The 504,491-nt window shown below is 38.1% G+C and overlaps 7 protein-coding genes across 27 annotated transcripts; 6 read left to right on the top strand and 1 right to left on the bottom strand.

Moving 5' to 3' along the window:
• Window positions 1-10,368: 10,368 nt before the first annotated feature.
• On the top strand, window positions 10,369-42,561 carry LOC131088208 (macrophage mannose receptor 1-like). The gene is made up of 30 exons (XM_058032068.1): window positions 10,369-10,443; window positions 12,224-12,625; window positions 13,763-13,936; window positions 15,418-15,576; window positions 16,503-16,616; window positions 17,091-17,225; window positions 18,214-18,396; window positions 18,956-19,113; window positions 19,779-19,892; window positions 20,225-20,340; window positions 20,642-20,790; window positions 23,644-23,843; window positions 25,349-25,476; window positions 26,093-26,180; window positions 27,166-27,310; window positions 28,400-28,435; window positions 28,553-28,728; window positions 29,238-29,305; window positions 30,840-30,940; window positions 31,906-32,042; window positions 33,078-33,192; window positions 33,696-33,892; window positions 35,094-35,184; window positions 36,534-36,766; window positions 37,601-37,766; window positions 38,844-38,996; window positions 39,431-39,547; window positions 39,764-39,925; window positions 41,081-41,113; window positions 41,762-42,561. Exons 1-30 carry the CDS (start codon window positions 10,386-10,388, stop codon window positions 41,929-41,931), a joined length of 4,278 nt encoding a protein of 1,425 aa, XP_057888051.1. The 5' UTR covers window positions 10,369-10,385; the 3' UTR covers window positions 41,932-42,561.
• A 2,369-nt stretch (window positions 42,562-44,930) lies between these two features.
• Window positions 44,931-77,660, top strand: LOC131088225 (macrophage mannose receptor 1-like). The gene is made up of 29 exons (XM_058032091.1): window positions 44,931-44,991; window positions 46,192-46,365; window positions 47,518-47,679; window positions 48,586-48,699; window positions 49,515-49,661; window positions 50,826-51,008; window positions 51,883-52,037; window positions 53,219-53,332; window positions 54,214-54,329; window positions 55,241-55,389; window positions 56,273-56,472; window positions 57,730-57,857; window positions 58,318-58,405; window positions 58,910-59,054; window positions 61,341-61,376; window positions 61,470-61,633; window positions 62,098-62,165; window positions 62,948-63,048; window positions 63,366-63,505; window positions 64,666-64,780; window positions 65,419-65,600; window positions 66,242-66,344; window positions 67,579-67,808; window positions 69,760-69,925; window positions 71,291-71,437; window positions 72,515-72,631; window positions 73,456-73,623; window positions 75,520-75,549; window positions 75,934-77,660. Exons 1-29 carry the CDS (start codon window positions 44,931-44,933, stop codon window positions 76,176-76,178), a joined length of 3,948 nt encoding a protein of 1,315 aa, XP_057888074.1. The 3' UTR covers window positions 76,179-77,660.
• Window positions 77,661-78,647: 987 nt separating this feature from the next.
• Window positions 78,648-109,583, top strand: LOC131088218 (macrophage mannose receptor 1-like). Its single transcript, XM_058032078.1, has 30 exons — window positions 78,648-78,717; window positions 80,848-81,243; window positions 82,397-82,570; window positions 83,555-83,713; window positions 84,541-84,654; window positions 85,794-85,940; window positions 86,874-87,056; window positions 87,601-87,758; window positions 88,167-88,277; window positions 89,373-89,488; window positions 89,931-90,079; window positions 90,941-91,140; window positions 91,445-91,572; window positions 92,191-92,278; window positions 92,861-93,002; window positions 95,116-95,154; window positions 95,252-95,415; window positions 96,482-96,549; window positions 96,960-97,060; window positions 97,798-97,940; window positions 99,069-99,174; window positions 99,954-100,150; window positions 101,768-101,870; window positions 102,527-102,759; window positions 103,908-104,073; window positions 105,424-105,576; window positions 107,009-107,125; window positions 107,391-107,558; window positions 108,667-108,702; window positions 109,085-109,583. Exons 1-30 carry the CDS (start codon window positions 78,648-78,650, stop codon window positions 109,282-109,284), a joined length of 4,329 nt encoding a protein of 1,442 aa, XP_057888061.1. The 3' UTR covers window positions 109,285-109,583.
• Window positions 109,584-135,528: 25,945 nt separating this feature from the next.
• On the top strand, window positions 135,529-169,691 carry SLC39A12 (solute carrier family 39 member 12). 5 transcript variants are annotated; one of them, XM_058025231.1, is made up of 13 exons: window positions 135,529-135,620; window positions 136,717-137,069; window positions 140,411-140,692; window positions 143,201-143,408; window positions 145,281-145,483; window positions 150,063-150,234; window positions 153,411-153,583; window positions 155,334-155,486; window positions 156,683-156,790; window positions 159,018-159,081; window positions 162,716-162,874; window positions 164,209-164,396; window positions 168,704-169,691. In XM_058025231.1, the coding sequence occupies exons 2-13, from the start codon at window positions 136,800-136,802 to the stop codon at window positions 168,830-168,832; spliced, it is 2,109 nt and encodes a 702-aa protein (XP_057881214.1). In that variant the 5' UTR covers window positions 135,529-135,620; window positions 136,717-136,799; the 3' UTR covers window positions 168,833-169,691. The 5 variants fall into 5 exon arrangements, with proteins under 5 accessions (XP_057881214.1, XP_057881199.1, XP_057881194.1 ...); XM_058025216.1 differs by lacking the exon at window positions 156,683-156,790 and having other exon boundaries at window positions 136,717-136,835; XM_058025211.1 differs by lacking the exon at window positions 156,683-156,790 and having other exon boundaries at window positions 162,716-162,823.
• Window positions 169,692-196,450: 26,759 nt separating this feature from the next.
• CACNB2 (calcium voltage-gated channel auxiliary subunit beta 2) lies at window positions 196,451-444,283 on the top strand. Of its 8 annotated transcripts, none has more exons than XM_058029166.1 (14): window positions 196,451-196,591; window positions 206,992-207,084; window positions 358,570-358,689; window positions 397,240-397,362; window positions 401,596-401,732; window positions 403,511-403,587; window positions 407,721-407,740; window positions 410,968-411,048; window positions 411,330-411,388; window positions 414,411-414,520; window positions 429,517-429,668; window positions 430,418-430,513; window positions 431,766-431,951; window positions 436,602-444,283. In XM_058029166.1, the coding sequence occupies exons 1-14, from the start codon at window positions 196,490-196,492 to the stop codon at window positions 437,091-437,093; spliced, it is 1,848 nt and encodes a 615-aa protein (XP_057885149.1). In that variant the 5' UTR covers window positions 196,451-196,489; the 3' UTR covers window positions 437,094-444,283. The 8 variants fall into 8 exon arrangements, with proteins under 8 accessions (XP_057885149.1, XP_057885157.1, XP_057885131.1 ...); XM_058029174.1 differs by having other exon boundaries at window positions 196,452-196,591; window positions 436,605-444,283; XM_058029148.1 differs by lacking the exon at window positions 407,721-407,740 and adding an exon at window positions 407,442-407,575 and having other exon boundaries at window positions 196,452-196,591.
• Window positions 444,284-444,386: 103 nt separating this feature from the next.
• NSUN6 (NOP2/Sun RNA methyltransferase 6) lies at window positions 444,387-464,813 on the bottom strand. 7 transcript variants are annotated; one of them, XM_058029245.1, is made up of 13 exons: window positions 464,699-464,813; window positions 463,280-463,348; window positions 462,446-462,554; window positions 461,576-461,731; window positions 460,281-460,360; window positions 459,409-459,518; window positions 456,573-456,726; window positions 455,036-455,117; window positions 453,917-454,036; window positions 450,866-451,010; window positions 449,053-449,201; window positions 448,126-448,251; window positions 444,387-444,974 (listed from the first exon to the last, which is right to left on the bottom strand). In XM_058029245.1, the coding sequence occupies exons 3-13, from the start codon at window positions 462,518-462,520 to the stop codon at window positions 444,762-444,764; spliced, it is 1,410 nt and encodes a 469-aa protein (XP_057885228.1). In that variant the 5' UTR covers window positions 462,521-462,554; window positions 463,280-463,348; window positions 464,699-464,813; the 3' UTR covers window positions 444,387-444,761. The 7 variants fall into 7 exon arrangements, with proteins under 7 accessions (XP_057885228.1, XP_057885212.1, XP_057885195.1 ...); XM_058029229.1 differs by having other exon boundaries at window positions 464,703-464,813; XM_058029212.1 differs by lacking the exon at window positions 464,699-464,813 and adding an exon at window positions 463,792-464,385.
• Window positions 464,814-465,509: 696 nt separating this feature from the next.
• Window positions 465,510-481,580, top strand: ARL5B (ADP ribosylation factor like GTPase 5B). Of its 4 annotated transcripts, none has more exons than XM_058034930.1 (7): window positions 465,510-465,687; window positions 470,520-470,607; window positions 473,199-473,259; window positions 474,400-474,547; window positions 476,192-476,275; window positions 477,941-478,092; window positions 479,968-481,580. In XM_058034930.1, the coding sequence occupies exons 4-7, from the start codon at window positions 474,404-474,406 to the stop codon at window positions 480,014-480,016; spliced, it is 429 nt and encodes a 142-aa protein (XP_057890913.1). In that variant the 5' UTR covers window positions 465,510-465,687; window positions 470,520-470,607; window positions 473,199-473,259; window positions 474,400-474,403; the 3' UTR covers window positions 480,017-481,580. The 4 variants fall into 4 exon arrangements, with proteins under 4 accessions (XP_057890913.1, XP_057890897.1, XP_057890889.1 ...); XM_058034914.1 differs by having other exon boundaries at window positions 470,469-470,607; XM_058034906.1 differs by lacking the exon at window positions 470,520-470,607.
• The last annotated feature ends 22,911 nt before the right edge of the window (window positions 481,581-504,491 follow it).

Raw genomic sequence — 504,491 nt, 5'->3', positions numbered from 1 at the left:
TACTGGAGACAGAAGTGGCTGGTGCCTGGTGTTGAAAAGTAAGACTCTCTAAGGAACTTTCCAGACATCTCCTGAGAATTATCTGGAGTGCCAGTATGGCTCTTTGAAACTGAGTGTACAGCTGGGATTAGTTTCAGAATATTGGTCCAACCAATATTGATCATTGCCTGTGAACTCTGTGAGTGAATAAGTGAATTTGCTATGTGAATATTTACCTGCTTGTTATTAGAGGAGCTTATTCTATTCATAATAGCAGCTTGTTAGAGAAAAACCCAAACAAACAGAACAACTTGTTTTAAGAAACCCAGTTTATGATCTGCATTTCTTCCCTATCAGTGAAGCAGGAATTTACAAGAAAGTTTAGTTTTCCATACATCCTAATTTGATGGATTTTCTTCTCAAATTTCATGGTTACTTGTAGATTTTTTTACCACAAATTATTCTCCTGCAGCTAGATTACTGAAAGAAAGCTGTCATTGCCACTATTTCCTACCAAATCCCAGCTAGTAGACCAACTCCAAGAAAGCTCATCAGGCAAGACAGGTCCAGTACAGTTCACAGACTACTTGTATGGAGGTGGTAAAGAGGTACTCATCAAATGCTTGGACACAGAATTTAGTGGTAAAAGCAATCTTTCCACCAGACCAAGGAACCTTTGGTGTTACACTGCTGTAAACAGAAATGTGGGAAACACAATTTGTCATCTTGTCCTCCTTCCACATGGATTCTGGATTTGGTCTTACATGCAACAAAATATCATTTGTAAAATGCCTCTCCAAAGATGTTGGCACCGACTTTCTCAGTTGCTTGCCCTTGTTTTCTCTACATAAGGATGGTACTTTAGAGAGAATGTCCTGCCTTTTTTCACCTATTTTCATTATTTCCCTAGCCTATAACATGGATGAACAAGTAATCGTTTCTCTACTTGAACTTACTATAATGTAAGAAGTAGTAACTGCCTCTAAGGAAGGAAAAAGCTGTGGAAAAATTCACCATTGTAACTTTCTCTAAGGTCAGACAGTGATAGAGCCATGGCAGACACATATACAAGGAAGAATGGAGCATGCTTCTCCTCCAAAAAAATACCAGTTTACAGAGAAAATTTGCTAATATCAGTTTCAGTGCCTATTAGATTCAGGCCCCTGGCTAAACATGAGTCTAAAAAGACTTGTTGAACTACAAGTCTTTACTTTTGTAATTTAATTTTCTGAAACTAGGGGACTGAAAAAGGAAGTGAAGAGTAATTTGGAGCAAAAGGTAAGGAAGTTCTACAAATACAAAGAGAATAGATAGATAGATGTGAAATGAGCTAGTGCCTTCAGGCCAGATTCCAATGGGCAAGAGCCAGATTTTCCGGGGTCAATGGGAAAGGTGCAAAGTGCTCCATAAGCAGAACGTTGTCCCGGTGTCACTGCATCCGGACAGAGGAAGAGTTAGTGTTCATTTTGTCCCTTCACAGCTGCGTCCTTATCTAACATATCCAGCTTTCTGGGCACAAGTTTTTGCTGTGCACAACTATTCACTATCTGTTGTATAATCTTTTGAAGGAGTTGGTTAGTGTTTTAAGGATGTGGTTAGAGGTTCTGGTTCCTCTGAGGAAATATTTGCTCTCATTTCTGGAGAAAGCACACAGTGCAATCATTATGCTGGCTTTTAACCCAGACTATAGATCTAGACATCTAGATGAAATCCATCTCACCTACTTTAAGAAATGACTGACGTAATTTTATGTTGATAGTTGATAATCAGGACTATATGTGGAGGACTTGCAGTTGTTTTGTTGCCCACCAGAAGAGGCAAATTATGACAAAGAGGCTCTAGACATATGAGGGAATAATATCAGGAACTGGAGGAAAAAGATTGTGCAGTGAGAAGCATTGACTGAGGCTAGTAAGAGGATGGCAAACAAAAATACAATGCAAAGTGTCCAAACAAAGGAGATTGAAGGGAAAGGTTGAACTAGAAATGAAGGAGTTTGAATTGAGCCAGAAGTGCTGACCATTCCTAGGAGAGACAGGCAAGGCTGAGCATGGCAAAGCAGAGATCTGGGAAATGCAGATCCTGCAGGGAAAAGTGCAGGAGGATGAGACTTCTGGTTGTGGGGAAGGAATAGAGGGTTGAACATACTTTGCATATGAGAATTAAGAAAAAAAGCTGGTGTACCTAAAGTGAACTATTGCCTCAGGAACACTGTTCAGACCAGGAAAGAGAGTGTGTGTGTGAGGATGGGGAAAGGCTGGAGAGTGTAAGATCTTTGTATGTTTGTTCCTATTTGCCTGGCTATTCTTGCGTTCTTTGGAAAGGCCACAGCTGGGTATCAGAGCCAGGGCATCTCTGGCTCCTGATGTCTTTCACAGGGCAGAGCCACCTAGAAAAATGAGGTGATGGTTTCTTTCTTGAGAGTGGTGAGTGTGCAAAGGATGTGGCTGATGCTTCAGAGGATCAGGCTAGAGTGCAGAGGTCGGGAGGGAACCTGGGGTTTTCCTAAGAGGAACAGAAAGTGGACCTGTGGGGAAGCCTCCGGGGCAGTGGAAAGGAAGAGGTTTTTGTTAGAGTGCTACAGAGGAACTGTGTGGGTTGTTTTGCAACCCAAGAAGCCACTGAGAGAAAGCTTACAGCAAGCACTTTCTCTGCAAAGTTACTGTGAAAAGTGGAGACGTTTGTTTTTAAACATCTTGTTAGAGAACAAACACCCCCTGCTGCTCATTGCCTCTGCCTCACGCTCAGTTTGGAGAAAAGGTGCTGATATTTCAACCTGCTGGATCTGTCCCCCTTGGGGTTCACGCTCAGTGGGTGCTGAGAAACGAGAACAAAAGTCAAAAGAAAAGGTATTTTAGCCTGTAATTAGTGATGGGAGTGAGGGGGGTGAATAATCTGTCAAATGGGATAGTAAAAATGAGGCTCGATTACACATCTCCCATCTGCCCAATGATTTCTCCTCCACTCCACATGGAGAGACAATGGTTTTTTTTTTTTAAATCCTAGGCAGTGGGAATAGTACAGAACAGAACTTTTCTCCTAATAATAGTGCTTTTCATTTCAGAGCTACCACACAGAGATGGTCATGCTTGTCAGGCTGCTTTTGAAAGTAAGCTTCTGTCAAAGGCACCGCTTGCTTTGTACATGGACTTAATCATACATTTTAAAGTGTACAAAATTTAGGGTCTATTCAGAGTTAAATTCATTTCCAACAAAATTTTAACAGGAAGTGGGAAATTAGAAATGTGCAATCTCCTTATATTGCAAAGATAACAAAAGCCTGGAAGAGACCATTTATCTTCTAGACTGTTTATTTGCCAAAGCAGGTTCATTTACTTCATATAACAGTGAAACTGTTATTCTTAGTTGGATTAAAAATGAAAAGGAATTGATTATGCCACAAAGAAATGGCTACATTATAATTACTGTACTGAATATATGAAATTCAATGATATAGAACCTAGCATAGTGACACAAATTGGGAAGGTCTTTTAAACAAATGAGGAAGCAAGATAAAAAGGAAGGAAATCCTAAAATTTTGTTTGAAAGCCATTTGCATTCACTTAAAGAATCACAAGAGAAAACCACAGCCTATGAATTTTCTTCCTTTAATAACTTTCCATTGCTTCTTGTGTGCTTTTATAATTTGATCAAAACTGCATTGGCTGCTATAACAATTTCAATTCCAGAAGTTGAGTACTTTTTTATAACTCCAACTTTTCATAACTTGCTTTTTCCTCAATTATTCATATGGTGTTTGATAGTTCAGACAACTAAAATGTCATTCAGAGTGAATTTCATAAATGTTTTCTACCTATTCTCACATTTAGTGTGTTCAACATAACATGACATTCTACTCTTGTTCTCATGCCAACACAGCTTGACTCATAATTTTTCAACTGATGACTTGTATAAGGAACATATCTGAAGAACAATACACTTCTCTAAATGGCCTAGAGGTAGACTATTACGATTTAGTTCAGAGGAATAAAATGTGGATTCACTCCTTTCCATGAAGAGCAATGGTAGCTCTGTATGTGTATTTTTCACTACTACTTTCATTAAAAGAAATTTTCTCTGATTAGTTTTTCCTTACTTTGGAATCTTCAATTTTGCATTTAGTTTCTCAAGTCAGTTACTGTATATTCTTTATGAAGTTCACTCTGTATTTTAGTCTTTGGATGTTTCCTGCTGCCACTCTGTGCCCCACTATTTGGACTCTATCAGGAAGTGTGTATGCCCAGAAACTGCAGGACTGGACGTCTTCTAAACAGCAGTGAAAATAGTCCTCATATGTTTCCAAATGTAATAATGCCTGAAATGAAAAGCCACATTCATGCTGGTGTGACTATTAAGTACAGTTACTGATAAAGAGTAAAAATGAAAGAAATTTGGAAAAGCCATCCTATTTTGTGAATTAGTCTGTAGACTACATGACCTAAAGGTCCTGTATCATTGGTAATGCTTTTGGAAAAGTCCTGAAATTGCTGGAATAGGGATGGAGATGGCAGTGAAAGAAAGGAATTCCTTACTTTATTTTTTATCATATTATCATGATTTTTACTGTGTTCAGGGGAAGCTGTCTGTCTGCTCTTCATTAGTGAGTGAGTGATTTTGCTGTAGCTCTGAAATGCCCATGGGATCAGCCATGGACATTCCAGCGTCTCCAGAGGCACAGCAGGTGCAAGGACAGCACACGAGGATCTCTGGCCACTTTCTTGCCCTTTGATTATGCCACAAAGAAGTGGCTACGTTATAATACTGGTCAGCCTGGGCACAAGGCTTTGACTGCAGACGGGAGTGAGGTGATCCCAGGCCAGTTTGGGTCAATGTCTCTGGCATGTGGACCCCAAGCAGCTTCCCTGACATTCTGCTGCACTTTAGAGATGCAGCATCTTTCATTTACCACTGAGTGGAGTCCTTAACAAGACTACAGATGTGCAAGTCTGTATTCCCCAGTTACTGTGTGACATTTTGCTCAGAGCAGCTTGGCAGTGAAGCTGTGCCTGGCATCACAGCCAGATTGCTCAGGGCATGGGTGCATGCTATGCTTGTCATCAGGGTACACAAATAGAGGGTTATCTTTTCCAACACTGTCAAATAGTTTCTATCAAGTATTAAATCCAGATTTTTGTTTTGTTTGTTTAACAAGTGAGAGAAATGCTTATAAAACAATATTAGTATCAAAATTTGTGTTTCTTTACTCAATATAGTTCACTGACCCTTTCTTTGGACAATGTCTTATGTCAGATACTCACCCTGAGTCTCTGTCTGTGTTTACTACATTAACCCACTTGGAAAGCTGTGTTGATGCTCCCATATATTCAAATCCCATTGTCAAGTAGATGAGTACTTCCAGTAGGTTGTAAAAGTTGCATCCCAAATCAAGGTCCAAACCAGATGGAAGCTTTCAAGAAATTTGGGTCCAAATTCTTTAAGAAATTAATTTTATTGCAAGTGTGAAATTAAACCACAACAATAAAACAATCCAAATAACACAATTGTGAAAAGAAAGTAAGGAAATAGGATCTAAAAGCAGCTATTTTCCTCATCCTCATATTTCTGAGTGTACCTGTTTGTCATTCTGCAGTCACTTATATTGTCTCCTAGTATCAGATTATCTTCCAAGGCTTCTATCTGCCTCTCAGTACTCTGCTTCCTGTTAGTACCTTAACCCCTGCAATTGCCTGTTTTCCTCTATCTCTTCTTGAAGAGATTGATGTGCAGGGTCCCTCAATGAGTGCCCACTACCTACTGGTCTCTGTAAAAGCAAATTGCCATGGAGGAGCACACATGGACCCAGTCTCTTCCTTCATATCACTCCTGTTTGTATGAATAGACAGAGGAAGCAGAGGAAAGCACAGAAGATGCTTCACCTGGTGTGGGCAGAAAAGTTGGTGATGATGGGAGCATCCTTTCTCAGAGATACTCAAAATGTGAAGTTCAGCAAGGCAATTGAAAAAAATGACAATTATAATTCCTAACAAACAGCATTGGGCCAATCTGTTGTTGTGCTGCAACTATCAAGTTCTTACCTTGTACTTTACTTTATATTTCTACAAAAACAAACATTATATAAATCTTCAGTACATGGACACACACCTACTGGAATGTGTTACTTCCATGTCACATTAACTGTATTGTAAAACAATGTGTCACGTCATATAATTAAGCTTCAAAATACCTTATTTTCAGTTTAGGAGGGATTTTAAAGATGCTTGAATAAAGGTGCTCTCTATGGTTCTGAATGCCACTGAAAGAGAAGTGTGAATGCCTTTTTTTTTTTTTTTTTCAAATGCTAAAGCACACAATACAAGGCATGTTGTAATTTAAAGCTTAAAGGTCTTCAAATTTTGTATATCATGTGAATAGAAACCTATAATCACATACATACTAGAAATAGGGAATTGAAAAGGTCCTGCCCAAAAGCAGTGTCAGCTAAAACTGACCAGCTGCTGAAAGATCCAGCACCTCTTTTAAAATTTTCAACAGCGACCATGATTTCGCCTCTTTCTGGGGCAGCCTTGTCCCAGGAATTATTAGTACTTCTGTACTGATAATGTTGGAGTGTTTTGCTGTGTTGCTGGCTCCTCAGCACAGCTGGGCTAGAGTGGCCCAAATAATCTCTTGGCTGCTCCAGAGCAGGCTGGCATCAGCTGTGTTCAACCTGCTTCATGGGAATGGTCCCTGGGATGCTGGACATGCCAAAGTGCACCTAGAAACCCCTTTGGGGAAGTGTTCACTGTCATGGGTGATGGACACATGCCTGCACTCATTTACAGAATAGACAGCCCTGCAATTGCCTTTTCCTGAGCCCTATTTAATTTAAATTAATTAAGGGTGCCTAGTTACCAGCTGGGTTTAAACCATGAAACAAAGCTTAAATAATTTATTAAATACACTTTCCCATTATTTGAGCTGTTAACATGTAGAATGGCACCAAATCTTTCCATAAAACCCTTGTCAGTACACCTGCCAACTTAACATAAGCTACTAATTACTGTTCTTTTTTAGGACTATGATTCCTTATTATCTAGTTATCATCTCATGATTAGCAAATAGTACCTCTTTTTCTATTACTTTTTCAGGAATTCAAGTTAGTCTGCCTGTGTTATAATTCTTCGGTGTTTTGATTCGTTTAAACCTTGCCTAGATTCCCCCAGTGTCTACTGAGAATTGCCAATTTCTCTAAGTATTACAGCTTGTCTCTAAGAGTTAAAAATAATCAAATTCAAAAACCAAAAAATGGGGTTGCCTTGCAGTCCAAACATCACATCAGGTTTTCATCTTTAATCTATCCTGTTGTTTTACACAGAGTTGGGCACAATTTGTGAAAACTAAATTATGCTTCTGGTATAGGAAATGGTCTTGCAAATATTTCCTTATCTTCCATTGTTTACAGGCCTCCTAATGAAGTGTCTGACAAAATGCTATGGAAATGAAGAGCAGGTTTTAAACATTGCATGCTATGTTTTGGTAGGAAATATTAAGCTCATGAGTGCAGCAACACTGCCTCATGTGAAATGAGGAGAAAAATGTATTCTGCACTGAAGCTTTCCAGAACAGACTTAAGTGTGATAGACTGTGATGCTGCCAAGTGAAAGTGTGAGATTATTGAAAATGTGGGCAAGAGCTCCAACTCATTTTAAATGCACATTGGCTTCATAATATGGAAAATCAGCTAAATTAAGGGTACATGCAGTGATCTGAACAGCATCCAAAAAACCCCTACTTTGATGGATGATGTGCCTAATTTGACAAATATTCAGAGAAAAGTGGTGACTGAAAAAATCCTGGCATTGGCTGCAAATAATGTGGCCTTGGATAGTCCTTTAGTTGGAAGCTGGCTCTGACTTGAGTTTGAAGCTTTGACCAAGGCTCACCAGCTTTCTAGATTCAGATCATTCCAGCAGTTTTTAATGCAGTGTACCGTGACATAAAGTCTTGTATCTGAAGGACTGAAAATATTTTTCTAGATGCCATATAGGCTTCACAGCACGATAATTTTGTGCAGATGCAAGAACTAGAGGACTTATGTGGAAGGGAAGAGCACCTGATAGGTGGCACAAGGACAGAGCTGGGAACAGATGATTTTTTTTTTTCCCACATGCTCAAAATCAGGGAACTTTGGGTAGTGCTCTGGTGTGATGAAGTATATTTTAAGGTGGCTACACATGATGGTTTTAAGGTGCTAGCAGTGGCTGCAGTTTACTGACTGTCCTGTTCGCAATAGTCAAGGTGTTGTGGAGTACCAGCAATGGGTAAAGGAAGCTGAATCTTATTCTTCCAAAATTCCTGAATGTGGTGCGGGGTTAAACTCAGGTAAGATAATTCCTCACCCCTTTTTTGTGTCCATACAGCAAGGAGTAGGTGAGAGAAGAGAGAGAGAAGAGTTAGGAGTGGCTGCTCTCACTGGATGCCCATGGCTGGTGGCTGGGCCAGCACATGCCAGGCCTCAGCGCCCTGCAGCACGAGCAGCTTGCATTGTCAGCACTGACAAAGCAAACAAAACTTGTCCTGAAAATGGGATCTGAACTGTAAATCCCATCCATGACCATCACCTTGCAGCTCTTTACCACTCAGTTGATTGTCTTCCTAAATGTGGACTAATTTAGGGGAAGGATAGGTGCCTTTCTCTCCAAAACAGGCAATTCTGCACAAATGGTGTGGCCAACATAGTGTGCCCAGGCTAAGTAAGGTGATAGTTTCAGCATTAGACAGTCCTGAGAAGGAGGTAAACTGAACTGATGACTGAGGCATAGGCAAATCACTGTCTGCTCCTACAGAGCAGGAAGGAAGTGACATTCAAATGACAAAAGGAAGTAAAAAAGAAGAAAATGCACTGCAGTGATATGACAATGCTCAGACTATGCCTGGAAGAGCTGTGAGAGATTTAGATGCCCTTTATAACAAGGAAATCTGGAAACTACTTCAGATTAAAGCCAGCCCTTACAGCTATTTACAGAAGTCCTTTAGATATTTTATTTGTACTAGTATGTGCAACCTACCAGGGTAAAAAAAAAAACAAACCCTAGAAAACCCCAAAACCTAAACCCTACATATCTTTTAATAGTTCTGCAGTTAAGAGATTCCTTTGGTAACAGTCCATGTGAATGTCTGCTCCCTCCCTGCTATCTCCTTCTGTGCTGTTAATTATGAAATTTCCTTCCTCTTTCAGAAAACAGGCTTGATACAATTGTATTTGGAAGGTTTGCGAGGAGGGGAAGAAGTCCAGTGTCTTCTTTTCCAGTGGTTGCAAAGAAACTTCAGTCACTCCCCCCAGCAGAGACTGACAGAGAGGTCAGGCCATGAATCTGTATTGGGCATTAGACATTTTTCAGATTTGGAATTTTTCACACACCCTTGTTACCCATCTTTAAAATCATGTTCTGAACCTTACCAATCCACAAGCAGTGGGTAAGAAAATGTTTTAAATGCATTTTCCTGCCAACATTCCTCTTCAGCATGTTTTTCTAAGATATTCAGGTCAAATTTGGTATTTAAATTTGGTAGGGAATTCTAGAAAAATAAAAGGATTTTAAAATCTAGGAAAAAATGTCACAGAGTCATAGAATACCTTCAGTTGGAAAGAACTCATTTGGATCATCAAGGACAATTCCATGTTCATCACAGGACACCCTAACACTAAACTATATGACTAAAAGTACTGCCCAGATGCTCCTTGAAGTGCTTGCCAATGGAAAAATGGTATAGACTTTTTTTTTTTTTTTTTTAAATAAGAAAGGAAACAGTGATAAAACAAAGGAAGAAAACAAAGACTAATTATAGAGATAATATAAAGAACAGGCATTTTCCTGTTATTTTTATAACTACATACTGCTAACCAGGAAATATTACTCGACTAATTATTTGTTCTTCCGCTATCTATTATTTAAACAATGGTCCAAAAATGCATGCTGATTATTTCCAATGATTGCTGAGCTCAGTTAACAAGAAGTGGTTAAAGGGTGGTACAAAAGGTTGATGGGTGTATCTGCAAACCAGCATTCAGATGTAAGGTTTAAAAGCTAAGGCTGAATTTCTGTCTTTAGTATTTAGTTGTTGATTTGACCCCACGAGTTCCACACGTCTCCTCAGCAGAGACAGTGGGAATGTAGTGAGATAAAAACTTTGGACCACCTGCTTTCCCAAAGAAGAATGGTTTGCCCCCAGTGAGATGCCATTCTTTCTTGAGGGTAAAATTTGTGCCCCGTAGTCTTGTCTTTTAGAAATGTGGCATGTGACAGAATGTTTCCTTATTTAGCACGGGGAGTCTTTACCCGACCGTCCAGCCTGCAAAACCGAGGAGGACCGGCCACTGTCCTCTCCTCAGCAGGACTTTACCACAGCAACTCTCCGCATCCAGGTTTTGCTGAAGGGAAGGGAAGGAAACAGCATTTCCAATTATGTTCTCCGGGCTCTTGCTTGTTCTCTCTCTTGTTGGCATTTCTTTGCAGCTGCCGGGTAAGTGCCTCCTGCTTGCTTCCTGTGGAGGTTGTCGTGAAAGCGCTTCCACTCCTCTGGCTTTTCTGGGTGGTTGTGGCTCTGTGGCACTGCCAATATGTACATTGTTAGTGTGGGGATGGGGAGCCTCTTAATGGCAGGCAAGAGGCAGGGGAACAACCTCACAGGAAAAAAAGTAATGGTTAGAGAAGGAACCAGAGACTCAATCCTTAATGGTTTTATTAATACATAGTGGCACTATAATTTCAATAACCCCAGAAGATCAGACCTAAGAAAACACATGTTTAAATGCTGTTTTTTAAAAAAATATTTAATTCTTTACTACTGATTTTTGAGCTGTTGGTGTCTGGGTAATGCTTTGCAAAATCAGGCAGGGAAAATCTTCAGGAATGGTGAAATGCAGAAATATTGGTAGGCTATTAAGATATTCACAGATGATGGCTGTAAAGGGGGTTTTATTCACTGTTTTGAACAGACTCATTGAATTTACTGGCATTGATAAAGTGGATGGAAAAATTTTTTTAAAATAAAATCAGATTAAGTTTAGGAAAACTCTTGTGGAATTGCTAGCCCCTTAGCTGCACTTCTCTTGCAGGTATTCTGCAAATCTGAATGTTTAAGGTTAAATCCTTTCAGCTTTCTAACTCCTGAGGATTGGCATAGATTGTCTCAGAGTATATGGTATTTTTTTAATCACCACAGTCTCCCTGCAGGCCAGAAGAACTATTTTCAGTGTCCTGGCTATTATCAATTACATTGATTTCAATTTTTTTTGCAAGCTTTTTAAAGAAATGTCTTTACTTCTTAAATAGATTTTTAATAAATATGACACCCACTGCTCAAGACATGTATCATTGGTTATGAATCCCACAAGTTTTGGCAGGAAATACAACCAGATGGGTCACAAAGTACAAGACAAGGCAGCAGAGCAAATTCACAGGCACAGTTCACAACTGCTGCTGATAAACTCATTGCAGGACTGAAATTAGCTCCCCTGCTTCTGCCTTACCTTGCAGCCAGCACTTCAGGCTTGATCAGATAAACTGCCTGGAGAGCTGGGGACCCAATTTCTGGTGCAGGTGCACCTTCTAACTTCCACCAGCCTTTAGACCCTGGCAAGTGCCAGATGCTGCTACTCCCCAGTCTTTGCTACTTTCTCAGACTGACTGGCCTCCCAAAGTCAATCCTTGTTTTATAGTCCATGGCTCAAGTAGGGGATAGCAGATCTTGTAGTCAGCAAGGCTGAGGAGTCCAGAGTGACGCCTGAGAAGCCCAGACGGGTTCACTCACATTTATATGATGAAAAGGAAAGGTGGATTTGGGGGAGGGGAGGCAAATGGCTCAGCAAAGATTGGCTGTGTGCCCACCAGGAGACCTGTAAGATCTGGAAGGGTGAGAAAAGTTCATAAAGGTCAGAAGCCCACCAGGCCATGAATCTGAGGATAGGTTGGATGGAACAAGGCAATGGTAATGGCAGTGTGGCTGAGGGAATTCACTGATGTAAAACCATCCAGCAAGCTGTGCTCAGCTGCTGCTGCTGCCCCCCACTGATCCACAGCATGGTGCTGTACAACCATCACATACATTTTCTATTGTCTATTTTATTTTTAATCAGTAGAATTGATGTTGCTCTGGACCCTGTCGAAAAATAGAATGTTTTTATCTGACATGAATGCAATGACTTCTTGTTCATGTGAATGGGAAGCAGAATAATATCACATATCCACTATACATATATATTCTATAATAACTATTTGCTATATGTTGTTTTGTTTTACAGACATTAAAACATTTTTAGTATATAATAAAGTCAACAGGCTCTGTCTTGAGGCATCTATTGCACAGTCAGTTAGAACTGCCACTTGCAATCAAGACAACGAATCACAAAAATTCAGGTGGATCACAGATCATCAGCTTATGAGTGTGAAACTTAAACTATGCCTGGGGGTGCCATTGAAGGAGGATAAGACCATGGTCACTCTGTATCCCTGTAATCCAAAAAGTGAGCTCCAGTGGTGGGAATGCAGAAATGAAAGCATCCTTGCAATCCAAGGAGAGGATTTATTTTTCAGTCCTGGCAATGAAGAGCATGATAACGTTTTGTTAAAGAAGGAACTAAGTGCAAAGAATAAATGGAATATCTATGGGGCCATGGATGTTTTATGTTCCCAAGGATATGAAGGTACAAAAAATTGATTCTTTCCTCCTTTGCATTAATTACTTTGTGAGTGTTAGAATATTTAAGATCTTTGGCTCTGACTATTCTGACTCCTTCACTGACCACCAGAATTTTAGAAAATCCATGCATTGAGGTACTTAACTTTGAATTTAATGTAATATTTATGTCCAAGCATGTATTATATACACACACTTTTTTAGTCTATGCATTATAGTACATTGGTATTTCGAGTACTGTATTACATGTACCTTCTATATATTCTATAAACACATATTATTAGTGAATGTGTATATACATACTTACTCTCATACTATGTATAACATTCTATACTATGTATAAGTATTATCTAAATTCGCTATTGCTCACCATAATGTGTCACTAAATTATTAACAGAGCACAGAAACTGATAAGTTTCTTATACAGTCACAGGGACATGAAATTTACATCCCCATGAATGAAGGACAATATGTGTGTGCTGAGTAAGGTCTGAAAGTTCTGATTTAAGCAGAGGAAGCGTGGCTTTTTTGATTCAGCAGATGAGGATGCTCATGGAGTAATTACAGTCACTAGTGCAATTACCTTTTCTGATTTGCTGAAGTCTGATTGTTCTGAATGGCTTTCCCACATCTAGAATGAATGCTCTAAAAGCCCCTCACAGGATATTTGAACACTGAACTCTTAGCTTTGCATGTGGCAAGCTGCTTCACTATATGAAGTACTTAGAATAGTCACTGGAATAAAAACACAGACAGATAGTCTAATATATGTTTACTTTTTTCCCAGGAGTCAAGACTTATAAATATTAGCTCCTGCTCTTGCACATGTTATATAAAACCTAACATTGTTTGAAATAGAAATTATCTTAGGGTAGAGCTCTGGATCCTTATTAAGATTGCAAAAGAGTCTTGGTCAGAAATTTAATTATAGACCTCGTCTATTATACATTACTTTATATCAGAATAACATTGTTCTGAAACATATGTCAGCAGCTGAAGTCTGAAAAAGTGCTGGTTTTTTATGATTATGGGACAGGAACCATGGAAAGCACATTGAGATGCAATTCTGCCCCAGACCTTACTTTTTCCCTAGTTTATGTACATCGGTTACTTTTCATACTCATGTTATATTTTGTCTCCCCAGAGACCTTCACGCTGCTGGGCAACGCTTTTGGGGCGCCATGTGTTTTCCCTTTCGTGTTCCGTCAGCAGTGGTGGGCGGCGTGCACGGCCGCGGGGCGCGCTGACGGCCGGCTCTGGTGCGCCACCACCGCCAACTATGACACGGACCAGCGATACGGCCTCTGCCCCTCCGCAGGTGAGGCACCTGCTCCTGCCTGGAGCCCTCAGAGGGCCTTTGGCAAACCTGCACGGGCAGAATATGATTATCTTTATAATAACAGCTCAAAACTCACAAGGATGTGGTTTAGTATATGATGCGTTGCCGCGGGCTGCAGCTCATGCCAAGAAATGACGTGTTGCACAAAGATGTGAAGAGAGTGATTGAAGAGTAAATCAGCATTCAGTTCCCACTTGCTGTGGGGGTGTTGCTGAGCAGCACAATAATTCTGAGCTCCTTACTGCTTCCCAGCCAGGATGTGTGCTGTCACTGTTGTACAGCCCTTCTCTGAGGATTCCTGTTTGTGACGGATGTGGGCACAAAAAAGAGCACTGTAGAAAGATTGATGTTGAAGTTAATGTTTCAATTTGCATGACTCTCATGCGAACATGTTTTTTTGCTAAAGTGGAATGTGTCCTTTTAACCATGCTTTTAAGCCCTGCTCATACTGTCCCAGAAGCAGCCTTTCCACCCCCTTGATAGCTGCCTGGCATTTCTCTGCAATTTCAATCACTTTCTTTGATTTCTGTGGTCACTTGCCCCTCTATCTCCCTTTATGGCCTGGAGAGCTTTGCATTCATGACATTGAAATCTCCACCTGACGCATCTCATCTTTCCTCTATATTTCTCCCCATGGCTCCTGTTCAGTATCATAATTTTTTATCAGAATGTCCCTTTACTCCATTTGATGTAAAGTGGACTTTCAGTGTGGCACACATCCCTAGTCAGCTGTGCTTTCCGGGTTCCTGCAAAGATACCTCACACACTGGGCCCTGAAAGTGTGACATAGGGTCATTGAATAATTTCAGAGTTTTTGAAAGGTACTCCCAACTAGTTCTTTTTCTAAAATTCATCTTCATACTGAGTTTTGGGAGCCATCAACTACCTGATAAAATTTTGTGTTGTGCTTGATTAAGAATGTTAATATCTTCAACAAATCAAAGATGCGAAGGTAATCAGAGGAGGGGCATGGTGCTGCTTAGCACCATTGCTGTGTGACAGCCACATCCAGAGGCTCTTTGAATGGGAATGGGAGTTATCTATGAAATTTTTTGATGCTAAATTCAGGTCTACAGCTAGTGCTTACAGCTCTCAGTGGGAGCTGCTGTCCAGAGAGAGAAGGAAATGTTGCACAAATATTTCAAAATGTTCTCCTGGGACTTCTCCCACACAATGTATTGACATTCTATGCAATGTATTTTCCTGTGGAATCACTTTCCTTGTGGTAAATCCTGACTTGTCTCTCTTCATGGAACAGGAGGCAGCTACCTTTACCTGTCAGCTTACTGGCCTTAATTTTGTCCTTCTCCATCTGCTCATAACATTTTCAGTGGTCTTGAAAGGGCAGCCCAGGTAAAATTTAAGGAGATGAATGAGAACCTGCTACACAGAACAAGAATCTGCAACTCAGTTTTCTTTTGGCAAGTTACTAACCTCTGCTGTTATTATTCTTTCTACAGATCAAGACAGCACGTGGACTACAGATCTGTCAACAAATGTTCACTACCAAATAAATTTTGACTCAGCTCTCACATGGCACCAAGCCAGGAAGAGCTGTCAGCAGCAAAACGCAGAATTACTGAGTATCACAGACATTCATGAACAAACATACCTTAAAGGTAAGGCAGTAAAGCAAACCCTGGGTTACATTCAGGATCTGTCCAGGCCATCAGAATAGCTAAGGATTATTTAAAATTATTTTGGCCATTGCCTTTGGACCTAAATATGTGTGGCCAAGAAAACAAAATATTTTAGAATTTGCAAGTTCATATCAAAATTGCTGCCAAATTTACATAGAATTCAAAGTATTCCAGCATCCTGCAAGTGTAACAGTTTAACTTCATATTTACAAATCTTACAAATTTTATTTTATAAATAAATAAATAAATATATATATATATATATATATATAAATGGAGAAAAAAATCCTGAAAAGTAAATTAAAGACTTAGTTTTGATCTAAAGGAAACTTCAAAAAAAAAAAAAAAAGAAAAGAAAGAAAAAAAGGTTAATCTTTATACTAAAAGAAGGACTTGCTTTGTTTCAAATGCCGTTTTGACAGCTCTTTTTTTCATTCGCTTGGCAAACTGAAAAATATCAGTTATTTACAGATATCAAATTGCAGTCTTATGTATCCACATCTAGATGAAGAAATGATATGGAAGAAATATTTATTGTTGGTTTTAAGGATTAATTTACCTTCTAACAAATTTTTGTTATTGTTTATATTTATACTCTACCAATAATTCTACTTCAATGTACAGAATTTAGCCTATTCTGCAGAAACAATTTTGTTTTGGATATACTCTGTGGATAGAATCTGTTCATTTTGCCTTAGTTGAAAGAACAAAGCTGAGAGTTTCTGTTTGTTTGCTTTCTTACAGTATTCAAGCTTTGGCATCTTTCAATGTATTAGGTTCTATAGTATGGACAGATATTTGCAATTTGCTATTCAGGAATACAACTCTTCCTAGAGATGTTGTTAGTGACCATTGCTAATACAAAATGGATTTAAAAAATAATTCCTCTTATTTTTGTAACTTAGAATTAACAGAAGGTACAGATTCTGCACTGTGGATTGGACTCAACAGACTGGACTTGAGTAGTGGATGGGAGTGGATTGGAGGCAGCCCTTTCCAGTACTTAAACTGGGCTCCAGGTAGATGTGACTTTGTTTGATTTTGTATTTCCAAAGAGAAAAATACATACTTCAAATACTGCTGTAAACTTTATTAGCAGATATTTATGCTATGAGATAAGTATTTTAGCTATTATTGCTTTAGCTTTAGAAAAATCTCTTTTTCTATAGCAATATAAGACAGAAACCTTAAACGTATTGCAAAAATATTTTAGCTGTGAAAGCAACACTGCCTGTCCCAAAAATATTCAGTCTTTCATTTCTTGACTAACAACTAAAGTATGAGTTTACAGGTTTGTGTCCTCTTACCTAACCTACACACATTTCATACAGACATTTCCACGACTGGAAACATACCTTAGCTCTTACCAAAGCTGAGAAAGACATGACCTCCATCATTTCATGCAGGAGTGGTCTCTCATGTGCATTTTAGACCTTAGAGCTCTGTTTTTCATTCAGAAAAGTTAATTTTTTTTCTCTGTACTTTTCCCAAAGGAAGTCCATCTCCAGAATCTGGAAAGCTCTGTGCAGTTTTGAATCCTGAAACAAAAGCTAAATGGCAAAATTGGGAATGTGATCAGAAACTTGGTTATATTTGTAAGAAAAGGAATTTTACTTTGGTTCCTTCAGGTATGTTGATACATATTGATAATTAAATTAGAAGCTGTTTTCTGAATCACTAAACATACTGACAAAGATGAACATTTATTAGAAATAGAACTATTTCTTATTTCTCTGGTTTGCTTTTTACAACAATTACAACCTTTCTAGTCTGGTCTCCAGTTCCACAACACACAGACTGAAACAGACAAAAGCAAAGAATTTCCAACTAGCCATTCCTGTCTGTGTTTCAGGGGCCAGGTCTCCCCTTTATGTCCACAGACTACTGACCATCAAAAGGGAGAACAACTCAAAAATTATTTTTCAGAAGTGAGACATTAGTAAATATAAGCCCAAGAAAAAAAGATGCATAAATTAGTGCAGTTCTAAGTCATTCTCCATGACTTGTGGTCAACCAGCATCCAGATAAGCAAGTTCAGAGTTCACTGCAGAAGTGGTGGAAGATCGAGACAGTGGAAGATCAACACATTGAAGTGAGAAAAGATATTTTAAGTGTATGAAGATTTCCCTGTTGGTGTGACGCTATATATTTATCTAGCTATAAATTTATCTTGATGGCTTTTACTCTATCAATATACTCAATCCTTTAAAAATTCATAAACCTACTATGTTAGCTGCAGATAATGTCTGATTTCTTCTATCTGACAAATAAGTACTAGGTGATACAGAAATTAATAAAATTAAAGAATTACAAAAATAATATATTTGATTAATACATTACAAAATTAATATATTTGTTGCAGACATTTGACTAAACTTAGAATTTGTATTAGATATTACTTGTATTAAAAAGCTTTCCTTCTCCAAGCTAAAAATTGCCTGGTTTAGAGAATCACATTTGTATCTACTGTATTTTGTGTTTATCATCTCCTAATGATGAGAATTTCAAAAGAAAATTCTTAGTTTAAGACTTTCGCACAGATGAGGTGGAAATATTTTGAGTGTCATGTCCCTTGCACAGCACCTGGAGCTGTAAAGCCTTGGGATGTGTTCCTAGGTGACCCTGGGCCTGTCACCTGCCCAGCTGGATGGGTGCCCTATGTGGATCACTGCTATAAGATCTTCAGGGACAGCAAAGGATGGGAAGGAGCTTCGGCCTCTTGTCAGAAGGAAGGGAGTCACTTGGCCAGCATCCAAAGCCCTGAGGAGCACAGCTTTATGGTGTCTCAGCTTGGGTACAGTGAGTGTTTCCAGGGGGTCTCTTGCCTTTGCCTGCATGGAAAACAAGACAGCTGAATTGGTAGTTCCTGCTGAATTCTGCATGTTGTCAAAACTATTGTTTTATTTATTGCCAAACTAATTGATGTAGGTCTGGGGGGCGGGGCTTAGGGGCTTTCTATTTTTTTTCATTTTGCTGAAAGAAGCTTAAAACATTCATGCTCCAAGCTACATAAAATCAGTATTCTAAAATTTGACCAGTGCAATGGAACTGAAAAGTAACTATTCAGACTTCTATCCTACCATCATGGCATATCAGCATTAGGCTGATAATTCACACCCACTGTTATTGGGAGGAGGAGCAAAATTTTTTCACTCAGTGCAAGAATTTCCTTACAGCCTAATTTTCCAAAGCATACAGTCCTAATCTTTTATATCGATATGAAATTATTAATTTATAAAATTATCATAGAACATGATTCATAAATTTGTGAAAGGACCTGTATGTCCAAAGCCTAATGGTTGGTACTGGGAAAAGGACGGAGTGCCAAAAGAGTTCTTATCTCTGTTTCCATCTTCAGAGCCAACAGACAAGCTGTGGATTGGGCTGAATGACCGTAAGGTTCAAATGTATTTTGAGTGGAGTGATGGCACCCCAGTGACATACACAAAATGGCACCTGGGAGAGCCATCCACTACAAACAACAGGCCAGAAGACTGTGTCCTGATCAAGGGCCAGGTGACATTTCTCAGTACATAATGTGCTTCCATACTGAAAAGAAATACTTAATAAAAGAATAACATGCTCTGCTATTTCAGCAAATGGATAAGGCCAGAAGAGATGCAGGGATTGAATTGAATGAGATTGAGAATGAGATTGAATGTGGCCTTTAAAAACACCAAAACCATTACTGCATCACTAGTGAAATTTTCTCTTTAAGTACTTCTGACAGTCACAAATGAAATTATTATTATTAGGGCTACAAACCAGGTCTCTGAAGGTATTTTGAGAACATTACCTCCTTTTCCTCTGGTGGTAATGATAGTATATGGGGATCTCTGATTCTTGTTGTCTTCTCTTTGCTTGCTTCTTTGCCATCCCATAGCACAGCTGCTTGTGCAGGACCCAGCACAACAGATCAGGGAGCAGCTCCATGCACCCTCCTCCCTTCTTATCCCTGCCAGCTGAGGCTATACTGCTATAGACCAGTCCACTATTTCACAGATTTGATGAGCAGATTTGGTTTTGATATCATGTAGGAAAATTAGATAAGGAAAAATATTCAATTTAAAAATAAAGGAGAAAGACAAAAAATAATTTTCATTATTAGGAAAGACATTATTTTTCTCCTTTAGATTATTCATCTTTATCTTCTTTTTATTTCAAACTTTTTCCTGACACAGAATGGCTATTGGGCAGACCATGTATGTGAGAAGAAGGCTGGTTACATTTGTAAAAGAAAAGCTACATCACAAACAGCTGGAGAAAAAGAAAGTAGCCTTGCAGGTTGCAAAAAAGTAAGTATGTGAGAATGAAACATCAATTTCTCAGATGAAATAGCTACATTGAGAATCCAGTAGAATTATTTGTATTATTTGTATTATTTACATGGGAGGGTTTTTTGTTTATTTTATTATTAATTTTCTCCCTCTCTCTCAGTTACTCTAAATTTTAAAAAACCATTTACAGAAATCACTTAGGAGGAATCTGTCATTTCACTGCAAAAAGTTTCTCATTCATAATATTCATGATCATTGTGCTTCATTAATTTTTAAATGTCATATTTCACTTAATACATGATACCCCAATTATTTAAAATTTGTATGAAAACCCTAAAATCATGTTACAGGGCTGGAGAAGATATGGGACCTACTGCTATTTTATTGGACATGTTCAAGCAACATTTTCAGAAGCAAACACCACTTGTGAAGGAGAAGAAGGTTACTTAGCCACAGTTGAAAGTAGGTATGATAATGACTTTTTCTTTGCTTTTAAATAACTAAAGATTGTATCTTATGAAATATTCCTAGAAAAACTAACACAACACCATGCAGCAAAATGTTTAATTAACAGATGAGGTCTCCAGTTGAATTACAAAAAAAGTCTTGCTTTATTTGTTGTTCATATGGAATCTGAATCCTATGTGGGGTCTTCTCCCCCAGCCTGAGGCACGGAATAAGAGAAAAAATTCCATCATCACATTAGACTGACAGGATTTGGGTAAATGCCTTTGTTTTCACGTGCATCTTGATGACGTTTTTTACAGATATGAACAAGCCTATCTGACTAGCCTTGTTGGGCTGAGGCCTGAGAAATATTTCTGGCTTGGCCTCTCTGATGTGCAGGATCAAGGCACTTTCAGCTGGGCCAATGGTGAAGCTGTCTCCTTCACACACTGGGATGCAGGGATGCCTGGTGGGTGCTGTGATCAGGGATGGTGGGTGCTCTCTGACAATGTGGCCCCTATTTAGGTTGTGTTGATATATAGTCCTCTGAATTTTATGTTTTAAACTTTTGGTATATTTTATAAGTACTTGCACTTTTCATATCCCATATTCTAATTTCAAAGGCAAAATTTCAAACTGCACTTTTATATTAGGACATCTGATATGTTTACCCATAAGATTAACTTTTGGCCCATCTTCACAGGGAGATAGAAGGAGTTACAAATGAGTCTGAAGACTATTCCACACTTGTCCCTCTAGTGAAAAAGTTAGCCTGGGAGAAGTGGTTGAAACAGAGCAACTGGAATATGGATTTTAAGTTAGAATTACAAACTCAAAGTATCAAAAATCACTGTGCCATTATTAATTTTATGTGTGATACTAAGAAAAGTGCATTAATGTGTTCATACTGTGCAGAAGCACAGAAAACAAGATTTCATTATGCCATGAGGAAATCTGCTTTTTTGTGGGATATACTATGTTCCTCTCAGTGATTGTCTGAAGATTTTCTTGAAAACTTTCAGTGAGGTTATAAATATAATATAAAACCAATAAAAAATATGAAAGACAAAGACTAGCAAAACCTTAGCAAATACCATAAGAGGAAATCCTGCCAGGGAGTCTATGCTGTCAGAAAATGATCAGAGCATGAGGAGAGCACTCAGAGGTCATGTTAAGGAATCCTCCCTCTCTGGCCATCCAAGGGCCACTCTGGAGTCACACTCACACCACCTGAGCTGGACCAAGGTCCTCCCCAGATACACCCCCACACTCACACAGCCAGACAAGGTTTCCTCAACAGCTTGAACCCGGGTTTCCCCAGATTTTTTTGTTGCTAAAATAATTCAATCATGGTGCTATAATAAAATAACAGCTTGAGCTGAGTGCTTCCAAGGAAGGACCATGAACAGAGGAAACCCTGGGCTGTTTTACAGTCTAAATGCAGCAATGTCTGGGGTCCTTGGCCCCTGCTGAGACCTTGGGTGTCCAGTCACCTGGCTGGACCTCTGATACCTGTGTCCTTTGCTATGCAAAGGGTCAGCACCAGTCCACAGCCCTTTGCCTTGGGTCCCACCAGCCAGAGCTCAGTCTCGAGCTGGCACTGCAGATTGCAAACCAAAGTACCCACAGCAAATGCATTCCTCAACAATCAGGCTGGAATAGTAAAGAAAAATCTGCTTCCTTTCATCTGTGTTCACTGAGAAGAAAATGGACTTTCTGTGCTGGAAAGTTTCTTTGTGAGGGTATCTTTGAAGAGTCTATTTCAAGCTGAAATATCAAGAAAATAAATTATGGAGGAAATTGATGGCATGAAGTCAGGACTAAGCATGGCTGCAGAAGTATTCAGGAACTGTTAAGATTACATGAAATAAACCCTTCTCTTTAATGTGTAAAGAGAAATTTAGCTTTAGCTTTCCTGCTAAAGCTGCCTTGACATCTAAACTTTGCTAGAAGACAAATTTGGAGCCAACATTTAAAATGGTTACAGAGAGATATGGAGAAATACAGATGAATAAGTCATTAGTAAATTAGCTGGATCTGAAATGAAGAACAAACAGTGGGAAAGATACATAAAATCACTTCTGGAAAGGGAGGTCATGCTTATAGATCTCTCAGAGCTCCACACAGTATGTGAAAGCATATGAATGAGGGAAATCTAGTTAGTGTGGTCTATCTCAATTACCAAAAGCCTTTCAGCTAATCTAATGTAACACAGAAAAGCTCTTAGATGAATAAAAATATTGATAAAAAGGCACTGACTGGAAGGTGAATTTTTTTAATGAGGGCTATTTTTTAGCTAGGGAAGTGTGTTCACCAACAGAACCCCATAATGACCTGTGCCAAAGCCCATGCTGTTCAATATATTTGCAGACTGTATGGAAAATGTGCAATAGTGAAGTGACAAGATTTGCTGATGAGAGTAAATTATTTCTGATAGCAAAGATGTGCCTGTGAGAAAACTCAGGATGGTATCAGAAGAGTAAGTGACTGAGCATGATCAGTAAAACAGTAGGTGAATTTGATGCAGGCAAAGGATGCTCTTAGGAACAAACACAAGTATTAAATTGCCATAAAATGATGGATCTATAGCTGAATTTCATTTCAGCTCATGGCACCATGGTAAACAGGTCTATTAAGACATCAGATCTGTGCCCAACAGAAATTAAAAAAAAAATAAAATCTCTAAATAAAATGTTAAAAATAGGAAATTAAGAAAAAACACAAATGTGCCATTGAATAAGCCCATTTTGTACATTTGACTGCATCTTGTGTAATGTAGGCAGCTCTGTCTCCCTTTGAGAGAACAATCTAAAATTACAGCAAATATCATGGGACAAGTTTCGCCCTGAAGCTGCCTGGGTTTGCATCCCTGCCCTCTGTATGCACCAGTGGGGCTGCTGCCATCTATGTGAAAACCACTCGTGACCGAGGTAATGTTATCTCATGTAAAACAGGCTTAACATAAAGAGAAATGAGATTCTCACTTGAAAACACAAGATTTCACTGTAAAAACTCTCACTCTACTTTCTACCCAAAGAATTAATTATTCAGGATATTCAAAATGCAAAGAAAAAAAGAATTGTAGAATTGTATATTGATCATTACCTCCTCAAACAGAAAATGCTTCTCTGCCTGTATGAAAACCACCTAAAACCTAAAATACAAGTTTTCTTTTCAAATGCTATTGCATGGCAAAAAGTTAATGGTTGCTGCTGAAAGATTTTGACAGAATTAAATAATTCACACTTTAGAAAATATCCAGCTTTTTTTTTTTTTTTTTTTTTTTTTTTTTTTTTTTTGTGGTCTTTTTCTTCCCCTAAAGGAAATAATCCAGGATGTGTAGCCATGAAAACAGGGACTGCAGCTGGATTATGGGATGTTCTTGACTGTGAGACAAAGCAAAAATATATTTGCAAACAATGGGCAAAGGGTGCAACAGTTCCACCTGTTCCAACTACTGCTCTGGTCCCCACGTGCCCTGAAGGCTGGGTATCAAACAACTATAGAAGTTCCTGTTTTAAAGTAAGTGCTTGGATAGTTAAAGAATCAGCTTGGGCGGGGAAAAAATAAACAAGGAGAAAAAAGGAACTGACATCTTAATTTTGCAATATCTGAGATTGGAATAGAGCAAAAAACAAAACCCCCAAAATTCTTCTAAGTAAACTATCCATGAGAGGGGAGAAACTAAGGAAGAAAGATAAGGTTGAAGGGAGGGAACGGAAGGGAAGGGAGGGGAGGAGGGCACAGGAAAGAAAATGAGGAAGTTTGTACTTCAGAGGTTGAAGGAACTGGAGCAGGAAATGGAAGAAGAGGAACATAAATATCAAGGCCCCAGAAAGACAAAAAGAAAAAGAAAATGAAAAAGGAAAAAGAAAAAGAAAAAGAAAAAGAAAAAGAAAAAGAAAAAGAAAAAGAAAAAGAAAAAGAAAAAGAAAAAGAAAAAGAAAAAGAAAAAGAAAAAGAAAAAGAAAAAGAAAAAGAAAAAGAGAAAAATAGGAAACAACTCTGTATTAAAATTATTAAAAGGAAAATGTCAAAATTCCATATTAAACAGCAGAGGTGGCAAAGCTGGTTTGTCAGGGCTGCTCTTTAAGTCTGTTGTGCAAAGATGTGTTTGCCTGAGACATGGGGCGGTTCAGGGAACAAACAGTGAAGTGTAGCATCCAGCAGCACAATGCCTAAGGCTGGAGCTTGCTAAAATCAGCACATTACCCACCAAAAAATGGATAAAAAGTCACGTGAAAGGTTAATTAAACCAGTGTTTATGAAGGACATTTGCTGGAGAGTTTCTCATGCAAAGCTACAGAAAACTTTTGAAATACAGTCAGCTGTATCTGAGCAGGTATAAAAAAGGAGTTTGAACAAGAAATGAGTGTTATGTGCAAACAGTGATTTGGGATCATGCAAAGCTGAAATGTGCTAAGTATAAGGTGTTAATATTTTTATTGCTTTATTGAATTAATGAGTCCTTCTCCCTTTTTTTTTTATTTCTTTCAAATTCATCTGGAATGCTACTTTTTTGAGCTCCTTTATCCCCAAATCATAATTTTAACTTTGGTCAAAATCTGTGCTTATTGTCTCTTAAATAAGTTAGACATCATTCTGCAAATGTAAAATGAGAGTTATAAATTACCATGAGGTAAATATTTTGCTTGAATCTTCTTCTGACTCCTCCCAGACCATTTTGCCTCTCAAACACAGCTACACTTCTTTCCCTTCATATGGAAGCTGGCTTGGGCTCTTCTTCAGTTAAAACAAATCAAAGGGAGTTGGGGAGCAGTATTGCCTTTTCTCCTCTAGCAATTCCTTTTTTTTTACCACTATGCTGAGTAGGTAGTAGTACTTTTACAGCTGTAGTAGAATTTTTACAGCTGTAGTGTAAAAATTCTAGAAACCAGTGGGAAATGTTATTTCTCTTAAGGACTTTTACTCGACTCATATGAAATCTCATTTATGTTTAAACAAGACTATAATTATTTTATTATTGTAACATGTATATAATATGTTTTAAATTAATTTCTCCATAGTGTTTTTGCCGATCACATACTAGAAAGAAATCATGGTTTGAAGCGCGAGACTTTTGCAGACAAATAGGAGGGGATCTAGTCACCATTAATGCTAAGGAGGAGATGCCATTCCTAATTCAAGCAATGAGGTTGGTATTTGATGTGTGTTTATCTTACCAGATTCAAAAACTTTTCATATGAACTATTATGAATGATCCTAGATGAGTTCTAAAATGTATGGATTCCTCCATACAAAAGACCTGTGATATTTTGAAATTTATCTATTCAGTACTATTTTAACCTTTTTGTGGAAAAAAAAGGAGTGATTTGTGTCCAGAAAAATGTTTAAAAATCTCTACCAGTATCAAGATTACTAGATTTCATTTAGAAACATGAAATTAGTGGTATTTCCACAAGGATAGAAAATATGATCAATGTATCTACTTGAAGTAGGTATTTATCAACCTTTCAGTGCTCAGTACTGAAATGACTTTTTGAATCTGTGAAGGTTTTCCCTGAGTGAATAGTACATTGGGACAATACATGATGAATACTACTAATAAGTATGACAACTAAGCTATTGACACTGAACCAGAGAAATGTTACACATTTCTATGAAGAACATGTGTATGCACTTCACCGAAGGTAATAGGGAAATTTTCAACTTCATTGCTTTTACAATGTGCTCTAGGAATTTCAACTACGTATTTCTGGGGTTTTTTGTGCTGATGTTTACTCAATGCTCTGTTCTGTACTTTCTTTTAGGGCTGCTCACTGTCTGTTTGAAATAGTTTGGCTTGGTATATTTTCCTTGAATCCAGATGAAGGATTTGCCTGGAGTGATGGCTCTCCAGTGAGTATCTTAATTTTTCATCATATTTGTTTGCTTAAGATACATTGGGATTTGTATATGTACTTTTTGGCTTTTTGCTGTTATCCTCATTAAAGAAACCACCAATCTTAAAACATTTACGCAGCTGCAAATCTGTATTGTTATGACTAATATCGCAGCTAAACATTTGAATACATGGAAATTATCTGCATCTCAGCAGATTCTGTAGGTTTTCTGTATAACACTCCAATTTATTTTCTCTTCCAAGAAGATAATATTTACGCCTAAGGTCAAAATATAAAAGCATAAATATCTAAAAAGTTAATGAAACAGCGAGCATGTTGCCCAGTATACTCCTGAATCCCCCAGTAAGTGATGGCACAAGGTCTTTTAGAACTGGAGCTCATGTCTGCAATTTTAATTTATGTATTTCTGGGAATTTATCCAGTCATCTCTTGAGCCTATGCAAATATCAACAACTGTGAAAAAAATTCCTGCAGGATTCTACTCTTTATTACCCTCCATTTACTACTAGTCCCTATTCTTTGGTTTTCTTTAACACAAGCAAGGACCTTTTGTCTTATCCTGTTTCTTTCCACAAAAGTTTAAGAAAGGGATGTTATCAAAAGTTCTTGGCAATAATAGGTGGGTTGTATCACATATGTCTCCCTTACCACTTGGATGTCAGTTTCTTCAGAGGTATATCCCTGAGATTTGTAGGACATGACTTCCCTCCCTAAAGTCACAGTCCCGTCCTCATTAGCCACAGGGAAGGGAAAAAGTAGTGCTGAATTGATGCATGACATGGTCACTGCCACCAGAGAGATGCTGGACAATGTAATTTTGAACCAGGCCAGAAGCGGAGTGAAACACTCTCCCTGCATTTCCAGCTCTTTTTAGCTAAAACCAGGATCTTTGAGACAAAAGCAATTCATTTCCATTTTCCAGTTGAAAGTACAGCTACCAAAAGAGATGAAAAGAGTAACAAAGTTGATTTCTTCTATAGGTTAGGTACACAAATTGGGATGGTAGTCCAAGGAACCGAGGACGACTCCAGTTTTGTGGCTTATACAATGATGGGAGAAATTCTCTACCATGGTCTCTTTCGGTCTGTCAAGTACAGCATAACTGGGTTTGCCAAATAAAACAAGGTAGATTTCTTATTTTTTGGCAAGAAGATTAAAAAACTTTAATTATTAGTTGCATTCTAAGTTAAGTTACTGGAGAAAGAGGCAAAATTTTGAAGAACTTCTTTTTCCAAACAGAGGTCAAGAACATTAATTAACATATTATGGGCTTTTTCAATTATGAAAAATTTTCATAATTGAAAAAATTTTCTCATATTATGAGATTTTTCAATTATGACTGATGAGAATGAATTGAATGTTTCTTTACATAAAATAGGGTGTGTAAATAATCCATATGTTTGCAAGATTACAGATTTTTTTGATATTAAGTATCTTTTGCTTTTATTTTTGTAATGTTGGCGTTAAGGAGTTGTAAGGGCTAGCATTGTATTCCTTACAATACTGGTTTTTATATTAACACAGCTAAAGCTAAAAATCAAGTATGATATCTTTGTCAGATTTCATGGTACTTCAGGTTCTCCTGTAGAATTATTCAGGATTCAACTGGTTTTGGAAAAGCAATGGTTCTTAGCAGTGCTATTTCTTTTTTTATCCCAACCAGAAATAACTCACAGCTATTTTATATATTTATATCATCTATATCTATACCTAGATATATATATGCATGTTCATAAAGTCGTATTTCCTTTTGCTTATAAATATTACTCAGACAGTTTTCTTGATAGAGCTAAAATAAATCTAGTGGAGATTTTCTCCCTCTTGATGAAAATACCCCCAGGTGAATTATAGAATATTTACTTATGGATCAGTAAAGGAGCTGTATGCCACAGTTTAAAGTGTTTCAGATAAGTCTGCTGTGACTTACAGGCTTGGAAGAACAATTTTCCCTTGCCTTGCTCTGTCCAGGAATGTGATTCAGCCAAAGCCGTGGCTTTGCTGAAGCGAAGCACTGCTTATGATACAAAGTTAAAGTAGATGACCTTGCATTTTGAGCAATGTGAAGCTGAACTGTGTGGCTAAGCCTGCTTACTAGTCAATGGCAATGGGGTGAAGAATTCTGCTTTGTTCCTCCCTCTTCTTGCAGTCAGCCATAAGCTACATCACAACACACTCTAAAGAGATGTATCATGCCTTCTATTTCTTCTTTTGCAGGAGTGTTATTAAAACCTGAACCAATTGACACATATGGTAGGTCTTTGTATCTATTTTTTTTATTATAAATATTTTTTCCTAAAATTGTTATTCTAGAAAAAGCTTTTGCGTTCAACACATATAAAATTTAAGGGTACCTTATTTATCTTCCAGAATATAAAACCACTGCAGATGGATGGGTCATATATGAAGATAAGCTCTACTATATCAGCAAAGAACAGGTCTCCATGGAAAGAGCCCAAGAGTTTTGCAGGAAGAATTCTGCAGACCTAGCTGTTGTTAATAGTAACAGTGAGAGAAGGTTCCTGAAGAGAGCACTAAAAGAAAATGTAAGAATCATTATAAACAGACTGCCTAAAGTAAAAACACTTTTGACAAACTGCTTGTAGAACTATCTCAGAAGCAGAGGCATCAGCAGCTTTGTTAATGAAATATTCCCAAAAACACCCTTTGATCCCATGGGATTTGGCCTCCCCTGCTCCACCCCAGCTGTGCTGATGCAGTTGACAGGAAGAGTGATGTGGGAAGGTACCAAAAAGCAGCTGGCCTTCGAGGGAGAATAAAAAAGGAGCACCAGTTTCTGACTCAAAATCTGCTGCTTTTCTACTCCATCCTAAAGGTCTTCAGAGCTGCAGGTCTTGGCCCTTATGTCCCAGATGAAAGCCTGACTTCTGTGCCTGAGCATATGAACACATTGCACCAGTTAATTGCAAGCAGATTCTTTACTGCTGTGGGCTTCAGTGGCTGCTCTGTGGAACTAATCAATGGTGAACCAATTTCTGCTTGTTTTGCTTCAAAGATTTCTTTTTTAAATTGAAGTAGTGTCTTTCTGATTTAGGAGAGGTATGGGGAAGAGCGAATAGGATACTTCATTGGTCTGAGAGTGAGCCTTGATAAAAAGTTCAGGTAAGTTAAGATCATTGGTGCAGCTTCTAACATGTAGAAACAAATGGAATATTTTATGAAGCTGGAGGGACTCAATATATTCTCTTGAAAGTCTGAAGGCTGCTCTAGATACCGTGTACAAAGCAAAATGGAATAGTCCTAGAATATTCTAAAGTGCAATAGTTTCCCCAAAAAGAACATTTTTTTTTCCTTGAGGAAGCACTTAGCCAAAGAAAATCTTGGCAGCTCTACTCTCCATACACACTTTCTCAAGTTTCTTCCAGAGATTTGTCCCATAAATTGGAGTGATATTTTGCTATACTGAATTTTATACCTATGAACATGCACACATACACTTACAACATGCCCTATATCGCAGGGTTTGGCATTCTTGTGCTTTTTATCTATATATCAGAGGGGTTCTCCAGAGTTAGGAAGACACAGGCCATGACTACAAAAGGCAATCTCTGCAAACTCCTATTCCAGGAGAAAAGTCAGCAGAAATTTACAGTACAGAAACAGTAACAAGTATTCTGAAAATACCAATGCACAAATCAACTCAAAACTAAGCTAAGAGATAGCAAAGAGCATGAGACACTGCTTACCTTCCAACCTGCTAGTTAGGATGCACCTCGGAGGTGAAAAAAAGTCCTTCTGAGGTTGATCTGGAAAAGGTTAGAGGAGATTTGACTTTAACCTTCCCTTGAGAAAGGCAGAAGAGGAGTGGGGAGAGAAGTTGATAGTGACCGAGTTGGTAAATGGCTTTAACCTCCTGATTTAGGAGTCAAATTAGGGACATAGAGAATTCCATGGATCCGGTGATAATCTCCTTTATTTAGAACAATTGTATCAGCAGCAGCAAGACATAGATGATGCAGCTGAAATTTTTCCCACTTCAGGCTTATTGATCTAAATTCTGAAATACTGCTTAAAATGTGGTGAAAAACTCCTCTTCCTCCAACAGAAATATATGAAAGTAAAAAGCAGGTAAACATTGAGGAAAAAGTTGCAACTTGGGTGCTTTAGAAAGGACAGTTTTAAAGTTGACAGAATGTCCTTTAGTTTACAGAAAATAGAACACTCCCCCCTACTCGCCACAGAGCAGAGTAAATCCAGAGAAAAGTATTTTCATTCTTGTTTTCACCTATGAAAACAGAACAAATGCTCAGACTGAAAAGCATAGTGTTACCTAGGAATAAAATAGTTAGTAGAATAACTATTAAGATAAAAATAACTATTAAGATAAAATTTTAATATCCTTCCCTGTAGTATGTATTATGAATAACTGATTTTGATTTCTCTTATTAAGTGTTGTCAAAACAATTGTGGCCATAAGAGAAAATATGTTTTCTAATTTGCAACCAGAAATATTTTACAGAAATGTCTTCAAATTAGAATAACCAAGCAAAGAAAGGGCAATCTCTAATAGCCCTTCCCATTGTAGTCAGTTTCCATAAATCCTCATAGACATTCTTACTCATGAGGTGTTCATTAAGACTACTATATCACAAATGAATATATTAATTAATAACTACTTGTCTATCTTTTCTTTAAGCTGGGTGGATGGAACTCCAGTAACCTATGTGGCCTGGGCCCCTAATGAACCCAACTTTGCAAATAATGAGGAAAATTGTGTGGTTATGCTGTCAGAGCATGGTATGTGACAATACAAAACTATTAGATTTTATTTGTCTCTGCTGGGATTATAACTAGTGCTGTCAAACATCTGCTGTCAACTGTCACCAATCTTTAGTAGCTGTTTTCTGCAATTTCTTTCCAGTGATAAACCAGCACAATGCAGTGATTTCCAGTCATGAGACCACCAGCCATGGAAGAGTCTATGCCCCTAGAATGGGGAGATTTCAGTACCACGAGTCATTTAAAGCAGAGATTTCCTTCTGGGTTTTTTCCTTTTTACAGGGCTTTTCACTACTTCTTTCAGTAAAAATTTGAATAGTCTATCTTCTCTACTATGAACTTAAGAAAACATTTACAGCAGCTACAGGAAATTGGAGTTGAATGTACAAGTCAATGAGGAAAGAAATACATCTAATGTCCTAAGATACGTTTACAAGTACACCAGAATGGAAATTTCTTGCAAATCCTAGAGCTCCAATTCCTCTTGGGTCTATTTCTGTAATTTTAATGAGGCTAGTGGGAATTTAGTCCATATGTATTCATCATCATGTAAAACTTATGTTTTACAAGTAATCAATGCAGTATGTTTGAACATCTATTGTGCCATTAGATTGATCTGGTATTTCTTCTCTCATCAATTTCTGAACCTTATTTTTTTTTTCATTTGCTTACTGGTGTATTTCCCCCGTTGCTTGCAATGTGATGATGCCAGAGCTCACAAAAACCCCCATGAACAGGTATAGACACTGTGGAGAGGGCCCTGAGCAAGGAGCAGATGGGTCAAGGAGCTCAAATTAACTACAAGGGGCTACAGTACTGTTACTATTAGAGCTTACTTGAAGGTGCCAGGTTGCTTTGCCTTCAGATCAAGCTGCAGCCTGAAAAAAATAGAGAAAATTGTGTTCATTTTTAAAAAAGTGATAAATTATTATTACCAAATATTAAATACTATAACATCTTGAATTTTTTCCCTTTTTTTTCAGGCTTATGGAATGACATTAACTGTGGTTCTGTCAATAAATTTGTATGTGAAAAACATAACAGTTCTATTAATTCAACATTTCCTTCTCCATTGGCTCCCGGAGGATGTCCAGAAAGTTGGATATTTTTTAACAACAAGGTATGTCAACAAACTTCTTCAGTAAATTGTGTAAAGCAGTAGAACTGAAGAGAAAATACCGAAAACCTCACATTTTTTTATGAATATAAAGTAAATCTGGAGAGTAATTGCTTAGTCAAAATGTGCAGACTGGATGGCTGGGCTTTTTTGAGGTGACTTAAGACATCTAACTTTGCAGAGAAATACAAAGTAAAAGTACGTGTATGCTGAGTACATTCAGAGAGCATAGTTTGTGCAGGCTTAAAATACAGTTACTGTGTATTACTGTTAAGAAAACCTCTCCTCCTCTCTTCATGCACATTATTTTGTTTAGAAATGCAAGTTTGTAATGGTCAGTCTTGTAAAAAAGGTGGAAAGGTTTAGCAAGAATGTATTTGAGCAATCCCTTCTGCCTGTAGGGGCTCACAAAGCTTTGAATTCAGAAAGGTGATGCCTACTACAATTGTTTTGAGGACAGTTTTGCATTCAGTCACAGTCCGGAAGTACTCATCGCTGTAAGACAAGAGTTAGTACCAATCTGAGTTGAAGCTCCATCTATCAAAGGCTATTTTGTCTACTTTATGTACACTGTGCTGTTATTGCATCCTCAGAATTCCAGGTCAATGTGCCAAAGGATATCTCACAGCCTCTGGCAGGATGAACAGTTGTAACCACAGTTATCAGAAGGGGGACAAAGCCCAGCAGAGATAATTCCCTGCAGCTGTGTCACCCAAAGCCACATTTTCTTGGTTTCAAATGATGCCTCTATTACTGCAGAAGAAAGCAGATGAAAATGTGAAAAGTGATTATGTGCTTGACCTCGTTACAATCAGTTCATTTGATACCAGGCTCCCAGATTACACCTTGTACAGTGAGGAGGGATAAGAGTATGCCTGGCTCTGCCTATCCAGACTTTCTACCCTTGAGCTCTGTCACTCATTCTGGCCCTGATTTCTTTTTCTGCAGAAAAGTACATCTTAGAGCTAATTGATAACATTCACATATAATAGTTCCAGTCTTTGCTAGTTTGAGAAAAGTGCTTGATTTTTTTCCCAGTGTTTCAAAGTATTTGCTTCCAATATAACAAGAAATCTCATGTGGCATGCTGCACAAGGTGTTTGCTTCAGTTTGGGAGGAAACCTGGCTACTATACCAAATGAACAAGTGCAAGGTATGTATATGGGCTCTATTGAAAGAAAAAATCTCTATCTCTCACTAAAGAAACTGCTACACTCTCCAATATAAAATATGGGATTACCTGATGAAAATTGCTTATTAGCCAGGTCACTCCATGGTTTATTTTAACTTCAAACTCCAAGGCAATAGCTAAAATTTTTACATATAAGAAATAAAGTTTGTTTCTAGGTCTTTCAGCTGTTTTGTTTTCATGAAACTTCCAGTGTGTTCTGAGGGTGGTTCCACAGATCTCTCATACTGACAGAAATCTGTATTTCCTGTTTCTCTCACTGGCAACAGGACTTTCTGAAACCCTATGTGTGCATACACAGTGGGGAAGGGATGCTTATCTAAACATTTAATTAATGGCAGATGGGCTGTGTAGGGGAAAAGGTTATCCTTTTATTACATCCCCCCCTTTGGGCTTTTGCACATTTCCCCTCTTTTAGTCAAGTCATGATGAGCTTTCCTTAATGAGAAATCTTTGCTTCTCTCCAGCTTTCCTCTTCTATCATTTGAAGCATGCCACAACTAATGTTTGGATTGGAATGAATGATATCAACAGAGAGTCCACATTTCTTTGGGCAGATGGAAGCACTGTTTCCTACACCAACTGGGTTAATGGTGCACCAGAAAAGCAGCAAAGCTACTTTGACTTTTATGAGTTTGAAACAGTGACAGATGATGCTCTGGAGGTACAGGAAATTTAAGTAACTTCTATACCTTGGGCAGGTAGTTGATTTTCCTAAAAGAAAATTTACAGCAGTAATAATAGGATGCTGAAACAAGTCCTTTTTAAGCACAATGGGGTTTAGTAAATCATCTGATAATGATTCCAAATGCACTCAAATGTTTGGAAAACGTTCTGTAGAAGAGGATTTTTTAGCCTTACATTTGAACTATTGCCAAAAAAACAGCTCTGTAAAAGAAGCTTGGAGAAACTTGTATCAGTTCCTCCCCAAACTGCATTAATGCAAACACTAAAGCTGCAACACCAAACAAAGAAAAGGTATGATAAACCAAAATCAAGATTTTTGATGCTACAATAATTTGACTGTGTGTATGTCCAACATCTGGCTAATGTTCTCCCACACTGCTTTACTCATTTCTGATGGTACAAATTGATATCTTCAGTGAAATTACTCTTTCACTGCAGAAACTCAGGCTCTTTTCCAAAGGTGGTAATTTCTGAGGAAATGATTGGCAGTTATTCACCCAAGATTTTTAACATCTGCCATCAGTCAACTTTATCTGATGACTAAAACCTATTTAAATAAAGGAGAAATTTGGCTGACATGCCGAAAGACTGCCATGGCCAATCTTGAAATCAGAGGAGTCATGAAGGAAATACTGGACCAAGTAAACATAAGAAAGCAAAGAGAAAATATTTTGTTGCATCTGATAATGGTGACTTGATAATGACTATAAAAAGCCAGCAAAGAGCATCTGCTTTCTGCAAGAGAGTCTGCTTCAATTAGACTAGTGTAGACTAGAGCTTTTAACAGTAATTCTTATATTGTTTTTCTCATTGATAAAAACATTTTGAAACAGATCTCCATAACTGTAAATCAGAACAGAGAAGATTTATTATAGGTACCTTAGTCTCTTATGCAGTCATTATGAGGTTCTTAATAAAACTGGTACAATGTGTTTTAATTGACTTCTTTCAGACCTTAACTGGCACCAGTGGAAGCCTGGTTCAAATTTAAGGGGTCACTACTAAATACCAGGTCAAGCTGCTTGGCAGAAACCTAGGAAATTTGAACTAATTTATGCAGGTGTTCAGTGAGCTCCTCTCCCCTCTGCCATCAGGGCTGCGCCAGCAGCACAGGAGCTTCAGCTCACCCCCTCCCCACTGCCTCTTGTAATGGCTGTGCCTCTTCCCCTCCCCTTCAGACAGATTGTGTCTTCATCATGAAGTCAGATGGGAGGTGGAGAGATGATAGCTGTGACAACGAAAGAGGCTACGTGTGCCAGATGAATTCACGTGAGTTCTGTTCCACCCAGTCTCCTAAAGAGGAAGAATACCTTGGTTAGATAAGATGAATCCGTAACCTGATGTGATTCCTTCCAGCTTTGAGTCTCCTTCTGAATCTCAGGCTTTCAGACCTCCATCAGTGTTAAGGCAGTGCTATGTTTAAAGTACAAATTGTTTCACAGAAATTGCTGGAGAGGAACCACTATCTTAATTTGGAGTTTTGTGCCTAATCATGAGTAATACTAGAGAATAATAAATGAAAATGGCTTTTTTTGTTTTTCTCAGTGAAGTGTAAGAGGTTTAGGCATCCTAAATGCAGTAGAAACCATATTCTTGCAGTAATCTTTCCATTCTCTTGGATGAATCTGAGCAGAGCATTTAATCCTCTCTTACAATTTCTACTGAATGTTATATGATGTCAATCAAAATGTACAGCTTCTTGAATGTGTCGTTATTGTAGAAGAATATTGTTATGTTTTGAACACCAAAATGAGTAATGAATGTTGACTTTACTCGTGTAGAATTTTAATTATACAAATCACAGCTGTCCAAGCATATAACGAAAGTAGAGAAGGCAAAGCACTGATAAAAAAAAAAATTTGCCTCAGCTTTATTAAAGTAAAAATTATTCCCTGATCCATCATTTCAGCCTGTTCACTCTCAGCACAGCTAACATGCTTGTAAGAAGACCCTCTCCCCGCACAGCAAATATAGTTTTATGGAGGTATTTTTAATTTTCCTGATCCCAGTTCCAGCCCTTCTGAATACATTTACAATCACAAGGGGGGAAATGTACTCTGCCTGACTCAAACATGCAGGCAACATTCTGGCAACCCTTACAGACAGGCCAAGAAGTTGGAGTGAACAGCAAGTGGTGATCAATTAAAAACAGGTCTCAAAGTCTTAGGCTAGGTCTAGAGATTGCAACAGTTAATGCCTTAAATGCCTTGTCCTAAGTTCTATCCACCAGCGACGAGAAATAAATGTATACTCAGATATTCAGATTTAGTCAAATAACTTAAAGCACAAAATCTGAAATATGCAATCTAGGAGTCTTAGACTGGACCAGTCAAGTCTATAGAAAGTATACTCTACTTCAGGGCATCCAGGATTTCACTCATCTTATTACATTAACAAATTTGCTCCATGTCTTAAAAGTTATATTTGGCATTTTTGGGGGGTTGGGAGGGGGTTATTTGGTTTGTTTGTTTTTATTTTTGTTTTTGATGTTGTTTTGTTCATGAGCTTAAAAAAGATTTTGACTTATTGACTAGGACCTTTTGACCAATTTTTCATAGCTGGCATGCTGCAGAAGAGCAATATGTTGTAAATTTATTCATTCAGTTTTTCTTCCATAGTTCCCTCACAGCCTGAATTACCAACAACAAATCCAGCCTCTGGCTTCACTCGTTATGGTGACAGTAGCTATTCAATCATTTCATCTGAAATGCAATGGGAAGAGGCCAGAAGAAATTGCCAAGACAAATCTGCGGATCTTGCCAGCATTTCAGATGCCTACATCCACTCATTCTTGTGGATCCAGATGCTGAAATATGGAAAACCTGTATGGATTGGTCTTAACAGCAATATGGTAAATGCTGGATAGATGGGAGGTGCGGGTGCTCAGGGAATTTTCCTGTTCTAATAGTCCTCTGGATGACCAGTTTTGAACAACAGAGCAATTCTATTCTGAATGGCTTCACTGTGTAAATGCCCAGAAATATAGGGGTACTGTTAGAATAAGTCAAGGATTTTCATCACCAAACAGAGTAAAGAATCACAGAAAATGTTAGCAAGAAGCAAAAGATGAAGGTAGAAAGTTCTAGAAACAGTAACAGAAGTCAAGCTGCAGACTGAGAGTCAGAAAGTGCAGCTGTCATGAAGTGACTGTGGGCCACCCTGAAAGTCAAAAGCCCTGCTATACAGGAGGATACTTAGAGCTATTAATATATTAATAGAAGTTACTGTGAGTATTAGGGACATATTTTAAGATTTAAGCTGACTGTTTAGTATTTAATGTCAAGTAATCTTTATGCACAAATAGCTCTGAATTTTAATTTAAATAAAGCAGAGCAGAGAGGACAAATTCTCTGTAATTGCTTCTCTTGATGTAGGATTTACTAAATGACCTAAGATGGCCTTATCTGACTTTCTTACCCTATTGTAGAAGTTTGTTACTCCAGAAAAGCCCTCCCAAAAGCAATGCAGTGTTGAACACTTTTCATATGTAGTTCTTGCGTAACTCAAATTGCCTGAGGACTTTGCTTAGAACAGTGAATGGGGTTTTAAAAAGTGGCCCTTTTTTCCAAAAAAATCAAATAGGCATATGATTATATTTACACTATATTTATGTGGCAGAACTTTTTATGTAAAAAAAAACAAAACAAACCAACAACAAATATTACCAGAATTCCTTTGTTTTCAGACTGGTGGCTATTACAAATGGACCAATAACTGGAAAACCAGGTACACAAAATGGGCAGCTGGGGAACCAAAGGAAAACAATGCTTGTGTTTACCTTGATCTTGATGGTACTTGGAAAACAGCATCTTGCAATGAAAGCTACTTTTCAGTTTGCATGATATCAGATGGTAAGCAAAGGCATGTAACAATTTCAATGACACATTCCTAATTCTGTAAGCTTGCCGAATCCTAGAGACTTTGCTCTGGTTTGGGCTACCCCTGCAGAGGACTGTGCTTCAGGGTAGCACCCACCTCCCAGCAGAATGGGGATGTTTGCTATTGGATGATGACTGAATTTAGGCACAGGAAAGGTTCTTGTGCAAATCCATATGGCTGCATTGCTATCATGGTAAAGCTGTTTCCATAACATGAAGCTCTATCTTCAAGGCATATCTTGCTCTTTACAAGCCATGACCATAAATTACACGAGTCTGTGTAGTATGTGCTGGGTTTGTGCACTGACTGTATGAACTTCAGCTGGGGAAGGTCACACACGAGTGTGCCTGAGCCAAAACACAGCCAAGAGCTTCACTTCCATTCACTATTGCTAGAGCTAAAACTGTAAGAGCCTTGGCAATGTGAATCCTACTTTAACTCTTTGCAGATATATGCAGAGGCATGTTTGCATCCAGATTTTGTATAATTGTGCTGTTTTCCCTCCTTTATATTTTAAGGCTGCATACATTTGGTCTACTTATGCAGTGCAAGATTCATCAAAATGAATTGGAGTTGCACCATGATCAGAAACAGAGTCTGATTTGGCAGAGGCATGCTCCATTGATGGCTTTTTTTGATCTATAAAGTGATAACATTAAGAGACCAAGCAGCCACACAACATGGGACTGTGGCATTAATGATTCATTAGCCTTCAACAGCTTCTGTGCTGTGAAAATGCAAATTTGAGATTTGTATCATCCCCCAGGGTTTGCTTTCCTCACAGTACTGACAAGGCAGTTAGTTAGATATTGCAGGATGCAATTTGATTCCTTGTCCTGAGAAATGTGATTTGAGAAATAAGATGTTTAACACTTTTGACTGCTTGGCTCTCCCTGTTGTCTGGGTTGAGGGAATGTGGGAATAGTCATGAGTTGATGTCAAGACAGATAAAGCTGGGTGAGAGAAATCCTACACTATTTACACCTATGTCATAGAATCAGAGATGACTCACAATGCAATACCAATTTCATTCCATATGTCTTCTTTAGAGATAGCTCCTACTGACCCTGCTGAGCTGCCTGGGGACTGCCCTGAAGAAGATGAACTCCAAGCTTGGATCCCTTTCCATGATCACTGCTACTACCTTGAAGCATCAGCTGGGAGAACCTGGGGGCTGGCCTCCCTTGAGTGTGCTCGCTTAGGTGAGAGCCTTCATTATCAACTAAAAAGATTTGTACCAATATTTTTACAAAACTATCATAAAAATGTAAAGATATTGATTAAAAAAAAAAAAAAAGTTAAGATTTTTTTCTACCTACTAAGCTATTCTGAGTCTGGCACAATGAAAATAATATGATGTGAGTCACTTTTTGCAGCCTTCTGTCCTCTCAGGTCTACAGCTTCCCTGTGTGTGAGCTCCCCATTGCGTCCTGGCTTGTGGGATACCATCCTGGGGGCAGCAGTGGGGGCCACAGCCTCTAGCTACCTCCAGGCCATTGTCTTCTGCAAGAAGCAGTGGAGACACCAACAGAGCAGCATTAGTGCAGGAGCTATTGTTTGTACAGACTAAAAAGAGGAGGTCACTACAGTGGTTACTCATGTAGGTTATCATTATTTGCTTATTAATGCCTTTCAGGAGCTACTTTGACTTCAGTAGAAAACATGGATGAATCTCACTTTCTGACTCATAAAATTCAACCACTTGGAAATAAAGTAGGAGGCTTTTGGATAGGACTTTACCAGAATGTTGAAGGTATGTCTAAATTTCAATTTTTAATGGAAAAGTGCATCGCTAATATGAGAAAATTGAGGATTTCAGTATTTTACAAAAAAACCCCAACAACATGGGTTTCTCCTGAGGAGTGGCTTTACTATAGTTATCAAAAGTAAATTGCAGAGCTAAAGAGTTAAGATATTAATGAAATAGATAAGTTTTAATTTGTTTTTTACTCTGTGAGTTGCTCTGTAGGTCAGTGGTTGTGGCTAGATAATACTGTCCTGGACTTTGTTAACTGGGAGGAGAAAGAGTTGGATGTGGAGCATAAGTGTGTGGAAATAACTGCACCATCTGGCTACTGGGACAAAAGTGATTGCTCTGCTGAAAAAGGATTTATCTGCAAAAAACCCAAAGGTGAGTCCTCAGTATGTCAGCCCTTAGTGATGAAGCCAGTTTTAAGATTCTATTGTTCAGATGAAAAGTTGAAAAAAATTTATTTCAATGCTAAAGACATCTCAAGACATGGTAGGTGGTGAAAAAATAACTGAAAATTTAGGGCTAGCATTTACTCATTTTCCAAGTAGTCTTTAATTAGAAAAAGATGCAGAACTGTAACCAAGAAATAGTCATCTCCCGTCATCTCCCATGCACTCTTAATTTCTGTGCTTAAATCAGCACATGCCCATGGCAGTAAGTCAATTAATCCTTATTAAAGACTTACTAAAAACATCCAAATTACATCTCATCCTACATAGTACTAAAATAATAAGGAATCTCTAAAGTTCGTCCATTGAATCATACAGAGCTCCCATATGTACTATTTCCTGCCTTAATAGGGATTGCTGTTGTTTTGTATCTATTCATTTTGCATTCTGCTTTGCTTTCACTTTACATTTTGCCTTTATAAAGTCTCCTCTGGGTATCAAGGGTGTTTGCAAACTAATGAAGAAGATCCAAGAGGAGAAATATTTTCATGATAATTTAGAACTCCCTAAGTCTATGTCTATAATTCTTCATTTCTGAGTGCCAAACTGGGGTTTTTTGTAGTTCTTCAACAGCAACAAAACAATGTTATAAAGGTTTTTCATTTTTCTCTGTCTTACACAGAGATGAATAAGAAGATTACTCATGTGATTCAGTAGGCGTATTCTTGGAAAGATGTTTAGAAATAAAAAATTTTGTAGCAGCTAGACATGCAGATCTTCCCAAAATATGCCATGTAAAACTAATCTCCAGAGTTATACATCACGTTCTTAGTACATTACAATTAATATTTCAGGGAAAATGTTAAAAGATGTTTTGAATTAACATTAAAAAAATCAGTATTTTAAAGTTGGTAATATAAAAACAGTACAGAGTTTCAAAAGTGGATAAAGTAATGTTAAGTAGGAAGGTGAAAGCTTAGCAATGTATTTTTGCCTCAATTTGTTGCCTTTTATAGCAGACATATATGTTACTAACACAATGGTAGTAATTCAGGGGGGTTTGTTCCTGTACTATTTTTGCAAACAGTCAAACATACAGATTCTAATAAAGTGTCATGTGATTTCTCTCTGAAATTCAATGAAGTTGAGCCAAATGGGAGTCCTAAAAAGCAAAAAGGTAAGAGCTTTCATAAGAAAACTAAGAAAAATCTAAATAGAGGAAGAACTTCAAATGAGTTTTCTGAAACTGCTCTCATTTAGAGAACAAGCCCTGCTGAGGGTTGCACAGTTATCAGTCCCTCAGGGTGACCCCACAGTGCCTTTCAGATGCTCAGGAGCACTCACCTGCTCTTGGCCAGGGGGACTGCTCAGGGCTAACCCTGAGCTAGCAAGCTCAACAGTGACCACACCTGAGAAGAACTTTGAGAACAGCTACAGAGTGCTTTAACTAACTTTTCTAACAGAGGCTGTTAGAAACTATGTAGATGTATATGAAAGTTTCTTACAAAGATATTTTCGTAATCATGTAAGGAAAATATTGTAAAATTAATTTCCAATAATTAGCATCCCATACCCATCTAAGGCATACATTTTCATACATTCTTATGAGCATCTATTGGATGCATTGTACATCACTGTACCCCAGATCCACTGAAACCACATTAGCTTTAGGAACAGAGACCTGACTACTGATCAGCAGCAATTCAGGGCTCAGATTTTCAGCCTTCAAGTTCAGGCTGGAGAGGGCATCTCCTTCATGCTCTTCATGTTGTATGTGGAAATAAAAACTACTATGGTTTCTCACAGTTATGTGGATTCATTTCAGGCAAGGAAAAGAATGAAGACACTCGCCCACCTGTTCATGTCTCTGTTTGGCCACTCATTTTCTTGGCTGTTATAATTGTTTTTGGAGCTGGCATGGCAGCCTATTTCTACAAAAGAAAGAGACAAAACCAGCTTTCAACAGATTCTGGCAATGAAACATTATTAAGATGATGTCTTGGTGACAGAAGAGTTGGTGAGAATGGGTACTGTGGCATATTACTTGGAGCAGCAAGTTACTGCTGAAATTAAAGGATGTGTCTGTTAAAAGTCTGTAGTGAGATCTAATGTGAGATCTAGTGTAACCTTACATTAAACATTACACAAATTAAATCACTTTCCTCTTTTAGCATTAGCTGTTTGTTTTTTTTATCATGCATATTTTACAAAGTCAGAATTAGAGTTTGATGTTACAATTTTGTAATGGTCAAGATGTTCTGAAGTGCCTTAGCAAGGATGGTCATGCAAAAATCTTGTCAAAAACAATTACATGTACTGAAAAAGGACTATGAAAGTCAATTAGTAAGAATGAATTCCCAATAAAGTGTGAATGCCATTTAGAACTGCCTTGCTGTTCTAAATGACATTCTGAAAAATCTCAAACATTAGAACCTGTCTGACTCTTTTGCAAACCTGCCCACAAACTTCACGGCATCAGACCAGTATTTTTACTGTTCTTTATGGGTAAATCCTATTACACTTATAAATTTGCTTCACATTCTTTTCTTAGAAAACTTTGGGATAGAAAACCTTGTCATGTTAAATTTCTGCTATGGAAAACACAGTTAATGTCAGCAAAGAATATTAGGACCAGGTATAAGTTGTAATAATTTTCAATTAAATGATGTGATTTTTAATTGTATTATGTTCCTTTACATGAATTAAAATATTCTTACCCTGACATTTTTTGCTTCTTTTTTGTTAATGCTTTGAAATAAATAAATAAATAAATACATTTTCTATTAGTATAATTTTCAGCTTCAACATTCCCTGTGAATCAAGTGAGGAGAAAGGGGAAGGGGGTTGCTCCTGTCAGCACAATAACTCTTTTGTCAGTAGCAAGAAGGGCTTCTCTCCTCACCACTTTGAATTCAGCTTGAATAAGCACCAACTTCCCATTTTTAAATGCAAGAAAAAGGAACTGAAAACTAAGGAATGCAGCAGATGGTTCTCTACTAGAAATCTGTAAGAGACTAAATTTTAGATGTCAGAAAAACAGTAGAAAGCACTACAAGATAGCTTTTAAGTGAGTTGTAAATGCAAACTAAATGCTTTATGAGAAAGTGTGCTTAGCAGATATCCTGAGGAAACAACCTGGCTTCCCCAGGCTGCACAGAGTCTATTGAGCAAGCTGGAAAGCTGGGAAAAAGAAAAAAAAGAACCAGAAAAAAACCCCAACCAACTAATGAAATTGCTTTCCCAAGCACTGAAATCCAGTTTTCTTAGTGTAAATATAAGCAAGAGTGTAGGACACTGCTGAGAAAAGATTATTGCACAATGTGTTACGCATCACGCAAGATAATGACCCCAAAAAATTTGCAGCTGGCATGAGGCTGGTTGGCCATGCCAAAGAGGGAGCTCTGAAGTACTCAATTCCTCTTTTAGCCTACCCCAGTGTCTGCATTAATCTTACCCCACCTCTGTAACCCTGAAGGAATCTTCACAAACATCCATTTATACCAGAGGGAGAAGAAAGCCCAATTTGAACTAGACCCCGTCTGGCACTTAGTGAGCAAAATGAGAGAACTGGGCAGGAATTATTTCCTCCAAGTATTTTCCCTTGGGATTTCCTTTGTCAGAGCAATTTAATTTTGTTATTTTAGATGTATCTGAAATATGGTTTCACTCAGGAAAGTCAGCTTTTATTTGTACCTCACCACATTGGTGCCTGTGGCACCATTCCACTCTACAACTTAGAGCTACTCTTGCAAGACTTGCTCATGCTAAACCCTCCCTTCATGAGAACTGCAAATATAATAGTTATTATTAAATAATTCATTCCATTCCTAACTTTGCTGAAATCCAGACACTTTTTTTCAGAAAATGTTTTTCTCTCTTACTACTTTCTACAGCCAAGTCAACAAGTTTGTCTGGTTCTTGCAATAATTTTCCCCAACACTCTTTTAAAAACAAAAGAAATGATAGTTGCTTCTCCTATGACATCTACTGTTCAGCTGCTATATATATATTTCACTGCTGGCTATTTCACATCTTCATTTCTTCAATTTCATTATCACAACTTTCGGTTTTGCCCATGTAAATAAGCATAAGGAATAGCAGGACTTGTGAACATTTGCAGCAGGGCTTTGCAGCAAATTTGTACAAAAACTGCCATGCCAATACAAGTCTTTAGATGAGCACTTTGCTCACAGGTTAAAGGCATTTAGCTTGTATTTGGCTTTGTTTTGAAACAGCCTCATTAGGAATTTCTCAGATAGATAAACATATCCTTTTACTTGGTAAAGTTTTAAAGCATTCCAGGCAAAAATTTTCTTTCTGTTGCATGGAAACTTACCACTACACTACAGTGTTGAACATCACTTTTTTCAGGTCTTTGATAAGCAATTATGAACAAACCAGCCCCAAACTGGGATCAAATAAACCAACATAATAATGCTAATTTTGCCTCAAAGTGAGCAAGAGCTCATAATGCACAAAACCTGCAGTTTCTGCAAAGTTTGTTCTCTTTCTTCTACATATACCTAGTCCTGTGACATATTGCAATGTATTGAACCACTGGGATTTTGTCTGTTTGTTTCTGAGATGTAAGGGTTAAAACAGAAGGCTTTAATTGATGATATTTCACTGCTGGTTTCTTGTCCCCAGTTCTCAAGTTGCTTTTCCAGGTCTGTCTGTGTAGCACTCCAAAAACTAACTTGAATTAATGTTAGCAATGTCACAGAAGATGACAAATGTCTCCACCTCTAGTTACAAGGATGGAGACTTCACTTTTGGAAGGGACTTGCTCTTAAAAGAGAGCAGTGTTTACAGTGTGCCCTCCAGTTATTTCAAAATACCATGTGACAGGACATTTCCTTATTTAGAGTACAGAGCCTTATCCATCAACCCGTTGACACAGAGCAGGACCCATCTGCAGAGAGCAGGGTTTTTATATATTGCCAATCTTCTAATCCAACTTTTGGCAGAAGAATGGGAAGCAAGTTACATTTACAATGAGGTTCTCCAGGTTTCTAGTTTTCCTTTCCCTCATGCAATGTTCACTACAGTCATCAGGTAAGTTTCCTGTTAGTTTTGTATTAAACTAGATATGAAATGGTTTACCTTAGGCAGCTTTACAGTTTTAATGTATAGATTGATTATTTTGTATTTTTTATCAGATTGAAACATGATATAAAAAGTATGTTGGGTACTCTGACAGTTCTTAATTCACAGAATAAAAGAGTGGGGGGTGTATGGATGATGGAAAAATTGAGGTAATAAGAGAAGGATATTTAAACTGGAATTTCTTTCAGTGGAAATATTAAATCAGATGGCATTGTGTGGGAGGGAAATGAAAGATGAGGGACCATGGACCACTTTCCCTTTACCTTCCTCATCACACCCACGGTGCAGTGATCAGTTGAGGGATTTACGTATTGACATGATAGCTGTGTGAGTTTCTCTTTCTGCCCCACAACATGAGGCATGAGAAGGAAGAACTGGCTCCTCCCCTCCAGCCTCATCAAATTAGAACAGCTCTACTCTCAAGATGTTTATCAGTCATTGGGTATAGTTATAGAGAGAAATGGTAAAGCAGTAATGTGGAGTGAGTGAAGGAACGAGTTTTCATGAATGTGAGACTGAGAGTCTATATCAGAAATGTCACCATAAAAGAATATTCCCATTATACAGTAATAGTTTTAAAATATGAAACATTGCTAACCTTACAGCATCTGAGTTTAGGCTGAATCTGCAAGACTCCTTCAAGCAGAGAAATGTGCAACTGAAATCTAAAATTTTCACTGGGTAAATATGGTCATAACAGTCTGGTCTGTATTTTCTCTGGTTAACCACCCTTCTCCTTTTAACAGTTAAGGAATAGATGGATAGAGTAATAAAGCAAATAAAGCAAACTTACTGAGCTGTGCAAAAAACAAAAATGCAGTGAACTTATTGTTGGTTCTATTCTTGCAGTTTTTCTCTCTTCAGGAACTACAAGGTGTCACCAACTTTTCATCATAGAATTTGACTTCCTTACAGTGTATACACATCAAACACTAACCACAGTATTTAAACTTCTCATTTTACTAAAACATTTATTTAAAATCTGTAGCCACACTAGGGAGGAAATTATAATAAAAAGAAATTTTAAAAGATTGCATAACTTCTCAATTTAGATAGATAAATATATAATAGATAGATCCATTACTAGAAATTTACAGATATGATTTTATTATTATTTTCATGTCCTTTAACACTTTTATTCCCTCCTAGTTACTTTTACATTGCGAGGAAATGCCAATGGACAGCCTTGTGTATTCCCTTTCAAATACAAAGACAAGCAGTACAATGAGTGCACAGATGCTGGCAGGTCAGATGGGCTGCTCTGGTGTGCAACAACTGCAGATTTTGATGCTGATAAACTCTATGGATTTTGCCCACTGAAAAGTAAGTTTTGCATTTTATTCATTAACTTGTCATGAAATGTTTTGAGCAGAGCATCTTTTGAGCTACCAGGTTTTTATGAGCCACCAGCTGCACACCTGAATGACCTTGTTAGAGTACCCAAATGAAAATCCCCTGACAGGACACTATTCTCAATGGCCAAGAGCTCTCTCTGAAGGGAATGGAGAGCAAGAGGTGCCATTGAAGAGTGCTTCAGCCCAGAAAGGCTCTGACTCAAATGCTGTAGTGACGGTTTCCCTCAATGAACCAGAGGGGTGAAGAGGTTCTTTTGTGGGACTTAAGTGCATGGCATGAACAGCAGGAATTTAGTCATCTATATTATTATTTAGACATTCATCTTCCTTTCAAAAATTCCCATTTCTCTTCCTCCCTCAGGCATTCCCTATAGGTCAATTCTCACTTAAACTGACTTCCCTTTAATTTTCTACCTTATTCTAGTTTCCTATTGCCAGCCTACACAAAAATGCTGCTGTGAGAATTATCTTCCTCTCCCAACTTTGTCATGTCTTGCACTGAAATTATGTTTGGATCCTTCCAGTTCAGGACACAAATATTGGTCTCACCAATGCCCTTCCCAATAACACTGCAGCTTCACCAAGTTTGGTGAGTTGCTCTGCAAAGACAGCAGCTGAGCTGTAAATTGGTGTTACACGGAGTTCTTCTGTCGTTTCTCAAGCTGTCAAAGGCCACTTTCTGTCATTTTTGGGAAAATTGCTTCTCTTTATGGTGAGCTAAGAGGGAGTTCCTACCCATTCCTACCCTGGAGGCATGAAGAGCCTCCAGGGTCATAGTTCACCTACATACTTGCTTTTCTCCTCTGACTTTACCCTGGAATCTCTTTATTTCATTCAATGGATATGTCTGGTTTACCTAGAATTGCATTTGCAGTATGAGAAAGTTCGAAAGCAAATATTGGGGGAAAAATTCATTCCTTTCTAAAAAATATAAACATTTAAATTTTTTTTTTTAATTTTAAAATACACATTATTCTAATTTGATGCCTAGTCTTATATCTTTTTTTTTTTCTGATGCTTAGCATGCATCTTTAGAGATTTTGCATTATTACACACTTTATTTCCTTTTAATTGGTATATGTGAGTCCACTAGAACAGTGCTCTCTGTCACTTCTTCCAGATGACACCAAACGATTTTGGACAGAAGATGTTTCAACGGGCATTCACTATCAGATAAACTCAGAATCAGCTCTAACATGGCACCAAGCAAGGAAAAGCTGTCAGCAGCAAAATGCAGAACTCCTAAGCATTACAGAGGCTCAGGAGCAAGCATATGTAGGAGGTAAAAGGACAGAGAACAAGACCTTAAAAAATGCTGTGATGAAGTGTTGGGGTGCCTTGTTGTGTGCCTCAGGGAACAAAGAGGGCAGGGTGTCAGGGGTGGTTGGGCAGCCACCAAAGGGAGATGGTCTGAACTGCCCTTGCACTGCCTGGGGTTTTTAATGCAGCATTGCTCACAAGCCTCTTTGGCAGTGAAATGTCCCCATGGCAGCACTGAGCTCCAGGTGGGAGCTCCGGCAGCTCCTGCAGTCGGTCCCAGGGAAAGGATTTCCTCTGCTCACCTTTGGCCAAAGGCACTCAAACCTGACCAGGGCTATGGGCTGGTCCTCTAATTCACCTTTTCCCTCTGTGCTTTAAGGATTATTAATATTTCCAGGAGAACATATGATGATGGTTAGATTGGTCCTAATATGGGTGCATTTGCATACATAAAATCAAAATAACTCCAGTGGATTTCAGGTACAGGTATCATAACATCTCTTTGGTTATTAATAGTGTAAAGGAGGCTTTGAAAGGACTCCCATTAAGAAAAAAGCTGGAAAAAAAAACTTATTGACAAATAGACTTATTGACAAATAGACTCCTTTAAATCTGTTACAGAAGAATTTTAGCAAAATTCCCTTATGAATATCAGGGCTTTTTTACATATCCTGTGTTCTAATAAAAGCTACTGAGAAAAATAAAGTCTTATTTAAATAGTGAAATAAGATGTTGATTTGCCCTGCTAAGATCTCTGGTAAATCAATATAGATTCAATCAATGCATCTCAGTAATGAAGAAAATACTGATCTGGGCCTGGTTTAAAATAAGAAATATGAATTTCTTATTTACACTTAATTTCTTTTAGATTATCTTACTGTGAATAAGAATAGAGAGATACCACTGATGGATTTTTTTTCTCATTTAGAGCTAACTAAAGAATTTGGTTTTGCCTTCTGGATTGGATTGAATGCTTTGGATTTCAACAGTGGATGGCAATGGGCTGGGGGCTGCCCTTTCAGATATTTAAACTGGGCTCCAGGTAAGGAATGTATCTAATTTGTAAAGTCAGATCTTCCAAAGGTAGCAATATATTTAGCAAATAATGGCTCTATGTTGTTTGGAGAAATTCTAAACACTACTGAGAAACTTAGGGAGCCAGCTTATAATTCCTCAACAGTTCCTGACAAATTGCACTGGGCCGCTTCAGGAAGGGAAATGGTGTGGGTTTGTGGTGTGCCTCATACAGGATGAGCTCTTTTCTCTGCCTTTTTGGGGTTTTTTTGGTTCTGTGTTTGCTTTTCCCCATGAGTATTCCAAGCTGTCTCCTGATTTGGAAAAGTTTCAAGGTGTCAAAGGAAAAATTAAACTCTCCTCTAAGTTTTCAAGAGCTGTATCAGGAAATTTTCTTTGCTGCTTACAGAGGTTTGTACACACTGCAACAGAAAATAAAAAAACTATTTCAGAGGAAAGCAGAACTGTGAAACTCTTGAAATATATTGGAAGGACAATATAGCTTAAAACTTCATATTCAAAAGTTTGGCAGTTTTTGACACAAGGTATATGTCCAGTTTCAGCAGTTCTTCCTGTAAGAACAAGAGTGTCAGGAAAGGAATAAGACATTTCCCAGTATTATCCTGATAACCAAGTCAGTAGAGAGTCATTGTTTCTCTCTCAGACTATTGACTAAAGGTGGCATTGTACAAACTTCAAGGCAGTTATCCTGTAGGGAAGTTCTTCTTCCTATTAGTGATTCAAGGAATCATAAAAAGATGTGTCCACTGGTAATATGATGTTTCTGTCAATATTTTTTATTAATTTCTTGCTGTGATATTCTATTTTCTCTTTTACTTAAAGGAAGTCCCTTCCTGCTCCCTGGGAAAATCTGTGGACTGTTGAATCCCAGAAAGAATGGTAAATGGGAAAACCAGGCATGCAACCAGAGACTAGGCTACATTTGTAAAAAAGGATCCTTCAGTTCAAAGCCTGACATTATGCCCAAAGGTAGGTTAGTCAAAGAAAAAGAAAGTTTTTTATGACTTATAGAAAGAGAAACTTGTATGCAACATTATTTTTTAACAAAGATGTCAGAAACTTTTGAAAAACACAGCTATACATGACACACATGTATATGCTGCCCTTTTTCTCCCTTTGTGTATTAAACATTCATAGGACAATATTATTATTTTGTTCCATCACTCTGCTTTTCATTCTTGCAAGACAGATTGTAGATGCTCCATCATGGCAGCCAGAGCCAAAAGGCCAATTTGCATAAATATGGTAGAAATATTATTCTGCTTCGCTCCAAATGAATACCTGCAGTTACTCATATATCAATGAAAAAAGTCCTCCTGTGTCTGATGCCTGCAGTTTGCAGTGCTTTGGTTTCCTATGAGCAGAGCAGGAGCAGCAGCAGCCCTGACACAGACCTTGCTGCATCTGTGGGCTCCCCCAATGCACCAGCATGGCTGTGAGCATGGCCCGTGTGAGAGGGGTGCGCTGGAGACTGTCACCTGGGAACGCTGTAAAATCTACTTGGAAAGAATGAGTTATACTAAACAAAGTAGAGAAATAAATTCAGAGAATCTTTATTCCAGCATTAACATTAAAAAGAAACACAGGATTCTATTTTTAAAGTGAGACCAAGGCATGTTTTTAAGAATATAAGTTATAAAAAGGCCACTGAGAGGATATGCAAAGTCGCCGCTAATTTACAAGGTTTGCTGACCTGCAGTTGTCAAAAGACTGCTTCTTGCTTTTCCTTACCTAAAAATAAGTTTGTTTGTGAGAAACCATAGACCAGCAGGCAGAGCCAAAGTGAGTCACCACAGTCAGCACGAGACTGAGTGGCTCTGGAGGACAAAGAGAGGAGAGGCTGGTGTCTGCTTTGTTCTCTCTTTTCTCACAGATCTTTATTTCAAATTGTATTTCTGAAACAATGTCCTCCCATTTTTAAGTGGTTCTCTGTTTAAGGAGAATTAATTGTTTTTACATATTTAGCATCCTGTGTCTTAACAATATTTGCTTTTAATTTGAATGTACTTTGCATTGCCAACTACAGCTTTATGTTTATTCATATGGTTCCATTTTTGTAAAGAGTACTCAAGAGACCTCATTTTAATGTCCTCTATTTTCATCTTGTTCTGAAAAACTGTGTTCTGATTTTAGGGGAATTGAAGCCTGTTCAGTGCAGAGATGGCTGGTGGCCATATGCAGGGCACTGCTACAGCATTCACCGGGAACCCAAAACATGGGAAGATGCTCTGTCTTCATGTAAAAAGCAAGATGGAGATTTGGCAAGCATCCACAACATTGCTGAATACAGCTTTCTAGTGTCACAGCTTGGTTACAGTGAGTATATGTGTAAGCCTGTATTGCATTTGCTCCATCTGTGACATAAAAGCTGAACTTCATATTAAAGTTTAATATTTCTCTGAAATATCACAAGTGAAAGACTGAATCCAACTTACCACTCTTTTATGTTGTTGCTGTTCATAAATACAGAACTATATGTTTATTAAGGGATAATCCATGTTGTAAAGCATAAAGGAGGAGAAGAAAACCAGAAAAGGGTGTTCTATCCAGAGATACATAAAGACCTCTAATGACTGCACTTTTGGCACCTATATTCTATGTACAAGGCTTTAGAACTGAGCTACAAACCTAGAAGATAAACTTCTTGCTGAGATTCAAACCTCTTGCTGATGCTAACCTCTTGCTATATATCCTTCTAAGAAAAAAATATCTTTTCACTTCTGATACTGCTTGGATCTGTAGTAACCAGTTCTGACACTGCAGATGTTGGCCTTGGTGAACACACCTGATGGGCCAACACCTGATGGGCCAACAAGTGCTCTAATGTCCTGGCAGGTGTCTTCATGGGTTGGACTCAGTAGATCTCCTGAGAGATGGGACACCCACAGACATTCAGTGTCTTCATGCTCAGGACTAGTTTGATGCTCTGAGTCGCACAAAGCCTGCAAAAATCTTCTGCCACCTGTAAAGAGCCTTATCCTCATTAAATTCAACATTTCTGAATGGAATGTGATGTTTTTTCCACAATGTATGTCTCATAGAGACCTGAGAGGAAACAGCATTTTTATAAAAGCTCAAGACCACCTCTTGTGTACCACATGCCAAGTTTATTACTCCCTGCTTGTTCTGCATGTGGAAGCATTCACTGCACAGTGGAAAATAACCAAACCTATTTCTTGTCATGCTTCAGAGCCAACAGAAGAGCTGTGGCTGGGTCTGAATGACCTGAAGACTCGCTTCTACTTTGAGTGGAGTGACGGGACCCCTGTGACGTTCACCAAGTGGCAGCGCCGGCATCCCGCGCACACCAGCGGTGCGGAGCGCTGCGCCGCCATGGAGGGGCAGGTACGGCGAGCACTCCTCTCACAGCTCTGCACACACTGACTGCACCCACCCAAAATCACCCATGTGCTTAGGCAGGGATCATTCCTTATGCTGCCTTGAAACAGTTTTGCCCCAAAATTTGGTATCAACCAGAAGACAAGTTCAGAGGTCAGGAGACATCAGAAGGAGAGGAAGCGTTTCCCCAGTACCACCTTCTGGAATTCCTTGTCTGGTGAAAATTCTGATCCAGAAATTTTACGTTAAATTCTTTCCCTTGGTTTCAGCAAAGAAAAAGTTTAAGTTCTGGGAGAGGAATAGGGATGAAATAGTTTATACCCTATGTGGATACCATAGATGCTATTTGCATACCTCATATTTCAAGCAGATAAGACAATTTTGTCTCTCAGTGTCATGTCACTGAGGCATGGCATTGAGACACAAAGACCTGACACTAGGACATGTTTCTCCAGTTGTCATCTACCTGCCAAAAAATAATGTAAAATTCTATAATGTTTCTGACTGCTTGACTCACAAACTTAATTTTCTTGCAACACATGTTTGTTTGATACATTTACCTGCATGTGCATGCACATGTATGTGCACACAAAAAGTGTCATGAATTTTGAAAGAAAAAAATTTAAAATGCTGGTATTAAATGCTTATTATTATTGAGAGAACTTTTATGTCATAGAATAATGTTAATGTTTGTCAGTATTAGGCATCAAAATAATTTATCCTAAATCAGATTTTACAGGGGAATGAGGGGAAAGTTCGTCTTAAATAAACTATATTTTTTTAAGTATTTTTAAGTATTTAATCATATTCAGATTCTTTGATGGATAAAATAGTTAGATTTACTGCAACCCCAGCAGATGTGCATTAGTTCAGTTTAATTAATCTTTTTTCCAGCATTGTAGTGAAATAATCTTGCTCCAAAAGCAGATCCTACCAGCACAGATGAGGTGGATCTTTACAAACACTTTCATTTAAAAGTTATGCTAAGAAGTAATGTTGAGAATTCAAAATGTTAATTTCCTTCTTTCATCTGAAAACAGCATTAAATGAATTTTAAACTAGTACTTACGGGTGTGTATACTTTTTAAAATAAATCTCCATCAGGTCCTATGAAGAAAGAGAAAAACCACTAGCTGTGCTTTTGTGTGCCCTTTCTTGACATTTTTTCCTTCTCCCTGCTATTCTAGGATGGATACTGGGCAAATGATGCTTGTAATAAGCAACTTGGTTACATCTGTAAAAAGAAGCCTTCATCACAATCCTCTCAAAAAGAGAGAATCGAGGACCTAGGCTGCCAGAAAGTAAATGCCCTCTCATAAATAATAATCTGAAAAAATGTACAGGAATTAGTTTACTTGTTCTTGCTTCTTTTGGATAATGTCTTTGTATCTTATAAAAAATCTACTGTTGAGGCAACCTAGTCTCTTCCTGATAGCAGTTTACTAATACCATTTTTCATTTCTGTTCTGAAAATTTCCAAGACAGTTGAGATTCATGTATGTGTAAGTGAATACTGCCTTGCCCTCCATCCCCAGATGAGCTGCCCTGTGGTTCAGAAGAGCTTTGAGTCTGTATTGGTCAGCAGAGATGTCTATAAGAGCAAAAAGTGGGGTTGTTTTATTGATATTCCTCCTTTCTGCTCTCCTGGAAAACAAGCACTTCTGGATTCCTCTTGGCTAAGAAAATCTCCTCACTCCTTGTACTTGGGAGTGACAGGGAAAGCTCTGGGGGGCTGTGCTTGTGTGTGAATTCATTTCTGCATTGCTATATTGTGGTATTTCATTATGTCTGATTGTGCAGCTCTGGAAAGCTGGAGCTGCAGGTCCCCCGGAATAAATCACAGGCTCCTTATAGACTCAGTTTGCACAATCTCAACCTTGCAGAGCACTGGAAAGCCACAGCAAATAGCATAGTCACGATTTTCTTTGAAAACTCATGTATGCAAAAATGAGATGAAAACTGAGATCTTAATGCCATCACTTAAATAAAAAGGCCTCCTGTAGGAGTAAACAGCATTAAAAAAAAACAACTTTTATTTACTAACAGATCAGCCCAGTCTCATCTCAGTTTTAAACTCAGCTGCAGCAAATTGAGCATTTAATATTTACACACATAAGAGCAGAGAAATTTCTACATTGAAGTATCTTTCCATTGCACATTAAAAATCTTATGTTTGTCACAGGGTTGGAAAAGATATGGTTTTCACTGTTACTTGGTGGGTTCTGCACTTTTGACATTCTCAGAAGCAAATAAGACATGTGAACAGAGCAAAGCCTATCTAGCTACGGTGGAAAGCAGGTGGGAAAATAACTTCTTTAAAAATGCTTTTAATGGAGAAACTCCCAAGAATTTTCCATTTTTTGATCCCATCAAAGTGTTTTATCAGCATTTAAAAAAAAATTATTGTAGCAAGGCATTCAAAGGTAATCCATGCAGGAAAATTAAACCCAAACCAAACAGCTTAATGTTGTATGGCTATCAGTTAATCTATTACAGCAAATTTCAAATTTCAGGGCTTCTTGAGTAATTTTCCTCTTATCTTTCAATTCATAATTAAAGCAGCTTCTGGCTTTCATGGGATTTTTGGGTTTTTTGGTTGTTTGGTTGGGTTCTTTGGGGTTTTTGGTTTGCTGGGATTTTTTTCTGTTGGAAAGTAGGTATTACAATTTTCATCTATTTATTGGTAGGTGGTTTCTCATTTTGATAGGAAAGCTTTAATAAAAATGTTATCCTAAACTACCTTCTAAGGCAAATTCTGAGCAAACGTAGGAAATCTTCCCTAGAACCTGCCCTCTCCCACAGCCAGAACAGATCATCTGTAATCTACCTACATCCCTGTCAGGCTTCAGAGGCTACATGGCCCCTGAGGAACATGTCTGCCTTCAGAGGAGATGGGTAGCAAAGCTTGGTCCTGTCTTGGTGGTCTGCTTGAGGCACCTCAGAGATGTGGAAAGACAGTGAAAAGAGTAGAATACAACTAGAAGCCCATGGGAGCAGCAATTTTTGATGTTTCAGATGCATTCAGCTGTAAGGAGAAATTTGTCCCTCATGAAATTCTTTTGACTGCAGTTTAAAGGCTGCCAGGGTTTTGCTTGGACTTCACTGAGGGGCTTCTGGTTTTGGGTCACGTCAACACTCCTCTGTATCACTTAGATGAATATTGCACACTAACTGTCCAGGCTGTGAATGGACACTGTTTCCCACTGCAGGAACGAGCAAACCTTTCTGATTAGTCTGACGGGGCTGAGGTCTGAAGAATATTTCTGGATTGGTCTGTCTGACACAGAAGAACGAGGGAGTTTCAGGTGGACCAATGGAGAAACTGCTCATTTCACACACTGGAACACAGCCATGCCAGGTAAGCTCTGCATGGGCTCAGCCCCTGCCACAGTCATGCAGTTGCAGCTCACACAGGTTTGTGCTCCCATTCCCCTGGTTAGAAGTTAGAGTGGGCACTGTGTTTTGTGCCTGTGGCTGTGGGTGGCCAAAGCCACCACTGTGTCACTGTGCCTGACGCCAGTGCACCCAGCACTGTCACAGCTGAGCTGCAGGTGGTGGTGGTGTAAGTCAACCTGCTAAGGTGTGCAGAGACAGATTTTGGTAGGTTAGACTGAAAGCAATGCTGTGTTGGAGTTAACAAGGTCCATGGTATAATTATTTTTGCCATTTTTAACACCAATTAACAATAACTCATCAGCCTGAGAAAAATTATTCTGGACTGATTTTTGACCCACACTGTGCATATGTAAGAAATGAGCAGTGAACACGAAACAAAACAGTTTGGCATTTCAGCAATACAGCTTAGCAGCTATCCGTGAGCTCTTGCTTTCATACAGCTAGCTATGCCTTAAAACAAATATGCTGTACTTGACATCACCCTTTTGAAATTGAGTTACCAGGATATTGAGAACTCCAAAGTACTTGTCAGGTCATCTATTACATATGTAAATTTAATCAAGGGCCATTTTCCCTGTGATTTCCCCTGGGTTGACAAGATAAGGAAGATTTGTTTTCTGGAGCTTCAAATCTCTGGTTTTGGTAAAGCTGTGTCTGTGGGACTCATTGGCCCATACCTGGCCTCTGACAGTTGATATTAAAAATAGTTCTATATCCAGAATATTTTTAATATTCATAATCTGCCTCTTTCTTTTCATAATTTTCAATTTATAAAAGCAAATGTCTTATTCCTTACACAACAATTAAGGCTTTGGTTTTACTCATTTCTCTTCCACATCACACAGGGAAAGAGCAAGGCTGTGTTGTCACGGGAACTGGAATTGCAGCTGGATTATGGGATGTTGTTAGCTGTGAGAAGACATGGAATTATCTTTGCAAGCAGCGGGCAGCAGGAGCTCCACCTCCTGCTCCTCCAGAGCAGGTTCCTGGGGCTGAGTGTGCCACAGGCTGGGACAGAGCCCCGCGGGCTGGCTCCTGCCTCAGAGTACGTGTGGGCCCACTTCCCTGGGAGCCAGGACCAGGGGACAGTGCCCTGGTCACCAGGATGCTGGGGCATTGTTTGGGAACGATCTTCTCTTTGGTTTTCAAAGCAAGAAAACATGGGGGGAAAAAATCCATCAAATGTAACGAAACTCAAAAACGGAAAATGATGAACGCAGGGTGCTAAAATTATGCCTTCTTTTACCTAAATTCCAAGTGAGGACCTCACCTAATTTATTTGCTTCCAGGTGTTTGGAACTTCAAAAAAAAACCATAGTATTTATTACGTCTCAAGAGCTGGCAGTGTCATTTGCATGAGACAATGCTTCTGAGAGAAAATGTTCCCCTCTGACACCCTTCTCTCACACAGCATGTGGTACTCGTAGCAATACTTTTGGATCTGGGTTTAGTTGATGACTCTTTACAGCGAGTAAAACTTTTGAGCATTCTCTTGATTTAGCTAAAAATGCCTTAAAAAGCTCTCCCTTTTTGCAAAGGGAAAAAGGAAAGAAAAGGCAATACAGATCAAGTAAATAAATATGCAACATTGCTCTTCCATAAGTCTGCTCTCACTTTCTTTCCTGAGAGTCTCTGACTGTTGGGAGACCAGATCTGATTTTATTCCTGTATTTACAGGAGTCTGAGCTTCCATGTCACATGTAATTATGATTGTTTCTGCCATTTACCAAATTGCTAATTAGCATTTCTATAAAATGTCAAGCACTTAGTCCTGTTAAACATATCCTTAGTCCAAGAATGTATGTTCCTCATGGCAGAAAGTGTATTTTGTATTTGTATGCTTTCACCTCAATACAAAAAACCTCTTCCACAGCTGGGGTCCACAACAACTTTCTGTATCCATTTTATCTTTTCCAGTCCAGCTCACTGACTTACCCTTTCCCTTCCTTTTTCCAAAAATCTTCTGCTTTCTACTGCAAAAATGGTTGAAGTTTTTCATCTTTTTTTTGAACCTTTCAGTGGACAAATTCGAATTAAGTTGCAGATTAGTTTTTTCTCTTCTGTACATTCTGATACTTTTTGTTCTCCTCAGATGCCTATACTACATTTGCCTTATTTTAAAATAGCTGATGCTAAGAAAAAATATTTACACTTCACATTTTTAATGTTTAATGTTAGAGGCTTGGACAGGTGTCAGGTTGTCTCACTCAAGAATAAGGGCATGCTAAAATGATGCTGATTTTAATCACACATATTTTTTAAGCTTCACAAATTTACTAATTTATTTTTACTTTTTCAATAGTTTTTTGTGAGAGAGGGAAACCAAAAGAAGTCTTGGTTTGAAGCTGAAGAATTCTGTAGAGAAATAGGTGGAAATCTGGTCACAATCAATACAAAAGAAGATCAAATTTTAATATGGCAATTAGCTTTGTGAGTACTTGCATACGGTTCTTTTTCATGTTCCTGCTATGTTAAATAAAAATTACTTAAAACATATTCGGAGCTGAACAAGTGAAGAAGCAAATTAAAACAGTTGAAAATCATTCCTCACTATTCTTATAAGTTAAATAAGCATCTATTCATGCTGTACTTTTGCTAAAGCCTCTGTCTTTGACCTCATACTACAACCAAGATCTGTGCTACATCCACAGGGATGGGAACCTGAGTTGGCTCTGGGCCACATCACTGAAACTTATTTTTAAATATGAGAGTCTTAGCCCAATGCAGAGCACTATCAAAACTCTGATAGAGTGCAGGGAGTGAGCCTGGCTTTGGGCCACAGCTCCCAGTTCAGGTGTGACAGAAAGCAGGATGTTTCTGTGCTTTTCAGGATTTATATCCCAGCCTCTCTTTCTATGCTTATATATCTATATTGTATGAATTATTTTAGGGACAAAGGACTGAACACTCAGGCTTTCTGGATTGGTTTGTTTCTCTTAAATCCTGATGAAGGATTTTCCTGGATTGATGGCTCCCCTGTGAGTACTTATTTGCTGGATATTAATTGACTTTCTGTCTTTTAGAAAATAGAATATATACTGAGTAGCTGCAGTGCACTGTCTTAACACAACATTGCCTGTGTTTCATCCCTGATACCATGTTATATCCCATCTTTGATAGTCTGTGCCCTTAGACATTCACAGCCTCCCAAAATGGGCACTGCTGTGTGGCAGTACAGTGAAGTCTAGCTGCCTACTTTCAAAAAACAAGATAAATGTGACTCCTTCTGTCCATCAGTTTTTCTTTTATCAAACACATGGTTTTCTATACCATGAAATCTCTTCACCTTCTTCAGGGGGTGGTGGGGAAAGTAACCTGACCAGCATGACCTTCACAGCCCTCTCAGGTCTGTTTGAACTCCTCGTGATCCCATAAAAAAGGTACTTGAGATGATGAGATACTGAAATTGTTTCATGATGGCAATCTCAATTACTTCTATTCAACTCAATTCACACAGTAATTGATATGTATTTCCAACACAGGTAATTTATGAGAACTGGGAGGAAGATGAACCCAACAACTACAAAGAACTTGAACATTGTGTTATGTTTAATGGATCACCCCAAATGCGCTGGAACGACTTGCGCTGTGAACATTTACTTAATTGGATTTGTGAAACAAAAAAAGGTATTATTACTTTCCCATTTAATTGGAGCAATAAACACAAGCTTAAAAAGCAAATTTTATGGATTTAAAAAAATTGAAAGGAACAAAGACACTGAGAATTGTTCATTTTAAAACCAGTTGCAGTGAAGGCAACACATAAAGCAGGCAGAATGAATTAAACTATTTCTCTTGTCCTTGGGTGCAGGAAGTTAGTGACCCTATTACTTCATCTCTAGTTTTATTTCTTTCTAACATGGGTTCAATAAATTTGTGAAGCAAAGGTACTTATCCCCTCTCTTTTTATTATTTCTTCTATTTCTATCTGCTTTAGGCTTATCCAGAATAGCTGTAGATGCAGGACGTAGAGTCCTCTCTAAGGAAGTGAAAAAACTAGGGTGAAAAAACACACTGTGAAACAACTAATGGGAAGCAAGGGGGGATCAGTTGCTATAAGAACCAGCAACTCTGAAAACCCAATCTGATCAAAAGGGGAGGTTGGTGTAACCTTGATGGACTCCTGCATCCTCCAGCTTTGCCTGGAGAGCTGGGCCCCAGTGCCAAAACTCCCCCACCTGGTGCCAGGCTCACAAAATGGACCTGACAGATGTTGGGGTGCTCCCCAGCAGGAGAAAGAAACGGGGTCTGCATGGGCTGAAGAGATCTAGTGACAGCTGACAGTGAAAGATTTTGTTTTGCTTGCTCAGTTCTACTTCTACATCCCTGCTTCCTGGTTGTAAACTATTTGTATGCATCTCCATGGAGAAGGAGATTTTTAAAACCTTCTTGAAACAAAAAGAAAGTTGGATGCACACAGAGAACTACTAGGAGGCACAATAGGAAGGGGAAGGGATAAGCAGTTTCATAGAAACACTGAGTGTATCTAATATTTGATGACTCCGCCAACAAAACCCTTGAAGGGTGAATAAGGCACCATGGTAACATTGAAAAATTGCTTAACCAAAAAGGAAGAATCACTGTTCCCTTTTGGTAAATCAGTCACACAAGTGCACCATCCAAGCCCTGATTTGTGCAAACCAGCTCACAGCAGCACATCCTGTGCAGCCCTTTCTGGCACTCTGAGCATGCTGCTTTGTATGGATGTGTCCCTCTGCTCTTGGTGAGATTGCTCAGAAGGAGCTCAGAAACCACAACACAAAGACTCTGACCAGTTTATCTTGATCTTAGATGACCTTTCAAAAGCAAGAAAAAAAAATCAAGAAATTAATCTGGTAATTGTGAATCTAGATGATGTGATGACCAACACGAGAGAAGACATTCTCAGATGTGAATTCCCTCATGTGCACTCAAGACACCTATTCACAAAAGATATTCCAGCTTTCCAAAAACAATGAATGTTACAGTTATGTTAGGATTAAACAATAAAACCAAAATTACCAGAAGTATATAAATTAATAATGAAGACATTGAGATAATTTTAGTTCTATTGTTCACTAAATACTTAAGAAGAAAGTTTTTAAATGATCCCAGAATAAATTTTCTTGATTTTTCTTTTTGTTGCTTATTTCTCATCAAACTATTTCTGTCATTTCTATAATATTGTGTTTCTGTCCATCAAACCACAGAAGAAATGTGAGAATCCTTAGTTCAGAGGTACAAAATAACAGGCATTCATATGAAAGCAGAGTTTCCTTTGAGAGGCTATAGCTGGTTCTGGGAATACAGCTGATTTGCTTCCTCCTGGTTCAATTTGTAATCAGATACTTGAGTTTGATATCTATTGGCTGTCCAGGACTATTAAAAAAAGACTGTCTTAGTAAAAGCCAAGTCATCAGGAAAGGAAGAATTCATTGACACACTGGAAGTTAAATCTGACATTAGCAATAAACCAGCATTACATTTTCAGTACTTGTAGTCTATTACCATCTCAGTAAGCTTTGGGATTTATTATATTGAATTATTTTGTTTGGCTCCAATCCCAGTAATATTTAAAAGAAAAAAGAAATCATAGAGTATCAAGTGAAAATGCTATAACAAATTTTCAAAGTAATTTTTGTTTAATCTACAACTAATTTTCTGTGAAACATGGATTTTTTGACACAGTACTTTTGCATATATTACTGTAACATATTTTTCACTAGCTAAATATTTCTAAACTATACACTAACTTTAATATGGCAGAATGCGCTCTAAATTCTTGAAAATGCATTATCTGATTCATAGTTTGCCTGGGGGGTTTGACTTTTTCCCTATCTATTTTACAAAGCATATGAAAATACTTAAGCAAATGTCTCTGATTTTCTTTTTTTAAATTTGGGATGTTGCTTATGAAAATCTTCTATTTTACAGGTACATTGATAAAGCCTGAAGCAAACTACAAGCTTGGTAGGTTTTTTCCTCTTTCACAAAAATTACTGTATAGTTTTCAGACTCTGTACAGACCAGATAGGAAAGCATTATATATGCTTTATCTTTCAGACTATCAGCTCACCAGTGATGGATGGATTATATATGAAAATAAGCAGTACTATTTCAGCAAAGAGCATGTCCATATGGAAGAAGCACGGAGAATTTGTCAGAAGAACTTTGCTGATCTTGTTGTCATTGAGAAAGAAAGCAAAAGACGATTTCTGTGGCACTATGTAAGCAGGAAGCCTATTAATTATATATAGTTGAATTTTGAAGCACAGCAGGTGATAAAATACAGGGAACATACTAAATATTTAGGAAGACTGGAGTCCTGAGCTATTGTCCTACATTACATTTTTATAGAGCAATAGATTTGTTCAGCACCTGTAAAATTACTATTGTTTTTTATATGTAGAGGAAAATGCAAATATTAAAGAGGTATGCAAATATTAAAGGTGCAGCAAAGGATAGTCCAGGCCCAGGTTGCTTATCTTTTCTAATATATGTAGTGTTCAGCACAGTGATAATTCTCTGTTGCCTGCTTGAAACCTAAGTCTCAACCTACCATATGCTTATGTGAGATTCAAATTTTTTAAAAAAGGAAAAATAAATCAAAAGTATGATTAATTGCCTTTCAGATTTTTACTTGACATTGAGGAGCAATTTAGTGCTTAACTATTAATTATTTCTATTTTAGATTTACACAAAACACAGAGGAAAATCATTTTTCATTGGCTTAGTTGTCAGCTTTGATCAGAGATTCAGGTGAGTAAAGAAAAACTGGTAATGGACAACAAATTTGGTAATTTCATCTCCAGGGAGCATTTCTGTGTGCTTTCATCTTACAAGTTAAAAACTGTTGTACAACTGACTTCTGGATAGTTTTAAGGAGATGTCTCAGATCCAAAGTATTGCATTCTTCTATGTTTAAGCAGAGAAATGCATATTCCTTCCAAACTTGGGAGAGCAAACCCAATAAAAATTCATGGCTAAGATTCAGCTCACTTAATGCCCTACACAGTGAGAACTGCAACCCTGCACAAGTAGTGAGGAGAAGCAGCTAATTTGAAGATGTTATTTACCTGACCCACTCTTGACATCAACCTAAGGGTGAGATTCACCCTAACCAGATCTCCAATGACTACAGAAAAAGTCTGGAAGTTTTGATAAAATATCTATGTAAGGATTAAATCAAATGATTCCCATGCGGTTCAAGTTATGTGAGCTGGAAGCTAGAAGCATGAGTAGCATCTACTCCAACAGCTTGCTGAAATTTCTGGCAGGAAACTTGTTTTAACAATGCATATGTAGAAGGCTTTCAGGAGGACACCCTCATGGGATGTGAAGATGCCCATCCATGCCTTGAAAGTGGTAGAACTAAACAGATGAGGGGCAGCAGCAGGGCTGTGGCTGCGTCCTCCCCAGGATATGTAGAGTTTTTGCCCTCTGGTCACTGCTAACACCTTGCTTAGCCCTGTGCCCAAACAGACCTTGTGAGTAACTGCTGAGATGTCTGCTGGCAGCCACTGTCCCCTTGTTTCTTCCAGATGGCTGGATGACAGCCCGGTGAATTATGTTGCCTGGGCTCCAAATGAACCCAATTTTGCAAACAATGATGAAAATTGTGTGGTGATGTCAGAAGATTTTGGTGAGTAAAATAGCAACAAGAAATATTTGGGTAAAATTTAGCATCAAAATCCAAAATGTTTGGTACATAAATTTGAGTCTACCCCACAGAGAAGTAGTTCAACAATACCGACATTTTTTCATAACACACTCAAGTTTGAAACTTTGTCATCACTTAGAAAAGAAACATATTGTAGAGGAAGGAGGAGTGTATTTGGGTAAACATGTTTCATCTGTGCTTTATGAATGCCATCTGAGCCTGACTGATGTAGTGGTTACACAAGAGTTTCTCTCTATTCCCCAATCTTTAAACAATTATCTGTATTCCATTTTTTTCAGGCTTATGGAAAGACATAAGTTGTGCTGTGCAAAATGCCTTTATCTGTGAAAGGCAAAATTCAACTTACTCAGGATTTGCTCCTCCTGTGATTCGACCTTTGGGAGGATGTCCTGAAACTTGGCTTTTGTTTAAAAATAAGGTACAGCAATAACTGTCAGCCAAATTTAGCAAATTTCTTCTAGGTGAAGAAAACAACTATCCCTTTTATCTCATTAAATAAATTCTCTCTCTTTAAGCACCAATTTATTAAGAAGTATGCTAGTTAGCAGTGCACTGCATTTTCAGTTTGGCAAATTTGTAATAAATATTAAATATTTAAAATCAAATTTTAAATTTTACAATTTAATTAAGTATTAAAAAAGAGGTGATTTGAATGTTTGAAATTATAATTTTTGTAAATGACCCTGTGCCTTTAGCCATAGCTACTTTTCTAGTTTCTAGATACTTCTGCTTATTTTTGGCATATTTACTGCATGGAAATCCTGATCCATTCTCCTTATCTGTAAATGTAACCCTGTTTTTCTGAGTAACAAAAATGAAAAAATGAAAGGTCAGACTTTTCATAAGTAATTGGCCATCACAGAAACTCATCCTAAGCTGAGTAACACAAAAAGCAATAAATGTCAAATCAAATATAAAAGAGAAGCAAACATTGCTTTCTGCTAAGTTAAGCAAAAAACTTGAACATATGAACTTTAAAAAAAACCCAAACAACAAACAGAGGAAACCCAAAAGTCAATTCCGCAATGCAATCAATAGGAAAAGTTTTTATGCATTCAAAGGGCATGAAGAGGGAGGAGCTGTGTCTTCTGTCCCTCGGAAGATACACAAAAAATATTTTACACTGGTATTCAGGGAAAACACCTATTCAGAAGGGCACTTCTTCCTGACACTGTTCCACTCATGTGAGTTCTCACATGAGCTGAGGTTTTAGCACTCCATCTGTGGTATATAATTGAAAAAAAACTTGACCTGAGAATTTACTACCTGCTCCAAATTAAGTTCACAATCAGGAAATAGTTTCAGTCCTTCAAAAATTTTACTTTTCAGTAATTTAATTCCTCAAAAGCTTTTGGTGCTTGTCTGCTCTTTCCCAGCAGTGACCCCACATGATTGTACGTGCTGTGCACTGGGGTTGGCTGGGTCTCCTTCCTGCTGGCTGACAGTATTTGTGTTCCAGCAGATGCCCCATCTGCAGCTCTTTGGATGCAGGGACTAGCACAGAATTAGAATCCAAATCAATGTTCTTAATATTCTTCGACACCTGAAAGTCTCTCTAATCCTTTATTCTCTCTACAGTGTTATAAAATATTTGGATCCAGAGAAGAAGAGAAACTAACTTGGCACTCAGCAAGAAGTGTTTGTAGAGAATTAGGGGGAAATTTGGCCTCTATACACAATAACCAAGTGCAAGGTATGACACCTGAGCCTTACAGCACTGTGCATGAAGCCACATATTTCACCATCTAATGATGAGGCTAAACCTACCTCCAGACCTAAAGAACCTGTGGAGAAAGACCTGGAGGTGTTTGATCCAGAGGGAAGACTGGAGTGAGATATTATGACATTTCCCAAGTTTCGGAAAATGTCATCTGTGGAAGGAACAGAATAATCTGTTCCCCATGGTCTTGGAAGGTGGAATAAATTGTAATAGTTTATAGTCATCAAATGCTCACAGATATTCAAGTTAGACATTAAACAGACATCCATCTGAAATTACATATATGCAGTTAATGCTACCTTGGGAAAGACAATCCTTTTGAAGTCACTTCTGGCTGTGATGTCTATAATATTTCCAACATGCCTAAAAAATTTTTATCAAAAAATGTTTTTCTTTTTTCCCCTGAAATCAAACTGCTTCAGCTTGATTACCCATTGTAATTTTTTCTTTTACCATTCTCTCATAGCCTAATAATACTGAGGTTAGTATTTTCAATGTATTTAGAAGATGAATGGCTGTTGTTTTATTTGTAATTTGATTTACATGGAATTTGAAAAAAAGAAAACTCCTCAGGTACTTTTTATTTTATTTTTAAATCTTTTTTCTATCAGCTTTCCTCACCTTTCACCTAAAGGATGTTGCCAGTGAAACATGGATTGGGCTGAATGACATTAACAGTGAGAATACATATCTCTGGACAGATGGAAGCGTTTTTGACTATTCAAATTGGGCCCCAGGATTCCCATTCAGAGATAAATTCATGGTGGTTGACTGGAAGTATATCACAATAGAGGTAAACAGAAATAAATCAGAAAATGCATAACATAAATGACATAATATTTGGGTGTACCAGCCTGATCTCTCTCTCAGCAAAGATCTGATCTTTAACAGCTTAAAGCACAAGTGAACTGAAATTTCAAAGATCAAATTTTTAAAGCTTTAATCAGAAATTAATAAGCCTGTTTAGTATCTAGGCTTACTCTCCTTTGTCAAAGTCTAGAAGTGCAGAAAAGGAATCTTTACTGCTAGAATTAATTACACTTTCTATAATTATTATATTTGAGTGAAAATATGCAGTGTTACTAGTTGTGCTTTTTATTCTGGTTTATTGTTTTTCCTTGTATGATGCAAATCGAAATGAAACTCTAAAATATTCAGTACAGATTATCATTAACTCCATAGTAAAAATAACTTCAATACCTTCCAAGGAATTTTAATTACTGGACAAAAGTTTTTGCAGTAATCTGCCAATGAAACTATATTTGCTTAAGATACATAATAGAATACATTTAATTTCCAACAAGCAATGCATGAAAAGAACCAGAAAACTAGAAAAGAAAGCTACTAAATTTTTCTCCTCACACCTATCTCTATTATTTTGCTGGAAATTTTGCATTTTACCAGCAACAATTCTAGTTTTCATTTCCCCCCCAGACTGATTGCATTGCAATGACAAGAAGGTCTGTAGATGGTGCAGGATTATGGGAAAATACTGACTGCCAGCACAATAAAAGCTATATTTGCCAGATGGACAGCGGTAAGTTTTATTTTCCACTTTTTTTTTCTTTTGTTGCAAAACATTTACTGAACAATGCAACCACTACAACTCAGAGAAGCTGACCTCGCCTGCCCTGCAGACATCCACACTTAAATCAGGTGCCTGGCACACAGACACTTTGAAGACAGGATTCACCTTCTTAATCATAAGAAAAATGCCCAAACCAGGTTCCTAGAAGGTCTCTGCCTTCAAAATGCCTGTTTTCTCTATTAGCAGAAATGTGTGGCCCTCTGTGCTTTACCCTGCCATCACAGAGACAGGTGGCTGAACGCAGTTATTTTGCAGATACAATACAAAAAGACAAATCCCCCAGCGACCCCCGGCTGGCGGTCAACCAAGGCCAATTAAACTGATTGGTTTGCTCATCAGTCTCTAGCAAGGCCTTCAAATCACAAAACCAGCAATACTCAGAAGGGCAAAAGTTCCAGTTTTCTTCATGGGACCTTGGGGTGGGAGAAACATCCGGAGCACAGCTACACTGCAGAGTCTGCAGGAACAAAAACAGGGAACTGCTGAGAAGCAAGGCAAAATAGAGGAAGAAGCCACAGCTGGGTCAGATGATTCACAGCTCTGTCCCATGCAAGTGCAGAAAGCTGTATGAGGATGGCACCAGCAAAAACAATTGCCAGGGCATCCTCAACAGTGACTGAAAGCAAAGTTTATGTCTTTTCTTCTGCCCCCATCACTACCTCTAGGCCCTTGCCTTCTACTTCTGCATATATAATTATAGGTACAAATACATTTTCCTTTTTCACTTCATCCTGCGAGGGAAGATGTAGCAGCATGGTCTTAAAATTTGCTTAGAAAGAAATTATTTTGAGACTGAAGTGGCGTGAAGATCTTTGTCCTGTGCTCATGCCTGGGAAAAACTTCACCTGCACTGCGGTGGGGGAGCACAGAGAGATTTGGGAGGAGGATCATGGTGGAACAGTATTGACATAATTTCATCTGGACAGCCTGTGTCTATAGATACACACAGCTCATGCTCTGCCTCTCTCTAATCTTTGAATGTGTTTTTACACCACAGATTAAAATAATTCCAAATTGCCATTAAAATAAATCACTTTGGTTTTATGTAGGAAAGGCTGTTACTTGATGCTTCTGTTGCCATGTTATATTCATCTGTTACTCAAAAGTAATACTGCTATCCAGCAGCTTGTAAATGTTGACTGGTTTCTCCTCTTCCTTTCAAATTTTTACCTCTCTCCTACAGAGCCTGAACTGTTTCACCCCACAAGTGCTCCAGATTTCAATTTTGTCCATTATGGCAACAGCAGCTATTTAATAATTCCTTCTAAAATGAATTGGGAAGAAGCAAGAAAAGCATGCAAGGAGAAATCTTCAGAGCTTGCCAGCATTTTTGATTATTACAGTAATATATTCTTGCTGCTGCAGGCAGTGCAGTATGGAGAGCCCTTATGGATTGGGCTCAACAGCAATGTGGTAAGATTAAAAATTTAATAGTTGATAAAGTTAAATACTGCTGCTATTAGCAGAAGATTTGTAGCATGAACAAATTTATAAACCTAGGAATGGTGGACAGCCTCACATTTTTTGACTTCATTGATCTTAAATCATTAAACTCCATTTTAGGCAATGGAGAGGGATGAGAAACTTTGGTGGTGATGGACTGTGTGAATCTTGGAAACTTAGGTAAAAACGTTTGGTAAACTTCCAGATGGCCATTTTTAGGAGAGGTGACCCCTGCCCAAAGAGTGCAAGGTGGTCAGTAGAGCCAGTGCCTCATGATCATTGGCAGCTGTAGCTTTTCCATTACGTTTTGGTTCAGAAGAGTTCATAGCCAAACCACACACCTTTGAACACGCATTCTTTGTTATACCTGCTGGGTCCCAAAGGTTAAAATCAGTAAAAGCTATACTGCACCAGAAGCAGTGAATACTGAGATCCAGGTCCACCACTTTGTAAGGCAACAAATAAGAGTGACAATCACTCTTATTGGCTCTGTGACTGAGTGACAAATTGAGCTTCATCTTCTCCACTGAATATGCAGTTGCTAAATGCACTTAATTATCATGTTTCTATTTCATTGTTCTTTGATCTGACTAAACCTCCCTGATAATAAAAATGAGCCTTTTCATCAGTAATAGTCTTCTTAACTATTCTTTGTTTTTACTAATTGTGATTCCACAGTTGTATATAACACTGCAAAACATGTCTGAAAATCAGTATCCCTAGGGATAGATATAATAAATATTGTGTAAAAATAGCATTTCCAGTTATATGATGCAGCGACACTCTGATAAAGCCCCTCAGAAGGCTGAAAAATTTGTCTGATAAAATGAACTTGTTGCTGAAAAGTACATATTTCCACTATTCTAACAGTGTCATCTCTGCCTCCACCAGAAAAAATGCTCACATAAGTGATGGGTAGTCACCAATCTTAAAAGAAATCCTTCAATTTGCAAATGTCCAGAGGGCATCTCTACTCAAACCAAAATAATAGTGTTTAAGTTCACTTAATATGAATGTTGGTTGTTTTTAGTCATAGCAACATGATTTAGAAAGCAGCTAAATTACATTTTGATCAAGCTTGAATCACCAGACAGTCCCCTGGTACTTATAAACAAGCCATCCTTGATCTTGCAGAGTCAAGCTTTGTGGTTCCTCCTTTTCCCCAGGCAGCGAGTGACCTTGCCCTGATGATGCCAAGCTCAGTATGACCTTGTGCACCTGGCATCCCTCTTGGCACAGCTAGACACTGCAGTGAGATCACATCTTATCCCCCTCTTTTTAATGGCAGCAATATATTGTCTGCGTCCTTTCGCTTTTCCTTGTAGTTCTTCTGATTCTTCATGGAAAAGAAAAAAGGGGAGGAGGAAGAAAGACTGAACAAAGACTCAAGAATTCCTCCTCAACATATTTCTCTTTTGCTTCTCACAAATTAATAATTTTCTCTGGTTCCTCATAGTGATGTCTGCAGTTTACTCCTGAACGTTTCTCCTCAGAACTGCTGGAGCTTAGAGTCCTTGTGTGATAGCCAACTCTGAGACCCATTTCCACCTAAGCTTTCCACTGGTTTCGTGTTCTTGGTCTTCCTGCTTCTTCATGGTTTTCCTGCTTTTCCTGGAGATCTGACTCTTCTGGGATGGTGATTCCCCCTTACAACATTGTCTGACAAGGAACTGAGTCCCCAGGGTGTATTATTTAGCCTTTGAAGCAGTTCCATGGGCTGTTCCAGCATGGGAGCCATCCTGCTGGATCTGGTTTTTATGTTGCTGAGTCCTGATTCAACCAGTATTTTAACAGTACTAGCACAGACTCACAAGCTGAGCTGCCTGTATCACTTTGAAATGTGCTTCTGTATGAGCGCATTTAGGTGAAACAGCAGATAAGAGTTTACAAAAGTTGTGTCAAATGTCTGTTTCAGTTTCAGAATTATGGATATTATCGATGGACCAATAAAAGGAAAGTAAGTTTTTCTAAGTGGGACTATAGGGAACCAAAACAGAAAATAGCCTGTGTCTATCTCGCACTCTCTGGGAGATGGAAAACAGCACATTGTGATGAGAAACACCTTCCTGTCTGCAAAAAATCTGAAGGTAAGCAATGGCAATGACTTTTGGTTTTATGGCAGAAACCTTGCTTTATCTGCTTTGCCTAAATTACAAATTTCTAAGTATATATCAAGAATAATAAGGTTGAGTATGTACAGCCAATACATTTAATTTGCATGAAAATGTGTAATTTTGATGGAGCTGGCAGTCACCAGCCAAGATCTTGCCATTTCACTGGACTGGAGTAATAGCTGCCATGGGAGAAGGCAGACAGATCATAGAAATTGTGGGGACATCAGGCATCTCACACTGAGTCTAGAATGTAAAGTGTTTTGCTGACAGAGGTTTTATGGGATGGTCGGTAATCAGTGAATTTCATTGAGTATAAAATGAATTTAATTTCTTCAATATAAACACATCATTCCTACACTGGTTGTTACTTCATTGCTATTGGATTCCAAAAACTGGATATAGGAGAAAGAGTTGTATCTGACAAAAAAGGGTCTGTTATTGGCCCCCCAAAAGTTCATACTTCATAGGGTTTGTATGGGAAGAATACTACACAGTAAAACTACAGGCAAACCTCAGGATGGGACTGGGTTTTTTGCTTTGTCATTTGTATTAGAATAATATCTGTTAGCTCTAGTGACACACACTTAATGGAAACTAAGAGTTTATTTGGGGATTTTTGGATTTGTTTTGGTTTTGTTTTGTTTTGGGCTGGGTATTTATTGGGTTTTTTAATTGGTTATTTGTTTTTTACTTTCTTTTCTGGGCCATTCTTTGAACTTCATAGCTGTTAATTTGCAAATTTTGTTTTAAAAACACAAGTGACAATGAAGTGACAATGTTGCCTTTTCATAATGTCATTGCTTGTAGGAAAATGAGGGGTTACTACATAAATTATCAATGAGCCTCAGATTATTCTTTGTCAGATATAAAGATGTTCAGAAATTTGAATTGTTATCTTGAGGAAAATATTAAATGGGAAATTTCTATTATATGATATTTCATTTAGATAAAACTTATTTGAACTTTTTGAGAATTTGGGAGTTTTCTAGGGGTGCTTTTTATGCTTTTTAATGCTTCTTTTATTTATATAAATTTGTTGATTATAACAAAACAAACTAGAACCAAAATTCTTGAACACTCAAGTATCCTTGAAACAGTCCAAGTTTGATTTAGTTAGTAACAGAGAAGAGCACAGATTCACGCTGAGCCATCCTCTCACAGCTGACCAGTCCTGATCCTCATTATCACTCCTGACTTAGACACTGATAATTCAAGTGCTGTGTTCCAAAGAATACTTTAAACACTTTTATGAAAAGGTGCTTTTAATGTTTGATTTCATATATGAAGAACTGCAATCCTGACTGAATGAAAGCATTTATAATATCTCATTTCTTCTAGATGTAGTTCCTTCTGACCCTCCCCAGGATATTGGACAATGTCCTGAATCTGATCACATATCTTGGATTCCTTTCCGAAGCCACTGCTATAACTTCAATGCCAATGAAATGAGCTGGGCTCAGTCTGTGACTCAGTGCATTCAATCAGGTAATTCTTATTTTTACCCAAATATAGAACTTCAATCTTGACATTAAAAAGAAGTCTTGAAAAAATCTTGAAAAGTAATAATGCAAAATCTACAAATATTAAAAATAAGGAATAAATGTCTCACTTATTCTTTACTGTTATGTGCTTTTCAATTATGTTGCATTTAAGGTGATTTCTTTGTTCTATTTTTCCAGCTGTGCTTGTTTCTTGTTATATTTCTTCATTCACAAAATCTCTCTTTTTTAGTAAAATCTTAAATTTTATGTGATTTGGAAAAAACCTGCTTCTTTCTGGCTTTATCCCTTCTTTTCCATATCTTTCTCTACACAATAGGCAAAGTAAATATCATAATAACAATCACTAATTTTTAACATGGGCTGTGTGTAAAAAGGGGTTGATCCAAAGGAGGTTTCTTGTGCTGCCAGGTAGCCCCTGCTCTACCAGCAAGGCTCCCTGGCAGAGTGCAGAGCCCAGGGAGGGAAAATGCTTCCCTCCCTCTCCTTGGAGGCATCTGTTCCTGGCCAGGACCAGGAGCAGAACCTTGGCACTCCTTCACCTTTGCTGCTGACTCATCAGCTGTCTCATCCATGTGTCAGGAGGCCAGGAAAGAGAAAATAAATGGATCCTTTATTTCATCCCTTTTTACATCCTCCTGGCCCTCTTACGCTACCACCACTGCCACAAAAAAAAAAAATACATCTGTTTGAACTGCAGATTTGTTTGTTGCACAGCATTTCATGCTACCTATTATTCTGTAAAACCATGAAGAACAAATAAATAATCACTCATCATTCCTATGGACAGTAATATCCAGTCACTTGAAAACACAGTGGACCTTGCCTGGTGTTTAAAAGCCATCATCTTCTCCATCTTCTCTGTGCCTGTGTGTCTTTCACTTAGAGGAGATCTCTCACTGCCTGTGCTGTTCCCCACAGCTGGACACTACCTTGTGGTCTCTATTTAAATCCTTCTTTACTCCCTACCAGTGGGAGAGGTTTTTTATTAACCTTAACCTGCCTCAAAAGCTGTAACTATGTCAGGGATATCTCCAATCATCTTCCATTGTTTTTTTTATAGGTGGTATGTTGGCTTCTGTAGAAGATCTGTATGAATCAAACTTTTTAATAGAACATGCAGATTTATATGCAAGCAAGACAAGTGGCTTCTGGATAGGAATATACAGAAATGTAAATGGTAACTATTTTAAGTTCTATAAATAATCATAAACAGACTTTATTTAATGGAAAAAATATTAATAAAATTGATAGGTTTTAAGAAACCAAATGAAGTAGAGTTCAGACCTAAGTCCTCTCAGAGGCTGTCTCCTATTCCTGGTCTCTGAGAAAGCTTTTCCTATTGGGGAAAAAGTCCTGACTGGCTCCCATCTTCTCTTGGCTGGGGAAGACCTGTGGGAGTCCAGCCAGAGCCCACAGCATCAAGCTCCTCTGTGACTCTGTAGGGAGAAAATTAGGCTGCTTGCTAAAGCATGCAGTAGAAAATATGCATCTGGAAGAAAACACTGTTATCAGACTACAAGCAGTCAGAAAGGGTTTTATTTTAGATTATTTTCAGCCCATTGAAACATTAACATTTTTTTTTAGAGTTTATAGAAAAAAAAGTTTTCATTTTAACTAAATGTACGATTAGCATTGCAGTAAAAGCTGCTTGATTTTAATTGAGTGCTGATGAACTAATAATTGAGGCTTTTTTTACAAAAATTCTGAATTTAACTTTTTTCAGTTTGAAATTTTTATATCCTGGAAAAATATAAAATAAAACTGTGGTAATATCATAACTGATAAATCTGCAAATCATAATTTGGGAAGGCTATTATATTGTTTTTGAGACAAGAATCAAATGAGCTAAAATGCATCAAAAAAAACCAGCCACAGATGGAATTTCTGAAGAAAGCACTATTGCTTTATAGGCTGGAGAAAGTAATATTATGCCAATATTCACTAAGGTGAAGACCTTTCCTGTGGATCTATTAGCACTGATACTAACATTTGCCACATCAGGGCAGCTGCTCTGGCTGGACAACAGTGCCTTGGACTTTGTCAACTGGGCAGAGGGGCAGCCCTCGGGGGACGAGCTGGCGTTCTGCGTGGAGCTGTCTGCAGCCACGGGCTACTGGAGTGTCCTGCCCTGCTCCTCCCAAAAGGGCTTTATTTGTAAGAAAACAAAGAGTAAGTGACTTCTTTAATATTCGCTCTTTCCATTTATGGCTTTATTTCAGTAGTAATAGCACAACAGTGAGTGTTGCAAAGGACTGGCACAAATGTTTCAATGTTCAGACAAAAATAATACAAGTGTATTTTTTTGTTTCCCTTATTTATGATTTCTTGCTTCATAACCTCAGATTTTCTTGCACTGTATTTTCTTACATAAATATTTCCTGGAAAAAATCCAAATTTCTTTTTTTTTTTTTTTTTTTTGTTCTCCTCCAACATAAACACATTTTTTCTACTGAAATTCCTATTTTCTTTCTATGGAACAAGAGTGGCATCAATAATTTGCTATCCTTCCTCTTGCTGTACTATGATACATGCTGTTCCAGCAAGAGATGGATGAAGCAATTCTATTTAAATAGGAGCGGAAGTGCAATCCACAGAGCATATAGTGACCTTTGAAAAGAGTAGAAGTGTTTTGGTTAGCTTTTTTTTTTTTTTTTAATATTGTATTTCTGTATAACTGAGCACCATCTGCTTTAGTCAGGAAGTAGAAATATCAGAATATTGTGAGCCAAGCAAGCATGTGGTATTTTGGAGTTTAACTGTTAATTCTGCAGAAAAGTCCAGTTTCCTGCCCTGTTTCACAACTCCAAGGTTCAGGATGTTCCTGAGGTTCAGTCCTTTCCCCCACCAAAGCAAACCTGCAGCTGGTGGGGGAAGAAGCAATCACAGCACTGTTCAGGGCATGCTCTCTAAAGGAAAAATCTGCTTTGAGGACAATGCCTAGTTTTCTTTGCAGGCAACAGACACTACTGAATGTCAGCTCTTTGCTGCCAGACGTCAGCAAGCAGAAACTCACTATCACCACACACATTGTTTGATGGATTTCACTGTGAGTGGCCCTGATGTACAGAGGGTATTTATTCCCTGACACCGGCTTCCCCAGCAGAACAGGTGTTTATTCCATTTCAGCCAGCTCTAGACAAGTTTAACAGCTGCTTCTCCTTCGTGCTCACAAACACACAGAACCCAATGCATTGCCCTGGCTCTGCTGCAGCTGCGTGGCTCCTGGAGCATCCCTGGGCTCCCACTGCCCATGAGGAGAGCTGTGGCCATCGTTCAGCAGCTCCCAGCATCACACAGCATCATCCAGAAGCTCCCAGCATCATCCAGCATCATCCAGCATCATCCAGCAGCTCCCAGCATCATCCAGCATCACCCAGCATCATCCAGCATCATCCAGCAGCTCCCAGCAGCTCCCAGCATCACCCAGCATCATCCAGCAGCTCCCAGCATCATCTAGCAGCTCCCAGCATCATCCAGCATCACCCAGCATCATCCAGCATCATCCAGCAGCTCCCAGCCGGTCCCACCCAGCCGGCCGGGAAAAGCCTTGCAGACGGCGCCCTCTGTGCACAGCCGGGAAAAGCGGCACAAGAAGGCTTGAGTTTATACGTGTAATTATAGATGCAAATAAATTCTGGTAAATCGAGACCTGCTGGGTCTCAAAAGAGTTGTGTGTGATACAGGAAAGCTCAGCTGTCCTCAGCAGTCGATTAGGTTTTCCCAGACTCCACAAGAAACAGAGCCGGTGGAAAGGGCAAGGTTAATTAATCAGGGAGAAAAGTCCTCTTGAAACAGTCAGGAACCACTACTACTCAGCTTGGAGATGTTCTGGTTATTACAAAAGAAGCAAGAAGGGGGATTTAATATGCAAAAAACTGCAGTTTTATTGAAGGGAATATGGGGTTAAAAATCTTTCATGCCTTTTCAGCTCTCCTAATTCAGCAGATGTGTTTCCAAAGTGATGATGATGTGCAGGTTACCAGACCTTTTGCTAATATCAAGCTGTCAGGAAGAAAATGTGACCTTTCTAGATTTTGACTAAACATTTGTCTCTTTCTTTGACAGCTATTCTTAAAGCAGCTGGAGACGTGGAAGGTAGGATTTTTTTTCCCTTCCAATTAATTTCAAAGATATGCACTTAAATTTAATACCATTTATTTAGTTATTTTAAAAATTATATATATATCCTTTTTTTTAATATGAGCTTTATTTACTTAGTTGACACTGAATTCTTTCCCAGTCTAATTTATCAGTAGCTGCAAGAACCTTAGGAAACCCCAAAAAAATCAAATTACTTGGCATATTGATCACCCCCTCTCTGATCCTCCTTTTGGTAATATCTATGAGGAAGACTGACACAGAGAAATTATAATATATTTTCCACCTGTTAATTAAGGAAGAAATTATAGTTTTCAGTAGTCTTACACTTGTTTGTGGCTACAGCTCATTCATTTCTATGTACTTTTTATTTATTTACAGATGCCAAAAAGAACAAAGCCAGTGGTCACCTGAATATGTGGATACTACTTACTCTGGTCCTCATAATTTTATTGGGGATGGGCTTCATTATTTATTTCTTGTTCAAGATCAAACCTGGAAGTGGAACTGGAAGAGAGGTGAGGCGGAGCAGCAGGCAGCTGGAATACACCCGTGCCCTAAGTGCAGAGGACAATGGAAGTGATGCTACCAGCAACAAAGAAAAAAATGAACACAGTGTTGTCTGATGGGATAACACAGCCAAACTAAAATGGTTAAGCTGAAAAAATATAGCTGAACAAAAGGAAACCTTAGTCTCTCTTAGATGTAACTTTCATAGCTGTAGCATGTAACTTTTAATATGAAGTAAAACTGGCAGTTATTCCTTTTGTGAAGACTAGGAACTATTGCTGTATGCTCCTCAATAAATACTCTCATGTATTTATTGACTTAGAACTGTACAAAATGGCTAATTAAGCAAGCAAGGAAAAGAACTAGTGGGAATTTGGATTTTAAAGTTATGGGTTACTTATTCAGGAATTTGTGACAGCATCACATACAGAGTCAAGACTAACACTGAGCACTTTTTGCAGAGCCAGCAGCCCTAGTTCCAGCACTTTGAGAGTACCTCACCTTACTGTTCTGAAGCATGCACACTGTTACTTAAGTGATGTTTGGAACAAACAGAGATTTACATGAATTGTTTGCCCACATTGCTGCCCTTTTCTTATATCCTATACATAAATATCTTCCTTGTGATAGTATTGTAAGTGAAACGCAAATACTTGTCCTTCATTCATGGATTCAACTTGAATTTTGCAAAACAAATAAATCTTTACATACAGTCTTATTCTATGACTATGAATGTTTTTTATCAATTATGAACGTGAGACTGTATCAATAAACAATCTATATATTACACAATAACATTTCAGTGTTTAATTAGCATGTGGAGATGACACATGGTTTGTCGGTCTAATGAGTCTTCTTCCTTAAAAAAGACACTGACAGGAGGAGACACAGAAATGTCAACAAGGCATATGACTAAAAAAAACCATAAGTAAACAATAAAATAAAGTAGTTGCCAAATAAATTTTGAAATAATGCATTCCTGGTTTTATTCCACTTGATCACTCATTTTAGGACAGCTTTGCTCACTATCCTCCATTTCTCTGATAAATGGACTGATAACTGGGCACTGTGTCCATGATTCAGGCCAGTAAGAGAGTGTGGCACAAAACAGTGCCTTGCTAGTGAAATGTTTCAGAGATTTACTGAGATGTTTAAGTTTTCTAGGAATTCTCTGTTGTTTATGGCATTCTGAAGAAAAAAGATCTCAAGGATCTCTGGGAATTAAAAACCTTTAGAAAGTGCATAAGAACTGCAGAGGAGATGTTACATTGGATTGACAATTTATAGATATGTCATTTAAACAAAACATATTGCAGAGAATGAGGAATAAAGGCATTTTTTTACTCAAACTGCTTTTAATGACAGTCATCTTGATCTTCTTTTTTAGCCCTTGTGTAAGTTAAAAAGAATACAATTTTTCTTTTTTTAATAAATATGGAACTGGATTCTGTGCTGTTTGATGGCTACTGATAAAGGCAAAGTAAATTGAAAGAATAAACAGATGAAAAAATCCAACATAATATCATTATTTAAATGTTTTATATTTTATATTGATAACACAACTCCAAAGACTGTATTGTGTGAATGAGTTTCTTCTATCTTATTACGTAATGCTTTGCTCTTGCAGAAAATACTGTGATATTTGTCTTCATAATAAAGCCAAGAAAAATGAGAGAAAATGTGAAGGGCAATTTCAGTTGAATTTCTTTCCTCCCTTTTTTTCAAATTACTAAGGGACTGTACATCATAGCTGTAGTTCATTTCCACTTAATAAATGACTGAAGCTCACTTGTAAAATTTGAAACTATTCCTCTATTCTTGTCTCATTTATGCTTGGTACAAAGAAAGAATAAAGCACGAATGTTCATTTGTACTTTATGAATGAAATAATTTTGAAAAACAGTTTTTTTCCAAAATCACAGAAAGATTTGTAAAGATTTGGCTAATTTGTATTGGTTCTTCTAAGATAAATTCACAAGAAATAACAGCACACTAGGTCTACTAGCTGATACACTAGATAGATAAAGGCAGGTGTATGCATTTTGTCAAGTCACCGAGCAAAATTAAATTGTCCTGTGGGGTTAATTTTTACACTGAAATAGTCAATATTGCTCACTGCAGTAAATTAAATCAACATATCTTTTGCAGCAGTGAAGATCTTTCTGGCTAAGAAATTTGCATATATTTTCCTCTGAGTTTCTCAGGTACATGTATCTGACATTTAAGATACATCCATTTAAAGTGCACTCCCTGCTTCTTTGTCTTTGAGGGTCAGAATGTTACAATTCCAGCACAGAATCAAGAAAGTTAAAAGCAATTCAGTGGAATGATCTTGAACTGTTCCAACTTTGCTACTTGCATTTGAATGGATGAAAACTTCAGTTTCAGATGCTAAGTTTGAATTTTGTAATTTATAGATTTCAAAATACCACATGTGACAGGATATTTCCTTATTTAGAGCCCAGAGATTTCTCTTTCAACTAAAAATCTCCAAAACTGAGAAGGAGCCAGCACCAACTGATTCTTTAAGGACCTCTACTGCAGCAATTAATTTCATCTCATCTCTTTGTAAATAAGAAGACAGAATGAAAATCTTGACCTTTTCTACAGTTTTAGCTTTCCTCTCCTTTGTTCATACTGCTTTTCAGACACTCGGTGAGTCTATTTTTTACTATCCCCTTGCAAAAGTGGATGTGAAAGTGGGCATCTTTATTGTCTTGCTGGTTTCTCAGAATCTTTAAGATTTTCACATAGATTTACTACTCTACATTTCATATTTCTGCTAATGGGAGCTGTCCACAGAAGCTTCCACAAAACAGAAACAGAGATGCTGATTTACTTTTAAAGAGAGGAGAATATTCAAAATGGGGTAAAGCTGGGAATCCCGAGTCAGGACTGAGTCACATCTATGAATAAAGATTGCCTTTTGGGTACAATTTATTTACTGGTTATGTTTGCTACTATAAAGTAGATGTACTTCACAGTGTGCTCTATAGTCTTTGTCTATATGTGTGTGACAGGCTGACAAAATAATGAAAAGGATAAAGGAATTAAACAGGGTGTTGCATGTGTATCTCCTAGCCTTAGTATGAGATTGTGTGGGATGTGTTGGAACTTGTGGATTGATGTAACGTGTAGCAATGTGGCTGAGAAGAAGCCATTAAAAAAAAAATGGAAATATTTGAGAGTCAAGAACAGCTGTGGAAATACCATTACAGCAGTAAGAGTAAAGATAAGAGGGATACTCAAGGCTCTGAAGTTGGCCAAAGACAGATCCTAGCTCCCTTCTGAAGTATGATGATAATTTTCAAAGATGTGTTTATTTTGTCCTTCAGTTCATTAGATTTGTGAAGTGGGGTACATATCACAGCTTCCAAAAGCAGACACTGTTCCATGTCAGCTGTGACAGCACCACCCAGTGCAAACAGGGGGTCTCCCACCTGCTCTGTGAGCAGAAACCCGACCCAAAAGCAGAAACCTCACAGTTTCCAGCAAGAACTCCTATTATTAGACCCAAAAATTTGATGAGGGATGACAGCTGGTACTTAAGGGACTACATCACACACTTATTTACTGAGCAATAAGAGATTGAAGACTTTATAATATTTAAAACTTTTTGCCTAAATGGACAAGGAAAGAAGAAACTAAGTCTCAGCTTCAAATTTAGATTTGCAGAAGTGAAACTCTATGTATTACTGACCTGATCAAAGTAATAAAGGGACCTTCTGGAAGAGCTCAAGAACTATTCTTTCTGTCACACCCTCTCAGAATTTCCCAGTTTTTCTTCTCTGTTCACTACCCAAGACTGGCTTGCCCTAACATCCTACACTTGTCCTAAAAATTTACTTTTGTGCATGGAGGGGAATCTCACTGCCTCTTGTGAGCTATTATTTCAGATGGACATGGCAGTGATGCTGCATCTCTGTTTCCAGGTGTGAATTTGAGGCACAGAGGGCTGAAGGGCAAAAATTTGCTCTCATGTTCTATAGGTCCTAGAATATTCCTTGTAGGGCAAATTTCAATCCCTCATGACCCAAAGCCAGTGAGAGCTGCATGCTACCTGACATTTTTAGGACAATTCAGCTGTTTGCCCAGGAAGATTTGCTTTGTGTGCCACGGCAGAGTTGCAGTTCTGGACAGCAGGGCTTACTGATCTCTATGGATTACTACAGCAGTAACCCTTTGGGAGTGTAAACTATCTTGTGTGGCACTCACAATGCACAGGCCCACATCTACAGTATCTATATAATATCTATATCTATGTCATTGTTCTTGTGACAATGCTTGTGATTTATTGTGCAAATTATGTTGACTTCTTATGATAGATGTGCTAAGAAAAGGATAGTGGATCAAGGCAAGGTAACAAGTCACCATTACATGGTTTTTAATTCCAAAAAAATCCCCCATGGAGATGTATATCACATGAGCTAAATCTATAATGCATGAATGTGATGGCCAACTTCCAAATTTTCAGTAAAGGTCTCTTTTGGAATTCTTGAATGAAATGTGCATTTCAGAAGATAAAATTCCATTATTATAATCACATATTGGAAGCTATCTTAATGTAGTTTATGTGTTCTTATTTGCCTGTATTGTGTTCCAATGTATTTACTGAGCTTCCCTGAATGAAATGTGTCTTGAAAATGCCATTTGATCCTTGTAAAAATTTGCAGCCTCCTGACATGAGTGGGATCAACACAGAATAAACAGCACATATTTCTCCTCACAAGCTCCCCTTACCATGTGCTCACCCGAACCAGTTATTCTGAATGTTTTGTTTTACAGACAAGGAAGTATTCTTAATATTCAATGAGGATACTAAGTCCTGTTTAATTGCTCAGAGTTCTGAGGCAGTCACAACAGCTGCTTGCAAGAAAAGCAGTGACTTACAAAAATTCAGGTGGGTCTCTGATCATCAGTTAATGAGCATGGCATTTGCACAATGCTTGGGAGTGCCCAACAAGAGAAACCAGGCTAAAATTTCTCTGTACCCATGCAACAAGAAAAGTGAATTCCAGAAATGGGAATGCAGAAATGCAGCCTTGGCGATCCAAGGGGAAGATTTATTTCTCAGTGCTGGCAAAAAAAATGAAAATATTGTGCTGAAAACAAGATCAGAGGCAAAGGATAAATGGAAGATCTATGGAACCATGGATAATTTGTGCTCTCAAAGATATGAAGGTAAAGTTTAAAGGTTATTTTTGGTGCTTTATTGAATCTACTTGTCTGCCCATAGAGATAGGGTCTTTTGTTTTCTGCCCTCCTTAGCCTAATATCAGCTTTTCCCCTTGAGGCAATTGTGGGCTAGAGAATGATTTGTTAATTTATTCAGGCCCATATCACTCCATCCTAGAGAAAAATAGCTGCTTAGGTTCAGACAGAATGCAGTATGTGCAAAAAATGTGCATATTTTTTGTTCTTTACTTTTAAAGCAAATGTGGATGTAGGGTTTTTTTAAACTGTTAGTGTTAATCACTCTTCCCAGTGGTGCCTAGCAATAACACAGTGGGCAGAAACTGAAGCACACAAAGTTCTGCTTGAACAAGAGGAAGAACTTCTTTTACCAAGCACTGGAATAGATTGTCCAGAGTTGTTGTGGAGTTTCCCTCACCAGAGATATTCAACATCCATCTGCACAGCATCCTGGGCCATGCCCTGCTTGAGCTGGGAGCTTGCACCACATGACCCTCTGTGATCCCTTCCAACTTAAACCATTCTGTGATTCTGTGACTTTGCAATCAAAGCACTTTATTTAGCTGCATTCTATTTCTACTGAGATTGTATTAGTATTATTGGATGAAAGGGAAAAATCTCTAAGTTTAATACATCAATATTAAATGTAAGGAAATAATTCCATGCATAGTACCTTCAGTTGCCCTACGAGATTTCAGGTGCCAAAAACTCCCACAATATTAAGCCACATGAAGTGGAAGTTAAGGCACATGATAAAAAGATAACATTATATTTAGAAAATTATATGCGAGATAAAAAATATAGATATTATTATGTTGTTATATATTATATATAATATAATTATATATCTAATAATATATGTATTATATTATATATGAGATAAAAATCACTGCAGCTCTTTCATAGTTGTCTACAGCATGAAACTGCTCAATCTCTAGCTGGTACAGCTGATGATGTACCCCAGAAGCAAAGGATAAATTGTGAAACCTACCAAGAACTTCTGTGGAAGACATTGCTGGTGACAGCAGTTCCCCAATTACGCTGCTGTAACACTTGTCGTGCTTTCTCCACGTAGTCCCATGGAGAGTACAGACACACATATTCACAAAGCTATATTAAAACTTCTCTTTTTCCCCCTCAGACATGTTTACACTGTTAGGAAATTCCAATGGAGCTCCGTGTGCCTTCCCCTTCCTGCTGAGTGGAAGATGGTACACTGAGTGCACAGCTGCTGGCAGGTCAGACGGTTTGTTCTGGTGTGCAACAACGCCCAACTTCGATGAGGATCATTTGTTTGGGTTCTGTCCAGCTGCCAGTAAGTCCCACATGCTGACATAGACCCTGTAACACAGCACTGCTATGTACATGTATCAATATTGGGATCCTGTTAATAATGTTGAAGGAAAAAACCTTGCAGTGGCCTAAATTTTACCCAAAAATGTCTTTTCCATGCAATAACGTTCCTGACAGAAGTAACAAATCTACTTGCTAACAGCCTACAGTAAGGTTGAAAGTTGTCTGGGTGTGTCCATCAGTAGTTAAGATTGAGGAAAAAACAGTGTGCTTTAAATATGACTCTCTTCAGCATAGAATCACCTGAAAATTGATATGCAATTCACCGTGATGCTTTATTGCAGTCAGGCTCAAGAGTTTGCTGAGTATTTGAGGTGTGGCCTCACCAGTGCAGAATACAGAGGGGCAATCACTGCCCTGCTCCTGCTGGCCACACGGTTGCTGATACAGGCCAAGGTGCTGTTGCCCTCCTTGGCCACCTGGGCACTCTCTGTCTCACCTTTGGCTGGTTATCAGCCAGCACCCCCACGCCCATATCCACTGGACACCTTTCCAGCTGCTCTTCCCCAAGCCTATAGCATTGTAAATGTGATTAGTCATGGCATAGTTTCACAAGAAATGTTTCATTACTGCAAATGTTTGTATTTCAGTTTTGTTCCAGCCAAGAATAAGCTTGGGCTTGCCTATGAGCTTCTGAACAGGTTCTCAGGGTAGACAGTGGCCAAGACACAGTTTTGATTTGTTGGCCTCTTTACAATATTCTTTTTCTCCTGGAGATTATTAAATTTGAAGGGGAAAGTGCAAATAAAGGATGAAAGGCTTATCACTGATAATGTCAATGACACACCCTCTTTTCTTAACAAAAATTATGATAACTTCTGGGTCTGATCCTTAATTGCTCCAAAATGTTATTTCACAAACAAGCTTGCAGTTAAATTTTGCCATAACACATTGTCTAAAATGTTTATTACAAACCCAGGTACTAAATCACCTTTCTCTCACGCAGACATTGACAGATTTTGGAGTACAGATCCTTTGACAGGAACCTACTACCAGATTAACCACCAGTCAGCTCTCACATGGCACCAAGCAAGGAAGAGCTGTCAGCAGCAGAATGCAGAACTATTAAGTGTCACGGAGATACATGAACAAATATATCTAAGAGGTGAACTAATAAGCAAGATTCAGTAAAAACTCTTTTGAAAGGCTTTTTTGACTGATTACAAATGTTTCGATGCTTTAATCACATTACAGGAAATAGCTGATGTAAGAAAATGGTATCTACACTAATCAGAAATAACAAACCTACAGTACATTAAGCTTTTTATCTGTGGAACTTCAGTAAGTTGTGGAATTACTATCTGAAATTATTTATAGATATATATTTTTTTATAAAAAATATCTAATGATTTCTAACTAAATAAGCAAAAGTTAGATCAAGCTCAGAAAACACCAGAAAAATCCCAGAATAGGGAATTAAAAGAAGAAGAATTTTAGGAGACAGCCATTATATGGCATTTACATTATGTGACATGTTCTATGATTTGTGTTATATTTTGTGTTAATAAATCAATATTTTTAATGTATACCTAATGAAATACTTGCTTTGAAATAGAATACAAATTTTATACAGATTATAGATTTATGCACACTGTAGAACAAAGTGCATAAAGGTGCACAATTGCACCTCAAGCAAGAAAACTTATAACAGTATTAATAATAGAAATTCAATCTTTCAATTTTCGAAGCTTATTGTTTATATGTAACTGTAGAATAGCATTAAATTCAGATAAACAAATATGTAAATTAACATTTTTCAATTCTCTAGCCTCTATCTACAGAAAAAAACCTCTGAGTTTATTACCAGGAAACATGAATTCTGTACTGAGCTTACCAATCACTAGACATACTTTTACTATCTTCTTCTAAACTTTAGAAATGCTAAGTTTTCCTAGCAAATCTCGTTAGAACGAAATTCTTTTGGTTATCTAGATTTGATTGACAGCAAGAGATCCTCACTCTGGATTGGGCTTAACAGTCTGAATCTCAACAGTGGCTGGCAGTGGAGTGGTGGCTTTCCCTTCAGATACTTTAACTGGGCACCAGGTAGGAATCTTTTTAAACAGTTTTTGGGATTATAATCTGAGAATTATGCTTTTCTTCACTAGATATAACTCACAGAATTTCAAGCAGAAGACCTCAATAACCTCATCTCTAATCAGAGGCAGATAAAATAAAACACCCTAGTTGAGCTGTGTGGTACTGGGAATGCCTCCAAGCCAGTGAAATCCTCTGAGTCTGTACAACTTGCACAGGGTTATCAGACCCTGCATCCTGCAAGGACTCACTTGCCACTGAGCATTGCTCTTGCAAAGCCTTCCTCTTCACTTCCTATGCTTTTTTACTCTTCTCCTCTCATTCAAGAGTTCGTGGCATTGACAGGTTATCTTTGAAAGTCAATTATTTCCAAGGCAACAGAAAATTTTCTGGTTGCAGCAAATTCTGAATAAATTCAGGTATAGTCCAACTTTCAGCCTTCCCAAGACTCAGAGGCATCTCCTGCTGTTGCCTGGCACAGAAGATGAAGGGAAAGCCCAGAGCTGCTGAGTCTGGTGGAAGATTTTGTACCTTCGGTTGAGCTGGTCGAACTCCTCAAGCTTTGCGGGGCTGAGAGGAGAGTTCAGCTCTCAGGTCACTGAGCCCACAGCCCCAGGGCTCCTGGGGCCCCACACAGCGGCTGCGCTCATGAGCTGATCCTCACACTTCCCATTCAATGCAGAATTAATTTGTAACTTTTGTGGGGAAAGGGGAAAAAAGTAAGTCATCACACTGTGGGCCTGTCTGAGGAGAAAACACTGACCATTCCCCAGGGATAGTGTCCTCTGGAAAAACACCCTCTGGGGGTGTTGGTGGAAAAGGCAGGCGGAGGAGAGACAGCAATTGTGAGGGAATGTCAGGAGGTTCTGCTTGCAGCAAGGAGCAAATCTGCATTCAAATTGCAAAGGGACATGCAAAAAGGACCACTGTTCTGTAATCAAATGTGTGAATTATGCAATAAGCATCAAAAGAAATATTTTGATGGGTACTTCTAAATTACATTTCATTATCTCTGGTAGAAAATAATTGCAGGAGTGAAATAATGAGCCCATAATTGACACATGAAAAGGTGATCAGTAAATTGCTCTTTTAGCTGCTGACATAAACCCTGTGCTACATAAAAATAATTTGGTTTTTATCCCACGAAGGAAGCCCTGAGCCTGAGTCTGAAAAACTCTGTGCAGTACTAAACCCCAGAAGAGAGGCTAAATGGGAAAACCAGCCCTGTGAGCTGAAACTTGGCTATATATGTAAAAAGGAAAAATCTACAAAGGATCCTTTAATTCTACCATCAGGTATGTCAAGCAACTAAAAAACCTTTTGATAAAGGCATAATTTGTGTCACTAAAGTTAAGTTTAATGGCCATTTAAAATAAAAAGAAAAACAAGCATTGAAATTTGGTTTTCTGCTATGATGACAGGTACAGAACATAGCATATTTTTATTTCTTTAGCAAAATATATTTAAATACTGGAAATGTTCCTGGAGCCCACTAACCACAAAAGCATTTTTTACTTTATGTTAGTATTCACAATTCCAGAGGCACTGGGTTAAGCCATAGAGTTTCATGAAAGTATCATGGTCTGCATGGACATGAAAATAAAGTTAGAGGTGCTTCACCCTTCCTGTAGTACATTCTAATGGAAACAATTAGCTTGGGAAAATGGCATCAGTGGGCTCAGAGCAAATTCTTGATGGCAAAAAGATGGCAATCATTTTAGATTGCCATAAATATTTCTAAAATTTTGATCTAGAAAATGGCAGAAAGGAGCTTCCTTTGGACCACTTTTCTGCTATACTTCTTTCTGGTTTATTTAGTGGGAGTTGGCATGGAAAGCCATCTGTGCAGAGAATGACTTGTGCTGCAGTAATAATGACTTTCCTTTATGAAATATATAAATCATAATTGGGTGGGGTATGTTGTGTGGAAATGCTGCTTATGAAATTCCAAAATATTCCTCTGGTCAGTGAATATTTCACACTAGTGAAGCCCAGTACAGCTGGCTCCAGTCTTTTCCTCTTTTGTTTAAAAGCAATTTGCTTTCTGTAAAAGTACCATGAGCAACAGCATACAGACTAAAACATGTGTGAGGAATGAAGTACTGCTTCTTTGTTACCTCCTCCTTTTCATTCTAATTTGTTAATTAGCTAAATTTCAAATGTAATTGCAGTTATTCTAGACTTCAGTTTGTACCATTTAAAAACTTGAAATATCTATTGATTTTGAGGAGCTGTAGAGTCTGTTGAATGCCCAGAAGAATGGTTGCCCTATGGAGGTCACTGTTTCATGGTTCATAGAGACCCCAAAGAATGGAGAGAAGCCCAAATTTCCTGCAATGAGAGCAGTGGTGATCTGGCCAGTATCCACAACCCTGAGGAGCATGGCTTCATACTCTCTCAGCTTGGCTACAGTGAGTATTTCTACAGGGCAGTGTTGGGTGCAGAGAACTACACTACTAGAAATCTGACATCTTAAATCTTTTACTTAAATTTAAGTAAAATAATTATTTCTTGCTTTTTATGAATATTTATAGGGAAAGCCACAGATATATAGGTTAGAAAAACCTGAAAGCCAAAAACTCGCAAGAGGAGTCATTATGGTCTTTTCATTTTCATTTTAATTATTTTCATTTTGATTTTCATTTGTTTTTCACTGCATGAAATCACTTGAAGGAAATAACAGCTCTAGTCACTGCAGCATTTGAGTGTATTATCTGCATCAGACACGTTGTAGCTGTAGATACAGTAATGTACTGATAAAGCTGACAAATCTCATTTCCTACTGATTTTTTAACTTCTTGAAAGAAGAATGAGAATTACATTTTAAAATATCTCCTCTGTCTTTTATAGAGATGAATTTGCATTGCAACATTGCAATTTCAGCTCATCTCCATAAAATCTTGCTCCCATGGACTGTTTCAACTTGGGTAATAACACAAATGAATTTGTCCTTAGGAGCTGTGGATGAGCTGTGGATTGGCCTGAATGACCTCAAAATCCAAATGTACTTTGAGTGGAGTGATGGGACTCCTGTGACATATACCAAGTGGTTGTCTGGAGAACCAACCCATGAAGTCACTGGCCAAGAAGATTGTGTCATTATGGCAGGAAAGGTGAATCACTCCACGTGAATCATGCAGTGTAGCACTGCACTATTTGACTTTTGGCTATATTTCTAGGGAGATTTTTAATGCAACTTAATATAATTGCTAAGTTGCATAGAATCAAAGAAAGTTATCTTCATTCACTCAGACATATGGTTGTTCTAAATTAAATTTAAAATGAAATTCCATATAAATAGTAAACGTTCATATCTGATTGTGAGTGTACATTGTATGCCAAGCAAACCTTAACAGTCTGGCTGTGCCACTTAACATAGCCTCACCTCCAAGCTCAAATACCTGGAATCCACTAAAAAGTACAGTATTCACATTGAAACAGTATTTTGAAAAGAATGATAATGTTTCTAAAGTAAAAAGGTTCTGCCTCACTGATCTCACCACTTCCCAAACTGCAACTAGGATGGATACTGGGCAGACAGTGCCTGTGACAGGAAATTAGGCTACATCTGCAGAAGAGACCCACTACAAGGAGTTTCTCAAACAGCAAAGACTGATCCTGCCTGCCTGAAGGTAAGAAGAAAGCATAACCAAGAATCTGGTTAGCAAAATTTCAGAAGCTCATCTTGACATTAAAATGATCTTTTTTTTTTTCCTTTTCATTCCTAACAAGTGTTATTGCAGAGCAAATTCAGGGTGATAATTTTCATTACATTCCCAAATAAGGAATAATAATAAGTCAGGCCTATTACCTCTCAGAACTTTTTGTGAAAGGGGCTAAAGCTAATTCTGTGTTTGTCTGCATATTTGTTATATTGCTCTACAACCATATGTGGTTATTGAACATGTAGTAGGGACTGGTAACAATTCTGGACTGTGCAGCATGATACAAGATGATGACAAATCTCACTACTGAAGCCAAATCAAGACAATAAAGTCCTTTTTATAAGTGAACTTGTTTTGAGCAAGTTATTGTATCCTACCCCTTTTTTTCCCTTTTTCTCCCCCCTTATACTTTCCTATTTACTCCTATTCTATATTTAGTAACCTTTCCCACAAGCCCACATGGGAACAGAGCTGAGACTCGTTGTGCTCAATGGAATTAAGCAGCAGCCAAACACTGAACACAGAGTTTATTTACCTTTCTTGGGTGCAGCAAGCAAATCTTGAGATGGTATAAAAGGCAAAAGTGACTTGGAATTTAGCTTTAATTTTGAGTATTTTTCCCTTCAGTGGTTTCTATGTTACCTCTTCAGTCAGACTTTTTAGGAGACCTGATGTATTAAATCAATTAATTAGTCTACTTACTGTTCCTTTAGTCTTGAAAACATAGGAAACTTGAGTCAGCATCTCTACTATAATACAGACTGCTCTTTTTTTGTTCTGAGCAAAGAATAACTTTATTCATTTCTGTGTCCCTCTGACTTTTTTACCAGTAAAAATTTATCCATTAATTTAAAAAAAGTGAGACTCATAGGCATTAAATCTTTTCTTTCTGCACTGAATGTTTGCTAAGCTGAATTTCTAATGGTACACTGGAATTCAGATTTATACATAATCATGTTAAGCTATATTAAAAATATGTTGGCTTATGTGTATTCATTGAAATTCAAGTGCTAGAACGTATGTTGTTTTTAATTGCAAGTTTATTTCATGTGTTCTTGATAGGGTTGGAAAAGATATGGTTTTTACTGCTACCTGGTTGGACACACCTCTGTAACATTTTCAGAAGCAAAGAAAACCTGTGAAAGGAGCAGTGGTTATTTAACAAGTATAGCAGACAGGTATGGAAAGAGTTTCAAAATTGTATATCTTATGCAATAATATTGGAATTTTTAAAAAGAGTTGAGAACTTTTGAAAAAAAAACAAACAAACCAAAAACCCCAGAATATCTTTCTTCTGAAGAAAAAAAAAAAAAGAATAAACATAGTATGGCTTTTTTTACTAAAAACAACTTATACCTCAATGGTTATTCAGTACTTTGAAAAGACAACAGCAACTTTGGCTCTGTAAGGAATAGTCTTTCAGTATAGCACAGCTCCACCCCCTACTGCACCTGGGACCCAGTTAAACAACATATTCCTCATTCGAGGAAATATAATGGAGAATCTATTCATTGTAGAAGTTTGAATCTATTCAAACTTCACTGTGTGAAGTTTGGATGCTGAGGAGTGGGAGATGGAAGGAAAGCTGGGCTTAATCCCATCTGACTCCTGTCATTTCAGATATGAGCAAGCCTACCTGACCAGCCTCATTGGTCTGAGCTCTGAGAAGTATTTTTGGATTGGTCTCTCAGACATGCGAGAGCAAGGGATTTTCACTTGGGTGACTGGTGAAGGTGTTCTGTACACAAACTGGAATGCAGCAATGCCTGGTACTCTACTGATGCCAAATGATTTTTGCCTTTTTCTTTTTATAGATTCTCTGTATTCTTTACACATATATTATACTTAATATGATATTAGAAGCTAGTCCCAGTGTTTTTCCCTATCTTTTCCCTATGCAGAAGGACAAAACATATTCCAGAGCTCCAAGCCCCAGGAGATACAAGGCCCCCATCCTATCTTGTTTTTTCTGGGAACTAAGGCCAAAAAATAGTGCTTCAACACATATTTTTATAAACAAAGTTTAGTTTCCATCTGAGGGGGGAGGATGTTCATAAATCTATGGGCCCAGATGGGATCCAACCCAGGGTGATGAGAGCTCAGAAGGGATGCTCAGGCCTTGGAATGGGCTGCCCAGGGAAGTGGTTGATTTACCATCCCTGGATGTATTTACAGGATATGAAGATGTGTAGATGTGGCACTGATGGTTTAGTGGTGAACTTGTGTTAATTGGTCAGACTCTACAATCTTACAGATCTTTTCCAACCTAAATTATGCTGTGATTTTCTATGATGCCATGAAAATATTTATTTTCTGATTTCTCATTGTTTCCATGATCAAAATCCAATTGAGCAGAAAGGATGAAACCCTTTCCAGCCTTAGCAATGTGCTGCCAAAGCCTTGCCACAAGCGGGAGAGGAAAGAGGGAGGCAAGGAGCAGTTCCTGCACTCAGAGGGAAGGGATAATGATGAAGGATTTGCTGGTTTCCTCTTTTCACGAAGCTCCTCCTCTGACTGGACACTACACTTAATATTTCAAATAGTCTCTTGTAAATTAATTACATGAGCCATAAAAATGTCGAAAGAGCCTCTTTAAAAAACATTTCAACTTTCTTTTTTATCTTGTAAAGGGAAGGAAGCTGGTTGTGTTGCCCTTAGGACTGGAAATGCAGCTGGACTATGGGACGTTCAGAACTGTGAAGTAAAGGCAAAATTTCTCTGCAAAAAATTAGCTGAAAAAGTCACTGTTCCTGCTGTTTCTGAAACAGTTTCTGACTCCAAATGTCCCTTGGGTTGGGATACAAGCAATAGCACTAATTCCTGCTTCAGGGTAAGTATTGTTTTTGCCATAATCCTACCTGGGAAACAGGACAGCAAAATAATTGCCAAATTATTGCCAAACAAATAGGCAGTCTAAACATCACAGAATGGCACAATGTAGCAAGCTTTTACACACTATTCAAATATTACTACAGCTTTCACTCTATCAATGATAAGAAGGGCATCCAATTACTTTTGAATCCATATTGTAATGGATAATTACAGTGGAAGGTTTACTTATTTTTCTTATGCAAAACAGCCAGCAGATTTATGTTTAGCACACTGAAAACACAGTGTTCTACCTGCATCTACAGGGTTTTGTGAGAGAAAAAGACCAAAAGAAAACATGGTTTGAAGCCCGAGATTTCTGCAGAGAAATAGGAGGAGACCTGGCTGCCATTAGAAATGAAGAAGAGCAAACAGTGATAGAAAACTTAATAAAGTAAGCAAGCAAACTGTCTAATAATTGATACTTTGGAATGACAACACATGACACAGTAATGAATAATGGTACTATTGTTTTGCTCCTGAAATAATTATTTAAAAATCTATCTGGTTTTCACCATAACAATAAGAAAAGTAAGTGAGAAAATGTCTCATATGAGTAGTGTTTTCAAAGAATTTTTGGAGCTCCTAAAATGTCACAACCTGCAAACATTTTAAATTCAGATAAAAACCAGTCCAACAACAGAATTTGTTGAATGTTTCGCCACAGATGCTATTCTAAGTTTGCTTAGTGAATAATTTTGAAACCAAATTTTGTCTTCTAGTACCTTGAACATTTTATTTCTGAGAAAAAACCACTATAATCACAACATCAATGCAGAAAAATAACATGCTGTGTTTTCAATACAACCATGTGCAGAGCAGGAAATTTTAAGGTGTGAACTTCATGTACTTGCCAATTGGAGTTTGCTGACCAACAATACTTTTTGTTTTTAAAATTTCTGCATTGAAATGTTCAATAAGTGTCAGAGTTATTGTCTCATGTAACTTATAAAATTGAGCAGAGCTAACAACATAAATCCTCTTCAACTTTACATTTTTTTTCATACTCTAGAAAGAAATCCCCATCATTTCAGCCTTTCTGGATAGGTTTGCACTGTTTGGATCCTGATGGTGGAGTTTCCTGGAGTGATGGTTCTCCGGTGAGTGTTTCACCATGCCAGTTTCCTTCTGTGATGACATTTTTCCTGTTGAAGTTTCCATGACTTGCATGTGTAAAAGGTGTATAAGAATTTCCAAAAATGCCTATTTTGCAACTGGGTAACTCTGAACTATTATTCTTCATACTAGATTGGAAAAAAACAAAAGGGGCAAATAAACATTGAGATTATACCATTACAAAAGTGATAAAAGACAAAGGACAGCTTTCAGCTACAGAAATGATTATTGAAGTCACAAATTTATGAGAAAGGTCTCTCCTGATTTTTCTTAGTCTCTGGTGATAAATTGCCAGAGATTTTTCCTGCTTTTTATTTATAACTGGACTCATTTGAGTCCAGTTTTTGTGGGACTGCTACAGTCTGTTAGATGCTGCATAAACTCAGAGCCCTTCTTTCCTCTTGCAGAGTGTTTGTAATTACTTTAGTAGCTCACATTGGCTTCACAGCCAAAGGAGGAGGAAAAGGAGTGGTTGGAAACTTTTGCTCTACTTCTCATTCCTGACAGAGGACAGATTTTCCCCTGTAGATTTACAAAAAAAAACCACAGGTGTGTTTCCTCTGTAGGTGAATTATATAGATGAAACAAGATACTATTTTTACGGTGCTGCATTTCAAGATTGTGGAGCAATCAGTGAAAAACCTTCCTTGACATGGATTAAGGAGCACTGTGAATACAGTCATAACTGGATTTGTGAAATAAAAAAAGGTAGGTTACTTTTTACTCTAAACTCACCTTATAAAGAAATTCAAGTTAAATCCATTCTATCATAACAGGAAACTCTACAAGTAACATACTGGTAGAAAGTTTTGTTTATTTCACAGGAATTTTGCACACTGAAAAGTAGGTCAAGACCTTTGGTATACAAGATTTCAGCTGTTAACAATAAACTTTTTTGTTTCATTATAAAAAGTATATTCCATGATAAGCTTTACTAAAATTACACTTCTCTATGTAATTGTGTAATAATAGAAAATATGATGAAAGCAATCTTAAGAGCTTACCATGCAGTATTCACTGCTCTGCACAAAAGCAGGTTTTTGTCAAAACAGAACTTCTGACTGAAGGAGGAAGAGAGGACTACAATTCAAACTAAAAAAAAAGATAAAAAGAAGAAGAAAAATATTATTTTGAATTTCCATATCCTTTGTGAAGTGAAACTTCACTCCTCTGCTCAAATGTTGGTACACAATGGCACAGTAGCCACCTACTCTAAATTAAACAACACTACCAGCATTACAGAATCAGTCTTTTGGTAAGATGACATGTAAAGACAAGCCTGTAACAACAGGCCTGCTGTAACAAGAAGATAGTAGTGAAAGCTTCAAAATTTAAGACAGTTTCACATCTTCATCACATACTAGTAGAAAAATCTCTACTTCTCCATTGTTTTATTTTTTCTTAGCTACTGTTGGGAAATATTCAGTGAAATTAGAGAGGAATAGCTATGTGTTGGGCTGCATATTTTCCTTCCCACAGTAACAGCAATGTTCCTCTGGTGGCTCCCTGGGCTCCTTCACACTAGTTTCAATTGCTTCTTCTCTAAAAGACATAATTTCTGTGCTGCTGAATTATTCAAAGCAATTTTCTAACCAAGGCACAGAGTCTCAGCTTCTTATACTTATAAAGCAATAATCATAGACCTCTATCTCAGAGAGATGTTGTGAAGATATTTTTCCTGTTAAGTTCCTTTGTGAGTTCTCACCTGCATAATCACCACGGCTAAAATTCATTAGCAAAGTGTCAACAGTAGCTGTTTACTGTTAATTAGTAGTAGCATATGAATGGCAGAAATTACAGCCTGAAGAAATTGCCATCATTAGTCAGCAGTGCAGAATGGCATGCTGAAATAGACAGATTACTTCATACTTCCAGAACAGATATATTAGGGTTTTTTTTCTTTTCAATCTTGTAACAATTTTCTTTTTAAGTTTGCAACCAATCATACAATAGATTATTTTTAAAAGCTGACATATTTTTTTTAACCCAAGCATATGTTCATACACTTAATAAAATGTAATTACACATACAGAAACACAAACTTTGCAATAAATTCCTGTGGGGGAAAAACATAGAATCACAGAATGGGGTGAGTTGGAAAGGACCTTAAAGATCATCCAGTTCCAACCCCCAACCTTTGACCAGGTTGCTCAGAGCCCCCTTCAGATGGCCTGGAGATTATAAAGGTGACATTTGTTTTGCACTTTTATAGCGCTTGGCCTTAAATGTTTAGAGAAACATTTCTCCAATATCACGCTCCATGTGATGTGGAAATTTTTTGTTTAAATTATTTTTCAAAAAATAGTAATGTAATTCTTGCCAAAGCAGCTACACAGAAAAAAGTTTAACTAACAAATAAATACTAATAAAAAGTTACATACAAATAATAAATATAAGTATATGTAAAAAAGCAAAAATTTGTTTAGTATTTGAATTTCTTGTTCAAATACAACACAATGTCCATAAAGAATTGTTCAAAGTCTACCAATGTTGGAGTATTTTCTCTATTTAGTGTTCTTTCAGAAACAAATATTCATTCAGACTAACTTCAGCCATCCAATTTAAGCAATATTCAAGATATACAAGATGCACTTATCAAAAATCTACCAAGACAGAGATGTAGGCCTGTAATGCATCTTTTATTCATCAAGCATCCAATTTTAACTTTGCACCAAAGATACCATATAATTATATTTTGCATTGAATATATAAATGTGAAAAGTTCATAAACATTAAAATAATTTCCATTAATTGAACACATACTGGCTCAAAGTTTGGGAAATATTTTACATCATCTTATTTTTATCCCATTTCATTACAGGGACACCCTTGAAACCAGAACCTCTGGGCCTTTCTACCAGTAAGCTTCTATTTGTTTTCACTTACCTGAAGGGTGATGCACTGTAACACCACCAGCTTTGCGTAAACAATGCAGAGATGTCTCTTCTGTCTTGCAGCATATGAAGTCACAGAAGATGGCTGGATTGTAAAAGGAGACAAACAATATTTTTTCAGCCCAGAAAAGACGTCTATGGAGAAAGCCAGAACATTCTGCAGAAACAATCACGGAAATCTTGCTACTGTTGAAAATAATAGTGAAAGAAAATTTTTGTGGAAATACGTAAGGGGAGATTTTGTTGAGTTATACACTGCATGATTTATATACCCTTTGTACATATCCTCTGCTTGTGAAGTACAGAAGAATGTACTTGTTGCATAATATTACCACTTTTACCAAATATTACTACTACTACAATTTTATTAGGATTAGGTTTAAAGATTCTATGAAAAAAAAAAATTATTCTACTAAATGAATCTTCACTTCAGGGAAAAAAAAAACATGTAAAAGAATTTAATGTTTACTCAGATAGTATTGTCTATTTTAGTCTGAATAGAGTTCTGAGCAAATAGATAAGGAGCAATGAACAGGCAGGGTAGGTGTATTCTGGTGTATTCTCAGCAAACTGTCCTTCTGGCAGGGTGGTTGCCTCTACTCTGAATATCATATACTAGAACCCAGAGCTGCACATAGATCAGGCAGGCAGCTGCCAGTGTAGCTTTGAGGGTCCTGCCTGATGGTCATGCTGCTCTCCAAAACAGCTTTTCAAAGAAAGGCTGGTCCAAGTCAGACTGATCATTCCAACAACTCTTCATGGATCAGTTTTCCTGTTCCATGACTGAAGCATAGCAGGGGAATGCTGACAACTTCACGGCATGGATGGTACCTCAAACCTCTGCCATAATCCTGCTTGGTTTGCTAATACCAACACAGCCACACAATCACCTTTCTGAGCCACACTATTAGATGTCTGCTTTTATTGTGTGGGAAATGATATGACAGGAGGAGAGCTCAGACAGCTTGAGACTCAAGAATTACATAGCTGCTTACAACTAGGAAAGGATCAAAAAATCTATACTTTATGTTTTTCTCAAGTCTTCTATGACCTTTTCTTCTTAAATTGAGAACAGAACTTTAAAAGGTTTGATCCTACCAGTAATTCAGCCAAAAATGGGAATGTATCAAAAAAATAATAATAAAGCAAAACTGTAAGTTTTACAGTACCTCAGGTGAGTGTGCACAAAAAATCATTTAAAGAATACGTATTTATTTATTTTTTTCTGTAGAAAAATATTTACACTTTTTTATAATATTATAAAATTCTAATTTATTTATTTTTTATGCTTAGATCTTAAAAAATGGCAAACTGAACTCATATCTCATAGGATTAATCCAGAATGCTGATGAACAGTTCAGGTAGGTAAATAAGCTTCATCAAGATCCATAAAGAGCAGTTGTAGGAGTATTGTAATGCCAAAGTTCCTTCTGGAGGAACCACTGCAAAGGAGTTAAATGCAGATTCAGAGAGTGATAATGCTTGTTGGAATGTGTGCTCTCCTTCAGTTAAACTACATTGTACAAACACAGTTCTAAATGGAAATTTTGTATGCTATGAATATGTTGATAATATCTGTTAAAAATAAAGGTATTTTTGTCTTTGACTTGATATGCAGGGATTTCATTATTTAAGATCTTTCAATCCTAATGGAAACTCAATTTACGGAGACACTCAGCTGTAATTTTAAAAAAATATTTTCAGTATGTTAAGGAAGATTTTTCTCAACTGTTTCGTGGACATTGTCTCAGCAACCACTTCTGCTTTTCAGCTGGATGAGTGGAAGCCCAGTGCACTATGCAGCTTGGGCACAGGGTGAGCCCAACTTTGCAGAACGTCAAGAAAATTGTGTGGTTTTAAATAAAAAAGATGGTGAGTCACACAACTATGGTATGTAAAGTAATTTTATGGCTGCTGCTCTTCCAATGTTTGTTTAAAATCTCTTGTCAATTTTCACCCATTCTTTACGAGAAATTTTGAGAAATATGCGTTATAAAGAATAGTTGTTATATCCGAGGTTTCTTCAGGGGCAATATTATCCATAAAAGTGGAGTCTAAGAAATTGATTTTAATGGGAAATGCAGTGGCAATTTCATCACTGGTGTTTCAGCTGCAAAAAGAAAATGTTCAATTCAAATCAACAACATTTATTTTTTTAAATTATTATAATTAGATAATAGTGAATTGAAAATATTTCCTAATAATAGAAAGTATTTCAACTTCTAATAATAGTTTTATAATTTATTTTTAATTATTAGATAATATTTTTAGTGATAAGAGAATTGTTAGCAAAGGAATAGAACATACATAGATTTTCACATTCTGTAGTGCTTTCACTGATTCAGCATTACTTGACACTTGCATCTTACAGTGCAACAAATCTGTCAGGGAGGGTTTCACTGAGAGGCCACCTCATGTGGCCACTTCTCCCCCAGTGACAGCAGGACCAAAGTGCCCCTGTACACAGGGACAGTGGGAGGTAGAGCTGAGCTAATGCAGGTATCCCCTATTCCCATGCAGATTGCTTCTGGACTTCAGAAAGCAGTTCACCTTCCCACAAATTTCAATCTTATTGAGTGTCTTAGTACCTAAACTTTAATTGATTTCAGGCTTGTGGAATGATGTCAACTGTGGTTTTTCCAATGGCTACATCTGTGAGAGGCACAGAAGTTTTATAAATGCAACCCTTCCTTCAGCAGTACCTTCAGCTCCTGGAGGATGTCCTGCAGGTTGGATTTTATTTAAAAATCAGGTATGACACTTTCACCTAAGAACAATGATATTACAGCTTGGGAAGATACTTAAAGATACACTTAAGGCCTTCTGTCTCTCAGATACGTTTTGTCAGTTGCATTAAAAAATGATCCCATTGGCTAATTACTGCAAAATGGTGGCTTTACAGATGCTTAATTGTTTTCTTGAGAAGTGGCCACCTGAGGCACATTGGGAAAACTGTTACATTGTATAGATGTTTCAAAAAACTGAAGAACTGAATTCACCTGAAAGCACTGGGCATAGCGCAAAATCAGTCATTTGAGATGGAACAAATCAGAAATAAGACAATTTTTTTCTAAATAGGCTCCAATGTAATGCTTGCCTCTTCCCAAAAGAGACAAACTTGATGTGCTTAATAAGTGAGGGCTCTCTTTCCTAACACATACAGCATTATGTGTTAGGCACCCACAGATATCACACCAGGTGACTTTATGCCAGGTTACAGTCATCAAAGTTATCATTTCCAAAACCTTGCAAGATAATTCTCTGACTGTGCTACTGGCATGACACAGAGCAGAGGGTGAGCTGCAAACATGGAGGGCACATGAGGCACACTGGTAATTATCAGAACTTCGAGGGTGAATATGTATTGGTAATGTGATGGCTATACAGTTTTTAAGAAATTAGTCACACACTTCCAGTAATGAGAGAGCTGTATAATGACATTAATGAGAGATCTGTATAATGAAGAAGGCTGAATAGACACAAGAGTACTTTGACCACAGACACCAGGTCAAAAAGGGTTTTCAGAAAGTTCCAGCAACTCCACTCCTGGGTTGGGCTTTTCCAACAGTTAGAACTTTGTCTTGTGGTGGTGTATGGTTTCTAGAAATTTCTGAGTTAGTTAAAACATTAGATTCTCATCAGACTCCTACTGTGTTTGTAAATAGCTATTTGAATTTTGTTGTGACTTTCTCAATCCCTTGCAGAAAGACAGAGAGCAAACTTAAAATTTGTAGATGGTTTTGATTTGGCTCCAGATCCAAGTTAACTGAAAAAAATATTTTAGGGGTCTGAATTAGGGTGGTTTTAACTTAAACTTGTGTAATTCATACCTAAATTCTTTTTCCTGTCACTCTAACAGTCTATACTTATTTTTCCCTAGTGTTACAGATTTTTTGGCTCTGGCTATGATTTCTGGAGTACTGGAAGAAGAGTTTGCATGAGCCTTGGAGGAGACTTGGCAAGCATTCCTAATGAACAAGTTCAAGGTATAGTGCAACTCTGTATACAGTAGACATTTCCTGCAAAGAAGGCAAGTGTCAGTATGCAAATTATTGCTTTTTATAATTTGTATTCAAATTATGGTTATATGCCCATGGCATTAAGTGTTTTTAGAACTGAAAAATCTGTTTGGGGCATGCTAGTCATGCTAAGGATTGCTTCTTCATGTTACATGCAAAGTGTATTACATTATTTATAGGCATGAATTAAGATAAAATTAAAAATCTGGATCTGGCATTTATGACTTTAGGCATAGAGAAAAAAATCAGAATGCATAGTCTGTTTGTGCCAGAAATAGAACGGGATGTGTGTCCATACCTCTGCCTAAATTCTGCAACTTGATTTTGTATAATGCCAGAGAAAGACATACTTTCACCTTGCCGGTGTTCCCTGGCTTCCATTTGCAGCTGTACATATTTCCATCAGTCAAGTGGTTCATCCTGACTGCTGAAATAAGTGAACTCTTTAGATATCATGGTGGTCAGACAGGCTTTTTTTTTCTCTTCCTCTTTCCAATCTTGCTTCATTGTTCCCAAATACTTGGACTCTTTGAGATTTTTCATGGGTAAGGGCTTGGCATAACCTTGAAATAATGAAATCAGGTAAATTTCTGATCAAATAAAATTAAAATGTTTTTATAAGATTTTATAAAAAAACAGTGAAGTATTTATGAGTTGATGTTTTGACTGATCATGTAACACAATAATTTTCTCCTTTATTTTTATTTTTAATTTTAATTTTAATTTTATTTTTATTTTTATTTTAGCTTTTCTCACGTACCATTTGAAGGATGCTTCAAATGATCTTTGGATTGGCTTGAATGATCTGCTCAGTGAACTCAACTTTGTTTGGTCTGATGGAAGTGCTGTCTCATATACAAACTGGGCTAAAGGTTCCCCAAAACTTGTAGAACCTATTTTGTATGACAGTCTGCATCCAGAAGATGGCCGAAATCGGCAACAGGTAAATATTGCTTAGTGTTTGTCACCAAGTCTAAATCTGAGGAGCAATACCATTACCAGTAAGCAGCTCACACCACTGCAGACCTTGCCCCAGCCTTCTGCATTGGTTGGTCATCTATCTTTATTCCGGGACTAGACATAAAACCTTTCAATGTTTGAGTATTCTAGCTATTTCAGAGCATAAAATGGCATTGCTGTAATTTTGTCAAAGAATTTGCCATAATCGCAGCAATGGACAGATTGAATAATGGACTGGATATATTGAATAAAGTTAGCAAAGTTACTTTCTTTTTCATAGTAAATTGTTAATTTTTCAGAGAATATAAATGCCACATTGGAATTCTAGAAGTCAACACACAATTGCTTTCATGTCTATGAAGGAGGGAGAAGAGGATGTAAGAGAAAAAGAGTTTAAGCATTTTAACTTTTTCCCATTTTAAAATTTCAATTAAATTACTAGGGGCCAATAGATGTCAACTACTTTCTAAGCCCATCAAATCCTCTCCACTGCTAGCACTTAAACTAAACCTCATAATGCTGTAATTAAAATAGCATTCTACATAACCATACCAATACTGACTGATTTGCACAGGCACATTGCCTATCTTCTAATTATTTCTATATCTTGCTTTCCAAACTCACCCTTCACAATGTATCATTCCACTCACTGTCTATTCTCCCACCATTTTTGCATCCATACCTTTAGAGAACTCAGGGATCTGAGCAACCAGCTTAATCTACACCTGAGCCAATTCATGTTGCTCCTCCCCATTAGCCATTGGTCAAGGCATGCAGGAAGACATAAATGACACTGCACAAACCAGAGCTCCACTGCAGCTCTAATAACGCTAGGAAATATCAAGCAGGAAAAAAATGTGCAAAGGTACATCCTGCTTTTCTCCTTCACCTTCATGACACTAACAGCTCCCTCCTTCAGAGGATCCTTTTCAAAGGCCCACAATTACCCCATGGCAGATTATCAGAGCAGATTGCAGCTTGTAATAAACTTGTAATAAATTTCAGCTTCTTAAGTTGATCTCATGTAGCTGAAAGAGAAATTCTAAGAATTAGAGCTGATGAGAGCTCTGCCAAGGACTGTAATCCAGATGATTTTGTCAAGAATCAGCACTATTTCTAGCTGTCTTTGCAAGTGAAATACAAAGTACAACCTCTATTTCATCTTTATTCAAAACCTGACTGATAGTCACTCTTTAGTTGGGATAGATAATGTGGAAGAAAGTTTTTTATAATAATAACGTCTTTCAAGTATTTCTCCTGGAGAATAACTAAGTGAAAAAGCAGGCTGAGCTGAATAGTGTAAAACAGGGGAACTAGCCACCACAAGGGAGGTCAGAAAGGACAGAGAACGATGAATGAAAGGCTTTTCTAGAGTTGTAACACACCCTACAACACCAGAACAAAATAAAAAAAAAAACAAAAAAAAAACAAAAAAAAAAAAAACCAAAACACAAAAAACAAAAAAAAAAAAAAAACCAAAAAAAAACCAACAAAAAAAACCAAAAAAAACCCAAAAAACCAAACCTGAAACTACACAATTATAGTACTCTGTTTTATAACTTCTAATAGGCACGTATATTCTTTTCCTTACTTCCAACAGTTTGACTGTGTTTCCCTGAAGAGAGGTCCTGCTGATGACACAGGAAAATGGAATAATGAGGAGTGTTATAAGTACAGAGGGTATATATGCCAGAAGAGTAGTGGTGAGTTATCTATGTTAATCTTGAAAATAAAAACATAAAGATGAAATCAAATTTTCTTGTTTAACACATTTTATTTCAGTTTAGTTTTAGTTTGTTTCAGTTTGTTTTGGTTTTTAGATAAAGTATCAGTAAAACCTAAGGGTCCATCTTGCCTTCCAGTGTTACTTAGCAATGTTTTTGAGAGAACATAGCAGAATATGGGAAAAGAAAATTATTTTATTTTTAAAAGTGCAATTTAATAGATGAAGCCCAAACAATTTTAATTACATATGTTCATGATGATCTTTAGGGCATCAAAACTAGTAAGTTTAACATTATTCATAAACACCTGATAGTCATTAAGCTGCAAAGAGTATTTTAAAAGCAGGCAGGACAGGTGTGTTATTTTTGTATGATGGGGTAAATTTACCTCTGCAATGTAAAATACTGTGTATTTACTGATTCAAAATTGTCAGAGGTTGAAAATACTTTTCTTTTATCGTAAGTGTTGTTTTGATGCTATATTTAATTATAAACAGCTAAGAAGATGTTCCATTCCATTCGTAATTTTATATTAGGTTTGTAAATAATGAAGATGCTACTCAATTCCACAAGTCAAATATGTGACTCCAGATTTAACTGCTCATGGGGCTCTTTTTTTTTCCTTTTTCCTACAGATCCTGAACTTTTAAAATCACCATCAACAGTGCTGGACTTTTCTTTTGCCCCTTCTAGTGGGATTAGCTATTCTGTTACTCGTTCCAAAATGAACTGGGAGGAAGCACACCAAAACTGCAATAACAATGCCTCAGAACTTGCCAGCATTTTAGAGCCACATAGCCAGGCACTGATTTTCCTACTTGCAAAGGAATATGGAGAGCCTCTGTGGATTGGTCTGAACAGCAACAGGGTAAGAACAAAGGCATTGCATACACACAGTCAGGCTGACACACAACCTGATTTTACTTCATGCTCTCATCTTGTTGCTCATTGGGATTTCTGCCAGTGTAGTGCTGAAAACAGCATGTTACATCAATGTAACAGCCATTTGCACTGGAAATCTTCAAATGAGACTCCTACAGTAGAGATCTCCTTTAGCGCAAGGAAATATTACTGTAAAACTAGTATACAACAGTGCAGTGCGTTGTTTGGAGTTGTTTTAAGTATCTCAGATATAAATTGTAAAATTTCCTACATTTTGAGTTGATTTTAATCTAAAAGTGATTCCAGGCACAATGTACATCCTGCCCTCCTGCCATGTGTTTACGTACCTCCGTCAGTGATCAGTGACAAGGTATCAGAGGTCACACACCTGTCACCTGACAAGGAACAATTTTTGTGTGTGTGTTTATGCTTGCACATTTTACTAGAGTGGTCTTATTTATGGTAGCAATAGCAAGCTACAGCTGTGAACAGAAAGTGGGGTAAATACTAGTAAAAGGAATATTGAGGCTATATCTTATGGTATATACTGACCACAGCTGTATTTTTTTTAATTTGAAAATACAATTGGCGTAACTGCTCCCATTAGAAGTTAGAATATTATGGAAAAATAATCCCTTCTGTTTGTGAGATGTCTACATCAGTTGTATGACAGGAGAGGGTGAGCATTTGGATGGTAGGTGTGTTTTGACAGGCTACACTCTTCATCATGACTCACAGTCACGACAACTACAACAAAAGCAGTGGTGATCAGAGCTGCTTAAGAGCACTCCCACACACACTCCCATTCTCCATGCAGATGTTTGGGTGGTCATACCAACAGGATATCTTATCTGACTCCTCATTTTATGCCTTCTCTCATGCCCCCCTTTTTTCCCTTCCATTTCCCAATGCTTTAAAATAATGCTCTGAATTAATGTTAGATATTTTTGGAGGCATTCACAATTGTGGATGACAGACACTGTACATTTTAGTCAGTGAGCATTTACAAGCTAAGAAGAAGCACTAGTAAGCAGACCATTCTACACAGGTTATGTGAGAGTCCTCTTGAGGATCCTGTTAGTAGCTGTGTCACTGTAAGCAAACGAGAAATTACCATATAGATTTTACTTCCAGACCAATGGCAAGTATCAATGGACTGACAGGTGGAGTTTAGTTTACAGCAAGTGGGCCAGTGGAGAACCAAAGCAGACATTAGCATGTGTCTACCTAGACACTGATGGCACCTGGAAGACAGCTTCTTGCGAGGAAAAATTCTTTTCTGTCTGTAAAAAATCAGATGGTGAGTAACTCCATACATGCATCTTGACTAGAGGCTGTATAGTGCAATAAGCCACTGGAAAAATATTTGTTTAATATACCAGTATACAGGAAGACAGAATTACCTAACTAATTCTAAATATTGACATGAATTCTTTCCAAAATTTAGTTGATTCATAGTAATTACCAAAAGCCTAACCAAAGGATTGAACATTCACTTTTTTAACTATTCATCCTATTAGGAAAAGTAATTCACTTGCTATAGGTTCTGTTTTTATTAGGCATTATAGGAAATTCTGTATCCAGTTTGGGGCACCAAAGTTTGAAAAGCTTCTCAGTCAACTTGGGTTTTCAGATCACCGGGTAACAATAATTTAAAGAAAAGATTGGAGCTGGACAAAAGACTAAGACATCAAAGACTACGAGAAATCATATTATCAATACTAAATATTAAAAAATGAGCCTTACAGGATGAAATTTAATTTTTCTATGTGTCTGATATGAGTTGGAAGGGGTAACAGGCTTAAATACAGCAAGGAAAACCTGATTTTATCAGTATAAAAGTTTTTAATAAATACTCTGGACACATCAGCAAATCAACATCACTACAGCTTGCTAAGAACAGACAGGACTAATATCTGTCAAAAACAATATATCAGCTTCATGTCACCTGTGAGCACAAAGATGAAGTAAATAACCCCTTGGAAAGCACAGTCTTGTATAATTTATATGGAAATAAGCATAAATATTGGCATGCTACACTCAAATTTTAGCAATATTCTTGGATTTTTCAATTTCATGGAAGATCTTCAATCATAATTCACATGACAAATTATGTTCTAAGATGTTTTAATATTACAAAAAAACGTCAAAATTCATATATAATGTCTCTTTTCACTTTATGATTCTGTAAATCTCATTTGAGAGCTAAATATTCCTTAGAGGAAAGCAACAGACTGTAGTAGACTTACAGGAAGAAAAGGTAATTTGGCAAAATATATAATTTACATTCCATCTGTATTTATCTACCCATCCAAAATCTTCCTATCATATAAGTGACCATGGAATGTATTCAGGATGCAGTTTAATAAAGTCCTGCAAGCTATGTTTAGATATAACAACACTTTCATTCATAATCACCGTTTCTACTGTCAGGTTTTATAAGGTTTTGATATGGTCAAATCACATTGACAAATAAATATGAAGGAAAAAATTGTCTGAAACAGAAAGCCAGAACCATATTCAAGCTCAACTTAGAACAGGCTTAATTTCCTCTAAAATTACAAACCTAACATTAGTTTTGTCATACTAGTACAAAGGCAAAACCAAGTTATAAAAAATAGCTGGACTTAACTACCTGATCTCTTACCAGTAATGGCCCCTACTGAACCCCCACAACTTCCTGGAAAATGCCCTGAATCAAGAGGACACAAATCTTGGATACCTTTCTCTGGACACTGCTATTACTTTGAGGCCACCAAGAAAAGAATTTGGTCTCAAGCTCACGAGGAATGTGCCCAACTAGGTGAGTGTTTAGTCTTAGAAAGATTGATGATGTAATTAAATAAATAAAATAATGGATAATATTGCTAAGCAACCCTCAAATTACTGTAAAACTGCACATTTAATGCTTTTTTGGTTGCTTTTCTGAGCATGCTTTTGCACAATAAATGTAACTTTTGTCAGAGACAGCAGCATCTCATATCTCAAATATCCGGTGAAATATGAGTACCTCAAAAATATTGAATTCTTACTAGTTTTATGGAAAAAAAATAATTAGATAGGGAAATAAACACTTTTACAGACCCACTAAGGCACAGGCTGCAGCACTGGCTTTCCCTTCCCCAAGCAAAAGGGACTCCACATGCCGTGCAGTCTGGGAGACACAAAGTCATAGGATAGTTGTGTTTGTTAGTTACAGGGCACAGGGCATTAAGTGGACCTCAGTGGCTGGACAACAAATAAAATGGAGGAGCTGCTTGCATTTCATGAACCAGTAAAACACACCCAGCCATGAAGTTGCTGCTATGGGACAGCCCCATGCTGCCCCCATGGAAAGAAGAGAAGTATCTTCATCAGGGAAGGGAAAACACACATTTCTGAGAACTGGTGCAATGCAACACATATTTCAGTGTGAGAAAGAATGAAAAACATCCTATACATTTCCAAAGGCACTTCCTCATATATCTGAAAACATTGACCTATAACTGAGTAAACAGAAAAAATAGCTTTGTAAAGTCATTTTGCTCTACAGCTGTACGGCAACAGAATTCCCGGAGTGGTTTTGTAGAAAGATAAATCACATAATTACTACAAAAAGTAAACATTACACTAATAACCAGGATGAAAGGTTACAATTGGACACTGCTTCATGTTTTAAATTCCTACACTTTTGCCTGCCTGTTACCCACCGGCCAGGCCAGGAAGGTGGTCATTTCCTTGTACTCCCAACACAGCTTTGTATATTTCCAATGCCAGGGCATATGACAATTATAAATCAACTCTGGTCATCTTTTGGACTGCAACCTCCATCTGCTGACACATCCTACCTAACCTGTTATCATCAGGCACTGCCAAAACTGCTGCCCATGAGCCACCAATGAGGGACAAAGCTGTAGTGGCAAGCTCCACAAGCTTTCTAGCTCCACAATCAGGGCTGTGGTCAGACCTGTCCAAAAAGTATTACAGGAGAGCAATTGTTCTTCTCTAAAATAGAAAACACTAAAAAAGTCCAGAAAATGTCAGAAAATGCATATCTTTGTGCAGATTTGCATCCATACAACACACAGTCATGCTCAAAAAAGATACCATACAGTGATATAATACCCACAACAAGACCAGTGAACAATATAGAAGAGTTGGTGTCTTTTATATACTTTTGCATTTCTTTTATGTGTTTATTGACTTGAGTTCTAAAAAAATGACCCAGTGTGATGTGTTCCTTTACATTTTTTCAGGTGCTGATTTGGTATCGGTAGGAGACCATAGTGAAACAAACTTTCTGTCAGAAACCATTAAGATACTCCACGGAAAATCATTGAACTTTTGGATAGGGCTAAAGAAAAATGACAGAGGTAATATCTTTCATCACATTACCCGATCAAACAAAATTTCATGTCATGTCAAAAAGAAATCAACTTTGTACACTTGAAAGTACATCTATATATATAAAAATGACACAAATTTTATTTCAAATTATGCATAAATATGCTTAAAATTATATTTGAAACATTTAACTAGCTATACGTGTTATAGATTTTTGTTTTCTACTTTACAACTCATTGTATTTGTCTAGATCCATGTATATATATATAAATACATGTTAATTTTTATTATTAGGACAGTGGGTATGGACAGATAAATCTGCAGTGGGTTTTGTCAACTGGCAGCTGGGACAACCATCAAACCAAAGGCTTAAAGACTGTGGAGAACTATGTGCATTGTCTGGCTCCTGGAACACCAACCTCTGTTCTTTCAAAAAAGGATATATCTGTAAAAAAGTTAAAAGTAAGTAGCATTTCTAATATGTTAAGTTTAGTGTCTAACAATATATTTTCATTGTACAACACAGAAATGTAAAATACTCAAAGTCTGTGTGCAAAACAATTGACTCTAATGGCTGCCTGAATACTGGCAAGCCCTGCATGGTTTCTGACTGCCTTCTCAGAAGGCTGCACCTCCCCTGTGTCCTCTAAAACCACCATCAGCACTGTGCAGCCATCGCAAATACTTCAGGCCCCTGAGTTTAGGTGAAAGCTAAGCTCAAAAGCAACACTTTGTCTAATTTCAGCTGAATGTATTCTCAAACAAAATCTTGTTCTGATGAGTGCAATGCAAACTGTCTTGTAGAAATGCTGGAATTGGTGATTCCTTTCCTTACTGACCACTGATCTGATGGATTTTGCATGGCAAAAATTTGCATGGGAATTGCATGGCAAACATTCTTGTGGCACTCTTTATCTACAGTATCACAGAATCATGTTTAATAAAATACTGATAGCATCCTGATAGAAAAATTATCATCTGTAAGAAAATGCATTAGTTAGTTTACCAACTGAGATTAAATCAAAGTAGTACAGAACATGGACATTTTGTTTGGTTAAACTTCGTATTTCTGTTCACCTTTGTATTACCTGCTAAGTTCAGGAAGAGCAACTATCATAGGAACTACATCCACATGGAATAGTTGTCTCTGACAGAAGGGGCTACAACAATAGAAAAGTCTTTTCAGCTCAGGTAAAATGCTCATGATGCATTGCTAACACTCAAGACCTCTTTTCAGGAAATACCTTAAAATAACTAAGGATACTGTGGGGAGATTCTCAGAAATAAACATATTTGAAAACACTTTTTGAAATAACAGAAGTCTGTCTCTACATGCTGTTTTGGGTATCATGACTAAGGAAATCAGATGCTCTTAGGATGAAAGACCAAATCAACCTACTAGAGTTTTACACATGCTTAGTTCCATCCCTCTGGAAGAGTGACTGTCACCAACACATGAATTCAGGGGGAATTGTCAGAAACACTGGTACTTAGGAACTTTGAAATGCCTTTTTTTTTTTTTTTTTTTTTGTAAGCATTCAGAATAAACATTTTTTTTTCCTTTCAAAAGCTCCTGAAAAGAAAGAAATGTCAACAGAAAATACAGGTAAGCATACAGACTTTTAAGTAGAATAATAAGAGCATGCTAAAATAAAACAGGAATAGAATTACATAGTTTCACAGTATTTGTTTTGACAGTGTTTAAAAACAAAAAATCCATAAAGTTTTACTCTGTATCTCAATATAGGATATAGAAGTTATCCTGAAGTAAACATTGATTTACTTTTATGTTTATATTTTTAATATTGGGCTTTGATCAGATTCAATTCTATTTTGTTTGGTATTCATAAAAAAAAAAACAAAGCACATGTTGAACTGGAAATCTACATGCACATTGATTTTTTTTTTTTGCTTTCTTGTTACAGAATTCTCATTTATTGCTAAATTCTGAAATATTTTAACCTTTTTTCCATTGCATATCCTTACAGAAGAGAAAATGGAGAAAGTACTTTCTGCTGGCATCATTTGGCTGTTCGTTCTTTTAGCCCTTTCTATAGCTGGAGCTGGAAGTGTAATTTATTTCTGCTTGAGGAGGAAAAGACAAAACCTGCCACATATTTCAACCAGAATGAGTGGATCAGAAGCAACTGTGGATATTCAAGTAAAAAACACACATTCAGACATGTAGTCTGACCAAATGCCCATGTGATCCAACTACCAGAAACCAGGCTATAAATCAGTGAAAACTTACCCCAGCTTTGTGTTTTCCTACCCAGACAATAGTTTCCTTTCTTCTCAAATACACATACATCTTTCAAAATTCCTTCCAAAGTGTTACAGAGTTGTTTAGTCTGGGGAATCTATATGTGTTTTTCATACAAATGGGCATGGCTGAAAAGATGGCTCCAGAGGTGTTATGGGGAAAATCTGACAGATATTTATGATGTGAAAATTACTTTATTTAGCTTAGTGTAGAAATTATCCATTTTTACACACAGGCGAAACATTTCTCATTACTTTAAATTATTTTTCCCTGTGTGTTACTTCAGTGGTATCTAGACTATGATGGGAATCACAGAATTAACTAGGCTGGAAAAGACCTTTGAGATCATCAAGTCCAACCTATGAAATACTGTTCATTTCAGGTTTTCAGCTTCATAGTTTAAGATACTATCTTTTCATTCATGTAAAATCTGTTATGATACCTGCATCTGTGCATTAAGTACTATTTGTTTACAAAAAAAAAGACAGAAAATTGTAAAAAACTTGAAGAGGCTCATTTAATCTAACCTCCAGTCGGGAGTTTTGAATTATGCCATTTCCTACTGCCTTGCACTACTCTAGTATTCTGCAAATACCTCTATTTTTTGGCAGTTCAAATTAATATTAAAGATAGAAAAAGAGATGATCTTTCCATTGGGTTTTATTTCAGTAATGATTCTTTTAGCATACAGAGCTACTCCTTTAAAAATCCAAGCATGTATAATAAATGGCTGTCTTATCGTGCTTTCTGTAATTCTTCGGTGCAGAGATATACTTTTCGAAAATACATTCCTTCTTCTTTGTTGTGATTTTGTTTGACAAGGTGCTGCCTAGACCCTTCTCAGCTTTTCTTCCATATGTTCACACAGTAGCAGGGTTTGCCTCAGGGGGCAGTTTATCATTCTGCAGTTTATCATTCTGCACATTGAAGACACGCATCACCCCTCCTGAGGAATGGAAACACCTTTCCCCAAGCCACAAGAGGGCATGTGGCACTAACACTGAGGGAGGAGCAGGACTAGAGCAGAGGAGCTTCTACCAAATGAATGTATTGGGCAACAGATTCCTTCTTTGGCCCCTCTGACAGAACTTCTCACTCACTCCACCATACTTATGGTCTCTGACTGACAAAAAGATGTGGCCACACTAAAAATTTCTGCAAGGGAAGAAAATACCTGGAATAAGTGGAATAGGAATTTCTGCAGCAGGACTTCTGTGTCCATGCCTGAGCAGCTTGAGAACATATTTGAATTACCTCTACTATTTACATTTCTTCAGATATCTGTCAAGCAATAAAGGCCTCTAATTAAAAATATTATTGATAGTTACTTATAATGGAAGTTCCCCCTTCCTCTAGGAATATTTCTTTCAGATATTTTAACAAGGGCTATCTTGAAACATGGGTCACCTCTGGTAACATTTCCTCTTGAGAGTTCAATTTTCCTGAGCACTCCTTTGCTGGATGGACACACATTATTCCACACATTATTCTTCATCTTTGGTTAAGCTGGTGAAGAACTCTCACCAATCACAGAAACAGAAAGATATTCACAGAATATGTGGCTTTCCTTTTCTTACTTAACCAAGTAATGTCGTACATAAAATATCTGGTTAAAAACAAACCGAACCAAACCACCAGAAAAACCCAAACAGAAAACTCCCATCCATAGGTTATTTAAAATATAATGAAAAATTAAATAAACCAAGAGTCTATTTTACAATTTATGTCATTTGAACACTGTAAAGCCCAGAGATAACAGCCTTCAGAGACAACAGTCCCTTAAGTTACTATAATAAGTCTTGTAATGCTCCTTACAATAAAGAAAGTCATTGCCATTTTCAGGAGGAAATAGGAAATAGCTGTGAGAGCTTTGCACAAAACTCTGCAAATGAGAAAAACAACACCTGCTTCCCACGGAGGTGACTAGAGATAAAAGGGTTTCCTGGTATGTACTACAGATATCTGGGAATACAGGGTTCTGCTTGCCCTTTGGATGAGTTAGTAAGGCAAGCACTTTTCCTGGTCTATGTCTGCAAACAGTACATGCTGCTGATCCTACTGTATTTATGCCCAGCTAAGTGAATCTTATAAATTAAAGTTACCTTTCCGAAAAGAAAAGAAGGAAACATATAATCAAAAACACTGATTTTTTTAAAGGTATTTGTAAGTTAACTATAAAAATTGGGAGTTTGTGACAGAAGTCTTCTGGTGACCAAATTCAGCAACTGGGAGCACCTGCTAATTCTGGGACCTTCAGAGAAGAAGCCTGGCACCACCACACAGGAAGCTTGGAGAGCTCGACAGTCAGGCTGCTCTGCATACCAGCTCTATGTGTTATCACATGAAAATATTTTGATATGTGTATATTTTTCTGTCCAGCTACTCTATAGTTGGACTGATCATCATGACTGAACAAAAACTGGACAGGATCACATGTTGCTGATCCCCCTGCAAAGTACTGAGAGACCAGAGCCTGATCCAAAATGCCTCCTACAGAAAGACAGAGAGTATTGTAGTGAGAACAGCAGTGAAACTAAATGAATACACAGTGAGCCAGTGCAGTGGTGCTCACACCTGTGGCCAGGAGCTGAGAGCCTTAGCCCTGACCAGATCTGCTCACACCTGGCAGCCACTGTCATCATTAGCTGCTGTTTGCAGCGTGGGACAGCAGTGCCAGAGCAAGGACACATCATTCAGCCTATGGTCTCTCAAAGAACTGAGCAGCCACTGGGGAAGGGACCAATGCATATGAGCACAGACTCTTCTGCATCTGTCATTTGAACCTGAGAGTGGATATGATTAAGACATTGCCCACACACCTCACACACTGCTCAGACACAGAAGAGGGCTGGTGCACTTGGTTAAACTCCACAAAACAAAGAAGGCTCTCAGGCCTTACTATGCTTAATCCCAAATCCCAGTGTTTCTGCTTGGGATTCTGATGTTGTTTACATGTTTCTCTTTTCTTTCTAAAACGTCCTGTATATTTAAAATCACTGTCCTGTCAGTTCAGTGCTGGGAATACGAAAAAAAATTGCCTACTGTGAATGCTGCTGTTTAAAGTAAATTCAGAGTGGAGAAGACACCTCAGCACTGATGTGTTTCATACTAATGTGTGTGATGTGAGATTTTTCTTCTCATTTTCGTAAATAAATGGTGCCCAATTTTCCCCTGTTTTAATCATTACCACTTGCAATGACAACATAATCTCTTTCATACATAGGCTCAGCTATCTAAGGAGCCTGAAGGTGATGGAATTAATCTCACAAAATGTAGATGTCTAAAATGCAGCCATATCTCACTGCACCACTCACCCAAGGTCAGCGCTGTGGTCGGCACAGAAGGATGGATACATTACAGTGCAATTACTTGATCTGGTCTAGAGAGTGAAGAGAACTCTAGACTCTCTCTGACACAAAGCCTAAAACAATTATCTCACAGTAAATGAGTTCTGCAGAATCCACTTCTTAACTGATATCTTATGCAATTTTGTACAAAACACACTAATAGATTTTAGTTGATTATATTCATCATCAATTGCTCCAGGCTATTCAGAAAACTTCTATCAAAACAATTCCTTGTAGATTTTTTTTTCCCCTGGCTTGAAAATCATTACTCTTGGAAACAAAGCATCTGTCAAACTAAAAAAATTCTGTTGATTTTATTTTCCATACTAATTCAGAATAGAGACTGAGCTGGTAGCATTTCTTTAGCAAATGTTAAGAACACAGACAGAAGTTCCTACAAAATTATAAATAAACTTCCAAGGGAAGAATCTGCCTTGGTACCTCCATAAACATTTCCTAATCTAGTGCCAGAATAGGTGAAAAATCAGTGAAGTGTGTGTGCTTATAATCTTGATACAATCTCTGTGTTTAATGCACACCAAACTGTTTCCCCAGGCAGGTACTGATGTGTTCACACCAGTGAACCCTTGGGAAGGTTAAGTTGTGCTGAGCATCAGAAATGAGGGCTCTGCCACTTCTGTCTCCACCACTGATACAGAGAGTAGAAAAACTGAGCATAAAAGTACTGCTCAGTCCCATACAGAGTGCTGCTGCTAAAAGCTCCCTCTCCTATTCTGCACAGACTGCCATAGAATCACTGCACCTGCTTTGGCTATATTCTGTTTACATTTCTCCCATTTATTTCTTTCTGAAGCCATGATCTTGACACTAAGCTGATAATTGCTGTTTACCAAGAATTGTTTAATTTTTTGTTCAGCTAAATCTGGACAGAATTTATTTTTAATTTCTGTAAGCCCCAGTTCTGTTCACAATACCATAGATAAGTCATATGGCATAGGTACATAATATCATAGATAAATCTTAACTAGCATTTAAATATCATTACCTATTAATATTTGTATATCTCAGCCACTCTACCCAACCCTGTTCTTATGCAATGTAGGAAATATTTCTGAATTATACAGCTAATGGTTTCAAATGATGCCATGTTCCACTGGCAAAAAGTGATCAGAAATGGCTCATTACTTGACCTGTATTGACAAATAATTTTCAAATTGTTTGCACAAATGCACAGACACAGGTGGGTAGAGAATGGACTGAGAGCAGCCCTACTGAGAAGGACTTGAGGGTGGTGGATAAGAAGCTGGCCATGAGCTGGCCATTTGCCCTTGCAATCCAGAAGGCCAAACACGTCCTGGGCTGTGGCAGAAGTGTAAGCAGCAGAGCGAGGGAGGTGATTCTCCCCCTCTATTCCTCTCCAGTGGGACCCCACCTGGAGTGCTGCATCCAGCTCTGGGGTCACTGGCACAGCAAGGACATGGACCTGCTGAACCAAGTCCAGAGGAGCCCCCAGGATGATGAGGGGGCTGGAACACCTCTGCTATGATGATAGGCTGAGAGAGATGGGGCTGTTCAGCCTGCAGAAGAGAAGGCTCCAGGGAGACTTAGAGCACCTTGGTTAAAGGAGGCTACAAGAGAGCTGGAGAAGGACTTTTTACAAGATCATGTAGAGATAGGACAAGGGAGAATGACTTTAAACATAAAAAGGAAAGGTTTAAATTAGATGTTAAGAAGAAATCCTTGACTGAGTGTGCTGAGACACTGAAACAGGGTGCCCAGAAAGTCATGGACCACCCCATCCCATTCTAGGATTCTATGACATTAATTTATTGCTACATTCTTCTCCTTTTCCCCAATTTATTCTCTTTACCAAACCTTGCTATTTTCATAAATTTTGTCTCAACAAATATTTTTAAAAACATTTTCAAAGGAACACTGGTTTCTGACTTTTCACCCTCCAAAATACATCCAAGGTATCTTTTAGCAGCCAACTGCTTCCAGTTACATCCAGTGATGATTACCACCAATAACTGGGTTATTTCCTTTCATGTCCAGTCTGAACTTTTCCTGGCATAGCTCTGAACCATCCTCTTAACAAGCACCTCTCTTCTCCCCCTAATTTTCTTTCCCTGCTGTGATTTTAGTATTAAGTTCAAAACTGAAATGTTAGAAGGAGATCAAAGTGTTACACCACAGCTTTTCAGTATCTCTTTTTACATCAAGGAAAGCGGACTGGTGACTGCTGTTACCTAATTTGTCATATAGTTGTAGGATTCTCTAAGAGAATACTCACTCCATTTCCCAAAGTTTCCATCTACCATATACAAGTTTAGAAGACACATTTGGAAAGATATTTAAATGTAAGGTCTTCATGTAACAATCTCAGTATGTTCATTAAACATTTAAGAGTATTTTGCAAATTTTATGGTTGAGAAAGTATTTGAAATTTGCGATATGATACAGTTTATGTTCATTTAGCACTCAAGCACAACCAAACAAGACATTTTTTTCTAACTTAACATTACTTTTGTCCACTCACTAGTGGGTTTCTGCAATTCCCAGCTGTTCCTAACTTCGTAATTTCTTTTTTATAACTTTGCTACATATTCAGAGAAAATTGTTCAACTTCATTACTTGATCCCTTTTTTAATAAAAGAGAAATTGAATGGTTTACATTATTCTGGACTTTGTCTGAGTCAGGTTCCAGGTATTTCTAGGTATATTCCAGGCACAATGGAGAAATTTTTTCCTACACTGACATTCAGATGACAATTGGCTCTGGCATCCCAATATTCCCTGACCTAAGCACTGAGGACGGGGCTCCATCGAAGACCAGCTGACAAATAAGCTTTTATTGTTTCCTCCTGGAACTGCAAAGCAAGTGAAGAAGGATCTTCTCCATCCTGGAGTACTTCTAGACGCCTCTCATTGCTCTGGTTATTGGGCTGAGGAATGACCACTGGAGAGTGTGTCTTGTGAACAATGTAAGAACTCAGGTTTGGTGGGTGCCTCCAAGTCAGTCTGACACCGGCTGGCACTGCGGGCTTGTGGGGTCTCCAGGCTGGGAGATATTCACAGCCTCACTCGGTGCCAGGGGCTGGACTGTGCGATTTCTCTTCCAACCCCACCCTGCGGTGATTCGGTAGCTTGGCCATCCCCTCCCTCTGCCCAGGTAGCCACGCCGGCGTCCGGTTCGGCCAAGCCTCACAAAGGAACAGCGCCTCTAAGCGAGGGGAGACTGAACCCTCTCTCTTCCCTCCTTTTCATTAAGCCCCGGGCTCCAAGTCCCGCAGCCTTCCCGACGCGGGGATCATCCCGGCGGGGGCTGCAAGGCCCGCACCTCACACCCGCCTTGCCCGCTCCGCCAGCAGCGGCCCCGCTGCCCTCAAGCACTGCAAGGCTCCCCTGCCGCCTGTGGGAGCTGCGGGAACAAACGGGGCTGTGCGGGGCTCCGAGTCCGACACGGAGCCGGGAATGGCGCTGAGGCGGGTACGGGAGGGGAGGGCAGGGCAGGGGAGCGGCTGGAAGGGCAGAGGAGGTCAGGGTAGAGGAGTGGAGGGCAGCGGAGCGGAGGGCAGGGTAGAAGAAGGGAGGGGAGGGGGGCGGAAGAGAGGGTAGAGGAGAGCAGGGCAGAGGAGGGGAGAGCATGGTAGAAGGGTACAGCGTAGGGCAGGGCAGAGGAGGGGAGAGCATGGCAGAGGAGGACATGGTAGGGCAGGGCAGATGAGGGCCGGGGCAGGGGCGCCATCTAGCGAGCGAGCCCGCGCGCTGGCCGGGCCCGGGGCGCCGGGCTCCCCCCGCGCTTGTTGCCGCTGCCCGGAGCCGCAGCGCTGGCCGGGCCCGGGGCGCCGGGCTGCCCCGCGGTTGTCGCCGTGCCCGGGGCCAAGGGCAGCGGCTGAGCCTCGGCCGGAGCAGTTTTACTCGGCAGGCCCGGATCCCCGAGCTCGCGGTGCCCGCGATGTGCCCAGCACGGGCGCGCAGCCCCGTCCCGCGGGCTGGTCCCAGCGGACGCGTGAGGCCCTGGGAGGCTCGGCCTGGGCCCAGGGGAATGGGCTGCCCTGGGGATGAGAGGGAGCGGCTTCAGAGCCATCGTTGATTTTTTAGCTGACGAATGAGATAATGACCTGGTCTTCTCTCTCCAGCTAATATTGTCTGTTTTTACAGCTCAGGGTTGTATGTATAATTTTTTTCTAATATTGTCTGTTTTTATAGCTCAAGGTTGTATGTATAATTTTTTTCCTTATGTTTGACCTGTAAGTGAAGCAGAACTAGTAAAATAATGGTAATTTTCCTCAGTTTCTCTTTTGTTTCTACCTTTTTTCCCTCCCTTCTCACAAGTCTTGTAGGACCATCACAGCAGCGTTCCAGGTAGGCATTTGTCATCATACATGACATTAGGGTCAGTTTAAACAATATTAGCAACAAGCAGAGGGGATGTGTGAGTGATTCACTGGTGGTTCTGGTTATCAGCTTATTACATGGCAAATGAAAAACTGTGTGCCTCCATCTCCCTTGCTAATAAAGGCATAATGTGTGTTTGTCTCATAGAAGCATTATCAAGATCAGGTAATTGCTTTTAAATCTTAAAATTGAAAAGTCTACAGAAATGCAAAGAACATTAGCTTATTATCATTAGAGATACAGAACTGACAGGAATTCTCCTGGCTCAATTTCAGAAACTTGTTTACACACCAGACTTGCCCCTCTTGGGGATATAAATATGGTCACTTTTATTTCCAATGTTTTTGTCATAATGTCAGGATGAAGATATTTTGCTGACTGCATCACTTGTCTTTCTGTAAATGTCCATTTATTGTCTTTCAGTAAATGTCCATTGTGTTGTTTTTATGGGCTTTTTTTCAGACTTTAATGAGGTACATTTATTTCTTTACAGATTTCTGAGGAAGTGAAATGGAGTTGCAATTAGAAGCAATATGGCTTTGACACATCAGAGAGCATCAGTGTAATTGCAAACAGTACTTCTGGTTTTGTTGACTCTTTAAACTGTTTGCTAAGATGGTATTGACTACAACAGATTGAGAGACTTCAAATGAAGCAAGAATATTCAGTTATCTGCACAATGTTTTTTGTATGAGTGGGTAGTCATGTAGACAGCACATGTGCATGTCCATCTCTCCTTTTTGTAGCAAAAGCTCACAGCAGAAGGCTAATCCATCCTAAGAACACAAGGCCCTGTAAGTGTTGTACTGGGTGAAGGTCACTCTAACATTAATTACATCCTCCTCAAATTTGACATATGTTAAGAAAAAAAATTTAGGAAGTATCCTAAAAGTTGTTCTGAAAGAACTAGAAATTGCTGTTTGCTCTATTGCATAATCTCTTATTGAAAACATTACCAATGCCAGAGGAATAGCAAGACACAAATATTACATCAGTCTCTAAAACAAGGTCTGTGTTTCCTGAGTACTTTAAGATGGCTAATCTAATTTTCTGTAAGGTAGACTGATAGAAACAGTAATTAGGAAAGAATTGGGGGACAGCTATATTAAATTATAGAAGAGTAAATATGTGGTTTATATTGGAAGATCAGGCCTAACAACTCTACTGGAAGGATCCAATAAATATGGAGAGTATAGATCATGCCCTATTCAAAGTGTCCTAAATCACCTGGAAGAAGGAGGTGGTGATGGTGTTTGCTGGTGATTCACATGTATTCACATGTATTTGTGGTGGCCAAAACTAGAGCTTGAGTATGGATACCTGCAGAAGATTTTTCCACTGCTGAGCTATGACATAATAAATTGGAAACTAAATTTAGTGCTGTGAAAATCAAACTAAACTACAAGTTTAGTGACGGCTAAAATTAGCAACTTTAGCTATGAAATGTATTTCCCTCTCTCACATGTATCCACTGGGGTGATTCCTTTAAAGTGCTTCTTTACTGTCTGAAATACTCAGCTAACTTTCATTTGTCAGGAATTCTGACAGTTAATAGCAATATTTTATTTTGTCTTGGAAGAGAAAATGTATGTTTTAATAAGACATTGCCAGATGTACTCTATTGCAGAAAATACTCATTCAAGTTCTATGCTTGCTTATATAATGGTTTTCCAGCATTTAAAAATAAGCCTGAAATGTGACCTGTTTATTTGTATGGAATCATTCATGAAGATAGATTGTACTGACAAGCAAAAAAGACACTTTCTGTAGCACTGAAAGCTGCATATGTACTTCATCTGGGATGACTTCCAGCTCTGTTTACTAAGAGACTATACTGAGGACTTCCATACTAGTGCTTTAGTGGGAGCTCAGAACATGAGTAGAAATCCATATGTTTGGTACTCTGAAGATGTTGAGTGTTTCACTTGATCTGGTGCTCATGATGGGGCAGTTGGAACTAGATGATTCTTTTATGTCCCTTCAAGCCCAAACCAGTCTATGGTTCTGTGATTCCACTGGTACTTTTCCATTGGTTTAGATGCTTAGCCAGTATGTAGGGCCATGCCAGCTTGCTTGTATTCAAATACATATTTATATAACACAAGTGATTAATAGATTCCAAGGTCAGAAAACAGCGTGATAATTGCCTTCTGTAATCAGAGACCAGATTGTATGACTTAGATCTGAGTCAATTCATGTCAAGCTATTCTTCTACCATATCTTTTGATCATTTTACAGAGATTACATATTTTTCCACTACTATCAACAACAGAAACACATTAAACTGTCTCCCTGCTTTGTTCTTGTAACATCCGCTTTGTTTCAGAAATATGCTCTTATTTCCTGCAAGATTTCCTTCATGGGCCTGTTATTCCTTCTCACTTAGATTAAAAATATCCTTTAATCTTGCTTTGTGACTAAGTAATGAACTCCCAGCACTGTGTTTATCTGTGCAGCATGCTGGAAATACTTTGTCCCTCAAATCTTAGAATGCTTGGAATGCCAGTTGCTTAACCTACAAAGACCTAGGATAGGGCAACTAGTAATGCTTTTCAAGGTAGCAGCCTTCCAACCACCATCAGTTGTTCAGAGATGTGTGCCTTGTGGACACACTCATATTCATTAAAATGTGACTTGACTTTTAGTCACTTTAAAATCAAAATTTTGAAGTTTACAACAAATTATACTTTAACATCTTTTTTTTTTTTTTTCCAGTTTTAGTGAAACCTGTGGGATCTCAGCACCTCAGGATGAAGGTGCAGAGTGGCCGAGAACACCCTTGGGGGGCTCGGGAGTCCTGGAATGTTGCCAGAAGTGTCTGGTGGCTGGACTTTGATCCTACACAGGAGATGACACCTGTATGAGGACTGCGAGGATTTCACTGGGGTGAATGGTGAAGGGATAAGTTAATTAAGGTGTAGAACACAGGGTTTAGGATTTCTGTACAGGGGGGTCTAAAGAAGTATGATGGAGGAATTGGGGCGTGTCCTGTCCTTCTTCTTCTTCTTCTTGGCCTCCATCTTCTGTGGTGATGGTGGCACTTTGGGATTGGTCTTTACTAGAAGTGCACCGGTTAATAAGAGTAGAAGGTATTGGGGAAAAATTATAAATATTGTACACGTAACTTCGGGTATAAAGATAAGTGACCGCCCCAGGGGCTGCAGAGTGTGCCCATGGCTGACTTGCTGTGCAGACCTCTGTTGGGCTGAAAGAAAATCTTTTAGATAAACAATTAATAAACACCGAGACCGAAACAAGATCAGAAGTCTCTCCTCGTCCTTTGAAGCGCGGGCTGTCCAAGGTCACCCTGGGCCTTTCCAGGCCACCTAAACAGCCGAGAAACCGAGCAAGTGGCATCCCTGAGCTATGTCCGGGCATAAATCAGCCAGCGGGAGGAACAGAAACCGACATAACCAGTTTAAATATCACTTTCAAAACTGACATAAGAGTGCTACATGTAAATGAGCCCGTAGTCATGTACAGCTGTTTCCTGAGAAATTTGTTGAAACTCACTGCTGCTGAAAATGAAATCTGGGTTTATTATGCCTAATACAAACTGTATTTATTGTGCTCCTGTGTGGGCTCTGCTTACTCTAGGAAAATGCTCTATGCTGCACATCATGCAGTAACTGGCAGGACTAGAGCCCTACAGAAATATGATAGAGGAGGTGAATTGGTAGATTCAAGTCCAATAATTTGTGAACATCTAGCTGACATACTTTTATCTTTCTTTCCTTGAGAAAGTGTCTCAAGGGAATTTGATACATCTTTTGTGATGGATTTTTCATGCCAAATATCAGTCTCAACCAGTGAGTTATTTTCTGTATTTAAATTGGTTTTGGAATTGCATATATTGCACTTATGCAAATTTTGTTAGGGAAATCCATTACAGTTTTATAAATTCAGCAGAGGTTTCAGTGATTTTATCTTGTGTGCATATCCCACCATTTATCATTAAAACAAACATTGTTAAAGACTGTGGTAACAAACTATGATAACTTACTTCACCAATTAATAACTTCTGGACGTAGAAATATTTTCAAATTATACAGTAGAAATCACTTATTATCTAGTTGTACATTTTAATTTTTATTAGAAGGGCTTTTCTTCCTATATTAATCATTAATCCTTTATATTAAAGCACTTTATATTAAACTACTAAGAAAGTAATCAGGAATTATTGCCAAGATTAAACAATCATTATGCAAAGTTATAGGTGCAGTACTTGGAATGTTCAGTAATTTTACTGTTTCATCTCTAGTTTATGTTTGTAGTAGATAAGTTATGGATAATTGAAAGTGCCATCTTTTTAAGCAAAAATTTTAAATCCAGTTCTCTAAACTGTGATGAATCAGAAAAAAAAGTAAACATACAAATGACATAGTTGTAAAGGATAAACTTCTCTTGTGTTCTGTTTCTTTCCCTGTTCAAAAGGACAAGAATTTAAGTCTGAGCAGGATCTCCAGTATGGTACTTAACTGCTGCATAGGGAGTAAGAGACAACCTGGAAAGAAGGGAAATTTGCACAGTCTGTTAGTTTTCTTTGATGTTTTCTACTAGTCTGGATTTTTATGGAAATGTTGCAAATCACATAGCCGACAAATGCACTGTGGAATCAACTACCAGTTAGAGTTAATGAATATTCATCAGATGAATTGCCATATTAAGAAAGAGAGCTTGGTAGGTTTTAGTGATAGTGTTGCAGCTGTCTTCCATATTTGTACAATAATATGTAATCAAACTAATGAATTCTTTGTCTTGATAATATTTTTTATTATGCTGTTGTGATCCTTAATGTTTCATGTATGATCCTCTGTGATACACAATTTAAGAGCTCCATTCTTATCAAATTAAATGGATTCTTTACTAAACTAACCACTTATGGAGGTGTTTTACACATCACTTTAAGATTCTCATCCTTGGGCAGTATGCTGGGTAAGTTCCCAATCTGAGTTATAGCTAAGGCTAGAAATTGAAATTTAAAACTCTTACTTGATAGGAATATTTAAATAAAACATCATGGAATGTGGCCAAGCGTACAAATCTTCGGTTCAGTTTCCTGCAGTTGAATAAGGCCGGATTCCTCTTCGAGCTACTGGAGTTGTGTGCTGTTACAGTGTGGTTTATGTTGTAGCCACTGTAAGACATCAGACCTAAAAGCAGAAAGGGCCATTTTCTTGATGAATGGAACCTTAAAAATTTCATCAGTGATGACCCCAGTGCATCCCAAACAGAAAAGTATTTTCTCAGTCAACAGCCAAATCAACAGTATTTTCTTGTACAGATGGACTGTAAAGGAATCTATCAGCTAATATATATTATATATATATAGTTCTTGCCTGCTTATACAGGCAGGGACTGTGCTTTAGGCAGGCTGACAGGACACAGGCTGCCTTGGTGCATACACTCAGAGTTACCACCTTCAAGCAGTGTTACCTCGTAGTGGTAGCGTGCCCCCTGTACTAGTGTGTAGTACTGCCACACCTGGGCACATCCCCGTGACAAGGCACATCTGCTCTCGTGTGCAGCTGTAAGAGCCTGAATGAGAGATGTGGGACTCCAGGCACCTCTTCAAAATGCAGTTTATTACATCCAAGATGTTACAGCAGTGCAGGGTCATAGGCAAGAGAGCCTGTGCCTACAGCTCTATCAGCTCCAGCTGCAGGCAGGCCTGGAGACCCCTTGGTTTTGGTTACAATGCATTATATACTTTTCTTTGCTGAGCATCTTAATACAGAACAACCAATCTATACCTTAACTTTTACCTACAGCCTATCATAACTACTATAATTACTATATTCATGTTACTATATTCCAATCAATGTTAGTACATTACAGCTTAAGCTAGAAGTTTTTCAGTTTTCTTGCAGTGGAAAATTCTGAGACCTCTTTTCTGGTTGCAACATTTGCTGACTTGTTTGCCTGTGCTATCTTTCTGCTTGGTAAAAACATTGTCTTGTTTGAGGTGGGTTTATCCTTTGCTCTAAGTCATAAAAACCCCTTCTAACTAGCTTACCCTTTGCCTCCTTGGTTATCCAGTAAGACTGGGTCAGCAATTCTTTGCTTCTATATCAAAACTTGCTTTCATCACTATTCCTTCATCGGACTCTACATTCAAAAATCTTTCTGCTAAGCATACATATCTCTGAGACTTTCTTGTTCTTGTCAAACTTTCATCCTTCTCAACATGCAGCACTGCTTCTGCAGCTGCCAGTGTTAGTGCCTGTCAGTTCAACTATCCTACCTCTTGTAAACACCACCTGAATCATGCTGACAAATTAGACAATAGTACCTGAGTCTCCAAAGGAAGTTAGTATATTTATCTAGTCTTCCCTCACTCTGGGTCCCTCCACAGCAGCTCTTTGCTGAATTATGTGATTAGTGGAAGTAGTGTAGTGGATCTATTCCCCTAGCAGCCAACAGAATCAGCCAGGACTGACAAGGTAGGATGTGTCTGTATATATGTCCAGCCCTTCCTAGTTTAGGCAGTTTCTGTTTAGGTACAGGCTTAGAGATTTTGGAGAGTATTAGACTAGTCTTAATCAAAGAAGTTTTGTTGGGTGCTTGGTGCAATGGGTAACAGCTCTAAACTCCCTTGGGTGGTGACTCCCTTATTTGTGGAGCATTCTTCAAGCCTTTATCAGCATGACATGCTGTTTCACTATCTGACAAATAAACACTCAATAAATTATTCCAGTATAGCATGCTACTAGTGTGGTAAGAGCACCTGAAAGCAGCCACTACAAAAATGAAGACAATGTTTCACATGAAGCACTACTTAGACTGTTTAATTTCTTTTTAGACTAATGGTGTTTTCAATTGACTTGTCTGTTGAAAATTGACTGTATTGCTAAAAAAGCCAGAAGAAAAGCAGACTCTATCCTGTCTTTATACAGAACTAGCTGAAATCTGAAGGACTATAACATAAAAGGAAAATTATATCTTTGCAAACAGCTTTAAAGTAAGCAGTTTAACTTAATAGTTTCAATATGGGGACATGATATTTTCTTAAGTGCAACAAGGATTCCATTTAGCTTGCCATTTAACAATGACAAGTTAAACATGAGTCAGCAGTGCCCTGGCAGCCAGGAGGGCCAGCCCTGTCCTGGGATGCATCAGGCACAGCATCAGGAGTGGCTCCCAGAGAATGAGCCCCAAGACACAAAGAAAATGCTTAGAAACAAGATTTCTTGTGGAATTCAAGATGCATCATTCATGTGCAAATCTGGTAAATTCAAGCAACGTTTATTTGTAGTTTGAGTAAATTCCTGTAAAATGCTTAACTAGTCACCAGGTGACTCCATAGAGCTTACTCCCATGTCAGCAGCAAGAGGTATCTCCTTGTAACTTCAGGTTGCAATGCATATGCTGTGAGACAGGACTCTTGGAAAGAAAGGTAGGTGTTTTCCTGCCCTCACCTTCACTAGCCATAAACTTTAGTGGCCATCATGGTATACTTATCTACCTCCTCCCCACCTGTGCACAAATTTTTCTTTTGATTTTTAGAGCCAGGCACCTTGCAGAACATGTGGGAGAACAGTGAAAACTGCTGCAGATTACTGACTTTATGCATTGATACCAATGTTAAGATGACCTGCAAAACAGTATGATTCTAGGAGCTGTGTTATAATAAAGTGATAAACTAAATCAAATACTTGTTATTAGTACTGGCTTAGAAATACAGGGAAAAAAAGGATTCTGCTAAAAAGCCCAACATAAGTACATTCAATGTTAGCTATGAGGAATGTAGTATCCTACTCACATCTTGAGTATTTTTTGAAATGGGAAGCATTTGAATGGATACAAAGGAAAGCAAAATTATTTAGTGATAGAACAACTCTCTTATGAGAGAGAAACTAGTAGAAAAATACCTAAATCTGGACTGGAAAAAGCTGATGAGAGATATTGGTAATGATTACAAAATCAGGAAGGTTGTGAATAAAATGGATACAGAACTATTATTGATTGAATTTTATAGTATGCTAAAAATTTAGTAAGGAAAATTTAAGAGGAAATTGACTTTAAAGGGATGAAAGAAAATCCTATTTTACTCACAAGGTGGGGAATTTCAAAAATAATTTAGTACAGGATCTTATGAAGGCAGTGGCAAGATGGATTAGCTAAATGTGTGGAAAATGTTTATGAGCATTTATGAAAGGCAGCAATCATGGGTGTGCTCTCTAACAGCTCATTCTAATGACTGCATGTGCTGTGTGAGAGGGGAATGGAACCCAAACAGTGTTTGGCTTGCATGCACTGTCTAAATAGCATTTGCTGTTGCTGTAATATAATGCTGAGCAGGGTAAAGCAATGCTTAAGGCCAGTAGAGCTTTTCTTAGCCCTTATGGTCCTCTGCTCTGGCTTATTCCTTTAATAAGGAATTTCACTTTCCATGCTTCTCTTCCATGCCTTGGAGCTTGTGCTTATTCCAGTCAAAAAGTAATTTAAAATTCTGCAAATACTTATTAAACAGAATAAAATGGACAAAAGCCATGGACTTTTGCAAGGTTCTCAACAAAACCATGGATGTTTCAGAAAATGCACAGGAAGAAAAAAACATGCCTCATAATTTGTGAATATGGCTAAATTACTGATGTGCCTAAGCTAAGGTTTATGCTCTAAAAATAAAAATGTTTCATTTTTAGGATATTGTTAAGAATTTGTGGCAATCATCACATAATTGTCTATGCATTTTATTAGCTAAATGCATGAGTAGTTGGATGTGTACCCATTTGGGGATGTGTTTTCAAAGCTGTTATGTCACAGTGTGACTGGGCTACCCTGCTGTGCAAGTCACATCTTTGCAGATAATAGGTTTATTATTGTTGGGAGTATGGTATGGAAAGTAGCACTTTCTTCTGAAATGTACAGATGGATGGATTGATTTAAAAAAAAAATTAAGAAAGGGAAATGCTGGAACAAACTGTACTGTAGACTGTTCATAGACTGTTCATGTTGGATCTTCTGTTCTTACTGCCTCCTCATTTATAACATTCATTGAGAGATGACATTTAAAAAGACATTAACATTAATGTCATGAATATTGAAGCATGTTTAATTGAGTCAAAATATATCTTGAAGTAAGTCAATCTACTTTGCAAAAGTAGATTGGGAATATATTTCTTCATTGTATCATATATCATCTTTGATAATAATTTATTTACTGTGACAATTTTGAGTCCTACTGTAAAGTTCTAATTACTCTACTGCCAAATAAACTTCATTTTGAGTTAGAGAAATAAACAAAAGCAATCTGGCATATGCACTTAAACATCTATCTCTGAAACTAAGAATTCACCGGCTTAGTATGAAATGAAGACACGTGGAAACTGTTCCATGCAGCAGAGGGCAGCAGTAGTAAAATGGTGCAGCATGCCTACTTTTATAATCTTTTATACAGTGTAGCACAAGTAGTAAAAAAAACCTGCTAAAAGAAAACTGAATTAATCCTATATTTCTGTCTTCTTGATGATGGTGATGTCAGCATTTATTGTCTTTAATAGGAGAAAATTATTTTCATACGTAGTTTCTAACTTTTGGGCTTGAATTACTGTGGTTTTCATGTCACAAAAAGATTCCTGAACTTTCTACCCTGTAAAATTTGTATTTTTCTTTGAAAAAACCATATGATATCTGTTTCTCAACTAGCAAATGGAGGGTTTTTTTTCCTGAAATCATAAATTGCTTCTTCTACAGATGCATTTTATTAGGGATTGCTTCATTACATTCTAGTGGTCAACATCCTGTTATACTGCCTCACAATCAGTGAATTCTTTTTCATGAATATAAAAATATTGCAAAGCCTTTATAAATTAAACAAGTATCAGATGCAATGAAGATGTTTCTGTACAATGGCTTTGGATCTTTTCTTTGGATTTATTTTTAAAAGCATGGTTTATGGTTTTCATAGCATTTCTTTTTGTTTATTTCATGTCTATAGCTGAGTCCTATGTCTGCAGCTTTCCTGCATGTAGGTACTAGTAAAATGCTTTTTCTAGCCCTTGTTTTGCATAAAACTTGCAGGAATCTTGGATATTTTTGCTCTTCTGTCAGATAGAGTTAGAAGTGGTTAAATTGTAAATAACTTACTGGGGTGAAAGGAGTGAGGGAATTCATACAGGGACAGGGAGGGATTTAACTGGCAAAATGTAATTAATAGTACAGATGTCTACAGCAAAGAAAATCTCTCAAGGCTCTTTTAACTGTCAAGGATGTTATAATTACAGAGGCTACAGTGCAATTCCTCTCTTTCAAAAGCTTGGTGTGGAATAGGCCTGACAAACTGCCTCCTAAAATGCCTCAGTCTCCAATGACTGTACAGGGATCCTAGGGTGGTCCAGATACTTCCATATATTGCAAATTTAGATAAGACCAATCTTAACTACACAGATCTTGTGGGCTGTAGCCTCCCTTATTCAGGAGATGACACTGAAAAAGAAAAAAAACCCTCCTTTTTTAAATGAGGGGGAGAAATGAAAATAAAAGAAAAATATAAATAATTAAGAATACACTCAATTATGAGTAATAAATGTTGCAAAATGTTTTCTCTTTTTAAAAAAACATGGGTGAAAGACAATTAGTGGTTTCCATGCATATGTTAAAATGCTTTTTGGAGCTATGCCTTTAAAGAAAATATTCAGATTAGACACCAAAGACTTGCAGGAAGGTTAAGGGTGTCAGCTTTACTGTAAAGTTTGTAGATTTTTGAAGAATTGATTCATTGACAAAAAGCTAGAAATTTGCATTCTGAAAGATTTAATTCAGCTTTATCAATATGTTCAAGAAGAGATAACATAAAGGAGCATGCCAGAGGGAAATGGGTTGGCATCTATTGTTCCCTCTGTCATGCACATGTATTTTCCTTTTTCAATGACAGTAAAGGGAGCCTTTGGCAGATGTATCTCAGATTCCTTGCTGCAGTAAGAGAGCAAACTGAAGTTAATGCACACAAAGAAAAGTGTGAAGTTAGCCAATACACCAGTGTCATTTATTGACTTTAATTGGCAACATTTATTTGCAGAAGAGTTCCATGTCCCTCAAAAGCAGGCATAGAAACAGTGCAGTGAGTCATGACTCAGAGGATGGGGAGGAAGCCCAGTACACTGGATCTATCCATCTATCTGAAAGTGCATACAGACTCACGCTGCTCTTTTTCTTCACTTTGTCACTGGTTTATAAGGAGACTTAGTTATCTTCTCTTACATAAAATTTCCTCTGATTCTTATTTTGAAGGTTTCTGCAGAAAAAACCCCATTTTAAAAAGAAATAAAATTCTGGGCAAAAAATCCTCCAACTCTCCTCGTAGGGAGTTAATTTTGAAAATTACTTCAATGCCCTAATGCTCTGCATACTAATCCACTTAGGCTTTCTTTTTCTAGCTTATGAGTGCCAGCCATTGACTTGTTCTACTTGGGTGCTTTAAACCTCATGCTGGGCTGCAGATTGTATATTGTTAAATGTAAGAAAGGTTATCCAATTGTTAATAATTACTCACTTTAAATTCATCTGAATAAAATGTGAAAATTAAGATTACACTTTATAATTATGGTTTTTCAAATTCCTGGGGTGGGGGTGTGTGTATATTTAAGAAGGGCAGTGGGGAAAGGGCGATAAGAATAAACTTTATTCTTGCATACTTCAAAATCTATTTCCAAGTGTGTGGAAGGTAGTGTGGGAACAAGAACCACAGCAAAATCAGAGCTGCAGGAGGCTTGGTTATTGTCATACTAAACAGGTAAATTGCTTCTAGCAGACCCTCAGCTCCAGGAAAGTTTCTGCTTTCAGTATTCACAAGCTGCTCACATTGAGCCCTTCAGTATAAATCCGTAGCACACATGAGAGCTTGCTGGCTGCTAAATCAGAGTACAAGCACTTGCTTAGAAAAGGGTTAGCACGGACTGCAGTTCAAGACTACGTGAATTCTTCTTCTTTTTCATTTTTTTTTTCTTGTCCTTATCTATAAAGACATGAGGAGCAAAGAAGATAAATCTTATTTCTGTACTTTTGGAAGAATTTGTTCAGCAGAAGGAAAGGCTTGAAAAATCTTCACAGAGTATTGGTACCAAACAGTCACTGTGCTGCAGATTGCTGTTTTGCTTTTTAAGGCGTAACTTACACTTACTTGTGTGGATTTCTAACTCCTGCTCTTTTTACCTCATTTTAATCAATTTGTTAGCTTTAAGTTGAGCTTATCTTTAGCATAATGCTTTGAAGATAGCAGGACTTTCTAAAATTATGCAGCCAAAATATATGCAGCCTGATTCAAATTAAAGGCTGCAGTAACCGATGGAGGTGGATTGGCCACTGAACTAACAGTTGATACCTACAGATGCCTACAACAATTCTTTTCTAGGAGCTAGGGATACAAAGAATTCTGTGGCCAGCACTGAGCAGAATGAACAGCGTGTCCTCTTATAATAAAAAAGCAAATGTTCCTTGTGATGGTGTTCACAGGGGTTTTCAGACTGGGGAAGTGACAAGGATCTGACTCCATGTTTCAGAAGGCTTGATTTATTATTTTATGATATATATTACATTAAAACTATACTAAAAGAGTAGAAGAAAAGGTTTCATCAGAAGGCTAGCTAAGAATAGAATAGGAAAGAATGATAACCAAGGCTTTTGGCTCAGCTCTCTCTCCGAGCCAGCTGGGCTGTGATTGGCCATTAATTACAAACATCTAAGATGCACAGATGCACCTGTTGCATTCCACAGCAGCAGATAATCAATATTTACATTTTGTTCCTGAGGCCTCTCAGCTTCTCAGGAGGAAAAATCCTAAGGAAAGGATTTTTCATAAAAGATGTCTGTGACAGTTCCTAAATTGGATAGAACAATTCCACAAGGATATGTGGTGTGTTTAACTCAAACTGTATTTGCAAAGTTAAAATAATAGTTGATTTTTTATTTTCTTATAGGTTAGAGAAAAGCAAGCATTTACTTTAAAATCCAATGGTTGCATATGTGCATTTATGGTAATAATGTAATAATGGCATTCATATACTGGTATGGTTATGTAGAGAGAAACAATTATTTTAAAAGTGAAAAAAATTTCTTTCATTAAGTACAAACATTTCTTATCATGAAGTCCCTTCTCGTACTCTTGTTACCAAGCCTTTGAACAATGAATATACCAGGTTATAGGGGAGAGATAGTGGTTTGTCAGTAGTTTTAATAAAGGTAGAAGTAAGGTCACTGTCATGCAGTGAAATTTGTATTTAGCTGATTTTTTTTCTATCAATACAGGTTCTTTCATTGTTCTTCCATTCTAGGATTTTCCTTTTTTTTGTCCTTTTCACCTTTTTTGCTTCACCATCTGTTACTTGAAGCCCATCTAATCAGTCACATATCCTGTAAACTCTTCTTACTGTTGGTACCACTTACACTCTTCCTGAATTTAAGACAAAGAGATGGAAAGAAACTGTCTTCTTTCATTCTGGCTTGTATTCATACTTAAGAAATTTACACATTTTTCTTTTATTGGGGGTGGACTAGAGGACCTTGAGAAAAAGTCATCTCTCAGACAACAGGCTTTTCCCTGAAATTACTCTTATGTATTGTGAGAATTTCTTTAGAACTGAACACTGAGTCATAGTTTAAAAAACAAGTGAGTAATCGCTTGTTATTTCAATTTCTCTAATAGTGAAAATTATTTAGAAATATTTTATGAATATTTATGTAACGAAAAAAATGCACAGGTACATAAAGAACATTTGAGTGGTTTTCCAGCATAAGTTGATGAGTATCAGCAGAAAAGGAAAAAAACCAGTATGCTGGGGTCAGAAGTCAATGGCTAAAAAAATGCAACATTCAATATATGTCAGTTTCCTACAAGGTGAACAGTTTAATTTTCAAAACGTTGGTTTTCAATTTTGAACTCTATTTTTTTTCATAGAAATATTAGTGTTCTATACTGTAATAATGCACAATATTTCATTTGGGATATTTAAACTAATAGTTCAACATACCTCATAGGACTGTAAATGCTTTGCATCAGGTAACACACTCTTAGTAAGATCAACTCAGTTTTTGAGCCCAGTTTCTTTGGAAACGTAAAGGAACAAAATAAATAAACAATATACATAAATAGTCTGATAATACTGCAGAACAAAACCATACAATAGGTAGTGAAAAGCTTAGAAACTGATTTCTGCATCTCTTTAGTATAACAGGAGGTGAGATAACTGAAACTGACTTGATGCTGTACTTTAATGTTCAGATACCTTCATGAAAGTCAGGTTCCTAATGTTCCTAAGAACAATAAATACAAGTACATTTTTTTACCTATGTGTTCCTTAAGTAAAAATTTAGCAACATTATATTCATATTTATGAAACCTCCTTTTTTCATACCCAAGATATTAATATCTCCTTTTCTAAGTTCTTGATAAGAATTGCTATCACTGAACAGTCTTGATGGTTATACCTACATCCAAATGTATTTTGGGTTTCTTTTTTCTGTTCTGTTTTAAACGCAGCCAGATAGAGCAATAGAGAGATTGTGTGAGGGAGAAATCTGTAGTCAGATGGAGGCGATTAATAATTTTTAGGTCACAATTTCCAAATAAATAAACACTTTTGTTTAATTTCAAAACAATTTTTCAGGACAATAATATTTTAGGACAATAAATGTCACCTTAAGTCTGTAAGGTATCAGAGGCACCTGTGTGAGAAGGCATCTCTGGGGTTATGTTTCTTAAAAGGTAAGAGTATTTGCTGGCCTAGAGTGTATAGTAATCTATAACTTCTTTCTTGCTATTCTCTGTTAATGTAAATAGATTTCCAAGTTGTCTTGGAAAACTTTCTGCTAACAAGGGAATTTTGTAATCCTGAACTAAAACAAGATTTGTTTCAGATATGTATATATATATATATATATATATATATATATGGAGATATATATATATATATATATGTATGCTAATACATGTAACTCAGATAACTTCAGTAATATTAATTTATTTTAATTCATTAGCAACCTTAATATATGTGATATTGCTAAGATTGGCATGTGATGTCAGAAAAAGCTTAATCGACTGTGGTAATTTTAAAGTACTGACATTTTTTATTACAGCACCCTGGCACTGCATTGGCAAAGATACTTTATGTATTGAAATTCTACACAAATTACATGCAAAATGTAGTTCTTTCATGTGTCAATATACTGCCTATGGCTGTAATTATACAATGTGCACATATCACATTAATAACATAGAGGAAAGTGGCAGTGCCAGAAGATTCTCTTCTGTTTGCCATAATTGCTGCCATTAGTAAAAAGGAAAAAAATGCATTTGCTTATTCCATCAAAACAAGTTACACAGTATTGAAGGAATAAGAGTTGTATAGCTGCATTACCCAGTATGATGTCAAGTTCAGCAGGGGTCTTGCTAAAATTATGCCTACATCCTCTCCTATTCCACTGTAAAAATAAAATAAAGCCACTTGTCATGTTGATAGGGCTCGTGGAAATGCCCTTGTCATCTCAGAGTGAGTCCTTAATAGAGTTTTCCTATTCCTACACAATTTATTCACCCATCATTTGAAACCCAGTAAATTACAGAGTGCAGTTATCCATGGCATTTGTGAATGGGCAACTTCCTTTTGTTCCCACAGCAGGTGTGAAGGTGGGAGAAACCAGATAAGCTGCAGTTAGTCTCACTGGTTCACTTAAAACTAACTAACTAAACCCCTGGAATTAGAGAGGCCTTGCTGCATGTCCTATGTCTAGTTTTGCCATTTCTAAATTGTCTTCATTCCTTTTCACTAAGACCATAAGTTGCTGCTGTATGAGCTTTCTAAATCATAAAAGATTGTATCTGTGGGTGGAAAAAAATTTATATGCAGTTGTCTGGGATCATGAATCTGGTAATGAAATCGAGTTTTGAGAAGTTCACATTTTTGTCACACTTCTTTTTATCTTTCTCTTCATACACCTGGGCCTGTCAGCAATTAGTTGCTTTCTTGCAAGTACCCCAGCATGGTAATTGTTCAAACTAATTTAAAAATACTGATTTTTTTTCTGAAAATTTTTGATCTCAAATGTAAGTGTAAAATGGAATAATATTTTTTAAATTGTTTATTTAATCATAAAATTCCTCCTACCTTTGGTTTTGCTGTAGAGAATGTTAGAATGTCTGTTGTCATGTCAGAATGCTAATGTACTTCACTCTGAGTTACCCCAGTTCTCCAGTTCTTCTCAAGGTTTTCTTCCATGCATATTATCATTCTACAGTAAATGGTGAGTCTCTGGCTTATGAGTATTGTTCAGGGAGTTTTTTCCACTTTATCAAAATTGTCCAAAATCACACAGTAAAATCTGAGTCAAAATATTTGTTTCATAACACATGAGTTAGAATATTAGTGATAGGTGCTTTGGGAGGTTTTAAGGTATTAAACTGTATAAATGATTTTTTCCTGCATATCAGTAAATTTCTAATGGGCATCTAACTAGACAGCTCTGCAATTGTTGTGGTCCCATTTGATCAGTTGGCATAGCTTTGGGATGGGTGAGTAGTGGGGGAATAATGCTGCTGCACAAGGGTTTGGACAAAAGACTTAGCAACTGATGCCAGCAATTACTTCAGAAGCAGTAATCCAAGTGCTGTGTAGACATAATAGTTCTTTAAGGACAGTGGCATGACTGTGAAAACACAGTGTCAAGGGTAAAAGCAGAGGGTGAGCCTTGAGTCACTGTCAGTGATTTTGCCACCACTGAAAAGCTCATTTCCAAGCCAGGAGAGGTTTGCAACACTTAGTCATAAAAAGAGAAGTGAATTCCCCTTTGAGATCAGCCATTGCAGCCTGTACCAATTATTATCTGTTGCTTTGTAATGTACTGAATGTTTTCTTTGTTTTTACCATTGCTCTGTAATATAAATATTAAAGTAAGTTGTAGCCAGTATTATCATGCAAATCTCTTAGAAGCCTTCCATAGTTATGAATCATCAAATGTGTTTTAAAATGTTAGCTTTTCTCAGTAAACTGAAACAACTCACCCTCTGTTTGTACACTTTAATTAGATGGAATGAATTCTTAGTTTCAGTTTGTAATTATACACAAAACATCAAATTATATACAGATAATCCTATTCTATGTTTGTTTGGAGATTAAGCAATCCCCAAAATTAAATGCTGGAAGTTATTCCCCCATTATCTGAGGAATTGTTTTTATTAGTGGAACAAATCTGGACATGGTTAGCTTTGTTTGACAGAACAAATTATATGAAAGCCAGAGGAAATGCATATTATCATGTGTTTCTGCTTTTCAGTCATTCTTATAAAAATATTTGTATGAAAATTTCTGTAATTCTTGTTTTTATAAAGTGGTATATTTAGAAATGTTGGTTAGATAAATATCTTTGGTAATTTATGAAATAAAATAAAAGAATATTTAAAAGTTGGACTGATTTTTAAAATACTCATCATCACACAAGAATCTGTACATGTAATTGTACTTTGTGTTTATGAGAACATTTGTTTACATTTTGTATTTCCCTCAAGCTGGCATTGTCAGTTGAATTCTTCCATAGTCAGCATCAGTTGTCGGTTCTCAGTCTTGCTAAAACAAGGCTGTTCCCTTTGAGCTTACCACCTTGTAGGAGACATTACAGACATTTTAGAACCCTGGATATTTTATTAATCTAGCTTTATAGAGAATTATAATGTTTCTATTACTACAGGCTTGCTGCTTCCCAGGATTTGTTGGGCCAGCTGAGATGGTAGTCCTCCATAGCAGCACGGAAGGTTTGAGGGGTGGGAGAATGATATGACTGGTGTGCTGCTGGTCTCTGTAGAAATCTGTCACTTGTGACGGTTTTCACTAACTTCCAGTGCAGTAATATTGTAGTAGTGTGGTGATGTAAATGTCAACTTCGTAGCAGTGTCCCTCTGGAAAATCTGAGTGGGTGGATGACCATTTTTTTCACCACAGGCTGAGCTATCCCAGCTTTTTCAGTCGGTGGAAATGTGACATAGGATAAGTGGGGATGAAAGAGGCTGTTCTGTATGGGCAGTGTTTTGCAAAGAGAAAATATAATTTTTCTATGGATGTGCTTGAAAAGATTTCTATTTCTATTGTGTTCTCATATTTTTTAAAAGTAGTAATATTTTATTGAAAAAACAAAATTAAGGTTTGTTGTAGCATTGATCAAATAATTTAGTAACACAGGGAACAGTTATGAGTGCTTGCATATATTATCCATCATAAAGAAATACATTCTTTAAGAGATTTTATACATCTTGTACTTCTAAAATAGACTGCTTACATAAAAAGATAACTACTAGAAAATGTGAAATAAATTCAATAATGCAATGCTTAGAACTTAGAAGTACAAGAAGAACGTGTACTAATTCCTATCCACCTCCATTGTTACCTTAAGGGCAGCTCTCTCCATAGCAACTGAAAACTTTTCAAGGCAGCAATAAACTAATCCTCTCCAGCTTCCAGAGCACCATCAAGGAATTTTAAAAACATTGGACTTCCAGCAGCTAAATACTTCTGAGGATTCAGAATGCCACAAAGCTAGATACTCGAGCATTCTTTTTCCTTTCAGAAGGTAAGAAAATAACATTTAGAAATAAATGCTCATAATATCCTCATAACAATGATACATATTCCTAACACTAAAATATATCTAAACACCAAAAGTTTTCCTAATATCTAAAAACATACTAACTTTTTTTGGACTAAATGTCCGTTTGAATTCAGCAGTTCTTTTTCGATTTTAAATACTTTGTTACAAAGTTTCCTTTAAAATAAGATGTGTATCATATTGCAGTTCAAAGGACATGAACATATATGTGGCTGTTTAACACGTACTTTACTATCTGAATTTGTATGTCACTGCCAGCATCTGCCCATCAATAAAATCAAAACTTCTGAGGAAAACAGAAGTGAAACTATTTTATATTTCTTGTGCTTTGATATCGAAATAGATTACTGTAAAAGCAGAAGGAGTGGTTTATTAGGAAGGATTGTGAAGAAGAGAGATTTATAGCACAAAATGTCTTTTGCACCTAAAGTTAACAAGTTAAGCTTGTTTGTCTTGTTTATTCAGAGTTCTTTGAGTGAAATTATAACCTCAGCTTTGTAATACTTCTGTCTGAGTAGTGATCACTAATTTTTAAGTACATCCTGTTCCTTCTTTCTTTGTGAAGTATAGCTGGAGTTTACTGATGTTGGTAAAGTGTTTTGACAATATAACCTGCTTTATATTATTGCTATGTAACGTAATTACTGCACATTCATAATAGTATTAGACTAGCAATATTTATTTACAGCTATTTTTGTTACTAAAAACCTGTTTGCATGATGAAATGAAAGCAAAAGCCATAGTATTTTTCTATTCTTACTGAAAAGAATTAGTAGAGAATGCAATAACATAACACTGAAATGAAAGCCATAGACTTTATTTTTAAGAAGTGGGAAGGGCACTTTGAGACAACCTCTTATTGGTAATTCTAAAGAACTTTTGAGGCCATAGTTGTCTTAGTTTCCTGCTGTTCTGTGCTGTAAGTCCTTACAGGCTCCCTGTTGTTCAAAAACAGCTTGTCACTGCAAATCAGCTTAGCCGACCAATTAATAAATCCTTTCAAACATATTGCATTCGCACTAATTAAAGGGTTGGGATTTTTTTCCCCTTTACCATTCAGATTCTTCAGGTTTCCAGTTTAAGCTGTGCAGCGCAAACAACAATCCAACACTCAGTGCAGATCACGCACTGCAGGAAGAGGAGATGTGTTTTCTGACCAAGCATCCAGCTCTTGGGGTGGTATGTTCTGCTTTCATATTCAGCGTGCTCATTGCTGAAGGACAGCCTGGGGAAGAGCATGGGCAGGATGGCAGCAATCCTCCCAGCAGAGGCTCTCTGGTGGAAGTTTTACGCGTTCTCTCAGCTGAAAACACTGAGCTCCACATGAACCACTCACGAGAACTGGTCAAAATGTTACTGGAGAGAGCTGAATGCCCACAGCGGATTTATGGCATGCAAGAGGATTGTAATCTGGTTAGTGCTTCAATTAATGAGGGATATCTTTACAGGATCATCAGTGAGTTCTAACATTTGTTTGAGTATACTGTCCTGAATATGATACCTAAACAGGTAAAAAACTTTTTGCAGCAAAAAAAATTTGTCCCTGCTTTGGTTCGTTTTGAATTATTATTATTTATGCTTTGAGCTCATGAAGAGATATTCCAAACACGACAGGCAGTCCTTTTAAAGTTCCCAAGTGTTTGTTTTCCAGCAAAAGTTTTTCTGCTGATACCTTGTATAACAATAAAAGCATCAGCTTGAATTTGGGGCACAGGATTTCCACCATGGAAAGACATAGGTAAACCCTGGGGACTAGTTCTGCCACATTTTTGTTGTCGTTCTGGATTTTACTTCATAAAAATAAAACCCAGACAGGGTTGTCTCAGATTTATGTGCTACTTCACTGAAATATTCAACATTAAGGGGAGGGTTTTGTAAGCAGTTCAGGTCAAGGAAAATGAAAGGCAGAACAATGAATCTACAAATCCAAATTGAAACTGGAAGTAGTCCAGGGTACAGTTGCACAGAGGGATTGGCTGTCTACTTGAGAATATTTTCAGAACTCAGTCCTGATTCAATGTAGAAAGGACAGGGACAGTGTTACTGAGCAACTCGGCTAAAAGGGACGACAAAGGGCTTGGTCAGCCTTAGCTTTCATTACTCTGGCTCTGGCACTGCTCAGTGACCTACATACAGCAGTGTCACTTTATACCACACTTAGGAAGATGGTCTGAAAGGTGAATGTTTTTACAAGGTGCTGTTTTCAGCAATCTGCCAAGCCAATGAAGTGGGAATCTTTTTATCCTGTGCAGTAGACAGCTGGTCACTTTATTGACCCTTTCTAAAAATGCTCCAATTTTTCATATGAACCCAAATGTGAAATTTCATACATAAATATTGTAGGTGCCTGTCATTACCTAAATGGATACTTTTTTATGAAGGAGATTATTCACACATGGGCAATGAATATGCATCAGATACATGCCCAGATTGAAAATTGACATAATAAACATGGCTATACAGTCCTCCCAAACTACACAAAACAGGGGACTAAGTTTTTGGTCACCCTTTTGTTTTTCTTCTCTAGTGGCATGGTTTTTTCTGGTATTTGTGATGCATTTCTGGAGAGCTTGTTGGTGTCCTTGGATGGACAAAATCGAAGGGAAACTTAGCTGGGGCTTACTTTGCTCAGTACTGCTACTCTGTTCAGGCTTCATCTTGGAAATTTTCTACAGGAAGACTTTGAGGACTTTCACCATTTTCAGTATTCCTCAGTGTCATCTGAGTCTGACACACTGCATGCATCCTGCACTGTCAGTGTTTCTGTGCCAGCACCAGAGGCACGTGGTTGTCTGTAGGAAATCCTTGAGGGAGATGTGGCATTTTCAGTCACATGGTGCACACTTGGTACTGTGCTGATATCTTCCATGATGATTTAACAAGATTTGGTAAAGCAAGATAGCAAAAGCTGTGCAAGAAGCACTACCCTTCAAGTACATCAAAATTTGAAACAGAATGTCTCACCTTGTATTTTCTTCCTCATACTTGTTGGGAATTGCTAATTTATTTCAGATTCAATTTCCCTTCTAAATTCAGGACTGGTTTATATACCACATGACTTTGTTTTCAGATTTTTTTAATTTTTGTTTTTATGGTATCTTTAATGGGCATTTAAAAGTAGTGAAGTTTAATCCTTTTTTTAGACCCTCTTCTGGTTTCTTGTTATATAGTGGTCCTAAGACTCTTTGGGCAGGGGCTGGCAGCTGTTGGATGGCATCTGACATTTCTTTATCACCTAAGCAAACAGAAGCCATATATTTCTTGCATTGGTAAACAAGTTGTTGTTTTTTTTAAAACTTCTGGCCACTTAAAGAAAAGAAACTCAGACTTCAGTGCCAAAGTTCTGGGCTTTTTTTTGTTTAGCTTTTCTAAATCAGGGACAGATAGTTATTCCTGTAAAAATATTAGTAGCAGCAAAACCCCCCCAAACTAAAAAACAAATGAAAAAACCCAAGCTAATGGCCAACCACTTTATATTATCTTAATATCACTTCAAGGGTCACTCACCATGGGCTACCCATATACTATGGAGTAGCTGCATCTTTTACAATGCATCTGCTTCCTTCTGATTGGCAATTTTCTTTTCAGTCATCTTCCCTGCAAGAGCAAACAATGGACTCACTGATTGCAATTTATCCTCAGTGGGTTTTTAAATCTTACAGAATTTTTTGAAAATCTTCCACTTCATGCCATATGTTTATTGTATTACTACTGAGTGTTCATAAAGGCTGGTTGACTGACTTGAGGTCATTGGGACAGAAAAGAAAATAGACTCCTCCTAGTCAAAAGAGTAATTCTCAGAGACTGCATTAGGAAAAGTTAAAGACCTTAATAAGCAATGAAGGTAGGAGAGGACACAGTGAACCATGCTGTAATCTAGCTTATTTATGTATATAAATAGTTAATTTGGCTATTAATGCTTACAGTTTTACACTTATTAAAATCTGCGCTCAGATGTAAAGCCTGCACAGGGTGAATATGTAATTTCAGTCCCTCTTGAAATGCATTTGAAGGACTAAATGGGGTTGAGACCTTGTGCTGGCTCTCTGCACTGGATCTCATTGTTGCAGTTAACAGAATTCATTGAGAAACATAAAAATAGCTGTGTGATTACAGGCTCAATTATGTCTCTCAGCAGTGCATTGAATATGGTATAACTTCTGTTTACATAGCCTCAATTAACTACAGTTCAGCAACTGATTTTATCTTATCATGTAAACACATATAGAATGCACAGATGACAATATGAATAGGCCTAGCCCTTATCTAATATATTTGTAACCAGAAGTATAATCTGCTGAAGCCAGTGGAAGCTTTTTGCTCTCTACAATGATTGATCAGAATTATTCCTAATTGTAGGGAGTCTCAATCATAGAATTACAGAATAGAATCATAGAATGGTTTGAATTTGAAGGGACATTAAAGATCATGTAGTTCTGTACCCCCTACCATGAGTAGGGGCACCTCCCAATAGACCAGGTTGCTCAAAGTGCCATCTCTAGGACACTTCACTTTCCTTAAAAATTAAAGGGGCTCTGGAAAAAACCCCATGGTGTGATCTTGCAGCCATAGGACTCTGAAGAATTACCTACACCCTCCTCCTGCCATTCCATCAGCCTGCATTTGTGAAGTTTTGGGTTCGATCCCTTAAATATAGAATTTGTATTCTCTCATTGTCCTTCCTATCTGTATTTGCAGATGCCTGGCAGGCTGTCACATGAGTTGAATTTCCATTTATTTTTATTTCTTCACAGTGCCTTGAACCAGATGCTTTGTTACTGATAGCTGGAGGAGATTTAGAAGATCATCTCAGTGAAGAAGTATTTGAGAGAATTTCTCTTATTCTTCTCTACTACATTCTTCATCGTAGAGATATGTGTTCTTCAGAATTCAGTTTGAATGATAAGGATTACAAATTTTACCTACAGAGTATGCTTAGTTTAAGACATGATGAAGACTGTTATTATTTTTCACGGAATGAAACTGAAGATACTTTAGCTGCAGTAAGGCAACATTTTAAAACTTCTGAAAACCAGGTAAAGAAAACATATGTAAAAATAACTTCATCTTTATTACAGGTGTGATACCTTTATGCTAGCACAGAGACTATGCCAGTACCAGAAGACTGGTAGGTGGAAGTGTCCAAGCACAGGCTGAACACTGGGATTGTGTTGGCTGTGCTGCTTAATGCTTTATTTTGAGTTGTTTCTGGCATGTGCCACTTCCACATGGTTGGTGAAATACTGTACTTTAGGGACCATTCCTAATGGGTAATTTAGATGCAGTTGCTCTGCTTAGGGCAGATGGAAAAGAGCACAGCTGTGTAGATGCAATATCTTGCACTTGGCTCCAAGTACAGAAAATACTTACTCATTTCTGATATTTCTTAGCATAGATACACTACCAGTGATCTGTGAGATCTATTTGACATAGATCTGTCTATATGGATCTATTTGAGATCCTTATCTCAAATAGGATCTATAAAATAATAGAGTAATATTATAGAGTTCAAAGTTGAACATTTCAATGGTATGAAGTAGAACAGATCCATTACTGGCTGATATAGGAGAAACAATGAATTCTTTTGCTGTGATGAAATCCCTGCCAGGTTCTACACTTCCATGTCTATCCAAAGCTGGACGGAATGAGGAATCTGTCCAAAGATATGATGACTTCCTTCAGTAGAAACACGTTTGTGACTAATTATCTACAAGCATGGATATGCATTGTAGAAAGATTGTTAAAGATAAGCTTAAATTTAAAGTTTAAAAAAAAAAGCATAATGAGGATTTTCAGCTAAGATCATAACTTCTAAGTCAGGGAACGTGCTTAAGTTTTCTCACTGCTGTTTAGAATTCTTTATTTCAAATAGGACCTATAAAATAATAGAATAATATTCTGGAGTTCAAAGTCAAAGAAGAAACTTTTCCTTGTAATGGGCAATAAAACAGGTTTTAGCCAGGTTAGATAACTCCTAAAGTACAGGTTGACCTCCAGTTTGCAGCTCCTTAGATCTGTTCAATGTATTGAGTTAAATTGGTTTATACAAAGGTCAAATTTTTCATTTCATTAGATTTTAATTTACAGCATGCTGTAGTAGGGTTTTCTGCACAAACAGAAGATGGGTAGGAGACCTGGCTGTGTCCAGAATGTTGAGCGCCTCCAGTTCCTCTCTCTGTCTTTGTGTGGTCATTTCCCACCATAAATTATTCATTGACCAGTACTTTTGGTTCTGAGTCTTGGTGAACGTGCCGATTTCCAAGGACTCCAGTTGTATCTGAGCAACTGTAAAGAGGCATTGGTGGGTATTTGAAATGTCAAGATAGAATAACAGCCCATAAAATGCTTTACTGAGGGTTCTGTTTGTTTATGCTGGCAGGATAATCACTTTTCAAGCCTGTCCAGTAACTGAGACTTCATTCACTGACTTGAGGGAAAAGAAGTTTCTTTTATGAAAGGTACACAAAACATAATAGCATAATACTTGGAATCACAACACTTGAGTTGTGGAAAAGGGCCAATGGTGCAGGGTAGTCATAGAAGAAAAGCATTTCTAGTGTCTCTTTCTGTGTTTTGGTTTCACAGAAAATGTTCTCTTCTTTAGTCATAGCACCTAATGTCTTGTTTGAAATGAGAGATTAAGGTTTGGATTGGGAAAACTTTAATGTATAGTGAATGAGTAGGAAAAGAAATGGCAGCCTCCTCTTTGAAGTGTTTATGATCTACATAAGGAGAGATGAGTGTGTATGAAATAAATGACTACTGTACTGGCTCATCTAGCTGACTTTTTAATTTTGCTAATATTAGTTTGAAAAAAATAAATTAATTATTTTTTTATCTTTGTTGTTGTTTCTTTCAAACCCAACCATTTGCAGTGAAAATAAACCAGAAAGGAAAAAAAGGAAGAAAATATAAAAAGGGGGATAAATTTCCAGGAAACTGAGAGAGTTTGCAGACTTCCACACACATGGTTCTATACCAGTAACTACTGTTTTTATTTGGTCACCCAGCAGGAAAGTCATATCAGCAAAATTATATCTTTCCATATTGTCCCCAGATAACTAATCCATAAAAAACTATTGATTCCATTGAATAGGTCAGAACTAAAAACATTAAAAGAATTCTTCCTGAACTTTGAGATGAAGAGTTACAGTCTGTATTATTTGAGCCTATTTCTTGTTCCTTAACAAAAATTCATCCCCTTTCTTCCACTTTCTAGAAGTAGATGTAGATGTAATTGAGGAGGACACTAGGAACAATAGAAACAGCAGGAAAATAACACTGAGCAAAAATAACCTGAATGAGGAACTGTACTTTTTCCCCATTAGACACTGAGTAAATGTTCAAGATTTTTAATTCTATGCCTGTTCTCCTTTAAATGTCCTTTGATTAGCTGTCCTGCTGGCAATTACAGCTTACATCTTAGCATTTTTTCTACTCTGGCTGTCTATGAAATTGTTCTCCACAGTTTCTCCTCCTGTCACTTTGATTATTTAAATGGAGGTTAGCAGGACTGTCTTCATGCTGTTTTCTCCTGATTTCAGTGTGTTGATGTGAGCACTCTGGAGAAAAATGCTGATATAATGGACAAAGATGGTGCTGATGAAAACACTCTTCCACGCCTGGCTGCTTTAATCCTTACTCTGGCTCTCCAAGGAGTCTGTATGGGGAAAGCAAGTTTGCCTTCCCCAGAATTCTTTATAAAATATATTTTCAGTTCTCTAAATAGTACCACTGAGCTCCAAGTGACAGGTAAGCTGGAGTATGCAAAGTTCATTTCTTCAGGAAAATTTATTGCTGGACTTATCAGAAATGCTACTTAACCATAAATAAATAGAAGTATAGGAGTGCTCTAACAGGTCCAGAAATAACAAAACAAAAAACCGGAAACAAAACTAAACAAATGCCAAGCTCTCAGCAGCAGCAGCAGCAGCAGCTATTAATTTCTGTAAAAGGTTGTGCCTGCTTGGCAGTTTAAGAAGTTACACCATCAATTCAGAGGCCTGGTATGGATTTAGAAGGTTGTTATAAGACATCAACTTTTCCTTTTTTGTGGCAACTGCTAACAGCAACAGTTTACAAGCTTTTCAGAGCACTTTTCAAAAGTCACATTAAGTATGGGTTAAAACAGATTAAAAAATTGAATTGAGCATAGCTAAAGACATTTTTAACATTCATAGGTTACAAAGAGGTACACTGAATCACAGAAATAAATACAAAAAAATGTAATAATCCTTAGGCCCAAACTGGGGCTCATAGATTGCATTTACAAACACTGGTTTGGCAGCAAAGCCCTTCCTTTAAAATTGCCCAGCCAGATCTTGTAAAATAATTCTCACAAGAATGGATAGAGCCATCTCAGCCCAGTGCTACTAAATAGCTATGTATGGTGAAATATGGCCCCAGTGAAGATAACAGCAGGACTGTATGCTTGGTGGAGTTAGGATGTCATTCAGAAAAACAAAACATGTTCTTAATATTTTTATTAATATTCTTAATAATAATATTGTTATATTAAAATTTTCTTAAGTTTGTTATAGAGTAAGTCTATTTTATGTCTAAGCTCATTATACTGTCCCTTTAAATTTATTTAAATTCTTAATAGTAATTTCAGGAAAGAGTAAGAATCTGGAAGCATAGAAAAAGAAAATTAGATGTTACTATATTTAGAAAACAAATATACCTGCAAATACAGCTCCATTCAGATCTGTTTGTTTACGTAACCAAAAGAAAGTAGTGAAACATCTTATCAGAATTTTTTTTGTGAGATTTACCATTAGGACTACACTATTTGCATTTTCTGAGTAACAAGATTTAAAAACTAAAGGATTATCATGTGGAAATATTCCCATTAATCTAAATTTCTTTAAAATTAATTTGTGGACCACTTTTTAATAGACAAATTAAGGTTTACAGGAATTATCACTATGGCTTCATTTGAAAGTGCAGGGGTGAAGGAAGGTGATAAGGAAGACAGGATAGAGCCTGCATCTCAAATAACTGGGCATTCCATCAGCAGAAGCACACATTGCACCCCAGCTATTTAATGAGGTACATCTGTGCATGATCTCAGATTTGGATTAGGGATCCTGGCTCTCTCCTTCCTGTTTCAGTACTGTGAGCAGGCATCTTCCCAGTTAACCAAAGGAGAGAAAAAAAATCACTGTCCTGTGCTGTGCTCCTGAAGTGCAAGGACAGCACAGCATGCTGAAAATTGATTTCAGGACACCCTATGGAGGATGTGTTTCCTGATCCAAATACCTGGCTGTGGCAACTTAGTGTGGAGTTCCATTTACATGGGAAAATTTTAAGAACAGTGAAGTTATTTAACAATTACTAGGTAACTTTGTCAGAGATGCTGAATAAATGAAAGATGAATTTCCTGCCAGTCATATCTGAGTGCGACATGTAAAGGGGGAAAGGCTGAGGATCTGGGTGTCTGGGACTTCCAGAGTTGTTAAGCAGAAATTGCCTCTAGTACCAACCTGATAAAAGAGTATTAAAATGAGGAATTGAATCAATGTTGTAACAAACAAAAAGAAAAAAATATTGTCTTTTAAATATTTTGTCTTTTAAGTGTGCATTTTCCTATGGTAACATATCTGTTCTCTAATCAATTACTAGAACTAGAACAACTACTCAATGTGCTTAGAGTCAAAAAGACCTGCACTGTAAATGGACAATTTCACAGTCACAAAAGAAGACGTTACAGTGTGGCAATCAGAGATACTGGAAGAAGAAATACTCCAGTCAAAGGAAACCATACAAAAGGAGACCATCTGAAAGGCTATTTTGAAGATCGTGAAAGGAACACAGATTGGGACCAGGTTCATTTACTTTTATGTTATTATAATGTTGGTGACAGAATTTCACAGACAGAAGTTTAAATTGATTTGCAAACCATGCAATATGTCTGAGGTAAAATGTATTAGTTTCAAAAAGGAATGTAGATACAGATGAAAATATATATTTATATAGCTATATTTGTTTAAATACTAATTGGGAAAAAAACTTTGTGGATGTTGAATGTGCAATTAAAGTCACTGGGAGGGGCTAACAATGGCTAGTGTTACCTGGAATCAGGTGTTTCTTCAAGACTCAGAGGAGTGGGTTAACATGGCTTTGATGTTTTCTTACAGTTATTAGAGATTTCTTGTGGTTTTATGTCACAGAGTTTCTAGGACGCCTTAAGTGACCTGGTAGAAAGAGGGATTGTTTTGCACTAAGGAAAACAAATTCAATTAAAGTTTATCTGTAAGTTGCTTTTAAAAGGCTTCTGTAAATTGAAGACTGGACATTTCCAAACTCTTTTCATAGCCATTTATGGAATCCAGAATTCTTCTTTAGAAAGTATAAAGACTGTAAAACAGAGCCTTAGGTACTCCAAAGTATCTTCTCTGAGAACTTTGAAGGACACTGGCTTATTGCAGGTGATTTTATCCTTATCCTAAAAATCTGAAAATAAATAAATTTTGTTTATGGCAATGATCAAGATGGTAACTGACTTCCATCCTTTAGACGGGGTATCATTCCACAGACAAAAAAGGAGACTCCAAAGCATATAATTGGTATATATTTCGATGTATACATTTGAAATATATTCTTCAAAGAACACTTTTCTATTGTTTTCAACCCTTTATCATTTTTATTAACTCAGTGGCAATGTTTCTTTTTGATTTAAGAGAACTGAGTGATGTTGACTTTTTCTGTGAGGTCATTTCATGAGTGAAATTGACTTTTTCTGTGCGGTCATTTTATGATGGGGAGCTGAGACAAATTTCATCTGGTTCAATGCTATTCTGATAGATATTTATCTCTGTAATTATATTGCATTTGAAATGCATACTCTATCAATACGTTTATTTCTTTGCAGCTGACCACAAAAAAGGATCATGCTGATCAGCATGATGAGGCTTTTAATGGGGTCTCAAAATAATCCTGAACTAAGGTCATTTTAAATGTGTTTCATATGAATTTTAAATTATGAAGGACAGAAATCAGTAGTGATCCTATCTGTAAGAGAAGCAAAATTCTCCAGCAATTGAAGTATTTTTAAAGCTCAGTTTTTTGAGTTCTTGAACTTCTAAGACTGACTGTAACTCAAAGGATAAGTGTGCAGGGGCATTATCTGAGTCTTAGGAGTCAACTGTTCTGTATGCATAAAAAAATCACAAAGAAACATCTGGACAGAACATAATTTCTCTTCTGTATTAACTCCTAGTTTCTAAGGAGGTTTTTTTCCATTTATGTTCTTTTTAGCTATGCCTATTTTCCTTTACATATTCCACATGTAAAGTGGAATATGTAAAGGAAAACGGGCATAGCTAACATATGGAAACACTTCATGTTTCACTGCAGTGTTGCTAATTTTTTCTCCTGATAGTTTTTCTGCAGCTATGATAGCCATTGTGCTTCATTAGTAGCTGATTCTGCTACGTACAGGACATTGACTTGTCTATGGCTTGCGTTCGCTAACTGCTTTAAGATCTGTAATTTAATTTTTATATAGGAATAATTATTTGAAACATTACCACAAAAAAGGGTCACTGGTTTCTTTTGAAGTCATTATTGTCTCTACAATTATAAATGTCTATAAAAAAAGTAAATGGTAAGTAATCTAATATGATAAATAATCTTACATTCCGTTAAACTATGTCACATCTATGTATTCATTTATTTTCCCTCATTAATCAAACATGGATTTTGGAAACCCAGATCATCCATCCATCCATCCATCCATCCATCCATCCATCCATCCATCCATCCATCCATCCATCCATCCATCCAGTTTTTCACATGAAAATATGCAAAATCAATGTGCTTATTTCTTTGTTATCATCCTCCAGGATGATACACGCATCGTTGCTTTTCTATTGGAGACAGTTCTCTGCCTCCTTATTTTAGAAAGCTTCAAAGGCTGGGACTTGCAACTGGAAAAGATGCAGGTCCTCATGCCCCACATCTTACAAGAACATTTTACTAAATAGACATTAACACTATTTTTATGTAGGGGTGGACAATTTATTTTTACAATAGATATTTTGATTTTCATTGAAAATTCATGGTAATAAATTCTCATTGAAAATTCTAGATAATAAATTCACATTAAAATTTAGGTTTGCAGTAATCCTGGACCTCATCTTGTCTATTGTACTTTTCAAAAAAGAGCCAATTTCAAAGTCAGATCAGATTTCACAGAGCAATGTAGAGTTGAATTCTGAATGTCTCCAAAAACAGAGTTTATAGTCTTTGAGAAATCTGTACCAGTGCTTTATTGCCTTCATCTTGATGGCCTTATTTATTATAGCATATTGGAGTTTTTAATTGCTGCAACTAATACCTTTCACCTCTCATTCTTTTGCTGTATGTCTCTGAAAACATTCTGGTTATGTCTTCCCTCCAATCACCTTAGACTGTTGAAGACTTAAGATGCCCACCAACCCTCCTGTTACCAAACTGAGCAAACCCAGGTCCCTCAGCCTCTCCTGGCACATCATGTGCTGCAGTTCCTAGGCGTCTTGGGGGCCCTCCATGGATTTCCCTCAATTTGCCAGTGTCTTGCACTGCTGGTTATTGGCTGGACACAGTCCAGATGTGGGCTCCCATGTCCTGAGTGGTGGGCAATATTCTTTCTCCAGTACCTGCTGGCTCTGCTCTTGCTAGTGCAGCCAGTGTGCAGTTAGTGGTCGCTGCCACAAGGGCACACTGGTGGCTCATGTTCAAGTTTCCTGTCAGGAGCCACCCCAAGGGCTTTTTCTGGAAACCTGCCTTCCTTCTGGCCATTTTCCCTAGCCTCCATTGATGCACGGAGTTATTCTGTGTGAAGCCCAATAAGTTTGTCTTGGCTGATCTTCACTAAGGGCTGGTCAGCCCATTTTTTGTCCTGTCAGGTCCCTCTACATAGCAGCCACACCCATCAGCATTCTGACTAGTGGTCCCAGTTGAGTTTCACCTGTGAATGCCATCTGGTGCACTCTGTTCCATCACGCAGGTTGTTGGTGAAGGTGTTAAATAATAAATAATATAATCCCTGCTCTGACTGGTCAGCAATGCTGCTCATGACCAGCCAAAATCCTAGTGTTCCAACTTGATACCAGATGTCAGTGCTCCCTAGTTCTGGAGTCAATATCTCTACCTAGAACAGGCAAAATTAAGGCCTCTTCTGACATGGTAGCTCCTGAATTGTCTTCATGCTCTCCTTTGGTCTGAAGGCAGAACACACTCAGTCCAGGTGACAAGATCACCCATTATCCTGAAGACTTGGATGTGGTTTTCAGAAAAAACTACATCAGTGCTCAATTAATTCAGTTTCTTAGTGAACCATAAAGCATATTTTACTTTACTAATGGATGAGCAATAGCAGGAATGTGTTGGATTTTATCTGGGTTATTTAAAGGTAATTATACTTAACTTCAAAAGAAGGTTAGGCTTCAGTAGTGAGATAAAGAATATTTAGGAAAACCTTGAGTCTCAGATGCAGACCAATTTAAATAAAAGAAAATTTTTTGGTTTTAAATATTGAATCACAGCTCATCAGATGAGATTAAGAAATGAAGATTATTAATAAAACAATATATTTGTTAAGTAAGATAACATATTTGATCTGGAGTTCTTCTGTTTAAAAGTGTTTACAGAAATTTCCACTAGAACTTTTCTTGTGTTAACTGCTCGTGTTTTTAATGGAAGTTTCATCCTGGAGCAGAACACACAAAATGTCTTCATGACAATTTTTGAAATATAAATGTTTCCATGAAAAATTGCTTCTTTTGACAAAGACATGCTCCAAGCAAGAACAAAAAGTAGTTGGAATTCAGAAGTACCTGTAATAATACGATTATTAAGCAATCTTTAGAACAATATTAGACTATGTAACATCTAGTTTGCTGACATGCCCTCATTTATTGAATTTAAAAAGCTAATTTATTTCCATATCTTACTGAAGATCCAGTACAAGGATGAATTTCAGTATTGCTTTAATGTGGGCAGTATCTTATATTAGTAGCACTATTACTGCAAATAATGTAGTTTCACAAGAATAGCTAAGAATATGGTTTGTATTAGCATTGAAACTTTTTTCTTAGCACATATAACAATAAAATATTGAGAGATATTATTAGATATTATTTTGTAAGATCTTAATGACATTAAGTGGCTTCAATAAAAATTGAGCAGGTTTATCCTAAAGATTCTGATCTTTCTGAAATATACTAGTATCGATTTTACACAGAAAAAAAGTGAAGTAATTGAAGTAATTAAACTAATTTAAGCAAGAAAGAGTATCGATGTATAGCAGGTTTCTTCTAGGGCTGGAGTGCCCTGTGTTCTTCTAAGATTCTGTATTTAACTTCAAAATTAAATGCAGGTATATGCAACATGTTTAGTAACTGTGTATACTTTCCTCCAAAGGTTTGTTTCTCTGCCAATGAACTTGTGAAGATATTTTTGAAAAACAGTTCTTCCTCCATTTCTAAGGACCACTTCAAGCATATCAGTCCAGCTATCATTCAACAGCTTTTAAGTTGTTCATGTCAGCTTCCTGATTTCAAACAGACAAAGCTTCCACCAACAACTATGGAAAGTAAGTTATGTTCTTATTAATAATTTTTTATTTAAATTCAGATAAAGGGGTGCAAGGACTTCTGGAGACTTTTCACTCATCAATAATCCAAAACATAGGATCTATGCCATCTGTAATTTATGCATTCTATCATTTCATAGCATACATGTCAGATAATAGTATTATATTGAGAAGTGAGAAGATTCAATGGTCTAAATTTTTTACTATTTGGAATTCTATTTCCACATGTAAGGTTTTAAGCTTTATTTTCTTCATTTGTTAGAGGACTGCTTGATATTGCCAGCAGGTAGGCAATAACAGGTCCTCATCTATGGATTGCTGGGCAGTAAGGGATTATATTGTGAAATTTGCACCAGGTTTCTGTTGTAAACATTGCATTGCTCTTACATAAAACTTCAAAGTTACATTAACTGGTATTTTATACCATGATGTGGCAAATGCTTGATATAGATAAGTTGAGCAGGAATGCTACTGGTGTTTCAGCTTGTGATATTTTATAGCAGAGGAGCTTTGAGGATACTATTGGGGTAAGAAAAACATCCAGAAAAACAGTAACAGGGCAGCAGGACTGTGTGATAGAGCTGGAGCAAGAACTGACTTAGGGTCTAATTAGGTTGTTTCTTGTTGCAGTTGTAGCCCTCACATGCCTCTGCTTCCAGTGTTTTCTGCCCCATCTGTTCCATGGATTTCACTTCTCCTGTAATCAGTCCTTAATCCACCTTATAAAAGAAAAATCTGAATGTGAGATGACTCAGATTCAGGGTCAGCTGAATCAGAAATAGGGCTTCCTAATGTGTTTTCTAGGTTTTTTTTTTTTTCACTTTAAGCCAATAATATCTGGGTTACAAATCAAGGTGTGCTGGTGTAATAACAGAGACATTACTTTTGCTGGGGAATTTGGGAGTCGGGAATGACCAAAAAGGAACAGACATCTAACCATAATCGCCTGCATCTACAGGAGCACTTTTTAGGCTACAAATCAATGTCTTCAATACCTTTATCCTAATATCTACATGGTCAGCTTTAGATGACTGGATCTTTTTGGAGCTAGTAAGTTTTCCCCACATCCTGCTGCCCAATGATCCTTATGGATCAGCACATGGATTAAAAAGCATGAAAGGACACATGTGAATATCCCAGAAGTAAAAAGCATGGGAGAATCCTCATGGATATTCCAAGAATTGTTATAGTAGAGACATACAGAATAGGAAGAATCATTATGGGTCTTCAATAGGCAGCAGTCCGTTCTTATCTTATATCTCTGCTCATTACTTGAACACATTGCAGTCTTTACTGCTTTGATCTTTTCTGTGCTACACAGATATGACCATTTTTTAGATCAGGAATCAAGGGACAAAGAAAGAAAAGAAAGGAACTTACCCAGGTCACATACAAGGTTCATTAAAAAATCACTGTTAAGTGGTATTCTTCCAAGTCTAAAGCCATCAGCCCAATCAATGACATTTTACTGATCTCATAAAGGTGAGAGATGAGAAAAATTGAACTATTCAAGTGCAGAATGGAATTAATAAGAGCCCTTTCTACAGCCCTTTCCCTGTGCTTTTTGACAAAGGAAGGTTTCCATGACCACAGGGACACTTGTGCTGTCTTATTCCAGATAAAGAACTCCATGTTTGACCTATGTGTGAGCCAGTGATCTGAGCATAGGCTCATTAGTCTTACTGTGTACTCTTATTTTACTGATGGGCTGCGCTGTTTTGGCTAAGTCACCAAGGGCCTGACATTCCATATATTTCTACTATACTCTTGTGTTTGGATGTGCAGTCTGTGAAATTAGCTGTCTGATTTTATGAGGTGCTAAGCACTCGCAATGCTATTGAAGTTTGAAACATTAAGTGACAGTTTAAAATATTTTGGCATTAATTCCTTTATGTGTGTTTCTCATCAGTGTTTTACCTCCCATTATAAGACTTCCATAGAAATTAATTGGGATTCATGTTCTGCAAAAGGTTGGAAATGTGAGCAGCATGTAACTCTGGGATTATAAAACTAACATTCAAAAACATCCCAGCAATCTGGGAAAAATAGGCTGGTGGTCCTGGTGTATTAACTGAAGGGATGTAGTTCCACACCAGATTTTTAAATATAATTTGGACCAAAATGTTTGTGCTTAGAACCTAAATTAGATCACTACATTTACTTGAGATTTTAGGCCTTTGTTTGTTTGCAGAAAATGATTTGGTTAAAAACCTGGTGTTGACTGTAAAAATACACAGGTGTGGCGTGTGAGAACATAGAATCTCAAGCATAAATCTTTTAATAGAGGAAGCAAATGCAGAGCAGACTATTACATGTAAAGCCTCAAAAAATGAATGTTTTCTGGGTTTCTAATTCTATCATCTGTTCACACATGACTAGAAAAATCTATATGGCTGTTGTGGCTTAACCCCAGACAGAAGCTAAATATGAAGCAGCCACTCACCCACCCTTCACTGCCTCCCTCCACAGGGATTGGGGAGGAGAACTGGAAAAAGGTAAAACCCATCAGTTGAGCTATCATCAGTATAATAATTGAGAAAAAGTAAAATATACAATTCATGCTACTCCTCCTACTAGTGCAATTAGAAATGGAAAGGAGGATTACAAAGGAAACAAAAAAAGAGAGAGGGAAATAAACCCCAAGATAAACAAGTGATGTGCAACACAATTGCTTACCCCCTGCTGACTGATGCCCAGCTCACCCCTGGGCAGCAATCAGCCCCTCCTGGCCAACTCCTCCCAGTTTCTGCACTGGGTATGGATGTTCTGTGATGTGGAATATCCCTGTGGCCAGTTTGTGCAGCTGTCCCAGAGATGTTCCCCTCCCCTTCCCCAGATTCTTGTGCATCTCCTCACGTTCAGAGCACGAGATACTGAAAAGTCCTTGGCTCAGTGCAAGCACTACTCAGCAACAACCAAAACATCAGTGTGTTACCAACAATATTCTCATCCTGCATCCAAAACACTGCACTGTAGCAGGTAGTAGGAAAATTAACTCAATCCCAGCTGAAATCACATAGTGTCACAATGAATTACTTCTCCTGAGTGCTTGTACAGAGGTATGAAAACATACCCTCAAAACAACAATTACAAATATTAAAAAATACTCAAATACAAATACAATTATTGGATTAATAAAGGTGCCCTTGTTTTGTTTCATTTGTTTTCCCCTACAGAATATGGTTACAGCACTGTTGCTGTTTTACTTATTACTATTGGATCTATGTTTGGTACAACTCTCATTTTATTTAACTCCTGTCAAGAAATCTATACACTCATTTTACAGCTGTTTGTCGGTTTGGCTGTTGGAACCCTTTCTGGAGATGCATTGCTACATCTTATTCCTCAGGTAAGTAATAGACACTTCTGTGCTTGTTGAAATATATGAACAGAAAGGTTTCATTTATACCTGGAAAATGCTCATCAGGTCATAAATAAAGTGTTCCATGAAATTCTCCCAGCACCTCATTTACATTTGCACTCTGTAGCTCAGAGAGAGATTAAAAATAATAATAAGTAAAAATCCATGATTGATGAATTCAAAGAAAGAAAGGTTCCTATTTTTCAAAAAAAAAAAATTCAGTAACTCCACAAGTCTTGTGCAAGGCATGTTCTAGATGGGTATTAATTTATTTCATGAGGCAGATTCTGTAACACATTTTAACAAAAATTGTTCTAAGGTTGTGTGAGACATTCACAGTCCCCTCCACAGATTGTTCCAGAGAACCAGGCACTATAAGCCTAATTAATCCTGATGCCTAGAACTGTAATAAAATGGGTAACATGATCTTTTCCTAAATTCATAATCTAAATTTTATAAACAGGATAAAATGCAAAACAGAACCAAATTTTCCATTGCGTATTCATTTATTTTTAACAGTCTCCTCTGATATGATACAGATGTTATGAGTAGACTTCCAGTGGTCACAGAATGAGATCTTTGCAGCTTCAGATTCTGGTTAAAATTCTCTTTATGCTCAATACATCATCTCTGGAAGCAAAACTGGGAGAGTGGTTTAAGGAAGGCAATTCTCACTGAATGTGAGACAAATGCATTTCTTTCAGCAACACCTTTTAAGTGTGAAAGTATTCTCCTTTGCCAGTTTTAAGTGATGTATCCAGTAGCCTTTAGAGCCCTCCCTTTCAGAGCAAAGGAGGGCTGCTGTGCTGTGACACTGGGGAAAAGAAGGAAGCATACCCACCAACAGAAATGCATGTTTGCATTAATAGTGCATTAATTAATTTATGGTTCATTTTCACAGAATCACAGAATTACAGAACTACAGAACAGTTAGAGTTGGAAGGGATGCCTGCAGATCATCTAGTCCAACCCACTGCCAAGCCAGGATAAGTTAGAGCAGGTTCCTAAGGAATATATTGAGGTGTTTTTCACGTCTCCAGAGAGGGAGAATCCACCACCACCCTGTGCAGCCCATGCCAGTGCTCTGCCACCCTCAATGGAAAGAAGCTCTACTTCATGTTGAGTTGGAACTTTTTGTGTTTTAGTTTATGGCCATTGCTCCTCACTCAGTCATTGGGAACCACTGAAAAGAGTCTGGCTCCCCCCTCTTGGCACCCACCTTCGAGATATTTGTATGCATTAATGAGATCCCCTCTCAGACTTCTCTTCTCTAGACTGAACAGGCCCAGTTCCAGCAGCCTCTCCTCATAAGAGAGATGCTCCAGTCCCCTAAACATCTCAGTGTCCTCTGCTGGACCCTCTCCAGTAGCTCCTTATCTATTTTTGATATGAAGTTTGCATGTTAAGATAATGCAAGTAATTTTTATAGAGTTTTACCATCGATATATTGCAAACAAAATATATCTCGTATATATAAATGGTGATTTCATAAAATTGTCCCTAAAAATAAGGTTACTTTCACCACTGAGAGATGAAGAAGTGTAGCTGTGCTCCTCTTGATTAATTTCATCCTCTATTATTCAGCTGATTATTTAAAAACACAATTTAACTTTGGCAGAACTGAGAACTGGGAAAATAAAATTCTGAGAATAAAATGAATTAATGCATTATGGCTTGCTGTAGGAAAAATTAAAACATTGGCATTTAATTTTTTTTAACTTTATTTCTTTTATTTTAGACTCTTGGTTTGCATAAACATGAAGCACAAGAGGTAGAACATTTCTATGAGGGAAAAGAATATATTTGGAAACTTTTGGGAATAATTGGAGGAATTCATGGATTTTTTCTGATAGAAAAGTGTTTCTTTCTTTTGGTAACACCTCGTGACCAGGTAAAGCTTTGTAAAATTCACCCTTTAAAAAAAAAATTTGTATTTTGAGATTTTGCAATGCACAGAATGTTAAAATGATTGTGGAAATTAATTATCGTTTCTGTAGGTTAAATGAAGCATAGATAATTGCTTGCTAAAGTGGTCCTACCAGATTGACCTTCAGCTTCTATTTTGCTTTGCTCTGTGGATTGTGCTTGCTTCATGAGTGTGTTTCATGTATTTATAATTCCAGAAAGGGAACAGATAATCAAACATGTTCCATGAGCCTGCATTCATGAGTCACACTGGAGCAGGTTAAAGTGTGTATCCATATGAAATAGCAGTGACTGTTGTTTGCTCTAGGCTCTGTTTGAAGAGGAGAAAGATGCAATGGAAAGATAAATATTTTCAAGATATTTTCAAGACTGATATCTTAAAATTTCCAAATTGTTTTTGATCCCTATCCCAGTGATGTGAAAATCTAATATGTATGTTACAGTCCATAGGACCCAATTTTTATTAATAGGATCTCCTTGCTACAGCCATGCTTACAGTAATTGTATTACTTTATTTCAGTATGGCTGGAGCCTGAAAATATGAATATGCACAAGGATAGAATGCAGCACAAAAAGTGATGGCTCATTAAGTTTGTCAGCATGAGACAATCCTGATGTCACTTAAGAAGGAGAAACCTTTGCTTGTTCTGTTTACAGAGAGTGTGAAGACTGGCCTGGTTTAGGCCTCAATGACTCCCTATCCCCACTACCTCTGAGTCATCCATAAGAATATAATGTGAGATTAATGGGATGAGAGTATTTTGATGATGGTGATATTTTATTTTCCTGGTAAAAAGGAGTCCTTTTTGTTCCTTGTTTGAGAGAAGGGTTTTATCACCATCCCACCAATTTTTAAACCTTTTGTACTGAGAACTATATGAATCCTCAGAGTTAATTTTTATATCTATCTCAGCTTAAAATTTGAATTTGATTTTTAAAATACATTAAGTTTTATCAAACCTTTGTGATTGTCACTGATATCTCTGATTCACTTTTCAGAGTTTTTTTCAGGTTTTTTTTAACATTTAAGGAAATGTTGATCTTTTTCAGCAGATTTTTTTTAAATAATTAAAAATGCTAAATTTTCACAAAAGACTGAGAGATGCTGCGCCTGTGTTCACTGGATTTCAGAACTAATTTCAAAGCATCTTCATTCAGCAGGGCCTTTCTTTAGTTAATGGGCACTGGGGACATTCCCATGATCTTCCAGTGGAGTCTGAATTAAATGAGCTTTCAGGCAGAGGCAAATCTACTTCAACCATACAGTTGGTAGGTTACCAATATGACATAATTCCCTAAATTTAAATTCTTCTTTCTCTGTTCCTCTAAAGAAATTAACAAAATTAATGTAATAAATCAGTATTATTTTTCAGTCATTATTGATTTGTTGTTTATTACTTGACATGATTGTCAAGAATCTCTAGATTTTGAAGTTTATAATGAGCTTTCACAGATATATCAAGAACAGATATTTTACAGTAACTTTTCTAAGTGTGTATCAGATTGATATAACAATATGCTTCCTGTATTGTTATACATTTTGTTGATAAAATTCTTGTATATTTTCCTTCTCCCTTCCTTTTATACATTGATCATATGTAAAGGCAGACTCTCCCTTAGGAAAAACTCTGGAACTTCCTGCAGTGAGAGTTAAGTGCATAATTAATGAACAGATTAAATCCTGGACTGTTCTTGGGCATTTTTCCACAGATTTGAAGAGTAATGTAAACGCTTTAGATAGCTGGGAATGGTGCTTACCTATAAGAAGTTACATACTTTTAGATTTAGTATCCAGACAGATAAATCTTTGCAAATTAAATTGAGTCATAAATTTTACCCTGTTTTCTCTTTCTTTCAACAAATGTCTTCAGTTTATATCCAGTATCTCGATGCATAGGTGAACTCCATACTAATGTAGTTGTGATGGGCAAGAGCCTCGTGAGTCACCACTAATCTCTAAAACACAGTTGGAAAACTCTCAGTAAAAACCAGATCAAACAGAGGAGTGAAGCATGGTTACTATTTTGTGAGACATGTCAAAGCTTCCTGTTGATGATAATGAATGAACATGTTGTTCCCCTCAGATGCAAGATCCCCCCCCCATAGTTCTATATAGATCACAATATCTATATGGAATTAGCCTGGCTGAGCTGGTTTACACAAGAGCATCCAATTTTTCAGAATCATGTGAGTAATACTAAGACAAACACTGGTTGACTAAGGAGAACTTATAAATCCTTCAGATCAGTAATTAGTCTTGCAGATTTGACTCACAGTTCAAGGAAGTGGCATGTGAATAAATATAGGAGAAGTGGAACAATTACTGGAATTCATATGACTGGCTGCAATCACGGGAACTAGAGACATTTATGTTCCCTTTAAAATGTAGAATATGAGAAACAATTCTTTTTCCTTTTGTCCTCCTGCTTCTACAGAACATATCCTTCATCACAACAAATAAACATATCCTATTTTGTTTGCACATCTCTGGTACAGTTTTTGGAGTGGTGGCTGCTGTCCCTAACAGAGCTCTTGTGCTATTCTTGACTCCACTGCCTACTATAATAGTTTTAACACACTTTTCAGGAAAAAAGCCCTCAGAAATTAGAACTCAGTCTTTCTAGTCTCAAGCAAACAAGTTTTTTGGCTTCTCTCTCCCTCCCATGAATTTCTAATTTCTTCCATCAGAAAGCAAAGCCCCAAGGAGGTAGTGACGGTGAGAGATTATTCATGTTCTCCCTTATCTCCCAACAGTTGCAATATCTATTAATTAAATGTTAGGGCTGGTGCCTCAATTTATCTCTCTAGGATAAGGAGGAAGTCACTTTCTCTTTCCTCACTTGAAGTAAGAGTAAATTTCACCATGGAGTGCACTCAAGTGCTGTGCCCAGCCAGTGCTGCCTGGTCCTGAGATTAGGCCCTTGCTAAAAGCCAAGACACAAGGCACTGGAGGCTGCACCACCCCCTGAAGGAAAACCCCTATATTTTGAAAGAGGATGAAACCTACTGATGATCATGTTTTTAAGTCTTGTGTTTTCACACAAAAACTGTGAAGAACATGAGTAGCTAAAAGTCTCTACCTCTTTTCCCCCGGAAATCCTATGGACACATTCTCCAGGAAAATACAGTTATCCAGGCATGACAAAATCAAAACATGCAATTTTAATTATAATGTCCCTTCTAGTCTTTGGCTCAGATTTTTGTGCATTCAAGCAGAAGTGTGGCTTCCTTGGGTTACAACAATGCCTATGCATGTATTTTTTCCTACCTGAATTAGACTTAACCCTCTCCGGGAGAGGTAGATTTCTTTTTTATGTGTTTCTGCAGTACCAATCACACTGCCAGTGGCCAGTAAATTTTTCTAATGACATCTGTGCAAATAACCATTGACTATCTTTAATTCAAATAGCTTGAACTTTGTTGATATTTTCCTGTATTTATGGCAGCAGCTGGAAGACACTCTTAACACTCACCCATTATCTTTGCTTTTAACTAGAGAAGCCCGGAAGATTCGGAACCTGCTGAAGTTCCTCCAGACAGCAAGGTGATCACCAAAAAAAGTTAGTATCAATAAAAAGCTAGACAAGACAGGAAAATCCTTCAGACCTAAGATGGAATTGAAAGTGTGCAGCTGTCTTAGCTCTGTGTTTGCTGTGTGACACATCATCACATCTGATGGCGCCTGGCTACATAATTTAATCTCTGCTTAAAGACCTTCTCAGCTGCCAACCCTGGAATTGTGAAGTTCATTAATCTCACACTGTCCTTGCTTTAGTATTTGCTGTCTCACTGTTGTAATCTATTTTCCTAAAGTCTTTGCTTAAAGGGAAATAGTCAAAAATTAATACAAGACATATTTTTTAATTTTAAACTTAGCTCAGGCTTTTATTTCTGAAAGCGGTGAAACATTTTTTGTAGGCTTGCTGTGCTAATATAATTCTGCATCCTTTTTCTCTTACACAGTAAAGCAATAGACTCTTTAAAGCAGTAATGATTTATCACAGGTATGGAATTACAGCCTCATGATGGCTCTCAGTTTTAGAGTAATCTCTTTGCTTCTGAGAATTTTGATAACTTCTGTCTTCTGTGATTTTTTGCTGCTTAGTAAAATTACGAAAATAGAGTATAAACCAAATTTTGCCTTTAACTGTACTTTGTGACCTTGGTGAATTCAGTAGAGTTGCAGTCATTCAACTGACAGAATAATATTTTAATTGAAATCAGTTTCTTTACTATAATTAACTCCTCTTTATTTTGTGATCTCAGGTCATCAGTTTGATTTATTTAATTGTGTCATTATCTTCTTCCAGGTTCTTAATATTCTCTTCTGTTCTTGTGGATTTCATTTCTATTTCTGAAGCATTAGAAATCTGGATTTTCATTTCTTCTCTTTCACCTCTCCAGTATACACAGTCCAATGCCAGTTTAAACATGGCTAGAGATGGTTCATCTCTAGATGTTTCTGTTTGGTTCAGTCATCATAACCTGCTAAGCAACAACAAATTTCTAGTGATCTCAATGTTATTTGTTCCAAGTTACTAAATTTGGGATAGTGTCTCAGTAATTTTGTTTAGTTTAATTTTTTCTCATACCTCAGTCTTACTTCCATAAATTAAACCTTAGTAGGGAAGGGGGGGTAGTAATTTGTTGAGGTTAGTTTTTTTGTAGGGGCTGGGGGAATTCATAATTACAAAAGTGTGTTTCGTTATGTTTCTTTTAAACAGCTAAGAGCGTAAACATACCTGGGTACCTTGATACTGAGTGAGGTCCTTCTTCCCCAAAACTTAATGGAATCTGTGGGTCTAAGAGAGAAGCCAGAACTGCAAAGTTTCACTGTAAATGCCTGTCAAATAGGACTGCAAAAAGGGCCAATCACATAGATAGTCAGGGAGTAACTTAGAAAGCAAAAAAATTTCTGAATAAAAAGACATCTGACTGGCCCTCTCTGCATATATCCATACTTGTTCTACCAATATCAGAGAAGACCAAACAGTAGCATTTTATACTTGTTGTACTTTGCGACACTTTACATTGACTAGAAATATTTTTTCTGTGTTAGTCATGGAAACATTGGAAAATATCTATTTATGGATAAGTTTTTGCTTTAAACTCTTATTCTAAACCTAAGAAGTGTATGGTTGAGGTCCTGTACCCATTAGTTTTATGAAAATTATAGAAAAGAATTTGCTATGAGTTCTGGTCTCCTATTTAAGCAAAGAAAAAACAGTAAGATTGTTGGATGGAGAAGAAGAGGCTTTGTAGAAAAAGTTAAGGTACTAAGTTAATAGTTAATACTTTGTGTTGGAATATAATGCAGTGAGATAATTGCCAGTAACAAAGTTGCTTTAAAATAGGTTGAAAGTAAAGTAAGATAAACATTCAGATTTGTTTATACATGCATCTTCTTAACTTTCTGTCAAGTAAGTTCAGAAAGCTTATAGCTGTAATTGCTCCACAATGTTAACCTGATCCCTGTGTTATATTAAAACATCCTGGAATGAGTTCCAGTAATCATGGTATATCTTCTCCAGCAATCAGATACTTGAACAAAACAGACTAATAAGACCTCAGAGCAGGCCATGAATTCATCCTGGCCAGTGCTTATTACAAATCACAAACTTATTGCAAGGCAGCAATCTATTATTGCTATGTAATTCATGCTCTGCACTATTGATCATAAACTGCCCATGGTGTTTAGAGAGTACTGTGCAAACTGGGGACATCCACGTCCTGCTCTGTAAGCTGGCAGCAAAATCTAACAAGCCTGCCAATTTTTCTGAACCCACAGAGCTCCCAGACAACCAGCGAGGATTTTCTGAATATGGTTGTTAGGCTTTTATGTGCTCTGTGGTTTTTTTTATAATAGTCTGAAGACTTCAGTTCTAGCCAGTTTCTGTGAGAAAAATATCTCCCCCATCACTATAAAATGGTCATCTCAGAGGAACATTACTGGAGTGAGACCTGGTAATAACTGTATTCAGACAGATTGCTGCAGCTTGACGTTTGCTCCTTAGTCTGTCATATTATGTCTATGGGGGGTCACCAGAAGTCAGAAAAATACATATTTAGGGCCCAAATCATGACCCTGCTCCTTCAGGCATGAAACAAACCCTTTTCGAAGTGTTCTGTCCATTCTGTGCAGAGGGAAGCTGGATGAGTTTCTTGGCAGACGTTAGGCAGCCCTGACTGTAAGACTGTGGATTAAATGAATGAAAAAATACAGGATGGGGCAGCCAATTGTGTGTTGCTAAGTTTAGACGTTGAACCTGTATGGAGCCTTGCTGCTTCTTGAAGAGATAAACTGCCTCCCTGGGAATCTGTTCAGCATTCCACCCAGCTGTCTCTGTTGCAGGCTGGGCAGAGAGACCATCCCTAATTCCCTAGCCTGATTTCAGTACTTGCATCGCTAGTAGCACCTTTCCACTCGTGTCAGGTGACCTGGTGCCATGAACACCCAGTACACTGTTCCACACTAAAGGTCACAGGGCAGCATGGGAAAGACAAACAGCCATCCAGACCACGAGCAGTGCTCCAGATAGGAGTACTGTGAGCATAACAGCCATTAATTGATTGGAACAAATGCTGGGTATAAGCATGCTGTAACCCTGTTCTATAAGTGATACTCTGAGGCTTGTTGTATTTTATTTCTATCTTTCACTGTAATGCGATTGCATAAAAAAAAACAGATCCCGCAAATACTACTCAGTAGCAGCAAGCTTTACAGGATTAAAACTATCAGCTGTGTGAGACCAAATATTCATCTTCACTATAGCTCTGCAATTCTGTGAACAATGGAGGAAGAACCCCAAATAACAACTAGAAAACTTGTGCGAATTTCATCAAATAAAGAAAGATTTATAAAGAGCCTTATGATACTTCATTAGACAGGACACAAACTGAATTTTTTGTTTAATAGTTGACCTAGTAAGAATAAGAAAGTTATTTCTTGGTATTTGCATCTCATTTTGAATTGTTCTGGAACCTACTTTTTTTTTGTTTCAAATGTATTGAAGGAAGTGCAATAACAAGGAAAAGTCAGTTAAACAATATTTCCCTCTGATTATTATGACTTTTTGTAACGTTATATGAAAAGTCACCAGAAACCCCAAATCTTTTGTAACATAACAAAACTTGCAATATCTGTGTGGGTTAATATTGGGCTTTTTATCTATTTGTTTGTTTTTCTTTTTTGAGGTAAAAAAATCAGCTTGTTAGCAATAATGGTTCTGGTGGGTGACAGTCTTCACAATTTTGCTGATGGCTTGGCAATAGGAGCAGCATTCTCATCCTCAACAGAAACAGGTGTGACAACGACTGTTGCTATTTTATGCCATGAAATTCCTCATGAAATGGGTAAGAAATATATGTCTGTATTTCTCCTGATTGACTTTGTATTTCCAAGTTTCCCAAAAATTTCTTTCCTGTATGACATTTTTGGGAATTCTTGCTTACAGCATCATGAATTACAGTGTTACAATGTGAGACTGATACTTTCTTTGCCCTTCACAAAAACCAGAGGAGGCTGCTGCACTCATTACTGGATTCCCTCCCATTTGACCTTCTCCAGATGCAAATGACCTCAGGGCAAGAGTGACCTGTTGTTCTTATGTGTACAGACACAAAAAATAATAAACTGTAAGCAAGACCTAGGCCATGCCTGACACAACAGGTTATCCAAGAATTTCAATATGCAGCAGAGCTACTTAGCAAGTATTCCTCTTGCTACCCTCATTCCTGCTGCTAATTTTACTTTGGACAGGACAGGAGGATTGTTCTGTTGTATTACTGCCCTTGATTGACTTTTTCTGGTAAAACTTTCAGCATGACTGAAGCTGCTCCTGATATTGTGTTGATGAATGTTTATGATTGGGAAGTTTGATTTGAGAACTGCAGGTTCTCATTTCTATCATTAAATGACTGAAGATTTCATGTACTATGTAGAAAACTCCTCCAGACAAAAAGGGGGGATGTAGGATTGCTGTAAATCTGGTAACTCTTGTTTGCATAGCAAAGCAAATTGAAATACTTGACAGTTACCTCCAAAGACACCTTCTTAATTCTGGGGCAATAGTGCCCCAGTGTCAAAGTGACATTTTTACAGTCAAGGAGCAAAATTTTTCAAATCTTCTAGTTATGGCCTGTTATGAAATCTTTCATTTTAGAAGAAAAATGTGTGATGGGGTTCTGATGTACAGCTTACTGCTAGTGATTAGGGGTGGGATCAGTGGGATTAAACTCAAACTGGGATCAGACTGGTATAGATTACTCTGACTTGCAGCACCTGTAAAACACTTAAAGACTATGCTGCAAATATACCCACATGATTTGAACTGGCAAGTTCCCAGTGGAGAAAGATTTAGAATCTCTGGGAAACCATGTGACTTCACTTTTGCATGTATCCAAGCTGGAAATGTCACGGAACACAGAGAACTAACAGAAAGCCACTCCTCAATACTGTATGCTATCTTTAGGAACAGCTAAACAAGTACAGGTCAATTATTTGTTGTTTTGGGATTTTTATTTCATACAGGACAAGTTTATAACTAATTCTACAGAATTCTAAAGGCAGGTATCCATCATTCACTATCTTTGTGCATATCTTTATGGTTTTCCTTCATATTTTATTACCAAGAGTCTTAAAAATACATTTATCAGCTAAATAATAAATGTTCTTCTTTTCTATGCAGGAGATTTTGCTGTGCTGCTAAGTACAGGGCTCCCAACGAAGATTGCAATTTTGATGAATTTTATAAGTGCACTAACAGCATTCTTAGGACTTTATATTGGCCTTTCTCTATCAACTGACCCATCCATTCAAAACTGGATATTTACTATTACAGCTGGAATGTTCTTGTATTTATCTTTAGCAGAAATGGTGAGAACTTCAGTCTATTTTTATATTTTCTTTATAGCATAGCCACATCATAGATGAGTGTCAGACAAATGCAGGAGGATGAACTTGGAGACAAAAAGAGCTTGTTAGGAAGAGCATGTTGTCTGCCCTGTGTGTGTACAGCGCTTAAAAAAGTAATCTGTTATTCTTCTGTGTCACTCTCTTGCTAGGTGCCATTATAATGAACAGGGGAAATAAAGATCATTAAGAGATTAAATAAGAAAATGATATAATGGAATTTTAGAGTATTTAAAAAAATCTTTTAAAGACTTTCAAACAATGTATTTTTAGTTATTTAGTAAAATATATATTTGAACTTTCAGGGGTTTCAAGATCTTGAATTTTTTTTTCTTTTTCTGCCCTTTTCTTATATATTTTTCAATATATAAGAAATATTTGTTTGTTTCAATACAAACTTGCAGTTTCAGAATTTAAATGTAAGATGCTTATCCTGAATCCTTCCTTTTTGTCCTAGGGATGTTCTAATTAGACCTTAAGTAACAAAAAAGCTTTCAGATTACTGTAACTTTTTATAGTTGCCCAATATTTTTCATACACCCAGTTCAATAGCAATGATTGTCTAAGGAAAAATGAAGTGTGAAGATACAGGGTAGGAGGAAGGTCTGAGCAAAAATGTGGAGCAATCATAGGTCATAATAGACACCTCAGACCACATAATTTATTGAAAGATGGATAACAGTTACACTTGTAGCTATGCAGGCCTTAAATGCCTGCCCAGCTTTGTCACATGGATCTTTAACCATCATGTGTTGATGTAAAGTCCCTTGCAAGCTCCTCCACAAAGATGGAATGTTTTGAGTGAGGAGATCAAGAGGGAGAAAAAAAGAAGTCTCTTCATAAATTATTACTTTGTTTTTTTCCCAAGGCTGTCTGTCTCTCCCTTGAGTTCATTACCACTTTGTGCCTGAGATGCTCTTTACCAGGTTCAGGCATCATACTTTAAATCTGATATGCCATTCCAGTATTATGACCTATTTAAAATTCTACTTACAGTAATTGATCTTAGACCTTGGTAGTATTTTAGTCTATTTTTGCTATTGTAACTAGAGGAAAATGAACATAAAGTTCACCTAAGAGCTTAAGAGAGAACGGCCAAAGGATTGTGGATGTGTCAACAGTCCTGACTGAGGTAGTAAATAACAGACAAGAACACTGTGTACCAAGCTGCAGCTTGTTCTGACAGAGAAATTTGGAAGTGAGGCTGCCTACCAACTGTCTAGGCATGGTTTTACTGATGGGGCTAGGAACAATGTACACGTATTTTTCCTTCAGTGTAGGATCGGCATTCATCAAGGATCCACAAGCTCCTAGAACAATACCATGTTTTTCCCTCAGTCTTCAAAGCAATGTGCCAGCTGTAAATACCAGAGAAAATATAGTTCCAGGCAGAGACAGGGACATGCTTTGCCTCGTTCTTAGCTTGTCATCATAATCTTAGTCTTGATGAGAAGGGAAGAAAAAATGGAGAGAGAGGGGAGGATAATATTTCTCTCAATTCCTTTTATTAAGACGACTCTTATCAGCCTTTCTCTGCATTTTGTGAAAAGAACTGTCATTGGGTGGCTCACCTGTTTGTCCGTGTCAAATATCACAGGGATTATTTTATTTAAAAAATATTTATGTAGCACTGCAGGCATCTATAGGTCTGAAGAGTTTTGTGTTCATCTCAAGAGAAAATGAGCCAGTCTTTTTGTATTTTTCTACTTCCTGCACAGAAATAGGTTCTATACTGTGCTGTACTCTCATCTACAAACAGTCATCAGTGCTCCTGCCAGTGGTGTACAAGCACTCAGTAGTACACAAAGTTTGACTGTAATTTTCAGTACTTGTTTTATGGGCTTTCACATATTCATGTGCTTGTCAGAATAGCATTTAAATAAAACTGAACAGCCTCACTGGTTTCTGCACTGAGGAACACTGAGGCGTGTGAGTGGAGGTTTGTTGACAGACCAGCACTGCAAGACTGCCACCACAGACAAAGTAGCTCAAATCTACTTCTGTGGTTAATTAAAGGTTTTTCATTCCTACAAATGGCATTGTAACTCCATTAGCAAGCGGGGTGGACTAATAATTTCAGAAACTGAATAAGGAGCAAAAGATAAAATCACTTATATCCATCATTTTTCACCAAGACATCATACAAAACTGGAGTTCACTCTGATTAATTTTAAAAATGTTTTCAATTTTGAAGATAAGAGGGTAGTTTTTAAAATTATTTGCTGGACTGTTGCAGTGCAGCAGCCATGCCACATGTGCCTAGCCAGTACATGCCTGAGAGCCTCTCATGCCTTCTTGCAGCATGCTGCTTCCTATTTCTTCTTATCTTTTGTGCACTCATGATAACATGAGCTGGAGTAGAACAGAGCAGTCCCTTGATTAGCAGTACCTCTTTTGCCTCTGACGGACTTGAAGCATTAGCAATTGTGATAGCTCCCAGCAGCTTGGATGTGGTGCTACGTTCCCTTAACTCACGGTTTGCATCTGCCGGTTAAATAGGTTTATGCTTTTTAACAACATTCTCTCTGCTGTACCACAAGCTTTTTTGCCCAGAGAGAGCTGGGTGACCATGGCTGATATTGTGACAGCAGCCATTTTATTTTAACAGGTAATCAGGGATGTCACACTAGGTATGGCTGTAGAAATTGTTGGTGTGTTGGTTACATGCACGTAGGTTAGATGGAGGGAGCAGACATCAGCATGGGACATGGAAAGGGTACTACTTTCTAAGAATTCCTTTTGAAAACTCTCTTAGGAGCCTACTGTGCATGTGTGCAGCTCCTAAATTGTCATTGACAGTAATAAATAGTCACTGACAACAATGAAAATTAAATTTTGCAGTGGGAGGAGAAAATTTTCCTGTTTGGAGAACTTTTCACTCAAGCACTGGGGAAGAGGAAAAAATAGACTGATTATAAGGATAAATAAGAAAGACTAAACATCTAGACTGGGGCCCTGGATTCAGGCTTGGTCTTAATTAACAGTTTTTGCTTATATACACAAAAAACTCTGTGTGCTCTGAGCACTTAAAACCATCAGTTCAGAGTTTGATTTACATAAGAACTTTGAGGTGTTTACACTTGCTTTAGATGAAAAGTTTATGATTATCTTTAAACACTAATCAAATATGACTACATAAGCTTCTGTACTGTAATTTAAACCACTGCTTTGTTGTAATAAAAATCCAGGGCATTTGGGTTTCCCTGTTTTTTTCAGGCAAAGCTTTAAAGTGGAGGCAGATTTTTCAGCCCAGTTTTGTTTTGAGCCCAGGCCAACTTTGAGAGAAAGAAGAATGCAGAAGCAGCAGCCCCAGAGACCCCCCTCTGACAGAGGGAAGGACAAGCATAGCAAACACTCCTGTTTACCTCCTTGGTCAGCACCACTCCACTGTCTCCCAGTGGCTGCTGCTGTTACAGCTCCTGTGAAGAGCCTCCAAAGTGCACAGGAACTCAGTAGTTTTATTCAAGCAGAAAAAAAACACACAACCAAAACCAGAGGTCAGCACCAGACTATTGCTCTGTATTTATTTCCAGAGTTGATGTGACACTATTAGCAGTCATCAGTGTTTCCCCTGAATAAAGCAGAAATATTAAGAGAATTTGAACCAGAGGCACCATTTCTGCAAGCTGTGTTTAGACACATATTTAGTTTAAGCCTTTGATAAAACACACTGTAGAGTGAAAGGTCAATGCAAGTAGCTTTTATTATGATTATAAACAAGTGTTGCTCCATTACATGATTTAAAACTCACAGAGAAAGATACTAAACATGTTTTTTTCAAGCATATTTTAAAAGTCCTGTTTTCTACTTGCACATTTCCTAAAGTCCAAGTAAATAGGAGTGTTGTCAGTTATTTCTGAAAAAGCATGATTGACCCTATATATAGTACTGAGACAAAAAATACTCCAACTAGTTTATTCCCACAAAAGGAAATCACTAATTTTACTAAATAAGCATTTCCTTGCAGACAGCTGTATAAAATTACTACAAAGTATTGAGATGTTAACAAATTTCAGAATCTTGTTTATCATTCTTGTCAGTGGTAGTAAAAGAATCAAAGTGGGTAGAATTTGATTAATTTAAATATTTCACTGTCAGGATCAGCTTTGTCAAAATGTACAGAAAATGCTACACATTTATAACTATAGTCAGAAGCTCAGCATTTTGAAAATTACTTTTTTTAAAATGAAGTTTGTCTTGTTTTCCCATAACTTTTTTTCCCACAGATGAATGTATCTGGCTCTCATTCTGCTGTCTAATTCTTTTTTTAGCTTCCTGAAATGACTCATATTCAGACACGGCGACCCTGGTTGATGTTTCTCCTACAGAACCTTGGATTACTATTAGGCTGGCTTTGCCTCTTACTTTTGGCTGTATTTGAACAGAAAATTAAAATATAAGTTTTCTGTTGGAAATCTCAAAGTACCACTTATGACAGTGGATAGCATTATTCACAATTTTGTTATGTCTGCCATAGTAATATGTAAATTAAGTTGCTGGGATTTTATATCTGAACAGTAGATAACTATTTTACTTTATTAACTTATTGTTCAGATTTTTGTAATTATTTTTTTGTAAACATGAATGTTTAGAATTCTGTTATATTTGTTACTGAATTTACCAGATCCCATGCTCAAACTCACAGGAGCTTTTGATTAGTTTTTATTGAGACTGTTCTAGTTGAATGTTCTAAGTGATCTCTGCCAGTCTGATTGAGGAAAAGAATAAAACACTTTTATATGCAATAATTAAAATGGACTAACCATAGTTGAATAATTTGAATATGGAATGGTTTTTTGCCTTTTAGTATTAAGAATTATTTCTTTAAATCTAAAAAGCATAGCAAAGCTGAACTGCTAAATGGCATAAAGCAATCTCATAAAGTTTGCACTTTATACTTTGTCAGCGTAAAGATTCTCATCAGTTACATCTTACTGGACCACTGTGGCAGGAAAAAATGACAAGTGTAAATGTTGAAGTTTATGATGCAGAAATTTGGGAATACTCTTTTTGGACTATAATGCAATTTCTCATATGTGTGATGGAACCTGTGACAGTCAAGCACTGGACTAACCACCTTTTGCATTGTCTCACCTCTGGTGGTTGCTTATAGCAACTCCTTATGAAGAATTACAAAAAATATGTTTAAATTGCATTACCCTGATATGCCTTCCAAACTCCTCAAATGAAGGGATTTCTTATTGCTTCTGAGACATCACATTCAATAAACACTTGCCTTCCTGTCAGCAATTAGCTTAATCATAGTTATGTGATGTGCATTGTGGAAAGAGCTTTTTCAATTGTCTAGAGATCATGTAGCCTCACTGCAACTCCTCCCACCCTGAGTGATTTTTGTGTAATTTGTCCTCTCGATTTCAAGTTAATTCTGCAGAAGTTGAGATGATTAATTTAATTTAGTTTTGCAGAACCAGGTCTGAAACAAATATACAAAGCTGAGCAGATTCCAGGAGGTATTGAATAACACTCAGCTGTGTGATTTCAGCTCTTTACATGATCTCAATTTCTGGTGCAAGGACTTCTTCACTACCTTATTTATACTTTTGTATGAGAACTAAATTATGTTCTTTCTTTCTCCTCTGATGGGCTGTGGAAATAGGGAGAGCAAGTTACAGAATAGACATTTATTCTTTATGAAGCAACTGGAAGTTTTCTTTTCTTTGTCTGAACTCTGTCCTGAAATATCTCTACATTATGACACAACACGACTGTGTCACAACGTGTCCTGTGTTTATTTGATAGCTCCTAGTGAAGGTACAATTCTCATATTACAGAGGGGATCAGAGTCTACTGTCCTACAGCAGACTGTCACACCTGTTAGTTCTCAAAAGCTTCATGGGCACCATACTAACTTATCAAAATACAAAGTGAAAAGCAATACTGAATGGCACTGTTTATGATAGCCCACACTCATGGGCTTGTGAACCCTTAGTCAACCACTGACTAACCCTCAAGGAAAGAAAACCAAACTTAGAGATAATTTTAAAAGTAGATATGGATTCATTTTCAGTACCTGTTAGATACAAGAAGCTGTAGCAAATACCCCAATGCAAATCTAGACAAATTTAGTCCTGTACATTCTTTCAGAAACCTTGTTCCAAACAATTTATCCAGGGTAACACAGAAAGTCTCTATCTGACAAGGGAGTCAACTGAGCTCTTTTTAAGGTCTGAAGTACAATCCTAGCTTCTTTTATTTAGGTGTGCAAATATTACAATTGCTTTTTATGTTGATGTAACTTTGAAAGGTGAGTTGAGAAGCCATGTCAAATGCTTCTGTTTTAAAAGTTTTTTGTTTTTTTTTTTTTTCTGGAGATTTTACTTAATTTTATTAAGTTAATATTTTTAAAAATTGGTTTCTCAGTACTTCATCTGTTTGTATTGGCACCGAGTCACTTCATGACCTTCAGCTGTGACAGTCAATTCAAGCAATAGCAGGGCATCACTGGATGTAAGCAAAATCTATTCTTGTATCAGATGGTGCAAATGAATATTGGAAACATTCATTATTTCAAAAAGAATAGTTACCAAGTTTGAATGCTTATGTATGCCTAATGTTTGCTTCCACGGAAAGCAAGATTACCAATATGATCCTGTTTTGGTAATGTTATTGTATTCTGAAACATTTGTCCACTATTTGTTAATGTGTCTGAAAGAGAACGAGTAATTTCTGACAGTGTGTATTTTAAAGTTGCATATGAGCAGAGGTTCCCATCCAGATACGTTCTGTGAACATATTGTATCTACATCTATTGAGAAAATGCCATCTTTTGGCTATATATGCTTATGAGGCATCTTGATCACATTCAATCAAATGTATTTGTACAGCTTCCACCACAGGCACAGATACATTGTCCGGAAAGCCAGTTAATCTTTATTTCTATGACAGAGCTCTTTGGCTTTTGTGGTGTTTATCAATAAGTGAGTAGTTCTATGATCATTTTACCCTGGTATGAAACCTGAACACCTGAAGCGTCATCAGCATTTGAAAGTTTGAATTCCTGTGGCAATTAGAGAGAATTTATCTCACTACTTAAGGTTAGTGCCTCTGCTGTAAATCTCTTTACATTAGTGTCTTTTAAAAGATACTGAAGGTGGCGTATTACCATATGTAAATCAGGACCTCTAGCCTTACAGAGGGCTGGAAACTGCTCCTATGGATCATTAAAACAGAAAACTAAAGAGTTTCTTATTATCTCTTCTCCAGAGAGATTCACCTGTCAACTTAACTGTTTTGGTCAATGTTCTCTAAAAATTCCAAGAAAAATAATAGAATATGTTTTTGTGTCCTTACAGAAGAGAAGACTCAGAACAAGTGTTCTTATGATGCATTCTCTTTTAGTTTGTTTTAAATCTGTAGTTTGTTCATAGAGATTTGAAACAGATCTGTTTTTAAAGCCAGGTACATCTTTCTATTGCTTCAAACCTAGCAGACAGAGAACATAATATGCCAATGTTTTCATTGAGTCAAATCCTGAATAAGGCCTGCAGAACTTCAACCAGGACTAGATTTCTCTGTAAGAGGTGTGTAATTACTCAAACAGATGTTATGTGCTTGATGAAGAGATTACTTGGTGAGGTTTTACAGCCAGTCAGGCAGTCCTAACTAGATAATCATAACGTTCCTTTGAAACTTTAAATACATGAATCTATAGATAAAGGAATTTTTCTGGAAGAAGCTGTTTAGTGTTTCTCCCTTTCATCTATTCTTAGTTTTCAGGCACTCTTAAGATTAAGGTCTTGCTTTCCAACACAGAAAACTAGAGAGAAAAGGAAGGGTTGAAAGAATTTGTTTGCTACGGTATTTTTTCTTGGAAGTTAGATGGCAGAGCGCCTCATAAAGAATACTTCCAATTCCAAACCACCAGCGCTCCTGAGAGCTGACCTTGTACCTCTCTTTTCTGTATATGTTACACATTATCCAGTGACTCCTAAGATAAATAGTTCCTCCTTTGCAGTCAGTTATAGTAATGCCCTCAAGTTTCTGGAGCTCATCAGCATGTTTTAAATACTGCCATCTATTCCTTTACTGTATTTTATGCTTTAAACACAAATGTGGCCTTTTCTGCAGAGACAGTTTTTCTTATAAGAAAACACTGTTAGTTTTGGCATTTACCCTTGAATTGTTTTTCTGTCACCCTGCCATTGCACTTGAGAAAGCAAATTATCATTGTAACAGTTTTAAACAGGTTTATTATATCTGTCTGATGTATGGATTAGAGCTGATACCCTATCAATGTTCCTAGCTTTTCTTTCTTTACTGTAACCTTTTGTCAAGCCTTCCTCTCATTTTAAAAATAAGCTGCCTTCTATTGTGAGTGTAGCTGTAGGAATCCGACTACAGAAAATACAAGCAGTAGTTGCACAATGGCTTTAATCAAAACAACAAGTCCTGCGATTTATTTCACCAGACCCACCTACATTCCCTTCTCCCCAAAAGAAAAAAAAAAATCCACGCATGGAGCTGTTGCCCTGGGTCACGTAGGGGAATGTAAGTGTCTCTTTCCTTTTATGTCCCTGATAACAGGACCAGCACAGACGCCTGGACGCATCGGAGTCCCTGCCAGGCTGCGGTCGGCGGAGCAGGGCCCGGGGCAGGGCTGGAGCCGCTCCCGGCACGGGACGGACCCGGAGCAGGGCCCGGGGCAGGGCTGGAGCCGCTCCCGGCACGGGACGGGCCCGGAGCAGGGCCCGGGGCAGGGCTGGAGCCTCTTCTGGCACGGCACGGGCACGGAGCAGGGCCCGGGGCAGGGCTGGAGCCGCTCCCGGCACGGAACGGGCCCGGAGCAGGGCCCGGGGCAGGGCTGGAGCCGCTCCCGGCACGGGACGGGCCCGGAGCAGCCGGGCACTCCCGAGGGGCACCCGCGGGTGGCACCTGGGCCCTGGCAGCGGGAGGATCCAGGGGTTTAACCTGTTCCACTGCAGGGCACGGTGGTTCACGCTGCCTGCTTTGGGAGTGAAAACTCTCGCGGAAGCCGTCGGGCCGATCCGCCGTGAGCGCGGATCCACAGGGCAGTGATCCATCCGATCCATCCGCAGGATCCCGCAGTCAGCGTGATCGCAGGGACCCCCAGGGAGATCCATCTCCACCCTACAGCTGCAGGGCACCCAAACGGAGCGCGGCGTGGCAGCTTCCCTCTGCCAGGGTCTCAGCTCTGCCATTGCCAGAGAGCATCAAGCATTACCTGGCAACCCAAATCCGCCCAGCAACCATTTACATATTGGCCCAAGATAGTGCCGACCGGCTCTAACGCAGTGCTATAGATGTGTCTGTATGTGACATCGTTTTGTTCCACTGCAGCTGGCTGGGGAACCCTCCTCCTCTTCCCAGGGGCCAGGAGGACCTAATTTGACCCATCCAAGAGAGATGAAATGAGATATGCATAGGGAAATACACCGATCAATTATTATGGCATATTCCAGTCTTGATTTTAGATCACACCAAATTGTCTTCCATACACTCTCATGCTGCAGACAACGCCTGCACTGCTCTGTTGGGTGGCTGCCCAGGCTGTTCTCCTCAGGGCACAGGGCAGGTGAACAGCATAGCTCAGGCCTGGCAAGTGTTTCAGAGCATCCCAGATGTCCCTGTATTGCTGGTGCATCCACCAGCACACCACCTGAGGAACACTCTTTTTAGCTTTTCTGGCAAGGGCTTTCTACTGTTTGTCTTTCCACCTGCTATGAAAATACCATAGCCCATATGATACAGGCTGTTATCTGTTCTTGTACACCACCCATGGGGATAGTTTTGGACAGGTTTTTTATTTCTTCAGAAAGGGAAACATAATGTTGGAGAATTACCTGAAAATCACACAGAAGGAGGTGCTGGTACACAGTGGTACCAGTAATGCATCTCATTTTTGGAGAGACACTGCTGTGAGTGCTGAGCACAAACACAAGAAAGTCATCTTTTGATTCCATACTGAATTGTGTTGGTGTTATCGTGGTGCTCTTGGGTGATTTTATCACCAACAACTGGTAGAGTGCCCTAGTTTCAGGACTTCAAAGGCCATCTACACATTCCCGTGCAAAGGCATAGTATGAGCTCTGGAGCAAGAGTACACATACTTTTTTTGACTGTGATCCCAGTCCAGAAGAGGATGGGTATTGAATTTAAGCATGCAACCTAATGCCAGCTATATACATGGTACAGTGACTCAGGAGCAGGTAGCTATGATTATCAGCAAGTTTATTATCAGAAAGGTGTAAATGGGCAATATATATCTGGTGGTTCAGTATGTCCAGGACAGCACAGCAGCATTCAGAAAACATCCACGCGGTGCTGTAGCCATGAATGCAGTTCTTTTCCCAGATATTATCCACATGAGAAGTCCCACACATGCTAAAATCATTCTGTTACACTCCAGAACATCACTGCTGATATTTTTGCACAAAGTTCCACAGAAAAAGATAAAATGGATAAAAAGGTCTCTTCTGTAATATGGAAAAAAACTGAACACAAGTGGCAACACACTATAAATTGCACAGTGATTCCTCATGTTACACACATGCAAAGCATCTCCTTTTTCACTTTGAGACAAACAGGTCAAAACTGATACAGAACAGGAAAACCAGAACAAGGAACTCTACAGAAGAAAGTTCTTATAGATGTGTAGGGTGTACAGGTGTAAATGGCAAAATAAACAACAAATACATAAAAAATTACTCTCTCCTCATTGCAGTACATTCTCATTGACAAACACAAATCCCATACGATTTTCTCAAATGTTGCTGGAAAATATTGTGGCTAAGAAGGTAAGTTTTAGCACTGGAAATAGTTCACATATTACAGAATCACAGAATCACAGAAATTCAAGGTTGGAAGAGACCTGTAAGATCATCAAGTCCAACCCATGTTCTAACAATTCAACTAGATCATGGCAGCAAGTGCCACATCCAGTCTTTTTTTGAACTCTTCGAGGGATGATGACTCCACCACCTCACTGGGTAGATGATTCCAGTATCTGACCACTCTTTCTGTGAAATACTTCCTTCTTAATTCTAACTTGCATCTCCCTTGACGCAGCTTGAGACTGTGTCCTCTTGTTCTATCTGTTGTCGCCTGGAGAAAGAGACCGACCCCCAGCTCACCACAGCCACCCTTCAGGAAGCTGAAGAGAGTGATAAGATCACCCCTGAGTCTCCTTTTCTCCAGGCTAAACAACCCCAGCTCCCTCAGTCGTTCTTCGTATGGCTTGTGCTCCAAGCCCCTCACCAGCCTCGTTGCCCTCCTCTGGACATGCTCAAGTAACTCAACATCCCTCCTAAAGTGAGGGGCCCAGAACTGGATGCAATACTCCAGGTGAGGCCTCACCAGTGCCGAGTACAGGGGAAGAATGACCTCTCTGCTCCTGCTGGCCACTCCATTTCTGATACTGGCCAGGATGGCATTGGCCCTCTTGGCCACCTGGGCACACTGCTGGCTCATGTTCAATCGACTGTCAACCAGCACCCCCAGGTCCCTTTCCACCTGAGCACTATCCAGCCATTCTGTCCCCAGCTTGTATCGGTGCAGGGGGTTATTGTGGCCGAAGTGCAGGACTCGGCACTTGGACTTATTGAAGTTCATCCCGTTTGATTCTGCCCATCTCTCCAACCGTTCCAAATCTCTCTGTAGAGCCCTACAGAGAGATCTACACATGTTCCCAATTTAGTGTCATCTAGCAGATCTACACTCGTTCCCAATTTAGTGTCATCTGCAAATTTGCTAATAAAAGACTCTAAACCCTCATCCATGTCATCAATAAAAATATTGAACAGAACTGGCCCCAGCACGGACCCCTGAGGGACACCACTGGTGACTTGCCAGCTGGATGCAACACCATTCACAAAACAGATGACTTTCAATAACCCTTGAACTTGAGACAGGCATTGAAAATATGATCTATATGTTCATAGGCATGTAGGCTGGAAATCATATACTCACAGTTGATCAAATCAGTGTAATTTTGTGCACAGGATGTAAATTCCATCTCAAGTAATGAGAGGGAAAAAAGCTTACAAGAGCACAGTCCATTTTCTATCATTTCCTACTACCATAAAACCTAGTTTTCAAATAGGCTTTTTGTACTTGCAATTAGCAAGAATATGCCATTTGTCTAGACAACAGAGTAGCTGAATATCTGATGTTTCTGGCATTATTAGAGTAGACTAAGAAAGCACATGACTATTTGCAAATTCCTTTCTAGCATGTAATATTTTAATAGACCATCAAAATTCTTAGGTTGGAGTGCACACAATTAACCCTCATTCTTGACTGTGATTCCTGCTCATGGAACTGTGTTTTCTAGAAGTAATTAAAATGTATTTCACTTGAGTGAACTGGCTTTTTCTGTTTCCTTCCCTTTCTTTCACTTATTTTCTCCCACTAATATAATTCCTGATATATATTAAGTTTCAGTTTTGGTGGAGAAAATCTGATTTTTTTCAGAGACATTTCTTTACTATAGTGTGTATTGGATCATGGGCAAGAGAGACTTCAGACAGAATGGTTTGAATTTTGAGGAAGCATAAATAGAGAAAGAGGTTCCTACTTTTTTTTTTTTTTTTTTGGTTGGTTGGCTTGTTGTTTGAGGTGTTTTAACTTGTTTGTTATATTTTGTTATTAGAAAGTGTATTTCAGCTTTAAAAGAAAAAAAAAAGAAACAACTAAAACCCCAATTAAAAAGTTAAATGTCAAGGTGTAAATACCAATGTTGGTATTCACCAGTTTACATTAGACTGCAAGTGATCAGGTCTTCTGCACATCTGCAATCACTCTTTTAAAGCTATTGCTTCCCAGCTGAGACATATTAACTGACCCTGGGCATGTGCCTAATGTTTTGAAAATTCTAAGGAAAACAACTGCTAACCACTTTCATTTCTACAGCCTACTAGTATTACAGATGAAGACACAGAAAAACAGTTTCTAATAATGGATAAATGTTGGATTTAGGCAATAAAAAACTGAAAATTTCTGGTGACTTGAAAAAGATATGTACTTGCAATACACTTGCAGTTTATAATTCAGGTATGAGTGTAAACTAAAGCAATAACGATGCTTTTGAGTATCTTGTATTGATTTCAAGTAAGAAATATTCCATACTTTTCCCTTCCAGACGCAAAGAGTATCTCAGACATTAAGAAAAAACCTTCAGATCCCTGGCTTTCTCATGAATTATATTTTTGTGCGTTCAGAATGGCTATTTGAATAGCAAAAAGGCTCTTTCCTGTCTTCTGCACTTTTGTATTTTGCTACTTATTTCAGAAATAGCCACCTTTTACAAAGAATTGCCAAGCTTGTTCCTCAGGGAAATTGGTCCTTCATATGGTAAGACACATAAAGTTTTGCTAGAAGAGACATTTGTATTCAATATATTCATGGTTACAAAACAGCATCAGATGTCAGACTCAAGACTTTGCTCTCTAATGCTCTTAAAATCAGTGAGACTTTGCAACATGAAAAGAATAAACCACTTCTGAATTCTCAGGTTTTTTTATTTCTATTGGCAAAATTTTACTAAATGCAGTAATTTCTGCTTCATTATCTTTTAAACAAAAGATGACACAGGCTTTTGGATTCTTTATAACAAAACTCCTAAGTCTGCACAGTTCCTCTGTTACTGAGATCTACATGATAAGGAGATCATCTGAAATACAGCTGGCAACCAGCACTGTTTCTCAAGTACTGAAAGTTCCTAGGCAGTACATTTGATGAAAAACACACTGCATGTTCATTTATCCCCTATGTCTATTTAAAATGTGAGATATAAACATCTCTACTACAGACCAACTCAAAACCCCTATATCTGGTTTATATCCTTCAGTCACCACAAGGACACTTCATTAGGTAATCCATTGTGAAACTGATTTTTAACAAAATAAAAACAAATTCAATTTGTTAAGTTTAACCAGATCATGTAATACCATTCCAGTAAGTCTACCAGCACAGTTCTAACTGCCTTGTGTTATTATTTTCTGGTGACAGATAGGCTGCTACAAATACTTCTACCATAATTAATCTGCTCCAAGGGTAAAAAAAAAAAAAGACAAAAGGGTTGAAAGTAAACTTCTAAATTACTTGGTACTGCACCTTACAGTGTGAGTGGGTCTTTGGGGTTTTGAGGTCTATGAATGTAAGACAAATAAGACAAAACAAATTCCAATGTAGTTATAGGGAAGGAGCAGTGTTTGATATGTCTGTGATGCCAGATAATAATCATCAATAGCAATGTAACAGTTTTGGCACTAGTCTGCTGTCTTTAACTCTGCCTGTTGGCTACACCTACTATTTTCATTTTATTCATATTGCCTACTTAAATGAGAAAATAATCAATTGAGCTCTCCCAGAGAAAATCAAACGAAGAAGTTCCTTCACAAATGAGGTTTTTTCCGTGTCTTGTCTCTCACATTGTCTCATCAGCTGAATTCTGCAGAATGGCCAGGAAATTGTAAGAATTTCTACTAGAGTTCAACAGAAAGCTCAAAACATGGAGATTTTCAGCCAGTTTTAAGCAGCATCTTTGAGTGCTTCAAATAACCTCTAGGGCTTGGTAAGTTTGTCAATTTATAGTTAGATACAGCAAAAGAAACTTCATTAGATCTGTGGCCTTATCTTTGCACAAGGCTTTGGAAGGGAGCACAAGGGCAGTCAACAGAAAAGAATTGTCAGTGAAAAGCCCCTGATATCTGCACAGAAACCACCTGTTTCTAGGTAAGGCTAATGCAAAAGGTAGCAAAATATATTAATCCTACCTTTTTCCCTAGAGTTTAGAGGCCTTTGAGATTGCAGGGATAATCCAGTCTGGTTCCAAAGAATTGGATGTAATCCTCTCCAGACAGTGCACACATTTTCTGTCAAAGATCTGCATCTGAACAGTCCTCTGTTAGAGATTGGATGAAGGAGGCTATTCTGCCAGGTTTTATAAAATGTAATTGCAGATCAGAATACTCAAAAACTAATCCAAAACTAGTTTGTCCATTTCTTGTGCATTTTCTCCAAGGCCTACTGTTCCTTGGAGCAAAAACTAGAATCCCCAAGTGATAAATTGGTGACCAGGCTGAAGAGAACAAGCCAAAGAAGAGCTGAGGTGGGCAAACACCTCTGGAGATTCTCTAGTCCAACCAACCAAGCTCAGAGCAGGCTCAGCTAGGCAAGGTTCCCCACAGTCATGTCCAGCTGAGTGTTGAGAATCTCCAAGGATGGAGACTGCACAGCCTCTCTGGGAACCTGTGCCAGAGCCCAGCCGCCCTGTTTCAATGTGTGCACTTCACCTCTTGTCCTGTCACTCAACGCCACTGAGAAGAATCTGCCTCCATCTTCTGCACAACAGCTTAACTGCAAGTATCCATGCTCATGGACAGGATGCCCCCAGGCCTTCTCTTCCTGAGAGGGAGCAGTCCCAGCCCTCTCAGCTTCTCCTCATGCAGCAAATGCTACAGGCCCTTAAGCATCTTTGTAAAACTTTGCTGGCCTTGTATTTCCATGTTTCTAGTCCTGGGAAGTTCAGCACTGGGCCCAGCACTCCAGAGATGTCTCATCAGGGCTGAGCAGAGAGGCAATGCAGGCAACGCTGATGGACAAGCTGGACATGAGCCAGCGATGTGTCCTTACAGCACAAAAGGGCAAAATTCTCCTTTGCAAAGATGATTTCCAGCTTGATCCCAGCCTGTACTGGTACATGGGGTTATTCCTCCCCAGGGAGAGGACTTGGCACTTTGACTTTTTTGAACTTGATGAGATTCCTGTTTGCCAATTTCTCCAGCCCATCCAGATCCCTCTCAAGGACAGCACAATCCCCAGTTCTTTACCACCTGCAGATCTCATTCCTTCTTTCCTTCTTCTCCAACCTACCACCTTAAATTAATTCCCATGGAGTTCTGATGAGTGTCATGCCTCAGAGCTGCCAGTAAGTGTGATGTAAGCACAGTCCTTTGGGGAGTAGGAAACAGGGATCTCAAGCTCCTGATAAAAGCAACAAGGCAATATCCCCAGCAGCGTTCTTCACACATTACATATCTTGCCTAAGAATAGGGATCTGTGTTTTTCCCTCAACCATCTCTGGAAAGGCAGTGATCTTACTTTTGGTCAGAGGATAGTTCACAAATTAGGCAATTTTGAAGCATGTCTTGGCTGGCCCCTAGAAAATTCTTAATTTCTAAGTCTTGAATCCTTGAGAGATAACATTCTAAATTGCTCATACTGTAACAGAAGCTGAATTTGGGGAGGTTATGAACCAAATGGAGTTATTTAACAAGTTTATGTAACTCTAAAAATTATTCATATATAGCAACTTAACCCTGACTTTGTCCTTTCCATCCAGCCTTATAGAGTGCCAGGAGTGCACAGTATTCTCTGTCAAACTACTGCTACTGCTAGAGATGAGAAAAGAATGAGATGAGACAAATATTGCACAGTTATTTCATTTTATTCTAATACTCCCAGCCAGTCCACATCCCTGCAAATTAATACAACTTATGCTGCATAAGACCCACTAGAGCTACAGATTTATATGTTAAAAGTTTAAACAATTAAGCATTTTTGAAAAATAAAAATAAAAAGTTGAAACTCTACTTACTACCATCTTCACTTCTGCCAAAGCTATATCAACATGTGAAGTACCCAAACATTGTCTCATTAATAAGCTCATTTGAAAATCTGAAATTCAAATAATGATGTTTTATATTCATATGTTAACAGTTTACTTGCTATCAATAAATTCCCTCAGCTTCCTGCACTGCACAGATCTGACTGTACTTTCCATGCTTTTCTTAATGCCAAAATGTGCCCATCAGATAAAGTTTTCTGTTTGGATAGAACTTCTTGTCTTTACAAAGCTGTTCATAAGTCTGGAACACAGGCTTTAAAATGCCAAGTTTGTAAGATGTCTCTTTATCTGAGTGAATGTGTCCTCAGTTGAAGCAATAGCTCCTTACACTTCAGAGATTAGTTTCTTCAGAGGAAGAAATGAAAGGTAAATGTGGGTGAACTACAATAAAAAAACTGAACATATTTCAAAGGTGATCTCAGTGCATTTATTTAAATTAAAAAAATTTTAAAAATAAAATAAATGACAAATAATTAAAACAGTTTTCATAGCCCCTTAAAGAATCACTGTAGGAAGCATTTCACCCTGAATCTCAACTGTTTATTTCATGCTATCAAAAAATTATCAGTATTTAGAGTTGCAAATGTAGAAACTTGCACAATACTTCCTCTGTAGAAAATGAAAATTTAATCTTTGGAAGTTCATAAATACATTCTTCCGTGCTGTTTCACTTACTTTTGCTACTTTGATCACACACTTTCTCAAAGGTTTTTTTCAGGCAATTACAACTAGCTGGCATTCACAAAGGTGCTACAAGATAGAACAGAGGGAATTCAGCAGGCTTATTGCAGCAGCATTTGTTCCTATTGACTTTTTTCCAAAATGTTCAAAATTTTGTTCCTCCAGGGAAAGCTTTTATTTGCCTTCAGACTCATACTTTGATGTGGTACAATGAAAGGCAATCTTTTGTGCTGTAAACAGCTATGGAATTGTGAATTACTTCTATTCACCCAAGAAATGTTATTTTTCAATAGCATTTAATCCCATGTAAATGTTTAATGTGAAGCCCTTAAAATGCATTTCCTTAAGAAGTGCAATTCCTATCTTTCTCATGACACAAGTTAGTGGGTTCAAAATAAAATAAGCTCATTGGTTTGCAAACCATGGAATCTTTTAGATATTGTTTCTTGACATCTTTTAGTTGTAAACAATAAAACAGAAGTTGATGATATGGCTGCTCTAGGGAAACTAGTATCTATTTTCTAAATGTTATCATTTTTTCAGATATATGTTGCTCATAAAGTCACAGAAAATAACATTTCATATCATAAATCATTTGAAAATACCAACACTTTTAGTGGTGTTACTACCTGTATATTTCATGTTTGCCCTGAGGATACATTTATGGTCAGAAGAAAGTCTAGAGGTAACGAAAGTGCATTCTTATGAATACTGTATACTTCATACTAATTCCTTATTTATGGTGTGGGCCAGATCCAAGATAGCAGAAATGAAAATTAACAGGTATTTTTCTGGCAGGAAAATTTACTCCATTATTATGCACTGGATATTACAACAAAGAAGGGCTGTTCCCTTTTAGGCTCTCATGGTGGATTGACAAGACATTTGGCTGTCATCCTTCAAATTTTTGGATATAAAAAAACAGGCTTTGCAGTAAATATTTACATTTGGTTGTGGTTTTTTGCACTGTGCCAGGACCAAAAGGCTTGAAACCTTCCAAAACTGTTGAAGTAATATCTACCTCTTCTCCTTTTATAGCATTTCTGTCTTTTAAATGCATTTTTACTTCTCATTTGGGAATTCCTAGCAAGATCAGATTTTATCATAAGAGATAATTTGGAAGTTGCTGTGGAAAACAGGTTACCAGGGTTACTAACCTGTGAACTTGTTTTCTACCCAAGATCTTGCAGAGGTTCAGAAGCTTAGGGTGTTTCAGGTCTCTTATCTTTTGTAAGGAAATAATATTGGCTACCTGAACAGATCTCATTTTAAAGGTTTGATTCTTTAAAACAGTGGCTGATGCAACATCTTGAAGATGTTCTCAGAGTCTCAGGACAAGGGCAGTGGCCTTGCCTGGAGTGCCCAGCTCAGGGCACTGCCACTTCCACAGATTTCAAATTTCCACCGGCTACAGCAGCTCAGGGGAGTTACATCCATACTGGGAAGAGATGTACACTCAGTATTCCAACCTGGTTTTCAGGCTGCTGTGCAAAAAGGGCTATGCAATAGCTCTCAGTGCTGCAAATCCTCTGAAGAACAATAATGTTAGCAAATTTAGTGAACTGCAATAAACCAACTTCATCTTATGGCAGCGTTAATACTTGATAGGAGCCCAGAGTACTGCAATAATCAAACCAGAAAAATCTGATCTCCTCTCTGGAGTGACTTATCTGGCAATTCTCAGAGAACCTGACCTAATTTGAGCTACTCTTCTTGCACCTGTGCTAATGTGAGATGTGATGAGATCACTTAGAAACTATTCCTGAAAAATTCTTCTGGGGAAAGGGTGGCTTGTGTGTGTATCCCACCTCATATACCCCAGCTGGCAGCTGTACAAACTGAGCTGCCTTAGCTGAAACTCAAATGACTCATCAATTTAAAGACAATTGTGATTTAAAGCATGCTTTTATAATAGTTTGAAATACTCCTTACAAATCAGTAAATGAGAAAATGAGATGACTGTTTGTAATTAAGAGTGCATATTGATAGTGTTAATATTTTCCTTGTCTCTGAAAAATTTATGATAATAATTCCAAAAGAATTCATCCTTATAAAATACATAAGAAGAGTTTTGTTAAGAATAATTGTTTTAAATTATTATTAAAATAACTAGAGCTGGTCTCTGCCTCAATTCAGAGCTCTGCTATAGAAGTTTATCAATCAAAATAACAGCTAAGTTATCCCAATTGGCTGTTACTCAGCTTAGTAATTTTAGAACAGCTGATGTCACAGAAAAGGATTTTAAAAAATTATCATTACTTTTATACTAGCCTGCTTGCTAAGATATCCTTTACTGGACTGGATTTATAATTATGAAGCTGAAATAAAATACTGACTTTTTCAAAAGTTTTGCCTAGACCTGGCACATTGTGATCTGATTGCACATGACACAATTACTAATGTGGGTATGATTTTACAAGTCTCTCAGGGGGGTTTTGTTGCTCAGAGGTAACACTGGTGAAACACTCTTTTTGGAAGTGTTACCATATGTATTGCTTTTACTAGCAGCATTCTTGTGCATGAGGCTGGTGCTCTTAGGTGTGTATTCACATCTGTATTGATAATCTGAGAAGCTTCAATGAGTGCTACAACCAATATATGCCTAAAATAACCCTGATACAAGAGCTGCTGTAAAATTCTAATAATAAAGTCACCAGGTAGAAATACATTGATAACTCACATTACAATCAGAATATATACCAAAGTATTGGGAATGGAATTACATGGACTAATATGGAACAACTTTAAGCAATAGTGGTACTATAACTTTGATGAAAAGGGAAGGAGACACTAGAGAGCAGATTTTGCACTTTCAGCCCCAAGAAAGTGACAAGATTTATTAGGCAACCAATGATTTCTATATGGTGGCTTCAATTGCTATTGAATCAAACAGTGTTTCAACACCACAGATATTTGGTTGATTGGCACTTAGTATACCAGCCTGGTAGGAATGCATAAGCAGTCATCAGATAAATTCCAAACTCTGAAATGCAGAATCATATTTCATCTCTATCAATGAAACTCATCTTTTGATTCTGCCCTGCTTAAAGCTAAAACTTTTTATGTGGTATCTCTCAGCATAATGTAGCTTTTTGACATTTTGACTTTTTTCTAAGTGAGATGTACAGTTCTACCTAGGTTTTTCTCTTGAACTTCATTAAAAGCAACTGAGGAGCCATAGAAACATCTCTTGGCATATACATACTAGAGTGAAATGGAGTAGGTTATATAAGCCAACATTTTACAGTCCTTCCAAACTAAGACTAATTACCAGATGTTCAAGAAACTTTATCATTAGTGCAATCAGTCCTGATGTCCTTGCTCCATGGTATATGTGGTTTTTGCCTTCCTGACACTGTATATTATTTCCTGTAGGGCTTAAAATGCTGCAGTTATATGGCTCTTTGTGTGAACTGGCTTTACTGCACACACTTTCAGGCGGGTTTCTCTTGATTATGGTGCAATCTGAGAAGTGCCAGCACAGGAGTCTAACCTGTCTGTGCTCCAAATGCATGGGAATTAGCGTTAACAGAAGTTCTGTGTGTGACAGTCACAGTATCCAGAGAACAGCCAAGCATCACTTCCCATTCATGACATTCTGCTGTGTTTGTCTTAGGGCACTTTGGTCTCACAGTTTCCATGTGTGAAGTCATATCCACATGGAGAAATCTTCAGTTAAATTACCTTCCCTCTAAGACAATAAGGAAAACGACCAGCAGAAGGGTCAGAGACTCTGACAGCCCCACATTTAGCTGGCCTGTGAGGTTCAGCACATGTCCCACTGTAGCCAAGGATCACACAGGCTGGAGCCATAAATCAAAGGCAGTTGTACAACAGCTGGCCAGCACAGAGGCAGCACGCTTCCAGCAGCACAGAGTGCAGTGAGTGCCAGCCACCTGAGCACTACCAGCTTGCGCAGGTGGAATGTGCAGCCCTGGCTGGATCCCAACACTCTCCTGTTTTCCCTGCCAGCTGCCGCCAGCCTTTCTCAGTACAGACTTCTGACTGCCAGGGATGTGCTGGGACACAGCTTTACACTCTTTGCTAAACCATGGAGTCACAGAACCACTGTTGTTCCACACCAAGCTTTCATCTATCCTTGGTTTCAGAAATCTCTATGGACCAGCAGTAGTTTTTCCAAAAAACTTTGAAGCAAGGGAGAGGTGATGAAATAATTTGGATTTCCAATCTGCAGTGATTTGCTTTCAGCAAAGCCACTGACTGACAAATATTTAACAATACATATGTTTTGTGCTAGAAATGCAAAGATGTAATCTATCTGCAGATGTCTTTGTTCACAGCATTAACATCTTGAGGTATTTTTCCAGAGAGCCAGGGAAGTTGAAATAGAGATTATAAAAATGTCTCTTGATGAGGCAGGTTCTTGTTAATCTAAGATCCTGCAGAGAACTGTAATTTCCTACTGACAAAGATAATATTCAAGGATCACGTGGCCTTTGTCATCTAACAAACAGTGAAGGGTGCTGATTTTACTTCTGCAGCAGGTAGATTTTTCCTGTACTGTACAGCCTGAGGGCTTCACACCTGAGACCTTACAGTACTGCTCTGATACCAGTGAAATGAGACAATTTATGGCAGAGTCCACAGCATGTCTATGTTAAAAATACGATTTTCCTTTTGCTAGTCTGAATGGCTAAGTAAAGATCAAAACTGCTTGAAAAATATTTTATATTCTATGGAAAACAATTGTTTCTCGAATACCTTTCTGTCTGTATTTTCACTTTTCAAAATTTTCAGGTTTCTAATATTTTTATTTTACCAGGAATTCTAATTAGTGTCTTTCTTTCTTTTGTCTTTCTTTCTTTTCCTTTTTTTTTTTTTCAAACTTGGCCTTGGATTCCAGAGAGAGGAACCTGTGCTATGGGTTACGAGCAGGGTTTACTACATACCTTTGCCAATGAAGTTGCCCAGTCAAATCTAGTCCTCCTTTTTTGTACAGATGCTAAACACACTTATAAATAACTGCAATTAATTATTCCAAACAAGTTTGATTCAACTTATCTGGGAGATAAAAGTGATAGCAACAAGCAATTATAAGATACTAAGCCTTGAAAGCGTTCATTTTGGTTTGGAGTGCGAGGATGTTTGGGTTTGTACTAAACTGATGCTATACACTTATTGCAAATGGCTCCCAGTCTGATCATTAACTTTGAGTGTAATACAATGCTACTTCTAACTCTCTGAGCTCTGAAAATATAATCAAACTAAATTTTGATATTATACCTAAGTTTATTTTTCAGTGCTTTCCCCATTGAAGTAAATGTTTAGCAAGGAAGATGTGGAAGTGTTAGTGAATGTCGAATGGTCCATTTCACTGCTGGGTTGCAATATAATATTTTACTTCTTGGACATTTTTTACAGATTTTTTTTCTTTTAAAGGAATTATTTTTAAAACACTTTACATTTATGAGTGTTACATTTACAGCCAGTCTACCTTTTTAATATTTATGTTGCTTATCATTAAAAAAGGTGTATGCCCAGACCTACTGAGCAAACAGTAACTACACTGAGACAACGTTTGTTTCTGTTTTAAGGATATTTTGGTTTGTAATCTGATATCTGTTTAATTATCCAAAAGCTAAAAAAGAGAATATCTTTAAGACGCCTCAGATCAGGTTTACCAGTTGTGTTTTCAATACTGTTTGTCATGTTTTTCTGTTTGGAATTGACTTTGTTTTGTTTGATTCAATAAGTTTGGATTTTCTCTAAAAGATGTTATGTAGTATCTCTGAAATTTTAGCTACTTCTAAAATGTAAGGGCTGATCTAAAAATAGAATTACTCTCATAAAATGGGATCTGAATTGAGGTTCAGAGGTAGTAAAGAGCAAACCTGAAAAACCCTCCCGGGGTGCCAAGTGATCTTAAAGGCACGTAACTGGGTGGATTTGTTGCACCTGGGACCAAAGAGTAGGTAACATTTTCCCCTAAGAAACTCCTATAAGGATGCTTATATCTACAATATATATCTGCCAGGAAGTTCCTGTAACCATCCCAGGCAGAGGATGCACCATCCCAGAAAACATTCAAGGTCAGATTGGACAGGGCCCTGAGCAGCCTGATGTAGCTGAGGATATCTCTGCTCATTGCAGGCGAGTGGACCAGATGAGCTTTAAATGTCCCTTCCAACTCAAACTGGTCAGTAATTCTGTGATTCTGTGATCACAAATGGTCTCTATTCTGAACACACATTTTGATAGGACAAGGAATTAATATTAATTTTTAGTCAGATGGTCAAATATTCCAAGAAGTATTAAATATCCTGAGATTTTATTCCTGTTCTTAAAGGAATAAAATCTTAATTTATCCAATGCCTATTTTGGTTAAAAAGCCAGTACAGTCTCACGTTTCACAAGATTAAACACTGAACTGTTCTGTACTTCTTTTTCCTGACTTGCAAGTTATTATTTCACTAGCTAATTATACTATTATTTCTAATCAACATTATTTTTTTAAATGTTAAAAAAAATTAGCATTCAAATTATACAGTGCAAGCCATTTGGCAAAAATACTAATTCTTCAAGATATTCAGAATAATGAAAGTATTAAATGTACTGGAACACATATTTGTGCAAGAAACACACCTATCTTAGAGTTGTTTTTTCCCTTTCTAATTGAAGCATGGGAGCAAATGCAAAACAGTGATGAATTTTCTTACAACATGTAGAATGTAGCTATGTACATGGAGATTATATATAGACACTATAGTAGACTGTGGCAAATGAACTTTCATTGCAGTGGCAACAGCAACATGCTAATTAAAAAGAGTTTACAGGCTTGTTGCACAACAGCATATGTGCAATCCAAGAAAAGCAGAGCAGACACCCAGCTACACAGAGATCTCAAGTGCAGTGTGAAGGAGCACTTATGAGCAGCACCTAATCTGTTTATGAGCTCTCAGAGCAAGGAGGATGTAACAGCTTTCTTTCTTCTGCATGATCTTCATGTAGATACTTTGGTAGCTACTCTTTTTTCATTGCTAATTGATAAAAAAGACATGTAAAAGCCTTCATTGTAACTTTAGCCTTGTTTATTTAGGGAAAAAAAACCCCACAAAAGAAAGAAAGAAATACTTACTCTGGCATAAGTTCCTAGTAAAAGCCCTTTTAGTTTAATGCTAATGGCTGAACAAACACTGAAAACAAACTGATGTTTCTTCCAGAAGGGGCTACATGGCAAATGAAGTTGGAATTGCTGAGTGGGTGACCACATTTAGCTGGCCCCTTTGCTGCTTTAGAACATCGCTGCTTCAGCAATGGCTACTGTTTAGAGAACTATTACACTGAACATACAAGTGAGAATCAAAAATTAGTCTTGTTTTAAACTGGTATACTGGATTTGAAACAGGAGTTCATGAGTTGATTCTAAACAATAGTTTGGCTACAAACAGCTAAAGTTTTGGTTCTGACAATATCACTATGTTTACTGTCATTGTTTTCTTTATGCTGGTGACATATAGAGCAAAACTAAATAAAATAGTTTGTTTTTTGTAAAAGCATGCAACAGAGATTTTTCTCCAAGAAGCAACCTCACAGCAACCCAACATGAAGAGCCCAGAGATTCACAGTGGTAAGAAATATTAATGACATTTGCCCTACTACTTATGCAAGGAGCCATTCACCTATATGTTATTCTGTTGTTGAGAGACTTACCTTAATACACAGTGTTTTCTTTTTTTCATGTATTTGATCTATTCTAAATGTTTTGTGTCAGCCTGTAGAAATGAAATCATGGGGTTTTGCTATGTATTGAAGAGTAGGTGAGCATTCAGAAGATAAAAGCACATTAGCTACAGTAAATATTGAATTACTGTTTATAAAGTGCTAGAAAAAAACTTGCATGAAGTAAGAATTTCGTTAGTGTTTATAAGCCATACTGAAATATGTCCAATGCAGGAGAAATCATGTTTGGGATTCTGGCGTCCAGGCAAAAACTAGTGTAGAGCACTTTGCAACTCATGAAGGGTTCTATGAAACCAATGAAGCTACGTTCATGAATGATTTTCAGGACTCCTTTTGGTACCCTGATGTACAGCTCATTCACAAATCTTGGAAAACTGGGGCTTAAGTAATAGCTGAAGAGGAATGGTTTTCTTTTTTGATGCTTCTGTCTTCAGGTGGATGTGAAAACTGGCAGAGCTTTGAGTGAATAAACAGATGCACACTGATTATACCAGGAGAAAAAAAAAGGAAACAAAGCAACAGCACGAAATTTATTTGATATCGTCCAAACAAAGGCTGTAAAATCTCATCTGGAATATATTTTGTTCTCAGGAACAATCCTTTATGGCTAATTACCAAAGACCACGATCTGCCTCGTTTCTTGAGGAGGAAATTTTTTAAGGCTTTGCTCATTATCACTCTTTGAAATGCATTTTTCTTCCTGTTGTGCTAGAATACGCTCCATGTATCTTTGCAGAATTAGGTCTCTGGCTAACAGGATGCTTCTTTAGTATTTGTTGCCATGGCGCTGCCTCTGCCTACTGAATTCACCTGGGCAGACTTCAGGCGGCACACCAGAGCTGATGCAGGCTGCCACTAGCACGTGTCTTCAGCGACCACAGAGTTTCACAGGTGCCATATGGAAAAGGAGTTTTGATCAGATTTCCTATTAAGTGATTGTTTTAAGTAATACTAAAGATTTTGGGTTTTTATGGACGCCTTGAGAGGTCACTGATGGCCTGAAATGCCCTCCTTGAAAGAGCAAAGCTTCCTCCTTTTCATTCTTTGCTGCTTTTTTCAGAAATAGGCATCCAAGCAACTAACCCAAGAGTGAAAAGGGATACATTTCATCATGATTTTCACCACGGCTTTCAGCAGCAGCTCCTGCAATCCCCACTGGAGTAGTGCAGAGTGGTTTGATTATTAAAGTCTTGGGTGGCACAGGCTTGGACACCAGTACATTAGCTTTTGCTTTTAATAGATATGTGATTTTAGAAGTTGATCCTTTCCTATTATTTTTATAAGTGTAATTCCATCATGAAAAAAAAAAATATATATATATATATGTCTATTTCAAGCTATTCCTCCTACAAAATAGACCAGAGCAAATTTGAAGGGAAATTTATTTTCTTAGCATGCAATGATATAAGGAAACCATACAGATTTGAGTAACATGTTACAGGAAGTATTTGAGGGTGTATTTTAAAATACATGGTTTTAAAATAAAATAAAAGTATATGTTTACTTTCAAAATGATACATTTGATTGACACTTGTCACTGTTTTCTTCTTTGCACATGACTGGGATCAGAATGTTGCTTTAGGCTTTTGGCATTTTTTCCTAGAGAAGTCAGATGGGATGGCAATGTTACAATAGAAAATGATTATGTCTGTACTAACTTGGGTTTTAGGTTTTTGAAGGACACTTCAAGGATAGTTATCTCAATAAATTTCAGGGCAGCATCGAGTCACAGAAGATGGTGGAGCCTTATGCACCATTACCATTTCATGTTTTAGGGGCATAAAGGTTTCCATTAAAAATTTTATTTCTTAGAATCATTTTTCTTATAAAACTTGAAGGATGCTTTATTAAAAATAATTTTCTTACAAAATAAGAACTTCAGATTTGGTAAAGATTGGGTGAAATTTGAGTAAAAGAGGCTTAGGAATATGTGAGAAAAAGGAGGAACAGACAAAAGCTTGAAGGCTTGTCTTCCCTTGCATCCTTTTGTTGCATAAACTCAAAGTACTTACCAAAAATTACTTTTCTGAAATCAAATCAGCATTATTCTGCAGTAATGTTCTCAAAATTGAGCCTTTGCAGTTTGATGTTTATAGCCAGGCTGCCTTAAGGGCTGGTGTGCTGCCAGGAAGGAATTTTTCAGCCCTGCTCCGAGTCGTGTATCCCTGCTGTCTCTCCTTCCCCTTTCACCCTGGCAGTTGCACTACTCAGTCTTCATGGTAGGATGGCTCAGGGAGATAAAGCAGCAGATTTACCCCATGGAAAGGTAATTAATTTTCTGCTACATTTTACCTTTAGTTCTTGAGTGGAGTCCCTCATGCTCCAAGAGCCAAGCAGTGTGCCATGGAGGATCAGATTAGCGCAGCCAAGGCAAGGAGGGAGGGAAATGACATCTGGCAAATGCTCACTTTTAAAACTGACTAGATGGCAACATGGAGTGGTGCCATCATCGATTTGCACTTCAAATCTGTACATGTATAAATTGGCAAAGAATTTCAATACTCAGACGTATTAACTCTGCCAGCAGCCTTGGTAACCATGAGTTAACTGTCAACCACCTTGGTGGCTTTGCAATCCGTGCACTGACTAGAGGTTGTCACTGTCTTTTCTTACACAATTTATTCTGAATGAAGTTTTGCCTCAGTGCCACAAATAAATGATTGTTGGGTTGAAAAAAAAAACCACCAACAAACTACCCAAAAGCAGAGAAGCCCAAAATGAGCTCAGGGCTCAATGAAGGGTGGAGGAAAGGCCATCCTTAAGGAGCTGTGGAGAGTTTGGATGCTGTCCTTGGACACAGGCCACACACGATCTATTAAAATCTGTCTCTCATGTCAGTAACTCACATGGGCTGAGCATATTTGTGGGTGAGAATGCTATAAAGCCTTTTTGTGCTCTTGCGATTCAAGTATTTAATAAGAGAAAAATGATACTATAAATAGGAACACCACAGTTGGTAAGAACTGGGGATACAAAAGAAGATATGCAGTCTCAGTTATGACAGGAGAGCAAAGAAAAAGCAAAGAAAATATCAACTGAAACCAGCAACTTGTGCAGAAGTGCTTAATCAAACATGAACTTTGTATACAACCCATCGACAGCAAATTTGCTCTCGCAAAGTGAACAGCTTGCGAGCGGGAGAGTGCCTTTTTTGGTCACGTTTTGCAAAGGGCTGGAAATATGTGCTTAGTAGGTGTTGTGGCTTTTTCAACTATTGTGAGCCTTTCTGTGCATTAAAAGCATTTTTGCCAGTGTTTATATATTGTTCCTATCTTCCATTCATGTGGAAACCTTCCTCCTTCCAATCCTGTCTTCTCCTGAATACACTGTAATGGTATCAATCAAGGCTTTCTTAGGAGTGTGGCACCCATATCCAAGAATAAAGCATAATAAACAGGAGCTGGGAGAATGGGTCAGTTCATTAAATCCAGCCTGGTGGTGTTGGGCTCTGATACAGACTGATAACAGATTCAAAAGTGAGCCTGTCTGGAGTGGTTTTGTTCAGACTTGTGTGAAGGATAAAGTACTAAAATAAGAGGAATCCCTTTAATTTGCACTTGTGACAGGCAGCTTCCACTTTATCACTGAAAAAATATGAACTATGTCTGTTTTGAGATATTAAAACCAGGTAATCAAGTGTTGGTTTTTTCCCCACAATATTGAATTTCTGGCTACAATTCATTTTAGACAGGAGGTGGCACAGACTAATAGATGGCCAGCATTTCTTTTTAACTGAAAGTCCTAAAGAAATTCTCTATATCAGGGCTTTAAACATATTCTCAGTTAGAAGCATTTTATATAGTTTTATAAGAATAATTGTAAGCTCACTGGTCTGTATTTGTGCAAGTTTTTAATGAAGTCCCTTGGGTCTAAGATATTAGATTTTTAGTTGCAATTGCACAAATATCAGCCCACCATCCTTGGCCTATTTTTTGCCCATTTAGTGATAGTTACAGGCTAAACCAAATATATACTTGCCATATGTGAGTACAAAGGTGCTGACACCACATTGTTATACTGGTGGTAAAGATCAATTAAATATGCAAAGTAATACAGCCCTCCTTGCTTTAAAAGAACATCTAAACTCTCATGCAAAAACCCCAGCTATTTTTGGCATCCAAATCAGGTTATCTTGTTTGTCAGCCTAAGCTTTTGGGATTGTTTTTTTAAAGAAAAAAAACAACCTATGAACAAAACAGCTTGTGTTTTCTAACATTTACATGTTTATAAAAATCCAAATAAGCATGCACAACACCTCTTCGTTGCAGATAAAAGTGTAAATAAATGCAGCAGTGTGGTTTTCTGCTGAGAAGGGGTTAGGCATACCAGGTTGCTTTTCCCCTTGAGAAAGGGCAAGCAATTTAGAATCACTGCACATTGTTTTTACACATTGACCCTTCTCCTGGAGCAGAGGTGGCCAAAAACAGCATGCAGAGGGATGACTGCATGCATATGTGCTCAGCTGAAGGATTTGCACATTTCAAGGTTAGAGAACTTGGATTAACTGCTGAACAAAAGGGGTGAAACAGAATAAAATAAAATTATTTTTCTATGCTAGTCTTTCAGCCACTCATTACATCAAGGCAATGAATGATAATTGCTGCTAAAGAACAGTTATGTAGAATATTTTTCCTCAGAAAGAAAACCCAAATAAACTTACTAAAAATTCAGATGTTATTTGTGCATATGTGGGGAAACTTCTTTCCTGAGTTTTTGCTTTCTATAGACCCTATATGGACGTACATAAGCAAGAAAAATAATTACCATTATATTTTTATAGTGAAAAAAAAGACAAACTAATCATAAAAGACATGAATGAGCACACAAAAAATGAACTTCAATTGACATACTCAAGCTCTAATTTATAAGACAGTAGAAATACTCTTTCAATCCAGATTCACAATTTATGGTTTTAGAAACTGTAATGTTTCAAAAATGATCACTACTACTCTTACAGAAGGATGGTATATTTGAAAAAATGCTCTTATTTATACACTCTTTACAAAGTGAAAATCCAGAAGGCAATATGAAGGGCCACTGTTACATGAGTAAGTGACTTCCACTCCCTTCTCTGTGTGAGAGAGAACAGGCAATCCCTGACAGATGCCTGAAAATCTCCCAAGTAGATGTACTGAACGTGGGGGATTGCCAAGCGCCTGTCCTAGAGCATGCCTCCAAACAGAAGGATAAATTGCTCCAAAGCCATAAAGGTGTTAGAAATTCAAAGACAACATCTTTCAATAATAATATTCCATACAGCAATCATTAACATGAATGCTATATTGAGGTTTTTCAGTAAATTCCTTAATAACGATGAAGGTCACAAAAAGTAATTCCATTTAAATAATCTAATATGTGTCAAAGAAATAACTACTTCAAACCCTCTACTAGATGGTGAAGTATGCATTTTTCACACCAAATGTCTAAAAAGAAAATATATTTTTGGTTATAAACACCTGAAGAACATCTGGAAGCAGTCCAGGCTCCAGTATCTTTATAATTTCAAGATTGTTGAACATTTCTATTGAGTTACTTGAAAGAAAGTCAAGCAATAAACCCCACACTTTTCACTTTAAATTAAGGTTGTGTTTTGTCATGGACAACACCTTAAAATTCTAGAAAATAATTTTGAAATGTTGTCTTCAAAAATAAATATGAAATTTTTAGACAAGTGAAAGTTATTCAAACCTCAGAGCTCTTCCTCTTGCAGAGAAAGCTAATTCCTTCACAAAAATATAATGGGCAGTTCCTGTAAGATTTTCACTATTCATATAAGAAAATCCATAGGGGTAAGCTAATTCTGAAAGGAACCTTATTAGTTATTATGAAAAATGAAATAAATCAACTGTGCAATCTGGACCAAGCTTGAAAGTACTTCTTGAAATTGACCTGGCTTTTGTGCTGGCTTTGGTTTGCTGGCTTCTCTTCCTGAAAGTGACTTTTATTACTTTTAGTAATGGTTGTGATTTTAAGCGTATGACATTAGGCCAGTCAGTTTCTAGACTTAGTTTTCACTGTTTATAATCAGCTGATAAGAGATTTCACAAACCATCACAAAGTGATTCTGAAAACATAAGTTTTCCCCTCGCTGCATGAGGCACAGCTAGGTCCCATCCAGTGAAAGAAAGGTATTTTGGGCTTCTCAGGGTCAGAGAGTTTGGTCTCTATCAGGTCCAAAATGATTCACAAGAAGTGAAAGATCATCTCAGGGTTGGAGGGTGATTTTGCCGGATCAGGTTTCAAACAGGTGTTTCAAGCGCCTCCTCTGGGGTGCCTGATAGCACGATTGAGATTGTGCAGACACAGGTTATAGAAATTCGACAGCGGGCTTCACCTTACTCATCCCTTGTTGATCTGTGCACAGGAACCTCCAAGCACAGGCAAAAACCCTATCAACACCACACACCTATGGAACTTTCTCTGTCGAAGTGCCTCGCTAAAACCGCAGGCCTCAGCCGGCGCGTGCTGAGGCAGGCGGTGCCGTGCGGGCCGAGACACCCTGCAGGGCTGAAGGGAAAAGCGGGACCTGACCGCACCCCGCACCCCGGCCCTCAGGGCCTGACCGCACCCTGCGCCCCGGCCCACAGCCCCAACTTTGCTGCTCGGCCGCGTTCGGGCTGGGCCGGATGGGGCTGGGCCGGATGGCTCTGGGCCGGATGGCTCTGGGCGCGGATCCCGGCGCGGATCCCGGTGCCGATGGCGGTGCCGCTGCCGGTGCCGCCCCCGCCCGGCGCTGCCGGAGGGAGATGCTCGCTGTCACTTTCCCTCTTCCCCACGCACCGCCCCCTGCCCTCCCCCGCGCCCGCCGCCGGCGCTGCCCCGTCCCCGGCGCCGAGCGCTCCCCGCCGGCAGCAGGCAGGGCAGGGCGGAGCGCAGCGGAGCAGAACAGAGCAGAGCAGAGCGGAGCCGGGCTGGGTAGGGCAGGGCCGCCCGCCCGCTCCTCGGCATGGCCGGGCGCTGAGCGGCGTCCGCCGCCCCGGCTCGGCTCGGCTCGGCTCGGCTCGGCTCGGCTCAGCACGGCTCTGTCCCGCCGAGAGGCTCGGCGCCCAGCCACCCGCTCTCCTCGCCAATGGTCCAGAGCGACATGTCCAAATCGCCTCCCAGCCCGGCGCAGGAGGTGCAGATGGAGCTGCTGGACAATCCCCTGCCCGCGGCGGCGGCGGCAGCGCAGGTACCGCGGGCTCGGCCGGGGCGGCGGCGGTGGGGCGGGGGCGCGGGGCAGCGCGGCGGGGCCCCGGAGCTGCCCGTCCTTCAACTTTGGCCACCGCCGGCAGAAAAGTTTGACAGCTCCCCGAAGACGCCCGAAACCCCCCCTGTCTTCGCCCCCACACTCAAATGCCGTTTAATTAACAGACATGGGATGCTCTGTGCCGCAGAAGCATCGTAAGTCAAAAGAACCTTGCGATTATTTGTAGGATGAATATGTACGAATGCGTTGCTATTAAGCTGATGTGCCGCACATGTATTACTCGCAGGGTACGGCTATTTTCCCCTGCTCCAGTAACCTGTTGTATCGTACCTGATGCTTCCCACGCACGGCTGAAGCCTCCCTCGGCTGTTCAGGGGCTGGTGACAGTCTGTAGGTGAGGGAAGGCGATTCACGCCAGTTGTTCAGCAGGAATTTGGGGGAGGCTGAAGGTGTTGAACATGCTGCAGATTTAAGCTGCTCGATTTTCATGCAGAAGGTGGTTGTACAGTCGTCTCAGAAATTTAAAGAACTCAGTTCATGTGCAGTGTTCGGGTGGATGGGTGATGAGAAGGAGGCAGGGTAAGGCATGCTTAGAAAAGACTTCGTATTTTGAAAGGTTGTTTCTGTTTGATGTATGAATGTTGCTTAGTATCTTGAAGTTTGCAATAGTTGGCTGGTTTTGAGTGCTGGTTTTGAACCCAGTAAAAGAGTGGTAAAATCTGATTTTGTGCATTTCAGATTACAAACATGCATGTTCTTGTTAGGACAGAGGTTCTTTCCTTTTGGGGTGCAGTTTTTACTGTTGCTGCCAAAGCTGTCTCTGATGCTTTCTTTGAGAAGGTGGACCAGCTCCATCCCAGAAGTGATTTCTCTTGATTGACAGAGAAAAATGCTGTCAGTCTGTCAGCAGTCTTGGTGATTGATCTTCACTAACTCAGGCCCGGTGACAGCAGAGCAAAATCCAGGCACTGAAGCACAGACTAGGTTAAACTAAAAAAGAGAAAGTGTCTCTTTGGATGTCAGTAGCCTCCAAGCACAGAACAGACATTTCAGTAGGGCCATATGCTTTGCCAGCTTCTCCAGAAACAGTGGCAGTGGAGCTAATTTCTGACCTACACATCCCTCCCTTTTTACATCTTTTCAGCCCTAAGCACAGATTCAGCAACTGTCAAATCATATGGTACCTCTCTTCTGGGGACAGATGTCAAATACTGATCATAAAAATGATTTCTCAACCTTCCTTTTTACTAGCGTTAAAGAGCCTCTGTTTAGAGAGGAAGAATAGTTTGCTAACACCCACATTATTTATGTTTTAGATAATGCATTTATGTTCTGTTTTATAAAACAAGTTTCTGAACATTCACAGCCAAAAAGATTCACTTTTTAAGACAGTGATAATGCACCTTTTTGGTTCAGGGATGTTTTTCAGTTTTTGGAATCAAAGTCATTAGGCAGAACAAGAATAATCTTCTCTATAAACTTGTTTTAGTCATATGTAAACCTTTGGTAGAGGGAAATAAGGTTATGGAAACAAAAGAGCTCTTTGTCTGAATAATATTTCAGGTTAATTCCTTAGCAAGTACTGCATTTAGAGACAATTATTTTGATTTGAATTTTGTTCCATAAACATTTAAAAACCCCCAATATTGTAAAATCTTGCTGCTTTAGAATACACTCACAGTGAGAAGGACAGGCTTAATGAGGACATGGGAATCATCAAGAAGATTGCCTGCAGGTTATAGGCAATAACAGATAATTTCAGTTATTTGTACCACTGTCTTTTTCTCTAAAGTAGTTGAATATCAATACTGGAAACATTTCTGCCAAATAATCTGTCAGGGGAAAAATCCCAAACCAACAAGTGAGCTTATGGTGTGATGTCACTCCTAAAAGTGTTCACTCTGAAGTGCTTCTTCTGGGAATTATGATTTAAGAAAATAATCCTGAAGAGCCTTCCTAGAGTTGTACCAAGTCACAACCAATCTCTTATCCAAGAATTTTACTTTTGCAAAGCTGAGATTTCTTTTAACCTATTTTAACATCATGGTCAATATTTTGGATAGTGCCTGTCCATGCATTTTGGCCAAACTTATCACCATGGGGCAGAGGAGTGAAATGTAGTTAATGCTGTAGAAATAGTTCACTTAAAAGGCAGTTAAATATGTGAAATATTCCTAGATAACATCTGTGTAATATCTATTTCTTATTTTCATAATGCATTTTCCTAATAAGATCTGCAAACAAAAAAAAATCTCTGTGTTTTGATCATGACAGTTATACTGTATTTTTCCAGGGAAATTCTTTGCAACTGGGACAAGATATTGGTGGTTTATTCTGTATTGCCTAAAATTCTATGGCTTTTAGGTCCATATGACTGTAAAAATACAGTTCTAGATATAGTTCAATGTGATCTTAGTCTCAGATGGATCTTGGTCTTCAATGGAGTTGCAGTAGAGTTTCAGATGTCCAGTTTTATCCAGACAAGTTTGCATGCTGACAGATACATTGTGCACTTGCTCTCAGTGTCCAGGTACATGTCAGTGCAAAGTAGTGGTTTTAGGTGTGGCCCTTTTGTAATGAAATCAGCATGAGGTTTTCTGAAAGAAAAGAAGCAAACTGTTCAAATGTATCCGTGTTTGGTGATCAATTTTTTGGTGTATTTTTTTTAAATCAAACCCAGTCTTCTCTTTACTTCTTTATTTAAAGAACCTCCCTTTTTTTTAGGAATCTGAATTAGTAGAATATTCATTTTAATAATTTTAATTAACCCAGGTGCTCTTATGATTTTTTTTATAATATAACATAGCACATTAATGCCTTTCATGGTAACTCTTAGCCTCCCTTCTATTTTCCACTTGCTCCCATGTAATTTTCTTATTATCCTTCTTCAAGGTCTTTCAGTCCTCAAAAATCATTAGATTCAATTTCTGTTGCTGTTTTCTCATCACAAAGCTTCCTGTGCTATGCATTAGGGACAGTCATAGCAAATCAGATGAGTAAATTACACAAAGACATTTCAAAGAAAACATAATGAAACCTTCTATCAAGCAACTACAGACTACCTTGTGGAGGGATGAATCTTACACTGGATGAATTCTTCCCTATTCCTCATTATTATTTTCCTCCTGTTCTTTTTTTGCCTGCTTATGCATCATCTGTCAGTGCACGTCCTAACAACCTGACACATTTTATGTGAAAACAATTCTCTTCTCGATTGTTTTTTCAGCTCTTTCACCTGCATTTAGATTTCCTCCAGTACATGGTACTGCTAAATGGTTCTGCCTTCCAAGTCTAAAGGTTTCATCATCCCTGGAGTGCTTGGCTTGTTTTTCAGGTGGCATTGCAAAAGGTAAACTGAATGCATGAGTCCAGGGGACAGGCTTGTTCAGTTTTCCTTCTGTATCAACTGTGATTGGTGTTAAGGTGAATTTTATAGTGATGTGCATGTGGTGACGCCAGAAAATCAGCTTAGTTACAGGCCCTTACACTGCCTGCTGTCCTTCCTGAATCTCCAGCTACCTTCTCAGTTGTGTAGCACTGTCCCTTCACTGCCTGTCTTGTGGTAATGAGGAATGGAACAATATCCAGAGATTTATTCTCAGCAGATTAATCACACTGCCCTCTGCTGCTTTCAGCTGAGTTGATTTATCCCAGTTCATACTGTGTTTACCTGTTCTTCAAACAAACATTTTGCAGCCCTGTATTTCCCAGTACTGACTTGCAAGAATACTCTGTAAGCCATAAACAAACAAAATTGATATCCCTTTGCTTGCCTAAATAATAACAATACCCATGGATTATAGAGGCATGGAAGGTTTTACTGTCTTCTGGCAGCATCCCTGGAAGCCAGATCCAATGTGGCAACAATTCAGTAGAGGATATACAAATGAAGGAAGAAGAGATAAAATCCAATTCCATTCCTTGGACTTCCTCATGGCCCTCAACAAGAGGTAGTGTTTTCTGTCCCAAAGTGGCAATCTCCTTTCAGTGTTGTATTCCTTACTGACAAAAATAAATTTTCATAGTCCTTCACTGCAGAAAGCCCTTCAGGTTTCAGCTGTTACTTTTCTGATAATTCTCTCCTCTTTGGGGTTTTTTTGTTTTATCCTGTACTCAAGCAATAAAAGGTGATTTTGCCTGCTCATCTCTTCCAGAGATATTTTCCATTTGGGTATTGCACAATATCAGCATAAATGGGATGTAATAGTTGTTCTTTACATTATCCTAGAGTGTAAATTCACTCTGAAACAGTTCAGCAGTTTCAGTTCTAACTTACTTCTCTTCTAGAGGCAATCTCTGGTTTTGTCTTGTTTTGCCTCTACGGATGGAAAGTTCCTGTGCTATTACAAGGCTCCTGGCTTCTCTGGAGTCTCAGTTACTTTTCTTCTGCTATTTTTACTCAGGTCTTTACTGTGCTGCCATAGAAGAGTTTAAAAATCAAGGAACCAAAATTACCTTCCCCACCCTCCAAGGGGTTGCCTTGGTCTCTGTACTCAGGGTAGCAAACCCTTAGCAGAGGGAACCCGTGTCATAGTTGGCTGTTGGTCCCTGCAGGCGTCCTTCTGTCACAGAGTCAGATCTCTTTCTGTTTGCTTCTGCAAGCGAAGTGCAGAAACCCGTGGAGAGCAGGTGGGGAGGCACAGGCACGTGGCCTCCAGCTGTAGTTGCCAGTTTTAAAAGGCTGCAGGAGGCCCAGTGGGGTTTGGGCATCAGCACCTTGTGCTGCTGTGTGCTCCTGTTTTGCTGAGGTGGGAGGTGACATCTTCATTGCTGGCATTACGAGTGGATGTGCAGCAGGTTTGCACTGAGGTGGGTTTCCAAGCCACTGGGGGCCAGGAGAGCCAGCCAAGTTCCCAGCTTCTTGTCTGGCAGGTGGAAACTGCCAGATGACCTGGTCTGAGGCCAGGGAGAGAGCCCTGGGAGATGGCTCACAAGTGTAGGAACTGGCAAGAATAGGGCTGTTTCTAGATGCAGTGTTGGCAAGGCTTTATCACAGGCCAGCAGAAAAGAGAATCTAAGATTTAACCATTGCAGATTGCTCAGCAGAAATTAGTTTTCTTTTAATGCTGAAAAAGAAGCATCTGTCAAATATTTATTTATATATTATATTTGCAAATTTTGAGAAGTGAATAATTTGTGGAGGTTTGGGTGTTTTGTTTGTTTGTTTGGAAGGATTTTTGTTTTGGTGTAGATGTAGGATTTTATAAAATGCCTGTGAAATGGACTTTGCAGACTATCCCTGCAGCATGCATGAACTTGATGACTGTATTGGAGATCCTCAATTTGATAGGATTCCTGAGGGCAAGTCCTGTCTTTGCTGAGTTTTGTCCCTTTGCAAAAGTTGTTTGTTTGGAGAAATCCAGGTTCTTTGAGACCTAAGAATCCCCTAAGAATTCTTTGAGACCTAAGCTGGGGATTCTTTTGTGCTGTGGGGACCTGAGTGTGTGCTGCTCAGGCTGAATGTATGTCACATATTGCTGTACCCTACCTTGCCCTCGTTCCTGTCATGGAAGGGAGCTGTGGGAACACATCACCAAGGTCTGTGTACATCTTCCAGCCCTTGGCTGTGTGGTCAGGAAGCTGACCTCCACTCCTTTATGAGATTAGTATGATTTGTGGTGACAAAATCAGAAATATTAATGTCTTTTTCTGTTGAGTGAGAGTGTGGGGGTTGCAGCTATGCAGCTGATCCTGGAAGGTTTAATTTCTGAGTGGTGGTGAGCCTGGCTAGGGGTCAGGAAGGGCCCAGGGGGTCTGACCTACAGGAGCATTTGTTTCCTTGTTGTAAGGAATTGCTTAAAGAGGCAGTGGCTGTTCTTTTAAGGAAAGGATGGAGCTGGATTCGTGTATTCTGCGCTGTCCTGATGTGCTGTGTATGGGACATCTGCATCTTTAAATATTTTTTAAGCTTTTGCATGGGAAGGAAAAATACTTGGTGCATATTTTCATTTCTGACCTTCCAGAAATTCCCTAATCCTTTAGGGGGTCACTTTTTAACCTTTTTAGGTGTTCTTTTGATTTTTGTAGTTGGTCCCTTGTTCATCTGAGATGATGTAAGATTCAGTGTAGCTCTGAAATTTTGTTTTCTGGTTTTGTTTTCTCCAGTTTATTTCTTCCATCTTTGTTTAAGCACCTGACTTGGTGTCAGTGACTCTACTGCCTAAATCATCTGTACTCTTCCTTCGTGAGACCAGTTTTTAAGGGTTTACCTCTGCCAGCTGCCATCAGTCTCAATGGCTGGTGCTGTTTCACCTATGATAAATAGTTCGGGTTCAGACTGATCCTTTGTATAGTCCTCACCACTGCTTTGCTATGAAATGCCATTAGAGTGGTTACTGGTGAAGGGCATTTTAAGGCTCCCACTGGAGACCAGTTCCCTGGTTGTAGATAGTTGGTAATTTTAAATGTTTTACATTTCCTCTTGCAGATGAGAGTATTTTGCCTACAGGCATAAACGATGCCTTCTGCTTGTCATGTGTGCTACAGGATGAAATGTTATGTATTTTATGTGTTGAGACAGAACCTCATTAAAATTAAAGGTTTTCACTGAGCAGCACTGATCTCATCTGCTTACAATAACAAGTAATTGTACATAAAACTGTTAATAACAGGAAACTGCAGTGTATGTCTTTAATACTTCATATGATTCCCATATTTCACTTGATGACACGGGTTGAATAATGGTTGCACAATCAGAGTTGGAAAGCAGAGTCTTTCTTTGCTTTGTTAAGTCTTGATTGATGAAATGGTTTTTACAAAACTGCTTTGGTTTGATTTTAGGTTTTTGGTAAGGTTTCACGTTGTTTTTCGGATATTTTATGAAGCTTTAGAACATAAATGTGTGTGTTTTATTTCTCCTCTTTGAAAACTCAGCCAATTTTAAAGGAATTTCACACCTCTGACTAATAAATTAAGCTACACTTTTGAACTTGTAAACACATGTATACATAACTTTATGTTTGAGTAAGACGCTCTGCTAAAACCCAGTCAGAATGTTACTGCCAGCAAACATTTTATGGACAGGCTTGTTCACAGGGCTGGGAGTCGGTTGTGAGCGGCTCAGCTGGGACAGAGGATGCGGTGCCAGCCCTGCCCTGCTGGCTTTGAGGCTGCCCCCCCGGGGCCCTGCATGCTGGGCTGCTGAGGTGTTTGGGCTCAGCAGTTGTTCTGTAGGTACAGCTGCCACTCGGGTTAGCAATGACTGCCCTGTGTTGCTGCTTTTGCTGGCCAATGTCCTCGTGTCGTGATTCAGCCCTTTATTTTTAGCTGCCTAATTGCAGCCAAATGCTGCACAGAACACAGATAAGGGAATGTATTTTAACATGAAAATCACAGTAATGTATTGGGCAAAAATAGTCTCTTTTTTTTCTTTTTTTCCCTGAGAATTGAAAGTAACTGAGATCATTACGTATTTTATTTATTCATTTATTTATTTACTAAGGCCTCATTCTCACATTAACATCTTTTGGAAAAAAAATACACACGAGGAAGCAGAACATAATGATCATGACAGGATGAGTATTCAAGCTTCTCCCCATGGCAGAGACAATTAATAATTTTTAATAATATATAAGATTGTTTTGATTGTGGAAGGCTAACCTCATCTTCAGAAGAAACTTTCAGGCATTTCTTACTGTGGAAATAAGCTTGAATGGTGTGGAAAACAAATGTAGTCCCCAGTTAGCATCCTTGAAAATAATGAAAAGAGTCATCAAATCCCAGTTTTCCCACTTACAAAAGTTGTCCCCATTCCTCAGAGTGAAACCTTCTCTGGGCAGAGAAGAAGGTGTAAAACTGACTACAATCTGCAGCCACAGCCTGCCATCATGCCAACAGGTTTTTTGTGTTTAAAGTTAGTATGTAGCTCATGCTCCTGAAGAGTTTTCACGTATACAACAGTAGAACAAAAATATGCATGTTGCTGTGCACAAAAAAAACTCCTCAAACTGAAAAATCAAGGTGAGTTTTAGCCTGAGCTACATTTGCTGTGATGTTGCCAGAAATAAATGCTTTTAGTCATTGCTACACAGATATAAGGCAGGCTTCTCTATCTGTGCTTGTAACATATTCTTTTTCTGCTCTTACTTGGTTTGTCTTTATCACTCTAGAATCAGTCCCTCTTTTGCCTCTCATAATTTTTTGTGTTAGCAAACTGAGCACTATGATACTTTAAATAAAATGAATATTGTAGAAACTGGAAACAAATTCAAAATGTGTGACTATGAGAAAGAATATTTGTACGTGTTTTTAATTATCTCCTTGGGAATTACACAATATTGTACTGTACACTGTAAATGAAATTGCCTAGATAGTGTGTTCTTCACATAGGTGCTTTATATTCTTGAGCTCCTTTGTGAATGTTAGAAATTGTTTATGTTTTTGTAAGTGTAATTCTGTATTCTTCCACAAAAATTGTAGGAAAGGAATTCAGAATATTTGTGTGTAATTAACTCAATGGGAACCATTCAGAACAGGTAAATTTTATTTAAAGATGTTGTTATATTTGAAGAATACTGCTGTCAGAGATACTTTTTATGTATTTTAGGTACTTTGATATTATATTAGGTGGAATATTATATTAATTGTGTTATACTAGGTGGAAAAAAAATGGTTCTGGTAGAGCTATTATAACTGGAAAACATTTTTAATAATTTGCTTGTAACAGTGGTTCCAATCTACTAATTACTCTTTTTGATCTAGAAAGACCTTTTCATTACCAGTAAGTTCTTCAGTTATAAAAGATTCCTTTTAGAAATGCAACCATGTAAAACTATTCCTGATTGGAATTTAATTTTGTATTTTGAGACCTGCTGGGTTACAGTTACAGACTCATCAGAAAGTCGTATTTTCACCCCCATAATCTTCAACGTGCTGTTTTTTCTATAGTTCTACCCTAACCAGCATGCATAGAATCAATTTGGGTACCTTTCAGGAATTTCTTACATGGCTGTTTTCAGTTTTGAAAAAATCATACGAGCTTGGCAAAATGTCTTTCCCATGAATCTGGTTTTTGGGGGATGCAACGTTGCTTTTGTTGTAGGTCACTATTAGGTTAGTGAGATAACAGATACTGTTTTTGCTGAGAGTGAGTGTCTGGCTGGCAGAACTGCTGTTCCTTGAGTCATCCTTCCTAAAAGATTGATGCATTCGATTTCATCCAGTGCTCCAAACTCACCCAGAATCAACACAGTTACAGTTTGGGATTGTTCTCTTGCATCTGGTGGAGGCAAGTTACCTGGATTTGTCAAATGATGTGAAGTTAGTAGTGGCTGTCTGTAGCCCTCCTCAGATAGTCTTAAACTGCAAAATATTTAGTCACACTTACCACATGTGTTACTGCTAAGAGCAGCACTCACATTTTGAAAATACGATATTAAAAATCTGCCAGTATGAGATTTGAAGTGTTTCAGCCTGCACTGGAGCCCTCCCTTCCCCACCATGAGAACCAGTAAGCTCAGGCCCACATCTCTGAAGGTTGCACAGCCCAGAGGTGGTGTCATGGCAGAGTTTACAGTCTACACAGTTTGCATTCACTTAAACAGAAATAAGTGGTTGCAAATAACATAGTTTTGAACTATTTCTTTTTTTTTTCCCATGTAATTTAATGAAAAAATATTTATTGATGACCCATGTTTAATGCACAAAACAAATTACTTTTTGTGGCCACATGGATGCATTTGCTTTGTTTCTATGCCATGTTTTTCTGTATTTCTAAACAATAGTTTTAAAGTTTTGTTTTAGCCAGCCATAGCTTTCTCCTCATGTCTCTTTAAATTCCTGGTAGATAAAAGTAGATAAAAGATGCCTTGCTTTTTACTAGCATATTACCCCTTTCCCAGTTACACATATAGTCCTTTTTTATTGTTATACTGCTTTTACTTTCTTGAATTTATTGTAAAAAATTATTATTGTAAAATCTCTCTGAGTTGTAAGATGTATCAACAAGTTGTTTGTCACTTCTTGCTGTTTAATGTTCCCTCAGCTGACTTGGCTCATAGCTGTGATGTACTGGGGGCTGCTCCAGTACCTCCTTTCCTGCCTTGTTTATTTAAACTTGCTGCACAACAAACTGTACTTTTTAATCACTGTGACTTAGGTAAATAGTGCTACATCTATGTGAGTCTATAAATATGTTTCTGAACCCAAATGTGAAAAAAGCCCAGCAACAGCAAAACGTTTAGGGCTCAATTGACCAAGCCTGGTGAGCAGTTGCACATAAATCCCATCAGTTACTTACTGAAGATGTGCTTATTGATTGACACAAAGCTGATAATCTGAATCCCTGCTAGCTTGGGAGACACTGGAAGCTTTCTGTGCAACACAAACTAATGCTATAATGCTGTTTCTCTAATCTGTGGGTTTTTGTTTATTTTTTTTAACAGTCCTATGGTAAAGGGGCAAGAAGAAAGAACCGATTTAAAGGCTCCGATGGGAGTACATCTTCTGACACTACCTCCAACAGCTTTGTACGCCAGGTATGGGCTTTCACCTTCTGCAAGAGTGGATGGCTTACTGGTGTAAATGTTCAAAATATAATTTTTAATTTATTTTTTGCAAGTTGTCAACTTTGTGATGCTGTAGTCTGAGAAATAGCAGAAGTCTCTTCTGGCACAATGAAAAATATTTGGTTGCTATTGTTTTGATCTTGGCATAAAAATACTTTTTCATTCCTCATTCCTTTCCATGTATAGTAGTTACCCTTATTTTTGTTACTCTAATGCTATCAGGTGATTAAAGCTGGAGGAGGAGGCAGAGTCTGATGGAAGTGCCTAAAGTGGCAACATTTGGAATAAAGAATCAAAACCCTACCAATCTTCAGGGTTTTCCTGCTCAAAATAGTGCTGCATGAGGCAGTGTTAACCTAGATGCTTTCCTCCCACATCCCAGTGTTATTTTAAGGCATGGATTGGAGGGGAAATCCTCGGCAGCCGTTGTCCCCATTGCACTGATGCTGGAAGGAGCCTGTAGAAGATGGGGCAGTGGTGTGGGCTTCCCTGCCCTGGTGTCTGTGTGTCTGCTTCAGAGGGAGAGATCCTGGTGGAACCCATGGGGATCCCAGACCAGTGTGGGTGCTTGCAGGACAGCTCCAGCTCATTCTGGCCAACAGAGGGTGGCTGGAAGTGTATCCAGAGCCCAGAGTGGCTCTGGTGCTACTGACACTGTGCTTCTGAGGAGGGAGGGTGTGTGTCAATGGACATGTGGTTGACAGCTTGGAGAGCAGAAATGGTACCCAGAGCACCAGAGTGGCTGAGCCTGTGCAGGCTGAAAACACAGTTCTTCATGCCCAGCTGATTCGAACCATGGCATCTTCACTGCACACTTTGCCATCTCTTTCAGAGAGGTTCTGAAATTTGGCAACTTTCATAGCAAAGTTTTGGGGGCTTTTTTACCATAAGCAGGCATCACACCTCCTTCTCTACTGACTTGTTCTGCATGTCCCTTCATCCCAAATTATTTAATGACTCCATTGATGTTGCATTGATTGTATCAGAACACATCTCCTGTTTACAAAATTCTTTGACTTTGTCCTGCTGTGATTGTGTTGGTAGGGTTTGTGGTAGGCTGAGGATTTGATAAAGTCAGGCCCTTATTACATTTCACTGTCTGTTGGACCTAGACATGAAATCTGAATTGATCATGGGGTTTTTCAGTGGCAGTATACTATATATCAAGGTGGAAACCCTGAATTAAGTAAATTACTTGTTTAGGACATTTTGTCCTGTCTTAAAATACTGTGAGTCTAAGTAGTGTTGGAGAGTAGCAACAGGATCTCCCAGTTCCAAGGAATCTTTGTAAGGAATTCTGTGTTGCTGTTTTCATTAGCTCCTTGTGGATGTTCGATTCAGCCTGGAACATTTTTAGCAGAGTATGAGTGTTTATTTTACACCAGCTGCACATGCTTCTTTGCCTTTCTTGTTTACCTAAATGAAATCTGAAGTTGGTCTCAAGTATCTCCTCTTGCTCCTTTGGTCATGGTAAAGAGGATGCAGGGCAAAAAGGATCCAAAGAGAGAGGATCCACAAGGAGGGGGATCAGCAAACCAAGCAGTGATGGTGAGGTGGGCTCCTGGTTGTCTCTACTGAGTGTGAGGTTTATCAGATCTCCAGAGCTGCCATAGGAAGCAGGTTTGGTGAGCTGTACACTGAATGTGTCTGTATCTTTCTGAGGCCCTTAAAGGGAGTGTGACATTAAGTGCAGATTGTTATAGAAGAGATTTTATTTTATGAAATAAAATTTAGTAATTACTTGAGTGATGTAATACAAATGATTGAAAGGTGAATAGGCTTCTGTGAAAAATCAGAGATTTAATAGATTGCTGAAGCAAACTCGGCTTTGAAATGGTATTGTCACTGAAGATAATGAAGGGATGTTAATGGATAAATAATTAATAAATAATAAATTAATAAATAATTAATGAATAAATGTTACATGAAATTGTCCAGAGTAAAGTTTAAAAAAATTCCCACAAAACATTCCATTCCATAATGTACAGGCAGAGGCATTCAAGTTGCAGCAGATGTATGAGAGAAATAAATGCCTCTTCACAGTGGCTGCTGAGACATTTATGTCAGAGCTTGAATTCCATCTTCAACAGGCTTTCCTGATCTCATCCTTCTCCTGGGACAGCTTGGTTCCTCTTGCACTAAGGGAGAATTGCCACCAACATGACCATGGTGCCCAGTGTTCCAGATATTAAACAGAATGGGGGCAGAGTTTTCTGCTGGCTCAGCTGCTGTGTCCTTCCCAGAAACTCTCTTGCTATACATATTATCTCCAGCTATCTTGCAATATATTTTACATGCTATAAACGAACATAGTTGTTTTGCAATAGCCATTTATTTGCAGAAAAAATATAAATCCATTAATTTTGTGTTTTTCTAAGATGGTGAAAATTGCAGAAAAGCAGGGCAGACGAATTTAAACCCTGTTGTTTTATTTTATTGCTGTATTAAAACCAAGAAAAAAGTTTTTGCTTAAAAATGAATTTGTGGAGTTGTTTAATGGGGGTTTTGATCGAGACATAGGATACACACAACCTGTTTGTTTCAGCAATGCTTATTATGCCTATAGCTGCCTTTTGTTTCTCCAGCCTCCTTTCCCTCCCTCAGTTCCTGTTTCCTTTCCCATTTATTTCTTAACTTCTCCTGCCCCTTTTATGTGCATCTCTACAAGTACTTCCCTCTGCACTGAGGAAGGAATCCTGGGGTTGTCCTGAACATTTTTCTCCAGGATCTGTCTTTCTTAAAGAAGAAAGAATGTTTGCAAGGTGTTTTTGTGTGATATTTAGCTAGCCTATCCCTGAGCTGGGGGAGCTGTCAGAGGTGTGCAGGTTCTTGTCATCAGCGTCAATGGAAAGTGGCAGTTCCTAACACAGAAATAAATTGTGGCTGGATAAAAGAAGACAAACACATCTAGGCCTTAGGAAATGCACATGGAAGGCAGTTGAGGTATTTGGCAAGAGCAAGGATATAGGATTCAGTCTTTTGAATCCACAGAGCTGCTGGGCATTTAAGTTAAAGCTACTGCAGGGGGAGGGACTTCATGTTTCTTGCTAACATTGATAAACTTTATTGTCTGGGTTTTGGTATTTCCTTAAGGACATATGCCCCTCTTGCTCCAATATATATACCCAGTAACTTTCCTGCTATGCATACCACATGCTACAGTAATAAAAATAATGCCAACTTTGTACTCTCTCCTTCAGATGAAACTAAGTAACATTCAAATTGCTTGAAAACTCCTGCTGTTGTATAAGAAGAATGAAATGTGGTCTGCACAGCCCTGAGTGCAATGATCTTTTCCATTTAAATCTGTAATGTGGAGTGCTGAAATAGAGCAGAGCAATCTATCCAGTATTGTTTCTGATGTGTATAAAAGAAGACTTAAACTGGAGCAAAAACATCTGTATATAATATACAAATTAAACCCCCATTATTTTCAGTCCAGTTAGAGCTCCTTTGTGCTGTGAATTTTATGTATTGATAGAGATTTTTATTATAATTTTCACTTGTGACACTATAATATGTATGAGATTTTAGGGGAATGTTTGGATCATGTTCTATTTGTTTGTTACAAAAAAATGTTTGTTTAGTTTTGTCACCAGCATGTTATTGATGATATTCGAGCTTAAAAAAATAACAACAATTTGGCCTTCTTTTTATTTGCTAGCAACTACTGCTTGTCTTTTCAATAGCAGGAGAGGGAAATTTTTTCCTCTCTGTTTTCTTGTGAAGTTGTATTGGCAATTAAGCTGTGTATTTGGAAAGCAGAAGCATCATTGCACAGCAATCAGCTCCTAACTGAATGTAATAATGTCTTTAGGGAGCCAAAGGACATTGTGTTATATAGTTTTCATCATCTTTTTTGAGCTTTGGAGTGATAAGCAGCTTGTTCTTAGGGTTAGTTATGAAAGACTGAATTGGATTTGAGCTCTAGTTGTTGCCATTTTGACTGATGCTTGGTAATGATTTTTTTCCCAAGGGTATCTTCAAAATACAGATCAGACAACATGTTTTGCACACAACACTATGGCACTTCCCAGGACCATAATTTTAAGCAAATTGCATGTTCTGATAGCATTACATATTTTGTGGTTGTGCTTCTGGGCCCATCTTTGTCAAGGTTTTATTTTAAATCGTAATGATTAATCAGAGAGGCAGGCTAAGTTGTTGGGATTTTTATGTATTGCAAAGGCAGATTAGATTGTGAAATAGGCTGTTGTCTATGGACTGGCTTACAGAAATATTTAAGGTTTTACAAATCTGTTTTTTTTTTTCCTTTAAATATTGGATTGATGCCTGTTGTACTGTGTTCACTCAAAAACACAGCTATAAATAATTATGTAGGGAATTCATTATTCTTCTGCTTTCCTCTAAGGACATTTGCCTAGCTGTGTAATTACCTATTGAATTTTATGAATGGTAAAACTAAGATTTGCTCTAAAAACCAATTTGAAAATATTGACTTAGTTTTGCTCATAAACATGCCTCTTAATCTTGATTTCACTAGAGAACTGGGCCTTGTCAGAAATGTTTTCCTCTTGTTTTAATTGCTTTTTGTCTTCCAGATGTAGAGCTTAGCTTTCATTTTTAATTTTTTTCCCTCTTCATGAGGGGAAGAGCTTATGTATTCAGCTGATAGATGCAGCCTGCCAGTGAGGCTATGCATTTACAGGCTGAGCCCCAAAGAGCTGGTGTAGAGTGGGCACAGATATTCGCTTTGGTCTTCATGCCCAGTACTCACAATCTTAGACTGAAAACCTGCCTGTATATAACCTGCTAGGACTATTCCTGCTTCTGGAAGACTGTATGTAAACCAGATTGTGGCTAGCCAGAAGATCTAAATAAATAATTACAAATAGGGCTCATTTGCCTATTAATATATTCTTACATCCTTTGTGGGCTTCAAATTATGAGACATGTTTTGCTAGTAGAGAGGAAAAGGAGCTTTGCAGACTTGCCATTAGCATTTACCCATAAAAAAATGAGGTATGTGAGGCACTTTTAGAGGTATTGTGCAAATACTGATTATAATGCATAAAAATATGTACCTGCTGCTCAGCTCAATTTTCTCATCTCCTATTTCTGTTGCAAATGTCTGGAGTTGTTCTGTTAGATTTTTGCTGGTCTCTTTCTGCAGATTTCTCTGAAAGCCACATCAGTGATTCTTGTGGCCTGTGCTTGCTATTGTGGTTGCATTGAAGCCTTACACAAGTGATAAATTCTAGAAAGTCTGCTTCTTTCAAACACCTTAAAACTGTTATTATTGTGGTGCCTTATATTTTTCACCAGAAATTGTAAGTTATTAGAAGAAATGCATAGCAATTGGATAAAGCCAACTTGCAGTGAGTTTGGCAAAGGGAGCATGGTGTCTGTACTTCTCTGTTCTTCTGGTGATTGTGGGAGCAACCAGACTTCCCTCTGCAGGCCACTGTGAGACTTCAAATCCTGGGCAGGCACTGTAGTTTGAGGGTGACCTGCTGTTTGTGCTGAGCAAAGTGAATCAGCTCTGAGTCAAATTCACTGAGACTGCCTGTTTTTGATGCTACTCCAGGAGTAGTACTGGCATGGGAAAGCAGCTGTTTTTTATGTACTTCTTGTTGTGTGAAGTGTACCAAGTTCACAGCAGGGGGAGGAACTTGGAGCAGTGCAGGTATTCATAAGAATATGCCAGTTCAGCTGTTGATGTAGAGTTTCATTTATGGCTCATAAATGAATAAGTAAATTGGTCTCGGTTCCTCAGTCATGGTAAAAATCAGTTCGAAGGGGAGTGGGGGGAGGAAGGACAGCTTTTAAAAGAGGCCTGTGTTAGGAGCATGGGGCTGGAGGAAGGGAGGTGGGAGAAAAGGACTTTCCCTTCTGATGGCACTTGTGGAGCTGCAGACATGGGGGAAAAAATCATGTTAGGCTCATTGAGCTACAGATTTCCTGAGCTGTAGTAAGAGTTTGAAAAGTCTCCTTTTTTGGCCTGGAGAGAATAGAACAGATGCCCCTATAAAGCATGGGATTTTGGCAGGCATGACTGGAGGGGAGATGACTGAGAAAAAGCTGTCAGAAAGGAAGTTCATTTGTGGACTTCAGCTCTTTCATGGGCCCTTTTTTGCCTCAAATGGTTTCTAAGAATAGAAGTCAAAATGTTGCCATGTGTTTAAAAAAAGCCCCACACACCCTCTAACCAAAACAAACAGGCAAAACATCTTAATGCTCTCCTGACATGTCCGTTTATGCTTCTTGTAGCAGGGTAAGAAAAAATTACCGGGGGGTGGGGAGCAACTAAATGTAATTCTTTATAAAACAGAAGGGTAGGAGCTCTCTTTATAGCCTCGAATGGGTGTAGATGTTTGATGTTACTCTGCACGCAGCTGAAGTCAACACATCCTTTTCCAAGGATCAGTGGAAGTTTTGAAGGTGGGGCTCATACCTGATGTCTGCTGAGATGATTGCCAGGATTGCTTTGGAGCTTGCTAAGATGATGTGTGGGTGGTGAGAGGGGTCTGAGAGGTCAGACGTGGCCTGCTGTGAGAGAACAAGGGAGATGCAAGCTCTGAAGGGGGGTGGGTGACATTTCCGGGGTGGGGGGCAGCTGTTGAACCTCCTTTGGCATTCCCATTGCTGCTGGCTGTGTGCTTCTCTGGTTCTGTCAGGGAGAGGGGGAATGGGGCTCTCCAGTTGCTCAGTGTCTGCCACAACCATCACTCAGTCACATTTGGCAGCATCAGATCCATCATTTTATAGCAGGGCCTTCAAAAGGTGTGACAGGACTTGGGCATGACTGAGCAGGGGGGTTCTGCAGGTGGCAGAGGTGCCTCCATGCAAGGAGGGCGAGGAAGAGGAGGCAGGGGCTCAGTTGTTAGGGCAGGCAGAGGTATGAGGGGTTTTAAGCATTTAGTGAAACTGATGAAGGATTTTTAGAGACTCTTCTATCATAGTGGAAGGCATGTGGAATGAGCAGAAAGCCTGGACTGGGTTAGGCTTAAGCCTTCGTCTTTGATCAAATACCTTTACAGCTGCTGATTTCTCTCTATGTGTCCACATTTCAGCTTTGTTCTAATCAGAGTGGGCTTTGCAAGAGCTGAACCTCTGAAAAGCCTTAGAGCTGTGCTGGGAACCTCCTTGCCTGTATTTGCTGCTTTCTTGTGTGGGATATAGCAGTTTTTTCCTTTTTCCATGGAAAAACTACACAGTTGTAAACAGTTAAGTTCAAAATTAGGAATAGGATTGAATGAGAATCAAGTGTTTTGTTTTATTTTGTCCCCTGCTTCTCCCAGAAAATTCAGTGTGGTTTCTAGTTCTTGTGTGCTGCATTGTCTATAAATTTGTGGTGAGATGCAAGGTTTATTGTATGCTATCATAGAGTCTTAAAGTAAGTACAGACTTACAAAATATCTGCAATGGAAGAAGGTTTCTGATGTATATATTTAATTATAGTGAATGCAGCGACTGTAAAAATGTTCTATGAAGATAAATGCAGTATTTTTACAACTTTTACTTATGGGCCTATCTATTTGGAAATTTTTTAACAAGGCCCTAAAATATGGGGGTTCTTTTTAGAAATAACATGTTTTAATTCACTTGCAAAATTTAGTTTATAATTACATTTAAGTGCATGATAAACAATTGTTTAGTTCCTGAAGTTTTTTCTGTAATTTTCAATATTGCATTGATTTTCAGGGCTTGCATTTGCGCTGTGTGTTTTGATTGGGAACAAAACACCTAACACAAGGGAACAGTTTGATCCTCTGTAAAGCAAATGTCATCTTCTGCTCCAAAATGCAGGCAGATTCCTCGGAAAATAACTGCTGTTTGGCCAATGTGCAGCAAGCTGCTTCAGTTTCTCTCTGTCGTGAAGATGAGCTGCTCCCAGTTGCTGGCAGGGCTCAGGGAGTAAAGAAAGATCCCTTGCAATTAGACAGGGAGATTTACTGAAAATTTTGTTTTTCACAATACTCCACCAGTACATTCCTGCTTCAACTCAGGAGGGCTTAGTTTTGTCCCTCACTAATAGATACACTGCAAAATGTACATGCCATTTCTGTTTAGTTAGTCACAAAATTGCCAGTTTTATGGACAGTTGCAGCAGAGAGCTGTCTCCTCTTGGGCTATGTGTTTAGACAGTATTTCCAGTGCTGATTATATGTTCCTGTATACTTGAATGTTGCTTTTTTTGTGTGATCTCACTCAGATTTGCTGGAATACTAGGTTCATTGAAAAGATTTATGCTCCAGTATTTTTAAAATTAATTGTATTAAAATTAATTGTAAATCTTCTCAGGAATTTAATTTTTTTTTTTTTTGACATCCATGTGAGCACAATTTAGTGAGTGTTGTTTCCACTGATGGTCACATAATATTTTAGTGACCAAATATGACTGGCCTGAAAAACAGTAGGACCTTAAGCAAATCTAAATATATAAAAACACTTCTTTAAAATCTGATATTGTAGAATATATGAATTCTTTTTCCTCTGCCAAAGGAAATAAGTAATTAATAGTACTCTTGAGATTATAAATTCAAGTGTTAGTATTAATTCTAAGCACCATATAAGCCTGTATTGCACTGTGTGTTAAATGGTTTTAATCAGATGGTTTACTAATAGGATAATCAGGTCTTGGATAGGAAAGAGAAGTAATTCCTGCAAGCAGGCTGGGAGCTGAAAGAGGGAAGGATGGATGAAGTGAAAAAGGCATGAGAAAGATGAAGTGAAAAAGGAGAAATATAATTATACATGCTTTTGATATTCTTCCTCCTGTTGTCTCCACTGGTGTTTCCAAGTGTTCAGTTGCTTTGCAGATTGAACCTGGGGAGTCTATTGCAGGATGAAATATAACCTTCTCTTTTATGCCAAATTACCTTTAATTCCTGTGTCTTTTATGTTAGAAATATAGCTTTAAGCCATGGTTGATCAGATGGCTCTCAAAATAGTCCTTATTAGATCCTGCTTTTTAATGGACTGAGCTGAAGGCAGGCATCATTGCTCCTGTGGAAACAGTGAAGCTCAGCTAGTTGGGTTTATTTTCCCTACAAATGGAGGAAAGCACAGCATATGTTCAGTAATCTCCCCTTGCTACTTTTCTAAAAACATGTTATTGCATGTGCAGTTCTCTGAAAAATCAATCACTTTGTCCAACTTCTTTGACCTTATTTATTTTTTAGGAAACCTTTTGAAAACAGTAATGTGTCAAGGAAATGTTTGTTTATAGTAAGGAAAGATTAAAGACTGTTTCAGCCTTGTCCTTGAAATAATTGCTGAGAAAATTGCCAGAGTTAGTAATAGAGTTTAATCAGGATTTGGTTGGTTTTAAACACCTCTTTCCAAGATTAGCTACAATTTATCCATCATCTGCCATTTAAACTGAAATGGGAAAAGGATGCTTTCCTAAGCTGTTTGTATTGTTAAATAAAATGCTGAAATAATATGTTAAAGTAAAATTTCCCATCCTTAGGAGAAGTGATGTTTGCTCAAACTCCATAAACAGTTTGAAGATATTAAAGGTTAAAATGTGTAAAATCTTCATGTTCCTGTTATCATCTGAGAAAAGTGAACAGTATTAAAATGCTATTACAGACATTGCAAAGAAATGAAAGCACATCAATAGATTTAAACAATTGTGTTGTTACTATACTTTGAAATCTGAATTTAGAAAATTAATCAACAGTTTACACAATAAATGTGATGATAAATTATGGTGTTGAGATAAAGCCTTGGAATTAGATGACAGAGCCAAGTGAAAGAGTGACAGCATCATTTTGAGGCCCAAGAAGCAGTGATTCATTGGAGATAGTCTGGAAGAATTGGCAGTGTGCCATGTGTGTTTTTTTTTATGGAAATAACTTAACTCTGGAAGGTTGAAGATTTTTTTCTAGTCTTACTGATTAACTGCTGATAAACAAGAGCTACTTAGAATGATACTTGCAATTTTTGCACAGTTTTTGGCCTCCATTTGATATTTATTTATTTTAGAAAGATTCCTTGCTGTTTGAAGCACATAGGAGTGCTTCATAGCACATCAAGTTTTTCTTTCTTGCAACTTTTTCCTACTCAGAGTTCAACTGACAACTAACTTAATTCGGTCCTGTAATATGCCTGAAAGTCAATGTGATATGATCCTGTTTAGCACAGTATTTGGGATTTAATCTGGTATTCCTTCTATGAGAAATCTGCTCTCTGCTGTGGCAAAGTTCATTACTCCAGCCCAGAGCTCAGGCCTTACACTCAGAAAATCCTTTGGTCTCCTGTGACACGTGATGTCACACTCTCCTTGTTAACCTACACCCTCTATTTTCCCTTAAAGCAGGGGCAGCTAAACCTAGGCTATTTCCAGCATGCATCAAGTGTATATCATTTGGAGTATGTCCTATTAGTTCTTAAATTTTTGGAAGGGTAAATGGAGCCCAAAACCACTGGAAAATGTGTATTTTTGATACTACATATCCTGCTTGTAACTGTAGCTGTGGTTGTTTGATTGTTGATGTGGCGAAGCACTTGCGGGTTGCTTGCATTTAGCATGGAGTTACTAATAGCCAGGGGAAATGAAGAGATGAAATAGTAATGAAAACCACTGTTCCAGTGTTTGCTTCATTAAATAAAAGAGAGAAAGTTCATCCATGGGAACAAGCATAGGATGTTACAATTTTGGGAGATGTGTGCATCATTTGTCCTTTTATCAACGCTGTAAAACAAAAGCCCCAGCCCCAGTTCTGAAGGGAGTCTTTGCTGATGGTTCCCTTGGGGTTGCTCTGAAATAAATCTCCTTGTACTGTGCTTCTGACTAAAGACTGCAGCATGTTGGTCAGAGGGTAACATTGATCTTTTGTTTTTCTAATTTTTGTGCTGTAAAGTGCTAACCTGTTTAGACTTGCCAGTGCTGTTGGTTCTGCAGGCTGTTTGCAAGTAAAGACAGACCTTGGCTGGATTAAATTGTTATCTCTGCTGTTTCCATGACAGTTTTAATTTTCGGCCATTGGAAAATCTGTAGTCGTCTTAAAATACTGGATCAATTTGTGCATCCAAAAAGAAGAGTGCTTGATTTAGACATCAAATGACCTCCTCTTACGGCTTGAATATTTGGTAGATGGAGTTGGAGAAAATCCTACCTCTAGGTTTTAAAAATTTAAACAGAAAGTTTCTAGGCAGACTTGGCAGCATACATAAGATTTTATTTTTCACGTTAGGAAAGTTCACTGTATTTATAAAAACATTATTCATGTTTTTTCAGAACACATGCTTGAAGTCAAGCAAATGCACCTAACAGTTAATCTGGCAAACATTTACCTCTGCTTGCTGAGTACCAGTCAGGGATTTTTCTCTGCTAGCTCTTTATAAGGGTTTTTGAAAGGTCTTACCAATGTGGTACTGCCATCTGTGGAACTGGACCTTAACTTGTTCTTATTTGTACCAATGGACTTCCCTTTCCAGTCTGTTTAACTGTGTATGCATAACTAAATTTTTCTGTGAAAGTGGTATTTTAGTGGTCATTCAAGACTTGGAAATCCAGTCTCCCTTGTATTTCCAGGAAGACAGGATCTGCCTGAAATTGCATCATCAGTTTTATTACACAATTTATCCCCAAAACAGAACACACTGAAAATCTGAAATGTGTATAAACCCCATCTCTGCCAACTTGGGAAAGTGCTTTTCATTGTTTTGCACTTGTTTGGCCGAAATATTGTCAGCCATGGGGCCAAGGAGGCACCCTGAGACAAGAGGGTGAGCTGCTGGAGAGCCATTTTTCAGTGCTGCAGCTTCCAGACTGGGCTTGTGCTGCTTTGCTGGGCCAGTGGGGCTGCACAGGCTGCTCAGCTGGTGCAGAAGGGGGTCTGGATGCTGTGTCCCAGCAGTGTCCTCTCCAGCTCCAGGTGGTGTTGCTTCAGTGCTGCTTTGGGTCAAGTGCTGCCTGGTGCTTCAGAGGACTGTAGGAATGGTCCTGGGGGTTTTTCCTGTTCACAGGACAGCCCCTGGCTGAAGAGTGTGGTTGAATCATGCCAAAAGCCATCAAATGTGGATGCCATAGTCCCTCTGGTGTTGCCCACACTGTGGGAAGCCCCTGGGTTTGGAGCACACCCTGTGTGCAACATGGCAAATAGAGATGCATGTAAATACCATTGCCTTTTCCCTCACCCTGCAGTTTCCCTGGAAGGGAAGCAGTTTGCAAGGAGGTTTAACCTGCTGTGTGTTCCAGAAGTTTCTGAGTTTGGGCAATGGCTGGACCATTTTCTCCCTGTGACTGCTGGACATTTCTCCCACACTGACATGTGTCTTGTTGGCATGGGTGCCCCCAGCTGCTAACAGGAGACTTCAAATCCCATTTCAAAAGAATGTTTTAGTGAAAAATGTATTGGAAATCGTGATGTCAGCAGGTGTTAAGTATGAGATAGGTCAGGAAGCAGACAGAAATGGAAATGAAGGTAATGTGTCAGCACAGAGAAGAATTCCCAGCCTTTCTAAGCAGAAAACCCATAATAACAGGGTAAACAATGGGAAATTTTCCCACTGTGGCTACAAACATTTTACAGGGCCCATTTGCTGTATAGGATATTCTGGGGATTTCAGAATAGAACCAATTTATCAGATTGCTAGCAGTCTGTTGTTTGTTAGGTCTCTAGGCACCATAAATGAGGGTGACTGAGGCATTTGGCTAAATGTTGTTTGCTCCTTATATGGTATATCACTGCCATTTAGGAGAGTATCTATTAATTACTATCCACTTATGCAAACTTGTCTGTTTTTTTCATGAGAAGATAGGGTACAATTTGAACTATTCTATTTTAGAATCTTTTTTATTCCTTGCTTTTATCCTGGATTTCTTAGGAGAAATGGAGAACCTGATACATAGTCTGTGCTGCTTAGCTAATTTTGCTTGCCTCCAGTGGATGCTGTTGGCATTTAGCAGGGAGAAGAGTACTTTTTGAGCTCATCCGAGCTAGCAGCATTCTTGTGTGTGCTTGATGGCTATGGAGACAGACCATCTCTTCCAGAAGTTGATTTATATTTTCTAAATTGGTCTTGTGCTCTGGAACTCTCCAGAAGAAGGAATTGTAGTCCCACTGAGTGCAGGGGGAGCATCAAGGAACTGGCTTTCTCCTTTATCTGCCTGTGGTTGGTTGCTGTGCATAGTCTCTCTTGCTCATACCTGTGTCTGACACTCAGGCTTTCTTCTTGGCTGATGTTTCTGGAGCTGTTTAGCATTAATAGCACCCGTTTAGCTATTGAGCACAGATTCAGCACACATTGCTATAGTCTTTTCTGTGTCTGTACATCTTATTTCAATGGAAACCTTTTGTATCTGTTCTAATCATATGTTCTGATACCTGTGGGGTGTAGAACACAGCAGCACATAAGCTGTTTTTAATTGTATTGCTGTTCTGCGTTTAGGCGTGACTCATTGCTTTGGAGACTGAGTTGATAAAAATTTTGCACATCACATTAATCTAATACTGTAATTCCTGAGAAATATTACACTGAAAAGCCCATTGTTCAGATGGTGCATTGTAAATTTTACTCTATGAAATAATACTGCTAGGTGTAATTTTCTTGCAAATAAAAATAGAACACAAGGACTTTACAGAAACCAAAAAAATGATCCCTTGGAACTCAGACCTCAGGGAGAATTGGATCAAGAGTTTTAAGAGGCTTCAATTTCATTCTGTTAGTCATATGATTCATTGTTATTAATATCAACCTTGAAGCTTTTCTGAACAGTGACATTTTTCTTTCTTTTTTTTTTATAAATCTAGTAGATTGATGACAACCACCTGATTGACCAAGAGATTGGTTTTAAGACTATTTTAAAGCTCTTGTTTTATGTAGTGGTAGTCCATAAAGGGACAGAATAAAAAAATAAAAAAAGGAAAACCTTATACATCTTTGCTGCCCTTTAGTTTTATGATTCTCATTTAGACAAAATGTTTAATGCAGAACATAGCTAAGTGAGCTAGTTCTAAAATTTTTAGAACTAAATTCATTATCTTCTTGTTTTACTATTTATTTTTATGTTGCCTTGGAATACAGTGTCTCATGTCTTCCCTGCTTCCCTCCTCCTCCCAAAAAGCCCAGCCCCAAAGAGCTAATGAAGGGTCCCTACAATCCATTTTTGCGTATAAGTTTCAAAGGTGAGGAGAAACTGAAAATAATGTTTGATGTGGCAAACAATCATTCCCAATATTAATTGTGATAGAATGTGTGCATTGTAGGAATGACAAGCAAAAAAGTAGGAAACAAAAACAGTGGAGAGAGCACTGGAAAACACTTGATCAGAGTCAGTCTTCAGCCTCTCACTTCAAAGACAGTAACACTAGGTCAGTTTTGGGCCTGATTTTTGGGATCTGGGCTGCCCAGCTCCACATGAGCTTGGAGGGATCCTGTCTGGAGCAAAAGCTTGGTGTTTGCTGTAACATCCTTCAGGATAAGTGCCAGAGATTTCAGCCTTTTTGTATCTTCTGGGAGTAATATTTTTGGTGTAGTAAAGTTGCTATGGTAATATACTAAGAATGAAAATTCTGAATGTGGTAAAATGTATGGACAGTTCTTAACTTAAGCCACACTCCCTGGCTGTAATTTTTTTAATGCTGTTAGAAGGCAGCATGATGAATTGCACATGCAAGTGAAGCTGAGCTTTGGTTTTTTTTTTTTATCCATATGGTGTGTATGTGTGTGCTTGCTTTATTTCCTTTTTGTCTGGAGGACATGAAAGTAGTTTTCTTGCCCTGAAGTTGTGGGCAGATTGGTGGGCACCTGATGTGTGAATTTAACCTACATTTTCTGAAGGGCAGTGGTCCATGACTTGCAGTGATTACTTTTTTTAAGCTCATGTAAATGACATCTGCTCTGTTCAACATTGTGTGCATTCCAGGGACTTTCTGTTTATTGCAAGTACAAACCGTGCACAGAAACTCCAATTTAAGAAATATTTAACTTCCTATAATTTGAGATTTTGACCTCCAGTTTAGGTTGGAGAGTATACCTACATGCAATTCAGTCTAGTAGGTGGTGTTTTAACATGTTTGGGTTCAAGATAGAGAAATATAAATGAGTGAGGAACAGGTAAATTGTATGAACATAATTAGCTGTAATTGTGGGAGAGTATTGCATAGACTGCAAGCTTTGTTATTTGTAACTGTGATTTCCCTGATCCTGAAGAAATGCAGACTTAATAGTCACAAGTGAAAGTGGCTGTATCTTGGAGGAAAGGCTCTTGCCCCCCTTGACGCAGAGGCAGCTGATGCCTGCAGTGACCAGGTCTGCATGGGCTGTGAGCAGCTGTCCTGGTACACTGAGGGGATGTAGAGGCACTGGTTTGTAAACTAGTACATCCTTAATCTTTTTGAGTCCTACTTTGTTTCACAGTACTTCAGGCCATTGGTCTTTGATTTTTTTATCCTGTGAGTTAAAATCTAGCTACTGTGTTAAGAACAGTAATAAAAGAAGTGTCCATCATTTACTGAAGATTTTTATAGTAATTTTTACGTATATATTTATTCAAAACATTGTGAAAACAAATTCTGTTAGCCCTACTAGTGCTCTCCAGCAAGTCTACCTCTAACCTTTATGTGTTGCTCCACAGCTGCTGTGCTCCAGGTCTTTGCCTTGCTGCCTCCACACCACATTGTGTCATCCATCTGTTTCTTTAGCTGATAACGTACAGCTATTCACAGAACATTGATCAAATTGGTGCCATTGAGTAGTGTTCTTAGTGTATCTTTAAATCAGGGGGCATACTTTTTTCTGTTCCTTGTACAGAGCTTATGCTAGTTCTTTAATTATTTTACCTGTGGAATAACCTGGACTTTCCTACCTGATCTAAAGATGCTGGCTGCCATGCTAAACTACTAAAGGCTTGTGAAAGTTAAACATATTTCATTTTTATTCTTGCTTTTGTGGGAGTTTTAGATACACAGAATGGTTCTAGTCATGATGCTTTTAAATTTATGGCTTTGTTTTTGCTTGACAAGAAAGGAAGCCAAACTCCATAAGAAAATAAAATGTTCTCTTCTCTGGGATCAAGATACATTACATATAATATATTATGCAGAAATCTGTGCATTGTTTTCTAAATCATATGTGTTTATTTCTGAACCTAAGCAAAATGGAACATGAACTGTAATGGTATAAAATAATGAAAGGATGAGAATTTTTAAGTTTTCTCAGTAATGTCAAAAGTTAACATGCTAGTTGTCTGTTTTTAGATATGGGAGCCAACACCAAAAGTCTGTTTTGATACCATTGTTATTATGAGACCAAGTGGCATTTTTTCTTTTCATTTTCCATGTATTTTTTTCTGTGTAATCTGAAAGAATTATCTTACTGTCCTAAATATTTTAGATACAGATGCTGAGATATATATATATCCAGACAATTTGTGAAAGGCACTGAGGCATGTATATGTTATCCTGAAAAAATAATCATGGACTGACTAAAATTAACTCCCATTAGCTTGTTGTTTCATTTGCATGCTAAGCAATTTAAAAAAATGTTTTACTGTTAGTCTGCATGCATTGTTTAATATATACCAGGTACAGCCTCTTCTGAATAATTCTGCAGGAAAGTAGTTGAGCAGTATTAGCAATATTACTAATATGTTTTTAATTACTGATTGATTAGGAATGATTGCATGAGTTATCAAGTTGCCATTATACTTTCATAATGGAGCCTCATTTATGTAACTTAAGTTTTTATAGATACACTTTTTCTTTAAGAGATGTGGCAAAAAAGAAATTTTCTTTTTTCTAAAAACGAGGTAAACAAATACATTTTTATTGCAATTGTGTTAGTTCAGAAAAGTGCTAATTAAACGCATTAAAGTGATTGAAGCTGTAGACAGGTTTGCTCTTTGCTTTTCCATTTATGCTTTCCATTCAACTTTTCTAATATTACATATTTGGTTACATGCATTCAATAGGTAATCTTCTTATCAGAAGCTTGCATCATCTTCTACTTAAACTGGATTAATCTAGTTAGTGAATTCCTCCCACAGTGTCTTGTGTTTGGTGTGCCACTAAATGGAATTCACACTGTGTAACTCTCCTTCTTCATGTTACTTGAGCTTTGAGCCTGAGAGCTCCAGCAGTGTTCTGAGTCCCACCACACTGGTCAGAGTTTGAAGGTCATAGATCATATGATTGTTTGGGTTGGAAGAGACATTTCAAAGTCATCTAGTGCTATCCCAATAAGCAGGGACATCTTCAGACGGATCAGGTTGCTGAGAGCCATGTCCAACCTGGCTTTGAATGTTTCCTGGTATGGGGCATCTGCCTCCTCTCTGGGCAACTTCTTCCAGTGTCCCACTGCCCTCATCATGAAAGTGTATTCCTTGCATCTAGTCTAGATCTTATGTAGTTTGAGATGTAGTTCCCTTCCCATCTCCTCTCTGTGCTCTTGAGAATGCTTGCACAGTGGTAGAAATTTCTTTCCAGGCCTGTTCCTGTCCCCATTTTGGAGTTACTTTGAACTTTAGGGATGATTACTGGAAGCCTCAGAATTACTCCTTGGACCTCACTAGTATCAATGAACTAAAGCTCAGTAATCCTGAGTAATTTGTATCAGTTTTGTCTCTGTCTCACCCCTGAAATTCCTAGAGCTCTTTTCTCAGAGGACCCTCTGTGCTATCTTTTGCCCATAAGTCACTGCTAAGATAATTCTTTCAAGTAAAATGAAATCTATTCTTTAATAGATGCAGCTTATGAGCGGAGTAAAAGACTGCTCAGAGTGGTGATTTTACAAAAGGACTGTTTTTAAGCAGATGTGTTTCCTGTTTCATTCCCTGGCTGGGAGCAGGTTCAGGTGTCTGTAACCATTCCCTGCCAGGGCTGATGTTATCATCACCAGGCTCCCTGTGCAAGGAGTGCTCTGTCGTGCTCCACACCAGGGTGGGCAATGGAATCTGCTCTTGGAGGTGAGACAGAGGGCTCAACGCTGGACAGGCTGCAGGAATCAAATACTTCAGATGTAGAGGACACTCTAAATCTTAGACCCAAGGATGAGCTGGAAACAACTCCTGTGGAAGAAATTCAAGACCTTAAACCTGAGGATTCGCAGGAATCTGCTCCTTCTGAAGCAACTCAGGACCCTAAACCTGGGAGTGGACAGGTACAACAAAGGAATAACTGTACATTAAGGTCCGGGGCATTTTTACAGTTGCAGTAATGTATTTGTTAGCAATTATAAGCATACTGTTTTCCAGTTATACTTGAGAAGAATTGCTTGGATTTTATGGATTTAGCCTGTTATTTCTAAAGGTTGTGACTGTCAAGCCCCAGAAAGGTGATGCAGATCATGGGAACCCTTTTTCTTTAACTAGGCAAAAGTTTCTGTATGCCACTGTCACCTTCAGGGGGGTTGAGTGGAATGAGAGTATCTGTTGCAAGCTGACCTACATAGCCAACTTACAGGTGTAATGCTGAGCACTATCTATAATGGATAAATTGAAGCTATCCTAACAAGAGATAGGATACACACACTTTTGTGTGCAGTTGAAATTACTGACCTCAGTTGAGAGTGAGGCTGGAAATATGATTGTTCCTATCTGTGGTATTTTTAGTGTTGGTTCCTCTGCAGAAAATTGTATTCTATTTGATATCACAGTTCATGGAGAAACATGAATATTGAGGGCTTCAAGTAGAGCAGGTGTAAAATGGGTTTTCTTCATCGGAACAAACTTAAATTATTTTTCAGTGTTGCTCCAAACAAGTGAAGAAAAGATCTCAGGAATAGGAGACAGGCTTTGATGACGGGTCCTGGTGATCTGACCTTTCACTGCAACGCAAATCTTTGCTTTTCTGTGCTGCAAGAAGCAGATGTTCAAAATTTTGGACTGGGTTCTTGCCCAGAAATTTTTTCGTCTTAATATTTCTCTATAAAATTTCTACATTTATATGAACTGTGCAGCTCTCAGCTTTCAACGCACCAGGCATTGAAACATCTCCTAAGTGCCAGGTGAGTGTCCCACCCAGCAAGTATTTTCCTCCAAATCACTAGTCCAGATCTACCAGAAGCTGGATCTCAGCCTGCTGTCTACATCCTGAACGGGTGTCTTTCTGTTTCCTAAATATTTGTTTTGTGATAAATGCTTTGAATTTCTTTAATCTGAAATTTTAACCAGCAGTCCTATCTTGAATTTGAGAAGTCTGTCCCAAAGAAACTTTTGTTAAAAATATCATATTGTTGCTAAAAGTCTAGCTAACAGATTGACTGCTTTAATCTGCAGTATTGTTCTTCTGAAAAACTCTTAAATCAAGAAATGTTAGGAAGAATTCCTTGTCAGATTGAAAAGATGACTCTTGTTTCTGGATGAAAGAACAGTTAATAATACAACAAGAAAATTATCAAGTGTCTCACAACAATTGACGAATCTGAAAACATTTTTACAGAGTGCCTGACTCTGCTGCAAAATGTGAGCTTCTGATGTTGAGGGTTTTCTTCTTTCTTGTTGAAGATTTGAGTCTTAGGGCAAAGGGTCAGGGTGAGATGGTTGTCACCTTAACCAGTGTGACATGCTGTCACAGTTGGCAGCAATGCAGTTCCATGCAGCTGCTCCTGGCTCCCCCAGCAGTGGGATTGGAGAAGGAATCAGAAGGGAAAAGGTTGAAAACTTGTGAGGTGAGGTATAAACAGTGTAATAGGAGAAGGAAAAGCCAAAGCCACATGCACAAGCAAAGCAAAACAAGGAATGAATTCACTGATCCCCATGAGCAGGCAGGTGTTCAGCCATCTCCAGGAGAGCAGGTCCCCATTACTCAGGGATGGGGACTTGGGAAAGCAAACACCATCACTCCAAATGCCCCCCCTCACTTCCCCCTTCTCCCCCAAACTTTATACACTGAGCATGATTTAATAGGGTCTGGAATATCCTTGTGGTCTCTTTGGGTCACCTGTCCCATCTGTGTTCCCTTGAACCTCCCATGCGCTCTCATCTCCCTTGCCACTGTGACAGTATAAAAAGCAGAAAAGGCCTTGGCTCTGGGTAAGCTCTGCTCAACAACAAAAGCATCTCTATATTATCAACCCTGTGTTCAGCACAAATCCAAACCACAGCCCATAGCAGCCACTGTGAAGAAAATCAACTCTACCCCAGCTGAAACCAGCAGACATGCAAATACTCGGAATTTGGAGAACAAATGCTTCTGAAACAGGGCTATCTTTCCACGTCTAAAAATGATTTCTTGATATGAACAGACTCTTAATCTTAGCCTTTAATAACTGATTTTCCTATTGGTCAAATAACTTCTTTATTTACGAAATGAAAAAAGTTAAGTGTGAGGGAATTCTGAAGTTGCACTTTAGCAGTGCATCTTTTATATCTCTTTATCCAGGTAACATTCAGTGTTGCTGAATGTAAGATATGGTTGATTAATGGGCAGTTGTAATAATGTGTCCTGTATTCTTGAGGCTGATTTTTAATGCCACATTAAGAGGAAATCAGTCCCACTGGGCATCTTCAAATATGGAGTCATGAAAAGGGCAAGGGTTATTTTCGTAACTTTGAGATTTAATCTTGGCATAGTTTATTGCTTTTCTCTGATGCTTCTGAACATACATTTTCAGAGTATAGACATACAGCTTTGTGCAAAGGCTCCACTTTGGCACAGCCCTCCCCTTTTCTTTGTTTAATAGCTGGGAACAGTTCTTGCTGTTTAGTTCTGTAATGTTTCCTGAGTTCTTTTTGCTGTTGCTGACTTCATGTGCAGAACCTCATGTGTTTCAGGGTTGTATGTGTACATGGCCCCTTTCAAAATGAAACAATTAATCATGTTGATAGAGTTGAAAAATTCTTGGCACATGTACAGGAGTTCTTTGCTTATATTCAGAAGGTCTTTTTATTGTTTTTGAAACTCAGCTAAAGTACATCCCAATATTCTTTAAGGTCTCTGAACATTTAATTTAGCTAAAAAAAGATGGAATTCATTAGAAAATATGTTCTCTGTTTGGAAGTTTCTTCATCTTAATGCTTTGAACTAGATATAAATAAGTTTAGAATGATTTCCATTAGTGTTTTGATGTAAGGTAAATGAAAGCAATAAACCATTTATGAAGAAATAAAGAAAGCTATTGTTAGTAAGCATACAAGATGATAAATCAATGCTTTTAAAAATATTTCTGCCTTTTTAGGACTGTCAAGAGGCTAACTTTCAGTGTATTCTGGATACTAAGCACTTGCATTATATAATGATGTGTGTGTAGTTCTTGAACTTTTAAAATAATGTTTAGTTTATGAACTTTTCAACTTGAGGCACAGCAGATTCTGCCTGGTGACAGAAAGTAAACAGAAGTTAGAACCTGCAGCTTCATTAGATGCCTAGACTAAATACAGCTTGTTTTCTAACAAAGCAGTATGAATGCTAATCATTCCCCAGCCTTTATATTGAGGGACTTCTGGTAGATTTATGGATCTTGAGTGTCTTTTTCTTTCTGTTTCTTTGTCTCTCTCTGTCCTTTTCATTTCTGGCATAATTTCATATGACTCAGATATTCCACTATTCTCTCTTTAAAGTGCCAGTAGTGCTTGCAAGAAATGCCAGTGTAATGGACTAGGAAATTCTGGTTCCTTTTCACTAGAAACAATCCAGGCTAGGCAGTGGCCAGCCAACATCATCACAGAGATGAAAAAGCCACCATTTCTTACCAGTCTTAGCCTATGAATGGGGAATCTTTAGTGGCAAGTGACTGTCCCTAATAATAGCAGAATTATATTCATTTAGGGGAGCCCAGCCTGAATGGGCACAGGAGAAGATTGTTTCCAATGGGGTTTCCTGTAAAGTGTGCTTAAATAAGAACAAGGCAAATGCTCAGCCAAGTATTTGGGGTTTATTGCTGTCAAGGTGTTCTTCTGCATAGCCTCTTGTGATTTCCCATTCTGCACTGTTTGCTCTGCTCCTTTTCTCCATGAAAATAACTTCATTGATTGCTCCAGGTTACTCTAATAGATCTCACCTAAAGAAACTGTGTTTGATTCAGATGGGCTCCTTGGCATAATCTAACAGTTTCTGCTGTTGGTGCTTTCTTTGGATGCAATCAGAAAGAATCCCTAAAAGGAGCTGGAATCTGCAACATTGGCTCATTCCCAACATTTGTTATATCATGCCTTCTTCAGGGAGTGCAGCTGTGTGTCATATTCACATATATTCAGAATACATTATGAATGGATGTTGCTATTTCCCAAAGAATGTGCAGCGCTTGTTTCTCTTTGTGATCAGGAGCAATTTAGGTTGATAATAAACTTGGAGGAATTAGTAGTGGTGGATATCATGCATCTGATTTGTGTTTGCTCTTCTCAGTAGCATCTTGTCAAATTTTGCAATTCCCTTAGGGGGATTTGTGTACAAACTTTGAATCATGTGTGAATTTATTTACAGGTCAGACTGCCTAATGGTTTGTGAGCTTTCCATGAATTGCTTTAATTGTAGTTGAAATGAGCCAAAAATCGTGACAGTTTTTTCTAGTCTGGAGTAAGGATTGCTACTCCAGCTGGTTGTAACAGGGGTCACTTGGACATGGGGCCAGTGCTATTTACTGTGTTCATCAGTGACAGATGAAGGGATTGAGTGAATCCTCAGAAAATTTGCCAGTGACACCAAGCTGAGTGGTGCAGCTGACACATCTGAAGGACGGGATGCCATCCAGAGGGACCTGGTCAAGCTTGAGAAGTGGCCCATAGAAATCTTATGAGTTTTAACAAGATCAAATACAATGTGCTTTACCTGAGTTGGGGCAACCTCCAGTATCAACACAGGCTGAGGATGAAGAGATCAAGAGCAGCCCTGCTCAGAAGGACTTGGAGTGTTGGTGTTGTGAAAGGTGGGACGTGGCCCAGCTGTGTCCATTCACACCCAGAAAGCCAAATGTGTCCTGGGCTGCACCAAAAGAGATGTGAGCAGTAATTTGAGGGAGGTAATTCTGTATAATTCTCTATAATTCTTTACTGTGAGGGTGGTGAGGCCCTGGCACAGGTTGTCCAGAGAATCTGTGGTTGCTCCATCCCTGTAAGTGTTCAAGGCCATGTTGGATGGGGCTCTGAGCAGCTTGGTCGAGTGGAAGGTGTCCCTGGTTATAGCAGGGGAGTGGGAACTGGATGATCTCTAAGGCCCCTTCCAGCCCAGGCCATTCTATGATTTCACTGTGATTGGTGCCTTGGTGAGTCCTGCTTTATAATTGTATCATCCTGAATCTCAAACCAGTAACAGGAAATGATTTGGCTCCTCAGGCTGCCCTGCAGTTTATTCCTTTGTGTGTCTGAACTTGAGGTAAGCCGTTAGTTTTGAAGGTGGATGTTCCATCAGGAAACAGCTGCTTCTTACAAGCTGTCCGTGCCATGGTCAGTAAAAGGTGGTGTGAAAAGAGGTGAAGCAAATGTGCTTCAGGACTTACCTTACAGTGCTGAAGCCCTCCACAGTCACCGTCTTCCTAGGCCAATGTGAAGCCTGTGTGAGCAGCTGGAGAATTATGAATCATTGCTCATAACGAGTAGCCATAATTCAGGCAAATATAAGTGGTGACTCAGGAGACACTGAATTGTGAAACAGAGAGCAGCAGATTAGTTTCAGAGGGGCCCAGCAACCTCCCTTTAGCAAACCAAGGAGTGGAAAATGGCACATTAAATGCCAAATGATCCAAAACACAAACTCAAGTTATATGCAGGATTTCAGATGTTAGATGAAGATGAGAAGGTTTCATAAATCAACACCAAGATTTTAAGAGCAGAAGAAACCATGAGGTTGAGATTAGTTTACAAAAGGCTTTTTCTGAAATCAGAGCATTGTGAATCAGGTTTATTGTTTGTGTCTTCAGTTACTTTATTTACACCTTACATTATCTGAATTACTTAAGCCCATTGAAAGTGTTTTATTACACTCCGGTACTTATGTGGTTAATGATGATCATCACAAATTTCTTCTAATTTTAATGGTAAAAAAACCCTTTAACCCACTTTGGTGCCCTCCCCTCATTTTTTAAAGCTGTGCCATCTAAATTTGTTCTTAATGATTGCCCAAAAGGCTGTTGGTCTCACCTAATTTGTCTAGATTCAGTTTCTAATCCTTTGCTTTTGTTTTGACATTTTCTGCTAGATTAAAGACCTGTTTACTGTTATAAATCCTTCCTGCTCCAGCTTACGTGTAATCCTTGTTCAAGTCACCTCTTTAACTTTCTTACTGCAATAAACAGACTCAACTGCCTTAACATGCCTGAAGTAATTTTTCTGGCACGCCTCTAAAATTTTACAATTTTCATCAGCAGCCTAAAAGATGCGTGGATGTTTGTCCTGCACGCATTATCACTTAATCTTGCTAATAACCGTAACACCACCTACTTGCTCTCTCTTTACATTTCTGTGTGGGTTTAAAATCATGTTCACCTTCTAAGCTACAGACCTGCTTAGAAAAAGTCTTTCTGTGAAACCCATTTTGTTCATGATCCTTTCTAGTTTGCTCCTTTCCAAAGTATTCAAGTATTACCTAGTTCCCCCTTTAAATAGATCTGTGTGCTTGGCTTGAATTAATTTAGTCAGGCCAAGTTTCCACGTAATTGCGTCATCTCCAATGTTTGTTGTGTCCTAGATTTTTCAGATTAACCTACCATTGAAGTAACCACTTTTCTGCTAAACCATTGTCGATTTGGCAGTGCAGTGGAGATCTTCAAAATATTAATTTTATGCTGAATTTGTGAAAAACTGAGGAGGTTCTGGGAAGCAGACAGAAGGGGATGGTTCCACAGTGCAGATGGGTGAAATCTGCCCTTTGCCCTCTCTTCGTGGCTGTGGTGACATCCATTCAGTGGATGTGAAGCTTGTCATGGGGCAATGAGCCCATGTAGGCTCAAGACACCTGCTGTCACCTGAAGTTGGGGTAGAGGTGGGAGAGGACACTGGTGTAGGCAGGGAGCACTGTGGTGCTAGCCAGAATAGGAATCTGGTGCAGGAAGAAGCTGGGACATTGGCTAATGCAATGATTGGGATATGGAAATACCCAGGGCCTTAAGACAGACCAGTGTAGGATTTCCTGGTTTAGGCTGCCATTAGCTCCACTGAATTGCTCTGAGCCCATTTACCATCCTTGCATTTACATATTAAATGTGTCATCGTTCTGGGCTACATATTTAAAGTAAAATGTAATCATTTGCATTTTGCTTTTTTTGTCAAAATCTTTTTTGTCAGTGTACTAAACACACAAATCTGAAAAAAAAATTGTTTAAGTTAAAAAAATAATTGTAACATCCTATTTTTTCCCTATGAAAAGTTCTAACAGGAGATAGCCATAGCTAGAAGCCCCAAGCAAATATTTTAGAACAGCAGAAGAAACCTAGTGTTGTGCTGCTTTGAGTAGCATATGACAAAACTGGTTAGAGTGCTGTTTGAGAGCTAAGCCTATATTTTCAAAGACAAATCCCACACAGTTAAACAGCTAATGCATTATTCATGTGATACTAGGGAGAGCTATAGATTTCTGCAGATAGTTCCATATGGCTGGCCAGAGCAGTAGTGGGGAGTCGTTCTTGCTGTTGCTTGCCATGGGGAAACATGATCAGGATGGCATTGTGCTCTTGCTCACCAGTTTAGAGCCCATCCTCAGCTCTGCAGAAAGCCACCAGACTGTAAAATGCAAAATGGGAAAGGCAATGAGAAGATAATAATTTTTATGGAATTTTTTATAACAGTGGTTCAGTTTTGAATAATGCCATTTAATGACTGTGTGTTCCTGTATTTGATATTTTAATCAAACGATTATTTTATTTCTTAAAAACACTCTAGCAGAAATGTTTCTAAACATGTATATAAAGAAGAAACAGATAAAAATTCTACATAGCCTTCAGCTGCATATTTTAGAGGAAATTTTTAAAAAGTTACTAGGCTTGGCTTTTTCTGTGATACTTTCTGTTGTTTTTTTTAAAGAATATCTTCTAAATAATAATGCATTATTATATAATTACGGACATTAACTAATGTTTGCTCCCTTTAAATGATTTGCTCATTGAATTTGCTCTCCCAAAGTTATTTGTTATAAATATTTTGCTGGTGTCCAAGCAGTGTTCAAGTAAACTTTCTAATAATGTCTCTGAAGTCTGACATAACAGGAAATTTGTTATGGTTATATAAAGGTGGAACTTAAGATTAGACACTGGGGCTTTTGACTGTGAAGCTCAAATGTTCAGTAAGAGAGTATACAAAACCAGTGTTGTAGGTTTGACTTAACATGAACATAAAGGAAACTGCTATAAAAGCAGATAGTTGGAATATTTTATTGTTTGTGGAGACTGCTTTTCCTTATGGCGTGGAAACTGGGTTACATGTAACCCCCAACATTCTGTTCTCCACTAATGTCCAAATAGTTTTAATTGTTACATAACCTTTAATTTAATGTATTTTTCTGAAGAAATACCAGGAATAATTTTAACTTTAGGGCCAGAATTGTATAATTTCTGTCTATATAGTGTCTAGCAAATCAAACTTTGATATTTGGTACAGTATTGCATGAAATTTTATGCATTTTATTATGTATGCTATTAGCAATAATTTTTTTTGAGATTCAGCTTATATTTGTATATTTTGTTCAAACAGAAAATTTTTTTGGTACTGATCCTTCAAAATATAGCCACAAGAACCCTGTTTTGCCTGGAGAATTTAATGGAATATTTCTTGTTCTTGTGGTTCAGAGAGGTATCTCTTTACCATGCAAGGAAATTGAATTAAAAGCTGTCAGACCTTACAGAGTTTTCATAGCTGGCATTTGATGGCACTAGAGCTAGATTGCAAGAATTAATAAATATTGTGTTATTATTAAATTGCCTCACTGATCATCTAAACATGACACTTCAGTTTCCTACAAAGTGGCTTCCAGCAGTTCAGGTAATCAGATTGTAAACATCAGTGTCCAGTGATCTGCTCTTGGCCTACTTCAGTAAATGATCTAGTCATATATAAAGCCAACACTAAAAAAGACACATTTAAAAATGCACAGTGAAATTTAATGCACACTATTCTGTGCATGAAAATGAATTCACCTGAACTCACATTTAATTTTTTGACAAATACTGTTCCTTCAGTTGTAATCTCCATGAAGCTGAGCTTCATGCTGCAGTTGGCATCTTCTGGAAATCCTGCTGAAAGTGATAAAAAGTACTCAAAGGTGTTATTGAAAGTTGGCAAGAAAGCAGAAAGATATTACAGGGAAGCATTATTCCAGATATGTGAACATGATGGAGTCATCTGTTGAATGTAAAATTAGGGGATTTTTGAGTTCTTTTTTTCTTTTTGACCATTAAAGAATACACAGGATAAATTATCATAGGGAAAAAAAAGAGGAAGGCAATTAGCATCAATGTTATTGTTTGAGTTTTTAAAGTGTCTTTTGTTCTCTCTGGTTTGTTTGAATTATTTTTATTCTTGCAACTACAGAAGTCTTCAGCTAGTTTAACTGTATTAATCAGAGATGGTGATTGAAGAATCAGACGAGAGAGGCTAAGAAATCATCTCTGCTTCAGTAATAATTGAGCAAAGCATACTGTAAATGCAAGACACAAATGCCTGTGCATTTGGGACATATTTTAGAGAAGCTGCTATAGCTGGTTTCTGTAATTCTTTCTCTCTTCATGATCACTGCTGAAACACAGCTCTGTGTCCCTGTGTTTACTGCAGAAGGGATAGTTCCTCACAATCATTACTGCCCAGGAATTGCCAGCTATTTACAGAGTGAAGTAACATTAGAATTTCCTACAATACATTATAAGTTAAAAAAAAAAAGCTCAAAATGTAATAATATTCATGGTGGAAATACAATAGCTTTCTTTAGGAATAAATGATAATGTTTTTCTGATGACAAAAGTGTGCCATTATTTGGGAAAACTGTTTTTGTGATATCTATCAACATGTATTCAGGGAAACAGAAAATATGTCTAGGTGTAGTTTCTAAAATATCAGTTTTTGTTAGAGAAGCATAATACATAAGAATCTTTTAATGGCTGAGGTACTGTGTCCATAATTACTATAGGAGAATGTTTTTATTCATTTAAGTAAAGCCAAAGCATTTAAAAATTTTTAATTGCATAGATACTTTGTGAGATAAGTTTGTCTATTTTTTCTGCTCAGCAGTCAGAGTTAGATCCCTTTGAATATGAATGTTTATCTCCTGTCATTTTGGCATTAGACTAGCACAGAGATAGACGTGGTTGTGCTGAAGTTACCATGCCCTGCCAGGATGTGCGTATTTTTTCCTAATATGTATTCTGCTGCATGGACTGGCCAGCAGCGTGTGTGTGTGTGTGTGTGTGTGTGTGTGTGCATAATGGACTCCTCTTCTTGTCTTTTCAAAAATTCTCCAAGGATAAGTCTTTTTCGCTGCATATGATTTTTATATCCAGAACATATTCTCTGAGTAACCCTAAATGTCACAGATTTGTTTTTATTTTTGTATTCTTGTGTCAGCCAAGAGGTATCTAAGCTTAAGGACACAAATACATGAAAAATGTGTGCTTCCATAATTCTGGTTTTGTCCTTCACTCTTTAGTCTCATGCAGTTTCTCAGTACAATGAATAAACAAAAGCATGGCCATTAGTTGGTTCCATCTGAATTAAGCTGCAGCGAGTACATATGGAGTACTAAATCACTTATTCAAGGATGCTTATAGAGAATCATTTGTCAGTTGTGTTGACTTTGGCTCTGATGAGGAAAAAACTGGCTTTGACTACAGTGCAAATGTGTTCTGCATCTTCTAAATTCTGCAGTTAAATAAGTTAAGAAAAAAGAAACTCTGTTAATGAATACTGAATTTATGTTATCAATCTCATTGAATTAAAAGGAAGATTTAATAAGCTGAGGGCAGTGTTGAAACATTAGTTAGCATATTTAGGAAGAAGATGATGCACAATTAGTAATTTTTCTGCATACTTGCTGAAATCACTTTGGATTTCAAAGAGCTACAGGAAAAAACCCCACAGTTCTAAAGAAATTCTACTATAAAGGGTAGACCAGTAAGAAGTTTAATGATGCTTGCACTTTCCATGCAATTGTGTACAAGTTACACATAAATTGTAAGAAAAACCAGATGGCAGTGAAATGGTTAATTTTTACAGAATTGTATTTTTGGATACAGAACTGTTGGTCTGGAAAATGAAATTCCATTTTTAATTTCTAAATATATGTTTGTTCCCTCTGCTCTCTGAATTTTATATTTAGTCCAATACACATGACATGGATGCTAAGTTTACCTAAAACAATTATCAATCTTGCCAGCCTTGACAAGCTTAGGGGAATAGTTCTGACCTTTTGCAGTGTCATTTAAAATTGAATATATCTCATGCTGCAGTGTTACAGATATCAGACATGTAGACAAACGTTCTAATAAAAATAGTTTTTGTTACATTTTAAACTTCACCATCATATACTGGAAGTAAATCTCTGTTTCAATGGGATTATTTTGTGTTTAAGATTCATGCATGACATTTTAAAATTTTTCATGGATTTTAATTTGTCTGGTAGTGCACATACATTCATAATATATATAGCATCAAAAATATTAGGACATAATGAATGAATCACCATAGAATTCCCAGATATAGATATCATTGTAGAGTAGTTGTACAATTGCAGGGAAGAAGTTCTGTGTTACTATGAACATCTGCAAGTGTATTAATTATTAAGGTTCATTATCTTAGTAATACATGTATTTTGAATATACAAAGCAAATTGGATCAAACAGTGGTTTTTAGTAAACATTTATTAAACACTTTTATTTTGTTTAAGCAGGTTTGGTGGGTTTTTTTTCTAAATTTTCATTTTCTCCACAGATGGTCCATTTGCTCTCGTGTTTCCACTTTTGAGGTTTGGAAGATCAAAACTGAACAAAACTCATATGTTTCCTTTGTGCTGAAAATTTACATTATATTGCTGAAGAGACACAAGTCAGCTCTGGTTTGCTGCAAGATTTCAGGGTCTTCTTTCTTTATATATTGAGAATACTCTAAAATTTAAAAAGGAAGTAAATATCATTACAGAATGGTTTGATAAGCATTATAGGAAACTAAAGTGGCAGCAGTGTAAAAGCAGAAGCTCAAGGTGTGCCCCAAATGTTCTGCAATCCTTTATGGTTCTAGTGGGATCCAAACCAGTGGTTGAATCATATGTGACTGTAAACATTTTGTCCAAGATTAAATCTTGTCTGAAATAAAAATTTTTTTGTGTACAATGGAGGCCTACAGGGGCAGCGGCACTGAATTTTTTTTGGTTTGCTGAGTGATTTCTGTGGTGCTGCATGATTGCTAATGGAGAAGTAGCCAAGACTGTAATCTCCTTTGGGTGTTACTGACTTCCTTAGACAACCTATTTGAAGGCTTCCTCCTTAGCATTCCACAGTCTCCCCACTTCTTCCTTCCCTAAGTGCTAGTACATTTTATAAAACTTGTTACTATCAGAGATAAAGGTGTAGTTTTTCTTCAGTTAGTCTACCATTTCTGGCACATTGTTCAAATCTATTAGAAGATATGATTTTTTCTTGTCCTTTGGGAAAAAAAAAAGAGTAAGGATTGTTAGTGGTACAAGGTGCTTATGCAGTCAGAGGATATGTTTTTATGTTTTTGGAAGCTACCCCCACAAGTGTTACCAGGAGTGATGTGCAGCATCTTAACATTTGCTTCTATGTTCATTGATGTTAAGAACGTGAGAAAATCATGAAATGTGTTTGTGAACAAAATTATGAAAACAATGCTTTAGATCTATTCAGTTTTCCCTGTATCTGTGAAAGAACCTACACTGACTACAGTTGGTTGTTATTTTTCAGGACAATTATAGATCCAGGCTAAGACTGCTTGGGTGTTAAAATTACTTATACATCTAAATAAATATAGATGTCTTTGCAAAAGGGGTGAAGAAGGTCTGTAACATGAAGGATGGTCTTTAGCATTGGATGGAACTCTTCTTAAAAGGCTCATTCTGAGCTATCTTGTCATTCTGTACTCAGTCAAGTAACTTAAAGATTTGAGTGCCAATGCAAGCATATGTTTCTTATAGAAATAAAACCACCTAGTGATGAAAATCTGATTGTTGGGTTGTTTTTTTCCTGTCATATTTTGCTGTCTGGGTTAGGCTGTGATTCTTTTTCATTTGGTGTGAGAAGATCAGATACGGGTGTTTAGTGTGGCAGCTTCTGTGTCACCAGAAGGAGCAGCCCTGGATAGGCTGTTTTCTTCCTCGTCTGAAGGGTGGAAAGGAGGATGACAGGGAATGTGCAGCCATTGCCACAGCAAGTCATTAGCCTGTGTGCTTTTTCCAGCACTGTTTGGATACAGGCAGGGAGTAAGTTTGCAACCTTGATGAATATTTAGCCATAATTGTTTTCTTTCAGTCACCACCTTGACTAGAGATTTCTGTTTCTCCCAGTCTTGGTGCCTCAGGCAGAGCAGAGCAGGGAAGGACAGTGTGTGGTGGAGCAGTCACCAGTGCTGCCATGTAGTCATCCTTCTGACTTGTCCCAGGGAGGTGCCAGGGGACATGCAGACCTTGCAGGTAATGGGCTGAGCATCTCTGGTTTAGTCCATCCTGGTGTTGGGGAAGTGGGTTAAAACAGTTGTCAGGGAAACTCTGGTGAAGAATAAACCTGACAGGATCGGATCACCTCGCGCACCTTCTCCATACTGAAGAAAGAACTGAATTTTGTTACTCTAGATTGCCCCTCTCTACTTTGCATGAGCCCAGGAGGCTGAAATACCCACCTTCAGAGTGTGGATGATAGGGGTTCTGCAAATTAGCGTTTTCCCAAGTGAAAGAAATGGACCAATGCAAAGAACAAGTTTTATTCACCGATTGTTAGTTCTATAATTTATCAAAAGCCTATGTATATCAGTTCATTTCTACCAAAGACTACATTCAGTATTAAAATAGTTCCCTATCTAGAAGTGAGAGTACCTTTTACATTCTCTGGATTTGAAATACTGAAAGAAGAGAGTGACTTGCATCATTAATACTGAATTTACCTTCCACTCACGTGTGGTGTGTTAATATAATATTGTTGTGTTCAGGACATGAACTGCATGACAAAAATGCCTCTCTGGTTACAGGGGGTCTAATTTCTTTATTCGTTGTTGTTTTCTTTCATCTGTATTTCTTTGAGTTTTTTTCCCCCCAAAAGTTAGATAAGTCTTTATGTATATTTTAGAAAAAGTGTGGTTAAATGATTCTGTCTGAAATGCTATCTTGCTCAAAGCAGTTCTGTATAGTAGATAGAGAGAGGTATAGTACTGGTATCACTCTTAGGGTATTTGAGTTTCAGAATAAAATAGTAACCAAATACTTGATGAGCTCATGGATTCTGGATCTTGGGGGTCATATGTCTGGTGTCTGAAAAACGTTTACTATTTAGGAAGGGTGTCTTGTAGTGATGGAGATAATGCTGGTGAGCTTTAATTAGTATTTCATTAAGTAAGTTTTTTTCAGAAACTTTCATAGATTTCTTGCACTCAGATAATATTTTGGGATTAGAACAGAATGAACATTAAGGAGTGATATATTTTAAGTACATGAATAGTCTTCCACAGTGCAAAATCCCCCATTTTGTTTCCTCTGGTAGGTTTTCTTTTGATTACAGATGGCCTGTGTGATAGTTGCTATAGAAACCAGACCATTTTACTTCAATCTCTCTCTGTTGCTATGGTGTGCAGAGAGCTGCTATGTGTAAAGTGTCATTTAGATTTTTTTGTGATACCCCATGTAATAGTTAACTTGCAGTCAATATTCTTTAACAGCAGACAGAGTAATGTGACATGCTAATTAATGCTTTCTACCACCAACTGTTGGATTCAACAGTTTGGCAGAAATTCGTTGCAAAGTTAATTTAATGGCAGATAAGGCTTTCTTTAAATGCTGTAATATTAGAAGAAAATAACTCACTGTTAGGCGGAATTGTTTTTCCTGCTGTAGCACGCTCCCTAACTGAGAACGCGTGTACAGAAGGCACCCAGAGCCTCTGAAGGCAGAAGCCTGAGGTCTGCAGGGAGGCCACAGCAACCAGAGGAGCTGGTTCTGCAGCCTGCAGGTGCCAGTGACAGCTGGAGCCTTCCGGCAGTTCCCAAAGGCGGCAGCAGTCGGGACCACTGAGTGTGAATGAGCTGGGGCGCAGCTGTCCCGGCCTCCAACCTTCATCCTTCTGCCAGCCTGAAATAAAACCCGTGTGGGGTGGGCTGGAAGACTTGCAACGCTTCTGTGTTGCAGGCTTCATAATTGGCTTTGGCAACGAAAAATTAAAATTAAACCAACTTCTGTAAGACTTCAAGAACTAAATTTTCAGGAAATGCTACAAGGGTGGCATGAATGAGTCCTCAGTGAAGTTGATGATCCTGTCATTATCCCAAGGTGAAGATGAAATTATTTTTCATGCAGGATAGTTGTATCCAGAGCAAAAGCCTGATGTGAAGCAGGTTAGTGAGGATATCTTATACATACTATGGAAAAATGTTCAATGATCCGTTGCCTGTTGCCAGACTTGGTTAGCAGTAGCTCCTACTGAATTTATTTTGCTCAAACCCCGATTGCCAACGCAGCGTAAAAGTAACAGAGTTTGCCCTGGGTCCGAAGTGTCAGGAGGTATTGGCATTAAATCCCAATATAGCCGGATGGAAGGTGCCTGGGCTCGTCTGGGCCTTGCTGCTTGACCAAGGGCGGCAGCTGTGGTGGTTTCACCTCAGAGACACCTTTGGCTGGCTGGATGCTGCAGCTGGGTGCTAGAGACAAGTCCAGGCCGGCAGGAGCTCAGGTTGACCTTGGCGGAGAAGCTTTAAGGCGAGGTGAAGGAAAAGGAGTCTGTTCTGATGGAGGGTTTCGATCCAGAGCTTTATTCCTGGCCCACAGGCCTCTGAATCCAGCAACAGCTCTAACAGAACTCTCAAACCGTGTGGTTGCTGTGTCTTTTAACCCTGGGGAGAGGGGGAGGGAAGGGGTAGGGATCCCACCAACCAGGTAAGGGGGGGAAGTCTCAGGAGACAAGTGACACCTGGATGGCCCAGTGTCCCCCAGGGCTGAGAGGCATCTATTGAACTTTGCCAATCACAGGATGCCCTTCTGGAATGCCAAGATTGACAGACAGCACTCAGCAGGGGGCAAGGGAGGGGAAAGACATGGTGATTGGCACACCTGGGGAAGGAACCGGGATAGCTGAGACAGGCTATGACACCACAACATGGAGGAGTCCCCAGGTTAGGACCATGGTGGCTCTCTGCCTGCCCTCTGGGCCAAGCAGCCCTGCAGGGGCTGTCCTGAGGGATCATCAGTCAGTTTGCAGCCTTTGGGGGGCACAGCCCCTCAGCCTGCAGCACCGCCGTGTTCCCCTGGAGCACACTCTGCAAATGAAGAGAGTTCCATGGAGATTTTATTTGTTCCCAAGTACTATCATCCCAAAGAGGCTCCAAAATCCTCCTTCCACTTTCCCTGCACAGTTTCACTAATCAACAGCAAGGAGTGTTTAGATGACGCTAGCTACATCCTGAGGATTCATCAACCCCCTGCTCCTCAGGTGGGAAAGTGGTACCACCAGGGTGCATCTGTGTGTGGCTTTGGTAAACTTGTTTCAAGGGAGAGACTCTGGGTCATGAAACAAAACCCATTTTGAAACAGAAAATCTTAATGATCTTAATGAAAATCCCTTTTCAGATGTGAAATCTTTAATATTATTTAGCCTCCAGTAAAGCAGAATTAAAAAAAAAAACAAACTTGTTCCTCTAAGATGAGTTCTTGGGAAGTGATATGTGCTCTCTCGGAGTGCAATGAAATATACTTTTGTAAACATCAGGATCTCCTTTTCAGATGTGAAATGTTCTTTAAGATTTTTAACCTCCAGGAAAGAAGAATAAAGAAAACTTTTTTTTTTTCTGTTAAGAGGAATTCTGGAGAAGAGGTGTGTGCTCTTTGGAAGCAACAAGATAAGCATTATCATCTCAAAGTCCACCCTCCAGAAGTCCAAGGCAGAGGTTTTCTTGACCCATTTTTTTATTTCACCCAGGATAAAAAACTCTTTATAATTTTGTGTCTGCTGTGCCCGGGATGAGCTCTGAGCACCACATGTCCCACATCTCTGTTTGTAAACAGCAGTTCTAGGGGGGCACCATCCTTGGAAGGCTTGCCCGCCAGCTGTGTCAGGAATTTATGTTCCACACACTCTAGGAACTTCATATACTTTCTCCTCTCCACTGTACTGAGTTTCCAGCAGAGTTCCAGCTAGTTTAAGTCTCCCAAAAAACCTTCACCTTGGTTTCATTTCAAGGCAATAAATATATGAAGGTAAATGGGGTGAATTTAATTTTTTCTTAATGTGGTTTACAGTGCTGGCGTTGGATAGCACAGATAATACCCATTACCTGCCATTGGAGCAGCTGAATCATGTAGTCATGGCACTTGCACTTTCTACTGTTTTTTGTATTTTTGTAATCACTTACTTTTCTGTTTTTGTAAATGAGCCTACTTTATTCTTCTAATTGAGCCTCAACTTTAATAATTGAAGCTTCTGGTTTAGGTCTCATGCCTTTGTTTAGAAAAAAAAAACTAATTTTTTCATCTTGGTGATACATTAAATCACAGAGCTATGAGTGCACAGCACAGTTCTTTATTCTGTGAGAGAGGGATCTGTCTACCATGTTGAGCTGGCTTCTAATATGCACCCTTTCCAACACACCTTGCAAATGGCACTCACAGGGTTTGTACTTCTCATGGGTGCTTTGCTGAATGAACAGGAACTGTCACAGTCTTCAAGGACCATGGATGGGTGTGCTCTGCTCAATTCTAATAATATGGATTTTCACAATTGTAATACTTTGTTAATATTTACAAAAGAGAGGATATATTCCATTATGAGCCAATACTATATTGCAGACCCTCTAACAGTAAAGTAAATGAACATTTCAGCATAATTTTTCATACTAAAAAAAAATCTTGTTTAACTAGCCTGCCTAATTAAAAATTAAATCACCCAAGGCACTACAGCACTGAGAAAAGCTGTCTGAAACTGTTTCTGTAGGAGTCAAAATTGAAATGGAGGGCAACATATGGTTTTGTTCTACCTCATTCATTGTTTTTTGTCATTGTTGTATGTGAGCTAATGAAAATGAAAGACCTGTAATCTAGATAATTGAGCTTAGTCATCTAAGATGTATTGAGAGTCTGACATCTGGAAACATCAGGGTATATTAATGTTATTTTAAGTGGTTATGGTTTTAAGGACGCTACTAAGACTGCTGTGCTGTGTTTATGGTTTGGACTGTTTTCAGAATCAATCTTTGTCTTAAAATATATGTCCATGTGGATAGTATTGAATGGAGGTATGCAGATAGATGCTCATTGGTTATCTGGTAACATGTAGCCCAAGAGATTGTTCCTAAAAAACTGAGGTGTTTTATTTTTTTACAAGTCATGATTAAGTTGCTTCTTTGTATCACTGTTATCTAGGGAAAACAGAAAAGTCATAGTAACCATAGAAGTCACAGTTCATTACTGAGTCACACATAATCTGTTCTTGAGCAGGAAATGTTACTTGCACCATGCTGGCAGAAATAATTTTCAGTTATTGACTGGATTAAATTTAACTATATTATTTCAGGCATGTCTTGATAATTTTGAGTATAGTTTTACTTTCTGTGGTTATGTAGCTACTGATGTGGCAATTAACATAGTCTTTACAGATGAAGTATTTTTCATTTATTTCTTATACCTTGAGCCGTTTGTACTATTTTAGTTCTTAAGTGACTTTTAAAAACACCTGAAAGCCATCAAAAAAAAAAACCAAAAACAAAAACATTGAGGTTTTTTTTAAGGACCCTTAAAAGACTCCGAGACCCTTTTAAAAGTCTTTGTAGTTTATGTACAAGACTACTTCCTACAGAGATTTCCTTTATATCTCGAGGAAGACTGTTGCATTTCTGTCTTTCTGGTTGTCTTTATCCCCCTTCAGCAAAAGTGAGACATCTCTTGCTTCTTTGATTGTGCTGAGCTATATGGCTTTTGAAAACCCAGAGAATATTGCCCTAAAGTTGGAGTAGGACTGCAGGGTGTCTTTGTAGGGTCAGAAGAGGAGCAAGAGCTTTTTGGTGCCTCTTCAGGGAGAGACATCTAGTGTCTGGTTGCAAATTAGCATGGAAATAACCTCTGTATTTTATTTTTTTTGTCTTAAAGGTTAGACTCAAAATAACACCCTAAGAGCAAACCCACAAAATTATGTCCATGTGATTTGTGGGGCTTAGGTGAGGTTTAGTGTTTACTGCAGGCAAAATATTACCAGTAGTGAAGGGATTTTATTTTTAAGAGATACTCGATGTAGCAGTGCTTTATAATTAACTTTAAAGGTAGCTTTCTCTTACATTTGTCACTGTAGAATACAAGATGTATTCTACGGTCTTACGTATACATGTATTTCTGAAAGTGAAGGTTTCTCTGTTGAAGGGTTGAGTCAAAGTGGAATGAAGCTGCTCACAAAATTATTGCTGAAAATGGTTGTAGGTCTGAATCATTTGCTTCTGAGTGTGAAATTAACTTTAGTGGCTCAGCATGCTGTGAATATTAACTGAAAAGCCTTTTTTATCAGTTTGTTGATTAGAATGTTTTATTTATTCTTAGTGATAGAGTTCTGGTTGATTTTACTAATGGCTTTCTTCTGTCTTTGTGCTTTTTTTCCCCCCTTTGTACTACTTCTAAAAATTACTTTGCAATCCCTTAGGAACACATGCTTTGCTCTGTTTGAGTTCCTTGAAGTACTGTGCACAGTTGGAAGCAATGAAAATTATCAAGTATTACAAATAATCTCTCAAGTAATATTCTAGATGGTGAAAAGTAGATTGAAAATGAAAAGGTTAAACTAAGGTGATGTGTTGGGTTTTTTGGTATGTTTTGGTGGGAAGTTTTTGGGTGTGATTTTTGTTTGTTTTGGTTGTTTGTTTTGTTTAAGAAAAATAACAGATAATATATTTTTAACTTAAAAAAAAAAGGAAAGGAAAAATATCTTTATTTGTTTTCTTCCAGAATTCTGGAGCTGTTTTGGGTTAATTTTAGCATTCCTACCATTGCTCAGCTGTTACAATGCTTGTGTAAGATACGGCAAACAGAGCTAAATTCCAAATCAAACTTGCTGGAAACAAAACTTGCTTTGCTACATTTTAACAAAAATGGTTCATATACCATACAGATTCCTAGTGGCAATTAAATCTACGCAATTTGCTGGAGCATAATATAAATTCAAACAGGAAGTCTATAAACGTGCTTGACAACTAATTACTTCATTCAAGAGAAAACTGCCTTGTCCTTTGTTGGATGCCAGGACCATTCTTGCCTATTGTGCGTGTGGCAGCAGCTGTATGAAACGATTTCCTATACTGTGAATGCAGTTAATTGCTGCAGCCATCTTTTCGCTTGGTGGGTGAAAACCCCCAAGCCGTCTGAAGGGAAAAGGAGAAAAGGAAAAAGAAGTAATTCAGGATTGGAATTGTAGTTGTGGGTTTGTTTTCTCCAGTCTTTGACCAGGTAGTTTGGCTCTGAGAACCTAAGCCTGCCGGTGAGGGGAAGGTCGCTGTCCTTGTGGTGGGTGCAGTGCCAGCAGTGTGACATCTGTGAGCCAACACTCATCTCCAGGAGTCACTGGTGGCCAGCAGTGCTCTTGCGTGTTCTCAGACTTAGGGGTGTGTTGAGAAACGTTTTTCGTGAGATGCCTCTTTCTCCACAGTGTGGACCCGTTTGCCACTGCATCAGCACTGTCACTTCTGTATTTAATTTGCTGAGGGACAGCTGAGCCTGTTCGAGGCACATCCTCTTTCACCTACCCTGCAAAAGTCTCAAGCTGCTCATAGTGTGAAAGACGTGTTGGACTCTTTCTTCCTAGCTCCTGTTTACTCTCCTTACTTTCCTGAAGATGAAAATCAGGGAATAGACTAACGTATAGATTTTACCCTCTGATTTTCTTTAAGCTTTTTAGCATTTTCTACCTATAAAATAGTTGTAAGAATGGGTAGATATGCAAAACAACACTTTTCAAATTGATTATTAGTGCTTCCTTTAGGAACTGCAGTTGAGTTGTGTTTCAAGAGCTGTAAATTCAGAACTGGTTTCAATCCCTGGTATAAAAAAAAAAGTAAAACTCTAAAATATTTTCATTACCCTTCTGAATATTGTGGGTTTGTTAGTGTCTAGGTTCTTTTTCAAAAATCAGCTCACAAATTTACTGCATTGATTATTGGTGTCACATTGCAGACAAGCTGGAGAGCATGGCTAAGCATAAGGGGTACAAGCTTTCCTGTGTCCGTGATTCTGGACAAATAGAATTTGGGACACATCTTTCTGACTCATTTCATCTGTGAATGAAACCAAGCTGGTAATTGTCCAGGAGCAGGCATTTGGTGTGGGCCACATGATAGTGGTGTTTAGCCTGTTACCAAGTGTCACAACTCACCTGATGCTATGCAGGAACACATCCACAATTGATCTGAATCCAGCTGCACTCTTTGCTAATATAATTTATGTGCTCTGTTGTAACCAAAGCAATATGCTGTCACTAAATCAGCCATTTTGTAAATGAAGTAAACGACACTACTAATCTTCCATGGAAAAACAGTGTGGGTATAAGATTGGTTGTGGAAGGTTGTTTTTGTCTTTTGGTTCTGCTTCCGAAACTTATTAATTATTGCATGCAATTAGGTGACACCTTACTTTTGCCCTCTGCAATATGTGAAAAAAATTCTGTCAAGCCTATGACAATCATCTATTTTGTATGAGGAAAAGTTCTGAAAAGAGTGAATGATGTCAAGTGATGGCAGAAAGCAAGATTTATGTAACTGCTTGTAGTGACCTGGTAAAGCTGTGATGAGAAGAGCAGAAGTACTGTACTGCTTTTTAAAAGAGCTATAGCATACGTTTATGGAGGAGATTGTCCTCAAGTAAGGATAGACACTCCTGAATTAGCAGAAGTTAAGGTTTTTATGCACTGTGAAGAGTAGGTGAGAGACTGAAGGGGATAGCAGAACATCTTTTTGCATAAAGATTTGTACTGTTTTGACTTTCATGAAGCAGAGATTGAAATATCGGCACTGTTGTATAGCACAGAAGTGTGAAAAGGTATGCTGGCCTCTCTTTGCCTTTTTTAAACCATTCATGACTGGCCTCAGTGGTTGTGTTGAACAGATTGAAATTGGATATTCTTGGGCTACCCCAAGCCTTCTTGCAGGGATAATTTAAAGTGGGGTAAACTGGACCAGCTGCTCCAGAAGCAGGTCCCAGTTCTGGGGCTCCTGTGGGTTTTAGCAGGGGTGCAGCAGTGCCAGGGACTGTGCTGGGCCGCGCACGGTGAGTTCAGGGCAGACCTGTCCTGTCCCCAGCTCTCCTGCCACCCCAGCAGCCACTTCCCATCCAGGCCAGCCTGCTGCCAGGTGTGGGAAGGGGCCTCTGTTTGTTCATGTGGGCAGGATACCAGTGCCAATGCCCAGTCCTTCCCTGGGGAGGGCCTGGTGGGCAGTTGCCATGCATTTGGCTGGCTGACAGCAGAGCCCTACTGGATATTCAGCTACATAGTAAATTAATAAAGTTAGCACAGGGAAGTTTAAGTTCTGGCTTTGAAACAAAGGTTTTGCTTTCAAGGAACACCATATTTTTATTATTTTGTTTTATTTTATTTTATTACATTTCATTACATTTTATTACATTTTATTACATTTTATTTTATTACATTTTGTTTCAATTTAGTAATTTAAGAATACAGAAACTAAACATTTTGTTACAGATCAAACAAAAAAGTTTGAGGTTCTTAATGCATTATTTTGTCAGCTGTTTAGTCTGTGTAAAAAAGTTTGATTTTTGCTTTTATTGGAACCAAATTTACTTTCTTAATCTGTAGCAGTTCAAAATTATTTTATAAAGGACCTGGTTTGAGTCCTGACACTTTTTTAGTTATTTGCTCACATTGCTTTTCAGAATGGAGTTTCTATTTTTTCGTTAGTTTAGTCACCATTTCATGTAAATTAATATACTCATTTCAGGATTCAAAGTGGCATCTACAAAGAGATGTGAAAGTATTAGCAAAACAGGGTACTACAGTTCAATTTCCATATTATACTTTTGTTTGCAACTGGTAACAATTTTGAACTGATTATGCCTCTAGAAGAAAAAAAGTTAGAGTGACCTGCTGCATTTCACAATGGTGGGCTGTGTTCTTTATGATTTACACATTGCATGGCTATAAAGCCTGGACTCCCTCTTCTGCAACTCTTTCCTCATTCCAGTCTGTTTGGACTTCTGATCACTCTGTTATCAAAACAGCATGCCATCCAAACACAGAAGCCAAGATTAGTCAGGCTTAAGTTATCATGTATGGAGTCTGTCTCAGGAGACAGGGGCTTCCTGACACCGCATCAGGTTTCAGGCAAAGTAGGACTGCGAAGTTTAAAGTGTTTTCATTTCCAGTGAAATGCTTTGGTGCCATCTGAATTCTTCCAAGCAACAAGTAGCTGGAGGAAGTAGAGATTTCATTAGTTAATACCCCAGGGATGTCTTCTTTGAGTTCACAAGATGTGCCATCTGGAAATTCTTGTTCATTCACATGTTGCATCCTTTTTTGGATACTGAAGAGATCCAAGGTGCTTTATGTGAGTTGCTTTGGAAGTGCCTAAAATAAAATGGAGAGAAATATTTCAAAGTCTCTATTAAAAATAAATAAATAATAATAAAATCTGTTTCCATCAGAGTTGCCCAAAGTTACCCAAGCTTTCCTGCTGCTTACTGCTATGCTCTAAGCACTGACTCTATTTCTTCTACTTTTCATCTATTTATCCTTTAAAATTCCCAAGAAATCACCTTCAGAAGCATATCCTTCTCTCTCCCTCTCTTTTTTTTTGCCCCTCAGCCTTTACCCCCCCCCCCCCCCCCCCCCCCAGTGTTCAGTGTGGTCCAAGGGAACTTTGGGAACATAGCCACCTCCAGACAAGAATACTCAGCACAACCATTGTGATGTTCTCATCCTTGTAGTTGTCCTGTTTGTCGTGGGGTATGTTTGCCAGGATGAAGCTTGAGGTCTCCTGGTTCAGTTGGGTTTTGCTTGCAAAATGCTGATTTGGGGTAAGTCTCTGATTTGGCAGAGCCCAAAGGGTGGCAGAGGTGTACCTTGTGGTTTGCTGTCTCTCTCTGCCTGCTACCCCATGAGCCCAGCCTTGGAGCTCAAGGATTTCTGGGCTTTCATGGTCTGGAAGCTGCCCATAGAGACAGGGGCTGGGGAAGCCACATCCCCACAGAGACTGGCAAAGCTCAGAGTGCCACAAAACTGGTAGTAAAGTGTGTTTTTTCCACTTGCCATTGCATAATGCAGACATTCTTTTTGGGTCTTGGGTCAGTTTGGAGAAGGAAGAATGTTTTGAATTACTTTAATGAAGTGTGCTGAAATTTTAATAATGAAGTAGGATTTATTTTGCTGTTTCAAAATCTATTCAAATATATTTGGCCTTAGTTACTAAGGCATTTTGTCCAAAGTTGAGGCCCTTTGTGTAATGGTTGCCATGTTTATACCTCAGTGTTTCCTATAGAACCTACAGTTTCTTTTTACTTGGCTACTCATTTAAGCAAAGCTGTAGAAAATTGCTTAGTGAGGTCAAACACTATCAAAACGGACAAATGAGCCCCCTACAAAGAAGGAGACAAAAGTTTTATTAGGAAACTACTCTGAAAGGTTATTTTCATCCTGTTTGGTTGGAAGCAGTGAAATATTGTCCATGATTTGCAGAAAATCCACTCATATTGCACCAGCTGCTTTTATTGTACTAGACTTATTTTCCTAGAAAAAAAAAATGTTTTAAATAAGCTGTGATCTACATTTTTAAAAAGAAGTTTGTGTTTTTCTTTGCTTGGTTTTGTAAGAAAGAATTATCACTGGGTACTCTGATCTTCTTAAAATTGTAGTTTTTGTTGCATTTGGACTTCTCCATACATTATATTATGGTTTGTAAATCAGTAACACAATTCAGTATTAATATATTAGACAGCTGTTTTCCAAGAGTCCAACAAGTTTGGTAATTATGAAGTGAATATTTGAAGAAGGCTTTGGAAGTTAATGAGACTGTTGTAAGAGGAAGGTTTTGTTGTGCTTTTTTAAAAATTTTTTTATGTTTGCTTTTTCATAGCAGTGCATTCTTAAAACTTTGCAGCATCTTAATATCTGTAAAAGCTTCACAAAACAATTTTAAACCATCAAGTAATCATATTTTGAATACATTTATTCTTTGGTTAGTAATAAGGACAAATTTAGAAAAACAGACTTCTTTTCAATAAAATTTACACTGGCTGTGTCCTTGCTCACAATAGAGAAGTAGCTTAGCATTACTTTCCTATTGTTTTCTAGAAGCTGAACGTTAAATAGTATAAGAAATGGAGATTATAAGCTCTTTCTTTAAGCAAAAAGACTACTGCAAGTTAAGCTTAGGCTAAATTCAGTGGCATTTTGTGTACTTAATGTAGAGTCAGAGAATGATGGAAGTAGGAAAGCATAACTGGAGATCCTGGAGTCCAACACCTTGCTCGGAGCAGATTCAGGCAGAGCTGTTTGCTCAGGGCCATGTCCAGGAGGGTTTTGAGTATAGCCAAGGATGAAGACTGCATAGTTTCACTGGGAAACCTACTAAAAGTGCTTGACCACCCTCGCTGTAAAGTAGCTTTCTAATAACTAATTGGAATTGTCTGTGTTTCCGTTTGTGCCCTTTAGCCTTTGTCCTGTCATGGGGCATCACTGAGTTGCTGGTGCTTTTTATGATGTCCCTTTGGGTACATAAACATATGGATAAAGTCTCTCCTCTAGGCTGAGCATTACCAGCTTTCTGTATCTTTCATGTAAGGTGATCCAAGCCTTTCCTCATCTTCATGGCCCTTGGCTGGACTCACTCTGGTATGTCCCTGTACGTCTTGATGAGCTGTTTCTCTGGACAAGAAGATTTTCTGAAGGAAGGAAGGTTTGCAAGATCATGCCCTGTTTAAAGTATGTGATGAACTCGGCACCTCATCAAAGTGCTGTGAGTGAGTGATTTGGAGCCCTCCTGAGACACAGGAACTTACTGTGGACATTATTGTAGGCTGCTTCCAAGTGACCTGTCAGCAAACTCCTGCTTTTTTGGGGGCTGAAAAACAAAGGTAGCCAGCTGTGGGAGTACCTTGCTCTGTCTCTCGTGCTCCAGAAACTGGACTGCTCAAATGTGCTTAGCTGGGGCCTTGTTCTTTTGTTCCTCCTTTGTCATCCCCTCCTCCTTCCTCACATTGTGCTTTGGATGAGAGACATGCCGCAGTTTAGGTTAAAAACTCAGAGCACTTCTGGCTGCTTCTTTGAGCCTCTCCTGTGACACAGAAGCTCATAGATTTTACAGCTGAGTCACTGTGATCAGTGGTTCACTGACATGTTAGATGACACACATCTAGGAATGGGAGTGGATGCTGCTGAGCAAAAATACATTCCACATCTACTGCGTGTAGCTGGTAACGCTCCAAGGGGGCAGTGCTCACTGCTTTGGAATGACTGGTCCTCAGTCTGCTTTGTTGTTTTCTTTCCTCCTTATTCTGAGAGGGATGCTTCTTAATGACTGTCATTTAAAAGAAAATGTACACTAAATAGTGATGATACTCAGCATGAGATCTTCCCCCTATACTATACAGAATGCCATCAGAACTGTTCAGCATGTACTATCTGCAGCGGTTGTCTCAGACTCCTGCTTCTCTCCAGTCTCCCTGCCTTGCAGTGCTGGAGCCCCAGTGGCTTGTAAAGAGCTTGATTTGACAAGAGCTTGCCATTAGAACACACACTCAGTACAGTATGTTTATAATTTTCTGGCTGGTGAAGTAGTTTAGCTTAGTCAAAAATCCTTTACTTGGAGCTCACAACACTTCTGTACTGGAACTGAGCAGATCTGTCCCATAAAACAGGGGAAAAAAAAAGCCAGGATCATCCTGCTTTTATTCACTCTGAACACTTCATGCTCCTGGTTCATGGCTTTTTTTTTTTTTTTTAGAGGGAGATGCTAATATTGTGAGTAGATTTTCACTAAGTGGTTACTCAGTATTTCTTTGGGAGCCATGAAACATGAGAGCTCTTCTTCCAAACTCTTGAGTTCCAGATGAGTCAGATGGGGTTTGCTTTGCAGTATATTTGCAGAGTTTGTGTATCAACTAATGTTAATTTCATCTCACTTTTACCTGTACTGGAGGTACCACTGATTCCAGTGCAGTGGGATGTGTAAGTGCAGATAGCATGGAGTTTAACTTGAAGCATGAATCAACAAGCAGATGTGCTGAAATAAAAAGAAAAAGTAAGACCTAGCCAGAAAAGGTTAAGGAGAAGAAAGTACTAAAAGAAAAGAGTAGAAGACTGTCTCTCTTTGTAAAGTATTTGCTGAAATTCAACCAGATGGGGAGTGACTGTGCTGCTTTGAAAGGCAGAGAAGCAGCATTTATATCAAGAAACATAAGGAGTACTGTGTCTTCTGTAAGTTAGCATGACTGTACCTGCTGTCAAGTCAGAAGATACCGTATGTGTTAGTAGGTATTCTCTTCTAAACTTAAAATCTGTATTTTTGTTCAGTATTTTTATTGTTGCCCAGTGCAGTAATTACTTCATTTGATTTCAAGAATGTTCACTAAAATTATTTTACCGTCTTTTAAGGATTTGAATAGATGGATGAAGCTGTTTAAATTCCTTACAGATAATTTCATAAAATAGGTTTATGATTACTGAATTTAATTTTTTATTTACACTTCTTTAATTTTCTGTGTCATTTTTTAAAATGAGTCCCTTGTAGTCAAATAGACAGATATAGCAGTTTCAAACATTTGGTTCTTTGGCCAACTTTGCCATCTAGCGGCTGTAATTAAATAGAACAACTCGTTTTCTGTATTTTCAAGAAAGGTAATGTAGCACAGTACTGCTGGCTTTTTTTCTTTGCATTGAATTATTCGAGGATTTTTGAATTAGCAAAATATTCAGATGCAACTGAAGCCTCATAATATGTTCACAAAATAAGTTCTCTTTTCTAATGTTTAAAAGCTTAGTATGGAAGTACAGGAGAGTTAAATACTCTCTTTTTCCTTTTTTTATTTAAAGTAGTCTGTTCATAATAGAATCAAAAGAAAAAACATCTTTGCTATAGTCTCTTACGAAAAAAAGGTCACTTCATGTCTCTGTTTATATCTAATGTGAATTGTTTTTCCTTTAATATCCCTGTATAAAATAAATTATCCCTATATAAAATAAATTATCCTTCTTTAGCTGTTATCCCTACAATGTAGAAAGAGAAACCTGCACCTACACTGCTTGTGCTTCTGTTATGCTTTATAGGCAGGCTGAGTCCACAGTAGGAGTAATAAAGACTGCATAAGTATTGTTTGCTCCTCTTCCACTTGCTCCTAGTTCTGATACAGAACCAGGTCCAAAAGAAGTAGAAATTAATCTGGCAGGAAATTGTAATTTTGTATGTTGTAGCGCTTGTATTTCTGTGAAATTCTGTTAAAATAGGGATTCTGTAACAGCTGTTTTCTCAGTCCTCCTGCCATGGGGGGGCACGGGTGCTGTGAACAGCTGCAGTGGGCAAGAAATGTGTGGTGGGTGCAGTGCTGAGCCCTGACACCTCTGGGCAGTGGTGCATCTGACATCTTCTCTCTGGGCTACCCAAAGCCACAGACAAGGCAATTCCCCAGTTTGTATGTGATCCTCCTCCTCCTTCTCCCCCCGGCCCTTTTTTTTGTACCAGAAATGCTACCTTTTGGCTTTTTCTTCCTCACACACTTTGAGCTGACCTTGTGTACACTTAGTAAAAATTGGCTTAAAGAGAGGTGTTGAGGGAAAATTAATTCTTTCAACAGAAAAAAAAAAGCACCTTTTTATCCATAACATGGACGTTTGAAATTAACAGTGATATTTAATTTTGGAAAATATATCATATAATCATGATACAGTATTGTCGCAAAGCATGGGATTTTTAAAAATAATTTAATATGACTTTATAATTATTGAGGGTGTGTATGTCTCTTACTTTATGCATCTTCTAGTAGTTGGCAAGGCTGTAGAAACCAAAGGTCCTTGAAATTTCTAGTATTTGAATTATATAGACTGACACGTGGAGAATCTGATGAGGTGGTGAAAGGGAGGAGGATCTGCTGCATGAAAGGAAGAATCAGAGAATTACATAAAGCTTTGTTCCCTAAGAAACCTTATGTAAAATGCTATGGGAAAGGCTATCTTGCATCGTGATCAAAATAGAGCCAAGAGAGCATTCTGCATGCAATGAGAAACTACAATAAGAAACTGAAACTAATAAGAAATAGCATGGACATCTTCTTAATATTTCATAGCATTCATAGTATCAGATTCAGTGCAGCAAATTATTTAACTTTTGGAACTTGTTTAATAAATCCCCTAATTCCTAAAGTACAGGAACAAGTAAACATAGGACCAGAAAAAAAAGGGAGGGAGTGGTGCAGATTGTCTCTAATGAGAAAGAAACAAGTCCTTGACTTTTGAGCTGGGGACAAGGGAGAGGTGCTGATAGTGTGTGAGATGGCATGAGAGATGACCTTCACATGAAGGAGAAAACAAGGATGACTGTGTGTGGAAGCTGCCAAATGTGCATTGCTAATGAGATTTCTGATAACATCTGCCTGTGCATGATATGACCTGAACTGGGGGCAGAACATATCTGAACATTAGAATTCTCAGGTGGAAACAGTAGGACTGGAGACAAATTGGAGCAAAGAAAGAGGATGCCACAGAGAAACATGGTGTGTTCAAATACTTTTCTGACAAGGAAACCTGAAAAGCTGGCTGCCACTACAGAGAGTGATGGATCCAAGTACAGAATCACAAGAAAAGAAGCTGAAATGCAGTTGATGTTTCTGGATAAAAAGAGACAGAATGAATTGCAGGCAAAGGGAACAATGAGGCATAAAGAAACTCAGCTGACATGAAGACAACATTTGTCTGTAAGCAGAAATCCCTTTAAAAAAGGCTAGATGATGTGGATACCAGATCACATAAAATCTCCTCCTGCATGAAAGCCATGGTCCTTCTAGCACGGTAGTCTAACTGTAGTTAAATTTGTGCTGGATAGGGAGTGTCTGAGAGAACCTTTTTGAGGGCCCTTGTTTTCCTTGGTTTTTTGGAGGCTATATCCTTGACTGCTTGCATTTGTATCAGTTTATGTGACTGCTGTCCTTGAATTTTTCCCCTCTTCTCCAGTAATGTCTGTGGTACTGCCAGTGGCAAAAAATTCCAGAATTTTATGCCTCATATTGTAAGAAATATTTTATTTTATTTGTTTGACTTTATAGGAAATTAGTTTCAAACAAGTCAAATAAAGTTTAAACTGTGACTTGCTGATTGCAATTCTTTGACGTAAATCTGTATGAGAACAGCCACAGCTTGGATGATAGCTTGACAGATTCATAGAAACCTAGGTTAGCAGTCATCTAAAGGAAATTGTTTATTATCTGTCTTTGGAGAGCTTTTTACATTGAAAAATGAGCTTGAAAATATTGCATTACCTCTCTAGATTAACAGTTACAGTTACAGTAGGGTTTGCATACATTGCTTCTTTTCAGGATCAACTCTGAGGGACTGATTTATTAAAGGATAAAATTATTTAAAATTATTTAAGTTAGTTTTGCTCAGTAATTACGTGTGCATAAATGTTGTAAGCAAGATCTAAATATTGCTAATTAATACATGTAAACCAGCAAAAATAGCACAGTGGTAGATAACTAAATCAAAATACTTCATATTGAAAGGGCTTTGCTCTTTTCCAGTCTTTTTAGAAATAGTTGCATGCAACTTCAGAATTTATAAGAAAATAAAATTAAAAATTGAGCAATAGAGCTCTGAGGTAGAGGCAGCCAGCATGAAGCTCTCCTAATGAACATGGAGACTCCTTAGCACAGGTATTCTTTTCCAGAGAAAGGCTAGAAGAGAAGGGATTTATAACATTAATAGAAAGTCAACAACATTATTTTTTGATGGAAGACAGGAAGGTGGGAGCCATACTTTGCAAAAGCTTATTGTCAGTGATTAAATCAGCAAACTGTTATTTAAAAATGTTATCTGAATGCAGAGTTCTTGAGCTAGTGTTGAGTATTTTTTTATATTAAATTTAGTATTTTTTTTCTGTACAATGGAGATCATATATGGATGACACATTATAGTTATCAATTTCGAATATCATTGAAAAAGCAGCTGACTGAGGAACATTGTTTTTGGTCTTTTGAGCAGTGGAAGAGTTAGACATCAACAAAAGCAGGTTCTTCTAAAGCCTTGGGAGGAATTGAGTATAGCACGTGGTCAGTAAAATGTCACGTGAGAAAGCTGACACTGCTTGAGAGAAATTATATTCTTAAGTTATTTCCAGCAGTTTCTGAGAACCAGTTTTTCTTTTTTTTTCTTTCTTCCTGTATGTGATTTATTGCATAATACATAGGAAATGCTTTGTAGAAGTTAGACTGTTTTTGAGAATCTCATACAGGTTTTTTGCTGGTAACTTTGTTAGCAAAATAAGTTTTTTGATTTGGTTTTGATTTTTAAGGGGGAAGGACTGCATCACTTTTTCTACAGTTCTGAAATCCAAGGATTCAGAAACAGCTTATTCTGCCAAAAAGCCTGAGATGTTTTTGTTATGATTTGTCTGTCACCATAGACCCTTCCAGTTTAGCATGGACGCTAAATACTTAAAATGCTTTTTTTGTAGGCAGCCGAGTGGCTTAAAATATCTCAAATCAGTTTCTCGGAAGTTCTTCATGTTAAATGGAAATAAGTAAATTAATCTATTTAAAGAATGACCAATATGCCAAAAACATTTAGCTAAAAATAATACAATATTTCACAAACACTGACTCAGATAAACTGCTAAGGAGTGAGTCTGAAAAGCTTTAAAAGGATTAAAATTAGAAGGAAATTAAACATTTTGATGTAAATTTAGGAATCTATTCACATACTTAGAATGAAGTTATGATGCAACTGGTAAAATCAGACCTTAATGTGTGTGTAAAGTTTTAGGGGGAGAGGCCTTTCTGTGGAACAGTGATTTACACTGAGTGTCCATTCCACAAAGCTTCCATTCCAGCAAATTGGATCTCAAAAATCTTTAAAGAGTCATGCTGATTAGGAAAGGTTTGTAGAGACTGGAAGAAAGCAAATATAACCCAGATGAGAAGGGTGAGAAGACAAAGGAGGATCTGAGGAGCTACAGGCTGCTCACCTTTCCTTTGATCCCTGTGGAAGTGCTGGAGCAAATCCTCTTGGAAACCATGATTAAACATATGAAGGATAAGGTGACTGGGAGTAGTCAGCATACATTTACACAGGGCAAATCAGGCTTGACCACCTGGACAGCCATTTATGATGAGATGAATGGCTTAGAAGATAAGGGTAGAAGAGTGGATGCTGGTTATCCTGCCTCTGGTGAGGTTTTACAAGCTGTTTCCCAGAACACCCTCATAGACAAAACGATGGAATGAGTAAGTGGATGGTGAAGTGGACTGAAACTTGTCAGAACTGCCAGACTAAACTCTGTTCAGCAGCATGAAATCCAGCCCAGACTGGAGTCCAGTTGCTAGTTTTGTGCCCCTAGGCTGGTCCTGGAGCCAGTATGGTTTAATGTTTTTGTTTGATAGTCTGGGTGATTTATGCAGAGCATACCCTCAGCAAGTTTGCTGATGCTACAGAACTGGGAGGAGTGGGTGATACATCAGAGGGTTGTCCTGCCATCCACAGGGACCTCAGCAGGCTGGAGAAATGGTCTGACAAGAGCTTCATGAACTTCAACAAAGGGAAAGGCAATGTTGTCCACCCATAAAAATGATCCCCTTGCACCAGTATTGACTGATGCTGACCCCCTACAAAGCAGCTTTGTAGAAAAGGCCCTGGAATCCTGGTGGAGTACACGAGAGTATGAGCCACCAATGTGTCCTTGTAGCAAAGACCACCAGCCTTCTAGGCTGTGTTAGGAAAAGATCTGCCAGCAGGTGGGAGGTGATCTCTCTCTGCTCAGCACTGGTGAGACACACCTGGAGTGCTTCATCCAGTTCTGGGTTCCCCAGGACAGGAGGGACATGGACATTCTAGAGTGAGTTAATCCAAGAGCCAGACAATACAGGCAATTGTAGTTACACGTAGGATAAAGCCTTTAACAGGGTGCCCTGAGAACTTACAGAGCCTTCATCCTTGGAGATAACTTGAAATTCGGATATGGCCCTGAGCCACCTGCTGCAGCTGAGTCTGCTCTGATCACAGGGTTGGACTCAATGATGTCCAGCAGTGCCTTCCTACCTCAATTTATCCTTTAATGGATAAATTGAAATAATAATGGAATTTACTTGCAAAGGGTCCTGAAGAATCCACCATAGGGTGGACAGTAATTTTTTCTGTGACTTTTATAGAAGGTTTGGAGGGCGAGGTTGTGTCTTGTCTTTTGGGGTTATTTTTCATCCAGAAGAAGGATTCATCATAGTTTTATTTTGTCATTGCTGTCCTTTGGAGTGGATGCAATGCCATTTGAGGTAGCTAGGGAAGCAGTTCCTTGAGCTTGCTGGCACTGAACACTTCAGATCCATCTCATTATCTCTGGACAGTCACTTGATCACATTATGGAAGATCTGGCTGTGAGCTTCAGTTGACTGTGAGCTGGCAGAGGCTTCACCCAGACAGTGCTGGTTAGCTGAAGAAACCAATCCAAGTAAATGATAACACTTTTGTAACAGCCTCTTTTTCTTTCCTCACCCTTCAGTTTATATAACCTGTGAAATGAAGCACTTGAGGAGAATACAAATAGCTGTATCATTCATTTACCTTCTAAAGGTTCATTCCTATTTCACTTTACATGCCAGCCTGTTCATTTAATTTGAGATAAGAACTTTTGTCCTTTCTTCCATGCTCTTTCAGCATTGGAGAAGCTGCATCTAAGAATTGAAAAATTAGTCTCACTGATTACTTCAGAACACTTCTAAATTTTCTCCTTGTTTATTCTACCTGTTAGTATACATTTCACTGTCTTTTCCTGCTCACCAAGTGTCTTTGTAAGTCTTTTAAATGCTTTGTATGTGTCTGATAAGCTCCCTTTTTGACGGTGCCCTGTATGCACAAACAAAATCAATCCCTGAGTACATTAACCTTGGTGTTGTCTTAATGATAATGGCTAACTAAAAGGTCATTTCAAAAACACATCACAAGGAAAACAAGATTCATAATTTTTTTTTTTCCATGTTAGAACAGGGAAAAAAAATACCTTTTACTGGATTGGTAGTTTTCTGTCTTTTTAGTGAGATTTTCAGGGTTTTAAAATTATTTTTTTGTTAGGTGCCTTGTTATACTTTCAATTTAAGGTAACATGGAGGTCTTTTTGTTTAACAGAAAATTTAAGTGGTCTGATTGTGTATTCACTGCATTGTCCTATGGGGACTGTGGCAAAGTCATATTTGCAGAACATTAAAGTTTACCAGATTTCAATTAGATGAGTTTGACTTTTGTCCCTTCTATCCCCATATAGTCATCCTTCCCTTACGTCTCCATAAAAAGCAACACAGACTCACATTTAAAAAATTGTCTTTGGTAATTGTTTGACGTAGAGTCATGACAAAGTATTTTAGTAATTTGGAGTAGGAAGCAAGAGAGACAACCAAACAATTTTCCTGCCTGTGTTGAAAGGGGAGATTTACTGGTTAAATCATGAAGTCTTTGGTTGTGAGAGTAGTTGCAGACTAATTTAAGTAGGAGTTTTGATACTGGTTTTGTAAGAGATACTTGTGGTTAGTATCTTCTTGGTGAATTTCAGAAAGGGTTAAAAACATAGATGGATTTGTGTTCCTCAACAACAATTTAAACTTCTAAAATTGATTGCCACTTTTTGTATTGTTTCCTTACCAGTGCAAGAAACACTTATGTGAAGCCAATATTATTGATCGTTTCCAAATAAGTTTCACAAATCTTTAAAACAAGTTGAATGTGTAACATATAGCTGATGCATGGCTTTTATATTTGTGTTATTTTATGTCCAGATCTTCCCCAAGAGTAAAACATAGTCATTATAAGGAGAAAATTTAGAGAACTCATTTTTACATATGTATTATAAACAACTGCTGCATTATTCTGTCTAGCTTTATTTCATTAGCTATTTTGAAATACATTACCATACTTTTTTATGGTAATGTTCAGTATGTCCTACTTCAAAATGCTTTGTTCTTCCTGCTAGTTATCATTATTGCTATTATTAATGCTTTTATTAGAATAACTCTAAGCAGTCCTGATCAGAAGAGATTAATGATCTGCATTGCTTATTGATCTGGTATTCTGATTTTGATCTGTGAAATTGCTACAAGGACACTTCCTTATGGGTCACTGGGAAGCACCAACTTCTTCTGCTAAAGGTAAATCAATATATATCAGACTGTGTGGTAGGAGGTAAAATAAAGATAACTTAGATTTAGGTGTATAAGGTCCTTACATCCAGAATTTCCTGGTTTTAATTGTATTAGTCTTATTATATTTTTTTAAAATGCTGAGAGCATCTGCAGGTCCAGCTGCGATGAGTTATCAGCAATATATCTTCACTAAGAGCTGTGGCTTTGCACCAAATGTACATTTGACTTAAAAAGACCAGTCAGCCCATTGATGTCCATAGGAATGGATGGTTGTTAGTTGGATTGGAAAAAAATCTACCAAAAAACTCCCAACCAAACCAGTCAAGCTGGTGATATTTGAATGGCTAAAACAGTCATTTCTGTCCCCAATGACCAGACATGCTTTGCACCACTAATTTATATTGTTATAAGAAGGATGTTGCACATGAAAATGAAGTGTACTTGAAATTGGCAGGAGGTGAATTTTACTTGCCAGACTTTGGGCGTGTAGATGTTAACTCACTTTGTTACATGATTTCATCACACTGTCGCAGGGCTTCCTATTCAATGGGCAGACTCCTTACCTTACACTGGAATAAACCACTCACCGTTCAGCTGGCTTGAGTATCTGATAATATTTTGCCCACACACCGATACCTTGCCTTCTTTGGAGTGCCTTCTTTCAAGCTGGAATCCAAACCAATCTCTGAGGAGTACCAGCTTCCTTTTCTTTACCTTTTTGGGAAGATTTAACCCTTTTCATTAGTCATCATATCAGAGCCTACATAGAGACAGGATAGAGATAGCTTGTATAAGCTCTAATTTTCTCATTGCAACTTTAAATAATATTATTGTATAATAATAATTGTAGTTAATATTGCAAGTATTATTTTATTAACTATTATTTTAGTAATTATAATTATAATTTTATTAATAGTATTTTAATCCCATTGCTTATCCTAGTTTTTAGTAAAATGCCAGTGCTGAAAGAGTTAAGTATACCTCAGTGTTAAAAAAAGTGCCTCATGTATTCATCTGACAGGAGATATACAGTACTGGAGACGTTTGAGACTCTTAGATCACTGTCATAAAGTAGTGAAGGATGGAGTTTTAAGATATAATGTAGCTATTAAGCCTTTTCTGTGCTGGAATACTCTGTCTCTCCCATAAGAAAAGTCATGAACTGTGATCATAAACAGGTTAATTTAATCTGACCTGATTTCAGAAGTGTCCCCTTATTGCTTTAAGGATAATAATTTTTCATTATATTTGTCTTTTCAAAATCATTATCTGTAAGTCGCAATTATCCAGGTATTTAATTAGTTCTCTAAGTGTGTATTCAGAGTTTTCACGTTCTCTTGAGTTCTTTTTGTAAACAGTGTCAGCAGAGGAGACTGTGCCTCTGATGCAAGTCAGGTAGCAAGGCCACTCAGCAGTCCTGCCTACAATTCATGTGAAACACGTCTCGGCAGACAAAGCATCTGCCTGTTTGGAGAGTGGTTCTGTAGTCTTGCAAATCCAGAGTGAATTCAAGTCTAGACTCCGTCATTTTTCCAGGCTGTTGGGAAAGGCTCAGTAACAAATCAGATATGCCTAAGATAGAGCGGAGGTAACGCTGAAGCAAGGATGCTGTTGCTGGTTTGTGCTTTGGGAAGAAGGCTGTAATAGCAGCAGCAGCAGCAGCAGCAATAACAACACCAGCAGCGGCAGCAGCAGCAGCAAGAGACCTTCAGAGAGCCGGGGTTGCAGAAGCCGGAGATACAAAGATCCTGTTACGTCTCTGTCTCTCCTAAGTTCAGAATGGTTCCTACAAACCTTAAACCACGTGTAGTAAAGGATGTACAGGAATATGGAATTTGCTTTGTAATAACTGGATGCTGAGGAAATAAAGACGTGCCTCTGGGTTTTTGTTGTTGGGTTTTTTCCCTGCCTTTCTTTTTAAATCATCGGAAACAGAAGACATTGATTTGCTCAGAGAAACTAAGTTTCATCTGTCCTCACAATAATTTAAAGGGGTGGTTTTGGAGCTGAAGTGTGACCATTTTGCTACCCGTTCCCTTGCACCTGGGACTGAAAAGTGAAGAGAAATGGACAGTGTCTCAGAGGAGACAGGAATGACCGAAGCTCGGTGAAAGCAGCCACTGATTGTTGTCTGCTGTCCTCTTCATGCAGTGCTGTGGGCTGGTGCACCGACGGCGAGTACGGGTTTCCTATGTAAGTTTGCATTTGTGTTAGAATGATGCTGACTTGTGTGTTCCACTCCTAGTATGTTAGATGATGGGGTATGACTGAGGCAGGTATTTTAATGCATAGCTGAATGACCAGAGTGCTAAGTACCTGCCAAGTAAGTTTTTACAGCCCAAAGACACAAGGATCTTTTTAACAGGTATGAGTCTTGTCATCTATTTTCTTGTAACTTGTTCATATTCTCAAGGATGTGTGGTTTATTTTTTAATGACCTACAATATTAAAAGACTGGAAGTCTGACCATTCTGGCTTCTTTTTTTTTAAATTGTGTATTTATTCTTGCTCTGTGTAAATGGAGTTATTAGAAAAGGACATCTCTACTTATGCATATATGATAACTGAAAATCAATTAAAGTTACAAGCAATTATGGACTGGGAACAAAAATTTTTTGAAAGACCCTGAGGAAATATATTAATAATCCTGTGAGGTATTTCTTTTGAAAAAGAGCAGTAGTACAGTGGCAGAAGTATAGTCTGATGTTTAGCATGGTGTATTTCCTTTCCAGCACAGGGTGTTTCAATACTCAGGTATGATATGACTGCTCTGTCTTGCAAAATGGCTGTCTCCAATAAATTCCACCAGGAAGGCCAGCACCAAAGCTTAAGTATTAGTAATGAAAAAGGTGAAATACTGGCTGAAATATGTCTGAATTATGCTCAGCTGACATGATAACCCTCAAGTAATTAATTTATGTTTTAACATTCCTCTTCTGTTATTCTGTTCAGTTGTCAGACAGGATAAGAAACAGGAGGTCACAATGATCAGGATAAGCTGCAAATTAAAATTGCTGAGTATTAGCAACAAGCAGCTTGTAGCTTGTTGCACAAGAAAAGAGCAAAGGTATCAGGACATACAGTTCTGTTGTCAGAATTACTGTGCTTTTCTCTGTGTCATAGAAAGGTCTTTTAGAAATGCATAAAAATTGATCACAGAGCAAGCAAGGTCATAAATAGATGCAATCTAAGTCAAAGTTTGTGATGGGGATTGATGGAGAGAATTGAATTATTAAAAAACTCTAAATCTCTCCAGAACAAATTACAGAGATGTAAACAACTGGAAATGTGAGTGTTATCATAGTTGTTTTGCACAAAGATAATATGGCTTTGGGTGGGTTTTTTTTTCTCACAGTTGCCACAGTTGATAGTCCAAGAAGCAGGCAGAAGTATGGAGTATCAGATGAGATAAAGGAAATAAACAGTACTGAATTTTGTATAAACTGTGCAAAAAACCAATGTATAGTTACTTTTAACCATCAATTCAGTATAAAATCAAAACTTGGATATCACTTATGCAGATAGTTACTTGATAATATTCCCACAATTGTACATGAGTTGAAATGCAAATACATTGAAAACACTTCTTGATAGCTCTTGCATGCCAGTGGAGTTTAGGGCATATGATAATAATGAGCTCTTGAGATGCATCACTCACCTTTCCATTTCTGCTTGTTACTGTTACTTAAAAGTAGCACCAGCCACTCTGAACAATATTATCTAAACAGAATCCCATGAACTACTTAATTTCTTGACGTTTGTGGGTAATAGAGAGAAAGGTACTTAGTGAATGTTTCATAAAGTACTAAATTTTGTACCTTTTTTGTGTAAAGGGTACTGTGCAAAGTTGATGGACCTCATGGTATTCTGAATATCTCACTAACTGCTTACAAAGGAGAGTAAGTCCAGTCTTAGTTAGGACAAATGAAATGAAGTTTGCCCTTGATCCTTTTGGTCCGAATGCTATTGCATGAAAGATGACCGTGTTCTTAATAACTTAATTACAATGAAAATTCTCTCTGTTGTTTGAATCCTTGATTATCCAAACCTGTTATTATTAATTTTTTTTGGCACTTCCTATGGCATTGGACTAATTGAGGTTGTATGGTGTGATTCTTTTTAATTCTGAAATTAAAGTGAGCCAAGATATGACCCTTTTTGTTAACGTATGACTCACTGGGGAAAAACATAAGACTTTTATTCTGGGTTATTAGTTTATAGTTCTGAAGTTGCCTATGGATTGTAGTTGTAAATTATTTCTCTTGTAAAGTTGTTTTTGTTTTTTGGTTTTTTTTTTTATTTTTTGGGGGAGTTTAAGGTACTGTGTGTGACTGAAACATAAGAACAAACCTAACTGACTGTTGTGTGCCAGCAATACAGGTCATTCTGGTCTGGGTCCTAAAATTTGTGCAAATCTTAGGCATAATCAATCCCTTTGATGATGTTTTGGGTCTGGAATCACTGCCCTTAGTACACAGGCTCCCACTGTTTCTTTGGAGGAGCAGCATTGTTGGTAGAGAAGATATTTGTATTTGTCTATTGCTCCTTTCTGTGATCTCCTGCATGTTGGACTGTCATGCACAGAGATTAGTCCTGCATCTGTGTGCTGGGATAAAACTGAAGGCCTGGATGGTTTGTATCCTTCTCTCCTGGTTTTGCAGCTAATGAGTGGTGTGCAGACCACCCCATGTTAACAAAATTAAATCTGGCTCAGGCATTCTTGCTTGGCTTGCCTGATCATTGACTCTTCCTTCATCCTGGAATCATGTAATGCTTGAATTCACAAAATTTCCCCTCTTCCTCTTCTGTGGTTTCTTTGGATGGGTAAGCAGGGTGATGGGGACATGAGGTATCATTTAATGCAATTTGTTTAACATGGTGTGGAATAATCTGCAGCTTCTAATGGTAGGAAGTGTCACGTAGACATTGTGACTGCATTCTAATACTCAATTCCAGAAATGATGACCCTCATACTTTACATTTTCATGGAAAAAGCTGAAGATAGTTACAAGTAATATCTTCATCTTATTCTATCAGTCATGTCTGTGAGATGCCATTTGTCAAATAGGATCTATTTAGAGAAGCATGGAGGAGCAGCTGACTGAAGTCCTTCCAGTGAATAATCTCATATCTTTCTGGAAGTGAAGTTTAAAACATTAGTACTAATTATATATTGCCCAGAAATGTTTTCACAGTTCTTAACTGCCTACATGGTATGGAACATCTAAAAGCACTGGAGCCTGAAGAATGAGCAGTTTATTTCTTCAAACTTTAGTTCAGTCTGTCCATTGTTGGTCCAGCCTTCAAGAGAACTTGCAATCTCTTGGGAGTCGCTCAGAAATCTTGTAGTGCTCCCTGTTCTTCCAGGAAGAATCTGGAAATAAAGGCTGTTTGAACACAGAGTCCAAGATAATTCCAGAGTCTGGATATTTTTGTGCAGAGCAATTCTGTCAGCCACTTTGCCTAACTGTGTGTATGCTGCCTTCTCTTACTGCTGAGAGTTGTCTCATTTGCTGTGGTTCAGCTTGCCAACAGAATTAGAATAGTTGGTTTTATGGCAACATAATAAGATTGACTGAACTTTTTAATCCATGGCAAGTGAGATCAAGCAGAAGGGTTTATATAGTTTCTTGAAAGGCTGACTGTTCAAGTCACTGTGCCTGGAAGGATCCAAATCCATATCTGGAAGGCATCTGCTGGAGCATGCAGACAGGTAATTTCAAACCCCTTGAGCATCCCAGTGTACTGCAGGGCCTCCTGGTTTCTCAGGATGCAGGTGTGTTTGCAGAGTATGTGTTTGTTGCTATTTTTACAGCTGTTTTAACAAGGAGTAGGTGGGTGTGGTCAGGGAGGATCAACACGTGATAATCTGAATAGGCAAGCCGTGGGTTAGAATCCATTTTACTTTAAATAAAAGCTTAAAATCTTTAGCTGTCTGGATTTCCAAACACTGAATTTAATACTGGTTTGTTTGAAAACTCATGTGGTTGACTTTCTGTATTTTTGTGGGCTTTTTTTTTTTGGTTCTTTTTTAGAATTGTTGAATTAGACTTTTGTTTATGTGGAAGCACTATTCAGAATAATTCTGTGCTGATGTTTTAAATATTTTTCTCAGATATATAACTAATTTGATAAACCATAGAGATGATGTCTGGAAGGCAAATATTCATTACTCTGGCTCTAATCTTAACAAAGGACTATTATAATTTGATATAAAAAAGAAAAAAGAAACTTTAAAAATGCATTCCAAAACAATATAAACTTTATTGGAGCATTAGTAGTGAAATTTATGGTATGGCTTGTACTGTGTGTTTTAGTCTAATGTAATTAAAGGACCTTGGTATGGTTTTGTTTCAAGATGCTTCTTTTCTAATGGTGGGGACTGTAATTGGAGAGCTTTCTGCCTGCAGCAGTGAGTGGGCTCCAGACGTCAGGCTTTTTGTGCCTGTGTCTGGAGGATATTTCAGACCTCCTGAGGGAACATTGAACGTTCTCTTTTTGGTGTTGTTACATTTGTGCTGGTTTTTTTTTTTTTTTTCCTGTTCCTTTTGAGACCATAATCTTTTCTATCTATCACTTAATAATGTTTCTCACCAGATGATTCTTTATCACAGCAGATGCTGTCCTTTTCTTTGTTCCTTTTGCTTGCCACCTCCCTTTCTCTTCTTCACTGCTGGTTTATACTTTTTTTTCTACATAGAGCTAATTTTTTACTCTTCTCCACCATGCTTCTTGTTTTGACCTGCAAAATTCTTGCTTCACATTTGAGAACTTCTTTTGCTTCCGTTGACATGAGTCTCAGCCCAGGATGGCACCTGCCATGGCTGTGACCCCCCTAATACTCCTGTGCCATCAGTTCTAGTCTTGTGTCTGCCCCTCTTTTCTTCATTGCTGCTTTTGTCAGCTTTAGTGGAAGTTTTAGCTGTTCACAAGGACACAAGGAGAAGTTGCAAGCTAGGGCAGCTGTGGATGAACTGTTTTTAGCAGAGTTTGCATCCATGATTCTCTTCTTTGTTTATTGTTGGCAGAAAAGCACATGCTGAGGAGGAGCAAAAAAAGTATAAACAAGTTGTGGTTTACTGATGAAGACATTTAAAGGAATTTTTTTAGCACAAATTAGTTATATTTAAAGCTTAAGGGAACTGGCTGGAAAAGGGAAAAGTCCTTTAACTTGCTTAAGTAGCTGCACTGCCCTCAGTGGGTGCCTCAGTAGTGTTAGGAACAAACTCATAATCTATGGATTTGGGGGGGATATTTTCTATATTTAAGTTTTCTCCAGGAAGTTCTTTTGCAATTTTTTTTATATCCTAATTTTCTAATTGTTTTTGGTAACATAGGGAGAAGAGAGTCAGTGAATAAAGTGGAATAAACCAATGTGGCAATATTTAAGGGGAAAGTGATTTGAACCAAAACTCCCTTGTCATTGTATATTAGCCAAACCAGGAGTGCCAAACATTGCCCTGCCAAAATTAAAAGTACTAAATTCACTTTATCCGCATTTACTCTCCTACTTCTGTCTAAAAACCTGTCTTCATTATGCTAGGGAGAAGTATTGATACTAAACTCTTTTGATTGCAGTTCCAGTCCTTTCAAGTGAAATGTCACACTTGTGTTCCAATTGTTTTTCCTTTAACATCATTAAGAGGCCATAGTTGTTTTTTTTTACTCCATTTAGAAGATTTTATAGCATAGATTTTGGACTACAAATCCTCTGTTTTCTTGTCTGCCTTATTTAAAATTCTTCTTGGTGGATTTCCTAGGTGGAACCTTAGAATTTTATTAACTAGTGAAAAGGGCTTCTTTTGAAAAAGAATCTTACACTTATGAGAATTAAATGGAACATTTGCAGCTCCTTGTGCATTCTGAAGTAAAATTATATAACAATATGGCTGGTGGATAAAATACTGTGGCAATGTCTGCAATAAGTGCCCACTGTCGTTCCTTTTTCAGTCTGTGTATAATGTAACTGCTTGATTAATAGATTTAAAATATGTAAAATTTCAAGGCAGCAGCAGTATCCAAATTTTAATTTTATAGTGAAGTAAAGAATTAGAGAACCCCATTTTAATTATTTTTCACTAGCCTCATCTCTTAAGTCTGAGTTCATATTTACTTTGATAATTCTATCACTATTTTGCTGTTGCTTAAATGAAGCATTATTTTGTTATTCCTTGCTAATTTGGGTATATCAAAGTAGTGACATTATTTGCATTGTTTTTCGCAAGAAAAGCTCAGATGTGTGAAACCAACTGCTTCCCTTGTAAACTCCTCTTCCTCCATCAGTAGCACACTTGACTTGAATGTTACGTATTTTAATGTTAGTTTTCTGAAGCTGTGTTTCAATGAGGTGTTTTAAAAAAGGCTTTGTGTTTTCTGAAACCTGTGATGTGTTACTGAAAATAAGTTTGCATATTTCCAACCAGCTGTACGCTGGATGGTCTATGATTGGTCTATTGGTGTTAATGAGTGGGAGTTGGGATCTGTAACCTCTGTTTCCAAACCCACCAGTGATTCATCCTGTGGCTGGGAAAAAGTCACATGGATACAGGCCTGGGCACTTCCTTTCCATAAAACTTGAGGAGAATCCTGCTGCAGAAATATATGTGCAAACATAGAATATTTTTTACCAAACCTGAAAAAAAGAGTATTTGCTAAAAATAAACACTTAACTCTAGCTTAAGAGATTGTTACATGTAAAATATTACATGTAGTTTTCATGCTTCATTTCTTTTCAGCTTTTTTTACTTTGCCTTTTCTCCCACTTCATACAGAGTGAACTTTGCCATCGTCATTTGGTAAAATGTTTTTCTCCTTTGTTTGTAGTGTTGTATTGGTTTGGTTCTTTTGTTCTTTCCTGAGTGTATTTTTTTTTTCCTTTCAGCAGTTATTTTTTCTTTCTACTCTTCTTGAGTACAGTGTCTTCGAGTACAATACGTACTGACTTCAGTGTGGAGGAAAAGTTTAAGTAGTCTTGGCAATTCTGATAAATTTTCTGATGAGTTGGCATTCCATAACAGTTTTATGAGTGTGAAGTCATGAAAAATTAACTGGCTGTCTTACAATACTAATTGAGTCCCCAGAATTCTCTATGGAAGAATGCCATGCTGAATGTCTTTCCTACTATATTTATACTAAACCAAAGTGGCAAAATTAGTAACTTAGTATTAGGGAAATGAGAGGAAAATAAAAGAACACTTTCAGGTTTGAATAGAAAAGATAGATTCATGAAGTGCTGAACATAGCAAGAGTGCTTCACTGACTAGAAACACTTCTGGAAAAAGTCTTGTAATTGTTCTGTTGTGATTAAACATTTCCTTCCATCAGGAATGTTGAAGAAATGCAGAAAAATTTTCTGAACAAAGCTCTGGTAGAATGAAATCAGCTCAAAGATGTCAAAGGCAACAAAAAAAACTTCTATAGGTGTATTGATGATAAAAGAAAAACAAAGGAAATCGTGAGACCTCTCCAGGCAGAAATAGGAGACCTGTGTACTTGGCACATGAACACTGAGATACTCACTGGCTTTTTTGCCTCAGTCTTCATTGAAAAATGCTCCATCCACACCAGCTAAGTCACAGAAGGCAAAGGCAGAGACTGGGAAAATGGAGGTTTGAGACCATCTAAGGTACCTGAAGGTGGGCAAGTCCATGGGACCTGAGGAAATTCATCTGTGGATCCTGAGGGAACTTCCAGGTGAAGTAGCCAAGCCACTATCAGTCATATGTGAGAAGTCAGTGAAGTTCCCACTGGACTGGGAAAGGGAAAACATAATTCTATGTGTTACGGAACAAGGAAAATAAAGATGTGGTTGGTGACAGCTAACATGGCTTTACTAAGGTCAAATCATGCCTTACAGATTTGATGTATTCTACAAATACAGCACTGGTGGATGAGGCAAGTTGGTCAGAGCACGGTGCTAATAACACCGAGGTTGTGGGTTCACCCAGAGCTGCACTCAGTGATCCTTGTGGGTCCCTTCCAATGCAGAATATTCTGTGAATCCACCTGGACTTGTGCAAAGCATTTGACAATGTCCAGCAAGCATCTTGATCTCCAAGCTGGGTAGACATGGTTCTGACACATGGATAATTCAGCACATATAGAATTGGCTGGACGATTGCACTCAAAAATTGTGGTCAGTGGGTCAGTGTCCAAGTGGAGATCAATGACAAGTGAAATTCCCAAGGGGTTGGGTTTGGGACTGGTGCTGTTGAACATCTTTGTCAGCAACATGGCTAGTGGGATGAAGGTCTCCCTCAGCAAGTTGGCTGTCATCAACAAGCTGTGTGGTGCACTCCACACCCTGGAGGAAAGGGATGACATCCACAACCATCTTGTTCCACCTGGCATGTAGGCCTGTTCCAGCCTAATGCATTTCAGTAACACCAAGTACCAGGTCCTGCACCTGGATCAGGACAATCCCAAGAACAGAAAAAGGCTAGACAGAGATTATTCTAAGTAGAATGAGAACATCCCTGAGGAGAGGGACTTGGTGTCCTGAGGAGAAATCCCCGTGGAGAACATCCCTGAAGGAGAGGGACCAAGTGCTGTGGGACTTGGGCCTGAGGAGAAGGTATTGGTAGATGAGAAGCTCCACATGACCCTGCAATGTGCACTCACAGACCAGAAATCCTGAGTTGCATCATCAATAGAAGCAGATTGTCCAGATTATAGATGTAAATAATTCTGATGCTTACAACATTATAATTCCTGTCCAGTTAACCAAGCAAGCAGCACTTGCTTGTGTAAGAAACCCAGTACTCATGGAGCTCTGGTAGCAGGGCCTTTACACTGAATGTCCTGTAGTAATGGTTTATGCTTAGTTTTTATTTAAGAATAGCTAGTCATCAGGGATGAGTAGTTTTTACACGCTCTTCCTCTAGATGGAACCACTCAGCTGCTTCACTTGCACGAAATACTGTTTGTTTAACAGCTGAAGACTCTGTTGCAGTGTGTATTTGCAGTCATGCATCTGTGTGCACATGTGCATGTGTGGCTTGGAGCAATCTATGTGGCATTAGAGCATGATGCCAGAGAAGGAATGCTCCTGGGGTTTGTGTTGCTTCAGCAAATAAATAACTGGAAGGCAGTGTTTGCACACTTTGATCTGTTACAGAGTAATGAAAAGTACTACTCTATGGGAATAATGACCTATTTATTCTACAGCTGGTGAAATACCTCATCTTGTCCATCATCTCTGTAAAGTCTATTTCATAGCTTATAGTCAGACTGCTAGCAATAACACTTCCAATCTTCACATTTTATAATCCTTTCTACTCATGGGTTTGTGCACACAACCTGGGTGACTATAGCAGACATTTATACCTCTATTTTCAGTAGAAACATCTTGCTTCATTTATTACTTCTCTGTTTCCATTTGTTACTTCCAGAAACTGCCCTAGTAAAAATGTCTTTCTTACTAACACTTTTCCCATATTTTCTGATCATGAGTTTTTTTAATAAGTTGTGAATACTAACAGCTAAGGTTTTCTGAGGTTTCTCTGCTTTTACCAGACTTAAAAATACTTTGTTTACATCTGGTTTTTCCAGTTGTTAATGTGAGCTGCATGTATTACATAATATCCTCTTTATATTGTTTTCATAGAATTGTGAGGCACAGATTTTACTTACACTGGATAGTTTACTATTTCTAAGAGCAGCACTCTTTCTAAGGCCTGTCTCACTGCAGGCCATGCAAAAGATTCAGAAGATAGACTAGTTGGATTAATTATCTGCCTAATCAGAATCAAACACAGTGAAAGGTTGTCCAAGGGAGAAGAAAAAAGATGTTTTAATACAATTAATTTAATTATTTTTTTAGTCTTCATTTTCTCACTGAGTACAGAAAGTGTGCTAAAAAAGCCTGACCCTATACAGCACCAGCATCAGTAAGTAAATATAAGATGCTGGTTCTCGCTCCCCAGTAGCTATGGAAAGAAAGTCTTAGTCATGCAAGTCTTTAAGAACTTACCAGCAAAAATCTAATTGAGAGCTTAGAAATCAGATTAATTCAGATCATGTTTGTATGAATAAGCTACTTGAACTGAAAGAATTAGAGACATGATAAAGAGAAATTTAGAGTGGATGTCAAAGAGAAGTCAGCAGACCTGGAGGAGGTTTGCCATGGGTATAGAAAAAGCAGGTGGAGGGGAGTCACTCTTATGACACATTCTTTTGTGGAGGAAATGGTTAATGTTGTTATAAACTACTGCACACATTTCATTAAAGATATATGTTTAATTTCATTAGAGACACATGTTTGCATGTGTCTGAAACCACAGTACCAAAATTCAAGTAAAATGAGCAGCAGAATTTTTGCAAATGTTAGTTAAACTATATTGTCTAATGATTGCTGGTAATTGTTAAAGTATTGCCAGTGTTTATCTTTTGAATTGTCACTGTGCCATTATTTGTTAATCTATTTGCATTTTAGTAATAGCCTTTCTCTACAAGGATATTTGTGTAGGTTGCATATGAATTACAACACATACCTTAGGAGAGGACATCAGGTGCAACAAGTCCCCAAAGGGCAGGAGAAATGAAAGAAATCTTACCCTGACTGAGGCAAAAGAGCAACAAGGCAAACCCTTAAAATGATACCTTGTCTAAGAAGGAAATATTTGCATCTCTGAGGAAACAAAGCAGAATTTGTTTTGAGAGGTAGACTAACCACAGAGTTCTGTACATCGTAAGAAAATAAATTAATAAGTTTGTCTCAGTGACAAATGTTGAGGGAGAGAATTCAATGATCGGGTTAATTATAAAATGCTAAGTGCTTCACCAAAAACAGGAGGAGTTGCACCCTGAGGGTAAAGATATGCAGAAAGATGGAAAATGGAACGTCTGTGAAAAGGAAAGATTCGACTTCCTTACTTTTGTCTTCATAAAAAAATTAACTACTGACTGTTTTGGAAGGTTTAAGGAAATATTTATCTTTTTCTTTTAATCTTAAATGGGCTTGTGTCAGGGGTTGGAAAGCTCCTGGGTAAAGCTCCTCATCCAAGCATCTTGTGAGTCAAACAATTCATTCACTCTGTCTTTTAAGAAATATTCTGTTTGTCCAGCCTGTGTCCAGGGTGACCAATGGTGACAAGGTTTGCCCTGGAAAAGGGTGTCCTGGGGTCACATGAGTCTCTGTGTCCCAGTCACTGGTGGGGGAACTGAGACAGCAGTTTTTAAATGGGTCACCACTGAGCTTGCCAAGAAAACATTTAAAAACTGTTTCCTTTGTTGTGGTCTATGATGATACATCTTCTCATCCATATGGAGTAGGATTTCTGAAAAATTAAAAAGGTTTAATAAACAACAACCAAAAAACCCCAGAAATCCCCCCCATCACACACACACACACACACGCACACACACACGCACACACACACACAAAGCTGGAGAATTGCACAGCAAATCTCTCCTGCTCTGAAATGCAGTGACCTGGCTCAGCCTTGCCTGTGTCTAGCTCCTGCCAGCTGCAGATGCAAGACTTGCTGCAGGGGACCCTTCCTCCAGGTGTGCATTTGAAAATGTGGTATTTATGCCAAATATTTTCCTTTGATTTTATACTTATTTTTGAGATTGCTTTGGATTCAAAGAGATACGACATGCTGTTATCATGTTTTCATGTTGGTACTATTACTTACAGTTCAAGAGTTGACCCCAGTCTTAGTTATGTTTCTAAGCTAGATAAAGTGATCCTTGTAAATTTTGAAGAAAAATGCCAAAATACTGTAGACTGTAGTAGTTTTTACTTCAAAGAGAGAAATAAAAAGGAGGCAGAGCAGAGAGGATAAAAACTCTTTCCAGAAATAGTGATATTTACCTGTGGAACAGGCAGAGATCACAGAGGTGGGATTTTTTTCAGTGAACTCCCTGCAGTCACTTATGGCAGAGCTCTGGCTGGATTCAAAGGAAAAAAATCTCTGTCTTCTTGTGCAAAGCTTGCTCACAGTACCAGTTGTTGTGAGGCTGTCTCAGGAGCACTGAACAGAAAGACTTTCTGTACTCTTAGAGAAATGGCATGATTATAGGCAGGAAAAATTCTTTTTCTTAGATACTGTAAAAATACAAAAGGAAGAGTGTAGCTGTTTGGCATTAAGGAAGTCATATATATTCTAGAAAAAGTAAATGTATTCAGAGTACATGGGTGGAAGATGGGACAGAAAAGGGTTTATGACTACTGCAGTAAATAAAAAAGTTGTTCAAGAACAGTTCAACCAGCTGGAAATAAAAAATTTGTAAAACTGCCAAAGTCAGTGAGACCCAAAGCAATTTGCTGATTGAATGATGATCACATGTGCATGTGCCTGTGGGTTCTGTTTAGTTTTTGTACTTTCATGCTGTAAATTTAAAGCGTACTAAAAAGAGACAAATTAGACCATAAAATAAAACTTGTAGTGTCAACAGTTTCTTTAGAGCTTGTATTCTTTTTTTTTTTTGGTGTGGGACAAGTCTCTGGGGTGAAGGTGTATGAATCACAACTGAAGGTAACTTCTCTGTCACTTAGCTGTCATATAACATGGATTTCTGCCCTAGAAGGTGGAAAATTATTTTTTAAAATTTTATTCCTAATAAATGATTGTAATCCCATTCCTTGATTTAATATATCAAATTACATTAATAGTTCTTACTATAAGAATTTATTTTGCCTGGAGAATTTATGGATGCCCCATCCCTGGAAGTGTTCAAGGCCAGGTTGGATAGAGCTCTGAGCAACCTGATCTATTGAAGTGCAATACTGCCCATGGCAGGGGGCTTGGAATTGAAAAATCTTTGAAGTCCTTTCATAGCAAAAAATTCTATGATTCAATGAATGTGACTAAATTATTGAGATAAATGCAAAAGTCTTGCTGTGATTTCATAGGTTTACTATTTCAGAGCTCAGTGGATTTCCCAAACTGAGTGGTGCAGTGTGATATTGCTATCATGGCATTACAGACCCAGTTTGTCCAAGCTGAAGGGCTGGCCAGCAACAGTGACCATTAGGACCAAGGAAAAATTGATCATAAGAAATTCCTTTTTTCTGGACTGGGGAATTGTTTACATTTCCCAATAAGAAGTGGATGAGAAAATATGTGTCAGTTACTCATAACTCAGTAGGGTAAAGTCTATTGCCCAGGGCAAGTAAATTGGATGAATTTAAGGTGTATTTGATGGAATTGTAATGGAGTCTTTCCAAAACCAGATGCAAACTCCAGGAAGCTGGAGAAGGTATGATCAGGACTATTTTCAGCCACCAAGGCTGGTTTTCCGGTTTTGGTTTCAACTTGTTGGGGCAGGATGTCTGTGCCAGCCCAGCGCCAAGAAGAATATATGGGTACAGGTGGGCTGCTGCTGTGCTAGGTAAACCTGTTCTCCAAATGCTCTCAGGTTTCAGAGATCAGTGGGAATATCTGTCTTCCCACATTTTGGGAAAATGAAGTTTCAAGGCTTTGCCAGTAGCTGCAATTTGCTGTGAAGGAGGACAAAGTAGAGACCCAGGAGAAGCCATTGCTGCTGTGCTGCTGCAGCTCCCTCCTCCTGTATCTTCCTGCTTCTTCCTACATCCAGCCTTCCTGCCTCTTCTGCCTCCTCCTGCCTACTCCTGAGGAGGAGAAGGAAGAGGCTGGAGCAATGCTGCCTCTTCACCAGCTTAAATTGAAGATTGCAGCCTCGGTGTTACGTATTGTGAATCATGTTGAGATAAGGATGTTTCTGGCAGGTTATGAACTTTTTAAGAATCTCTCCCATTTTTCCTACACATAAGCTCCTTTGAGTTTGCAGAGAGGTCTGTCCCACTGGCTCTTCTGAGCTCAGGAGACCAGGCTCTGGCACTACTGACAACAGGACACTCCTGTTAACCAGAAATTGCTGCCCATCTTTGTGTCATGTGCTGATCTCTTTCATCCCTCAATGCCTGAGATGTGCTCCTGAGGTTGCTCTGCTGCTGGAACATTTAATTTGGTGCGTGAAGGATGATGTAATTTGTGGCCTTTTTCCAGTACACTACTCTCGATTATATTGGATTGTGTTGGGCAGCCCAGGAGGATAATCTCTGTATATAATACATAAATATTACCTGGCCAAGCTGAACTTTATTTAATTACCTTTTCTTTGTCCCCTCTTCTGCCTTTTCTCTCCAGAATGTCTCTTTGACTTTAACTACAAGGGTGTTCTAAGCCAGAGCCAAATGTTTTCCCTTGATCTGTCCTGGACTGGCTGCTCTCACCACTCCTGCTGTCTTCCCTGTATGTAGGTGCTATAATATGAGAAGCAGAGATACAGATCCATCATATCATTTTGCCTATAGCAAATGCAAATAGGCATGAGAAAAGAGAGATTAAAAAAAGGCTATGTAAGCCAGAATATTTCTCGATACATGGTCTTCAAACATTGTCATCTTTTCTTTTAATGGAATTTTTGAGAGCATTTTTGTTTTGAAATCAGTGCTTTGCAGCATGCTGCTTATCCCTGAGGAATGATGTGACATAGTAGGGCACTTCTGATTTGAAGTGGCTTTTCACTGATGATTTCATTGATTAAAAGACAACCTTGTGTGAGGTTAAAATGAAACTGTTTCTCTTAAAGGTTTTCACAGCTCTAGTAGTGATTTTGAGTATCTTCTTCCAACCTCCAAACCTCCATTGTTTTTAGCAATTTGGGCTTGAAACGCTTGATGATGTCCAAAAGCAACTTTTAATAAACTCTGTTATTGCTACAGTCTAGGGTATTTGGCTTTTCAGTCCATGACATTTTTCAACTGAAAGTCACAGGAAAACAGGATCATCTGATAGTGTATTTAATTAGGGTTAGAAGTAAATAAAAAGTTAAAACAAATTTTTGTTTCCCCAAACACTGCTATATTTTTCATGGCTTTGCTTGTATGTGTGCAATGTTTTTGTTGTTTTGTTGTATAAAATGCTACAAATGAGTCAGCTCTTTTTTTTTTCTCTGTGTGTATTTGTGTATTCTGAAGGAACTGTTTGAGTGGTCATAAGACAAAGAAATAAAAAAAAATATTCAAGTCATGTCAGTAACTCATAGTAAAGAATACTACACAGTTTTTCAAATAATTGAATTAAAAAGCATTTATTTAACATCTGTATTTTTGGAGGAGAGATGAACAGAAGTGGGTTGGGGTAGTAGGTTCCATAGTGTCTGATTTTCTTATATAAAAATTGTACAAAGCTTTTAAGGTATAGAAAAAATTTAATACATTTTTAAAAGAGAGAGATGAAAATTCCTTTTGCTCACCAAGGAATGTTGAGGAATTTTGTTTCATAGAAGCATTATTAGAATTTATATACTACTTCAGGAATTGATACCTTTCTTAACATGTAGTACATCTTTTTACAAAAAGGTTTGATTTGCCTTGCCACTGATCACTGATAGCTTCCTTTGTTTATTTTTCTTAGTGATTTTGAATATAATTTAATATATGACACTCAACAACTCTTAAATTTCAGTTCTCTGAGTATTTTTTGTGCTTCCATTATTATTTATATAGAAAGAACAGAAATACCACTGAAATACTGCATTTACATACTCTTTCAGCTTTCCTTTGCTGTGAGCATGTAATTAATTTTCTGCTTATAAATATCTAATGTGAATTTTTCATTTACCTCTAAACCATGATGCAGAAGCCAGTAAAAATCAGATTTTTTTGTTTTCCCATTCTTGTGATGAACCACTTTTTTACACTTTCCTGCATTATTAGGAAACTTTCGGGTTTCTTTTTACTGCTGAATAGGACAGATATGGAAAGAAGTTTTTGTCCTACCAACCTTAGAAACTAACTATAGGAACAGCTACTGTATGTTATTAATATCCATTGAATTTCTTCCTGAGAAACATCATCTCTGAGTCAGCTGCAGCATCTCAGATAATATACTTTGAAAATATGAATGATGATTATAAACTATGACAAATGCTGAAGAATTATTTTTGAATCAAACTTTGAGTTATCTGAATTTTGGTTGGTTTTGCAGCTTTGCAGGTGGGGGCTCTTTGTAAATCCATCCCACTTTCTTCCCTCTCTGCTGGGCTGTAGCAGCTGGGCAGCAGCCTTCCTGCCTTGCTGCCTGACTCCTCCATTCACCCCAGGCACGTTAACTCTGAACTGTGCAACTTGGATGTTTTCTACAGCCATGGCCTATATTCCAGAAGATTTTTATTTTGAATGAGATCAGAAGAAATAAGCTGATCCTTCAAAACCACCAGTTACAAGTATGATTTGGCTGTGGGGATCTGGCTGGAGCAAGCAGTTGGTTTTCTGGTGTCCTTGGTTTGGCTGGCCGGGCTCGGTGGTGGTGGCACTGCTGGCTGGGGCTCAGGGCAGGGTGGGAGGCTGGCACTCAGAGGACGTGGGGGGAACCTCAGCAAGTGGGCTGTGCATCAGGAGTCCCTTGTGCTGGGGAGGAGATGACCTCCGAGGTGCAGAGCTGCTGGGCACAGCAGTGGAGGGCACAGCGGCAAAGCTGCAGTTATCTTTGCACTGTCGCTAAGCAGAAGATTGACCAAGTGTCTCATCCTTTCTGCAGCCTGGCCATTTATTTCTCTGTGTAAAGAAGAGCAATTGTGGTTTGGCAGCCCATGTCACGGTTTGTTGTGTATGCAAATACTTTTATTTAATGATCTTCATTAGGCAGTGCAGTCCTGTAACGTTCTAATTGCTTCACAAACTTTAATGAGAAAATTGGCAGCATTTTTTTGCAAGGTCACAGTCTTATTGCTGTTTTATATCTAGAGCGAAGACACAACAATTCCAGCACCTGCTTATTCTGCAGAGACAAAAGGAATGATTTGGGTAATGTGCATCTGTTTCAGCCACAGTTCTGAACTGAGGGCAGTGCCTGTGAAGCAATGCATACATTCATATGGTTTCTATTCTGATGGTGATGGTGCTGGAACTTTTATTAAAACCTGTAAAAAAAGGAAAACCTGGCATAAGAAAACATTGAGATTAGAAGTCAGTTATTTGAAAGGTAAAACATCCTGGAATTCTGTGTATGTGCTGCAATTTGTATTTAAAAACCAAGAACCAAACTCTCTTTTTCTTAGATTATGGCTGTTTTCATCACTGGATGGCTCGTACTCAGGGGGAAAAAAATCAGTTTTCTTGATGTGAGACATCACTTTCTTTCTGAATGCAGAGCTAACCAATGTAGGGCAGGAAGAGAGAGGATAGTTTTCTGAGTAAAATGGAAATAGATTTGGTGCTTACTTGGCCTTTGGCAATGCTGAACATTTTTCTTAAATCAGAAATTCTGTTAATAGTCTAAGTGTCTTTTGTACCACCATTTGGGAATACCCAGCTTAAAACAGGTCTGTGATCTCAAAATGGAAGTGATGAAGATTTATTTGCAGAACTGCTGAGTCTGCAATGCAGAGAAAGTCCACAAGTGTGCTCTAAATACAGAAAGCATTATAGAATGTTAAATTCTTGAAAGGATCAGACCAGAATCCTCTCAGACCAGATTCCTCATTAACTAATGGACTCATCTGGAATATATATTCCAGCTACCAAATGAGAATAACAGCAGCAGCTTCCCTCACAAGCATGTTCTGAAAACATCCTCATTAAAGACAGAAAAACTATCGGATGTTGCAGTGACTGTAAAAAAAGTGCCCCATTAGAAAGGAGAGGATGCATGGTGCAGAATATTTCTGTCATTTCAGGTTTATTGTTCAGCATTTTTCCTCTTAATGAGTACCTTCTGTTTTCTACAATGAGATTTGTGTCCTCTGGAATTAAAGATTGTGCCATAGGTCCTATGTATAACAGGGTTGATTTCTTGACTTTCTAGTCTTGTTAGAACCTAAGTTTTCAATGTTTATTATCTTTTATTTCATTGTATTTTAGCAGTAGGTTTTTTTTAATGTATGCCATTGGCACTAACTTAGTTGCTTAAAGTAAAATTCAGTATTTCAAAATCCTTCTGTGTGAGGGAATAAATTTAGTTCATTTTATTTGAGCACATCTGGCAAGCCATTAGCAGCTGCTGCTCTAAAATTCTGTGAACTGAGTTAATATTAAGAGGGAGAAAGCTCAAATGCCAGCTGTTTTTCAGCTTGTATGTATAGGACCAAGTGTACATTTATTGTCACAGTGTATAGGGACAGATCTGATCTAATCCATTCTGCACCAGTGACAGTACTATAGGATACCTTTGTGTTAGATGCTAATTTAACAGACTCTAGACTTATATTTTTTAACTTTCAGAATGGAATAAAGTAATTTCTCCATGAAATATTTTCTTTACTATGTCTAGACAGAGTGTATTTGAAACAGAACTGTTTCTAATAACTGCTTAACATCTCATTGGGAATTTTTCGCTGCATAAAGTTTCCACTCTGCTGGATTTATATCCAGTCATATACCTTTGTATTCCACCTGTCCAACTATTAGAGTTTGAATCTCAGTGAACTTATTGAAGGCAATCATCCACTCTTTTACTTGAGTTCCAGTCATTTAAAGCTACAGATTGTGCTTCAGCTCCATGAGACTGAGTAGACTTATGAAAAAGAGGGGGATCTAATTAAAAACTGTGTGCATATAAACCTTCTTTCTAGTATATGCAGTGCAGAGTGTGCCAGACTTAGCTTCTGATTACCTACAGTGTGGACTAGAAATAAGCAGAGGACTGTAATTATTTAAAAAGCATATAGTTATTTCCAGTGGGAAGTACACACATTTTGTCTCTGTCCCAATCACATTAGCAGTTTCTATAGTTTCTTTTAATAAAATAAGGAGTTTATGTTGCCACCTTGGAAAAGATAAATACCCACAAACAAATCACAAACAATCCACAAATTGAATTCTTGCAATCATAAACCCATTGCATTTATGCAAATACATTAAATAATCAGTGCAAAGTGACAGATGATGCTTGAAGCATAATCTAGGTCTGTATCATGAGTAGATAATAATATTAAGTTATTATTTAGGAAGTCCTAGAAAAATTGTATGTTGTCATGCAGACTGCATCTGTCTGTCACATTCACAGTGTCTGTCAGCTGGACTTAATTTTGTACACTTTTTTAGTGTTTTTTATCAGATTGCTCCCTTGTCACCTCATTTTCTATTTTGTGTTTTGTTTTCTTCTTTTCAAGATAACATATCACTATTTTAGGATGGTACTGTACCTTTTTACCTCATAGCTCATATTCATATTTAAATTAATATATATATATATTTGAATATGGTTCAGGTAGGTCACCTCCTTGTACATTTAATGATATGCTGTGGGAAAAGCACATTTGAATTAAAGGCTGAGTGGTGAGTTGTGTAGATACTGTCAGTAGGATTTGCAGATGTTATCCCAGGGAAGGATGATGCTTCTCAGAAGATCAGTGCTCAGATGCCACAGAGGTGCACTTGGACTGGATCCATATCTGGGAAGTAGCAAGCAGGTACACAGAGCACTTTAGGTACCTAATGCCACTCTTTGATGCTTTGTGGTGAATCTGTGAGACTCCAACAAACTCTTCCCTCTGGAAATGGTCTGAAACACTCCCCTGTAAAATTCATGCAACTACTTAAAACAGGATCCCTTTTCTCTCATTTATCAAGACAGTGCTGTCTGGCTTGCTTCCACTGCACTGTTTCTCTTCTAATGGACTGCTCCAAATGCTCTCATACTGTGCAGTGAAGCATAAGTATTTTGCAAATGGTACTGGCCCGTGTGCTGAGTGAGGAAGCAGAGGTCTTCCTGTATAATCCGATTTCAATCAACTCACTCTAATCACTACTGATAGTTGCAAAATTTAGCCTGGATCTGCACTGGTAATCTAGATTAACAGGAGGTAAAAGTAAAAGGACAGAAGGGCAGAGGAACAAAGAGAAACGAGCAGAAACAGTGATTTTCAGCCTTTGCTGGCCGCTCTGGGACGCGTGTCCGTGCCGCGCTGCGGGAGGTGCTGGGCACAGGTGCCCTCTGCGGGGCTGCAGTGGCACACACGCTGCAACAGGTACCTGCTCGAGCTGTTGGCATGCAGTATTTACTGACAGCCAGATCCTCATTCCCTTCACTGCTCTGAAGATCCTGGGGTCGTGAAACACTCAGGCACAGCAGCAGTTAAACAGTGCAGCCAGCAGCTGTGTGTGTCTTTGACATCCTCGGGAGGCAAGTGGCTCCAGTGCTGGGTTCTTTCTCCGTGAGATCAAGGCTTGGCTGGAAGCTTGGAGGATAACTGGACTCTGCATTTTCTCACTGGGCAGGTGAAGTGGCTGTGAGAGTAAGTCGCTTTGACTTTTGGTTTTAACTTTTCAAAGAGAAGAGCAAACTCTGGATTTCATGGATATACAGACATACAGCCAGCTGCTGCTGAAGACAGATATGTCTCAGTTGGATTGGATTGTACACCGGGAGGAAAAATGACTTTTTTTATTGTTACCTGACCACATGCTCAGTGTGCCTGTGTCAGCCAGGCCAAGGAACTCTACATCCTGGGGTAACCAAGGCACCTGGACTATCCCTCCATCTGACTTTCCATGCTGGTGGGGCTGCTGTTGGTCGTTTCAGCCTTGCATGTTGCCATGCTAAAAACACCCAAGGCTAAAAATGTGTCCTGGGTAAGTACAGAAGCGTGAACAAAGTTTCTGTAAATATGGATTTTTCAAGTATATATATTGCTCTCTATATATGGAAGTATAAACTTAGACTGAGTGTAAGGTAGATGAAGAGATTGTAAGTCATTAAAGATCAGAATTACTTGAAATATTTCTAAGATTAAGAAAAAGCACATTATTTTGAACACTGGTATTTTGAAAGAACTGTACCAGGAAATATAATGACAGACTTTGAACTTACTTGTTTATTATATATACTTTCCAACTATGCTAGTAAAGGGTTTGTGCTATGTACTTTTAAATAAATTAAAAAAAATTTGTGGCTTTCAGAATGCAGACTTAAGACTTTAAAAATAAGATTTATAAGATTTTGAGGGGATTAATGAATAACTGTAGTTGAATCTCTATTTTTTTATATTTCATTGGTTTGATGGTGTAGGTGTTTTCCTATATAGTATGATTCACATCTTTAAACACTATTTAAAAAGTCCCAGGAGTTGTTATGGTACGTTGTAATAAGTTATAATACACAGTGGGATGAGGGAGTCCACGTTCTGTGTCTTTTCTGTTGACTTTCTTCCTTTTTACTAAGAAAATACATTATTATTTTTTCCTTATCAATTATTTCTGTTTCAGAAACTGGGATTCCTGTTGGGGAATAAAATAAGCCATGAAATACAATTCCTGAGTTAACAGTGCCCTTTGCTCACCCCCATCATGTATGATTATACAACACTAGCACTGCACAGCCTGCTCTACCCAATAAACACAGTATCATCAAGTCCCAGTTCCACACAGAGTCCTGGAAAGGCTGGCAACTGCTCAGTAGAGAGCTCTAGGGCTTCTTCAGTGACCTGAGTCCCAAATATTGCCCCAAGTGTTCCCCATAACTGCACTGCCTTGTCTAAAGTGCTGGGATTGTTCAGGAGTAAAGGATGTCTGTACCAGCTCTGAGGTTCAGGTACCTTCCCTTCCCTGCTCTGAAAATGCATTAAGGTTCAGATTACTTAGAAATTAAAGTGTGTCCATGAAGCAGGCTATGGTTGCATATGAGCCTGGTTGAGAGATGTTTGTATCCCCCAATTTATGTACTGAGTCCATAATTTATGTACTTATTTATTTAAACTGCCCACATACAGAGTGTTTGTTCTTGGATGCAGACTCATAAGTCTGCAGCTGTGATGGGCTCCAGGTTTGGCTATTTAAATATAAGATATATTTAGGTATTCAAATACCCCTTTTCCGGTGATTATGTTGGAGAAGGCTGAAATACTTTCTCTTACCCATAGTTTTCTTCTGTGCAGTTGTCACCAAGGATAAAATAAAGAAGTCCTTTCTTGCTCTACATCCTTTCATTACCAGTTTTCATAAAAAAGGGAAATAGATCTATGTTGTCATGAAAATGGTAAATTTTGGTAATCATTCAACTGGGTGATTGATGCAGAGTTTATCTATCATAGCATAGCCCTACATTGCAGACATTAATGATGTTTAATTGTTTCACTAAACCCAGAATTGCGCATGTGAAATGTATAAACCATAAACTGATTTGAAAATTCCAGTGCAAAAATGACAAATGACATGATTGCAACTGTGTGCTATATAAAGAAATAGATGCAGTATTCAAATCACTGCAGCATGTGGGATTACTTCTACTTCATGTACCATTTTTTCCTTTAAATGAGAACCCTAAATAAACCTGCAAAAATTATCTGTAAGACTTCTGACTTCATCTTTAACTAAGCGTATTCTGTTAGTAGTTTACGGTTGTAACAGGATAGCTGTTGGAGCAAAACAAAGAAATTAGTAGTTATAAAAGGATGGGATAGTTTTATCTAAGTCTTGCATTCATCTCTTTCCCTTTGATTTTCTTGGGGGGTGTGTGTTTAATCACTTAATCTGTCCTCTGCAATATAATGTAAAAGTTATTTACTACTAAGTGATGGAAGGTGTCCCTTCCTTAGTAAGTATCTTTTGTAACCAATACTTTACTTGAGAAAAAGAATACCTCTTGCTTTTAGGATGCTTAAAACAAGTAAGAAGAAGAATAGTGGGGTTTTATTTTAATGCTTTAATATTTTGAAAATCTGACATACCCTAAAGTGAAGTACAGGAGCACCTTAGAGAATCAGATGCCTGCTCAGAGTATCACTTGGGTTAAATCCCAACAAGTGGAGATTAACTTCAACTCCTCGAGAATCTGGATTTTGACTCTGGAAGTTTTACCTGTCTGGAGATTTGATCTTGACCTTTGTGCAAATGCAATGAAAATACAAAGGTCCCAGGCTGAACCACAAAGTTAAAAGTGCATGATAAATATTTTGTCTGTAATCTAGCAAGATGCTTCAACATCTGCTGAAATTTCAGTGTAATTTTCACCTGCTTAAAATTTGAGATTTTGGCCACTTTTAGGCAACTACTTCTCTGAATCAGTGTTTGCCAAATCTTTGCTGTTCTGTAATTGAAGTTGGCATTTGATCCTTGTGTCTTCAGCATATAATGATTTAAGGATAGAAATCACGTTATGCTGGTGTATCTTTTTACAAAAAGCCTGTGGCCTGCATAATTTATTCTTCAAGGCTTCCAGCTGGCTATCTGAGTGCCTTCCCCTGTGAAAAACAAAACCCTAACTTTCTACAGCCTTTAAAAACTAGGCAGCTTCTGCAACCCTTGCTAAAATTTGGCACCAGTGTGTCTGACAGTCCCTGACTGCTTCAAGCACCCTCACATGGGAAATTGCAAGGCTTAGAAGTTCATATCTAATGTCTTTCAAAAGCTAAAGAGCCCTGAACTTTTTAGTGGGTTGTTGTTTCTTTCCCAGAAGTGCTTCAGATACCATTTGATAGATCTCCATGTCTTTGATACAGGTTCTGTGAGTATAAGCCTTGGTTTTGTGCTAAAACCAAGACATATGGGGTCTGGCTTTTTAAAGGCACTAAATGCTCTTCTAGGAGCTGTGGAGACTTTAGTTTTAAATTACGTAGAGAAAGTTTTTACTTCTCTCTCTCTAATGGCTGTTGGTGCTGCCACATGTGAATATTTTTGAAAATCACTGGGAAGAACTGAGGCTGACCTAGACAATATGACTGTAAAATCTGTTTGTCATCTAGTGCCTTGAGGGTTTTTTATTTGATTTGCAAAATGAATTCATTTAATTATCCCTAATGGAATAATTTTGTTAAATTGACTCCTATTGACACAAATTTAATTTTCATTGTCTAATATAAGCAATTTGATTGTTTGTTACTTTATGTACCAAAGCTACCTTTGAGCTCTGTGACAACTGTAGGTAGGACCTGTACCTGTGGAAAAGGCAATAGAATACAATAAATGTGGCTGTGGGGCATGGTGTATTTCTTTAAACTACGTTTTTTATGTAAGCGGCAGATGGTTGTGAGAATTGAAAACAAAGGAACTATGAAATTTGAAATGCTGTAGCATCTTCAAAGTAAGTTCTATGCATGTTAATGGAAGATGCCTGCCCTATGGTTTCTGTAAACTACTTGGCTAGTCTGTTATATCAGTATATTAGAGGAGTAAGCAGCTTCCAGTATTCTGTAAAAGACATTTAATAGTGACCTGATGTACTTTTCAAAGGTAGCACCATTTTAGGGTTCTAACTACAGCCATTTTTACCTATCCAAGCATCCTCTGGATGCTTGGATAGGAACCACACGAGCTCTGCTGGAGGGCTGCAAGCCTTGACTCTGTGCCAAGGCAACCTACTGAGCAGAAAGGTCATTGAGCCACAAATACCCAAAATAAATTCCAGCTCTTTAGCTGAAAGCTGTGGAGCTGCCTGCCCTGCTCTGCTGACAGTAGTTATAGATTGTGGTACCCACTGCAAAAAAAGAGCAAAGTCTGTGTGGCTTTGAAGAGCAGGGTAACTCTTCTTCCCTGAAACACAGGGTGGGGTGGGTAGGAAATTTGCTGCATTGGTGTTTCTCTAAGTAGGATGCTTGTGAGTGCACACATATTATGTTTCTGTTTATATTAGTATTTAAATTGAGTTGTCAGTGTTGGTATTAAAGAGATAAATCTTCTCAATGGCACAGTATCTTTTATCTCTGTCTTCGTAATAATGCTCTGTTGCATGCCTTGTATTGCTCAGGTTTGAGGGAGTGGAGTTTACAGAGGAGGAAGACTGACTTTTATGTAATTAATGAAATAATAATTCCTGCTGAATTCCCTCAGCTAATAAGAGGATATGATATTTCTATCTCATGTTATTACTTACAGTGTAACACGGTGATACATGCAGTGTTACAAAGGTACAGAAAGTGAATGAGAAAAGAAGAAGACTAGAATGTAAATAGTGAAATATGCTTGAAATACCATGTCATGTGAAAAAAAAATTGTGTTATGTTGTCAAATAAAAAGGGAGAGCAGGGGATAAAATTCTAAGGGATGAAAGAGAGAAAAAGAAAAGGACTTACGAAAGAAAATAGAGCTTTGACTCTTAAGATATCCGATATTATTAGAAAGGAAGGATTAAACAAATACAGAAACACAAAGAGGAGGATGCAGCTACATTAAGAGCTCTATTTTTGTGTACTTGAGGTCAGCTTGAAAATAGGAAATGAAACAAGTAGTTTGAAGGAAAAAGTCTGGGGATGAGTTCATGTTTACCCTAGAACATGAAAGATAATGGTAATATGAATGAAATTTTATGTGCAGATAACAGAGGGCAAAAGGTTCCCACGGATGAGTTCTCTTCAGTTGAGGTCCTTGAGGCACATGGATGAGAGGAAAACTTGGAGCACCAGCTATTTACAGGCATGCTAGTGCTACTGCTTTGCTGTGGGTTAGTATTGATCTTGTGAAGAGACTGCAAAAGTGCTTGAAAGTTGTGCAGGAAAGTGCAGGAAATACTGGAGGTGCACACCTCACCTGTCTGTGAAACAGCAGTAAAACTATTGCTCATTTCATAGCCCTCTTTAAAATGCTACTGACGGAGAGTAAGCTAGGGTTGATGGAAGGGCTATGGAGAGAGCTCCTGACTGCAACAGTATCTCCCTTGACTTAAAAGGTTTATCTACACAATAATTGTACGATTATGTGGCATATAAGACAATTAATTGATTACTCAGCTCTGGTTTGCATGGAGGACTTTTATCCTTTGATAAATCATGGCTCTTGGCATTTAGATTGACACAGCTGAAACAGCTGTAGATATTTTTTATCTGAAATGCACTACTGCTGGTGAAAAACAGAAAAATATCGTGTGTGTTACATTGCTTATGAAGTTCTGTTTCTTTTCAGTAAATTGGTGGGTTGCTGTTTTGGTTCTGTCTTGTCCTGGTCTAGGGTGTGCCAATGTGATACAATACTCACTCTGTCAAATAATCATTGACTGAAATGACATTGTAATTTGCTTTATTTCTGGTTGTTTTCAAGTCCTTATTTTTTACTGGAGACAGCTTTTAGCATTCCTGAGTAACAGAGCAAGCTTCCTCAGCAAAGTTCTTATGACACGTTTGGCTCTCTCTGCTGGCAGGTTTTTTTTTCTATTAATAGAGGCAGGTCTGGGTTGTCTCCATCCTTCAGAGTCAAACCTTTTGTGAAAGCTCCTGTGGCTGCTGGATTGACTTCCTTTGGTTGCACGGGGCTCTAGTGGTGTCCTGCAGAAGTTCAGGGGATTCAGAGCACTGGGAAAGAAAAGGCAAAAAGCTTAGCTACATATTATCCCTTCCTCTGTTTTTCTTGTGCATATTTATCAGTGTAATTCCCACTGATTTTGGTTGGAGCTACATTCATAATCTGATTAGCAGAAAGGCCATCAGGACATGCAGAATTTGAAGCAGTCTGCTGTAAGCTGGAGGACTTGCTTCCCGTGACGTTTCTGGGTGTTTTCCCTTGAGTTCTGCCGCACCCCGGAGAGCTGGGCTGTGCCAGCGAGTGGAGCCACACGGGGACCGGGTTCTGGGGGACATGGGGCTGTGTCTGCAGGGCTGGGCTGGCACTGCTCTCACTCTGCTGGCACCGCCAGCCTGGGCTGCACGGGGGACGCAGCCCATCCATAACGCTGCCTGACTCGGCCTGCATGGTCTCTGACATCAAGCAGTTAAATCTGAAAAATAAATTACTGGTGCATTCCAAATTGGAATCTATCATTAACTTTAGCAGTTCTGTACAGTGTGCTAAGGTCGTAACTACCAGGCAGCAATTTTGAAGAGCCTTGACGGTGATTTGTGTTAAAGAAAGTTGTTGTTGACTGACTCCATATAGTAAGGAAATACTAACTTTCCCAGAATACTTTCTTCTTTATACTGTGTAACAGCAGGCACAAGCATTTACCACAGATTTCTAATAGCTGTGGGCTTTTGTAACTGCACAGATATAATGAGGAGGGCAAGAGGAATACACTTTCCACTTTTTAAGATGTAAAAGTTAGGGTGGGGTTTTTTCCACCTATCAAGAGTTAATAAAAAAGAAGAAGTAAACTGTCGACCCAGTCGCAACTGATTTGAGCTGCCTTGAAGTGTCTTGAAATTTTTAGAAACTTTCAGTTTTTCTGGGACAGAGGAGACTGTTGGGAAAAAATACAAATCTTAGTTTGAAAGTGATGTTGTCTGAGATAAAATAGAAAGTGAAATTACAGATGCATCTGTGGACAAAAGGAAATTGTGCCTGTTTCTCTCAGCACATGGCCTTGGACATAAAACTTTGGATACGGAGATGCCAGCTGTGTGCTCCAGTGGTTTAGTTATTTTTGTTGTCATTTAATGTTTAGTTTCCTAAGGATTTTGCCCCTACTAAAATTGGAGGTGCTTGCAATATAAATTTATAATGTAATTTTCCTATATTTGAATTGCAAAGACTAAAACTGACTGGGGTTGCAATTTATGCCAAATTCTCAGATACATCTCGCATTTCTAGAGGCATACATGGGCCCAGAGTGAATAAAGTGTAAATGGTTTATTTTTGCAGCGATGCATGACAAATTTAAACATGTAACAGCATAAGCATTTATGAATTCTTCTCTCAAAACATTAGTGCATTAATAGGAAAATTATTCTTAAAATTATGGTAGCCAAGGTAAACAGAAGGGTAATCAAAGGAGTGAATAGTGGACATTTAGGACTACTGCAACCTAGGAATACTCTGCAAAAACTGAGGAAGAGCGAGAAGTTTTAGTCTTTTGGATTTGCTTAATGTTACAGCTGATTAGGATTATTTATTTATTTATTTACTTAACTTTTTTTCAGTGCTGTATATTAAGGCTGTATAATTTTCTGTTTGAATTCATCTTGCTCCCTTTCAAAAATAATTGTCCTCAGTGCAGTTGCTACATCTCAACTGGGATTCTGCTTTTGTATAGATCTTGTAATGTCCTATGTTATTTTATCCCGTGGAGTTATGCTGTTCTTCAAGTAGTGTGTGATGCTGAATGAGAATTATGCATATAATGAAAAAGGCTCATGACAAATGTTCAAGAAATGTGCCCATATTTTAGTAATAAATTTATGGATAGATTGATCAGAATTAAATGGAAATTTAGTCAATATATGCTCAAAGTATTCTGTATCTTTTATTTCTTGCTATGTATACTCATTCTTAGGAGAATATTTTTATCTAATCATTAATTATTTTATACTGAATTCATATGGGATATGGATTACTTTGGAAGTCTTCTTAAGTTCTGTTTTTTCAAGGCAGCTGTTCTTGAAGGAAACTATGGCCAGGATTTCCCTTGTGGAAATTGTTTTTGAGTATTAGAAACAATTTGAATGTAACACTGCAGAAAACTTAAACAAATAAGCCATGCATTTTTGTTATTTACCATGGTAGAAAAAGCTGTGATAAAAATTACTACAATAAAAAAAACCCCAGCAGCAGATTTAGCATAGTTTCTCTGGATGATCATCAGTTGTCAGTAAGCTGTGTCAGTAAACTGTCTTCTTTAAAATAAAAATAGCATCCACACCTGTTAACGCAAACTATTACAGTTGATTACTAGACTAGATAAATCTGGACAGATATGCAAAGGTGTGCCACATATGGGGCAAAAAAAGTACAAATAAAAAGTTTCTAATGTGGAAATGTATGCTACAGTGTCAAGGTAGACATTGTCAGTGAAAATTTTTTCTCTATTAGAGAAAGCATAAGAAATGCTTTTGGTCACGAGTGGAAAAATAGCAGAAATGAGAGAAGTGATTCAAAGGACATGAGGGAGTGAAGATAATTCAGATTGAAAAGCAGGAAAGAAGTAAATAGAACTATAAAAGCTCTAGAATTCAAGACTTTAAAAATCTGGACCTGTACCTAGAGCCTGTCAGTTTGGCCTGCTCTGCAGAGGCTTAAGAGCTGGCTTTTATATCTGACTTCCCACCCTGCTTCCTAATTTCCTTCAATTTATGTTGTCTTTGGTAAATAACTATTGAGGTACTATAATAGATACAGTATATTGAATTCTCACCCTGTTTCTAAGCTGAATGCTGTTTCCTCATTTCAACATGTCGTTGGCTTTTCTTCCAGAAAAATCTCACTCTGATATTTCTCCCATGTTACAGAACATGTTTCTTGAATGCACAATGTTTATAGTCAATTTATTAAGTATATTAAATTTGATAAACTTCAACAGGCATTTTGATATTTTCTGTAATAGGCTCCATTGAGTCTTTCAGTGATTTTGAGGTTTCATTGTCTGATTTTCCTCTGTGTCTACCCCATGTTGAATAAAGAAGGGAGCTGGGCCTGCTCAGCCTCAAGAAGAGACCACTGAGAGGAGACCTTATCTCTCTCAGTATCTGAAAGGATACTGAGGATGGACCAGGCTCTTCTTGGTGTTGCCAGCAATAGGACAGGAGGCAATGGGCAGAAACTGATTCACAGGAAGTTTGACCTGAATGTGAGGAAGAACTTCTTTACCATGAGAGTGACTGAGCATTGGAACAGGTTGCCCAGAGATAGAGTGGAGTCTCCTTCCCTGGAGATATTCAGGAACCATCTGGACCAATCCTGTGCCATGTGCTCTGGGATAGCCCTTCTCAAGCAGGGAGGTGGGAGCAGATGACCCACTGTGATCCCTTCCAACCTGACCCATGTGCTTCTATGGAGACATAAAACACTGCCCAGTGTAAGAGGTGCTCCTTCTGTGAATAAGAATAATATTTTTGTTAAGTAGCAGTAAATGCCACTTACTAAAAATGACTGGTAAACAGTTTGAGATAGATACATTCAAAGAACATACTCTCCTTAAGACTCAGAGGCAGCTCTCATAAAATAAAAACAAACTGGCATATAACTGTGTTGTGTCATTTGAATGCACTAATATGCAAGAGATTATTTTAGAGATTTGTTCATAGCTGCACTTCTGAATGTGAATGTTGTTAAACTCCCAAGTACCAAACGTTCTTACTCTTTCTTTGTCTGAAAAGGGCCATTCAGATGTCCTTGAAGTTCAGAGTTCCTCCCTGAAGATGTGAGAATGTCTAAAGACATCAGAAAAAGTAGAATGAAATCCCAAAAGCACAAAGGGAACAGAAAATACAAAGTACTGCTATCCCAGATGCTGATAGTTACTTCTTTATTTAGTTCATATTGGAAGGCATGAATCACATAGGACATCTTCTGAGAAGCTGTTCATTCTTTGTAAACCATAATTTCAATCTGGTCCTAGAGCTGTTCTTGCCTGTTGGTGAAATGGGATATTGCTGGAATGCCTCAGCATTTATTAGTTGTCAGAAATTAGAACAGCAGTTAATGTGGTCTGCTGTGATTCAGACAGATGCAAATGAAGCAGAAATATCACAGTACAGCACTCAAATTCAAAAACTTCTTTTTTCTTCTCCTTACAAAAACTTTGATTTTCAGACTTTGAAGTTTCTCATATTCTGTACCATGTTTCTGACAGAGCACACAAATAATTCCTTGATTCTGTTTTATTTATCACTTAGAAAAGAGTGCAGCACTTTCTTGTAATTTTTATCATAGTTTCTATTGTACAGAAATTGAGATTGTATTTAATGTCTTGATCTCTTTCCAAACACTGGCAAAACAGGAATTTGTAAGAACTTGATGTGTATACGTGCATGGAATACTGTGCTTGGAGGACATTAATATGTTGTGATATTCTTTCAGACATTAACAATCAATAGAGAATAAAGCTAATGAGGCAAAATATAACTATAGAATAGATATTAATTTCCTCTTAACATATTTTTAGGAGAAGATTTTTTGTAGGAAGAAGAAGCATCATCTCATATTGCCAGCTGTAGCTGGAGATTTTTAATTCAGCAACTGATAAATTGTATTCTTTCATGGAAAACAAACAAAATACTATTTTGAACTGTTAAAATTTTTAATGTAGTATTAATATATTATTAATGTAATAATAGGGTCTATAATATTTTCACTTAAGTGGCTCTAATTTTTTAAGAGTTTTGACAAATTTATGTTGGTTTATTATAATTGTAAAATGCTTCTCAATATCATAGAAACTTGTGTTAGGAATTTTTTCCCATTGTAAACAGAAATTAAACAATCTGTGTGCCAGCTATTTCAGCATTGACAATTGGGCCCTTGCAAGGTCACTTACAAAAGCTCATAAAGTTAATGGAGTTCTCCTATGAGCTTGGATATGAAGAGTAAGTAAAAAAGTGTTGGATTGCCAGATATTTTGAAGTGTTCCCAGTGCTTTGGCCAACAAAGCAGCAGGAGAGAGGACAGGGCAGAACGGGTATGTGCTCTTCAGTTCCTGGCAGAATGACACAGTGGTAGGGCAAAATGTATTAAATGACTTTCCAACTTTGTTCTGAACAAACTGTACTCTCAAGTATCATCTGAAATGTCGTCAGCTCTGTCAAGTGCTTACTATTGTCCTGTGAGGTTAAGTAATTATCTCTGAATGCTTGTTTGAAGTCAGTAAATCTGTTCTGATGTAACCTCTATGTGCTGTGTAACTGCAAGACAATGAGGAGTATAGTTATACTATATTTGTGATGAGTAAAATAGCATCAATCACACAACATCTTTCTCCAGTGTCACCAGATCAGACATTTCAGTCTTTTCACCTGCATTAGGGATGACAGGGAGTGTGGGCTGCACGGCAGGTTATGTGGGCTGCACGTAATGCATATGTTATTGGCCTGTTCTCCTCTATCAGCAAATCTCAAGTCATCAGTCAGTCACCTCTGTACACTGTTGGGTTGGAAGTCTTTTAAATAAAGCTGATGTCTCACCTTTCCAGAACTGGTGGGAGGTTTATTTTATGTCAGCAAGTCAGTGACCAGCAGCAGCCCCCAAGGCTGCAGTCCCTGGCCCTGCAGACTGGGTGGTGTGACCAGGCACTGCTGCTCTGGGGGGTTTTGAGGGATCCTGAAGAGTGTTCAGAGTGTGCATGGCTGCACTGGGGTGGCTGTCAGGAGGGACTGTGCTTCTCTACCCAAAGCCAAGCCAGTCCCTGTTAGTAGCCTAGCATGTTCAAACCAGCACCCTGATTTCTAAGCTGCTAGTGGAAGGACCCAGATTTGGGGTCACTTGGTAAGTACCCCCAAACACCATTAATCACTGCATCAATCAGCCATTTCTTATTATCCCATCTTTCCTCCTAAGTTCTTCCCCTTTCCCTCCCTGATTCTCATCCATAAAAACAGCTGTCCCCTAATCACCTTTTTCCCAGTTTGTGCCAATTTTGGTATGTCTGAGAGTGTTGCCCAGGTGATATGGCCTTACATCACCTTACCTACAGGGTTACCTGCACACTGTGTGCACACATGAGCAGGTTTGGTGGGAGATGGAGGAAAAGGGTTCATGTGCTGGTGGGTAAATGAGGCACTGGCACCTCTCTAAACCTGAATTGCTGCTGGGACCACAACGTGCTAAGGCATCAGATCCCAGTGAGGGTGCATGCTTTAATTTAAACTCTTTTTTTGGGTGATTTAAGCACTCATGAAGAAATGGCTTTTGAATTGCAGCCTTTCCTGTAAATTTCCCTTTTTTTCTTGGTAAATTGGAAAGAGATTATTTTAAGAGATGCTTTGTAAGCGACCTCTTCCAAGGGAAAAAGTTTTTGGTTTATTTTTCAAAGTATCTCCTTTGAAATGTGTTTATAACTAAAATCTTAAAAATGTGCACATTGCCTTCTTTAGAAAAAAAACCACTTAAGTGGAAATCTAAACCTCAGTCAGTCTAAATCACTGGAGTAATATCTGCATATTTATGATTGGAATGTCACCAGACTAGCTCATGATCATAAATTAAGGACTTATTTTCACTTACAGCCAATGCTTTTAACTACTCCCTTGTATCTCTTCTGTGAGTTTATTGTTGCTGGGGAAATACTCTGAATCCTATGAGAAATGTGGCATGCTCCCACTCTAATGGAAACCTACTGTATTTTTGTACTGTACAGTTTTCAAGGAAAAAGAGCTCCTCATGCTGCACATTACATCAGAAGTAATGAACCTGTTGGATCTGGGAAATGATGTTCTCCTTGTGATGGTGTAAATTCTCTGTTGTAAATAGCATTTTTAAGGAACAGGAATTTAAAAGTGCTTTAGCAGTAACTCAGGCATTTCAGATTAGTTAATTATAATGATAGTCTTTGAATTTAAGTTTGGGGCATTCATGGCTTCTCTGGGAAACTTGTTCCAGTGCCTCATCAATTTCACAGTGAAGAATTTCTACATCATGGCTGATGTAAACCTCCCCTCCTTCAGTGTAAAACCATTCTGCTTGTCCTATCAGTGCATGTTTTTGTACAAAACTCCTCTCCAGCTTCCTTGTCAGGTCCCTTTGGATACTGGAAGGTTAACCTGAGGCCTCCTTGGAGCCTTCTCTTCTCCAGGCTGAGCAGCCCCAAGTCTCTTTGTTTTCATAGGGGTGGGTGCCCCAGCCCTCTGATCATCCTTGTGGCCTCCTCTGCACTTGGTCTGACAGCACCATGTCCTTGTGCTGGGTGCAGCATCCAGGTGGGGTCTCACCAGAGCAGAGCAGAGCAGGGGGGCAGATCCTCCCTCACCCTGCTGGCCACGCTGCTTTTCATGCAGCCCCAGTTGGCTCTGTGTGCTGTGTGCTGTGTCGTCTTGTCTTGAGCTTCTCATCCACCAACCCCAAGTCCTTCTCTTCAGGGCAGCTCTCAGTCCATTTTCTGCCCAGCCTCTACCTTTGCTTGCAATTGCCCTGACCCAGGTGCATTTATCATTAACACAAGATTTAATGGAACTGTTAAAACTGGAGTTTAGTTTGAAATTTTTCAAGAATTACCAGACTGTAGTTTGTAAAAATATGTAGATAATTCCTCAAGTCCATAATTAACTGTTTAATGCATATTAAATGCAAATTCTGATAGGATTTTTCTTGTATGAATGTGCTTCAGTAAAAAGGAGGAGGTTGAAGAAAGCTATTCAAAACGATTGTGCTTCCAAAGTGAATGTTACCTGTTGTTTCTGATATCAGCCACAGTATTTTGCCTCAAGCTGCATAAAAAGTAGCCAAGTTAGGTGCCCACTTCTTGTGTGGTTGTAATGTGCAAATTGACAGAGAACATAAGATGCTAAGAGAAAAAAATTCCTCCCTAAAGATGCCAACTAGTCAATGTGTTAAAGAATGATAAGAGGTAGAGTTTTATACCTCACTGATGCTGAGGACTGTTTGCTGACTGCTAAGTGCAGGATTCCAAATGTAATGTTGATGAACATGAGAGAGACAATTACCTGCCTAGTGGATGGTGACAAACTAGGTTATCAATTGAAAGGGTGGCTAGACTGTTGTCTACTTAAGACAGCAGAAAAGGATTTCAGAAAATAGAACTTTTGAAAATCTGAAGGTGGAACTAGCTGTGAAAACCTATATTCCTTTCCATCAGAAAACTGCTTAGAAAGGAGAAAGAATTGCAGGGTAAAACCATAAAAAATAAAGTTGAACTTCAAAATAATTCAAACATAACAGAAATTGTTGGCAGGAAATTTATCTAGTAATTAAAGAAAAACATTATACATTATTTACTGTTCATTTTAAAGCTATCATCAATTTCTACTTGCATATTCATTTTCAGAGACAGTGTGAAGCTACTGAGAAACAAAGGTTTGTCACAATTTCCTTAAAGAATGCATTCACTAAACACTGTAGAATAGACAGACCAGTAATATTATGTGCTCAAAGTCTTCAACTGGCTTACAGTAATTCATGATACCTTTGCAAGTCTGTGCTTAGGGTTATATATCTTATTCTATCATTAATGCATTGTTTATCCTCTGAAGTGTCACTGTCCATCTGTTGCACAAAATGTACCAACTGTGGCTCCACCCAGACCCTCCTGAAAGGCCTGGAGTCACATTTTTTAAGTTATTAGTGGCACTTTCATCCCTTGCAAATCATGTTTTGGTATGTTGTATTTCTTAACAGTGCTGAACTTACTGGTCCAGTGTTACTGTAGGACTGGTCAGTTCTCTGAGAGCTGGATGGATGCAGCTCCTCAGCACTGTTCCTGCCAAATTCTGCTTGCTGTTTCTGAGGTTTTTAATTTTTAATTTGCATGTCTAAGGATTGCTTCATCTGTTTACAGCTGTAAATTAGGACAGCCAAATGTTTTCATTTATGGGACTTTATCAGGGTATGCGAGGAGGGGTTTGGGACCATTTACAGCATCCCTCAGTTTCCTCCAGAGGATGTCCCTAGGCAGTCATCCTTTTCCAGGGTTCTCAGGCACCTGGGAGAAAATTCTTCCTTCATGATGGCAAATCTATGGTCAGACTGGAGGATCAGAACTTTAAACCTTACAATTTTAAAGAGTTTTTACTTATTACCATGGGTCCCCTGATGTGGGCTGTCTTGACTAGATGTTAGTGAAGATCACCCATCTGTTGAGCTTGTCTTTTCCTTGGTCAGGCATAACCTCCAGGCTGAGGAGCGCATGAGGTTCATACGTTTGTGAGTGTGAGCTGGGGGCTCTATGGAGTGAGAAGAGGGGCATGAGAAATACCTTCAGTGAGACCTATTTCTGGCATTCTTCAGACATAAAGTCAGCATATTAAAAAGAGCTGTATTTTTAGCCAGGATTGCTTCCTAGCAACAGACCATTTACTGTACTGTGGGCTTAAAAAGTATTAAATAATTTTAGCTTTCCTACTTTAACCTCGATGGATTACACTAATGCCTCTAGGCTCTTTTCCTGTGCTATGCTATCTGCCTTCCGGTGCTGCAAACTACTGTCAGCGCCACACTGCTCCCAACTCAGATGCTGTGAAACTTTTTTTAGCATAAGGATGGGAACATCATTTCTGCTACCTTCCTGCTAAGAAGCTAAATAAGTAAATAATTAGCAGCTCAAGATATTGCTGTCCAAAAGCTGCCCTGGATTTTAATTTCACAAGTTAATAAAAAAATATATTTTGCTGATTATATTTCTGCTAAGATTATTATTTGAATTTTTAAAATTAAAATTAATTAATTTCCTTCTAGTTCTAAATATTTAAGAGTTATTAGTCTGTGATTTTCACTGAACCATTGAAATGGTTCAATTTTGACTTTTATATTCGCATTACAGTATTGTTTTCTAGAACTTACGGCAAAAGTAGTTTTGATTTTCAGCAGTGACCAGTGTGTGTATCCTGCTGAAGGCAAATAATTAACCTGTCTGCTTGATCAGCTTATTGTCTAAATAAAGCCTGTATTGTTTAAAGAGGATACTTTGATTAAAGTATTTAAATGGTCCAGACCTGAGAGTGCAAGAAGGCAAAGGTCATGCAAGTCATTTTCTTCCATACCCTCCCACCTTCTAAGTGCTGGTTAAAGCCAAAGAAGGTCATCTCCTCAGACTGCAAACCTGCCTTTCCATTGGCACAGTCTAGTAACATAGAGTAAAGCCAAATTTACTTTTTGGACATATTCTAAATAGCTAGATATTGTCATAGAAAGAAGTAAGTAATAAACTTTCAGTAAATTCCAGCCAGTGACTACCCCTTGTAGACTTCAAAAATATCTTAAATTTAACTATAGAATATATTAACCAAAGTATTTTAAGGTACTTCAAATTACTGTAAAATCCTAAAAGTATTTTGAAAGTATTTTAATTTAATTTTAAAATTTTGAAACAGTTGTATATTTTCCAATTGTAAAAATGGTGGCTATTTAAAATATTGAGTTCTCAAAACACTTAAAATATCCTTTACTGCGTAAAAGAAACATCTATTGATTTATCCCTTGTGACTGTATTTATGTCCCATTCAGCCCTGAGGTTAATATATTGAGTATAAATCTCCTGTGATTTGAGAATTTTAAATTCTTTTCTTACAAATTTTTTTGTGTTTTCTTTTCTAGTGTGTACTTGCAAGGTCTAGGCTAAGTGATTTTCCAGTGTTTCTGAAAGTGATAACCTTTCTCTTAACCCTGTTAGGCTTCACATTTAAAATGTGAAGTAAAAGTCTTTGGGCCAATTTTGTTGTTATTTATGCATGGGTAAAGCAAATCACAGCTGTCTAGTTCTGTGCACGCCATGGAAGATGTTTATGCAAATCACTGAATAAGTCATTATACATGCTTAATGCAATTTTGCATATGATAAAAGCCTTCCATTTGAAAAACAAAAATGCTGATGAAAAAATGACTGTTCACTCTGGTTGGACAAGTCTTTTATTATGTACAGGATAAACATAAATGGTAAACACATTACCCTAATGCTATGTCTGAGTTCTTGCCTGGTGGGAATACAAAGGTTATTTCTGCCCTGTTCCTTTGCTTCAGGTGCTTTTCTGTTTGATTACCAATTAATATTAGCTGTGATGAGTATTTAGTGTGGAAACTGGAACTGAAAACTCAGGAATCTGGCAGATGTGAGATATGTTTAACTGTTAGTGAGATGCAAAGGGAATCATCAATGAATTCATGACCCTTTTCATTACCCAGACCCAAAGATCTGTAAGATTCTGAAGAGGGGGTTGTACTTGTTCTACAAACATACAGTCTGAATTTGGACGTTTCTAAAAATCAAGTCCTGAATTAGACATCAATTCTTAAAACACTAATTTTTGAAATTCAAAATTATTAATTTTGTATCTGTATTTCAGCAAAAGTAAATAGAAAAAAAAAGGTGTATTCCTAGTGTTCTACAAGACATTAAGTAATGTTTCACAACAATGATTTGGCCCCGGTGCCCAAAAAGGAATGTTTCAGGAAGCTCTAAATAAAAATTATGGAACGTTACCTTCAGCACTTCTTTCCTTCAGCACCAGACAAGGTGCTTGAAATTGGCTGTTTTTCCCTACTCTTCATATAGCTGCAATTTCGTTATTTTTGTCCTATTATTTTTTTCGGGTCTCATGTTTTGTTGCAGTCGGCTGCTCCTGTTTGTGCACTCTCCCAAGCTGGCAGGTGAAGTTTGGTAAGGGAAGAGTGCAGAGATATTCTGTGACTTCAGCAGGAGCTGGGCTCTTTTTGTCTCAGGGGTAGACACTGCTTTCCCAGAAGAAGTTCTGCAGTGTAGCAGGAAGGAGCTTCCAGGGTTCAAATGCTGGGTTTGACGTCCACCCTTGCCAGATCCTTTCCCGGATCTGCTGCTCCATCCTTCACGAGCATGGGGCACTTTGGCATGGCCTGCCTTACCTGTTTGGCAGGCTGGATGTGGATCTGATCAGAATGGCCTGAGGTGCCAGTACCTCCCCAGTGCAGTCAGGGGAGCTGGAAACGTGGCCAAGGGCAGTGCTGGGTTCCCTTTCCATGCACAGGGCACGTTACTCTGAGTGCCCAGCTCTGAGCGTGCCCAAACGCAATCCACGCTGCCTGCCTGGTGGGACATTGTGCAGGTCTGTTCTCTGGCATTGGCCAGGAATTATCCTTTCTTCAGCATTGGGATAATTTGATCTAAAAATGCTGTATAGTAAATATGAGGATTTTTATTATTATTTTTATATTTTTTATTATTTTTATATTATTTTATTAACCTTAAAACATTCCATAGTGTGTTTTCATATTGTGCCAGGAAGACTGCAGCCCTTTCAAAAACTATAGTTTGGATGCCATTTAATGCCTATTTTGTATTGAGCATCCTATTTTCTCTTCTGTATATTTTGACATGAGAAAAGATTAAATCACTGAATTTCAGAGAAAAAAGCATGCTGAAATTGAGTGTCCACATTGATGTGGCAATGGGCTGCAGAGCACTGAGCTGAAATTGTTTTGGAAAGTCTAAGGTCATATTTTTCAGGCCCTGGATTTCCAGAGAGACGGAGATGTTTCAATTGCATTTTTATATATGCTTGAAAAACCTTAGCAATCCTTCCTGCCTGCAGCGAGGCTGCCCAGAGGGCCTCTCAGTGGTCTGTGCTGGGAGGTGCAGAATCAGCTCCTTGAGCTGCTCTTCCCTTCTCTTGTACCTTCTACAAAATCCTGCCACACAGTGAGTTTATGCTGCTGTCAGCACGTCATGTTTTCATCCTTCCAAGTTTTGTACTGTCCCAGTTTCTGGATGAATCTCAGGAGATTTTAGTAGAGAGTTGAGTGAGTAAGTGAGAGAGTAAGTCTTTTAAATTTTCCTTAGTACATCTGAATAGATTAGTCTGAATCGTACACACAAGAAAAATATATTAAAGCAGTAGTATTAAAATTCAAGGATGGAATGTCATCCTGAGTTCCTCTGCAAAGTAACCTTGCCGGTGCCAGCAAAATTACCTTCTTGGAGTCCATTTCCTTCTCTGCTCTGAAGAATTTTTGTATTCTTCCGCAGACAACTTTTGCTTACTTGTCCCCTTTCTAAGGATTTTGGTGAGCTTCAGAAATATTTATAGCTGACTGCAGTGTTTTATGGTATAGCATTTTCAGTTTGCAGTTGATGGTATGGAAATAAGCCCAAGTCCCCAAGTCTTTTACAGAGAGGTGATCTGATATATGATTGGTGAGGGGCATGCCAAGAGTTTTTTAACGTTTCTGTGTTAGATTTGAGATTTAGTCTTCTTTTGTGGTTCATGGTTTATAAAATTGTATTCTAGCAGAACTTATAAAATTCTTTTGCTATTAAATGCAATCTGTTTACTGAGAAAACTTTAAAAAAGTTGTGTATGATGAGTAAGTAATCAAATACCCATCAGAATCTGTTTTGTTGCACATATGCCTAAGTATTTATTTTTAATATCTGTTAAGATATCTGTCAGAATTGAAGAAAACTTCATATTTAAATATTTGGTTGACTTGATTGTTTTCGTTTTCTTACTAAAGATTGTCCTTAAGGAAGTGTAGTGGAGTATGGGGCACTGGGGAGTAGATACGAATTTCCTTATTCTGCTACACTGTGTTTTTTTAAAAAGTTTTTATGTTTCTGCTGTGCAAAGAAAAAGGAAAAAAAAGAGAAAGAGAAAAAAGAAAGAGAAAACCCCCAGCAGTCTCATGACTGGCAGAGGTAAAAATTTGTTTTACCAATGTCATTGTTTAACCCCAGCCAGGATGCATCCCTCTTACTCCCCCAGTGGAGAGATGGGGGAAATAATTGGAAGGGTAAAAATGCAGAGAACTCACAGGTTGAGATAAAACTGGTTTAATAGGAAAAGGAAGAGCAAAAGCCACACACACATCAAAGCAAAACAAGGAATTCTTTCACGGCTTCCTGTGGGCAGCAGGTGTTCAGTCATCCCCAGCAAAGCACGGCCCCCACATGTGTAATGGTGATTTGGGAAGACAAACAGCATCACTCCAAACATCCCCCCTTTCCTTCTTTTTCCTCAGACTTTATATCCTGGGCAGGATGTGACATGCTCTGGAACCCCCCTTTGGTCACTTTGGGTCGCCTGTCCCATCTCTGTCTCCTCCCATGCACTCCCAGCTCCACTGCCTTTGTGGCAGTACAAAAAGCAGAAAAGGCTTGGCTCTGTGTGAGCTCTGCTCAGCAACAACAAAAACATCTCCATATTATCAACCCTGTGTTCAGCACAAATCCAAACCACAGCCCTGTACAACTTACTGTGGGGAAAATTAACTCTACCCCAGCTGAAACCAGCACAACCAAGCATATTAAATTTGAGGGTTTTTAAACAAGGCAGTGGAAAACAGGGGAAGAAACTGTGTGAAATGTAAGCTGTAAAAAAATTTGTAGTCTTTAAATGTTACCCCAATGCTCTGAGGAGGGGCACCGGTGAAAATTAAAAGCTGTGTCATTCATGTACCTTATGTGATGAAGACATGAATATCCTGAAAAGTGTAGGTGTATTTTTCTGCATAATAGGGAGTTCCTGGCTTCAGCATCCGGCAAAGCAGTGTCTTCTGCCAGCCTTGCTGAGCTGCCCGTGTCTCAGAGCTGTGCAGAAACAGCAAGTGCCACTGGGTGAGCTCTGCCTCACCTGCGTAGGCAGCTGGACATGAAACTGATAAAGCCAGGCTGCCAAAGAGCACAAAACCCTGGACTTGGTTTTTTCCTGGGCCTATTTAATCCCTACATAGCATAAAGGGGAAAACAGAGTATTTCTCCCCAGAAATAGCACCTTTATTGCCCTTTATTGCCCTTTATTCCACATAGATTATAGTCAGCACAGCAAGGACCTGAACCTGTAAATATTTAGAAAAACTGTTTCTCTTTAGTAGAGAAGAGCAATTTGTTTGCATGATCTGGTTTTATTTACATCATTGTTTTCTATGCTAAACCCTCACTCCAGGGTTATAGGTAGTGGGCTGTAAGTGCAGCTCAGACGAGGAAGTGCAAAATGGCCTCTGGAGCTGTCAGCCTTGGGACAAATGTTGCCATCAAACCTAAACTCTCCCCAGCTCTGCTCCAGCAGCCTCTGGGATAGTCAGGCCCTCACTTCTCCCTATGTTGCCCTGCCCTCACAGGCCCTTTTTCTGAGAGCCAGGAGCTAAATATTGTAAAAACATCTGCTCTGTTCTTGCTGCTCTGCTCGTGCTGTTCCGGTGTCTCTGTTTAAACGCAGTCCTAAGACATGAAGCAAATGGGTTTGTTATTTTTATCTTACTGGTTAGATGATTCTATGGCTCTCTTTTACTCTCTTTCTAACTGTTCTGCTTGTATTTTATATTTTGTGAGGGACCTTTTATACATAATTAGTAATTTCCAAATGAGTGTCCCAATCTACAGGCAAAAATAGTCATAGTTGGTTCTGATTTCTTTCTAAAAAAGATTTCATTGTCACCATTTCTATGTTGTAATACAAGTACAGTCAAGTGGAAAAGGCTTAGAAATTAAATTGTAGCACTGGGCAAACTGATTCTGTGGCATTGAAATGTCATTTTGAGAATTATCCGGCTTACTGGGGAGTGTTTCAAGGAATAACCTTCTGGCGTGGCAGACTACAGTGGGGGGATTAGATGGGGCTTGTACAGGGGCCAAATTCTGCCAGTGTTAATTAGGATTGAGTGAGCATAAGTGAGGGTAAGAACTGTCCCAGTGATTGCCATTTTACTTTTTAAACTTCTGTGGTAAATTTTTTTCCATTTCCATGTTACATTATTTATTTCCAGGTAGAAGCAGGCTCATACCCCTTGGATTCATAAAAAGAAAATGAAAGATAATCAGATAGTGTGTTGACAAAACCATTCTACAAAGTCCCAGAATTTGCTCGGTTGTTTTTGTGAAATTTAGGACCCTAAAATTTTTTTAGGAATTTAGGATAGGAAGTTTGGCACCCTGTTTTCAACAGAAATACATAGATTTTAATTTTGTCTAATAGACTGGGCAATATTACCCCTTGAGCAGGACCTAGAGTTTTGAAGGTTTGTGAAAACATCCTTAGAACATAACTAAATGCTGTTTACATGGGGTTTTCCAGAAAGGCAGGGAGGGTCCTAAGGAAGCCACAAAGTGAGAAGGAGGTGCTGAGACTGTGAGGCAGTTCACTCAATACTACAACCTTCCCTGCTTCTGCAGGGGCATGGAAAGAGAAAGAAGTTGAGGGTGGAAAGTTTTGCATTTGTCTCCCAAAATGTGTCAGCAGAAGAACATGGGAAGAAAAGACGGACAAGCTTTACCTGAAAATCTTAGCATGATGCTTTGCATGCTTCCTGAGTTGCTATTTAACAGTGTCAGAATGAAATTACTTAATAGCGCAGCTTTGAACTTTGAGTCAGTCTGAGTCCAGAATAGAATACACAGCCCACTGTCTTCTGCTTCAAGAGACCAGAAGAAAATGGAGCTGATTAAATAGCATTAATACTGTTATTTTCAATAATGTTCTTTTAACTGGGACTCTGTGCTATTTTTAAGAAAATCAGATCAAAAGTTCAAGTGTTAAGAGGTGATATAATTGTAATAAGCTTCTGACATAGTGAAGGGAACTTTTGGAACTGTGGCTACAGGGATGACTGTGACTGATTAACAGTGTTCAGTGGGAGCTACCAAACAGCTTACTGAAAGGAGAATCTAGGGAAAAGAAGAGGTACTTGTACTTAAATTATTTTATGAGGAAATAAAACAATATGTGAACTGTATTTAGGCCCCTTCATTTTAACCTGGGAGAAAAATGCCGATGTGCCTGTGGTGAGGAGTGAGGAGGAAAAATGTACCTGGCTGCTGGATGACAGCTCATTTAGGGGGAAGGGATGTCTGCCTTCTACTGGGCATCTGGCAAACTGCTAATTTCATGACAATTTCCTGAAGATCATTGTGCAATGATTAAGCTAGTTTTTAAAGACTTCATAATTTCATTATATAATTGTTTGGTTGGTTAGTATGTGGTTGAACATGGCCAGATTTAAAAAACCAAAGCAATTACTTCTAAAATCAAGGAGGTTTTGTGTTGGTTTTGCAATTTGAAACAATGACATTCAAGATTTTTAATTAAATCTTTTATATAATTATTATTTATGATATTTTAGTAATATAATATATAGAATGGCAAGAATATTAACTGGATTCTAATTGACTAATATTTAATATTCAATCCACGGGAAAAAAATCTGACAAGGCTTGAAGCCCTATAATTATTGAATGCTATTTTTTCTGCAGTTTTGATATAGATGTACTTTCCTTCATGGACCAAGGCTTAAGCCTTATACAGTAACTCATTATTTGAGTTCTGTCTGTTTCCTTATTTAGACAATTGGCACTGGAAAAATGTTTAATGACGGCCTATGTTTGCCCTGTTAATGGTTTTCATGCTCTGTATGTAATTCATGTTGTTTTTCGTAAGGATTCCCCTTGTATTTATATGTGCCTTTATAGCTTTTTAATTCCTTTTTTTGCTACCGTAGAGAAATGAACCTTTAAAATTAGTCCTGTGATAAGGTTAGACAATAAAAGAGGAGAATTCACGAGAAATCACTAACATTTTGCCAGCCACCCATGCACCCTTGGCTCATCAGGAAAGGTGCTGGCAGCTGTTTGTTTGTGCTAAGAGAGGATGGCATTTATGCCTTGTGTTAAATCCTTGATTGACGCAAACTGCCTAAATCTCCTTAGGAAGAAGCAATCAGGGAGAGGCGGGCAGGGCGGGCGGGCAGCGCTCCTCCTGGGCACAGCAGTGTCAGGAGAGACCCCTGCCTGTCCCTGCTCCTCCCTGGGGGTCAGGACAGACCCTGCCTGTCCCTGCTCCTCCCTGGGCACAGCAGTGTCAGGAGAGACCCCTGCCTGTCCCTGCTCCTCCCTGGGGGTCAGGACAGACCCTGCCTGTTCCTGCTCCTCCCTGGGCACAGCAGTGTCAGGACAGACCCTGCCTGTCCCTGCTCCTCCCTGGGCACAGCATTGTCAGGACAGACCCTGCCTGTCCCTGCTCCTCCCTGGGCACAGCAGTGTCAGGACAGACCCTGCCTGTTCCTGCTCCTCCCTGGGCACAGCAGTGTCAGGACAGACCCTGCCTGTCCCTGCTCCTCCCTGGGGGTCAGGACAGACCCTGCCTGTCCCTGCTCCTCCCTGGGCACAGCAGTGTCAGGACAGACCCTGTCTGTCCCTGCTCCTTCCCTGGGCACAGCAGTGTCAGGACAGACCCCTGCCTGTCCCTGCCCTGCCCTGGGTGTCAGGACAGACCCTGCCTGTTCCTGCTCCTCCCTGGGCACAGCAGTGTCAGGACAGACCCTGCCTGTCCCTGCCCTGCTTTGGGTGTCAGGACAGACCCTGCCTGTTCCCTGGCCTGCCCTGGGCAGCTGCACCCAGACTCTCCCTCCCTGGGTGCTCCCTGAGCCTGCCCTGATGGGCTGGGCAAGGGACTGAGCTCTGTCTCAAAATGATTGCTTGAAATGTGACTGCGCTTGAGTTTCCTCTCACAGCAAGTTAAGGAGCAAATTCTAAAAATGACAAATGTAAGGGAAAGTTGAGTTTTTTGCTCTACGTAGGAATTCCTGCCCCCAATCGCCCGTATTGTTGGTTTGGGGACTTTTGATGAACGCAGTTGCAGCATTCTGCTTCCTTTAAATAACCCCACCCTGCAAAGAAGGGGGGAAATTGCAATGATTCTGCTCAGTAGCAAGAATGCCTTTCCATCTCAGTTTAAACCAAAATAAAACGGGTAGTTTTGCAGCCTTTTACGTGACCTGTTTCATGACTCTGCTGGGCTCAGTGGTGGCAAACTGTTAGCAGAGTCTTTCCTTTCTCTCGTGCACTGTTTCTCACACAGACTGATGAGAAAGAGTATCAGGAGATGAGAAATACGTGGCAAAGGAGAGAGAGGCCTCTGAACCTCATCAAAAGGTATCTGTCACAAAATGTCCTGTAAAGCAGCTTTAAACCAAAAATACCAGAGATGTAGCCCCTTCCAAATGACCTGACTTTTCCATGTATCTGAATTTTTTATATTCTTCATTACAAATTTATTTTTGTCAGGGCTGAGCTAATAGATTTACAACAGAAATAATTTTGCAAGTAATGGATCTTTATTTAGCTCTGCTGGATTTCATAAGGAAAAAAAGAAATTAGACCTTTTTTTTGAGGAAACTGTATTTCCTGACAGTTGTCAGGTAGGCTTCAGGTCTTTAAGCAAGATATTTTACTGTTTGATTAAATTAATATTTTGTGGGTGTTTTAAGAAAATAAGATTTAGAGCAGGAGTTTACTTGTATGTGTTTTGTTTGCTTTTTCTAGGAGCACCAATAAAGGAAACAGTAGAATAAGTTGAGATAGAATGGCTTAAAAGAAGGAAGGAAAAATCATACTGCTTAGAAAAAAAGTCAAAATACGGTGACAGCAACAAACAAAATAGAGGTAGAATGGAATGATAATACAGAAAAAATTAATCCTGAATTGAAGGTGAGCTTTTTAAGTCAGCTTCAGTAAAAGCTGGCTGCATAAAAAGGTGGATAAAAAAAGTGATGCAGAAGTATTGTTTGAAATAGAAGAAGTCAGAACAATTCTTAAAAATTTGTCTGATTTATAGATATTCCATTAAGGTACTGTAGTTGGCCCTTGATATTTTGAGATGTACTGAAATGGTTATTGAAAATATTGGTTTAATATCTTTAACTCAGGATTCATTGTTGTCAGACATCACAAAACTCTTCTGTTTCCCTGTGTTGCCAACAACATTTGCACAGAACATGGAAGCCAGCACAGCCTGATGAAGAGTGCTTCCTCTCCGACTTCCGCGTGCTCTTAATGAAACAAATATGTAACAATTAGCAATTCGGTCTACAAATGTATTCTAGTTTCTCATATTTTGAGGAAGAGGTGAAAAACATTAATTCCATGTTCCTTCATCATCCAGGAGCTGGAAAAGGGGTGTTCCTCCTCCCTCTCAGTGGGGTGAGCAGAGGGTGTTGGGTGGGCAGAGCAGCACTGAGCAAGCTGCAGCCAGGCATCAGATTTAAAATCCCTCCTGTAGTAAAATATGCTCTTTTAGAAAATACTAGCATTTGATTCATTCTTTTTTCTTCCTTAATCCCCTTCTCTTCTATTTTTGCTACATAAGAAGCCTAATTTTTTTAGAATTCACATTATTTCTTTTCTACAATGTATTCACCTCTCTACATCATGAGCTAATCCCAAAATATCTGTTATGTACCAGAAACAGCAAATAGGAGTTTTGTGTTCTGTTTTAGCTTGATGTTGTGGTTTTTAATTCTCTTTTCTAGAAGCTTCTTTCTGCAGCCTCTTGTTTAAATGCTGCCCAGCAATCCTGTGTATTCCCTGGATCTGGGACATAAAATCATTCCCTTAATTCCTGTCTCTGATTACTTTCTGATTCTGACCAGTGTCTGGAGCTGAAGCACACAGACTTTATACATTTCATTTGCTGTGCAACTGGAATCTTTTATCGGCCAAGAATTAAAAACAAAAAAAAACCCCCACAGCCAAACCTCTTCTCTGCAGCTGTACAGGAGAGGGCACAGTCTTGGGGAACCATCAAGTTTTAAATTGTCTGCAGATGATCCAAAATGAGCATGTGCTTTAATCTGTATTATGTTATACTGATCTGAATATTCCTGTGTCTAAAAATTAGTTAAATTTTGTGTGGAAAGGCAATGGGAAGGGAAGTATTGGTAGGGGTGGGTCTGTATCAGGGAAAATTTGTCTTAAAAAGGTCTACAGAAATAAACCCAGTTGCAGAAAGATAAATTTTTGTTTTTCTTAATGGATGTTATCAGCAAACCTAAACCTGTGTGTAAAATGCCTGGAAATGTGGTAAAATCTGTACATAAAATGTCAAGATATGTCTATAACTCAGGTCTTAAATATCAGCTGCATTATACTAATCAGACATTTAAATGACAGTGCTGCATTCAACACAATTTTTTTTTGTTTTATAAATTTCCTTTCATATACTTTACCAGATCTTTATGGAAATAATTAACTGAGAAATGAAAAAGTAAGAAAATTCAGAACAGAGATAAGCTGATATTCGTTGTGTTCAAATTTGACAAAAATTCTCAAATCCTTTAAAATTCTCTGTGGGTAGCTGATGGCCTGGCCCTGCCTGCTGGGGGAACGAGAGTCTGGCTTCTAAAAGAAAACTCTAGATGAGCAGGTGAGGATATAAAATAGAAATAATTGATTTGGCTTATAAACTATGGTGAAATAATCACCTGAAGGCATTTTTAAATTCATTTGTGGCCATAAATGGGGTGTGGCTTTGCCTAGAGGGGTTACTGAAGCTGTCTAGCACTAGGGCTGTTTCTGTAAGTCTGAGCTGAGGAGCACCAGAGGTTTCCTGGCAAAGGAGCACAGCTCTGCAGAGCTGCCAGAGCAGTCTCTGTGTGCATTTGGGGCTGGATTCAGCCAGGTGATTCTGAAGGGGAAGAGAGTTTGTTTAATCCCGTGGGCTTGGCAGCTCTGAGGCAGTTGGCTGTGGTTCAGGAGAGTTGTCCAGGGATGTCAATGCATTAAACACCACTGAGAGGAGCCAGGAGCACTGTCCCATGAGAGCAGCCACCAGTTTATCTTCTCGGCCCTGCAGTGATTGCCCTGCTAACTGCAAGGAGTGGACCAGGAGCCCAGTGAGCCAGGAGGAAAAGTTGTCATCTTTCTCCAGCCCTTCAAGGTACCTCTGTGTTTATTTAGAACCATTTCCATTTCTGCTCTTTTGTCAGAGATGGCATTAGCATTGCCAAGACTACATTTTAGCAATCATTTGTAAACCATTTTGTGTTTGATAACTCATATAAAAGCTTTGAAAAATAATTTTCTTTTTTAGCTGAGCAGCTGATCTGAAATTCAGCCAGTGGTATTGTACTGTAAAAATATTAAGACCCTTTGGTCTCCATATTCTGAAAATAGTTTTGTCAAAAGTTCTGTGTTGAAAATGAAACTTTTAAAAACAAAATACTGGCACTAGCTATATAGCAAATATAAATGAAGTGCAGTGTCTGCTGCAGCTTCCTGTTGTGGGCAGAATGAGATTTAAATGTGGAGCGTATCATGTCCTTGAATCATGGAGAATATTAAGGAAATAATAATGGGAAAAATGGACTGAATTATATTAGGAAAATAAAATAACACTATCAGCTGAAGTCTCTATTTGCAGAGATAATGTAACTTCCTGGGCAGTTCCTGCTGTCTTGGGCTGTCCCTCAGCTGCTTAGTTTATGGTAAAAAGTACTATTTAATGCTGTTGGTAAAACTTCTTCCCAGAACCCAGTACTTGACAGTACAAATGTCTGTACTGCCCCATGTAGTTTAGTGAAGTTGCATAGGAGTTCCTTGTGCATTTTTTTCTCCTGTGTACAGTAATATAAAGGGACTGGTTGCACTTAGTACCCCATATTTGGGTTTGATGTTTCTGGGAAATCTGTGCTCTAAGCCAACAAGAGTTTGAGTTTTATTTTACCAGAGGGAAGGCTAAGTCTGTGATCACAAGAACAGAACCAGAGTTGTTAAAAGAGAAAAACATAAAAGGAACAAAAAGGAAACTTTAAGTATATTTAACAGCAACCTCCTTCCCTGGAAGATTTTGCAGAGGTACCTCAAGCCCTGAGGGGGGCTTAGGGGCAGCTTAGCACCATGTTTCCTGGGAGTTATGTTTTTTATCAGCCTTTAAGCTAACTTTGAAAGTTGAAGAACTTGATGTGTATCTCCTTTTCTTCCCTTCCCCTCATCTGTTAATTTAGCACTTGACATAAAATATGCTGTACCAAATTAGATCAAAGATTGATTTAGTTGCTTGCAATATTAGCCAGTAGCAGAAATAGAGAAAAATATAAGCACAAAGCAAGTGTGCAGTGATATCCTTCCACATAACAGTTTATTGTCCATGAGTACTGGCACAAAACTGCAGCTGTGGTTTCTATTCCTATTCCTAAGCTTTATTTAATGTGTGTTTACTGGCTTCCAGTGGATTTGTATTCCAAGAATGTGATGTGTCCACTCACTTTTTGGGTCCAGTTCTGTCATTTGCTGTGTGTGTTACTTACTCAACAGCAATATGGTTTCTGAATTCACATGGCAGATGGCTGTGATGGCTTAAGTTTTTTCTTGACAACTGATCTTTAGATCAAAATGCAAGAGGAGGGAATGCTCCTGCCTTAAGGGGTTTGTCTGCATTCCAGTTTTGTTCTACCCATTAATTAGCACTTTTCTTCTACTTTAGAAAAGCTTTCTTCCTTTTTATTGTCATGTGAGTGAATGATAATTTTTCTTCACATCTTCCTAAGATTCCTTACAAGAGGTTTTCTTCTTGTGAGCTGCTTGGAGGTGAGACACTGGTACTGGGAGCAGGGGGCTTGGTTTTACACAGCAACCTTTGGTGCTACAGGCAACAAGAGGATTGCATTCTCCAATTTCAAATACTGAGGTGGTATTAGGTCCCATTTTGCCTGTATTCTGCCTGCTTAAAGTCTTATCTGAAAAGTGGGAAGTTTCCCTTCATTTTACTGTGCTTCTTATTGTGAAGATAATTTTTTGAAGCTATAGATAGAAGCTCATGATGAGCTTCTCATAAAATAAAAAAAAAAAAAAAAAAAAAAAAAAAAAAAAAAAAAAAAAAAAAAAAAAACCCCAAAGGTAACAACATGGGTTTCAGAACATCCAGGAGGCCTGGGGCCCAAATACTCAGGGATACAAAGAGAAGAAAAAATATCTACAACATAGTAGATCAGTAAACATTCATGTGTCTGAGTGCTGGAAAATGTAGGAGCTCCCTGGAAATGAGAATATGATTATGTAGGTGAGGACAAGGGAATTCAATTAACGTTGACTAAATGCTTAATTGCTTTATTTTGCAGTCTAGTCTTCTGTCAAAGTAGGTTATGTGTGTAATATATTGTAGTTTAAGCTTGGTATGACTGTGGTTTTTATCATTTTTTCCTGGCTTAAAACAAAAAAATCCAAAGTGCAGTGTTTCCTATTATTAAAAAGAGTAAGTTAGCATTCTTTTTGCTTGTTACATTATTTTCTTGAGCTTATTTGCATGTCTTAATTGGCAAATAATTGCTTTCCTAATCCAGATAAGTAGTGTTGAACTGTGAATTGCAAATCCCAGTGCATTTAAGATTCGTGGGTGGAGACTGCTGTTTGCAAAGATCACTGAAAATGCTGCATTATCAACCTAATAAACTATTTCTATTGATACAGATAGATAATCTCAGATATTTGTAGACTGCAGTATTCTGTGATAAATGATTCTCCAGTGGAGGATATTAAATAAATAGAGAGTGCGAATAATCTACTCCTATCGCATTGAGAGGAGTTGGGAAAATAATTTTTAAAATGCATATTTTTAGTCCTTATAATGCACTGTTGTTCTGACCTATTTTTTGTATAATCTTAGAGACTTTAATCTGAAGACTGTTCTCTGATTCCCTGTAAATCAGTGCACCTTACTCTGGTAGTAATTACGATTTATCCATTAATTTCAGCAAGGTTTTTTCTATAGTAATAAAAATGAATTCTTTGCAAGGATTTAGTGATAATCCTGTTAACATTGTATTGTTTGTGCATTTACAAGGAGGGATATAGATATCCTTGTGTGATGTTTTTTATTGTCAGTAAAAAAAAGCAACTTAACAAGAATTTGTAATTGGTCTTGGTAATTGTATCTGTAGGAGAATTATGCTTTGGGAGAAAGTAGATTACACCAGTTCATCACACTTCTGCATTACCAGCTTAATGGGCTGTTGTGTGGGGATTGCTGTTTGATAGCAATCCCTTCCAAACTTCACTGACGAGTTGCACATAGACAAATATGAATTCACTCACATATTAACAATTGCTTCATGTAAGCTCTGCAATGGTGCATTGTGTCTTTTGTGCTTTTAATATTAAATTGCTTTCCTGGCTTCTGAGTAAAATCGCAGATGAATCTGGAATTTACACGGTATATGTAATACTTTTATACTTTGCATAAAAATAATATAGGAAAAGAGTGCTGACCCTGGTTCTTCTACCTTGCAGCTGTGGCAGTACTGGCCTGCTGTGCTTTTTATCCCCTGTGCAGATAGGGATATTAATTTCCAAAGCACTGATGTTAAAAAAAAACACCACACCAGAATACATTGGAGGTGAATGTCATACAGAATTGCAGTATTTATTTCATTATTTTCTTGGAGAATATTGTACTAGCTGTTCCAAATTACAGGTGTCTGTTAAACAAAAACTAATTTATACTCACAGAAATTGTGTCTGCTGGAATTTGCATAGTTGAAATGGGGCCCAGATGTTGCAGTTACGTAAGGGCCTAATCTAAAGCCAACCAAAGAGAGCCTTGTGGGCTTCAGATCACGCCAATAAGAATATTTTCAGAAGAATTAACATTGAAGGAGATTGCAGTAAGCTAACATTGTCTGTAGCTATTATAAGTCTAAAATCAAAATATACAAATGAAAGGGGTGTGCCTTATTTACTGTGGATGGAGATAAATTTGTATTTCGAAGGGAAAAATGTGACATGAATTATCTGTAACAAAACCTCCCCCTTTGTTTAAATGTTAAGCCCAACTATATTTATCTTAAAAGCTGTCATTTTTTCTGTTTGCTTAAGTATTTGTGTCGGAGTGGTTAATTATTAATATTTTTAATGTGAGATGCTTTTCAAGTAGTAGTTTAAAACTGATAAAGCTTTCATTGCATAGCTTATGCCAGGCATTGCAAAATAGAAATTAAACTCGCAAATGGATTTACACCCTTGGTGGTTTTTTTTCTAAGGCCTTGCAGTGATGGAATTGCCCCACCACTACCAGCATCCTTTCCCCCACTTTTTTTTCCTTCATCCATTTCATCTGAATGACCAGAAAAAACCTCCTCAAAACAAACAAATAGTTTCTGACTAAGCCAGGTATGTCACTGTCCTGGAAGGGTCTGACAGGTGCTGGGATGGTAGAGGGGAAGGCAGCTGGGGAAGCGCCTGCTGGGGATGCCAGGGATGGGGGCAGGACAGGAGCAAGAGCTCTGCTCGTAGCAGTAGTGTGAATTCGTCCAAACCTTTAGTTTAGCTGGTTTATGTGATGTTTGTGTTTTATGTGCTGCACTCGGATTCCTGTAAATTTCCTAACACATCTCTCAGTGCCATCTTAAAATTTCGTCTAGTGCTGAAGCTCCTTCTCTGCAGAAACTAAAATCAAATTGTAGATACTCTGTGAATCTGGTTTGCCTAACCAACACTTACCTGTGAAGTGCTGCTGTGCACTGATCATATTTGGTGAATTTGCAGTAAGTGTCATGAAAAAACAGGAGTGTATTTAGACTGCTTGAATCTTTCATTTTCTAAACTTATTTTTGTAAAGCAGTGTGTTCTTGAACTCAGGAAGATCAACAGCCATGAAGATGCAATAACCCACTCTCAGGTGGAGCTGATGGTCTCAGGATCAACAATTTGCAAGAATTTCTTCAAGTTAGCTGGTCAAAAGTGAGGAAAATCAAGGTAGTTCTTTGTAAGCCAGGCACTCTTGTGCTTTTCAGCCATAAAATACAGCTGTGAACATTTTTGTTCCAGTAGGTATCTAACCAAGTCAGATTACCCTTATTAAAAAATGCTCATCAAACTCTTCCCTGTCTGTTATAATCAGCAACTCTGCTGGCTTGTGTATTCACCCATTTCAAACCTTAAAACCTATTTTACAATATTTAGGAGTAACAGAATTTTCTTCTTTATTCTGTGACTATTTTTCACAGAAAGACAAACAAGAGGTTGACTTTAAATCCAGTACTGAACAAACTTTTCCTTAGAGGAAGGAGGCCCTGTTAGTGTCCTTTGCTCACACTGGGCAGAGTGTACTGGAAAGTGATCAGTGAGTGATCCTAAAGCTCAGCCCCCACAGTGGGTGTTTTCTGTCTTTGACTAGAAGTATCACCGAGCTGCTGTCCCAGCATCTCACCTGGCACCTGCTGTGTCAGCCAGTGTGCACAACAGTGAGCACACCGCACTTTGGTACAGGTCTGAGAGGGAAAGCATGAGCCTGAGAAACCTTCATAAATTCTGATGTGTGCTGGGGAGCTGAGTGCGCTCCTGCTGACAGGGCTTGGGTGGGTTTTTGTGTTTCCTATGGACAAACTGTTGGAACAATTTAAAAAATTAGTCTGGTCTGTTTGCTTATGAATTGTTATCTCTATGTGAGCTCTGACTGATTTTTTTATCTCCCTTCTCAACAAAAATTTTTAGATGTCAAAATTCATATATATCAACTTTGCGCAGATGTATACAGTGTTCTTCTGTCTTGTGATAAATGAGGGATTTTAATACCTTTGTATCTTTTGGAAAGACTTTGGATCTTCTAAAAGGGGAAAGAAAACTCTTCTAAAGCTGACTTTTGCCATGTGAGAAGAGCTGATAACGTGTCACTTATAGGAATGGTAAAGGGATAAATACTCAGCTTCACATAGGGAGAGGGAACAGCTTGGGTTGTAGTTAACTCAACCCAAGCTCTTCTACGGGCTGCCTGAATACCTAAAGGGCCAACTGAGGCAGCTCAGAAACATGAAGCTGTGTTTTGAGAACTCATGTAAGACTGATGAGATACTTAATGACTGAATAAAAGCAAATGTGATGTCTGAAGTAACTGAGGAAAAACAAATGCAATATCTGTCTTTAAAATGGGAAAGCAAACCTGAAAATTTTTCCAGTATATATATATTAGACTTAGGTATTTAAATTTATGAGTTGTCATGTTCATGCATATACTCATCAGCAAATGTCAGATAACATAATTCATAATGAGGCAGAACTACAATAAATTGCCTTAATTTGTTTGCCATATGCTAAGTGTGCCCACATGTCCGCATATGGATCAGCTGATGCACAATAACTTGGTGATGAGAAAAATTACTCATATGTCTTAAGGTTTTACCAATTCTGAGTTACTGACTGTGTGATCTCTTAACAACTCATTTTTGATCTGGTTTATCAACAAGAATTATAGACTGGCATCCATCTTGTGCTTTGTTGCACAAAAAGACAAAACCAAAGCAGCTTAAACATTTACAAGCAAACTTCTATTAGAACACTACTGAGTATTTAGTTAATCAGCACTTTGGTTTTCTCATGTGCTTAATGACATTTATAGTCCAAACATAGTAAAATTTTATAAAGCTGTGTTTAATATTAATTGAGACTTCTGATGAAATCACTGTGTAAATATAAATTTATTAAGATTTAAAGTTAAGGCTACTTCTCCATTAGAAGTATATGGGATTAAAGAATTAATTAGAATTAGTAATCTCTGCATTAATTGGGTTCCTGTTCTCATAATAAAGATGTGTTTTCTGGTAAGGGTTTGAAGGTCTTTGTTCTCAGGCACCTAATTTGTCAGGTTACATAGCAGATACTTGTTAACAAATCTGACGCTTCTTAGGTGATGGTTCACCCTCTTGGGCAAAAAAGGGTGGAAGTTATCCAACACTTACTGCATACTGGTTCCATGCTGTTTGCTGCTCAGAAGTTAAAATAATTTAAAAACAAATAAAAAGGAAAATATAGGAATAAAAAGAGGTCTTTCTGTTCTATGAAAGATTTAGGGAGCTTTAGAAACTATGATTGGTACAGGCAAAATTTTCTGTTACTGTTTCTATATTTTAAATTATCTCATTACTGTGTTTTCTACTACAGAGTTCTTTTGTTTCAATATTATGATACCAAAATTTGCCATGATGACAGTGTGGTCTTGCAAGCTTAGTTTCAGTATTCTGTAAAATCTGCTGAAGGGCAGAAAATAAGCCTCTGGAATGAGAGCTGCTCTGTCCTAATTGCAATATTCCAGCTGGGACTGTGATTGTGTATTCTTCAGAGTAGTTCTGATTTGCCCCAAGGTATTTGTGTCCCACAGCATGTATTAAATTTTTTAAGGATAATAACTTTGCTAAAAAGCTTGCTCAGTAATTTTACTGTTAAACCCCCAACATTATTAATACAGTATTGCATCAGAAATCGCTATACTTCTCACAGTCTTCTAAAACTGTATTTGCTGAAGTTTACTGTTTGCTTCCTTGGAAACCAGTAGTTGTTTCAACATTTTGAGTTTAATACGCATCCTAGAAGTGCCCTATGGAAGTCAAAATAAATTGTGCAAGAGGTTATCAGTGTTTTGTGTATTTTTTCTTTGCTCAGTCTATTTCAGGTAAATAGAAATGTCTATTTCATGAGAAATAAGGGAGAAGTTTCTACTTATTTAATTCTCTTTTGGCATCCAATATGGACCTAACATGAATACTGGATTCTGAAACAGTGGTAAAATGTTAAGAATCCCACATTCCCATAGTCCCATTAAAAAAAAAAAAACCAAACAATAAACAAAAAAAAAACCCATAAAAACAAGAACCACCTGGTCAGGTATTAACCAAAAGTCACTTCTTGTTTCAGTGAAAGAGAATTTTTAATAATTTCGTGTGCAGATAATATAAATAAGAAATTGCATTTTAAGTGCATAAAGCTTGGTACACCTTAAAAGTACCTGTGTGAAAAAATGTGTAGGGACCAGTTAATAAAAATGGAAGCCAGTCTGAGTTCTCTGTCTAAAAGGAAAGAAAGAAAATCTGGTTTGGCAGTTTTTGTGAGGTAGAGTCTGCCCTTCCCTCTCTGACTACCATTGACTTTACAGAGTCTACACACAAAGTTGGTATTAAGAATTCAGCCTTTGGAAATGGACAATGTTTTCAGCTCTCATGGACCAGAGGCTGGACTTTTTGGGGCTATTGAAGAACAGTCTTGAGGCATAGGCAGAAGACAAGATTGCCCAGCTCACTGAGCAGCTGGAGCCAAAACAATGTTTGTGCTTGTTGTTCCTCTGAGGAATCACTGCCTTGATACTCATTATCTCAGTGGTAACAGAGGGGGAAAGTGGCTTCTCTGGAGCTCTTTTTCTGTTCATACCATTCTTTGCCTGTTGCTGCCTGGTCCTTGCTCCTTTTTACTTCACCTCCAGAAGCCTCAGACCAATACAAACATGCATCCTTATTTACTTCTAACCTATGCTCTTATTTTAAGCCAGTTGACCTTAATCTTGCAAATTCTTAAACTCATTAGGGCCAATAATACAATGCATGTAAATTTTCCTGATGATTTCAGTTGACTGGCTAATATATAGAAATATTACCATGATAAAATATCTAGTGACAGTTTTTAGGATGATTAAGGTTCATTTAAATGAACCTTATATATATATATATATATATATATATATATATATATATATATATATATATATATATATTCTATCATAATAGGTCTTCTACCTTAGAGGGAGTCAAGCAGAATTTTTCTTTTACACAGAAAATTTCCAAATTAAATTGATATTTACAGCTTGAAATTCCAGCATAATATTTCTGTTGGGGTGGTGAGAGGGGGCAGTGGGGAGAATAAAAATATACCTGTATCTGGACAAATCAATCAATAAATTGATTTTGCCTTGTTGATGCTCAGATGCCTTTCCTGTTTCTGGCTGCAGAGCAGTTGTATGTTACCAGGGGGCCATGCATGTTACAAGCCCTGCATCTGAGATGAACAAAGAGTGATGTTACTCCAGCAAGTGTGCAGGCTGTGTCCTTACAGCAGCTGGCATCACCACGAGCACGGGGCCCTCCCACTCCTCCCTGGTAATTGATGGTGACAGGCTCTCTGCTGAGCTGTCCCGAACGTAGGGACTGGATCAGATCAACAGCTGAGAGAAAGGGCCAGCAAACAGTCTTGCTGCACAGAGCCCAAAGCTGTGCCCTTTAAACCAGGCCTTACAAGTACAGGTATTTGCAATGATGGCCAGCGTGGGCTGATTGGTGAAGTTCTCGCTGCTTTGCGTCGAAGGTTGTGCTCCTGTGAGAAGTTTTGCTGCTGCTGGAAGGGCTGGCCTGCTTGGAGTGAGGCTGGCATGCTTGACAGACGCCTGATGTCTCCTCAAACTAAGCACATTGCTCCTGGGGTAAGCATATGTGGTAGGAGTGCAGGCCAGATGCTCGGGAGCCCTTTGATTTTACAATGCGATGTAGAGGCTGGCTCGCGAGTTAACTTAATTACAGTTAAACTGCTCCACTTTGTTCTCATTTAGCCAAGCTGAAATGTTGTTGAGAAATGTGCCAGCGCCTTTTTGTGGAAGTCCAAACCATACTTTTGAGCTTCCTTTTTTGAAACATACTAACTTGACTTACGGTCTGAAAAAACTGTAAAAAAATGAGTTGAGGGGGAGGGAAAGCACTTTCAGATGGCTGCTGCTTAGGGCTTCTGTCTGTGACCCTATTAAAATAGTTAAAAGTGGCTTGCTTTTTGTTCAGTGATTTTTGGGGATTGTGCTAAATTGTTTTCTTCTCAATGTGAAAGCAATGGGACTCTCTGCTGGCAGTAGCTTGAAGTACATTCTCTCTACAGACACAGACATTATGCTCTCTATTATTTTTGTTTGGGTTAGGTTGTTACACGTTCATGAGTCTTGCTTTGGCAGCATTTGACCAGGTATGTGTATCCTGGGGCCAGAGAGTTTTAGTAGCAGACATCCCACTACAGCTGTGCTGTGAAATAAAATTTAAATAGATGACAAATACTATTTTTAAACTTCAAATGGATGTGCTTTTTCTTTTTACACTGTATGAAAAAAGGATAGGGATTAGAATGAAATTACGCACACATAGATTTAAGCTGAATGTTTGGCTTAAGCTTGCTTCTTTCTATAGCATTTATGAGCTATTTGAACAAAATTGCAGTAAAAGAAAAGTACCTTAAGCATGACACTAGCTTTCCAGAGTTCTGAGAGAAGTCAGGGGCATTGTCTTGTGTAACAGCTGCTCCGCAGCTTTTTTCTAGAAGGAAATCAGATTTGGATCATTGCTATTCCTGGGTTATTTAGGGATCTCCACATAAGAAACTGATTAGTTATTGCTAATATCCATTCTGTTCTCCTCTTACGGAGAACTTTTCTTTATTAACAACTTCTTTTTACTCAAATTAGACTGTGCTCTTATGTTTGTGGGGAAAGTAATGCAACAGTGGGTTTTGCAGGAAGTGTGCCATGAGGCAGGAAAGGGTACAACTACTATATATAATTCCACTGGAATTATTTTCAGCATGGATGTTCAGAATAGTAGAAATCAGCTACTAATAGAATCGCAGAATCATTCAGCTTGGAAAAGACCCTTACAGTAATTGAGTTCAACCATAGCTATAGCTGCCTTTAGTCTTTTGTTATCTAATTAATATAGTAAAAAGCTTAAGTCTTTATGTTTTAATCTATATACAAGCAATTCCTAAAAGTTCTGATAAACCAAACGTGTTGAGGTTCTCTAAAAATCCCAATACAATTATAGGTGGGGAGAAATCAGGACATAGTTTTTTTTTTGTAGGAAAAAGTTGTTTTAAAATTTTAAAAAACCCTCAAATTGGAAAATACTGTTTTCCTCAACAAAACCAATCTGATGTTGAAATTTAGCAAAACTAATGTACATGTTTCCTGCAGCATTTTCATCTTTCTGTCTGCTGGTTGTCAAATAATGTCACCAAAGAGAAGCTGTGTTTATCTGGTCTATAGAATAAAAGGAAGCTTTTCCCTTATATCCCATTGTGGAGAAGATCAAATTCTATTTATCATGATCATAGAGGTCCTGTTAGAGGAAGAAGTTATCATTGGACAGGGTGAGGGGATCACAGGGAGTGGTGCTGTGCATGTACAGCCCTTGTAAACTGAGGAGCAGCAGAAAAGCAGGATAGGAGAAGTGAAACACAGATGGAAAGCAGTAAAAGGGATTCAGCCATGTACATGGATCCCTCAGTATTTGGTCAACCCTTCTTTCAAAGTGATAGCTGATGACTATTCTATTCCTGTTTCCTCAGTTTTTATTCTAATAGTCTCCAGATATGTCATGAGGGGAAGGCTGTTTTGTTTTGCTGGTGTGAATTTTAGCTGTAGTCATTTCTTGTTCACAAGCATTTTACAGGAAGCTGTGCTTGCAAATTAGCATTTTGTTTAGCAGTACTGGTCCTCAGATATCTTATTGAAAAAATGAATTGTTTAAATATCTAGGAGGAAAGTAATCAGAAAGATTAAAGAAAAGATATAGCTTGAGAACATTCATATTATTGGCATGAATAATTAAGTGAATTTATTATTGATTATAGTCTTTGAATGGCAGTTGTTGCATCAACAGTAGATTGAATTTGTATAATTGTCCAGAAATTCAGTAACTGCTTTATGGGTACATTTTTCTAAATTTCTAGATAACAGAATGTCCCTTGGAACATGTTGATCCTTGATGTGTTCAAGTTAATTAAAATGTTATAGAAAGATGAAATAAAGGATTACTTATTGCATAACCACTGACACATTTTCACCACCAACAGTCATTGTAACATAGAAATCCTGAAGTATGGAAACTTCAGTAACTGTCAGAAAGTCTAAGAACATTTTGTCCTTACCTCACCTTCTATGCAGAGAAGAGGCACCCTGCCTTTTTCCAGTTTATCCAAATTTACATTTTTGACATCAGTGAAATATATGTTTGCTGCTAATATTTTTTATTCAGTTTTCAAATAGCAGTGAGCAGGCCTAGGAATTCATAAACTTGAAAGGGCAAATTCTGTTATTTGCTTCCCAGAATCCCTGGTGTGGAGCTGCCACACAAAAAAAAAAAAAAAAAAAAAAAAAAAAAAAAAAAAAAAAGAAGAAAAAAAAAGGTGTAAAAGGACGGGAGGTAAAGTGCTTTGAAACTTTAGTTGCATTCAGATATCAATTTTATCGGCTATTAAACCACTGGGATTCTTTATTTTTTACTTTTTTTTAATTTATTTTTTTGCTATGGGCCAAAATACAGAAGATGCCAGAATTTGGAAAATAGCTTGTCTAATTACATATGAATATATTGGCAATGTTTTAATCACTGATCCCTAAAGTCCTTTGTTACAAGTGTAGTATTTCTTTACAAATTTTTTTTGTGCCACTGGTGCTGCATGTACATGACACAAAAGCCTGTAACTGCTTAATAACTGCAAGCAATGCTCCGTGACAGTGATGATTTGAAAATTTTCAGACATTAAATGTTTAACCTTGCTGCTCATGGCATCAGCTTATATTTAAACAAGCTGCCGAGTATTAAAGTGCACGGACAGTCTTTGTATAACAGCTCTGATTTCTTAGGTTAGTTTCCTAAGACAAGATTTATGCAATCCCACTTTCCATCTGTTAGTTGTGCTTCTCAGGAACTTCAGTGGCCGATTTAAACCAGCCTTGCAGAGGTCTCAGAAGCACCGAGTGATTCTGGCAGAGCTTCCTGGGGCTGGAGGAGCTGTTGGAGCCTTTTCCTCAAGGGGCCAGTGAGGGAGATGGGGAGCACTCTCTGGCCTCCCCTGGCATCTGGAAGGCAGCGTCCATCCAGCTGAGGAGCACAGCTTTAGCTCTGCAACAGAGCAAACAAATACAAATGCTCTCTCCTGTTCAGCTCAGGAAAAGAGAAGTTCAGGGAGGGGAGGGGAGCTGAGGGTACAGAGCATGTGGTGTGTAGGGAAAATGAGAGAGAGCTGAAAGTATTGTGGAGGTGTGTGTGGGAACCCAAGCTTCATTACTTCTGCTGTCACTAAACAACTTTTTTCCTTCGGCTCATTAATGATACATTGCATTTTGCAGTATTTTACTGGCTATAAACATCTATTTTTTTCTGAATGTTTTGAGGCTGCTGAAAAGATGCTCTCAGGTTGATGATTTTTAATATTCATAATTTAAAAATTACTAGCTGGCTAGTTAATGGCATTGGTAGAACATTGGTATCAGAAAAAAATATAATTTTAAAGGCCTGCTAGGTGTAAAAGCCAAATTTAACTTTGAGTATGCTCGTGCTGATCAGAAGATGCCTGTAGAAAGACTGACTTACAGTAATTCTCTTGGTGTTTTCTCAGTGTGACCAAGTCCTCAGCCACATATGTATTATCATTCCTGTGCAATTCCCACAGTTTTATGTACACAGTTCAGAGCTCACTTCAACAGGATAGAATTTGCTTGAAAATCTCTGTGACCAAAACATGTTTGGGCTTTAAAATTTTCTCTCTTATTAAAAGCCTTACAATTGGTGGTGGACAAAAAGACCTTTGAAGGTCCCTTCCCACACAAAATATTTTATGATTCTATGATTTTGCCTATTTTTTAAGACACATTAAGTGACTGATACTTATTTAAAAGGATCTGGTTGGTTTTCTTGTTGCCACATTTGCATATACTTTATTGTTCTTGTAAAATGAAAAACTCATTTCTATGAGCTCACAAGGAAACACGTATTTTCAAACTCTAGTATTATTTGAAAGAGTCTTCTCTTCAGTATTTCCTCTCTAGAAACTTTTAAATTAATGCATAGAGGGAGGCATTGGAAAATGCAATTTTTGAAGTTTTAAAATAATGTTTTTCATCTCTATTTCCAGTTTGTCTTGGAAACAGGGTCACTTTAGTGTGTGAGAAACAGGGTAATGCTTGATTTCATAATAGCTGAAATAGCTGATGCCATGGTGGATTGCTGGAAAAGGTGCTTTCAAACTAAGCAGTTTGATAACTTCCTGCAAAATTCAGAGTGAATCAGTGAGTTCCTAGGACATCATGATATTTTCTGGCTGAATGTTTTCTGTCACAAAAATGTGATCAGGTTCTATCACTTTGATTTCACATGATCTCCCAGCTTCACTAGGACTTATGTAGACATAAACAAAGCAACCAGCCTTGTAATGGCAGGAGTATTTTATTTCAGGAGAAGTTTAAGGTGTCAGAACTGAACTACTTGAGAAAATAATTTCCTCCTTAAATTTTGAAAGCAACTTTCTGCATTGATGCTGGTTCAGTGTAAATCCATTATTCTGTTTATGTCATGGACAACACAATATACAATTTAGGTTTATGAATTTAGGAGAGGAGAAATTCTTGCATCTTGGAATTCAAAATATTGTCTTTTTATAGATTGCTATCATATTAAGATCAACAATTATGGATTTGAATAGAATTCTTATATTATTGACTTTTTTTCCCACATGTTAAATCAAATGTCTAGTAAATATTTTGTACTTCGGAGGAGTTTCTCAGTGACTTCAGAAATCCTCATCCAATGTACCTTAGTATCATAAATTTGAAGCTATAAAAGGTACTAGGGGATGACTTCTGGAACACAGGAACAGGTTCACCTTTGAAACTCTAGTCAGGGTGTAGAAAATGGCTGAAAGCCTTTCTTGCAGAATGAGAGTCCTGCAGTGTCAGACAGAGAAGGACAGCCCCACAGAAATGGAGTTTGAGATTTGCTCTTTGCTCAGCTGCAAAGCCTTCAGTGCTGTCAGCATGGGGGAACCAGGCTGTTCAGAGCATTCTTTTTAAGAACACTGATCAGGAATTGTGGCAAGAGGGAGGAGAAGAAAATGTGCAATACAGAAAAGTGCAATTGAAAAATCACATTTTTACATCTTACAGTTATATCTGGATTCTAACTGAGGAAAAAAATGTCATTTCAATGTAGAAATGGAAAGACCTTTGCACCTTCTTACTCTCTGCCAAGTATTCACCTTCTTACTCTCTGCTAACAAGATCCTGTTAATTTGAGTGGACAAGGAAGATTGACTGAAAGTACCTTACCTTCATGATGCATCTCATCAGGGCAGTTCTGATCATGTTGTTGTAACACATTGCACTAATTCTCTGTGAGCAGCAACTTACTGCACTTATTTAATCCCGTGCACTGCAATCTGCTGTCCCTGCTGGGCTGACACGCTGGTTCCTCCGGCCGCGTTTTCCCTGCAGCACTGCGAGTTCCTGGCCAGGGTTACACATCTGCCTCCCTGCTCATCAAACTGAAACACACTTCTGTTGTGCCAGGGTGACACCCAGCCTCATAGGTGAGAGAGCCATTACAGCAGCACATATGCTGCCTAAATTCCACTTAATTCCTATTTTGAGCTCTCAGGTGGGTCCCAAGAGATAAATAGTCCTTTCTGCAGAGACAAGTCTTCCAGCTTTTACATTTCACCAGAACTTATTTCAGTGGAGTTTATTAAATTGCACAAGATAGTCCATCAAAAATTAAATGTAATTAGTCCAGATTTTAAGAGTGCAAAACATCAAAAATATTAGAGGTTTCAAAAACAGTGAAAAATTAGAAATGAGAACTGAGATTTGAAGAAGCAATGAGGCCAAAGAAACCACAACATTTGGTGATAGTCGATAATTTAAATTGAATTGTGGGGTGATGGCTTGTGCTAAAAATGCATAAACAAAGGCAGAGTGAGCCAAAATTACTCCCGTGGCCTGCTGTTGTGGTTCTCCTGGTTAGATGCATTTTATTTTCTGAAATGGGAACAGAAGTTGGAGGTATCGATAGCACAGGTTTTACAAGCAGTTGTGTAAATGTGATTTTGAGATATGCCTGGACATTTTAAAAGCCAAAACCATTTTAAAGGCACAGGGGCTCACACATCTCCTCCATGAACTATCAGTCACTAAGTTAATGTCCTGAGTATGGAACTGCACAGCAGTTGTCCCAGAGGACAACTATGTAAGTGGACCACAGTTTTCAGGATGGGGATGTGGCCAGAGGGTAACATTCCAACTAGTCTGGGCAAGCTGCTCTGCACAGCTACGAGCCAAAGGTATTCCTCAGTCTCCAGCTCTGGATAATCAGCATCTGGCCATGATGGAGCTGCCCTTGGCACTTGAAACATTTCAGTGCCCCCAGCGGCAGACGAGTGCTGAGTGCGAGAGGTGAAAGCTTTTCACTGAGATTAAAAACCCCTGCTTATTTAATGCTGCATTAATGTATGGGTAACACCATAAAGTATCAACCTTTCAGTGGAAAGATGTGTTTTCTAAGGAAAAATAGCAAGCACAAGCTGTTGCTACAGCATTGTGTAAGTTTTATATATTCTACTTCAGGATATAAGTGTTCTCTGTGAAGGTTGTTTCTTTTACTGAAATTCTTGTGCCCAAAGGTATATTAATCTCTCTTTTTGCAATTAATACATATAGGAAAGCAAACATTATCTCCTATTTAATACTGAGATATTACCTTTTTAAAATGTCATTGTTGAATTAATTTTTTCTTCCAACTCCTTAAGCAAATTCCTTAAACAGAATTTACTGCTGTTTTGGAAGTGTTTGGCTGCACATTCAGCTGTAGGTGACTTCTATGACCATCCTAGACCAGCAATAACATGTTGAATTCTTCAATATGTTGAATTGTTCTTTCTGTATCTCCCTGTTCTCTGTGTTTCACTGCAACAAGGCTTTAAGAAGACAATGTTCCACATGACTCTACATCACATGTAAAAAATAAAAATAAAAATCTTGCCCACGCATGGGAACAATCACCTATAGGCAGATTTTGCAACTTTATAGCATTTATAGCACCTCTCCAATATCTCAGTGATGCAGAGGATTTATAATACAACAGGTCTTTTTATTATGTATCTGTAATACAAGTGTTTTCAAACATGCTGAGTTCCTGACACTCGTTGCAGGTTGGATTAGAAGGTTTAACATCTGACTGCAGGGAGGTCAGGAGTTTGTTATTTCTGTGGCACTGTGAGAACATACTCACGTTATCTTTCCATGCAGCAGGAGATAGCATGTGCCCCTAATGTATGTATGTTTGCAAGTTGAGAAGTTAGGTCTGCTGTTCATGTTATCACTGCTGTATCCCAAAATAGAAAAGTGCAGGCAGATTGGATTGTGTTAGAGAATGGTAACCATAATAACCAATAACAATCTGCAAATGATAAGCAGTTTTAATGTTTAAAAATAAAATTTATATAGCATTCCTGTACTTCCATGGGCATACTTTCAGATTTTATTATTCATTCATTTGAAGCTTGGTTTTGAGATTTAAGATGTGACATTAATCTTAAGGAAGTGTTTTCATTATTGCATCTTGAATTAGTTGACACTGGTTTATTATATACCTAAACTATATCTCACAGAATAAAATTTTACTTAACAACCCTCTTTCAGATGTACACCATCTGTAAGGGAGAATTACAACCATCCTACGTGATGCATGGAATTTTATGGAAGGAGATAGATTTTTTATTTTGTGGTTGGATGTAAAATGGATACATTCAGGAAAGAAATACCAAGTCTTCTGGAAGTTAATGTAGTGTACCTTGATAATTTGGAATCTGCACCATGTTCAGGGATGCTGCCCATCACTTCAGCTGATATGAAAATGAAACAAAAAAAAAAAAAACACAAACCCTTCTAACTTGCCCCAAACTATGCTATTTCTTTTGAGGGATGCTTTTAAAAGAAAGGAAGGTATCATTCAAGAGAATTAAGTGGTCCAAATTGTGTCCTGGCCCTGCCAACCCCCTCCTTGCCTACCCCCAGCACAAAAATAGGGATGTTTAAGCACAAGTCTGGGAAACTCCAACTGAATTACTTAACGTGTCATGAAACTGTCTGAGCAATGTGGTGCTATGAGCAAGCTTTTAACTCTTCTGGGTTAGCATGCTCTCAATCTTCCTTGCTGAGGCAGTACTATCATTTTCATAAAACATGTGAATGTTTCTTACAATGTGGAGTCCTGTTTTGGCTGTTCTTAACTGCTGAGACCCTGCAGTTACCATCACACAGAGAGTTACAGTGGCAATGAAAGAGCTGGAAAAGACCCATTCTTCTAAATGTGCTGATGTCCAGAGGAACAAGGCAGCCTGGCTTCAGATCCATGCTGTAGCTCTTTCAGGGCAGTAATACTCCTGAAAATTTGAGTTTATGCTGCTGGAAGGGTGTTGCCCACAGTTAGAATGACCCCTATGGGAGAAAATCAATGGGAGAGCTAAAATTCATAGAAAAAAAAACCTAGTTGCTAATCATTATTTTCACATATAAATAACCTTGTTACGAAATTATTCAGTGCTGGTGTGGGATGGGACAGAATGGGATAGTTTGGATGCAGGGTAATGAAAGTGCAATAGCTCTTGCTCTTTCATGCTATATGTGAGAAGGAACAGCTAATTCAGAGTTTTTTGGCCAAAAGTTTCCTTAACAATTTTGCTGCTAGCTGTGTAAAGGTGTTACAAGCCATTGACATTCTTCACTGGGATTTGAATTTAAATCTGAATTAGGTAAGAGAGAGTCAATTGCTTTCCATAGAGTTCCAAAAAAAAAAAAAAATGTTGTTACTGTTGGATACAAGCTGAAAGATTCTTGTTTATCAAGAAAGGTCTGTTTAGTCTATTAACCTTGACAACCATGTCAGCATTTTTTTCTGTTTGTTTTCCCAAAGGCACTGTGTTGAAGTACTATGATATACAAAGCTATTTATAGTGTAGACAGTTCATAGCTATGCTTAAAAAACATGGGTCAGGGTTTAAATACCAGAGTTAAATGCTATTCTCTTTGACAATCTGAAAAGTCATTATGCGTAATCCCTGAAAATTAAAATGGAGAGATGGAATCCCTAAAATATCAATGTGAAACAGATAATTTTTAATTTCACAGAGTGCTTGAGGTAAAAAGGAACCTCTGAAGCTATTCCAGTTACCTGCTCAGAGCAAGGCCACCTAAAGCTGGTAACCCAAGACCTTGTTCAGATGGCTTTTGACTATCTCTAAGGATTGAGACTCCAGAACCTTCCTGGGCAATGTGTGCCAGTGCTCTCTGACCCCCTCAGTAAAATTAAAAAATAATAATAAAAAAATTCTCTGTGTCCAAATGTAATTTCCTATATTTCAATCAATACTCATTTCTTTTTGCCTTTTCAGTAAGAGTCACTAAGTACAGTCTGGCTCTGTCTTTATTCCCCTTCTACCAGACACTGTACACCTTAATAGAATTTTATGAAAGGAGCAAAACTTAGGGAAGCAGTCAGGGGAAAAAAAATCCACACATATTGACACACCTGTGTTTGTACCAGTTTACCTCTGTTAACACATGATTAATATTGCTATTGCTGTGTCAGCTTCTACAGGTGAGCAAGAGCTACTTTAAAAGTGCTTGTATACATTGAATAAGGGATTTACTTTATCCTTGTGATTTACTTCATCATTTCAGACTGTGGTCTTGACTCCAGCAGTCACAGTATTTTATTTTTCTTTAGTTTGAATGCTGGTTTTTAAGGTCCAGTCTTCATCGAGTTATGTTGGTGTAGCTCTCTGTCACACATCTGCAGGAACATGTCCTGCTGGAAAGTGCCAGCTGGGGAGAGGAGCAATTCCACCCTTAGCTTTATTTCCACCTACCATTTTTTAGATGTATTTCTGTCCTTTTGACACTTTCTGCCTTCATCCCAGTTCCATTCTATTTCAAAATAGAGTAGAACTTTGTCTCTTGTTGAAGTCTCCAACTTACAGGTTTTCCAATGGCCTGTATTTGCTTGATCAGCCAGTTCTGCCCAGGCATTCCATCTCAGCCTCTCTGCCCTGCTCCACACCATTCCACTCCTTCCTGCTTACTTCCTAGCTTTAGGCTGCTCAGATAGCAAGCTGTCTCTGTGAAGGCCTTTTCAAATCCTGTTGTGCTCCCTGCCTACCATGAACATTTTTCTTGCAGGACCTTAGTACTGTCTTCTAGCCTAGCTTCTGTGCTCTCCTCCCTGTGGGTCACGCTGCTGCCATCCATCCTTGTTCTGCACTCTGGTTTTCTGCTTTTCCCATCCCACCACCTCTTCAGCCCCGTGGTTCACAGATTCCTTTTTCAAAACTCTCTCTCCCTCTCCATGCTTCCCTCATACTCCTCCATCTCCTCCACTTCTCTGCTTGCTCTTTCTGGATCATGGCATTCTGCCTGCAAGGGTCAGCCCTGGTGAGATGCTGCCCACCCTGAGTCCCTTGCCTCAGTCAGCTACTGGGGGAACCATGTGCAGCAAAACCCCTGTGTTGTCACTTAGCTGGGAGAGGAGCACAGGTCATCCAGAAGTGCTTTGCTAAGTTTAAACACCCTCAACAGGGGTAGCATTTTTGCAGACTTTTAATTCTTGAACCATAAAAGCTATATGCAAATTTGCTTTGTGGAGCCCTGAGACAGACTTTGGTACCTGTCATGATGTTTCAGTTCAAGAGAGCAATGAGCAATTCAGCTTATTTACTGTCCAAGCTGCCAAACTCTGGCTGCTTGTGCTGTCTGTAGTGAGAATTACTTGTGACATGAAAGTCACTTATGGTGACAGCCTGAATAATGCCCTAAGTCTCTGTTGAGTGTATGCAAACTGCAGTCCTCCCTGATTTCATGCCAAAGTACAGGAGCTGATGAAATTATTTTTAAAAATTATCATAATTTTTAATACATACAGAGCAATATGTTTTACTTTTTTTGATGTTAGGAGTACTTGTAACATTCCTGCTGATTTTCTTTTTCTCCAAATTAGTTGTGAGAGCCATATCCAAAAGGCAGCAATCAAGCCACAGCACCCAAATTTCAATTGCTTAGAAGAGCTGTATCAGACAAGCAAAGTAATGTGTGATGACACTGGCTTTGCCAGTTTTGACAGGTGTGGTTTCACACTAAAAACACTGTGGGAAAACTTGGGCAATTACATTAAAGCTAATAAGTGTGTGTGACCACACTCATTCAGCATCAATAGGAGCAACCAGCTTGGACAAGTGGTGATTACATTCCAATAGAGGTGTCTGATGCCTGTTAGCCTCCATGCAGGAATGATGCATGTTTTATTTACGCTCTGGGAATGAACTGTTATGATATTATTTGTTTGAAGCGTAATTTGCAATTGATATAACGCAAAGTGACCAGTTCAGCTGACAGATTTAAACTAATGCTATTTTGTAAACATATGGTTGGAAATAAAATTAATGTCTTCTGATTTCTGATTTGCCCTTTTCCAACCATTTTCTTGGGTTTAACTCTGCTTGTGGATACATAAAAGAAGATAAAAAAATCTAGACTCATGAGTCACATCACATATAGTCAACAGAGCACCAAAGGTCTGTTTTGACAGAGAAAACAGATTGAGAGAAGAATATCCTACTAACTCACGCAAAGAAACTGAGTTAGTCAAGAGATGTATTTAAAATAAGCAGGGGATGATGCAAGGGAAGATATTTACAATGTATTTAAACTGCTTCGTTTGCTGGTTTTATTAGGAAAGGGGTCTTGTTCTCTTTCTTCTGTGAAAGAGAAGGAAATTGAGTAGCACAAACTGGTTTTCAATGCTATATCTTGTCATAAGATGCTGTCTATATTATATTAACTTGATTATAGATATAAATGGGCAAGCATACACCCACACATTTCCTCCTTAAGAAGTTACATATTCCATATTTTTTTCTTAGTGCTTATGTTTAGTTCCGGTTATAGGATATAGTGCTAGCAGCAGTGTGAACTATGAAGAATTGAGAGGACTGAGCTGGGCAGGGATGGGTTTCATAGTGCTGTTTGAAAGCAGTTTTGATCGGGGTTGTGTTACTGGATGCTGACTGGTGGCCTCTTCCTCAGTTGTAAGGAACAGCCTTTCCCAGCGGGCAATATTTCTGCGTACTTGGTTTACTTTATGCTGTATTCCTACACCATCTTTATTGGGATTTATTTTTAAGGCCCATTTTAATATTAATTTGGGAATGCAGTTGGGGAATTGGTCTCTGAAGTCTTTCAGCTGTGTTTTATCCTGCTCTTTTGCTTTTTTTACTCTTTCTTGTCTGCTCTGCCTGCGCTAGAAGTTGGCCAGGAGCGAGGCGGGTCCTTGGATTCCTCTGTCCCGGTGAGGTATTCCATGCCGGATCCGCTTCCCGCGGCTGGAGGTAGCGGGTGTAACTTTTCAGTAACCATTGTGGCACAGAGATAAAGTTACACCCTGTTTACAGACCGGCTGGGTCTAATCAGTGCGAGGAAGCAATGAAGCGAGCGAAACATGCAAAAGGGAAACTATTCCGGGCTGCTTGTTTGCTCGTTTGTTTGTTTTTAGAAAGACATAGATCGTGAGATAGCTGCATGAGTTTCTGCAGCACGGTCAGAGCAGCGAGGGGTATGTGCGAGCCGAGCTCCCCGCGGCTCACCCGGCCGCAGCAGCCTGTCCCTCACGGGCCCCGGCGGCTCCTCCCGGTCCCTCCCGGGCCCCGGCCACCGGCCACAGCAGCCTGTCCCTCACGGGCCCCGGCAGCTCCTCCCGGGCCCTCCCGTTCTCCGTGGCTCCGCGGGCCGCACTCGCTCTCTCCCGGCCGCGCTTTCCCCGCTCAGAGTTTGGGCGGTGTCGCGCCAGGCGGGGCAGGGCCGGAACGCGGCGCTGCCGCCCCGCGCTGCCCGCACCGCCCCATCCCTCAGCCCGCACCGCCCCGTCTCGTTCCATCCCATCCCGTCTTGTTCCATCCTATCCTGTCCCGTCCCGCCCTCCGCACCGCACTGCTCCGTCCCTCTGTCCCGCACTGCCCCGTCCTTCTGTCCCGCCTGCCCCGGCTGTGGCTGCCCGCCCCGTCCCGCTGCCCGCCCCGCCCCGCTCGGCTCCGCTCGGCTCCGCACGGGCTCGGGGCTGCCACTGCCGCTGCCGCCCGCGGAGTTTCGCAGTTTTCCATCGCGCCGGTCCCGCGGCCCTCGCAGCAGACTCCGAGTTCATGCCCGAGAGCCCCGGTGCCTCAGGAGCAGCCCAGGCGTGGGAAAGCAGCCTGGGAAGCCCGCCCGGCTGGGACGCGGGAGCCGAGGATGCAGGGGAGGATCTGACTGCAGGCGGCCGGGCGCTCGGGGCAACTGGTGTCAGACCGCGAAGGAGTAACTATGTACCTTTTTGGCAGTGAGGAGTACGAAGTGGTAAGATGTGAACTAGTGGTTTTTTTTTTCCTTAGTTTGTACTTGTTTATCATGTTCCAATCTCAAGTTTATTGGGCAGCTTTGAATTTCTGTCATTATCGTTTTTTCTGTGTTTGAACTTTAGTATTCACCAATTCGATGGCTTTTTAAATATGGCATTTTTCTCCAAGTTCTTCAAGTTGTGAGGTACTATTTGGTAGATAAAATTGAATTTACTTTCCTTGTCTTGTTTCTTGCATTGTGGTGGCATTGAAAGTATTTAACTACTGAGTATTACAAGACTATTTGGACTCTCAGTTGAGCAAACTCATGCCTCCAAATAATTCAGAATTTGTCTCATACTTTGTAATGTAATTAGACTACAAGGAGTTACGGAACTGGCCTTAGCAGTATGTTTGTGGGGATGTTGCCAAACCATTTCTTTTGTACAAAAGTTCAAAGCATGTCATTGTAATGTACTGCAGTGTCTATCAAAAGAGCTAGCTTACAAAAACCCAAACACACCCACGTTAAGATCTGACACTCTTTTCTTAAGTACGTGTGTAGAACAGTCTTTGAAATAAGTTGATGATGTCAGAGAAGACCAGAAGAAAACCACTAACAGCTCCACACTTCTGCATGGCATTGTTAGCTGACATAAAAGTTTGCGTTTCTGCAGCCTGTGGTTCAAGTGCTACGTTGTAAGCAAAATGGATGGATTCTTCCACCCACACACATTTGTGACTGAGTCCAAATCTGAGGAGCTTTGGGGAAGAATAACACCGAAAAGTATGTATGAACTCGACTATAGGACATCAAAATAAATTTCACAAGCTCAAAAGTGCTACATTCTTTGCATTTAACTGGCAATAGCAAATGTTTTGTTTTGATTGTTGAAGTTGCTCTTTGAAGTATAAGAGGGCCTTTTATGGCAGTCTGGTTTCTACAACACATTTCAAGGAATTAATTTAGTTATTTTGGATTTTTTTCCTCTTTTATTTTTCTTTTCTAAATTCCAGCCGGCTATGTTTTTTAGATGCAACAAATGTAGAAGACATTCAGGAAAATAATTTAAGTGCAGCTGTGTGCACATTGAACTCATTTGTGAATGTGTGACTTACACAAACTTTTACAAACCAAGCTAGGGAGCTGAAAAGAACTTAGTTTTTCCAAAGCAGTAAGCCACAGGGCATTGCAGTGATTATGCTATAGAATGTTTATGTGTGTATAAACATTATAAAGCAGGAGAGTGTCAAAACTTTGAAGCTTTTTTTTTTTCTTATTTGATTACATTCAGATATCTGTAAAGGGTAGCAAGTCACTCTTAACAGACTTTTTCATTTTTGCTCTTCATTTCATTGTATCCTGTGGAGTTACTTCCTTGTTCATACAGCAAGCAAGTCTGAAATTTTAAAATGTCTTGCAAATAACATAGATAACTGAAGAATGGTGTTAGGGCTTTGGATTGAGATCTCAATCTCTTTCTCTGATGCTGTTTCAGCTTCTAAAAAATTCTGAAGTATTCTGTGTCATAGAAAGTAGTGTTTGAGACAACTTTCCCAGGCACATGAACCATCTCATTCCAGTCCCTTTTCTACACCATACTGACACAAAGTGAAATAGCATCAATAGAAAAAGTAAGAAGCCCACCATGAATGGTGTGGGGTGTGGGGTTAGGGTTTTTTAATTGCCTTCTTGTTTTGTTTTTTTTTTTTTTTTTTCTTTCATTCTTTTTGATGTCTCTAGAGGTCCCTGAAACTGAAGAGTAAGATCTCCTCAAACAAAATGTGTCACCAAGTGCAGACTAAAATACCATTTGGGTTTTTTCTTAGTTTTTCTTTAGAGCAAGGCAGTTTGGGGGAAAAGAAGGATGCACTTTTGTGGTGTTATTTTGGCAGCCAGACTTACCAAGATGTTTGCTTTACTCAGTGATAAGTAAAATGGAATTGATGGTATACATAAAGCTTGAATTTAGCTTTTATTGTTCAGTAAAAGCTAAATCAATGTGAAACTTCTATCTGTACAGATCTGTTGTTCATGAAGCCATATGCTCTGTACTGTGGAAAAGTAATTTGTTTCATCTTCCCACACAATTACTTCAGTCACTGAAGGACAAAGTGAGTGAAAAGTGACAGTGAAGAATTTTAGGGTTTAATTTTAAGTTTACTATTAATTTAAAGCAATTTTAAATAAGTTTAAGGAATTATAGCTATGCATATAATATTTGATTTTTATCCTAGGAAGGAGAATATTGATGAAAAGAAACATAGCATCATTAAAGCATCTCTTAGAGGAATTCAGTAAATCCATCTCTTAAAACTCAATATTTAAATAGAGTAATAGAGAAATGGGACTGTGTATGATCATTTTTTGCATTTCATCTGCACACACACACATGTCCACGTGAGCACACAGACACGTTTGCAGAAACATTTGTAGCTGAGGTGGTGTTCTAACCCAGCTGGATTGAATAGCCAGATGCCACAGACTGGTACTACCAACTTTTGCATCCACTCTGCTTTCTTTTTATTCCTGTGTATAAACAAGCTTGAATTATTAGCTCACTCTGAGTGCATTGTAAGTCCAGATATCTGACATCATTGATAATTAACTCTGATACTATCTCCCACCAACTCCAGCTGACAAAGATAATATTGCTTAAGAATCAGTTATCAAAAGAAAAAATTTGGGGTTTACAACCACTTCATATTAAAAATAAACACAAAGGGTCATGACACAGTGACAAAAGCTATATTTTTGAAATAAAATAAATAAATAAATTTATTAATAATAAACCACGTAGCGGTCCTTTGCTATTTCCATTAGTATTTCCATAAATGTTCTAACTTGGGATGCACAGTGTCTTCCACATTACATTTTAGAACTTTAAGTAGATGCTTATTAAGCTTTTTATGAGTGATGAAATAAACATATGGAATATTTTTAGACATTCTTTGCCATATACCTGACAAAGTAGATGTGTTTGCCTATAGTAAGCAATTTAATTTCATAAATACAGGAGACTGTAAAAAGCTGCAGGCCCAGCAGTCTCATTTGTGCCTGTAACTTGTTTGTTTAGGCCTTTTCCTGTTTGTTTGGGAAATAAACCTCTGGTTAAAGGGAATAAACAAATAAATTAAACAGAACTGGAGTAGCTCATCAAAAATGAAACAGAAAGAGGGAGCTTCTTTTCACAGATGCCTGGTAGATCATAGTCTGCATTACTCTCCCAAAACAAAAGCATCTAAACCTTACTCCCAACAGACTTTGGAGTTCCACATAAGGGATGATGGGACTCCAGATGGTGCTGGCAAGGCTGGGAGGCTCTGCTGTGCCCCAGCAGAGCATTTCCCGTGGCTGCAGAACATCTGCTCCTACTCCCTCAGGTGGGCCTTGCCAGGGCTCTGGGTGCTGGCAGCTCCAGCCACATCCCTCCTGCCTTCCCTGGGGTGTGCCAGGGCTGGTGGCACCCACTTGTCCTCAGCTGGGCACAGGACACCTTTGGTATTTTGTCACTCCTTCCCACCAGCAGTCCCCTGGCAGAGGCTTTGGGCTCTGATGTATGAGCATGATCCAACACTGTGATGGTAAGTGTAGGGTTAATTAGGATTTCTTCTGAGAAAAACCTAATCACTGGGAAGCTGTTCTTTTAGCAGAGTAGTTCAGAGGCAGCAAGTTTTCTTGGTTATTGGTCATTTAAGAAAAATAATTGAATTTCATTCATTCTATTGCGTGTAACTTTCAGATTTTTTGATCTATTTTTAACTTTCCTAAGAAACTCAAAACTTGGCTTTTTTTGATCTCCAAAGATATTATTTTTGGAAAATATCCTTAAAAAGAGTGGGAAACCTCTTTATAAGTCCACTGAATTGCTTGTGATGTCTGGAGCATATGTTTTGGTTGCCTTGGAAATTGAGCATTTGTCACTTGTGTTCTCCAGGCAAAAGTTTTGAACTTGTCTATTTAAATTAAATCTTCGCTTCCGTTGAGTTTGCCTATGTCCTCTTGAAGGATGGAGCACTTCTTTTGGAATAATAAGTATGATGTTGATAAATGCCAGTTATACTCATGACTCCTGCCAGGCAGAATTATCTTCCAAAAAGTATGAAAAATCTATCTGCTAAATTTCTACAGGAGGGGAATATCTTGGAGCAGTCAAATGTCATTCAGGTTTGAGAAGAGTTACTCTTTGACTGTTCTTCATGAATCAGACAGATCCCAATTCTGTGTGTACAGGCATTCTGCTGATAGGCTAATTTTCAAGGGAAACCCCACCTATTTTAGAAAAATTTAAAGTTCTAGAAATCAGTAGGGACAATACAGTGATATATTTACTCTGAGTCATTGCTACTTACCTGGTATCAGAAACTGAGTGAAGGGAGAAAAAGATGTTGTTTAAGATCAGAGAAAGTCACTTGCAACTTTTTAGCAATGGTAGTTTTCATCATACTGTGGATTGACATGGAAATGTATGAAAATAAATCAGAATTGCTTCTTTGGGAACCTCTCCCTTGAATTGCAATTGAATTGAATTAAAGTGTTTGTTATTACAAGGATGGTTTGGCAAATTACCTGTGGCAGAACACTGTACAAATTTAACCATAAGATTTTGGAATGACTTTCCCACATTCACCTTAGTTCAACCTAAGGCAACAACATCTAATGCTATGTTCAGATAGATAAGCTGTACAACATGTGACTGTAACTTGAAGTACAGACTTGAAAGGCAGTCAGATTAAATTCAGTCTCTGAGGTTTGCTTCAGAGCCATGAGTCTGTCCTTTGAAAAATCCCTTGACATTTTGATTCTTTATCTTTAAATTTTAGGAGACACTTGGCTTATTTCTAGTGACAATAGCACTTGGTTAATTTTCAACTGCAAATATTGTACAGCTGCACAAGAAATTGAGTTATTCATGCCTGAAACTGTGTGTTTAGTGAGAAGTACTCTTATGTGGAAGAAACAAGTGCTTATATGTGAAGATAGATGGGCTCACATCCAGAGCTGCATGTAGATTTGTGAAACAGTCACCCTTAGCAAGGCTTTTTCCTGTGGGTTTTCTGCAGCAGCCAAAGTGTAGAAGCAATAGAGTTTCCTTTTCCTAAATTGGAAAAATGAGGGTCATTCTGTATGGCATCATTCCCCATGACTAGCTCAGAGACCTCGCAGCTGTGTTTAAGCACTGCATATGAGTTTTGGGATTTCCCCAAGGAAAGCTGGGAGAGCTGGTGGTTCTGATGGCGTAGCAGAATGGCTCCTGAAACAGTTTCAGTTTAGAATAGGGAAACACTAGAGACGAAAATCCCAATAAAACCATGCAGAGGAAAGTATTGGTCATTTCTGTGTTACTCCCAAGACACCCAGTGTACTTGCCAGTTAGTGATTTGCACAACTGTAGTGACCATACTTCTTTCCCCAGAGAAAAAATCAATGTTTAATCGAATGTCCTGTAGTTTATGTAAAGTAGATATTTTAATAGCGATGTTACTGTTTGTTTCATATAGCTTCTATTTCCTTGCCTCCTGTCTTTAATTTGAATTTCAGTGACTAAGGATGGAGCCTTTTATATTTTTGAGAGTATATCGAAGGTACTTATAGTATGTGCGACATTCCCCTACCTCTGCCCCCACAGTCCAACACATGAACAGTCAATTAAAAGGTGGGGAGCTCTGTGGGGGCCATGGGTGGAGGCATGAGCTGTAGTCCCTGTTATGTACATGTGTCTGTGAGCAGTGGATCAGCTGTCCCTTGTGTGGAGCTCAGAACACCTGATTTTCAATTTAGGGTGGGTCCTAGGGAGTGTGGAGCTCAGGAGATTAAAGACAAGGTTTCTCCCTTCAGGTAATAACATTTAGAAATAGATATTTCCAACAAAAAATGTGAGGTAAGTCAATGACTGCAATTTATCTGGATCCTTTTGCACTGGTTTAGTGCTGAGCGATGCCTGAACACAATGAAGGAAGGGAATGAGCATTTCTCTTACTGTGGAAGAGGATCATGGTGAGTGCATGATGTTTGAGAAGCAGGTTTGTGCCTGAGGCACATGTGAGAGGGAGCCCTGTGAAAGTCAAATGGTTTCTGACATTTAGAAACCAACCTCGATGACCAGCTCCAGGTGAAATAGCAAAGGAGAAGTTTACTCCAGCTTAAGGAGTAGAGTGTAAGAGAAATAGAGTGTGAAAACTGGCCTGGGTTGGCAGGACCAGTGCAGTTCACCTCACAAACATGAAAAAAAAATAACAAAATCAGGGTGCTTAAAAGTCCCACCAAACTGTTTGAGGGAGCTCTGAATCTCTCAACTACTTTTCCATTTGTGAGACAGCAGAGGGAAGGAGGTCTCTCACAGGACCTGGCTTCTGAGTGTATTGATAGCACCAAGGCCTGATGAACTCTGTTAATTCATCTATTGGTCTTGGTTTCAGTTCATTTCCATTAGAAGGAAATGGCCATGATAATGACCTGTGGCAATGCACTGCTCAGCCTCATGCTGCACAAGGAACTTTACCTCAGTGATGGGAACCAGCATGGATTTGGGGAAAAAAAATAACCTGATAACTTCATGATCAGGATTGCTTGAGTTTTTCTATTCTATATTCATCATTTATCCTACAGGCCCTGATAGAAATAATTGGCTATTTTTCAGTGAGGAATTTGTATGAAGCTAATGTAGCCATTAAAAAGTGTTAATGATAGAAGGAGTAATCTAGGCAGGACAGTACAGAGTTAACAAGCTAGTTAGTTGGGCTTCCCTGATTTATGTAGCTACATACTTAATTCTTGGATTCCTCTGTACACTGTGTGAGTGTGTCCAGGCTTTTGGAAATTATTTACAACTTCCTCCCTGTTATGCCACATGAATTCATAGTTCTTATTTAATTAAATGTCAGGAGACCTATGTAGCTAGAGGTGTCCTCTGGGTAAAAGATACTAATGGCCTATGGTTTAAGTAATCAATTTATAATGCTTGGGGTGGAGCCCTGCATACAAAAGTTGAGCTATTTAGAGGAAGGTGGCTGGAATGTCTTTGGTTAAGGAATTGGGACATGCATATGCTGTGCATGAATATGGTGCAAAATAAATTCAGGTCCTGCAGAACCCGGTGTTCTGCCTCTAATAATAGCCTTACTTTAAAGTTTGTTTTCCACTTGGTATTTGTGCCATGCATTTTGATGTGTACGTTGTTTAGCCTGTGGATGGATGTGAGGTAGCAGAAGGGGTGGCAGAAGGGTTAGCAGAAGATGTTTTATGTGCAGAATGGAAATCGTGCCTTCCCTGCAGCACATATGGAAAGCTGAAGTCAAGAAGGCATGCTGGCACTGTGTGCCATGGTGCCTGCTCGCCTGGCTGCCTGTTTTAGCCTCCCTATCCTGGGCAGCACAGCTCCTCTCCCATCAATGGTGTGCGAGGCGGTGGCTGCCAGCCTGGGCAGCTTGTTGCTCTCTTGACCTTCCAAAACTCCAACAGTTACAGCAGCTCAATTAAGCACTCCTAGCAGGCAGGCTGGATATAGTCCAGTGGCATTTTGATAAAAACCTTCCACACGGGGAAATCAAGGACCAAAAATCCCATTTCAGAATATTTGGTATGAAGTTTCTTTGATAAACTTTTTGGGCCACAAGTCCTTTTTTCCCCCCTTTGTTTTCCTTTTCTTTTACAGTTGAGGCTGTGTGTTTATGTCTGTTTGGGAATATGTTTCTGTTTTCTAGTTGATGATAGTAAGTAAGATGATTTGTTCTGATGAACAAATTCAGTAGCAGCTGATCAGAGCAAATCTAGAATTTGTTCTTATTTAACACTGGCTCTCAGGAAGGCTATCACAGGGGAAAAATCCATCTAACTCTTTATGGAAGTCATGGACATCTATCCTCATGAAGACATGTCTACTCTAAATTATAAACAAGCTCCGGGAACTGGAATGACTAAATGAAATGCTGTTTGTTTACTTACACTGCATGTTACTTTCCAGATAATCACTTCAGCTGATGAATAAGAATTACAAAGTCCAGAGGATAAGTAACACATCTTTAATAGGAATCATCAATTCTTTTTTTCAGCTGTCTTTTATTTACACAGAAGTGGGTAATGATAACTATGCTTTTTTATTATTCTTATTTTATACATCTCTGACCAGATTAATTTCTAAGATTCTGCTGGGAAAAAATATTAGCAAAATTTTGGTGTTTTCATTGCAGTAACTACAGACCCATAGGAACCAGCCATTTTAAAAGGTTTTTTCCTGAGAAATGAAAGATTAAAATCCCTGGGAAATTCTCCTATGCACACTTCATTTTACATTGTCATTTACAACACAGTGTGATTCTATACATTTTAATTTAGCAATGCGTAGGAATTTTTGATGTTTAAAATTCTAGTATTCCATCTTATATTTTATGGTTTATAATATAGTCTTAAAGTTCTGGTAGAGCTTTCAAACCAATCAAATGGAGTTAATAAGAATTGGGGTTAATATTTTTTTTTATCTTTTTAAGGCAGTTTCTGTGTTTCTTACAAATATCTATACAGATGTTCTTATTAAAAATAAATTCTTTAAATCAAAGTAGTTTTTTATTGGTATAAGAAAAGCAGTTTTGTTTCTGAAATACAGAATGAGAGTGCTTTCTACTCAGCTGAGTGCTTAAGTCTAAGGACTGGTAGACCATTACAAGAATTTTTAAGCAGAGGGAACAATCAAAGCCCAGTTTATGGGAGCAAGGCTGATACATTAATATTGCTAGTTAAGAATCATAAGAACATAGTAGTATTTCAAAGCTATTTCTATTAGTAACAACTAAGTATGATATAAAAGATCTGTACATGTCTTTTCATGAAGTATATTTGTCTGAAAGGAAATTACAAACTTAGTTTACTTCCCTGGAGGTAACTGAAGTTTATTATATGTGCAGAAGTGGGCTTTACTAAAATTGACTTTTGCATATCTTCATAGAATTGTTTCTATCTGCTTGTAGAGGCAGATCAGCTGGCTAATTTTTGAGGCTAAATGTCAAAGTTCATAGTTTATTATCCTAAGATGTAAGTACTCCTAGAACTTCTTTACACTTTTATTTGGTGTAGGAGATTGAAGACTAAAACCCTTTGTAAAGCTGCAGAATTTTAATCCATGGAGATTAGACCTCAGCTAGACAGGGTCCTGAGCAATCTGCTGTGGCTTTGAATATGCTGCTTACTCTTGAGCAGGAGGTTGGACTAGATGTCCTTTCCTCCACATGTCCTCTCACCAGTCTCCTTTTTTTCTTTGATTCCACTGAGAGAATGCAGACTATATAAAAAACTTCAGGGCACAAAGGGGGAATCCCCGTGTTTTTACTTCATAAGTCAAGACTCACGCTTAGAAATTGTCATCATGTCCAGCAGTTGCCCAGCAACTGATTTAGTTCCTGTTAGTGAAGGATGCCCAGCACAATTCTGAAATTTTAGGCCTTTAATCTTTAATTCACTGTGGTTGTTTTGCCTTCATCTGGATTCCATGTAAGTATGGGATAATATCTATAAAGTGAGATATGAAAGAGGCATTAGATTGTTGCTCGAATATAGTCAATTTATCATATGTATCCTCATATATTTAGGAAAGTTGTGTTGTTTCCCTTAATTCCTTCTAAAATGGAATAATTCAAATTGTGTGCTGTAATTCTGTTATTCATTATAGACATCCTGGCAGGAACATGGGTGGCCTTCAGTCATGCTTAAGTGGAATCATAAGATTCCCTGTACAAGACTTTAGTACCATATGTGAAATTTTGATTTTGCTGGTGGACATTTCACTTGAACGTGACATTGGGAAAATACTTTATTTCTTTTAAATAGCCACCACATACACCTATTTCCTGGTAAATTAAGCCGCTTTGTCTTCTGGGAGGTTTCCTTTGCATGCATGAATGTTATCTCTCTCCTCTCCTGCCAGGAACATAGATTTGTAAGGAAAAATTAATAATTCAGTTCAGTCATGTCTTTTTAGTACAAAATAATGCTGTCATCACTTTGGATCCAGAGGTTCAGTGGAATTTGCAGGCAAGAACATCTGGGGAATGGTCTGGATGGGACTGTCCTGGTGTGCTGAGGGACAAGACATAATTCAGCTGATACCATTCCCTATAGCTGCTTTTGACTTGTCACCACAGGAATAAAATTTGATATATTCCTGTAATCAAATGCCTCCCAGGGAAATGCATACGTTTTTAAAAATTCCGAACACTGCAAATTTTGCTGTTTTGTTTAGGGTTATTTTAAATAAACTTGGACATCTGTGTCCTGTAAGTGTGGTGGGAGAGATTAGTCCTGCCAGTTATACAACATGTTTTGTGGATCAGCTTGACTTGTAACAATTGAAAGTGTTGCTCTTGTGCTTCTCCAGTAGATTTTATGATGTGAATGCAATGCTATTCAACTTCAATAAGGTCTGTTTTAGCAAAATCAAGAGAGGAAGCAAGAAGGAACTGCTAGGGAAATCATAGACTATGATGATTTTGAAAATTAACAGGAATGAAAAATACTGACACCCTCTCAAATCATGAAATGATCCAGGTTTGCAGACAACTGACAAAAGATGAGAAGTTATAAAAGAGCACACTTGTGTTACCGTGCCAGCTTCAGCAACAAGCGTTTCCTTTTCTTCTGCATGATGAAGGAAACAATAAGCCATGATTCTTTTTTTAAGCGTTGTAAAGTTAAAGACTTTGAACAGGAGAGGAGATGCTAACTGTATGAATTATTGATGATCATAAATGGAATAACTCTTACAGAAGGAATAATGGAAGGAGAGCAGTGCAAATCAAGAATGACATTCTGGTTAACTTAAATAAAATTTTTCAATATTTTGTATTGGAAAGAAATGTTTCAGACTAATTGAAATCAGTTAAGAATAAATGTAAAATTAAAACAAAAAGAATAAATAAGATACAAAATCCTTTTTTTTCCTCCAAAATTGAGTTTAGCTGGTATAATATTGAGAATTCCTCTTGACAGCCAAGAGGATTTCTTGAAGTATTGAATTTAGTGATGACTTCTGACTTTTAGCTGACCAGGGAATCTAGCATTATGTCTGGAGAATGTTTGAGGGATTTTGAGTACAATGTGCATATGTAGCAGTGCATATACAGTCTACTGAATGGGCCATAGGTGTGACCTAGGAGAGGTGATGCATCTTGGGTTTTTTAGCATTTTTAAATTTTTTGCCTGCCTGTGCACACTTTGGGGACTGACTTCATGTAAATCAAAATGAACACAGAGCGCCTGATGAATGCTTGTAAGCAGAAAAAAAAAACAGTTGTGGAATCAGCTTTCTACTTGTGTGCTTCAATTCAGAAGCCTAGAACGACTGGGTAATTATTGGCTAATAAAATATTATTTTAATGGAAAGCTTCATAGAGTACAGAGGTGATTAAATGTTGTAAAAATTTCTATTGTTAAAAATAGGCAAAAGGAAAAGAGTAGCTTACAAACTATCCATTTCAGGCCAGGCATATGAGCCCAAATAACATTGAGGCAATTTTTTTGGGTTTTAGTATTTTTATACAGTATTTTTCATCCTAGAAAAGATACCTTTCTGCTTTTGTGATCTCTGCTGCTAAACTGGAGAGTGGCAAGAACTAGCAAAAGTTCAGAAAATGCTCATTGGCCTGCCATCCATCTCTTACATGCTTGAAATACTCTCTCATATTTCTCTCCTATTACCCTGACATTTCTCCTCTTGAAGGTTTGTCCTTCTTTGCTGCTTTATCATGGTGCTCATCCTCTGGACAATCTGAATGATGCCCATCATTCACCCACCTACATTTGGCTGCTCCTTGTTCACTCTGTCTGTAGGACTCTCATCCAAATACAAGTTGCTTTCCTAATTAGCACGGCAGAATGGCAATCTCAGAGCCACCTTTGTCATATTCCTGTCGTTCAGTGGGAATTCAGCAGTGACAGCAGCAGAGGACACATGATACTTTTGGGTGGTAATTCTTCAAGCAGAAACTGATTCCCTTGTAAACTGGAAGAAATAGAACTTTTAACTGAGCATAACTGTATGAGTTTAAGGAGAAAATTTATTTCATTTCCAAACAATGGATCAGAGAGGAAAAAAAGCAGCCTCTAGCCTGTGGAGTTCCTGAAGGAAACAAATTGTTCGGGATGACATAGGATTGTTTGCATTTCTTTGATGAAAGTTAGCATAACATACTTTGAGACCTTAAGACTTGCAGAACTGGAGTTTCTATTCTTGTGTCTTTTCATCACTGCAGTAGCTGGAGACTCATTTTTAACCAGAAACTTGCAAGGGTAAATCTATTTATCTGAGGGATTTTACACATTTTTTGATCCTGGTAGCATATTAATAATGTCACTTTGCAACAAAGTGAGATACTGCTTGCCTTAAAATTTTTGAACAAGTTTACTGTTGCACAGCAAATCTGAAAACGATGGTTTGCCAAATGTGTACATTGTCTCTTTTTAAAAAGAATTCCATTGTATTTCTTGTTGCAGATTCTTTTGAAATCCCAAACTCACGAGAAGTAGTACAGGCACTCTATCCAGGGAGATGATCACAGCATTCATTAGAACATAGCTGCTTGACTGTGACTAGCTTTAGTGCCCCAACAGAAAGATGTGAATAAACCAGAGAGGATGATTCAGGATGGTTGCAGCTGGATCACTTGACTTGCAGATACAGCCTGAGGGAATGGGGCTTGCACAGCCTGGAGTCGAGATCCCTCAGCATCCACAAGGAGGTTATTAACAGCAAGGAGCTGGGCTCCTCAGAGGTGTGCGTGGCAGGGCAATCAAACGGGTACTGTCTGCCAGTATTCAGTATTGCAACAATAGATGAAAGAAAACCAGTGGTATATCCTCTAGAAGAGGAAATGGCTCAGTGAGGGATATGATGTAACTGACCCAGGCAAAGTCTGTTCTGAAGCAGAAAGAATGTTCCTGATGTTTCTTCTATGTCTGAAAAACAGAAAATGCTTGGTCTTCTAGGTTGCAATAATTTTAGAAACCTGAGTTCAGTTGTTATCCTGGAAAATATCTGTTCTATTTTTCCAACCTGTGAATGTCCCAGAACACAAAAAAATACTTCAGCACTGAATTATAAAATTATTCACCTTTTGCTTTTATGATTTCCTTGAATTTTTCTTTTGCAATTCATTTATATTTTATTTATTTTCAGGTTAGCATCTAACCTAATCAGGTTAGCACCATCTTCATCAGCAAGCACATTTCTGTTTCCATGTTGCCTAAAACATACCCTGCCCTTTTAACCCTCACATCTTCATTTAAGCAATCTTATTTCTAGTGTTAGCATAAGCCCATAGTACAAAATCTGTTTTATCTATGAGAAAATACTCTTAGATTTATTCAGTATTGTATATTTTATACTATCAGATGGTTTCCTAGAAACTTCTATTATTTTTTGTTGTAAACAAGTATAGTATATACTCTCCACGTTCTTGCACTGTCTTGCGCTTGAAAAACAGGGACAATAACATGCAGAGCCCTCAGTCTTATTTCTTAGTAAAGAGATGGGATAGTGCTCTGAAAATGATCAGATTCAGAATCACAAACTGTTTCACTCTCCTTCTTTCAGAGGACAGTTGGTGGAGCTGTGCAAGCAGTGACAGCCATAGATGGGGATGGGAGAATCATTTATTGCTTCCTTTAGCTTGATACCCTCATCCACTCTGTGTGGATGCACTAGGTCAGGTGGCTTTTAGAGACAAATCTAAATGAGCCAATGGATGTGAACAGTTGGCATCATGCAATCTATCCATTAACTGAAGTATTTTTGGTTTAGAACAAAAACTATGAAAGTCTATGCTGGAGAAAGGGAATTTTTCAAGATTATTTTGATAGGTGATAGACAAGAGGTACAAAAGGTCTTTCCAGAGATATTTTCATTTATTCAAAGTATTGCATACTGTTGTGTTTTTGAAATCAGATGAGAGTAATTGTAATGTGTAAATAGTGAAAAAGGAGCCTCGTCCTCTTGGTAAGATCCCAAGTAGTTTGCTTTGTTTCGTGCTAGACCTGTGGATAGGTAATGGGAACAAAGAAACAGTCCTGTTATTCTTCAAGGAATCTATGGGGATGAAGACTGAAGCAAAGGACTAACTTAAAACCACAAAGACTCATGTGGTTTTGGCACTCTCAGAAACTGGGCTTAGATTAAGCCCATTAATGAGGATGTATTTTTTGTTGTGTTTATATCCTGAAATAAATGATGCCAGACAGTGCAAAACTGCTTACTTGGTGTTTCTGGTGGTATCAAAGAGAGGAAGGCTGCAGGTGCTAAAGGGTCATTGTGTCTGCAAGAGATACCTGGGCTGAATCACAAATGAACATCTGTTTTAAGGGCTTGAGGTTTCAGTGAGCCTGGGTGAGGGAAATTTAATTAATTCCTTAGTCTTCATATGCACAGTTTAACAGAGGTCTTGGTGAGAAAACGTTTCCTAATCTAAGTGGTGAGCAAATGACAATGTTCTAGGTCAAGACGGTCATTGAATGTTGTTAACATGACTAGAAAATCATAATTTCAGTAGCAGATGATCTGGAAAATAAACTTATCAGTAGACAACTAGTGTATGACAGCAGTATCTTCAGAGTGTATGATTGTCAGACTAACTCATTAAGAGATGGCAAAAAAGATATTTATTTAAACAGACCAAAACTGTATTTATGGTATAAAAGTGACGGCTAGCAAGCAGAAGTATGTATAAAAGCAGTTGTTACCTTTGAAAACTGACAAAGTTTTAGTGCTGGAACTTGAAGTTGTCATTGGGACAGTTGAGAGCCCCTAGTTAAGGATTAAGGGACAAACAAAAAAAGCAGATATCATTGTGAGAGTCTTCTATATGGCACTCAGCTAGGATGATGACACTGATGAATTATTCTTTAAACAATTAAGGGATGGTTCTAAATCATCCATCCTTGTCCTTATGGGGGACTTCAGTTTGCCAAGTGTTAACTGGGATCACTACAAAGCTAGCAAAACCAGGTCCAGAAGATTCTTAAAACATTTGGATGATGACTTCATGGTACAGGGACTAAGGGAGCTGGCTGGGAAAGATGCCCAGCTAACAAGATTCGATGCTTGCTAACAAGAGGATCTCATGAAGTGGTTTTTGATTACCTTTTTGGTGACTGAGACCATGGAGCAGTTGAGTTTAAAAACTCAGGTGGCAGGTGGAAAACTGCCAGCAAATCTTCAACTCTAGATATGCTAGATATGAGGGGACCAGACTTCAGGCTGCTCAGGGAACTGGTGAATAAGGTTCCTGGGAAAATACTGCTGAGGATGTTGGGGTCCATCAGTGCTGGCTGCTCTTTCAGCACCACCTCTTAATGGCACAGGAGTGGGCAATTTCAAAATGTCAGAGGTCCACCAGGCAAGAGAGATGGCGGGGTTGGCTGAGTAGGATCTTCTTCTGGAGCTAAGGCAAAAAAAAGACAGTGGAAGAAAGGTTGGGTGACATGGGACAACTGCAGAGACAGCAGAGAGAAAACTCATGCAGATGAAGCTCAATTAGAGTTGAAGTTACCCACTACTGTGGGGGGCAATAGAAAGTATTTTTAAAGAGGCAATCCAGTTATACCTTTGACCTGTTACTCGATGAGTGTGGTCACCTCACAAACAGGGACATAGGAAAAGCAGAGTTATTTAATGCTTTCTTTGCTTCAACATTGTGGATGGGCTTTGGGGCTCCCATAGCCCTGAGCATGGATGGACCATGACTGTGAGAATGATAAACTTCCAGTCAGCTCCAAATTTGTGCAGGATTTTCTGCCTGTCACTCAGTGGGGCTTGATGAGATTCATCAGAGTCCTCAAAGAGCTGGCTGATGTCATTGCAAGACCTCTCTTAATGATTTTTGAACAGTCTTGGTGATCTGGAGAGGACTCAGTTGACTCTTCAATGACTGATAAAATTATGGTGAATATTGTTCTGGGAGTTACTGAAAACCACCTAAAAGACAATGCATTGTCAGTCACAGCCAGACCACTTCTTGAGGAGAAGGTCCTGCTTGACAGACTTATTTTCCTTTTATGACAATAAAATCCACCCAGTTGGTCAAGGGGGGCCAGTTGATAGAATCTTTTTGGATTTCAGTAAAGCTTTCAATCCTCTTACAGAGTCCTTCTGCACAAGATGTCCAGCTCACAGCTGGATGAACACATCCTGTGATGGGTGAGCAGCTGGCTCATGGCTCAGTCACAAAGGGTTACAGAGCATGGAGTGACATCGGACTGGGGATCTTATGGGATTCTGGAATCTAGTGGCATTCTGAGGTTTTACAGGGCTCCATCTTAAAAGCAGTTCTCTTCAACATCTTCATAAATGACTTGGACACAAGACATAGTGATATACTGAATAAGTTTGGTGATGACAATAAATTGGGATGAGCTGTTGGCTCCCTTCAAGGCATAGATGCCCTGCAGAGAGATGTTGTTAAATCAGAGGGCTGGACAATCACCAATCAAATGAAATTCAACAAGGGAAAGTGCTGGATTCTGCACCTGGGATGGGGCAGCCCTGGATGTACAGACAGACTGGGGAATGAGATGCTGGAGAGCAGAGCCTGGGGGAAAGGGACCTGGGGGTCCTGGCTCATGGCAAGCTGAACCTGAGCCAGGAGGGCCAACCCTGTCCTGGGGGGCATCAGGCACAGCATGGCCAGCAGGGCAAGGGAGGGATTGTCCTGCTCTGCTCTGCTCTGGGGCGGCCTCACCCTGAGTGCTGGGGACAGTTTTGGATGCTACAATATAAAAAAGACATTAAACTGTTAGAGTGTCCATAGGACGGCAGCAAAGATGGTGAAGGGTCTGGAGGGAAGCTCTCTGAGGAGCAGCTGGAGTCACTTGGTCTGTTGAACCAGGAGGACATTGAGGGGAGACCTCATTGCAATTCCAATTACAATTTCCTTGTGGGAGGAAGCAGAGGGGAAGACACTCATCTTTTCTCTGTCTTGCCCAGTGGCAGGACCCAAGGGAATAACCTGAAGCTGACTCAGGGGAAGTTCAGGCTGGATGTCAGGAAAAGCTTCTTCACCCGGAGGGTGGTTGGGCACTGGAACAGCTCCTCAGGGAAGGGGTCAAAGCACAAAGCCTGACAGAGCTCAAGGAGAGTTTGGAAAATGCTCACAAACAAATGTTGTAATTCTTGGGGATGGTCTCTTGAAGGACCAAGAGCTGGACTTGATCCTTTTGGGTCTCTTTCAATCCAAGATATTTTATGATTCTGTGAAAGAGTAAAATACATAAGAGTTCATTGCATATACTTAACGTCACTGTTTTTAATAAGGTGAAAAATGAATAAAAAAGTAAGTCCCCAAACCTTCCATTTTTTATCTGGAGTAGATTAAAAATGTTAGATTTGAAAACCAGGCAAGGCCTGTATGTATGGAGATCAAAAATAAAATTCAAGGGAAATAGTCTTTTTTTCCTTCAGAATTCTCCACTGGTAACAGAATTTCATGTTGAATTTTCAAGGAAGCTATTTTTAAGTATGCAGAAAATCTTAATGACTTGAACCAAAATCCCAGATAAAAATATACTGACGATCTGGAACACAGAATCTAAATTGGCACTTTTAACTGAGCTGAGACAAATTGGGATGATGGTTGCCATGCTTTCCTGCAAATTCTTTCCTTTTCTAGCTTTCTGGTTTTTTGTTGACACCCCAGATGTGTTTTCCATTTTTCCTCTTTTTTACTGTCCACTTTTAATTTCATGGCTGACCCAATCTTTGTCTTTCTGTCTGTGCTATTATATCAGATAAATACCATTTTATATTGTAAATTCTTTTCTTTCTGAGTTGTCTTTCTGCAATTCAGAATCCTTTCTTCATGATATTTACTGCTTATTAATAAATACAGTCAAAAGTTATATTTCCATTTTTTCTTAAAACCGTTAATTTTTAAGCCCTTCTGCACTAATAAACAGCACCACAGGTCAGCTTGTTGTTATTAAGAAGTCTGATTTACCTTCACCTAAGATCTTAAACGTGCAATCAAGTTACCAGAGTTTTCAAAAGTTGCCATGAGTCAGTCAATCTTTGTTAATATCCATGTGTGTGCTGACAGTCTGAGACAAAAGAGAGATGATTTAGGTTCATGCTGCTTGCAATCATTTCCTTGGTGTATTCTTCTGCCTTTGACACCTGTCTCCAAGTCATTCCACTGGCAACATTTTAGTTCTGTCACTGCTCTGACTTTTCTCTGTAGCTCAAAATCATTATTAGTTTAGTGCCATTCTCTAGAGTCAATTAATTGTCTCAAAACATCAAATTTCATTTATTTTTCTTTAATTTGTAGGATGTTTCTGTTTTATTTTTTAATGTTCTTAATTATGAGATTATATTATTGATAAAGTTTTTTTAAAAAATGAATTTAGAGACCACCTTCTATTTCTGTCATTGTCCTCTTCCTCAAAATCCCTTTCTCTTATTTCATAAATGTGAGACTCTCTCTGTCAGAATACACAGAGCTACCAGATTATCCTCCTTCAGAGGCTTTCACGGAACTAATCTCTGCCATAATACATATACAAAACTTACTTAAAGAACAACCCACTGTGGTTATGCAAGAGATGAGTCATAATGCTGATATCCAGTATTTAAAAATGCTTTATTTTCTATTGCATTGCTACCTTGATCCTTTTGTTACTCCTTTGTTGGCTTTTTCTGCTCATATTCTCTCAGCCTTAGATTGCAAGCTCGTTTAGCCAGTGTTTGTCATTCACTTTGTGACTGTGCAGTGCCAAGCACAATATGGTCTCAAGGAGTCTTATATCTTAGATGTTTTTTGGAAAACAGGTAAACTAACACACCAGAGCATCCCACAGATTTGGGAAAAGTTCAGCTGTGACTATGAGGACTCTTATCTGTTTGCTAACTAGGCTGAGTTCTGCAGCTGCCTTTTTGCATATTTTCAAAGATTTTCTGAGGGGTCTCCATGAAAAGACCATCATTCCTCTAAAAATACCTACCCATTTCACTTTTTCTTAGTGAAACAACATAGAAGCAAACATTTAGGCTAATACAATGAAATGTGAGTGCAAATGTGTGGGGGGTTATTTTGGTTTTGTTGTTTTGGTTTTTCCTGATAAAGTACCTGATCCAGTTGTTTACCTGGTTCCTGAATGCCAAAATCTAGTCTTCTGCAAACCTAAAAGCTGTTTAAAAAAACTCTGCTTTCAGACAGCTGTTGATTAGATTAGTAATGCCTTGCAAACCTGTTAATGGAGAGCTGGATGCTGCCATCAAGCTTGCCAAAGTCATGTTAAGGGTAAAGAAAAGACTGATTTCCTATATAATCTCCTTTTTAATCACATTGCCACCCTAAAGCTCCCAGCTGTTCTGAAATTCCAGTCCTGTGATTTGAACATCTCCCATGGTAGATGCCATAGCAATGCCACGTAAGCTTGTAGAGAGCAAGAAAAACATTCTAATCAACATTGTTGGGTTTTTAAATGCAAACATTGAGTATTTCAATGCCTGTGGTAGGAGCTGGTAGCCCTCCTTGGATAGTAATTGTCTATTTACATGTAGATTTTGTGGCACTGCACTGCAAGGTGCATACCAAGAACCAGGGAGGACATCAGGAGTAGACTTTGCCTGTGTGTGAAGCATCCATGACCCATACACAAGAAATTAACAATTCCTGTTTGATAGTGCCTTAAAGAAAACGTGAACTCTCCTTTTTGCTTTGCTAAAAGGTATTTCTGCAGTTTGTCATACACTTCAAATATACCTTGCAAAAAATTAATTGAGTTAAATTTGGTCTTTCTGTAAATTCTACACTCAAATAATAACATCCATATAATATTATTTAATACTATCAGAGCAGCATTTTCTGTTTTCTTTAACATAATTCAAATCAATGCCATTGTTTAGATATCTGGACAAAACTTCATAGATAAGAAATTTTCACGTTCACCACCTGTGGTCCCTCTGCCAAACTGAGGTCCCCTCTACTCATGGTGCCTTTGTGGGAGACCTTCTGACTTCTGACTGTATTTTTCAGGTTGATCAGTTTAGGGTGAAACAACAATGTGTATTCCCTGATATATTATGATGTGCCAATGTCAGCAGTTTCACTTCATACTAAACTTTGACATTCCACATTTTGCCTTTATTCTGAATCAATTTCAAAAGATTTTAAGAGTAATAAACATTTTATGGAAATAACTCTTTTTCTTTACTGCAGTTCATAGCAATTGAGGAGTTGCATATCACAAGGACATTATATACTACCTCAAATCATGTCCTAGTAGGACGTGTGGTGCCATTCTTACTGCTGCCACAGGATAAGAACATAAGCAGTTAACAATATCTCTTTATAAATTCTGAATATTGAAGTGATTTGTTCCTCTTACTGGCACAGTCAGGCCTGAGCTTTCCATATTCAAAGTATAAATCAAATGAAGACAAAAAGTCATTTCTCCTTTTGAATTTAAAAGTCTCATTAGCATCAAGTGAATGAAAAGATGAAAAATATATCTTAGAGAAGACCCCGCTGCTATAAATTAGGGGTTTTATATACGTGTGCAGTCACATATATTTCCTTATTCCTAGTAAAATCTCCATGCATGTTTGCTCACTGCTTCCTGCCTTCATTTAATGAATAATAATGTTAAAAGTCTTTACTTGAAGGAACTTGGTTGATCTAAGAAGATAATTACTTCCGAATTTTCAGTAATCTGGAAAATGATCTGCTCTAATGATATCTAATTCCTAACTGGATTACCCTGTTCAAGTTAGTCATGGTACTCAGATTGTTTTTTATTCTTTAAAGGCAAAACACTATATAGAGGCCACGACTGAATTGGTGAGAGTAGTGATGGCTGTATTAACCCAGTGAGAATTTATCCATCAAAATCTGTACTTAAGCTCCAGCTGTGCTGATGAAAGTTAAGCATGGATACAGAAAACCAACAAGAAAAATAAGAGATCTAGAGGCACTACTGAATTTACCTAAATAGTTTCTACCTGCAAGTAAACAGAAATAATATAAAAAAACCCCTTTCACTTGCGGGACCCAGTCTCCTAAAGATGTCACACTTCTACAGTGCTAAAAACATCAGACATTTATTGTCTTGAAGGAAAAGGAACTCAAATATGATCACATACGACCACTAGCAGAGTGAAAAGTATGAGCTTGCACTATAAGAATAGCTCATAGAAGCTACTCTAATAAGTGGTAATAAAGTTGGGAATATTTTTCAAGCATGTTATTAAAACAGAAATTTATTTTTCAAACAAACTGGGCCTGTAAACCTGCAAAGTAAGGAATAAAATAAAAAGAAGAAGAAATAGGTGGAGTAATTATTAACATGAATTACCTCACTTTTATTAGACAGTTTCCCATAAAAGATGAGGAGTTGGGGGCTGCAGTAGCATATATTACATACAGATATTACTGCAGCTCTTCCATATGGCAAAGGAAGGAGATGGAGACATGAAGAATTTCACAAAGACTGAATTCCAGAAGCTCTTGGGGAAAGATTTTTACTGTTCTCCAGAGTAACCCAAAAAATTTTCAGCATCATTTCCTCTTTCCCAGTGAGGAAATGTAATTTCCTTGGTTGTCATTAATGGAAGATGCACATCCACTTGTCATATTTTTTTTTACTAGTCAAGATATTTCTATTATAGTTTCATTATAATTTTTTTTCATCCTAATGTGATTGAATGCATTCTTAGCTCATATAAAAATACTCAGCAATTTACACTTAATTAAATGCAATTGTATGCTCCTCCTTTCCCTGTATTATCCAGCTGTGAGTTTTTTCCATATTCAAAAAGTAAAAAAGCTTCCAGCTTTCCATTTGCACAGAAAATTTACATGACTATGTCTGTACCATGGGGAAAATAAATGTAATACTGCGGTTGATTAATGCAATTTGTCAATATAATTAAAATAAATGGAATCACTCTGATTTTTTGGGTGTGTGTTGGGACTGTGGCCAACACAAGACATGACAAGCTCTATAAATGGTCTCTGTGGCCAGGAAGATGAAATTCAAATTTTAGCAATTCTAGCCTGACCCAAAAGGCATTTTTCCCCCTTTGGGGAGATAGGAATTATGTTACTGTGCTTCATGATTTTTTTGGTAGGGTGAGGACTGGTTAGGTAGCATACCTTGTGCACAGCAAAATGAGGGACAGGAAGAGTGATGTTGTGCTGCTTGGTCAGTGTCAAATATTGTGTGCTCACCACAGAAGTGCTGTAGGAAGCAAACGCCCACCCTGATCTCCTGTCGGGCTCAATGGCTGCTTTGTTTGTTTTCCTCTTAAAGGTAGTGTTGCTTAGGGCTGGTTATGGCACCATTCCTCATGGCAGCAGAGGAGCTGCAATGCTGCTGGGGAAGGGTTTGGGTTTGGGTGTGCCCTTTCCCAGGAGGATTGAGTGTCCAGGGACCACAGAGCGTCCTGGGGGCTGGAACTCCAGGGGAACTCATCACACCTTTCGTTAGTGCTGTGATAGCATCACTGGATTTAAACGCTGCACTAAACTTCTGCCCGCTTATTGATGATCCTCTTTTCCCACTATTTCTATTGGCAGCTGTGTCAGAAGTTGTGGCAAAGGGGAATTGTAAAGAACAGCATAATTTGACAGGCTTTGAGGATGTTACAGGGCCTCTGTATATTTTCTTGGCAGACAAGATATTTTTAAAAATGCAATAAACTTAGAGTGTGTTTTATTTGATTTCTGCTCCTATTGCTCTAGCTCAGGAGACATTTTAGTTTTGAACAATCACCATAACTTAGCAGATGTATCTGAACTCCTGAAAAACAAAATATTCGTTGGAGAATAATTTTCTTTGTCAGTTCAAAGACAGCTTATTAAATTCTATGCTGTAACTATTACAGACTTCAGAGAAGAAAAAAAAGTAAAACATTCGAATAGTTAAAAAGTAGCTTTATTTAGAAGTGTGAGTTCAGTGACGACTGTTATTTGCTCTGATAATGGTGAAATGGAGGCTGCTGCATCACTTGTGATGGGCACTTTCATTGTTACACAGACACAAATCACGGCAGGATTCGATCATTCCTGGGATATGCTGACAGACTGCAGCATGTACATGACCACTGTTCTCAGCTGTAGTCTTTGTTCACTGTTTTTCTTGTACATCTGAATTTCTATCAAAGGTGGGCACTGCAGTCAGCTACAGTGATCTTTTTCACCTAGATTGTTGCATGTCCGTCAGTAAATTGTAAACGCTTGAGGGAAACCTGCCTTCGCATGTCACTCCCATGTCAGTTTATTTCAGGGTAGAGGGTGATTCTGAAAAGCAGAATAGTGAAATTTAAGGTTTTGTTTGGCTTTTGTCACATTAGGATCTAATATTTGTGTGTTACGTGGTATATTGCAGTTATTCTTTGCTCCTTTCCTCTGCTAATGTCAGGAAAAACATACGCAGTAAGCAGGGGGTTAAATTCCCACTCAACAGGCGTATTTTTGGTTTCTGTAAGGGAGATGTGAGTGGAGCTCAGTGCTTTGCAGCGGAGGGCAGCACTCCGTGGCAGGAGCAAGCATCCAAGGGAAACGTGGCTGGCAGCAGACATCCATGACGGGAATGAAACACTGTACCAGCTCTTCCAGTTTCACAGGGACCTCGCGTTTTCCAGCTGTTTACCCTTGAGATGTAAAATGGCAATTTGGCATAGGCTAACAGCCCGGTGTGATGTGAGCATCTGCGTAAAAGGCTGCACATATGGAGCATGCCCAGTGGTACGAACAGCCTGTTACCCCACCCCCAGCCAATCTAGGAAGAGATGAAATGAACTTTGCACTTGCAAATGTCACTGAATACATTTTGCACAGGATTTTAAAAGGTTCTTTTACAAGCACTATTTTTAACAGCCAAATCCGCCCCCCAAAACAGAAAGGAAAAAGCCCTAGGTATTTTTCTGTGATCGATCTCAGTTTATGATCAGCTGAAGCATCTCTCACAATATTTCCGAAGCTGGTTTTATTTCATGTTTTTATCATTGAAGTTGAGATTTTTGAAAGTGGTTTGGATTTTCTGGAGTTTTTTTGATTTTTTTTTTTTTTATTTTTTCATACTGGCATGAGAAAATTTGAGAATTTAATTCCAGTAGAATACTTGGAAGCAGTGAGGCTGGAAGCTTGAAAGGCAGAGGGAAGAGAAGGAAGGCTCTCACGGCAGAGCATGGATAGGAAAGGAGCTGTGATTCTGCAGTGCTCAGTGTGCACATGTTTTATGAGATCAGTGCTGGGCGCTGCAGCTGCGGACAGTAACTGAGCTGTCTGGCTAATGAAGGCCACCTGGATCAGGCTTCTGAAAAGAGCCAAAGGAGGACGTCTGAAGAATTCTGATATCTGTGTAAGCCCTGCGTTTTTCCTTATCACCTTATATTGTATATATTGCAAGGAGGGAGAGAAAAAAGGCGGTGAGGAGAGGACAGTTGTTTTCATTCTGATTGAATTACCAGAACTCTATTTTGTATGCAGGGAGATGCAGAGGGAAAGCAGAGCTGTCATTATTTATAGAGCTGTTCTGGCATTGTGGCTGCTTCCATTGTGGTGATACAGGGACATGTGTTGAGTCCAGACGGATTTTATTAGTTGGAAGTTGATTTGTGGTCATTTGCATGTCTTGCTGAGGGGCAGAGATGGATATGAGCCATTTGCTGTTTTGATGGGGAAAGTGTGTCAGGTAAAGAGGCTGCCCTAAAATAAAAATGCATAGCAGAGATTAAATCTCTTAGCACTGATATTGTGTAATGGTAATTATTGATACTAAATTTGCATTTTGATTATAGAAACTCTGTTTGTTTGCTATTTCTGTCACTGTTTAGAGCTCTAATTTTTATGGAGCCATCCTTGAAGCTGCTGTGTGTCCTTCAGCCCTGCACTGCACCAGTGCTGTAAGTCTCCAGAGAAACTGGTTCTGCTTGCTGAAAAGCACACAAATAAGAGTGCAGAGGTAGGGCAGGAAGTAAAACACTGGAGAAAACACCTGCACTTTTTCAAAGTTTGCAGAAGAAAATGTTTACATATATATATAATTTCTTCTAAGTGAATTTCCCTTTTGGGCAGTTAGTCTCTTTTCAGTGAAACAGAAGTAAGAGAAAAGGCAAGGTGTATAAGCACTTCTACCCTTTTTTTCTTTTTTCTTTTTTTTTTTTAACATCAAAGGAACTTGTGACATTATTTATGCTTTTCCCTGGCAGGGTTCGGCGGACTCCTACACCAGCCGTCCATCTGATTCAGATGTATCTCTGGAAGAAGATAGGGAAGCAGTGCGGAGAGAGGCAGAGCGACAGGCCCAGGCACAGCTGGAAAAAGCAAAGGTAAGATATTGTTTCATGTTACAAACTCAAAGAATGCTTGGCTTTAAAGCAGAAGTTGAAACTAGATGATTTTTAAGATCCATTCTAACTCAAACCATTCCATAATTCTTTGTCATCTAATCCATTAGTGATAAACTGTTTTTAATGTATTAACATATAGTTTAGAGCTCTTATAAACCTTCCAGACAGCAGCTGAAAATATATGCTCCATGAAAAATCACTTAGAATCAGTTTTCTGTAACAGGCACTTGACTGACTTAGGTATTTCAGAACATTCTTATTTAAATGTGTGCATTTCTTCTTTTATTAAATATAAGTATTTGTTGCAGTGTATAGGGTCAATGCTATGAGTTCTTACTGAAGATGTTTCTGAAAGTTTGCTCGTGGATGCCAGGGCATTCAATGCTTTTACAGTGTCAAAAATCAGCCCTCAATTGAACATCCTGTTCATTTCCCTTCAGTGAAGAATCAGTCCCTACAAGTCATATGTAAATAGGGAGAATCTGTTACAAGTGTGGTTTTTTCCTAAAGACTTCACTGACTTTACAGTTTGTGTGTTAAGTGACCCCATGAGTCATTTGCTGTAGGTCTTCTTCAGATTTCTCCTCTCTCCATGCTCCTGGCAGATAGTGACAGTGTAGTAAGAAAACACTAAATGAGCTTTAGGTTTTTGCTGTGTGTTTATATATTTTCTATGAGATGTATTTAGGACTGTTAGGGTTTTAGCAGTGAAACTGCTGGGCTTGTTTCTCTTTCATCTGTGCTACATCTTTAAATAATACTGCACCTGTAAAAATTGTGCTCATTTTATTTATTATCATTCATTTATCACTTCATTCCAATTTTTGTTTTTTTGGTATGCCAGCTATGAGATTTAAATGTATTACTGTTTTCCAAAGTCTGTTTTTTGTTCTAATATATTTAAATACATCATTGAGATCCCCCCTTAGATCTACCTGTCTACATTTTTTTCTCACTTTCTCTGAGTCCCCTCCTCCATTTTGCTTAGTTTTTTAAAATTCTTTATCTCCTTTCCATCTCCATTTCCATTTAATTCTCCACTGCCAGCTTCACCTCTGCCCATTTATGCCACCTGTTTTACACGGGCTCTTCAGAAATTTGTGAGTCCAGATCACTGCGTTCTGTAGCTGAATGTGTGGCAAGGACCAGCTCTGTAAATAATACAGTACTATAATGCACAAGCAGACATCTTCATCAGGCCAGAAAGCCTAAATAGGGAAGCCAAAAATGTTTTTTTTTAAATGTAATTGTTAACTGATACTTAATAAGAGCTCCTACAACAGCTTTTTAATGAGCTGCTGGAATGTGCCAAGTGTAGGAGATGCTGAACATGTCTTTGAAGTTGTATCTTGCTGTTCTGGGATCAGTGCAGCAGAAACTCAACAGAAGCAGCTCACTTGTTCCCTTCAGCCTTGTATCTAAGAGATTGCTGATTGTAGTCAGGAGTTTCAGTTTTATCAGGGGTGAGTTTTGCTAGTTTGAGTTTTTTTTGCTCTTGGGAAAGATGATAAGAGCTGCCCTGAAATTCAGGTGAAGTTTTGAATTTTATCAGTAAAAGCACAATCTTGAAAGGAAGATTTGAAGTAATAGTATCTTGCAGATTAATCAGGGTAGCAGTGCAGTGCTTACTGCTGAACTGGTGCCTCCCTTAGCAATGAGTAAATCTATGCTAGTGTTGCTATGGGAATTTGGCTTACTGATGCTGGCTTGAATACATGGACAGCCCTTATGTAATATTCATGACCTCTAGCACAGCTGCCATTGTAGTTTGTAGAGAATCTGCTAGCAGACCTTGACTTCTAAAAGCTGTATTTCTATACATAAAACCAATGTTCCCACTCCAGCTGGCATGAGATATAGTCTCTAGGTCTGACACCGTCTGAAACTGTAAGACAACTTGTGAACAGTCAAAGTCGTAAAGGCACTGCCAAAACCAACCTGTTGTAACAATGGTTATTCCAGTCATAGAAAACACAAAATTAGTTATTTGAGTACTTTTTCCTTTAAAACAGATTAAGGCTGGAATTAGATTAACATTTTTGTTTCTCTAGTCAAATCTTAAAAGGCATTCCAGGAGGTAATGTATGGCAATAATTTTATGTAGAGGCTGTAACAGTGTATATATTTAGTCGAGTGCAATATTTAAATTAATACTAATAAATAAAGTATTATGTAAAACAGCTGCTTTTGTTTGAAATAAGTGGTTAAAAATGTGTTTAAATTAAGCCTAACTCGGTAGATGAAAACTATGACAGGGTCTGGTTTTTTGCCTTTATTGACAGTCCAGTCCTTCACCTCCCTGAAACATAGTAAAATTAATGAAGCAGTAGCTGCTGCTGGTGCCTCCTGGCTGCTGTCAGCCCCCAGCTGTGTTTGCCACAGGCTGCAGGTTTGCTGCCTGCTCACCACAGCTGCCTTGCCTAGGCCCTGACTGACTTCCAGGCAGAGCCAAGTGACAAAGCTGCTTTAACTTTTGCCTTTTCTCACCGTGTGAGGAAGTGTTGATCCTAAATAAAATCATTACAAATGTATTTGTCATGGGAATTAGAAGGAGGGTGACACACATGAATAATGCAGTGGTGGAGGAAAGATGATAGTGAATTAAGGGTAGATAAAAAACTATTGAACCGTGTCACGCAGTTAATGAAAAGAGTTAAATGACATCCATTTTCCTTTATTACAGCTAGGGAAAACACCTTACACTGAAGATAAAAGTACAGTGATAGAGCACACAATGCCAAATTGTTAGGACAATTTTAAGATTTTTAGATTTGTATTTTTATAGCATCTAAGTGCCTGTGTGACATGAAGCCTGAATGTGTCTCTTCTACCTATCCAAACAGGGAAAATAAAAACAAAAAAGCTCATAAGAAAATGCACATTCTGGCTATCTTTATTTATTTATTTATTCATTTAATTATTTAACACAATCCTTGCTTCTCTGGAAAATGGTTAAGCATATTTTGCTGACTCACTTTGGCATGTGACTTACTGTAAGGAAGGTGGGGCCATGGGCGCGTGTTCGGAGTCATCCAGGGACAGAAAATTAAGAGGCAGCTGATGAGGCTACCTGCAGGTCAGCGTCTGCTCCTGAAGGAAACAGAGCTGAAATGAAGCTGTTCAGCTCAAAGCTGAGATGAAATGTTCTTGATTAGAATAGTTAAGCAATAAAAATGCAAAAAGGCTGGGAGTTTTTGTTCTTGTTGTTGTTTTTGTTTGGTTGGTTTGAAATAGGAGGGAAGAAAAATTGAAAGCATTGAGGATTTCCTTAGTGCTCTCCTCACAGACCATAGAATGTGCTAAATCTAGGATGAAGAGAGAGGACCTGTGTTTTGTCCAGGTAGGGTATGCCAATAGTATCCAAATCTAAGGGCTTCCTGTGGTATTTTGCTGAGTTTCCTCTTTTCATAAAACCATGAATCTTCAGTGTTGATAAGCCAAAAAAAAAAAAGACATTAATTATGTTTAGTGCTAATAATTATAAAACCATCATTTTTAGTCAAAAAAGCTTTTTAGTTGTTAAAGGATGATGATTCAAAATAAAAAAAAAAGACTGCCAAAATGAGATCATGGCCTATGAGAAGTCAGTAATTGTGTTACTAATAGGAAGTCTTAATTCCCCTCAACTCTGCTTTGTTTGTACTCCACCTAATGCTCCACTGCTAGCATCCTTTTAGGAGTTTGTAAAAATTTGAAATATATATCTTCTAGTTTTAAATACCGTTAAGATAATTTTTATGTTAAGATAAGGAGCCACTGAAATTTTGATACTAGATGTCCCATTTTGGGTCTGAGGCAATGATACAAGCTGTCACATTTTTCTTTTTTTGATGTGTGCTGTAGTAGTGGTGATGGCTTGTGACTGTGAGTAATAATGCAATGCCTTAAATGTAATGCATTGCCTCCATGCATGGTTTGGGGACCACAGCTTTGAAATGTGTAGCAGGCTGGGATAATGCCTACACAGCTCTGTGAGGCTGAGGGCATGAAAAAGATTGTCAGATGTAATTATCCAGTGCAGTGTGCCAAGACTAGTTATTTGAGTATTTATTCACTCTCAGACAGGTTTCACAGCCTCAGAGTGACCCCATGCTGCTAGCGGGCAGCTGCAAAGCTAGTTGAGGTATGTCTGCTGAAGCTGCAGTAGCATTTCTGACAGACCAGAAGTGCCCCTCTCCTTGATGTGCATCCTTATATTATGTCAGCTTGTTCCCTCATGGACATTCTTTCTATTTTCTCTCAATTACCGGAATGTCATGGTGCTGAGCAGCACACAAAGCTATAGCAACACAGGATAGAACTGTTAGCTGTTGTGTGTGGTAATATTTTTTTTCACTGATTTCTTCTCGTTTGCCCTTATCTTTTAGAATATTTTTATTGCATGTAACCATTTAGATCACTAATGTTATGTCATAGTTGCTGGGATCACATGAGAGCTGGCACAGAGGTCTGGCTGGGAAAAGAATGAGTTGTTGATCCCAAAGTACAGTTGCAAATCTGGCTGTTGCTTAGCTGCAGGTGAGTTCTGCTTTACTGGACCTGCTCAAATCAGGTTACATATATTCTTTTTCTTTGTTTCCTTCATTAATTGCTGCTGGTTTTTCTTGGGTGTGTAACACTGGGATGTAAAGCAGCTTCCTTTATACTCTTTGTGACCTATAGTTTTTTCTGGTGTGTATTCATGATGTGTTTTTTATATACACTTCAATTGAAGTGTATATACTTGTTCTACACTAGTGCCTGCTGTTATATTGGTTATTTCCCTGAACAGTTTATCCCTTCTTACTGTTGGGCTGCATTGTTGGGGGCTGGGATTCTTTCTTCCACTGGGGTCTCACATAACCTGTAATTAAACATCCCAGAGAAATACCATTTTTAATTAGAAGACATTGGTCATCTCCCATTCATACTGTGATTAGAGTGATGAAATATGTTTACTAAGTAGCATTTCTTCTGCTACTTCTTGGGTTTGAGTAGAAAAAAAGAGTACAGGGATATTAACAGAGCCTGCATTTAGAGACCTGTCTGTAGATACTTTAGTATCCTGGCTTTCTTCACATAATAAGGAAGACAGATAAATTGTCTCCAAGGAATGGACTCAATACTGAGACAGCATTTTGAGGTTCTGAGGACAACCACAGCTCATCTGCCTACTCTTTCACCTGCTGCTTTCACATGAGCCTGCTCCCTTGGTGAGGAGGAAATCCCTTTTGTTCTGTATGGTTAAATTACTACATAAAGGGCAGCAGTGCCAGTGGTACTTTGTGTAAAATTAAATAACTCCTTTATTAAGAGCAGTGTGAAAGAAGTATTTAAACTAAAGTAGGTGTCATAAGCCAGGTGCAAACATCCTGGCCTGGATGTTTTTCTGCTTCTTGTCCCACAGGTCCCTGGCATACCCAGCTGTAAGCTTCTGCTGCAGGCTGGTACTGCACAGGTCACAGCAGAGATTCCTGAACCCTCATGGGCCTGTATCCCACCTGTGGCTGCTGAACCAGGCTGCAGATAGCTTGGTTCAGGCCAGCTCAGGCCAATCCTCCCTGTGGCTAAGGACTGGTGACTGATGGCTCTGGATGTTCAGCCAGATGTGCATGTGGGGTCAGCAGAAGCTGCTGAGTGTCACAGGAGCCATACAAGAGGATGAGAAGTGGCCTTGCTGATGTTCTCTGTGACTGTGGGGAGTGAGTGTGGCAGGGGAAAGGAGGAATTAAGGTATCTCTTTGCAGGCTGCTCAGGCTGGTACAATGATGAGCAGTTTCACTGATATCAGATTGAGGAAGATGCTGCTGGTTGCTGTAAGCAAAGTGGTTTCCACTTAAGACACATATGACCTGGTTCATTAACTTTCTTAAGGTTTATGGGGTCTGATTTACTTTTTCCAACATCCAAAACAGTAATGTAATCCAAGACACTGTAATCCAGAACTTCATTTTTATCAGCAGCTGCCATGGTTATTTTAGATGGTTATTAGATGCTATGGTTATTTTAATGGTTAACATATGAATTTTCTACTTAAAAGGGAATAAGGTAGTATTTCAGGGCACGAGCCATTGTTAAGGCATCTACAATGTGTGTGATGTTTGAATATAAAATCTGTGGTTCTGGACCTCTGACTCTGAGATCAGTTCAGTTGACCAGAGCATGGTGCTAATAATGGGCTATTTACTTAAGATCCTCATGAGTCCCTTCCAGCTCCAAACATCCTGTGAATCTGTAAACAGGAGCATAAAGGAATTGTTAAAGGAAGACATGCACATGCAATTATATCTGTGTGGGCTTATACATGTATATATATGCATTATATATATCCATATACACATCCTTATGTATAAATGAATATACCTTTGGTTATATGGCTGCATGTATTAAATAACTATCACTGGGGACTTGAATTGGCCATTTATATTCTACAGCTGTACAGCCTCCTGTTGTAAAATGGCTGGTTTGTATGCAGGGAGAACTGTTGTACCAAAGTATTAACCTGTGCAAAAATGCAAGGGTTTTGTCAGAGAACAGTTATCCTGTGATAGAGCTGGTAGTGGACTGTCATGGGGTTTTTGGAAGCAGGAATGAGTTGGAGTAAGGACTTCAGTGCAGGCAGCGAGTGTCTCACCTTGCACAGGTGCCCCAGTTCAGTGACACACGTGATGTGGCATAGTGCCTTGGAGAAAAACTTGTCTGGACAACAAAGCCCTGTGCTTTCTGCTTCCTGTGCTGAGGGGACTATTTTCCAGCCAGCTCAGGAGCTAACCTGATTTCTGCTGGAGCAGACACCTGGCTGATGTGTATTATTATGCAGGGAAGTATTTGTCATCTGCAGTGAAAACAAACCTCCAGACAGCTCTTGAGTCCTTGGCAAAGATCTGAATCCCTTTCTTTCTCCATAACCCAAGCTCCCAAAAATTAGGAAGAAAGAATAAAAAAGTCACAAGTATCTACAGTTTTGGCTATATATATAAGCATAAAAAAAAAGAAAGGAAGCTTCAAAAATAATCTTTTTTTTTCATCATAATTGCAACTTGTTTTATAAAATTACGTGCAAGATGCCAAGGGGTTCTAAGTATAGGTAGCATTAGAGTGCTTTGATACAAAATTAGACTGACATTAGATGCCAATTCTAAAGTGTTTTCTTTGGAAAATTTAATATTAGTTACATAAACTAGTCACTGGTTGTATAAAACTTAAAAAAAGTAACTAGGAACTCAAAGTAATCCTGTAATACCTGGGAGAAGGATACTCTGTGTTCCCAGGTTAGGAATATTTTAAGTGCAAAACAGCTTGAACTATGAAGAGCATCTAGATTCTGCATAATTCAGAGTATTAGAAGAATTACTTTAAAATGAAGATTCAGAGAGGTCCCACTGATGCTTTTCTGCTTATGTTCTGGATGTGTTCCTGCCATCTTTTTGTCTATGTTCTGTGTAAAGCCTGTGCATATCCTAGAGCAAAAAACTTCCCCTAACATTCACCTCTGGACCCTGCAGAAGGCTCTGAACACTTCCTCTCTATGTTAACCTCCAATCCTGCTTTCACATTTTCCTCCAGGATTTCATAACCAGCTGGGTTGTATTCCCACATTAAATACGATAAACACTCTATTTTATACTCCTAAAATGATCAGTCCTGAGGTAAAATGTGTACACTGAGATGCATTTTAGGCTGCCACAAAACATCAAAGATTAAACAGACATTTATCCTTTGTGAAAGTATAGATAACCATTTACCCTTCTCCTTTCATTTTGGTCATGGAAACGTCGCCAGTGGGCTTTAGTCCTGTAACTTTCACAGCTACCTAGTTTTAGTTTTACTTACTTGATTGAAACAATTCTACTCTGTGAACAAGTAAGCAAGCAAGCAAATACTTTTATTGAATCTGATATTAAATCTTAGCATATAAGTTTCAAAGTATATTCTCTAGCTTAAGATGAGATATTTATCACTGAAATATTACTTCTTGGAGTTATTTTTTAAAATACCTTCTTCTCCTTGCTAAATAGCTAGAGGGTGATATTTAAATCTGATTTTATTGTTCGCAAGACCTGCAAGCAGTACCCGTTTTAAAAAATGATTCAGTGTCAAGCAGTACAATGATGCAGAAAATTCAGATTAATATTGTTGCAGAGAATTCAAGAGTTTCTCCCATTTTATTTTTTTACTATCTCCAGCTTTACTTTTCTTAATATTCTCTCTGGCCAGATATGGGTGATTTTAGCATACTGTAATTGTTATATTAATTTTTAGTTTATTCAAGTGGCTGCCTGTCATAACTTACATTAAAATAAGAACTTCTAATTAAATTATTCTTAGAAGGGAGACTTCCTCTTGCTTATTGGTATGTAAATACTTGAGTTAAATACATGTTAGCAAGATTGCCCTTTAATCTCATTTTGGATATCTTATCAGATAAGATAGATATTTTCAAGGTGATTTGTTGTTTACATCTAAAATACAGAATCCTGTTTGAACACAGATGATTTATTTTTCAGTATTTTGAACAAATCTGCATTTGACAGGTATGGAAACCAGGGATGCACCCCATGGTTTGAGTTTTGTTGTGCAAATATGCTTGTGTTATTGAGCTGCAAGTCATCCTTTTTCAGTGAGTGAAGGAAAAGCCAAGGGAAAAAAACAACTTGAAAGGGAAGATGAAGGATCAAACTGCAGCTGCTTTGATTATTTTGACTGGAGATGTCAGATTGTTGAAGTGAGAGAAGAGATGCGCCTGCTGCTTTTTGGCTCTATCCATTTGGCCAATTACTTAAAAATGAATTTTAAAAAGTTTTTGGATTCTAATATTTAAGTTGGGATAAAACATGTGAGCACAAAGCATCTGGGGTTACTCTGCATCCCTGTCACTATTGTCTGTCACAAGAGAAACACTTTGTCACTGAAGTGAAAATGAGAAGTGCTGGGAACCTGCCATCTTGTAAATCAGCTGTGCTCATAATAATGAGCAATAATAAATGGCAGGAATTGGAAAGGAAAATCTATTTCTGGCTTTCAGAAGCAGTCAGATTACAGATGAAGGTATCCTTCCCAGAGGAGCTATAAGGGAACTACATTTATCCCAGCTCTCTAATTTGACCCTTTTATTCCCTTTTTGCAATGAGGCACGTGATTCACTCACAAAACACATATTTCCTTTCATTCTGCCCTGATGTTTCCTGGTAGTTTAATCCAGTTGAGATATAACACAGGCCCTCCATTGAAGTGTTCAACTCTGCTGCCTTTATGGTAGCCATGGCATGTTCAGTGGACCTGATCTGCTGGGCCTGAGCATGGGCCTGCCTCATCCAGCTGGCTCCAAGGGCTTGAGCTGCCTTCTGCAGGCACAGGGATGTGACATTTCCTGACAGGAACATGAGGAGAGAGGAGTGTTCTCTGTACCTGTCCCCACTCACCTGGCAGTGACCTGGGGGACCCCAAGAGCTCCAGCAGCCTGTGCCAAAGGAGATGGGTGCTTTCCTTTGGTGAGATGAAGGAAGGCACAGCTGTGCACGTGTATATGGCTGTATGCATGTGAACTCTAATGAAGCCCTTACTTTTTCCTCAGAAAGGAAGAGCTTCCTTACTCCTAGATTTAAACTTGACATAAAATTGCCAGGTTAAATTGCCCAGTGTAATCCATATCTGCCCAGTTTGCCTTCCAGAGCAATGCTTGTCTTGACATTGCTCAGCGCTGGGTAGAATGTCCAAAGGAAGCTCTCAGTGCAGGAGCTTCTCTTGGAAGTCCATGATTACAGTAGAGGCCTGAGGACAAGGGGAGGGTAGGAAAGGATAAAGGGGCAAAAGTGGAAAGGAATTTGGAATTTTGGAATGGAAGAGACACTGTGTGGATTGACTCTCACAGCCTTGTTCTGTGATTCAGCTTGAAGAAAATCCAGTGGGAAGGAAAAACGGGAGCTGTTCTTGATTTGGCATTCTTGAGCAGGTTTGAAAGATTTAACTTCTACCTTGTATTTCTCAGACTTGACAGTATTTCTCTCACACCCTTTGGCTGTGCTGTGTCTCTCTGGCAGCACAGTTTCATGGCAGTGGCTTTGGCTCAAAGCATTGTTTTGAGAAGTTTCCATCTGCAGCTGCTCAGTTCATTTGTTTCAGGAGGGTTGTTTTGAAGCCAGCTTAGTTGGGCCTAGTGTGCATGGTGCAGCCTTGTAGGCACGGGGTGAGGAGTGCTCCAAGACACAAGGCTGGAAAAGTAGTACACCCTTTTCAGCTGAGAAATCCACCTGTGTGAGTTGGGATCTTGCTCTTAACCTCCTGGTCATCATAGTTTCTGATAGAGCAGCACATGCCCTTGGGTGTTTGTGTACCAGCTGGCAGTGAATTGATTACTCTTAAGCATTTTCCTTCAGAAGCTGTCTGATGTGAACAGGGACATGGCTACGCACTTGCTGCTTAATTCCAGGAAAATGACCAAGACATAAAAGGTCATAAAACAACGCTTCATTCTGTTATGAATAGACAAGATTTTATTTTGGTCTCAGAAATTATATTTCAGTGTTTCGTCCTGAATCCCTTGCAAACCCAGTAGAAATTTTGTCTAATGTAGTCTGGTAGAGAGTTGTGTTCCAACTGTCAGAAGTAAAACTACATTTTCTCCTTAAACTTCAGTGTATGTTGCAGCAATTTCACTCTGTTCATGAGCCATGGGCTCTCTGCTGTTACTGCAGGACTGTTGCACGCTAGGACAGGAATGAGGACAACCATAATTCAACAGCTGGAACATACAATATAAATACCATCCTGCATGTATCATTCATGTCATCACAAAGACAGTTGTAATAGCTTTTTGTGAATTTTGTTCACACTGGGTTCTTGAAGCTATGTTCATTATTTCTAGACACCATGAATGTCTGCTCTTGTACATGACTTCCTACAGAGTCTCCCTGGGTGTTGTAATGCTGACTTGGAGTTCTCCCCATGGTGATCTGTTGACATGAAAGACCCCCCACACTACATGCAATAAACCCATTCCTTTCTGAGAGCCTGGAATTGTGGAGATAAAAGGCCACTAAATGTGTTAAAACCGTATCTGGTTCTCAGATGTTTATATGAAACTAAAATTCATTATATGTGTATCAGTGGTATAAAATTTGTTAATTGTCAACACTGAAATACTTCTTCTTTTGAAAAACTATTAAAAAATGGATATATAACTGATACTGTCAGGTTTCTTATGTATCTATACAAATGAAAATAACTTCAAGTCCTAAATTAATTTAATTGAAGTGATACATAAAGCATGTATTTGTTTTGTGAGAGAGTTCATTTAGGTGTTAATACAAAGTATTCAATGTCAATACTGCTATGATGTCTGTTAAGATTCTGTCTATGCTTATAGCACCAAGATCTAGACATAATAAAATACTATGTCAGTTTTAAAAAAAAAATAAAACCACCAAAAGACAAACAAACAAACAAACAAAAAAACCAAAAACAAAAACCCCCCAAAACAAAACAAACCAAACAAAAACCAAAGCAAAACAAAACAAAAAACAGGAAAAGAAGTGGTGCTTTTCATCAATAAGCTCATTTATTTTTAGGAATTTTTATAAACCACAGGTAACCCAGGAACCTCCATGTCAAAACCCACAAACCATTTTCTTCCCTGTTAAAACTATTTATTTTTTGTTGAATAGTTTAAGGAGAAGTAAAAGAGGTCAAATGACAAAATACACATTACAATTTATGTCACATTAATACAGCTGGAAAAAAAATTCATGTGCTGACCCTTCTTCCAATTTAGGCCTAAGAAATATCTAAGCATTTGAGAGATATATGGGAGATCCAGGTTGGATACCATTCTGCTTTATTTATATCAAGGAATTAAGTTACTTTTTTTGCTCCAGGTTTTTTGTAATTCTTCTTATGGAGCCAATCTGAAAGTTTAGATGGTGATAAAAGTGGAAGAAGGTCTTATCAAACCAGTTAAATCTGGTAATACTCTTTTTTCAGTGAAAGAACTTTGAATGGAAATAGAAGATAATATAATATTTTGAGACTGATCAGAAAATACTGTTTGAATTTAAGTTTTAAATTAAGCAGCTAATGTGTCTGAGAGCACACATTTATATTGTTCAAGGAATATACATTTGATTGATCAGTCTGGTCAAATGCATTGATTTTTCAGAGTCAGAATATGTTTTTTGTAGAGTTTTTTCAAATTTTTACAGAATTCTTAATGTTAAAAAAATATTTTTTTCTTCTCATTATTGAAGATTTCCACTTAAATAAAAACTCCTTAAGTTATTTTCTAACAGCTTTTTCAGCACACTCAATATTTTTTGTGACTTTGATTCTTCACATTTTATATATAAAGTTGGAGATTTTTAGTAATACTAGGTCTTTGATATAGTAAAAGGGAAATAATTTGTTGAAGATTCAGCAAATTAACAGTTATTTCTTCTAGCAAACGTCGAGTAGCTACTGTGTGTTGCTTTAGCTACTCTGAGGACAGAAACAGCTTTAGCAAATGTTGGGCCCTGTGTGAAATCAGTATCTAGTATGCATGTGAGAGAAACCTTCTGCAGAGGTGGGGGACGCACATGCTCTTGCATAACACTGTCAAATTTAGCAGTCAGTTGAATAACACCCAAAGAAATTTCATGCGTGGAGGGTAAGGCTTCTCTAATTAGCTGTAAAAGTCCAAATGATGGGTGCTAAACACTGTATTATAGCAGTAAAAATCTCTGCTGTAAAGCTTCCATCAGTGTCTTAGGTAAAGAAGCTGCTGGGTTGGTGGCCAGTGATGTTACTGAAAGCTTAGTTAAAATCATCATTGTAAACCACTGCTTGTGGCTCACTGCACATTGTCTGAGGCACTCTGTATTTGCAGAAATTTATTTCATTTTGGAAGGGGGCAGAGAGAATAAAACCCCTCAAATCTTCTTTAAACATTCTGCAGATGTTTCTGATCCTTTTGCTCACTTCTGAATCCCTACATGTGCTTCCTCAGTGTGTCCCCTCTGGAATGGCCAACAGAAGCTTTAACACCAGATTCTCCTCCAGTCTGCTTTTAGAGGTAGAAAACATTTAAATTACTTTCACTCCCTGAGCAGTAGCTCAAACATTCCACATCCTTGCTAAAAGCCAGCTCAGGCTAGCATGGAAAGTGAATGGTGCTGAGACCAACAATGACACTGTCTTGCTCCTGGTGTCTGCTTTGAGACCTGGTTTCAGCCCCATTAAAAGGTGAATTTCTTGGATCAGGTTCATTACAAAATAGATCTATTCATAGACAGCATTTAAAATATTAATTCCTCTCAGGGTCAAATTAGATAAATATATTCTAATGTCATTCTAGAAATTAAAAGAAAAATAAGTGCAATATATTAAACAGACCCTAAATCTCTCCTATTTCTCTTAAGCTGAGAGGAGGTATGCTGCATATGCAGAAATCCAGTTTTGAGTAACATTTTGTTTACTGTTGAATCTTTAAATTGAAATATGAATTCTGTATTCACGTCTTGGCTTAGTCATTACATTTAGCCTAGTTAAAGTAGAAGTTAGCAGATAGGCTTTTTAATTTTTTTTTAAATTACTCTGATCAGTTTAGAATGTCTATCAAGGCAGGCACTTATTACATGTATAATGTATGTATGCAAATAGGAGATACAGGTAAAGAAATGAGTCTGCACTGACTGAAAGAAGTCTGTTTGTTTGTAAGTAGGCTGCAGTGAATTTCTGCATGTTAAATAGTGAAAAAAATTCTTTCAACTTTGTCAAAATGTAGTCCATGAAACTAAGTGCTTTTATCCCACAGTTACTTGAAGAAAGACATGAATCATAACCTAAATAAAGTTTTCATTTTAAAAAGAAACACATTCCAGTATTTCAAATATACTGTATTTAAATATGTTTCTAAGCAGAATTAATTTACCATTATTTTTGTTTCCTGTTGGACTACACTAATTGGTTAATGATATAAAAATTAACAATTTCCTGTGAGTAAATGTTGTGATCCAGCTCTCTTGCTGGAATAGCCATAATGTGACTGCATAATCTTGGCTGAAAGGAATTGAAAATATGCATAAAGCCATGTCTGAAGGTCATTCTGAATTAGGGCTCAATTTCATTATTAAAATACCCTTGAGAGTACATTGTTAAAGCCTTCTGCTTCACTTCATAAATAATGAGTACATGACATCTGAGCCAGGGCCATTCATCTCGCCTCTGTATTTCTCCAAAAGGTACTTTGTAGAGAGGCTATCTGCTTTATATTTAGATGTAAGTTGACTAGTCCTAATTTCCTGAAATGCAAGATTTGTCTAAATTTCATTAGAACAGAGGATTGCATCCAAGTCAACATCTTGTAGGGCAACTACAACAGCTCAGTTTGGTGCTGGGTTTACCGTCATTTTCTCAGTCTCTCTGTGTATTTTACCTGGCATCTTACTCTCTTCATATTTCTAATTCTTTCATTTCCCCTTTTCCTCAGTTTCTCCTTGTTAGTCATGATGATGATGTGCCCAGTCCCTGGGCAGCATGCTCCTTTCCTTCCTGCTTGGCTGGAGCATCTCTGCAGGCAGGCAGTGGTGCAGGGGATGGGGAGGGGCTGGAGCTGCTGCCTGTCATGTGGGAAGATGAGGCATCAGCATCACAGTAAGAAAGTGTCATTCTTGGAAGTCTTGAAAGCTCCCTCTTCTTTAAAGAGGAGAGAGGAAATTATAAAGGGAAGGCTAAGACCTGCTTTGCAGAAATTCCTTCAGCACCAGTAGTTGGCTCTTCAGCTGTGGAAATAAAATCAACTGTGTAGACAGCACACATCATCTATCCTTCATTGTCTAATCTGGTTGCTGGTCTTTCTCAACTGTCTTCATTCATGTCTTTGCCAAGCAATTAGCAAGTTGGGTGAAATTCTCAATGCCAGAATTAAACTGCCTTGAGAGAGAGCAGGAGCTTTCTTCTTTTTACCAGCAGTGAGAAAAGGATTGTTAAATGTGTGAATTCTTTCCAAATGCACACTTGTATGATTTCCTTATAGTTCTTTAGTGGTTTGGGATTTTTTTTGTATTCTCATCAGGAATACAGCATTTAATCCCTTCCATTTCCTTTTAAGTATATTGGTGTTTTGGGGTTTTTTTGGTAGTTAGTTTGCTCTTTTAATAATCTTATAATGTGTCTGACATTTTTCCTTGCCTAGGAAATAAGGACTAGTCCACAGAATGAGAGTAGTATTGCTATTGCTGCTTGGTTCCATGTTTCTTTGTGGACTTCATTAATGTTGAAACTTTTCTTCCTGTTCAGTTTGTGTATTGTGATTACAAAGACTGTGAGGTATGTGCAGTATTGACAAATGCAGTAGTCTAGTCCACTAAATGTCTATCAAGTAGAGTAGGACATCTCTATAGTTGATATCTTTTTAATTATTCTTTTCTGTTTGTCTGATGGAAAGACACAGGCAAGTTGACACTTTTAATATTAAAAGTGTGGTTTACCGTGGCAAGTAATGCCATCACAGTCATCTCTGTTGCATTGGCTGTCCTCACAGTCAGTTTCCCTTGCTGAGCTTCCTTTGTTTGTATTTGTTTATGGTGGAGGAATACTGTCTTTCCACAGAAAAGAAGGTGCAGTGGTTGCAAATCTAATGGAACAGGAGGTATTAAACTGTTCATGAATCGACCATATCTTTATAGATATCCTTTCAAGATTACTGAGTGGCAGTGAGAAATGTTTCACGTTTTCATGCCCTATTTACTGGTTGGGTCTCTGAGTTTCCAAAGGTTCTGCTTTCCTTCACTCCAAGCACCACATATGTTCTGCAAGCTCACATGGTGGTTGGCACCAGGCTGCAGATGAGGAGTGCCCTCAAAGGACTATTCACTGTCCTGTGGCAGAGAATTTGCAAACACTGATTTTGGAGGCACTGTGATTTTATAGCCCTCAGCATTATACATGGAAAGGATAAAGACAGAGATGATATTTGCCTCTTGAATTCTGGATGTGGCTCTAACTTTATTCTCCTGTTTGGGAACATTTCGTGCTTTCAAAGGCTAAAACCAGCTCTTGGCAGTGTAAAACTGAACAATATTTAACCCAAAATATTCAGTTTATCATTTTCCTTACTAGATGTATGAGCATGCAAATGAGAGAAAAAAATCAATGTCTAAATCTGATTTATATGATTTATAGTTCTGCATAAGCAGAATTTTTTACAAACTTTACCTTATGGTGTTGCTTAGTTTGAAAATTAGGGAGACCAAGGAGAAGGTTAGCTGCAACATCAGCTTGGAAAAATACAGCATTTCAAATTTAATTTTTATTAAAGAAAACAGAGTACAGGTACAGCTCAAGTGACATAGGAATGGCTGTGTCTGTCCCTGGTGCATTAGGTTTATTTTTGCATTTATAGTATTTTTTAAAAAGTATGATAAGTAGAATTTTAATAATTAGCCCACATTTCTACAAATAATTTTTTTTCTCTTACAACAGGAAAACATAAGTATAATCCCAGCAAACTTTGGTTTTGGTTTATTTTTTAATTTTAGTAATTGAAAAAGTTAATGTATTTGTGGTTTTTGAAGAGAGTAGAATGAAGTTAGGGGAAATATGATACTGAAGCTGTTTGGCTGGATGCTCCTTTGACAGTGTTGAAGCAAAAATTTGAGTGATGTGGAAAAGAACCATTATTAAATGCTGTCCATTCATCCAGCTAAGTTTATATATATATATGTATATATTATGTATATATACATATATAAGTTTATATATATATATGTACTATATTTTTGCATGATTTTGAGGAGGAAGAAATCTTTGAGCATTGTCTGTTGTAATCAGTTGGGAAAACGAGTCAAATTCTACGTTTCGCTTATAAACACCAATGTGTTTGATTTAAGGAGGTTGAAGTCTTGGGAGAAGTTTTGTTAAATCATTACCAGGTTTTGACTCAAAAAGGAATGGACAAAAGAACTTTATATGGAAAGCCAGGAATTTTTTGTCAGTTTAATCAAAGAACTATTGTTATTCCAATTTCAACACTTTAGAATTATGTGCCATTAAAAGGATATACACACAAACTTTCTGATATTTTCCTTTTTTAGCTCTGCACCACTGGCTCCTGACATCAGTGGTAGCTGCAGCTGTTGTGATTAGGGTGGGACTTCAGGGAGTCATCACAGCATCCTCACTGCTGGTTTCTTCCTCTTCCATACAAGATCCATCATAATTGTTCTTACCTGTTTGTCAGCATGCTTTGGGGCTTGCATTGTGCTTTAGTTCTCCATTACAACTGTTGCTGCTGAGTGTGGTGTGCTTTACATGTGCTGATAAGATTCCTTTTTTATCTCCTCCTTTTATCCCCTCACACTGTTTTTACACAGTGCCTGAGTTGAACTTGCTTAATGGCCACTCTTAGAACACTGTGCAGGTTACTTTTAGCCCTTGGGCCCGTTATTGTAATGACACAGAGAGTCCTCTCCACATATTATTTGTTATTCCTGATTAGTTGCAGAAGTATATCCAGTAGGTCTTACAAAACACAGTTGTACAGAGCTAAGCAAAAGGTAAAGCAAAGTGAGTGCCAGTTACTGGGACTTAGATAATTTCTGGTAGGAGCAAGTCTCCCAGCAGGGAAGCACAAGAACCTTGGATCTGTGGTGTTAATTTAACAATAGGCTTGTTGTTATTGGCCTGTCAAGAGAGAGCAGCCCTTTATTTCCTTGTCTCTAAGGCCTGCAGAATGTTGATGTTTATATGCTCCTTCATTTGCAGTTGGCACTTCTTGCATCTTTTCCTGTGAGCCTTTGAAAGAAGATTTGCAGAGGTACCCGAGAGGCACCATGACAGCACCGAGGGCTGAGGGGCTGGGCAGAGTTTTACTCAGTTAATACTCACACAGTTAGCAGGAGAATGGAGAGTGGATGTGGTGAGAGTCCTCTGAGAGAGAGGAAGGAGAAAACCCCAGAGAAATTTAAAAAACAAAAATTTATGAGATTGGAGAAGCACAGCTTGTGATGAAGTGACAATGAAGGGATTGAAATAAATGGGGGGAAAAGATCAGAGTCTCAGCTGCAGACTTCAAGAAGTCGCAAGATTAACATGAAAAATAATACTTTTAAAATGTGCTCCCAGATTTCTGAGCCCTTAGGCAACGTTTGGAAAATACTTTTAGGACTCTTTATATTTGTAAGGACTCAAATATAAGCCTTTATTTTTTTTCCTAATGACAGTTTGTTTTGTAACTAAATTATAAAATTTTAAAACCATGGACTCAGAGAGTAAGAACCAAATAATCTCAGACTTTAAAATTATGCTTCTTGGCTACACTACTTGCTTGCTTTCATAAAGTCATTAACTGATGGGGAGGGGAGAAAAGTGAATGTGCCTTGTTGTTTCACCTTTGAAAACTGTCTCCTGGTGCATGTGGCTGTCTGTGTACCTCTGCTTCTACATTTCAAATCTTCTTTGCTGAGTAACTTCAGCAAGTAACTTAGATACTGCAGCACATTACTGCCTTCATGATTTCAAGATTTCTGGGAAATAATAGAAACTGTGACAACAGGTGAAATGTGATTAGTGCCATTTAGAAAGTAGACAATATCTATTCCAATTTTTTTTTTTTTTTTGTGGAAAAGACTATGCAGAGCCTCATTTTTATTTTTATTTTTTTTCTGAAGTGAGTTTGTATCTCTGAAAACATTATGGAATATATCTTTCAAAGATGCAAATACCTGAAAAGTAGACTTCCATTTATCAAGAATAAAAGATTTGAGTTTACATTCCAGTTGGGAATTTGCTCTCCAGTTGTGAGCAGCTTTAGCACTGTCTGTCCAGAAATTTCTGCAAAATTTGTATGAAAAGACTTACAGAAAAGCAATATAGCATATAGATTTAGTCACTGCTGTCAAATTTCTATATATAATCAGGAGTTATTATAGAAATACTCCTTTTAAAGTAATAACAGTGTCACATGAAGATTATATCAGAGAACTGTTTGTATCTCTTATGGTTATGACCTAAATTATCTATATTTAGAGCACATCACAGATCTGAATACCTGTGACTTCACATTTTGTACTGCGAACTTCAAGATTTAATCAGTCATGAATGCATACAGGTAGCAATATAAGCTTCTATATTGTGGCCTTTTAGATCTGTGCAACATTTTTCCATGGTAAAATGCTCCCACTTTTAAGGCACTTTACACATCAGAGGAAGAAAAAAGAAAAAACTCTGTGCCATGGTCTTAGTTTATTTGTGACCACATACGTTATTTTCTGAGTATTTGCTGTGCTGGTAATTTTGTATTTTTAAAGAAGATACTTGCCATTTCCTCCTTGAATGGCTCTTGCCAACTTCTCACTTGAGACTGGTTCTTCAATGTGATATTCTTTGCACTTGGAAGTTATATATGTGATTTCTTAATTACCCTTTGTGATGCTTGGTCATTTTTTGTCCAGGACTAATGTCAAATGAAAGACAATTTGATTATTGCATTAAAGTAATGGCTTTCACAATTGATAGGTTTATCATGTTATTTGCAAAGGTTACTAATGGAAATAACATCCTTGCATGGAGGACAGTAACCCTGCTAAATGAGAATTGATCATATAATCATATACTTGGATAGCTAATTTAAATTCAAGAATCTTGTATTAAATGCAAAATTGTTACTGGTAAATTAACATGAAAAAAAGAGGCGTTTTCTGGTTTTAGCACTCTTGTTTCATTATCACATCTTTATGAAGATTTTATTTTAAATTAGCAATAAATATTCTTTCAAAGCAGCTGGTTTATCACACTTTGAAAACAGTCAATTAATTTTTTATGTTCTCCTGTCCTGAGAGTACCTTAGAGAACACTTCACTATTGCTTTTTACCCTATAGATTATTGTGCGTTAATGAATTTTGCTTCCAATTTTCCTGGAACTTTCTGATGGGTATAGAAGTTGTCTGCCAAGATATCTCAGGAGCAAAATTGAGCATCTGACTCAGCACAGGTTTAGATAAAACTTCTACAAAAGACTGAGAAGATTAACTTTCTCTGAAATACAATAATTTCTGGAAAGTGATTGGAAATTTCTGCTTAGTCTCAACCCTAAACTGTCTTGTTGGGTAAGATCCTGCATAGTATTTTCCTAAATAATTCAATAATGCACATACTACATGTTCAATTTTGTATTTTGGCAGAATTATACAGGAGGGTGGGGAGTTCTGTGCCTGAGCAGAGGGAGGCCGAGCAGGGGCAGCCTGCAGGAGCTGCTGCCGTGGGGACACGATGGCAGAGCAGCGCCAGAGGACAGCCACCCTGTCCCTTGGGGCAGAGCCTCCTGTGCCCAAGGCAGCTGGGCTTCCTCCTTCCTCACCTTACCATGTCACTATTCATGGGCTCCATCAACCTCAATAAGGATTCAACATCTTGAATTTTGGTCAATATAAACAAAAATACAGAAATTCTTCAGGTTTTTTGGAGTTCTTGCTTGCATTTTTCACTTAAGTAATTTGTTGTCATGGTGTGCTGTGCTGTTCATTCTTCCTTGGACATTTTCCTTGGAAAATGGCCATGCTTCAATACACTTTGAGAGGAAGGGTTTATTGGATATTACCTTGCTGAAAGGGTGGTGTAAAACCAAGACTGATCCTGCTCATTTTAACTTACCAGGGAATCACATTATCTTTTGAGTTAACTGAGCAAACTGAGTTCTCTAAGGTTGTGTGATATTCGCAGGATGTCCCAACACTGCAACCATGAAATACTAGCTCAGAAAATGCTGTTCACTTCCATCCTCTCTGAAACCAGGGAGCCAGGAGGGAGCAGGGATATGATACTGAATGGAGAGCAACAATTGGTGAGAGCACTGTGGTGATCAGTGAGATTTCTGAGGAACAGGACTGCCAGAGAGTGCAGCCAGGTTGGAAACATTGAAGCTTGACTAGACAGTGGAGAGGGATTGTGATTTTTCCCTCTATAGCCTTTTAACAAGGGGAGCAACAGAGGTTTTGGCTGCAGCTTTGCCCTAACCTGTAGGAATGGGGTTAGCACAGTGAAATCCAGGAGCCTGTTGGGAACTTCTCTGAACTGCAGAAAGGTCTGTGAGGGCTAAGAGAATGCCTGTAGTTAAAGATGAAGAGATCCTGGATGTCCTGGTGGAAAGAGGGAAGATATAGTGGGTGAAGTGCTACAGTATTCTTTTCAAGCACAAGAACTAGTGAAGTTTGTAGGAGTGGCAGATCTGACCTGGCATGTCTTCATTGCCACATTCATTCCTGTCCTCTGGCTGGGAGCACAGTTGCCCTGTATTGTAAGTTGCCCGTAAAGGTGACAGAAAAATTGCACATCTTTTGTTGCACATGTTAAAAAAAAATGGATACTGTAATGTTAAGATATTGTAATATTGTGTGTTCAAAGTATATGCTTTATCCTGTACCTCAAAGACATTAATTACTTGGGAATGTTCTCATTTGCCTCTGTATGTAAAGGAAAGGGTAGCAATTTCTAAGGCTAAGAAGCTTTTAGTCCTTTCCTTCATATGCATTGCTCATTTACAGAAATGCTAGGTTTGGCTTAACATGGGAGTTTACTTTCCTGGCCTTTTGGCCTTTTTCTATTCTTGGCACTGAGTACAAGTTGTTGGGTTTTTTTAATAATGAGCTGATTTATTTTTCTTTAAAGTCAGACATTTATATCTTGGATTTAATTTAACTGGTTACTTATGTGTAAGATGAAGATGGAAAAAGAAAGCTGCAGATCTGTGCTACTGTGATCTAATTAACAAGTTTGTTTATAATTTGAAAAGAAAAAGTTTAAAAAATGAAAGGTAAGATATTTGCAATACTTGAAACAGTTCATGAAATGCTGATGGGAGAGAAATGACAAGGCCGGGGAATCTAATGGTTTGTGAGGTTATGGGAAGCGAAAGCTAGTCAGCTACCATTACCCTCTGGTTGACCACTTTGATATGGTGAACAAAAAGGTTAAAGGTTTCATGTTGTTTGCTTCTTCCCTTTTCCTTCTGGGAACAATTGCATCCCTTTTCTTGGCTGGATCAGCAGTAATGTCCTGACCTCATGAGGCATTTTCCCAGGAATTAAAGTCCCCTCCCTGTGTTCCCTGCCCTCCTGTGTCCCATGGGATGGTGCTTCTCTCAGCAGCCTGACTAAATATCCCTCTCAGGGAAGGAGGGTGTGTCTTCCAAGGACTTTTCACTGGGGTGGTAGGATTTTCTCCTTCCAGAGAAGACGCAGTATTTATGATAAAGGATCTTCTGGGTGCTTGTCTCTGCTGTGCCTTTAAAAGCTATAAGCTTTTCCTAAGCCTCTCAGGGGTTACTGGGTCAGCCATGGCTTCTGCTTCCCGAGGAGTTCATTGGTTGGTGTTGATGTTAACAGTTCCAATCTGGTATAATGTACTAAGCCAGGGAAAGGCAGTGAGCTCTTCACTGCTTGAAACAGGGCAGAAAAACACTCACAGGTGGCTTGAAAGAACATAGCTATTTCACAGAATGTCTTTATGTTACCTGTTGTAAGTTTAATGTATAACTGAATTTGATATTTAGGATAAAAAATGTAGTTTGTAGACTGGATCATTTTTCATACTGAACTCCTCTTTGTTGAAGCTGTTGTGTTACTGGACTAGCACAAAGTTCTCCAGTGCCCCCATTAAGTGCTGGTTTTATGTGACTTTGCCTTTTCATTGCTTGTGAAGTGTGACATTTGGGTTTTGGTTGCAGTGTTTGCACATTTGCTTTTATCTGTTCAGCTATCATCACAAAATTCTTGCTATTAATATTAGACTTTTACACCTTCTATCAAGTGATAAAGTAAATGACTGAAAACTTTGTGGGTGCAGAGGTTATGGTGTGTGGGAAGGCTGCTTGGATGAGCACCAGAGCACAGTCATGGATACCCAGCATAAAAGTCTCACTCTTTTCCTTTGGTTTACTGCTTTTCCATAGTTCCAGTGGTTCTGAAGATCTGAACAAAGTACAGTCTCTATGCCAAGACCATTGCAAACAAGCACCCTGTTGTTCTTTCTGAAATCAGAAATGGCCGATTCGATCCTGTGCAGGAAAAGGAAAAAAAAAAATAAGAAAAACTGTGAGCAAATAACACTGGTTCTGGTAAATCAGAAGGGCTTGGGCTTTGGGGGATTTATAAGAACATCAAGTTACATGGCCAGAACACATTATACTGAGCTGGACTATAAAAAAGGGGGAATACTTCCCACTTAAACTGTGTTTGTAACTTTTGCCTTTGACTTGTTGCATAACATGAAGATAAATAAAAGAAATTAACTTACAGCTGTAACTGATGAGAAAAGTTCATTGGTGTTTGTTTTGTACCTCCAATCACAAAAATACAAACAGCTGAAAAAGATAGAGTTTGTACTGGTCTTTTTTTTTTTTTAAAGTATTTATTTCTTTTTAGTGTTATGCAACACAAACCCCCTAATCAATGTACAGGGTGACAGACTTGCTGCCTGAGCAGCACATTACTGCTTCTGTCCTGGCAGTGTAGCCAGGGCCAGCCCTGCCATCTAGGGCTGTGTTTGCCAGGGCTCCTTTGTTTGATGACACTTGGCTGCAGTGCTGTGGCCAGGGAGGATGGAGGCATGACAGAAATATCTAACTGAGGCCAGGAGATGCTCCATCAAAATGCCTCAGCTACTTTGGAAGCTGCATTTCACTGTGACACTGAATTTTTAAAGATTCTGATTGCTTTCCAGATTTTCCTTTCTCTCTGTGGCCCCTGGGTCTATCATATACACATTTTAGCAAGAAGGGCTGCCAAGTGACATGGCAACATCAACAGTTTTGCTCTTTGGATATGCTTGTGGCTTTCCTTTGTTGCTTGGCACAGCAGTTGAAGGCGATGGGGAGAAGCACAGATGAAAAAGGAGGTGGGGAAATGAGTTTTAAAATCTATTTCGAGCAATAGCCTCTGTCCTTACTTTGCTGGCTGCTGTGTTTTTGCCAGCTGGGTTGAGCTGTGTAGTAATCATGTCAGAGTTAAAGCTAAAGGCTTTAGCTTTAACCTGCCCCTATGTCCTCCTAATGATTTTCCCCCTGAGCAGTGCTGAGATGCAGGGCAGTACCAGCTTGTGTTGGGGCTGCTTCCAGGGGCTCAACAAACTCAGTCAGCTGCTGCTCAAAGAAAAGTGTCAGGACAGCATCCCACCAATTTCTCTCCTAACACACTCTTTCACAGCTTAGGCTGTCTCGCTCCTTCTCTTTTCTTTGCCCATTTATTTATTTATTTTTCCTCTCAGACAGTTTTTTCAGTCTTCAGCGTTTTTTAAATGTCACATTTCTGGCTGGTGTAAAAAGTGTTTGAGGAGTGAGTTCTAACACTTCCCTGTCTGGCCTGTGGAGGCCAAGTCATCATTACCTGACCCTCTGTGTTATCTTCCCCTGCAGCAGATAATCCTGAACAAATGCCCTCTGAAGGGCCACCTTTTCCACCTCTCTTGGCCTTTTCCCTGGCTGTTCCTTGAGAGCGTGGGTGTTGAAGCCACTGCACTGCCTGGTATCTTTAGGATTGGGACCAGCCTAGTAGTTTCTCACCCCTGATGCTTTGCTTTCTTGCCTTAGGTTTTGAGGGTTGACTCTGCAGGCAAATCTGAATACCCATGTTAACTTCTTGGTAATGTCCTTTGGGCTCAGCAATCCAAGATGTTTTGCTGTTTTTCTAGCTCCTTTGAGCTTCCATTTCCTGACAGAGCTCCCACTTTGTTTCTGTCTTTTTGTGGTCTTTTAGCTCGCCTGCCACCATTGTGGTTGGCTTGATGTGTTTCTCTTCCCTACAAATACAGGCAACCCCCTTAAATGCTGGGAGGAATCTAGGAGGGCTTTATGGGCCACTTCTTGCACTTTCTGTGTCTCAGTAAGCTGCTGTCTGATCTGACTTACTACAGGTAGCTTCTTCTCTGAGTAGTCTTTAAGGCTTGTTTCTGCCCAACAACTTAGTAACTTGTTCAGTTGAAATAAACCCACTTTGTCTCTTCTAAATATTTTCTTCTGTCACTCTGGGTCTAGTATTTTTTTTTTTTTTAATGCTTCTTTCTTCATCACTGTGAGATGAAAATGAATGCTTTTATAAATTTTTTATGTATAGCACTTAGATGCCACATGAATGAAAACACAAGAAGTTCATTGAGTACCAGAAAAAGGTAATTAACTATTCCAAAATAAATGTGTATGAAGCTTGCTTGCTTTGGGGACAAAAGGTAGATAAAAAACAATTCTTTAGAAATACTTCAGTTCGTAGAAAACAATATTGTGAGTTATGCAAGAGAGGAGATTTACAGTGCTCTTGACTCCATGATGTACAGTATGAGTTTGACTAAGTGGAAGCAGTGAATCTGAGAGAGTTTGAATGTTTTGTGAATGTAAAGTTGTGCTGTCCATTTGTTGGGGTCCTCCCTCCCTCCCTCCGTAGTATTAAATTATCATGTTTTCAACACAGTAGCTGGGAAAATATGGAGATAAACTCTAAAATTAAAGGAGTTTAGTCAGGTTTGACACTTTTTTAAAATAAACTTATGTAAATGTGAAAAAGTTCAGAGAGTAAAATAAAATTAAGACTTAAGGATATTTTAAGGCATTCCCAAGAAGTCTGTTCTTCTACACACCTTATAGGTATTTGGGTAACATTTTCTTGCAACCTCTGAAAGTTAGAAAATAAGTAATTTTCTTCATTCTCTGTGCCATTTTCTACACCTCTCATCATCATTGCTGCTCCTGACCAAGCTGTTAGTCTTCTTCCTTCAACCTTGTCTTGAAGTGCTGTCCTCAAGGCAGTGCAGCAGTGCTGCATGAGGCCCCAGACCCTCTGAGATTGATTGTTCAGGAGCAGTGTGGGCTGTATTCTTGCATGGTCACCTTCTGTGAGGTACTGACTTGCACATGCCTGACAGTCATTCCTAATTGAGGTCCAGTTCATAAATCCTGTCATTAGGACAGCCATTGAGTCAGTTGAATGTTTCTTTCATACAGAGTTGATGAGTGTCTGGCCATTTACATCTATCCTTATAAATTGTGCTCAGTTTTTTCATTTGTTAATTCTTCCAGTTTAGAAACACATCATTTTATGCTGATTTTTCCCCTTCCTCTATTGCATTTGTATTATAAGGTTATGAACTGTCCATCTTTTTTTATATAATTTAGTTTGTGCTTACGCCTTTAATGTTATTTCAGTGAGGCCCTGTCACTTTCCTGAACTAACTTTTTCCTTGAGTTGCTTATACTTGAGGATGCACTGCAAGTATATTAAAATCTGCTTTCATATAGACCATTGTATTTATTCCCCTGTTATCAGTCTTTCCTGACTGTTGTGACTTTTTTCCAAATCCTGATCACTTGTTTTGTTCTACTTGCATGTTTTAAACAGTTTCTATCAGCTGATTAGAAACAAACCTAGAGGAGCCCCTTTTATTTTGTTTTCTCTGCTTGTGGTTTCCAGCACACTCAAAGATGTTCCTCTTGCCCTGCTTGATTCCATTCTTCATAACTGTCTACATAGTTTACAGATGCTATTAGGACAATGAACTCTCTTTATATAATTGGTAATTATTCAAATAAAACCCTTATCATCTTCTTCAGGCTTGATTGCTAATAATGTATCTCTTTGATGTCCCTTGGGTTGTTTGTTTTGGCTTTTTGGCTGATTTTATCCTTAAATCAGAGAGTTTCAGTGGTCTATCTCATAGTGCATTTTGAACTTCAGAGAAGGCCTGTGTATTTGTTGTACTAGACAACATATTTTTTCTCCTATCTCTGGATAGGAAATGTTATCTTCTTCATGTAAATTCTGATTATGCAGTTACTGCACAACTACATTAAGACATGATTTTTGTTATGCAGTGGACTTCCACTTCATTTAGTTACCATATTGTTGAGAATGCAAAGTGACAAAAAATGGTTTGTGTAAATTGTTTAGTGATACCTAAAGAGATAATTGTCTTCAGTTTTTAACTGGATGCTGATTAATTAGGTGCACCATCTGTATTTTTTCAAGTGAAACCAGTCTTTATAAACTCATCATGAAATCAAACACTATTAAATACCTGTTATTTTACAGTGACTACCTGAAAATTTAAGAAAATATTGCATTAAATTTTTAGAAAAATTATGAAACTGTGTAAAGTTAATATAGGGTTTATATTTATTAATTTTAAGTAATTTTTAATTCTCACTGGGCAGAAAAGGATCTATTTTAGATGAAAACAAGTAAAACATGCCTTTATCTTCCAGTGTCTGACTCAAAAAATGACACAGCCATGAAAACATGTGCTAGAAATTTTGACTTTGGTATCTACCAACAAATTTTAAAAGTTCTTCATGCTAGCGAAAAACAGTATTTCTTTGGAATGACATACAAATTTAAAGCAAGGTTAAAATGTGTAATTTAATTAATAACACACTGTGTTTATTGTAGTTTGTTTTTCTATTTTCCACATCTTGTATGAAGTTTTTATTCACAAAAAACCCAGGAGGTTTAGCAGCATTGCAGCTCAATATTCTACTCTTAAGGTTCACTCCAGTTTCTTAATGTATTTAAGTAAATACAGAAGTAAAATATGGCTATGAAAGAAACTAATTTAAGTATTTAAAAAATAAAGAGCAGCAGTCCACCATCTGTTTTCCTGTATCCCTGGTGTCATTTTGTGTGCATGGGTTCTGCCATAAAGCCATGTACAAACTCCTGGTTGACTACCAGCAATTCAGAAAGGATTATAGATCTTGGAGTATAGCCATGGATTTTATATAATTTTGATACTAGAGGAAAGATACAGAATTTTTAAATTGCTCTTTTAGAAGCTTTAGAAGTATGCAGAGTTTTAGTTGCTTATTAGGGAGCCGTATTTGGTGTCCAGTGATGTTTTGTATTGCACATAAAAAGGCGTTGGTGCAGCGCGAGTTGAGGCTCACTGGCGTGCACAAACTGCCCCACCAGATCCAGAATGAGCATCACCTCTTCATGGGATAGCGACTTTGGGGGAAAAATCAGAAAAAAATGGGAGGAAGAAGAAAAAAGGCAAGGGGAGACTCTGATCAGCCAGCTGGAGAAAGAAGTGATCCCCTGCTGAGTGTCCTCATCATCCTCTGGGTGCACTCCCCTCTACAGTATGTGGAAATGAGAAAGAAACTGAATTTTAAATTTCTCTGATATGAGCTAAACCCTATAAAATAAAAGGCAAGACAGTTTGGGGGTTGGAGGAGAGAAGGCCTGATTCTCATTCCAGTGGTGATCACATCCCAGGAGAACCTCCTGCAGCAACAAAATCTCTCCTGTGAGATTTTGACAATGTAAATGGCAGCTGCTTACGAATAAAACACTTGTATGTGTATTACCTGTTGTGTGTGGAGAAAACAGCTGTGTGCACACTGGCAACTGTATCATACAGGACTGATTCCCTGGTCAGACTGAGCGCAGGCTGCTCCACTGGCTTTGGTTCAGCCTGAGGAGTGCATACCCACAGAAAATTCAGTCCACTCAGCCAAGAAAAGTACAGTAAATTTAAAAAGTCTAGAAACCCAAATTAGAATTCTTACTGCCACTTTGCATTTTGATGCCATGTCTTTTTTCTTACAAAGAGAAAAATCGTTACAATTTTGTGTCATTTTATTTCATGTTTTTATAATAACTCTTACTGCACCCAGCCTGGAATTAAACCTTAGCAGTTCTGTGGCTATAATAAGAGTAAGGTTTATTGCCAGCTAATGTTTCATCTGCTGGCTAGATGACTAGCTGTGCACCAGCTGTATAATATATTCTGTAAGGATATCATCATCACAGCACTTCACTCCTGCATCTCATACACCCACCAGGAGACATGTTTTATCTGTGCTCTGAGCAAGGAATACAAATGAGATGTCTCAAGGAAAAGTAAATAAGAATTAGGAAATATTAAAGTAAATAGGAATATTAGGAACTATTAAACTGAAGTAATTCTGATTTTAGCTTGTTAGTGTGAGAGACTGTTTTTGGACAGGGATGAGATGACAGCTCCCACAAATCTTTAGGTGCTGCTGATAGACTGCTTTTGGCACAGCTCAGACAGAATGGCCCCAAGCCCGGCTTTTAGCTGTTCTTTGTTGGCTTCTCCCCTGCATGGATCTTCCTTAGTTCCTGGCTTATATCAGAGAAGCCCTAGTCCTGCTCTAGCCTAACTCTAAACCTTTGGAAGAATGTTTTCTAGCAGAAAGGCATCTCCAGAACATATGAGCAAGGCCCTGGCTCCTCCTGTACCAGGGCAGCAGAACTGCAGTGCAGCAGCTGTGCTGGTGCTAAACCTCCTGGGAGCTCCTTCATCCAAAGAGAAGGAGAAAGGGCTGGTGCTCACTGCTCTCCCAGATGTGCGCAGGCACACGGGTGGCCAGGCTGAGGAGTCAAGAATTGAGCTTTTGCCCAAAGCACAAAAGGAAGATTACAATATACAAGAGAAACAAGATACAGGAGAATTATAATAGATGAAGGTTTTGATGTAAAATTTATTTTACTTATTATTGTTTATTATTAATAATTACTTACGTTATTCTTCCAAAATTATTATATTTGTCCTAATAGTTTATAAGTTTTGTATCACCTTCATGTAAACTTTGGGTTTTTTTTAAATAAAATGAAAAATTTTAGATAAAACTACATTTCTCATTAGCTTTGCTTTGAAAAGCTCTAGTTGCTGAGTCTCACAGTTGTTCTGCTTCCAGCAAATATTTGAACAGCAGAGCCAAAGTGTGCCTTGGCTCTAGTGCTGTGCATCTTACAGAATATTAAGCCATTTGCAGTCTGTTAATTCTGTGCTGGAAGTTGCAAGGAGTTTTTGGCAATGGATATAAAGATTTCAGTCATACTGATTGTGTTTGAAATGTCAGTGTGACGCTAGAATGGCATTGCTGGGATGATCCTTTTGTTGTTTGTTTTAATTAAACATTGAAAATTGCACATGCACATGTAGTTAAATAGAAAAACATACAAACCATGTATACAATGTCACGTGCTCCAAAGGTAGAAAATGACATATTCAAAGTGTTTTGTGCTATCTTATCTTTCCTGTGCAGATATATAAATCTATAGACTTTACTGTCTAGTCTGATAATATTTAAAAAGTAGTTGTTGATTATTTTGTTTCTCCTTTGTTGTCATGGGATTGGTGCATTAGCTCCCTGCTTGGGGGATAAAGACGGGCAAAAGGTTCATGATATTTTAAAAAGAGAGAAATCATCCCTTAGAGACCACTTGCTTTTCCTCCTTTGAACTGGGAACTTGATGGCAAAAAATGAATCCACTGAAAGGTTCTTGGATGTTATGGAGAGCTCCTTGTGTTTCACACATTGTTGGATTTTTTGCAAGGGAAGATCCTCCTGTATGCCAGTAAGAGACAGAATCTATTGCTCTCTACAATGATCTGAGAGGAGGTTGGTCTCTTCTCCCAGGCAACCAGTGACAGGACAAGAGGAAGTTGCAGGGGAGGTTCAAGTTGGACATCGGGAAGAATTTTTCACTGAAAGAGTGCTCAGGCATTGGAATGGTCTACCCACTGAGGTGGTAGAGCCACCATTCCTGGAAGTGCTCAAGAAATGACTGGACATGGCACTTAATGACATGGCACTTAATGCTGTGGTTTAGTGGAGAAGGTGGTGTTCAGTCAAATGTTGGTCTCAGTGGTCTTGGAGGTCTTCTCCAGCCTTAATGCTTCTGTGATTCTATAGTGCTGAGATGGGAGAAAATATATTACTGTAAAGTTAATGGTTGAACAATAATACTGTACACAGTGAGGTCTAAGCTAAAGGTACCGCCACCATTCCCCTAAGGTAAAGGTAGCCTCATTTTCACTTTCCCTAAGTCTGGGACGTTTAACTTTCAAGTTTAACAAATATTCATTTACCCCAGCTTTGACTGTGCAATGAATATATGCTCTGTGTTTAAATAATCTCTATCTTGGTTGTCTGGGAGGTTTGAAGTATAGATGCCATTTTAATTTAAAAATGAGAAGTGTCTCAGATAGTGCTAGACTTACACAAACAATAGATATCCAGGTGAGACATGAGCTAACATAAGCTATGGCCATAAAACGGAATAATTTGAAAGGGGCAGGAGCCTTGAGGCAGCTGTAGTGTTTATCATATCCTCACATAACTTCTCAGTTTTAGTTCAGTGTATGAGTTAAGAGCTAATAGAACATTTGGCTTTTCAGACTTTAAAATATCATCCTTGGAACATATAGCCATGTAATTCCTGGAAACAGAGCAGTCTAGCTGCAAAATGTATGTTTTGAATAAAGGAAGAATTTTTCAGCAGTTTCTTAGAAAACATGCTTAAAATATTATATAAAAGTGAAACATTTTAACAAACATTAACCTTTGACTCTAGCAGTTGTAGAGACTTTCTGATCCAATTGAAAAAAATGAAATGCAGAATTACTTAAATATTGGAACCAGCAAAAAAACTTGCATGAATAACACTGAAATAAGAAACAATTTAGGCGAAGCAGCATTTTTTAAAGAGATTTTGATAATAGAGTCTACATTTTTAATCATTGCATTGCTGATATATTTAGTATTTACTTAGCTTGCTGTGTCACAGAATTTTGCCTTTCCTGGAAAATTTTTGTTTGTGAAGAGCCTGAAAATGTTACTGCAAATCTTTTCTCTATGTGAACCTCAGTTTAGCCAAAAAAAAACTAAGATCTGCTAAAATGCTGTCTCATAAGCTTAAGATGTCTCATAAGCATAAAACGTCCTCATTGTGACATTGAAAAAAGAACTTGAAATCCCAGCACAGTATTTTTATTGCAAATGACAGTTTTCATCTGTTGGATTTTGCTGCCAGAATAAGCATGTTTTCAGTAAGCACAAACAGACTTTTTCAGCTGTGCCGGTTTCCAGCGGTTCCTGTTTACTCCCCAAGTGGGTGGTATGGAAGAGCCACCTTTCTGGCGCACTTGCATGCAGACAACACATGGCCACCATCGAGTTTTGGCATTATGCTCTAATAAAAAAAGATCCTGCTCATATGAGAAAGCTTGGTGTGCGTCAGTACAGCTATTTCAGTCGTTGCTGCCTCCTGAGCTGAATGTCAACCGACATTGGTGACTCTATTAAAATACGATTTCGCACAAGGAAGTAAGAAACATGACTTTCAAGCTGTGTGTGAAGATGAGCTAAAATAGTAACAAAAGTATCTCTGGAGAGTACTAGAGGACAAAAAAAAAAATTTCTCTGAAATCTACCTATTGTTAAGAAAAATTGGATCTGGCAGACTCTTTTTTGTACCAGCTGGATGTGTTAAATTTTCCTTCTCTTCAACATTGAGTGCAGGCATTGCTGTAGGAGGGATTCCAAGGAACTGGAAGGATTCAAAGGTTTCCTCAGAAAATTTCTCCAGTGATCCTTAGGATCTGAGGACTCTAAGGAACGTCAGAATTAATCTCTTATAGCTGAGTTTCCGTGCAGCAAGCATTGCAGCCCGTGTCGAGTCCAAGCAGGATGCTGATGGCGCGGGGTCCTTGTGCGACAGGCACCAGTCCTCGCTGGCTGCTCTTGCAGGAGGCACCAGAGAGCAGCGTTTGTGATGTGTCCTAAGCAAGAATTCAGTGAGCCAACCCTTTGTAAAGTAGCAGAGCAAGCTCTGGTAGTGGCAGGACATAGTTCACGTTGCCCTAATTTTGGAAACAGATGGGAAAATGTACTCAGATCAAATAATTTTGTGTTTAACTACTTCTCTCCCAGATCCTTCTGAAGGCATCTGTGCTATCCAAAGCCATTATAATTTAGAAGAGATATTATTCCATTATACCACTGTACTTAGGCTGCTACTTATTAACTATAATTGTACTTAATAACTTGTGTTTTGTTCTCATACTGTACTTCTTAGCTCCTTCACTTCACTGGAAGTCTTGAATACAGCATAAACACTCTTTTTAGACCACTGCCTAGGAGATACAGACTGGCAAAACATTAATGACATTTTAAAAAGAGAGAAATCATCCCTTAGAGACCACTTGCTTTTCCTCTTTTGAACTGGGAACTTGATGGCAAAAAAAAATGAAGCCATTGAAAGGTTCTTGGATGCAATGGAGAACTCCTTGTGTGCTCCACTTAAAATTAAAACTGGTAATTGATAAATTCTACTTGTAATAACACTTCATTTTGCTCATACTGGACTGCAAAACTACGTACCTTTATTCCAATATGGATTTCTATGTTCCTCACTCATTGATATGTGAGAGAACCATAGCTCCTGTATGTTTGGTTTTTTTTTTTTCACAACCATGGTGGTCAAATACTGGAGGAAGATGCACAGAGAGTTTATGTTGTTCTGTCCTTGGAGGTATTTAAGACTCACTGGGACACAGCACTGAGCAGCCTGATTAAACAGACCTGTTTTGGGCAGGGGTTGGACTCAGAGACACCAGAGGCTTCTTCCTACCTCAATTGTTCTGTGGTTGTGGCTTCCTCCCAGGCTTGTTTGGGACACACACCTATGACTGTAAAGGAAGGCCTGATTGTTGCTGAGAAGTCATATTTTGATCGCTGCTTTTAGTGACAGCAGCTGTATATGCTCCTAATTTTCGATTGGGACTTTAATGAATTGTCATTGCTTCCTTAGCAATGCGATTGCTGAGCAGATGCTATTGTTAGAAATTGGACAATTTCTTATCTGTCATGAGGCTCCAGAAATATTCATCATTTAGAACAAAAATTTCTTGTAAATTTTTGTGTTCTCAGGTGGGTTTGAGTTTTCTTTCTTGTGTCACGGGTGCATGAATTAGTGCACAAAGTAAAAAAAGGAAAAAAGTTATTTTATTATTTTTGCATTTGCATTTTCAAGCTGCTTTTTTGACAGTATAGGTTTCATAACTATTGAAGTGAAGGGAGACAACCCATCCTTTGATTCAGCATCGAACTCCGATTTATTGATCTCTCTCACACACTTTTATAGTGGTGTTAATTAAGCTTATACATATTACAAAATCTGAGCTCACCATAGGTCACAGATTACACATTAACCCCTCCTTTTGTTTTCAATACCTGTGGTTTGTTATTGAAACCAAGATTTGTGTTCTCACCCTGATATGAAAGTTCTCAAGGCCTCCATGTTTGTCAACTTTTGCTTTCCCAAAACTTATATTTAACTTGTTATTAAAAACAGCCTGAGAACTTCTGCTGTTTACATAAACGTGCCTGAGAACTCTTGTTGTTTACAGAAACAGGCTGTGAGAATTAGCTGCTTACAGCAGCCTTTTACTTTTCCATCAGCTGTATATTTTCATGGCCTTTTTTCCTTCAAGCCATGTCTGAGCAAAATTCTCCAACACATAACCTTGTAAATTTCTCTATAATAGTAATAAAAATAATGTAATTCTGTGAAATATAGAGGTTTTGAACCGCTTCTGCTTTATATGTGTTTGACTCTATGTCATTAGCAGGGCAAAATAAAGTGAGATGTTTTCAACATAGCAGTACTAGGCCATCACAGTGCTATTGATCTTTGTCCTTCGTGGAGTATTAATATTGTTAATGGCACAAACACTGTGTACAGGGCTACTCTGTGAAAAAAGTGCTGAACTTAAGTCATCATCTGTCACATTTGCTACCCATTAAGTCTTCTAGTGAAAAGTTCAGTAGTTGTAATCACCTTTTCTCACATGAAAGAACTGGTGTGACTTTTAAATTTTCACGAGTGCAAGCTTATTAGTGATTTGAGAAACACCCATTATATTCGTTACCCAAGAGAAGAATAATTCCTTACACTCAGGATAAGGCTGCATGCATGTGTGAAAAGTGGATAGCATGAAGAATGAGTAGCTTTATGTAGAAATAGGGAGGGAGTGAACTTTCTTTGAGACACATCTTCTGAACTGTAACACAGACACATGAAATGCTTTGACCATTTTTTTGAAATGGTAGCTGTAATAATTTTCTGAGTCAGTTCTTGTCTTAGCTGGCATTGCCTTCATAAAGGTGCATTCTGATTTCATTTAAACTGTGTAAATACAGAGGTGCCTCTACTGTGGGAATGATGTGACAGAGTAAGAGGTAAGATGGATCAGAGATCCTAGATCAAGCCCAAGTGTAGACAAAAATGGTTTGGAGAATGCCTTCATCAGTTTTTCTACACCCTGATAGTGGATGAGGACTAGAGATACTTTGATTATCAACCAACAATTCCAAAATTTGTGGCCATGAGGGAGATGACCTGTTCTGTGAGCAAATGCCATAACAGAATTTGCCTCCTTGCCTAGGATTCCAGGGGTTGCCTCCACTGGTTTTATTGAACAGTATGAAAAATCTGAAATCGGTTATAGGGAAAAAAAGATCCTGTCATGTATTAAGTACATGACTAGAGAACAGATTGTATTATTTTGCTCTGTTATTGAGTGAAATATTTATTGAATACAAATTCAACCAAGCAGGTACAAACTTGTTTAAACTGACAAATTGACCAAGGCAGATACAATGTGCAAATTCTCATGTTTACATTCAATACAAGTTAATCATGGCACAAGGAAATATAAGTAGTAAAGTATAATAATACCGTAAATAGTATGAAATTAGTAATGAGGGTTGGTATGAGGATGTGTAAAGTAAATATAATTGGTAAAGGAAGAGGTGAGATCCAAATAGAAAAAAGAGAAAATTGAGTAAGGTTGCTCTAGACGCACTTTAATTTATGTACATTACCAAAAGTGTACAGCCAAAGTTGGTTAAAGAGTTGTTGACTAAGATTTTGTTGATTTATAGTCTGAATTTATATCAGAATCTGAAACTGGTTCATGAAGAACCTCACTCCAGAATGTGCTCCCTGCTCCCCTCATGGTATAGGTGACGGCAATGTTTGTGGTCTGATTGTTTGCTCTCCTTGTAGGTTTATTCAACTGGTTGAGTGCTGTACTTCTACCAGAGAAAAAAAGAAAAACAGGATGAAAGTGTTCATTTTGAAGATAAATGAACTTTTCCAGGCTACTTTGTTTCTCTGTAGAGACATGACATGTTAAACTGTTCAACATCTGGGAGCATTTGTCCCTGTGGATTAACTGAGTGCTAACCTGCCATCCCATTTTCATGGAGATTTAGGGAATGAAAAGCAAGTGCTTAACTGTTTTGACCCAGTCCTATTTTAGAACTGCAGGATATGTAAGCAAATGCTAGATACATTTTCAAATATACATATGCATGTGTCAATTTTTTTTTGTTTATTTGTGTTTGTTTTTGTTTTTTTTTTTTTACATAAGACCCTAATTACATAACATCTGGGCTTTTTTAGTTCAAGACAATGTAGTTCAGGAAAAGTACTTAATTGATAGTGCTATGAAATCTCCAGAATTATTTATTTATGTAAAAAGGCTAGCATTTAACTTCTATAAATTAATTAGTTTTAAATATTCAATTAGATGAATTATTGTAGTCTAATCCCATGATAATTTAGTCTCCCTTTCTACCAATGCGGCAAGTATCTAAAATGGGACATACCATTTCTGTGAATGTCTGTAACTCAATGTTCTGTTTTGTTTTTGTTATCAGAGTTTTACGTTTTTTTGATGGCATAGAATGACAGAGAATTTCACCTGCAACAATTCTTTTACGTTAAGAAAATTCTGAAGTCCTTTCCATTGTATTCTTTTTCTTGGGTGGTCAGGAGTTGTCTTCTAACAGGCAATGTTAGATCACATCTAAGAAGTATGTCAAGGACATTAACTTCCTGGAGATGTCTGTTTGTTGCAATGCTGCCAAGATTTTAAAGTCCTTAGTCAACCTAAAGTATTTCATCTGCTGTTAGTTTTAGGAGCAAGTCACAGTGGTTAGGCAACTTTTTCTTTTATTTGCTAGAGGATGTAGCAATATGAGAATGGATAAGCAAGCGTGCTATCCCTCCTATCAGTGTTTGGCACAGATTGTTTCTTAATAGATTTCATTCCACATATTTCCACAGTGACAGGTCACTGCCATACAAAATGGTTATTCTTAATAAGAGGTAATGATTTATTTGATTATTTACTATTTGATGGTAAGTATTGCTTAGGAGATTTGACAATTCAGTGACTATTCATATCTGTATTTTGATTGTTGAAATTAGTAATAGCATAGAAAGCATCAGCTCTGATACTCTGTAATTTTTACATTCAGGAATATTTTGAGGTTTTGTATGAATATTTAAATCCAATAATTTTAAGGAGGATTAGTGATATCACTGAATCCAGTGCCTGTGTGACTTCTTTTTTTTTTTTGTGGCATGACTAGTTCTGTAATAGTTTGGTATCTTTTATGTAGGGTAATAGTGGAAGTAACATTGAGAAAATTATAGAGGAGATAATTAAGATATCAATTTGAGATGTTAGGAAGTCGAAATTCCCATTTTATCAACACTGAAAGATATTTTAATTGATACGCAGAAATCACCAAACTTTAGTTTTGGATTATTGTTCTCACAAATGCCCAGTTTCAAAAGTGTAATCATGAATGCATAATCAAATCGGGATTCAAATTAGCCCTTCTAACAGTTTATCTGTTATGACAAATTGGGCTAAAGGTTCAGCCTGGGGCAGGACAGTGGTGGGTCCAAGGGATACTGTGTGATAATCTTGTGGGGAGAGCAAGCTCAAGCTGTTGTTTAGCCTAGAATAAAGCAGAAAAAATGCTGTTATCCTGTAAAATAGTTGTACCTTTCAGAAGAGAAAGCCCTCGGTGGCTGTAGTCTGGGCTGAGCTGGGTGGCGCCTTCTGTTACCATACCTGTGCTGAGAGGTGCTCAGCACTGGTGCTGCTGGTAGGGAGAAGCTGTGCAGATGTGGGGCTTCTGTTGACTCTTCTGGCAGCTGCTTCTTGAAAACAAAACTTGGGGAAATCCACTAACTCACTGATGTCAGCTAGCAGCGTAAGAAAGAGTTAGGGAAATGAACAGATCTCTCTGAGGCTGGTACTTGATAATGACATGATGATACCAAGGCACATTGTTCCTCTCTCAGAGTGCAGTGAGGTGACTTGCTTAAGGGTTACTGGTAACTGCTGGGACTCTTCTCCAAATTTGCAATTTCCCCAAATAGTTCTTGGGGGCTGAGGCTGTGAGGGCTACACTTGGAGCAGCCTTAGAATGCTCCTGAGGTGACCAGCACGTGGGTGCCCAGACAAGAATGGTGTGGAAGGAGCAATGTTGGTGCAGTGCCATGCTCCCCTTGCAATTCCTTTTGCAGCCCCATTGTCCATGGAGCTTGGGTTTTGTAGCTCTTGAAAACTACTTCTTCTGGCAGCCCCCAAACACTGAACTCACAGCAGAACTGCAAACTGACAATATTATATGAATTGCCAAGTCAATTGTGATTACCTATTACTGACTTGGTTTACCTCAAATTAATTCAGAGCTCTATCACCTACTAAAAATCTGTGTTCTATGAAATGCACTGATACTAATAACAAATGTCAGTAAAAACTAGGCTTCATTATTTTTTCTATGGATGCGTTGAGACTCCTTTGTAATTCTTATGATTTTAAAAACTATAAAATAGAGAAATCATCTCCTGTGTATATGTTTGTATATATGTATGTGTTTGCAAGATAAATCTTCATGATGTTCATCTTTTATTTTGCAGTCAAAACCTGTTGCATTTGCAGTTCGGACAAATGTTGGGTACAGTGCAGCTCACGAAGATGATGTCCCAGTCCCAGGCATGGCCATCTCATTTGAGGCTAAAGATTTTCTTCATGTTAAAGAAGTAAGTAAAACCAGAGGAGTAAGTGAATCACTCTTTAAGGGAGTACTTGAGTAATAGTGCTACTATTTTGCAATGTTGATAACACTTCACATTGCCAAAGCACTTTACAAATGTTAAAGTAACACTGTATAAGGATTTGAGTGTACTTTTAAATGCTATTCTTGTATAAGCTATGGCACAAATTTCTTACAATCAAATTACTGAAGTTCAGAAAGCAAGTACTTTTCTTCTCTAGTAAAAATCAGTTATTTATAGGTTTAAATGCCTGTGTCTGACTATTCAAAGATGAAATATTTCTGGTTTTTTTTTTTTCTAATCTGGTACTGTGAGGGTCTGTTGTGATTTAGCAGCCAAGGGTTGCTTCTCTTTTATCTGTGTGACTGCATCTCAACCCCAAAATCCTCAAGTCTCCTGTTTTTTTTTTACTGAATCTGCTTCCCTGGCACAGACAGTATTTAGTTAGCAGTAACATGCTGAAGAACTGGAATGATGTTTCAAGATAATTGCAGCTGTCAATAAATAAGCTTTGCATTTGCTGCATTGGTTTTCTTTCCCTGTAGTTTGGTTTTGACAATTTTAAATTTTTAAACACCTAAAGTAATTTTCTTTCTCTGCTTCTTGCAAGACAATCTCAAAAAACTTGGTAACTTTCACGTGCAGGCCCTCCTCTGTAGCCTGCTGCTCCCTTTTGAATGACTCCTTCATTTTAAAATGTTTCCTAGTTTTTGGTCATATTCCATTGCGGTTGGTCTCCAAATAGCCCATCTGGATATGAAAAATTATAGGAAAAGAAACAGAAAGTTAGTTTAAGGTTGAGAGCAATCTAGCCATGTATTTGAAATTATGTCTTTGTCTCATTTTAGACTATCAGAAAAATCCCTCAGTAGTTATGATTGACAATGCACAATGATTCTGTTAGCACAGGTGCTTTGTGGAAGAAAGAAACATTCCTAATAGAGAGATAGAAATACAGGTGGACAGAGACTAAAGGAACACAAGAAACAGACATGGCTAATGGTTGTAATTTTTCATATATTTTAAACACACAAAAAAGAGAATAATTTAGATTCAGACTGGATATGGTGAAGGAAATATGCATTCTGACTGATGATAGTGTGAAAGAATTGCTCTGCTCTGTCTTGTGACAAAAGAAGACATGAGCAGGCACAGAGTCCTGGCAGGAGAAAACCATCAGCTTTCTCCAGTGAGTCTTGAAGCACTGGAAAATGAGGCTCAGTTTGGTTAGATCAAATGGTTTTGTGTAGTCATCTATTCCATCTGCGCTTGAAATGAAGTGGTAATCTCAGCCTTTACATCAAGTTTTTCCCCTGTTTCCATATAAACCAGACACACAGGGTTAGCAGTTTTCTGTTAAAAGTTAATGCATTTTTCTTCACATCAAAACTTAGTCTCAGATGTATATATATGTGGGAGAAAATCTGGAAGGAAAAGTCTCCTGAACTTTTTTGTATCTCCAAAATGCCTTGAAGGGAAGCTGAGTTCTTACACTGTCTGTGGCTGTATGTAGCACTGAGGGGTGGAAGAATAAAATGTTCCTGCAACCCCAGATGTATTAGAATAGCCATTCTGTGCTGATTGCCTTTAGAAACACCTGGTTTTCTCTGTCAGCTGTTGAGGAGAGGTTATTGTCTACTGGTGCTGGGCCAGAGATTGGTTGGGGAGGGACCCTGGGACCAGGCCAGGTCCGGAATGGCGAGATGGGATGGGATCCACAAGGAGTCAAAGTGGGACTCAGACTCCTGCCCTGCATTTGGCAGCAGTGTTGTGTCTGGGTGGGTTGAAGCTCCTTCAGAGGGTGCTCCAGGCCCAGCCCTTCCCTGCACAGCCATGTCCTCCCTCTTCATCTTCTGTGCCAGGCCCTGCTTATCCTCCTGGGCTCCGTGTCCCACCAGGTATTGCTCCTTCAGTACATTTGCTGCTCCCTACAGTTAATGCTGGGGGAACTGAATTGTCCAAACTTTAATTATTTCTGCAGATTAAAGAAAAAAAAATACAATGGACTAAAAAATGCAATGTTGCTTATATATTTTATACCTAACATATTGCTAGAAATAAAGAAAAGCTGAGTTAATCTCCAGTAGCTTCTGCCTGCCTAAGGATGCCATACTGGACCAGTGCTGTCCTTATTTTCTCTGAAAGGGCTGCTCACCAATTTGTGCTGCTCAGAGGGCTCAAACAAGAAAAACCTCAGTTCAAAATGTATGTGGACAGTGATGAAAAGCACTGCAGTGATTGAGTGTGAGGGAAATTTATCTTCATTATTAGGTTACATTCATTAAAACTCAGTACATAAAAGGATGATGGATTCCTTCCTGCATGAAGAAACTGCTGCATCATAGTAACTTATCAATCTTTTGAGGCTTTAATGCATGGTCATCATTTTGGTCTGTGTTTAATTAATTTTTCTATTTCCTTTGGCACTCCAAACACAGGTGAATTACTGAGAATCACTCACCTGAGCCAGCAACTTGGGAGCTGGAATTCTCACTACCAAAAATTTTTTTAAAAAATTAAAATTAGAAAGTATTATGTGCATTATTATAAACATTAAAAAGTATCTTTTAATTTTTATATACTGACACAGCATTTATCTTTGAGACCTTGCAGAAGTATGCTTTTATTTCTATAGGAAGAAATTCCTATGGATTTAGGATTTCTATTGCTTCTAATAAAATTAATATTGTTGCATGGTAATCTGTTGCAATGTGGGACAAAAATAGCGACTGTTCAGATTTTAATTCAATGGTGTTTCTTAATTATCCATCTCTTCCTTTTACCAAGTTAATGACTTAGTTAGCCTTTTGTAATGATAGGGTATAATTTTAATAATACATTTCAGTCTAATACAGCTTTGAGAAACTGCTAATCCAGAGCAGCTCCCTATGAAATGCTGGTATTCTTACTCATAAAGGCATTGGATGAATATTACAGATATCCTTATGTTTTATAAGCTTAAAAGTGCTTTTATTTTAATCTCTATTTTTGGTTAGCTAGAATATCTTATGGTTGGTCTCAAGCACCACAAGATTTCTGTAGCTGCCAAAGTGAAAGATAATACTGCAATGTAGGTTGTGTATCAGTGATCCAACAATGATGGTAAAATTAATTTCTTTTTAGGGGAGCCCACACATTTTACATGTTTTATTCCTAACCGTACACTTGTTAAAGTTACTTGTTATATAATTAAATATGCACTATAATATCTACATTAATAGCTTCAGATGCAAGAGAGCTACTTTCTTCACGTTCAGGTGTTCTCTGAAAGTTTAATAAATATTCCAAATTACCCAAAATTTCTTTTTGATGATAGTTATTCCCATGGAACACCAGAAGTATTGTGTGTGGGGCCCATACATGAGTGACTTACTCTCCTTCAAAAATGGCAAATAAATAAGATTGGAAAAAGAAAATAGCTCTGCTGCATAGACCTCTGCAAATCAACCAACCTCTCCCACACATGGTACGGGGGGTGTAGGAATAAAGCTGTTGAGTTAAAGTAGTCAATATCTCATATTTAACAGAGCTGAAATTCAGTTAGCAATTACACAAGTTCACCAGATAGCCCAGTTAAGTTTTTTTGGTTATCCAGAGATATCCAGTCCATGTGGATCTATCATGGTAAGTTTAAGATGCAGATCACGTGTGCTATCTGAAGCAGGGTATATATAAGCAGCCAAATTCAGCCATATTTCAGAAGATTTTAGTGAGAAGTGAGGGAATTTGTGAAGTAGTGTTTTTTAATTTAAATAGAGAAGTTAATAAAAGGGAATAAGAAAAATAGATTATTACAGAGCTACAAAAATTCTAGCAGCAGGGGCGAGTGGGTATTAAGTCTCTGGTGTCCACCAAGGAGAACCACGAAGGGAGAATAAAAGCAGCTCTCATATATGAGAGGAGACTGTGAAGCAAGAAATAATAAAGATGGTGAAACGGGTAGAAACAAAAACCAGGGAGAAACATGAAGTCTTTGCAGGAAGGTTTCCACTTAAGGACTATGGGTTTTAATAATTTGAAAGGAATAATTATTTTAATATATTTCTGAATATTACCACAATTCTTCATTGCTATAATAACATAGCACAGTGATTAACTGCAGAGAAGAATTACAAAAGTTAGCATAGCTGCAAATTAAAATTAATAACAAAGTTATCCCCAGATACAGTAATTTCTTAGTATGTTACTTTTTTCTTTTTTTTTTTTATTAATCTGTAGAAATTTAATAATGACTGGTGGATAGGACGATTGGTAAAAGAAGGCTGTGAAATCGGATTCATACCAAGCCCAGTCAAACTAGAAAACATGAGGCTGCAGCATGAACAAAAGGCAAAACAAGGAAAATTCTACTCCAGGTAATAACAAAAAATCATTAATCATAGCAGCAATGTCTGTGACACAACTTGGAAATTGATGCTGTGTATCAGTCCTATATATGCTTAATTATTGTTAGTGGCAGCTACAAATATTTCTGATCAATGAAGAAATTAATAAATAATGAATTATATTATTTATTATATAATATATAAAATGATTTAAAATATTATATTGTTAATTAATACGTTTATTCATATAATTGCTGTTTGGGAGAAAAGTAGATATTTAGATTTGCAATCTGTGGTGGCCTACCACTGAAATTGTTTCCTCCTTTTTTTTAAAACAATTGCTAATATACATTACATTAACTACATTTACTATGTGCTAGTTAATTTTTTTACTTAAAATTGATTTATCTAAATTCTGTAACATTTTTTAATTGTTTTGATGATCTTCCTCTTTTTAAAGACATTTTAAGCTCATTTTAGAAATTACAGAAAATGTTAAGATGACTTTACTGGTAAGCCAAAGCCAATGTCTGTTAGTTAGCTTGTAGGGAAAAAATAGTCTTGTCAAATTCATTTCCTACAATCACAGCTTTTAAGAGCACTACATTTTATGATGGAAGTTTCATGTCAAGTCATTTGTTATCTCTGACTGCAGCCATCATTGCATAAGAAAAAGGACTGTTTCTAGATATTCTGAGCAATACTACAAGATAGGACAATGTCACCTTTACTCTTAAATTCTTAATAAAGTAGTTTTCTAGCAACACCTGTGGAAGCAAATTGTTTCCCTTTAAGTATAAAGGAAACAATTATTCCCAGGGTATTTGAGTGGGAAGCCAGAAATGGGAAGCCAGAAATGCTTTCCTATCTCCATAGGAAGGGCATCAGTGTTTGTAGAGCATGTCCAGAGTAGGACACCATGATTGGGCAGGGCTCAGCTGCATTCACCAGCTGTGGAATGCCCTTCCCATGAGCATGCTGGATTCCTTATTCCTCTAGTGACTCTTCTGGGACAGCCAGGTGTGTCCCAGTGATTGGGTTCTTTTCCAAATCATAGAGGCTTCCAGTTTCCAGAAATTCTCACTGAAGATAACATTGTCCTACACCACAAATGCATTAACTTAGTGCTTATTAATATTTCAAGATAAAGAAAGTGGAAACTAGTACTAGCACATGAATTATTTGAAGAGCGAAATAACCATTCTTACATTTTTTTCAGAGCTTTTCTCATTATGGTAACTGAAATAAAAAAGACTAGAACTGTTGTTTCATTTTCACAACTTGGATAGGTTTTCACAAAGCAAAACTTGACAAAAAACTTTAGACTGCTTTACCTTTGTTGGAGAGACTTTTTCTTAGGTGCTATATTTTATGAGAAAGCAAAAGAATTGGGATGTTAATTAAATTGAAAAGATGATAGACACAGTCTCAATTAGCAATTTATCAATAACTCATCAGCTAAAGGAAACAGATATGCTCACTGGCTTAAGAATTACTCTTATTAATAGGTAGTAATATTAATTCATGTATCCCAGTAGCCATATTGTTTACTGAATTGTATTAACATCCTGTGGAAGTCAGAGCAGCAGAATGAATTACACAGCAGCAAAGAAAGTATGATTGATGTTTGCAATTCCTCAGGTCCCAAAATGTACACACATTTTGTGGGAGATGTATATTTTATACCTCTGCCAGAAATACTGTTTGTCTCACAGCTAGCACCTCATTTAGAAGGCAGATCGTAAACAAACTAGATTAAATATTGAGAAAGCTGCAGAACTTCAAACTAATGTATTACTTTACTCCAGTAAATCAGGAGGAAACTCTTCATCCAGTTTGGGTGACATCGTTCCTAGTTCCAGAAAATCGACGCCTCCATCATCTGGTGAGTAGGTTGTGAACCCTTTGGTGAAGAGACTCATGAACCTAATCTGTGTAAAATGCATGTACCTTTAGACCTCTTTTTCTTATTCTCCATTCTTCTTAGGTAAAACCTGAGTGATGTGTTTCCAGATAAGGCTGGTTTGGAGTGGTTTGAAGTAATGGAGTCAATGCCAGCAAGTTCAGACAATGATAGAGCTGTTAATGCACAAAATTCTCTCTTTGCTTTTACCACAGAGTTTTGTAGCAAAGACATCATAGATCTGTGAGACTACATTACATAAGAATAGTGGAAAGTTTGGTCTGGTCTGAGCATTCCTACTGAACAATAAATACTTTCTTGTACAGGAGAAAAGGCAACAATAAAAATAGAAGTTCCTGAGAGGTTTCTGCAGTAGCATCAAGGAAGACATTATTTTAAAACATCAGGAACATTTAGTTTCACAGTTCTGATCATGACGATGTGCTTCACACAATTCTAGGATGCTGGATAATTTTTGCCTTTGACAAATTTTTCAAAAAAACTTTTTTTTTTTTTACTTAGAGCAACATACAGATTTAACTTTTGATTTAACTTGAATCCAAATTCAAGTGATATGAAGCAAATTGGTGGCAAGCTGGGGGAGGATGCTAGCATTAGCTCCATTAAAAAAACACAGCAAAAGATCACAAAAAAAAAAACCAATTGAATTCAGCTGCTGTGTTGCTGGATGTTTTATCTTCTCATATGCATTGTAAATACCTGGAAACAGAAAATATTAATGAGTGTTGCTAGTGCCTTTTTTACTAGGGCAAAGACATGGATCTTCCAATCATATTCATTTATGTGGACTCTGGACTACAGAACAGGCGTCTTAAAATGAGCCTGAAGATTTTAAAGTATTTACTTGGTAATTTAAAAGGGAGACAGAGAAATTAAATCATATTTTTGAAGTAGCTTCATTTGGTTCAAGCAATTTAAAAATGTATCTGTCTTGTGAAACCATGGATTTATTAGTAACAACCAACTTTATTGCAACTGCAGTTTGTTTATAAATATTCCACTTCAGTTTAACTTCTCTTTTATTTCAAAAATATTGTATTTGTTTACTAATGTATGTCTGTAACAAGTGTGTTGAACGCACCTTAATCTTTTTTTTTTTGGATGGCTTTAAACTGATGTGTTTATTGTTAAGGCCAACTTTTTCAACACCTGCAATTTTGTAGTGAAATTGCCCGTCGATTCAACCCATGTTGTAATTTTATTACTAGAGCATCTGAAATGCTGTGTTATTATTTGCTATAAAAAAAAAACCAAACACATCAGTACATGTATTTCCAGAATGTTGCACAGAGCTTAGAGTTAAGAATACAGATATCATTCACCTGGATTACCAGCTGACTGATTGCTACCCATCCTCTAATTTTCATTGCATTGAGTCTTTTCTTCAGACATTGTTGTTCAAGAAACATGGTTTTCTGGAGAAATAAGGAAATCTGTTAAAGTTATTTCAGTTACAGTGAAGCTTTGGGAAATATGTATGGATAGTGCACATGAACTTGTTCTGTGATAGCAAGATTTTGAGTCTACAAGAATTTTTTGCTTATGACGTCTTAAGAAAGGTGAAAGAGGCATAGTTTGTGACTAAAACAAGAATTCAAGCGACTTTGAAACACAATTCAATTATTATCCCCACACCTCCTCTCTTTGAAAGTACAATCAATTACAAATAGATCAATTATTTAATAAGTTCAAGAATACTAACTGAATAAGTTAATTTCATTTTTTGCTTTGAGTCAGGGATGGGTTTTTTCAATATAAAATAGTGCCACCAAAAAACCAAACCAAAACAAACACACAGACAAGATGAAGAACCAGTGAAAAACAAATGAAAGAGAGGCTAATATCCATTTAAATAATCAATATTAATATAGTAAAAAATCCATACAGTCCTGTTAGGCCACCAAACTGGTTAAGAATTATGCTGAAAATGACTGAAAAGATCCCAATGAACTAAAGATATTTAACAGTAAAAGAACTGTCACAGGAAATGTTCCATAGTATGAAGACTTAGAATGAATAAAGGAGATACTGTTAACTAGCTGATCAAATTCTGCATTTCTTTCTTACAGGAAAAGCTTAAGGTAACTGACTTTTCTTTACTGACAATTTTGGTTGAACATAGTACCAAACAAGTTTTAATATGTCTTATTGTGAGTGGTTTACAGTATCTGTGCTGGCCGGTATTCAAGAAAAGATAATATGTTATTTTTATACTTATGAAGAGGATGAAGGAGCAGTGTTGCTAGAAGAAAATGTTACATGATTTCTGTGGGTGTTCTTAGGAGCAGGATTATGGAATCTGGATGCGGATCTACTCACTTGGTTTTTCCTGGGAAGGACAGACTCAAAGGCTCAGTAACTCAGGGAGTGTCAGGCATCAAGGCATTAGATCTGTGGATAATTCAAATGGGAAAAATGTACTTTATGAGATCACTGCCTCAAGTGTCTGTTACATCAGTAGCTGCACATAGGCTTTACAGAAGTGTTTATTTGTTACATAATTTAATGGCACATGTCACTGTATTAGTTGATGCCCTACTCATGAATCAGACAAAATCAGGTCACTAAGATGGTTTCATAATAGTTTGCAATGATTAATTAAGGGTTTGGGTAAAGTCAATACAAACTATTCTGCTTACAGATCTGTTTAGGGTTAGCCTCAGTTCGACATCAGGGCATGGCAAGATAAGTGTGTGTTACCAGAGGGAGTAGAGAGAGGTGGGTAATGTCTTCACACATGAGGGTGGTGATGGATGACTGCTTATGGCTCACTTTTGTGCATCTGCTTGCTTTCTGCAGACAAGTTTAAACCACTACTTAAGATGAGGATTATTGTTGTAAATGAGAAAGGTTTTGTTTGGTTTTGTTTTGTTTTACCTGTGGTTGGCAGGTATCTGTTTTAATCAGCATTCAGGATAATATGGCTTTGTGTTTTGAAAGTGTATTTGTTACTGAGTCTGTGAGGATTCTTGTTGAAACTGTTATTACTTACTTGCTAAAAGCTACATAATTTGTGGTTATCGTATGAGTATTATTGGTTATATATTCTTTTGGGGTAGAGATTGAACAGCAACGGTTTATTGTATTCACTTCCATTTTACCCTGCCTACATCCTGACTCTTCACTCAGATCCACATCTCAGATCTAAGCTGGGATAAATTTCCTTTCTTCTGCTATCCATTCTTTTTAGTTTTCCCTATTAGATCTATGTTTAATTATTCCTAATAAATGTATCTTATGAGTAAAATGCATTTTTATTTAAAAGATTAAAAATGCAATTGTAGCCCATCCCTAGATAAATGTAGATAACATTATACCAATATCTGGCTGATTTTGTCATCAAAAGTGATTTTTCTTCTAATTCTTCATTTCCCATAGACACAGTAGTGACATTTCAAATTTCTATTGATGATACCCATTTTCATTTAGTGTTCATTTCTATAAAATAATCCAAATGTTATTGAACAAGTTCTTTTGTTTACATTGGTGGAAATCTTATCTATTCAAGTGAATATTTTGGATTTACACTGGTGTAACAAGAACAAACTTGGCCATTGGTCTATTTTGTAAATGTTACAGTACTGTTACAGATGGCCTTCTGTCTTCGAATCCTACAGTACTGCACCTTTAAATTTTCCCCTTTGTTTTATTGTGTTTTTTTCTCATGGTCAACTTTATTTATTTATTTATTTATTTACTTATTTACTTATTTATTACTCTGGACCGTTTTATTTCTCTTTACCTGTAATTTCCTTTTTAATCTATCTTTACTTTCCCTGTCATCTGATAATTCTGAATTGTTTGTCTGTATATAGCTGTAGACATAGATGCCACTGGCTTAGATGCAGAAGAAAATGATATTCCAGCAAACCATCGCTCCCCCAAACCCAGTGCAAACAGTGTAACATCACCCCACTCCAAAGAGAAAAGAATGCCCTTCTTTAAGAAGGTAACACCGACTTCCAAGCTCCCATCTGTCCACCTGCTCACCTGCACTGCGTCGCATTTCTAGTCCTGTTAACTGTCTGCGTCCTTTGACAAGCCAATAACATGCATGCTTTGTTGTTCTTTGTTTCTTTTCCATGCTGCTGTAGCTAAGCAGAAGCAGAAATCGGTAAGTTTATATCGACATCGCCTGTGTTTATCCTGCCACTGGCATCATTAGCATTATAACTCCAGATTAACAATGCAGCTATTCTAGAATTAGTGATGAAGAGATGTATTGAGCTGATAGTGGATTCATTACAGGAAAAGAGGGAAAAGTTCTGTGTGTCTGTGAAACTCTGCTACATACTTATCCTTTTTGATGGAATAAAAGGACACACTTAGAAGGCCTTCTAAAGTGTTTGAGAAAATTATTTCTAGCATTGTAATGCACCTCTCTAGTGCATGTTCATTCTTTCTATATCTTTCTCAAATTTTTTTTTTCTTTATTACTCAGTCTGTTGAAATCATTATTGGAATCTATCAGACACTCACTTTGGACTTTGGAAACAAATTGTCAAGTTCATTCTATTTTTAATTTAGTCTGTACTTAAACTTCTAATTCACTAGGTGCAGTCTGCAAGTGCACAAGACCAGTGGAAAACCTCAGACTTGTTTTGACAGTTTACTTCAGGTTTTTCCTGATGTCATGTATAAATTATCAGCCAAATGTTCTTGCCATCCATCAGTGAGACTTTTTTAGTATCCCAGCTATTGGAAGTGGTACTGGTGGTTCCCAGGAGAGCCGATGTCTCTCCATAGATAACCTAGATAACTACAGAATTATGCAATTGGCATCCTGTTGCAAAAAGCTGCAATAGGTTTCTAGGGCCTTTGCTGGAAGAAGTTAGCAAGACATTAGGTAGCAGCCAAACTATGTAGTGAAATACCACATTTTGACTGTTTTGTTTTAAAATCTGTAGTCTTCATAGCTCTCATTCATTTGGTTTTAACCACTCACTTAAATCTGCAGGTAATAACTGACTGTTATAGTGCTTAAGCAGTGCCAAGTGACATTGTTGTCCCTGCTGTGGATGCTCTTGTGTTTAATAAGTAGATCTTTGTTTCTGTCTCTCGTTTCTTGAACTCTTTTACATAGTTTTGAATCCTTCTCATTTCCAAAGTCACAACTATTGGCTTCAGTTTGGTCTGTTAAGCCTGGTGTAGAAATCAACAGCAGGTTCTTGCTTCTGAGTAATTTCTTACTTAATCGTATTTTTGATTGGATAATACATGCTGACATGTATTGGATGCTGTCTGCATAAGCATCTTTCAAAGCTGCAGCTTCCAAATGAACCACCTTAGACCTGGATGAGGGTTAGTCCCACATCTTTCTTTGACTCTGTGCCTCTTTTCTTCCGTATCAGAATCATTACTAGTGTTAGTGGGGTTTGTAATACTGATTTTTACACTATGTACTGGATGGCCATCCCAAAGTAATCTGCATAGTCAAACCACTGAGTAAAAGCCATATGTTCAAACCTGCCAGTTTTTATTCTGAGTTCATATTTGAACTTGAATCTGCAGTGAAAGCTGTATAGTTCAGTGCCAGTCTCTTAGAAAATATTAGATTCTCTACTGCTAAATTAATGAACTTTAATGCTTCCGTTAGATAACTTCTACTCAATTTCCTGCTGACAGCTTCATTATTTCAAGCTGTAAAATTTAGAGAAAAATATGCCCATTGCAACAGAACAGAATTTAAAAATATCCCATATTCCATCAAATAAGGTAATTTCTGTGCTTGCCCTGATTGTCAAATAGCTGGTTAACTTCTAGCATGAATGCCTTTGGTTAAGTCAGCCACATTAAGACAAAGATCTTTTACATCAGGGCACTCATGCTAAAAGCACTTGCACAACTGTAATGAATTTTTCTTTGAATCTGTCTCAAATATGCTTATCAGATTATTAAAAATGTTTGCAAGAACAGTGGAGGACTGCTTTTGGATACAGGCCCAGCCTAATTGCAGGGGTTTGCTTTGAAACATGTTGAGTCAGATTCTGTACTGTGAAAAATAAATTCATTTCACATGCTTATGATGCCTTGGGCACTGGTCTTCATTCTCATGTTGTTAATTAGCTTTTGAAACTACAGGTAATAAAAAATAAATTACATTGAGGGACATTCACAAAAATATTTTCTGTGTTTTAGACTGCTTTAGACTGCTGCTTGTGTAGCATTGTGTGCTGTCACTGTATAAATGTCTGTCTTTGTGGGTTTGTGTTTTGGAATGTATATACTTATTTTAATGTTATTGCGAAACACCTTGGGATACATTGAGTTCTGGAACAATGAACAATGTCTGTATTCTGTGATCTTGACTGATGTATTTGTACTATGTAAGCATTTGAAAAATAGATCTGGCATTTCTTTTTCTGTAACACCCACACATTTCTGGGTTTGGATTTCAATCTTTTATTCCCAATACAAAGATAAACCAAAACTTTCCTTATGAACAAAAACCTCTATTTGATTAGACTCCGTTCATGGTGATATATATTGAACAGCCACTTACTAAAGAAGAAAAAATACCAAACTTAACATTTTATTTCTTTTTATATTGTATTGTGATAACAATATAAATTTTTTGCAACCCTTAAAAGGAGACAATCTATTTTATCTTTGTATGCTAGAGTACTTTTTTAGAAATTGTGCATGATACATCAGTTGGTATTTTGGTAAATATGGTACTACCAGAATCCATTCTTGGGTGGTGACAAGAACTTCCCAAAGTGGAAGAAATGCTATCACAAGCTCTGCTTATGATAGTTTTCTAGAAATACTAACTTGATCAGTCATTATTTTTATTTAATTTGTAATTGAATTGTGGGTGCTAATGCAAACGTCAGACTGAATGCTGCCATGGGAATTTGCAGTGATGTCACAATGTTTTTTCAAGCAGTGGGCAAATCTGAATATTTTTAAAAAAAGGTGCATTATGCTTTTCTCATCCCCTTTTATTTTTCTCTTTCATAATTTGCTATGTAAAATTCCTGTTGGAAACAGATGTCACAGCTGTAGAATTAATCACTTCAATTCATTAGGTGTTGGAAATGATCTTTTCAATTTACCAGTTAGGAATTATGCAGTGGGAAACGTGCATGACCCAGAGTAAGAGTTTTTAACTATCCAAAGTATATATGAAAACAGTAGGAAACCATAAAGTCAAAAAAAAGTTTTTTCAAAAGAAATCCCTGAATCTCTTATGTCCTTATCTTGTGCTACCAGTTCCTGGGAAAAGTTAATGAATCTGAGATTCCTGTGACATTACTGGAAATTCAGAATTCCTAATACTTAGAGTGTATAGTACTTTCTCTAGGTGTTGTGATGCTGAAAACATTTTCTGTTTTGCAGACAGAGCACATCCCTCCCTATGATGTAGTGCCTTCTATGCGACCAGTAGTTTTAGTGGGGCCTTCTCTGAAGGGATATGAGGTAACTGATTGTTGTAAATAGTTTCATTTTCTACAAAATACTGTGCTTCATTTGTATTTGATAATTTATAACATAGGCAAACATCAGACAGTTTTTACTCCTACTGAATAGCTGCTCATTTTTATTTTACTTCATCTCAGAATTGAGATTAAGAATAAATTGCATTCCAATCCCATTGTTTGGATACAAGATTTATTGTCAGCTTTATTCTATCATATTCTTAGCATTTAGTATTATGAATTTCCTATGCAATTATCAATTTGTTATTTTTTTCCTTCTAGGTAACAGATATGATGCAAAAAGCATTATTTGATTTTTTAAAACATAGATTCGAAGGGCGGTAAGTACTTTGCAATGCAAATATACTTCAGGTTCCATTTGGGTATTACAAGGTTTTTCAGAAATTATGACATTGGACAAAATTAGAAATGACAGCTAATTCCTTGATCAGTGGACTATAAGTGTGGATTGGAAGTTTCCCTGACAGAGCACGCACAGGCTGTGTTGCCCTGGGAAGTGTTCTGGGGCATATATTCGTTGGGAGTAGAAAAAAGGATGTCTTCTTCTTGAGGACTGTGGCATTCACACTCCAAATTGCTAGATATTTATCTACAGATTAAAAAGTGATTTTAAATATTTTTCAAGTGATATCTCATCAATGCTTCCTAGGTTTTGAGCAAACTGGCCAGAGCCACGTTTCCTCCTCTACTCTACTTCCTCACTTGACATCCAATTCAGAAAGAGTGGTGTAGGATTCAGACTATCTGGTGCATGGGATTGTCAAACTTTTGATCCCTCAAGATAGGAGCTTGGTTTGACAATAGTCGTGGGCTTTATAGTGGAAGTTTCAGAAGGAGCAGGATGAGGGGGTGGGCAGTGCCCTACCTTGCTGAAATACTCTCACCCTTGGCAGCACATGGGCTGCGTTCTGATCCGAGTGGTTGCAGCACACTCCACTGTAACACAATGGGATTTGTATTTGAGCCTTCAGGCATTCCTGTGGTACAGATGTCAAATGATAGTGGCATGATGTCAAATGATAGTCTGTCTCTAAAAGCAGTGCTGTGGTCTGTAACTCCAGCATCACAGATGCATGGAGCAGAGACATCAGATGCATTCTCCAGACATGATTATATAGGTATTGGATCAAGCTCCAGATAATTATGTCCTAATGGGTTGATTTTGGGAGGAAAAATTGTGAAAACAGGAAGATGTTATAATAAAATCTGTAATTTCAAGGAATGTTCTATTTAGTTTGGAAGTGGTCAGATCTATAACACTATTCTGTGTGTCCTGCTGCTGTCAAAATTTGAAGAGGGAGCTTGAGGTTTTTTTTCAATTTCTTCAGTTCTTTAAAATACCACACATTGTGGTTTAAGGTGGTGGATTTTCTCAGTCAGAATAATGATGTCATACCTACCCACTTTAGTAAATTAGTCAGGATTGTCAAACCCTAGATAACACACCTTCAGAATTGGAAGTTAACAAAATATTTGTTGCAAGCAGAAGAAAATTATTGCATCTTTATATCTTTAAATATTTTAGAGCATGTCAGATGTTCAGTTGTAGATCCAACGGTGGCAGGGTGAATCCACAAATACTCCAAAAAAATTTGTGTGTATAGTAGCAGGTTTGAAGCATCCCAAACTTCAGTAGCCATTGGAATTATTACTTAAGGTCCTGAACAAATTTGCCCCAGACATTCTCAGGTTCATGCTGCTGCTTTGAGCTGCCACTCTGTTGTCCCTGCTCTCGTTGCAGTTGTTTTGCAATATGAACATAAGCACCCTTTTTTTTTTGAGAGCAGACTTGATCTTCCTGGTGTGACATTTCTCAAAGAAATGAAAATGTCCTCAGAAAGATGGTAAAAAGTCTTAAAATTAGAAATAGTATTTTTCATAGACAAACAGACTGATAAATCTGGCATTGTTCAGTATACCATAATTTCATTTTAAAAGGCAAAAATTTACTATTGCCTGTAGGAAGAAAGACTGGCAGAAAAGAATCCAAATCAACTCAGAAAACCAAAAAGCTGTAGAAGTTTGTACAGTCCTTCCATTAGCAAATAAAGAAAACTCATAAGTATCCCAATATATATGTTTGATTTAATTTTAAGACAAGTGGCATTATCTGTGAGGAGCTGTACCAGAAATCACCACCTTTGATTATGCTTTTAGCTTAAGCTCAGTCACCCCTAGATTTCCAAAATTATATTACTAATCAGTATTGTGCAGATAATTTGGGTTTTTCATATGAACTTCTGGCTCTGTGACATTTTTGAGATAAGTGCATACACATGTTGAGTTCATTGGGAAATGGCCTATTGGATTACATTTCAGATGAACAAACAGCATCTGACTGTGCTTGCTGGAGAGGAGCCCCCTGCTTAGAAAATCTATTTCCTCTTTTAAATTGCGAGTAAAATCCTACAAGGAAGAACAGGGAATATCATCAGTCTGATTTAACTCTCAGCACTGGAAAAATGTGACCTCTAAACCTCATTAGACCAGAGAGTTTGAAAAGGAACTTAAGGGGGCATTTTGACCCTGTAAAGCAAAATAGACTGAGGTAACTGTTTTCCTAGGAAGGAGAATATTCAGAAAGTTATGTAGCAGTGCAAACAACTGAAAGTAACCACTTCTTTCTTGGCTCATCTTTTCTCATAAACACAAAAGTGAGCCTGCCAGATAGTCAACCTAGGCTTTTCAAGTATGTGCTTCTCCAAGTTACAGTTCCTATTTTTAGGTGCTAGCATTTCATTGCTAGCATGAATTTTTCTGGAAATTTATGGGTAGCTCTTGCACTCTGTTAGAAAAACACATGCTAGTAAGCTGAACAATAAAAAAGCCAAGAAGTCCTAAACCAAAACAAACAAAAAACACCTCAGTTATATTGCTGGACTCATTTCCCTAATAAGCCTTACCTTTACCATTTAGTTCTGCATATCCCTACATGTCTTGCAGGTATGGCTAAAGTAAGACAGGTTGTCATTCAGTATATTATCATTCAAGAAGTCAGGGAAAGGAGAAACCAGCCTGTTCATACTGGGAATACTGGTGAAATGTCAGACCCTCACCAGTCCTGGAGACCCCAGGGAAGTCCCATCTTTTGCAGGAATCCCTGACCTCCTTCTGCCTCCCCTCTCCCCAGGCACATGTAGGAGGATGACTTATCAGTAGTTATTGTAGCAATATTAGGTTAGATAAAGTTTTTTCTCTGTTCACATTAGGTGAAGCATACTGTGCTGCTGAGAACTTATTTCCTTGTAGTCTTAGCCATCTTCTAGTGTTAAACGAGACTTCTCCCCACATCCCTGGGAGCTCAATAACGCTCAGTGCTACTTTGCTGTATTTATTTTGCAGTATATCAATTACACGAGTCACAGCAGACATCTCGCTTGCCAAACGCTCAGTGTTAAACAATCCCAGCAAGCACGCGATCATAGAGCGCTCTAACACCAGGTCAAGCCTAGGTAAGTACCTGCAATGATGCTGTCTACAAAGTGCCTGTGAAGTATGCTACTCTCCTTTCATGTGTGTAAGCTAAAAATAGCCTTCTCTCTGCTCTGGGAAAATCACAGTTCCCATAATTCAGAAATCCTGGCACTAGAAATCGGTTTAAAATCGCTGGCAGGTAAACTTCCAATAGTGCTGCTTTTGGTTTATTCTGCTTGTGCTCAGTTTTCATGTTTTGCTGTTGGCCTCAGTGGGGAGAGGCAGCCATCCATATAAAATCTGAAGACATGTTCTTCTGGTTAAATACTTGGAATTATATGAATATTATTGATACTGTGCATAAGGTTACTAGTAGTGGATAGCTACAGACATGAAGTCTGAGAAAAATTATTGAAGTGCACATTTTATGAATTTTTTATCAGTTTTAACTAATTGTAAGGTTGGTACAAAAAAAGGATGCAAAAAGGGAGGTGTTTTTAAAAAATTGTATAGCTACATTCATAGCCTAAATATCTGTCATCTTATATGAGTCTTCTTGTACTGAAGCTTGTCCAGTTGTATCAATAATTAAACATTTATTACCTAGAAAAAAAAAAAACCCACAAGCTTAGCTGGGAAGTTGTAATTGAATGTAGTCATTTACAGTACAGGTGGCTGCACTGGAGCTCCCCATCACAAGGTGTCCTTAGAGTCAGGAGGAAAAGGTGATCATTTTGGAGTCTTAATTCCTGACTGCCTTTGCCTTTCCTCTAGAGTGAGATGTATCCAGGACTCCGCTGCTGTCACAGGTGCATTCCCTGTGTAGAGACGCCTGGAAATAGCCAAGAGGTTCCAGGGAAGGTTCGCTGTCCATGGCAGGGGGCTGGAGCTAGATGACCTCTAAGGTCCCTTCCAATACAAACCATTCTGTGATTCTAAGATGAATCCTGCCAGGACTCTGCATCTATATACTTGTGTAAGGCTTGACTGAGATATGGGACAAAATCCCACAAATCCCGTAATTCCTGTGCAAGTCCCCCATCAAATACCAAAAAAAGGGGAACTTGCTACATCCCAGGTGAATACTCAGTCATGTTTCTGCTTTTACAGAGCTGAGGTTCCTCTTAGTAGACTTTGACAGAGATTGGTTTCCCCTGAACACAGCATTGCATCTTGAAAAATTGTAAATTTTGTGAAACAAGATAGTACTTTCATTCATCCTATTAAATAAGTTCTTAACAGTTATGCAACAAAAAAATTTCCAACACCTGAACTGTGACTGAATATTTAACATTTGCCTAATATAGAAGTACTCTTTAGAATAAGCTTGTCAGCCTTAAAAATTTTTACTTCCCTTTCTTGAAAGTTTGTTTTGTAGAACCTTTGCTTTCAGCTTTATGGAGGCTGTGAATTTTTGCTTGAAAGTAGTCTGTACTTTCCAAATGTGTCTTATTTGAAGTGTTTTCAAATATGAAAATACAATGTACTGTAACAACATAATTAATATCTTACACACAAGAATATTCTTCTGTGTGAATTTCAGTCGTGTCACCAAAGACTGTTTAATAATCTAATGAAAAGATGAAGTGTCACTTATTTTGACTAGTAATGAAAATTGGTAATAAGTATGAAGGCTAACTAGTCGTGGAACAGAATCATGATGATTAAGCCTCATCAGCAAAGCTTATGCAATTTTGCAATATTGTAGAAATATGTGCAGCAGTGAAAGCATATCATTAATTTCTCATATATGTGAAACACCTATCACAAAATTCTATACAGGAAAAGAAATCAATAAAAATTAAATGTTGCCCATCCTTGTACACCTTTACCTCATGTAGAACTGTACTCTTGAGAGCATCAGCATTTTTTTCTTTGTGTCAAGGTACTTTTTAGATGGAGGTATTTAAAATGGAAGTTCTGACAGAGCCTCAGTTTGGGACACCCACAAGATGACAATGTATATATATATATATATATATATATATATATATATATATGCAAATATGTGGATAGATAGGTAGATGTGTCTCTCTAGTTTTTGTAACAGGCCTGTTATTAACTAAGATTTCCTGCTACATATCAGGTTTTCAGTTGCATATAATTATTCTAAAAATTAACTGATTTATAAAATAACTTTGAAGACCTGTGACCAGAGCAACTGGGTCATTCTAGCATAATGTTAGGGAAAAAAATAATTTTACATACGCGAAGATATTCTCAAACCCTTTTGTTTCAGAAGCTGTAATACTTCCATTGTTTTAGTAATCTAGCAGGATTTTGAAATTTGGTAGTGAATTGAACAAAATTTCAGTTACGTATTTCTGGGCAATTTTATGAAACTAATGAGAAAACTTGACCAAATTATTAGAAGCTGCTTTTAATACATCCAAGTTTTGCATCTGAATTGATTGAAGACTCAGCTTTCCTTGGGAAGGAAATCTGAGCAGAACCTGCTCCCAGAAGGCTGAGTCGGGGCAGCCAAGCAGCTCTGAGGTGAAAAGATGCTCATCTTTCAATTTGCAGCCCCTCCTTTACTGTGCAGCATGGAGAATGGAATAAAAAGTCATTTACTTGAAAGATGTTCACCTGGAGGAATAAATGGCAGGCCAGGCTAAGGCAGGAAAGCAAGTAGTGAAAATCCACTATGGAAAAGGTTGGACATATGGAGAAGGAGTTGTGATAGTCAAACCCACTGATAAAGCACCTCCAGGTCAGTGCTCTAGGCATGGGATAAACCATGAGGGGACAGAAATCAGACAGGAAGTCAGGGAGGGAAGTGATGTGGCAGCAGTGTTGGGAGGAAAACTGAGATAAAATAAAATACGCTGGAGTCAGAAAAGGTAACTGCTTTTGTAAGACAGTGGAAAACCCTTGCAAAAGGCAAAAGAAAAAGGTACAAGGCATGTTACAGCCTGTTCCCTTGCCTATCTGAAATGTACCTCAAGGCAGAAATAAGAGTCAGAATCAGAAAACATCATTGTAGTCTGCTGGTAGGTGACAACACACCACTGCTGTGAGTATTTACTTGGCTGAAGTAGAAGAGGTGAGTGGCAATATCACTATATAGTGGATTTTTTTTTTTCAGTTTGTGTGATGAATTTGCTATAAGTCAACAAAATATCCTATTAAAAGAATATTATTAGTTTTACAAATTCAAGCAGTGCAAAATAAAGGTTAGGAAGTGATAATAAGAAGGCTAACTGTGCAGCATTTTAATCTTTAGGTTATATATGCTGTGATCCAGCCTTTGATCAAATATTTACAGACTACTTTTCCACCAGTCTTCTGCCTTAATATTCTTGAAAAATGTATAAAACAGTGTGGGGAATTGGAAGCAATACAATTGCCCCAGTGCAACAGTGGCTTTTGCTGCTTCTGATACAGAACTGTTGCACAGTACTGGATTAGTTATTCACAGACTTTATGAAGATGGCTGTTTTTTCCCAGTGTTCTTTGTATGCTTCACGCATCTTCTGTAGAAAGACTGAGTGTTGTAGCTGAAACAGAAGTTCAGGCTTTGGACCTGTCAAATAATAGTGCATACCATCAGAATCAGTATGTTGCATGGTAATACACTGCCCTGGAGAAGGGGGATGGAAAACAGGCAGTCCTTTATGTAGTACTGGAGCTCCTCTTGGGAGCTTGTAAAATATCAGCCTTGTGGATCCTCATTCCCCAGAAGTTCTCTTATTTTAGGCTCTACTCTTTGCAGACATTTAACTGGGGAGGTGTTCTTTTCATTCTCAGCCTAGCTCAAAGAATTTTTTCCTTCTCTCATATCAGTACTGACGCCCTGCACTGACAGTACAGAGCAGCATCAGGAATGTCCTGAGTCTTAGTACTGACTTCTAAAAGAAGCTTCAAGGTTATGCTCCATTTTGGAAGAAAGAATCCCCAGGAATCAGGATTTCCTACATTTCTATTCTGAATATAATTTTTACTGGTAATTACTCTGAAGAATCAGACACTACATTTCTGAAAATGAATCCCCCCGAATTATTCATAACTTGTGATTATTCTCTATAATTCAGTTTTCTCTTTGGAATATACAAATAATTGCAGCTTCTCACCTCACTGGGATGTTTCAAAGGGAAAAATCTTTTTTTTTTTTGCATATACCACCAAAGTAAGCTCCACAAAATAGCCTATAAATATTTTATGCATTCTGTTTTCAGAGAAAGATTTGAGCCATGTGTTCTAAATGAGATGTGAAACATGTATTTGACAATGAAGAGAAAGTAAATTATTCAATGGCTTCTTATCAGTTGTCAGTGTATGGAGTTGCATACTGAATGAGACAGCAGCCCTAAAGAAACAGCTATATTGTATGTTCCTGAATGTGCTCTCTTGGAATACAGATCACAAAAGATTTGGTTTAGGAGAGATATTTTGGCATTTCATGTTTTATCAGCGTTATCTTTGCAGCCAATAGTATTCTCTACTACTACAAGTCTTATAGATACATCATTAAATCAGGACTCACATCACATTAGTTCTTTTCTAGTATCTGCTGCAGGTCTGCTCAGAGTCCTGGAAAATGATGTTTTTCTCTGCCTACATCTTCCCTTCTATAAAATGAAAATTAATAGGGTATTTTCCCCAAAACACTGAGGGGGGAAAGAAAAAAACCCTAGAATTTCAGCAAATACTAAATTCTAAATTTGTGCTGTTTTTTTTATTTTGTTTTGTTTTGTTTGTTTGTTTTTGTCCAGACTATCTACAATGACTTAGTTCTGGCCTAGTTATTTAAAACTGGTATTTATCACAAAAAATTTTTGTTCTTATTAAGGAAAAACAATATTTGTTTTGGTTTGTTTTGGTTTGCTCTGAAATGGCTTCCTGGCAACTATGAGATGTGGGGAGATGAGTTGCTCTCCTCTCTCTCCTCCTTGAACAGTCATTGGCACGTGGACCGAGATCTACGTGGTTTATTCCTGTATCTGGTACAACTTAAAAATGCCTTTATGCAAATAAATATGTACATATTTGCTATATATATATTTTAGATGTACATATGTATATATATATATAAATATATATATATATATATAGCAAATATAGCTCTGCAGAACTGCTTTTTGTTAATCCAAATCCCTTCTTCCTACCAGACCCAATGAAAAGCTATTTTTTTACTCATCAAACTTTGTGTAGTGGTACCTCATGCAGCCAGGCCACTGATCTACCCCTCACTTATGGTCACGTTTGTGAGCACCAGTTGTAACTGCAGCAGAGAAGGCTATTTCTTAGACTTCTGAAAATATTTTATTGTTTTTTTATTATTTTAATAAGTGTTCCATTAATTAATTAAGTTAGTAAAATGGTTCTGTGCTTGATATATTAATACCAAATACTTTTCTCTGGAAAATACCTCTTTTTGAGAACTCTTACCTTATCACCCAATACAGGTCTGCATTGTTGTACATAGCACTGAAAACAGTGAAGTGAGCACCATGCTTTGGACTTATTTAATAGACAAACCAGAATTAATTTCAAAGAGACATACACTTACAATGTGATAATCAGAAATAGGAATAGCCACAAAGAACTGGATTTACAGGATTATAAAGGAGTCTCTCTCAGCTTATAATGCTACACACACCTATCGACTGACAGTTTGCTTTTGTAATGGAATCAGTTAAAAATAGGCTTGGGATTTGACTTATTGGAAACCAATAAGCTGCCACTGAATATTTAGTACAAAAATGTTCTCGAGAACTTGTTAAAATAGTGTCTGGCTCATGAAGATTTAGGTGGATAGTACAATCTTTTTCCTCTCTGTCCCAGTTTGAAACTGGATACTCTCTAATTAAGCTTGCTTTGATGTAAAGGGAAATGTTTGCTTGTCAATATTGTTACATGTTTTAACACGTGAGATGTTAGAACTAAATGGAGGGAAAGGGCAAATTTCTTTAAAAGCCTAGAAGAAATCTGTAATTTTGTACAGATTTTTTCTCCAACAATGTACAGTACGTGGTTGAACCTTATTCATTTGAAAATCAGCCCAAATTGGCTTAGTTAATTCTTTATATGGACACATGCCATTTGCAGAAACTGAACCAGCTTTGTGCTTCTGCTGCATTTCTTTGTCAAAAGAGCCCAAACCTTTTTCTGTGTATGTTATACTTGTTATAACCTTACCTCATGCTGTATGCTTTGTACAAAACCTGATTGTGTTGGCTTTTTCCATTCTTTGCTTCATTAATGCTCTCCCTTTCCAGATGTTTTAGGTATGTATACAAGCTTGCAAATTACTTTTCCTGCTGTTTTGTGTTCAGTGCTTTATTGTACCTGACAGAACCACCGTGTGTTTCTTGCATCTGGCTCACTGACAGACAAAAGCTGATCCTGTACTGTGTTGCTAAGTCTTTCTTTTAGAAAACCTTGCTGGTTTTCCTTATTTATTTTCAAGTAATTCTAAAAATAAAGTTGACATTGACAAGTAAACACCACAGATTAGGTATCCCATTGTGTATTTCTGAGATGTGTGCACCTAATCTGCCTGTTCTAACACAGACATGTGACCATGGATGTAAAATGTGTCATTGTCTTTATGGTAAATTGATTGCCATCACATGCCTGGGAGTGTTTATTTGCTTTCCATGTGCATATGCAGTAACCTGTCAGGCATTACATGCACCCACTTTGCATGTGCAATTGAGCACCCACTTTTGGAAGGCTGTCCCTAAAAAGTGAATAGAGCTTCCATTCACATCATTAGGTTAATACTGTGAAGTTTTGTCTTCTGAAAATGAAATATAAATGCTCAAAGAGATAGTTGTGGATTAGCTGTGCAAATGTCAGCCTTGTGGGGTTTTTTTCCTTGATATTTGTGTGAGAAGGCAATAGAATACTTGAAACTATGGTAACAATTTATTTGTTAAATATATACATATGTGTGTATATATACACATACATACATACTGTATATTTTATACATACATGATAGCACTATGTATTTTCCATGTCTGGTAATTTAATGACAGTTGTGCTGTAGGATAAGTTTCAAGTAAAGGCTTCCTCAACCATAAATCAAAGGTAAATTTAAGAGAGTGCTAGGTAGGCCTCATAAAAAGCCTTCATTGCTTACAGAGGCCAAGGAAAAGGAATGCAAAATTTGGACTTAACCAAGAGTGCATTTCCTTCCCAAAGTCTCAGAGTTCAAAGAAATATAGTTCAAAGAAAATAAAGGAGATGTTCAATGTGTTATGGAAAATCCTGATTGTCCCTTTATAATTTTATGTTCAAGATAGCTGTGACAAATGTCCATATCTCTCACACTCAAGTGTTAAATATGTTAACCTGGTAAACCTGAACCTGCCTTGAACCAGAATGCAGTAAAATAGCAGCTAAGAGCTTTTGGGTTTTTGTGAGGATGTAGCTATACTTCTTTTTGCCCACAAATGGAGAAAGAGTAGCATGAATTTAGTGAACCTGTTGCAATTTATCAGTCTCACATGTCCCAAAATACTGTTTTATCCTGCTGGAACAGCCTTGATTTCCTTAACATCTAATGTCAGAGTTTCCCTAATGAATTCTTTAGGTAGTTCTGTATTAGAAGTTTGTTACTAACTTTCCAATATTTCAGCTTTCAAATAGATTTGATACAGTACAGGCAAAGCATTTGAATGAAATTTTCTGAGTGTTTTCAGAGGGCATATGGGGGATAAAAAATCTTGATTTCTGTGCATTAGAAATAACTCTTAGCAACCTGTTCTTATATTTTCTCATGATACTATGCAGAAATATGTGTGATTGATAATTACATTGAAACAAAACGTGCTCGAAAAATAGTGCAGCAATGTGTTAGAATAATTTCTAAGGTTATGGATATCTTTGTAATAGACAGAATACTTGAATAGGTGAATAAAATATTTTTAGCTAGTTAGCTGTTTGTTTAGGAGTACAGTTTGCTTCCCTTAAAGCTATTCACACTGTAGGTTGAATTGATTGAGGCTTTTTCTTTGTCCTGGGCTGGTGGAACTGATTAAAGTTCAGCAGTCTGTGTCCCCATTTTATTCAAGATTAAAAGTTTGCATTGTTCAACCAGAATGCAAAGGAGTCTGGGTTCAGTTCTGTTCTCTGCTAGGAGAGGCATGGACTCACCATTCCCATCACCATGCCAGGGCTGTGAGCACCTTTAGGATGGCTGTTGGTTGGTCCTGCTGAGCCTTACGCACTTTGCATAATAATTAAACTTTCCCTGGAGAAGGAACTGGGATCCATGTGTTTTGCCTCCCACTCTGAGCATCAGGCTGCAGAGTCAGAATCTCTCCCACTCAGTGAATACGCAAATGTTTTGTGAGTGGCACACCATCAGCAGGAGGGGTTGAATAGCCAAGGATGGAGTAGTTCCACGTCCTGTCTGTGAGAAAGGCTGAACATTTTTATTTATGTTTGTTCTGAAAAAAACAACAGACCAAGGGAATGCTTACTTGGTGCCTATGTATGGACTAGATCTGTAAAAGCCTATAGCACTGCTCTGGGTGATGAGGCATCATGCAAAATACCCAAGTTATTGCCAGCCTGACATGATGGTGTCAGTTCTGATCTGTGCAGAGACACTTGCTTGATCCCCTGTCTCGGGGTCTCTAGCTGGTCACTGTGACCCTGAGAAACATTAAAAAGTCTCTTTTCCCAGCCTGGTGCTTGAAGAAGGAGTCAGAGCTCTTCATTTCTCGGTCTCAAGGTTGTTTATTGTATCTTATCTATAAAATTCTTTCTCCTGTCCAGCCGAGGTCCTCCCAGCAGGACAGTCTGGGGCACTCTGCCTGTCCCCAGGGTGGTGTTATCTTTTTATACTAAAAACTACATATACAATATTTACAATTACTTTCCAATACCTATCATCTGTGTTAGACAGTGAGCTTCTTCTCTAAACCAATCTAAAAGTGCCAACATTACCCAGAAGATGGAGGCCAAGAAGAAGAAGGAGAAAGGCTGGACACACCCAGATCCCTCCATCTTGTCCCCTGAACCCCCATTCTAGAAAACCCCAAAGTCTACTTTTCCACCCCATGATAAATTCACTATTATTCTCCTTAACTGTTGTGGTCTGCAGATCTTCATCTAAGGTAACTTGCCCCATGGGTCATAATCAAAGCACAGGCATCCTGTGCTCTGTGCCAGGTCTCTGAGCCCCCTGGCAGGGGTCCTGGCTGCTCAGGACTGCCAGAGGGATGTCCTGGGTTCTGACACCCCTGGAAAAAATAAATGTTAGACTGCTTCTTTGCTCAGTTTTCCTATTACAATTACTCCTTAATGGAGTGTGAGGGAGCCTGATGATAGGAGCAGTGCTGTGCTGCTGCATGGCACCTTCTGGAGCTGCTGTGGTTCTTCCTGGCACAGTCATTTCAGTGCACCCTTGTGCAGTGCTCAGCCACTTGTGTTACTGCTGCAGTCTGCTGCTTTCAATCTTTTCCATTCACAGGCCATTAAAATTTACTTCCAGTTTAAACTTGGCATAAGAGGCATCATTCCATGAATGCTATTGTTTTGCTAGCCCAGAGAAAAGAGGCAGGAAGTAGACATTTTTATGTGCCATTTAGTATTTTTAAATGACACTATCTGTTTTATATTTTCACATAATTACAGTGCTGCATTTCAGGAGATGTTAGTCCATTATAAATAGATCTTGGTTTTGTTGAGGTTTCCAAACATGACATTGTTTCTGTCAATACCACTTGGACGTGTGTGTACATTAAAAGCCATCTGAATTCTGCCTAAACTGAGCCTCAGCAGGCAGGAGGAGGAGGAAAGCCCTGCGTTCCTGCAGCACCTCACTCCACAGCTCCCCTTCAGCAGAGCCCAGACAGAGCTCCAGGCAGAGCAGCAGACATGCTTCTCTCCTTTCTGCCTTATCCCTTGCAGGAGCCCCATCTGTTAGGCATGAGTAACACATGCAGACACTTTTCCTGGAAAATATTGTCATCCTCCCACTCCCACCCTCCCCTTTTTACGTAACAAGCTAGTGGCTAAGGTATTTCGTGGAGACCAGGGAAATCTTAAGTATATTCACAAAACTACATTTAGGTTAGACATTTGATTAAAACACCTGTAATCCAGGCACCTTTAGACTAGTTGCCTGAGGACTAAGCTAAAGCATTTATTCCCTATGGCTTATGCTTTTCAAGATTTTTTCCTTCTTAGCTGGATATGCAGGAGCAGAGGCACAAAGCATTCAGCTCCCCAGCACTGGGACACCCCACAGTGTGAGGTGGGTCATGCAGTCCTGCCTGGAGACTGGGACAGAGCCTCCCTGCCTGGGGAAGCAATGGAGACTGCCCATCCCAAGCCTGTTTGCTCTCCACCTGCCCAGAGCAGCGTTGCTGCTTGAGGGGTGGAAAGAGGAAGATGAAAAGAAAGAGGCCAAACACTTCTGTGGGGCTTCTTCTTCACAGTGCCTGTGGGCCTTCTTCTTAGCTTGCTCAGCTGTGCTCAAACCCCTTGTAGCTTATTGGATCACCCTGGTAGCATCTCAGCCTCATTGCCTTGTTTCCAGGGAGCACAGATCCCTGGAGCAGCCAGGGCAGCCTGCTGTGGCCTGAATTCTGTGTTTACAGCAGGACCCCATGGAGACACTGGTGATTTTTCACTCAATATGAAGCATGTGTACACGCACACATACTCACAAATTAAAATTTAAAATTTTAATTCTGTCAGTCAAGACCATGCTTCTGTTCTCATTAGAGACATACTCACAAATTAAAATTTAAAATTTTAATTCTGTCAGTCAAGCTCATGATTTTGTTCTCATTAGAGACTTGTGCGAGCACAGCTCAATAATTATCACTTCCTTTTTTTTTTTTATTTTCTTGGATTTCAGATATTTGCTTTAGAACCTTTTTTGATGCAAGCCCTTCTAGGTGATTTTAAGGCCCTGGAATAAAAACTACATTTTTTTTCTTTCACCTTTGTTATGGAAATTGTGAGGTTGCCTTAAACTTCTCTTTACTTTAGTTATAGTCATGGAGTTTAGTGGTTAATTATTTTTAAGTAACCATGCTTGTATAAAAGAATTAGCATAGAAAATTACAGCTACTGATAGCTATTCTCCTTAATTTATAAAATTATTTCAAAGCCATTTGCGTAAGGTGTTGCTAATCATTTTGTATTGCATACATTGACAGAGTTGTGTTCTTTTCATTCCATACATCTGTAATATCAGCAGCCTTGTTTAAAAGAACATGATTTGTTTCTGTGCCTGTTGCAGTTGAAATCATAATTTACCTATCTGTTTCAATGAACAAAACAGCCACAGAAACCACAGACAGGAGACAAGGTCAAATTTAATAGGCTATAAAAGTCCTACTGTGCTCAGTTGAGAGTATGTGAATGCTCCTTGTGAAGATCAAAATTTCTTTGCTGCCTCTAAGCAGTATTTTGTGTTTCACTTGGGCCACATGTGTGTCCATTTTGCATCTTGTTCTTCTCACGGAACTGCTATTTCATCAGGGTCTTGCTGAAACAAATTGCTGGGGGAGCCCCTGCTCTGTCACGCTGTGTCCTGGTGGCTCCTGGCTGCTGTGGATGAGCCCAGGTTTGCAGCAGGGTTGTGCTTCTCCAGCTGTGTGCCATAGAGAATGCTCCTGTGCCATGGCATTACATCAGTGACCCTAAGCTGCACCACAGTTCATCATGTTGGTAGTGAATTGACAAAGTGTTGTTGTATCTTTGCCTGTGTTTTAGATGAGATTATTGTAGTGAACTGGGAAAAGATTTTTTCCTGGAATTCACTTGTGAGGTCCAGCTGGTGTAAAGAATATTTGTTTGTGCCCATAATGGGATAAGTGATTTACTTGTCCTCTCATTGCACTGATTTTCTATTCAAGGCACAGTAGTGATGTTGATAATTAATATTTGGAAGTGAGTTTAAATGTGCTGTGTTCAAAGTTGTCTGGGAGATGTGTACTTACTGTTTCTTAGAGCTGACTCCTTATTGTATGGAATAAATAGCTGAGTGCTCCTGTCATTTAAAACATGTTCACTTTCTGGTTACCAAGGAGACCATATGAAATAGATTGTAAGGGTCACTTTAAAATTTGGTAGCTGATTTCTGGGTTTGAGTGTTGTAGCTGAGCTGTCAGCATTTCATGATGATTGTCACAGTAATTCTAATTATTTTTATCCCTCTCATTATGATTGGCAAATACAATTTATTGGTGTTTAGTGTTTTAACTTCACTCTTATGCCTCTCCAGTACATAAGAGGGGACCTATTATAAATAGATGGTATTCATGGAGGTGGAAAAATTGCAGAGCTATTACTGTGCTGCTTTGAAGATACCCTACTGTCACTGTTCTCAGCTCCCTATTTTAACTAGCAGTGACATTTGTGTTACTATCCCCACATGACTTTTTGAGTTATTTGCTTAATTTGGGCAGAAGTCTGAGAGATTATTCGTGTTGAATGTCTTGTTGAGAAGGAGTTTTTACAGGTAGAGAATTTGGGTTTTGAGATATTTCTAAAGAAAAATGAAAACCAAAGCAGTAGCAGTGGATAAAGCCTTTGTCATCTAAAAAGAGAAGCTAATATTATGTAAGTAATTGCAACAGTCTTGCAAAGTTGGAATTCAAAGAAGATTTCAAGCAAAGTGAAAGTTTTTCCAGAAGCTGAAGAAGTGCTCTAAGGAACAGGAGATCAGGACCTCTTCAGCCATGCCTGTGACATTTTCCCCATCCATTCCTGACTGAAGAGGTAGAGGCACATGTATTAGTTCACCAGTCCTGCAGTGAAGTTCATTGAACTTTTGTCTTATACTCAAGTTAAGAAAAGTAGGTGCTGAAATACATTTTAATTGACAAAAAAGATCTTTCTTCATCTTCAGGCTTAGGTGGAAATGATTGGTTCACAGGACCATAGTTACCTGCAGTTATTGCCCTGGGAGTGTTTCACAATAGAACATACCCTGAGGTAAATTCTGCCCTGGCAGAGGTGTTTCAAAAAGTATAGCAGGAGCTCTAGTCCACAGAGATGTGTTCTCTACTGGCAGAAAAGTGCTGCAAGCAGTGTAGAACATACTGCTTCCTCAGACCAAATTATGATACAATGGCATAGAGACAGATTTTACTGGTTATAAATTGTCTTGAACAAGAGTTTTTTAGCAGTCTGAACTGGTCTTAAAATGATACATTAACTAATATTGTTATACTGACTGAAGTGTTGAGCCTGGTTTGAAATTGCAGGAAAGCCATCTAAACTCATCAACAGAACAGCGAGACAAATTATCTCTGGTATGTTTATTCTAGTTGTCATTTGATAGATTATTGACTATCTTCTACTAAAACTCTGAGACAGTGGTATTCAGTGATTTCAGCAGTATTTCTATGCAACAAAGTTGTAGAAAATGTAATTGTGAATGTGGCAAGACCCATCAGAAGTTCTGTCTTAAAAATGTGGTCCTAATTCAGACAGCAGTGGGACCACAGTGCTTTTATTGACCAGCAGCAGAGCATGCATCAATGTTTTCCACACCACACAGTGCACATCTCACAATGTTCACTGCTGTGAAAGACTGATTGCATGTGCTCACCCAGATATGCAGATAATCACAAACAGTGGCGAGTGATCTCTAATTAATCCAAACTAAACTCCACCTCCTCCAATAAAGGATATCATATATAGATTTTCTGATGACCATTTAGATGTTATTTTGTTTATAAAATAACCATAGCAGTCACCTATTGATTTGGAACCAAAGTAATAGCTGGGACACCTTGCTCTCTCTTGGAAATTTTGCAACCTTTTTATAGTATCTGATTTATTCAATTGTTATTCTAAAATAGAAAAAATCAATCTCATCATATCTCTTGAAAGAGACCATTTAATGTAGAAAACTCCCTCTCTAGCCAGATCAGGTAGGTTGTGTTTTCAAGCAAAAGTTAAGCTTTTGCCAGCATAATATCTCAAAGGCCGATAATGTAATTTCAAGAAACTCTCTATTAAATTTTTGGTACCTCTTCTTGACCTTTAAGTCTCTGTTGGTTATCTTCTAACATTTTCTTTGAATAGGCTAGATATCTAATCTGGTTTTGGTTCATGAAGCATGCACAACCTTTAAAGGGAAACCTGTATGAATTAATCTTATCTGGCCCAATGACTTTCTTTATAGACTTGCATAAATCACCCAGCTTCTCTAATTCCTCTGTGAAATCAGCCAATAGCAAGATCTGAGCAGGAAAATGTGATTTCATTTTAAAGATGATTTTGCTATTATAAGATGTAGTTTTGTTTCACTGGGGAATGAAGACAGTTTCTACACCACTTGTGAAGCGGATGCAGCCCATCTGTTTTGGAGAGGTTTGCCCTGGAAAGTACTGCCAGTCAGGGTGCTGAGAAGCTGGGAGCATGACTATCAGAAGAAAAGATTATTTTCCTCTGGGAAAATCAGCTTTCCACAGCTTCTGGGATTGTTAGGAGAATACCATAGCATTACGTGGATTATTCAGTTATTTTCTCTTATAAAAGTGTTTTACGCATAATAGACAAATTTTTAACATGGTACCATACTGAGGCCAGTAGAACAAAACCTGTTTTCCAAAGCTTTGATAAGTTGAAGTAAATGGGAAAACAGTGGTTTCTGCTGGTACAGTAATCAGTACTTCCTAAAGCCTATCTCAGGCACTCCAGCTTGAGCAAGCTGGTTACTGGGTAAGAGCGAAATCTGAGTTAATATTATTTACATGTAGCAGGTTTTTGGCATATTGCCGTTTGAACAGCAAGCAGTTGTACCCCTTTTTCTTATATACATGGTCTGGGGTCATGTCAGAAGGTGTTCTCAGGATCTCTGGAGCCTGGAATAGCAGGAATGGGTGAGGCAGGGAGGCAGGCAGTGCCTGCAGGGGCAGCAAAGCGGGGGTGAAACGCCCTCATTAACGCTGCATTCATTACCCTGCTGTGCCAGGGATGGGCACGGGTAACAGCAATTCCTGCAGCCAGAGGAGGAGCTGCTGCACACCGGTCTGCTATATTGTCACATTCCCTAAAGCTAATCACCTCTTAGTATTTGCTCTAACTCTAATTTTCTACTTTGCAGCTGAAGTTCAAAGTGAAATTGAACGGATCTTTGAATTGGCCAGGACACTGCAGTTGGTAGTGCTTGATGCTGATACCATTAATCACCCAGCTCAGCTGAGCAAAACCTCTCTGGCTCCCATTATAGTATACGTAAAGATTTCTTCTCCTAAGGTAAATATTTTAGATACCTTCATGTTCTTTCTGTTTATCTGGATTGGTTTTTTGGGGGGTTTTTTTTGAGATTTTTTTTGGCCTTAAATGCAGATATTCACATGTCCTCGTTTAGGTTCAGAGCTATAGATTATCATTGCTTCTCTTTGGATAGCAAACCATTAATAATCAAAAAAGTATCTGAGCTCTAGTGTTAGCCAAAACCTATTTTGGAAAAGATGATGTAGCTCCAATGAGTTTTATAGTTGGAATTGCAGTTTCAGTATCAACCATGTAAGTAGTGCTCATGGTTTGTTAAATCAAAATAATGTGGAATTGAAAGAATGATTTTCACTGAATGAGTATCAGACTGATTGCTAAATTTTAATATCTGATAATATACTCTTTCAGTGTGTGTAAAAAATGCACAGACTTTGTGAAGAGGCATTTGAAAGAGAAAGATGAATTTGTGAAAAGAGCACTCAGGAGATCAATTGAAAAAATTCAACTTAGAAATAAAACAAAACCAGAAGCAGCAGAAAAGAGGCAGGAGTGGAACTTTTTAGTGCTTTTAAAGGAAAGGAGATATTTGTATGTAAATGAAAATTAACACATCCTGGATGAGGGAACACAGGAAATGTTCTTGAAGCCAGCAAATGAAGAATTTGCTCTGCTCATGTGAGCAGTTTCAAATGTAAACATTTTAAGTGGTTATACATGTATATTAAATCTGAGTCTGCTCACTTTTTTTAATGTCTTATTTTTCACAGGTTTTACAGAGGTTGATAAAATCTCGAGGGAAATCTCAGGCCAAACACCTTAATGTTCAGATGGTAGCAGCTGATAAACTGGCACAGTGTCCTCCTGTGAGTTACTGTTAATTTATGTCTTGTCTCTGAAAGGTGCCTTTCTTTTCAAGCAAAAGGTTAATTACATAATTTCGGGATGTTTGCCCTCTTCTGGCCATGTTTAACTATTGCTTTTTGCATCACACCTCCCGAGGTCTCAGGGCTCAGCTTTAGGGTGCAAGGGAAAAAGAGTTCTAGTCACAGCTAAGATGTGTGCTGGTATAGTCAGTGCTTCAGTAAACTGAACATCTCCTTTGCTTGCTAAGTTTTAGGGGATTATTGGTTGAAAAATGAGCCCTCTTAGTGACTGTCCTTTATCTCTGGTAGTTTAGAGCTCCTCTGGGGCATCTGTCAGCATGGCCCACCACTGCTAATGTTCTTGGTCAGGGTTTTGCCAAAGAGCTGAGTGGTACTGCTCAGCTGACAGCTCTGCAGTTCTTCTTCAGATGTGCACTGAAGCAAATTCTCTCAATTTCCACCTATAAAGTGGAGGTGATGGCACCCTAACTGTGTTTTAAACCTGGCATGCATTGCTGCCTGCACACTCAGCTGCCAAGAGTATGGTAGGGAACCAGAAGATGGGAGTACAGTTCAGTTGCAGATATAATTTGCCATAGTTACGGAGCTGAGTGAGGGGAATGTCTTCATCTTTTAAGTTCAAGCATCTCAGTTAAGCAATGCTTAGGTCCCCAGGAATTCAGTGAAGAATGCTGGAGACCTGCACAGGCCCTCAAAGCTGCATTCTGCTCCCTGACCAGGGAGGAAATGGATAAAACTCACCTCCTAACTTTAGGAGACTAAAATTAGACTGTGTCACTAATCTCTTAGCTAATATTTGTATGACACTTGGAAACTGAATGATCTGTATTCTTATGGTTGTTAGTTATTGGTCTTAGTTTACCTTAGTTTTCTCTTAGTTATTCTACAAAGGGACTGAATCCCTTTCTTGCCATCCCATTTTTTTAAAAGTTAATATTTATCTCTTCTTTCTGTGTATTTACGATTTGTTCAAGCTACTTCTTCCTGTCTTCTTTGACATTACTATGTGGAAGTCACAAGCCCTTGCTTTAGGAAGTGTAATATTAGTCCTAGTTATGATTACCATCTTTTGTATCAACTGCATTCAGAAAAAAACAAAAAAAGGTAAAATGTCTTAATACAAGCACTAAAGATGTGGTTAATTTTTAGATTATTGGAAAGCATGATCAGTGTCTCGAGCTGATCTCCCTTTACCTGGTGATCATTCTCACTAAAACCTTTTCTTTATCAGGAAATGTTTGATGTAATTCTTGATGAGAACCAGCTTGAAGATGCTTGTGAGCACCTTGCTGACTATCTGGAAGCCTACTGGAAGGCCACACATCCACCTAGCAGCAATCCTCCTAACCAGCTTCTCACTCGCACACTTGCAACAGCCACTCTTCCGATTAGCCCGGGTCCAAATATTAATTTACAGGTACAGTTCTTATGCCATCTCTTCTTTTTCTTCTGTCAATTTCTTCTCCTTCCAAAGCACAGAGTTAGGCTGATACTAGAATATGCTGAATATGTTTTCCTGTTATTGGTAGATTGAAAGCTTTTTCAGCAGACATTCACCCATCTTCAGTATAAAAGGCAAATGCAAGCACGTTACTGTTATTGCTATTGTATTCATTGTAGCATGTGTTTGTGTATTGACTAGGGGGCTGGTTTTGATTCCAAGGACTAAGCTGGCCTGACTGAAAACATATGCTGATGTGAAATTGAATACTTCAGGTTTTATTGTGCCCAGGACACTGCTGTGCCAGTAATATGTGTACCAGCCACAAGCATTTTTATAGCTGGCCATGTGTAATCCAATCAGAGAAATAAAACTAGACTAAGACTGTGTACATTTCCAGCCTCTGGTAGCTTCCTGACTGATGGGCACACTGTGGCTAATAGGCAAATCCTGGCCCCAGAGGCCCTGCATGACAAACTGGGTTATGTACAGGGCAGATCCACAAATGTCTGAGAGAAATCTGTGCCAATCTTCCCACAGGCTGTAGAGTTGTAGAGGTTAAGGATTACTGACTGTATTAGTAAAGACTCAAGGTCAAAGTGGCCCTTCCAGTGTTTCGTTTGTTCTTTTATTTACTGGCCATTGCTGTGAAAAGTAGACTTCCTTGAAGCCAAACTCTTATGTCAAATCCAAGTCCCACATTGTGCAGAAAGACCTTGAGAGAGGCTCTGTGTTCTGAACAGTGAGCACACTCTCCAGTGAGCTGGCAAAAGCAGGCTTTATTCCTGCCTCTGCAATGATGTGCCTGTTGATATGGGCATATTATGTCCCCTCTCTTCTCCTTTGACTTCTGGTTTGTATCATTTTATTGAGGTGTTCAGCATAAGGAGATGCTGTTCTTTGGGTATGTGTTGCATGATATGAAATGAAGTGTTTAAACTACTTCACTCCTTCATTAGAAGTAGTGAGTGACTCCTTGAGGCTGAGAAGTACACAGAGAGGGATAAAATAGATCTGTCCCAGATCAAATAAAGGCTTACTACATCTAAATTTCTACGTAAGTTCAATATATGCCCATAAATTACATACATATGCAAGTTATGAATTATAACTTTGGCTAAGAAAAACACTTCCTTTTAGAAAATCAAAGGAAAACAATGCATCTGCACCCAAGTTAAAATGCAAATAGTTGTGCTCTTTTTTAATGGTTTTGCAAAACAAGTTTTTGTGTCAAATAATTTATTTCCCATTAGAAAACCACAGACTTGACAGGTTTGTTCTTTAACAAGAAAAATTTCTTTAGCCATCTTGAAGGGTATCTCCTTCCCTTGCTTTCAGATACAGTTGCAGGAAAAGAAACTGTAAGCTATAGCTCATTTCTGCCTTTTTTTTCTGTCCTCAGAGCTGAAACACCTTGAAAAAATTGTGAGCTGGAAGAATTTCTGAGTATGAAATTCAGTATTGTTGTGTGCAGCCTTGCTAGATAAACTTTCTTTGCTTTGTAAACTTCTAAATTATTTTGCTCAAGTGTTTTCATGCTTTTTGAGTGTGGATTTATAGCTCACATACTCATTCTATTAACCACATTCTCTGGAGGAACTATGCAGAGTTTTAATAACACTTTTCTGAATGCTGTGCTGTCTCCTTACAAACTAACAGATTTTTATTTTAAGGACTAAAAATGAGGATGTATTTGCAGTTTTAAAGTTTGTTTGTAGCTCTACTAGTACAGCAGTGTGAATCAACAGGGATCCCTTATTGAACATAAAACTTTTCTGTTCCTTTGATTTCATTTTCCTACAGTACATCTTCAGCTGACATCTCAAACCTGAGCTTGTCATTTCCTTAGCACAGATTGGGTCTGTTTTTTAATGATGGTGGCTGAAGCCATTATTTCAACAGTGTTAAGACCCTGTATTTAGAGAATTTAAAGTCTCTGCCTGTGCTGTTTTTATGGACTGCTCTACAGGGAAAAGCCACCAGCTGTTTGGTCTGGGGGAGCCACGATTGCACTGCAGAGCATTGGAGTCATCCCCCCCTGGGGCCAATGCAGTGCCTCTTTGCCATGAAACATATTTTGGGTTTGTGGTTTTTAAGTCCCCAGTGTACATTGTGAGGAGGGATTTGTGTTGCCAGCTGCCAGAGGGGCATTTTTACAGCATGAAGCTGCCTGTGTGCATTGCATGGTGCTTGAAGGCGTGAGGCGTCCTGGGATGGTTTGAAATTAAATAGGCAAAGACCTTGTGTCTGTCTGAGGAGGAGCTTCACAACAAAATTGTATGGAAATAGTTGGAAATAACTCCAAAAGGTCTGGATCCACCCTACACACATATGGTGCAGGTGATCAGGGACCTCTGGAAATAAGGAACAAGGCAAATTCACTCAGTGGACAAAGGCTTCTCTGTCCTCTTTCAATGCTGTATTAACTTCTTTCCAAGAGCCCCTACTTCTTTGTAAGTACAAACTGAGTACTGAAATAGGATTATCTCAAACTTTTTCTATTTTAGACAAAAAACCTTATGAAATTAGGCCATAAAAATCCGGCGCTGAAGAATCTATTCCAAATCAGAACCCAAATGTGGTTATGAACCAAAAAGCCGGACTCTAATCCAAATTCAGACATTACCTGTTCAGTGTCCCTGTAATATTTAATGGAAGTTACTGTCAATGAATTTGCCCATAAATCCCAACAGCCCTAACACTATTCTGAAATTGCAGCTATTGGTTCTAAATTTAATCATTGTTTTTTCATGTGCTCATCATAGCACAGAAGATGCATCTGAGCTTGTAAGAGCAGCAGTGTTTCCAATGCAGGTTCAAATTTTGCATTTGTTCTCAGACCACAGCACTGACAGATTTTATTAGTCATGATTATGTATAGGTAATGCCTTTGACTACATGAGAGCTATAGGGTTTCACATGTGTACTATATTTATGTGCCTTAAAGTCAGTCATGGTGATGAACTGATGAAAGTTGTGTTTACACATGCAAAGCAGGCATGTTTCTGCTTTGGACTTTTTTGTTTTTCTCTTCATTTCATTTACAATTCACCTCCATTGAGTCATTTCATTTCACCTTGAACAGATCTATTCATGTTTACAATTATTATATTCCCCTCTGGTAAATCAGAATCATCTTGAGAATCACAAAAGCAAGAACAAATAAGAAATTCTGTTGCTATTCCTATTACCTTGTTCTCATCTATGCCGTTTGTTTCAAATTAGAAACCCAGCTCGTCTCTCAGATGTTTGCATAATAAAATGTTGTCTTAGAAAATTGGGATTTGTCAAATTTACCAAGTTTCTGATTTGAAATATGCTGCTTTTTATAAGTTTCTGATTAAATACAGATTATTTTCCTTTTCAATTTCCTGTGATTTTACTTTTTGGGTTGCTAGGAAACCCACCTGCCAGGATCTGTGGCTGAAGGACAAAATTTCCTCCTTCCCCTAGCTCTTTTCCACAAAATAGAAAGACAGAAAGAAGATATGTCCATGAACTGCCCTGGGGGCAATCCTTATTTTTAGACAACTCTGAACATAAAAGGGCAAACTTAAGACTAACTTTGGTATTCAAAATAGTCTCACAAACAAATGCCTGTATAACTCTGGTGAAATCTACATTAATTTTGTGGCAGCAGAGAGGATTTTGTCTTGACATTCTTCATCTGATGTGAGAAGCATAATTCAATTTCAATATTACTGTTAAAACTTTTGCAATTGAGCCTGAAAAGTCCTTAGCTGCAGCTTGGCAATAAAAGCAGGTTAATGTAATGAAATCCCCAAATGAGGTAAATAATGTCACTTGTTCATTTTGCAGTGATTTCAAAGCATTTATGCGGGTGAAGAGTAGGTTTATTGCCTGGTAATTTTTATTTCGGTCTTTTAATAGCAGTGGTGTGTTAGGAAATTTTCTATGTGATAATATCACTCTCCTCCTGCTTTTCTTGGCAATGGGCTGTATTCTCAAGCTCTTAAAATTATGAGATCAATGTTTAATTTTTCGTTACCAAGAAGAAATGAAATTATTGCGGAGAAAACAGAAGGTCAGTGATACTATTAGTATCATAATACAAACTTTATTCATACCAGATTCAATTGCATTTTTTTTCCTTAAAAAAAAGCTCCTCTATAAGAGCCAAGGTTTTGTACTTTGGTTCTTTGCTGGAATCCACCGCCTCAGCCCTCTAAAATCACTTTCTCATAGCAGCTGTTGCCAGACACACATCTGTAAACTCTCAACTGATATATGCCCTCTCCTGGCATGATATCTCCTTTCAATTTTTCTGCAGTTCGTCCTGTTTCTGCATGCTCTCTTTTTCTTTGGAGGGTGGTGACAATGATTGCTAACTGGAGTAGTCAGAAACATCACAAGAAATGAGAAAGTGCCACAGAATAACCCAAGTGTCACCCTAAATTCTGATGCGAGAAAAAAGAATTGTTTGTATTATAATACTGAATTTTCAGTAAAAGTGGAATACTAATGGTTTCTTTCCTAGTTTAGATTCAAAGTGGATTGTTCTGTACTTGAAATTTTATTGGTTTCATGGTACTTTCTAGTTGAATTTGGTATTGGGGGAAGCTTTCCAATGTGTGTACCTCATGACCTCACTGCTGGTTCTGGTAGCAGGGCTCTCAAGGAGACCAGAGGAATGACCATGCGGTCCCTGAGCGCAGCGGTTCCCACATTGAGGAGGAGGCACGGGTGGAACCCATCAAGAAATCCCAGCACCGCTCCTCCTCCAGCCAGCACCACAACCATCGCAGTGGTGGCAGAGGCCTTCACAGGCAGGAAACTTTTGACTCAGAAACACAAGACAGCAGAGATTCAGCGTACGTAGAGCCAAAGGAGGACTACTCACATGAGCACGGTGACCACTATGATTCTCACAGGGATCATAATCACAGAGACGAGTCCCATGGGATCAGTGAGCACAGACACAGAGAGTCCCGGCACCGCTCAAGGGAGAGGGACCGCGAGCAGGACCACAACGAATGCAACAAACAGCGCAGCCGCCATAAATCAAGGGACCAATATTGTGACAAGGATGGGGAAGTGATACAGAAAAAACGCAACGATGCAGGAGAGTGGAACAGGGATGTTTACATCCGTCAGTAACTTTTGCCTCTGGCAGTCTTGTGTTTCTTTGAAGTCTTGTAACAATGCCCCTTGAAAATATCTTGGGTTCTTCTTTGCAGAACATATGGTATCCTTCTGTATGCTGATTTGTATTGCTGTTGCTTGCATAGCAATAGCATGAAATAGAATATTCATATACTTATTTTTTTGGTTAGTGCTATATGAATTAGTGTAGTACAACTGAAGAGTTCCTGATGTTGTACTATGACATTTTTCAAGCTGTTTTTGGTAGCTGCCACTTGAACAATATCTGTTGCCATCAAGGTGTTGTTAGTGTTTTTTAAAAAAAAAGGTACATTTGATGTTTAATAACTTCCCATGTATTCAGCAAGCCAGGATCAGCACATAAAAAAATCTAAAACTTTTTGTCTGCTCTGATTTTTAATTTGTATGCACTTGATTTGCATATTGATTTAAGCACCACTCTGTTGCTTGTACCTCTGGTGGTCTCCGTATGAAGACAGAATTCAGTCTTGCCTTACACACAGGGGATCATGGAGTCAAAATCTATTTTCTATGTATTGGTACTGTGTACTGTATATACAGTTTATAAATGTTATTTCTGCAGACACCTTCTTACTATATAAGTTTGATCACACTGTTTTAGAGTCCTAATGCCAAGTCAGCAGATTTGCTTTTGAATTACTGGCAACTGGAACTAGCCTCACTTAGGAAATCTGTAACAGTGTTCAATCTAAATACTTTTTCTTCTGTAGCAGAAAGCTTATACTTATTGTAAATATGGATGAGTGCTTGAGATAAAGGGTGTAACTCTTGTACCTTACGCTGTCCTTGCAAACCAAATTTTGCATTTTAAAGTTACGGTAATGTTAATGAACTTACCGCTATAAATTATTCTTGGTTCAGGTCACAATATTGCAATGGGCACAGCTTAATTTTTGTTCTACTGTCAGCAAACAGAGCACACATGTTGGAGGTGTGTATGTGAGTGGGTGGGTGGTGGATTGACGTTCGTGTGCGTGTGCACGTTAGGCAGCAAACTGTGAGAATCTACTGAAGAAAACAAAGGTTACTCAAAAGCCCAAAAAGTCTATTTCTACATTCTGTCTCTTAATTTAAAAATCCAAATTGCATTCAGGGAATATGAGGGAATTTACTGACCCAGGTAATTGGGAAAGCATAAATCTGCTGGCTCTTTGTTGAGATTCAGGAGAGTAAAAACAGGCAAATGTTACTGTGAGTTTCACTGGAAATGTAAAATCTTTGTGTTTTAGAGTATTTGTTTTAGTAAGAAAAGTTTACACAGCTTGTGGAGGGTTATTTTGTTGGAAAATAAATTTTTGTAGCTTCTCCACTTTTTCTACACTTGCCAATTCTCTGCATTCCCACTCTGCAGCCAGCTCACTGCTTTTCCTTCACCAAAGCTGTTGTGCTGCTGATGAGAGCATAGAAAAATGACTGTGACTCTGTTAGGAACTTTCTAGAGAAAATGCATTGAAATGGAAGGGAGTGAACACAGTTTGTTTTGCACTGAACGCCTGTTGCACTGGTAAGTGGGGGGAAATTCTCTATTATTTTTGACTCCAGGTTCCATACCCTTGCCTAGTGTAAAAGCTGTTCTGCATCACATGTAGTCTTTGTAGTACTTGTATTAATGAAATACTTTTTGTATTTCCCTGTAAATAGCACATTATATAAAGACTGTAGTGTGTTAATAATTAGTTTAGCTGGAAGTTCTTTTTATTTATTATTTCAATTCTGGGAATATCAGCATTGCCTGATTTTGAATATCATTTTAGTGAAATGGATAAGATATATGGCAGGTGCATGCTTTCTCCAGTCTCCTAGCCCAGCATCCAAGAAACTCGCTTAAACATTCTCTGCCCTTCCTCTCCTACCCCTCTCCCTGGTGCTTTATAAGCATTTTTACAACTAGCTAAGAGTGGGAAATTCTGCTGTCAGTTATCTGGCCATTCCTCCCATGCTGCTGACTGTTGTGGTTATTCAAGGGTAGGTTTTGGCTCAAAGCATGTACTGTGGGGAACACAAGAAAAAAGGTTATTTTTCTAGAAATAAAATTCTCATCATATTCTAAACATCACTAAATGGCTTTGTAGAGAAAGGAAGAATAGGTAAGTAGATCTGTTGTATTACTAAATGGATATAGAAGAGTACATAGACTGGTTTTTGATACAAGAGAATTTTCAGGGTATCTGTAAAAAATTCCATCAAAAGACTGTTGTTTGAATCATATCAGATCACATGTAAGTGAGAAGAAAATTATATTGTCTTGCTCTGTATAGCCTGGCTTTAGCTAATTTACCAGCTGCAGTAAATGGTGTTGCTCCCTGCAACTCGTGACAACTATGTCGTCTAAGAAGTGATTCCACTTCATTACCTTGAATATTTTGTTCTTTTTTTTTTGTTGGGTTTTTGGTTGGGTGTGGGGTTTTTTGCTTTGTTTGTTTGGTTTTTTTTTTACTTTTGCTCCAGAGAGTGTTTATTTTTCAGCTTTCTTAAAGTATTTTTTAAGGAATGTTTGGCAGAATTTCAAAGCACTGAGTAGTATATGAAAACTATGGCATAGGCAGTTTGTGTATAGACAAATAAATGAGAAAATAAAGAGCATAGTCCAAGCTCTAGTATTTAAGTATGGCCTATATATTGATTCATGGAGTATAAACATTAAAAAAAAAAAGACAAATCCAAATCCAACTGGTTCATAGAATTGTGTTTTATATAGTGCTGCTATTTATGTATAGACAACATACTACCAAACACTTGTATTTCTTAGGCAGACTCACTGAATAGATTTTATTAGCTGAGATACTTTTTTTCAGTTTCTGTTTTAAGAGTGACAAATCATTTGTAATGTGAGCTTGTACTACATATATTGCACAATACCACCTGCCTGCTGAGCACTACTTTGAAAAGCACTTTAACAGAGTTATGTCAATAAGAAGCTTTAAAAATACTCCAAGTGGAGGACATATCAAAGATTATTATGATGAAATGTCTTTGCAGAGTTTTGCCATTAGAAGGTCTAATATTGGTTGCATTAGGATACTAATGAGTTCATGCTTCTGTATCTGGTTTCAGGGGTTTTGAATCTGAGAAATGGTAGAGGTCCCAGTGATCTCCAGAGTCTTATGGATGTGTGGTACAAAACAACCTGTAAAATTTACATTCAGATGAACTAAAAAGATAATAAAACCAGAGAAACAGAAGGAAAGGGAGGAAGATAAAATAGTTAAGTGATATGTATGTCTTGGCAGCTCAACTCTGTATTTTTCTAAAGAATTTCAGTATATGGAAGAAATGGGATGCGTTTCAAGATCTGCATGTATATGTTAGATGTTAACCTTATTTTTATGTCTTTTTTCAAGTGACTGTACATCAGTGCTGAGTAGCCTTAGTCTATCCTTTACCAGTTGTCTAGTGTCACAGAGATGTCATGGAAGAAGGAATTCTCTTCCAGAGGGACTGGAAAGAGATGACAGTAAAAGTCTCCAGGCCTGCTAAGGGACAGGACAGTAGGGACGAATAAGCAAACAGGTTTGTGCACAAAGGCAGCATCAGTATGAATTATATGCTGAAAATACTATTTTTACTAAATTGATCTATAAATTACTGCCTAGAATTTAAAGAATTCTTCTAGAATGCTCATGAATTCATTCTGTATCTGGCATCAAGAGTTCAGAATTTGAACAGTTCCATAGTTTTTGCTTCTCAAGGAATAAAGTTAAATACATAGTTTCTCGTAAGGCTCTGGACTTATACAACAAAGAACAGTTTTAAAGCCACAAAGTTTCAGAGGAGCACCTCTTTTCACAGAAATCTGTATACTCTTAACCTATAGCCCTTATCATAAATGGAGGCTAAGGAAATGAAATTGCACTCACTGAACCCTGAATTAAGGGAGAAGCCCATTTCTACTTCTCCCTGCATACCTGGTTACTCATCCTGTACATGCAGCTCCTGCCCAGATCTCTTACACTGCCCCTTAATACTTTGTCTTTGATGAATCTGTTGGCAATTACCATTTTGAAGCTCTGTTGGTTTGTAAAGTCATGCTCAGGTTCTGGGGCACCTGCAAAGGTTTTAATGGAGTCCATTATCATTCCCTCAGCTGGAATGAAGTGAGTGGTCTGACTGCTTTTAATCAGTGGATGTTCAAAGGAAAAGAGCTGGTGTAAACCACCTCCTGTGTTTGTTAGTTACTAAAGCCTCTTCAAAAGGTATTTTGATTTGTGGTTACATTCGACCTCTGATTGCTTTAAAACATCAGGCTGAAAGCTGTTTTCCAAATGTTTTTGACTTTCATTTTATTCCATCCATAAATATCAAGCACATTGCAAAAAACTTTATTACAAGGTCTAAACAGAGAAATTATTTTTCAGAGTGTAATATAACATTTCTGGTGTACATTTACTTATTTTTATTACTTCATTGCAGATCTTTCACCAAAATCTTAGTTCTTCTACCATCTGTAAGATATGTGGATGCCATTTTTACTGTGAATGTTTTTAATCAAATGTTATTCAATCAATTTTATTGCTTGGCAATTTGTCTGTAATTTATTTCCCCACTTTTATATAACAAACTATTACATATGAGCTTACAGTAGTTTTATAGACAGTGTCTTTTTATAACTTACCACCCTAGAAATGTATTCCTACGCAGCCCCAGAAAAGGTTTCTATCAGATATAATAGAGATTAAGCAGGTTCTTTTAACTCATCCATATTCTCATTTCTTCCTTTATTCTTGCCACTTTTATCTGTCATGCATACCTACTCTGCAATGAATTCTAGCAGTACAAAATTGGATTTTCTCATAAATGTCTTATTCATGAACAATCAAACATAAAAACAAGGTTCTTTATATTTTAAACTACCCACTCTAAAGTAATTTCTTGATTGATCACCCTTACTAGCCCATTCCTTAAAAAGCATATGAAATCCAGTGATCAAAAAAACTGGTGCATTCTGTGACATTGAAACAAGAAAAAGCTGTATTTCATAATATATGAGGCTGCCTATTTTAGAATCTTTCTACTGACCAAGATAAGATATTTAGATTTGGCACTATTACTAATCATTATTTCTGCAAATAGAGAAAACTACTTTTCCAACTTTCTTAATGACAAGATCTGATTGCATGCCTAATCTATCTATTTTGTAGGTTTAATCTTTCATTATAATGACAATAAATTTTTAAATTTAATATATAAATATCTCATATATATATTAAAATATATTATAAATATATTTTATTGTGCTTGCACAATGATTCAGTGTGTAAAGATTATCAGGAAAGTAATCATATGATATGTTTAAAACATATATACACCATTCATCAGAACTGTCAATGAGAAAGTATTTCTACCACTTCTGAAGTCACAGTAAGATTGGAATAGAAAAGAAAAGGGCATCCATCCAACTTTATTCATCTAATTTAGCCACACCTGTAGTGAGAGAAAGGATGCTGGCTCCTTCAAGGGCTGGTGAATGTTAATTGAGTTTCTGTTCTGACCTGCCTGACGAAGTCCCTCCCCTGTTCCCAGCAGGGACAGGGCCCTTGGCAAACAGCTCAGGCCAATCCCTTCACTGTGCTGAGTGCTCTTCTAACGCTCCCAGCTGACTTTGCAGAAACAACCTTAATAACTGAAGGTCATGTATCAGTAACGTTTTCAGGTGAAGTCTGCTCTGCAATTGCACTGGAATTAACTAAAAGTTATGTTTTCTTCCCATCCCCAAGAAACTTCTCCTATAATATCAAGTGAGGTCACTTCCTTAAAATGCCAATCATCCAAACCTAAAGGAAGTGGGAGATGTCTCAACAAATATTCCACTAAAAATTCAGCAATCTTAATTCTTTCAAATTCAGCATTGCACAAATCCTGCTACTGAAACTGGAGGTAAAGTTCCTTACTTTATATGAATACACAGACTTCAGTATATAGTTTATGTGTGCTGATTAATGTTTACAAAATTTCTATAATCTGCAAAAAAGAAAATGCTTTTTTACTAGCACTGAGTTAAAGATCTCAACATGTTCCTACAATAAAAGATTCATCCCTTTTGTTCCCAGGTAATCATTTTCACCATATTTAGACTAGAAAGATTATAGTATGAACTTATATGACTCTAAATAGGATATCTCACCTGCTACTGATGAAACAAAATTACTTTAAATTTTCTTTAGACATGGTGTGTTTAATGGCAAGGAATGACCAACAAGAATTCCATTTTCCTATCCTGCTAGGATAGGCCTTACAGAGGATTCACTTGTCAACCTTGGCAGGTCAGAAGAAACATTTTGTTTTTATTCAAGAGCAGTAGAAAGCATATTGTATCAAAACATTTATGGAAAATATAAGTAAACAACCAGACTACCAAGAAAGAGAATTTATAGATGGTTTTGATTGTGAGCAAATACAAAACACATTTCTTACAATAGAAAGACAAATCATAAAAGAACTATTGCTCTTTTTAATCCAACCAAATAATTATGTGTGAAAAGACAGACTTTTTCAGATAATGCTTTTTAAAACTGGAAATTGATCGAGTGAGAGGAAAACACCAAACACACACAGATGTCAGTTTCTGTTTTTCCTTCTCCTTAGCTTTCCTTCTTTAGTGCTATTGTCAGTTCCAGCAGCACTGAGAATACTGTTCAAACTGGAACTGAAGCAGAATTTTCAAATACATCTAACATCTTTTAAGAAATTCACATTATTTAAACTTTGAGCAATGTAGTAAGGCAGTTTTCATTAGCATGCTTCCCCAGTTTCAATTTTCATGATTTTAGCTGGTGATGCTTTCTGACCAATAAAGAGTTAATACCCTTAGTTGTCTGAAAGGTGATTTGCAACATTTCAGATGGTATTATGCATTGTTTTCTGTCTTTTGATACATTAATCATAACTGTAGCCCCTTCTGTTACAAATGTTTGATTTTAAAACTGTCACTTGTCAGCCAGTCCAAGAGGCTATTTCAGAACCAATACAGTTTATGCATGGGAAGTTTGATGTTGAAACAATATTTATTTACATTCCCAGAGTGAGATGGTTTAATATATTCATGCTGCTATAAAAGACATGCTACAAAGCCTAATCGTATTTTGTGTATATACTATGTGTACAGAGAATCTTGCTTGTATTAAAATAAAAGAGAAATGAGGTTCTAAGTATCAATTTATAAAACAGTTCTTTGTAAAATGTTGCAGTGTTTTGAGAAGCACTATTTAAGGAAACTAATTACTGGTAAACCTCCACAGAAACTACCCTTTCCAAAAGTCATTGTAATAGTTCCCATATATTTTTTTTATGTTTGCATTTTTTAAAGTAACTTACATCCCCTTCCTACGCTTGCTGCAGCAGATAAGGGGAAAGCAGAGCAGGCAGCAGTATGAGTGAACATAGCTGTCATTCAGGCACTGACCTGCTGTAAATACAAAAGCAGACGGAGACTTACAAATGATACTGCCCTTCCCCCAGCCATGACTTTTCTGCTGCAACCTGTGGCTCTTTCCCATCAGAACAGCTGGCAGATTTTAGTGCTGCCATAGCAACCCTGCCGTCAGCCCGTTGGCCTGGTAACACTGCAGCAGCAAGAAAGGCGCTTCACGTCTGAACTGTTCTTAGACTCACTGAGGTATTTTTTCAGGTTGCATTCCCAAATCCTTATTTACTGTTCAATTTAATAAATTTTGCAATGAAAAATCCTATACAGTCTTTATTTGCCAAAGAAATCAGGTCATCTTCTCTAGAATCTTGCAAAGAATTAATATCCATTCCTTGCAATGTCACAGCAGATGGATCAAATCTCTGGAGCAGCTTCAACTGATCAAGTGATAGTCCAGCACCCTTCATGCCTTCTCCTCCAATGTGAGGTTCCTGTTCAAGTAGCAAAGAAAAGCAAATTATTGCATCTCTAAAGTTCCTAAATGCCCTAAAATATATTCTGCTGGGGATAGCCAGAGCTACTGAACAATTAACATGGACAAGCTATGCTTGTATTTCTTACACCAGAAGATCAAGAAGTAATGTGGCTTCTTTTCTTGCCTTCATCTGGCCAATATTATTTAAACATACATAAAAGATTTATACAAGATATATACAAGTATTTTGAGGAGGGGGTGATGCCCCTCATGCACTTTATCTCTGTAGTTTAGAGCACTTTTTGAGGACAGGTGCACAGGTCTAAAAGAATTCCTTACTCCAAGGGCTGAAACATCCCAAGAAAGCTGTTCCCACCAGCCAGCCAGTCTAAAGGGTTTAGGTTGCCACTTCTAAATGATTCCGCACTTCTGTGTACTGACTTAACAGCTACGAGTTAAGTCAAAAAAAGTGAGTCCTTAGCCCATTACCACTAACAGCAGCAGAATTCCAGAGACAGCTAGGTTGGAAAAGACCTTGGAAATCATCAAGTCCAACCTATGACCTAACACCATCCTGTTTACTGTACCATGACACCAACTGCAATCCGGTCTTCCCTTAAACACCCACAGGGACTGTGACTCCACCACCTCCCTGGGCAGCCCATTCCAACACTCAATCACTCTTTTTGTGAAGAATTTCTTCTTATTGTCCAGCCTAAAATAGTGGGATTCTTCACGGTAAAAACTTCAAGTGGACAGAATTAAAGCCCCAGTCCTGAATATTTTACTGCCTGAAGAGGCATCATGTTGGCAGATGATGCAGCAAAAAAAAATAACCTTTGAGTTTTCTAGTCACTTAATACTAACAGGTAAATAGGACTACTGTTACATGTGCCTGTCTATGAGACAGAGAAAAAGAGGAAGAATCAATTTCAAGAGATAACATTTGGCTTCAAAATCCTGGAGAGGAGAAGGACTTAAAATCCTAGCCCTCTTCTCAATATTTCTTGTGAATAGCCTTGACTGCTTCTTATTTAATACCCTAATTCCTGGAAAAAAATTAATTCTTAGCTGGATTGTTCTTTCAATGCATTCAGTAAGGAGATGGAACAAAGTGTGCAAAAGCTGGCACTGCAATATCAAAAATAGATCTCCTTTGTCAATCTAGTCTAATGTAGTCCATAATGCAGCCTACAGCAGAGTGTTTTTTCAGCCATCACACTTTGCTAACACATGAGCTCACCCAGTCAGCACATGATGTGAGTTAGCTGCTGCACCATGTACTGCATGCTGGAGAGCTGGGCATGCAGGGGGCTGCACACTGATTCTCCCTTTCCCTCAGCAGGATTTCAGGGCTTTCCATTGAAGGTAAAAGACAAACACAGGTGTCTACTGCAAATTGAGAGAAAAGTAACGTACAAAGGGAGACAAGGGAGCTACTTGATGTAAGGGAAGGAAGGAAAGGTAAAAGTCCAGGGAAAACAATATTCCACAGGTTCAAGTAACTTGATTAAAGGCAGACCAGTGTCTTCCTCTACCTTTTCATTTCTCCCTCCAGTTAAGTTACTGCATTTAAGCTGATCTACAGTATCTCCTGTGTAAACTCCTAAGAGGAAGTCTGCACAAAGGAGCAGCTGCCATGTGGTAACTTCCACCTACAAGAACAACACTTATGGCTCCATCTCCTGTTTTTTCCTTGCCCACATTACCCAGTGTGCTTCCAGGATCTGCTGCCAAACTGGGAAACTGGGAAACAGTGGACTGGATAAACAAGGAGGCATCCACTGAGACATTCTAAAGAATATGGGAAATTAATACATAAAGGAACCTGAGGTATGTAGACTGTAGACTCCTGCTTCATGTTCATTGGAAAATATCACCTTAGTTTACACTGGTAGGAATTGGTTCTAAGGTATTATAAATTATATGTGGGTAAACAATTCAATGTCATCTCATTTAAAACATACTATACATAAAAGATTAATTTTTACAGATATGGCATGTGTGTGTGAAAAACAGTGCTTTATTCAAGACTCATCTTACTGGTGAGAGAAAGTTTATATAGCAAAAATTAATCTTGCATTTGAGTTAATAAGGCTTGTGTTTTGCTCTGTCATTCCACCCAGAAGGATTTTTTATGCTGTTAGGTTACATGTATAATCTCAGTTGAAATGTCAGGAACTGAAAAATTCTTAGTGAATGGATGGTGAGAATACAGACAGAAAAACACACCACAAAAATCTGTGATGAAGAGCTTCAGTTCTGTTAAATCTTTACCAGCCATCATATTAATTTCTCATTGAACAGCTATTGTATTTTTTTTTAATTTCAGTTAAAGATTCATCTAAGCTTCTTAAGACAGGTAAAAGTCATCACAGAATGTGTAAGCAAAACAGGTATCAGAGTCAGACTTTTCCTCAAAGCCATGATGATAAACAACTACCACACCCAACTCCTCATCAAAGAGGAAGTGGGACACATGTGGTCTGATGATAAACCCCCCTGAAGTACTACAAAAGGTAACAGATATTTCTGAATTGTATGAACTGTAGCTAGTATAGATAAAAACATTCTAGTATCTCCATATATAAATTATCTCCTCCCTGACAGCTTAATGGTAGGAACTGACTCCAAAAAAGACAAGGTACATTCTTCAGACACTGAGCCTGAAATAATTTCTTTCCCTCATTCCTTTCAAATAAATCAAAAATAGGTCCCAGACAAATAACATCTTCCTTCTTTGAAACAAAAATTTAGTTTCATTTATGTCCCATACATTATATGCAAGTCTTCATGACTTCAGTGGCATTAATAAAAAAAAAAAAGCCCTTCACCTCTCCTGTGAATGTACGAAAGACGATAATAAAATATTAAAGAAATTAAAGAAATTGCAAAGAGAAATTTTAACCTGCCCAACCTATCTTTTGTCTCTGTTATGTTTTAAAGCAATACAGAGTGGCAAAATACTTAATGAGGCCTAAATAAAGCTCAATTAAGCACAAAAACAGACTTTAAAAAGCCTCAAATTCCTTCTGTTATTTCTAACCCCAGCAGTTAAAGCTGTCCAGGGTGAAAAAAAGATTTATTGTTAGTAAATAGACCATGTAACTTTACAGTTCCAAACTAAGATCACTAGATTGTGCAAAGTACCCTGAAAATAGTATTACCTGTGGATGAAGCTGGAGGCATGGAAAAGTTTTCAAGGCCCAAGCAACTTGCTCCTCATTTTCAGAAAGTGTAATTGTACATGTACTATATACTAAAACACCTCCTGGCTTCAGCAACTTCACTGCCTGCAGGGAGAAATAAACAATATTTCAGCTTATTTTTATATTTCAAACTTTCATATTAAGCAACATTAACTAATAACCCACGTAACTAGAATATTAAAACTGAGCACTTAATTAAACTTAAAGTGTTAAGATACTAATTTCTCTCAGGGAATATAGCAAAGGATAACATGGATTAGAAAGATTCTTCTTTCCACATAGGCATTATAGCTCATGCAGTTCATTAATGTCATTGAGATGATTCACCTTGTAAGATTTCTTATTTGTGCAGCTCTGCATACCCCAGACAGATTAGATCTGTTTTCACCACCTGCTGCCAACCATGGATACACAATACTTATGTCACTTACATTAGATGACAACTGTTTCCATGTATTTGCCATGGAAGCTATATCTATGCTGCTTTTCAAGCTGTCATTCACTTTGAATATGTATCATTCAGATTTTGACAAGTTTCATCTTATCCTTCAGCATCAGCCCAAGCACACTCCTTAGCATGTTCCTAAGTCACCTGCTCTGTGACTTAGACTTTTGTAATTATTATCATGTAAAACTGATGAAACTGAGGGAATTAAAAAAACACAAAGCTTTTTATTTATTATGGATTACACAGACCTTTACCATGCTCCAATGAACTGACTTCACCTAGCAACAGATCTGGTGGAGCTGAGAGGTTAACAGGACCCTAATAGTTCCTGGCTGCTGAAAAAGTAGGGAAAATGAGGGACTGCTTTTTGGGTAAGTTTTATGCTGCAAAAGCATTTGTGTTCAATTCAGCTGATCTACTCAATGTTTGACACATACCACAGTGAAAAGCTTGCGCTGTAGTGGCTGATATGAGGTCACTTCCTTTAAAGTTGAGGAATAAACCATGTTTGGTCTCTGTCCCATCCCACTACATGGAGCATCAAGAAGAATTCGATCAAATGACTCGGGTAAGAATGGAGGTCCTTCTGAAAAAAGCAGTAATGTAAAATGGGGCTGTGTCCTTCCCTGAGGCTTCACTGCAGGTAAGGAGAGGCTGTCACTGCTTCCTTGACATAAAACATTTATGTGCTATAGACAGTGTCTGCAAAACTAGTTTCAGCTAGAGACAAGCCTCAGCACTGCTGCTGGTAGTTTTCATCTCCCAGAAAACTGAACAGTTTAACTTCTGTGAGCTCAAAAATGATCCCACTAGGCAGTATTTTTTTAACTTAATTTAGTAATTTGAAAGTAAAATGTAAAAGTGATCAAAAATATTGAAATATAATTGTTCAGATGTGCTGGGTACAAAGTTGTACATATAGTCTGTAAAGAACCAGAGTCAGCTCAAAAGTGTGCAAACCTTTACTGAGACAAACCTGCAGTTAATCACTGAGACTGCCTTATAATAACTGAACTATCTATAGAACTATTTCTTGTGATGTATGCACAGCTGTATAAAATCAAGGACTTCATAATAATATGAACTACTGCAACTTCTCATGGCAGAACAATTCAGTAAAAAAGGTGAAGAGAACAATTTCTGACTATTACCTGGATGACAGTATGTATCTTCCATATGCAGAGCCTATCCTTTAATCTGTGCCCCAATGGCTCAACAGCCCAGAAGATTCTATCTGCTCAGTGCTAGGGAGATTGGCTCAGCATCACCATGTACTACTGCTGCCAAACTTGTACTATCACACCACTGCTACCTAGCTTTTTCCTGACTCCAAAATTAGTCTATCTGGTTTATCTACCTCTGATCCATTACTAAAATGTTCAAAATATGTAATGTGTTACTTGCAGGAATGTACAGAAAAGCCTTCATTATCTCTCAGTATTACAGCTTGCTCTAGTTAATCTCTGTAATTGCTACTTGCCACCTACAATATTTGATGTTCATAAAAAGACTCTTAGGAAAGTACCTTTGTTCCTCCAAAGCAGGAATAACTGCAATGCATAGGGACAAAGAAGGTGAATTATGTAATCTGATTCCTACTTAGGCTAACCAGTGACTGAGATAAAATAGACTGAGAAAGAACAGCATACTTTGCACAACAAACTAAAAATAATCAAGGCAGCAGATACCATTTAAATCATTCCATCATGGGAACAGAACCAATATCATAACTGCATCACTTCAAAAAAGCAAATGAAATTACTTAAAATAATACACTGTGCTTGTATATAACTTTCCCTTGAACAGCTGAACAAACATCAATGAACTAAACCTTGCAGCACTCTTGGGAGTTAGGTATTAATAACCCCATTTTACTGATGAGGATTATAAGACAGAAAAGTGAAGCAAGTCTGCAAAAATAATTTTTTTCTCAGATCAACTCATAAACTTCCCAGTATGGGGTTACATGTGATCATGAAAGAAGCTTTAAGGGTTCTTCATTATTATCTGGGAAAGGAATGCATTTCCTTTGAGAATATTAGGTTGTGGCAAGGACAGATAATTTGACTTTCTATTTGCTTCATAGAGAAGTTGATAATCACAAAAGAGTAGAAAATAAAAGTGCATTCACAGTGCTCAGGCAACTTTGGTATCTGCCAAGATTTAAACCTGTGACAGGTTTAATACTGTTTTTGCAAAACATTACTATGTTCTCCTAAAAGCTACTAGTACCCAAATTGTTTATTTTACCTTGTTTATCCTCTCTCTTCTCTTCTGAAAGGGCCTTTGTTCCATCATAGCAAAAGGCCTTAATGCAATTCAACTGCAGCAATTCAGCATTCTGCTTGATTTTCTTGATCTTGTTAGCTATCTTGTCCATGGCTATAACTTCACCCTGAAAAAAAATCCCAAAGTTTTCATCAAAAGTATAGTGATTAAATGGATGTGTCTGATTTCCTTTCCCCAGTCCTGGGAAGTCTAATAAATAAAGCATAGTCTTCCCTACAGAACTATTTTATTCTTAAATCCACACTCCTGCAGTCCTTGCTCCCACATGTTTTCCACAACAGCCACGTTAGTCTGAAGCCATGGTTGGCATTGTCACTCTAAGGGATGCTGTAATATCTGACTTCTGGCAAGTGGTTTTGTTGTTTGTATCTTTTTGTTTGTTTTGAACTGCTGAACTGGGCACTAAGATAAGAATTTAATCATTTGAATGAGGGTAGAAGCCTCAAATACATGGTAAAATAGGTCAACAGGTTTTGTATGGAGAGAGTAGGAAATGTGATCACACTACAGCTCAGAGCTGAGGAAATGGGGCCCACAGCCAATGTCTCTGACTTGGTCAAACTCCTAACATACTGGAATACTTGCAGTGATTGTCACTTTGGGAAATAGTGTAAATACTAGAATAAGTCTAAAGGTGAGGGGAGGGAAATCACAATTATGCAATTTCTATTATGTAAAAATAAGATTTATTTTTTCCTCCCCCAAAATAAATCAAAATAGACACACAGCACTACCTGCTACATGAAATCTGTGAACACAAAGGAAAGTAAAATGTAGCATCAGTAAAATCCAGAACAGAACAACCCAACAACCAAAAACTTGTACTAAACTTTCTACAAACACAATATGCTGAGAAAACAACAATTTTTTTCTATTTGGTGATGGCTCTCTAGAGGCTTATAGAAGGGTAAAATGACTAAGTTTAAGAAGTAAAAAAAAAGTCAGTAAAGAAAGCTGTTATCTGTATGTAATGTTAGGCAATATGCAGATCTAGGACTGAGAGGTAAGAATGGATTTAGGTTGTGTCAGTGGTGCCCAGTGTCCAGCTGCTGTGAGCCAAAGCACCTCCTGCTCGTCCCCTAGCACCATCCAATCTATTGCACGTGTACTCTAGGACCTGACTGGGCTTCAAAGCTTCATCTGTTGCAAGAGCAGTGGATTTGGTGCTCATCTCTGCATACTGCAGGGATAAAGAGATAACAGAATCACAATAGTTTGGGTTGGAAGGGATCTTCAAGACCATCTAGCTCCACCCACCTACCATGGGCAGAGACACCTTCCACTAGAGCAGGTTGCTCAGAGCCCCATCCAGGCTGGCCGTGAACACTTCCAGGGATGGGCTATTCACAGCTTCTCTGTTCTTTTCTCCAGAGAAAAGAACAAGCTGCCAGACAACTCTTCTCCATTTGGGCCATGCCAGCTACTGCCAGAACAACTACTTATAAGACATCTGAAAAAACAGTGGTCTAGACTGGGATGCAGATAATAACCAATTCTCAAGCTTTAAGTATTCCCGATTCTTATTTAAGAGCTCTTAACATTACAGAGTAATCTTACATCTTGGTTATATAATTTTAAAACAATATAGTAATGTCAAAATTAAATCACAAAAAAGTAAGTGATTTAAATATTCTGAAATGTTAGTGGTTTAATATGCTGTCTGTGAAAAATTACTATGGAAAATCTGTAAATGGAATTTAAAATCCCCATTCTTAAAAAATAAGTGGTTTTTTTTCCATACCTTTATCTTCCATATCTTAAATTAAAATTATATACTCAGAAAATGAAAATCAAGTGAGATAAATATTTAACATCTGTATTCTTCATCTTTACCACATCAGCTGCAGGCAAGCACAATCAAAGCAGTTCTGCAAAGTTATACAAAATGTAGATACACAGATGGAAAAAAAATATAGATGTAAATGAATCCATGACATAAATATATTATTTGCAGACTTTCTTTATTTATCACACTGAAATTTTCTACTGGAAGCTTTATATATATATATATAATGTCTAATGACTGTCTAATGCATTATTAATGCCTTCCCATTGTTCCAAACTGATGGAAAAACCATTTCCACAGACAAACCATCACAGAACTGAATACAAGCCTTTTCTCAAAGCACTCATACCATTACATGCTGTGCCTTCCCATTTATGCACAGGCACCTGTCAAAGTACTGCATAATGTAACTGCAAGACTTCTAAACAATCTGATATATTCTAATAACCCTATTTCAACAAAAATAATAAAGTCTTACAAAATTTTAGAGGAAATCTTACATGCTTTTCCCCTCTGCTCAAGAAGAGTAACCTGCATTTCTGTATTTCACCATGCACATAACATTTCAACATACGCAAAGCTGTAATCCTGTATTTACATTCTTATTTTATTACATTCTCCTCTCCTTTGTCTTTCTCTACATATTTTTTGTTTCTTCTGATTTTTGTTGCTTTCTCATTAGATAGTTTTGGATTTTGTGACATTCTACCATAGAATGACAAACTCAGACTAGAAATTCAGCCTAAAATCATATCTCTATGCAGAATTGATAATTTTTACTGAGAAAAATCCTAATCAGATTAGAAATTTTTTAGTAAATTTTTGTAGAGTTGTGTGTTTCTTTGGCACACAGTCATAACCCCTGATTTTTATACATCTCAGTTTCATGAACCCAGCATATTCTTGCATAACTCTGCCTTCCATGTAAAAAATTCTATGATTAAAAATAATTCAGTAACATTTTAAAAAGTGAAATTAGATATATTTCAACTATCATCTGTAGCAAAAAAGATTTTAAAGCTGATGGTAAATACTTGATAAAGATTGTCTGTTGCCCATCTCAGTAACTGATGTGTAGCAAATTACATTGGTAAGTAAAATGTCAAAATATCAACTGTTTGCTGCTGTAAATTATCTGTGCATTCTAATAATTAAGTGAAGAGAGCTATCCAAATGAACAGAGGTCAGACTTTCTTCCTTAGAAAATGCCAAATTACTTCTCTTACCTGATCATGCATTAGTGCTGCAAGATGGGTTGTTTTTCCTCCAGGTGCAGCACACATATCCAAAATTTTCTCTCCTGGTTGAGGGTTTAAAATATGGCTCACAACCACAGAAGGTAAATTCTATAATAAAAACAAATATGGGAGAATTCAAATTTTATACCCTGCATCAACTCCTTTATTAAGGAATGGCAAATGCATTTAAAAACATAATTCATGCAGCAGGGAAGACACCTATGGTATTGCTCTCAGTTCTTTGACAGAAAATGAACTGTTTGTATTATATATAACGGACAGTTTACGTAAGAAGTCTCCAGTGGCTCATTTTTTATTTAAAGCTATGTCTCAGTATCTGGCTGAAGTTTAAGAGCTCATGACTGAGGAGACTACAGTGCTAAAAGTCCAGCTAAAATAAGCTGACACTGGCACAGAGCAGAGCAGCTCTGTTTATTATCTGTTTTATACAAATACTTTATATTAACCTGTTTACTGGAATATTTACTATATTAACATAGTGGTGCAGGTAAAGAACAGTAAGATCAAAACACAGAAGTCTAAGCTTGCTGAATTAAAGTAGCAAGAAGCTGAACTGTGCTATTAACTGTACAGATGCACTGAAGAGAAATAATGTGCAATGACTGTGCACAGTACTGCACCTTAGACAATATGGAAATACTTTCTTCTGAGTTCAAACAAAGGTATAAAAACCTTTTAAAGTTGTCTTTAGTACTTAAATAACAGCTTCAAATCAACCTAATATTTGGAGATTTTCCTGATTATCTACAGATTTATGTACCTTGAAAGGGGCTCATATTGCAGGGTTCATAGGCAGATTCCAAAACCCAATAGCTCTATGCAGAGTATCTGTGCAAGAGGAATTTCTAGTTTTTAAGTGACTATCTCTTATGTTGCTTTGAAATCCCTTATCATAGCTCAGACACAGTATGATTAAACCACCTACATGTAGATACTGACTTCATTTTAAATGCTTTGTGTTCCTCAAATCCAAAGACTGAATTAGGTGCTACAATGAACAAGGAATGTAGGAACTATGAATGTGTGCTAAAAGAATATTCATTATTCTGTAAATAGTACAGACTTTTGATTTTGGAACAAACATACCTGTAAAAACAAATGACTAGGGAGCACATTGTCAAATGAAGGACTAAGGTAGACTGGCTCTATCATTCTTATGCCCAACCCCCTGAAAAACATGAAAAAAATTCAAATACTCAGTTTTATACATTTTAACAGTAGTCAATTAAAATCATCATGCTTACAAATAGCAACTTGAGACAACAATCTTACAAGAATGAAAGAACAACCAAGAAAAATACTTCTAGAAAAATCCTCTAGAATGACATCATCAAAGTTGAGTTAATCATGGCAAAAAATGCATGACATGATAAATTGGAACTATCTGTAAAATTGCATAAAGGAAATTTCTGGTTCTGTACACAGGACAAACCAAGATGTAATCCAAGCCTTGATACTGTAAAGAAATGCATAAAACCAGACCTAAATACCTTAACTTCAATCCATAACTGCTTTTGGCTAGCCATGTGTATGCACTAGGGCACTGGCATGTGATTTCCTAGTTAAGATTTTTCTCCATTTCCTAAATTCCTGAGATTTCAGTCAAATTACTAAGAAATCCTATATGAAAAGCCTTGCAGGAACATTGATTTGCCTGCAAAGCTATGGTTTGAAATTAGAAGTCACCTAGAAGTTTTAAATATGGAGGAAATTCTGATGCAGATATAATTGTTAAACCAATGTACCAGGAAATGGATAACAATAAAGAGAAAACCATGAAAAAGCAACACTGAGTCTACAAACAAAAGATTACTAAGGAGATAGAGTATTATTTTGCCTATGTCCAATGAGAAGGAAGGATATGAGAAAGGAAACTTGCAGACACCAGATTTAGTGTTACATACTGCTGTTCCACTGTTGTCACCAACTCAACAGCTACATCCTACCACTACTTTTTCTATATTTAAGCTTTTATAAATCAGAAATTCTTTGGCAAGGTCCTTTTTTGTCACTAGAACTTTTGTAGTCTGTTCTCAGGAAGTAAAGTCTTTGTCATTAATTGACATCCATAGTCTTTTACATTACTTTTTTATATGTGTTTTAGGTGACATGAGAGGAACAAACCATATGCTTCATCAACAAAATAGAAGAACAAGTAATCTTGAAATAGGTAACTACTTTGGCAAATGTTAGTAATTTTTTTTGACCTTATGTTCTGTTCTTTGTCCCACCAAAAAAAAAAAAGCCCCTACAGATATTTTTAAAAGATGGAGAAATTGACAAGGCTTCACTTCTGTTCCATCTAAAGAAGGAAGTAGTACTACACAATTCACCCAAATGCAATTTTGCCAGAGTGGGAACATTTGTCAGTTCTGTTTGATATTATTGAACTGAATAAACATAAATTATTAAAAGACCCTCACTTATTTCCTCCTACCTTGCAAGTAAATTGGTATCTGAATCCCACTATGAAACTCACAGCTTCTCAAAAAATATTGGAAATTCCAACATGCAAAGCCATTTTGTGACTTCACATAGGGTACAAAACAATTAAAAGTGTTTTCCCATTTTCTTTCTTCCCATTTTCATTCTGATATGTAGATTGCAATTACTATGGACTTACTTCAGTTGGCCACTTGAACTGAAGATTTCACTGCGGCTGAGTTCTGAAATTCCATTTCCAAGGAAAACTTTAACTCCATCGAATTCTTTGGCTCCTCTTTTGCATTTCCCTTCAATATCTGAATACACTGAAACCAGATCTCCAGCTTTCACAACTGCACAAAGAAAAATGGAAAGCCTGAAATCATTAAGACATTTAACAAAACAGTAGTGACCAAGTAACTTAGGATTTTCAGCAGACTATTTACTTCAACTCTTCTCTCATACCAAACTTCACACTTTTTAAATGTAATAATGAAAGAAGATCAACTGATATAAAGCTTTAAAGTTTTACCCAGAGAATGACAGCTACCAAAAGACTGGAGGTACTGAGAGACACCAAGCTGCAAGTCAGGTGCTGTGTCTTGTTTTCTAAGAGGCTGCACAAACCTCACTTTATTTCATCAAGGCAAGGTCACCCATAAGTTTTAAGCACACCTTTCGGATCCAGTCCTCCATGTTTGCTCCAAGCACACCAGTACATGAAACAACACTGCTCACCCTTACTGAACAAAGGCAGGAGTACTAAATTTATCTAATGACCTCTTAATAGCCACCTAGAACATAGCTATAACTGCTTGTTCTCTAACTACTTATTGCTTTGACACAAGTGATTATATATTCTTGTTCTGGTCTGGCTCTCTTCCCTTTAAGGGAACTGCTGTTCTCAATAATCCTCTTGGAGAGTTTTGTATCTCCAATTAAAACCCACCAGATCAGTAAAATATGTAAATAAACACTAAACTCTAGAAGTGTTATCCTACAGACTTAAAAAACTTTCTGAGTTAGAAAAGAAAAAACAGAAAAGGGATGGTTTAGGTGACTTTACATAATAGTGAACAAGTGCTATGTGTTGACTGGCTGAAAAATATGCTTAAAAATAAAGGCTCCTTTATTATTATTAACAGCAATAAAAAATTTCCAAAACTGCACTTCTGAGGTGACTGGCAGGCTGGAGGAACAAGAAGATATAACAAGACTAATGGAAGTTCAGCTTCCCAAGAATTCTTGGAATTGTACTAGAGAATCCTTTTTCTCATTTTCAGGTGGCCTTCTGATTATGCCCAAATGCCCTGATATTCTTAAATTGTAGTATTTGTTGAGTAGCCATTGAAAATACATTTTTTACACTACTTATTTTTACACAATGTGACACAAAACATTATGTGATTGCTCAGTATTAGTGTCTGCTTAAACTTCACTGAACAAAAACCTGCAGCAATTTAACTCTTTCATCAAGCACATCTGTCAATGTTTTCTGCAGTATTCAAACATAAATTATTTTATTTCACTCTCTGCTATCATCCTTTCAAAATACACTAGTCCTGCATAGGGTTCTCAAGTTTTCTGTAGATTACAGCAGCATTCCATAAACATAAAGGTTAGAGTGTGATTAGTTAAATAAAGCTCAAAGCCCCCTGATCATTAGTTTACCCTCATTTGGATTGCAAGTTCAGTGATTAAATATGTGTTCTTGCTGAACTATTTTTTTCCCTAGTTAGACCATCTGTGCTTAATACAGTTTTATTATATTTGGCATCAAGTGGGTAGTGTGCCCTTTTATTTTATTTTCTTATCTGCAATTCCCCTGAAGTGTTCCATAAGTTTTATAGTATCTTTATTTTCTTTGAATTGATGTTACATGCATAATTACATGTGGCAATAATGATAAATCACTAGCTGACTCAAAGAAGGATTTGAATATTTATGGGCTTGTGCAAATAAGCAGTTCCAACAACTGCTATGCCAATATACTTATTTCATTATCAAGCCCTAGACTGAAAAACATTCCTGTTCAGTGAATTGGACTTCAGCACATGCCTAAAACTTCTTGAAGGATTTTTCCTGAAAGGAAATGAAGTGACTTGATAAATGTTTTTCTGACTCATTTTGTTTAATAATAAGAATCAAGATGATCACTAGATCTCATCACAATAGACTAATAAGGTGAATCATCCAAAATTATACTGGTTTTACATAAAGTTAATTTGACATTTAAAGAACAAAAATAGGTTGCTGAACAAAAAGCATGCATATGTAGATCTTTTTTATCCTGTCTCACAGGCATTGATGCATAATTTCCATTTCTTAAGAATCTGACATAAAAACTGACATAAATTTCTTCTCATCAATGAAAAAAAAGATTTTTACTACATCACTCTTATGTAAACAAATGAATTGCCAATGGATTAGAATAAAGAAAATCTGGGGGTTTTTGATTTTGTAACTTAAAATCTAACAGAACCATGAAGGTAAGTGGCTTTATGACTGAGTGAAGAAATAAAAAATCTGTATCTATTAAATAATCAAGATACACCTAGTCACCATCCAGATGTGGTATCCCATTTTTTTTAAGCAGGCAGCTTTTCTAAGTTTATTCAACTTAACATGCATATTAAAGGCTACAGTATTCAGTAGTAAAAATAACACTCTTAAAAAAACAGGTTTTACTTGGAAAATTCTCTTTAAAAATATTTTGAAATGAAAAACCAGAAATTGAAATCCTTGAGAATTAATACTTCAGCCACAAATTATATGGAAAAAGGAATTTAAAACAGGCGAGGCTAGTGAGAAATAATTACATATAACTTAAGTAAAATGAAAAATAGTGAAAATATTTTTTAAAAAAAGCCAGAAAAACTTTAAGAAGTCTCATTACAATAAACCACAACTGTAAGATTAATTTCTGCTGAGAACAGAAAACAATTTTGTGTCACTGTTTATTTATCTGTTATTCAAGGGTGACACTTTTTCTGCCATCTTTACAACTTAGATGGGTGTACTTTGAGAACTCTTACATCTTGAGGTGGATACAATTCCAGGGACATAAACGTGTGCTCCTCGGAGTACTGCATATCCACACTGGGCTCCAACTATCACTTCACATGGATGTTTTTTTAAATCTCGCCTAGAAATACAAAATGCAGTTGAATAAAAAAGAAAAGTATACTGAAAAAAAAATCCAAATAATCCTCAAGTAAACTCTAGTTCACAAATATGGATTTTGTCAGATATAATAGAGAAAAAGTTGTTAACTACCATGTATCACATTTAGAAATTTAAACAATTACATTTAATTAAAATATTTTTACTGTATTACAGTAAAATATTTATTTTACTTTTAGAGAAATCAAAGGAAAGAGTCAAGAAGAAAACCAATCCTCAAAATAATGCAGATTCTGGCACCTTCTGCCACTATTATGAACCTGACACAGGAATACAAGTAAATTATACTGGGATTGAGAAACAGCTCTCTATCCCTTCCTATGTCAGATGATTGCAAAGTGACTTTGTATTTAACAACTGTTGAGTAACTCTTGATTCCACTTGATTTCTTCCAGTGGAAGAAAACCCTGCCTGTACTTAGCCATAGTTCTACATTCCACTGCAAATTTTGGCTCTTCCATCTGCCACCTACCAGGCTTTTGGGAGGACACATACATGTCACTAAAACATTAGTCTTATAAATAAGGAGAGAGCTCTGTGTTTTCTTTCATTTTTTAAGAGTAAAACTCTGGCCTGGTTAGTGTATGGACTGTCCACCAGGTCATAGTAAAATAGAAGTTGTGCCTTAGTTATAGTGAGTTAGTTATAACAACTGTTTAACAAGAAATCTGTAAGAAAATTGTGTTACACAACATTTTAAGGCTAAAGACTGAAAATTACAAACCTGGGTCCAATGACAGGAATTAATAAAATGTCCTGAAGTTTTGGGTGCTCGAGAACTGGAACACATAGTCCTTTAAATTGCTGTTTCATTAAAAAAAAATCATTAGTAAGCACTAGTAATAAACTTAATATTTAAGTACTTAATTAAACTGAATACCATTTTTCCATTCATCATTTCTAGGTGTAGAGCACAAAACACAAAAGTAGTGAAAACAATTAAAAGCAGGTGGGAAATAGTGTGCAAGGGGACATTATGTATTAAAAGTACTGGTGCAAAAGACTAAACATAATAAATATTTTCTCTTAAAAAAGGAAACAATCCATGGTCATACTTCTGTTCAAAAGTGTCATGTGGTTTCCTTTTCTACCATGTAATCACACTTTAAAATACAAGAAGTTTGTGAAAAGCTGGTCTTAGGTCAGTTTTCAGCAAAGCCTTTTACCTTGAAACAAAATATAACCCTGCACTATCCATTTCCAGACTTCTACAATCAAATTAAAATTAGCAAAACTCATTACCATCCCAGCCAGCAGAACACTGTCAACTGCCTCTGCATCACAGAAATGTCTTGGCTCCTGTCATGCAAAAGCTCCCTGTACTCCCACTAGCACTAATAATTTACTTAAAGAACTAGATCTTTTTAGAGAGAGTGAAGATCTAGGACACAATTTCAAAATAATACATTTCTTAAATATAATGGTTTACATATTATCAGATAAATAAATGTTTAATTAAGATAAGTAAAAATAAAAAAATATATAATTATTAAAAATAGGTTTTAAAAAAGAAAATACAGTGGCTGGAGAGCATCACCATGGCTCCAGTTTCCAAAACAAACCAATTTTTTCACTTTCCTAAACAGTTTCTGCAATCATATCTAGATATACAGGCGTTCTCCTTTAGTCTTAAACAGAAGTGTTCTAAGCATGCTGAAGACAGCACTCTGAGCTTCCCTTTTTACCTGTCATCTTCTCTTACAGATTTCTGACACCTTTACATTATTTACCACAGCAGTACCTCAATCCTATCAAGGGTTTGGATCTGCCACACAAAAAAGAGTTGGAAGTCTTTTCCCGCTGTTATTGCCTTTCTTGGAGGGATGAGATGAGGGACACTGGTACACAATAAATTTTCATTTAATGTTTAATGCTGGCAGGAAATGAGTGTGATTGCATAATGTTAATGCCACTGGGTGCACTGAGGTAAGGTATAGCTCCCAGTAATGAAAAGGTCTCATGTTCAGATGAAAGATGAAAGACCCTGCTATTCTGCTGTAACAAAGACATTGCACAAACCTTCTGGATCTCTTCAAACAGCAATTTTTTCACATGTTTCACTGAGGCCAAGTGGGTATTTACTCTTACAGTTGTAAAAGCTGGTGGATGAGATAGATGACTTAAGAGAGATTGGTATTTTTTCTCTGCCTCCTGTGTACCTAAAGCAGTGATAAGCTGAAAGTGAAAGAAGAGATTTTATATTTAGAGATTCACACAGACACCTCTTGCTCAACACAAAGGAACCCCACTGAATAAACATTCCATGGAAACTGAGGGATATGGTTGTGTGGTGTGCCATAGTGACAAATCTCTATATCTGGGAGCCCAATTCCACTGGAAGCCTCATAAAGTTCCTGAAAAATACTTATTGGAAAAACAGCTGTATCAGCAAAATTGCTGCAGTTTGCAGTAAGTATCAAAGCAACTGCTAGAGAGCTCTGCTAGTGTACATAGACCAGCCTAAGGAAATGGAAAACTAAATTCAAATCTATGAATCAGTAACTTTCATATTGATAAACATGTACATTAAAAAGCAATTTTTTCATCCTTGGCATTAGGAATTAATAAGATTGTCTGCAGTATTCTGCAGTATTTACTGGGGTAAGGGAGTATTTCTTGTCAATATCATGTGGTCAATATGTGCTTGATTATCTACGATCCACTCTTCAGTGGGATCCAAAACTGAATTCTCTGATTTATACTCAATTTAATTTAAATATTTGTATGCTACTTTGAGCCAATAGGCATAAACATTTTCTATTTTAAATATAGAAATATTTTATATAAAAACCACTGTGTTTAATGTGAAGACAATATTTTATTGTAAGGTATTGAAGTTACACAAAGATTTATTATTTTTTGGTGGTTAGGGGTAACTATGTCACTTACCTCATTATTTCTGAACACTTTGGTGAGATACTCTTCAACTTCATACTGGAAAACGATTTTAGGGAAAAAGGACATCTTCCTTTAGTTTTTAAAATCTGCTGGCAAGAAACTGAAAAAAGCAAAGCATTTTCTTTGTGATTCTTACATTCTGTAAGTTTATAAATTTAGCAAAAGATGTAGCCACAAACTAAGCTGTTGGTTCTGATTCTTCCTATTTTAATAATGCCATTTTATTGCACTCAAATTTCCAAATATTGGTCAGGATAGGACTCTAACATTACTCTCAATTACAAAAATTCTACTATTCTGAAAATAAATCTTCAGGCTATCTGGTGAAAAAATACATCAATACAGGGTATAGGAAATTTCAAGAAGTAGCTTTAATTCGTCTTAAAAAGCCCAGTTATAAAGTCTTATTGTAGCTCAGTCCTGACAGAGATTTTATTTTACTCTTTATCATTTTTCTCTGTTGGTAATAAAATACAGTTATCTTCCCAAATGGTATCTGCTCACCCCTCAAAAATTTTGAAAAATTATATACACTTGAGTCTGAAATGAGACTACCTAAAAATTTAGATTTCCTTACAACAACTTAAACGGAAGTAGAGAACATCACTCTAGGTTTATTCCATTCATAATAAGGAATTTTGACTACTGAAATACATTTTCATTGTACTAAATATACTTAGAGATCAGAATGTTTGGTATTAATTTTATTTAAATAAGAGATTAGTTGTCATTTTTATCATACAAAACCCCTCAAGAATATTTTTTAATATTTCTGATTCAATTCAAATCTTAATGCTAAAAGAACGTGACCTTATGTAGACTTACTTTTGAGATCAGCCAAAGGCAAAGTTTCATGGGTAGGAATTTCAAAGCCTTATTCGGCAACATTAGCAGCTATTGGAAGAAAGAAACTGTAATTGAATTAACTTCTTTTTACAGTCCAACAAAATGCCAAGAATTTTCCCTGCTATTGCCACGAAAACTAATAGTGGTGCAACAGTACTACAACCTAGCAGTCGATACAATTGAAATCACCAAAGCTCAGATTTATGTTTTAGAAAATGTGATATCATGTGCCTAATGTAGAATGCCTACATTACACAACTGAAAAAACTGAAAAAAAAACTGAAAAAACCCCCACCAAATTAACAAAAAACCCCAAACAAACTGACCACAAAAAGATCCCCGTACGGCCCACATTTGGAAAGGTTTTTCTTCAGAAGCATAATAAACCAGCCCTTTAAAAAATTCCATTCCAAATCTTATAAAGAATTGGAATCCTGAAAATAATTAAGCAGACATGTAGAAATGTGGTGTTTATAAGCGCTAATATTTACATTACAAAGGCACTCTTGCAGGCCGGGGAACACGGCAGAGAAGGGACAGGAGATGCTTTTCAGTCCAGATCCAGCAGGGAGCCAGGCTGCTGAGGGAGACTGCCTAGTGCCCCTCAAGTACCGGAGTCAGACTTCGAACGTTCAGCAGGAGGCAGGCTCGTAGTACCTGAGTTTTTTTTCCCCAGACCTGCTGTGCCGTACACTTTGTCCCAGAAAAGGTATATGACGGGCTTTCGAAGACAAAACTTTTACTTGTTTTTTCACAATTTTTATCTGCCTCTGTGGGGAACTGCAGCGGGGAACGCGATGCCGGACCAGGGCGTTGATCTAGCTATGCACATGAACGCTACCAGCAGTCACAAGCAGCAGTAACAGAGATGCTGAGCACGATTTTCAAACCTCCCTGCCCACGCTTTCCCACACGAGGAAAACGAAAGTGCAGTCATTGTGGCAGGGAGCGGAATGTGGGGCTCTCTCCTTTATTCCCTCGCCCACCCGCTACTGAAAACATGAGGGAGCGGGGAGGAGAGGGACGCGCAGCCCATCGCAGCCCCTCAGGCCCTGCGCCTCAGCCGAGGTACCTGGCAGGCGGCCGCACCCCGGCGGGACGCGCCACCGCCTCCGCCCCGCCGGACCCCGAGGCACACACAGGCCCGGGCCGGACTCGAGCCGCAACGGGAAGGGCGGAACACGGAGGTGCCGGGCCGGACCGCAGAGCTCTCAGCCCGCCCGCAGAGGCACGCAGCCCCAGACCCACCGCCCCACACACACACCCACCGCCCGACACACACACCTACAGCCCCACACACCCGCCGCCTGACACACACACCTACAGCCCCACACACCCACCGCCCGACACACACACCTACAGCCCCACACACACACACCCACCGCCTGACACACACACCTACCGCCCGGGCCGCCGGGCCCGCCTCCTCCGGGTGCAGCAGGAAGTGCCGCCGCAGTGTCACCATGGGAGCAGGGCACGCCGCGGCAGCCCCTATGCTCCCACCCCACCACGGCACGGGGAAGGCGGCAGGAGAGCCCCCGGGGCACCGAGCTTATCGGACGAGACGTTGCTGACATCGCTTTTTTTTTTTTGTTTGTTTTGTTTTGTTTTGTTTTCTGAAATTCTGCCGTGTGTAACAGGTTAACAGGTTTTGTACTTCCACCGCAGGCTCGCTCGCTAGGGCGGAGCCGGGTTCGTGCTCACTTCCTGACCCTCCCCAAGGGGGTGCTTGGGAGGAAATCCGGGTGGGCACCCACGCTCAGCAGAGGAACCTGCAGCACAGCCCTGAAAGCGAATCCTCTGCTTGCACAAGTTTTACTGCACATGGGAGCATTGCCTGCCCTGAAACCCTCAACCCTTCCCAACGCCAGAGGCCGTGGACCGACCACAGCACCGCCGGGCTAAAGGACACGACACGGGGTCGGCCAAGGCACGCTGCCAACGCCTCCCCACCGCGGCGGGGGCCTAGCGCTCCTCGCAGCATTCGTCCCTTGCGGGGCGGCCCCGTCCTCCCGAGCGTGCCGACCGCAGACCGCTAGGCTTTCCACCAGCCCCGGTGGAAAACTCGCGCCTGTCCCCTCAGACACGCTGCTCCCGCTGCCATGACGCCCCCCTGACGCCGCAGTGACGCGCGCGGGCCGCGCCGGGGGGCGGGGCCGTGCGGCCGTTGGCGGGGCGGGGCCGCGCCGCGTGCCCGCCCTCCCCTGAGCCCGCCCGCCCGCTCGGCGCTGCCGGGGCCGCTGCGGAGCCTCCGCGAGGGAGACGGGAGAGTCGGCGCCGCTGCTGCCGCCTGGGTGAGCTCGGGGAGCCCCGGGCGCTCGGCGGGAAGCCGAGCCTAGGCATGGGCCTCATCTTCGCCAAGCTCTGGAGCCTCTTCGGTAGCCAAGGTGGGCGGGCGCGCGGGCCCGAAGCGGCGGCGGGGCGGGCGGCGAGTGGAGCCCGCGGGGCTGCGGGGGCCGCGGGCAGCCGTGGGGGCTCGGGGCCGGCTCCGCTCGCCAGGCTTCCCCTGAAGGCCCGCCCGGCCAAAAGTTGGGCTTTGCTTTGTGCAGCGCCCTGAGTGCTGGTGCCGCGGCGCCTCATGCTCCGGGTCGCTTTGTTCGAGTTCCCGAGGTGGTCCCTCCTGTCCCCTCCTCCCCGGCCGCGTTGAACACCCAGCGTTAACCATCCGCGGCGGCCCGGGCTGCTGGGGCTGCGCTGCACCGTGACGGTCCCTCCGGGCTTCGCGAGACTCCTTTTTAAGTCGGGATCTGTTATTAAAATCGTGATGTTTTAGTCTTTAATTAAAAGGAAAAGAACGACGCCAAACATGTGGGGGCCTTCGAGGTAAAGATCTGTTTGTGTTTTGGCAAAGATACTGGTTAAATACAGTTAGTGACCCAAGAAAATCAGTTCTCCGGCCAAAAATAAAAAGGTCATAAGGGGATAGTATCGCTTTCCATGCTCTCCTGCCCAGTTCATCCAGCCCTGCAATCACAGCTCGTGTTCTAATCCAGAGCTCAGAATTTGGGTCTGCCACCACCTTCACCTCAGATGGTTATCATAAAAGTAGAAAATTATGGTTTATCTGTTAATTTATTTGATTTAATAATTTTGGTTTACCTAGCCAGCTTTGATTAGAAAATTAAATAGTTAACAGTAACATCATCTTGCCTGCTCCAAGCTCAAGGCCTCAAGGAAAAACAGTATCAACAATAAATTCATTAATTGTTCTCTCATCAGGTTTCCAAATGTGTACCTCATTTCCACTTTAAAGTTATTGAAAATGCAGATAAGCCTTTTTTTTGCAATGCTCTGTTGAAAGTTTTTGGAGGCAGATACACCTGGTGTACTTTAATAGTTTTCTGCCTGTGATTGCACATAACTCAGTCTAATTCTGTACATACCAAAGCCTCAGTGTGTGTGCACATTAACATCTGTGTATCAAACTGTTTTTCATGGGATGGGATTGGGATCCAGTCCCAGATCATTGATTTTTCTCATGCATACACCATCCTACCACGTAATTCCTGAGGTCTTCTGAATTTGTTGCTAATTTCTTATTTTCCTGAACTGTCAAACCTATTTGGCAAGATCCAATGTTTCCCCTATCCTCCAGAAAAATACTAAGTACCTTTTTTTTTTATTTTCATCAAGTAGTGCAATCTGGATCTCCTTTTTTCCATGAAGTATTCCAAAGACTCCGAAGAGATCTATAAGCAGGGAGATCACCAGATAACTGGTGGCATTTAGTACTTGCCTCTATAGTAGATTATGATGTCAGTATTTATCTTCAGGAAAACACATTGTCTTGGTTATTGTATATTATTTCCTGGAAGAAAAGTTATTCTTCATTGTGAGTGACCCTGGCTGGGTGCCAGATGCCCACCAAAGCAGCTCTATGACCCCTCCTCAGCTGGACGGGGGGAGAGAAAATACAACAAAATCTTCTGGGTTGAGATAAGGAAAGGGAGATATCACTCACCAGTTCCCATCATGGGCAAAACAGACTCAATTTGTGAAATTAATAGAATTCATTACCAATCAAACCAGAACAGGTTAATGAGAAGTAAAACCAGATCTTCTGAACACCTGCTCCCCACTCCTCCCTCTTTTTTTCCCAGGATTAGCTTTACTTTTGGTTCTCTGCCATCTCCCTGCAGGAGGGAACAGGGAATGGGGGCTGTGGTCAGCTCATCACATATTGTCTCTGCCGCTCTTTCTTCCTTATGAAGGGGACTGCATCCCCTGTTCCAGTGTGGCATCTCTCCCGTGGGAGACAGTCCTCCATGGGCTTCTCCAATGTGTGTTCTTCCCAAGGTCTGCAATTCTTCACTAACTGTTCCAACACAAGTTCTTTTCACAAGTCCTTCAGGGACAGGCCATTCCAGTCTGGATCCCCCACAAGGTCACAAACCTGCCAGCAAACCTGTTCCAGAGTGGCCTTCTCTCCACAGCTCCACAGGTTGTTGCCAGGATCCTGCTCCAGGATGAGTGTCCAGTGGGGTCACAGCTGCCTTTGGGATCTACCTGCTCTGCTGTGGCATCCCCTGTGGGCTGTGGGTGCATCTCTGCTCCTTGTGGACCTCTGGCTGCAGGTGGATCTCTGCTCCCCATGGACCTCTGGCTGCAGGGGCACAGCTGCATCACCATGGGCTGTGGGTGGATCCCTGACACCTTTAGCACCTTCTCCCCTTCCTTCTGCCCCAACCTTGGAGTCAGCAGAGTTGTTTCTCTCACATATTCTCACTACTTTTTTCTCTGTCCTTAGTTTCTCCTGTGCAATAACTTTTTCTCATCTTAAATATCCCAGAGGCATTACACCTGTTGCTGGTGGCCTTGGCTGGCATTGGCTGGATGCACATTGGAGAAGTTTCTAGGAGTTTCTCAGAAAGCAGTGTAGCTCTCTCCACTATCAAAATCTCATGTTGCAAATCTAATACATTCATATATTTAAATGGTTAATGAAATATTAGTCTCACAGTTAAATAGATGAGGTAATATCATGAAATATTTACTCTTTGGCATTTATCCCAATAAGAGACTTTAGGGTGTGTCCCGATCCTGGTTTAGTGCTGGATTTGTCTTTTGTTTAGTTTTTGCTTTGGTTTGGGTTGGTTTTTTTGGGTTTTTTTTTGCTTCCTCTTCTTGGGGTATCACAGAAAAGAGAGTTTCTTTTCATGGCTAAAACTAAAATTTCATTCTAGAAAATTTGCTTCAAACATTAATTTTTGATCTGATGGGAAATTATTCTCCGTGTTCTCTAAATAATATCATTACTAATAATAAAGCATAGTAATATCTGAGTTGATTTTGGTTGCTCCTCTAATTACATCAAATCTTGGTAGTTCCTTGTGGAATTCACAGGCTGTCCTGGGAAGTTGCTGTGTTGAGCAGACCAGCACAGTAACTTGCGCGCTGATTTTGGCTGTACAGAGGGAGCATTCCAAAGGTGCACCTAGGGTCTGCTGTGTGAGGATCGTGGGATCAGTTCTCATGGCTGGTGTGAGTTGTGTGATAACCTGCAGCACTTGGCAAAAGGAAAGGTGAAACTGAGGAAAGATTTGAAAGTTCCATCTGTGTTCTGTCAAGTAGAGCATGGAGGATGAGGTGTGCCTAAGTCTTTCAGCTCTGAATACATATGGTCTCATAATCAAGTGGTAATTGAACGATGTGAACTGAAATAGGGATACTTTTACTCATAAAATAAACAGTTGGCTTTAAAATAGACTTTTGTCATTTTTCTAGGTAACTTTCTAATGGCTTTGTGATATTTTTTCCTTTTTTTTGAACTTGACAAAAAAAAAATTACTCAAGAATTGTTTTATTTAAAATACCATTCTCTGCAGCCATTTAAAGTCTAGTTGCTAAATTACATAAGTTCAGTTGAATTTACTTCTGGTAACTTACTTTCAGAAGTTTTAAAAAAATCAGACTCCAGAAATAACCTGCTGAAGCTCCAAAAATGCTGAAGCTATGATTCAGTAGTCAAGTGGCACATTCTTCTGAGCAACATGTAGTAGTGTGGATAGATGGTGGAGCCATTAAGTTAGTGCCTGTGTTAATGCATGTCTGAGTAAAACTTGCTTGACTTATCATTTCATCAGTATTACCAAGATAGCTCTTAATTAAACTGTGGGTTAAAATAGAAGTGAATGTCAGCAACCCTGATAAAGATAAATGACTGTTATCAAGACCTTATTTTTTTTATGTGGTATATAGAGAAGCTCACAAATCTGGGGTTTACTTATTTTTGGAATGGTAATTATCCAGCATCTTACAGGTTGCTCTGAATAATTGCTACAGTTATTAAAAAGTTGCTTTAAGAAAAGTAATGGTAAGCTCTAATTCAAGATGATTGAACTTCTGTAACTCCACCGTTTATTTCACCTAGCCTTAGTGGCAGTTCCCAGTCAGGTTAGGAGAAACCATTATCTGGAAAATCAAATGGGTTTTGGTTCCTCTGATTACTAAAAGTTATTGACAGCTTCTCTGCTTCCTTGTAATCAAATCTGGGGATACAAATGTATTTTAGCAGTTCTTTTGTGCTTAAGAGAAGACTCTAAATTAGCTGTTAGTGTGCAGAATGAGTCTTTGTGTTGAAACCTTTTTGACCTCCAGAATTATGCTATTCCTCCTGCCTTCTTTCTAGCAAACTTCTGTCTGCATTCTGTCTTCAACTCTGAGGCCTCCAAGGCTGTTGCTCTTTGGAACCAGATGAGCATTTTGTCTCACAGCTTGAAAGCTCTTGGTACTCATTCAGTAGTCATTTCTTCCAAAAATGTTAGAAGTCTCATCACTAAAGTATTTAGATTTTTTTTTTATTTTTATCGTTTGCAAAGTAGAGAAAAAGGCATGTTGGGAGAATTGAATCTTCAGTTTTGGGCTCTTGTATCATAGAGAAATAGAGATGAGTAAGGAAGAAAAGAGCATATTATGTCTTACTTCTAAGATCTGCCAAGAAGATAATCTTCACTGTTCTGTGTTTTTGTAATACTAAACTGCCACAGATTTTTTAAACCATATTACATATCAATTTTTTTAAACAGTGTGCTAGAAATGGTTGATGAAACCAAGAAGTCCTTGGATTCTTTTAAGGAGTAGTCTAATACTGTCTTTTCTTTTTTTCCCCTGCATATGCCTTCTTCTACTTTCCCCGTCTTCCCTCCCTTTTCCTACGCGATTAATAAAGACTCTTCTGCTCTCTCAACTTTGTTATGGATTTTCTTCTTCTTTTGCCAAGAACGTGGTGGACTGGGAAGATATTCATAAATACAACCTAAACTGAGTTTGAATACCAGCCAGTGAAAGGGAGAAACTTGGGTTAGTCTGTAAGTACAGAACACAAATAAATCACTGCCTATGATTTACCCAGTAATTGTCCTTCCTCCTAAATGTGGCATCTGTCTTCTCCTAGTTACTCTTGTAAACAAGTAGCTGTCATGCTAAAATTCTGTTCTGTCTTAGTTTGGTAGTTTTTAAGCTCACATGTTTTTCCTCTAATGGACATCTATGTGTGAATTTTTTGTTTTCATCAAACTAGACAGAAATTCAACTTTTGACTATGTTTGTAAGTGAAGAGTTTCCATTACTATAGTTCTGGAATCTGTTACTTCTATGAAATACCCATGATTTCATTTTACCATTTTCATGCCAAGATCACTATTGATTAACACTTGTGTGCCTGTTTATTGTTTGTGCTTATTCAATCACTCTATGAAACACCATCTGACTATGAAGTAACACAGATAAGCTGTGCCTTTTTTTCCCAGTTAGTGTTGGACCATTCACACTTCAGTGGCTTTCAAAAGCAGCCATCTCAATGGAGTTTTTTTCTTCATGACTTAGTGTGATGTTGTATCATCCAACACTCCAGTCATTCACGCCTAAGATAATGTGTTCTGATAAGAAGATGAGAGAGCAGTGTAATGCCTGACTGGAATTTCTTTTCTTTCTTGAAAATAACTTAAACAGAATGCTGCAAAAGTAGAATCATCTTCCTGGCAATAGTTGACAACCTGTTTACTTTGAGGGCATTTCTGTGTTTGGACCTTTGGAAGCTCTCTACATTTAATTTTATTTGAAGGAGAGATGGACAGTAAAGCTACTAGGCATGATTTATTAGCCTTGAAAGTAGAGAGAATTTCATACTATTTATGTATTGGGAAAGGTTATTAATTATGATGCTGCTGTTAGTGGGGCTAAAAGTACTCCTGCATTTACAGTCAAGAAATGTACTTTTCTTAGCATGTGTTTACAGGATGCAGTAGTAGGGGAACTGGCACAGGGAAATACATTTTACCATCTGTTATGATCCTATTGCACAGCAAAACTTACAAAAGTTCCAAACAAGAAAATATTTTATTCCAGTAATATTCAGTATTAAAAGACCTGGATTACTATATATAAATAGATTTTTAACCAAAATGCTTCAATTTTTCCTTAAACCACATACTTTTGGGAGAAAAAAAATAATTTGATACTTTCAATAGATCTTCTGATCTACTAACTTGTTTGATCCTGTGGATCAAGTGTGGTATTTTGTAGGAAATATTTAAACTGTGAACCACGTTTTGCTTTGAAATACGTGCCCTAGAATTGTAAATATTATCTCTTTAAAAGTGAGCTTGTTCACAGAGTTTTTATGTATCCATTTACAAATTTTTCACTCTCAAGTGGTTTGCTGATTTTTGTCAGTAATTGGATCAGTATGCTGTAGCTTCACACCTGTAGCAAAAGAAGCACCATTCTAAGTGGCTGTGATACTGGATTGGAAATTCTAAGAGGAATTATTTACAGAGGAGCATATAAATTCTGGAGGACTGTTTTACTGATTTTGTTTGTTTGGTTGATTTCTGTTTTGTCTCCCCTGTGCCTGGAAACAAGCAGTATTGCTGCAATTGCAATATCACTGTTTTGTATGTTGGACTTTACAGCAGGTTGGGGCAGATGATTTCTCCTTTCTGCTCAGCACTGATGAGGCCTCACCTGCAGTGAGTGAGTCCAGTGTCCAGTTCTGGGCTCCTCAGTACAAGAGAGTCGTGGGCATTCTGGGGAGAGTCCAGTGATGGGCTTGCAGGGGTGACAAGGAACTGGAGCATCTCACATATGAGAAAAAGAGGTGCAAAGAGGGCAGAGCCAGACTTGTCTTAATGGTGCCCAATCACAGGACTGGGCAGTGGGCACAAACTGAAACACACAAGTTCCCTCTGAACATCAGAAAACACTTTTTCACTGTGAGGGTGACTGAGCAATAACCCAGGCTGTCCAGGGAGGCTGTGGAGTTTCCATTTTGGATATATTAAAAACCCCTCTGGACATGGTCCTAGGCCACTGGCTCTGTGGGCCTGGTTCAGCAAAGAGGTTCAACCAAATGACCTCCAGGAGTGTCTTCCAGCCTTGACCATTTATCATTCTGTGACTTCTCAGTTCAAAAGTTGCAAAATTAGAATCTGTGGCCTATTCAAAATACAGTTTCCTCTTAGATTTTACTGTGTGAATAATGATGGTACCTTAGTAAATGATTATTGATCATTGAATGTTGGGGTAATACCTTTTGCAGTCTTTGGATAGTGCCGGTGTTTTTAGCATGATACACTGCTATGGATTATATTTTTTTTATTGTACTTTTCTTTCTAAAACTAGATGTTGTAGATGAAGTAATCGTTAGTAACCATACCTTTATTAGATTTCCAGTGCTGGCTTTTCCTGAGACTGGGGTCTCAAGAGAAGATGGGGCTTTGTTTGGTGTTTTTTCTGTCCTGAAGTCACCACTAATCTGTGTAAGGTGTTGATATAAAAGAAATAAGCAGTTGCATTCTTCAGTAAGGGAGAGTGATTAACCAGAATTATAATTATTGCTGTTTCACTAATTTATTTTTGTCTTCTTTTTCCTTTTTTTAATTTTTTTTTTAATATGCAGAGCACAAAGTAATCATAGTGGGACTTGATAATGCTGGAAAGACTACTATTCTTTACCAGTTGTAAGTATATGAACTAATTGTTTTTCTGTTGGCATTTTTTTACTTGTCACTGTTTAATCTTTGAAAATTCAGCTTTGTAACCTGGTGTAATCTCTGAGGTTCTAGATCACAATTTGTACATTCATGGAATGAGTTGCTCTAAACAGGGTAAATGTTTAAAGGATAAGTGAAGGAACTGCTGTACTTTAAAATTGAACTATAAATTGACAACAAATTTCTACATCCAAGCACAAAGTGAACTGCAATTTTTTTCCCATGAAAGCCAGTCTGAATTTGTATTCATAAAAATAATCCTGTCCCAGTAACTGCAGAAAAGAACATGATTTTTAAATTAATGGAAATTCCAGCCATGCTTCAAAAATCTGAAAAGGTTTTCAAATGTTTCTCAATTCCAGTGTCTAAAATTTGTGATAGAGAATTCCTAAAAATAATATTTCAGCTTTCCCAGGTCCTGCCTTACTCATTTTCTATAGCATCATTGCACCCAAATCTTGGCAGCATTACAAGAATATCCATAATAAATTCAAGTGTTGTCAGGAGCATAATTACTATTGTAATTGTGGAAAAGGAGGAGAGTATAGATAAATTAATATCCTTATATTTGGATAGCAAAGCAGCGTAGTATGCTTTCCAAAAAATCTTTCTATATCTGAACATTTTGAGCAAGCTTAAAGGAAGAACTGAGAAATGTTCAGCTATGTAACCAAACAGTCCTTTGAGATTTAATATTTAGTTATCTAGAGCACTAAATAGAGTACTTTGATAAAATTATATTCTGATTTTTATTTTGCACAGTTTAGTGGTTGTCTGTTTGGTATCTTTAGAATGGCAGCTCCTGCTTTAAAACAAGTGCATTTTAAGTGTCTGTTGATGCCCTTTAGAAAGACAGTCCTCCTATAACACTTAACCATTTTTATGCCTTTTATGTACTTATTTTTCCTTGCTGATTTCTTTAAGCATGACTACAGTCATTGCTTTCTAAAGTTCAAATGTATAGCTTTTTTAAATATGCCTGATTTTTGAATATTTTTTGTCAGTTACACATATTTACTTTTCTAAAAAAAATTGTTATAACTGAACTCTAACAAGCCTTGTGGATTTTGCTGACTGGTCTTTATGGTGTGATATTGTTTCCTTTAGCTTAATGAATGAAGTGGTTCATACTTCTCCAACCATAGGAAGCAATGTAGAAGAAATAGTGGTGAAAAACACTCATTTCTTAATGTGGGATATTGGAGGACAAGAATCATTACGGTCGTCGTGGAATACCTATTATTCAAACACAGAGGTATGAGAAGATGCTTTGAAATCTGCAAATTTAATATGTTTGTTTGTAATTATATTTAATTATTTATTAGAAGTATTTGTAGACTTTTGTAGAGATTGCAGCTGTATTGTTTTTACATTCTAATGAGGGAGAATAAATTCAAAAAGTGTGAGGTATCTCTGGTATGCAGTGATTTTTCTGGTAATATTTGAAGTATTTTTTCTATATACTTTATTGTAGTGTTATTTGATCTCTGCTATAAACTGTGAAGTTAGATTTTTCCTTGGCAATCAAATGATAATGAAATGCATTTTAGATCAGATATTTTTGCTTGCTTTTTTTAAGTCAATTAAAAAGAAGACTTTGAAATGTAACTTGGAAATTTTGTGATGATTTGCAGTGGTCAACTGGACTTCTGTACATCCAGTCTGAAATGGTTTTGAAATAATGATAATTAGGAGGAAATGAGGAATGAAGGAATAAGGAATAAAGGAATGAAACTTTCTCTAAGCCTAGGCAGCAGTATTTAAACAGCTCATCAGCTCATAGCTTTTATCCAGAGGAGGAAGGAAAGTCTTGCTGTGCACTACTCGTGAGGTACTGGCAGAGCTGCTGTTGCTGGAAAGGTTGGAGAAGAATTCAGCAACAGTTGATTTGTGGGGTTTGTTTTTTGTGACAGTCTTTTTGAGGCCAAGAGGTTATCAATACAAAAAGGCACATATAATCACTGAGGACTCTTTTTGAGACATCTACACTGATGTAAAATATTCTAGACTTCATTTCTTACCATTTCTACTAGAAGTAGAGACCTCTTGTAGATATTATTCATTGTATAAGTATTCCATCCTCTTGTAAAATTAGGTTTTTTATCTCTTCCATTTTCTATATCTTTTCCTATGCTCTTGAAGAGAGGTGAGATCAGTGATCCGTCCTAGATCTACTGTAAGCCTGATAATGACATCTCAACCTTCCTCTCTAGTATTTTAGACTAATTTTTTATGTTATCTGGAAAAGTGCAGCTACACCTAAGAAACACGTGAAGATAAAGAGACTTCTACCAGTATTATCTGGTAAAGAGCAATAAGTTCTTGACATTTATCCCTTGAGTATCTAGTTTTGGAATTTGGAGAGATGCATATTTTATTTTTCTGATACTTTTGGGATGTTCTTCATATTCTATCTAGCAAGTGTTTGAAATCCAGTGCCTTATAGTACTTGGAAAGAACTTTCCCTTTACTTAGAAGCTTTGTCTGCTGGAAGCAGTTGAGGAAGAAAAGAGATCTGTTTACTATGCTAATCCTAGCCTCCCTCATATGAATTAATTCTATTACTGTTCCACCTCATCTGCTAGGCATCTCAAAGTCACAGCAGCATTAAATTGACTCAGGTTTTCATACTTTGTGGTCATTTTTAGTGGCTAATGAATCACTTTAATTTTATAAGGCAAAGTGATTTGGAGAATATGTTGGAGAATTATAGCAGTGATTTCTAATTCTCCCTTTTTACTACTCTCTTTTCTCTCTTTTGTCACTTTCTCTTTTCTGGTGTCCTCTGAAAGTGTCTGTCTCTTCTGTAGGAAGACTAGTGGTAGTGGTCTCTTGAAATTGTGCTTTCTGTAATTTGTAGTTTGTATTTACATATTATACTGTTGGTGTTTTTCCCTAGTTCATCATTCTCGTTGTTGACAGCATTGATAGAGAGCGACTTTCTATTACAAAAGAAGAACTTTATAGAATGCTGGCTCATGAGGTATGGTGGGGAGTTGGGATAATAGTTTTGTTGAGAACAGTTAAATAATGTTTCATGTTTCCTTTGTTAACAAAAATAATACCATCAGAAAAAAAAATTGAGAATAAGTGTGCATTCATGTTGATCACATTTTAAAACCATGTAAGTTATAAATAAGGAGAAAAATTATTGTGAAGCACTCTTCTAATAGGACTTGCTTGATTGTAATCAAATCAGTCTTTACTTTGCAAATTTTGAACTTATAAAATGTTATGCTTCATATTAATGTAACTGGGTATTGTTGTCCTTTACCACTGAGTAGTTCAGTTAAATGGCTGAAATTTCAAGAAACTTTTTTTTTTAAGTTTTTATTTTAGAGGAATGAAATTGCCTATTTTTTTTCTTTGTTCTAATCTTTTTCCTTAAAATTAAGGAGTATATATCATACTATGGGAAAATTAATTTCAGTTCAATTTCCTTCAGAATTATTCATTTGTATTTTTATTATTTGTTGTCCTAGGGACTCGAGTCAATTCACTCAAACGTCCTAAATTAACTTGTATGTTTGCTTAGTAAAATATGTTAAAACCTTTTGTGATCACTCTGAAGCTGAATTGAGGTTGTTTTAAATCTAAATATTCTCCTTCATTTTTGAAAGAAAAGGATTTAGTACACTGCAATTAATCCTGTTGAGTTAACTTCTCTGAGAGACTTGTGTTTCACATAAGTGAGTTTTTGCTTTGCAATTTAATGTTAGTTGTAGTTTGGATCTAATAGTAAGAAGGAAATTCAGTACCAAAAAAGGTGGAAAAATTACTTCTTGTGCTGAAGTTTTCCCATGTAGTTTTTTGGTTTCCAGTCTCAAACTCTGCAAGAAATTGTGATCTACCATCTCTTGAAATCAGTTGGTAGGCCTAGACTGGGCTACTTGTACGGTTGAATTTTCAGCTGTAGATCATAAACCTTTGTTGTTTTCTGGGTTTTTTTCTCCTGGTGGAAAAATACTCTCAAAATTTAACATGCATTAAAGTGTATTGAATACTTTTAGTTGCAACTGTCAGCTTCCTGAGTATTAGATTTGTTTACCCTAATTCTCTTTTAGAGCCATACATTCTAGTTCTTGTCTGTTTTGAATGCTAAATTCCATGCTGAAACAAAACTATTTTAATTAGTTATTAAAGCTGATGCAGCATTATTAAAACTCCCTTTTTGTAACACTAGGGTTAAACTTTTAGGAATTTGGAAAGTTTTCTTAAATTATTACTGCTTTAATCAATACAGAACTTCTTTAATGAAGTTGAAGGAATTTCAAGGGACTGGTATCTAGCAGGCTTTTCTATTTGAATAGTGTTTATTGTATTGTATAGGACTTGCAGTACTTAACCAGAAATAATTCTGCTGGCTGAGTGGTTTGAAGCATTATAAAATGTATTTTGACAAGACTTTCATTATTATGTATGAACATGTGGTCAACACCAAACAATTTGATTCTCTGTGGTGGTGAACACTTCTGAATAACTTAGTTTTTTAGCCTTACTGTAACAAATATTTCGTGTAGTAAGACAGTTAAAACTCCATGCTCCAGTGTAATTGTTGATTAGCTTGGATACAGTCCTTTCAACAAATGTAGTTAGCACAGTAGCCTTTTAGCTCTGTGTGGTAACTGAGTCCTCTGAATGGCTCCAGGATTTACGGAAGGCTGCGGTTCTGATCTTTGCGAACAAGCAGGACATGAAAGGCTGCATGACGGCTGCCGAGATATCCGCGTACCTCACCCTCAGCTCCATCAAGGATCACCCCTGGCACATCCAGTCCTGCTGTGCTCTGACAGGAGAGGGGTAAGTGCTTACTGCTTACTATGGCAATTCCTGGTCTTGCTGACACCAAAGTGCATTTTTTCAAAGTTCTGAACTTTGCTGTCAGAGGGACACTTTGAATTTTTTGTATTTGAGCCTTGTGGGTTTTTTCGTAGCTCATGCTCCAAATTCATATGAATGTCTTCCTTTTGTTGTTGAAAACTCCAAACCAAAAACCAAACACCACCCCTCCACCTAAGTATGTAGCTGTTGACATAACTGTCTACTCTCTGTGTGCTACTCTCTTACTCTTGTGTGTCTTTCTGTATTTGAAGAAATTTGCTACTGTTCTCTTCCTTTATATTCTAAGCTACAGAAAGCTTCCAAGCTGGGAGGTTGAGGTGTTCAGGGTTTTTTTGGTTGGCTTTTTTGATTAGCATTGAAACATAGTTTTTGATGAGAAGTTACATAGATCTGTCATAAAACAAATTTTTTACCAGTATTAAACTTGGTTTATATCTAGCTAATGTAGCTAATTTTGAAATTTGCATACCTTATGTTAACAATTACTAAAACAGAATGCTCGGCTAGCCTTAGATCCTTAGTCTGTAAATATAAAAAAACCAAAAATTTTGATACCTTCTAACAAGTTGGATAATGTCTTCCTTGTGTGAAGTGTACTGATTTTTCATCTTGGTTTTTAAAGCAGTTTTGTAATATGTGGTATTTAGGGTTTTTTTTAGCTGTATTGTACAACCTTTACAATACTGTGGTCTTGTGACATCAAAAATTGTGAATCCAACTGGGTATTTAGGAAGGGAGAGCAACTACCTCACTTTCTAGGAAGAAGTATTTAATGTCATGGAGATGTCTTGTAGAGTGAATGGTGGCATTAACTTCCCTGGGGTGGAAGGTGTTAGTGAGAACAAAGTGGGGGGATTTTTATGGGGTGGTTGTATTATTTTGTTCTAAAAGCTAACTACTTTCCTTCTACCAGTTTTGCTAAAGTCATGTTTGAGTACACAGTTTATGGACTAAGTAAGATATTCAACCAAGTTGACATTTGAAGGAAAATAATAATTAATGAACATGAGGTTTAGTTTAGAAACAGTGGCCTTTCTAGGCTGCTTCTTTCGTATTGTAAAAAAAAAGCAATGAATATTTAGAATGCTTTAAACTATGACAGTAGTGAAATGAACTTAGAATAAAACATTCCCAGAGTTAGATAGCTGAGCTGAGTCTTCCTTGGGAAAATCTGACAAGAATCTGGGAGGGATCAACCTGGTGTGAGTGAAACTAGCATTCTTGGATAGCTAAACACTGATTTACTGGACAGAGTTAAAGCTCAAAAGGGTATAAATTAGGTAACTAGATCCCTGGAAAATCAAGGGAAAGTCTATCTTCTAAAATGGAAGACTTTTAAATAGAGATGCAGATGGGGCTAGGAAGCAGATTAGATCCCATGCAGGCTTGGTATTCAATATAAACACACTTTTAATTTTGTAATGTAATTTTGATATACTGTCTTTTCATGAAACAATTCAGTCTAGATAACCTGCCCTTTTTCTTTTAATATTAGTATGTAAAGGTCTAGCTTTCTGTAGAGCGAGAAAAACTTTTTTCTTTTCATGTACTTGCAAGTAAGCATTTAAGGATATTGTCTTGTAGGTTTACAAGGAGAAAGAAATTTGAAGTACTGCCAAGCTTCAATAATTTGGAATGCTTGATCATTTTCATGTGGCCAAAGCCTAAGTAGACTTAGCTTAAAACACTGGTTGCTCTCTTCAGCTTTCAATCCCATTTCCAGTTGATTTAATTTATTTTAAGTAGTTGTTTTTTCACCTAAAAACAAGTAGAAAATACCTTCAAGATGCTGGAATAGAACTTGTACCAAGTATAACATCTCTTATCTTTCAGATTATGCCAAGGTTTGGAGTGGATGACCTCCCGTATTGGAGTGAGATAGCTTTTTTTTGCCTTTTTTTCTTTTTTTTTTTTTTTTTTTTTTTGTTATTCCTCCAGAAGAAGAGACTTCTATTTATCCTGTGAACATGTACATTTTTCTGTACTTTTGGCTGCTGAGGCAGTGACCAATGTTTAATTTATATCAGCCAACCTCTAAGCTGTGCTTGAATCAAGTGCAGTTGAACTGAAACACAAAAGTATTTTCTTAACTTTTTTTAATACACTAATCTTCAACTGGATGAACATATGTGAATCTGTTTTTAAGCATTGAAATTCCTCTGAATATGAATTCTAACTTTTTCAATGATAGCTTTTTAAAATCTCTTTTGTCATTGTCAATATTTCATATTTCCTCTTTCTAAATAGTTGTATAACTTACTAACATAAAGGAGCACATTTTATTTAATAATTAAAAGTAGTGTTTAGGTTAACTTTACTCTGCCATAGCTTTAACCTCAAAGGATAACCATATCTCCAGCAGACTTCCTGGAATATTAGTAGAGTTCTAGTCAGCACAAGAATGAATAGTTATGAATGCAAATTTTTAAGTGCTTAATGAACTAGTTAAAGTTAATATTGTGATGGCTTTCAATCTGATATACAATGGAACTTCTGCCTTAAAAATCTGTTTCAGTCTCAGTTTCTCTGGTAGGTAGTTCTAGGACATTCTTATATTCTTCTACTTGAAGGTACATCTCTGTACAGTGCATAAAAATATTATTACTAAATGCTGGTGTAGTCATTTAGAACTTGAATAGCTTTTCAAAGATAAATGGGTAATTAAATTTGGAATCACAGCAGCCAGTGTTATGTGTAGACTTTCTATATTCTGTTAAAATTTTAAACTCTATATACGTGAGCCTTCCTCACCTTTTAGTGAGAGTGCTGTTTTCTAAATTAATACAAAATCAAAAGGGAAGCCAGATCTATAAACAAAACAAAACCATGGTGCTGTATCTGTAGACTTCGGAGTGTAGCTAATCTTGACATTTATTTATCTACTATCATACATGTTTTCAGATTCTGTTACAGAGAAATTATTTTGCCTTCATTTTTGTTTTTGGTCTTATTTGCACAAGCAGAGAACTTTTGACAGTGTTTGAGTTAGATGCCTTCACCTGAAATTTGAAAAACAGGTGGTGAAAGAGTGGACCCAGTAACTGTTAATTCAATTTGAAGGGAATTAAGTTAAATCTAAAGATAATCTAAAGATATGGAGTTAATTGAGAACATGAAGCGTCACATAAACCTAACTACCAGTCCCCCCAAAAACCCCACATGAGGATTAAAAAAAACCAACAAATCAAAACCAATAGTGGACACCCCGTTCCTAGCAAGGTCCCAGCAGCAGTCAGGTACCCAGCCTGTCTAAATGCTTGGCAGGTTTCCAGAAGCACCATTCTGCACTTCTGCATGCCTAAAAGCCACATGGAGTTTGGTTACCTGAACTGTTTTGCAAACTGACTGTAGGCTTTTGATGACAAAATGTTTCTGTTTAATCTTGTTTTGAAAATTTAAGAACACTGAGTTTTCTTTAATAAAATTTTAAGCTTTGTAAATTTCAATTTGCTTCCATTTTATTTAAATAAAACTTAATGAAATGTTAAAAGTATCAGTAAATATATTGTTATAAGTGTTGGAAAGACTTTGAATACATGTGAAAACAGTGATTGGTTGAATGAAGTTGTGTATTATTGCCAGTTAGAAAAAGTCATATTTAGGACTACATTGAGTGTCAAGTCAAAATGTTCAGAAAATAATTAAAGTCAGCGAAAAGTAGTGTATTAAGAAAAAAGATGAATGCAAGGCAAGGTTAAAGTCCAATATTAAAGCTGCTTGCTGTGTTGTTCAGCTGTTTTAATGTGTGAAAATAAGATTTGTTTTGCTCTTAGGGAAGCAAATTATAAAGGAAAAAAATAAAATGATAGTATGAATGATGTTTCTTGTTTGGTAACTTAAAAATAAACCTGAAAATAAATTTAAATTGCAAACTGAAATTATATCATTCAGAATGTAGTCCTGAATACTTAAAGAGAGCACTAGCTGATTTTATTGTGCTTTGGTTGTTTTTGTTTTTTTTTTTTTAAAGAAGTATGATTTTGTATATAATGCTTTCTAGCTAAAACCATTTGTAAATCTATAGTTTGATTACTAAATACAGTGTTACCTGAGGTAATGCATATAGCTTTGATGAGGAGGAAATGGTCTGGCTGTAGACATTATAATATCAGAATAATGGATGTTTTCTTTTTATTTCTTAGCACTCAAGACCTTTGAGTATCTTTACAGAATAAAGCATTCCTAACAAATGCTATGACTTTTATCACCTAACAACTTCATTTTCTGCAACTGTTTTCCGTTGATAATACTGGTTTGTTCACAGCACTACTGCTGTGATTTGTTTTTTTTTACTATTATTATTTTTGGGGGGAAAACGCCTTGGTATGGAATTTTGGGGGCCCTATTTGTAATAACTTTGGAGTCTGTTAAACTGAAAGTGATTTGATCATAATTTTTAAGGATTGCCTTCGAATGAATACTGTGTGTGTCTTTGCATTGCCAAATACCACATTATGTTTGCTAATTTAAATGTAGTAAATATCTTGCAGTAGTTTTGCACTTTAAAAGTATTCTGTGTTTAATATGCTGTTCACAAAGAACAATGTTAATCACCCTAAGTTCAAGAATTTATGGTGTCTGTCCTATGCACATTTATGTTGTACTGCTCTAAATTGCTTGGCACATGGCTTTTTATTTGTTTATGTTTTTTTACTTTTTATCTAGGTGACAAAGAGGTTCAGGATCCCCAAAGCAGGGATTCTTTCCAGATCTTTAAACACAGTGCACGCAGTAAGGTGAAGAGGACTTGGGCACAGCTGCTCAAAATATTTGTCATCAAAATAAAATTGAGTTGTTCTGTGAATTTGGATGGGGTTTTTGTTTGTGAGTACTCTGGTGAAGAGGTATTGTAGCAATGTGGCCTTGTCACTTTCATTTCATCTCCAGTCTGTTCTCTGGGGCAGAATGGGGGCCTACATCATGTGCAGCTGTAGCCAGTTCACAGAACATCTTGGCTGGACACCTGCTTCCTTTCATCTCGGAGAAGCTCCAGCTTTGATCCTAGAGATCACATCATTTCAGCCATGGGAAGTGTGGGTCTTTGTTTGTTTTAGAGAAGAGTGTTTGTTTTAGTGGACTGTTCCCTTCCACAGCAAGAACAAAACAAATCCAAACAAAAGACTGGGAAAAAACTTGTATGTGCATTTGTGTGTGCATTTGGCAATACTTAGCATTTAGCTGAGTTTGCTCTTTCCTTTTGTAGAGTCTTCTTTGTGAAAGGGCCCAGAAGGCAACAGTGAGGAGAGTGGGTTGAGGAAAACCTGGCCGTGATGCCAATGGTAGCAGTAGAAACTGGCATCTTGGAACAACCTTCAACTTCTTCTAAAATTGCCTTGATGATCTTTCAACATTGAGTGGTTCTATGTTTTCCTTCTGAGGGGACAGTGCAGTAGAAAAGCTGCACGCTGTCCACACAGTGTATGTGCCCGCCCTGCAGGCAAGAGAGGGGGCTTTATCCTAGGTTTGTTTCTTGCTAGGTGTGCTACTCTTCATTTCTGTTTTGCTGGGTAGAGATATTTCGTTTCATACAGAAAGTTTTCCTGGATGTAACTGAAGGCATTGTTCCAGTTGCACACCAGTTTGTGTCCCCTAGATGGCAGGAAAGGACCAGTTTAACAGTGCCTTACCTGCTTTAGCTTGTGTTCTGCATCTATCTGAAAGACTTCTAAAATGCCTTGATAAATGAAGATGCTGTGTACCATTACCTGAACCATGGGGATCGTGCTTAGATCAAATGGAGACAGCATAAGGGAGAAGAAGCTTGAATCACATCTCCGGTGGGAAGAAAGTTTACAATGAGGTTTTAAAAAATTTGAAACTGTTCTATAGCTTAAAGGCATTTTGTCTTAATTCTTTATGGTTAGAATTATATTCCAAACCTTCTATTGTTGTTGCAACTGAAAATGTAGACAACAAAAAGAATGAATACAATTCCCAGCATGTTTCATTTTAATAATAACATCTGTCTGTTGCCTGTGACAGGCTTGATTTTTTTTGAACTTTGATTGGTGACAGTTGCTCCTGTAGTGCTCTGTTGCACTACTACTCCTCAGAAATTGCAAGGATCTGGAACATTTGAGCTGTCATCTTGCAGTGTGTTTAGCTATGATGATGATTTGTAGTCTTTACTACATACTACTGCATATGAAAGCTTAATTCAAGTAAAATAGTAGTTCTGTTGCAAGATTTAGATCAATTTTAGTGTAAGTGGTGGTCAAAATAGCAGCTCTTGCCGAGGGCAGTACCACCAGCAGGTTTTCATTGCCCATGTTTCTTGTGCAGTGATAAAATGTATCACATTTCTCATATTTGTGTATTTCTCTTTATGCAGTCTTTTTAAAAGTTATAACTACAACTATTCACAAGAATATTGCCTAATAATTTGAACTTCATTTTTATGTCCACATTGAAAGTTACTCCTGGCCAATCTCCATTACAGGTGGAAATGACTTGTGTGGTCTCAAAGGACTCATCTTCCATACTGAGCAAGAAAAGAAGTGGTGAAAAGTGTTGGGCCATCTCAGGAGGGAGTGAAGTATATAAGATCATAATTTCATGTCTTTTCTAAGCATATTCTGTATTGAAACAATGAACAAGAACTTCTTGAAACTCACTATCTGTTTTGGCAGCTCAACATTTACAACTTGAAGCAAAAGTTAACCTGTATGTACAAGTTGTACCTAAGAGTTTAGTTGAAAAGTCTTTAGACATCTGGTGGGCCAGGTGGGAGCAGTCATGACCTAGCTTAGCTGTGCTCCAGGTCTGTAAGCCAAGATCCCATTTTGTCTTCAAAGCCACTCAGATGGATGTACTGGCACAGCATTCAGGATTTAAGCATGTTTTCCAAGAAAGCTGACCTGCAGATGCCCACACTCTGCATGTGTGGATACACCTTGTGTGTGGGTTGTTCAGCCCACAGAAGCCATCTCCAGAGTCCTGTGCAGAGGCTTCTGTGCTCTGCAGTGCACTTGCTGCATCCACAAAGATTGAGGTGGATCTGCCTCCAGAGATGAATTCGGTTTCACTTCACTCCTTTCCTGAATTGACCATGAAGTCTCTGGAAGTTGAAATGAAGTGTACCAAGATAAACTCCAGTGAAAATATTAATTGAAATTTTCAGATGTAAATTTCAGATTCACCGACATTTTAGAATTAAATTTATTAAAAAGTACTGTTGGTTGGGAAAATATCTGCTGAATTATTTCAAAAAATTTCAGAAAGCCTATTTCAAAAATAGGGCTCGTAAGACTGATAGTGACTTAAAATTTTGGTAATTGGCTAAAATTGGTCATAATCTTTTAGAGTTTTAAGAAAAATATAACTCTCTTCTCAACAAAACTAGGGTTTGGCCCCTCATTTTTCAAGACTCCACTTTCAAAGCAGTGTTTTCACTGAATCATTTGAGTGCTTTTCATTTTTCCATTAGCTTCTCCCATATTCCTTTTGAGGTTTTGTTCCATTTTGTAGACTAGTTCACTAGTTTAGGCTTGAACCTTTGCTATTCTAATCTAATGTTGAAAAAAGGACTTTTTGGTTCAACCCTGAAAGTTTGACAAGACATCTTCAACCACCACCAATACTCCACTGTTGAGAAAAACTTTAAATGCATTTTTTAAAAACAGTGTTGCTAGATTCTTGGTGTTGATTTCAGTTGAGTACTCTACAATTAGAATCTGAAGAAGCCAACTGAAAGGTTAATGTTCAAACTTGTGGGAAAATAGGAATGACTTGATTTGTTTTGAAAGATACAGATATATATATATGTGTGTGTGTGTGTGTGTATGTAAATTTCTCATATATAATGGAAATTGATGCACATAAGTATTGTAGTCTGTCCAGTGAGTATGGAACAAGATCCCTATTGATCCAAAAAGGCCTAAGCTCTCAGTTCTTAGCCTTCAGTTGCTTTGGATTCAGCACCTTTCAAGCATAAATACAACCTCTTAAAATATTTTTCCTTCTCTCTTTTATCAGTAAGTTGCAAGGTAGCAGCTACTTGATAGATTCCATTTTCAATTTAGTAGGAAATGTAATGTACTTCTGTTCTGGAGGAAAATTGGTAAGTAATTACTGTAGAATTAAATCCTATTGCTTCTGTGAAAATAAACAATACAGGAGGTGTCTGGGGACTTGCAGTAGGATGCATAATCCAACAGTACTCATTCTTCTTTATAGAACTATCTAATTAGGAGTTAATGAAAAAATATTGGACTGCTTGCAGTTCTGTACACTCCTCTGCAACTGTAAAAAGTTTCTTTTCCTTCTAAATCTCTTTATGCTGTTCTGTTTTTTAGCTGTGGCGAAAATGGGATCTTGCATTAACGTGAATTGTTTATATTTTGGTAATAAGCAATTAAGTTCAGTACCTTTTTAATTCAGTTGCTGGTTTGATTGTCTCTTCTGTTCAGTCAAGACTTTCTTCTAGACTAAGTATGAATTTCCCATTTTTTGCCAAATTAAGAAAAAAAGGGAAAAAGCAAAAAGGAAAGAGAAAGTAAAAAGGGTTAACTACATAGGAGTTGAAATAAAGATGGAGAAAAAGTACTTTATTCTGAAGTCAAACTATGTGAATCTATTTGCCTTGTTCTGTGTTTCTTTTGTAGAAAAAAGAATTTTGAGCTTTTTAATTGTGCCAAACAAGTGCTAAACAGGCACCATGTGTGAGCCATGGGCTTTATATTCCAAATATTCTCTTCCAGTTCTATTGATGAAGTGTCATCTGGGATCTCTCAGCACTGAATGCAAACTTTCTAAGATTTCTGGGCAGGGACCATATTGGTGACAGTGTTATAAACCACAGCACATTTCTGTGCCCTGTTTTTATTCTGCCAGGAATTTAGATTTAAACCAAAGACTCTCCCCACCAATTATGAAGTGTAAAGACAATTTGTCCAGTACTCTTACAATGCAGGAGGTGAAAAGCAGCTATTGGTCCTATAAGGTACATAGCAATGAATTCAGGGTTATGGACAAAAGTACTTGCAAGATTCATAAATATTTGATTGCTCTGAAACACAGATGTCAGTGGCTTTGTTTTCAAAGTCTAGTGCTAGAATTTGATAGAATTTTAGTATTGCTAAAATTATGCTAAAATGCTTTTGGAACTTCAGGCAAAATAGATCTAACTTGGGTAGTAAATCTAGTTCATTTCAAAGGGACAGAGCAATAAAACCCCTGAAGCAGGCATTACCTAAAGGTAATTGACTGCATCCATGAGTTAAATGTTCCAAGGAATACTGCTTTTAGCTGACAAGGTCAATTATCCTCTCACTGTGTCTTCTTACGGTGGTGCTGGCATTCCAAACACATCCAAAGTTTTTAAATAAAAATCTTGAGAGCAAAATAACATCTCTATAAATAAAATATGTTTAAAAACTCAGATATTAAAGATATCAGTGCACTGAAATGGTATTTATCCAATGGATATATGTACTTCACTTTCAAGTGGTAGTTATCCATTGTCACTTCTGGTTGGATGGAATCCTGATAATGGAATTTTTGTGGTTTGTTTAAAAAACATAGACTGTAAAATGGCATTGTGTGATAAATGGAGTAGGTAAAAGCTTGTACCATCTTTGTATTTGAGCATGCCTGCCAGCCCTGTTTCATGGTGGATGGAATCCTGATGAAGTGGAGACAAATCCTGTGGGCCGAAACAGGCAGTGCTGAATCACATGGGGAATTGATAAAAGGTCAGTACAGTAGTTCAGATGGCAGTAGCAATATTTCTTCCTTGGTTTAGTTTCAGATGTCCCAAGTTCAGCTGGCACATCCCACACAATAAAACCTCACCTGCTCTCTGTGCCTGAGGAACATGAAGTAGATGCTCTCTCAGGATGTTCCCTGAGGAACAACCTCAGACTCTTCACATAGCTGTTTTGGGCTCCCCAGTGAAGAAACACAGATCGTGACAAATCTTTTACTCTATGTGAGATATTTGTCCTCCTCTTTGGTAATGCTGTATATAAATTGTACCTTTCCCCTTGTTTTAGTTTCCTGTTCATTTATTTCATAAACAGGTTTGGTTGGAAACAAAAGCTTTATTATAGCTTTTGAATTTCATCTGTTTTCCTGCAGTTTTTCTCTCAAAAGTAACAATTACCATGTCCTGATAACACCAGATTGTTCATATGTGTCCAATTTGAAGTTAACATTCTGCCTTCTTTAAAATTGATAGCCCATTCACTTTCTGGTGCTATTTTGTTCATTCCTTCCAGTAAGGTAATAATGCTGTTTCCAGTCCTGCTCATGCTGTTTATATTCTGCTAATGTTTGCATTTGCTTGGGAAATTGCAGAGCCTCTTTATTATTTTATCTTTTAGTTATGTGCATATTCTTGTTTTGTGAATCTACCATATAATTTAATGTTCTGTGCAGCTTTTTGTCTTGTTTTAACTCCAGTGCTAACCTCTGCAAGCTTCTCTTTCTTGCTCTGAGATTTTGTCATGTTTGCCATAGTATAGGTTGCTCTATACATCATAAACTTCATCTCTAGTGATACTTAAGTGGGAAATATATTATTTCCATAAAGATTAATTTTGTCCCATACACCCTTTTTTTATCAGATTCTTTCTAGATTAAGTTTAAGCTCCATGTTTATCTTTTCAATCTTTAGTTGGATGTTCCTTCTACCTTCAATTACTCTTCCTAGTGTCTATTTAAAAGTGTACTGAAGCTGTTTCAGAACTAGTTGATTGTGATAGCAATGTTCTGTGGCTGTCTTCCTTTCTCCCTACTTTTAGTGGCCAGAAATGGAAGTCAGGCTTTAAACCTTCTTTGTTGTCTTTCACATTTTTGGAACATTTCAACTGTTAACAGGTACTCTGAGTAGCTTTTTAGCTTCATGTGCCCTGATTCCTTTTCCAGAGATTGTTTAAAAGGTGATGCTGGCTGTCTTACAGCGTGCCTGAGTAGGAGGGTGGAACAATGCTCCATGTGTGGTGAAATGAGTAAGGGAAAAAGAGAAATGAGGGCTGAAAGGAGAAGGGAAAAGGCATCAGAGGTGGAAATGCCTTGAGTCTGCCCAGGTGAGCAAACATCCAAGCCTGCATGAGTCAGAGGGCACTGCCCTGTGGCAACTGGGAGCTGGAAGATTAATTTGGAGCTCACTAACGTCAGTGCTTGACTGGAAGCAGGGCCAACTTTAAATTTAGGCTTTGAGCCTTGTTCCATTGTCTTGGCCTGCACTTACTGGGACACTGAGCTTTCCCACATTGTCCCCTTCATCTGCAATCCCATCTCTGTGCCCAGGGCATTGCTTTGAGCATTCATGTGACCACACTGAGAGTCAGGAACCTTACTTGGCTAAGAATCAACTATTGAGTGGCTTCAAAATAAGATAACGTTGGTATTAACAACGTCCTCTCCTGGCTTTTCCTGAAGGAAGCAAGGTGGTGAGATGTAGGAAAGAAGAAATCCCTTTGCAAACCAAAAATTGTACTTTTATCCTTCCCCCCACAATGCACACACATGGGAAGCCTCTTGCACAAGTGAGAAATTTCATCAATGTAAATTGTGCTTTGGATGAATGGGCAATAATCAGAAGTACTGAATACTTTTTGCTTCCCAAAACAACCCCCAAAATAAGATTCAAAAATACTTAAGCACCTTTCTTGACAATGTCTCAAATTTAGGCTTCAACCAAAAATGTGGTAGAAAACAAGCATCTGCCGTAATTTCTGAAAGCTCACTGAAAACTACAGTTCAATTCAAATTCTGGATTTAATGTGAAAAATATAGGTAAAATATAAACCCTGGTGTTTAGTAACAAACAAAAGCCTCACAAAACCATTCTGTCACAGATCTTACTCAGCTTTTCCATAGCCTAATATTAAGCTCAGTGACAGCCAAAGTATTTGCTGAGGTTTATTCTTTGGTATAGAAAACCTTTAATTTACCCTCTGGGGTATCTGAACTTGCAATGGAGAGCTGTCACATTCACTCTGATTCTATGTGTCAATCTGCTAACTCTCACACTGTTCAGTGCTTTATACTGTTTATAAATAAAGTGATTTCTGCTGCTCTGCATCAGGTTTCTGAAGCACATACCATGACAATAGGACAATCAAATGTCATTGGGAGGAAATTTTACCTATACTACTTTGAATTCAACAACCAGTTGACAGATCCTGTGTTTTTGTTATTTAAATCTTTAGTTTTTTTCATCCCAACAGAAACACTGTAATCAAATGAAATCAGGGTGGGATTGGAGCTGAGCAAGTGTGTGGTGAAAGGGGAAGCTTTAAGTGCAGTCTAGCACTTCATACAAGATGGTATTTTATAGATAATGTGCAGAAATAGAACTGGACACAGCTCTAATTTTTGTTCTGTTCTTTGTCACTCTCTGAATATTTGGCTTTTTCCTGTGGTTTCTTTGTTTCTCCCCTTCCCAAGCTTCTAAGTGAAGCATTAACTTGGAAGATTTTCAGTTTCTCTTTCAAGATTTGCATATTTCAGTGGTGCAATAGATAAGCTTAATAAATTGGGCTATCTCAATAGCATCAAGTGTTATAACTATAAATGGCATTATGAGGTAACCAGTATTGTCTTTGTATTCCAGGCATTTTTCATGTGAACAATTTCCTCAGTATAAAATAGTGTTTAGTATCTTGACCCCTGTGCAAATACAGAAAATATGTTTAAAATTCTTCCCACCTGCACCAGTCCTACCTTCTGTTCTTCCCCCATCATATACTGGATGAAGTCTAAAGGAGATAGACTTGTGATGAAAAATGTATTTTTCTGAGAATTTAAACTACTTTTTACACTAGTATTATTAATAATTTTATTTGATCTTGGTTTTTTCCTCTAGAGAGTTCATTTTTAGCATTTTTTTTTTATCCAGTGTTCCATACTATGTAATGACACCCATCTTCATTGGGGTTTTAAAGTTTAAAGTGTTGAAGATGTTTGGTAAATTTAACAAAATCTTAGTTCTGTTTATTTTTTCAACTCAACTTTCCTATCAAAACTATCAAAATATAGTGTCAACATCAATTATAAAATATTTCCCTGAAAGAAGAGGCCTCTGTACTGTCATAGAACAATTGGCCTTTTAGGTTGATTAGTTCAAACCATATTCTGTACATAAATGTCTGGTTTCAAATTACTGCAGTAAATAGATATTTTCATTTCAGACTTGTGAATTGTTGTATTAATGAAAATATATGGTTAAAACACCTCAATTTCCATTCTCGTTCATTAAGATAAAAATACCAATGCCTTTGAAGATAACATTAGATGCATGTACTTATGACAGCAAAATGTGCTTTACAAACAAGACACAACTTTGCTTTTACGAAAGTGTTAAAGAAAGACACTTCTAATGGAGAGAGATTTAGATGCAATACGTGACTTCAACTGCAAATTGGAAGCTGGCAAGGTTTGGGATTGAGAAGAACAACATATTAACTGCTACAAACCAAGAAAATTACAGGTGTTGAGCATTACAAGTGTGAAACACTTCTGAAACATTCACACTGTTGTAGAGAAAGGATTGCAGGAGAAGTTGGCATGCTGAGTCAGGTGCTCCTTCAGTTGCAAATAAATTCATCATTCAGCAGATACCTTGACAGATCTGCACTCATGTAATGAGATTTCTGACAAAGTTTGCAGTTTATTCTGTGTGCGTGTAATGTTTCAAATTATAATCTAATATTCTTCAGTTCTGACAACCCTTCCACTGAAATGGTAGATTCTTATCTCTCTTACTGATCAGTGATCTTCCACGATAATTGGTGAATTACTGTGGCAGCTGATCATGTTCTGTACTCTATACTGGATTATTCAAACTGCAGAAGTCTCACATAAGATGGTCTGCTTATCACCATCAATTTAAAGCAATGAGAATGAACAGGAAACAATAAAATGCAATCAGATTCATTAAGGAAGTGCAGTTTTCTATGACTCGCTGAAAAACTTAGATCATGTTGGTGACATAAATAGCTTGTGAAAATTTAATGTGCTGCAGTGCTTCCAGTATCTTAAATGTGCTTTGCTGTGCTAGAGATTAAGTTTATCAGCAGCTATCCACTCTATTAAAGCTCTCAAGGTTCTGCTAAACACAAACAACTGCCAAACAACATTTCTTTTGGTTTGACTTTGAGAGTCACCAAAAGTACTGCATGTGACTTAGTGTGTGAAGGCTGAGTGCCATTTAAACTGTCCAAATATAAAGCATGCATTTTTAAACACTAAGTAGTTGTTAAATAATAAAACCTGTTTTATTTTCCTTGTATACACCACCTAATGTATAATGAATAGATTGAAGGGCTGTTCTCCAGTGAGTTTGCCTAATGGGGCTGCATTCTGTATAGAGAGCTTCATCTGAAATGTGTACTGGCTTGAGCTGTGTGCAGCTGTGCTGAGCTTCTTGGGATTGCAGTATTTGCTATGTGTTGGGAAAATATCTTCTTAAAAATACATAATGCATGGTATTTAAATTGTGTTTAAATATGAACAAAATTATGAACAGACACAGCTGTGTTTGAATATGCATTCTTTGTCACTATCTCACCCTGTAGGTTTATGTCTGTCTTCACTCCCATAAGAAAAGAGGAATAGGATACATTTGCAAAGATAAAATTTTGGTTGCTTATTTAAAACACATGAACAGTTTTGCTAGTTTCTGTGAGCAAACTAAAACTTTCTGTTTTTTTCAAACCCCGCAAAAAACCTGTGACCTAGCCCAAAAAGTTTAAAATAAGCAAAAGGAAGCTAGTAGGTCTGGTGATGATGAAACTATTGCACTGAAATGCACTGCTTGGATAGTTCCTTATATGTTTACATTGGAGTCAACATATTAGTACAGTTATTGCTAATTATATTTTTAGTCTGCACAGGGATGTTGGAGGTGTATTTCATTAAGACATTAACAGATAATTGCTACTCTGAGGAGAGAGCCACCTTAATGTAACGGATACCTGCCAAGTGACAGCTAACACAGGTGGAGTAGACTAGACTAGCAATGTCATTCTCCCTAAGTGACTGTCGATGGCTCAGTTCATTTCTCATTTCCCACTTTGGCTGCTTACTCTCCCACCCATCTCACAGTGAAATGTTTATTCAACCATTTCCTTATACTGGGGAATCTTACATGAAAGGATGTGAAGAAAATGTCATGTGAAAGGTCTGGAGATATCTCACACAGCAGAAAGCTTTAGAGCAGTTAGGAGTTATTGCAGGCTCAACTGAGGCTTAAAAGACAAGACCTCACTGATCCAGCTGAAATTAGCTGCTCTGAGGAGAGTGGAGTGGAATGAGGAGCTCTCCCAGCTCAGCTCAGCTCAGGTTCCAGCTTGAATTCAAATCTGGTGTGGGTCACAAGTTAAAATGAGTTTGCACCCTTGTTCCCAGGGGACATTTATCTATACACTGAGGCCATCTTGCAGTTTGGCACATTAGTACTGTTAAAAAGCTTTCTTAGGGACTGCCTGCCCTGTGTGTCCTTCTCCTGTTATGAAATCAGTTCTGAGTAAATCAGTCTCATTCATCAGGATGAAAAATTAAAAACAAACAAAAAACCCCAGCTAAAACCAAGCAGCCAAACAAAGAAAACTAACAAATAAAAAAGGAAATAAATGAAAGATAAGTGTTGCCAAACAAGAACTGTAGTTTTTTTGCACACAGTGATTCAGTGATTTCAATACATAAGTAATGTTATTTTTTTCTTCATGTCTTCATTAAGCATGTCAGTCAAGAAGGAACATTTAAATAAAAAATTTTTATCTATTCATTGTATCTTATCTTATTTTTGTCTTTAAATCTCCTTTAAAATGTCCTGCAAGCTTCGGAAGTAACAATCAAATTCCTCCCAAGAGTAAACTTTTATTTCAGATATAATCCAAAGACAACTGGTTCATAGATTTCTTTCCATACCTACTACAGGTAAAATTTAAAATGTCCCTTTAACTATCTATACAGTTTGTAGATTCTTCAAATATGATTTAGATTGTTATCTTTGCCAAATAGATGATTTCAGGAGCAAAATACCATGGTAGAAAATAGCAGCAGCTGGAGCTGTATTACATAGGAGGAGCTGCTGTGGCTGGGATATGTCCCGTGCCCAATGCTCAGGAGAGGGAGATCCTTACATTTCCTCTGAGTGAAGTATCTGCATCCTGTCACAATGCAGTTCTTCCCTTCACTGAACCAAGTGGGGTTAGAGACCAGGGATATCTCTCCCTGAGAGATTCAGGCATGCTGGCATGTCCACAACATGCCCATAAAAACTGTGTAATTCAGTACTTCACTGCCAATCTTTCATCGCTGCTCTGCTGCTGGCTCCAGACTCCTCTCTGAGGTGCTCAGGTCTCCCTTGCTCATGGAGCAGCCACCACCTCTCTGTGCAGGAGGGCCAGGAAGCAGCAAATGCAGCCAGGGGTGAAGATAGGGTGCCAAGGTCATCACCTGAGCACTGGTCAGCCAAGGGAGAGACAAGGCAATTACAGGTGCAGCAGAGCAGAACACTTGTAGTGAAGTTTCAACAAAACAAATTTTGATTATCCTCAATCCTCCCACAACTGAAACATGCACATTTGTCTCCTAGAGTGCAAGTGTAGCAAGCCTTTTCCCCAGATTATGCAGTTTTTCTTGATTCCCTACAACTTCAAACTGGTTTTCAGTGTTCCCACGCTGTCTCATTCCAAAAATTGTAACAACTCCTAGCCCAGAGTCCAGCTGTTTCCATGTTAATGAGGGTTGTGTGATTTGGGGTGTTATATATATATATTTATTTTTTAATTTATTTTTTTTTAACATTTACCATGGAATAGGAGAATAGGGGTAGGGATGTGGGACAAGCCAGATTCCAAAAGATGGATTTCACCAAGACTTTTTAATTTGCCTTTATTACTACTTCAGATTCATTATCTGAGAATGCTTTCTTACTCTAATTTCATTTCTTTCCTAAATGTTACTTGCTATACAGGTAATCCTTATGTGTCAGGGGATATCCCACTATTTTTTAACTATTACTTGGCTTAGGGTACAGAGTTGCCACAAAAAGAATGTATGTAATCAAGAACAGACTAATTTACCTCTCAGAAGAAGATGACTGAGATTTCTGAAAATAAGGTATATGAGATTGGTAAAAGAAAATATAAGTATATGGAGAACTGAGAATGGGGGAAAAAAGGAAAAATTAATTATTTAAGTCTTTTTAAAAAGAAAATAAGGAGAAAAGTACAACAGTTTAAAGGGAAAAAAGACCAGTTAATTGGATTTGACAAAATTTAAAATGGAATTATTAAATAATACAGCCTTTCTGATACATTTCCCTGAAACTGTATGATGAAAACTTTAAGGGAAAAAAGAGTTACTGCATTCATATATCTTGTCTTCCCCAAGCTACAATTTCTTTTCTTCTCAGAATCAATTGCTGAAACCCCTACATCGCTGCTGCTGTTAACAAAAATTAGTCACCTGTACAGGAATTCCTCATTGATCAGGGGCATGGGTTGCTCCTAGAGGGATTGGACAGCCCAGCCTTAACCTAACAAGGGACTGATGTCCTTGGGGTCACCTTGAAGGCCCAGGAAGAGGCAAGGTTGTGATGTTGCAAGAACTAAGCTGGATGTTAGAATGGATGCTTTAACCACAAAAAGGGCTGTGCCGCTCATCAATGAAAGAGAGCAGCAGATGTGTGATGGAGGCTGTGCTACCAATGGTAGATAGCTGGCACAAGGGAAATGTGTACAGAAAGAGCCTTGTTCAGGCAATAAAGGGACAATGATATATAACCACATCTGTGGTGGTACCAGTTGTGGGTTTCTCTGGGTCTGGACTGAAGGCACGTGAGACAGTAGTTCATGTTTGGACTCAAGTGTTTATTATTTCTTATTAGTAAAACACTACTGTGAGTTCAACAGCTTTTCATTAGAAGGCACAAAATGGCTAACTATCTCTTGTTACAAGGTCTTTTAAGATTAAACTATCCAATTAAGAACTGACATCTAGATTATTTTCCCTTTTAACCCAATAACTGATCCTACAGAGCCCGCAATGAGGACTCTTCTGCCCAATTGCAAAATGCCACCCAAACTCATGAAGAAGAAGGAAGAAGAAGCATGAAGAAGAAACCCAGGACAACACCCTGTGCTCTCCATCTTGCTTCTGTCCACAGCATACTAAAAATCCCAAAACCTTAATTTCTCACCAAGTCATACACTACACTACTCTCTATAATCTATTTCACACTTTTGTGGATTCTAGTCTATCTTGAAGTCTAGGAAACTTCCTCCATGAATGAGAATTGAAGTCAGTGCTCCCCTGGGGGTCAGGGCACCCCAGAGCAGACAGAGAAATATTCCCAGTGCCCAGGGAAATATTCCCTGCGTTTCCACACGTATCAATGTGATTGTCATTACTCGGCTGGCTCTCCATGGGACCCTCTTCAGTCATCATTTAAGTGGGCAGTGAAGAGGCAGAGTGAATTTCCATTCTGTTCATTTATAAATAATTTGTCAGTTCTGCTCTTTGCAGTTCGAAACACAATACTGGCCAAATCTCAAACAGTTTATGGATGTACTCGTCCCCCTAACAAATGCAGGGAGCCCTCCACAAAGGGAATGATTGGCATCTGACTCCATGATTCAGAAGGCTGAACAATTGCTTTATTAACGCTATACTATATTAATACTATATTATAACTATACTATATTAAAAAGATACTATACCAAAGAGATACTAAAGAATACTAAAGAAAAACCCGTGACTGTCTCCAGACAGTCAGGCACAGCTTTGAGTGATTGGTTAATTAATATAAGAAACCATCACCAGAATCTAATTACCAAATCCCTTCAGGTAAACAATCTTACTAACACATTCCACATGTGCAAAAACAACAGGAGTAGCAAGTAGAGATATAAGAGTTGTTTTCTCTTCTTCTCTGCGGTTTCTCACTGCGTTTCCCAGGACAAGTCATTGGGAAGTCGGGCCTGCTTCTCTATGTGAAGAGAGATGTGGCCACATTCCCCCCCAAAAGAGTTTCCCAAAGTTTAGAGTGGGAGCTTCTACAGTCCTAGGAGGAAGCTTGTTCTAAGACTTTCCTGGACATTTCAGTGGAGCAAGGAAAAATCCTTTCAAGCACTTATTTCTTTCCCCCTCTGCCTTGATATGAACAGTACAGGTTTGTTTTATTGCAGGCTGAGCTTCTTGATCAGAAATAAAATTATAAACTCTATTCTCTGCCTTCCCTCTCATGCCAGCTGTCATGCCAGCTTAGCCCTCCACCTTCCCACTTGAACCTGCCTGGGAAGCAGAGAGAGGTCTGACCTGTTCCCTTCAGCATCCAAATCCTGCCCGTGCTTAGGCAGCAGCAACCCAAAGGAGCCAGACAAAAGCACTGAGTGTGCATCCTTCTCCCTGCAGAGCCAGAAGTGACACAACAGGAACATCCCTCATCTTTGCAGGCCAGATGCTGTCGTGGTCCTCAGGTGTTCAGAGCAACCAGGAACATAATTCAGTAGCACAACATTTCTCTCTCTTCAATCTTCAGATCATGACACAAAGTCAATGTGGGGATTGATCACAAGGCTGCTGCTGTTAACAGTTACTTTTGTTTATTTATTTTCCTCATGCAGAGAGGCGCCCATGAGTGGTCTTATTGGCTCAATGAACTGCAGAAATGTTTCAAGCATCATGGCATGAAAACTACTTTTTCTTTGCCACAGGAATGAAAAATTTTTAATACCATGCCTTGTTAAAATTGCTTTAATACCATGCCTTGCTTAAAATTGCTTGTATCTTGAGCTTACACTGTCTGGATTTTTCCAAAAATAGCATCAGCCATGTGGGAGTAAAAGAGAAACCCAAGGTGGCTTAATGAATCAAGTTTCCTGTACTCATCAAGTTTCAGCTTTCTTGTCTATTTTTAATAATCACTGTTGCATTAGATTAGTCACAGGCACCACAGGAAGGCACAAAGAACTGTAACATTACACCATCTAAGGAGCATGTTTGTGGTAGCTGAATTTTCATGTATTGATATTAGACAATGATACAGGTTTTATACACCCATCTCTGTAACAAGCAAAGAGAAAGATGAAATCTTTATACCCTTCTGAAAACACAGGAGGAAGAAAGAGATAAAAGCTATTTTTTAATATATTAACAGCAAGTATTAATGTATGTTGCTTAAATGACATGAAATGTCCACAAAAATTAATTAGACTGGATATTTTCTTCCATTATATGGATCCAATTGAATTGATATTTTTGTTTCTTCAGTTAGTAAAAAAGTCACTGTGAACAAAATAATAATTGAAATAATATTACTCAGGAAATGAAGGTCAGCCACTGCTCTTTGACTAAGAGCTACCATGTTATTTCTTACAGTAATAGATTACAGAAAAAGAAATGTTTGCTTCATATGTTACAGACCAACTCACCTCTCCTATTTGAATCAAAATGTCTCTTTCAGAAACAATGAAATTGGGACATACACAGTGTAAAGAAATACAATTTTCTGTATTTCTCCTAAGGTCTGCTTAGATCACATGTGCCTTCAGCTAGAGAGTTTTAGCCTTACCCTATTTGTACTACACAGTAGGGAGTGTCAGGCAATTTTTTTGTGCTGTGAGAATCAATGTGCAGATCTTATCTTGATGAACCTTAATCTATCAGAACATTCCGAAAAATTCTTTTTTGCCAGTTCAAATAGAAACTATTTTATCTTTACTTGGAATGAACACATTTCTTATGCATGTGACTGCACTTGCCTCATTGGGCTGGAACAATCCTTTGAGGGGATGCAGCCCTGTTTGGAAGAGGAGGTTGGAGGGACTTTAGAGGGGCTCAATCCCCTTTCTGAGAAAACAACTTCAGTTTTGGTAGTCATGAACTACATATCTACCAAAACTAAATTAATTCATAAATTTGAACTATTTTTTTTTTTTTTCTCAAAGAAGTACCCCAAACCTCTTGCACAGTTCTAGTAGTGGCAGCACTGTCTGCAGCATGCTGATGAGCCACCACTGGAAGACTGGTGCTCACACAATGGCTGGGCATTCATTGTCCCTGAGAGTGTTTAAAAAAACTGAAAACCCACGCAATTAAATTTGTTACTTCACCCAGAAGCTTGAAAAATGAGAAAGAATACAGTATTTTGCATAAGTTTTTGCTATTGTTTGTTTCAGCCTGGTTTTAGTAGGTTTAGGAACATGATTAAGATGACTGTTTCATCAGACTAACAATTATCTCAATTATACATACAACAATTATACACACAAATCAAAGTATCATCATTACTGAAAATTAGACAGCTAAAAAATCAGTTGGAGAATTTCAGTTGATACAACTGTGTCCTTTCTGGTAACTGATTTTTTTTCTCTGTATTTTTCCAATTTGAAGGTTTTCCTTATCTGGTAATGGTAATATAAACTGAAGTTTCATTGAAAGCAATTAAATTGATCTCATAGAAAGGACTAATACTTATGTAAATACCTAAGAATATTTTTGTCTTTTTATGGTTTTTTTTCACTGCTTTCTAACACATAAAACTTGAAGCAATTCCCAGTTTTTAAAAATATCTCCAGAGTGCCATGATTCAAAAAGTAGTTTAAACATCTATTTCAGCAAAACAGAAAGTTCTTGCTGCAGGTAATACTTATGTGCTCTCTGAAATCCAGAGGGCAACATCTCTGCAGTTTTATCTGTCTTTCAGCTCACATTTTTAACTTACAGACCTAGGCATGAGAGGGTAGCAAACTTCCACAGAAATGGGAACTGTCAAGCACTGATGATCTATGGCAAGCACAAGATTTAGAACAGCTGGAATTTTTACACTCATTCCATCAGTTTTACAGCCATACTCTTGGGCATTAGCAATTCTGCAACAGAAAGTGGTAAAACTAATCCAAACAAACAGCAAATTACATGGTAGACACTTTGGATGAGAGACATCAATCCTTAAATTAAGACAGTTAAATATTTTTGTTGTAAATGGTTAAGATATTTACACTATGCTCCTGCACTAAAAGCACATGGTTCCCTTGTTCTGTGTTAGATGTCAGCATCAGGATGACAGAACTCTTGCCCTGCCCTCCTCTAACTACATCCACGCGCTGTTGCTTGAAGGTGATTGTGTGTGATTAGCTCAAGTGTAGATTTGATACTAAATCAGATTAATCCCATACTATGCCATCATTTTCTTTAAAAATCAATAGCCTGTTGAAAGGAGTGCATTTTTTATGCTGTTGTTTTAGTTTATCAGTAAATAAACTGAGGATTTGTGTACAATTTATAAGTATTTGAAAAAAAAAAAGCCAAAATAATGATGTTTTTATATGGAATAATACTTCCCTAAAGTAGGTGAGGGTTTCTTGGGCATTTTGAAGTGCTTGTACCACACTAATACGTGTTACAGAATACTGGACAAAGAAAACAATTATACTAAAAGTTCATTATTTTAAATGGAAATCATACAGTCTGATGGCTTGCTTGAATATTACACCAAAGGGCTTGTAAATCCAGTCTAGCAAATCTTCAATGACAAGCATAAAAAAGTGAAAAGAAGAGTAAAAGGTTTGAACCAGGGGTGATGTAAATCATCATCAGTATGGTGTAAGTATCATACTGCTTGCTGCACTGGGCCAGCTTTGTCTTCAGTGTGTGAATGGGAATGAAGTTATAAACATTCATGGATGCATGTCTAAAGCTGAATTAAGCCCTTGATATTGCCTCCACCTGCCAGTGTGTGGTCACTAGCTGCCTCAAAAGCCACAGTGCCATGGAAATCTGCTGTTGTACAGTGTCAGTGCAGAAGGGACCCTGTCATTTGTCCTCTGAGGACTGATGTGATGCTCTCAAGAGAGACAGCTTGCTGCTCACTGCATCATCCAGCATAAAGGCAAATGAAGGGCCTGTGAAGACACTTGAATAAAATAATACCTGCTGCAACTTCTGATAAGATGATCAGCAGGAAATGACCAACTCCTGAAAATAATATCCAAAAAATTAATATCTGGTATATTGTTGGCTAAAAGACTTCCTCCAGTTTTAGATTTCTAATTGCAATGGTGAGGTTTGCCTGGTATAATTATCTTTAGTTTTGTAATTTTCTTCTGCAGCAATTTGCAACTTACTATTCTTTTTCACTCTTACTCTCACTTTTTCTTACTCATAAGTGATTTTTCTGCATTTTGCTGTAGATGAGAAGTTTGTAATTCTTTTTCTTACATTAAGCAGTAGCATAATACCTCTGATTCTTTTTACTCATGGAGGCTTCTTTTGCAGAAAATTTTCATAATCCTTTTGAAGCCGCTGAACTTCCATGTTCTATAAAGTCTAGTCAATTTTTTATTTCACACCATCATGCTTAATCTTTTTACTGCTAAAAATTGTTCCACTTTGGTAATGGGCATGTCAGTCTTCATCACACCAATACATATTAGCTCTCATCTCCTGTGCTCATGATTGACTTATCATAGTTCCTTCTTTTTATCTCATAAGCAGTCTGCCTTTTCCACTTTTTATCAAATATAAAGCCATTTGGCTACTTTTATCTTGAAGTACATCAGTGGATAGGATAGCTGGCAGCTAATGATAGCTGAGTTTTTCAATTGATAATGTTGCATTTTAGAGCACAAAAGAACAAAAAACAGCAGTTGTTGTCCTCCATGGAAATGTACCCATCTAAAAAAGAGAAAGTGAGCTGAAATCTAGATACAGAAGCGTTTGGTATCTAGAAATACATCCAGAAATGTAAAATGATTTTGTAATAATATAAAATATAGATTGTCCTGTTATTTTTTAAATATTCCAGGAAAAAAAATAGATGGACCATACAAGAAAAAAGCCATCATTTTCAACACCTACAGTATTGAAAATTCTCATTTGGCTTCAAGCTGTGACTGCAGCAGGGAATGGAGTCCAACAGGGTCTGGGTCATGTTTAAGTTATCTGGTGTGGGTATTGTGGGTGCTCGAGGGTAACTATGGCACTCAACACTGGTATTTAAAGAGGTGAATCCCTTGCCTTTTCTTGTGTCATTCTTGCCTGACAACTTCAGAGTCTGGTTTTTTTCCCCACAATTTGGCAGAGTGATAAAAATCCAACAGGTACCATCTTTTGTATAATTTCAGTGAAAATTGTCATCCCCGTAGAGCAGAGACCCCTTGGCAAAGGCAAAGCAAACCTTGAGGGGCAGCTTTGGTCAGCAGGGAGGGATGGCATGGCCTGGCAGCACACAGCTGCTCACTGGCTCGTGCCCATGGGGGTGGGGGCATGGAGGGCACTTGCAAGGCTTCGCATCAAATCCTTCTGCTGAAGTCAGTGGGAGATCAGTGCAGCCCAGAAAATCCTTCTGAATTCAAGGACTTTGTCTGAGGATGAATAAGCTTGCTCTTAAAGAACTCTTCCCCAAGCTACATGGTTAGAATTGATTTACCACATTTAAATCTCTTTCTTTCACTTCAAACATTGTATGAAAGGGTAACTGCAGCAGACAAAGCATGTCCAAATATCAACTTAAATTGTAGTCTGATCACGCTATGTTCATCCACATTTTCTTTTTCATACATTTTCTTTGTAGATTTGTACTTCTTATTTGCTTTTATTGGAATTTCTTTTAATGATTTTTCTCTAGCACATTTTCTGTAGTGTGAGCATCAGCTTTTTATTTTTCTTTCTAAATGGAATGCCTAAATCTGCTTGCTGTAATTTACACAATACTCCAAGGCACCAAAGCATTATTTGGTCAGCTTTGCTTTGTGTTTTTCCTGCACTCTCTTCTGGGACGGGTATCAGTTTCTATTAAGGGTCTTATTGTGAAATACTCTACCACCTAGGGTTCAGGTAGCACACAAGAAAATTTTTTCCCCCTTCTTGACAATTTCAGTGTTTTCAGACTTACACTCAGTGTTATACTGATGATAATATGGAAAACTTGCAATTACTCTCTGTATGAAAAATATTTCTTGTGCAACAATTTGTGATCATTTCGGGTTACTGTACGTTTATTATGCTTTCCACAGCTTGAGGTTTTGAAGGATCTTAACATTTTTTATGAAAAAAAATAAATCAACAGATAAATTTGCATCTTTGATCCCACTGGTCAGTATGCTGTCAATATTTATCTGAACAGCTTGTTGTCTTTACAGAACAGTGGAAAATTCATCAGTGAGACCACCTGTTTTGTCTTCCACTTTACTTGTCTATGAATTGTGTTTCATTGGCTGCTAACAAACCAGAAGCTTGGTTTTGGGCACTTGCAAGATTTTATAGATTTAAAATTCTTGAATATAGGTTTTAAAATTTTGTAACAGAATCTTGAAATATTTTCATTGAATTTAAGGGTAATTGGGCCATATTCCAATTGCACCCATTTAGTAATTTCTTAAGTAATTTCACTCTAACAATAAATATACATTATGTCTAAAAAATATATGGGAACTAATGCACAAACAAAACACCTTCCTGTATAATAGTTTTTCTACTGATACTAAATATGTACAAGGGCAATATAGAGGAACCAGTCTGATCAGCCAGCTAAGACTTCTTGCATTCTTTCCTAGAAGTCAAAGTGTTATGGGACAATGACTGGGTGGATTAATTTGGCCTGCACTTCTTGGATTATTTGTAAATTTACTGCAGACTTTTGTCCTTTACAAAAAATGACGTACTGGTAGATATTTAGGTTATGAGCAAAATTCTTATAAAGAAGGATGCAGCAAAACCACACAGATTTATATTTTCAGCTTTTGGCAGATTTTTATGTTTCAGTTCTGAAGTTATTGGATGGAAAGCTTTTTCCTAACTAGAAAATGAGGCAATAAATTATTTGTTTGTGCATTTTTTTGGAGAATAATGGTAGCATTCTGCCACTAATCCTTTTTGCATATTGCTCTGCCTGTCTGCATTTGGACCAAGGTCTTGCAACAGTCTCAGGATATGATCTTCAGCAGAAGAGATAAAGTAGAAAGTTCAAAGGGGTCTAAAGGCATTTTATGGGTTTCTATGCCAGAGTTTATACTTTGAAATAAAAATAGAGTTTTGTTCTAATAAAAATCCTTGCTTTCTTGCTAAAAATATTTTTTGCTTAAAAGAAAGTTTATCATGCAGAGAAAATTAATAAATGTCTGTTGTTTGACAACTGGCTTGCAGCCAGTGAGGCCTTAGGGAAATACTTGGGTGCAGAATGACAATCAAGTGGCTTTATTTTTGTCATTAAATTTTTTTACAAAAATAAAATATTTTCTACCAGTTTTTATGTCTCTAGTATCTTCATTTATTGCAATCTGGACTATGATACAGTACTACAGGGTCTTGCCTGTAACTCCTTATACAAATTTTTGCACAGCCCTCATATATGCTTTGTTTCTGTATTTGATGCCAAAAGTACACTTGCTTTTAAAGAGAGA

Source organism: Melospiza georgiana, chromosome 1, assembly GCF_028018845.1.
Source record: "Melospiza georgiana isolate bMelGeo1 chromosome 1, bMelGeo1.pri, whole genome shotgun sequence".
NCBI classification, from domain to species: Eukaryota; Metazoa; Chordata; class Aves; order Passeriformes; family Passerellidae; genus Melospiza; species Melospiza georgiana.
The sequence above is the reverse complement of the archived record's forward strand: the minus strand, read 5'-3'. Positions and strand labels throughout refer to the sequence as shown.

What these genes read in the sequence shown, in the direction of transcription:
- SLC39A12 (XM_058025231.1), top strand. Translation starts at nt 136,800, where the DNA reads ATGTGTTTTCTGACCAAGCATCCAGCTCTTGGGGTGGTATGTTCTGCT. An exon ending in TTAAAACTTCTGAAAACCAG is followed by an intron (nt 140,693 to 143,200) that starts GTAAAGAAAACA and finishes TCCTGATTTCAG; the next exon opens with TGTGTTGATGTGAGCACTCT. An exon ending in TCCACCAACAACTATGGAAA is followed by an intron (nt 150,235 to 153,410) that starts GTAAGTTATGTT and finishes TTTCCCCTACAG; the next exon opens with AATATGGTTACAGCACTGTT.
- NSUN6 (XM_058029245.1), bottom strand. Translation starts at nt 462,520, where the DNA reads ATGTCCTTTTTCCCTAAAATCGTTTTCCAGTATGAAGTTGAAGAGTAT. An exon ending in ATTCCTGTCATTGGACCCAG is followed by an intron (nt 459,519 to 460,280) that starts GTTTGTAATTTT and finishes TTGTATTTCTAG; the next exon opens with GCGAGATTTAAAAAAACATC. An exon ending in CTAGTCATTTGTTTTTACAG is followed by an intron (nt 454,037 to 455,035) that starts GTATGTTTGTTC and finishes TTTTTATTATAG; the next exon opens with AATTTACCTTCTGTGGTTGT.
- LOC131088218 (XM_058032078.1), top strand. Translation starts at nt 78,648, where the DNA reads ATGAAAATCTTGACCTTTTCTACAGTTTTAGCTTTCCTCTCCTTTGTT. An exon ending in ACTCTCTCAGCTTGGCTACA is followed by an intron (nt 87,057 to 87,600) that starts GTGAGTATTTCT and finishes ATTTGTCCTTAG; the next exon opens with GAGCTGTGGATGAGCTGTGG. An exon ending in ACCTCTGGGCCTTTCTACCA is followed by an intron (nt 95,155 to 95,251) that starts GTAAGCTTCTAT and finishes TCTGTCTTGCAG; the next exon opens with CATATGAAGTCACAGAAGAT.
- CACNB2 (XM_058029148.1), top strand. Translation starts at nt 196,490, where the DNA reads ATGGTCCAGAGCGACATGTCCAAATCGCCTCCCAGCCCGGCGCAGGAG. An exon ending in CCAACAGCTTTGTACGCCAG is followed by an intron (nt 207,085 to 358,569) that starts GTATGGGCTTTC and finishes TTTCCCTGGCAG; the next exon opens with GGTTCGGCGGACTCCTACAC. An exon ending in ATTTTCTTCATGTTAAAGAA is followed by an intron (nt 397,363 to 401,595) that starts GTAAGTAAAACC and finishes ATTAATCTGTAG; the next exon opens with AAATTTAATAATGACTGGTG.
- LOC131088208 (XM_058032068.1), top strand. Translation starts at nt 10,386, where the DNA reads ATGTTCTCCGGGCTCTTGCTTGTTCTCTCTCTTGTTGGCATTTCTTTG. An exon ending in CCTGGAGTGATGGCTCTCCA is followed by an intron (nt 26,181 to 27,165) that starts GTGAGTATCTTA and finishes TTTCTTCTATAG; the next exon opens with GTTAGGTACACAAATTGGGA. An exon ending in GGATATTTTTTAACAACAAG is followed by an intron (nt 32,043 to 33,077) that starts GTATGTCAACAA and finishes TTTTTTTCCCAG; the next exon opens with TGTTTCAAAGTATTTGCTTC.
- ARL5B (XM_058034906.1), top strand. Translation starts at nt 465,642, where the DNA reads ATGGGCCTCATCTTCGCCAAGCTCTGGAGCCTCTTCGGTAGCCAAG. An exon ending in ACTACTATTCTTTACCAGTT is followed by an intron (nt 473,260 to 474,399) that starts GTAAGTATATGA and finishes TGTTTCCTTTAG; the next exon opens with CTTAATGAATGAAGTGGTTC. An exon ending in TGTGCTCTGACAGGAGAGGG is followed by an intron (nt 478,093 to 479,967) that starts GTAAGTGCTTAC and finishes CTTATCTTTCAG; the next exon opens with ATTATGCCAAGGTTTGGAGT.
- LOC131088225 (XM_058032091.1), top strand. Translation starts at nt 44,931, where the DNA reads ATGAGGTTCTCCAGGTTTCTAGTTTTCCTTTCCCTCATGCAATGTTCA. An exon ending in GGAGCAAGCATATGTAGGAG is followed by an intron (nt 47,680 to 48,585) that starts GTAAAAGGACAG and finishes TTTCTCATTTAG; the next exon opens with AGCTAACTAAAGAATTTGGT. An exon ending in TATTTGTAAGAAAACAAAGA is followed by an intron (nt 73,624 to 75,519) that starts GTAAGTGACTTC and finishes TTTCTTTGACAG; the next exon opens with CTATTCTTAAAGCAGCTGGA.